This window comes from Periplaneta americana, chromosome 10 (assembly GCF_040183065.1).
Source record: "Periplaneta americana isolate PAMFEO1 chromosome 10, P.americana_PAMFEO1_priV1, whole genome shotgun sequence".
NCBI lineage: Eukaryota > Metazoa > Arthropoda > Insecta > Blattodea > Blattidae > Periplaneta > Periplaneta americana.
In genome coordinates this window covers 181,694,168-182,178,032 of record NC_091126.1, presented here as the reverse complement: position 1 = coordinate 182,178,032, position 483,865 = coordinate 181,694,168, and the positions used below count along the sequence as shown (strand labels likewise).

The window sequence follows — 483,865 nt, the reverse complement described above, 5'->3', positions numbered from 1 at the left end:
AAGAAAATTTGTTGAACTAATGATACTTTAAATTAATTTAAATTCACAAGTAGCCTACAACACGAAATATATACCGAAGAATAATTAATTTGCATGCGGCAGAATTTAGCAGAGAAAAAGATTTAGAACTGTTTGCAGTAGAATTAGAATTAAAATCTGGTAATCTTATAGTCATAGTTCTATATACGTCACCCTCTGGAGATTTCAAACATTTCTTCATCTACTAGAAAATACATTACAACACATACGTGAAAAAAAAAAAAAAAAAAAAAAACGAATACATGTTTTCCAGAGACTTAAATATTGACTATCTCACTGAGATAACTAAAAAAGAAGAATTTATCACATTACTAGCAACTTTCAATTTAATACATACGGTCAACTTTCCAACTAGAATGCAAAGAGGATCGATTTCTGCAATTGATAATATAATTATAAGGAAAGATACATTAGAGAGTTACCAGACAGTTCCCATTAAAAATGGTCTTTCAGACCATGATGCTCAACTAATAAGCACAAACGATAACATTCCTGCATTAAAATACCCGAATAAATGAAGGTAAGAGTCATAAATGAAGAATCTTTAAAGGACTTTGAAGCTAAACTAAAAAATGAAAGCTGGGAATCTGTGTATGAAAATGGTGATATGAATAGTAAATTCAGTGTGTTTCATAATACATTTTTAAATATCTTTGAATTCAGTTTTTCTGTAAAGTACAAAAATTCTCAAACGTCTAAAAACAATTGGATTACAAAAGGCATAAAAATCTCGTGTAAATCTAAGAAGGCTCTATATATTCGAAGTAGAAATAGTAATGACACCAGATTAATACCTCACTTTAAAAAGTGCTCTAAAATATGCATGACACAAAGTAATCTTAAAAGCCAAAGAACTTTACTTTAACGGCATTGTTCTAAACTCGAATAATAAAATCAAAACAACATGGAACATAATAAAAAAAGAAAGCACAAAGTTTGGAAGTAAAGAACAAAGTTACACTCGTGTAACAAATAATAGAAAAACATCAGATACAACAGACATTGCGAACATTTTCAACAAATAATCTCAATAATGGATAACTTAAACATCCCCTGCTATCGATTATTTGAAAGTATCTTTTCCTATAACTTTCCCAAATATTGAAATTTTTCCAACAAATCCACGAAAAATAATTACAATTCTGAAGCAATTAAAATCTAAAAATTCCTCGTGATATGATGAAATTACAAGTAAAATATTAAAAGCCAGTTTACAAATAATATCCAAGCCCCTATCTTATTTATGTAACTTTTCAATGTTTAATAGTGTATTTCCAGAGTGACTGAAATATTCAGTTGTTATCCCTTTATTCAAAAAAGGGGATAAAACCACACCCGAAAACTACAGGCCCATATCCCTTCTACCATTCTTCTTAAAAGTTTTCGAAAAATTTATATATAAGAGAGTATATCATCTTGATAGTTACAACATCCCCATTCCAGAACAATCTGGATTCAGAAAGAATAAATGAACTGAGCAAGCGAAGTTTAATTTAACTGATAAAATTCTGGAAGCAATTAATAAAAAATTGCAAGTAGGAGGGATATTCTGTGATCTCTCCAAAGTTTTCGACTGTATTTATCATAAAGTTCTTCTACAAAAATTTGAATACTATGGTATTAAAGGCATAGTATACCAGTGGTTTTGAGTCATATTTCCTAAACAGAAAGCAAAAAGTTGAAATCAACACATTCAGCAACTCATTTTAATCTACTCTACTGGGGTCCCCCAAGGATCTATATTAGGACCTCTTTTTTTTTTCTAATTTTTATAAATGACCTTGGCCCCATAATAAAAGGAACAGGTTATCCTATATTATTTGCAGAAGACACAAGTATTCTAATTACAGACAACTTTGCCACATTCAAATATAGGCTAAAACAGAAACAATTCTCCTTAAAATTTATGACTGGCTTGCAACCAATAAATTAGTTTTAAAGATTAATAAAACTAACATAATTCAATTTAAAAACACTTCATATTTAATCTCTGAAACATTAAACACAACTATCAACAATATACCCCTAATAAAAACATCAACAACCAAATTTCTTGGTTTGCATACTAATAATACATTAAATTGGAAAAATCATATTAAAGACATAACCGCCAAACTCAGCTCAGCATGCTTCGCAATTAGGTCGTTACAACAATTTCTAAACAGCAGTATTTTAGAAACAATATATTTTGGCTATTTTCATTCCATTATGTCCTACAGAATAATATTTTGGGGAAATTCTGCAGACAGTAAAAATATATATTCTTATTACAAAAAAAGAGCAATTAGAATAATAGTTGGAGCAAAAGGTAGAGAATCGTGAAGATTATTTTTAAAAGAATTAGAGATTCTGACCTTAACAAATCAGTACATATACTCTTTAATAAATTTCCTCTTATGCAATAAAGAAAATTTTCCAACTAATTCAGCCATACATAGTATAAATACCCGCAAAAAATGATTTTTCATATACCGTCATCAAATTTATCATGTTATCAAAGGGGAGTACGTTACATGGAGATAAAAATGTTCAATAGTCTTCCTGAAGACATTAAGAATCATAACTAAAACCCTGCATTATTTATGGTAAAACTAAAAAATTACTTAATATCTCACATTTTCTATTCTGTTGATGAATTATCGACATTTCACAGCACTGTGTAAATATTTCAATACTATTAAATGGTAAAACTTATTGCATTATATAATATGTTATTAAGGTATTAATTCTGTACATATTTCATATTTGCATTTTTATATGTTAAATGTAACAATTTGATATGTTCTTTATTCAATGCTATAAAGCAAATGTAAGAATATTGTGGAACGAATAAATCTAACTAAAATGTTTCACACTAGGTTATAAACAACGATGTGTATATTATTCTCAATATGTAAGTAAAAACTATTTAAGGTATTTAATGATAGAATATACCTAATATCGAAGTCCTTGAAATTGTTTAACAATAACAACAAAATTATCAAATTTCTTTACTTCCTGTCCTTCATCGTTACGACAGAAACACATCCTCCAACTTTACCATACCTTCCCTTCCCTTCACACCACTTTAGTTCACAAAGTTCAGAATTTCCGAAAATGTCTCATCCATAGTCGGCAACATGTAATCACTAGTCCACTAGATTTACTAAAAAGGCACTAGAAATCACATGACACAGAGCGAACAAAATGAAACTGCAATGGTTACCGAACCTGCAACTACAATACCCAATTCGTATTTCTCGCATAGACTTACTAAATAACCGCTAGACCTCTCATTGGCGCTAAAACCTCGTTCACACTTTTCAAGTAACTTGAATTCAAGTCACTTGATTCGACGAACTTGAAAAGTGTGAACTATGTTTCAAGTTGACTTGAAACAGATTACTCATCCCTACGTTAAAATCGGTAGCACTTTAAAGAGAACAAGTGCCATGATCGTCGCCTGTCCGCCGTAAACGGCAGTACAGTCTTTAACACCGCCTAATATATACAGTCACCAACGAGTTATATGCGAGTACGTAACTCGTTGACAGTCACGAAGTTAGAGTTGATGAGAGTACTAGGAACAATAGACTTTGCCGGTACTATTTTGCATTGTATGTGACGAGCCGATAGTAGCGATCCTAATGGTTAGCAACTATCTATGGATGCATATTCCCTACGTATTGAACTTCGTGACTGTATATATACTAGACTGTGGTCGCTAATGCAATGCAATTCAAATGGGAGTTATGACGTGGCACCTTATGTAACAAGTAGATGGCAGTACCAGAGCCTTCTTTAGTTACAAGCCGGAACATGGGTAGATTTGGCAACGCAGAGTGGAGGCGGGCGGAGGCGAAATAAAGGCATGATGTTTGATGTTTTAGTGCTTTGATTTCGTTGTCACATGTACATTTTCGACATTAACTGATACAAAACTAAGTGCATATGATCAAGATTCAGCGTATTGATGTACGTAATTTATTACGGAATCCGAAATGGTATTTTATTTGAATTTCAGAATACCGCCTAAGTACTTGCATACATCCACTTATAACTTCAAAAAAATTAAAATCATACGTGTTTTCAATTGATGGTACTAGGGAAAATAAATAAATACTTAAAGAAATGTTACTTCTACCAAAAATAAATAAAATAACGACGTACTTTCGCAATACCCTATTCAAATCAATTAACCATTATGTGGCTATTTAATTGACAATGTTTTGTCGCTTTATGTTGTTTCACCTCTGACGTGAAAGGTCTAGAATATCATATAGGGCTACATTTTAATTCCATGTGATCTGTCGTGCTTTTCAATAAATATTTCCGATACCCAGGAAGCCAGTTTTAGTTTGAACCTCGCCAGTCATCATAACAATACTGTTATTCTAAATTATTTGTTACAAATTTTAAAAAATATATAATTTTAAATAGGTCAAGGCCAAGTATAAAGATCTATGAAAAAATTAAGAAAAATACCTTCAACATACTTAACAAAACACATCATTATCTATTAAGTATGTGCCAATTAACGTAAACTTAGTGAACTTTAAATTCTGTAAATACGAAGTGAAAAGAAACGTGTTTATAACTAATTTATTACAAAAGGAATAATATTAATAAATAAACCTTGAAAACTAACAAAGTGAGTGTATGCATCTAAAAATTATAGATAGTTCTGACGTATAGCAGGCATTCCGAATCTTCAAAACTGCAACTTATTTTATGAGATCACAAAACAGCTGTTTACAATGAACTTGAAAATCAACGGCGTAACTTTATTGATATAGCAGGCGAGACCCAACAATTTGGCTAGAATTCTGATACATCACAAACCACAAGTAAGACTATAAAAATGTAGTTAATACAATATTTAATATTTATTTTGTCATCACTAACCGTAAAAATTTCCAAAGACTGCAACCATTTTTTTCCATTTATTGTCTTCATTTTATTGCCAAAACACACATAGTTTATAATACATCAATAATGAACGTTTGGTACGACCGCGAACATAATTCCATTGACACACACTTATATTGTAACATAAATTTACATTGAAAATCGGCATTAGCACAAACACGTGTACTGTATGGTCGGCCTCCGGCTGACAGTTAATTACAGTGTTGCCGACGTATGGCTCCGGCTTGTAACTGAAGAAGGCACTGGCAGTACCCAACAAAAGTTGTTACTGTCAAAGCCTATAAGGCCGAGCAATCTGGGTGTATATGGTCTAGGCTTGAAATCAAATAACGGCTTGAATTCATGTTTCGAATGAAGTTGAATCCCTTTCTACTTTTTACTTGACTTGAAAGGACACTTGAAACAACTTGAAGAGTGTGAACGTCACTTGATAACTTGAATTCAAGGAGAAAAGTGCGGGAATTTAAATTAACAGCTGTTTTACGAATGTTAAATTAACAGCTGATTGTTTTGTGTTCTACTGAGAACGTAAAAATAATAGCAAACAATAGTAAGTGAAATAATTACCAAATATTTGAATTTCTGAAGTTGTATAAAACTCACGAAGGCCTGTGGATTATAAAAACTGAAAAGTTTCGTGACAGAAATGCAAAGGAAGCAGCCAAGGAAGGAAGAGTTCATTGAAAAATTGAACAGCAGAGATTTTAACGTGGACACAGATGAAATATGAAAGACAATTAAAAACCATTAAACTGTAGATAGAGAAGAAGTGAGGAATATAGGAGGGATTAAGAAGAGTGTAGCTTGAAGGGATGACATTTATCGGCTGAAACTGGCATAGTTCAATGTGGCTGATAGATTTTTTTTGGGAACTATAACAGCTTCAAGATAATCATTTTCAATTATGGTAAATCAGACCTTATATTTTATTACATTTACATTAAGAATTATTAAATCTGCTTGAAGATTTAATTTATTCTACTTGTAATGGTCAATGGTCGTGTATTTTTCTTACTAATCTAATTCCTAACCCATACTGAACAACGCGTATTCCATTTCTTCAATATATTTATCATTTCCCTGGCTTACTACTATACAAATTCCTAATTGCACAACTTCTATCGACGCCATTTTATCCTACTTGAAAACAAAATCATTTGAATATGTCTGAACTGCGACTTGAATTCAGGTTACTTGAAATCACGTGACTTGAATTCAAGTTACTTGAAAAGTGTGAACGAGGCTTAATGCAATATTTCCAAATTGAACAAACTGAGACCAACTTAAGGTGCGTACACACTTAGCGAACGAACGACAAACGAATGGATTCGCTGTCTGAAATAGGAACGTGTGTACGTCGCAGCAAAGACAAACCGATCGTTTGGTATGACATTTTACGTTACAATTCTAGTTTTCACACATAGGTTTGATTTTAACTCATCCTACCTATATAGTACGTAATTTACATGCACTTACTGTTGATATGACGTAGGTGAGAGCAAATAAATGAACACACAATTTTGTTGAAAAAATTGTAACTTCAATTAACTCAGAAAATGTGAAAAGTTCGCGGGAAAAACGATGAATGTCACATTTCTGTTAAGGATTAGATAATGATCTAATTGAGTCTATAACTGCAAGATGTAGTGCTGTTTCTATAGAAAATAAAGGAAAGGATTACTGTATTCGTGGTGATAATTCTCCTTTTTACCATTTTTCATAAGAACAACATTAAATTTCGTAGTGATCCATTGAATAAGATAATGACATCAATCTTAACAAAACTGTGACATTCATCGTTTTCCCCGCGAACTCTTCATGTACTTTTATTTTCAATAAATAATCACTGAAACTGTGAAATCAACACCAGTAACAGTCATGCAAATTATTACAGAAAAGATTGCTATTTATATTAAATTAAAAAAGGCTCCTTTATTTCTTGAGAACTTAATACGTCTGCCGCATGAATCTACACCAACACATCAGAAATTTATCGACACACTCTGAGTTTATTCAAGAAGTGAATATTTTGCAAAAGGATGACAATACTCCATGAATTCTTGAAAAATTAACACCACGATTCCTACTTGAATACGATATAATATTCAACTTTTGAAAAATATAAAGAAAAAAAAAAGCACGAATACAAGAATTATGGAATTACTTGCATTAAAAACTATAGATACATTATTCAAAATCAGAATGGTTACACATTTACACATATGATCTCTCCAACATAATAATATACCACAGTCACGAAGCTCAATACTTAATAAATATGCAAACATAGATAGTTGCTCACCACCAGGATCGCTACTATCGCTTCATTACAGACTCTTTCCCTAGCAGGCGATAAAATGTATTGTACTTTCGATATCGTGTTCTTTTGAAAGAATTAACACCTTCCCTCCACTATTGAAATATGAAATACGTAAGGTTTATATATTATTTTCATAAAATATATATTATATTGTATAAACTCACCTTCCTGGATCTTTCGGAAGAAGCATAACTCTAACCTATTTTTCTTACAATTTATAGTATTATAAACGTCAACTTGTCCCATATTATTATTATTAAAATTATTGTATTTTAGCCATTTACAGTTATTACAACCGATAACGAACATTTCACAGTTTACATAGCTTTTCACAAAAATGCGAAATACGGCACAGTCAATGCCTTTTCGATCTAGACCAGGCCGTAATGTTTGTTCGGGTTTTCTATTTCAGTGTATGGAGCTGAGTGAAATATATTATAACTTTATTGAGTATCATTGCTAAGCTTTATTTTGTGTAATGTGTCCATAAGTTCCGTTTACTTCTTGTTGCATAATATGTTGCAGAAATAATTACAAATCTGTGTTATTTTATTGTGAATAAAATTTTACATGTTAACATAATCTGTTCGCGTCAACATTTCAAGTTTAGAATTGAAGCTATTTTCAGGTTTAATCAGTGGCGGCTCGTGAACTTGTGGATTGGGAGAGCTGCAGTAGATTTTGGTACATACAAATTTCACTTCTTGATACCATTACTAATAAGTATAGGACAAAAATAAATGCACTACATATCGAAAAACCAAAACTTCCCCACATAGTTGGGAGATGTCTGTGGCATCATTTGCTAATCGCTAAAAAAATCTAATACCATCGATTTCAGTCTGAATTTCAGATCGGCAGACACTCAACTTGCAATCTACCAGTGCATTCTGAATTGTCTTAGAATTACCTTTCAACAGTGGCATGTTCCAAATGATTTTTGAGAGGCTCATGTAGATTACTCGCAACCCACCAAATACACCAGGGTTCATCGAATCGTTTTTTCATCATGTCCCCTAAGGGAAAGTTCATATTGGCCACAAAATTTGTGCAATCAATATTTTTAAAAATAATTTCACGATTTTTTCTCACTTCTTGATTATGTTTGAGAATGTTTGTTCTGTTCGTTTCACTTAATTGCACTGCAATATTAGTTTTGCCTAACATAGCCAATGAAACAACATTTTCAGGTGAGACTGCGAAGATTCGTGCATTTTGCTTTTTTTTTTTAGGGGCAAATGTCCTAAATGTGTCACACCACTCCTAGTCCATGCAGCATCACCGTCGAAGAGGAGGCAAGGAAAACAAAATACAGATTTTTTGTCCACATCCACGTAATCACAAATGCTTAGCGTAAATTTCATTGTTATACTTCCTTACATATATGCACTATTTCGGCTGGATGAAGCTTGAGTAAGATTTAAGTCGGGTAACGGACGACCCTTTAATTTCACTTCATTACATCAATCTTCTCCGCAAGGGAAAGTTAGAAAATTAAAATTAATATTCTGTAATTCACACACACTCATGCTTGCAAATTTGCACTGGTTAAGTTACAGTACTAAGACGTCACATCAAAGCAACGCTCAGATATACTGACGGTCAACAATTTTCTAAAACTGGAAAAGAAGTCTCTTTCATATTTTACCTGCTATATCAAGAGGATTCTACTCGTGCAATCATTTTGAGTTAAGGAAAATATTAGGTTCTGCTGAAGGCTGGATATATACGTAATAATAAGGCAAAAGAGAATATTAATTTCGTTATATTAACTCTATAAGATTCTACAACAATAAGTATGTGAAAAGAAAATAAAAATTGTGTCATTAAGTTTCAAGGGAATAGAGAATCCATTTGACGCAGCATTACAATAGTGGTGTGGGAGGGGAGGAAAGATCCCTTGTGGCCTGGCTCTGCAAGCCACTGCAGCGAAATACGGGTTTTGAACAGTGGCAGTTTCCCTCTGCTTCCCTTCACCTCTCTACCCCCTGACCATGCAAGGCTCTCTCTCTATGAGCTGCCCACCCTGCAGATCCCAGGACGGCTTTGAATGCAGTGTCAATATTCCAATACAGTCGACGCGCAAAAAGATTATGCATAAGGTAATAGTACATATTCCCGGCCAGATGAAATATAAAGCAATTTACCAATAAAAGCTGTAACAGTTCTTCTACAAATTAAAATAACTATTATTTTTATTTTCCTGTCAAAGCAGGGAGTGCTCCAGCTCCGCAGCTATTATGGACGAGCCGCCCCTGGGTTTAATAATGATCGGGTTAAGCGAGTCACATGGTTTGCCTTACGGCCTGTATTAGATCACGATGGCAGTGACACAGTCTATTGTTCCTAGTACTCACAACGCTCCAAGCGGCTAGCAACTATCGCGAGAAATGCAAAAAATCATCCCAAGCTTCGCAACTGTATATACCACCGCCGTCTGGATTGTAATAATACTGCTCTTTGGTACAATTTAACATGGGAAATGCCGTATAGCAATGTTTCTAGAATTTGCCGTTAGAGCGCGACTGTGATTGCACCATACCACATCATTTCTAATCTGCAGATGTTAAGGTGTTGAGGCGATTGTTAGGTTATTGTATGATTAATTATTACATCTGACTAAGCTAAATACTGGTTTAAGATAGTAGTTATAAAAATATTGAATTTTTATGCTCTAATTTGTGTGTATAAACTTTGTGCAAGGTCATAAATTATTGCGAAACGTGATATTAATTTTCGATATAAATTAGCTGCTGTGTTCATGTTTAAAAATGGTGAATTGTTGTGTTCTCCTTTGTAAATCTAGGCAAGGAAGTTCACATTCAAAAGAAATCAAATATCACGAAATTCCCTCAGCAAAAGAACTTAGAGAAAAGTAGCTGGCGTCTATATTCAGACAAGGTGTCTATAATGGTAGCAGGTGGGTTCCAACCGATTACTCAAGTGTGTGTGTAGTCTCCATTTTCGTTCAGAAGACTATAGAGAGAACTGCAAGAAAAAAATTTAAAGCCTGGTGTTATACCAAACATTTAACCTACTAATTTCGAAAAAAAAAAAATGTATGTATTAACGGCTGTACAAGTTTTCTCCCGTGCAGTAACTGCCACAGTTGAGTTCATGAATAACAATGCCTGTATCAATACCAATGTAGACTTCTCAGAAGCTGGCCCATCTGTATATTTCATGAAGGGTATATATATAAATTTTTCACTGTGCATGACGTGACAGAACACAGCATATGAGGCAATGCAACTCGAATTCCATGCAGTTTTATTCTGTAGCTGATGAAAGAGTGCAGTGGCTACAGAAATACTTCGTCGGATATATAAGAAAGATTCAGGCTGAATCGAAACGGGCTAAATTGAAAGGGCTAACCAAAGAGACGACAGAGGCACTTCTGTTCACTGTGAAATCTACAGTTCATTGTATCATAAATCTGTTGAAAAATGGATTTTCTTCGTTCTCACAAGAAGATTTTTTGGAGATCCAGTAGAGGTTCTTTTAGCGCAGTTAGAATGGGAGGTGGTAGTAATGATATAACAAATGTACGTACGGCGGCATAAGCTATCAAAAGAATATTGAAGTCAGGACTTATGATAGCTTCCAAAGCAGCCAATGTTACTGGAGATAATGTATATTGCGGAAAGACCTTTCCAACTGGTGGGAATAGTATCACAGATACCGGTACCGAAAATGACCTTGTTCTTCCTGATCATGTTTTGATTTTTTTGGACAAGCTTAGGGTACCAAATGACAGAATAGACATTAATTTAGAAACTGTCTTCCAAGCTTTGATTTGCAGATATTTAATACGCGTAATTGATGAGAAAGTAAGTTGTGATTGGTGTATTAGGAATATATCTATGCCTAAAACTTCGACACCATTAAATGACCAAGACAGAGGAGGGCTTGGATATCCAAAATCGACTTTTGTTACCTTAATAAAACATTTGCAGGAGTTCGTTGAAGCCGCAGTATCATATTGTACGAAGTCTTCTCAACTAACAAGAACAATTCGCACATTTGCGCATTCTCCTCTTTCAGACTGCTCATTGTTAAATTTCAGTATGCCAAATCATCAACAGATGGTTATCCAGATTATAATAACAAAGTTTGTACGACCACTACTAGCAAATATTGGAAGGAAAGAAACACAGCGTGCATTTCGACCGGTGTGCTATTCAAAGACTCAGTCCAAGAAAATTCTGAAGTTATGACTTCAAGGGATGGACATCATTTTTTCCAGGTAAGATTTTATCTCTGGTATACATTTACACATTTTATCTAGTTTAATTAAAGGAAAACTTGCGAATAATCGTGTTTATTAATCAGAGTGCGTTTACGTTTCCATTATAACTAAAGACAGAAAAGAGACGAGATTTGGCTTGATTTCTATAGCACGAACGCAATGACTGAGAGAACTTGGGCAGGACCCAACCAAGAACTACCACAGTCTACTATATACAGTCACGAAGCTTGAGTTTTGAGGGTGCTAGAAACAATAGACTGTGACGGTACTATTTTGCATTGCCTGTAATGAGGCGATATTAGCGATCCTACTGGTGAGCAACTATCTAATGTTTGCATATTTACTACGTATTTACCTTCGCGACTGTATATACTAGACCAAAGACATTTTATAGTTTAACTAGACTGTGGAACTACGACATATAATAACAAGTCTGGCGACCCACGGCTACCACCACAAACTCTGCAAGACCCAACACTACCACTCTCCTAGTCTGGAATGCGTGAGCGAATTCTGTGATGAGCTCTGCGAAAGATATCACATAATAAAATGCAAGAACAGAATCAAGTCAATTAGCGAATACAGCAAAGAATAATAACAAATCAACTCTTGCACACTTGTGCGCATTTCTTCTTATTATTATAACTAATGTTGCGTATGGAGTTGTATGATCTGCCATCTAGCGGAGAATTCTCAGCAGAATATATACTCAAAATGGATCTCATAGAGCAGGCCGGGCCCCTACAGCCGAGGTTGCGCAGAAGTTTACACTAGGGACAAATTGAAGCTTGCGTCCGCCGCCATGTTTTGGGAGAAGCACCGGCTAGCAGACGGCTGCACTATACAATGCTGAATGATTAATATATGTGTTTGGTGTCTCTTATGAATCAATCTGAATGGACAAATGAAACAAAAAATCTTATTAACATTTAAAGCGACCACGTTAAAGAATTAATCAAGCTTAGTTACTGTTAGTTTGACATGAAACGAAAGAAAACTGTAACAATTTGATACTTAAGTAAAAATGTTGTATAGTTATTTGACAACATATAGAGCGAACAGAAATACAAATGCATATTGTAGTAATAGTTCAGATGAAAAGAAAATTATTAGTATTAACTATTATTAACAAAACACTATCCGTGTAAGACGTTACATTAGGTCTACATTGTAAAAACGTTTGCTTTGATGTGGACGAGAAAAGAACAATTATTATTTATTCGCTTCCGTATCACATAATATAGGCCCACACCTGTATAATAGAAACACGTACCTAATGTTTTAGTTAGAAATATAAGTAGGCCTACCGTGCAATAGCTTATTATCACAACTGTAGAATGAAATAAACGTCACATGCATGAATTAGTCAATTAGTTATATAATAGAACTCAGGCATAGTGTACAGAACATCTTGCCAATTGATTTATTATTATTATTATTATTATTATTATTATTATTATTATTATTATTATTATTATTATTATTATTGACTCCGTTAAATATTGTCTTACAACATTTTTATGTAAAATCGTGTTGTACTGGTAATCTAAAGCTGTGTGCTAACATCTGCTCTTTATGTAGTACTTTCTTTTATTTGGTTATTTAATGACGCTGTATCAACTACTAGACTATTTAGCATCGATGGTATTGATGATAGCGAGATGATATTTGGCGAGACGAGGCCAAGGATCCGCCATACATTACCTGACATTCACCTTACGGTTGAGGATATAAGAAAAAAACTCAGCCAGAAAATCAGCGGGAATCGAACCCGCGACCAAGCGCTACTCCGGACCGACAATTCTTAGCCCACTGAGCTACGTCAGTAGATCTTTATGTACTTTTATGGTCAATTTAACAAGTTTAAAATATGATTCTCGGGAGGAATCTGGAATCAATTTTCTGAAATATGTTCCTATAAGTGTAGAAAGATTGTACAAGTGTTCTACTTCTAGAGCACATTGTTTTCACACGATGTAAGAGTGGGTGGTAATATGCCATTGAACTGTCAACATCTGTATAATCGCTCTTTCACTTAAGCGGCATATTTCTATAATCTCAAGACTCCCATTATTCTTTCGTTAAAAAATAAAAGAGATTCTGTTTACTGCTGGTAGGCTACGTACCATAAATTGAGTCTTTAGATTTATTACACCATATTTTTATAAATGACTTAACAACTAAGCCAGCAATGAATACAATCACATTTTGACAATATTGTGTCATTGAGAATGATGTAAGAATGAGGGAATTGCAATGAATGTCTCCAGTAGAAGAGTCATATCGCCTCTGATTCTCAAAACACTGAGGATTATTATTACAGTGCGTTAGGTGTTTGGAATATACCATTGGGTATATAGACATTTTTAGCGGACATCCCTCTCTTTGTAATATAATTTAAATAAATTATTTACGTATTTTCTAACGTATATATAAAAAAATAAGTAAAAATATTCCATGTATTCGGTGATAGGAAATAGAAATACACTAATAAGTCTATTTATGAGCAACATAAGGCGTTTATATTTAAAACAATGCTTAGTTACAATATTTAGATTTACTTCTGTTATTTTATATTATACGTTAGAAAATACGTAAATAAGTTTAGTTATATTACAGTGAAGGAGAAAATCCACTAAGAAAACGCCTATATACTCAATGGTATTTTCTAAACTCCGAATGTTTTATAGAAACAATCGTTCGTGCTCCCAAAACATGGCGTCACGCGAACTTGCGCGAGAGGTTTCAAATTAGTACACGACACCAGCGCCAATTGTGTGTCTAGATATATATAACTACAACGTCTTTGGATGGAGAATTAAATTAAATATCTCCAAAACACAAGCAATTTTATTTTGCAGAAGGAATAAATTCAATAGACCGGGAACAAATCATACAAAATTAGCCATAAATGGATCACAAATCGAGTGGAAAACTTCAGTAAAATATCTCGGAGTAACAGTAGACAGACGGCTCACTTTCTCCGAACATATACTACAAAAACTCAGACTTGCCAATTCTAGAATGGTGGAGCTTTATCCAATATTAAATAAAAGCAGACATCTAAACATACACACAGCTCTAACTTTGTATAAAACATTAATTAGGTCAGTAATACTATATGCTTGTCCTGCTTGGGGACATGCACCTATTACAGTCCGTAAAAAATTACAAGTTTTCCAAAACAAAATTTTAAGATTCATCACAGGACTTCCTAGAGTAACTCCTGTTAGATTGATTCATGAAGAACTAGAAATTTCGACAATTCAAGAATATATTTCAGATCAGGCCTTCTGCACGTACACCAAGTCGTACAGCAGCACAAACCCACTAATTTCCTCACTAGGAAATTACAATCCTGCATTAGATAAACATGAAAGACCTAAGAGTGTACTCCACCCTCTAGCTTGGAACGACAACGTACAAGACGAATACCAACTTGAACACTACTGTAAATAACCACTTGACTCTACACACAGACAAGTCTATAAATGCACTAATAATGTTATTTCTCTGTTTCAGGGTCATCACGTTATTGGCAGCATAGATGCATTGTTCTTATTGTAAACAATTTTTTATGTACCTTTAATGTATTTGTACTTGAATAATGATTAAACCAAAACCTGCCACCTCAACATATTCCGACCCCACTATAGCCAATTGGCTTGTCGTCAGCACGACATCTCATCCTGCTCTAGGTTTTTCCGTGGTTTCCCTTGAGCAATAAGACAAATGTCGGGATGAGCCCTAAAAGAAATGAGCCACGGACCACTTCCCTTCCCCCACTCTTTCTCTTCTACTATCACAAAGAACTTGCTAATTTCTTAGATAACAACCCTGTATTATGATAATAGGGGAAAATAAATACATTGTAAGTTCACAGGGCTAACGGCTTCGAAGCTGGGTACCTGGTTCTAATGAAGTGCACTGGTAGCAATCTAAAACATGGGGGCATGAGATAGTTACTCCAGCGAATAGGGATTATAAAGAATGGACACTGAGTGAATTTTCCTGTGTTTTGTTTCTCTGTGCGCCAGCGGCTAGTTTCACTTTGAAGCGCTAGAGGTAGTGTAATCGAGCATACGCTAAGATAATAATTGAGAATAGAATTAAGGCACAGGATCCAAACATCGCCTACCTTATTGCATAATCCAGTAACGCTTTGCTTCAAATAAATTCAAGTTAACAGCTTTTCCTTATTTCTCAGTGAGAAACTAGTTGTAATAATAATATTTTATATTTCAGATATCATAAATTATATTATAAAATAATATAATACATTATAAAATTAAGTATCGAATTCGTTTAATATTTGTATATAATATAATATAGATATATGGTTTTACTTCTCGTAAGAGTTTTGTTTTTCCATTTTCAGCGCTATCAAATCATTACATATTTTAATTGTTGTTGGGGTCAACGTCTGAACTCTCATTATAAAGGAACTCTAGAGTCTAGACATTACAGTTAATGAAGGATTTATTATTTTATGGATCCAATTTATTTTATTTGAGTACATAATGTACCTAGATGTATTAATTGTATGTGTTATATTTCCGCTGTGTCGACTGCTAGCTGGTGTGATGTCAGCGCCAACTCTAGGGAGAAAGCAGAATCTGACGCTCTAGCTGGCTTGAAGGTCATTGAAATCGGTCCGGCTACATCAAAGGTACCGACGCGAAGTGTCCATTCTTTATAATCCCTATTCGCTGGTTACTCTGCCTGCCATTAAAATTCACTTTACTAAATCCCCAAGGTTAAAAAAAAAAAAAAAGGAGCAGGCAGTATATTGCAATCCAGACGGCTGTGGTATATACTAAACTGTGGTATCACCCTAGATCATATATGTAAGAGAAATGTCGGGCTTATAGGCTTTGAGGTTAACTTTTGTCAGGTTTACTACGCTGCCATCTAGTTGTTACATAAGGAGTTACGTTATAATTCCCTTTTGAATTGCATTAGCGACTGTCCTGCCATCTCGTGTTCCTTTATGGCGGACGGGTGGCGATCTTGGCGGTTGTTCTCTTCAAAGTGCTGCCGATTTTAACGTAGGGAGGAGTTATCTGTTACATATATTATCTAGGGTATCACTAAGAGCGCTGATACAGATGTGGACGCTACTCAATTTCTAGCTCGTTGGTTGAATTACTATATTTTATTGCATCGGTTGGTAATACCGCAGTGGACGCGCCCACACTTATATGGTGGAGTAATAAGACTAGATATATATTACGAAAGTGCCAATAATTTTTACATGTGTGAGTGTTTATGTATTGTTCTGGCATTTTGACAGTTACCGATTGTTTAAAACATGGTAAGTAAAATTGCGTATCTTTCTTCCTACTGCACTGTTAAATTAGATGTTTCAGAATATTTGTAATGTGGTTTGGGAGGGGCATATCATTTAAGTAATTTGTATTTCACTTAAGTCATAGTGATAGTAATTCAAGCCATGCATAGGATATCGGTATACCGGAATAGAAAACGTTTTAAGGCTTACAATATATATAAACTTCGCGTATAACTTATGCACCGGTACTTACTGCATGTAATTTTATGTAGCTGATTAAGAACGATTTGTGGAATAAAATATACTACTTCCAAACCTCAAAAATAAAATTTCTTTATTAAAGATGTTGGGAAAAATGTAATATTTTCATTCGTACATTTTCACTTTTGTTACTATTGTCGATTCTCATTCCAATTTCCATAGATTTCTTCTCCAGAGTTTCAAAACTATATTTCCAGAACATAAGTAACAATTCAGTTTTAAAAGATAAACCGGTAAAGCTTACTTTCGTAACGTATATTGGGATGTCAACTTTAACGTGACATTTTCTGATATGAAGGTTACTAAGTTTATCAAGACTGTTACATTAAGGATAAGGGGTGAATTTTCCCTTCCACTACGCAGAAAAAGTGGGAGAAAAAACATACAGAAATAACTATTTGTGTACCTATAGCAAAAAGTGTATATGTTAATTAATTGAAAATCACCTCAAAATAGTAGGGCTCCACTCTGCAGACACGATGTATTAAGTGCTATATACCCATCCAAGCCGCCCAAAATACCTTTGGTTCTTATTTTCTCTTTCATTTTCACATCATGTAACTCAATGGTATGTTTTTTTTTCAATAATAATAATTATTTATTTATTCTGGCGAAGTTAAGGCCATCAGGCCTTCTCTTCCACTTTGCCAGAAACAAAAGAACCTGATACAATTTTACTAATATTTAAAGAACACTAATAACAAATTTATACAGTTATACAAGCACAAGTTGAGTAAATTAATGCAAACATACTAAATAATAATTACAAAATAATACAAGACTCGAAGTTACATTCAATGAATATACAAGCGGTAAGTGAACCAATATTACAAATTACAAGAATAACAAATTCAAAATAAATTATAACTATATAACACTGAGGAAAATTACGTATATGTACACATATACACACAAAGGAGAATTAAATATGAATACTGGTCACCTGTTTAAACAATTTATTTTTAAATTGCAATGTTGTTCGACAGTTCCTGAGAGAGCTGGGTAGGGAGTTCCAGAAACGAATTGCTGATACTGTGAAAGAGGAAGAATAGTGAGCTGTTTTATGGCAAGGCATAGATAATAAAGGGTCATTTTTAGAACGAGTACCCAGGTTGTGATAAGAGAACAAGAAATTAAAACGCACCAAGAGATAGTTAGGCGAAGAAGTATTGATGATGCGATATAGGAAAATTAGTGAACGGGTATATCTTCGGTCCTGTAATCTTACCCATTGGAGCGTTTCAAGGGCAGGTGTAATGTTGTATTTGCGGATGTTGCAAATGAAACGTAAGCAGTCATTATGAACCCGCTGCAATCTTTGGGCTAAGTTAGAATTTAAATCTGTTAGTAGAATGTTGCAATAGTCAAAATGTGGCAGCACCAATGTTTGTATGAGAATTATTTTTAATTGAAAGGGTAGAAAATTTTTCAGGCAATTTAATGAATGAAGGATGGAGAAGACGGTCTTGCATGTGTGTGTGTGACTTGGACATTCCACTTGAGGCTCTCGTCCATGTAGACGCCTAGATATTTAACAGAGGGACTGAATGGGATTATAGTTTCATTCAATTTTATAGAATTTATAATAGCAGATTTTGAAAGGCGTAAAAATTGTTGTTGCATTATGCGGGGAACCATTCCTTTCTTCGGTCTAGGTAAATCTATTTTGGTAATTGTGTACAGCAAAGCTACTAAAGGAAGGCAAATTTTCAGTGGGTAAATTGAATGCAACGCTAATCTTATACACGTATTTAAGGTCCTGTGGTTTTCTTCGAAGGACAGTGGAATGAATTCATATGTTTGCAATGCTACTACATAGAATTGGTGGAAATGCATTCATTTCAAGAGCCATTCAGTTGTAAATATGGCGTGCTTATGATGCCACGTGAGATTGTGTGAATGTTCAGGCAAAATGATTGAAGACGAATTAGTTGATTTCAGGACCCAAATTGTTGTAGCCCCTCGATTTTTCTTTTGCTGTTGGTATGAATAACTCAACTAGAAGTCAAGTAGGTAAATAAATCATGGCTAACTTTGGCAGCACTCTTGTACAGAGATACTTCTGTTAGTGTACCTATTTATAAAAAAGTGTGGATGGAAGGCATACCCAAAAACCTAAAGAAACGAAACCTAACCCATCACTGATCCTCAACCTTGCGAAAATTCTCTTATTTATTTTTCTTGATATATTTGCAAAGTTATACCATTTCTCAGTAGTTGAAGTACCAGTATTAAAACAGGGTGCATGTTTTGTGCTTGAGTTGCTTTGCTACTATGTAAGATTAAAATTAGTAATTAAATGAGTGTGAAGCATCCAAGTGTCTTGTGACCGTTCTCCTGAATCATATTCAGGAAATTTATTTTTTGTTTATTTACTAAATTACGTGGTAGCCTGCACTCCAGAGCAGTGGGCCTCTGGCCTCTTCACTGATGACAGCCACTCTAACCTGAGGTCTGCTGATGGACGAGAAAGGGTGTGGAGATTGCCCGGAGAGAGGTACTTGTCCGTTGCATTATCCTCGAGGACTCTGTTTAGGGGTGGCTCAGTAATGATGTGGACTGCACTGAGCTCGTGTTTGTCGATCACGGGTCCCTCAATGCACAAAGCTACATCGAAGAGATCCTTGTGATGCCCTTTGCACCTTTCATTGGCCAGAACTTTATATTCATGCACATACTGCTCGTTGTGTTGTGCAGTACCTACAGGAAGTTTGTCAGCTCGTAGTCCCGACATAAATCCTATTGAGCATGCTCAGAAGGAATGTCCATCGGTGAGACAGCAACACCTTGGCGCAGCTGAGGGTAACATTGCTGGAGGAGTGGGATCTCATGCCCCAAGAGACCCTCCAACGGTTAGTGGGCAGTTTGCCTTAATGCTTACAGGCTGTCATACACGCCAGGGGTGTAAATACCCGTTTTTAGTGCTTAGTGATGTCAAGAGGTGCAGTGTAAACATTAACTTTGTTTTCATTGGCCTTAAATTGAGAAAATCGTAATGTGAAGTAAATTTCAAAATTTTCGAAAGTTACAGACAATTGTGAGTTACATGCATGTTGGTAATAATGTTTCGGTATTTATTATAATCAGTTATGTTGTTTTCATAACATTGTCATAAATATTTGAAGGGAAATATTTTTTTATTGTAATAAATTAAGATTTTTATAAAAATGTGAAGTGTTCCACTATTTTTGCTGGTGTGTACAATAGCGCATTTTGATACCTTTAAAGTCACATTGTTGATGTTCAGCACACACTGAGATTTATTTTATTGATATTATGGAAATATTTCATGTAGATCCAGACGTTTGAGATGGGCAAGGAATGTAGCACGTATGGGCGAATCTAGAAATGCATATAGAGTGCTAGTTGAGAGGCCGGAAGGAAAAAGACCTTTGGGGAGGCCGAGACGTAGATGGGAGGATATTAAAATGGATTTGAGGGAGGTGGGATATGATGATAGAGACTGGATTAATCTTGCACAGGCTAGGGATCGATGGCGGTCTTATGTGAGTGCGGCAGTGAATCTCTGTGTTCTTTAAAAGCCGTTTTTAAGTAAGTAATTAAGTGACAGAATTACATGCAGTCATAAGTTGCAGTGTAGCTTCAATATTTTAAACTTCTCTCTTAACCTAAACGTTTTTATTATCAAGTTACTTACCTATTCATTTGAAATTAGCTTAATTTCGATAGCACAGAGCTTTGACATCAGGAACTAAAAATGTTACAGCAAATCTGATATCACTTTCAGCACAAAGTCTATTTCTGGATTTATTTTCTAGACAATGTTATGAAGAAAGAGACTTCTTGCACAAGTATGTGGATGAAAAAAGTCATAAGACTGTTATAGTTTAATTTGCTAACACTGGTAAATCTTTAAAACTAATTATTGGCAAAGAATTATGACTTTTCTGTAATTGAAAATCAGTAGAAATGGCGTTTAAGTAGAGAAAGTTCCAGACTTCTGTTAGCAAGAATGTCACCAAAAACAACAGTCTTGGACAGTCCTTGTCACCTCTAATTATTATCATTGTACTTTCTTCACAGTAACGTATATATTATGCAAATCTAACTTTCAGGTAAAGCTCTCTGTAGGTACGTTAACAGAAAAGCACAATTTCAAGTTACTCGATGTGGGTTCTGGCATCTTTTCATCCCACTCGAGTTACGTGGATATAAAGGGAAAAATTGAGACAGTGTCGGGTGAAGTTCCTGAGTAGCTCAGTCGGTAGAGTGGTGGTGCGTTCAGCCAAAGGTCCCGGGATCGATACCTGGTCCTGGAACAATTTTTCTCTTGAAATTATTCAAGTCTGCTTCACAGGGAGTTTTACCTGAAAGCTAGATTTGCATTATACATGCTGAAGTTTATAATATAATGATTCCATTTTTATTTTGTTTAATGGCAAGAAGAAATGTATTCAGTGATTTATGACAACCTCTAGTCTGCAGTCATTAGACTAAACCCTGGCAGTGTGAGTATGGACATGATTGCTGTACAGTACAACTTTCCGAATTCTTCAATAAGAGGATGCCTTTTCCATTTCACAAGGAACTATACCGAAAAATATTGAGCTTAGGCCTGAGAGCAAGATTTTTAGATATCAAGGAACTTGGAGCAAGATATTCATGGCAATCTCATTCATTCCCTTGGATGACGACATACAATATGCTGTATGATGATGTACAAGATGACTTTATAGAGTTTGGAGATTGTGTGAAATATAAATACAGTGCGTTCGTAGCTCAGCCGGGCCGTTCCATGGCGGCCTTGGACTGCCGCCAGAGTTACACGTAAACGACTGGCAAGTCATGGGTACGGAACACTAACTACTCTACTAACATTAGGCTTACCTGCATCACGACAGATGTTGAAAGTGATGACCTTCAACTCGAACACATTCCCTATATCTTCTAAAACAATTCTGTTCACTCTCAAAAGTTCATGTTGACTGATTGCCTGTATTTCTCTCATGATGTTGTCCTTCAATTCTTGTAACGTGTGCGGATTTGATGCGTACAATTTATTCTTTAACGTTCCCCATAAATAAAAATCGCATGGATATAGGTCAGGGGAACGAGATGGCCACAATCCTCGACTAATTATTCTGTCACCAAACACACTTCGCAATTCATGCATAGAATTCGCAGCGGTGTGCGCTGTAGCTGAATCCTGCTGAAACCAGCCACTCAGTCGTTCATTTCTTGTTAGTTGCGGAAAAAAAAATTATTTAAAATTGAAGCTACTTAAACGTGTGAATTAACTGTTGTGTCGAAAAATATGGGACCAATAATTCTACTCGCACTCACTGCGCACCAAACCCCAACCTTTGCAGCATGGTGAGGAACTTTATGAATAATATGGGGATTTTCGGTAGTCCAGTATCAGCTATTATTCTGAGTAGAAACATGGCCGTGAAGATGAAACCACGCTTCATCAGTGAAGAACATTAAAAGTGGGTCCATGTCGCCATTATGAATGGGCTGCACAAACCAATTGCAATAATCAACCCTACTTACAGGATCTTGTGGTTGTAAAGCATGAACTACAGTTACCCTGTACGGCTTAAGTTTCAGAAGTTTCATTGCCACAAAAGCTGACGTCTTGGAAATGTTAACCTCTTGTGCTAAACGTCGCAGTGATTTGCAGGGTGAGTGCTCTAACCAGGCCCCTACTTCTTCAAGCTTCTCTTCTGTCAGTACACGGCATTGTTGAACACGTTTCTTGTTAAAAAAAGCTCCTGTACATCTGACTTTATTGACAAGGTCATGAATAGTTGACCTGCTAGGAATTCGAACACCTGCAAACCGATGTTCGAATTCTCTTCGACACCTTCTTGCAGAAGAGTATTTCACATACGCATAATAGAGAAAAATACGTTGTTCTAAAGTGTACTGAAGCATTATTAATAGACACTTTATCACCATGAGACAACACAATTTTCTCACAACATGCACACAGACGTCTTTCCTTTACGACGGATCCAACTCGACTGACTGGCGTGTCAACGGTAGCTACAGCACTACTCTGGCGGCAGGCGTGTCAATCTTCACCCAGTCCAAAGCCACTGCGGAACGTTCTGGCCAAGCTACGAACGCACTGTATATGACAGGACATACAGGATGCGATCACAGAAGACCTGTTCCTCCCAGATTCCCTCCAGAGATGTGTAATGTCTATGGGGCTATATATTGCAAGTTAACAAAGAACAAACAATTTAGTTGAGGGGGTTTCATTCGAATTTCCAAAAAATGGTTATGACTCATCACGTCAACATATGGTGATTCATTCACCACTTGCAAGGGGAACAGCATGACACTAAAAACGTGAGGCAGCCTGTAAAAAGAAATATCTCACAAACCAAACTCTCATTGAAAACATTGTATAGAAAGATGCCAGCAATGTAAAGCAATATCTCTGTGCGATATTGTATCATATTAAAGCAAACATCTGTTGACCAACCACAAGATTAGAACTATGTAATTATAAATATACAATACATGAATTCCAAAGTACATTATTTGAGATTAATTGCATTGGGCCATTTACTTTTGGACATTTTGCATTGGACAATTTACCCTTGGATTTTTATTCCTGGCCTATTTCATTTTTGGACGCTGACATTTTCTCTTTGACATTATGACCTGGAAGGCCTAATTTGATTAACATAGATGTTACAGTTTTTTTTTAGGAACTTAGTATTTTTCCCGTAATACATTAAGTGTATGGTGGGAATCAAATATCAGCTGATCTCAGAAGTTTACACCTAGATATCCTTTCTCTGGCACCACGAGCTTGTATTTCATATCCAGGCATATGAACAAGTTGTTTGCATGTAATGTTCCTTTTAAAATTGACGAGACTGTTGATTTAGAAATGTTTATTTTGAGGCCAATTTCTTCAAATCGGTTTATAACCTTTCTAGTTAGTTTACTTTTTGGTCCTGTGATGATCAAGTCACCAGCAAAACTCATAGTTAGTCTGGAAGCAGTGAGTAACAATAAAGCTTAGTTGCTGGTTCTTCTGAGAGCTCGTCTAAAATATGATTAGTGCTAATATTGTACAAAGTTGAAGATGAAGGAGAACCATGCAAGACACCATAGTTAATAGTAATTGGTTTGGCATTTGAAATGTTTCAGTCTGCGTTGAGTTTTTCCTTGAAGATTCGTAATTACTTCCGAAGTTTGAGGACTAAAAAACATGCATTGCATTTGATTCTTGCAACCACCACTACCACAATAATAATAATAATAATAATAATAATAATAATAATAATAATAATAATAGAAGTGGTACATACAAAAAGGGCCTTAGTCCAAGTACCTTACTTTTGAGAAAAATGAAGAAAATTGTTTAACTTCTTTTGCCTCCCTCTCTAATGACAGAAAACAGTCTCGTATTATAGTGTCCAACATTCTCAATGTTATTTCATGACACAACGTGATATTAGAATGTTCTCCCTCTTTATAAAATTAAATGAATGAGCTGGACTTAGTCCCTTTCTGAGTGCTGTTATATTTTCTTGAAATAATTTATTTGTTCCTTTGTTTGTACAAGTAAACAAAAATTCTATGTTGAGGTAACAAAAGTGGATCATAAATATTATAAATCAGTACAAATGCAATTTATTAAAAGTCCTTGTGTTGCTAGAAATTTCTCAAAAATCTAGATTACTGATCACATAACAGCACTTCTTTCAAAATAAAGCAGTATTGCCCTATTATTTTGTAAATGTTTACATTTGAAGGGTACACGGGAATAACGAACAAGGTCCATTCAGAATAATTTTGAGATAAATGAAATTTAAAGTTTGAGGACTTGAAACGTATAGTTTATTGTTAACTTATTGTTATTTTTTATCACACAAGAATGTACCATTATAAAGCAAATATGTGACAAAATATTGTTTTGATTTTATGAATTACAACAATGCAAAACTGCAAAAAGTCTACTTTGCTACGTTTTATAAACGGGAAGAATGAACAATGTCACAATTTAATTGAATATTTGTTGGGAATGGAATCAGGCATAATATTTTCAAACAATGTAGCGCATGTTTACTTTCGTGTAGGGTATTCTTTTTAAAGGTTATAAATATTGTTGATCCATTATAAATATTTTTATCTTTGAGTGTTCATTGTTCCAAACAATTATTGAAAAACAAATCTACAAACTAATCTGATTGCACTGAATTTTCCATTGTGAATGAATAGATTGAACTATAAAATCGTCTCATTCACTGTTATTGACTTCTTGTGACTCGTCATTGGTGGGAGGAAGACTGAAATATTCTCTAGCAGTTGGAGAACAAACATTTTTCAAAATTTGTAATTCTTTGTACATTGCCTTGTAGCTGTTTACAGTTTACAATGATGAATAGTTTGGTTTCCTCCTAGAATTCGCAATCTCTTGCCTCCAGTCATCGGGTACTTCACACCTTGCTCTCTGATTGACAAGTCCCATGTTTTTGTCACATTCCAGGTACGAGTAGCCTCGAGTGGGAAATCTGATCCACTGAGCATCAATCTCTTCTTAGTATGTACTACATAATGACAAAATCTAAATACCGTAAAGTTCCAATTTGGTCCGGAACAAGAATCGTGGAAAATACGGAGTTCACTAACGCAGCTTGGTACAATATTCATACAGTGGTGCCATATCTTAGAGCAAACTTCATCAGAGCCTTTACTTTAAATATTTTGGTCATACATGTCTTCCTGTTGACAGCGTATGTATGTTACAAGAATAAAAGGGCAGCTGTCGACGATAATAGCCCTCAATAGTTCAAAAGTTTGGAACTGGTAATTCTTTTGGAAATCCATGCAGTAGCTTCTTTATACTCTTACTTCCTGGATTTTAGATGTGCAGCCCATTTTACTTCATAAAATTTCTGTCCTTTTCTCTTGTGCAATTCATTCTTCCAAATCAAATTTTGTTTCTCCTTCTCAAAATTATCTAATTTACTTGCATCTTTTTCATTGGAAATTTCTGATTTAATGTGTGAAATGTCAGCTAATGTTGTATTTAGTGACAAAAATTACTCTGTATTGCTCGTAAGACATAGAGTTCGCAGGAAATTTTTCTAAGTGTAACTTAAGCAGCTTAGAAATATTCAAGTTCTCTGGAAGATACGACCTTCGGCTATCGTGACGAGATTAGTGGACTTTCTGACCTCTAAGTGATTGAATGTGCTGACAAATTTTAGATAAAATCTCTCCTTTCATTTGGTGAGGCCTGTTTCCATGTTTAACTCTTGTTTCTGTATGGGCTTTTCCAGTAGTAGCCAATGACATTTTCAAAGTGACTAAACGTCTGTCTGTTATTCCATGTAGAGCAATAAATGCTTTTATAGCAAACGGGAACATCAGTATTTTGCCCATCTTTGTTTATTCGCATTTTATATCTGTAAGAAAAATTATGGAAATCAGCTTCGGCGTGTGTTTTTCCTGGATCTTCTTCTTTGCACAGGAAGTACCAAAATTAGTCCTGAGAGGTGAGCATTTTGAGTGTCATATGATGCTAATTCATTGAAATGTTTAATAAGATCTCTTCTTTCACTTTGGCTTATTTTCTGAAAACACGGAACATTTACAGTCTTCTCCCATAATATGACTCAGCACGAATTATTTTATGCATCTGTAACACTTCCTGTAACTTTTCTTTTCCTTGAATTTACAGAACGTGGAATGGGTCCGGATAATTCATTTTCTCTAACGTCATACATTATAAAAATAAATTGCACTAACCACAAACACTACAATATGTACCATAAAAGTATAATAAAGGAAATAATCAATACCCTACCACTGACATCTGAACACTGGAATAGTACAGCTGTTTGTATTATGCTCACAAGTAGTTCTAATGAAAATTAATATAATTTATTGTCACGTGGAATAACAGCTAAACATCATACAGTCATTTAATAATATTATTATGTGTATAATACAGATCGTATTGGCATATGTAAAAATAAACTAACCAGCAATGTGCTATGGCTCTAAGATCAAGTTTGTAACGGCTGTCTGCATTAGTTCTGTGTTTAAAATGGACATTGTTCGTTCTTTCTTGGGATGGATGTGACATTGTTCATTCTTCCAAAGTATACAGAAACTTTAACGCAGAATACTGAGGACAATTTTAATTCTTACATAAAACCAATGCAGCCACATGAAAGTACTCCCCTTCTACTATCAGATGGCACTATTAACTCAATTTCGATTTTTGATGGACCTTGTTCGTTATTCCCGTGTACCCTTCATTTGGTATTGTTTCAAATAATCTGAAAATCACATAATTAATATTATGCAAACTAAGTTATTAGTAACGCAAAACTTCCCACTGATGTTAATAAACATACTGCGGATATTCACTAGTCTTCCGCATGTTCATGCACTGACAAGTCACAAATCTCTTGCTAAAATTCGTTATCCTCCTCAGTTATGTATCTATACAGTTTTTTACGTTACTCAACATAGTTAATTTCATTGGGACATATCCTACCGGCTATGCAAGGCTTGTAGATTGAACAGGCTGAGACATTTGAAACAATGCAGCTAGACAATTGGGCTTCATAGGTGAAATGTATGAATGTGCTAATGCTCAATTGCATTTTCTGGTCTCTAGAAATGCAAGCTTCTCTTCGCAGTTTCCTGTAATAGGCAAGTCTTCTTGTAGATGGTTTGCCATGATGTTTTAAAATCAAAGATCTCTGATGTCTCCACCTCCTTGACGAGAAAGTTATTACATATTTTGCTACTGGTTACAATAATTTGTGATATCTGATGTATACTCTAAAGTCGGTCATGCTTCTTTGGAGCTCGTTTTATGAGCCCGAAGTTTCTGTCGCAAGGGAGAACTGAATGACCCCTAACAGGGAAGTAGTACTCTATCACGGTAAGGAGCATTCTAGCCAAGTCGTGATTTTTATTCTGCCCCCCTCAGTTGTCCGAGAACAGATGTAATTCATCCACTTCTGAATGAATACCATTATTAATATAGTCGAGAAGAAAAGAGCACACCTCATTAAGTCCTTTCTTGCATTGCCCTTCATTGTAAAGGTACACTATAATATGGACCTTTCACTAACGGAAGACAAACAGTAGGTACTAAGATAAGATCAGGTGAGTTTCGGCAGGAACAAGAAAGAAACACATATTGTGAGTCATCTGTCTGCAGTGTTGCCAATGATACAATATATAGAAAGGGCCTCAGGCATGGACTGAGTCCCCTTAATCCATGGACGTGTGAGACTGATGCGTTGGTTAGCATGAGACTGAGTTCCTTTCATCATAGCAAGTTGGTGATTACTCCAGGAGCAGGAATCTGCAAAATCGTGACTGAGGCCCTTTCTGTATGGACCAATTAATAATAATAATTACGATAATTATGATGATAATAATAATAATAATTATAATGACGGTAATGATAATAATGATGATAACCAGGGCCAGCAAGGAGTACTCTCCGCTTTGGGAATACAAAACTGGAGCGTGCCCATACGGGAACACAGGTATCTGCAGTGCTGTGTGGTGACGTGCCCTAGGGCTGTACAGTTGTGCAGTACATTAGTGGCATGGCGGTGGAAGGTAATGCTTATTCCCAATCAGTAGTACCACTGCTTGTGTGATTGAAAATAAATTGTAACTAATAAAATAAGCAGTAACTCTTCTTCTTCAGCAGATGCTACAACTTCGTCGAAGTTTTGACCTTCTCAATTAATTTACACCATTGTTTTCTGTTTTGAACAAGATTTGACCAATTCTTTACATTCAGTGTTTTCAAATCGTTGGTTATGTTTTCCTTTCATCTACTTGTTGGTCTTCCTTTTGCTCTTTTAACTTACTGATGGGGTTCCATTTATATATTTTCTTAACTGTTTTACCTTCGTTCATACGATTGATATGGCCAAACCATGCCATCCTTTGCGCTTTAAGCAGTAACTAGAGTGACAAACTAAATTAACAGTGACTAATTATGTTTATTCTACCTGTATTAAATTATAGTATAATAATAATCATAATAATAAAATTATAGAAAACAAATCACAGTTCTTCCGTTAAATTTCTTGTCAGAAACGAATGCATAAATTTCATACACGCCAATACTTTTGAAAATCAGAATACAAAATAATATATATTATTGCCCCCCCCCCCCAAAAAAAAACAGATTTGTAAAGGTCTTAGATTTGTTTTTTCCCCCCTCTCTTTTAATAATGTTTTCAATGGATGGTGTAATGGACTTTGATACAGCAAGTCTTTCTACAGCTCTTAACCTATGGAGTGCAATCCGTCACACTTGGCTTCATTCTTTTCGTTCTCGATATTATGCTTCAGGATCGAACTTCAGATTGTTAAACACATTAAATACAAATTGAAATAATACCACTTAGCCTCGCTTCCTCACTTAGTACAGTGAGTAAATTCATCCTTTCATCACTAACGATGTCTTTATATTTTTGAACATGGAACACATCACAATGCTGCTTTAAATTATATTTCCTGCACCTGACATGTTTTTACAAATAAGACACTGTCCATCTCCCTACTTCGATTCTTTAAAGAAAGAATAACAATTTCCAGTCATCGTTAAACTCAATTTCAGGTTTGCACTTTGCAACATCCATGGAGATACGTAGTACATGTTTCACCCCTGCTACATTAGAGAGGGGTAGCAGTCCTGAGTACAAGGGAACAAACATGATTTCATTTACTCATACAAAAGCCAATTGCCAGCCCTGATCATAACGATGATAATGATAATAATAAACTGGTGGGAATCCTGAAGAAAATAAATGTGGATTGGAAAGAGAGGAGGCTATTCAGTACTCTTTATATGAAACAACGAATCAAAATCAGGCTAGGAGAAAAAATGTCTGAAGGAAGTGAAATAGGGAAAGGAGTATGACAAGAATGCTCTTTATCACCTACCCTGTTTAACATCTACTTGGAGAATTTAGTGAAGAACTGTTTTCAGAACATGGGAGGGTTGATAGTAGGAGGAAGAAGAATAAATTGCATAAGATTTGCTGATTATATGGCATTGTTAGCAGAAGAAGAGATGATACTAAGGAATATGCTACTGGAGCTAAATGCAAGCTGGGTTGAAGATAAATGCAAACAAGACGAAGACCATGGTTGTTGGAAGAAAATTAGAGAAAGTAAATGAGGCAGTAGAGCAAGTGGACAGCTTCAAGTACTTGGAATGTGCACTGAGCATGTGCAGTATGTTATAACCAGACATCGGATTCTAGGGCAAATGCCTATTTTGTTTCTTTAGGAGAAAAGTAAAAATAATTATTAATATTTGTGTTTCATGGAAATTGAAAGGTATTCAAAGAGTTTTATAGTGCCCTAAAATGCCCTAAAACGGTTATTAGAGCCTAATTTGTTAATATTCGCCTAAAAATGCCTAACTCACTGTAAAGTTTCGCATTTTACTCTTACGTTTTATAATTTATACATGCATTCACTGCGAAATTTAAGGCATTTAAAAAGTGGAAAGTTTGCTTCACACCGGCCATGAAACCATTGATAAAGGAAACAAAATGTTTTGAATCTCACGACATTCACAATAGATTTCACCGAATTTAACATGTTTGGAGGCATAAATGCCGACAAAGAACCAACCTTAGTTTTGAAGCAGGCAACAATCACAACATGTGCTGCTACCGATTCAGAGATATACTATACTATAAAAATGACTGTTTTCGGTCTGAAACCGATTAGCTGTACTGCCCTTCAGAGTGTCATAAAATCACAATTTTTGGAGAAAGAGTGTTTTTGAAATATTTATGAAAAGTCGTAAAACTGCGAATTAGTAGGGTAAACCGTTACAAAATATTTAAAAGAATGGCCCTCCTAGTGTTAACACTACCAGGAAATGCAACAATAAGTGGAACTTTGTATTTTTGTCCAATTGAATCTCAATAACAACGGTTCATTTGAATGCTCGTTAACAGTTGCTCTTTCCCTCACCTTATTTGTGTTGAGAAGTTTTGAGCGGTAGGACATTTTCCTGTGAAGTTTAACGCGATAATGCCGAAAAATATAAGTGCAAAATCTACATTGATCCGGCAATTGCTAACAGAATATTCAGAATTCACTTATGATGGAAAAATAATATTCTGCAAGATTTGTAGCAAACAGGTATGTAACAATAGTTGAAATATATAAATTCTATTAATTTTAATGAGTAGGCCTATAATATTTATACATTGACTGAGCTATCCTGAGGTATAATTCTTTTTAAGGCCACTACACTTTAACCTTTTAAATTCCGATAGTTAAAGTATTTGTAGGTCATTAAAATTTTGATTGTTCGAACCCACTAACTTTGTGATAGAAATACGGCAATACAACAATTAGGATTTTATTTTAATTCAGTTTACTTTACATTTTTAGATTTCGCAAGAAAAGAAGTGCCACCTAAAGCAGCATGTGCAAGGAGCTGCTCATAAGGCTAAAGCTCAGCAGAAAAATCAACTGCAACAAACTTTACTAACACAGCCTACTTCATCCAATCTCAGCAGCAATTTCTATGCTGATTTAACCAGAGCGTTTGTTGCTGCTAACATTCCCTGGAATGCAATTGAAAATCCGGTTTTAAGACAGTTTTTACAAAAATACTGCAAACAAAATATCCCATCTGAGTCGACCCTAAGAAAAAATTACTTAGACAGAATATACAGTGAAACTTTAGCTTCCATTCGGGAGGATATAGGTGATTCTTACATATGGGTCTCTGTGGCTGAAACCTCAGATCCTATGAATAGGTATATAGCAAATATGGTAGTAGGAAAACTTAGTCCTGATGGACCTTCGATTCCACACCTCGTATGTGTTAAGGAACTTTCGAAAGTGAATAGCCAAGCCATTGCTTCTTTTGTAAATAAAGGCTTACAGTCTTTATACTCAGGTAATATAGACGATTCTAAAGTTCTGTTGTTTTGTACTGATGCTGCCTCATACATGGTTGCTGCAGCTCCACTTCTTAAAACATTTTATCCTAACCTCACGCATGTAACCTGTCTAGCACATGGCCTTCACAGGGTTTCTGAAACAATCCGGAATGAATTTCCTCTTGTCAATTCGTTTATTTCTAACACAAAAAAATGTTTTTGTAAAGCCCCATCCAGGATTTCAATATTCAGAGAGAACTTTCCAGATATCCCACTCCCACCTCAGCCGGTTGTTACACGATGGGGAACCTGGATTCAGTCAGTGGTGTATTATTCTAAGTATTTTAAAGAAGTGGACACAGTTATTGATAAATTACCTGAAACTGATAGTGCAGCGTGTGTGAAAGCAGTGAAAGATTGTCTGAATGACTCACGAGTGAAAAACGATATTGCCTACATAACATCAAACTTTTCTTTCATACCTGCAAGCATTGAACAATTAGAACGTGAAAAACAATCTCTTTGTAGCCAAATAGCAATAGTAAAGGAAGCTCAAGTGAACATACATTCTGCTTTGGGCGAAACTGGGAAAAAAGTTAAAAATAAGTGGGACAACGTATTAAATAAGAATGTAGGATTTTCATTGTTGGAAAAAGTATCAAGAGTAATATCGGGGGAAAGTGTAAATGTTCCAGTAAGTATTGATGTTTCTATTGTACCTAATTTAAAATTTGCGCCTCTCACATCAGTTTCGGTTGAAAGAAGTTTTTCTGCTTTCAAAATGATTCTCAGTGACAAAAGGCAAAGGTTAACTGTGGAGAATTTAGAAAAAATTCTGGTGGTGTACTGTGCAGATAATTATAATAAAGTCTGAGCATGAAACTGAATTTCAATAACTTAAAATGAGTAATCTTGATATCAATAATCATTATTTCATTAGTTTCAGTATATTAAATTTGTGCAGCTCTGTTTATAAATATAATATAGTATTCTTTTTTAATGTTTATACATACTTTTTTGTGCGTATTTTAGTGTATAACTAAAAATTTCAGTGAAAGAAATAAGTATGATACCTTGATGTGCCTAAAATGCCTATTTTCATTAAAATAGAGCCTAATTTTACAAATTTTGAGCTTATTTTAGGCGCCTAAAACTGCAATTTTTAGTGCCTAAAAATCCGATGTCTAGTTATAACAGGAACTTGGAAAATTCATGTGGTCTGAATTTTGTTTCTGGGTCTGTACTACAAACAGTAACATGAGCTGCTGTCAGAGGATAGCAATGGCATGGGAAGCTTTTAATAGAAAATGGAGCATCTTCTGCAGACCTCTGGAAAAATAACTAAGGAAGAGACTAGTGAAATGTGGCATTGTATGAGACAGAAGCATGGACATAACGATGAAGTGAAGAGAAGCAATTAGAAGTATTTGAAATATAGATATGAAATGTACAGACAGAATAAGAGATGAAGCTGTATTTGAAAGAGTTGAAGAAAGAATGATGCTACAAGTGATCAGGAAGAGAAAAAGGAATTGGTTGGGTCACTGGCTGAGAGGAAACTGCCTGCTGAAGGATGCACTGGAAGGAATCATGAACAGAAGAAGAGTTCAAGGCAGAAGATATCAGATGATTGACGACATTAAGATATATGGATCATATGCCGAGTCTGAGAGGAAGGCACAAAATAGGAAAGACAGAAAATGCTGGGTTTGCATGCCATGTATGTAATGTTTTAATTCAAAATATTTCTTTGTTTCAGGCTGCAACTCTACGGCCATACCTAACTGCTGTTAGACATACTTTGACTGCAGCCATGTGTTTGGACAATTTTTCATCTCAAGTTGTGGAAAGGCATAATAAACCAGAGGTTGAAGTGAGGTAGGTGAATGAATGGAGATTTTCTGCCTAGTTTTATTTGGTTTCCGAATTTCGATCTCATATATATAACTTAAATACACTCTCAAAAATGGGACTTGACCATTTCAAGTATTGTTCACCGTTCGTAAATCAAACATTCTAGTCTCTAAGCAATATTTAGGAATAGCAATTGTAGTGTGCAAATCATAAGCATGTTGAGTCTAGGGCAAATTATCAACTCCTATTTTAAAATTCTGAAACGTAAAGACAATATACTTGTCATCCAGCCATTACCACTACCACCACCAACTCTTTAACACCACATTCGAGACACTGGTGTAGCTCAGGTGGTAGTGCATTTGCCTGCTGTTCTAGAGATGCTCTTGGATGCGAATTCAATTCCTGCTTGGACTGATTACTTGCTTGGGTTTTTTCCAAGGATCTATTGGCGAGTCCTCGGCCTCATCTCGCCAAATACCATCTTGCTAACACCAATTCCATCGACAATAAAATAACGCAGTAGTTTATACAATGTCGTCAAATAACCAAGGGAAAAAACCACTTCGTTATCTTCTATCGCCTTCACATCTTATACCATCACCACCACCACCTCTTCTACCATTGCCTCTCCTTATACTGCCACCACCACCTCTTCTACCCTCAACACCACTACTGTATCCTCTTCTATCGTCCACCACCGCCTACTGCCATCACTAACGTGAACTACTCTTCTACCACCACTGCAATAATCGTGAGTTGCTCTTATGGTTTACTGACATACAGCTCTTCTATATAATAGTAATATTTATTTAATAACATATAAAACATAGCTCGTGATTAGGGACAGTTCTATTTTCATAAAATAACATATCTCTTGTTTCTAAAACTAAAATTTAAGTTTCTTATACCAAGATTAAATTCTTAAGAGGAGTAGGACAGTGACATACACATAGACTACCATAAGAACCACATGAAGATGATAATGGGTACTAAAGTTAATAATAATATTACTAGTTATAATCGTAATATCAGAGTGGAAGAAAGGATGTTGTAAATGGTGATGGATTAAAATTATTATTAGTGTATTTTGCAGCAAATCATAATTGATGTAATAACAAAGATAAGGTTGAGAGTAATAATATACTTAGGTAAGAAATAAACTTGATTTATAATAACTGATACATATTATAAATTAGAAAATTCTGTCTCATTAGTTGTTTAATTCTAGATTTAAAATTTTTAGTACTGAAAGTAGTCAATTCTGGACAAAGTTTTATCATATTAATTTGTGGGATTGTAGTAAACCAGCAGAGGAGAAGCATTTAGATGCAACTAAAGTAAATGCCATTTCGTCTTGTATTCTAATCATGTGGTTGAACTACAAATTTCATTCGATTTTTATGATAGACTTTCATTAAAGAGTATAAGTTTAGTCAGTGGTAAAAATATAAAATTCGGATTGGATCAAATTTGTTGGATAATCCAGACGTCTTTTCAAACAACTTTTGGTTATCCTTTTCTGTAACAGAATTAAAGGAAGAATAGTTTTTGTAACCCCTCCCCATCCAATTATACCATATTGGATAACAGATTCAACTATAGCCAAATAAACTAAACGTAAGACATAGGTAGGTAATGGCAAAGATTTACAAATTTGTAAATTGTTTTGCAGATTCTATTACATAAAGAAGGTGATATATCTATCACACTTCAAGTGTGATCAACAATATTCCCAGCTTCAGATTTTTTTTTCAGGCAAGGGCATTTACAGCTTGTAGGATGTCTACAAATAGAGTTATGGATTTAATTTTAAGGGGAAAAGTGATCTTAGTTTCTGCAATCCAGAGGTAATTAATAGAAAATACGCTAATTTAGTTTTAGTTATATTTAGAGACAGCAAATTAGCATCAAGCGATCTTTTAATCAAATTTATACCTGCATTGGCATATTTATAAATGTCTTTCGAAGTTAAACCACTGAAAATCACCATTGTATCATTGGCGTGAGATTGTGTATTTTCAAAACAATATTTAATAAATAATATACGAGAGGTACGAAAGATGCAATTGGATTCCTATGAACAATCAGTGAAAGATACCTAGAGAAGAATAAAGAAATGTATGTAGTATTTGTGGACATAGAGAAGACATTTGACAGAATGGATTGGAATAAACTGATGGCGATCCTAAAGCAAATTGGCGAGGATTGGAAGGAGAGGAGGCTGTTTAGTAACCTTTATATAAAACTAGTAAAAGTCAGGATAGGTGAAGAAATGTTAGAAGGAAGTGAAATAGGGAGAGGAGTACATCAAAGATGCCCTTTATCACCTACCCTGTTCAACATCTACTTGAATTTAGTGAAGAACTGGGAGGAATGATAGTAGGAGGAAAAAGATTAAAGTACATAAGTTTTGCTGATGATATGGTGTTGATAGCAGAAGAGATGATACTAAGGGATATGCTACTGAAGCTAAATGACAGCTGTAAACAGTACTGAAGATAAATGCAAACAAGACAAAGACCATGGTCATAAGAAGAAAAATAAAGAAGGTGAACTTGCGTATTCTAAATGGGGCAGTAGAGCAAGTGGACAACTTCAATTAAGGTATACTATAAGCAGTAACATGAGCTGCTGCCAAGAAGTCAAAAAGAGAATAGCGATGACAAAGGGAGCTTTTACTAGAAAAGGGAGCATCTTCTGAAGACATCTGGAGAAAGAACTAAGGAAGATACTAGTGAAGTGTTTAGTGTGGAGTGTAGCATTGTATGGGGCAGAAACATGAACATTACGACGAAATGAAGAGAAACAACTAGAAGCATTTGAAATGTGGATATGGAGAAGAATGGAGTGTGTGAAATGAACAGACAGAATAATACATGAAGCTGTGTTGGAAAGAGTGGGTGAAGAAAGAATGATGCTGAAACTGATCAGGAAGAGGAAAAGGAATTGGTTGGGTCACTGGTCGAAAAGAAACTATCTTCTGAATGATGAATGGGAGAAGAGTTCGGGGCAGAAGAAGATATCAGGTGATAGACGACATTGAGATATATGGATCATATGTGGAAACTAAGAGGAAGGCAGAAAATAGGAAAAACTGGAGAATGCTGGGTTTGCAGTGAAAGACCTGCCCTTGGGCAGAGCACTATGAATGAATATATTAAAAACAGAAAAGGGTCAAATTGTTCCGTGAGGATAACCTATATCAATATTTACATTTTCACTGAAATGATGATCAATTTTGGTTACCTGTTTTCTTGTGTTTGAGTATGATTCAAATAATTTATGGCATTATGAGCAACATCTCTGACTCCTATATCATATAATTTGGCCAGAAGTAACCTATGGTTAACCATGTCAAAAGCTTTCTTGAACACTTGCATACCAATGCTTATTGTTACACCAATTAATGCCAATGTGGAGGTCACATTCTTGATACTCTTTCTGCCGTAAAACTAGGTAAATTATATATTTTTGTAATCGTTATGACTTAAGAATATTTTATATCAATTTTATTAAATTTATTTTCATTTTGCAATGAATTTTTTCAACAGATACAAAAGAAATAAATCTTCTAAAAATATCCAAATTTATTTACTACATTCAGGTAATGTGATAATGCATAACTATGTACCATACACAAATAATCATGTAAATAGAAACAGTTATTCCGATTTTTACCTCTGGACTTGGATGCTGAACTTCTGCTTTTGAATAGTGGGCCTAAATATTTATATGCAATTGGTAACCAGAAATCTGTTATTTTCTCTTTGTTGTTAAAGGTTAAAATAGTTTATTTATAAAAAGATTAAAAAGTGATGTGATTATTCAAAAGGATAAAGTAGATGTTACTTATGTACATACTTCAGTGTAGGAGTAACAGTGTCCTATTTATTTTTCTGGAAGTCAACTTTGTAACTTTCAAAAGTGTGGCTATTATGTTGAGGTATGTGTGTTGTTTGGATGCTTGATTTGTTATGTTATGAGATGCTTGATGTTATCGCAATGTCTTAATTATGGTTTGATTGTGTTCTGTGGCTATGATGTATGGTACGGAAAGCCGAATGTTTTGTTATAGAGGATGGCTTTTAAGAAGTGTTATGTATGCATGTTATGACTGTTTTTCTGTTTATCTCAAATATTGCCTGGTGTTTGCTTTGCAATCGCAATGTCTAAATTACAGATTGCTTGTGTTTTGTTTACATTGTGTAGGTTACTTTATTTTTCTTTTCCATTTGTCTTTATGGTTACTGAAGTCGAAATTGTGATGGAAAATCTGAAAAATTATGTCTCCAGGTATCGATCAAATTTCAGCAGAATTAATATCAAGAGGGTGGAAGCGGATTATCTAACGAAATTTATAAGCTTGTACTTGCTATTTGGGACAAGGAAATTGTACCAGAACAATGGAAGGAGTCCATAATCTTACCTATCTTTAAGAAGGGAGACAAGACTAACTGTTGTAACTTTGGAGGAATATCACTTTTGCTGATGTCGTACAAAATTTTGTCCAATATTCTTTTGATAAGAATAACTCCATATGTAGATGAAATTATTGGGAATCATCAGTGTGGTTTTAGGCGTAATAGATCAACTATGAATCAGATATTTTTTTATTCAACAGATAATGGAGAAAAAATGGGAGTATAAGGGTACAGTCCATGAGTTATTTATAGATTTCAGAAAGGCCTATGACTCGGTTAAGAGAGAAATTTTATATGATATTATTATTGAATTTGGTATTCCCTAGAAACTAGATCGATTAATTAAAATGTGTCTCAGTGAAATGTACAGCAGAGTCTGTATATGTCAGTTTCTATCAGATGCGTTTCCAATTCACTGTGGGCTAAAGCAAGGAGATGCACTATCACCTTTATTTTTTAACTTTGCTCTAGAGTATGCCATTAGGAAAGTCCAGGATAACAGAGAGGGTTTGGAATTGAACGGGTTACATCAGCTTCTTGTCTATGCAGATGACATGAATATGTTAGGAGAAAATCCACAAACGATTAGGGAAAATACGGGAATTTTACTTGAAGCAAGTAAAGAGATAGGTTTGGAAGTAAATCCCGAAAAGACAATGTATATGATTGTCTCGTGACCAGAATATTGTACAAAATGGAAATATAAAAATTGGTCATTTATCCTTTGAAGAGGTGGAAAAATTCAAATACCTGGGAGCAACAGTAACAAATATAAATGACATTCGGGAGGAAATTAAACACAGAATAAATATAGGAAATGCCTGTTATTATTCGGTTGAGAAGCTTTTATCATCCAGTCTGCTGTCAAAAAATCTGAAAGTTAGAATTTATAAAACAGTTATATTACCAGTTGTTCTTTATGGTTGTGAAACTTGGACTCTCACTTTGAGAGAGGAACACAGGTTAAGGATGTTTGAGAATAAGGTGCTTAGGAAAATATTTGGTGCTAAGAGGGATGAAGTTACAGGAGAATGGAGAAAGTTACACAACACAGAACTACATTGTTTTCTTCACCTGACATAATTAGGAACATAAAATCCAGACTTTGAGATGGGCAGGGCATGTAGCACGTATGGGTGAATCCAGAAATGCATATAGAGCATCAGTTGGGAGGCCGGAGGGAAAAGGACCTCTGGGGAGGCCAGACGTAGATGGGAAGATAATATTAAAATGGAGTTGAGGGAGGTGGGATATGATGATAGAGACTGGATTACTCTTGCTCAGGATAGGGACCAATGGCGGACTTATGTGAGGACGGGAATGAACCTCCGGTTTCCTTAAAAGCCAGTAAGTAAGTGGTATTAGTCTTTATGGTTGCGGTCAATGTATCCCTTTTGTGTAAAACTACACCCTTAGCATTCATTTGTAAAATAGGACTACCCTCCATTGGAGATATAATAATAATAATAATAATAATAATAATAATAATAATAATAATAATAATAATAATAATAAAAAAGTAGACGTTACTTTGTTCTTCTTTTGACTCACTACTTTCTTTCTATTATATTTTGCTCTGTAGGCTGCTGAATAACATTTTCAGTGTGACTACTAGAACTATTAAATAAATGATGTTTCTGAAACGCCATTTCAATATCTGCATTTGTCAAATAGGCCTACTTTCTCTTAGACATATTTACAGTGAAAGAAAGAAAGAAATACAATCTTCTAACTGCAATTGTTATTGAGTGTAACATAGCCCTAGTAAATATGAAAATAACAAATGCAATGCGCACGTGTACTGACAACAAATTACTTTTACTTGACAATTAACTGTCCTGGATACTTGATTTATTGTTATACATTGTGTATAATATGACAACAATAAAAGTCATAAAAGCATAAAACAAATTTCCTTGTAATAAAAGAGACATTTGGCTGCTCATTCAAGGTCAAAAATGTAACATTAATAGAAAGAAATTGTCACTAGACGACAGCTCCTAATGGCCAGTGTAGTTGGTTGTGGATATAGGTCCTATGTTTTATGTTTGTAGTATGTGATTAAAATATTACTTTGTTTCGCGACTCTAATAGCTTCTCCTTCCTCTTCGTTAATCCATTATATTCTTTGCTCTTGAAAGAACAAAGAAACCACAAAACTTTTTCTATGTAGAACTTCCCTACATTACTAAGTAGAGATTTCACGAATTTATCCACAAGTGTTTCTGAGACGAGTTTCTGATGGTTATTGTTCTTAACAGACTTCAATATGTCACACTGGCACAAAATAGATAGAACAACTTTTTTTTTCATAGTTTGAAATGCATATGGATAAACATAGTATATTTGGTGCTGCTACCTACTATTTCAGAGAAAACATTGTTGGAATGGTCTTATGAACAGGTGGAATAAGCAGTCATCAGATGTGTTCAGGCAGGCAGTGAAAAATAACAAATCAAATGCACATGTACCAACAATAATTACTTTTACTCGACAATTAACTGCCACCAAAACTTGATTTTTTGTTACAATGTGTATAATATGACAACAATAAAAATCATAAAAGCATAAAACAAATTTTCCTGTAATAAGATATGAAAAATATTCTTTGGAGTCATTGGTATGCGGCTGTTAAATATAAGAATATTTCTAAGCATTTCTGACCGACATCCAACTCCTGCATAATTTTGCCAGTGACTTGAATAATTGCGTCATCTGTAGAAAAATTATTTCTGATACCATATACTGATGTTTGGACAGAAGTAGGTATATATATATATATATATATATATATATATATATATATATATATAATTCACTAGTCTGTTTTTTTATACATTTTTCTAATGTCTTGGAAAAGCTAGAGAGTGGGACATAGATCTATAATTATTCATGCCTTTTCTTTCCTCTGACTTATGGACTGGTAAAACTGCAGCATTTTTCAGAGTTTCTGGAAAACTCTTAGGGAGAGATGTAAGTTGGACATAAACAAGTGGAATTAATACATGTTTAATGATAATCTTTAGTGTATTGTTTGTAATTTTGTCGATACCCGGTGAAGAATTTTTTTAGGGCTGTAACAATTTTGGAAATTTTTCCTTTGGTTATCAGTGATAGAAACATGGAGGAGGATACGTGCAATAATTTTTCTTGTTGAATGCCGGTTTATTAATGTTCGATGCAATGCTATGCTCTGTATTTGAGAAATATTTATAATAATAATGAAAATCGCACCCAAACAGGCATTTTTTAAAATTATAGCTTAGTTCTGATGTTCAGTGGTATAGTCTTATGTAGAACTCACTCTCTTTACACACACTTCGAAGTGGTAGGTCTCACACTTTCGTCCACGTAGTTCACACACACAGTCTTCTTTCGGGCAGTGTCATCTCTTTTCAGCATACAGTTTACCGTGGAAGCCATGGACTACCAGATGCATCACTGCGTGTCTCATGTCGAAATTAACCTCCCAGCTCCTCCACTATTGCAGCTGTTCCATGGAAAGTTGGGTCGATTTCTTCTCTCTTCATTTTTTGCTCTTGTATCACTATTTCTGCATTCACTGTATTGGGTAGGAGAAGATTTAACCTTAGGTCCTCCAGGAAGAAGGTTTGTATACAAGTCTGCTGGGTGTGTACTTCAACACTGACAGCGCCTTCTTCAGGAATCTTGCTTTTAGACTCTCGATGTGTTTCAACTGTTTCTGTCCAAGGTACTCCCAAAAAAATTGCAGACCATATGTAATGCTTTATGACACCTTTGCTTCAAACAGCTTCATTGCCGTTCTCAGGGATAGTTGTCTGAGGTTTTGTATGTTATTCATACTCCTGATCGCCAATGCCATCCTCTCCTCTATATTTGCACGAAACGATCTCCCTGATGTCTGTAATGTTATTCCCAAATATCGGAAGGCATTCTTTGTGTGGATTCTTCCATTACAGATACATACTTCGTTCCCTGACTGCTCTACTGAATAAGTGCTTGAGATTGATATATTTAGCTTTCATGTTTCTTATAATAATATGTAAGGAATTTCTGTATGTTATTGTAATAATTTATTAGAATTTTATTATTGGATTCTTTTTTAATATTTCTGGCCAAATTATCTCTTATGCAGATTGATTTGATAATACTTCGGTGACCCAGGATTTTATTTTTTTTTTTTTACTTACAAAATACTTTACAGTGAGTTTTATCTGTGCTTACGCCTATATAAGTAGATATTAAATTATTGAATATTTGAAAGCATGATTCAGCATTTTTACATTTAAAGACGGAATCCCAATTTTCTTGTTGCACAGCTTATATAGTGTAGATCAAGAGATGATGCTATTCACATTCCACCATAATATATATATAATTATATATTATATATTATCTCATTTGTGATTAATTTCTAGAATTTAAAAGCGTTTTCAGTAATTAATTACCCACCATACACTGAATGTACTCACTTTCCTTTTATGAACGACTTCCTCAATCTGTAGTTTTGACAACTTATCTCTCGAATGTAGCTAGATAGATAGATTTATTGATATTAGTTCACAAAAGTACAAACTTAATAATTTAAAAATGAGCTATATACAAAAAGTAATATACATAATAAATATACAATTTTCTAACCTACTTAATCTATCGCAAATCCCAGTAATTTATTGGTTCAAACTTGCACTTATGTCTGGTTTTAGTGCAATCGTGATAACCATTAAAACTTTAAAACTTATTTATCTGCTCTTTTTGAAAATTTTCTACCATAAACATTTTTTAAATCAATTTTTCTTTTTACTTTAATCATCTAAGTCTATTCTATAACTTTCATATTCACTTATGCATGTTAACTAATTATTCCGCGTCATGATACCGCATCCAGGTTAGCAGTTGTTGACATAATAATAGTCAGTCTCAAACCTTGCTACATGCTTGTAAACACACTTGACACATTAATTACATAAATCAATATCAATTAAAGATACAACATTCTTTTCCATGCTTACATTTTCGTTTATTTCTGTTCTGCTTTTTATTAAATTTATTGTATGTGTAATCTTATTGAAATTTAAAGTCTTGTATATACAAATTAATTTGATGTTGTCTTTAAAAAAAAAGAAGAATTTTACTTCTAAATACATCTTTCTTGTTCAGATTAATTTTTTTTTTTTATTTTCTGATTATAGGAAAGTATAGTTTTTTTGTTGCCTACCTCTTAGTAAATACTTTTGTTCTGTACTTCTATCATTATTTGTATTTGATTGTTCATAATTTTTTCTGCTAATGTTTCTATATGGCCTTTTACCTCTAATTAACTGATCGTCCTCAACTTCATCTTCCTCGGTAGAATCCTCTAAGCTCATCAGTGTTGATGGTGTGTTACTTCCTCTGGCTTACCTCGAACTACCCAAGGACAGTTGCACTATTTGTACATGATTTTCACTTTCACTGCACTTATTGGATGAACCACAGATGCTTCTCTTTGCAGCAGTCTCTCAGTCTGTGTTACCGCCTCTTGTCTGGTTCCTCAGCTTCTTCCATGCACGGTCTTCTCTCTTCACTCTTGTTTCTTCTTGAGGGATTTGTGAAAGAAGTGTTCTCAGTTTTTCTAAGGTATTCTCGTATATCGTTCGCACTAGTAAGTTCATCAGTTTTAACATTTATCTTATCAGAATCTCTCGAATGTAGCAGTAAAGATGTTTCACTATCCTGGTTATGTTTCGTATCATAGTGCATCTTTTAGAGTCTGAAGTAGGCTATATGTATCTGTCTAGCTGTCTGAAAGAGGCATAATAGAAAGGGAGAAAAAACATAGTGTAAGTCAAACAAAGGGTATGTTAATATAAAAACAGAGAATGACACTCTCAGTCCTTTTGTAATGTGCAAACTGATGTTAAGAGAAGTAAGCAGTTTTTAATCTATGAGTTAACCGGCTATACTCCTAAGCTTATATTTATACTTTTATTACATGTCTCATTTTGCAGAGTTCCTGGAGTTCCCTTCCCCCTCGAGGCAGCTTAATTGCCTAATTGAAGCACTGTGTGCTAAAAGTTGATAAGTCCATTTTCGATGATTTTGAGATTGGCTGTGCAGTGTATTGTTTTACCCATGTGCTACATATGGGGAAAAAGTTGTGTGGCTTAAATGTTGATAATTCTGGTTTCTAGACCGTTTCGGATGAGACATGCATATCAATGTGCGGGCCAGATGTTTGTAAGCCCATGCTTTCCGAGCCATATGTTGACAAGTGCATACTTGACAGCCATGTTTTGTAAGTTTCGCAAAGCAATGTTACTTGTTATTAATGCTAAAGTGTTTTCCATTATATCTGGTGGCTTTAGATCTTCATCAATGGTAAAATAGAATATTCAGGGTTAAAATACTCTGAACTCTGAGTAACAGCCATGTTTTCAGCATTGTGAGTCAGTTGAGTGGTGATTGTATGGACTTAATGCTCGATCGTATTATCTTATTGTTTGTCATTTTCTGTATTGAAGCTCTCACAACACTAACACACGAAAATCGCTTATCCACTGGAAAGAAATAATATCTGTACAGATCGTAGTGTTGCACAACTGTCGAAGAAATGAGGTTTCTGATTGTCAACCCCACCCACGCACCTTGATAGCAACGATTAGTTCGTATATTTTCTGCATAGTTTGTTATTAACGTGTTAGTATAGTTCAATACAACAGCTTCAGTACTGCTGTAAGTATTTCGTGTGTTCTCTGGCGACTTTCTGTAAGTTACTGGTTGGCAGTGATTGCGTTGAAAGAACAGGAACTTTGATCTATCCGTGAAACACCTGGACAGTTATGCAAACTGCAGTATTTAGAATATACAACTAGGGGAATCCAATGAGGGCTAGAGACTGGAGAGGTCTACGGAATTCTCATACAGAACAATAGCAGAGAAGTATACACAAGCCTGCTCGATCTACAGATATGTTTAAATATTAGTATATAATACAGTGTTATGTGGATGTACACAGGTTTAGGTGGACAGTGTTAGTAACTTTTACGGGTAAATGGAGCTACGTTATTATTTATTGTTCGCAACCAGTTTGGTAATGCTAGGTATAGTCATTTCTGTTGAAAAATAGGTGTTGCTAATGAGAATAGTAAAAGGCAGATCCGATCAGTATAGGAGCAACAGAGGGATTACGAATGCCGTTGCAACTGTGTCTCTAAACTGACAGAGGAGAAAGAAGAGCTCTTTTTGAGATACAAATACATCGACAACCACTAGCAGCAAACACAGAATATTAATGGTGCCCAGGTAAGAGAAGCCACATTTCGGTACAATATTCCAGTCAAAGGCAAGGGAGACATTTGCGTATGCAAGAAAGTCTTTCATCTTTTGATTGGCAATAATTTGGGTGCTTGCAACAAAAGACAAAAACTGCAAGTCATTCTGTTACTTATATACTGGGTCATCATACGCCGACCAATAAAATACGCAATGACATCGTCAGAAAGTGTGGAATTATTTGACAAACTATACCAAACGTGAAATTCATTGCAGTAGAAGAAAGAGTCACACTGTTGCATATCTTGTGTTTTATCTAATTACACAGACAGTTCTTGGAACTGAATCCAGAGTGCAAAGCCACTGTCAAATGTTTGTTCTTCCGGAATATATTCCAGAATGAGTTCAACTTGCGTCTGAGTGAGTTGAAGGTGATACTGCGGGCGAAGTGAGTCCAGGGTCCAGCGCTGAAAGTTACCCAGCATTTGCTCATCAGTTGAGGGAAACCCCCAGAAAAATCTCAATCAGGTAATTTTTCCCAACCAGGATTTGAACCTCGGTCCCCTCGTGCACGGTCAGGCATGCAGTGGACACAGGAATGTTACAAACGCCAGTTATGGCGTAATGAACTTGAAAACCAAAAAGCTACCATAGCCGTAAATAGTGAGCATTACAGTGACAAAGGCCGAAATGAAGTTTCTGGCTTGCTTGTTGTTGGTAGACGTCTATAACTCGACCCTATCATATGTCCAATTCCCAAATAGCACGGTTGAGACATCTTTGATCGTGGGACACTTCCAAAAGTTCCAGAGATGATATACACATGTACAGTGCTCAATAAAGTACAAAAATCTAGCATCTTCCTTCATCTAATGCGAAATCTCACCAAGTTGGATACTGCATTCCGTGCAGTAAAGAATGAGAAGCTCCGGGAGATACGACACCACCTATAGCATACAGCCATTTCAGAGATGGTTGCAATCTAAGATACTTCATATGCAGCAGAGGAGGAGCCATATGAGTCATTTTTTCAGGAGTAATATTGTGCAAATATTGCTGGAGAATAAATTATTGTAATAGCATTTTGTGCCTAAAATTCTCATCTACCCCTCTTTCCATGCAAAATGTTGATAAGTCCATAATATTAAAACATTATTTTCTGGGCCCCTATGCATCACGAAATGCATAACTACGTCAAATGATATTGACATATGAAACAATTATGCAGTGAAAAGATAAATTTGCTATATATAAACCGACACTTATTTATGGTGTTCTGTATCTTTCAAATGCTCTCCTAAAAATGTCACTTTTGCACTTACCAACTTTTAGCTCGCACTGCTTCAATTGGAAATATTTGTTAGATATTCTTTTGCATAGGAAGTTTATTATGTGGGTTTGTACTATTCTGATTTTGAATGTAGGCCTACTGCTGTTTTGTAACGTTCCATTTTTATTTATTACACTTTTAATCATATAAAAGTTATGGAGTCGAATAAGTTGTGCTTAGGTTTTCGTTCCCGGACCCAGACAGTTCGACTGTTATGAACTATTTTCACAGAATGGAATATGTTTGACAACATTGTTCAATGGTATATGTATGTTTGTCATTATATGGACTGTTGCAGTTAATTTTATTCTTGCTGTAAGCATGTAATGTTTCTTGTCCAGGTTATGTTGGGTTTATTTAAGCTTGGGTTAGAGCTTTAGTTAGTGCTTAACGATCTTTCCATTGTAAGTTACAAACTATATGAATGCAGATACGTGTTAATGTTTTGCAACATCATTATTTGAATTGCAGGTATGCATAAATGGTTGCATGAAACAGCATGACTGCTGTGCAAACTGTTCTATCAAGTTATTCTTATTCGTTTAAAACATTAAAAATTATTAATGTTATGGGTAAAGTATGACTAAAGAGTAATTTTTTACAGAACTAGTAAAGAGCTCCTTTTGACGCCTGTTGTAATAAGTCGAAATGAAAAGGAGAAGGTGCTTATTGAGACATCAATAAATTCAGTGAGAATCAGTATAGCAGTCAAGCAAGCAGATGAAATTGAACGTATTCTCTGCCACAAATTTATGCGTTTCATGATGATGCGTGCTGAAAATTTCATTGTATTGAGAAGAAAACCTGTTGAGGTAAGTATGATATTTCTAGTTTCCTTCGTTATCTGCAACTTTTTTCACAATATATTGCAAATATCTAAATAAAATAAATTGTGCAGTGTGTGACATGGCACATTCCTATCATGATTTGAAGTAAGATTTCTTTCTCCTTAATGGAACTGTAGTTTTTACATTTGCGGGTTTTAATCATGTTATTGTGATAAATGATTTAAGAAGAGTGGTCTGAAGATAAGGAATATTATATTCTGGAATAACAATCAATAAAAGTGACAAGTAAATTACCTGTATGCATGAAAACTTGTATTAGTTCTGTCTAGTGTCATAGCAGCACCAAATTCAGAAAATTAAGAAAAATTTTGATGGTAGAAAACCTCCCCGGTAATTTATGTGACAGATTGCTACAAGCAACAATCTAATTTTTTATAAATTGTACTCTACATTATATTACAAATTTGGTGGGAAATTAACTTTTATTTCCTACTTTTTTAATGCACACAAATGGATTTGGGTATAAAGCAGCCATTTTTTAAGTTTGATAGGCTCATACCCTGTTACCATGATGCAATTTTCCAGTCAGCTTTTTATATGTTAGCGCTTTGACCTTCTAGAATAATTCTATTGCATTTTCAAGTATGTTTGCCTCTTCTTATCATAAAAATAACTCCAAGTTTAACAATACTCAATTTACCCCATGGGTGGTGAATTTTGAGTATAATGCGTGTTATTGAAGTAAAACATGCCTTAAAGTCCTTATAAAATCGAATTATGCCAACCATAGGTTAGTGTATGTATGTATCCTAGAACAGAATGTGAATGTTAGGTAGGCATTTAAAAATTTTAGACTTAAAAAGATAAAAGAATTGCAGCCAATACTTGAGTTCTTGATAAGATTTTTTAAATTTAAAATATTTCTCATTAAAATCAGGTAAAGAAAACACTTCACCAATCCATAATTTGTATATGTGGCATGAACTGGAACAGAAACTAGGTTATTTACAAATTAACCTATAGTTATACCCAAATTATTCAATATTTGTAAATTGTAATTTACTAACAAACTACTAATCATATATTACTACATTTATTAAAAACATGTTTCAAATATGTGTAATATACAGTGAGGGACAGATATGTTGAGCAGCTCAAGTATTTTCTAAGTCAAAGAATGTGACACTGCGCATGCTCCGGGCCAAAAGCCTGGTTCATACCATGAAGAGAGATTCGTGTCTCTTTCCTGTCTAAATATTACGTATCGGTGCTGAGGTGACATTAAAACATGGCGGGGGTTTACTATTTAAAATACGTATACAAATATACAGACGTAAAATGCTGTCCTTTTTTTTTATTTAGAAAAAAGAAACCTGAAATATACAGAAGAACTAGGAGCATTCCCTGTAATATGAAATTATCTAATACTTGAAGGAAAGTGAAGTGGTCGAGTGGATAAAGCATTTGTGTCTAGAGTACAGGATCGATGGTTCAAATCCCGACATGATCAATTATGTTTTATACTTATTTTTAAACATGTAAAAAATATACACTTTTTCATATGGCTTCATATTAATTTCAGTTCGTAAATATTATGGTCTATTAATATTATTTACAGCATTTATCTTTCCACTATACTTCACTTTAATTCTATACATCAATTAACTCATTCCAAAAACGTAATAATCATTCATATTGTACTATAAGCATGTGGAATGCGATGATTTTAATTAATGCTTCAAGAAAACAGTCGTTAAATAAATTTAAACATTTAATGTTACATTTTTCTGAGGGTCTATATTTTATTTCCATACCCATCGACAGTTAGTAGCCAGTAGCTCAGTGGTAAAGCTCTAGTGACCTAAGTCGGGGTCTCAAGAGCCGATTCTGTGTTGGAACTAAAGACAGTGTCTGGTTTTCCACTCTCTACAAAGATGTAAATAGGAATCAGGTCTTCTCATGCATGAGCAAGCTGTTATTTTTTCAGACAAAGACATAGTCTCAATCATGAGCAATGGTTCTGTTCTTGTATATCGCCGAGTCGGGCAATGATATGATTCTCGCTTCATGGCTACTCTTACCAGGAGTTGTCGCGTGAGTGTTGCATGTTGGGGCTGAATGACATGTACAGGAGCAAAAACATTAGAACGCGTCCACTGCAATCTTGACTCGATGGGTTATGAACATTGCATGCAAAAGTCTTGTTACCTGGAGCCCAATTAATTTTTCCCGAAGGACACATTCTTTTCCAGCAGGATAATCACCTGGTTCATACACCACCACCAACGGACTGTTGCAACTCCATCTTGAAACTTGCTTCCGGTCTTCCTGTATTTCTTCTTTCGTGTGAAATTTACAGTACTTTGGAAATGTCTTCTATTTGCTATTGCCATCCATTCTATTAAATGTCCTGTCCATATATTTTGCTACTCCTTCGTGGTTGTTAAAATGTATGCTATTTATGATGGATCTTATACACATGATTTCGTTCAATTCTTTTACATCCTGTTATTGGTGTTGAAAATCTCATTTCATTTGTTTTTATTCTCTTTTGTCTCATTCTTTAAACTTTCATTATTCCGAACTATTGCTGAAACTTTGAAATTGTTATTCTTACCTTTATTTGTGATTCTCGTCTTATTGTGCCACAGAGCTTATCTTGTTTATTTTATTCATTAGTTTTAGAATTTTCGTCCTACTTATTTGAAAACCGAGATAATTAATATGTTGAACTTGTTTTGGTATTTGATCTTCTCTTGTTATCTCATCTCTTATTGGTTCATAGCTTTAAATGCCAGATCTTCTGTTTTCTCGTATAAAATATTCCATATTCTCTGATTTAAATGTAATGCTACTACAATGAAAGAGTAATGGAACATATGATGACGCAGAATATCTGCATGGAAATATATGTACTTCGGTACATTAAAATAATATGTAATGCTACTAGTTTAGAATAAAAAATAAGTACTTTTTCTTTATATAACTGATATATTTTCAGTTTGTCTCAATATTGTATTGCATAGTTAACATTACAGGTTTTGTAATGTGGATCGTGAAGTTACTTTGTTTTTATTTGCAGGGTTATGACATCAGCTTTCTAATAACCAATTTTCATACAGAGCAAATGTATAAGCATAAATTAGTTGACTTTGTAATTCATTTTATGGAAGAAATTGATAAGGAAATCAGTGAAATGAAACTAGCAGCAAATGCACGGGCAAGAATTTGTTCAGAAGAATTTCTAAAAAGGGTGAGTGAGTAGTTGTTTGTTTCTTATATTAATGTTTTGTTTTACATGATGCCTAACATGGAGAGGAAAAAGAATGAAGAAATCTGGTAGATTGTGAAAAAATATTGGTTTGAATCTGTGAACACTTGCATATCTGTTGTATTTTTCATTTTTTCCACTGTTATTTCTTACCAATAAAATATTAACGCATTTTGTACACACATACATGCTGATCTGCGAATTAAATTGTATTTTATCATTTTTTAAATTTTATGACACACGAGAGAAGTGTAGTGTTGCTGTAAGAAATGCACACAGAAATGTACTTTTCAGGATTTTTTTTTTCAGTACGTATGCTGTCAGTTGAAACTCATTTATTTTCCTAACCGTTGAATACTTTTTTAGTCTTCAATACTCAAAGAGTCAATATGCATATGAAATAATGTGTTTACTGGAAGTATAACAATAATGTACATTGCACATTGATCTCTTTGGAATGCTGATAATCTGATAACAATGACCGAAAAAAGTTGTTTTCAGTTTTCGAAGTTAGTTAATTATACATACAAGTTTATTCACTAAAATAAAGTGCACTGTAATAAAATATAAAACTGCAAGACAGTACTATACTGTCACGTCGCCAATTACATAAATCGTTTATTGTTGTCAATCTTTCACTAAAATCAAGTAGACTTACACTGTAATACAAAATATAAAACTGCAAGACAAAATTATATTATCAGCACTTAAATAAATATAAACCATTCATTCATTTGTACATAATATTGTGACTTTCATTGATAACACACCTGACAGTAATCATTATTACACACAACACAGCAACAATGACAATTCATGACGTACAGAATTAAATAGAACAACAATGTAATTCTAATTGCAATTAATGTCTGCAATTCACAATGTGCAGAACGAATTTGTTAGCTCTCAGTTCAAAGTTTGCTTGTCTTGGCTAGTTCATCCGGCTCACCATTTTAAGTTCACTGCACATCGAACCCAGATCTCCCGAACTGCATCGCACTCGTCTGGTGTACACTGTCACAGACATGGACTCGCTCACTCACCTCTCGATGACTCATTCCGTACTGCCCTACCACTCCTGCCGGTATTCTTCACAATATTTTCCCATTTTTTCCATCGGTGAAACCATACTTCTGTTGCTACAAAATCATCTTTTCCGATTTTCTTAGCAAGTTCCTTTGCTTTTTGACACATGAGAGGTCCATCAACACGAGCATCTTGTTCACTAACATTGGTAACCCATAGTTTTAAAGCTGACTCCACCTGACTGTCTTTCCTACCATGCTTCCACTTACATTTTGTTTCCATTTTCCTTTGCCATTCTTAGGATACTGTCTCAGGCTTTTTTTTACAGCTTGCACAAAAAGAGCTGTGAAATTTATAACTAACTGCTGCATTTCGTTGACTAATTTTCGGTAATTTGTCATAACTTTCAATAATGAAAGTTTATCTTTAATGTTCAAGTCTTCATGTTTATTTTCCATTTTCTATAGTTTCACTGCACTAATATGACCAGTAATCTAAAACTGAAGCTATACTGTTAATATGTTTGGTTTTAAAGTTGTTAGCACACAATTTGAAAAAGTGAAAGTTACAATAGCTCCTATCAAGTTTTTTAGAATGTAAGTGGAATGAGGCAAATGCGACTGCATTGTGTTTCAATCACCTCTATACCCATTCTTTCTTGAAAACTTGTGCAGCACAGACTGCATTTTATTGCTTGAGAGGGAAAACCATCCCTTTAACTGATAGATCGTAACAGTGACCAGAGACACGTCTTACAATACAGTATTTCCAATGCGTATTCGGGGAGTAAATTCATAAATCAGCAAAAAGTGATAACATAAACCGAATTATTGATTATATTAAATAACATTTTTGCAATGTTTTATTATCTCTTCGTACCAGATATAATAAAAGTGATAACAATAAGCAGTGTGCACTGTATTCGAAACTGTAGGCAAAATAAAAATCTGCTATGCAATATGCAGATTTTATGTTGTTTGTTATAGAGGAAACAGAAAGTGGCATAAATGTCGGAGGTTCTCCTCAAATACGTTTTTAGTAGTAAACAAATGATTTATTAAATATTTGCTTGGAAGTGAGTGTATGCTGACTTTATGTACAAATACTGTAAGTACCTGGATATTGTGCAGTACATGAAAATAAAGTTACAGAGGTGGCACCACTGACTTCTATATAACTGAAGAGAAATGGCGTCATAAACATCATGCTTATTTTTTCTTTATACTCTGCTATTGGTGCATCCTTCAAATACCTGCTGGCTTTAAATATTTGAATAAAAACCATTTTCCTCATTGGTACGCTATTTATATAGAACAGAGTCACACAATAGACAATACCAACTAACAATCCTGAATATTGTTAATCTTGTATTGGTTACTAAATTCTTTCTGCACTTTACTGTCGTGCTTACTGGAGAAAGGCGTCATATAACTGTACTTGTACAGGAGGCTTTGCTGCCCAGAAGATACCAAAAAGAGAGGATATACAGCTCCCAGCGATACGAGATTCAAAGACCATCATCAGCTGAGAAATCTGCCCTCGCCCTAGGCATCCCCGACATCTTTCATCAGTCAATAGTTATTAGCTTTGTGAGCATTACACAGAAAAAGTTTTTTTCTGACTGGGCACTTTCATCATATTACCAAGCCTCATGTGTCACCTTGTTCTGCAAAACATTATGAAATAAGTGAAATTGTAGGGTGACATGGAGTGTTTTGATGGAATGGAATTTCTGAAATTGAGAGAAATGGAGGAATTCAGGGAACATCATAATTGTCTGATGTCCACTACCATTGCGTCATTGTTAGTAACTGAAGACAGGTTTGCAACTTCAGCTGCCATAAATGCTGAGTCTAGTATGTTTTTGTTTCATGTATACCTTCTAAGCGCGCATATTTTCTCCTCAATTTGCAGAATGCAGCAAAACAATTATTTCACTATCTGACCATAATCAAGATACTATTGCAGCAATAGACATTTTTACTCATGAACACTTGTGTGTGAAATAGGCTGCTGAAGCAATGTTTACAGCTACTTGTTTACTAGTGGAAATTTATCTCTACTGAACTTTTTCATGCATAACCTTTTAATGTAATTTATCATGACTACCTGATCAGGCGATTCAATTTGTTGTGCACATCACCAACTCAGAGTTGCTTTGAGAACTGTTGAGGTGTGAAAGACCAATTCAATCATTCTTGTCTATAGAAGAGGGATGCGTAAATTATTATTGTACACTCTTTGACTCCACATTACACTATACAAACGCACCCCTATAGGAAAAACAAACAAAAAGCGCCAAGACCAGCACCAACCAGTTCTGAAGATGTCCCATAACAGGCTGAAACTAGTTAATCAGGTACTGTAATATTTAACACGCAAAAAATATATAATACATATTCCGAAGTAAATTATTGGTTAAATATTTGCAATATAATTGTAAAATGAGGAAATGGGTGGCATGAATAAAAAGTTAGCAAATGCTGTTACTGCTAGTTTTTAAGTACAGTCCCTGGCCAAATTATTAGACGCACCTTCATTTTTCGTAATTCATTCATCTCAGAAAACGAATTTTAATAATATTCATCTACCATTGTTATTGTTAAGGAACACTTGTAGCAGCTGTTGTGCACAACAATTAATTAATTTCATGCTTACAATAATATGTATATTATGTTACAAAATAAAGGTGCGTCTAATAATTTGGCCAGGGACTGTAAATACCTGCATTGAAGTGATAAAAACATTTCAGTATGTACTGCAGCTTTAAGAAAGCAGTGGTATAATTAGTACACATCACTTGAGCATGCACAGCATGTTATAACTGGAACTTTGAAAATTCAGGTGTCCCAAATTTTGTTTCTGTTTTTGTTCTTACTGAGTTTCATCAGTACTTACTTAAAAGCATGTATTTATTATTTACGACAAGTAAAGGGTGCGTCAGAAAGAACGGATGGATTTTAAACTATCGATACGCAACGAGGAGAGAGATATAGTGAGGGGAACCACGACTGTTGGGTCAGCCAGAGAATGCAGTTTCAGTTGAGAATATGGTGTTGGTCTGACGTACAACGTGCTTTCATCGTAGAGACATTTTTGAAAAATGAAGAGTCTGTGATCGCCACTCAGGACTCATTTCGACATCGGATGTCACGCTAGGATTCCAACTCGGAATACAATTTTGCGGTGGGTGGCTTCATTTCGTATCACAGGTTCAACATTAAAGAAGAAATCACCTGAACAAACACGGCGTGAACAGCAAATGTGGAGACAGACACTATGTTGACCGGCCACCTCAAAGATCAGCCCGCATACATGCTATTGCACTGAGATTGCCCGAGGCTACGGTAAGATCTCGCGCCCTGCGACTTCTTTCTTTGGGACCATTTGAAGGCGTAAGTTTGTAAACATCGATTACATACACTGGACGAACTGAAGACTGCGATTCGTGAAGAAATCGTGGCAATTGCACCAGCTATGACTGTGAAAGTGATGGCGAACGAAAACGCCTCGATGCCTGTATTGAAAGCCAAGGACATCATATGGATGATGTTGTCCATAAATAAACTGCATGTGTGGTGAATATGTTGATAACAATAAATTTTTGATTTGATGAATCCTTACAATTTTCTTGCCATGTGAAATCCATCCGTTCTTTCTGACGCATCCTGTACTAGTGAAATTTTCAAGTACAGTACAGATCATACTCAAATTTTGCAGTAATTGCATTACCTTATCAATGAGAGTAAGGAAGCATAAAGAGTACAGAAAATGAATTGAGACTCGAGAAGTTTACCACACTTGTAGAACTTTAACTAACAAACAGAAGATGGAAATTGGGGACATTATAACTTTTCTTGTGGCTTGTTCTGTTGGCGTTATTGGGCTGCACTCGTATCAAAATAGTGAAGCTCTCTAAACATTGAGACGAAAGTTGAAAACAAGCACGCCAAAACAAAATGTCCCTGCAATCTTACTGAAGTCAACACGTCCTGTAGATTTTTAAGCATGCCAAACACAATACCCCTGCAATCTTACTGAAGTCAGCTTATAACCTGTACCCCTGCAATCATACTGAAATCAGTACATCCTGTAGATTTTTAAGCATGTCAAAAAACACTGCCCCTGCAGTCTTACTGAAGTCACCATATCCTGTAGATTTTTTCTGGTAGCCTTTCTATTAGTTTTTTCTTAACCTCATTTTTCACACTTTTGCAGTCATTGTGTGTTGCGATTAGTTATATTTAATTCTCTTATGGTAGACAAACATTTTCGCTCATATAAGAAGCATCATCAGGTCTTCACTTTAGGTAGCACTTACATTAGTGACAGTTACATGAACAAGTTAAAATATCAAATGTTAAATACATATGAAAGATTACAAAAATAAAATAGTGTTTTTTTTTTAATTTGATTTATTGTATTCCTTAGATCTTAGCATTGAAGCTTTAAGATATGGAACAAGTCAAAATTTTACAAGATTACAATTTTTTTGACTTCATCATTCATTCATTCATTCATTCATTATCTAGTGCAGAGACATTCATTGCTGTCTGCTAGCTGGTCTGTAATTTCAAGATTTTGCAATTGGCGTCGAGAACGACCTGATGAAATTGCTGACAGGGAAGAGGAGATTTCAAATTTGGTCGAGAAAAATCCGGGCTGAAACAATCATTTACAGCTCACTTCGAATCTTGGGAATCTTGGGCATTGCAACGTAGGCAGTGAGTTTAAAGTTTCGATGCAGTTATTTAATTAGCCGTGCACTTAATCTCAAAACATATAATAGATACCGGTATTCTGTGTAGAGTTACGGTATATTGCTTCCACCCTGTATACAGAGAGCAAGGTGCTGGTGCGAGGAATTACCTGCTTCCTTTGGGTTATGGTACAAGTTTTGTTGGAGAAATTACAGCCATAAATGAAAGTCTTAAAATCTTTTATATTATATCACCAAATTTCGAAATGCAGTCATGCTGCCAGATTCTAACTCCTACCCTTCTTCTCTTTCAATTAGTAATAATTTTCCAATGCATTTCATCTCATTGTGTAATTCTGGGAAATGAAAATGCTGATCTATATTTTATTCTGTAAAGTGACTCAATAAATTAATATACAAAGATATTAATAATTAAAATTTGATACCCAAGTCACAAGAAAAGAAATTGAACATTTTGTATCAAAATTCATATGTGGTTTCTGATTTACCACGGAAACCTTCTGTAACAGCATTCCGGTTGATCACAGGACATGGTTGTCTGGCTAAGCATTTGCATAGAATTGGAATATATCAATCTCCAAAATGTCCATTATGTGACTTAAAGAAGAAATAGATTTAAAATATGTTAAAATCTGTACATCAGTAGCTCACCTTGAAAATATCAATGAAAAATATTGGAGTGCGACAGAACAAATGGCTTTGTTGCCAATCGTCCTGGATTAGATAACAACAACAACATTTTTGTTCCTGCCTATGTTATAAGAAATTTTTAATTCTCTGTAAATTTAATTTTGTTGTTAATTCTTGTGATAGAAGGATTTGAGAGGTTCATAAAATACCATTAACTAAAATTGTCTTTTGTCCAGTGTAGAGGTTTTACAAATTTTGAATTATGTTACTTATTTACAATAAATTATTTTGTTTTCATAGTGAATAAGAATAAAGTAATATCTGTGCTCTTTTGCCTGAATGTTTGTTTATATATTTCCATTCTAAATTTGGAATGTTTACAATATTCATAGGATTTTTTTATTTGCTACAGAACTTGCTAAGGGATTACACTTACTCAGTGATATGAATGTTCAGATTTACATATATGACTTTTAGTTATTCTGTTAAATTATTTTTCATCCTATGAATTCCCTTTTCTCAGAAAGATTAATACTTGTTTCTGGAATTCGTGTTCAAGGTAAGTGAGCTTATCATTTTGCTGTCTTTAAGTTCTCGTATTTTGTGCCAAGATATTAATGGGGTTTCGTGAAATTGTGGGCCCACAAAAGAGGTGCAACAGTAGTCAAATGTAATACAAGTCTTCTGGAAAAATTAAAATAAGAGACTGGAGACTTGTTATATCGATATGTGTATGACTTGAGGAATGTCTGGACGTACTATTTGCTGAGACCAGACGTCTGATCTCCTTTCTGTTATACTTTTTCTTTTTCTGCTCTTTTCCCCCTCCCTCTTTCCTTTCTTCCTTAACTTCTCTTCTTTTACACTTCTTGTATTCCTGCTCTCACTGCTTCTGTATTTTCTTTTTCCTTTGTTTCTATTTTGTTCCTTTCTCCTTCTTATCTCTTTCTACATCTCCCTCTGTATTAATTTAACATTCATCATCTTTCACTTTTTTTAACTATATCTTCCTTTACTCTTTGAACTATGTGTTTTTATTGAATCACATTAAACAAGTTTTGAACTGAAGTGAAACTCTGTAAGCAAATACGTATTAGTTAATGTTTGGCTGTGAGTTATGTAAACTAGCACAAAATGGCTGGTTTCTTAAAGGCAATGCAAATTATTTCCCTGGTTTTTTTTATATAAGAAATAGTGATAAATAATGTAAAATAGGTCGTATGACATTACAATTGTTTCCCTCCCAAATAATTTTTTTTTTAAATACAGAAGTTGTTGGCATTTAATACACTTTTACATGTTAATATGCTAGAATCAAAATTACAACCACCAAACATGGAAAAAACTCCGACTTTTGTCAGCTGCAGTGGCTGCTTACTTTTGTAGGTGTTGCGGAATGGTTGTGAATTTGTGGACAGAAATGGTTTGAAGGAAGTTGATTGTGGCTGTTAATTTGATATAATAGCGTTTAAGTAGTTATTACATAAATTACGTAATGGGAAAATTTGTTTCTTTTTTTATTTCAATTTTCTTCATAATATAAATATGTGTACGTGCTGTATCTGTTATGATTTTCTCTTTCCAGTTCTAGTCGTGTGACTGAGGAATGGTGTGACGTCCCGTGCACTCATTGAAGAGCCTTAATGATCACAGAAGAGAAGCTATGTAAGAATGCTGTCTTCACGTTCAGAGTAATAATGTATTGAAGAAATTTAAGTTTATAATATTGTTCTTGTTAAAATTTTAAGATGTAAATTTTAATTCTTAACCGGTTATATTCTGTTAATACTAACCTGTACCATTCTCAGGTATATAAATGTGTGGAATTCTGTGTCCAAATGAAAGTTTTTATTTTGTACATCTGAAGAAAAGAAATTAAAGGGATATTTGAATTAATTAATCATTTATTTCGAAACGTGTTTACAAAAGAGAAACCACTGAAATTTTTGTTATTAATTACAGTAATTTTACAGTTATTATACTTAACAATCAGAATTGACATTTATGATGAATATTTTCAGCAATTTTCAGTTTTCTTGGATATATTGAAATCAAAATTATTAAAAACGACATATTTAAACTTTGCTTTACTTTATGTTAATTTTGTGAACAGATTAAAAAGAATATGATTTATTGAAATTTTATTAGGCCCCAATTACTAATATTTGAAAGAAAGAACAGTAATTGTTAATGTAACTAACTCATAAAATATGTAAATGGATATGATATTGCAGCAGGGACTCGTTACTTGTAGGACTGTTATGTGCCTAATGTAAGACCTAAAGGACTTGAAGTTTTATATTATAAGCTGTTCATTGGATTTCCAGACAGCTTGATAGTGTCCATTGTGTTTGGTTGGTACAGCTCAATTCAACGATTTTGGCCCTTGTCCTTGCTAGTGAGTGAGCTGTGTTGCGTCTAATTACAAACATAGGAGGGGAAGAGGGAAAAGGAATAATGAAAACGATATCTATGCTTGTCAATGTCAAGACATTGTTTAGTCAACAGACGTAGTCGTGTGTGTTAAACATGATAAGAAGGAAGTGTTAGGTGTCATGACTGTGTGGCCCTTCCGTGCTTCGGCTGTAATGAGGAACTCGATCTTAGTCTATCAGCTTACTTTTTGCAAGGGCCAAAATCCCTGAATCAAGCTATATATAAAGCTCCATAGTGTTTTGTGTGGTATAACGTTAATATGTGTTGTAGGACATTCATTTAGTAGTATTTGTATTTCTTCTATTTTCCATGATGAATTTTGCAAGTCTGTTTGAATATTATTGCTATAGAAATATAATATGTTTGAAAATTAAGCAGTAAGAGCCTGTTTTTATGGAGTGTGAGGGGGAGATGAGTAACACATTATTGGAAATCATTTAAATTATTGTTTATTCAGTTCAGTTATAGCTACGTCTTTTGGCTGAGAAATCTTTTATTCATTTTGTTCTGACTCATAATTTTAAGGATAAGTTGTTTGCGTTACAATTTCATATAAATCACGTTAGAAAATAAAATATTGAATTGTGATTGACTTTAACCCTGGGATTATCACTGTTTGAAAAGTAGTTTCAAATTTGTAGATGATTGTTATATGAAAGGGCACTGTTGGGTTTCAGAAACTTCATTTCACGATTCGTGATGCCGAAAATTTTCTCACAAACGAAATTTAGAAAATTAATGCCATTTGCTAAACAGTAAAATTTCTTGCAAAATTGTTTCTAGGCCTGAATTTCTGTTAGCAGAACAAAACAGAATGAACTAAGAAGAGTATGGTGTGAGTGCCAATTATAAGGTAGATTGGTTGCTCAAGAGAAGTTCAGTCTTATAATAAAAATTAAACCTGTTGCATCACTCTTGCTACATATTCCAGTTCATATGCGGTCAAAGTAATTGGCTGAAAAAACCTAGTGCTACTGTTTATTACAGATCTGGATTTTAGCACTGAAGTGATCTATATCAGACCCATTGTTTGCTTTGTCAGTTGAAGGGTAACAGATAATTTTTTCAGGTGGAATGTGATCGAATGTTCCAGGCTTCCAAGCTCAAGATACTGTATGAAACATTAATGAATATTTGGAATTTTGAAGTGATGACTGTGTACGAGCTGTCAGTACCAAATCCTTATATTCTTAGATTTATTTGTTCGATTCAGAATGAAAGATTTTCATAATTTTTCTTATTTTTACTAATACCTTCAGAAACAATCTATAACGTACAAGGTAAGAGATAAGTTGTAATTTTTACACAATAGAAAAATGAATGTAATACTGCAAGTTAGTAACCACTGATTTACAGACGTGAAGTAGAAAAAAAACATTTGAATTACTTCTTATTGCTACATGATGTGTAGAAACAAAGGAAGCTCTAGCTTTATACAGGTGAAACGTAAGTATTGTCATTAATTCGAGGAGGTTATTGTTTTTGTTTCACATGAAACATTTCATAGCATGTTTTAGGAAAGCCATTGATTGAATTTCGAATGAACTCTGTGAATTTAAGAGAGCAATGTATTATGACGATAAATGATTCAAAGAATTTTAGTTTTGCTCTTTAAATGTGTAGAAATTTGATCTGAATAAATGTAAGATTTTAAAGTTCCTTTTCAGAACGAAAAGTTACATTTGTTCACATAAAATTTCTGCACATTTGAAGGACAAAACTGAAATTCACAATTTATTGCCATAACACACTGTTCTCTTAACATATTAGGAATTAATTTGGTAACTTTCCCAAAATACGTTCTGAAATGTTTCATATGAAATAATTTTTTCTCTCGAAAAGAAAGCAAAAACGAGTAAAATTGTACTAAACTTTTTTGTTTCAAATATCTCAAAGAATAATTCCCTGAATTTGACATTACTTACGGTTCACCCTGTATATGTTTACTTTAACAGAAAGAAAATGAATATCATTGTTATTTAATTGTTTCATATGTACATACTACATGGGCATACAAACCCCTGAAATAGATGAAAAAGAACACATGATAACTTACACCAGTTATATTATGACGTTAATAATACAGTGTTCGGTGTAGAGGTATACATAAATAACTTTTAATGCAAGGACTATTCATTATATTTTCTAGTGGTGAACCTCAGTTCTCCGAAATTATTCTGTCACATTTTCAACTTCATTAGCACTGTTGAGTCACCTAGTCATGCATCAGTCCAGATGTGGAAGGGCTGTGGTTCAGTGGCGTGAACGAAGGGAATGTAATGTGAATCCATTTATCTGTGGGATACAGGGGCGTATTTTGCGGGCTACCGGGGCTACCGGTGGTAGCCCAAGGAAATTACAAAAGAAAAAGTTTATAATATAACATAATGTAATAATTTTGTATTATTAGTTTTACCATAGTAATTAAAATTAAAGTAATTGTTAGATATATTTTGTGTAATAATAGGGTCAGCGGTAGCCCAAACCCTTTAACCAGTATACGCCTCTGGTGGGATAAAATTCTTAAGAGACAGGGAGTTCGATTTCACAAACTGGAAACCCCCTAAAAGTTTATGACTGAAGTGACCATGGATTGAGTGCTTGCTTCTTGTCTTAAGCTGGATGATAACGCAGAAAAGCTGATTTCACTTCTGTGTTGATCGACCTATTAAAGAAAATCATAACATAGGAATATGGTGCCTATATGAAAACGTTTACCTATACTTTTTGCTAAATTTATTTATTTTCAGGTTTTACAATGCTCTAAGACATATTCCTGACCCATTTTCAGGACTCTATAGCCTTTCTCTATTCTTTCTTTCTTTATTAGAGAGCAAGAGAGTTGCTGGCATTAGGTAACAACAACAATTTTATTATCTTGATTTGTTGCTATTCACATTTGCAGGAAAGTCTGCCGGCATAATTATCGGATTTGGGGTAGTGAGAATTCTTATCAAGTGAACAAACATGAAAGGGACACAGCAAAAGTCATTGTCTGGTTATGAATGCACAAAAATGGCGTCTTTAGTGCATTTTTTTTCTATGGAACCTAGTGGCGGGCATATGTGCCTTGACATGTTGCAGAACTTTGCTATGCTACAGATTGCACCAGGTTCCACATTTCAGCAGGCTGGTGCTTACCCACACTTTCATAAAGAAGTTACCAAGTTTCTGAATGAGACTTTTCCAGAAAATTGGATTGGAAGAGAGGACCCAGCTGCCTGACCACTTAGATTCCCGGATGTGACATTGGCCTTTTTTGCATGTGATTTTATTGGAGATATTATTTAGAAGAAGAAAGTTCGAGATTTATACTATTTGAAACAGAGTATCGTTGAAGCAATTGCACTAATATCACCTCAAATACTGGTAAATACTTGGTAAGAGGTTGATATCTCACGAGGTGAGAACCAGAGGGTTCTAACAAAATCAAACTTTAAAATGCTCTCTTGAAAGAATTCTGATTTTGTTAGATAGAACCCTCTGGTTCTCACCCTGCAATTTCTCGAGCTACCTAAATACTGTGAGTAACTTTCATATGGACCTCAAACCTCTTGTATGCTTAAGCCGTTTTTCAACAGGAGATTTTGTTCTTTCCTCTTTCTGGAAGATCTTTTCCTTCTTCATATAATCCAGTAACGCAGTATCCTGCAGTAATTTGTCTCCAATATTCCAAAACGATTTGAAGCAATATTTTGCTTTTAATAATTAACTATCACAAAACATCTGAAAAAATTTACAAAGAAAAATGTTATGATCATCCTACGCTTAAAATATTGTGGCTTGAATGAAGAGAAAATAAAACAAAATATAGTACCTTTTTCTGCAGCAATTATTCACTTTCCAAAACATCTTCGCTAATTCATTTCCAGTTGCGTTTGCCGTGGTTTCACTCATGTTTTGCAATGTTTCTCTTCCAATTACTAGTCTCTCTCTTCCTTCCCCCCCCCCCCTACATAGATGTAAAATATTCACCCATATCGTGTTCATCATTTGAAACATCTGAATCACTACAATTAGATAAACTAGATTCATAATTATTATCACTTTTATACAATGTTCTCACACATGTCTCACTACTAGGCGCCATTTTGTCCTATTCATACTGTAGCCGAGGTGTCTATTTTGTTCCATACAATAAGAGTGTGGCGCATGACAACCATTTCTATAATCTCCTGACCTCTAGGAGCTGGAGACGGAAGTAAGAAGAAGTTTACCAGAGAGCAGATGGTTTAAGGATTGTGAAAACTATGCTTATATAATAACAGCGTGAGTAGAATTATGCTGTTATTGTATCCAGGTCCTCAGTTACAAACTCGTACACCATTCAGTCCTTGTCCAACTGTTTGAGTGGCCATACTGTGTAATTTCTAAGTAAAAGTCTTCCACGGGTGTCAAAAGAAAACATGTTATGCTAAGTATCGGGGAAAAAAAAAAAAAAAAAAGCAAATAATTGAGCTGTTTTGGAAAGGGTGAACTGTGGCCCATCTCGCATCAGAATACTAGATTGGTGTTACAACTGTGTGTGATTCAATAAAAAAACAAGGATATAGTGCTACATATTACTGTACTTGTGATTATCAGCTATAACCAGCGTGGGTCCACACCTGTGGAGTAACAGTCAACATGTCTGGCCGCAAAATCAGGTGGCTCAGGTTCGATTCCTGGTCGGGGCAAGTTACCTGGTTGAGGTATTTTCAGACGTTTTCCCTTAACCCAATATGAGGAAGTGCTGGGTAACTTTCAGTGTTGGACTCCGGACTCATTTCATCAGCATTATCACCTTCATCTCATTCAGATGCTAAATAATGTAAGATGTTGATAAAGCATCGTAAAATAACCTACTAAAATAAAAATAAATAACAAACGTGATATTGTATAGCATAGTTTGTAGTATACAGATGCTAGTGGTTGCAGTATGGCAGGAGTTTTAAAATCACGGAACTGTAAGTGTTTATGCACTTAGTTTAATTTATGAAAATTTTTATGGTATGGATTATCCGATTTTTTTGCTTAACCATCCAGTTCACCCCCTTCATTACCAAGGGTAATAGAGGTTCTACTGTAATTTCAAATTAATGATCAGTGTGAGACCACTTGCTAGAGAAAGATGAATTACCTGGCTTTGTTTATATACTGTATATAGATTTAATAATGATCAGTAAGTTTTCCAATATAAACAATGTAAATTCTGATCTTTTCATTTCAATTGGAATGCATGTCAAATTGATTATATAGTGTTGATTAAAAATTCCTTATTAATAAACACTGTATAGAATTGTTTTTAGTAGAAAATGATTTAACTATATGAAGTGACATAAGCGATTGCGGTTTTGGAATAATAATGACTAACGTATTTTTATATCTGTTGGTCCTAAAAATAAATTCCAAATGAAAAATTAATGGCTGTAGGACTAGAGCACACTAGATATTGGAATGACAAAAATAGGCGAGAAAGAGATTAATTATTTCAAACTTAATGGTAAGTGTTTTTATGTATGTTTTCATTATATCTGATTCTCCTCCTTCGTGAAATTCCCACCATCTTTCACTTTTCCTTATAGGTCTTCAAGGCTGAAACATAGACTTTATATTATATGTTATTCCAGAACATAGGATATTCTAGGAAAATGCCCTTATTGATGTGCAGAATAAGAATATTTAGTGCCTTCAAATTATTATTCCACCAGGTGGAACATGTCTTTAATTCTCCCCCACAAGAAGCCATTTGGATCGAAATTCGGAGATCGAACTGGCCAAGCTACTGGTTCTCTTCGTCGAATCCACCGTAAGAGAAATAACCGGTCAATAACTCACCGAGCACTACGTGAAAAGTGAGCCGGACTGCTGCCTTCTTTAACCCACATTGTTAACCGAAGCGCAAGGGTAATATCATGAAGGAGCTGGTGCAAAATGTTTCGGAGAAAGCATGCATTCTACCATTAAAGTTCTCCTCCAAAATGTATGGTCCTATGACTCTGTGTCCGAGGAGGCCACACCATGTGTTGAGGCTCCACATGTACTGGTAATCCACTTCATGTAGCCAGTGTGGATTAATCTGAGACCAGTAATGGACATTGTAGAGATTCACCTGACCATTATTTTTGAAAGTTGTCTTGTCAGTCCACAGAATTCTGAGCTCGAAATCATGGTCCGTGTTTAAAAACCAGTTGCAGAAATCAACACGAGTTTGGAAGTCATGTTCCCCAGTTTCCTTTTGGAGATGAATATGATATGAATGAAATTTGTCTTTCAGAATTCTAAACAATGTATTACGGTGCAATCCTAAGTCACGGGCAATCCTTCTTGTGAGGGAGAATTAAAGACATGGTCTACCAAGTACGTCCAACAACTAGAGAAGACGTGAAACAAATAATTAGAGAAGCCTGTGCGTCTCTCAGCTGTGCTGAAGTTCTCCGTGCAATCACGGATGTTAGAAAGAGAACAGAACATTGTTTAGTACAGGGTGACGGACATTTTGAACACTTACTATGAAGAGTGTACGTACATAAACAACATACAACATTTCTCAGAAGGTACCAGTTTTGTTGCTTTGTGAGTAAACAATAAAAGTTGTTTCTTTTTAAAAGTAGTTTCCAATGGTATCTTCATTGACCCATTTTCCCATTTGAAATTTCGAAGTTGATCACAGGTACCCCTACTTCCGGTTCGTTATGGGAAATGGCACTACGACAAATCGATTCTTTACATAGATTTTGGTTATCAAAATTTTTTATGAACAACCATTATCATATAGTTTTCCAGAAAAAAGGCTGATACGGGTGGTCTGAAACACCTGGTATATTCTCGCCTGTATTGCATTCATGGTTCACAGTGAACTGGAAAGTCAGGGAATGTCAGCATAATAAATAATTATCAGGGAAACTGTTTTAAATATCTCGAAAGTCAGGGAAATGACTAGTTTTCAGAAAAATGCCAGGGAAATTTTCACAGAGATTATCTTGTGGATTTTTCAAAAAGAAGAAAGACAGATATGGATTCATTGGAAGTGTTGTTTTTAATATTGTCTTGTGACATCAGCTGCATTGGAATACTAGTATGTAAGTATGTTATAACATGGTAATATAATGTGTATTGATACAGTTTTGGATCAAAGAATAAAAGAAGATGATCCTAATGGGAAATTACTGATAAATAGTGGAGTTTGTGGGCTGCATGTTGTTAATGGTGCGGGGCATCAAGTGGGATGTGAATAGTTACTTACGTGATGTTTATTATATATTTTATGATTCTCCAGCCCATCTTGCACAATTCACTTCTCTTACTGGACTGACTTTGTTTTGTATGACCAGGTGGCTTGAGAATATCCACTCTATTGATAGGGTTTTAACCATTTTTGATGAAATTAAGAAATATATTCATAACCAGGAGTCACGTCATACTAAGCCTTTGAAAAACATTTCAACTCAAAAGCTGAGTCTTTAAAATGTAAATTGGCTTTTTTTAAGGCAATTTCTCAAGAATGTGAGCCATTTTTAAGAAAGTTCTAAACCTCTGGCTCTCTTGCTTCATTCTTATATGCAGATCTACTAAGTCTTTTGCCATATTTGGTGGAAAGATTTGTAAAGTCCAGTAAAATACCTACATCAGTGAGCAAACTTCATTTGCTCTTCTGAATGACGAAGAAAATTTACGTGAAGTAAAAATATAGAAAGTAGAAATATAACAATACATGCAAATTAAGCTTTCAGGAATAACTCCCTGTAAAGTTAATTTGAATAATTTCGAGGGAAAAATTGTTCGGGGGCCGGGCATCGAACCCTGTACCTTTGGTTAAACGTACCAATGCTCTCCCACTGAGCTATCCGGGAACTCTACCCGACACCGATCCAATTTTTCCCTCTATATCCACAGACCTCAAAGTGGGCTGGCAACCGTCAAGCAACCAACATTTGAGTGCACACTAACTCTGTGTGACTTTAAATTGTGGTTTTCTGTCACGTACAGTGACGTGTATTATGCAAATTAAGCTTTCAGGAATAACTCCCTGTAAAGTTAATTTGAATAATTTCGAGGGAAAAATTGTTCCGGGGCCTGGCATCGAACCCGGGACATGTTTGTAATCTACCTACTTGGTCATGTCACGCCTTGAGTATATCCTCACAAGTTAAATATTTAGGTATTATTATTGATCAACATTTAAAATGGGACAAACATATCTCCTTCCTGTGTAACAGATTGTGCAGAACAATTCACAAATTTTCCATTCTACGTTCTTATTTACCTATTTATTTTCTGCGTACTGTGTACTTAGCTCTGTTTCAGTCAATAATTTAGTATAGTATATTAGGTTGGGGAGGAATGACAAAATCGACACTCCTCCCTTTAAATTTGCTCCTTAAAAGAATTATCGGAATTTGTCTATATAAACCTTTTGGTTACTCAACACAATAAATTTTTCTGGAATTTGGTGCATCAAATCTAGAACAAATTTATAAACAAACATTGCTGATTTACTTTCATAAAAATCACAATAAATTTAAATTTTATCCTTATGAATACCGTAAGAAACAAAATTACAGTTTCTTTCTAAACACAACCAAATGCCACACAACTGCTGGATTAAAACACAACAGAAATTTTGGGCCCAGAATATAGTATAATGCATTAGTTAGAGCTTACCCTGAACTAAGTACACTCAACACACATACATTTAGGAAACAAATTAGATTAATTATTTAATTGTTTTGTATTACTTTTAAGCTAATTGAGTTAAAAATTGATATTCTAATACTTATGAACTTTTGTATTTTCTATTTGTATATATATGTATGTATGTATGTATGTATGTATGTATGTGTTTATTCACACTGCAAATGGGTATATACCCAGTGGCTGCATGTATGATGTATGTATTTTACTATATATTAATTTTATTGTACTCAATGAACTCTCTTAATTTTGTGAAATATTTTGTATAACTGATCGGAACTGTGCCCGAGCATGAGCTTCTGCTCTTTTGGGCTTCAATGCCTAATGTAGCTCAAGTGTAATGTATTAAATAAATAAATTAGAAATTTTTAATTTGATTTGAAATTTGAAAAAAAAAAATATTGATATAGATTTCCAAACAAAAAAATTTCTTAAAAAAGTTACTGCAAATGAAGCTCAGATCCTAAGATTTAAAGTGGAATGACAAACTGTCTTAATTAAAATGGCAGAGAAAATTTTGGAAAGATGTCCTCTAAAATATAAAATTGTCCAGGGCTATCATCTTTGGATCCTGATCTTATTTATCATCAACCACAACAGGGCAAAATAAGATTCACATTACTGCTAGATGAATTTTATATATACAGTAGAATTGCAGATGTTGCGGAGAGGGCAAAGGGCAATACTCTTCTTTTTGTGGGGAAGGCCATTCTGTTCTTGAGCTTAACTTCAAATATATTTTTGAAAGTAGAACAAGTGTAAGACTTGATGATTTCTTTTCATCACTACTGTTAGGAATCCAACATTACTTAGAGTTGTGGAATATTGTGAAGCTTGGTCTAATTTTTTCACATGGAAATGCAACAGTGGAAAGTGGGTTTTCTATCGATAAAAACTTATTAATAGAAAACTTCACTGAACAGTCTCATTGCTCAAAGAACTGTTGAAAATGCAATAAGGTTCTATGAAAACATCGAAAAGATTCCTATCACCCATACAATGCTAACACATGTAAGGGCTGCTCATAGAAGATGTGAAGAGTATCTCAAGGAATCAAAACAAAACCAGAAAGAAGAAGAAAAGAAACGACTTGAAAAAAAGGAAACTTTTCATAGAGATAAAAAAACTTTAACAAAGAAAGATACTAAAACCACAGTCTAGTATATATATATATATATATATAAGATACTAAAACCACAGTCTAGTATATATATATATATATATATATATATATACTAGACTGTGGTTTTAGTATCTTTCTTTGTTAAAGTTATATATATATATATATATATATATATAGTCATGGAGCTTGAGTTGTGAGTGTGGTAGGAGCAATAGACTGTGCAGGTACTATTTTGCATTGTCTGTAATGAGGTGATAGTAGCAATCACAGTGGTTAGCAACTATCTATGGATGCATATTTACTACGTATTGAGCTTCGTGACTGTATATAGTAGACTGTGCTAAAACTTCAAACAGCTAAAGAAGATGCCATAAAAACAAAGATTGAGATGCTGGAGAAGAAGAAATTGAATTTGTCTTACTGATTTGTTTGTATTTTGAGTTCATATACATTTTACGTAGCTAGGACACAATGAAAACAATTGTCTTTGTATTGTTCTTAATTAGTAATGTTCATGTGTAATGTTTTGTCAAATATAACACAAATAATAAAATAACAAGGAGAGCGTTGGACAGCTATGGGGATGTTGGAAACCGATTAAAAAAATCAATGGAAAACAATTTTACAGTATCAATTTTTTCCTTTAGACTTAAAAAATTATCACCTTCTGGTTTCAATAAATTTAGTGATATTTGGAAAAATTGTGCAGAACCACATTCCAAAATCCATATTGTCAGGGAAAATATCTCAATATAGTCATGGAAATCAATATATAAAAAATAGTGTGAACCATGACATTGGATGTGTTGGTAAAACAGACGAAGAAAGAAAAGGTAGTTCTTACTAAAATATGTGTGCTAAAGTAACACATTATTTTAGTAAGTCAGCATATTTTGTGTTGTCACCCAAGTTAAATTCTACACTAAATTCAAGGTTTAGTCTCACTTTCGATGCCATTCGCTTACATAAGTAGTGTTTAAACACTTTTATGTGCATAGTACTGTTTTATAATTATTTTCTTGAAATTTGCTTGTTGTGGTGGTTGTGGAAAAATTCGACAGAAAATTCAGGAAAGTTGTCATTAATTTTCAAAATTCGGGACAAATCATTCCATTATGGGACAGTCCCTGTTGCCATGTTCGTTGTTTTCCAACTAAATCTGTTTTTTCTATATTCTTTAGTTTCTAAGAAATAGCAATTACATATAGTACTTCAGCTGTTTTACACTTATGGCTTAATTACCTTATTACGACATTTACTATTGTTAATGTAGGATTTTAGTTGTTTCCCACTCACGGTTCAGGTTATTTTTGACCATGAGTGTTGGCAACAGATGAAACAGCAGATGATTTCCAATTTGAACTGTGAAAAGAGCCAGGTCCATGAGAACAACCATCGCCGTAGCCACCACGGCACCCAGCTTGCTAGCCAGCTAGGAAACACGCAATAAAACAAGCACTGTCTGAACCGGGCTTTAAGTCTACCCCTAACACTTGGTTGCACTCCAAGCCTTTCCATAATAAATTATATTAAGTTCACTGTTGGCAGCAGTGGCAGTGCGTCCTATGCATTCAGTGGTTCAGAGAACTCTCAGGAAAAACAATGTAATTGTTTAAATAAATAAATTTATAATTTACACTATCATTCTTTGTTCCTTGCTCATCTTTAATAAGTTTACTTGCAGCTGTGATGTATTTTGTCGTATGAAAACATATAAACAGAGGCGGAGAGAGAACTGTTTTCTTGGGTTGGGAGGGGGGGGGGCGGCAAAGCAAAACCATAGAATCCCCATATAACGGGATTTTGGGGACATCATTTACCTCCTACCCTCGTTATAGCTTACCGTGATACAATATATCGGAATATGATCATTTAGTAAAGGTATTTTCAGGGGGGGGGGGGATGTTTCTTACATCCATATCCGCGATGTTTCGAACCGTCTACTACAAATTATAATAGGGCATAACTTAAAACAGTCTTCCTCGTTTTCTCTCCCGCACAGAAACACATGCATACATCAATAAAACTTTTTTGTATGAAGCTTATTTTCCTGAAGATATCATATGAAATGTAAACTCTAATTATTTTATTTAATTAATTGATGAACTAGTGGACTTACTCGTGTTAAATATGAAATATTTGTCCGGCTTACAGCTGTTTAAATGCTTCACGCACCATCATCAGAGCCTACTAGATCGCGGCGTCATCTCGGACTTCTCTGCCTGTTAGGAGGGTGTGTTTTATTGTTGGAAGGTGTTGAAGTGTGGAGTCGAATAGTGTGTGTGTACTGAAATTGACACGAGTATGAATATTTAACACGAGTAAGTCCACTAGTTCATCAATTAATTATATTCAAGTGTTAAAAGTGGTGTACGCAAGATTCAAAATGTATTTTATTTAATTTCGTCTTTAAGTTTATACATTATACCGGGATAACTTTTCTTTTTTTCTGCATTCATGCGCAGTATGTTATTCATATTTCTCCAAGTGGAGGCCTGAACACCTGCAGACTTCTGACACATGAGTACAGGCTATTACAAAAGAAACATTACAGTGCTTTCATTCGTCAAATGAGGTATAGAAATTCTTATACATTCAGAAATTTAAAATAAATATAGTCCAGACACATGATCTGAAGACATTAATTCATCAATTTAAGCACAGAAACTCAATCATAAACAAAAGCAAAAAAGATTTTTTGAATTCAATATTTTCTAGCGTTAATAGAAAAAAAAAAAAAAAGAGTTCATACAAATTTGGGGGCGCAGTGCCCCCCCCCCCCCCATAACTCCGCCTATGTATATAAATCGCAGAAATCGAATATCTACATGATTATAAACTTACGAGGTTCAATTTCTCTCCTGAACCTCGCCAAGCTAGTTTCAGGACTTGAGTGCGGGACGAAAGGTACGAACGCTGCAGGGGAAATGTATGGATGCCCTGGTGAAGAGACCAGTGCATTGCGCAGCTTTCCGGTGATGAACCGTGCGGTTTTTTTTTTTAACAAGACGTAAAGCGCTGCAGCAAGACCGGTTTTTTTTTTATTACATTTGCTTCACCGTCGCTGCAGCAACCGTGCAGCAAATCAAAACACCGCTTTACGAGTTTGCTGCACGATCCATCATGGCAGTAAGCGTGTTTTTGTCCTTTGCAACGTTTATTATTGTTAAAATCGTCTAGTAATAATAATAATAATTTCATGTCATTATCATGGAAGTCCAGACTGTTTAACATGTTCGTTTGTTTTAAGGTTAAATTTATTACGACAGTAATAGAAGCCAATATTAATTGTTCACCATTTTGCAGGCAACTGGCCGAATTGCGTTTTTTTCCGACCTTTTTGCTGCAGCAAAGTCATGAGGCGCTTTAAAAAACGCACGTGTAACAGTGAGAGAGCTGACAGACTATGGCGGAAAACGTAAGAATGGTCGTTCTTCCTATTTTAGTCTTAATATATTCGTCTGTGAGTGTGACCAGTGTTCGTTTCCAAAAAAAGAAAATGAATAGTGTTCAATATCTTTTACAAACAATTTTTTTAGTTTTAATCTTGGAAGATAAGTGTAAAATAAAGAAGCTTGAAAGCCCGCTAGGAACGACTTCAGAATAGCGAGTAAGTACATATGTCATTATTGCTTTATTGAATTGTTTATTTTTGGTCCAGGGGACATATCTTTTTTATGTACTTATTTATTCATCTACCCTTGTGCCCTCAATAAAAAACATGTGTTTTAATAATTTTTAATTTGTACAGTATATAGGCCCTAACAGAGTTGCTCGTACACCTATATTATTAAATTAACCTTTGAAATGACCTTCAAAATATATCAATAAAACTGAATTCATTATGTTTGATGAGTTAAACACGAACACAGTGACATGAATAAAATTAATTTACATACACCTGTTACTTGCATAACGATTAAAAACTACATAGGCCTATTCCGTGAAATTCATGTAACACTGTTGTTCGTACACTTACCCCATGGAGAGGGGGAAGTTACGTTTAGATGGATAGTAAACAAGGATGCAGTGTGCACAGGGTTGTCTTTCATTGCAGGTCATTTGCTGTTAATCTATCATTCAGAATTTTATTGTGTACAATGGAGCGTCGTAAGAAGCTCAGTTCCAATTGAAAGGAAGTTATTGTTCGCCTGGCTCTGAAAGGCTATTCCTGTAGAAAAAATGTAAAGTAGTGTATAAAAAAGATTCTACAGTAGGCCTACAACACATTGTAGAAAAATTTCGAAATTATGGAACTTGGAATAACTTGGCAAGAAGAACGAAGCAAAAATTACAAAATGTATGTGACGAGAGATTCAAGTTGTCAAAAATCCAAGAATAAGTGTTTCACAAACTCGAGTCATGACTGAAAATCCTTCAAACACGAAGATCAGTAATCAAACTATCTGGCGTGTTGTGGAAAAGTGGTTATCATGGCAGAAGACCACAAAAGAGGCCGTACATTAGTGAAACAAATCGAGCTCGAAGATTGGACTTGGCTAAAGAACATATAAGTAAGGATGAGGAATTTTGGAACAGGGTGATTTGGTCAGATGAGATGAAGATAAATCTTTATGGTTCCGATGGCATTCATAGGATATGGAGGAAGCCCAACACAGATAGCGACAGAAACAACATATTACCTATAGTGAAACACGGGGGTGGATGCATACTATTGTGAGGATGTATATCTGCAAATGGTGAGGGGAATATTGAGTTCATAGATGGGATTATGGATAAGTATGTGTACAATAGCATTTTAAGGTCAAATATTAGGCACAGTGCACAAAAAATGGGGATACCACTTGTGTATATGTTCCAACAAGACAATGGCAGTAAACATACTGCTCAAATTAATAAGGACGGACTCATATGAAACATACACCAGCAACTGCGAACATCTCAATCACCAGACTTAAACCCCATCGCACATTTGTGGGCAGTTTTGAAAAAGGAGTGTGAGAAAGCAAAAGTGTACAACCATAGAGGATTTTAAACGTGTAGTGAGAGAAAAATGGGCTAAAATCAAACCAGAACAGTGTAAAAACTTGGTAAAATCAATGAGTAAGAGATACTAAGCAGTAATAAAGTCGAAAGATTATGCTACAAGATAGTAATTGTTTTTCAAAAGTGTAAATAATCAAAGTGTACGAACAAGACTGTTACATAGGAATGGGGCATGGTTTTTGTTTATTTTATTTCGTTTGATACTTTAATGTATTCAGAAGTTTATATTTGTCATGTTAGGCATGAACCGCCATTGGTTGGCAGTCATTTCAGTGTGAAGGGAGCAGTACGAGCAGCGAGGCTTAAGGTGAAAACCTCTAAAGGCATGGCTACCATCTTGACTCGCAAGCTTGAGGGGGGACCTGGGAGGGGGTATTGATTTGCTATCGAGGCTAGCCTTCGGTCACAATATTATGTTGCGCTATATTGGTGTTCTCTTTAAGCGCTGCATTGTTGAGTTTAGTTTAATCAAAATTGCATACGTGTGTGTGTTACATATTAATTTTGTGTAAAATGGCTCATACTGAGAGAACATTCAGGTCATTATTTGCAGAATTAAAAGAGAAACCGTTTTCAAGTTGAACGTATGAAACAAAATGTGCTTACAAAGATAGGAGATCAACACCACATTTACATATTAAAATAGCGGGTGGAGGAAGACAAAGTAGAAATGTTCAGTTTTTATGGTATAAGAAATATTCTTGGCTAAGAGGTTGCTCTGAGACAAATAAGTTATATTGTTTTACCTGTATTCCATTTGGGGATAAAAAATGAGTGGTCATCTTGTGTGGTCTGTGTCACAAAAAATTTTTATAGTAAAGCCAATAATCATCTGCTCTATAAAAAGGTACAAGGTAAGCAGATTTTTTCAACCTACCCAGTATTTACACCTTAGCTTCGCCAATGTAATATAAACCCTGTCTTTTAAAATGCCCCATAAATAAAAATCACAGGGTGCTTAGTCTGGGGATCGAGCAGACCACAATCCTATACTAATCACCCTCTCATCAAACATTTCAGCAGTCGCACGTAGTGAAATTTGATCAGTATGAGTTGTCCCGTTTTGCTGAAACACACCATACATTGGTTTTTATTCAGTTAATTGAGGAGAAAACAGATAAAATAATTGTTAGGATTTTGTATCGGTCAACATTAATTGTTTCACGATCGATTATTTGTTTTGCACTTAATGCACATCATACACCTACCTCAGGATTATTTCGAGTCTTAACATGTCCGCGCAAGTGAAACCGTGTCTCGTCAATAAAAATCACAAATTGTGGGTCTAAATGGCCATCATGTACAGATTTAATAAAAAAGTTGCAAAAATTGATTCTCCTATGTGAGTTCCCAGGCTCTACGACGTGCACTTCTGTAATTTTGTATGTAGGCCTATGAAATTTAGTAATTTTGTCGCATTATGTGCTGATGTACGGCTGACCTCAACTTGTTGTGCTAACTTCGTGAGAGATTTTCGTGGCGAATGTTCTAATTGAGCACTGATGTCATGAAACTTTTCCTTAGTTTAAGCATGGCACCTTCGTTTTCTTTTCTTAGTTTAAACATGGCACCTTCGTCTTCTTTTCTTGTCCAACACTGATCCTGTTGTTTTGAATTTATTCTCTGTTGAACGAACTGTAGACCAGGAAAATGTTCTTGCAATTGTCTGTGACACTGAGTAGGTGGTTCGTATTTTAAAAAGTTACAACAAATGGAAATTTTTTTTCTGTATTGCACTTCTGAACCACGACTCAAACAGAGAAATGAAAGTCAAGACTGCACACAACACACTGCACTGAAAGTCAACTCAATACTGCACAAGCGACAATCAGTGGTTATGTGTGTCCTTGAATGGCACGTGCACAACTAGGCATTGCTGCAACACAGGTCCTGTTAAGCGAGCTGAGGAAGATAAAAAGTTTGCACTACAAGACTACATATTATGCACGTATAGACCTAGGAATAAAAGTCTTTGTGAATTACAGGATTGCTTTTAACGTATTAAAATAATAGTTCCTTCATATACCAGTAACTCATTCTCATGAAGCTACATTGTAGGCGTACATATTCACATCTCTCTGTGTAACTGTTACAGTCTCAAACATTTTTTAAATATTTTTTCGAGGTTAATGAATAATCATACTGATTTTTATTGACACAAGTGTGATATTTAAGTATTGCATAACGAAGAATACAGTGTTCATCTGGTTTGTCGTTTGTCTGCCAACATGACCATCTGGACTTGACTCAAAATCATACTAGGAATATCCAGTTTTTTTTTAACAGGGAAATGAGTGAAAGAATTTCAGCATTGTCATAGTCACAATACCTTCCTGCCCTGGAAAAGACTATTTTTCTTATCTCTACTTCCTGAATTGGACTCCATAGATTAATGCTGAGCTGTAGGAGTGGTATACAGTAATTGTTTCCTGGTAGCCGCCAAGGTCTTCGAGGACAAACAGTGTCCATTTACGACAGTTCTAATATTCTCTACCTCACTGGCTTTCGAGTCGAATGCAACAGACTTCTAATTCCAGGGCGTGTGTAGCGCTATGGTAGTAAATTCAATGAATTCAGAGCTTTTACAACGTATATTAATATACATATCGTTGTTCACTTATTGAACCTAAATAGTTTGTACAATGGCTCTGTCAATTTAAAATCCTACAATTTAATTCAATTATATACAATGCCGTACTAATGAGTTAGGATTGTTACATGAATGAACATTATTTTTTGCTGAGATTTCTAGATTTTTGAGAGTACATGCTGGGTAAATATGAAAATATCTCTTATTTTATTAGACGTACCTGCAATTTTGTTCTTTGATACTAAACGTTGTTGACATAACTAACAAATGCTATGCAAATAAATCAGTGTCTGCTGAATTGACTTACTGCTGGGATGGCTTAGTAGGCACATATCTACAGCCTTTTTGCTTAGTATAGTGGCAATAACTGCTTTCAGCCCTCTGTATCTCATTACAGAATGGAACATCCACCCAGCCAAAGATACTGCCCAGTGATTTATCTGTGAAATTAATGTAGACCTACTATGATTTATGCAAGTAACACTCTCATTTGAAGTGTTACTATGATTCATATCATAATGGTACTGAAGTTCAGAAGTTAAATATATCTCCTGATAAACTTTGAAATGAAGAGTGTGAATTATGGGAGTTTTTCAATAAGCATCTTTCCTCAAAAGATTGATCTGCAGATCGTAAGAAGTGGAACATACACATTAAAAAGGCAAAAGCTGCTAGAGATCATTACAGAAGACATGTACTGTACAGTAATATGTCAAAAGATAACATTATTAATTATTATTCTGTGAACCTGGAGAAAGTGATGATGCTCCCTCGCCATGGCATGTTTATATCACATTCACCCAAAGTTTGACCCTTTACAATGACAGATTTATTTCAGTGGCTAGAGGAAATAAATTACTATCTGGAGCATGTTTGTTGCATGAAGAAATCCGTGAACGGAAGAAAGAAGACATAAGATCGCAAAATTTTACACTGTCTTTCTATTCTATTTCAAATTCTGCGCATGTCAACCCCAAGTTATCTGTCGTCCCGTCTTGTGTATTTATGATCCATAATCATAACCCACATTACGACGAAGTGAAGAGAAGCGAATAAAAGCATTTGAAATGTGGATATGGAGAAGAATGGAATGTGTGAAGTGGACAGATAGAATAAGAAATGAAGCTGTGTTGGAAAGTTTGGCTGAAGAAAGAATGATGCTGAAACTGAACAGGAAGAGGAAAAGAAATTTGTTGGGTCACTGTCTGAGAAGAAACTGCCTACTGAAGGATGCACTGGAAGGAATGGTGAACGGGAGAAGAGTTCGGGGTAGAAGAAGATATCAGATCATAGACGACATTAAGATATATGGATCATATGATGAAACGAAGAGGAAGGCAGAAAATAGGAAAGATTGAAGAAAGCTGGGTTTGCAGTGAAAGACCTGCCCTTGGGCAGAACACTAAATGAAATGAAATGAAATGAATCATACCCTAAATACTCGATCTCAGATCACTGGCATATTGAGTATACCTCATCATAACATTTCCCGATACTCTTCATCATTCACTGTTTTAACTACTCGTCATTGGACTCCCTACCTCATACCTTAAAGTGCTGTCAGACATTGATTACTTTCAAAGGCAGGTTGTCAAATAGACTGCTTAGACTATGATCTTTCAAAATATAATTTCTCTATTATGTGATTATTATTTTTAATATAAAATATTCTGTATTATTTTAATAATTCCTTCGATTGACATTGTTGTAATTGTTTGACTTTAACAATTATATGTAACTAAACTTGTCTTCATTTTGCACTTACTATAATAATAATAATAATAATAATAATAATAATAATAATAATAACACAACAATTAATTCATAATTACAGTTATCTACTACTACATCTTCTATGAATATATGACAATTCTTCTCATTACCTTCTTCTTCTTCTTCTTCTTCATCATCCATAGGTTGTTTCTCAAGAAACTCATTCTGACTTAAGTACCGGTACTCCAGATTTTCCTCATCTTCCAGTGAATATAATTGTTATTATTATTATTATTATTATTATTATTATTATTATTATTATTGCTATTATTTTTGTATTGTTCCTGTACTGCTATTATATTAATTGTTATGAATTCTTATATTGGTTGAGTGGAAGAGAAGGATTTATTGCCTTAACTCTGCCAGTAGAAATACATCTATTATATAAATAAATATAAAACACATGAATATAAAATAAATATAAAGTAAATAAATAAATGCATATATCTAGGTAAAGTAAAAAAAAAATAAATTATTTATTTCATAGGTTCCTCCCCACTTCAGCTCGTGATTATTAAACTATAAACTTATGGGTGGGCAACTAACTGCGCAGTGCAGAATAAGAATTTTGCGCTCTTTACCTTACTTTTCATTTTTTCATTTCATTTATTGTGTTTCATAGATCTTACATTAGCAATGAAGCTTTAAGATGTGGAACAAGTAAACAATTTTACAAGATTACAATTTTTTGGCGAAATGTAGTGAGATGAGGCTGAGGATTCGCCAACAAATTACCTGGCATTGTCCTTATGGTTGGGGAAAACCTTGGAAAAAACCCAACCAGGTAATCTGACCAAATGGGGATGGAGTGAGGTGAGGCCGAGGACTCGCCATATACCACTCGGCATCAGTCCCATAGCTGGGAAAAACCTCGGAAGAAACCAACCAATCAGACCAAGTGGGGGATCCAACTCAAGCCCGAGCGCAGCTCCGGATCAGGAGACCAGCAAGTCTGCTGGCTGAGCTACATTGGTGGCTCTACTAAAAATATAGCTACAGTACATAGCAATCAGATGATTAAATTTACAAACCTAAACGATTATTCATCAGTTGAGCTATGAATTATAATATATAGTAAGTAAGTTAATTCAATTTAAAAGCATAAACAATTAAATCAGTTGAGATAAAATTGATAATACACAATGGCGGGTCATGGGTATTGAATTCAGAGGGGCTGCAGACACAAATATATTATAAACCATGCAACTTATCTTATTTAAAGATTAGTTCCATGTGCCTTGTCTTGTAAGTTGCAAACTTTTGAATCACCTTCTTGTTAAAGTCCGATATGTCGTTTAACATAGTCTTTTCAATGCACAACATAGTTAATGCGACCAGTCTCTCTTCATTCATCGTATTTTTAAGTTAGGATTTTTACTCTTTTCAAACACGAAAAGCAATGTTCTGGTTCGAAAGTTGCCATTGGTATGGTGATAGCTATGCATAGTAGTTTCACAACTTCTGAAAATGAGGCCTGCAAGTTCTCAGATAGAAGAAACTGCAAGAGCTTGACTGCGCCACTGATATTTCTGAATTCTTGTCTCTGATACAACACAGTGAGTTCCGTTTTTAGTTTGTCTTTATGGAATATTGGAAAAAACTTCACACATACATTTAGGTCATTTTCAGGAATGAGCTTTTGTAGCATTCAAATTTTTCTTGACCAGAAAAGAAGACATTATCGGATGATCTATGAACTGGAATCAGGTGTTAGCTTGTGTGATAATGAGGTCACACACTTCCTTGAATGCTGCAACCCTTGTCTGAATCCCTTCGACCTTACCACGCTTGCTAGGATTTTCATGTTCACAGTTCTTGCTGTTCAACTGTGCACTGTTCCATATTGTCTGTATGGCATTAACAAAGCATGATATGCAGATTTGAACCTTAGAAATATCTAACTGGCGATGTTATGGTTGGTTTTATAATATATCTACATGAGGCATCAATAAATGAAAAAAAACTGAGCCAGAAATTGAATTCAGGATCTTCAAGAGTACGCACCAGGGTGCTTGCCTCATTTATTGTGATGTTAGATATTTCAGATTCCATTATGGCTTCAAAACATTGTAGTAATGGCTCCTTCTCATGAACAACACTTACTGTTCTTATTTTAAAATTCCATCTTGTTGTGCCAGCTGATGGAATTATCTTTGAAATACATGAATCTAATATGTGGAGATCAAGAGAAGAAAGCAGGGATACTGGATAAATTAGCAAAAAAAATATGCTAGCCTTTGTATTTTGTTTAGCAGCTCTTTCCATTATGAGATTCAACTGATGGGCATAGCAATGCACAAAATAAGCATATTTGTAACAGTCAGTGGCATGCGGTAGCATGACGTGAAGGGAAGCAGTGCCTGTATGTATGCCATTGCTCGACTGGGCTTCGATGCCTGTTGGCTACATACAGTGTTTCCATGGAATCACTTCCCCGAAAAAGTTATCAGCGCACGCCGCTGGTAACTATCTCTAACTTTTGCTTGTACCGCATTTAATACACCACTCATCATAGCTGCTCCATCGTAGCTCTGTCCAATAAGCTTACCTTTCTTTTGTTTTAAAATTGTTTCTAGCTGTGAAAGTATGCACTCTGACATTGCATTTGCATCTTGTCCAGTTGGGTTAAAGAAACCCCAGAACCTCTCCATGCTTTTCCTTCTTTGTTACTTTACCGAACTACAATCACAAGCTGAAATTTTTCATATATATCTGTGGTCTCATCAGCAAGAACAGAGACAAATTCGGTTTCCTCAATCTCTGCTAAAAGTTCCTCTCTGAATACGTCCAATATACATTCCAGTAGCTCATTTTGAATACTTTTGATAGAACTTTAAATGGCGAAGAGCTCTCCAAATGGGACTTGAACATCGAATCTATTTCACTTGTATATTTCACCAAATTGAGGAATATTTCTTGATTGTCAGACCCTATCTTTTCATTATGCCCTCGTAATGCTAACTCGTTGGTTGCACAAAACTTTCCTGAATATTCACTCTTCCCAACACAGCCAAGTTCAAGGTGTTATTTATATGTTTCGTCGAATTTGCATATTTATTGAGCCTTTCATTTAGTTTCCTAAGATCGGTTATGCCTTTCTGAATCCAACTACAATCGCCACCAAACACAAGACATGGAAAACAGAATAGCGCATTTTTAATATCACAGCCTGTCAGCCACACAGACTTCTTATACACATCACAATTAAACCTCCTCGTATATTCTTTTTTTCGCCTTGTTGAATACTGTTTTATGTGTAGCACAGGTGTAGATCTTCCACGGCACTTAATTTCACATTTCTCCTGAATTGTTGGACAGTAAATACTGTACAGAATTAAACATTGTTGCACTTATTATATTCAGAACATTAAAGAAAACGTATTTAAAACTGCGCGCTACTGACAAACTGTTGTAAATTTTGCAGCGCCTGGTGACTCTGAATTCATGGCAAGTGCTAGCAGGGGGAGGGGTGAAACTAAGGCGCAAAGCATCCGTGACTACACTGGCAGCTGCAGGGGAGAAAGTGGCTTCACCCATAGTCCTTGTCTCTGGCAGTACCAGGCTGAGGGGAGGAAGTGACATCACTAACGATTGCATGCATGTTGATGAGAGCGAAATTTAAAAACAATTAGAGCAGAAAAATAGAGACTATATAATAAATGTATTTCACAACATAAAACGAGACAATGAGTCGCAAATGCCTGTGGTGCTGCAACTCCGCAGCCCCTGATAATACATATCGTGCAAATTACTTCAAATTACAAGCATAAACAATTCAGTTGAGCTTTACAGATTACCGGTACTATTCAGTTTAGAGCATATACAATTCATCAGCCAGACTATACATACACATACAATACACAGTAAACAGATTAATTCAATTTACAAGCATACTTTCGTTAAGCTATACAAAATTGTACAATTCATATCAAGTAGATTAATTCAATTTATAATCATAAACAATTCATCAGTTACCAGGCATGCCAGAAATCAGACTCTAAGGCCCAATTGTATAAAACTCCCTGACTAAAGATCAACTTTGATCGTAGATCGAAAAGTGAACCGAGTTCAGACACTTCTTCTATTGTATAAAACTTTTCTGCGATCAAATTACCTTGGTTCAAATGCAATCTAAGTTCACGTGAAAAGGATCTGGCAACATCGCATAAACAGGTGAAATACGTGATGCGTGGTCCATGTTATACCTATTTCTACTCCTCTTGATGTTATACCCGCGGTTATTTAGTAAAGGTGCGTACACACTAAGCGAACGAACGACAAACGATTGCGTTCGTTGATTGAAATCGGTACGTGTGTACGTCGCAACAAAGGCAAACCGATCGTTTGGTTTGCCTTCGGAAGTGATCCGTCGCTTGTCGGTACATCAAAGGAAGTTGGTATTCGTTGTGGACGGGATTTGCCACTAGCTTGTAATTCGTAGCAGAACGCAGCGCTTAGTTCAATTTCACTAACAGGATGTCGAAACTGGAGTGGACGGAAGGCGCTGTTATAAATCTTATTAATGCATATAGGGAGCAGGAAACTTCATGGAATCCCAAGCATCCTACTTACCACAATAAAGTAAGAAAACATGATGTTTAGGAACCTATTGGAAAGATGTTCAGCTGCAAGATAGGCGAGTCAAACACGTGCAAAATTTGAAAATTATTTTTGTTTATTTATTTTCAGTAGATACATGTTTTTTTTATTGTAGGGAGCAGAAGTCAAAAAGAAAATTGAATCCCTATTGACATCATTCCGGAGGGAAAGACAGAAGTCCACAAAAAGATATGAAATGGGGAGTGATGAAGTGTACGAGTCAACTTGGTTCGCGTATAAACATATGTCGTTCCTTTTGGACAAATTCACGCCCAGAAATAACAAAGTTCCAACATTGTGCACACAAAATAAATTATTGGCACTGAAAAGTGTCTTTTCGTAAACATGATGCGCATACGACAAACACAGACATGCCAGTATTTTTAGTATTTTAAGATAATTATTGTCAGTGAGGTATCCGTGTACTGAAACTTTCCCCTGGGGCCTATTTCATAAAAGTAATAATTTAATACCATTACTGAAAAAGTAATAACACTAAGTAATATTATTACTGTTCTGTTTCATAGAAGTAATAGTTAATAATATTATTTATTACTGTAAACGCTCATATTATTACTAAAATAAATAATATTACTAAAGTGTTTCATAAAGCAGCAAAGATAATTAAATTTATTAATAATATTAACGTTAGTTCCATGACTGTATTTTAAGTAATAGTTTAATAATTTGTAAAAAGTAAATGCCAATGTAGGGTTAGATTTTGAAGATAAAACCGTGAAAACATTTGAAATAGACAATTCTGACTCAAATAGTGATGAAGAGGGAGTGTTTGTCCGACGTCCAAGAAATTTTAGACAACGAATATCCTACAACCATATGCAAGAAAGTTACGAATATAATGAAATAGTTGACCTTTCAATTCGAGAACTTCTCGCAAAAAACTCTGTTTCTTCAAGTTATTTTCACGTCTTTTCCCCATTTTAAAAAGCATCAGAGACAAAATGAATTATTAACAAAGTCCCTCTTCATACTTACAAATACTTACAAACTGTCATAGGCGCCAATGTAGATGGACCAGGCTGAAATTGAAAACTATTTTATCTTATTGTAAAAGAGGAATTGCAAAGGGTGAAACCTAAATTAAATTCAATTACAGTATAGAACTGTTAGAAAGTAATTACTGTATATTTTACATTATTTTATGTTATTTGAATGATTGAACTTAACATTTTTTCCCTCCTTTCTCGTCATTTTTTAAATTATAATAATTGTTCAGAAATATATGCCTATAGGACATTTACATCACAAAATTCAGTAATATTAATATTTTCTGTACCTATTGAAATGTTTTTTTCAATGTATACTTGTGACAACCTGAATCTATATACTCTTCACTAATTAACATTGTGAAGATCTTGGTGAGCCAAAATCTTTTGCAGACATATATCAACAAGTAGATCTATTACAAAATATATGGATTACTTTAAACCACCCCTATTGAGGGCATAAACTAAAATTAACTTACGAGATTTATAGGTACTGTATCTACAATTCCACATCACAATCTCTAATTAGAACATATTTGCATTTTGTATAATCAGGTAACTTCTTGAAAATACTACTTACAACATAATCAGCAATAAGAACCCATTAAGACAATTTCAGTATTTTTATTAATTTCGTCACAACATTAATCTTCTACAACATCCACACCTTCAAACTCAAACACGATATTTTCTAGGAACGACTTCACCGCGTAAGTACTTATGTTGTTATTGCATTACTTATTTATTTTTTGGTAAAAGAGTAATTTTTATGTGTATTTATTTACGCTTGCACCAATAAGTACTTGCGCAGTATTCCGAATTATAATGGAACTTGAATATATCTTACATAAGACGCTTTGCAGGGTCCACCAACTCTGTCGTTAACACTGTCCTTAAGGCTGTTACAATATTGTCATCAAAAGTTTTCACTGCTTAACATTTTCATATGGTACGGTACTTCTTTAGATAACGAGGTGCAAGTTTTACACACGCCCGCGCACACACATGCTTCTGTCACTGATACACTGTTTTTGGAATTGCAAACTTTACAACAGCAGAGACGTGAACAATTAGGAATGATAAATATCTGTTCACAATATTTTAGATTTATCATATTGTTTCTTTTACTCGTAAATCAACTGAATCAAAATAACAGAAACAATAACTTCGAGTTGCAGTGATTTACAATCTTATCTGAAATAAATTATGTCCCAAACCTTCACACATATTACGATTTACTCTGTTGTTGCTATTAAAGATAGTACTTCAAAACTTATTTCATTCAACAACTGTTAACAGAGAGAATAGTATAAATAGCTGTAGAGTGCAGACCAACTTGATTATGTTTATCAGCCTTAACCTCAAATCATCTGGCTACTGTATTTTATGACTCGTGCAAAACGTTTATGAAACAGAATTTAGTCGGTTAATAAAATTGTTTTCATGACTGTAATAGCCTACTATTAATATTATTAGTGTTTATGAAACAGGCCTGCACGTGCTATAATTATATTTTCGTCTGCCTTTATAGCAGACAATCAGCGAATGTGAATGTTTTCTGACAATTTGCTGATGATTTGTACGTCGCTTCAAACAGCGAACGAACCGTTGCTTACGGGATTACACAAGCTGGCGCATAGCACGATCGAGAGTAGGTCACTGTGAATCATGACAATTTCTGCCGCTAGGTTCGCCTCTCTGCCCTATGAAATGATGAATAGTACCATTACAAAGCATTGTGCATCGTGAAAATAGTTCGATTAATTGTGCATTACTGATTGAGTACGAATATTATAAATATGCCAAGCATATTACAGTGTTATTTGAAGTTTGTTCAGCTAAGTTATATTCGAAAATTGTCTGTGTTTTGCTATGTGAAGAACTCGGTACCAACAGGTCGTATCTTTATAGGTTAAGGTAAATGTCAAAGTTCTCTCATATAACAAGCAATGCTATGTTAAAAGTGGCGAATTGCTTTTTCCGACTCTCGAATGATGTGACCCGAAATGTAAAATAATTTCATGCATTGTTTCACTTACCAAGCATTACTGATATAGGCCTAATGAAAATGTGAATGACGTGATGTAAACATTGAAGATAATGTTGTTACTGTTTTCCCTTTCTCTTTTAGAAAATACCGACAAAAGTAATGAATTATCTTCATGCTGTACTTATTAGGTAATTAATGTGTATTTGTCTGTATTTTAGACCTGTGTATTGTTACGTAATTATCAGTGAATTAGGTTAGAGAACTTGACAAGGTTAGTATGAGATTAGGTAATGCACCTCAAACTGTAACTAATAATGGCTGCTGCCGAAATAGGCTGAGGTGGTTATCGTGTGAAACAAATTATATCTGGAATATCTAGTTTTATTATATACGGATACGTAAAGTTTTTTTTTTTTGTTTTAGCATGTGTTTGTAATTTTGTGAGGTTATGTCTAGCCTAATTTCTTTTTATTCTTGTATCATTACCAATACATTAATTTATTTTATATTCATTTCAAGTGTTACATCTATGGTGGCAACTCTACTTATGTTAGGATATGAAGTAACAGTATATATTCAACTTCATCATTTGCTAAAAATTAAAGAAAACTGTATGTGTTCGACTCATTCCATCGTCATTTCTTCTTATGTATGTGAACCACGTTCGTTCTAAAAGTGCTACAATAAATTAACACTATAGACAACGTGATGGAACAATTTACAAGTTACTGTTAAAATGCTCAACATTTTCAAGTGGTGCTATACCCATTGTTTCAAAATGTACATACATATTTCTACATTTCTATAAGAGGTGTCATAAATTATTTCAGCATATTTGTAAATTCTTCAAAATTAATCCTTCTAATTAGTACCATAAAGTAATGAAATAATATAGCCTAGGCCTATATGTGATTTTATACTACCGGTATTGATGTTGATCTTGGTAAATTAATCCAATTTCACAGTGTTGTCTTTTGTATTGTGGTTCATAACAATTATAACAGTATGTACGTGGAAATGTTTTTAAAATAATAAATTCTAGCTCATGATTTTAAGTGGTCGTTTCAATGGGAGGTTATATTGGAAAGATGATCACAAATGGATAATTTACTGCAAGATACAAAAACTGAATATAAGTGAGTGTTCCGTTGAAAGTGAAAGTGAAAATTTCGTTTTACAAGAGCTAAGTAAGCGTACACGCACTAAAATACTACAGTGTTTACTATTACTATGCTCAATAGATTAATCAGTAGGCCTATAGAAATGTTTTCACCACTGCAAGAAAAAATCGCGCAATAATTATACTTCTCAGTTATTGTGGCGTCCGTATTTTTTTTAAAAAGAGAGGGAAAAGTTAGGCCTTGTTGCAAATGCGTAATTGTGAATTCAAGGAAATTAAAGATAATGCAGTACCTTAATTAGTTGCAATATCTTATTTAATAACAATATTAATAATATTAGGTGAAAAGGGTAGGCTATAGTGCGTATATGTAAGATGTCAATTTATTTCCGGAAATGTTTGGTGTATGAACTGAAGTACAGAGCAGACAGTCCCTCAGTTTATATGTAATATGTTTTAATATCAAGAATGACAGCCTTTTATTGTAATATAATTGAGGAGTAGAAGTTTGCAAATTACGTCTATTGTCCATAACATATTGTACGAAGCATTTAATAAGCAATGATGAGTCCTTTAAATGTCCCAAATGTCAATGTCTTTTAAGTGTTCTGCTATGAATATATAGGGCAGAACAGCGCTCCGAGCGGCGGAATTGGCATTACGAGGGAACCACTTCAGACTCGTTTTTCAAGCTCTATGCGCCAGCTTGTATAATCTCGTAAGCAACGGAACGAACAACGAAGTTTTGCTTCATCATTCGTTCGTTGTTCGTTCGCTAAGTGTGTACGCACCTTAAGTCTATGTGTTATACAGGTTTGTTCAGTGTTGCCAATCTAGCGACTTTAACTCTTTTTCAACAACAATTTCTTTTAACTTTTATATTGCTTAAATAGGGATTTAGTGACCTTTTTAGTACCCCAATAGTGACAAAATTTAATCTTTCTTTGTTGATAATGAGAAATCTAGCGACTTTACAACTACTTTTTGGCGACTTTCCGTATACTCTGTTGGAGACACTGGTTTTTTGTGCAATATAAATAATGGCGGACAATAAGAAGAAGGTTGACTGTTCTCCAAAGAGTTTGTAATATATAACTAGCAACGAGTTAGATACTTGATAACTAGAGACACCAATGGCGCTAGTGTAGCGTACAAATTTGAACCGATGTTCGGCCGCCATTAAAGGGAGTTGATGCTTCGCCGGGAGTGCGAGCAGTTCATGCTTATTTGAGGAGTACGAATAAATATAAGTACACCTGAAGGGAAATAATAAGAAAATGGTGAAATACTGCGCCGCAAATAATTGTTATAACATAGCTTGCTATTGTAGGATGCCCAGGAAAACATACAGATCTTGATATTTGGAAAAATGTTCTAAATGCAGTTCCTCCTTTCAATGTGTTTACAGAATGTCGGAACATTTCTTGGATAACATTTTTTTTTTCCAGAAGCATATTAATCTGGTTTATACGGTTGATTTCAACAATGTATGTAAGGGTTAGGTGCCATCATATTACAGTAGATTATAATAGCAAAGTGCATAATAAAATCCTCAGACAGTATCTCTATAAAACTGTTTTATTTCAGAATAAATTACGGTAAATCATGTAATTTCCGTTTGGTACTTCTAGTTTATTCGTGAAAATATAGCTGATGGCCACAAATTTATTACCACCACCACAAGATGCCTTACCATCACTACTACTAGGTCTACTAATACCAAATACTAGGCCTATTAATACCAAATATTAGACCTACTAATACCACTACTACAAGGTCTACTACTACTACTACTACTACTACTACTACTACTACTACTACTACTACTACTACTACTACTACTACTACTACTACTAGGCCTACTATTACCACTACTAGGCCTACTATTACAATCAGCACCACCATCACCTGACCTAATAATACCACCAATTCTAGGCATACTATTACCACTACTATTAGGCCGAATATTATCACCAATACTAGGCCAACTATTACTACTAGGCCTACTCTTACCACTACTACTAGACATTTTAATACCACAAATACTAGGCCTACTAATTCCACCAATACTAGGCCTACTAATATCACCAATACTAGGCCTACTAATACCACCAATACTAGGCCTACTCCTACCACTACTAATAGGCCTACTAATGTCAACAATAGTAGGCCTGCTCTTACCATTACTAATAGGCCTACTAATATCACTAATACTAGGCCTCCTAATACCACCAATACTAGACCTACTCTTACCACTACTAATAGGCCTACTAATATCACTAATACTGGGCCTCCTAATACATCAATAATAGGCCTACTCTTACCACTACTAATAGGCCTACTAATATCACCAATACTAGGCCTACTGTTACCACTACTACTAGGCCTACTAATATCACTAATACTAGGGCTCCAATACCATCAATACTAAGCCTACTCTTACCACTACTAATAGGCCTACTAATATCACTAATACTAGGCCTCCTAATACCGTCAATACTAGGCCTACTCTTACCACTACTAATAGACCTACTAATATCACTAATACTAGGCCTCCTAATACCATCAATTCTAGGCCTACTCTTACCACTACTAATAGGCCTACTAATATCACCAATACTAGGCCTACTGTTACCACTACTAGACCTACTAATATCACTAATACTAGTCCTCCTAATACCATCCATACTAGGCTTAGGCCTACTCTTACCACTACTAATAGGCCTACTAATATCACCAATACTAGGCCTACTATTACCACTACTACTAGGCCTATTAATATCACCAATACTAGGCCTACTAATACCACTAATACTAGGCCTACTCTTACCACTACTAATAGGCCTAGTAATATCACCAATACTAGGCCTACTAATATCACCAATACTAGGCCTATTATTACCACTACTACTAGACCTACTATTACCACTACTACTAGACCTCTATGTCACTACTACTAGGCCTATTACTACTACTGCATTAAAAAGCCTGTACTGACAGCTATACAATTAATAAATTGTTTAATGATAAAAATTTATTCTTGTTATGTTTTAAATCAGGTTTCCAGAATTTTGATGATCCCATATTTCACCACAACATTTTCTAAGCACCATATATCTTTCTCTTCCCTTGCATGAAAGGACTAAAATATAGATTATTTTAAATATTACAGTAGATAGCTATTATTGTGACCTTAAACAATACTGGTAATACTGAAAATTCATGTTGGCATTGCCATTATTCACTATTTCACTTACTTATCCCGAGTATAAACTTATATGTATGATTGAATTTATTTTTTTATAATATCGCCAAAGATGAATCATATAATACTTCAATAAATACAGCGCTCCTCTGCCATTCATCTTTATTTCATCACGACCCATCCTTGGTAAAAGACGTTTAAAACAGTGTCTATCACCAGGCTACATCAATGTATTGTGGTACTGTTTCCGAATTTCGCGCCGCAAACACTCCCTTTAATGGCGGATTCTAGCCGATTCAATTTGTGACATTTTCCTTGCCTGCCACTCACGGGTATGTGTCTCTAGTAAGTATTACAAACTCTTTGCTGTTCTCCGAGTTGTTAACATCAGGGGCGGATGCAAGGGGGAGGATTAAGGGGATATATCCCCTCCCGAAATTTTGAGAAAAATACGAAACAAGAAACAAAAATAATATTAATTTTAATTCGTGAATGTACATAGGAATTAGAGAGTTTTCCACGTAAATTCTCTTTGCTAAAGTGCTAAATTCCAAGAACTGCAGGGAGACAAACACAGCCTTCTTACTTCAAGACATTGAGTTATGAAGAATATTTCAGGCTTTTAATTTTCCTTCCCTTCTTAGACTATTTCATTAATCAGCTCAAGGACAGGTTTTTAAATCATAAGGGAATCCTAAAGTCCATACAAACTTTGCTGCCTAAAAACATAGTGCGAGCATCAGATGAAGATTTAGAAACTGCTGTTGAGGCTGTAGTGGTCAGTGGCCTAATGATGTTGATGCATCACCAGAGTCTTTCTTCAATGAATTGAAGATGTGGAGAAGAAATTTCCTTGATCAGAAAAATCTTCACCTAATAACTACTGATTTTATACCATCTTAGAACAGGTGCAATGAAATTGTTTTTCCCTGCACTCACAAGGCGCTGAAACTTTTATGCACATTGCCTGTAACTACAGCAACACCAGAACGGTCGTTCTCAACATTGCGGTATTTGAAGACTTACTTGCGGAGCACGATGGGAGCAGACAGATTAAATGGACTGGCCTTGATGTATATACATAAAAATGTAGAAGTAAAAGCTCATGAAGAACTGGATGAAATGTCTAAGGAGACTCGTCGCCTTCTTCTGTAAATGTCATTCTTTTTGTATTGCAGTCATTGTAAATGTTAAAATTAAAAAATTATGGTTTATTTAACAACGCTCGCAATTACCGAGATTATATCAGTGTCGCCGGTGTGCCGGAATTTTTTCCCTCAGGACTTCTTTTACATGCCAGTAAATCGACTGAGGCCTGTCACATTTAAACACACTTAAATGCCATCGAGCTGGGTTGGGGTAGAACCCGCAACTTCGAACACAGAAGGCTGTACAGACTACGCTACTCAGGCCAACTTCTAAATGTTTGTGACTCGGAAACAAATTGTGAATATATAAACTTATTTCTCATTACTCCATTTTTACTATCTCCTCAAATCCCTCCCCGAAAAAAAATCCTGCGACCGCCCCTGGTTAACATGTTATCACAGTCTACTATATACAGTCGCGAAGCTCAATATGTAGTAAAAATGCAAACATGAGTAGTTGCCCACCACTAGGATCGCTACTATCGCCTCATCATCGCAGATCTCTCTCCTAGCAGACGACAAAATATGTTACACTTTCGTTGTCGTGTTCTTTTGGAAAAATTAACGCCTTCCTTCCATTATTGAAATATTAAATGCATAAAGTTAATTTATTATTTTAATGAAGTATATTAAATTCCACCATAAACTCGAAGATACCTGCAAGAAATAGGTTAATATTATTTTTGTTTGTGCAAAACGAAATCAAATTTACTATAATCGCTTCACTCATTCAAGATTATAGCGATAATTAACTATAAAACCAATAAATATTAATTTGCATTTCCCTTTACAACAATAATAATGGAAACATGAATTAATGGAGTAACTTACGTGTACCGGTACTTGTAGTGTAGGCTTACGTGGTTAACAAAGTGGGATGAGGTTATGCAATAATAATCACACCAGAATTGGAAATAAAACGTGATCAATAAATTTTATTGTAACAGACTTTTTCTGCGTCTCTAGTAAAGTAACAAATAAAAATAACAACAAAATTAACAGCTATAATTAAAAACATATCCTTTGAAAAAAAAAAGAGTAGGCCTAAGCAATAATAATCCCATCAGAATTGAAAATAAAACGTGATCAATAAATTTAATTAAAACAAACTTAATTTGTCTACGTCTCTAGTAAAATATTATTATTCCAATTATTGTATTTTAGCCATTAACATTTTCATTACAACCAATAACATTTCACAAGCATCAATGTGAAATACGCAACGAGCTAGCACTCGATGGAAATACGACACAGTCCAAAGTCGACCGTGGACAGTCTATTGTTTCTAGTTGCTAACCGCTTGGAGCGCTTTATCACGAGATTTGCAAAAAATCACCTCAAGCTTCGCGACTGTATATAGTAGACTGTGATGTTATAGTGTTTGATACTGCTAAACATAATAAAACTTTATAAAACGACAATTTTCGTTTAGTAATACAGTAAATTGAAAATTTATGAATGTACCTATCATATCCATTATAAACATAATATAATTATAGGTTATGTTATTTGATACTGCTGAACACGATAGAGCCTTATAAAATATAAGATTGTTTGTGTTTTAAGGCAAGAAATTGAAAGAAATATATATAAATGTACCTATCATATCTATTAATATTAATATTAATGGATATTTTATTTGCACAATCTGTCACTCGTATATTTCAAACAGAAAAGAAATAACTGAACTTGGATCATCTAACTTAATCGGATAAATTTCTTCAGTCAAAGTTGACTTCAGTTTGAGACAAATTCATCTCAGATTAGACTTTATACAACACAAAATTCCAAGTTCAGCTGAAACAAGGAGCAATTTAACCTCTGATCTAAGATTAAATGGTTTATACAATCAGGCCTTAATGTGCAGTTATGTGCGCGGACAGCCAGTCTGTGCGGACTGCATCATACGAGTGTTGCTCTTACCAGTTCTTAGCTGGAGGGGTGTATAATACTATTCTGCGCTTCTAGGGTTGGATTAAATAGACATTTGGACATCATAAACACACTTAGCAGAAGGAAAAAAAACACGGTTATTATCAATGTCTATATTTGACAATTGTAATACAAGAAACTTTAGGTCCACGCCTGTGGAGTAACGGTCAGCGCGGCTGGCTGCGAAACCAGGTGGCCCGGGTTCGAATCCCGGTTGGGGCAAGTTACCTGGTTGAGGTTTTTTCCGGAGTTTTCCCTCAACCCAGTAGGAGCAAATGCTGGGTAACTTTCGGTGCTGGACCCTGGACTCATTTCACCGGCATTATCACCTTCATATCATTCGGACGCTAAATAACCTAGACGTTGATACAGCGTCGTAAAAAACTCAATAAAATAAAAAAAATAAACTTTAGGCTTACTCAGTTATACTTCACAAAGTAGTGGTTTGTAAAGCGTAATTTATTAATATGATTTTTATATAGTATTTGAAGAAAAAATATTGCAGTAATTTCGAAACAACGAAAAACGAAAAAGTATTTCATTTTACGTAGTAGGTACTAATTATTTTAAAGTAATAGAACCTACTCTTTCATTGTTCGTCAAGCATTATTATTTATTGGGGCCATTGGTACACAAATGTCGAAGAAAATATTATACTCCCAATTAACCCTTCAGTACTCGCGTGGATTACAATAGTAATCCACTGATATTTAATCCTGTATTACGTCACCGCCTGCAGCACTGCGTAGCTGAGCGTCAATGCAATTTCTCGTCACAGTCTAAGTGAGGCATTACTGGTGTTTAGACGTATTTGTCGCAACGCTTTGGAAAGTTATACGGAGTTTTATCAAGTTATACGCAGTTTTTCCGAGTGGATTACCATTGTAATCCACGCGAGTACTGACGTCAGTTTCTTGCTCAGGTAAGTGAAATAGTTTTTATATGGTTATGAGTGATGCAATGCAGGAACTTTATGAAAAAAGTGTGTGATATCGTTCCATCCTCTTTGTAGTTGGCTCCAATGGGTACGGAAAATACAAGCAATATTTGCAAGTGGCTAGATGAAGATCTGGATGTTGGCATTGAAAATGAAAGTGATGATGAAAGCAACAAAGAAGATCTTTTGAATGAAGTTCACGATTCTAATTCAGAACAAGACAATGAGGAGGAGGATGATGATTATGGTGATGGTGATGAAAGACTAATGTCTATAAATGATGGAAACTGCTATACGGGAAGAGACAACACTACAATTTGGCAGGAAGAACCAGTATCTCTACGAGGGAGAAGAAGAGCACAAAATATAGTGATTCATTTACCGGGCCCTAAAAGAGCTGCAAAAAATGCGCGGACACACACAGAGTGTTTTGACTGCTTTATTGATCAGACAATAATCAATGTAATAGTAAGGTGTACTAATATTTATATTGAAAAAGTGAAGCGTAATTACGGACGTGACAGAGATTGCAAAGTAACAAATGACGTTGAAATTCGAGCACTCTTAGGTATTTTGTATCTTGCCGGTGCTTTGAAATCGGGAAGACTGAACGTAAGAGAACTATGGGATAAAAATGGAACAGGTATAGAGTCAATTTACCTGACTATGACCTACAATAGATTCCAATTTTTGTTACGATGTCTACGCTTTGATAACATTCATGACAGGCAGGAAAGGAAAGAAATTGATAAACTGGCTGCTGTACGTGAAGTGTTCGAGTTATTTGTTCAGAATTCACAAAGGTGCTACATTCCAAGCGAATATGTAACTATAGACGAGCAGTTGGTTGCATTCAGAGGACGATGTCCCATGAAAGTGTATATACCTACTAAACCAGCAAAATATGGGATCAAAATTTTTGCTATGGTGGATGTGAAAACATATTACACTCATAACTTGGAAATTTATGCTGGTATTCAACCAGATGGTCCATTTCACCAAAGTAACAGTGCACATGCAGTGGTGAAGAGGCTGGTTCATCCCATCAAAGGAACAGGAAGAAATGTGACTACCGATAACTGGTTCACGAGCATACCTCTGTGTTTAGATCTTCTAGAAAATGACAAAATTACACTTGTAGAAACCTTGAAAAAAAACAAAAGAGAAATCCCTCCTCATTTCACAACTACTCAAGACAGGGAAGTTAACAGTACATTGTTTGGATTCAATGAAAACTGCACAATTATTTCGTATGTACCAAAGAAAAACAAAACAGTGTTAGCATTATCAACCATGCATTATGATAAGGCAATGGATGAGGAAACAGGAGGAAGCCAGAAGCCTGAAATAATATCTATTTATAATAGAACTAAATGTGCTGTGGATGTCCTGGACCAGTTATGCTCAGCCTATGATGTAAGCAGAAATTCACGCCGCTGGCCTCTGACTATTTTCTTTGACTTACTAAACATAGCAGGTGTCAATGCTCTTGTTGTTTATTCTGCAAACAAACAAAAAATTCTACGGAAAAACTTCCTAAAAACCCTTGCTCTGGACCTAATGAAGCCACTAATTTCCGAGCGTATCACCCAACAGACAATTCCAAGAGAAATAAAGAGAAGAGGAGAGCAACTGTTAGGCATTCCACAAACAGGTCAAGAAGAAGGAACACGGCCAGAAGGTATTGGTAGGTGCTACATGTGTGGTAGAACAAGAAACAAGAGCACAAGACAATCTTGTTCCCAGTGCTTGAAGAGAATTTGTCCTACTCATTCAGATGTAATTTGTTTGAACTGTGTAGAAGAAATGCATAGGCCTACTCAGATAATTGAATCAGATGTAGATTAGACTCACGTGTGTAAAGTGTGAAATGCAAACATAAACATGAAAGTGCATCAATATCCTTCTTACAATACACAAAAACATCTGTAAAATATTACAAGTGAAGTGAGAATGATTGTTACATCCCTGAATTTTTTCATTGCTACACCCCTGAGTGAGGTATTCGGTTATCAAATATGACGTAAGTAAGGTCAGCAGTAGTGAACTTGCGTTTCCCGTGGGAGAGATTAAGAGAGATCAAGAGTTCAGATGACCTTCAAACATCGAGTGAGCAACAATGCTAGATAACCTACATAATTATGATGATAGTGAACAAACTCATAACTATGATGCAACAATAAATTATGACTCAAAGACACGACCAGTGTTGAAATATTATGCAAACATGTCACTTGAATGCAATTTGTGTACTATCCATTTCATTATTAATATTTATATTTAATACGTTCCGTTATGCGTACCATATCTATTCTTATTACTGTAATAACTGAAAACAATATATTTCTTAACATTTAAATCTAATTCCAATGTTTAAACCTTGTCTGTAAACAAAAACAAATGTGGATTACCATTGTAATCCAGGTGAGTACTGGCGTTACGGAATTTAACGCGAGTAACGAAGGGTTAATTACGTGCAGTAGGACATTGTGAAGGTTTTACATTGAAATCACTTCCTTGCTGCATGTCAATATAAATTAACATTAATATTAATAAATGATATAAATTAAGCTTAGAATTCAAATTCACAAATAGTTTATTTGGGAAACGTTGAGAGCAAGTATCGACAAGTTGGGAGCGTTACTGAAAGAAATTAAAAGTGTAGTTCACAAGCTGTGTAGGGACGATATTCTCTTTATGTCAGGTTTAAAGATTTATTAATGTAAGTATATTAAATTAATGTAGTGACGTGATATGAAAAATTTGCCATTATATATTTTTCCAGAAAATTTTTCCGCCTTGCAAATAGTTGCTTTCTTCGCTCCTTACAGCCTCAAGAACCTCACATGTATTCATCACTGTATTCTCATCACTTACCAGCTTATGAAATGAAAGTCGTAAGTCGTCTAACCATTGATTGTTAGTGCAGACTCCAAAACAACGCCATTGTCAAGTTCGTTTTGCCGTGAGAGTACTGATTAAGAAATAAGCGCTGGCAATATAATATTTTGAGAACTTTACTAATCTGATGTAAACTGTCACAACACTATTACCTCGACATGGGCTGATGAAAGCCTTTCATTTTAAAATAATTCTTTGGCTGAGGAAAACATTATAACAATTATGTTATATGATTCGTAATTTTTCTTCTTCGTTATCTGTGAACTCACTTTATTTATCATAACTCATTCACAGACAGCCAAAGCACCCGCACTGAAACTGTTACTGATATGCCCTGTATATAGCCCTGTCGCGCTCCCTCCAAGGCGATTCACTCCCTCCAGGTATGGGGAATAGAAAGTGCACATCACATAGAGGCAGATGCACAATGTGCAGGGTTTGGCATGCCTGAGTTAAACTATACAGACTACTATACAATGTACAGCATATACAATTCATCAATTGAGCTATACAGACTACTATTCAATTTAGGTACAGCATATGAAATACATCAGTTAAAATATATAAAAATATGCAGTACATAGTAAAGATACTGAGTCAATATACAAACATATTTTCGATGAGTACACAAAATTGTACATTTCATATCAAGTAGAATAATTCAATTTACAAGTATAAACATTCGTCAGTTGTGTAGAAGGTATGAGTATGTAGAAATTTGGTTAATTCTTCTCTAAACCTTTTCTTATGGTCCTTCAAAGCTTTAAGATAATTAGGCAGTGCATTGAAGACTGACTGTGTAGGCCTACTGCATCAATTGTTCGGACATTCTGCTGATAAAATTGAAGTAAATATTGTGAAGCAGGTCCAGGTGTATAATTTAATGATTCTAAAACGACAGTAAAATTCGTACTCTGTTTTTGTAATCTTTTATATGGGAAGGACCAGTAACCATACATAAAAAATGTCTAACTTCATGTGCATTAACCAGCTAATATTTATTATGTAACGAAAGCCAGTTACAGAAGCCAGCTTAAGACCTGGTCCACAATAAACCGGGAACGGAAACAAAGAGAATGGAAAAATTGAGTACATCTCGTATTTAAATGTGACCATTCATAATCAACGAGAAACTTCCCGGAGCCCGTGAACGGGAACGTGAAAGTTGGCGAAGTTTTAATTTTGCTGTTCTCGTTTCCGATGACAGCCTACTAGATTCCTTCTGTTATCATAAAGTTATTTGGTCGTATGTTTTGTTGTAAGGAGGCCGTGATATAATTTCTTCGTGCATCGTTTCCAACTAACACAGAAATTCAGTAGAATTACTTAAAAAATATGCTACGTGTATATGTGACCAGATTAGCATGTGAATTGAATTCTTAAACATTCTATGTCATAAATTTTGAAGTTGGTTAACCTGTGTTCATGTTGGCTGGTTTGTATCAACGAGTTGGAACTCTCTTTTTAGCTCGTTGGTTTGTACTCATGAGAGAACGCAATGGTAAATTATACATAAATAGCATCAGAATGCGTAATATCGACTTTACATATCGTTATTGACATGCATATCGATATGCATAGTATGCATAGTCGTTTCCGTTTTCAGTTCATTGTGAATAAAAGATCTTCACGTCTTGTTCCCTGTTTATTGTAGACCAGCTTTAACGGCTGGGGGATCATCGTGCTAATCACACTCCATTATGGTTAGATTATCGTTCACCTTTGCTTCGGTATGTAGACGGAAGGCCAGCAGGTCGGCCTGGGCCATTAAAGGGCTGTAGCACCACGGATTATTATTATTATTATTATTATTATTATTATTATTATTATTATTTGTGATGATAGTCGTGGTGGTGGTGGTGATGGTAGTAGTAGTAGTAGTAGTGACATTAGGTGAGTTATATAAAGAAAAATGCTAAATAAAATTATTAAATAATTCGATTAATTAAAATGTGTCCCAATGAAGTGTACAGCAGAGTCCGTATAGGCCAGTTTCTGTCGGATGCTTTTCAATTCACTGCGGGCTAAAGCAAGGAGATGCACTGTCACCTTTACTTTTTAACTTTTCTATAGAACAGGGGTGCTCAACCTTATGAGTACTGTGAGCCAATATCTAAAAAAAAAATGTTCTTTTGGAGGGCCGCAGACATCTTCCAATAATAAATAATTTACATAAATGTCTTACTAATTAGTGATTACTGTAATTTATAGTAATTAATAATACAAGTCTGTTCAAATATTTTTTTTTAATTTTAAGTTTGAAACTTTGCTATCGGGTATTACTTCCTCTCTTTCGCGTCGCCGAGCTGTCAGGACTAAATAATAGGTCTGTAAATGTCTTGGAGCAACAGTAACAAATATAAATGATACTCGGGAGGAAATTAAATTCAGAATAAATATGGGGAATGCCTGTTATTATTCGGTTGAGGAGCTTTTGTCATCCAGTCTGCTCTCAAAAAGGCTGAAAGTTAGAATTTATAAAACAGTTATATTACCGGTTGTTCTGTATGGTTGTGAAACTTGGACTCTCACTTTGAGAGAGGAACAGAGGTGAAGGGTGTTTGAGAATAAGATGCTTAGGAACATATTTGGGGCTAAGAGGAATGAGGTTACAGGAGAATGCAGAACTGCACGCATTGTATTCTTCATCTGACATAATTAGGAACATTGAATCCAAACGTTTGAGATGGACAGGGCATGTAGCACGTATGGACAAATCCAGAAATGCATATAGAGTGTTAGTTGGGATTCCAGAGAGAAAAATACCTTTGGAGAGGCCGAGACATAGGTGGGAGGATAATATTAAAATGGGTTTGAGGGAATTTGGATTTGATTGTAGGGGCTGGATTAATCTTGTTCAGGCTAGGGACTGATGGCGATCTTATGTGAGGGCGGCAATGAACCTCCGGGTTTCTTAAAAGCCATTTGTAAGTAAGTAGGCCTAAGTAAATAAAATTATTGTAAGGGCTTAATAAAATATTGTCTCCTGGCTAACTCTTTTATAAATACAGTTACAATATGTAAGCTTAGTAAAAAGGATAGAATAACTAAAAGAAATTGTGCTAACTACATTGAATATATTAAGCACATTTTTATTGATTTAATTTCAATAATAATGGGTTTAGCATATAAAATTAATAATAGTAATACCAAATGAATATTTTTTGCGATAAATGATAAAGAGGCAACTATAAGAACAAAAAAGCACAATTTTTTTTAATTTCAGTGAAATCGTAGTTAACCCTAATTAATTGATTAACTAGTGGACATACTCGTGTTAATTATGTAAGATTTGTGCGGCTTACAGCTGTTTCAGTGCTTCACGCACCATCCTCAGAGCCTACTAGATCACGGCGTCGTCACAAACTTCTCTGCCTGTTATGTGGGTGTGTTTGATTGTTGAAAGGTGTTGAAGAGTGGAGTCAAATAGAGTGTGTGTGTTCTGAATTTGATCTGTGTGTTGAGAATTTGTTCGGGGTGTGTTTTAGTGTGTTTGTATAATTCGTATTGTTCTAGTGTGAGTTTAATTATATTCAAGTGTTAAAAGTAGTGTACGCAAGATTCAAAATGTAGTTAACCCTGCTATACCTAGTACGGCAGTATAAAGAAAAAGCTTGCCACTTGTCAGCAAATGTATCGTCCATGTTTTCGTGAAATACACGTTGAACTACGTAAGTTATGTTACAGACTTAGACACAAAAATGACCGATCTCCTGTAGCGTGAATTTGTCTAATGCTAGGTTTACACGGCGACAGTTTAGAGCGAGAGAAGGTCTAAAGTATCAGGAGAGCTATCTAACGGAGTGTTTATACGGTGACAAAATATAGCTTCTCTGGAGCTCTCATGAGATTTATATAACTCTAAACTCTAATGTTACTCTCCGGACCGTTTACATGGTGCAGACAGTTTAGAGTGAGAGAAAGTGTTGAGAGCAGGCTGGGCAGTGCGTTTACAACTATAGCAGAAATACAACGTATTGCGGCGGCTGTAGTGTTTGCAATTCTTCTGAAGAGAAGAAGGCAGAGGAGAAATAGATCTACTTGGGAAAAACCTGGATATCTCGCCGGAACACGCATGGAGCTTACACGTGCATTGTCAGTGAGTTAAGGATGGAAGATCTAATTCAGTTAAAATTTTTTCTGAGGATGTCATCATCAGAAATATAAAAATTCATAACTTTGATCGGACATGCAATTGGCAAAAAAGACACAACTATGAGGATTGCCATTAGTATAAAGGAAAGGCTGTTGGTCACATTACGCTTCCTAACAACAGGTTTGTACCCTACACACATTATTTTATTGTTCTTAACAGAATAAATTAATAATAATAATAATAATAATAATAATAATAATAATAATAATAATAATAATAAAATATTAAATAAACACGTGAAAAGGGTAGACTACAGTGCTCATGTAAAATGTATGAAGTTTCTTTCATTATGTCCGAAAAGATAGGGTATATGTATTGAACTGGAAGGTAGTGCCTGAGTTTATAATATGTAATATCTTTTCGTATCAAGAATAACAACCATTTATTTTAATATAATTGAGACGTAGACGTTTTGAAATTACGTCTATTGACCATGAAATATTGTACGAAGCATTTAATACGCAACGGTGAGTCCTTTAAATGCCACAAATGCCAATGTCAGTAAGTGTTCTGCTACGAATATCTAGAACAGAACAGCGATATGAGCGGCGGAATTGGCGTCTGTACGTTTAGAGAAGGGAGCTAGAGATTATAGCTGAGTATAGCTCGTGCGGAACCCGGTTAAGCCTGGGGGAGAGAGCAGTAATGTGGTGTGGAGCCGGCTACCGGCCGATGTTACAGTGACGAGATGCAAGCGAGACTGAACAAGCGTTACCCCCTCCACACCTAACCGCCCATAGAACTGGTTTAGCTATCAAGGTCAAGCTTCACCAGGTTCCGTTCGAGCTATATCACCGTGTAAACGGTTTTGAGAGTAGGTATCTCGTTGACTCTAATTAGATTTTAAGCCACGTTTCCACTATTGCAACTGTGCAGGAATAATGAGAGGCAAACAGTTGCCAGTTAAAACTGCAGATTTTCTTGCGCACATCTCATTTCTATTTGCGCACATATTCATTTTGGATAAGCAAATATTACAAAGGAAGGGATGAAACTAGAATCATGATTGAGGAAGTCAGCTGGCCGAAATATATTTTTTTTTAATTACGCGGATGTCAAGACCAGATTTTGAAATTAAATTACAATTGATTGGACCAGGAAGAATTTCTTTTTTTCGTGAAGCAATTTCAGCAGTCACCACACTGGCCATGTGTATAAGGTTTTCAGCCACTGGTGACAGCGTTCCAAATTTAAGATTCACTTTCAAATTGTCAGGTCCTACTATTTCACGCTATAAAAGAAATTTTCCCAGCGATCGTGAAGACTTTCTAAACTCAAGTAAAAGTAAGATTTTTTAATTATTATTATGTTACTAAATTAATTTATTGTGAAACATAACAATAAACAAAAATAAATAAGACAATAGACTAAAAGTCTTTTTTTCTGCAATCAAGCTCCTTTATTTTAGAAGGAGCCCAATAATTATCTGGTTAAAATTATTTATGATTAATTGGATTATCGGAACAGAGTATAATACGTAACGGTAGGGACAGGAGGGCAAATAAACCAAATGGCTTTTAAGAAACCTGGAGGTTCATTACCGCCCTCACATAAGCCCACCATCGATCTCTATCCTGTGCAAGATTAATCCAGTCTCTATCATCATATCCCACCTCCCTCAAATCCATTTTAATATTATCCTCCCATCTACGTCTCGGCATCCCCAAAAGTATTTTTCCCTCTATATGCATTTCTAGATTCGCCCATACGTGGCACATGCCCTGCCCATCTCAAACGTCTGGATTTAATGTTTTTAATTATGTCAGGCGAAGAATAAAATGCGTGCAGTTCTGCGTTGTGTAACTTTCTACATTCTCCTGTAACTTCATTCCTCTTAGCCCCAAATATTTTCATAAGACACCTTATTCTCATTTCATTCATTCATTCATCTTACATGAGCAATGAAGCTTTAAGATGTGGAACAAGTCAAAATTTTACAATATTACAATTTTTAGAAATTTTTACAATATTATACAATTTTTAGTTTTACAATTTAGTAATTTTCTACAATTTTTACAATTTTGTGCAATTTTTTTATAATATTTTGGCGAGATGTAGTGAGATGAGGTGAGGTCAGAGGATTCGCCAAATGATTACCCGGCATTTGCCGTTTGATTGGGGAAAACCTCTGAAAAACACAACCAGGTAATCAAATCAAAGGGGTGAAAAGAAGTGATGCCGAGGACTCGCCATAAACCATCCGGCTTCAGTCCCACGGCTGGGGAAAACCTCGGAAGAAACCATTCAATGACAGAAACCATTCAATGAGAGAAACCATTCAACTCAAACACCCTTAATTTCTGTTCCTCTCTCGAAGTGAGAGTTCAAGTTTCACAACCATACAGAACAACCGGTAACATAACTATTTTTTAAAAAAAAGCTTCTCAATCGAATAATTTCTGACATTTCCCATACTTATTCTGCGTTTAATTTCCTCTCGAGTGTCATTTATATTTGTTACTCTTGCTCCAAGATATTTGAATTTTTTTCACCTTTTCGAAGGATACATTTCCAATTTTTATATTTCTATTTCATAGAATGTTCTTGTCACGAGACATAATCTTATACATGGTCTTTTCGAGATTTACTTCCAAACCTATCTCTGTACTTGCTTCAAGTGAAATTAAAAATGAATGAATGAATGAGTAAATATGTAAGTGAATGAATAAGTGAGTGAATAAGTAGTTGAGTGAATAACTGAGTGAATAAGTGGATACATAAATAAATAAATAAATAAATAAATAAATAAATAAATAAATAAATAAATAAATAAGCGAGCGAATGAATAAGTGAATAAATGCATGAATAAGTAAATAACTGAATAATTAAGTGATTAAATAAATGAATAAATAAATAAATAATCAAATAAATACATAAGGGAATATATGTATATGAAGAAATAAATACGTGAATAAATAATTAAGTGAATAACTAAATAAATAAATACGTAAATAAGTGAATAAATTAACAATGAGGCAGGTGTATACATTCAGACAGACAGGCAGATAATTTCAAACACGTTACAAAGAAAACATCACAGCCATAATAAAATAACAAAACACTTCCACATACGAAGAATACATCACAAACGCCAACCACACCTACAGCAACATAAACACAGACATGGAAATTCTACATCTCCAACCGGAAAACCAGACAGAAACTAAATACACTAGAACAATACGAAATATGCAGACACATAAAAACACACCCGCATCAAATCCTCAACACATAACTCAGTTTCAGAACACACTTTTTGACTCCAAATTACACTACACAAACAAACCCCCTCAGGAAACGCAATCAGAAAGCGCAAAGACCACCCAGTTTTGAGGATAACTCACAGGCTGAAACTAGTCAACAAGGTAACTTAGTTATTTAACACGTGGAGGCATATATATATATATATATATATATATATATATATATATATATATATATACTTTATATTCCAAGTGATATAGTGTTAAAAGTTGTGTGATCAAGATGTATAAATTAATTAATTAATTGGTTTTCTTCGCTCCTGGTCTATGAAAGTGGCATTTGAAACTTTTAATTTTATAGTTGACTGCTTTTGTAAATCCTAGCTCATACATTTCTGCTTAAAATTGATGGGCATTCCCCCCCCCCCCTCTCCTTTTCTGACGGTCCTTATAATTCGGTTCTGAGGCTCGCCAAAGACCAGGATAATTCCTGTATTCTTCAGTAAACTCTACGCTTTTCCCATTAGACCAGTTCATCACAGTCTCACATACAGATAACCTATGAAAAAATACTGGACAAACTAGTCGAATGCACCGAACCTATACAAATGTTTGGAATGAAAACGGCAGCTCCTAGGAAGACCTGAAATCAGGTGGTGAAGAAACTGATAGTTGCCAATGTCTCCCGGTCCCAGAGCGGGAGACTCGCGCATACTTGTCCAAGGATTGGGCGCACACAGTTTATTCCTGCATCTCGCCTTGCGCATATTTGCCTAACTGGCAACTGTTGTTTGCCTCTCGTTATTCCTGCGCAGTTGCAAAAGTAGAAACGACGTTTTAAGGGGAAACTGTTGTTTGCCTCTCATTATTCCTGCGCAGTTGCAATAGTGGAAACGCGGCTTTAGAGAGACTAAATAGAGCGGCCTTGAAAACTGCTCTCGCCGTGTAAACACCCTGGACAGAGAACTCGCTTATGCTCTCAAGTCTCATTATAGCTACTCTAAATTATTCAACTTTTTCATAAACTCTCGCGACAGAAGCAGTGTAAATGGCGGCCAAGAAACAATGGAGTGTCGAAGAGACGAAAACTGATTGAAGCATATGAATTGGAAAGTTGTTTGTGGAATGTGTTTAAGAATAATTACAAGAGTTAAGGACCTGAGAAATCGGGCATTGTCAAAACTAGCTGAGACTGTTGAGGCATCTGAATTTGGCTTTCCGTTTTGTTAATTTATTATAATTTGGTCGTAATTTTTAGTAAGGTTCATTGTTTTACTTGTTAATTATTTTGTGGGTTTTATTCTTTCTTATTTATTTCCATAACCTCCAGTAAGTACGAACTTATTATTATTATTAATATTATTATTATTATCATTATTGTTATTATTACTATTATTATTATCACTATTATTGTTATTAGTACTATTATTATTATTATTATTATTATTATTATTGTGCAATTACCACCATTCACTTGATGTGGAATATTTTCTATATTCCTTTAATACTGTTGATAATGCATCATATTTAATGATAATAACGCTCACCTATTACATTACAAACAAATCACATAACTGGTACAGTGGGGTCAGTATCGGTATTTGTTAACAAAAATATAGTTATAATTTAAGGAAACAAAATAGGCACAACTATTGCACTGCATTAGTAGAACTATTATAAAAACAATATAATGAAAGAAGATGAACAATATTATGTGAAAATTATAATTTTTCTTACTTTAAACACTCGGTCTCTTTTCAGGAGCTTAAACGCAACCAGTCATTTTCGCCGCAAATTCTGCACACTTTTTTGAACATTGGAGATAAATTGGACTTTGGTTCTGGTAGCAAGGATATTTTTTTCCTCCTCCTCCTCCTCCTCCTCCTCCTCCTCCTCCTCTTCTTCTTCTTCTTCTTCTTCTTCTTCTTCTTCTTCTTCTTCTTCTTCTCAAGAACTACTACTTCAGCTGCATCCGTTGCCTCTCTTTCATCAGGAAGCCTGAAAATTGTCTTTATACAGGGATCCTACAAAAGAACTTCCCGGTTTCGAACATAACTTATGTAATTTACGTACTATGAATCTGAGGTGCATGAAAATAGTACCAATGGAAAGAGAAACTCCAAACATTTAGTTCCGTAACCTAAAGATGTTCAATGTGCCCCCCCCCTTGGTAACACGGCACACATCAAGCCTATAGTCAAGTTCCACATAGATACGCGGATTTTCCGATCCCCAGATTCTGAGGTTATGTCTGTTCACCTTACCAGAAAGTTGAAAAGTGACGTCACCACGGAACGAATAAATTCATCATCGTTTCAATTAAAGTCTGCGTACTTGTGCACTTTGTTCTCTGGTTTCAGAGCTTGCAGCAACTGTAGTAAGTACGGATGAAATCGCAACCGTTTGCGAAGAATCGTGCCTTCAAATCTGTGTACCATTTACGATTTTAGGCCCACTGGTTGGATCTGCACCAAACTTTGTTCGGTAATGCCGTTGCACATTAATAACCGACTGGTTCACATGAAAATTAAGCTTTACTGTCCTCTATAGCACCCATTTCCCCTCAACAGTGAACAAATTTGTTTATATGCGCTATTATGAAGCAGTGTTACTAACTAGGAAAACAATGTTGCCACAACTTAACTTCTTGAGTTTCACTTTCCATTGGTGTATTTTCATGCACCTCTGATTCATAGAACGTAAATTACATGTGTACCGACTTGAGCCATAACTTGCACATTTTTGATCAAGACTATCAGCTTCCCCCTTCGTGCAATTATAGTAGCCTATTCTATACGAATAAATAAATAATGCCTCACCCAACAATATTACTAACGCAAGTGGTATGCGCGGTCAGGTTACACAATTGCTGACATACTGCTCAGAAATTAGATGAGTGCATGTGTCATAAAAACGCACTGACCGGCCTATTCTTCTCTAAATGCTCTCTCTCAATACTTTCTCTCACTCTAAACTGTCTGCACCCTGTAAACGGTCCGGAGAGTAACATTAGAGTTTAGAGCTATATAAATCTCACGAGAGCTCGCTAATGGGATTAGAGAAGCTATATTCTGTCACCGTGTAAACACTCCGTTAGAGAGCTCTCCTGATTCTTCAGAACTTCGCTCTGAACTGTCGCAGTGTAAACGTAGCATGATTATTACTTTAGACCTGTATTTCAAGAGTTATGCGCCACCATTTATAATCTCGTACGCAAGAGTTAATGAAAAAGATTACTTAGCTGAATAATTTAGAGTAGCTATAATGCGAGCTGACAGTATATGCGAGTTCTCTGTTCCGGGTGTTTACACGGCGAGAGCAGTTTTCAAGGCCGCTCTATTTAGACACTCTATTTAGATATTAGAGTCAACGAGATACCTGCTCTCAAAACCGTTTACATGGTGATACTCAGCTATAAGCTCTAGCTCTCTTCTCTAAACTGTCGCCGTGTAAACGTAGCATAAGTCTAGTAAGTCTGCTTGGGGCAGCGCTGGTTCACACGACTAGGAAAAGGATGTTTATTTTTGCACCTAATTTACTCCTTGATTATATCTTCGTTATAGATTATTCATAGCACTAGACCTATAAACAGATAGATAAGGCATTAAACAAACAAAGCAAAGGAAAAATAGAGCGGAGTCGTGCATGAGAAATTCCTTCACGTATAAATCTATGCTCTCTTGGAATCAACCGAAGTCTTAGCGTATGGCAGCCGGTCATTTTTTCTGAAACTGAAGTTAGCCTATATCTTTTATATGGATCTTAACATAAAAATCGTAGCTCTGGTGACACACGAGATAGAGGATTACGAAGTGCAATACATCGCAGAGAGTCGAACCTTTGCTAATTGCGGAAACACCAATCGAATGGGGCCAAGGAAAATGTTTAATAACTATATTGAATAAACAGCGGTAAAGGACGTCTAACGGAAAGCGGATATCATGAAGAGAACTATCTGTGGTTAAAGCATTCTGCATTCTTTCTTCTGCGTCCTACATTTTTGGCTAATCAGCATTAATTCCTATGGAGGGTGCTCCAAGGCGGTCGATTTTGCTCTCCTCAGCACAAAGAGGAGCCAAGCTGAACACGATCGCATCTCGAGAGCCCCTAGCTTCCCCTAACCCTTTCACCAAACACAAAGATAGTTCTGGAAACGTACTAGAGAATCTTGCACGTAATCATAAAACTAAATTAAATTTTTTTCACAAGTTTTCTGTGAAATTTCTTACGATCGATGCTTCTGAGTGACGTCATCAAGCCTCTTTACTAAAGTGCTGTATCAGTTGAACTTACATCCAGATGTCGACTATCATATCCGGGCTATTAACTGAAAGAGGGAACACACTTTATCATACGCTTTAGAACTTTCCGACCAAATACAGACAAACCAGCGCTAAAAGGACTTAGAAAAAGCTGTTTGCATTCAAAAGTGGACATTTATCTTGTTATTCTGTATCCCGTTGGTTACTTGGTGATCCATACAAACACGAACAAATGTATAATCAATATTTTCGTTAATGAGTGAAATTTATTCTCTATACCAAACTGTAGCATTGACTTAAATTATTCTATAGACACTAACATAGAACAATCTTGTGTTTGTCAAATAAAAATGGGATCTCGGAAGAGAAAGGTTTTCAAAAAAAAATATTATACAGAGATGAGTTTAGGAGCCTTCAGAAAAATTTTCCTGTAGGGTTAAAACTATATCAGTACGGTATCGGTATGTTCGTCAATACCAAAACCAATAAATGTAAAGGATATCGATACAGTCAGAAATAATTTTGTTTGGATCATAAATATTATATTTTGCAACTTTTCATTGAAATGCAACAGTTGCACTAGATGTTCAAGTTGATGACGACAATATATTGTAACCCAATAAAAATAAGTATTTATCTTGAATTCATAAGAACTTAAATATTAATGGAATTTCCAACGAAGAGTGGAAAAAAATTACAGTTTTCAATCAAAAGTGGAGAAATTTAAATTAATATATTTTTCTATTGAAATGCTGAAGAGATAAGTGTGGTATTATCACATTCGATTAGTAAGAATAAATCAGATGTTACATTTTTTTTTTTAGATTTTTTAAATCTTAATCTGAGTGCCAATTTCAGTTTTTTTGTTTCCTGAAAAAAAAAAAAACATGAATATGTCCGTTTTTGGATGCAAGCTCCACAATGAAACAGTAATTAACAGGATTATAATTTTAACTGAAAAATATATATTTAAAATATTTATATTAAGAGGTAAATTTGGGTCTAAGAGGATTGAAGTTTCAGGAGAATGGGAAAGTTACACAACGCAACTTATTACAAAATTATTTGAGAACAAATCAATGTATTACATAGTTTAAAGAAATATATTTGCCTATATGTAATACACATTTCATTTCAAATTAAATAATTGAATCCATTTGTTTTTTTTGAAAGGATATGTTACTAATTTTCATAATGTGAAAATTAAGTAAATTCTTAAAAAATAAATCATTAATATATTAAAAAGTCTATCAAAGTATCACATAGGTACATTATTAAGAATCAGAAAAAAATACCTTTTTCACCCCTTAATATAGTTTTTTTATTGGTTTCCCAAAATTTACATCAGTTGACTGATGCCGTTAAAAAGAGAGAGAGACAGAGATACATAGACCTATACTTTCTCGACATCGCAAATGTTGTAATATTACACATTAAATATAAAAAAAAGAATTGATTTTACGATTTTTTATAGTACATAGTGAATATCATTTTCAAATTTTCAATTGATAACGATAGCCTGTTACACGACAGAAAAAAACTTAGTTAATTGAAAAATGAGTTCTATTCAGTCAATAGTTAACATAAACACAATAAAACATGTTATAATAACATTTACACAGATTTTAAAAACAAACGTTTTCGCCAATTTTGATTGGCATCTTCAGGTCGTGTAGGTCGAATGGAACATGTTATAAAAAGTGAACACTTGGTATATGACGTTAAAAACCAAAGTTACAACTGTCATATCACTTAAAAACAGAGAATAGAATATAGCAAAAAGCCTCCACGATGTGTATAGAATCACTGTGTTGAAAGAGGCGTGTGTGAACCAAGGAAACAGCAAAACTCTTCTGTCATTGCAGATACAGTTTTCAAGATAGATTTAAAGATGCTACGAACAGGTCGGTCGTGTGGCCGTTATGGAGAGCAGGAAAAATCCTGTAAATTGTAAGGATAGAATGAAAGAATATTTAGAAGCATTTAAGTATTATTTAAATCCTCTAAAACAATACTTACAAAAAATGGAAGAACGTCTTGAAATCCATAAGGCCGGCGACACGACTGATCTTTACATTAAGTGGTAGCGTATGACGAAAACTGTATACGTTGCACGACTAGTGGATGAATGACCGTTACTTGCGTGTGATTTTAAACAGCGGGTTATTTGAATTTGGGTATTGTTCGCTAAGGAGCGGGCTATCATTATTATTAGAAAAGGTGGTAATATATAGTTCCTCCGCAGCATTCATATTATAATTCACGAACTTACTGGCATAGAAGAAGCCCTTCAGGTCTTAAAGACTATTAACAATCATAATTATATGAATGCTGCGGAGGAACTATATGAGGTGTTTAGTTCCAAAACCCGACATCTGCTTTCTAAACGGTTTTGAGAAAAAGTAAAAAAACTCTTTTCACCGTTTCCAGTGTTGAGAAATGTAAGTGGTTTATATAATTGCTATTAATAGTTAATGTAATAATTACATTACATGTTTGAACTAAAAGTATGTATTATTTTAAGAGTTATTAGGTTATTAAATTTCGATATGTCGTGGTTTGGAACTAACTATTGTATATGTCGGATTTTGGAGCTAACAAATTTATGTCGGATTTTGGAACTAACAATAAATTTATGTCGGATTTTGAAACTAACAATAATGTGTATGTCGGGTTTTGGAACCTATAAACATATTATTTTATAAATAATCTACATTTTATACTAAATAACTATTAATTTTATTGATCCCATGTAATATAAAAGAAAATAGTCCTACTCGTTTAAGTACAACAAAGCATCTGAATAATATCTTGAACTTTCTTTAAATGTACATTTAAATCCTCAAATCGTCTTCTCCCTGTAGTTCACAGATACAGTCATCTTCTTCATCTTCACCCTCATCATAAATACGGTCTATAGTATTCTTGTAGTATTCCAAGGCTTCCATCTCTCTCCAATTATCTCCAAAATGTTTTTGAAGTAATTTGTTAACATCATTTAGTTTTTCTTTTTTGATTTTGCATGTATTTATGGGCAATTGTGATTTTATCATTGCAGAGCACATTTTCCACCTTTTCAAAATTCCTTTGTACAAATTTACGTCACTTTTGTAGTTTTGTTCACCACTTATCACAACTCCAATTTTTTATTTCTTTATTTTGATTCTCTTGCAGAATTTTAGTTTGAAATGCCAGCCACTTGGTGGTTTGAAAACAGTTTGTACATTAGTTTTCCAGCCATAAACTGGACATTCCATACCTAATTTGCTTATTGTGCCATTGTTGTTAAAGATATTACAGTAATCTTCTGGTTTAATAATGGTGTCCAGCTTCTTTGTCTCCTCAATTCTACCAAAAATTCTATCCGGTGGGATAAAAGAATGACCCACAACTGGAAAGACCAATTCAACTTCTTCAATAGTTTGTGGTGATTCAACCCTCAACCAATAAGATAGCATGCCAATTATTGTGCTGTTTTTATTTTGGCCTGCACAGCCGTCGGCAACAAGCTTAAGTTTATTTATAGCCGACAGATCAAGTTTGTTTAATCTGTCGTAAAGCGCTGACGCTATTTCATTGGATCCCTTAGGTCGACATGACTCTAACCATACGTATATGAAAGTATTGTCTTTGGTTTGGTGATCACGAGATGTCCCAGCGCAGATAGTAAAATTGTACATGTAAAGTTGCTGGGAGTAGTAAGTTGCCTGATCAGGAATTTTTGGCAGTGCAAAATTTTTCTGACAATCATAACTAAGAATCAACTCATTAGGTTCCTCTTTTCGCAAAATGTCATAGAAAGCTTGGGCTCTTAACTTATGAACTCTTAACTTAGTCATCACTTCCACTTTTCCTCGGGGAGTATTCGAGTGTTTCAATTTTTCTTTCAACATCAAACACGTGGAGCAAGCATCAGTTGATGGACATCCAAAGCCAATATTGTAATTAGTACAAAAATAATTTCGGAAGTAAGCCTTTTTCACCCTGAGATCAGGTGAAACAGATTCATTAAACATTCTCCAAAGCTTACTGATATTTAAATTACATTGCAGATACTGGCGACCTTTAACCTGACCTCTACAATAATGCAGCTCACTCACATTACCTAACTGTTCAATAAAGTTTTTCATGGCCGATCTTTTAATTTCATATTTCTTGCTACGTGTATCTCCTCCTCTTCTTTCTACTGGTGGAAGTCCAGTTTCTAAATGCCGTTTGCATATAAGTCCCACACGATCCTTCGATATCTGCAGTATTCCTAAGAAAGTTTGTCGACAAACTGGTAAAACACGACCTGCTCCAATTCCTGGATGTCTCACTGCTTTCTTAACAAAATATTTAATGGAGAAGATTTTTTTGTTTTTTGTTACCTGAAGTGTTTTTCTTCTGTGTTCGAGGATAATCAGCTGCTGTGTACTTCAGTATGAATGCATCTTGGACCAACTTCTTAGGGATGCTGTAAAATACTTTGTGAAAGTGGTTGATATCACGCCGACTTAGGAGACTGCATTGGAATGCTCCTGCTTTGTGGTTACAGGTCGGAGTTCTGGGAGGGCTTCTCGCAAAGTACCTATAACCAATACAACAACTGTCGAACAAACATAGCCAAACATCGAAAAATAAACTTAGAAACATAATACATAGTTAGAAAGCTTAGTATGATCTTTAGACCTGACACTCACCTCTCTGTCTGTTTTGTGTGTTTCGTCCAGTTCTTTGTATCACGAACTCTCCTCCTTCCACGGCCTGGCTCTGAAGGCGAAACTTCTATGTGAGATTCCATGAAAAATGTTATTTTATACAAGGCTCTCAAATACGTCAATGCGTTGCAACAATCTGCACAGCTATGATGTACCACGATAATGTAGTATAATTTTATCCTTAAATAGGTCCCATTGTTGATTTTCCTATCAGTAAATCGCGCGCACTGAAGAATTATTAGATTCTAAAAGCAAACATCAGTGCTATAAAGAAATCACACACTTTCTTTGTCCTGTGAAAATATGTCGACTTTTGGAAGGATACTAGCTTTCATAGTTCACTCAACGCAAGTGTAAACGTCGGACTTTGGAATAAACTGATTATGTCGAGTTTTGGAACAACACAATAGCAAAATATGTCGGGTTTTGGAAAAAACACCATATTTTATTACTTGATTTATATATGTAATTTCGGGTTTTGGAGGATATACAAATGTTTTTCCAATGCATTTCAACCCAAAGATAAAAGAAACGATCGCAACTCATTTTTCATAAAAATGGCACATGTCGACTTTTGGAACTATACACCTCATATATTACCACCTTTTCTAATAATAATGATAGCCCGCTCCTTAGCGAACAATACCCAAATTCAAATAACCCGCTGTTTAAAATCACACGCAAGTAACGGTCATTCATCCACTAGTCGTGCAACGTATACAGTTTTCGTCATACGCTACCACTTAATGTAAAGATCAGTCGTGTCGCCGGCCTCATGGATTTCAAGACTTTCTTCCATTTTTTGTAAGTATTGTTTTAGAAGATTTAAATAATACTTAAATGCTTCTAAATATTCTTTCATTCTATCCTTACAATTTACAGGATTTTTCCTGCTCTCCATAACGGCCACACGACCGACCTGTTCGTAGCATCTTCAAATCTATCTTGAAAACTGTATCTGCAATGACAGAAGAGTTTTGCTGTTTCCTTGGTTCACACACGCCTCTTTCAACACAGTGATTCTATACACATCGTGGAGGCTTTTTGCTATATTCTATTCTCTGTTTTTAAGTGATATGACAGTTGTAACTTTGGTTTTTAACGTCATATACCAAGTGTTCACTTTTTATAACATGTTCCATTCGACCTACAAGACCTGAAGATGCCAATCAAAATTGGCGAAAACGTTTGTTTTTAAAATCTGTGTAAATGTTATTATAACATGTTTTATTGTGTTTATGTTAAGTATTGACTGAATAGAACTCATTTTTCAATTAACATTGAACTTAACGGAACCAATATGCCTTTGAAAAAAACTTAGGCCTACACATGGAAAAACTGCGTTCCACGTTGGCTGACAATTGCAGAATTCTTTAAATTAGGCATGTCACTTAAATGCACATCTTTAATGACGTCATTAGGATATGTGTTCAAAAACAAATTTGAATTTCACTAAGTGTGCTGTATCCACTGTAATTTCGGTCCAGTACTAGGATGCGATCCCAGAACGTCGACCGACACATTTTCATACGAGTTTTGTCGCGCCTGTAATTTTATTTCTGTACTACACGACAAATTCAAGTGAAGTATAGGGTGGTTGACAGACGAAGAATCATGTATCCACCATAACTTTGAGTTGGAGCGGGTGACGTCATATAGCGATACGCGGGAGGGAAGATTTAAGGCACGAATTGGCGGGTCGCGCAGCAGCCGAGGCAGTGTAAGTCGAGTCTCAGAATTCAATTTGTCATCATAAGCACATTTGTGTTTAATAGTAACTACTTAATTTAAATTCCTGGAACCTGGCACGTAACGTTTACAAAATTTGCAGAATTGTTTATTGTTTTAAATAATAAACACACCATCAAATTCTGTAATACGTGCTCCTAATTTTGTCTATACTGTACCTACTTGTTCCATTTCTCGACGTATCTCTGAAAGAAATGTGCATGAACTGCTGACTGACACACATGAAACAACTGCACTGTTTAGTTGTTTATACTTGGCGGATCAAATACTGTGCAGGTTCTGAAATAATTTCGCAACAAGTTGCGTGTAATTTTCATTGACTGAACTGTACTCCTGTTTGATCAGTGCAGTAGCTCGGTTCAAGTTCACAACTACTTTGGCTATATATACAATGTTTCACCTAATTCCTTGCCCTGCTCATAATTATGACAATCGTCCTTAGTAAAATAAAGTACTTTACATACAAGCAGTTGTTTGTATTTACTGTAGAAATAAAAATTAATTATAATAATCGTAAGAGATTAATGAATGTCGTTTTGTTTTCTTTAAGAAAACGAGTGAAAAACAAGGTGGCGATTGATCCGCGATGCCTATAGGAAAGTCAAGATAAAACTGGTTCTGTAGCACCATCCAAATCAAAGTACAACTCTGCCAAATTTACTTTACTCGACTTTGCCTTGCAGGAGAGAGTGTCACTCAGTACGTCATCATATTAGGCCTATGTTTTTAATTCATTGCACATTTGTATACGTCTTTCCACGATCGGTTATTCTCTCATGCGATATGTAGATATCAATAGATAAATCTTGGCACTACCCGAAAAAGTCTAATGAGGCTATTTTATACTGTGTTCTTGTTCAGAACTGTATCGTCATTACCATATAAGAAACTGAGGTCCAAGGTAGTGATGAAGAAGAGTCTGAAGAAAGTGAAGACGAATTGGGTACCGAGGAAAATGAAGAGGAGTAGAAATTAACTTTTGATGAAGAGGAAGTGATCAGCAGTGGAAATAATTCATCTGGTACAGAAAGAAAGATCATGAAGATAGGATAGCTATGATGAAGGAACTAATTTCAATAACATCAGTTCGATCTGCAGAACACCACCCTGTAGAAAGCCTTTCAAAAGTATGGCAAAAATAGTGATAGGATTATCTCCTGAACTAATCGCCCAAACAAGGATGAAAATGTATCAAATTGCAACAGATATGGAGATGCGGCATCTCTACAATGAAAGTATTTCCCCTACGACTTCCATGACGAAATAGTAGGGGGAAAACCAAGTTAAACACCTCCGAATTTTCCGAATCATCGTCAGTGAAAGATGAAGTCTCCACTGTACTCGCCCAGTGCATGATTAAGATTTACTTAAGACCCTGTTTATAGCTACTGCAATTTGTTTTACAGTTTTGTCGCAGTTGACGATGAATTGGCAAATTAATTATTTTGTATTTTTTCATGTTCAATTAATAATCTTATATTTTTCCTAATCTTTAATTTTTATATTGGTACCTTATGAAAAATTGGCAAAAATTTACTGTTTGATGTTTCAACTATATTAATAGAAAGTATTTTTGAAAATGTCAGTCATATTCATTTTCTTATGGAATAAGTTAAAGTCTATTAACTACATTTTACCCACCTTAGTGTAACACAAAGTTTTTTCTCGGGCGAGATGGTTCTTCGATACTTTTTAGTCGGTACCTTCGTAATATCTTCCTTAATTAAATACCAAATTAGTACCTTGAGACTCTAAAATAACTTCTGCATTTTGTTTCACTATCAATCAAGTGGCGTTTTACAAGAATATTGTAGGCATCGTCGCTTTTCATATTTTTGAAGATATCACTGTCTTCAGCAGAAAAGCGCAGGATCATTTCCTCTTCCTCTCCCAGAAATAGCACACAGGCGATGAGATCCATTGGACACACCACGCGAACTCGCAGCCTTGCACCTCACAGAGAAAGATAAACTGAGTATACTAACTTAATGCAAATTTTTCGAAATTGTTACTGTTTTGTGTCTCTTAATATTTCTACAACCAATTATTTCTAGATCCTTAGTCATTTTCTTTAGTCACAAATATATTAGGCAGTCAGTATATTGCATTAGTAGGCCTACTTTTTGTACCCATTGTGATCTTATCTTTATACTTGTATTCTTTATTATTCCCCTCTTTTTGCATTTTTGCTTTTTGTATTTCTATTGGTAATTTTATTTCTATTCCTTATTTACTTATCACTGTATTTGTTTTTTTTTTGTAAAGGCCTATGCCTATTTGTTCTCTGGTGGTGTGGTACACAACAAACAAACAAACACACAAACAAATAACCGACAGACCAAGTAGGTAAATGAGTAAATAAACTAAGTAACTACACATTTTGTAGTGAGATGGAACAACGGCGTATTATGTTCTCATACTCTTGATTTAAATAAGTAAATAGTAAATACTAAACTTTGTAAAGCAAATTAAATACCTGATATATAATAAATATTTTATGTGGTTATTTAAAATACTACAACCAAAATTTTTATACTAATAATCGCAATAATATTATGACTGATTATGTCTTACCTGTATATGTTTATGTTTTTAAGTTCGACTACTTTGTATTCTTTTCCACTAGTGCAAAAATTACAAAGATTTTTTTTCCTATCTGACAAAAAATTAAAATATTTCAACATATTATGCTAGTCAAGGCATACTTTTTTTTTTTGCTTTCTCCTTCATGTCCGAAAGAAATTCAAATGAATAACATGGGAAATAGGATGCTATTCTCGAGTCACGTGACTGCAGCATACTTGTTGCGTATACAATTTTTAGATAAAAGGCATATAAATGAATTCGAATTAGCAAGACACGAATGTAGTATTGATAAGAATTATAATTCGGACATTTGTAAGGCAGATTTTAGAATATCTTCGAGTGTTTAAATTAATTTAATAGCAGACACATTTTATGCGCGTCTGACGTAAGAAAGACAAGGATTCAGAAAACGACCGAGCGACCTAAAGCCTTGGTTTTTCCAGAACGAATAGAAAAAATAGTGTACGCACTTCTATACTTTCCCATTGTCGGTAGCGGACCTGACAACTAGTGGTGCTTCGATCGCTAGGATCCATCTGTTGTCTGAAGTCAGATACCTCGAAAATATATTTCTCGCGCTTTTAATGATGAAAGTTGCTAGGGGTTTTAATATGCTTTGTTGTTGAGAGTTATGTAGATGTCTTCAATTTGTTGTGCCTTGAATTAACCAGAGACAAAAGAATATTGTGTGGTGGTTTACAAAATAATTACAAAAATTCCGTACTGTTTTGTTCCGGGTTATAGATCGGAATTCAGTAGAAATAGTGTAACAAGACATTTCTTTTTATCTCCCAAAGAAAAAGATGAGTTTGGAAAGTGGGCCAGAGCGATTCCGCGGAAAGATAGGCAGCTTTCGGTAAATAACCGATCAGACTTATTTAATATAAAACACTGGTTGGCGAGTTGGTATAGCGCTGGCCTTCTATGCCCAAGGTTGCGGGTTCGATCCCGGGCCAGGTCGATGGCATTTAAGTGTGCTTAAATGCGACAGGCTCATGTCAGTAGATTTACTGGCATGTAAAAGAACTCCTGCGGGACAAAATTCCGGCACATCCGGCGACGCTGATATAACCTCTGCAGTTGCGAGCGTCGTTAAATAAAACATAACTTTAACTTTAATATAAAACGTCATAAGACAGCAATACCGCGAGTGCGTTGAAAATTACAACCAAGAGTTGTACCTCACATTTTCCCTAATTTACCGAAATGATGAAATATATGAAAATAAACGTTACGGAGTGGTAATATTCGATGAGATCAAATTGAGAGAAGAAATTCAATTTAATAATTATTCCCTTAAAGTGGACGTATTTGTTGATTTCGGAGATCTCACGTCTGATGTCCAAAAGAAACAATTAGCAAATCATGCATTAGTATTTATGCAAGATTGGATTCAACCAATTGCTATTTACGCTAGCAGAAACGCTACTCCAGGTGACATTCTCGCTAAAATTCTTATACAAGTTATACGACAATTAGAAGCAGTTATGACGAGAGTAGTCGGTTTCACTTGTGATGGCAGGCAAACAAATAGAAAGGCCTGGAAGTCTTAGAAATCAATGGAAAAAAAATTCCAGCATAATACTATAGGCCTATTCCTAATCCGTTCGACGACAAAAAGAAAGATACGGGCATTCTCAGATTTTGTCCACATACTGAAATGCATAAGAAATTATTTCCATGACAAAATCGAATTCTCTTGCAAGGAGAAAAATATCAGTTTTAGTTTTCATAGGAGACTTTTTAAGTAAGACTTATCTGGATATGCGAATGTTTAGGGTTTGTCCCAAGTTTGACAACAGCTAATTTAGATCTCTCGTCCTTTAAGAGAATGGATGCCACCAGACTCGCGTTCCAACTCTTTAGCAACAGTGTCGCCAAAGGCCTCAAATTTTATCGAGAATTAGGGTCATCGGGTTTCGAAGGCAGTGAGGACACTGAAGAATTTACAGGCATTTAAACTGTATTGCCGCCGCATTAAATTCGCACATTTCTGCTAAGGCTCTTTATAAACTCTTCTGATCATTAATTCCTTACTGATTTTCTTCAGTGTCTCACAACTACAACCAACACATTTGCGTCTGCTACAACAATGTTTAGTAGTAACCTTGCAGAGTACCTTAGAAATGAGCGAATGGCTCCGGAGCAAAGGATACAAATATATCCTAACAGGGAAACTCGCCCAAGACCCATTGGAACATCACTTCGGAATTTTGTCTTCACTCAGTTCAGATGACCATTCTTCGACGACAGATTTTTTCCATATGCATTTACTACGAAGCAGATCCTTCTTAATATTGCTGGAAACTCTGAAACGAGAAGTGATTATGAACTACTCACATCGTTTGTGAACCAAATCCGAACATTAGCGCGAAATGTGGAATTACTCAACAAGACAGTTAGGAAGTTTGTAGAAACCTGTATAAAAGGAAAAAAAAAAAATGTCATTCATGAAAAAATACATGGTCAATACTGGGAAAGTGCTGTGCCCGAGTTGGTGAATACCATTCCTGCTGCGTTCATTGACATGTTTAGTGTATTATGTGGCCGGTTATGTAGTAAATCATTCCTCTAAGTTTATTGCGTGTACCCTCTGTGCCCTTCGACAGGAATGTAATAGGTCTAAACATTGTGCAGCTCTCACCCAAATCAAAGACTACCTATCAGGAAGGAACGTCAGTTTTTTAAACCATCCCTCCCAAGCTGTATATGACGTACTTATTCAAACAGAATTGAAAATTAAAGAAAATATTAGCTCAGCAAGTGCGATGTGGGATGAGATCTATCTTGACGCTCTTTCGATCCAGTCTTCGGGAGCAGGTTGTTGCAGAGAACATATCATCGATATTATTCCGAAATTAGTCTACCACTATTTAAAGTGCCGATTCTTCTTCAGGACAAAGTAAATCCGAAGATTTTTACAAGCTCGTAAATCCGTCAAGTCATCTCGCAAACTCTCAAAAGTAGCAAGCAACTAATCATGGTGAGTAATTTAATTATTTATAGGCACGTAAAATATCATTCAACTCTTTATTTACTAGCATTTCGTAGGTTTTCCTGTCCCTGAATTCGCAACTTGTTACGAAAAGATTATTTAAATACTGAACGTATAATTGCTTTCACAACGTTTCAGATCCCTTTGTATTTTCTGTTACGAACGTTCATAATAGTAATACCTGATAGAAGACTATTAATTATGAATAAGAGATTATAAAGGTATTTCTTAAGTTACGAATAGCCGGGTTAAATGGAAGAAATTTGCTTTCAAAAAGGACTATAGTCAGCGTAACAAGTACTGTGAGTTCCTTCCGAGTCCGCGCTTAGCAGTGACAGCGCCGCGTTGCGGCGATCCGTGTAAACTCACAGAGCGCGTACACTATTCTATTCGTCCTGGTTTTTCTGAACCGACATATGCGACGTGGGAGGTGCGAGGCCCGCCTCGCACAAATCCGGACTGCACAAGAGATAGTGAGTGATTTCTGTACCTGCGAGTTATGTAGATCTCGCATCTCGCAGTTATAGAAACCACTTACAGTAAGCTTACTATTTCTCGTGTAGCCTGGACTTGTGCACCTCGCACGTCGCATGCGTCGGTTCAGAAAACCAAGGCTTTACAGTAGGGTTGTCATAATGAAGAAACATAAAACCAGGACATGGTCGTCACGCCAGTATGATCGACAAAGGAAAGGAACGAATTTCTGAGAAATGGATATGCACACTAAATACAGGGTGAACTTCAAGTAATGTCATTAATTTCAGAGGGTTATTCTTTGAGATATTTCAAAGAAATAAATTAAATCCAGTTTTGCTCGTTCTTGCTCCCTTTTCGAGATAAAATTATTTTATATGAAATATTTCACAGAGTATTTTGGGAAAGCTATTAATTTAATTCTTAATATGCTTAGTAAATTTAAGAGAGCAGTGTATCATGATAATAAATTATTGAAGGAATTTTAGTTTTGTCCTTTAAATGTGCAGAAATTTGATCGGAACAGATGCAACTTTTCGTTCTGCAAAGGAAGTTTACAATGCCACATTTGTTCGGATCAAATTTCTGCACATTTAAAGGGTAAAACTAAAATTCTTTCAATCATTTATTATCATAATACACTGCTCTTTTAAACTGACTTGGCATATTGGGAATTAAATTAATGCCTTTCCCAAAACACGCTATGTAGAACAACTTTTATCTCGAGAAGGAAGAAAAAATGAGTTAAATTATATTAAAGCTTCTTGTTTTAAATATCACAAAGAATAACCCTCTCAAATTAATGACACTACTTATGATTCATCCTGTATAGTATACGCACTATAGACACTACATCAGTATCACTTATTAAGAACAGGGTTCGACACTTCATTACCACTCATATTTCTCATAACTGTGAACAGAAAAAAAAGAACTTTCTTCGTTTCTGAATGACTTTGTGAAATTCATTGGAATTTACGTTTTTCTTTTTATAGTGTAATTGCATTTACTTAAGTGATAATCTTTTCCTTTCCTCTGTCCACTGAGCATTCCTCAGGTAAAATTTTATTTCAACGTTGGCTTTATGCCCTGGTACAGAGAAATAATATTTTACAATGTCGGCAGTTATGTGTACTTCCACAGAAACACAGCTATAATAGAAAATTTTCAAGATTTCGTGAAAACATACCTTCTTTGTTGCCCAGTAAGGAAGACTTCAATTCAAAGAGAAGAGTCTCGTTCAGATCTCAACATGTAGTTCTTGCATCCACTTGAGTATCATTTCGACACTCTTCCATAACTTAGTCTATTGAAATTTTCCAGATTGCTGTCCGGCTGTATTCAAAATGGTGGATATCCGTCTTTTCGGCCCGGACTTTCTTCTTACACTGTAAATTCACCGACTGTCCGCGAAATCCGTGGCATATGGCAACTCTAATTTATAGTTACTTTATTTAAATGAACGCTACTCTCCAACTCTTAATTACGAGTATTGCAGGTAGGCCCTATAACGGTCGACGAATAAGTGGAACCGCAACGAAGTTCAGAGTGCAACGCTTGAATAAGAAAATAATGACTTCAACCGTATCAGCAGATAAGCTGTCAGGCATGCATCGAACAATTCGATATCAGACAAAACTGTTTGGGTATGTCTGGGATTATCTCAAGGAGATTTTCACTACTCACCGCTACGTGAAGTAGTTGGTTTCCCGTGTGCGACGCGACGACAAAATCGTAGCAATTATGTTTAGAAGAAGAAAATTACATAAATATAAATGGTCAGAGTCATCCTCTGAAAAAAAAAAATATTTGGTTTTATAAATGCATTAGTACCAGTTTGTCTAGTAGCTCCTTCTAATACTGTTAGGGGTCTTGCATTAATACCAGTTTCTCTAGTAGCTCCTTTTAATACTGTTAGGGGTCATGCATTAATACCAGTTTGTCTAGTAGCTCCTTCTAATACTGTTAGGGGTCTTGCATTAATACCAGTTTCTCTAGTAGCTCCTTTTAATACTGTTAGGGGTCATGCATTAATACCAGTTTCTCTAGTAGCTCCTTTTAATACTGTTAGGGGTCATGCATTAATACCAGTTTCTCTAGTAGCTCCTTTTAATACTGTTAGGGGTCTTGCATTAATACCAGTTTCTCTAGTAGCTCCTTTTAATACTGTTAGGGGTCATGCATTAATACCAGTTTGTCTAGTAGCTCCTTCTAATACTGTTAGGGGTCATGCATTAATACCAGTTTCTCTAGTAGCTCCTTTTAATACTGTTAGGGGTCTTGCATTAATACCAGTTTCTCTAGTAGCTCCTTTTAATACTGTTAGGGGTCTTGCATTAATACCAGTTTCTCTAGTAGCTCCTTTTAATACTGTTAGGGGTCATGCATTAATACCAGTTTGTCTAGTAGCTCCTTCTAATACTGTTAGGGGTCTTGCATTAATACCAGTTTCTCTAGTAGCTCCTTTTAATACTGTTAGGGGTCATGCATTAATACCAGTTTCTCTAGTAGCTCCTTTTAATACTGTTAGGGGTCATGCATTAATACCAGTTTCTCTAGTAGCTCCTTTTAATACTGTTAGGGGTCTTGCATTAATACCAGTTTCTCTAGTAGCTCCTTTTAATACTGTTAGGGGTCTTGCATTAATACCAGTTTCTCTAGTAGCTCCTTTTAATACTGTTAGGGGTCTTGTATTAATACCAGTTTCTCTAGTAGCTCCTTTTAATACTGTTAGGGGTCTTGTATTCACGCAAACAAATCTTCCTGCGTCTACATCCATTTTAAATGCAATTGGAAAATATTCGTAAATACAGTGTAAGAATAAAACTATATCATAGAATATAATCCAAACTGGACATAGAGCAAATCAGATGTGTGAATGAGCTGAGAGCAGCAGTGGCGGCTCGTGCCTCCAATAGTAAGTGAAGAAGTACTTACAGGTATGAAAGAAAAAAGAAACATAACTACTTTCTTTAAAAATGAAATATAGTAAGTTAGTAAGTCAGTCATGCATAACTCACCTATTTTTTTTTTTTTTGTAGATCAGGTCAATCCTTTAGGGCAGGAAATCTGTCGATAATGTCACTGTAAAAGGGGTGACGTTCAATAAATTGAGCTAAGAGTTCATTTTGGGTTTCAATTTTCGAAAAAGATGAAAGTTATCTCTGTAATGTGTTCCTTAAAGGAGTTTTTATTCTTTGTAGGTAAGAAAAACTCCTTTCCACCGATGTACTAGTCGAGAGAATCGTCACATCAACTTGTAAGATTCCTCCAATACGTCTTGATTTTCTTGGAGAGAGTGCTGTATTTCTTCAGGAGTAATTTTTATCTGCACAAAGAAGGCACACTTCATTTTACCGACGCTGGAGCTTAGCATAACACTGATGTAACTGCTGTAAGGCATCAGATAGAAAATTGATGGCGTTATCTTGAAATTTTGAAGAGTACACAAGACATAGGAACTGCAGTTTATCACAGTCTTCAAACCGAAGACACATTTTCATCAAAATGTTATCGAGAATTTCAAAATAAAGGATCCGACGATTATGGAAAACATTTTCTGACTTCTTTCTGCGGTCACATTAATGAGCTTGCTACCATTTAAAAAAACGAAGTTACGAAATAACGTTTATCCCTTCTACTCTTTAGAATATCACCTTTATTCTGATTTTAGTTACACAGTAACCGACGTTCAGTGACTTCTTCTGAAGGATGTTAAAGAGGACATCAGTTAAACTGAAAATATCATTGAAAACGATAGCCAGGAAAGTAAATTCAAATTTGTCCATTTCATTGAGAAATCCATTGGCAGAACGAACAACATTTTCGTCGGATTCTACATCGTTCAAGATAACTTGGAAAACCTCTTTTAGCTTGTCCCAATTCTCAACAATCACATGGATAAGTTTTGAGTTTGAACTCCACCTTGTCTCTGTTAAAGTAGGGATTCTTTTTTGCCAAAACTGAATCAAGTACACGCGTTCGTTTCGCAGAATTATGGAAAAAAATTTGGATGCCACCAATACTCGCAAAAAATATGCGACACTTTGAAATAGTATTAAAACTTTGTTTTAGATCCAAATTTAACCGGTGAGCTAAACAATGTACAAAAATTTCTTAGGCGCTTTATCTTTGATTCTCTTCTGCAGCCGTTCAAATGATTGACATTTCACTCGTACCATCATAGGTCAAATTCTTTTAAGATACTATTCAACAACTGGAAAAGCGTCTCTGCTGATCTGTCTGCACTTAAGTTACCAATCCCTAAAGATCTCTCAACTAGTCTTCCCTCTACATTGGGAGCATTGGGACGTCTGACAAATGTCTGCGGTATCATCGACTTGCACAGAAAAGAAATATGGAGCATTAATTTCAGTTTTTACATATTCATGTGTATAATCTGAAAAGCAATCGATAAGTTCATTTTGAATTGTCTTGGAATCGCCACTGAATACGCTATTTTGTTGTAATGATTTTGTATTTCTGAGGGATTTCTCGATATCAAAATAGTAACAAGTTCTTTGAAATTTGCACGATTTAATGAATAAAAGCTTTCGTCGTGGCCCCTGAACGAAAGATCCTGTTTACATTAATACAGTTTTGCATCAATTATTACCTCTAAGAAAAGTCTATTTCATTGTATATTTCCTTTATACCGTTCATTTATAAGTCTCCTATTCTCTTGAAGCTGTAGTATTTCTGTTTTTCACGAATACGTGAAGTTGCAATTTGCACTTCAAATGTTCTCCCGAATCGGCATCATTATGGAGAGACCGAGTAATATTTATGAAGTCAGTAAAGCCTTCTTCCACACGTTTTTATTACTAAAAAGTAAACATGGCCAACAGAACAACGATTGTAAACTTAGGCTACTGCATATCCAAGAAAAGTCAACAAACCAAGAACTTGTAAATTTAAAATCATAAGATTTCCCGTTTTTTATTTGTCTTTTTTAACTGAAATGTCAAGAATATCAGTAGGCCGGCCACAATTTAAACGGAAAAAACCAACCACCTTGCAGTGACACTGAACTCACAGCAAGAATAAGTTGTGAACGGCAACGGCAAGATCCAGGCAAGAATTTCTTGTCAACTGATATTCAGCCCCGTGAAAATATTTCTTTTCTGGTGGGATGTTGTTCACTCTCGCAGTATGAACGACATGGTCAAGTGTTTTGTTCATATTGGTTGCCGTTGATGCAAACAATTCTCCGAAATAGGGATATCTTAAGGGAAGTTTTACCGATAGATGGCAGGAGCGTTCCATACGGCGCAACTTGTTGTAGGGCTATATTATGTCATATGCTATAATTGATTACATTTCCGATTTGTTGGTTTCCTGTGCGTGTCAAAATTATATTTACAATTATTTTGTATAACCTAGTATAATTTAATATAGTTCAGTATTTTCTTACCCCATAATTTAATTTCATTTACAATAAATAATAGCATAGTCCTAAACCTGTATAATATTGAGCGATTCCCCGAAATGGATGGGGAAATCTGCAGTATGCAGAATATAGATACGAGTAAATTGAATGTTCATGAACCTAAACGAGAACTTTGAGAACGAGGTGCATGAATAAAAAAAAAAAAAAGGAACTATGCGTAGATGAATATTACCCTCTTTAATCATTGGTATTTAAGTACCGTAGGTACTCTAAAAAGAAGATATGCAGCCACCAATGTTTTTTTTTATAGGGAAGGGACTATCCAGATTGAATTTCTCGTAATTTTTTCTATGTTGCAGTAAGATGAAATACAATGTTCGATAGGTTGATGTAATATGATCGCAGTAGTGTCATGATTAGGGCTAGGATTTTGATGAAATTGCATCTTTTTTCTAGTAAGCCAGAAACATAGCCGCTTTAGTATTTATATGTTGTGTGATAAACTGAGTGTTTTAAGACATATTTGTTAGGGCATTTTTTTGCATTTTTTGCCTGATTCAACTCATAATAGCATCTTTTGTGTTATTCGGACATTTTTGAGGTATTTTCTTTTAATTTTGGCCACAAATCCCCATTATTAATATAAAATAATGGCTATTTCCTTTGATATTTTTTCTACATATTTTGTCCATTAATATCCTTTATTTTTTACTTGGTTATTTAACGACGCTGTACCAAATATGAGGTTATTTAGCGTCGATGGAGTTGGTGATAGTGATATAATATTTGGCGAGATGAGGCCGAAGATTCGCCATAGATTACCTGACATTTGCCTTACGGTTGGGAAAAACCTCGGAAAAAACCCAACCAGATAATCAGCCCAAGCGGGAATCGAACCCGCGCCCGAGCGCAACTCCGGATCGGCAGGCAAGCGCCTTAACCGACCGAGCTACGCCGGTGGCTAATACCCATTATTTTTTATAATATTTTAATCGTTTTTCTACACAAATATTGCCCTTTTAACGTAGTACACCTCATGTAATGGATCAGTCCAACCATCCCTTCAACATAGACTCCTCTATTCCGTATGTGATGGGCTACATGGAAACTACATCAGGTAAAATAATTAATTAAAATGTACCACTTAGAAAAAATTATGTAAAATTAAATAAGCTTAAGTGTTGGTACTAGAATTTAATTTAATTACTAGTCTAAATATTAAGTAACACAAAACTCCTTTTCCTACTAAGTCAATTTTAGAATGTAAGATCAACTTTTAGGGCATTTCAAGGGCATTTTTGAAAGATTTTTAGGTCATAAATGCATTGTTTTTAGGATATTTTTTTATGATTTATAGGCCATCAAAATCCTAGCCCTAGTCATGATTATTCGTGTATTTTGTAGGTTAAGGACATGCAGTTTTGAATACTATGTAGGATGATTTTGAAAATTTGAAGTTAAAACATGTTTTTAATTAGAGTAGCCCAGATGCAAAACCAGCTAACTGCCAAAAAAATGAAACATGAGATAATGGTAACCATGGTTTCAGTTCGTCATTAGCTACGTAATAAGCCACACATTCGGTTACAAATCCAACTCTAAACCCTTTAAATCTAGTAAATAAAATTGCATACGGTTGCAAAACCTGCTAAGTGTGGAGAGCGTAAGGATGCAATACCTGCTAACTGCACAATGCCATGTTTACTTTTGCAAAACCTGCTAAATGTCACTGAGACAACATGGCCATATTGAGAGTTACGGATGCAAAAGCTGCTATTTCGATCTCCATAAGGATTACATTGAGCATACTAAAATAACGAATAAGATATTATTAGACGCTGATAATAAAGCTACTTTTTGCTCGTATAGTTAAATTGACTATACTGCTGCATCTAATACATCAGCTGAGAGTTTCTGCCCGCGCTTTATCGGGAACTTCTAACCTTTTATGTTAAGTGTGTTGAAGTCTTGAAGTGGTTACTGTGATTATCTTGCAGTTTTTTTCGACTTTTGCCGAAATGAGTGTGGATGGATATGGTGTATCCTGTTTCAATAACTCTGTTAGTGTTGAGGGAGAAGATACAGATGATGAAGAGAATGGTACCAGTGAAAAGGCGAATCCAAAAGTTTAAACAATAAAGGTAAACATTTCCAAAAGGACTACATTCCAATGGGTGTCATCCTTAAAGAAGCAAACATCAGGGACATTGGAAGACTTCTGGAATTGCACTTCGGGTAGGACTGGTTTCGGAATGCAAACCTGACCTTCTACACCGAAATGTTCAACCAGCAGCAAGACCTTGTTGTTGCAGACCTGAGTGAAGATGAGGATGAACATACGGATGTAGTGGACTTCGAACTCATGAATGAGGAAGAACCGAACATTTTGTAAAGTGTTATATTACATTGATGTTTGTAGAAATTGCAACACCAAGAAGGATACATGTGACTGAAATGAAATTGATATCACAGTTCAGATACATGACAATACACAAGGATTAGAATTACAGAACTGTACCTGATCTGTGACCGTGAAATTTCAGTATGGAATGAAGCCTCCGTGCGCTGCAATCAGAGCTTCTAAGCGTCGTGGTATGGAATCAAAGAGTTCCTGGATATGTTCCAGGGGAATCTCCCTCCACGCAGTTTGTATGCGAGTCCGCAAAGCGTCAAGAGTGTGTGCTGGAGGACCATGACGAACAAGTTGCCGACCAACCATATCCCAGACATATTCGATGGGCGAAATGTCTGGCGAACGTGCAGGCCAGGAAAGCAGTGATACCCGTCGTTCTTCGAAGAAGACTTGCACAATCCTCGCCACATGTGACCGGACATTGTCCTGCTGAAATATGGCATGTGGAGTTGCCTGAGGGAGGGGCAGTACCTCGGACTCTAAGACCTCTCTAATGTAGCGGTAGAAGTTCAGATTGCCCTGAATACGTAGGAAGCGAGATCGCATATTGCATCACAATAGGAACTTGTCTGCAATGCCGCTCAACAATGCAGGCTCTCAGACTGCGTTCACCACGGTAGCGCTTAACACTATGTGACCGTCACTGTAGGACAAGTTGAAGCGGGACTCGTACGAACACACTACATTTGGTACTCTGTTTTATACATCTCCCGAGTTTGGGGTCGTTCGGGCCATTTTTTCTGGGTGTTGCACTTTTCACAAACAGTAGTACATAAGGAAACCTTCAAACTATAACATTAGTATTCCGTTCTCCTTTTTTACTTTTTTATAGTACAATATTTGTGTGTTCAATAATATTTAGGTATGTAACGAAAATAAGAATGTTCTCTTCTACCGTCAGTTTGTTTCCAAGTTAGTCTTCTCAGATAAACTGTTAACATTGATCAAATACCAGGTTTTGCAAACTAATGTATCGTTAATATGGCTACCTATAGAGTTGCAAATCCTGCTAACTGCTCTGTTCGGCTGCAAAACCTGCTATTTGCAAATTAATATACAATATAACTAATTACCTATTAATCATATATTTCTGAGCTGTAGGAAGACAAACTAAATATTTTTTCCCCATTATTTAAACTAGAAATCATGCCTCTAGCATCTGTGGTTAAGTTTTTACACAATTTTCCTCATTTGCCAAAATTCGTCTAACTTGCAAATAGCTGGTTTTGCAAATTGGCTACTATTAGTCTACAGCACATTAAAAGCATTATTCACGAAATGGATTTCACTACGGATCGTCCTGGACAATGAACATCCCAGTTTATAGAGAGTTTACTGCAGGCGTAAACTTCGAAGACTCCTACAACTACTGCATATAATCTAAGTTAACGTAGCTCGTTGTCGAGGTTGCATATGTTTTTATTGATTTTTCTTTTCCCTTCTCTAAAATGAAACTGTAGCCAGCAATTCATTACTTGAAGTAGTTACTTTTGTTTAATAGCTAGCACTTTCAAGGCGCAATTTCATTCGTTATTTTTTAAGGTTTAAAGCATATATTCAGAATATTTTGGGATCTGAATGAAGACAAAATTTTTCCCTGGTTTTTACATGTAGGAATGTAACAAAAATTTGGCATTTTGAGTTGTTTTTAAGAGTGTTTAATATACTAATACACTAGCGGTATTACTAATAAACCGTGTATAGTTTTTATACGAGACTTATGCAGCGTTGAGACATAAAATGTTACTAATAAACCATGCATAAGAGATGGATGTATAAACAGTCTGTAACTATACAATGGGAATTGCTTTGCAGTAGTTATATACATAAAACCACTTGTTTAAGTGTTGTATATAGAGAAAAAATGGCCGCTCCTCTAACAGCTGTTCGTATCGACTGTCATTTTATGATGGTGGATGCCTTGTACCCACAGAAGAACACACCAAAGAGCACAGAATAAGTAGAATAATATTGCTTTAGCTTGTACTATTTGACCAAAATATAGTGTGGTAATCGATCAGAGCCAGTTGTACTATCGATACTTTAACACAGCACACTAGAGCGCTCTACCGGATGCAATAGAGAACCTCAGATATTCTATTACCTTTCGTAACGAAGTAATGACGAAACTATGACGTAGCTGTGTCAACAGTTAAACTCTTATACACGACGTATATAGTGATTATTAGTAAGGAATTTACACACGACTTATAAACGAGCTACTCTTTGTATAAGTATAAGACAGTTAAACGTCTGTAGAGTTTTTATTAGTAAGACTGTAGGTATATCCTCAATGTTTACATACTGAAAAACAAATGCACACGCAAAGTGAATCCCTCAAAGTACACGTGCATTATCTGTTGGTGCTAGTTCAGGATATCTCTACGAGTATTTCCTTCAGGATATCCCTCGCTCTTACCCCCAAGAGACAATTCTCCACCCTCACGAGGTCAACTGCATTCACCTCGTCATCCCCATCACAACTGAAAGCTATAGACTGCCGCAATACGTTAGGGACTGGGGTGTTCGAAAGATAGGTATCCATTTCAAGATTGTTATATAAATAAAAAGATATAATAAAGAGAAAAACAATACAGACTAAAATTTTGGTGAAGTGCCTCTTCACCTACTGCAGCTGAAAAGCAGTGGCGACTCGTGACGTAAAAAGTGCGTGAAGTAGTTTTCGATCGACTTCTAATTTTATAACAAAAATCATGTATAGGCCTATGTATATTAAATACCGGTATATTTAAAATACGTGACATTGATGATGATAACGATGATAATGATAATGATAATGATAATAGTAATAATAAAATATTCATAAATTAAAGGTAATAAATAACACTAGTCTACAACATTTTTTGTGCCGACAAACAGAATGCTGATTATTACCAAGTCTGATGAGCTAATTACGAATATGTAATCAGATTTTTTCCATCACGTCAGGTTTCTGAGCACTGCAACAATGTTATATTTTATGAAAAGCCATACATATAGTGCGGGCGGGAAGTAACTAGGTATTATTAATTGACTGTAGAATTTTTAATATCGATGGAACCATAATGAAAATTGTGTGTATATATAAATCATTAAAAATAATTTGAACGTTTGCTCGTCCGTAGTATAGGTGTTGGCCGTGAGAGGCGGTTCGCGCAACAATAGCAAAGATGGTCGATCACCTATGTGTTCGCGAGAGAGCGAAGATTGCTGCTGGCTATGAAGTGTGAATTTCCGTTGTTTTCGTTCGAGATGGTGCCATATGGAGAAAAAAAGGAATGCCACAATCCGTCCAGAGACGATAAAGAATTGGAAGGACGGATTCGAGGCATTATCACCCATGTCCCACGCAACTTCCTCCAGAAGACTGTGGATTCCATTACCGGCCGCTTGAGGAAATTGGTGGAAGCCACAGGTGCCTACCTTTAATTTTGATGTATGCATACGTATTCCCATTTAACAAGGTACACATGAAATAAATTTCAATCATTTAATGTTGTAAATATAGAATTTATACACATTTTTCAATACCTAGTATATATGTAGCAGCGCTTCTTTGGTTTCTATCCATTACACCAAGTCCCTCTTCACTTGACACATCTGAATCATGGTTTGTTGATACTTGAAAGATAAGATAGACTTACAGGGTACCTGGTAATGAAAACAGAGACAGTCAGTCTGTACTTTGTTTAGTTCGAGTGTAGAGGTTTTGTTAGTAGTGTGAGCTGTTCTGTGTGAAATGAAATGAAGAAGCAAAGGCGTAGTTGTAAAAACTTTCCGAACCAATGGTATGGTGTGAGCAAAAAGACACTAAGATGATTCCTATTTCTGCTTAATCAATGTTACTGGATTTTCTTAAAAAATAAGAGACTCATTCAGTTTCCTAATCTCCCGTCAGCTATAAGACCAATACCTCATGGAGAAAATTTACCTGTTCCCATTCCACCTTCTACATAGCAAGAAGAATCGGAATCTGACATAACGTCATCTAATGATGTGCAGCCCTCTACACCAAGTGATGACATCTACATTCCAGATGAAGAGAGAGAAGAAAAGCCACATTTAATAACATAGGTGGAACTCAATGATTGGTATACGTGATTTGTACTTAACTAAACAGCTGACTGAGCTTCTAGGGTCTCATCTTCAGGAATGGAAGGTGCTGGATAAAGATGCTAATGTTTCAGTATTTAGAAACATAAATAAGGATCTATTACCATTTTTCATAGTTACAGGTTCTGGAGTTTGTGCATGCAGCGATGTAAATGGATTGATTAAAACTAGGTATTACACATAATGCTGAAGAGCAGCGCTTATTTATAGATGCTTCTAAAATTAGTCTGAAAGCCATTTTGTTACACAATGGCAATAAACTTCCCTCCATGTCTGCAGCATACAGCGCAGCAATGAAAAAGAAACATACAAAAACATGTGTTGTATTCTTGAAGCCATTAAAATATGAAAACCATTGTTGGGATATTTGCGGGATCTTAAAGTCTTCTACATGGAATGCAGAGTGGATTCTCTAAATATCCTTTTTCTGTGCCTTTGGGACAGCCGAGATACTCAACATCACTATATAAACTAGGAATGGCCAAGAAGAGAAGATTTCACTCCTGGGAAACATAATGTAAAATTTAAACCTTTAGTTGACCCACAAAAAAATATATCTACATCCTTTACACATTAAATTAGGGCTCATGAAGAACTTTATGAAAGGTATGGACACAACAGGCGAAGGTTTAAAATATCTAAGAAGAATGTTCCCTGGTTTGAGTGATACAAAATTAAAAGAAGGAATATTCATTGGACCTCAGATTAAAAAAGTGATGAGTGACCAAATTTTTTTTAGAAAAAAATTAACTCCAAACGAACGTGCAGCATGGGAGTCAATTAAAAGTGTTGTGAATGGGTCCCTCGGCAACAAGAAGGAAGAAAATAATGACGAACTAGTTCAGAATCTTTTTCAAAATTATAAGAATTTTGGATACAGGATGTCTGTCAAATTCACTTCCTGCATTCTCATTTAGATTTTTTCCTAAAAACTTTGGTGCAGTGCGTGACAAACAAAGGGAACGCTTTCATCAAGACATTTTACAGATGGAACAGCGTTATAAAGGGAGATGGGATCCATCTATGATGAGTGATTACTGCTGGTTCATAAAAACGGAGAATACAACATACACAAAAAAGTGTTTTAAAGCGATGCCTCCTTCCACTACGTAAATGTAAGTAGCCATTTACATCATTATAACATAAAGGATACTTTACTTTTAGTACTAACACCACTATAATACTGGAAGACTATATTCATGCATTCTGCATTAGATATTAAAAATGTGGAACTGCTTAGTTAGTATCGAACTTTTCAGAAGTGTAATAAGGGTAATAACTGAAAATCTGAGGGTGCTGCTGAAAAATGGGTTCCATTTTTGGATTCAGCATGGCAAATATGTGGATAGTAACAGTGTTTCATTTCGGCACAATTTTCAAAGTTAAAATTTGTTGACTAGTGTAATCATACAAATATTTTGAAAACAAGTTGAATCCTTCTGTTCATGGCAGCGAATTTATCACTAACATCGTCGTGGAAAGGCTGAGTTTCATAATTTTGTGCACAATTTCCTTCTGCACGGAAATATTTGCGAGTGACGAGAGCCTTTGTTGTGACATGGAACTACGCAAATAGTTTTTAATGCGATTCATGGAAGAGAAACTTCTTTCCGCGGACAAACTTGTTAATAAACAGCCTTAAACCTCTAAAGAACACTGATTTTATGAACAAATATTACTCTTAATTTAAAATAGGCCTAATAACTAATGTAATAAGAAGAGCAGAGAAAATATTACAATGCACACAATGCGATCTTTATGCACACTCGCTCACGAAACCGCGGCAAAATTTAACATTGTATATAGGTTACAGTAGTACCTACAACGCTAACACCACAACCAAGTTTTTTTTTTTTTAATTTCTCTTACATTATATTCTCACTTTTCTCAAGACTCGTGCTTGCTTCTTTAGCAAAACAGTTAAATAATTACAAATATATTCATTTAGTATATCTTTTCTATGGCCGAAATTAATTTTACCCTTTTATATTTCTGTAATTTTCATTGTTACAGATGTCTATCCTGATTAGTCCCTTTGTCGTTGATTGGCGGGACGCTGTGAATAATTCGTCTCCTCTACTATTTCACGTCTTACCAAAGTCACGATACTATCTGTTGTTGTGGGCCGATGGGTGTAGGCTTGTGGCCATGGTAACCCTAGCTGAGTGAAACACTAACTGGAGAAAAATCGAGCTCACTTCACCAGCGGAGAACTTAAATGTATCAGACTAGAGTCTTGTTGCTACGGTAACCAAAGCAAGTGAAATATGAAGTCGCAATGCAAGAAGTGGATTCACCGGCGCTATGTTCGTTAAGTCTTCTTCAGCGCGGAGCGATTTTTGAAATTATATGAACATAAAATATCAGTCTCATTGTGATATATAGTAAAAGTAAAGTGACTTTTAATTTTTTTTTTAATTCTGTGGTGAAGTCGTGCTTCACTTGGTTCACCTGAAAAGCCGCCTCTGGTATTGAGCTTCAGCTATTAGAACCTTCGTGCTTCTATCTAGCCTCAAAAGTGTCACGGAACAAACCAGCGTTGATTTTTAGTGCTCTCCGTCTGTTAATGCACACAATAAACTTTTTCAAGAACTCAATCTGTGCATCACTGATGGAAGAAATGGACATCGCCCAGCTGTTTATTTTCATTACTCCCCTACCATACGTTTAACATTTATGCTATCTCGCCATGTTTTAATTATGGACAAAAAAAAAAAGTCAGCGTTCCAACATATTCTGGTATAGCTCTTAATGATGCTATAGTTGATTCATGACAAATACTACAAACTAACAATACGTTTTGTCTTTGAAAAGTTGTTGGGCACAAACTCTTTTCTCTTTCTCTAAATTTTCTGGAAATACACTGAAAATAATTTGTTGAATTGGCAGACACATTTAAAAGAGAACACACCCATTGTAAGTATATCAAGTAATACCTGAACAAATTATAGCAAGAAGAAGAAAATGAAAACATCATGAAAGCAAATATTAATGTTATTAGAGAAAACCTCCTTTCGAATGGAACAATTTTACTTGGTGACGTAAATCTCTAATGGCTTGTTAAACATGACATTTTCATTGTCTGCCCTTTCCAATGCTTCAATTAGATAAATGCTAGCTTTGTCAAGACCTGCACCGACAATTTTCTCCTTACCTTCGTAGTATCCAGTAATGATATCATTAGGGCTAAAAAATAGTGTTGGTTATAGGCAACGCTGCATCTGTGTGCACGGTATGAGTGAACTCATAATGCAACTTACATTTACATGATTACTTATGTTTCAAATTAATTAACTCGGAACAAATATTAAATTTACAAAAAAAAATCATTATCAATTAAGTCAAACACTATTTCCCCATGTTCTGAATTAAGTCCTCTTTATTATCTGTTCTTTGTTGGATTTTTGTTTCGGCATTCTGATACAACCTCACGTCACTGAAGGAAGTCTACTATTGAAGACAGTCGGATGTCCAGACAGTAGAGACACCCTGCAACGCGACGCATTTTGTAAACAATGTCTATAGAAATTAGATACTACCTCGAAATCAATACTTTTCTTCGGCCCTAGTTTCATATTTAGATAACGAAGTAATCAGCTGTGATCACCTTTTTAATATAGGTAAATAAACCATGATTTTTTAAATTGAAATCAAACTCGGTGATTTTTCTTATTTAAATCTATTTTTTATTTCAATAAAAATTTCACTTAAATGATTTTAATTTATTTTTCTAATTGGACTTATTGAAGTAAGATATTGTTAATAACAAATCACACCAATGACCAAACAGGAGTTAGACTTTTTCCAGTTTTAAGTTAAAAGAACATACTTGAAGTTCCACAGCTGAATACTCAACCTAAAATACACGGGCCTGCTATACCAATCAGACAGGTTTGCACCAGCATACAAGCTAGCTAAATACATGCTAAACATAATCAGAAACAACGTACAATTCACCAATCACACTGCAGTCAAGAACAATACAGACCTACTCAACCACATCAAGGACAAACACATACCCCACAATTCAACACTAGCATCGTTTGACATCACCAATCTATACACTCACTAACATACCCATATGTGAAACAATAAAAATACTAGGACACATGTTAAAAGACAACAACACACCACAACTACAATTAGATAAAACTCAGCCAATTATTGCATTTCAGAAGATGAGATTTCCTTCTTGCTCTTAAACCACATATTTTATATTTTGTTTTATATATGCCACTGTTTGTTGAAAGCTTGATAAAATCTTCCTATTTAAGAAATTTTTTCTTCCCTACATTAGATATTGTAGCGAAACAAAACTAAAACTGTACAAATTTAAGCACAGAAAACATGAGATAACTTTGCCGGCTCAGTTACAAGCTCAAACTGCCAGCAGTTAGTAGGTTACCTGTAACTGTCAATGTCCCAAAAATGGTCTCTAATATATTTAAACATTTAAAAGTTCCATTGGTATAATATTGACTTTACAGAATAAATTTTTGTATGTTTAAAATACAAATGTAGAAACTAAAAGATGATTTAAATCTAAGTTAAAAGAAATCAGTTGATGCAAACACTTTTATTTAAATCATTCCAGCCTGTGTATCACTCTATTGGAACACATCTTTCAAAACACTCGTTGAAATGTCAACATCTTTAAAGAACAGTTTACAATTTAAATTCTTGGAAATAGCAACACTACAAACCAAAGAATAAATTAATGTTCATTAATGTCGTCTACGAAGTCTTGAAAATTTTTAAGAATATCCTATTTTGTAGCTGCTTCTGCTATCTTTTCTTCCCTTTTCCTAACTCTGGGTCGGATCTTGGGCATGGTTTCTGTGTGCTCAGATAAGAAGGAAAAAAAAAATGAGGCGCTGCATCTGCTATGAGTTTTAGGTACGCGAGAAGTAATTTTTGTATAGTACCATCTATTTATCTGTAGTATTCGTAAAGTATGATGTTGCCTTCTTCGAATGTATTGCACAGACAGCTGATGATGAAGTAGGGTGTCAATCTTTGCGAGGGATTGCTCGCTATTTTCTCGATTCGTCTCGGGGGAATCCAAAAATTGTTACAGGACCTTCTGTTTATAAAGAGCTGTCATAATTAGACTTGCATTCCGGAATGCAGGATCTCCTGAGCGTTTGAAACACATGAGAAAACATTGTATCTATTAAAATACCATTAAAACAAAGGACACTTAACAGACTACTGTACTAAATTTACTAGAACTGTTTTAAAAGTTTGAGGTTTATATTTATTCTACAAACTCTTAAGGTTATCGGCCTACTTCGTATGTTCATGTACTTCTGGCCTAGGGAACACCACACAGAGTATTAAACATATTAAATAATTAATTAAAATCACAAGTAAATACAACTTAAACATAGGTACGAGTAATTATTAAATCACAAGTAAAACAAAATTTCAAGATACGTAAATAATCTATACAATGCACATTCTTAACAGCTTTTCGCTTGCTGGCTGATGCTGGAACTAGTCCGTCTAATTCCTGCGTTGCCAAATGTAGCCACAGCATATCTATGGATGGAGAAAGCTTTGATATGACCTTTAGAATCAAGGCGAAGGATATGCCGAACTAATTGAACAATTGAACTTCCATGTTTGTATCGAGAGTTGTGCCTTTTCCTATTTGTCCAATATCAATGAAAATTAAAATAAAAAGTGTAATCAAGATTGGTTCAATAGGAAATAAGTAGCTTCATACATACATGCAGGCGAACAGAGAAAAACAGCTAGACGTACAAATTGGTACTAAAAAGCTCCATGAAAGATTGCGAACTCTTCTAAGACTAAACACAAACATTTTGATAGAGACAGCCACTCAGGTCATTTAACAAGAGCCACAAGCGAAATCAGGTGAACTCGACACATGTCGAGATCTCTTCAAAGCACAGTGTCGAAATCTCCCCGAGTTATACCTTCGGTCTGGGTAGCGTAGTTGGTATAGCGCTGGCCTTCTGTGCTCGAGGTTGCGGGTTCGATCCCGGCTCAGGTCGATGGGATTTAAATGTGCTCAAATGTGACAGGCTCATGTCAGTAGATTTATTGGCATGTAAAATAACTTCTGCGGGACAAAATTCCGGCACACCGGAGACGCTGATATAACCTCGGCAGTTGCGAGCGTCGTTAAATAAATAATAATAATAATAATAATAATAATAATAATAATAATAATAAACAGCAAATGCCTCAGGACTCAGGAGGATATACAGTAGATCTGTTACATAGGTGAGAAGTTTTGTGTAAATGCACTCGCTATAAAAGGGTAGTTTTTCTTGTGCAAACGTAATCAGTGTTTGTACACAAAAATATGTGCAACCTTTAAGGCCTATACAAAGTTTCATGACAATCCGTTAGAATGCAGAGAAATTATCCTTTTTTTCCAAATATTAGATTTGCGTTCTGATCTACGATGCGTTTGTTAAGGTTAGATAAAAATGAGCCCGATATATTTTTAACCTGATATTCGATCTCCTGAATAATTTTGTAGGCCAAAAACACTCACACAGTGATTAAAAATTTCCTTATTCCATGATTTTTTCTGATGTTAAGCCAAATATGGAACTGTTGCTGATGCGTTACCGTGTGCACCACCACTGAAGAAAATAATTACTGATAAATGCACAAGAACGCGCAAACGTGACAGGCTATATTAAAACTCACATTAGATTAGGAGAACTTTAAACAAATATTTTTAATTACAATATTTAAACCCTACTGTAAGAAGAAAAATGCTTTACGAACTTGAAATTGAAGTTACATTAGTAAGAACGTACCTATCTGAACTGATTCCATGTCCCACAACACCACAAATCACTAACAAAGTTGGCTCTTTTTCACCCACATAGTAAGCCTGTCTTCGATTGAACAGGAGCGAGGTGTGTTAGAAAGAACTCATTGTTCATATCCTTCTAAAAATAGCTTGCTGCTGCTAAAACAGTAAAAGCTATCCCTCACAATATTTTCCAAATTCTGAAGAACATGAATTCATATTCACCTATGCCTAACTAAACAAGCCGAAATTTGATTTTTGTCCACCTAGATCGGGAAAATTGCACACTGTGCGGCTGGGAACATAAGGACCAATAAATTGACCTCGACAAGCGGCACAATAAGGAACGTGATAAGGATCTCGATATGTGTTACGACCATGATAAGGGCCATGTAAAACATAAGGACAACGAAACGGACAATATACAAGGATAAGTGCCACGATGAGAATCATGGCAAGGACTACGACAAGCACTACGTTAAGAATCACGATTAGGACCAAGACCACGATAAGGATCATGACAAAGGCAACAAGGACCATGACTCAAAAAGTGCCATGATAAGGACCACAATAATAACGAAATTCGCGTTAAGATCCATGACAAAGACAAGGACCACCATAAGGATCACGACAAAGGGAACAAGGATAAATGTAAGGACCATGGAAAAGACAACAAAGACCACGGTACGTACCACGATGAACTCAACGGGAAGAACCAAAATAAGGTTCATATCAAGAATCACGACAATGGCCAAGATATGACCCAAGACAGGGATCACGACAAGCACCATTGTCTTGTTGTACTTGTTGTGGTCTCTTTCATGGTTGCTCCCTTGGTCCTTGTCGTGATATAGCATTGTTTCTCAGTTTTCGGAACGGCACCTGCCTGCGGCGAGACCAAAGGGCTGGATAAACACCTGCGTCGCCACTCGTCTCAAATTTAATGTTATTGCTATTTAAAGTGAACTTCTTAATGTTTAACGTTATCAGGTCGAAATTTCGAATAGATTTGCCACTTTAGGAAGTTCCGACGAAGTTGAGAAAGAATTAGATGTTAACAGCGTGTTGCAAAATATTAGAGATAGTATCAAAATTGCACCTGAGCAGAACATAGGTTATTATGAAACTGAGAAAAAGAAATCGTGGTTTGGTGAAGATTGTTGCACGGCAGTAGAAAGAAGGAAACAGGCAAAATTGAAATTGTTACAGGATCCAGTTGAGGAGAATAGAGATAATTATTTCAACGAAAGACGGGAAGCAAGTCGTACACTTAGGAACAAAAAGAGAGGTTACTTGAAGGAAAAACTGAATGAGGTAGAAACAAATAGTAAGAATAAAAACATACGAGATTTATATAAGGTATAAAGGAATTTAAGAACGGATATTAGGCAAGGGTAAACGTGATCAAGGATGAGAATAGTGACTTACTTGCAGACTCTCTTCAATCCTGAACAGATGGAAAAACTATTTTGGGCAACTACTAAATATACATAGGCCAAATAGAAATGATCGGGACGAAATTGAAACACGAACTGCTGAGCCATTTATACCCGAACCCACACTTTCAGAAGTCCAAAAGTGCAATAGAAAATCTGAAAAAGTACAAGTCTTCAGGTACCGATCAAATTCCAGCAGAATTAATACAAGAGGGTGGAAGCGCATTATCTAGTAAAATTTATAAACTTGTACTTGCTATTTGGGAAAAGGAAATTGTACCAAACAATGGAAGGAGTCCACAATTGCACCTATTTTTAAGAAGGGGAAGACTAACTGTGGTAACTTTCGAGGAATATCACTTTTGTTGAGGTCCTACAAAATTTTGTCCAATATTATTTTTAGAAGATTAACTCCACACGTAGATGAAATTATTGGGGATCACCAGTGCTGTTTGAGGCATAATAGATCGACTGTGATCAGATTTTTTTGTATTCGACAGGTATTGGAGAAAAAAATGGAAGTATAAGGGTACAGTACATCAATTATTCATAGGTTTCAAAAAGGCATATGACTCGGTTAAGAGAAAAGTTTTAAATAATATTCTTATTGAATTTGGTATATTCCCAAGAAACTAGTTCGATTAATTAAAATGTGTCTCAGTGAAACTTACAGCAGAGTCCGTATAGGACAATTTCTATCTAATGCTTTTCCAATTCACTGTGAGTTGAAGCAAGGAGATGCACTGTCACCTTTACTTTTTAACTTCGCTCTAGAATATGCCATTAGGAAATAGAGACCTGCAAAACAGCGCACGCAACCGGTTTAGATTCGACCGTTCGGAGGTACAACCGGCTAGGATGGACATCGGAGCGGATACTCGGTTGTCGAGCGGTTACGCCTGATGTATTGCAGAGTAGATAGAACATCAAGCGCACTTACATGTAGCTAATGTTTTTCGAGTACACAACCGGAGTAACAAAGAAATTTACGTTGTCTTATTGAAAAAAAAAAAGTGTTTGCATGTACTCTTACAGTACATTCGACACTATAACACATAATATATTTTCTTTATTATTCTGAACTTGCAGTAACTTTATAAGTATCGTTTATATTTTAAACATTTACAGTTTTACTAATGAAAGTTGCTTATAGATATGTTAAACAATGTTATAGTTTTTCACAGAACAAGACGTGCATAAGCCATGTATATTTTTCTTACCAATAAACGCTATATAGCTGGCGTTTTTCTATACCATTGTTAAACAGTATACGTCATAACTTCATCATCTGATTACGTCGTAACTCTTTCTCGTCACATATTGACTGAATCTTGTTCGATTTGTATAACACAATAGTCGATATTACATAAGTTCATGTAAAATCGCGAATTATTTAGAACGCAAATCTCACACAGAAAGAAATGGTAAGGAGGAAGAAAATACGATCTCCAAATAGCACCAGGTACATTTCATCATACAATAACTCTTTTAACATTTTCTCAGTATACAAACAGAGTAATAATATTGAAGGATATTTATTTTGTTTAATTACAAAAATATGTTTGCTTCAAATAGGAATACAAATAATTTGACACTTTAATAGATTTATTTTTGTATTTCGAACTTGCAGTAATTTGACTAGTAACAAATAAATGAACAATGGACACAGTGACCTCGAAGGAAATAGACGTAATGTATAATGTGAAATATGATAATGTAAACATGTTCAAAAATATAATTACAATTCGTTATAAAACAAAATAGGAAATAAGTACATACATTCCATTATGACGTTTGTACTTTAAACTAAAAAAAATATGTATAGGCCTACCTCTAAAACAATAGTGGCATGCTTTTTAATTATTCTAATCAGTTGCAATATTATTTATTAAGAAATCAATTTAAAAAGATAAACAGTAGTGTTATTTTCAACAATACGATTACTTTGGCTCCCAACGGTTGTTGTTCTGTACAAAATAAGTATAATTTACACATTTCTAAACTACGAATAACAAAAGAATAGCAAGTTTTAGAAACTAATCATTCTGTATAGAAAAGATCTACTTCAGAGAAAACAAGTATCATTCAAAGAACTATTTTATTACACACGTGCTAATATCAACTATTTGATGTTCAGAATTATTATTAGGGCCTATTATCATAGACTACATGGTCAGAGTTGACTTCTTGTGTTTATATATTAATAAATCTGTTTTACTAGTCTAAAGTTACGTTCGGTGGAAACATTTATTCATGGAATGGCCAATATTCGTTTCACAAGTGTTGCTAGAGAGGCTAGAGTTGTTTGGTGATCTTTCCACCAATTTAGTATGTAGAAAATCAAATAAGCATAATGTATAATGTGAGATATAATAAGTAAATAAATCCAAAATAGAATCACAATTAATCACAAAACATAAAATTAAATAATTATTAACTCTAAATGCAGTCCTCCAAAACAGTAGCTATTCATATACAGGGTAGATGTGAAATAACCCTGCAGATTGTACGGGGCGTTAAGGTTCACTTAAATGAATGGAAAACCTATATTACGTTTTGTGATTAAATGCACGGTTATTAGAAAATTGAGTTGGAAGTTTCAACAGTCTGGCAACATCGCCGCTAGTTTCACACTGCTTTTTCTTCTAATACAGATGTAAGACGTCAACGTACTCAGGTCTGTCTCCCTAGGTCAAGCATGTCAAAGTGGGCCATAGATAGTATTTGTCATAGCTGTGGTTAGACTTTTCTACAGGGGCCAGATGATTGACAAATCACTGAGAGTTCGATTGCTCGAAAATTAGTTGCTAGACTCTAGTCATAGTAAACATACTAAAAGCATTGGTTGTAGTATGTTTCAGAAGATATAAAGTTGTTTTCGTTTTAGTTTTACTATTGATTGAGTTTACTGTTTTTTTTAAGTGTGTCATTATTGTAATATTATAATTCAGTTTTCTACAACCTTAGTAATTTCTGGATACCGAATTTTTTTTCTGCAATTTACGCTTTACAACATCTGTAGTTTCACGCTGCATGCTGTTTGTTCCTCTTGATGATCCGCAGCTATAATATCTGGATGGTTCACTGTGATCTTCCTTTTATACGCCAGAGCCGTCCACCCACAGAGAGATCGAATCAACTCGAATACTCGTAAACCGAATACTGAGGCAGTACGCAAGCAGATGTACTTCGCATACTGCCTATAACGCCAGGCGTTCAGTAGCGCTATGTAGGGTTTCTTCGGTTACAACCGGTTTTGCAGGACTCTATTAGGAAAGTTCAGGATAACAGACAAGGTTTGGAATTGAACGGGTTACATCAGCTTCTTGTCTATGCGGATGACGTGAATATGTTAGCAAAACATTCACAAATGATTAGGGAAAACACGGAAATTTTACTCGAAGCATATAAAGCGATAGATTTGGAAGTAAATCCCGAAAAGACAAAGTATATGATTATGTCTCGTGACCAGAATATTGTACGAAATCGAAACATAAAAATTGGAGATTTATCCTTCGAAGAGGTGGAAAAATTTAAATATCTTGGAGTAACAGTAACAAATATAAATGACACTCGGGAGGAAATTAAACGCAGAATAAATATGGGAAATGCCTGTTATTATTCGGTTGAGAATCTTTTGTCATCTACAGAATGCAACAAAAGTTTTTGGTACACTGAAAATTTTAGTTTTTTTTTTTTTCAAATATTTTATGGTAAATATCACATTTTCAGCCAAATTATTAATAAAGGATTGCATCACACCACAATCAAGTAGTACCAACTCCTACACCATAAAATTTGGTCATGGTTCCTGAGAAAATGGAAACTAAACAAGAGAATAATTTTAACATACTGTTACAGGAACTTTTGTTACACTCGTCTGCTGTCAAAATATCTGAAAGTTAGTTATTTATAAAACAGTTACATTACCGGTTGTTTTGTATGGTTGTGAAACTTTGACTCTCACTTTGAGAGAGGAACAGAGATTAAGGTTGTTTGAGAATAAATTTGTTAGGAAAATATTTGGGGCTAAGAGGGATGGAGTTACAGGAGAATGGAGAAAGTTGCATAACACAGAACTGCATGCATTGTATTCTTCACCTGACATAATTAGGAACATTAAATCTAGACGTTTGAGATGGGCAGGGCATGTAGCACATATGGGCGAATCGAGAAATGCATATAGAGTGTTAGTTGGGAGACTGGAGGGAAAAAGATCTTTGGTGATGTCGAGACGTATATGGGAGAATAATATTAAAATGGATTATGGGAGGTGGGATATGATGATAGAGACTGGATTAATCTTGCACAGAATAGGGACAGATGGCGGGCTTATGTGAGAGCGGCAATGAACCTGCGAGTTTCTTAAAAGAAATTTGTAAGTAAGTAACCCGTTCTGTCATGAGTACAAGCAAGCCAAAATAAACACAAGTTAACCACTTAACAACCTTCAAAATTTATGAAACAAAATATTTAAGAATTCAGTTCACATGGTAGTCTGTTCACATTTACACGTAGCACATATTGAAAGTTATTCTACTGAATTTCGAAGTTAAAAAAAATTATGGATGAAGAATAAATTATATCATGGTCTTCTTGCTACAAAATATACGAGATGCCTTATGATGACTGACGTGGGCAAGGATCTCGCAGTGCGCAATTAGAAAACTAGGCCCTATTTATAAATGGTTTCTTTCTTTTTCAAATTTGCAATGCTGCTGTTTGCAATTATTAAAAGAAATGTTAGCTACTAATTTATATTATTATAACAATATATAGAATTATTTTCATTGCAATAAAAAGTATAGCCCATTAATACAAAACACGGAAAAGTTGTACATTGCAGTCAGACTAAAGTATATACTATGGCACTATGCAGTAATTGTAGGCCTAACGTAATGTTTTATACTGAAACACCTTTCTGATAGAGAATGATTGCATTTTGAATGATGTCATCGTGACTAATAATGCCATACAGGATGTGTATGTGACCTCCCCGACCTGAGCATTCCGCAATCTTAGGAAATGCAGTGTTAAGGTAAGCGTTCACTACATCGTATCGCACCCCTCGGACGAATCGCACGCTACGGATATTTTAAGTGGAATGCGTTCACTGTAACGGCTCTACCTCATCATGTCATCGGATTTCCTATCAGCTGTTTAAAACATATGACGTACGATATTGACATTGCTGAAAACAGACGAGTTTTGAGATTACGTCTATTAATCATGAGTGTTAGCGATTAAGAATTTGTAATTGTTTCATGCTTCTTAATTGAAGAGGAAGAAACGAAAGAGATATTGGTTTATAATATACAGGATGTTTAAAAAATACGGGGCATAATTTCAGGTATGTATTTCCCACATGTAGACAATCAAAATAGTTCATTACAACATGTGTCCGGAAATGCTTTATTTCCGAGTTATGGCCTTCACAACATTGAAATTCGCCGGAACGTTTTTCTTTCCATAGGTCATTGCCGTCAAAGGAGACATTAAGAGGGCACTCTGACAGTTCATTCCGAGGCGAAGGTTACATTCAGTGTTGTGTAGGCGTTAGACTGTGCGACATGTATTCAAATCAAGTGCTGGCAGAGATACACTTCATGTACGGTAAGGCGGACGGCAATGCTGCGCTGGCTCGTCGTTTGTACCAGAAAAGGTACCCATAGCGACAATGTCCAGATCGGAAGACATTTGTACGTCTCTATTACCGTCTGTGCGAGTATGGAAAATTTAACTCTCCTGGTTTGGGAAGGGGACGACCAAGATCTACAACTCCAGATGTACAGGAGGAGATTCTGGAGGTTGTGAACATGACTCCTTCTATCAGTACACGAAGGGTAGCGTTGCAAGTCAATGTTCCTCATGCGACTGTCTGGAGACTGTTGAAAGAGTATCAATTGTATCCTTATCATTTGCAACGTGTACAGGCCCTGTCACCAGCCCAGCAGATTACCCTGCACGAGTTAGGTTCTGTCAGTGGTTCTTGCAGCAGTGTGGTGTAAATCCGAACTTTCCTGCCTTAGTATTATTTGCAGATGAAGCACAGTTCACACGAGATGACATAACAAATTTCCACAATCAGCATGTATGGGCGTATGAAAACCCACGTGCAACTGTTCCATCTCATCACCAGGTGCGGTTCTCCCTCAACATGTGGGCCGGTATCATTGGTGATCGATTAGTTGGACCAGATGTACTTGTAAACAGACTTACGGGGCAGGCGTACACAAACTTCCTGGAAAACACCATACCTCATGTTTTAGAAGACACTCCACTGATCAATCGTCAACACATTCACTTCTTGCATGATGGCGCTCCTGCACACTTCAGTCGTACGGCTCGCCGGTACTTGGATCGAAGGTTTCCTGATCGATGGATAGGTAGAGGTGGCCCAATTGCTTGGCCTCCACGCTCACCTGATCTGAACCCTCTCGATTTCTACTTGTGGGGCCATTTAAAATCACTGGTTTATTCGTCTCCGGTGCCTGATTTGGAATCCCTTCGGAATCGAATTGTGGCATGTTCTGAAGACATACGCAATACTCCTGGAGTTTGGGATCGTGTTCGCAGGTCAATGAGACATCTATGTGAGGTCTGTATTCAAGCAGGAGGTGGACATTTTGAACATCTTCTGTAATGAGAACGACCTGCGGAAAGAAAAACGTTCCGGTGAATTTCAATGTTGTGAAGGCCATAACTCGGAAATGAAGCATTTCCGGTCATATGTTGTAATGAACTATTTTGATTGTCTACATGTGGGAAATACATACCTGAAATTATGCCCCGTATTTTTTAAACACCCTGCATATTTATTTGTAAGAAACGACTTGATTACTGTAATGTGAATGCCTCAAATTATATAATTCTTCGCAGTTTCCTACAAGCGAAATACGTTTTCCATCTGCCATTTTGGCGCGACACTGAACATGGCACAACGTAATAGTAACAGTTGAGCAATTAAAATTGATTTATTAGAGAAGGCCATGATCGCGTACATCGGAGAAGTTGCTCATCCGAGAAACGTGGACGGATTTACCGACAGCCGATGCGTGCAATATGTCGTCGTGAACGCGGTTACATAACAATTACAGCAAAGATTTTCTTTTTCCGATCCTTGCGATTCGTCCGATGAGTGCGATACGATGTAGTGAACGCTTACCTTTACAGATCCAGCCTTAATAGGAGTGTGTATTGTGAATTAAGCGAGAGGAGATTTTTTTATCAGTACAACCTACAAATAATGAATTGTGCTGTGTATTATGATAATATATAATTTCAAATTGTAGGCTACTGCTGTAGGATAGAATTATGCAGAAGACTTTACAGGTCCATCTATAGTTAAACATAAGCGAGGGAAGCCACTTAGAAGTGAAGAAAAAATATCAAGACGTGCAAACTACCTGAAATGCGTAATTTACTATTAACTAGGCCTAGATTACCCAAAGATGGCGAAGGACTATTGAACTTATCAGGAAGAAGATAAAATGTGGCAATTGGGCGATCTTACAGTCAATGTTGTGATAGATTCAGGATTACTATGGCGGATGAGTATTCCAGTGATAGCAGCTCATCCATGTGTCTGATAGCGACAAAGTTACTCACGTGAGTTTTGTGATTTTGAGTTGGCCTAGTTTGATTACCTGCCATCATCATATCCAAAATGTAATATATTAATAATATGCGTACTATAATTTGTTATTGAAACTTTTTTTTACTAATGGCGAATACTTCACTGTTCGTCATTCACTCTTATGAAGACAGTTGTGTTGACCAATTTACCGACAGAGTCGCTGCCCAGGTGCGTCATAGAAGCCCTAAATCATGAAAATGATTAATGAATAATTTATAACTTCATATTTATATTTGTAATTTTTTTACTTCTATAATATTTATTTTTAAATACACGTCCATTTTCAACACTGACCTGCTTGTCCTGTGCTGTTTTTTTATTATCCAATTTAATAAGCCCTATTTCACCCTGAGGTATATTAGGGTTATAGTTGGCATCAACATACATATTTTATAAGCAATAAACAATAATAAAATTATAATTCAAAATTGTGGTCAAGGTTACAATTCACACGAATTATGTACAAGAATGCACCTTAATGAAAGAATGGATCCTGTTAAAGATTACTAAGATGTTTGAGGAATAATCAATTCAAAGATATACAAGAATGTCTAACCCTTTCAGAGTAAATACACGACTTGAAACGATAATCATTAGTACATTAATATAACTAAGTTTGACTTTCACTTTGAAATTTATATTTAATTCGTGAACAATGGAACAGTTAAGGGTAATAAAAGGATATTACAAGCAATGATTTACGGTTACAAGTTACATACGTGATTCAGGAACAGATACAAAAACTGAAATAATAGCACAAGTAATGACTTATAACTAACGAAATTCTTGAAGGGCAATATATAATAGTAGGGGCAATACAAAAGATTTAAAAACAAGTGTAAACAATAAAGGAATAGTAGAAAAATTGACTTAAAATTACACATTCTTTTTAAAGCAATAGGTAACAACAAATAGATACTAATAACAATACACTGACTGTAGTTAGAGATTAAACACATTGTTTTAAAAACAAACACGCAAAGGATCAATAGCTATTTTCAGGAATTATATACATGGACCATGTATTTAATTCACATCTTTTGACGTTACTTCGTATATTATTTTGTGTTTCAATCTATTTCAATTTGTTATTTTTCACTGTAACAACAAAAATATGTTTCATAAAGCCTCAAGGCATTTCTCTCTATTTATTGTATCATGGTACTCTTTGTCAATGGCAACCTGTAATGGTTATAGGAAGATATATAAAATAGCTATTAAACATATTATTTTAGAAGCAATAAGTAGCTATACTAAGAGATGGCTTAAAATTTACGAATTAAATACATTATTTAGTAACAACAATTGGCAATAAGGAGGTATTACAAGAAATGGCTCAAAATTAGAAATCAAATGCCTAATTAAAATAAAAATTAAAACCAATAGTACAATATTATAGTATGCGAAATAGAAGACTTACAGTTTCATTATATTTGATTAGAACTAATACGATTTTTTTTCCGGAATAATGTTACAGTTTCACGAATATTCTATTCAAGAAGGACATGAAATAATTATATAATTTAAAGTTGGTAAGTATATTGGTTAACGGTTTGGTAAATGTATAATTTAAAGTGTTCAGTAACAACTCAAGCTCGTATCTTTCACGGCAAAAGACTGGACAATCATATAATACATGTTTGACATCTTGAGATTCCTCCCCACAAATGCAAGTTGCATCGTCTTTAATATGGAATCTATTTAAGTATTCCCCGAATTTTCCATGCCCAATCAAAAACTGTGTCAGTACAAAATTTGGCGTTATTAGTTTACATTTATTACTATCATAGACCGTTGGAAAATATAGCTCTTTTGTAAGAATACCCTTATCACTAATGACCCATCTTTCGTTCCATTCTTGCATATAGGCTAATGTTCTTTGGATACTTTTTTGATATAGGATATCGGACATAAATTGTACGACAGTGGCACATCAGAGTTGGCTGCCATCTTTGCCAATTCATCGGCTCTCTCATTTCCAACTATCCCAGTATGCCCTCTGACCCAAGTTATACAAATATGGACGGCACTTTTCATTATTAAAGTTCTTATCTCTGAGGCTATAATGTTAGTGTTATATTTATAATTAATTGACATTACTGCTGACTGCGAGTCACTGTGAACGCAAGCGCTGTAACCAGACTGACTGCACCATTTGATTGCTTCTCGCCTGAAACACTGAGCACTCTGAGGAGAGTTTGAAGGTAGCCGAGGTGTGTTCGCTGTCGTTCCTGTAGGCAACAAAGGCACAGCCTACTTTGGCATTTTGATTTGACAGTGCTGTTTTACGCGCGAATGAACTACCAATAAAATATCAGAAACGACCACGTGCTTTTGTTGATATGAGGAACCATTCTAAGAGCGTGCCTAGTTTAGTAGGCTGTGATCGGAAACGAGAACGGCAAAGTTAAAGCTTCGCCAACTTTCACGTTCCTGTTCCCGGACTCCGACAAGCTTCTCGTTAATTGTGAATGCTCACATTTAGGCCTAAGTATATTTATTTTAACAATTTTTCTGTTCTCGTTCTTGTTGTCGTTTCCGTTCCCGGTTTATTGTAGACCAGGCCTTATTTGGAACGGAACGCTGTTCCGAGAAATAAAAATGTAGGTATGCATGTCCGAAATACGAGGATGCCAGACTTGACATCCCGTCGAGTCCATTTGGCAATTGCTGATTTGCGAAGGTGAGTTCCTGTAGATATGTTTTCCAACTAAATCATTGCAAGTCACTGCAGAAACGAAACCTTTCTTTATGTCTTGTAGTTATAAGTGTCTCGAAGAAACGCAAATGCTCTCTGAATACAATATTCTCTCATTTCATTGGTGGATGAAACATAAAACTTCGGCATAAGTATGGTTTAATGCTGAGTAGGAAATTGTGGCCTACCTCTACCCACCCACAAGTACATTCATTCGTTTCCTTTCGCCACACAGATCAGTCAAGAGGCAGAGGCTTGCCAATTGATTTCTCGCTCGGCGCTCGAAGTGCAGATCGGGCCGCGGCTCGCGACGCTCGGCAGTGCCAGTTGCACAGCGGACGCCGACCACAGCTGCCGCAGGTGGGTCTGATCTTCATATTATTAAATATCTGCATACTTGCACATTTCTGGATTCCTCTTAAGATATACACAGACGTTAAAATTCGGACCGTAATGGTTGAATTGGACGTCTCTAGATAAAGTGCAATTGACAATCTACAGCTTCCTCTTACACGTTTTGGTTCCACAGAGGAGAAGAAAATGTCGTAGTCTTCAGTATGTGGTGTAACCATGATTTATTTTAATATTGCATAGTGCTGTGTCGAGTTACAAAATACGAACTTCAATATTTTGCAGTTTTTCAATTCCATTGTCCAATCTCAACAAATGACTAATCGACTACCACTTGATTTTGTCTCTATGATTCCTCCGTAACAATGCTTCTGCTACGACACATTCGATGGAAGTGAAACGTAGGATAGAGGTGGGGACGGAGCGAGTAGAACTGTTGAGTAACTCGGTTCTATCGGTTTATGTGCTTGGCAGCGAGCACCGAAGTTACTCTGTTAACCATAACCGTTACCGGTCAGTTCAAACGTTCGAACAGAGTTCACGTGTTTCACTTAGTTCTACCAGACAACAACGTAGATACTATTGTATTTAAATATTTTATGCTGTAGAACAAGGCGGGCTGAAACTAGTATTGAAGATGAGTTCATCCTATTACATGACCTGTCAAGTGAGCCTGAAGAACATTGCCAGCCTGAACATATTACTGTAAATAATAATAATAATAATAATAATAATAATAATAATAATAATAATAATAATAATAGTAATAGTAATAGTAATTTATTTATTTTATTTATTTATTATTAATATTTGTGTGCTGAACAACAGCCAGAGGCCAATTATAGTTCAGCACAATACACAAACAGAAGATACAAAGGTGCAAAACAAAAATAAATAATATCTTAAATAACAAAAACATACATGAATAAAATTGAGTACAAACAGTAAAAACTAATAATCAAAACGAAACTAAACCTTAAAAGGATCTAAATTGTGCCCATGCAAATTGGCATATTTTATGCATCTACAGACTGGAGAAAGTGATTTTGAATTTCGGTTATAAAAAATTTTTTGAAATCTTAAACCTTTTGTAGGAATACGAAGGCTGATATTGTTTATGATAGACTCACAATCAATATCACCCTTGATAACTTTGCAAAAAAATTGATAATCAAGATTTAGACGTCTAGCATAAAGGCTACAACAGTTAAAATATTTACAGGTAATATCATAGTTAAAGTCAGTGGAATTTTTTTTTTTTTTTTAATGATTTATTTTAGCTGGCAGAGTTAAGGCCGTAAGGCCTTCTCTTCCACTCAACCAGCAAAAAGTGTATATACATATGCATGAACTTACAAAGAATCCAACAATTTGATTGAGATGAGAGTTACATGTATACAAAAGTTATTTACAAATTAAACAACAAAATACTATGAACTATTAATTAAACACTGAAATAAACTGTGTAGCAGAAAAATTGGGTATATATCGAAAAGCAAATAAGGAAATAAATTTTCTTTGAATATTTTCCAATTTAGCCGAATCGGTTGAAGTAATGGAATTCCAGGCTACAGATGCATATTCAAGTTTAGAGCGAACCAAAGTAAAGTATAGAATTAATAGTGAGTCAGGAGTAGAAAAAGAATAGGTTATAGACCTTATTAAACCAAGCATTCTTATTGAATGATTATAAATATATTGAACATGATCGTGAAAGTATAATTTAGAATCGAGTAGTACACCAAGATCTTTTATAGAATTTTTCCTAATAATACAGGCGTTATTAAGAGAATAATTAAATTTTATGGAAGTAGTTTTTCGAGAGTACGAAATGACAAAAGTTTTTGTTTCATTAATTTTCATTCCATTAATGTCAGACCAAAGTTCAATGGAGTTAATATCATTTTGAAGAGTTTGGCAATCGGCAGAACTATTTATTGAGCGAAAGATTTTGAGATCATCAATAGTAATAGTAATAATAATAATAATAGTAATAATAATAATAATAATAATAATAATAATATTATTATTATTATTATTATTATTATTATTATTAATGTCCGGGATAACAGAGAAGGGTTGGAATTGAACAGGTTACATCAGCTCCTTGTTTATGCGGATGACGTGAATATATTAGGAGAAAATCCACGAACTATTACGAAAAACACGGGAATTTTACTTGAAGTAAGTAAAGAGATATGTATGGAAGTAAATCCCGAAAAGATGATTATGTCTCGTGACCAGAATATTGTACGAAATGGAAATATGAAAGTTGGAAATTTATTCTTTGGAGAGGTGGAAAATTTCAAATATCTTGGAGCAACAGTAACAAATATAAATGACACTCGGGAGGAAATTAAACACAGAATAAGTATGGGAAATGAGTTTTTCTATTCGGTTGAGAAGCTTTTATCATCCAGTCTGCTCTCAAAAAAGCTGTAAGTTAGAATTTATGAAACAATTATATTACCAGTTCTTCTATATGGTTGTGAAACTTGGACTCTCACTTTGAGAGAGAAATAGAGGTTAAGGGTGTTTGAGAATAAGATGCTTAGGAAGATATTTGGGGCTCAGATGGATGAAGTTACAGGAGAATGGAGAAAGTTACATAACGCAGAACTGGATGCATTTTATTCTTCACCTGACATAATTAGGAACATTAAATCCAGACGTTTGAGATAGGCAGGGCATGTAGCCCATATAGGCGATCCAGAAATGCATATGGAGTGTTAGTTGGGAGGCCGGAGGGAATAAGACATTTGGGGAGGCCGAGACGGAGATGGGAAGATAATATTGAAATGTATTTGAGGGAGGTGGGATATGATTGTGTACCGAGCGGGCTCGCGGCGTGGTAGAGGATGGCCTTCCATTCGGGATGTCCGGGGTTCGATCATATGGGCCGGCAATCCTAACTGAGGTTTTTCATGGTTTTCTCAGTTATTTCCAGGCAATTGCCGAGATTTTACTTCTTGAAATTCCGGCCACGGACGGCGATCCTTCCCTTAATCCTTTCATGTGTGTGAGTGAATGCTGTGTAATGTCTTAAATGGTTGTGTTGTATCGGAGGTGGCCCTAGCATTGAGCTGATCCCTCATCCGGAGAGGCCCTCCATGTCCTTGTGTGGTAAAAAAGGTATGTATGTGATCCATAGATTAATTCCTGTTCCGACAGGTCGCGGCCCTGTAAGGCCCGGGTGGCGTGGGTCGTGTAATTAGAACCTAAAAGGGAGAGATTAAGCTAAGGGAAAGAAGAAGAAGAAGGATATGATTGTAGAGACTGGATCAACCTTGCTCAGGATAGGGACCGATTGCGGGTTCATGTGAGAGCGTTAATGAACCTCCGGGTTCCTTAAAAACCATAAGTATTATTATTATTATTATTATTATTATTATTATTATTATTATTATTATTATTATTAATCAATATTATTATTATTATTATTATTATTATTATTATTATTATTATTATTATTAGAGTGTTTGATTAATATTGAAATATGTTAAAAAAGAAGTGCATTATATTTTTTCTATTTGTGTTTATTGGATTTGTGTTACCTCATCAGTCATCATTTTATTTGTATTTATTTCTACGAATTAGGGTAAGGAAATGTATTTGCATGGTATTTTTAATATCATGGCTAGTTTTTCCCCATTTTGTGAATGATACTATATGTTTCTATTTCTATGGCATTATTGTAACAAAATATATAACAGAGAGGTGTATTTTATATTTTTTTATTTTAATTACTAATAGAAAATAGGATTGAAAATGTGCTTGTTTGGTAGGTAATTTCGTGATAGGGGTATCTATTTTCGTGATAGTAGTAAGGCAATTTCGTGAATGAATAGAATACATAGTTTTTTCATAGTAGGCCTACTATATATTTACATAAATTCACAGTAGTGTTTTTAAACACTAAACTATTTGACGACCTCTTATTTATACAAGCCTATAAATGTATTTCAATGATACAGAATATTTCATCAGTTTTAACACTTCATAGGATTTTTAATGAAAAAAAAAATCTTCTAGACTACTGTCTTTGAAATATATTAGGCTCAATAAAGAACAACACATGAAACAAAGAATAAAATATGAAACATAAACATATTTATGACCGTTAAGTAAAGATAGACATATTTTGATTAATTTGAACATTTTACAGGGACTGTTGATGTAAAAGTAAGAGATTGTCTGGACAACAGTCTCTAAAACATCTTAGAGCTAATAAAATTAAAAAAAACTTTAAAGAGAGAATAAAACATAAACACATTAACGACTTTTGTGAGTTCTTGGCAGCAAGATTTTTAGGAGTCCTTATTGTGAGATTATATCTCAGTTTAAAATGAAACCACTATCTTTATCTAGCACTTTCGGTATCTGCATTCAACAAATGTTCTCGCCCGACACTCCTGGCCATCTGGTGTATCACTTTCATAATTGGCACCGTCAAGCCAAATCCCAACTCTTGCATTTGTATAATACAAGGCTGGATCGGAAAGTAACGCACAATAATTTTTTTCTGCGTTGGTATTGCGGCTGGGATGTCGACATTTCACCGAGATATAGTTTGAAGTTTTCACTACAGACACAATTTGTTTTGCGTGTGCAGCTCTAGCGAGAGAAGCGTATGGTGAACTACGCAACAAAGATGGCGCGCATGTTACTATCGTCAACTTATGAAGAGCAGCGAACTGTTGTGCGATTTTTGTGGGTTAAAGGACATAACCAGAGTGAAATTCACAGGGACATGTGTGGCTGTACGGGGAAGACTATGGACTGTAGCAATACCTCCAGGTGGTGCGCATTCTTCTCAGACGGCCGTGAGAACCTTTGTGATTCGCCACGTTCAGAGCGGCCGGTAACAGCTGCAACCCAGCGGAATGTCACAGGCATTGAGGTGGCAATTTAGAACGACCGGCAGATCTAACTGCGAGCCTTATCCCAGCAGTTCAACATTTCGTACGGTGTGGTGTACGATATCGTGTGTGACACATTGAAATTTCATAAAGTTAATCCCCGCTGGATGCCTAAGAATATGACAGACGACCAAAAGGGTCAGCGAATGATGACATGGTTGGAACACTTAAGGCGTTACGCTGCAGCAGGGCAATTGTCACTGGTGATGAGTCCTGGGCGTACCACTAGACGCCCGAAACAAAGCAGGCCTCTTTGGAGTGGAAACATGCTGCTTCCCCAGCTAAGAAAAAATGCAAAGTGACGCAATCTGCAAAGAAAGTGCTTATGACAGTGTTCTGGGATATGCATGGTGTTTTGTTGGTGGACTTTGCTAAAAACGAGACCACTGTGAATGCTACAGCCTACATTCAAACTTTGGTAGAGTTGCGTCGTGCCCTTCGTGACAAACGCCGTAACATTAATGCTGACGATGTCAAACTTCTTCATGACAATGCTCGCCCCAATGTTGCGGCTCCTGTTCGTGAAAAAATCAACACATTTGGTTGGGAGGTGCTCCAGCATTCATTATACAGTCCAGACCTTGCACCGTCGGACTTTTATCTGTTTGGTCCCAATCGTCCGCAGATGGCTATACTCCAAGCGAACGGACTTCTATGAACAGGGTATACTGAAATTGGTTCCACGATGGGAGAAATGTGTTGAGAAACTTGGCGCCTATGTAGAAAAGTAGCTGAAAGATGGAAGTTCATTTGTGTATTTTTTTTATTTTTGTTTACCTATTAAACTTTTTTTTAATTACTGTGCGCTACTTTTCGATCCACCCTCGTATGATTAATATACAGCCGTACTTCCAGATCAGACGTAGGAGCAAAAAGCCTTCGTAATTTAGGAGTCTGATTTCCATTACCATCATTTATGCTCATGAAATCTTTGACTGAACTCCATGACACAAATGTGTGTGTGTGTATATATATTGTAGCTTTATAGCTACAGTAGATACTTTCTGCTCCGTCACTATTTTGACGGCTGTAATAAGTTGATTGCACCGTATTTCCTGTATTTAATTTCCTATGTTAAACCTAAAATAAAAATAGGGTAGACAGTTTCGTGATAGGCACTAAATTAATAAAAAAAATAGAATTGAAGTACGATTTATGGGTAATAATTTTCTTCACATAAGTTTTTCTGGCACAGGTACAGAAACCTTGCTATGGGCCGAAATACCGAGGCTTGTTCGGCCGCCATCACTTTCACGAGAAGAAAGCTAAGAAATCGCATCCATTTCCTAAGCTTTAATTGACGCCATTAACATCAGTAATATAATCTAAATATATGTATAGTTAGAGGAACTCGAGTACTATAGTATAGTACAAGTATGGACTTCTTACTTGAAATATGTGCACAGTAATCACTGCAACACTACAGACAGTTCAAAAACAGCAGGAATTCTTAAGAAAATACGCAGCGCACAATACAAGTTTCTGTCATGGCCAACACAAACTAAGATGGAATCAATCATGTTTCGCCATCCGTGAAACAATGCAGTATTACTAGCAGACGCCTAGAACTATTTTCTACAGTAAGCATATTCTTGAAAGCTTTTGCAAAAATTATCACGAATATACCTATATCACGAAAATACCTTTCCTTACCCTATATTACCTAATTACTTTAATTTACCAATATTATTACTCTTCACCAAAGAGAACATGGTTGTATGGAAGGCTAGTAATGTTATAAAATAAATAAACATTATGTTCTTTAGTTCAAGATTCCACGTTTTATTGATTATTTTATCCACTTTCCGTAATAGTAAATAATTCTGTGTGTTATTTTTTAAGTGCTTTAAGCAGCGCTCATGGAGCCCGTTTCTTTCTATCTTCTTTTTTACTTAGCTGCAGCGTTTAACGTTTACCTCACATGTTAATTTATCAGCTGTTAGTATTATAAATTATTTTATCAATTTTATTTCGTCTGTCATATAGGCCTTTCATATAAAATAGCTCCGCAAATATTTGTAATCACGCAAATAAAATTTGCAACCGCCATTTTGCAATGAAGGGAAGCACTTTTTTTCTCGTCAATTGGCAAAGCGAAAGCGCTTTACTATAACGCTTGTGAAACAATCTATCCAAATTTTAAATCTGCCGCCACAAATTTGTACTCGGTACTGTACTCATAGAGCGTATTCCGAATCTCACCGGTGAGCAATCCGATGGCATCACGGTGTTCCGAATTCCGCCGATGACGTCATTGATGCTCCACCGGTGTCGCACCGGTGCCATCAACTTGCAGAGGTGGTGGCAGTCTCCATCAGCCGCCATCAGTGAATCTGATTGATTCTTGTATAGGGCGGGAATTAGCAGACGAATAACATCGTGCACTGTTTTGTCATGGCGGTGTGTTCTGCTTTAGTTCTGCTATATTGTTTGTAATGAGCACAACGTAAAAACAATATGTTAATGGTTTATGAGCGAACATGTCAACGGACCAGTTATTACTACTGGTTCAAGAAATAAATTGTTTATGCTATCTTTTCTTTGAACGAGATGGGAGTACGAAAATTTCGCAACATTTTGCTAGCGTAGCACAGACAACAACTTGTACAGTCGCCATGACAGCATCGATCCTTCCAGCAGTTTTGTTCCTTATTTCGCTGCAACGTGACGTCATTGATGCCACCGGACCGGTGAGATTCGGAATACGCTGATATCAACGGAGTAATGACGTCACAGTAACCGCTCCGTCCCGAGTCCTAACGTACAGTAGGATGCACTTGGATGCAACTTTTATTTCGATTGAAAATGTGATTTTACCCCAATTACAATATTATTATTTGTACAGTTTAATACCGATATTTTATACTTAAGTTCTCGTTTCAATAATGGGGCGGCAGACATGAACAAATCGAACGAAATTTACCCTTTACGTAACATTTAGTTACGTATTTAAATGAATGGAACAACAAAACAGTCTATCACAAGACTTCTTACTTCATTTTTTATAATTATGTTATGATAATTGAATGTCAGACCGAGTGTTTCTATTCGTCTGAAAAAAATATGAATGTCGCAGCAGGTGGTTAGAGCACCGCATTCTTTTGATCCGACAAATGCCGCCGCGGCGGCCATATTTACTCCTGCGGAGAGACTGTATAACGCAAGACTTGCGTAGGAACAGAGGTTTCTAGTGTGATATTCCATTGCTATCTTGAAGAATACCGTGTTGTTGTGCAGTTAATCAATGTGTAATCAATTGTCGATGCACAAAATTAGCATTTAGTAACAAACAAGAGGAGTAATATACTTCAATGATTAATTTCTCAACGACATAATATTTTCACTGCGGGCTAAAGCAAGGAGATGCACTATCACTTTTACATTTTAACTTCGCTCTAGAATATGCCATTAGGAAAGTTCAGGATAGCAGAGAGAGTTTGGAATTGAACGGGTTACTGCTTCTTGTATATGCGGATGACATGAATATGTTAGAGAAAATCCACAAACTATTAGGGAAAACACGGGAATTGAAGCAAGTAAAGCGATAGGTTTGGAAGTAAATCCTGAAAAGACAAAGTATATGATTATATCTCGTAACCAGAATATTATTCGAAATGAAAATATAATATAAAAATTAGAAATTTATCCTTCGAAGAGGTAGAAAAATTCAAATAACTTTGGAGCATCAATAACAAATATAAATGACATTCGGGAGGAAATTAAACGCAGAATAAGTATGGGAAATGCCTCTTATTATTCGGTTGAGAAGATTTTGTCATCTAGTCTGTTGTCAAAAATTTGAAAGTTAGAATTTATAAAAACAGTTATATTACCGGTTGTTCTGTATTGTAGTGAAACTTGGACTCTCACTTTGAGAGAGGAACAGAGGATAAGGTTGTTTGAGAATAAGGCAAATAGGAAAATATTTGGGGTTAAGAGGAATGAAGTTACAGGAGAATGGAGAAAGTTACACAACGGAGAACTTCACGCATTGTATTCTTCACCTGGCATAATTAGAAACATTAAATTCAGACGTTTGAGATGGGCAGGGCATGTAGCACGTATGGGCGAATCTAGAAATGGGAACCCGGAGGGGAAAAGATCTTTGGAAAGGCCGAGACGTAGATGGGAGGATAATATTAAAATGGATTTGAGGGAGATGGGATATGATGATAGAGACTGGATTAATCTTGCACAGGATAGGGACCGATGTGGAGCTTATGTGAGGGCGGAGATGAACCTCTGGGTTCCTTAAAAGCCATAAGTAAATAATGACATAATATTTATAATTAAAAATATCAAGGTGGGAAAAAGCGGACTTTGGAAACCATTCCAAACTGGTATCATACTGGTAACAAAAACGGTTCTTGATTCTCAAGAAAGTTGTCATAATAAAGCGAACTTCAAATATCTTATGCTAGATGGATCCACGTAGGATGCGTTAGAAAATTTATTTTCTACTCTCCGTTCCATAAATCCAATCCCGGATGCAAAAGAATTCAAAACTGCATTACGATTTCTCAGTTTTTCTCATAACGGAGCATGGAAATTACGCAGTTTGCGATTCTGAACAATTAGTTGAGTTTCTAGGTATAGATGTAAGTAAACCCGAAACAGAAAGGTCTAGTGAAGATGAATGTGAGCAAAAGGAAATTGAGGCTAAATTGTAGTTTAACTGAAAACAGAAATATTGACTTGAGTGAACAACAAGCTCTTTACTACTTGTTGGGCTCAGTTTTGTTCAAAATAAAACAAAATAAGTTATAGGCATGTAGTATTTGTGAAAACTGTTTTTCATCTCTAATAGTAATAACTGATAACAGGGATGAACCTATACATTTTATTAGAACATTAGTGACTCTCAAGTCGTACAAGGATATGTCACTTGTATACCCTTGTAAATCTGTGATTGATATAATTCTTAATGTAGAAAAATGTGTAACGTTGGTAGAAAATGAGTTGACACTAAAGGGATTGAAGTCTTTAATTGAAGGGCTCGGTGCAATAAGATGTTAACCCACACGTAGTTACTTCTGAGATATGAGCATTTTAAAGTTTAGAAAAAGGCATAATTCCAAATATTGAAATGTAAATGCTGAAACTGCTTTCAATGTGAAGCTGTGACTCTTAAGTTACATTTATGTAATTTTGAAACATTTTACCGAATTTGGAAGACCTATATTACAGGCATATTTGATAACCGGGGATGTCTATGTTGGTTAGCACCTTATTGCACCAGATGATTGGACACTGCTTTGAGAGTGATTACAAATGAATTACAAACATACATTTATTCTGAACACTTATACAACCTAATTAAATTAGAATTATAATGAATAATACATGAATTTGTCCTCTACACTTGGACATTCTAATTTAACGTTGTATTATTCTGTGTTTACAAAAAGATTTGCTTACAATAATAATAATAATAATAATAATAATAATAATAATAATAATAATAATACGACGCACGGCAGTCCATGAAGGACCATGATCGTCCAGCCGGCTGCTGACCTCACGTCCACATGCCGAAGCAGAGGTGGACGATCATCCAACCAGGATGCAGGTATCGTGTCGTTAGCACGGTGATCCCCCCAGCCGTTATAGCGGCTTTCGTAATCAGATTTCGCTACCTATCGCAGCTCCCCTTGTGGATCACGATGCTGGGTGGGCACTGGTCCCATACACTGGCCGAAATTTAAATGGCATTACAGCAATTCAATTTTACCATGCACTATATATCATCAAATATATCCACATTTTCAGGTTAATGTTCTTCACCTGCAGTACCGTGAGTAACGAGATTCCTGTAGATAACATGATGTACTGGTGGGATCTATTTCAGAAGTAACATTACATCTGCCAATTTTCGACTCTCTATAGGAAGTTGTGTTGAATATTTCGGTTGTAAATCACAAATTGAAATTGTTGAACTATGACGATCCCATTTCTTGAGAGTGTACTGAATGTAATAACAATTCATGCTAGTAAGTGTAACCAACCTCTAAAATGCCTGGTAAAGCTGAGTCAATCTTAAACAACGAGGCATTTGAAAATTGGAGAGGTTTATTTGAATCTGAAACTATTTTCTTCAGTATTGAATCAGTCAATGGACGGAAATTTTTTAAGTGCAACTGATGCATCTTCGTTACTGTAAACTTCTTTTTTTGTTTTAGCATTTAAGATTATATAGGGTGTATCAAAAGGTCAGGTCAAGCCTTAAGGAGGTGATTCAGGACCCTATTTGCAACAAAAATCCTAATACATTTTTTCAATATTCATCCCAGTTTCCGAGTTTCACGAATATCACGTACCGTACCTATCCCCATTTGATTCCACACGTAATGGACCTGTCTGCTTGAGAGAAGGTAGGCTAATTGTCAATAGTCTAGAGCAGATGCTCAAAATGTCCCCCTTTCGCACGAACACACGCTTCAGCACGCCGTCTGAGCTCTCGCTGCACATTATCCAATCCGTGCTGGTGTATCTCCATTGCAGTCGTGTTAATCTTTGCAACGAGCTCTTCCCTGCTTGCTATCTCCGTTTGGTACATTTTCTCCTTCATGAAGCTCCAGAGAAAGAAGTGCAATGGTGTTAGGTCTGGGAACTGGCTGGCCAGGCATCTACCTCGAAAATGGTGATCTAACCATTGGCGTACTGGAAGTCTGAAATGTGGTGGAGTACCGTATAGTTGATACCATAGTTGCCCGGTCAAGAAGGTGTCATCCCTCAATACTATTTTAATAATGAGAAATTAAATTAATCCTTACCTCTTCCGATGTGCCTTCATTTCCAGTCAGATATAATATAATCTGGTTCGTCGATGCTATCATCAGTGTAGTTACTCACGTCATCGTTTCAATTAACTTATTTTTTTTTTTAGAATCTGTTCATTTGGCTACTTTTTCCTTCCAACTTGGTATAGGTTGGCGCCTTATTGCTCAAAACAAATGACTCTTAACATTGGTTAGAAAAAGGATATGTATTTACTGCTGCGAAATTTATACTCATACCAGAGCCATCTTTTGACAGAAAGTGCACAATATTATTCCACGTATGTTTGTGTATAAATCTCAATTTTTACAAAAGTGAGGGTTAGCACCTTATTGCACCAAGCCCTTCAATTATTAACACTTCAACTCATATGGCCCCAACTTGTCATAATATTTTTGAAAAAGTTATCACTGTATTTTAGAACTAGAATATATTTGTTGTTAAGAAAATTGTCTGTTATAGCAAATGCTCTACAACAATCTGCTAAATGGTGGCAATGGAAGTTTTGGTACGAAAACTGCATAGAAAATTGCTGATGTTATCCCTATTGAAATGGACATAACATAAATAATAAAATGTTATCTCTAATCAGTCATTTCACTATGACAATAATGTTAATTAATCCTCGTCTCCTGTATTCAATAAACCACAACAACATGTATGATATCGCCTTTGATGACCTTCCTTCTAGCATTACTGCTTACCCTTCTGTGCCGAGCCAGGAGTACTGTAAATATGGCTGCCGCCGCCGAGAATGCGGTACTCTCTAATATACACTGCTCTGGTTATCCTGACAAATGATACTCCAGGGGACTCGTTTTGGTTAAGAAATTAGACTTTTTTCCCCTCTTGCCGGGAATGCAAAATTTGTATCCCTTCATCCATTTATTCTTGTAACATGAATCCAAATTTTTGTTTAAGTGCGTGCGTCCTCTCTGCTGGGTTAAGACTTGTTACAGGTGAAGAAAATGCCGTATAATTAATTGTGTAGCTACTTAAAACTTTCTTTACAATTGCGTTACGTTAAGATATAAATGTATTTACATACTCGTTCTCTAGTTGAGTCATGTGTGTCGTAAACCGCTAAACAGGAGAATTTGCTACGGTAGCTATGAACATTGTTGTTACGATTACGACCAAATTGAACTAAATACACACTGTCGCCACCATAAGGACATGTCGTTGATCTGTGGTGTCGTTAGAAGAAGAAATTTGTTTTTTTTTCTCTCTCCCTCTCTACCTCCTTCGTTCTGAACATTACTGAGAGTTAGCACCACTGTTAGCGACAAGATGTATTTGCGTAAATCAACGAGTTAGAAAGAGAAGAATATAGAGTGGCCATGTTGTCCTGTACAGCGCTCTTTGCGGTGCCACCGCGAAACACGGCAGATATGAACTAAGCGCCCACCTTTGTAAAAATTCGTCTGCTTACAATGATGTATAACGGAGGTAAGAACTACAAAAAAACAAAGAAAAAACATGCCTGTTGTGTGTGCTGCATATAACTGCAATGTCAAAAGGAAAAAGACAACTGATATATCATATTTCATGTAAATTTTATGAAGTTAAGTCCATAGTTTTGTTAATTAGCAGCATTTCTTTCATGCATAAATGTGTAACAACGCCCGATATAAACAAAATAAATGGTTTACTGGTAATGTACAGTACTTAAACTAAATACGGATAAAACCACTACAGTTCCGCTTCAGACCCAGTGAAAAACAAATAGCAATACAATATTAAAATTGTATTTCGACACCGGCATCCTTTATTTCTGCTCCTTCCGTCCTTACTGCTTATAGAAGACGATGAGCTGTAGCTTATGAAAAGTAGGCCTATTTCGAAGACACACGATTAATCAAATAAATTGTTCACTAGTAATAAAGTTAAACTAAATACGGATAAAACCACTACAATTCCGTTTCAAACCTAGTAATAGCAATCAAATATTAAAATTGTATTTCGACACTCGCATCCAAAATAACGCAAAACTCTGGAGTAGGTCGCATTGTTGTTAGTATTTTGACTGGAAAGACGTAAAAGAACATAATTGAGTACCCACGTGCAATAATGGGATAAGTATGAATATATTTCGTAACTACTTACCCCATTATTGTACGTGGGTGCTCAATTATACACTAATAATAATCTGTGATGCCACAGCTCTTGAAAGGCTCAGACAGACCAGTCGGCTGTTGGCCTCACATTCACATTTCGATAATTATACTCTACTGAAAAAAAACTGAAAGCGTGTGTGGTCATGTTTTACCCAAGTTACAAGCTTGGAGGTAAGGGTTGTTTACTGCAGTTGTTAGGGCCTACTTTCATTCTATATCTTATGGTATAATAAATAGTTTTGCAACGTATAGAGACTGGGAAAACAATTTAATAAAATCATCCGAATCATACTCGTTCATTTTATAGGCAATCTTGCAGGTCGCATTTAAAAGAACCTAGGAATATTAACATTTTTTGAGTATATTTGCTAGGACTTCTTGGCATACAAATGACAATTTTGCTTAGGTTATTCTTTTAAGCATTCCTTCTAGGTATAGCTCAAGTGTTTTAAATTTAGCGTACATAAGTTTAGATTAAGTTCCTATTACGTATTTGACGAAATACTAGGTTTTTCCACTTCAGTTTAACTGATTTATGCAAACGAAATTTTGACAGCTGACGATTCTAATGTCACTTATTGCCACGCCCACTTTGTTTTGGGCGCATAAGTTAATGGCGGACGGTCGTTCAATTTTCTTCAAACATGGCGGCGCAATGACCACTCTATATCTTTCTCTTTCTAACTCGTTGGCGTAAATATTGCGAGTAGATTACGTGGCTTAGATGAGGGTCTCGCGACAGGAACAGCTTTGCTGTGGCGCATGCACGGACCACTCATGCAGTGACAGCGTGATCCTACTTGTGTACATTCCAGATCAAGTCTAGAAGATCCCGTCTTGCTCCGGTTACAAAACTTGCATATTGTACGAAGGTTAGGTTTGGTTAGTTTAGGTTTTCATTAACAAAGTCCGCGATTGCGCAGACAGCCAAGATGATCCTGTCAGTCATGGCCCTTATGATAGTTTTTGTTTCATAATATTGTTAAACAATAATATGAGGAAAGCGGTGAATAGGTAATTTCATGGCCGCTAAAAGTTTTCCTCGTAAAAGTAGAGATATTTTCTCTAAAGCACAAATAAAACGGCAACGCGGTCATAATTACGCACTTAACCATGGTCGACTCTAGTAGAAGTTCGGAAGACGGAAACTTGGCAACATATGCATCAGGCATCAGTCTTCTTACGAGCGCGTGGTGTACGTATACGATTTAAGCCTTGCTTTGCGTATTGACAATCTATACTGAGTCTTTCTATTAAAGTTTTGGCATGAACTCAGCGAAGTCTGAATTTCTCGGAAACATTTGAAACAGCACACGATAAAGAACTAGAAAAAACGAAATGGTAGATATACCGGTAGCTCCAATGTTTAGAGTTATCCTAGACCCTGATACTTTTAGCTTTGAAGCTGATACATCCAGCCTTCTGAACATATCAGCTTATGCCTCTTTCAAGGTATCCTCAAAGCCTCAAAGTTGCATTGCTCACTTTGTATTGATTAGGCCTACTTGGTAGGGAAAGAAACCAACAATCAAGATATTCTATTATGACACTTTGAATCGAGGAGGACTTTACTCTCCCTTCAGATTTTGTACTTTACATTGCAACAATTCCCTACTGCATTGTAAATACATTGATTTCAAGCAGTGTTAATGAAGAAAACTATGTAAAATGTGGAAATCGAAGGAAGTTGTTGAAGTTACTCTCAAAAACAGTCTTGTGTAGTGATGTTGGCTTCATAAACGATGTATGCCCACGTGAGATGGAATAAGTTAAACTTCCTGATAAAATACTTTCAAAGTTAAATAATAATATTCAAAGGCAAGGAATTATGTCATAACTGCCAGTAAATCAGTGTATGGTAAGAATTATGTTCAATTAATAATTGAGAAATTGACAGTGACTTCAATTTTGTATTCCTAAGAAGTGTTAATTACTTTTTAGTGTTTGCGCGTATTTAATTTTTAATAATTAATTCATTATGGCGTGTGTTTGAGTGAAGTGTAGACATCAGCAGTGTGTATACCAATAATAATTATTATTTATACTTGCTACTATAATAGCATATTATTGAGATACTTTTACATGCCAATAACGTTATACTTACTGATTATTCGTATTGCTGACAGTGATATTTTGTATATTGACAGTGATTTTGGTTTCCGAATGTGAATTAACAGAGATGTTACAATTTTGGATCGTATTGATTGAATAGGACGTCTCTAAATAAATTAAACCACACGAAACTTGAAAAAGTAATTATCCAGTGAGACGGATTACATTATAAACTATTATATCTTTATTGTCTGCATTAGAACAGTCATTTTCTACGGATTATTGCATAACCGATATAAATTCTGAAAAACTTCGAATAAAGAAATAATACTAGGCTACAATAAATCAGGAAATAATAAGTGTCAATAAAATAGTCGTATTAATATAAATGATGACGATAATGATGATGCTAATAATAATAATAATAATAATAATAATAATAATAATAATAATGAAGTTGAACATAAAATAATCATAAATAAGTGTAATGCATGAACATGGTACTGGTGCAGCATGGTTTGATGAATTTAATAATAATTCGGAAACAATAAAATTCAAATCGCAATCATTAGCATCCCAGTGTGACGTCAGCATGCGCAGACCAACGTATTTGTGTCAGCGTCCACACGTATTGCAACTTGAGAGCTCTGGATCCTTTGATTGTTACGCAGAAAAACCGACAAGCGATGGATCGCAGCGCGCCTCGGTCCGCAAAGCTCGGTCGTAATATCTCGGTCGCCAGCTGCTCCCCAGCATCGTTCCTTAAACTATTGTTAAAATTCCTTGTGGTATTTGGCATTTCACAAAATGTCTTTACCTCTGTATAATTTCATAAAGTGCAACGTGTTTTGCTCGGTCCATTCCATGTTCACTGCCCACACAGACAGACGAATGGGTGTTGATTGATGGTTGATTGATTGACTAATTGACGTTAATCCTACGCTAACAGATGGCTATTCTTCCTTGGCCCTGCAGGTAAGGTTCCATCATCTACTGAGGAGCCCGAATAGAACCTGGAGCCTCAAGCCTTTATAACCTAGATTAACATCGGAAACCCGTACTTGCCATAAGTATAGGGGTTGAATCATTTTGCAACGCAGCTTATTTGCGTACATATTGCGAGTTAAGAGGTTTCATGGGTTAGATGAGGGGATAGCTAAGTGACATAAGGCCGAGGAATGAGACAAGGTTGGAGTGGACTAGATGAGGGGATAAATAATGTGAGAGGAGACATACTACGTACCAACTAAAACCCCGCTCGCATTTTCTTTTGTTTCAATATGGTCGAATGTGCTTTTCGCTTCGCTAGTGATGTATTTTTTTTTTGTTGTGGGTTATTTTACGATGTTTGATCAACATCTATGGTTATCTAGCCTCTGAATGCTATGAAGGTGATAATGACAGCGAAATGAGTCCAGGATTCAGTGCCGAAAGATACCAAGCAATTGCTCTTAATGGGTTGACCTAAACTCCCGGAAAAACCTCAACCAGGTAACTTGTCCCAATCTCAACCAGGATTTCAACCCGTACCCCTTAAATAATAATAACTATTTGTATACATACTACTGATGTCTACACTTCATTCAAACACACGCCATAATGAATTACTTATCAATAATTAAATACACGCAAACACTAAAAAGTAATTAACACTTCTTAGAAATACAAAATTGAAGTCACTCTCAACTTCTCAATTATTAATTGAACTTAACTCAATACACCGATAAGAAATGAGTTTAAATCACCGCCAATTACCGTGGTCAACTCCCTAGACTTCAAATTATTAAATAATAAAGTACTACAATAATGAGGCATATATTTCTTCTATCTGTGACTTTCTATGCTTACAGTTCTGCATTATGTGTATTATAATCATGACAATTTACTCGTAATATTTTATTATATTCAGTTTCGTCATGCGCATACAGCATTAAATATTTATAAATTGAAGTATATGCTATACAAAGAAATATCAATATTCTGTATTCCTAAAAAAGAAAAGAAAAATTTACAAGGTTTTGTACTTTTAATAACAAAATCGTTCTAATAACTTGTTTCTGAGCAATAAAGACTCTGCTAACATTTACAGCATTTCTCCTTAAAAGGTAAAAGGTAAAGGTATCCCCGTAACATGCCATGAAGGCACTTGGGGGGGCATGGAGGTAGAGCCCCATGCTTTCCATGACCTCGGCACTAGAATGAGGTGGTGTGGTCGGCACCACGCTCTGACCGCCTTTTACCCCCGGGAAGGACCCGGTACTCAATTTTATAGGAGGCTGAGTGAACCTCGGGGCCGTTCTGAAAGTTTGGCAACGAGAAAAAATCCTGTTACCACCTGGGATCGAACCCCGGACCTTCCAGTCCGTAGCCAGCTGCTCTACCAACTGAGCTACCCGGCCGCCCCTTAAAAGGTACCATAGTTAAAATGAGAATAATATATAGATAAGAGACAATGTACATTCAATGTAGACCTAAGCTGTAAAAATAGCAAAGATGACGGTATTTAGCTTTTTTTAAAAACAAATTCATTATAGGCCTACCATTGTAAAGTGTTGTAGACAAAAAATTCAAGAAACTTAATATTATCCACAGATGTAATATAATAATTATTAAAATTCATAGATGGACGGACGGACAAGCAGATTTATTCGTTCCATAATGTTCTTAAAGTTGCTTTAAAGCAGAGCCATCTTCAGTTACAAGCCGGAGCATGGGTAGGTTTGGCAACGCTGAGTGGAGGCGGGCGGAGGCGAAATAAAGACATGACGTTTGACGTAAATGAAGAAGGCTCTGCTTTATAGTGTCGAATAAGAACATGTTAGTCTTTCGTTTAAAATATAAAAATGCAAATATGAAATATATTCAGAATTAATACCTTAATGACAATAACATATTATACAATGGACTATGTTTACCATTTAATAGTATTAAAATATTTACACTACTAATATGTGAAATGTCAAGAATTCATCTACAGAATAGAAAGTGTGAGATATTAAGTAATTTTTTAGTTCTACCTTAAATAATGCAGGATATTGATTATGACTCCATGTCTTGAAGATTATTGTAAATGTTTATTGTCATGTAACGTACCCCCTTTGATAGCATGAGAAGTTTGATGATGACGTTTGAAAATCACTCTTTCTGCGGGTATTTATACATTTATGGCTGAATTAGTTGGAAAATCTTCTTTCTTACATTAGAGGAAATTTATTGAAGAGTATATGTACTGATTTGTTAAAGTCAGAATCTCTAATTAAATAAAAAAAATGGTCTACACGATTCTCTAGCCTTTGCTCCAACTATTATTCTAATTTCTATTTTTGTAATATATTTTTACTGTCAGTCGAATTCCCCCAAAATATTATTTCGTAGAACATAATGGAATGAATATAGGCAACTATATTGTCTTTAAGATACTTCTAACTACAAATTGTTGTAACGACCTAATTGCGAAGCATGCTGAGCTAAGTTTGGGGGTTATTTCATTAATATGATGTTTCCAGTTTAATGTATTATTAATATGCAAACCAATAAATTTGGTTTTTGTTGTTTCTAGTAGAAGTATATTGTTGATAGTTGTCTCTCATGTTTCAGAGATTAAATTTGAAGAAGTTTTAAATTGAATTATGTTAGTTTTATTAATGTTTAAAGCTAGTTTATTGGCTGTAAACCAGTCATAAATTTTAAGGAGAAGTGTTTCTGTTTTATATTTGAATGTGGCAAAGTTGCTGTTTGTAATTATGATATTTGTGTCACCTGTGAATAGTATAGGATAATCTGTTTCATTTATTAAGGGCCAAGATCATTTATAAAAATTAAAAAAAGAAGAGGCCCTAATAGAGATCTTTGCGAGATTCCTGTACGAACATTTCCTCTTGTTGAAGTAGATTTAAAGATGTCAGTGAATGCGTTGATTTCAACTTTTTTTTTTTCTGTTTCGGAGATATGATTCGAACCACTGGTATGCTATGCCTTTAATAACATAGTATTCTAATTTCTAAAGTAGAATTTTATAATTAATGCAGTCTAAAGCTTTGGAGAGATCACAAAATATCCCTCCTACTTGTAATTTGTTATTAATTGCTTCCAGAATGTTATCAGTTAAATTAAACAAAGCTTGCTCAATTGATTTTTCTTTCTGAATCCAAAGTATTGTTCTGAAATTAGAATGTTGTAGCAATCAAGATGTTGATATACCCTTTAATAAACAGAGTGAACAATAAGTATGGAATATTGCTAACAACTTCATAAATTTTACAAAAAATAGTTTTATACAAAAAGCTGTTGGAGGTAAACCATGCAATATGATACCAATGTTCGAAAAAAGTTAGATATTCAGGCATAAAGGGTGTGACAGTAAAGTTAATTTTTTTTAAATGATACACTATATTAAAATTTACATATTCCCATTCTCCATAAAATATTATGCTTGAATGCATACAAATTTTACCCGCCGAGTTAACTCTGTGGTAGCAAGTCTACCTCCAGACTAGCCGGTCCGGGTTCGATTCCCGGCGGGGTCAGAAATTTCCATGTAAAATTTCTACCTCGTGACTAGGTGTCATGGCGGTGCACAACATCTAATCACTAAATTGTACACCAATATGCCTGTTAAACCCCAAATCCCTCCGCAGTGCATATGAAGAGAAGGCATATGTGCCTATTGACAGTGATGGGGACGTTAAGCCTGGCGGCCCCGTTGGTGCTACTCGACAGGAGTAGGCTACGTGCCAGCACCGGGTTTCCCCTTCTTCCTTCCTCACCTTCATTATCAACAACCTCACCCATTTCCTACACTACACTCACCCTAGTACACGACATACTTCTTCAAAGATACACATCATGCATAACGTGGCCCGCCGAAGTGGTGTGAAATTTGAAAATGGGTCACAGTCCTGCCATCTATGTGCAGTATGCGGAATCCGAATCACGCAAGTGAAGTGAGTAAGCATTAGATACACATATATAGAGTTCCATATAAAAATTAAATTTACTGTCACACTCTGTATGCCCGAATAACGTTTTTCGAACACTGGTATCATATTGCATGGTTTATCCCCAACAGCTTTTGTATAAAACTTTTTTTTTGTAAAATTAAAATTTAAGAAGTTATTAGCAATATTCCGTAATTATTGTTCACACTGTATAACTGTTAGAAGGGATATACAGTAGGCCTGTAGTTTTCGGGCGAGGTTTTATCCCCTTTTTTGAATAAAGGAATAACAACTGAATATTTCAGTCGCTCTGGAAATACACTATTCAACACTGGAAAGTTGCATAAATAATATAGGGGCTTGGCTATTATCAATGAACTGGCTTTTAATATTCCCCAGGAATTTTTATATATTAATTGCTTTACAGTTGTAATTATTTCTCGTCGATTTGTTGGAAAAATTTGAATATTTGTCAAAGTTGTAAGAACAGATAGGCCTACTTTAAAAAAAATAGCATTATTATTATTATTATTATTATTATTATTATTATTATTATTATTATTATTATTAACTCAGATCGTGTTGTGCTAATAGGCGAAGTAGATAGTCGTCTGAAGAAAATAATAGGCAGACAGGTGACGGAATTTGACATGGAAAAACTGAAGAACGAAAAGCCGCTACATTAGAATCGTAGGCTAATGAGTACTGAACTCATCTAACAGCAGAAGAAACAATAGGATACAGAGGAGTGAGAACGAAGAAACTTTGGGTCACAGGTAAAATGTTGGAGAAGATGGGGAAAGGAGAGCATGAAAAAACATCATCACAGAAGTAGATAGATAAAACTACAGGGAACTAAACAACGAACTAAGAAGAGAAACTGATAAGGCCAATGAAGACTGGATGAAAGAAAAATGTGAAGAAGTAGAGGATCTAGAGACAAAAATAAGATATGATTTAATGTACAGTTAAATGTTTGGACTTCACAATTACGAACAGGAAATCCATGTGGTTGGTAGACGATGAAATAGGAAATGAAATAAAAGACAAACAAGGAATACTGAACACATGGACGAAATATCTAGAAGAGTTATATGAGACAGTGAATCGTCCAGATAAGTTAGCCATAGAAGACGAAACAACTGTATCAGGAAACGAAAAAAGATTTTCGATTATAAGAGAAGAAGTTGAACTAGCGCTTAGGTAAATGAAGAATGGGAAAGCAGCAGGAGTTGATGAAATCCCCATGGAGTTAGTGAAGGAAATTCTATCATTATGTAACGAAATATATGAGAAAGGCGAATGTCCTGAAAATTTTACGGAGACGATGTTGCTGCCAATACCGAAGAAAAGTAATGCCAAGAAGTGTAAGAACTTCATGACTATCAACCTAATATGGCACTCGGCGAAGATTCTCCTGCGAATACTGAATCGACGTTTACAGTATATTCTAAGATGTGAGGACAATTGGAAGAAGAACAGTTTGGCTTCAGAAAAGGAAAAGTTACGAGAGATGCAATTGGACTACTGCGAACAATAGGCGAAAGATACTTAGAGAAGAATAAGGAAGTGTAGGCCTATATAATATTTGTGGACTTAGAAAAAGCATTTGACAGAGTGGAATGGAGTGAAGTGATGGGCATCTTGAAGAAAATAAGTGTGGATTGGAAAGACAAGAAACTGCTCAGTAATCCATATATGAAACAACCAGTCAAAGTCAGGATAGAAGAAGAAATTTCTGAAGGAAGTGAAATAGGGAGAGGAGTACGAGAAGTATACTCTGTTCAACACCTACTTGAAGGATTCAGTAAAGAACTACTTTCAGAACATGGGGGGGGTAAAAGTAGGAGCCAGAAGAACGAAGTGCATAAGATTTGCTGATGATTATGGCGTTGTTAGCAGAAGAGGAGATGCTACTAAGGGCTATGCTATTGGTGCTAAATGACAGCTGCGAGCAGAATGGAATGAAAATAAATGCAAACAAGACGAAGACCATGGTTATCGCAAGAAATATAAAGAAGGTAAAATTGTGAATTCTAAATAAGGCAGTAGAGCAAGTGAAGAGCTTCAAATACTTTGGATGTACTATAAGCAGCAACATGAGCTGCAGCTAGGAAGTCAAAAAGAGGATAGCAATGGCAAAGGAAGCTTTTAATAGAAAAAGTAGCATCTTCTGCGGACCTCTGAAAAAAGAAATAAGGAAGAGTCTAGTAAAGTGCTTTGTGCGGAGTGTAGCATTGCATGGGCAGAAACATGGACATTACGACGAAGTGAACAGGAACGAATAGAAGCATTTGAAATGTGGATATGGAGAACAATGGAGCGTGTGAAGTGGACAGACAGAATAAGAAACGAAGCTGTTTGGAAAGAGTGGATGAAGAAAGAATGATGCTGAAACTGATGAGAAAGAGAAAACGAAATTGGTTGGGTCATTGGCTGAGAAGAAACTGCCTACTGAAGATGCACTGGAAGGAATGGTGAACAGGAAAAGAGTTCGGGACAGATGAAAATATAAAATGATAGACAACATTAAGATATGTGGATCATATGTGAAGAATAAGAGGAATGCAGAAAATAGGAAAGACTGGAGAATGCTGGGTTTGCAATGAAAGACCTGCCCATGGGCAGAACACTTACATGTGTGTATGTATGTGTATGCAGGTATTATTATTATTATTATTATTATTATTATTGTTGTTGTTGTTGTTGTTATTATTATTATTATTATTATTATTATTATTATTATTGTTATTATTCTGTGGGATGTTTAGGTTATCAGTAAGTAGAAGAAGTATTTGTTGAATATGTTCGAAACTTCTGTTGTATTTTATGTTTTTGTATTATTTGTTACAAGAGTGTAGCTTTGTTCCTTACTTCTAAACTTTCCGGTTTTTTATTATGTTCCCAGTTGTTTAGACTTTTTATTCAAGTTTAGAAAAAGTTTGTTAAATTGAAGTTTTGTGGCTTTTAAGATTACTTTGTGTTTAATTTAACTGATAAAATTCTGGAAGCATTTAATAAAAAATTACAAGTAGGAGGGATATTCTGTGATCTCTCCAAAGCCTTCGTTTGTATTGATCATAAAATTGTACTACAGAAATTAGAGCTAATAATTTGGGATCATTACTATTTCTACTTTAAATATATAGGGTCCTCTTTGTTTTGCATGAGATTCTTAAGTATTCCATTTGTTTTTTAGATGTTTGCGAATTTTTGTGCTTCAAAAGAAAACTGAATTCAAAGATATATAAAAATGTATTATGAAACGCATTGAATTTACTATTCATATCTTCATTAACATATACTGATTTCCAGGTTTCATTTTTTAATTTAGCTTCAAAGTCCTTTAAAGATTCTTCATTTATGACTTTTAACCTAATTTTAGTCTGGTGTGTTGATTCAGCAATGTTATTGCATATTATTGTACGGTTGCCAGAAATCGCACCGCCACTGCCACTTTTTCTTGAACTGAATGTGGTATCCTTCTTTGCATCCTTAGGCCCTACCAAATATTTAAAGTCTGTAGGTGACATTCTGGTAAAATTTTATAATGTTCACCAACTGTTTTGAACTTCAAGTCAGCCAGTAAATTTGAATCACCACATTTATTGCCTCTGTTTCCGTTTCTTTTCTTTTCTTTTTTTTTTTTTTACGAAAAATGCAAATAAATATAGGCTGCTGCTGCAGCTACGTCCACGATTTAAAGTAGGAGTACCTGAACTGGCGGACGCTGGTAGGTTAGGGCCCAGTTTCACCAAACTTCGTTAAAATAAACGCTAACAGCATGTTAACTAACGTGTTAAAAATTAAACATCCTGTTAGTGTAATAGTGTTTCACCAACCATTTGAGGTACATTGGATAGGTAACATGATGCTAAGAGTAATGTAACAGGAATTAAAGAAGCAGTGATTGTATGAAAGTTTACTGAATGTGCCTTTATTTGGTGTAGTCATTTATTTAGCGGAGAATTGTATTTTTTTACATTATGGAAGTATTGAAGACTAACATAATTACAACGGGAATCGAGAAAAAGAAAGTGTAAGGAGCAATAATTTTATCTCATATGAGAAATATAATTATTTTAGTAGATCTGGCAATTATATGAATGTAATTGAACTCAAACGTAGTGATGGAACTTTCATTAGGAAAAAGGAACAAGCATGGGTCTCTTTAACCCAATATTTTCAATCGCCATTTGGATGTGAAAACGCAAACTATGAAACAAATCAATGTTATGAAAATATTAAAAGAAATGCTAAGACGGGTCATGCACAAGATACAGTAGAACATTTGAAAACTGACGGTGGTACTTTCACTCTCAAAGTTGATATTTGTACGAAGATTCTTTCAATTATCCAGGATCAAATAGAACCAATAGAAAATGAAAATAATTTTGATGCTGAATACTGCAATGGTAAGCGTTAACATTATTTTCATATCTTATATATCTAACATATCTTCACACGTCATTGGTCATAATTACATGTGAACTGTTAAATCAGTGAAATAAAGAAATATTGTTTTGAAAATCTGCAATTATATCTGAGTATTAATACGAAATAATCACAGAAATGCTTACGTTAATAAGCACATATCTTCTCTTTACTGTGGATTTATTTTATTTATTTTATTTGGTTATTTTACGACTCTGTATCAACATCTAGGTTATTTAGCATCTGAATGATATGAAGGTGATAATGCCGGTGAAATGAGTCCGGGGTCCAGCACCGAAAGTTACCCGGCATTTGATCGTATTGGGTTGAGGGAAAACTCCGGAAAGAAACCTCAACCAGGTAACTTGTCCCGACCGGGATTCGAACCCGGGCCACCTGGTTTCGCAGCCAGACGCGCTGACTGTGGATGCAGTGCTAATATTAATATGAATCATTTTAGTATTTATGAACATATCTATGCTGAATAACTAAAAATGCTGAAGTAGTGATTGCAGCTAATTGTTTTCACTGCAAATATATCTCGATATAATAATGCAGCGTGTAACTTATGTTCCCTGCCAGCCATGATCCACGCTGTAACAGGACGTTAAGGATTTAACTGCGGGAGTATGCTATGTTGATTTAACAGAGGGTTTAACATGATGTTAGCAGTAACAACAGTTGATGAAACATCTCTTCCGTTAAGTTTACTGTTAAACTGCCTTAACGAAATGTTAAATATTTAACAAGTGTTGCGGACTCCGGCGCGGGTTGGAAAAGTTCACCGCGCAATCACCGTGCGTAACCTTGGCGCGGGACGTGGTTGCGATACGGGTTTGGGCGCACATGTCTGTTCGAGGCTTAACGCTCAGGTTGCGGGCTCACGTTACGCGCCAAAGTTGCGAAGTACCGTTCGCTGTCCAAATACGAACACAGCGCGGTTGCGTTACGATGTTCGGTTGCAAGTCTGGACGCGGCTTTAAGAGAACAAGGTTGCAGAAACCTGGTATGCTTCCTGTTGTTTATATTGTCATTATTATTATTAATGTTGAAGATAATACAATTGAAAAAGAAAGAGTGTTATACTGCGTTGTTAGTATTTTAGACATTTACAAATATGTGCAAATTCAATTCACTTTGACTAATAGCAGTTGTGAATTTTTTCAACAGTAATCTCACTAGAGGTTTTGATTTATCTGGAGAAAATCAAAACTCGAGTGAGATTTAATTGACTATTACACGATTAGAAGAAAGTATGTAAAGATTAGAAGTAACGAAGTACTCCAATGCAATAAAATATTAATTGACTTACGAAAATACAATTGTCTTCAAATGTATTATTGTACCATCTCAACATTACAAATATTACGCTAGATGGCAGTAGTGTGTTATGATTAGCTATTTTCTTGTTATCAGTTGTGCCAACTATGGAATCTTTATTGAACTCTGTGGACGGTTACTAGTTTTTTATGTAGGTTATTTTACGACGCTTTATCAACATCTCAGGTTATTTAGCGTCTGAATGAGATGAAGGTGATAATGCCGGTGAAATGAGTCCGGGGTCCAACACCGAAAGTTACCCAGCATTTGCTCATATTGGGTTGAGGGAAAACCCCGGAAAAAACCTCAACCAGGTAACTTGCCCCGACCGGGAATCGAACCCGGGCCACCTGGTTTCGCGGCTAGACGCGCTAACCGTTACTCACAGGTGTGGACCGGTTACTAGTCAAGAAGGCTTTGTTAATTCCATTTCATTTTTATTAAAAGAGTTTGTCCACTTCAATTATCCGGATCCCAGTAATCAACGTCACTTGACAGATGATTTTCAATACATCTTTGTAGTAAACAATCTCTGATACGTGACTATCCATAATATCATATAGCAGAAGCTATAACATAACCTAAATAATAGAAACAAGTGTTCGAAAAGTTTTAATTAGGGATGATAAAATAAACAAGAAAAGTTTTAATTAAGGACAATGAAATAAAAAATGAACATGAATAATTTTAAAAGGAACAATTATTGAAAGTACAATTTTTAAATTTGAATGTTTTAGTGGTTGGTGGTTCAGTTGATGTTATATTGGACATGTTCGTAAAAGAAGTGGAACTCGTTGATGTACATTATGTATTCCTCAATTATTCAGGATTTCCGAATGGTGCTCTTCATTTATTTATAAATAAGGTTTCAGGGAAGATGCATAGCTATGACCAGCGATCTTCATTAATTGTTGTTCTTGAATGCCAATGCGAGTCATTTGAAACTGCTCTGCATCGACTGGAGTGGTTTGTAATTTTCTGTTTTTTTTTTTTTTACGTCCAGACCAGTGCAGTTTGAAATGTTGGCAAACAAAGAAACAAATGCTAGTTTAGTGATAAAAATAAAGAAATGCTAGGGAAGCGATAAAATTAAACAAATGCTAGGGACGCGATAAAATTGTGCGATAAGCAGCCATGATTGGTTGAAAGACGTCCTTTCGTACCGTTTTACTGGTCAAAAGTGGTATGACGTAGTAAAAGTGTAATAGTCATTGGAACACAATTATAATCTTCTACAAAATAATGTTCTGAGGAGTAAGGGTAACTTTGGACTTGTAACGCCGCATGCACATCTACAGGCCCTGAGACAAACCGCTCCTCACACAATGAGAAATGGAGAAGTGGTATCTATAATTGCCCCTCTGCTTTGTTCGGCGTCGAGAGTGTAATCGTCCAGAAATCGACCTCATCTCTTTGGCCTGTCATTACCTGTTGCGAGGTTTTAATGTTTCAGGTCTAGCAATGAAAGGTCGTGATGTGACTTATAGTTTCAAATATTTGTTCCCTTAAAAGTAAAAAAATTCGACGACGATTGAAGGAGCCTAAATTATTATTACTGTTACTACCTGTATTTTTTCCTAATAGCAATAATAGTAGCGGTGATGGTAGTGGTGGTAGAAATATTAATAATTCGATGTTATTATAAACGTATTGTATGTGTATCTGATGCTGAGGATTTAACAGTGAAGTTATCTTCCGTCTTGCTTCCCAATAGTCTGAAGAAGTTCGCAATTTTCCAGGTATTCCATGTCCATATACTCTTCCTTTCTGTCTGTAAGTCGATTCAATGATGGTGTTTACTGAGGCAATCCTGGCCAGTAACCAATCTGAACATGGCCACAGCGGATTTTTGAGGTAGATCAAGATTAATATTTTTTAGGTAGATCAGGGATTAATTTTAAAATTTCCGCAATCGAGATGTATAATTTAAACCCTTTCCATCTTTAATTTTGGTGTTCCACTACCGAATTTTTGTGATTAAGTTAATTCGCCTGTTCATAACTCGTTTAACAGATTCATATGACATTTGTAGTCTCTTTTTATATTGATTTTAGTTCCTTTCTTGACTAACATATCAGCTTTAACATTGACATGGAGCCCAGAGTGGGCTGGTATCCATTGGAAAATTATTCTTCACTGAACAAGTAATAATTGCTTAAGGGACTGGTTCCCAATCTTTTTTTGACTAACGACACACTATACTGAACGCCCACGATATCGCGGCACACTTATTTGTTTTTATTAATAATAAAAATAGTGCTTTTCTTCTGAAGGAAATGGTTTTGGATCTCTGTGTAGAATATTTAATAGCGGACAGGAAGATGATTACTGTTCACTACACGGGAAATCTGTAGTTTTTAACCTCCTTTCCTTCCAACTAAGTTAAGACTTTCAAGGTCTAAGCGGAATTCAAAGAAAAATTATATTAAAATCATAATTATTCACACATACTTCGGTTCCATGATGAAGAATGCAACAAAAATTTGTCGGAACACCGTTCCAGCGCCAGAACTTCTATGTAGTGTCGGACATCCAGTGTTGTAGATAGGTCGGTGTTAATATGCAGTCGAAAATTTAAAAAAAGCAAGCAGCAACTTGAGTGACATTAGGAAAAACCGAAGGTATGTGTCAAAAATCCTAACCTATCTATTCTGGATGTCCGATAAAAGATTTTTATTGTGGTTTTTGAAAACTCTCCTATTTGAAATAATGTGAAGTCTGCGTTTTGTGGATTGCACAGAGTTTATCTATACGTGATCTTATGATTGACAGATCAACACGTAAATTATCTTCAAGATGAAGCTGTCTGTTCCTTTGTTTAGATTTCACTATATTTTATGGTATAAAATGCTGATTCACACAAGTATGACATTGAAAACGGCAGTTCTAAATGTCTTTCTAGTTTATTCGGCACCATCGACTGATTTGACAACACATTTCCGCATATAAGACACTTGAGATTTTGTTTATATTCATCTCCATACCACGTAAAACCATATTGCAAATATTCATCACTATATTTACAAAAAGGGTGCGTTTTTGTGAACCCTGAAGGGAATTTTCGCTCACATTATTTGAATTAGAGCTGCTGTCATCTAACCCAGAACTTGATTCAGACCGTCTTTTTCGAATTAAAAATTTATCCACAATAAAATATAAATCAAGCATTTTCGATAAAATAGCCTAGTCGCGCTCACACGTATATACTGAAACTGACCGATATGTTCTGACGATTCTAAACTCTGTTTATTACTAAGTGGGAAGAGTAAACGAATTACTAAGCATTGTTTCAAGTGTTCACTTTCATTCGAATTATCGCCAGGGAGAAAAAAATTAAAATGAGATTGTTTCATTGGTAAAGTCTATTTCAAATAAAATTATCATATCAAAGACTTCGTTGTAAATAAAAAAATCATTGTGAAGCGACTTTCTTGATGGCATAAAACTTATTTTTCAGTTCCAAAATTTCGCGACACAATTCACGGGGCTGCGCGACACACCGGTTGGGAACCATTGGCTTGAGGTATGCATCGACTCTTGGAGTAAAAATTTACAATTCCTTCTCAATCTAATTCAAAATTCACTTACTACTTTCTTTCAGTTAAATGAAAGGACTGCAAAAGGAAACAGAAAAAAAAATACTATTTTGTGGGCACAGGACAAAAATTTTGCGAAAAAAAAAAAATCATATGTTCTTTCGGCGGGCATTTCTTCGCTTCCAATTGACTTAGATCATTCATTTTTCTCCAAATTGATCCCTAACAATGAAGAATGTTGTAGTCTAGAATGAACTTAAAAGCATTTCTCACTTATTTTCTATGTAATTTTTTCCTAACATGTAAAAAGTTATTTAATTTTTTTTTATTTATAGGCAGGCAATGCTTTTGCTACGAACTAAATCGGGTGATTTTAGATTACAACATAGCTCTATGTCTAAGCTTCAATTTGGTGTTTGAATGAAGTCGATATCTCAATTCCAAACGTATTTTTTACTTGCTCAAAGACTGACAAATGTTGAAAAAACTGAAATATAGTAAAAATGAAGTTAAAGTTAAAGTTCAAGCTAGGTAACAAATAACTCACTTTTATGCTCCTAAAACCCTCTTGCAACATAGGTGAGGCCCTCTTCTTGTGTCTTGAGGTCAATTTTTCTCTTTTTCACAGCCCTCCGGTACCATCTTCGCTGCTATTGCTCAGGAGTGCACTGTATGTTGGCCTTCAGGATTCGGGTTTCGTCTTCAGCATTCACACCAGGCATTGCGTATTTTCCTGGGGTGATGCTCATCTTCTGGAATATGCCCAATTCAACTTCGTTGCCGCAATTAAAGTGGCAGATATCTTCCATGATCCCAAGTTTCAGGGTTGTACGACCTACATACTTTTCTTTGGGGCAACGTCTCAACGTCTCCAAATCAAACCATTGAAAGAGTTTTGCATTCTGAGTCTTGTCATACAAGCACCTGCTCAGCATACTGGGGTTTGTAAGCCTTTCGTAATAGGTTTAACCCACTTCTTGGCGCAAGCAGCTGAGCATGGAGTAGAAAAAATTAAATTTCGTCCATTAATAGTGGGCAGACCTTAACATGTTACATACAGGATGTTCCACTCATAAGTATAATAAAAGAGATAGCTATAACTTGTGAACTAATACGAATTTATTGATGAAACCAATCGTTACAAAGAATGAAAACTTGGATTTTTTTTACCATATATCCCAGAAACTTCAACATGGCTTCCATTAGTGGCACGGAAAATGTCCAACCGGTATTCTACCTCGAGCCATGTGTTGTGAAGCATCTGTGGTGTGACAATGTTGACAGCAGCATAAATTCTATCCTGTAAGTCTGCCAAATCACGTACTGATGTCTTGTAGACCTGGTCCTTAACAAATCCCCACAGGGAAATGCAGGTGATTAGGTCTGGTGATCTGGCAGGCCATACGATGTAAAGTGATCCTCTTCCTCGGACACTTTACGCTTGGAATGTTTACTGCTTTGGATAACAAACTTCCCGTTTCTCTGAGCTGCCTATCCCATTTAATTATTGATACATGTGTCGAAACGGCTTCCCTCGCTCTAAGGTTGTACCAACGACGAAACAGGCGCTGCACACGAATCACAGATTTTTGTTCTGCTAATGATAGTACACAAAGGACTTTTTGCTGTGGTGTCCACATGGCGACTAACTCTTCCACAAGACGCAAGATAGATTAGATTTATCAAATGAAATGATCTACGTATGCGCGTGATACATGACTCATGTAACAACAATGAATTAAAACTTTCAGACTTCCTCTTTAAAATGGTACTAACCTTCACCCATTTGAACGCATACTTTTGACGTTATAACAATTTATTTTATTATACTTATAAGCGGAACACTGTGTATGTTTAAAAACTGGAAAAATCAGGCTATAATATGAGACAAAAAATAAAATTTTCATTTTTTTAAAGAAAAATTGCCATTCTAGGGGTCGATGCATACTTTAAGTGTGTTGATATTGTTATGCCCCAGGGCTTCAGCAAGCCCTGTAGCATTCTTCGATTTGGGCATTGATTTCGAGATAATCCAAGAAAAGTTTCACGACAAGGTGACTGTATTGCATCCATGTCAAACAGGAAATACAAAGCGCCTCCAGTTTGTGAATAATTTGCACGCAAAGCGATTTTCCACTGAGTATGTAGGCCTACAGAAGCCGGTGAACTTGCTACCAGGGTAAGAAGTACGTGGCTGCGTGGACTTGATATCACTGCTTGCGATGAAAGTAACCTTGCGCCATAAATTACAGCTAGACTAATCACATTGGTCAAGTGAAATTAATCATGCATTTTAATTGGTTAAATTAAAATAAGCATTGTTCGGACTCTCTTACGTGCATCCTAACAAAGCGTCATATTCATATATTACACAGAATAGATTCGGTGATTAAGATAACGTCTTAACGTGCGTATAAACAAAAAGGTCATAAAGTCCATCTCGTCCATATGTGACGTCACAGCCGGAAAGCCGGCAACAGAACATAAAGAGCGTTTTGTTAATGGATTAAGGACAGTCGAGGAGAACCGAGGATCGTGGCAATTGAGAGAAGAAGAGCGTTTATCTTGTGTAAGTTGGCTTAAAAAGTAAATCATGTTTAGTTTTGTGTGAAATCAACTTAATCTTGAATATAAATCAAGAATCAAGTAGTTTTCGTTTATATCCTGAGCAAAACCAGCCCATCTAGTAAAGTCAACCTACTTTTCCATTGTATTATAATGGTGGTGTCATAAAATTCTGAGAAGTTTGAGTATCATCAGAACACAGTATCCTAATCATCCGCTTAGTTTGTGCGCCATAAGAAGCGCGCACAACAATATTATGGTAAATTTCCTGGCTGGCTGGTTTTGACGTGGTGTGCGTCATTCTCCTAAGCACTCACTAGGCTTCGGAGAATGACGCACACCACGTCGAAACTAGTCAGCTAGAAAGTTTACCATAATATTAACACAGCAAATAAGTTATTACTTGTTCACTGATTATATACAGATAGTCACTTTAGTATTCGGTCAGTGTAATTTTTCTCATTTTCGAATATTCTTCAACGTAATTAATGATGGCAAACACGAAAAAAAAATCCGTATACTTTGAAAGGTCGATATTTGCATATTTTTATCACGTTCATAAATTTTAACTAATGCATTTCATATAATGTTTACTTTTGTTTATCATATGCACTCAATTTAATATTCGGTCAGCATGCGTCGGCCTCGTTTCTGCTGTGCATGTTGGGGTAGTGGAAGCCACTTAACCCTACTGCTGTCGGAACATTCAGACGCGTCTCCAGTGCTGCAGGTTTTCTTTCCAGTGTGTCGCAAACGTAAGAATTCGAGTTTTGAACTGCGACAGCACGTTGTTTTTCACCACGAGGAAGGTCGTACGGACAGGGATAACGCCAGAATGTCGGGTATGAAAAAGAGCACGGTTGGTGACATAACAAGGGGACCGGATTGAATCCATACCGCAGAAACGGCGACCAAAGAAACTAACAAATAGAGTTGTACGTTCTATAATCAGGAAAGTGAAGAAAAATCCACGGATAAGTGCACCACAATTAGCAGCAGACCTCGCAAGTAAATCTCAAAGAACGTGCATCCAGAAACAGTTCGAAAAGTTCTACGACGGGAGGTTTACCATGGAAGAATGGCGAGGAAAAAGCAACTAGTCACTGAAGTCAACAGGAAGAAGACAACATTGACAAAGATGAAGAATGGTGGAACAATGTAATTTTTGCAGACGAAAGTCCGTTCGATGAGTTCGATTCAGGTCGTAGGTTGTTGTTATGGCAACCAACTGTAAAACATGTTATGGTGTGGGCTGCATGGTGTTCATAGATAATATGGTAGTGTATCTGAGAATCCTTAAAGACAATTTACACAAGAGTGCGGAAAAATTGGTGATAAGAAGGACACTCAAATTCTATCAAAACAACCAATCCAAGCACAAAGCTCACATAGTGCGTAATTTGTTGCTCTATAATTGTCCCAAGGTGTTAGAAACGCCCCCTCAATCACCCGACTTGAACCCTATACAGAAGAGTCAGGCAAGTGCCAGTTTCTTGTAAAGAACAATATTGAAGAGGGATGGGGTAATATTAATCAAGAATAAACAGCTAGTATGCCCAGGCGCTTGGAATGAATATCCAACCAGATATTAAATTTTGTTTTTGTAATTGTTGGAGGATACATTGTTGTGTGTTTTGGTTTGTGACCGAATATTAAATTGACTCTAATATCTGTGCATATTTTGAAGAATCAATTATTTCGTTAATATAGAATTTGATTTGAAGTTTAATTTTTTTGTTCATGGTATAAGAAGTTTAAATATATTTATTTTATACACGAGAATGAATTTATTTTATTTAATATGATTGATAGAAGCTGTAAAGTATAACAGTTACGATCTGACCGAATATTAAAGTGACTGTCGGTAAGTGTATCCAAGAATTTTGAATTTGTTTTACCTTGCAATGGATTTCTTTAATGTTTTCCCATTTTAGGTTATGTCGTTGAACTGATGCCTGGATTGCAGTTTTAGAATCGGATGATTTTGCGTTTGTGTACCCAAACAAGCATAGTTGTGAATGGCTTCAACCTCGCCATCAACATTCGTTGTATATTTCACAAAAATGTATTGAAGTAAAAGTATGGACAAGTAGTCCCTGCTCCGGCTCCTTCATCTAGATATATGCCCACCTGTGCAAATGTACAGCCATTTTGGATATCTTCTGCTTTTTCAACATTTATAACTGTCTTGTTGAAAATTTCATTAGGATAAAGGCAAGAGTTCACTTATAAATTATTAATTGGACTGTTTCGAGATATCGAGTTTTAATATTTAAAATGGTATTTCTATATTTCCTCTAAGCTTTACCACTTCTTGTATGAATCAATTTTGTGCCTTTCGTGTAACTCGAGGGTCTTTGAATCTACAAAATTTATCGGAACTTGGTAGCCTTCTAAGCTTTAATGAACTCAGGGTTCGACCCAATACTTTGTGAATAGCTTTGCAGACCGTTATTACTCGACCAAGGCAAGGCCAGTGGAGTCCGTACATCGGCGTGACCAAACCTCGAACGGCAATGATTACACGCGAGAGAAAACTACAACCAGGGGTGGTTCGTGCACTAACCGCTAATAAAAATCGCAAGCTTTGCTGTATCAGTAATGTCACTACTGTCATCAAGAGCAAATAAAATATATTATATAAATTTTCTTGCTTTTTTAAATATTCCTCATGAACACAATAAGAAATCTCTTGAATTCTCTTCTGGATATTTAGTCGAGAAAACGCAGTTCTTCAAAATTAATTAACAACTTTCATTGGACAAATTACTTCAGCCACCTTGATCATTACGCTTTTAAAAAACTCTCCTCCGTTGGAAGGCTGAAGAGAATGAGCTATTTCGTTCGCCACTAGATAGCTGCTTCCTTACATTTTATTTATGTCTTCTTTCTCTTCATGACGATAATTTAGTCCACATCTGTGGAGTAACGGTTAGCACGTCTGGCCGCGAAACCAGGTGGCCCGGGTTCGATTCCCGGTCGGGGCAAGTTACTTGGTTGGGGATTTTTCCGGAGTTTTCCCTCAATCCAATATGAGCAAATGCTAGGTAACTTTCGGTGCTGGACCCCGGACTCATTTCACCGGCATTATCACCGTCACCTCATTCAGACGCTAAATAACCTACTTAAAAAAACCTACGATGATTTATGGCTGATTTCAGTCCTTTGAGTTTAAACTCGTTTCATTACTACACTAGCACGTAATATTCAATCAGTTTCTCTATATTATTATTATTATTATTATTATTATTATTATTATTATTATTATTATTATTAGAAAGATTAAAAAAGAATTAAAATGGATATATAGCTTAGTCCAGAAATTATTTTATCTTTCAAGGGAAGATGTAGGCCTATATTATATTCAGGCACGTATATATACGTTATATATAAGAATTATGGTAACACTTGCTGATTAATAATAATAATAATAATAATAATAATAATAATAATAATAATAATAATAGGCAGCCGGGTAGCTCAGTTGGTAGAGCAGCTGGCTACGGACTGGAAGGTCCGAGGTTTGATCCCAGGTGGTGACAGGATTTTATCTCGTTGCCAAACTTTCAGAACGGCCCCGAGGTTCACTCAGCCTCCTATAAAATTGAGTACCGGGTCTTTCCCGGGGGTAAAAGGCGGTCAGAGCGTGGTACCGACCACATCACCTCATTCTAGTGCCGAGGTCATGGAAAGCATGGGGCTCTACCGCCATGCCCCCCCAAGTGCCTTCATGGCACGTTACGGGGATACCTTTTACCTTTTTAATAATAATAATAATAATAATAATAATAATAATAATAATAATAATACATGCTTACACATACGTACACATATGTAAGTGTTCTGCCCATGGGCAGGTCTTTCATTGCAAACCCAACATTCTCCAGTCTTTGCTATTTTCTGCCTTCCTCTTAGTGTCCACATATGATCCAGATATCTTAAATTTGTCTATCATTTGATATTTTCTTCTGCACCGAACTCTTCTCCCGTTAACCATTCCTTCCAGTGCATCCTTCAGTAGGCAGTTTCTTCTCAGCCAGTGACCCAGCCAATTTCTTTTTCTCTTCCTGATCAGTTTCAGGATCATTCTTTCTTTATCCACTCTTTCCAACACAACTTCATTTCTTATTCTGTCTGTCCACTTCACACGCTCCATTCTTCTCCATATCAATATTTCAAATGTTTCTCTTCATTTCGTCGTAATGACCATGTTTCTGTCCCATGCAATGCTACACTCCACACAAAGCACTTCACTAGTCTCATCCCAAGTTCTTTTTCCAGAGGTCCGCAGAAAATGTTCCTTTTGCGGACCTTTGGAAAAACAACTATGGAAGAGATTAGTGAAGTGCTTTGTGTGAAGTGTGGCATTAATATTTTATTTATATATTTAAATATGTTCCACATTTTAACTTACTGGTTCATTGTTGAGGATCACTCATTGTCTTACTGTCTTGAAGTGTGGTTTGTTTCTGCAATATGTTGAAAAGTACTAAACGATTAGTTAAAGTGTGAAACATATTTAAATATTTAAATAACATTGTTGTAAAACCGGTAGGCTGCTACTGATATAAATAATCTAAAAAACGTTTCAAAATAAAAATAAAATAACTTAATTAGAAAGTGACGGTAAGGACTATGTGGGGTATTTCAACACCCCATCTACTAGTTATATGTTTTCTAAGAAAATAAATTAACTGTCTTATTTTTAACACTTGGCATATGAAAACATAAAGCAACTCTGAAACAATGAAAATATATCATTACATAAGAAGAGGTTTTAATGTGTTTTTAATTTTAAAAACTGTGACTGGGGTGTCAAAACATCCCACCCAGTCCTTAGAAGGTTAAAACTGGCTTGTATTACAATGAAGTCACACGAGTCGTTCAGGCATTAAGCTGCTATTACAACGGCAAAGTCCCTGACAATGTGCAATTATAGAAACTTGCCACAAGTTATAACGCAACTGGAAACAATGTCAGAAGGTATTAAAATAATTGAGAAAGTATCAGAAATAATTATGAAGACACCGCAAGAACCATATACTGATAATGTGAAAGGCAAATTCCCTGGTGTTATACAAGAAACAGTGACTATGCAGTATTGTGCAATTTAATGAAAGAAGAGAACAAAATCGTAAATAACGTACCCTCCGTTGACCTCGTGCGATGTCGAAAGAAGCCTCTCGCAGTATAATAATTAATTGACAAACGCACAAGTTTTACTGTGACAATGTACGTATGGATGCATAGTTCTATAGGTACGGAATTAAAATTTGAAGCGAGTCTTGATGTGAGTCCACCTGTATGTAGGCAACAATTTCACACGACTATCTACAAGTAGTATACGTACAGGGGCTCTTGTTTATTGCACATGCGCTGTGTGTTGTAAGCGAAACTTGTACAATAAGGGAGCTCCAAATTTTATTTCCGTATCTGTACATTGTAATTCCGAGGCTTCGGTCCAGGGTAACGAAATGCACGAAGTTGCGAACGCAAGGACGACTGTGTTGTGTATGGAAGGGCGAGCATGCAGTAAACATGTAAACGTTCAGTCGCAGCAGGGCACAAAACAAGTATTGACATTTGCAGATGTAATATGTACAGTGCATGTCTAGTACAAAAAATAATTGTCTAACGTTACATGTTTTAATTTACATTATACTGTACAAGTTTTAACAATATAAAATAATAATTTGTGTATGAGCAGAAAAGAAAAAAAATATATATGCAGTACTTACATAAAATACATTTCTTCACAATTCAATACACCGAATTACAAGGTACATTCGTAACGTATCAAAACAAAACTTTTTTCAAGAAACTCTTTGAAATATTGGTGAAAGGAATGTTGGCATGTACCGACATTATACAGTACACAAATCTCGATGAAACTCTTTTTCATGTTTTATGTATAATTTTGATGTTGAAGGCCAATGTATAATTATATATTTTCCATGTACCTTTTGCTATTACACTGCTTTTGAAAGAATCGATTTCTATCTGCCCCTATAATTTAAAAAAAAAATCGCAAAATTCGGTGTTTTTGGTTTTAATAAGACAATATTCCTTTCCGAACTTCTCTATAAGTTAGTGCTTATATCTGCATGTATAAATAATCAAATAAATAAAAATAAACAAAATATACTTGTTTACTCACAGGATCTCAAGTGTACGTGTGGTGATTGCAAGGACCCTCGCCAAACAGAATTAGAAAGGCGGTAATGTAATTTCTTACGAAACCAACTGTACTCTGACAGTGCCATTCCACCCCATGGGTCATGGCGTCACGTATATTCCGTCCGTTCCAAACTTCAGTCTCGCGAATCGGTGACCCTAGGCCGCAGTCTGTACATCATAATTTGTTATTCACCTTGCGGAAGAAATGTCCCGTTATTCACATCTAGAGTATTTTCTTGTTCTATTTTTATCCGCAGAATGTAGGTAATGTAGATAATTTTTATTTACCAATAACCATCCGACCCTTCTTGATTCAATTAATCGTGTAGTGTGACTAGAATTTGTTTCCCAGGAAACGTATGTCAATATTTCTGTTAAAATGTGTGAAATGTGGCTAGGCTAAATCACATAGAACGAAAAAAAAAAAAAATGGGTCTAATTACTCGGGGCGAAATGTCTATGGGTGTAATAAATTGAGCGAAACGTCTGGGAATGCTTCTACCCAATCCTTCAAGAAATTGGCCTACATATTTTTTTCTTAATCGTTGCCTTCAATATTACGTTTTCTAAAATTTTTGATTAAGAAAAATATGTTTCCTGAAGGAATAGGTGAAAGATCCTAGACTGTGCTGTTGATGTACGTCTTTAAAACATTCCAGTAAAAGAATCATGCAGATATTTAATTAATTGTATATTTTATTATGTAAATGCTTTACGGTTATAACAAAAATATGCACGTTTGATATTATTTTTACATTTAATTACTAGCTATTTTAGTATTCTGAATAGTCTTTTATAAAGTGTAATCTATGTATATTAAGCATGAAAACTTTTGTTCATTTAGCTTTTATAGTAGCTGATACATAAAAAAAATAATTTCACTAAATTTTTGCAGGCCAATAGTGTACCTCTCCCTTTAATATTTTCCATGTGCCTTTTGCTATTACAAAGGATCAAGTTCTACCTGTCCTTGTACCATTTGCTATTACAGTGTTTTTCAAAGAAGCAAGATCTAATCTCTTGCTATTACAGTGTTTTTCAAGTTAGTGGGGTTTAAAAAGGGCGCGTCAGCTACTCTGCCTATTTGCTAGACACCGGCAAATCAGACAAGACTCACGCCCGTAACTGCCTGCCGTCAGGCTTGGGTTCCGGTGAAGCCACAAAGCAAGTTAAAAGTTAAGACTGGTCCATTCAGCCCGGGTTTTATAAGCCCAATCCAGGCGAGAGCCGAGAAAGCCTTTCTGTGTGCTAGTATTTAAAGTGACTTGCATTCACGGAAGCCAGTCTACGCTGGTTAAGATGAAACAGTACTAGTTTGAAATCTAAGTTCGTTGGCTATTTAGTCACTTCAAAAAATCTTTATTTTCTAGTCCAACACGGCAGAATATTCTTGATTAAATGAACATAGTTTTACAATTTATTGCACTACAAAATTTCATAAAATAATAAGATAAATATTATACATTTCATTTTTCTGCAAAGTGTATCTGACCCAAGAAATAACGGTAGATAATTCTTGATTAAAGAAACTGTTTTACAATTTATTGTGCTACGGAATTTCATAAAAAATAAGACAATACTATACATTTCATATTCCTGCAAAGTGTATCTGACTCAACAAAATAGTAACATTACATAACTTGTGACTAGTTAAAAGAGAGGAGAGGAGAGGAGAGGAGAGGAGAGGAGAGGAGAGGAGAGGAGAGACATCAATAATAATTATTATGAATATCAACAACATCTATTTTAAGAAAATATTCCATTTTAACTTTTTCCTTAACAATTAAAAGCCTCATGAAGACCTGTAAAATGTAAGAAAGTTTTTCGTTCTTCAGAATATTGATTTGTTATTTAACTTCTGACGGACAGATTTCTTTTCATTTATGAAGCTGAAAGCTTGAAGGTTTTGCATTAAATTTATATTACTGTGATGAAAAGGAAAGTGCAAGAAATTTATAATAACTGTTGGCATTTAATGGATATTATGCTGAATAGAAATGGTTTTTTTAGTATTAATCTAGAATGGATTCACACTCCTCCAAAGTTTATCTTCAAAGTGCAGTTTACACTTGAGGTCCACACCTGTGGAGTAACGGTCAGCGCGCCTGGCCGCGAAACCAGGTGGCCCGGGTTCGAATCCCGGTCGGAGCAAGTTACCTGGTTGAGGTTTTTTCCGGGGTTTTCCCTCAACCCAATACGAGCAAATGCTGGGTAACTTTCGGTGCTGGATCCCGGGCTCATTTCACCGGCATTATCACCTTCATTTCATTCAGACGCTAAATAACCTAGATGTTCATACAGCGTCGTAAAATAACCCAATAAAATAAAAGAAATAAATTACACTTGAGTGTACATCCTGGATGGAATTTACGGAGAGGGGAACTATGGCCCAGCACTGCGACTTGTTAAGGTCTATTGCGCTGACCCTCTAGTGGCGCATTCCCAAAGCCACACAGGCTGACCACACTAAGGTTCTGTGTGTACCCAGGTTTCGAGCAGACAACCCCACTCGTCCCTAGGCCAGCACCCTCCGTGCGTCGCCAGCTGGCGATCGGTGAATGCTACGGAATGATATCGAAATGGAGAAGTGGTGACGAAATTATGTAGGCTAAATGCCTAATATGGGGAAAAAACGGGAGAACCCCGAGAAAAAACCCAACTGCGACCTTGTCCGCCACATGTGTCACTATGGATTTTTCAATGAAAAAATCCCAGACCTTACCGGGACTCGAACCCGGGCCGCCTGCGCGAAAGATTGAAGGTCTGACCACTCAGCCACCGCAGAGGATCATCTTGGCTGGACTCACTTGTTTGCTGAGTTCCACAACTACGCAATGGTGCATGGGTTCATTCAATTAGCTGCCCTGCCCTCTGTTTAGAAGATATTGAAACGAAACTACATAAGCAAGTAGATTTAGAACTGAGAATCGAATTAAACATTCTCCCGAAAAAGTGCCTGTAGACTATGGGCTACCGCCTCAATTATAAGTTATTGAAGAAGTTGAATTTATTACAATTTTATTACACCTGGGGAATTTTTTAAGTTTTAGCAACGCTAGTAAGACTTTTGTCGTTTTCTGTTCGTTAGCTTGTTAAATATTGTGAGGTGATAACCAAACGGTGACAGCCAGAACGTTGCAGATGGTTCCTTTGTTTTGTTTGAAGCACAGTCATGGCAGAAAATACAGTTTCACAAAGATGTGTGTGATGTGGTGGAAAAATAAAAAATAAACCTGATTGCTATTTCATGTAAATTTGGATAGGCCTATTCATTTCTCATTTTTATCCTGAATTTCGAATTACTCCTAGATTTAAAAGTACTTTCCAGTCCTTTGATTATAGTTCAAGAAGTTGAAGGATTTCTCCATGGGAAGTGACTGTCTCTTTCTGTTCAACAAAAGGGTTGACAGTCCACACGTTTTCCCTCCCCGAATAGTCATGTTTGGAATGGTCGTTTTCAAACTATAACAACATCTGCAATAATATCTGAGACTGAATCCTGTGAATTGAAATCATCTGTTTCTATAATACATATAATCTGAGTACGGCAGAAATAATTTTATTTTCTGTTTTAAGTGCATCTCTTTTACGCATGAAAAATTCAATTGGTTCGTTGATTAAATCGGAATGTTTTGTGTTGAGATATCGAAAAAGCCGCGATTGCTTCATAGCTTCATTTCCCAGAACAGTAGCACAAATGACACATTGAGGTTGCGGCAATTAGTCAATGTCAGTGCATTGTATGTAGTCAAATTTTAAGTATTTGTCCATATACTTATGAGTGAACGCAGACCTTTTCTTCTGTGTGCTGGTAGTTTTCTTCCCTATTTGCTTACCCTGGAGATCGCTCTGTGGACTTCGAGGTGTATGCATCATTAGTTCTTGCGTCACAAACATCTTCAGTACGACATTTTTTAATAGGCCTACCAAAATTAAACAAAGACCTTTGTCTTTTATTCACACTAATATTTAAATATGTACGCCTGTTACTTTAAAAAAAGTCGCAACACTCGGATTTTGAAACATGCACTTACACGCTGCAATGCAAAACTTACGGAGAGACAGTATTCAGTATCGAGAACCGGATATAGACTGCCTTAGTCTAAAATTTAAATGAAAAAGAAAAAGTTTACACTTCCCATCTAATTGGTCATTGACGTCTGCAACACACGTTACTCCGTTTAGTTTTGAGAACATCATTCGCCGTCCATCCTTGTAATCGACTAGCAGGCAATTTTTACGATCGACTATAAACAGCCGTTTTCTTTTTCCCGAATGTTGAAAGGTTTCTAAGTCTGAAAAATTGCCTTACTTACTTACTTACTTTTAAGGAGCTCGGAGGTTTATTGCTGTCCTCGCATAAACCCCCCATTGGTCCCTATCCTGAGCAAGATTAATCCAGTCTCTACCATCATATACAACCTCCCTTAAATCCATTTTAATATTATCTTCCCATCTACATCTCGGCCTCCCCAAAGGTCTTTTTCCCTCCGGCCTCCCAACTAACACTCTATATGCATTTCTGGATTCGCTCATACGTGCTGCATTCCCTGTCCATTTCAAACGTATAGATTTAATGTTCCTAATTATGTCAGGTGAAGAATACATTGCGTGCAGTTCTGTGTTGTGTAACTTTCTTCATTCTCCTGTAACTTCATCCCTCTTAGCACCAAATATTTTCCTAAGCACCTTATTCTCAAACACCCTTAACCTATGTTCCTCTCTCAAAGTGAGAGTCCAAGTTTCACAACCATAAAGAACAAGAGGTAATAGAACTGTTTTATAAATTCTAACTTTCAGATTTTTTGACAGCAGACTAGATGATAAAAGCTTCTCAACCGAATAATAACTGGCATTTCCCATATTTATTCTGTGTTTAATTTCCTCCCGAATGTCATTTATATTTGTTACTGTTGCTCCCAGGTATTTGAATTTTCCACCTCTTCAAAGGATAAATGTCCAATTTTTATATTTCCATTTCGTACAATATTCTGGTCACGAGACATAATCATATACTTGGTCTTTTCGGGATTTACTTCCAAACCTATCTCTTTACTTGCTTCAAGTAAAATTCCCGTATTTTCCCTAATCGTTTGTGGATTTTCTCCTAACATATTCACGTCATCCACATAGACAAGCAGCTGATGTAACCCTTTCAATTCCAAACCCTCTCTGATATCCTGAGCTTTCCTAATGGCATACTCTAGAGCAGAGTTAAAAAGTAAAGGTGATAGTGCATTTCCTTGCTTTAGCCCACAGTGAATTGGAAACGCATCTCACAGAAACTAGCCTATACGAACTCTGCTGTACGTTTGACTGAGACACGTTTTAATTAATCGAACTAGTTTATTGGGAATACCAAATTCAATAAGAATATCATATAAAACTTCTCTCTTAACCGAGTCATATGCCTTTTTGAAATCTATGCATAACTGATGCACTGGCACACACCTGTGGAGTAACGGTTAGCGCGTCTGGCCGCGAAACCAGGTGGCCCGGGTTCGATTTCCGTTCGGGGCAAGTTACCTGATTGAGGTTTTTCCGGGGTTTACCCTCAGCCCAATATGAGCAAATGCTGGGTAACTTTCGGTGTTGGACCCCGGATTCATTTCACCGGCATTATCACCTTCATCTCATTCAGACGCTAAATAACCAGAGATGTTGATAAAGCGTCGTAAAATAACCTAACCTACAACAACTACTAATGCACTGTACCCTAATACTCCCATTTTCTCCATTATCTGTCGAATAAAAAAATCTGATCAACAGTTGATCTATTACGCCTGAAACCACACTGATGATCCCCCAATAACACTGGCCAAAAAAAAAATTGAATGTTTCTTGCACTTCATGAGTCAATTCTCACTAATTTTGGGTTGAGAAAAACGAATATGACAATGGAAAATTTTTCTTAGCTCTAGTTTCTGTGATACACACTAGGTGGAAGTATTTCAGTTTAACGGATTAAGAGAAAAGATACATTTTAATTACATATGCCAACAACATTGAAAGTGCATTTAATTTTTTTAAATGGCAGTTACATTCGAAGAGTTCTAAATTTATGGAAGAACACCTGGCAGTTGGTTGTGTCTGAAGAGAATCATGTGTGGCTTCATGAGATCGTCGTCTTTTAGCTTGCCTCTTTTGAGTTCCGGAGCATCCCTACGCCAAGACAGCAGTAATCCTCAAGCATTTTTTCATTCCAGCGGCCCTGATATGTTTGTTCCATAACAGAAATATCGTGATGGAACCTTCCTCCGTGTTCATCACTGAAAGCTCCACAACTAGGAGGGAAAAAGTCTAGGTGGGAGTGGAGAAAATGGATTTTAAGGTACATTTTGCATCCAAGTTGATGGTATTTTTGGAGGTGCACTGTCACCAACTGAGTGTAGTTATCTCTTTTGTTGCCTAAAAATCCATGAATAACTCCCTTGAAGGCTTCCCAAACTTCCTTTACTTTCCCCTCCAAAACTTGGTCAAATGCAGGATCCTTTACAAGTTCTCGAATTTGTTGCCCGACAAAAATACCTTCCTTGACTTTGGCATCACTTAATTTCGGAAATTTCTCTCTTACGTATTTAAAGGCCTGTCCTTCTTGGTTCATACCTATGACAAAATATTTTATCAAACCCAGCTTAATATGCAGGGGTGGAAGAAGAACATCTTTTGGGTCCACGAGAGGCTCGGCAACAACATTTTTCTCGCTAGGGTTATGATTTCTTGCAGGCCAGTCTGCCTGAATATAATGTGATTTCCTATCCCTGCTGTCCCACATACATAAAAAGCAGCAATATTTTGTGTACCCCAGTTGCATTCCTAAGAGTACAGCAATGAGTTTTAGATCACCACAGATTTTCCACTTGTGATCATGATATTCGATTGAGTCGTAGAGGGCTGTCATATTTGCATAAATCTCCTTCATGTGAACTCCATGACCAACAGGAATAGAAGGAAGACGGTTGCTATTGTGAAGTAATACAGCTTTCAAACTAAGCTTGGAGGAGTCTATGAATAGCCTCCATTCAATTGGATCATGGTTCAAATTCAAACATTTCATCAAGCCATTAATGTCGCAGCAAACAAGATTGTTTTTCTTCTAAAAAAAAAGGGAAGCAGATCCCTGTGACGTTGTCTGTACTGTGAGAGACTGACATCATGTTCGAGAAGATTCCATTGCTGTAGTCTAGACCCTAGAATTTCTGCCTTCTCCTTTGACAGGTAAAGGTCTCTAATGAGATCATTCAATTCTGCTTGACTCAGTCTGTGCTGTTTATCATCTTTTTTCCTCAAAATGAGGGTCCTGGGATGTGGAAGGCTTGTTGGGTTCTTTTTCTTGTTCCACACTGTCTTCATTTTCTACTTCAAACACACAATTTCCGTGACATTTTTACAAATTTTACGCTTTAAAAACACTTCCAAACCAGAAATTCTGCATTAATTACAGCAGAAACAATATGAAATCACAGTGACAGCAACAATACCTATGTTTGTAACTTACAAACAGTTGAAGAACATTTGTGTTTTGTTATTTGACGGGTGTGCCAACTCCCAAAACAAAATTTCCCCCAAACTGAAAGTGTTGACTCTAAAAAATGAAATGTCACTTTATCTACAAAGCAAGAGCTAATATGTCATTTTTATGGTGATATTTGAATTCAGCAGTTGGAAACACATAAGAATTAGCTATTTTTGAGCAAGAAACATTTTCATTGTTGACCAGTGTAATTTCATCTACATATGGAGTTAGTCTTCTCAAAGAATATTGGACAACATTTTGTATGAAGTCAACAAAACTGATATTCCTCGAAAGTTACTACAGTTAATCTTGTCCCCCTTCTTAAAGATAGGTACGATTATGGACTCCTTCCTTTGTTCTGGTATAATTTCCTTTTCCCAAATAGCAAGTACAAGCTTATAAATTTCGTTAGATAATGCCCTTCCACCCTCTTGTATTAACTTTGCTGAAATTTGAATGATACTGTACCTGGAAACTTATAATTTTTCAGATTTTCTATCGCAATTTCGACTTCAGAAATTGTGGGTTCGGGTATAAATGGCTCAGCAGTTTGTATTTCAATTTTGTCCCGATCATTTCTATTTGGCCTATGTATATTTAGTAGTTGTCCAAAATAGTTTTTTCCATCTGTTCAAGATTAAATGAGAGTCTGAAAGCAAGTCACCATTCTCATCCTTGATCACGTTTACCCTTGCCTGATATCCATTCTTAAATTCCTTTATGACTTTATATAAATCTCTAATGTTTTTATTTTTACTATTTGATTCTACCTCATTCAGTTTTTCCTTCAAGTAATCTCTCTTTTTATTCCTAAGTGTACGATTTACTTCCCGTCTTTTATTGAAATAATTATCTCTATTCGCCTCAACTGGATCCTTTAAGAATTTCAATTTTGCCCGGTTCCTTCCTTCTACTAACATGCAACAATCTTCATCAAACCACGGTTTCTTTTTCTTAGTTTCATAATAACCTATGCTCTGCTCAGTTGCAATTTTGATATTATCTCTGATATTTTCCCACGCGCTATTAACATCTAACTCTTCCTCAACTTCGTCGGAACTTGCTAATACTGCAAACGTATTTGAAATTTCGACCTGATAATGTTGCTTAGTTTCCTCGTCCTTTAATTTCGGAATATTGAATCTTTTAATCTGAGAAATTGCCTATCATTAAAAAAAATGAGTGACTTGATCACTGACATTTGCTACACAGATGTTATATGGTAATATTCTAGAACTTAGAGACTATCTGGATCTGCGATTTTGGACACAATCACGAATATTTCTCTTCTAAGTATATTTGCACTATAAATTATTTATTCGTGAAAAATGCTTAGAAAAGTAAACTGAGAAAATTCAAGACAATATCTCGCGGCCCGTTACAATTGGTGCCAGTGCGGCGGTTGACTTGGATGTGTCTGTCAACTGATGGCACAGCTCAGAGATACATGCATGCATAATATACGTAAAAATTAGTGGAAAGTTATGAGGCGAATATCCCGAGAGCCAGACTCAACCACGCGGCGTGAGCTTCCGCGGTCCACTGGCCGAAAGGTAATCTGACCGCTCCCTATACGAATAAGAGGCGGGAAGAATAATTTTCTACATTTAAATAATTTGTCGCCCTCGGTAGTATAGTTTATATAGCGCTGGCCTTCTTTGCTCGATGTTGCGGGTTCGATCCCGACCGAGGTCGATGGCATTTAAGTGTGTTTAAATGCGACAGGCTCATGTCAGTAGATTTACTGGCATGTAAAAGAACTCCTACGGGACAAAATTCCGGCACACCTGCGACGCTGATATAACCTCTGCAGTTGCGAGCGTCGTTAAATAAACCATAGTTTAATTTAAAAATTTAAATAATATGAGTTTGTCGACACTACTTGAATTAATGTTCCTCGTTTCATCCACATCGAAACTGAAGAGTTGTGGAGGATCATGCAATAGAGAGGACTGCGTAGTCATAATGTTGTACCTGCTATTCAGAAAATATTAAATCTTTTTCATACGTACATACATAATGTTTCTGCATCCGGTATGATTTCCTCTATTGACGATGTATTTTTCACAAGACCATGTATAAATGTGCCAGGATATTTTAAATGGACCATTAGTAAGATATATATGTATATGCCATTGAGAGACATTTTTAAGGAAAGCTTCACTATACTGTTTTCGCTGTAAGAAAAATCCTAATGTAAACACAAGCACGTGGCTGTCATACCCGTGATTGGCTCCCAGTTGAAACACTCACATGACGCAGGAAAATATAGTCCGTATTTGGAAACTATCATCTTGTATTATTTGAAAATAAAAAATTGAATTCTAGTTATTAAATACAATGAAACATATAACTTCACTCATATGTAAAACGCTATGTAAAAGAAAAACTACTTTTATATATTATGTACTATGAACGCGGATGAATACAAACAGTAATACCGAGGTAGTCTGTTTTTGTAACAAACTGGCGTCACTTGAGCTCGTAGATGTTTACGTAAGCACGTGGTACTGAAGTATGGCTTCTGCATCCTCGGTGTGTGTGGTTATTAAACATAAGAGTGGAAACCCTCTCAAAAGCGGAGAAAAACAAATAGTCTTAAATGTATATAATAAGTTAAATGAGTTTTAATTACAGTAATTATAAAGTAAATGTTTCCCAAGCAAACGAATGCATAGTAGTGAGGTTAGGTCTATGTGACGAATAACGGGAAATGTTTAACATGAAACAGAATATACAACAGTAGGCGGGAACACGTACTGAGAATCTATGGCGCCAAACAGCGGCCAATGAAGCCTCACTTCAGTCACGTGCTATTGTTTATATTAGGATTTTTCTTACAGCGAAAAGATATATACGATGCTTTTCGTAGTCTAGCATTGGTCAGGCTTGCGTTGTATACTCCGTGTCTGTTCTTTTGCAGTGAACATGTGGAGGCCCGGAAAGACAGCAGTTCCCTGGCTCTTGCTTCTGCTCATGATGACCTCCACATCGTGTTCTGCAGAGTGAGTGCTTATACTTTCTAGTCAATCTTTTGAGAAGATGATATAATGATATTAACGATAATATCGATGACAACAGCAATAATAACTTAATAATAATAATAATAATAATAATAATAATAATAATAATAATAATAATAGTAATAATAATAGTAGTAGTAACAGCTATAATAGTAATAAGAATATTATTGAAGTTACAACAATAACTACGATATTCTAAATCAGTTACAATTTCTATCAACCATAAGGTATAGTGCACAATGTTTGATCCCTTGCCTAAATTCATCCTCAACAGTTGTACCCTGGCGATGGTCAGTAGAAACCATTTCTTTTTCTGCAGTAGCAAGTGTACGTTCAGTTGGAGCGAGTGTTATTTTCTGTTAAGTATTTAATATCTGTGAAGTTGGAAAACTATTCTTCTTATACAGAGCGATCAGATGAGATTTGAATAGGAGCGACGGGGTTTTCACTGTGACTGGCGAGTCATACGGTACATACTACGTGCTACGATCTACTATACGGTGTTTTCTTCTGAATTTAAAGTGAAAGTATGAATAAATGTGAACTGTGTAATCGTTAATCAGATGTTTACTACTGAACAACGTTTATATATTTTTATTTATCAGTTGGAAGATCGGAGGTAAAAGATCTCTGGTGAGGTCGAGACGTAGATGGAAGGATAATATTAAAATGGATTTGAGGGAGGTGGGATATGGTTGTAGAGACTGGATTAAACTTGCTCAGGTTATGGAATGGTGGCGGACTTATGAGGGTGGCAATGAACCTCCGGGTTCCTTAAAAGCCATAAGTAAGTAAATGTGTTAACCCAGTCTGCTAGCCAAGTACGAAGATAGCTTGAAACATGATTCCCGGGTGTAAAAATTCCATCGCATACAACAATCCATAATCTTTATAATAAATTTCAGGCAACGGGAAGTATTCCGCCTGAGAAACAAAACAAATAGTATAGGATTCTCGCAGAAAAAAAAAAAAAAACATTAGACGACATTGATAATCGATTGGAACAGTTTCCTAGAAAATCACTTGGGGGCCTTTCATAAGAACGAATTTCTTATGGCTCTTTGCGAAAAGCTACTAAATTGTTAAAGTTGCAGCCGTATAAAATAACTAAGACACTTGCTCTCCAACTGGGTGATCCTGCACGTAGACGTGGATGCTGAATAATATTCATAACGGACTAATGCGCCCACCTGGTTCCACCTCTATGATTGTGTGTTTGCAAAACAAACGTTATTGGAGTGCTGAGAAACCTCATATCGGCTGGTTCATGAAGTACCCCTCCAAGACGAAAAAATTGGTGTATGGTGCGCCATGAGCGGAGAAAAAAATTATAGGGCTTATTTTCTTTCGGAATACAGTTGATTCATACCATTCTGACTCATTTCTTTAGAGAATTAGCTGGCAGGGAGCGTGATTTCGCTTTCTTCCAACAAGACAGCCACAGCGCAAACAGCCGATATTTCGATGCGAGAATTGAACATGTGTTCCAGCAGGACAGAATGATTGGTAGGGATTTGTGACCCTTCCTGCGATTTTTATCTTTGGGATACCTGTACGTTAAAAATGCTGTGTACAAGACAAACCCACGCACGCTGAAAGAACTGAAACGTAATATCCGTCATGAAATTAACAGCATTAATCGACTAGAACTACAGCGAGTTTGGGACATTTCATAAAGAGGTGCCAAAAATGTGTGGAAAACGAAGGCGGCCAGTTTCAGCACCTCCATCAATAAAGTTGATAAGCAAGATACTTTTTACAATAGTTACGGAAACTTGTATGGTTGTATCACCGCGACACTACACTATCCGCGAGAGCATCAGCAGCGCACAGTGAAAACCCCGTCGCTCCTGTCCACACTTCATCTGATCGCTCTGTATATTCACAGAACAAACTACGTATTTCATATGCTATAGATTAGAGTGTCTAGTGTAAGATTACACAGTCGGCGGACCGGATATTGCAGCATACATACAAGAACAAAATGCCACCATACGTTTGTAGTGCACATGTATATATATTTCGTCTTTAGGACTAAATTCGGAACGCTATTCTCATCTCGCGAAATTTCAATAATGATATTGCCATTTTTTATTTCTGGTATTTTCATATTGGACAACGGGAACTATGCAATGATAGCTGCCAGGGAGGTAAAGGCATCTAAGCATCTAAGGCGTTCCAAGTTCCAAGAGCTACATTAAAAGATTATGGTGAAATCGGATGTTTCGGTTGAAACCAGTTCTCACGGAATATGTTGAAAAGTGACTAGTCCAGTATGGACAACAGCTTTAATGGATTATCGACTGCGCCGCTGTTACGTCACCTGTGCAGTTGGTTTGCAGCCGCGTCTTTTTTTTTTTTTTTTAGTGAGTTACTTTACGACGCTGATTCAACATCTCAAGGTATTTAGCGTCTGAATGAAATGAAAGTGATAATGCCGATAAAATGAGTCCGAGGTCCAGCACCGACTGTTACCCAGCATTTTCTCATATTGGGTTGAGAGAAAACCCCGGAAAAAGAACCAAACTATGTAACTTGACCCGGCTGGGATTCCAACACGGGCTGCGCTCATGTAACTGAATGGCGCAGCTTTTGAAGTCGAAACCGACTGCTTCAGTCATTTGCTGCTCGTTTCCGCCAAACTGAACTACAGCCGTCAGACTTCATTGATTTCTCTACTCTGTTGAGATGCAGAGGCATTTATTGCTGACGTTCAAATCATGAATGATGAATACATGTGTCCACACCTGTGGAGTAACGGTTAGCGCGTCTGGCCGCGAAACCAGGTGGTCCGGGTTCGATTTCCGGTCGGGGCAAGTTACCTGGTTGAGATTTTTTCCGGAGTTTTCCCTCAACCCAATATGAGCAAATGCTGGGTAACTTTCGGTGCTGGACCCCGTACCCATTTCACCGGCATTATCACCTTCATCTCATTCAGACGCTAAATAACCTAAGCTGTTGATAAAGCGTCGTAAAATAACCTACAAAAAATGAATCCATGTATAATTACAAGAGTGAGTCTTACAGTAACCGAATTCAAAGGAATACTACCTGCGCAGTGATTTGCGAGAAGTTTTCGGCAGTGAAAAATGCACGAAGGAGAAAAATATCTAAGAACCTTTCTTGCTATTAGAATCATTCTTATCACATATGACAATTTCGACATTGTCATTTTATTACAAACATTAGAAAAATTGATATTTTGATGTGATATGTGAATATTTTGTATTTTTACGCTCCCAAATATTAATAACATAATTAACTGAATATTAACAATGTACCGCAAGTCTACACAACCTTATACCTAGAGCTCAACACTAGTCCATATTTTGCACATTATTTGTCAGTGTTACTATTTTTATTTTTTTTTTTATTATTGTACTATAATGAAAGGTAAGAATTTATACCACAACAAGAGGATATTAGGTTAGTTGTGCATAGACTGTCGGTACGTCATAAATGACGTGAAGCCTGAGATATGGTCAGGTTACAACTGAAATGTGTTCTGTATCGCAGCAATTGAATGGGGATGGGATATGCCTCTCGTGCATAGGTTTCAGCGTTTGCCCCGGCAGTTGGTTTGTTTACATTGCACTGCGATTCGTTGATCGGTTAACCACATAAAGCTACAACCTCACTCCATTTATACCACGGCAGAGTTTCCTAACAGGTACGCCCACTCTCTCTTTCACTCTCTGCATATCTAACCTTGTAGTCTCTGTGGGTAAATTCCTATCTCTCATATCTATAAAAATGGGTCTGAGAGACCCAACCCGTGCAGTTACGTAACTTTTCATGACCCGTTCACTGCCGGGTTAATAATAATAATAATAATAATAATAATAATAATAATAATAATAATAATAATAGACTGACAAGAATGACATGTTATTAGTGAAAATAAACATAGATCGTGAGTGGGACGTTTAAGTGACGTACTCTAGCAAAGTTGCAAGCTGCTTCCTTAGTCGCGTGTCGAGTTGTGTAACAACAACCACTGCTTCTGTAGCTTACTCACTTATTGCACCCATTCCCCTGGTTTTTCTCCGAGCGATCATGCAATATTTCAAACATTTCACGCTTTAAGTTTTCCCAAAAATAAAAATCACAGTAACTGAGATCAGGGGCTCTAGGGGGCCACAAACCTCTGCTTATTATGCGGTCTCCCAAAACTTTCTTTATGGTGTCCACTGAACGTTCGGCAGTATATGGGGTAGCATTTTTCTGTTAAAAATAACAGTATTGTTTTTACTCGTTTGTAGTCTGGCTGAAAAATGGAAGCAGTATTGTATTCACATACACATCTGTATTCACAAGTGTGTCAGAGCAGGTAGAATAGAAAGTGACGTTACTTCCTCTAGTTCAGTGATTCATCGCCGAGTGGCGCTAGCCCTGTTTTCCGACCGCAGTTTCAGAAGTGTTATTCGAGCGAATGCAAAAGGTTTTTAAAAATAGCCGTTAAATAAGAATGTATTATAAAGTAGTTTGTTACAATATTTTACTTATTTAAAATGTAATATTACTATATTAATAAATCGTGAGTTATATAATACACCCCGAATAGTAAATATAATAAGCAACCGAAAACTGGTTTTAGCCATAAATACTCAAAAATGAATATTTTTGTGGCATTATAAAGTATGCATTAACATGAAATTATAGTTTTTTATACAAAAGAAAGAATATAATATAATAAATGAGACAATATGTTTTCACCAATAGCTTTTTATCTACTATTTACTCATTAGTTGCAGTTTTACCTGGTTTATACGTAATTCAGGAGAAATAAGAAATATTACGTGCAACTCACACTTACAAATTAAGCTTCGATATTATATCTATGCTAATGCAAGTTTTGATCTTTTTAGATATCTAGGTTATTTTGTTTTGTAAAATTAAAATAATTTAGTAGCACTGCATTAACTAGTTGTATGATACTTACTGGATAATATTAAATTAACGACTTTTCCATGAGAGCTATTACTTTCTCATATGCTCGAATAGAAACCTCTTATGATGTGGAACGTAATAAACAAATGCAATATAATTATAAACCAGATTAAGCAGCATTATAATGTACTTGTGTTAATGAAATTACGACTGAAGTGCTATGATTAAAAATAAGATAATTAATAATTAAGCATGTACTCGTACATTTAATGAAGTAGATGCTTGGATTCAATTAGGAGTTCACAATTATCGCTCGAATACAGCACATAGATTGAAAAATGTTAAGATGTATTAAGTCTATGGTGAACATCACAAGACAATCATTTTCTAATTCCGAAATGCCGCTATAGAAAATCCTGATTAACTTTTTTCTGTCAGAATATATTTAAATCTGCTATCCCACTAGAATTACTATATTTCGTGAATGCTCTGAATTGTCACTGTATAAATAATTCAAGGGTTTTTCTTAGGCAAACGTGTTCTTTGTATTGCCAATTACGTGTAATATATTTTCTAAATCCGTGTAATGCTAGAATGCTTTGTACAGGGCAGAGGAGGGAGTCTTTGAGTTCAGTGTATCTGCAAGGTCGTTCTTTCACCTTGTGAATTCTTTTGTACTTTCACTTCCCTCGAACCGATCACAGTTTATAGCTCTAAAAGGTATCGATTTTGACAAACTCGCACAAAAAGCTGAAATGCTAGTCTGACGTTCATTCGCTGGAAGGAATTGCGGCCAACGTAACCAGACACATGCACACAAGCGCGAGATTAGATACTATATTGTTCTGATTTTCGCTTGTCACGCCCAATTCTTTCTTTACTTTGTTATTTAACGATGCTGTATCAACTACTTGGTTATTTGGCATCGATGGAATTGGTCATAGCTAGATGGTATTTCGTAAGGGTACATTGTTATGAGTAGGGACCGGATTTTTATGTAATATCAAGGTGTGAAATATGTACATATTTATGTAAGAAAAATAAGCTGAAGGCTGGCCGTCCACTGGAACCGAATTCGGCCGAATAACAACTCGGCCGTTTACGGTCGTACACGGCCGAATGATCCAACAAGAGAATGCATAGGCGCGTCCATTTCACTCGCCCTATTCGGCCGTTTGCGGCCGAAGACAGCCGAATGCCGGTTAGATCCAATTCATTCGGCCGAACAGGGCAACAAGGGTGACTGTTTCCATAAATTTGGCCATGAACGCCGAAAAATTAATTAGTTCTTGTGTTTTTTTTTTGTTAAACAAGTGAAATAAAATATTAGGGCTTAAAAAATTATTATTCATGTACTACTTACTTTAAGATCACTGGCAAACGTTTCTCAGGTGGTGCAACTTCTCTGAAATTTGACCATTTTGAGATTGATTGACGAATTACATTTAAAATATAGCTATTGAAATGTATCAACATTCATCCGATAGTAATCGAAAAACATAGCACTATCCTGTAGAAGTTTATTGTGTAGGCGTAGATGATGAAACTTCCCAGATGTCAACTTCCTCTAAGCATCGGATATACCCTATATTTTCGTCGTTTCGCCCTCCGTCTCCTCATCAGGTAGGGATTGTTCAATAATAGTAACATGTCCTCCACTTTCATCTAATAATAATAATAATAATAATAATAATAATAATAATAATAATAATAATAATAATAATAATAATAATAATAATACTAATAATAATAATAATAATAATAATAATAACAATAATAACAACAATAACAAAAGTATAAGGAAATTGTACCAGAACACTGGAAGGAGTCCATAATTTTGGCCTATTTTTAAGAAGGGGACAAGACTAACTGTAGTAACTTTCGAGGAATACCACTTTTGTTAACGTCGTACAAAATTTTGTCCAATATTCTTTTGAGAAAGTTAACTCCATATGTAGATGAAATTATTGGGGATCAACAGTGCGGTTTTAGACTAATAGATCGACTATTGATCAGATTCTTTGTATTCGACAGATATTGGAGAAAAAATGGGACTATAAGAGTACAGTACATCAGTTATTCATAGATTTTAAAAAGGCATATGACTCGATTAAGGGAGAAATTTTATATAATATTCTTATTGAAACTAGTTCGATTAATTAAAATGTGTCTCGGTGAAACTTACAGCAGTGTCCGTATACGCCAGCCATTAGGAAAGTTCAGGATAACAGAGAGGGTTTGGAATTGAACGGTTACATCAGCTTCTTGTCTATGCGGATGGCGTGAATATGTTAGGAGAAAATCCACAAACGATTAGGAAAAACATGGAAATTTTACTTGAAGCAAATAAACCGATAAATTTGAAAGTAAATCCCGAAAACACAACGTATATATTATGTCTCGTGGCCAGAATTTTGTACGAAATGGAAATATAAAAATTGGAGATCTATCCTTCGAAGAGATGGAAAAATTCTAATATCTTGGAGCAACAGTAACAAATATACATGCCACTCGGGAGGTAAACGCAGAATAAATAGGGGAAATGCCTGTTATTATTCCATTGAAAAGCTTTTGTCATCCAGTATGCTGTCAATAAATCTGAAACTTAGAATACAGGTCCACACCTGTGGAGTAACGGTCAGCGCGTCTGGCCGCGAAACCAGGTGGCCCGGGTTCGATTCCCGGTCGGGACAAGTTACTTGGTTGAGGTTTTTTCCGGGGTTTTCCCTCAACCCAATATGAGCAAATGCTGGGTAACTTTCGGTGCTGGACCCCGGACTCATTTCACCGGCATTATCACCTTCATCTCATTCAGACGCTAAATAACCTAAGATGTTTATAAAGCGTCGTAAAATAACCTAATAAAATAAATAGAATACAGTATATAAGGAAGTGTTATTACCGGTTGTTCTGTATGGTTGTGAAACTTGAACTCTCAGTTTGAGAAAGGAACAGAGATTAAGGGTGTTTGAGAATAAGGTTCTTAGGAAAATATTTGGGGCTAAGAGGGATGAAGTTACAGGAGAATGGAGAAAGTTTCACAACGCAAAACTGCACGCTGTATTCCTTACCTGACATAATTAGGAACATTAAATCTAGACATTTGAGTTGGGCAGGGCATGTAACACGTATGGGCGAATTCAGAAATGCATATAGAGTGTTAGTTGGGAGGCCGGGGGGAAAGAGACCTTTGGGGAGGCCGAGACGTAAATGGGAGAATAATATTAAAATGGATTTCAGGGGGGTGGAGTCCACACCTGTGGAGTAACGGTTAGAGCGTCTAGCCGCGAAACCAGGTGGCCCGGGTTCGATTCCCGGTCGGGGCAAGTTACCTGGTTGAGGTTTTTTCTGGGGTTTTCCCTCAACCCAATATGAGTAAATGCTGGGTAACTTTCGGTGTTGGACCCCAGACTCATTTCACCGGCATTATCACCTTCATCTCATTCAGACGCTAAATAACCTGAGATGTTGATAAAGCGTCGTAAAATAACGTACTAAAATAAAAAAAAAAATAAAAAAGGGAGGTGGAATAAGATGTTAGAGACTGGATTAATCTTGCACATGATAGGGACCGATGACGAGCTTATGTGATAGCGACAATGAACCTGCGGGCTCCTTAAAAGCCATTTGTATTTATATATGTACGTATGTATGTAATTTTTAGTTGGTTATTTAATGACGCTGTATCAACTACGGGGTTATTTAGCGTCGATGAGATAGGTGATAGCGAGATGGCATTTGGCGAGATAAGCAGAGAATTCGCCATAGATTACCTTGCATTCAAGTTACGGTTGGGGAAAATCTCGGAAAAGCCCAACCAGGTAATCAGCCCAAGCGAGGATCGAACCCGCGCCCGAGCGGAACTTCAGACCGGCAGGCCTATGTGTGTATTAAGTTTAAGCATGTAGCACGAGGACATGCAACTGGTAATTGACAGCCAAGCGTCGGCTCCAGTGGACGATCAATCGGCTCTTCTGCCGGCCGTTCACGGTGCCAGTGGACGGCTAGGCGAATATGTACCAAAATATGTAAAACCATGAAAATATTTAATATCAATATCTGGTAAGTATAGGATAGGTAAGACTCTCCGGTTGTGAGTTCATAGAGCAACCGACTTTTTTACCACATACTTGACACATTACTATTTTTCCATCTGTAGTGAAAGCTTCGTCCATCGCAATCCATGATTTTATTTTTGTCTTTTGGGGTTGAAGATACAGGGGCCAGCTTAGGTAGTTAAAAGCAGTAGATAAACTTACTTTTACTTTATACTGGAAGTACTAAAACTAGAGAACTGAGTGAAATGAATGACACAACAGTACTGCAAGCACTGTCTCGCTTTATTGGATTAGGAGAAAATAAGAGATGTGGGGCACACGCATTTTAGCTGCTTCCTGTAAGAAACAAAGTACCTAGCAATTTCTCAAACTATAGGCATTTACAAACTGTCGTTTGAAAAGTGACATTCCTGTCTCATTCACAAAGGTAGGATTATTCCAGCCGAGAACCATACTTCCTAATTACTCGGAAAATCCCATTTTCATATAGTTCTAAATTTAAAGAAAAGAGGTCAAGCAATAATCTGGAAAGTTATTTATTTTAATCTTTCAACATCTTTCCAGTTTGTTCCTTTACTCTAGCTTCTTTTCAAAAGTCGACTACTTTATTGCGGCTCATGTCAGACTTGACACGGGTGGGTAAGGTTGCAAGTTGCATGGGAATGGAATGTTAGACGTGTGCAGAACAATCATAGTTCGAGACAAATCATGTCGTCCTCGTCCCACTCCACCCACCGCATGGAGGCAACGCTACTTTGAGTGATTTTTACAATACAAGGTAGCTGTATGAAAAAGGTTGCCTTTTCTTCACTCATTTACGGTATGGGGTGAGTGCCTCTATTACTTCCTGGAACTAAGGACGTTATATTCCGTCCCGAAATATATCCTTTCATTGGTAGGTAAAAAGGATTTTTAAATCTGTGTATTTCAAATTGTAAACTTCTCCAGCATAAGTTTTTTTTCTTTTTAGAGAAGTAAAAATGAATAAAAACCCTAAATATGTAGATTTATGTAATACCAAGCCATAATATGTAATGTGGGGTAAATATGTAAAAATATGTAGTATCAAATTTTTAATATATTAATGGTAATTACAAGATTCGCAAAGATTTGTTATTTATATTTATGTTGTTAGGTTGAAAGGAATATAATATGTAATTACATTTAAATCCGGTTCCTAGTTATGGGAAAGGATTGATGTCCTCTTGGTTGGAGAATTTTTCTTCTTTTCATTTTGTAAGGTATCAGGAAAATATGTGGTATGGCATCCGGTTTTGGTCGCCAATTCTTCCGTGGAAGTTCTACCTCTTGACTGTCAATAATAAATTTATCGACTCTTACTATCAAAACTGCAGAAAAATGGATATCACACAGATATAAGGAAGAGCATACAGTTTTCTGTTTTTGTGGAATTGCTGTACACCACTTCTGAAAAATAACCTATTCGTTGAGTGAAATAAAGAAAATTCTTACTTCCTTACTAATTATATATTCGGATTTACACCAAGAACAAAACAATTAGGCATATTACTACTCGCTCACATAAAAATCACCGGAACACCACAAGAAATCTCTCTTTAATTCCATAGCAGAGCTAGTTCTACCTGCTCTGTTTACCGTATGAAGAGGAAAACGATCGTCACGCTCAGTTGCTTTGCCGACACCAGGGGGTTTAAAAGTCCCATTAGACCCTTTCCGAGTTACCACACTTTCTATTCTAAACGCTCTGGTTGTGTTATAAAATTTTGGTCCGATTATTCGTCTCGCACTAACCTCACAACACTGTGCAACGGGACTTTCTGTGCGATATGCGGATTTTCATCACTCCATGACCATTGAGATAAAACCACACCTCATCAGTCGTAAACATTAGCTGTGAATTACGGTGTCCATTGTAAACATTTGGAGAACCGTATTTTAGGGGCAAAATCTGTTTGCTTGATTTCCTGCACAAATTTTAGTCTATGTTCGGAATTTAATTAGCTTGGTTGCTTTGTGAGCTGACCCACAGAATTTGTTAAATATGTTGCAGTTAAAACATGTCGCTTAGGCTGAGTACGTTTGTCGCAAACTGAACCTGTTGTACGTCACTTTTTCGTTAACTCCGAAGCGCAAGACTGTGTAGGAAATTTTGAATTGGGAAATTTTGCCACAAATCTACGAAAGCATTTGCTATAATTGCTTTTCTTTACGTAACACTCCACTAGATAAATTCGTTCTTCAATAGCATACGTCATTTTCTCACAAGATACGTGTATACCACAGCGAACTTCAAACTCAACTGAATCAAGATACATTGGCAATCGGAACTTCGTGCAGGACACGTCACGGCCAAGGTCGCCTGCGCAGCGCACAATTTTGCCTCCGCTTGGCCCGTAATACAAGCATTCCTCGTAAAATAAACTATCTGTTTTATTTCATACCTCACTTAATAATCTTATTTCAGTATGGGATAGAATTACTCGCAACGGTGTGGCATGTCGTTGAATTTCGTCTCTTAAAATATTAGCGAATACATCAAAAGAAGCAATTTACATCGTAAAATAATTAATAATGTCTTCATACCGTCTAAGTTCTGAAAAAAATTATAGAAATGATCATATTGACTTCTGTTTCGTAAAATTGGATGTACCCAAAACTTTATAATTTTCCTACGCCTCTTCCTTGCTCTCAAGAGGAACAATAACAATGCTTCTTCGCACTCCATACAAACAGTGAAATGCATACGAAATGGAAAGCACGGTGCGGTCAGCAGAACTACAAATGCAGTCGAAATGGACGGCAATGTGCAAAAAAAAAAAAAAAAGTCGGAATAGTGCCTGAAATACACTGCGACATTTTGCAATCGAGATGGGCAGCAAAATGAGGTCGGGTTGCAGTTCTTCCGATTTCTTTTTGAGTGCACTCTGCCGTCCGTCATGGCTCACAAAGGCTATACTTGATCTCGAACATTCAGATCCGCACAAAAACATACTTATAATATAAATCATCCCGAAAACAATGGTATGAGTCATTTACTTTCAAAACTTCGTGTCTTATCACGAGGGACATTTGAATGATCTCCTGTTCTCTTTGAAGGTCTAAGAGATGAACTTTGATAATGCAAAGAATATATAATAGATCAAAAACACACACATTTCAATGTTGTGGCTATATTGCTTCATTTCTTTCAACAGTGTCAGAAAATATCTGCTTAACATAATTATGATACCTGAACAATAAACTTTTTTCTACTGACTGATGGTGTTGCACAGCTATTCAGTCTTCAAAGTGCAGGTGTGAGATTTTAATGAAGTTGTCAAAGAAACGTGGAATTGAACAATATGCACATCTGACTGTAGTCACTTTTTCACATTCAGCATCACTTCCGCATTCAAGTAGTCCAATATAAAAAACCATACTAATTACATTTTGAAACGATGATATTAGAATGCCATTGTCATAACCTGCCTTTTGCCAAGTATTTTGGTACAGAAAGTTAAGTGTATATCACAAATTGAGTGAAATATGGTGATTAAAGGGCGATCGTTTAACTTTACTTGTGGTTTTCCACATTGTAGTCTTATAAAATGAACGATCGTGACTTCTGAATCACTTTTTTTCATAGCGTCGAAACAAATTCTGTTAGTATTAAAATTAATTGCGACCGTACACAGAATGTTGTTTCCTAAAAATAAGGTTCGGTTTCCGAACGAAAAAGATAATGCTTTAATCTGAAAGATATTTTTGGAAGTAAAAATAATATTAACTCGAACACCGATATGGGTGTCTTTGAACTGTATTAAAATTAAAAGTAATTTAATTAATTAGAATTCACTAGTAGGTAGCCTATGTGGTTTCAGAAATAAAACTCTTGAAAAGAAAAGGCCATCACTCTGTAAAGTTAAAAATGAAGTGGCATAGAGATGATTATGATGATGATCATAATAATAATAATAATAATAATAATAATAATAATAATAATAATAATAATAATAATAATAATAATAATAATAATAATTCGTTTGGTAAGTTGGCACATCGAGAAAACAGTCGTGTTACCACTTTTGATTTTTATGGCATTGTGCAACAATTCAAACAGTTTTTTTTATACTCCAGCCTTTATATTTTTCCCACTTTAATAATATTTTCAATTTTTGTTATGTAATTGATCTGATTTAGGATTACAAGCCTGACATTCAACGACATCTTGCCAGAAGACCCGAAGCTATATGACAAGATGAGGCCTCCGAAGAAGGATGGAAGTCCTACTGTGGTGCACTTCCACGTCACAGTAATGGGTTTGGACTCAATTGATGAGAATGCCATGGTAAGTGTATTAACTTATTCTGCCATGGACTTGAGAACTTATAAACCGCTAGAGAACTTGTTTACATCAACACAAGGCATTCATTACTTACACGTATTCTACAAATATTCTATTTGGTCGACATTCAGTGAAAGAGAATCAATATACTAATTTCTCTCTGAGTGTAATATTCCAAATATTTTGCATTTATGTATAAATTATTGATATGAAATGAGTGTATTATTATTATTATTATTATTATTATTATTATTATTGTTATTATTTATTGTTACTTTTGTTATTGCCAATCTTACGATAACTTACCACACACAAAGCTAAATGGTAAATCAATAGAATATCCAGAAACCTTTAAACATCTTGGTTTCTTTATGGACAATAACCTAAATTGGAATAGTTAGGTAACATACATATGTAGGAAAATATTCTCGTTGCTTCATTCTTTGAACCACATGAGGAAATTTCTACCATTTACCCTAAAAAAGCACTTATTCAGAAGCTTGTGATGCCCCATTTGGATTATTGTGATTCCTTGCCGACAAATGTAACCAGTAACCTTGTTGAGAGATTACAGCGTGCTCATAATATATTCACTGGCGCAGCGAGGGGGGTGTTTTGGCGGTAAACCTCCCCAGAGCATCTCAGAAAAAAAAACTAAACTTCGTTGAAGCTATGCAACATTATAACAGTGACTTACTTCCAGTATTACAAACATGTTCACAATAATGGCTACTCTCCCTGTAACTACGCGTAGCCCTACTTCTGAAAAGTCATTTTCATCACAAAGAAAACGTAGGTCTCTCTTAGAAACAGCACAGGGTGAAACGCCTTAATGGACTGAATCTCATGTACATACATACATACATGAGAAAATTTCTGTGAATGAAAATTATGTGTTCAAGGAATTAGCTAAGAAATGCAGAAGGTTTAACTACACAGTGTCCGACTTAAAAATATAATAAAAGTAATAGGCCATCAATCTTTTTGTCGCAGTGTAATATTTCTTTTATTTCAGCACATAAATATTTTTCATTTCGTCGCATGGCAACACTGTAGTGAAAATTTAAATATGTGCTCACCTATTCCTGATATCCCATGCTCCTCAAGCACTGTATACAGGATATCTAATTTGAAGTGTATTGGTCATACTGATTCATACGTGTTTGCCCATTCCGTTTTTTTTTACTGTTGTTCCCATTTCTGTTTCTCGAATTTGTAGCACCTCATATGTAGTCAATGTTTTAATACACCTACAACCATGAAGATAGGTGGATATATCTTACAAAATTCATGTTGCAGTCAATTGTGGTAACATTCTGCCGTATCTGTCGTTCGTATAGTTCGAAATTGTAGTGTTGCATCACCCATAATTCAGGGTGAAGGCCTGGCCTTCTGCGCTCGAGGTTGTGGGTTCGATCCCGACCCAGGTCTATGGCATTTTAGTGTGCTTAAATGCGACAGACTCATGTCAGTAGATTTACTGGAATGTAGAAGAACTCCTGTGGGACAAAATTCCGGTACACCAACGACGCTGATATAACCTCGGCAGTTGCGAGCGTTGTTAAATAAACCATTATTTATTTCAGGGTGGAAAGTGAAGTTTCAGTAGATCGTTCTCAGTCCCTCCTCAAGTGTCTAGATTCGCCGCACGACCAGCAGGTGGGCATCCGTCGTCTCCATCGCTCCAGTGACTTCTGTTGGCTCCCCTCGACGTCGGCTACCTCTTTCTCTTCTGCCTGTGGCCAGATAGTTCGCAGTCCCTCCTCAAGTGTCCAGGTTCGCCGCACGACCAGCAGGTGTGCACCCGTCGTCTCCGTTCTCCGGTGACTTCTGTTGGCTCCCCTCGACGTCGGCTACCTCTCTCTCTCCTGCCTGTGGCCAGATCGTTCGCAGTTCCTCCTTAAGTGTCCGGGTCTGCCGCAGGACCAGCAGGTGGGCGCTCCTCGTCTCTGTCGCTCGGGTGGCTTCGGTTTGGCGTCCCTCAACATCGGCCGCCGTGACGCTCCTAATCCTGTGCGGTGTTGAGACTTTCGCTGTCAACTTGGCCGTCTCCATCCTGAGGGCCCCCGCCAGACCTTCGTTGATGTGCGATGCTCAGTCAAGAGTAGTTGTCTGATTTCGGGGTCCCGAAATCCACTGCCGAAGGTGTAGGCCGCCTCTCCAGCGACGAAGTTAGGAGGTGGGCCCCTGAGGCCTTACGGGCCAGTTGTTCTACCGCCATCGCAAATTCTTGTAGGGACTCGCCTGACTGTTGGACCCTCGTTTCCAGTTGGGTCCTAAATGCTGCCGCAAGTTGGTCACCATAGCGTCCCTCCAAGGCCTCCATTATCTCAGTGGCTGTTCCATCTTCTGGAACGTTGTGGAGTATCTCCGACGCCTGTCCCTGAAGCGCGGTCAGCAGCTGGGTAGTCTTCTCCACTGGCGTCCACCCATTATGTATGTCGGTAACATCGAACTGGCGGCGGAAGATCGTCCAAGACGTCGTACCGTCGAACTTCGGCGTCTTGAAGTTCGAATGTCTGGCTGGAGGCGTTGATTCCACAGGGCCAATATATGAGGTCCTTAATTCTGTTGTCGTTTTTTCCGTGGCCCGTCGAACCTCTTGGGCAGCTATCTGTTCATGTTCTCTAGCCTGGCGATCCACTAACGCGAGCATATGCTTTTCTTCAGCATGCTGATCCATTAGCGCGAGTATGTGCTTGTTTTCCTGCCCAAGGCTGACTCGCTCTCTCGCTACTAATTCAACTGACTGACTCCCTGCTGAAGGCTGCTCGCGCTTTTATTTATGTGGTTTACACGTTCTCATATGTTTTGTTTCGCGAAGCCTCCGAGTTTCCAAAACATTCTACTTCCAGACGTTTCCTCTGCTCCGCGGCCCGTAGCCTTCTTCCCCTTGCCGCGCCGCGCTTCAGCTCCTTCGGACGCGCGCGTAGTCTGTTCCGGCCTGCCGCCACAATAAGAAATGGAAACATACTGTGGTTTATGTGAAATAAGCTGTGCTGCGATGTAATGTAATATAAATATGCCCTTGTAATGTTATGTGACGTCATTTGTTTATTTATTTATTTATTTATTTATTTATTTATTTATTTATTTATTTATTTATTTATTTATTTATTTATTTATTTATTTATTTATTTATTTATTTATTTATTTATTTAACTGGAGTGCGTTACAATGTTGAATGACAGGATTGATATCCGGTCATATAACTATCACTTATCAACGTACAATTTATTTATCGTCCTATATTAGTAAAACCAGTTAAGACCAGTAATACAAGTTTTGTAAAAAGCAGGAATTAAAACTTTATTAATGCGAAAAATCGTAATAAATTCTTCGAATAAAGTAATTGGTTTGTTGCCTGCAAGCAACATTTCGGACTTATTTCATTTTAGTCGAATACAGAGTACGGAAAGACATGTCAGGGACCTTACTTAACTTATTTTACACAAAAAGTGGATTTAATCAGCTTTACTGGTAATAGGACGATACACATAGGTAGACCTTCTTACATTATTAGCACACATGCATTTTAAAATTTATTTTACATGTCTTTTAATTTATTTATTTCCCTCGTTCATTTTTCTCTTACTTTCTAAAGATATGTTACTAAGGATTTTATTATCTGTTCATTTGTAAATTCTTGATAGCTTATTGTATACCTGCTGCTGCGAATGAATGTTAATGCAGCCGAGCGTAACTAGAACGTCATGACCGCGCTGGTAGAAAAGTTGGGTGGGGTAAGAAAGGGGGGTATAGCAGTGCTCTCAAGAGCTACAGTTCTGCAGGCCTGGTCTATAATGTTGAAGATTTGCGTCAGTTTTATCATGTCTGTACTTACGATGTGCCACGTCTCTAGAAGTCATTAGGGTTTTGCTTTCAGTAGTCATCCAGGGGGCAGGAGCTCTCTTAACACGTCTCGTCTGAATGGGCGCGTGATTGTCGAATAACGATAACATATATTCATTAAGTCGGTCAATTTTTTCGTCTACTCTCCGTAACGTCCAGATTATATGCCACGGTACTTTCAGCGCGTCTGCAGCTAATGCTGTATCGTCAATGCGTTTTAAGTCACGGAATGTTACATTTTGTGCGCTGGCTTGGGACACTTGAGAGAATATGTGAGATAGATTATATCGTGACCTGATATGCCTGAAGCTGCACACTGACCGTGATTTAATACACAGTCAGGATTATTTGTAGTTATAACGTCAAGTAGTGTTTCACTATGCTGAGTGTGATGTGTCGGTTTGAGGGGAAGTACAGTCATATTACACGATTGGAAAACTGTCAGTAGTAGTAGTCTTCAGTTGCAATGAGATTTGTATTGAGGTCACCCATCATTACAATGTGTTCATAATTAGGAAGAACATTGACTAAAGCTGCTTCAATAGAAGCTATGTCATTTATGCTGGGCGGTTGATAGATAACACAGATAAGACATTTAGAGAAAGATAAATTGATTTCCACGAGTAACATTTCAGCGTGAGCAGTAGGTTCACTAGGAGGAGGATAAATAGTTTTGGGGCTTAGGTCTGACCTAACGTAAGCTGCAACGCCGCCTCCTCGCCTACGTAAGCGGTCATTACGAATTAACGTATACCCATTCAGATGAACAATAGCATTAGTTAATGACGGTTTTAGCCAGGATTCAGATATTAATATAACATGAGTATTCAAAGGTGTAAATATTGCGTGAATTTCATCGATGTGCGAAACTAAACTTTGAGTATTAACGTGAGAAATTTTAAGAGAATGAGGATATTCCAACGAGCTAGAAGTAGAATATAGAGTGGCGATTGCGCCGCCATCTTTGAAACTTTTGAACCTATGTCCGCCATGTTTTAACTAGTCGAGAAGTGGGCGTGGTTCCTATAGCATAATACAGAAAGTGACTGTATAGAACATGTTGCTACTCACGAATCTTATTTTATATCGCATTAACCTATATATTCCATTTTACTAACACTTCTTTATTTTAATAGCTGTCAGAAAACTCATTCCATTCACCTTACGTTAACATCGAAGATTAAAGATGTGGATACAAGTGGACGTGGTTCCTACAGGACGAGAATGAAAGAGAATGCTTAGAATATTGCATTTTGTTAATATTATTTTATAATGTAATAACTCACATATCCCATTTTTACCAGTGGGAAGGAAAAGCCACGCAATATTTTCTTCTACACACCTCACATTGACATTGAAGTTTCAAGCTCTGGAACATGTACAGAAGTGGGCGTGGTTTCTATAGGATGAAACGGAAAGGGTAGTCCAGGATAACTGCATCTTATGAATCTTATTTTATATCGCAATAACTCGTATATCTCATTTTTACTAACACTTTATTTTTAATAGTCGTCAGTAAACCCATGCAGAAACATTTTATGCCATACATCTTAGCTTAGCTAGATTAACATTAAAGCTTTTAGATGTGGAACTAGAGTTACACAATTTTTTGGCGAGATGAGATGAGGCCGAGGATTCGCCGTAGATTACCTGACATTTGCCATACGGTTAGGGAAAACCTCTGAAATAACCCAGCCAGATAATCAGCCCAAGCACAAATCCAAATCACCAGACAAGTGAGTCTGCCGACTGAGCTATGTTGATGGCTCTACAAAAATATACAATACACAGCAAGCACTTGAACTATACAAAAACATACAATGTACAGCAAGCAGATTAATTCAGTTTGAAAGCATAAACAATTCAATCAGTTGAGCTATACAAAAATATAGAATACACAGCAAGCCGATTAATTAAATTTTAAATCATTAACAATTCAATCAACTAAGATATACAAAAATAGATAATACATATGAAGGAGATTATTATTCAGTTTACAAGGATAAAACATCCATGAGGTAAACTAAAAAATAAATGCAATCACAGCAAGCTGCAATTGAGGGGCCCAGTGGAAAAGGAGCCCATGGCATATTCCTGTTGATTTTTACACGCTTTCAGTGGAAGACACGTAAGCTCCAGTTTCGTCGGACAGACATAAACTGCTTGAAGTCGTATTCATGTCAGCATGTTTTACAAACCTGAATTCTCGTGGTGTTCTATTAATATATATATATATATATATATATATATATATATATATATATATATTGTATCGAAATGTGCAGTACACAAAACACTATGTACTTTGGGAAACCATTTGTCTCTTTTCATTTGTGAAACCCACTGCTTAGTCAACAAATAATTTTTCAGTGGGAATCTGTAAAAACAATGAACATGTTACAGAATCTATCTATCAATTTATAATAACAGCTATAACTGTTATTATATGAATAGTAATACCAAATTATGGCAGACTACTTACCTGAAATATGAAATATTCTTTGTTTTGTCGCTTCGGTTGCTACAGTTGTAAGACGAGCACACAAGAGGCATCTTAATAGAGAATTTAAAAATCTCCACGTGCTTATACACCTACTTCTGCTACAGCGAGATACTAGTTAAAACATGGCGGCCGGTAGTTCAAGCTAGTACCACAAAGAGCGCTGATACAGACTTGAACGCCACTCTATATTCTACTTCTAGCTCGTTGGGATATTCAGAGAAAGCTGTTTTTATGACATACAGTGGTGCAGTTTGGGTCTATGGTAGAGAGGGGGACAGGCTCATTACCTTCTTCCTTGTCAGAGTCTGTCGGATTTCTATTGTAATGTGCTAATGTTGTCAACTTAACGACTATTTACTTGTCTCAATGCTGAAGTTTACACACGTAAATTCTAAAAGTACGAAATTATAACTATGATTATATGACTAACTAGATACCGGTAAAGTAGGTATAGCCTAATAGGACGATATATAAACAGTTAATAGCTAAGAAAAAATAATTACAAAGATAGAATAGGCCCTAAGTTGTATTAAGAATGCCTCTGTTCCACTACCTTGATAGTATACTATAATAAAACACTCCTACTATCACAAAATTCCTCGAACAGTCATCAAGGTTCACAGCTCCTTGCAAGTTCAACACATCAACAGTCTTTTCAAAGGTAGAATATTCCAGTCCTACCTAACTTCGAATACGGATTATTCTCTGTGAAGTCATAAAATATTAGTACAAAAATCACAATGTTCACCTACAATTATTTTATTCTGCTTTAGTTGAGATAGAGATTTCATAACTTTTCTGGTAACATTTCCAGAATATTTATCTATGATTCCTTGCTCAATGCCATGCATTAAAAGGACTCAAACACACTCAATTCACTTTTTTTCTAGAGCTTTGGTGGCAATGTCAAGCTGCTCTCCCATATAATATATAACTGAACAATAATATATGAATCTGGATCATTATTTTGGTACATTAAACAAAAATGGGCAATCATCTAGACTAGACTTTGAAAGTAGCTCTTAATAGCCTACAAATTGTGAAGCAGACTTTTAAGAGCTGGTGTTAAAAACAGCCATCTTGTTGGCACATGACGCACAATTTATGACCAATCTAAAATTAAAAAAAAAATTAATTCATCCTGTCTTTTGCTAACACTGGACGCTGAAAAATGGTTGAAAATTTTTAAAACAATATTTACAGTGTCAATATATATTTATGTATAGCATATTTCAAGGCATTGTGTAGTACATAATTAGAGCAATTAGCCTTTATAAGTGCACAAATATGTCTGGGATTTCAATTGAATTTTTAAAGGCTTTCTAACAACGCCGAAGATACACAGTTGGCACTTTCATCTGTCCTTTCAATGAAATTAAAATTTTTGTTTTCACTACCTTTGTTGGGTTCGAAATATCTAACACAAACTGGGAACATTTTCCTGTTCCTTCTGCTAGATGCATTAGTTGCTAAGGAAAAATCTGAGCAGACTTTTCGGGATCATTAGAAATTTAAATGAAGACATTTACACTTTTTGGAGGAAAAACATTATTTAGTAACAGTTCTGACTTTGGTATGCCACACGACACTTTCGCTGCAACATCAGAATCCTGAAAGAAGGATGCTAATAACTTGTTGACACAATATAAGCTGTTGTAATTTTGGTTATGTTTAAAACAATGATAAACAAGCCCTGATTCACAAGCTGTAAGTGTCAAATTCTGGATTTTTCAAATTTACAATATAACTTAACAATTTGCTTCTTCCCGAAGTACACTTTTCCTTCTCCGCATGGCATTTATACTGGGCATGTTGTTTTACATCAAATTGTCTGCCATGGCGGATGCTAATTTTGTTTTTACAAAGTTTGCAGTAGTCCCGCCTCTCTGAAGGTCCAGGAGCCACTTAAATGTCCCTTCTCATTTGCTCAAATACTCCTCACTCTACTGTAATTAGTTTTTTCTTATGAGGAATACTGATTTGTTTACTCGTATACTTCTACGCAGCACTAGACTGAACAACACACGTGGATTACAATACAATAGTGACCTGAATTATAGGTTAGGTTCATTTCAACTACGACTGTCAAAAATGAGTGTACAGTTTAAAAAGCCATGAGCAAAGATGCTACATGTTATATCTTGGTGATAGCATAAGTCGTTTTAATCACAGAACTAAGTTGAAAACACCCTCAGAATAAGGCAACGCAATCCGTGTGAAGTAAATATAACTACAGTGTCCTGCGAATTAAAAAAATATCCTGATTTATTCAGTATGTGAGAAAAACGTAAGAAATCGTTTTACTGGGAAAATAAAAACGCAATATGTAAAATGTAACGAAAAAAGTGAAGCTTACTGGGAAAACGTAAAACCTGGCAACCGTACTATAAACTGACAAAAATCACTTCAGAACCAATAAGATTGATTATTTATTACATACTATGTTTTTCTCATTCTCAGTATTCAAATTTTCTTTCATATCTTTCTCCTTACATTTAATTATTTTGCGTTTATTTCATGAGGCCTTACAGTCACAGAATCTGAGCTTGAACTGGAAGATAAAATAAATATACAGCGACTTCATTCAACAAGCAACTGCCATCGGCCTACGCATTACGTCTTGTCAGAGATATACAGTATATACATTCATAATTTTCATTCTCCATATTTCAGACATATGCTGCAGACATATTTTTTGCACAGACATGGAAGGATGATCGCCTGAGACTACCCGAGAACATGACTACAGAGTACAGGTAGTTCCTTGAATCACTAAAACATTGAGCTCCCATTGACTACAGAGTACAGGTAGTTCCTTAAATCCCTAAAGCATTGAGTTCCCATTGCCTACATAATAGAGGTACTTTATTATATTCCTAAAACAATGTGATCTCATTGATTACTGAGTAAGGTACCTATTTGGATTCATAAGCACTGAGATTAATTGACTGTAGAGTACTGTAGTTCCTTGTGTTCGTAACGCATTGAGCTCTTTGACTAAAGAGCACAGGTACTTCATTGAATTCGTGAAGCACTGAGATCTCATTAATTACAGAGTACAGATAGTTACCTGGATTCGTAAAATATTGAGATCTCATTCACTACAGAGTACAGGTAGTTCCTTGAATCTCATTGACTGCATAGGACGGTAGTTCCTTGATTCATAAAGCATTGAGATGTCATTGACTACAGATTACAGGCACTTTCTTGAATTCGTAAAATCGCTAGGCTCTCATTCAATACAAATTACAGGTAGTTACCTGGATTCGTGAAGTATTGAGCTCTCATTGAGTACAGAGTACAAGTAGTTCTTAGATTTGTAAAACACTGAACACTCATTGACTACAGAATACAGGTAGTTCCTTGGATTTGTAAAACAGAGAAATCTCATTGACTTTGGCCAAGGACTGTATCTGTAACTCCACGCAGAGAATTCGTAATATTGTTGGATTGTCCTACAATGGCAATAATTAAAACAATTGACTCGAATTTAAATCATTTAAATTATCTGTGCTAGGATTTAAATGTGTAACATGCTTACGAATGTGCAGTGTGCTGTAAAAAATATTGTTAAAGAACTATGCAAGATTTTCAGTGCAGAATTTATCAGAGGCTATGCCGAAAGTATGCACATACCTACTGATTAAGATGTCTTACTAAGATATTTTGGTGTAGTAAATCTCGTGCGACCACAGGTCGTTGAGTTAATGCAAACCATCGGTAATACGGTTAAGTTTCGACGACAACCTAAATCGATGCACTACAGGAAATTATTAATTACCAACATGCTAATTACTTGTCTAAACTAAAACGCAGTCCTCCTTGTAATTCAGCCTTAGTTTATTTTTACTTTCAAAGTTGAACCTTATTCACTGCTTCTTCAGTTGGCGCAAAGAAGTTAATTACTCATGTACAACAAACTTATATAAAGAGTTCTTGTAAATGCCTTTCATTCCTGTATTTGTTTCCCACAAATTCTTCTAAAATACAGAAAAATAATTTTGATCCCTCAAAGACGAATTATGAAAGTGTACCGAAGATACATTCATTCATAGTTTTCTGCCCAAGAGTAGGTTTTCTACTGCAAATCCATCATCCCCCAATTTTTCCTATATACTGCCTCCATCTATATCTTGTCCACCACTCCTTCAGTAGGCAGCCTCTTCTTCACCAGTTAGCCAGCCAAGTTACTTTTTCTTCCTGTTCTGTTTCAGCATTACAGTGGGTGATCAAATTATTAGGGACACTTGGTAAAAGTAGGAATTTCATCTTCAAATTCACATAAAACACAAATAATTTGGATTTTCTCAACTGGAAAATCTTCATTACTCTAAATAGTGTTTTATTAACAATATTATTACATATTTAATTGTGTAATAATGAATATGGAATGAAATAAACAAGAAAACTAATATTTTGTCACACATCCCTTTGCAGCAATTACATTTTTAACTCTCTTTGGCATACTAGAAATGCATTGGATACAATTGGCCGTGATGCCACACATTGATAAGTTTTTCTATTAAAGATTGTTTATTTGTAACAATTTCTGAATGAACTTGCCTCTTCATTAGCTCCCAAATATTTTCAATCGGATTAAGGTCCGGAAAGTTACCAGGCCAATCCAGAACCCTAATTTTGTCAGACAGGAATTTGATCACCATATTTGCCTTGTGACAGGGTGCACAGTCGTGCATGAACACAAAATCACCATCTGCAAATCATTCACGGATTTGTGAAAGAAGCCTTTCCTTCAGAAACTTTATGTATTGATCATTTCTTGAACAAAATACAGGCGACCAGTTCCATGATCACTAATCACAGACCACATCATGATGGGTAGAGGATGTTTAACAGTCTTCTACATAGAAAGGCGCCATTGAGATGCTGGAATCAACATATCTTCTATGACAACCCGTCGGAGGATCAAAGAGTTAGGGTTTTCATGTCGCACTCCAACCAAGAAACCACTCCTGAAACCATACATGGTGAAGAAGTGTCTCTCTTGGGCAAAGCAGCATCAATCTTGGACTGTGGATGATTGGAGAAAAGTGAGTTGTCATTCACATGATTTCTTTGTTAGTCACAATTTTACTTTGTGCAAATGTGTTTTATGTACTGTTTATTTCTTTTTTCAGATGTGTTTTTCAGATGAATCTACCATACAGATACTTGCTGACAAATCTGTGTTAGTTAGAAGGCGTAAAGGTGAAAAGTACAGTAAAATGACTGTATTATGAAGACTGTTAACCATCCTCTAAGCCTCAATGTTGTGGTCTGTAATTAGTGGTCATGGAACTGGTCGCCTGTATTTTGTTCAAGGAATGATGAGACAATATCAATACATAAAGGTTCTGAAGGAATGGCTTCTTTCACAAGTCCGTGAATGGTTTCCAGATGGTGATTTTGTGTTCATGCACGACTCTGCTCCCTGTCACAAGGCAAATAAGGTGATCAAATTCCTGTCTGACAACAAAATTAGGGTTCTGGATTGACCTGTTAACCCTCCGGACCTTAATCCGATTGAAAATATTTAGGAGCTAATGAAGAGGCAAGCTCATTCAGAAATTGTTACAAATAAACAATCTTTAATAGAAAAACTTATCAATGTGTGGCATCACTGCCAAGAAATTAAACAATTGTATCCAATGCATTTCTATTATGCCAAATAAAGTTAAAGCTGTAATTGCTGCAAAGGGATGTGTGACAAAATATTAGTTTTCTTGTTTATTTTGTTCCATATTCATTATTACAGGATTAAATATGTAATAATATTGTTAATAAAACACTATTTAGAGTAATGAAGATTTTCCAGTTGAGAAAATCCAAATTATTTGTGTTTTATGTGAATTTGAAGATTAAATTCCTACTTTTACCAAGTGTCCCTAATAATTTGATCACCCACTGTATTCTTTCCTTATCCTCTCTTTCTAGCATAGCTTCATTTCTTTTTTTTCCTGCCCATTTCACACGCTCCTTTCTTCTCCCTATTCACATTCCATATTTTCTACTAGTTTCTATTCACTTCGTCGTAATATCATTTTTCTGCCTCATACAATTTCACACTTCACGCAAATCACTTCACTAGTCTCTTTTTTAGTTATTTTTTTCAAAACTGCACAAAAGATTCTTCTTTTTCTATTAAAAGCTTCCTTTGGCATTGTTATACTATTTTTTAGGCTCCTGGCAGCAGCTCATGTCACTGCTTACAGTACATCCCAAGTATTTATTTATTTATTTATTCATTTATTTATTTATCTGTTGATCTATTTATCTACCTATTTATTTATTTATTTATTTATTTATTTATTTATTTATTTATATATTTATTTATCTGTCTGTCTATTTATTCTGGTAGAGTTACGGCCATGAGGCCTTCTCTTCCACACTACACAATGAGACAGTGAAAAAAAAAATTAATATTAATAGTCATACTTAAATATAAAAATCATTTTCATGCACATTAACAAGTTTACACATAATGAAATGTTGACTAAACATGATACATAATTAAATGATTTACAATTCATATTCTAATTCTACTTCATGATAGACCTAAAAGACAATTTGTACAAGCGCACAGAATAACTTGTAAAAATCGGCCAACGCTCACAAATCAATTTCGTGTAAAAGTATATAATTCTTAATTTAAATTGATTAACCGTTCGGCAATCCCTGACATGTCGAGGTAAGGATTTCCATAGGCCACAAACTGACATGGTGAAAGAGGATGAATAGAAAGAGGTACGGTGACGAGGAATGAATAGTAAGGCCTGATGTTCATTCCGTAACGTTGTACGATATTCAGAGCGAGTTTTCACATATTTTGGATTAGAAGTGTGTAATATTCTAAAGAGAACAGATAAAGAATGTGCTGTTCTCCGCTCCTTTAGGCAGACCCATGAAAGAATTTCAAAAGATGGCGTTTTACGGTCAAATTTAAGAATATTGCAGATGAAGCGGACACACACATTATGAACACGTTGTAGTCTTTCAATTAAATTGACAGTTATATTTGTCAAGAGAGAATCGCAGTGATCAAAATGGGGCATCACTAGCGATTGAACATTGTTTCTTTTTATGGAAAGAGGCAGATAATTTCGCAAATGATTAAGAGAGTGGAGCAGTGAAAATACTTTCTTACAGATGTGGGTTACTTGACTATTCCAGTTTAGATCTCTGTCCATTAATAATCCAAAATTTTTAGTGTCGCTATACTTGATTAACGACCAATTTATTGACAGTCTTGGTATGGTTTTGTTAATTGTACTGAGCAACCGCTGATGTACCATTATAGTTGCCTGCGATTTTCCTGGATTTAACCTCAACCAAACTTTTGAGCCCATAGATAGAGTTTAGATCTTCAGTCATTGTGGTCACTGCGTCAGTTAGTTCATCAGGACGAAAGTGTATATAGATCTGTAAATCGTCAGAAAAATAAGTGGTATCTGCAGTGCTGTATGGTGTTTGTCACGTCGTTAATATATATATATATATATATATATGTATATATGTATATGTGTGTATGTATATATGTATATGTGTGTATGTATATATGTATATATGTGTATGTATATATATATATGTATATATGTGTATATATGTATATGTATGTATATATATGTATATATATATATATATATATATATATATGTAATATACGCCAGACTTCGTGATGCGCCATTCAGGAAAGAAATCACCATTTATTGTACACTGCTGGTGGTCACGAAGGTAGGATTGAAACCGATAGATTCAAGTTTTTCAATTTGCACAAAAGGAGGTCAATATCAACAGTATCAAAGACCTTGCTGAAGTCTAGTAAAGTCAATAAAGTCAGTTTACTGTCATCCGTAGCTTCACGTATGTCTTAATTGACTCTTAGTAACGCAGTTGTGGTGCTGTGGCCAGTCTTACATTCTGATTGGTAGACTAATCGTCGAGTAAGTCGTTATGGTTCAAGTATGTTGTCAGTTGCTTGTGTACAATACGTTCCAGTACTTTTGATAATGCCGTTAGGATGCTAATAGGTCTATAGTCATCCGGAGAAGATGGAGTTTTATTTCTGGGGAGAGCTTTTTTCCAGAGGCTTGGAAAATTAGCAGTAATAAGGGAAGCGTTAAATATGTGTGCCAGTGTAGGTAGTATTATGTCAGATATCATACAGAGTAATGTAATATTTATTTTATCTACTCCCTCAGCTTGAGTAGTTATAGATTTCCACGTCTAGTTCTGTGACATGTAGTGGGGTATTTTGTAACTCAACTAAGTTGTATCTGTACAGATGCAAAGTGGTCATTAAGGATTTCTACGGGGATCGCATTGTTGTCAGCTTCACATCTAGTGTTTCCTAGTCGTAGATTCCGTATATTTTTCCATAGCGTCGAGGAATTAGAGCTCCGTGAGTAAAGGTTATGAAAATGTTTTAGCTTTGCTTTCCGAATAGTCTGAGTTGTCTTATTACGTAATTGTTTATTTTGATTATAGAGAAAGTCGCTTTTGTCACGTCATACGCTCGGTAAGTCGCATCTCTCCTCGCCATCAGCTCACGTATGTCATTGGTCATCCAAGGCGCAGGAGGTCTCTTCGTGCTTTACTTTGTTAGTGGTGTGTGCTTGTCGTATAGTCTAAGAATGAATTTGATAAGTTGGGCATTTTTCTCTTCAACAGAGTACGATGTCCAGATATTATGCTAGGGGATTTGTAGTGCATCAGTATACAGTGTCATTTGGTCATTTCGTTTTAAGTCACGATATGTTCAAAATTTCGGTCTAGGCTTGGGGCATTTAATGGCATAGGCTAGGTGCAGGATATCATGGGATGATATACACGAAGCCAAGCATTGCCCGTGAGCTAAAACTCTTTCTGGATTGTTGGTAGCAATAATGTTAATCAGTGTTTCAGAATGCTGGGTATGATGGGTAGGTTGAAGGGAAAGTATTTGCATATCAATTGCCTGAAACCTAGCCTTTAGTTCAGGGATGTCGAACAGCGCTCTCAAACTGTGAAACGATTAATACTGTTTCCTACCGTAGCTGAGCTGAAACGACAGTCAGTCAGCTCGCTGTAGCAGTGTTCTGTACGCAGTGTGTTTATCAACTCTGGCGGCTGGTATGGATATGGAACGACGATTCAATAGTGAGTGGACAGATAAATATTTATTTATCTTAAAGGACGGAAAGGCACTTTGCTTAATATGTAGAAAAGAACTTGGATACAGTAGCCATCATAATATTAAAAGGCATTTTAATTCTACACGTTATGCTGAAGCTTATGGACCAGAAAAGTTATCCGGTTTCACTCGTGAAAAGGCTGTAGAAGAATTAAAATGAAGATTGAATTCAGAAAATCTTCCATCATCATCGGGTGTTAGTAGAATAAAGCTTGGTTCGTGCTAGCTACAAAATTTATAAAATTATTGCAACGGCTTCAAAGCTATTTACTAACGGAGAATTTGTGAAAGGCTGTCTCATAGCTGTTGCAAAAGGGATATTTTCGGAATACGTTAATGATTTTAAATCTATATGTTTGTCTCGAAATATTTTTGCAGAGCGCGTATCATAAATGGGAGATAACTTGGAGGAACAACTGATAGCAAGAATGAAAACTTTCACTTATTACTCACTATAGCTGTTGATGAAAGTACCGACCGGAAAGATACGGCGCAGCTAGCTACGTATATTCATAAGGAGTGTCGATTCAGATTTCAATGTTCATGGAGATCTTGTAGATGTCATTTCACTAATGGATCGAACTCAAGGAGGAGATATTTTGAATCTGTAACAAAAACTATGAACAAATTTCAAGTCACGCTAAAAGTAATTAATTTTATACATCAAAACAGTTTACGTTTCTGAACTTGAAGTTGCACTGCTACAACACATACACACAAAGTTGATATATTAAACATGATATTAACAACATTATTATTATGATTTATTTCCGTCACTAACGAACAACATTCATGGACTGACCCAGTAGATAAAACTCTATTATTATTATTATTATTATTATTATTATTATTATTATTATTATTATTATTATTATCATTATTATCATTATTATCATCATAATTAATCCTCATGTAGGCAACATTCTTTGTTTATCAGAGTTCATCAAGTGCAAATCTAAACTGAGTTCCTAATCAATTGGTAAGATGTATAAAAGTTATCAAAGTACCAGCCGCCGCAGTTTCGCTTTTGTTTACGATCATTCGGCCGGACTGCCTGCTACCTGTGTTCAACCGTTGCACGGTAAGGGAGGAGTGAAGGCTCTGCAGTTCACAGCTCGAGAGCGCTGTTCGACATCCCTGCTTTAGTTGTTTTGTATGTACTGAGTGTAAGGCTAATGATTTGTATTGAAGTTACCCATGACATCAACGTGTTTATAATGTGTAATTACATTGACTAGTGAATTTTCTAGTTGAATAACATAATTTATTTATGGGGGTTGATATATCACGCATAATAAACATTTTTGGAAACCCGTGATAACTTCGATAAATAATTCTTCCGGTTTGGCGTTGTACTCTCCAGGGCATGCATATATAACTTTAGGATTTAAGTCTGACCTAACATAAGCGGCTGTTCCACCTCCACTCCTCATTAATCTATAATTTCTAATTAATATACAGTATATCCATCTAAATCAACAATTGAGGAAAGAAGAGTGGGTTTCAGCCAAGATTCCGAAATTAAAATTGCGTGTAGGTTTAAGGAAGAGAATATAGACTGTAATTCGTCATAATGGGCGGTAAGGCTTTGGGTATTCAAGTAGGCAATATAAAGGGATGAGGAGTGTTTCGGAAGGAGACGGAAAGTGAGAGTCGTGACGTTTCTGAGAATCAGGTTAGCCATACTTACAGAATTATACAACTGTATAGAAAGAAGTAAAATGCAAAAACTAATTTAACTTTAAAAATATATAATATAAATTTCTCTTAAACTACTTTTACTAACTAAACGTACTTTGAAAACTATTTCAGTAGTTAAAAGAAATAAATATAGAACAAAAAGGAAATACAACAAATAAAAATCGGAAATAATTTTTGAGTGCAGACGAGTCGCATAACAAAACTAGTGACTATCAGACGCTCGAAAAATCTCCCTCTTGATATCTCCAGTTTTGACAAAGATATTGCCGTCGATTGTCCAGACAATAGTAACGCCATACTTGTCAATACATTCTCTTAACAGTTTATGCCTAGCTTGAATCAAGTCTTCTCTAATCGTAATTTATTTACCTTTAAGTTTTTTTTCTTATTCAGGAAGAATTCCCTTCTTTTCCTATAACTTGACGATCACCGGTCGTGGATGTTCTCCTCTCCTTCCCACACGATGGCGCCTGTCGATGTCGTGCACCTCCAATTCCACGCCGATTTGGGCTGCAACACCAACTGCTATCGCGTCAGTATCCTCACCCTCAGATTTTGGCAATTAAAGTATTATAAGGGGTAATGTATGAAGGCACAAGAATGTTCGTGACATACCAGTTGCTTGTTTGTCGATGTGTGAATTTTACGGAAAATGATTTGATAGCTACTTATATAGTCATTTGGGCTAACTTTGTACCGATCAGTGTAACTTTGTAATTTTGGGAGGCCAAATACGAGGGTATGCTGAAAAGTAATGCCTCCTTTTTCTTTGTCGCTGTGAATATAGTTAAAAATATTAGTGATAGTGCATTGTATTCAGTGAACTTTCTGCGCTCAATGACGCAAGTTTAATCTCTCTGCCAGTAGGGATCTCTGAGTTATAGTCTGGCGTGTACCAACACTATGTCGGTGCATCTGAAGTAACGTGCTGTGATCGAGTTCTTACAGCAGAAAATGTGCCCCGATAGACATTCATCGGAGATTGAAGGATGATTATCGTGATCAGTGTGTCGACGTTGCTCTACTCAACTTGTGTAACAAAGGACCCAGTGGAAGACCACGTACTGCAACTGATGACGCTCATCGCAATCGTGTCAGTGAACTCATTACAGCGAATCGTCGCACAACGCGGGAACATCTGTCAATCCAGTGTGGCATATTAAGAGAGCATGTGCAGGTGATAATTGCAGAACTAGATTCCAGAAAGTTTGCGCACGATGGGTGCCTCGAATGCTTCTTCCTCCACGAAACAGAAGAGATTGGACATTTGCCAACAATTGCTTCTGCGCTACGAACAGGAAGGCGGTGAATTCTTAAAGAACATTGTCACAGGTGACGAAAGCTGGGTATACCACTTCGATTCCGAAAACAAGAGGTCATCAATGCAGTTCCGCCACAAAGGATCACCTACAGCCAAAAAGTTCAAGGCTGTGCCATCAGCAGCCAACTCATTCTTACAGTCTTTTGGGATATTCAAGGTGTGCATAATGAAGTCATGCCTAAAGGCACTACCATTAATTCTGTAATGTATTGTGAAACCCTAAAAAGAACTGAATGCACGAATTCGAAGGGTTCGTCCAGATATGGAGCAGCCCCTCCTACAGCATGACAACACTCGTCCGCACACCAGTGCAATGCCAACAGAACACATTCAGCGTCTTGGCTTCGCTGTTGTTGATCATCCTCCATACAGTTCCGACCTGGTACCATCAGATTTTCATCTGTTCCCAAAACTTAAACAACACCTGAGAGGACATCTCTTTGTTTCTGACAATGCATTGCAGACAGAAGTGAGGTTGTGGTATTGTCATCAGAGTGAATCATTCTACAGTGACGGTATCAAGAAACTGGTCACCCATTGGGAGAAGTGTATTCATCGCCAGGGTGATTGTGTGGAAAAATAAAACTACAGGTATGAGCAGTAAGGTTGTAGCAAGTTACCAGTTTTGTTTCACTCAAATAACTATAAAACTTTTCACATAAAAAATTAGGAGGCATTACTTTTCAGCACGCCCTCGTATGTTGTCATCGAGAATGTTGCTATTCTGTGCTATGATGACTTTGCAAAGGATCACTGTTCCCTGTAGGTCTACATTCAGTGGCACTGAACTGGGTGGTCCCATCTCCAGAGATACAAAGTGAGTTGTAAGGTCAAGAAGGGAAAACATTGGATTTGACTTGACCAGTTTGAAGTAATAAATTAAGTTAATAAGTTCGTAAATAAAAGCGACACGTCTGAACTGATTGTTGAGACTGTGGATAATTTGATTAGCAAATTAAAAATAACTTATATGAAATATATATATATATAGGTAATAAACACAAAATCGTGTTTATATTTTCTGTTCTAGTACTAGTAAGTTTTATTGTTACAGCAAAAAATGTTCTAAGTTTTCAATTAACATCTATTTTTGTGACTTCGCATGAAATAGAATTTCAAGTATTTCTTTATTGTATGGTAAAAAGTTAGCTTGAATATCAAAGGGAATATTGAAAATTGAATTTAATAAGAAAATACATGTGGTGCAAAGTTAACCCAATTAATCGTGTAACTTTGTACTATAATTAAATGTCACATTTCACCTATTTAAAGTATGATTTTTGACATTTATTATGTTTCAACACACAAAATATAGTTTTCTGAAGTTTTACTTTTAATTTTAAGCATAAATTACAATATAGCCTGCACTATTTTAGGTAAGTATAAAATGTAATAGAAGTGGTACAAAGTTACCCCAAATGACTGTACATATTACTGGAATTTTGGTTTGAAAAGCATCATTTAAGGGTTCACCTGAATGACATCAATGTTTTTTTATTTTACTTTTACGAAGCATAAGGTATCACACCTTCATATTTCCACATTACAGTGCGACAAATATAAAAAAGTTTATTTCTTTCTCACTGTCGTACCTGTGTCCCTGCAGTTGCAAGATTGTCAGTTATAGAAGTTTACTGTGAAATGTGTTTCTGAAGAAAATATGTAGATGATAAATTTTCCATCTTATGTATTGTCTCAATTGGCAAACAATACTCGTATGTCGCACTCATTTCTGTGCTCAGAACATGATTGACTTGCACGTGAAATACATAATTGCCCGCAACTAATAGGGTTTCTTATGCTACTAATTTTGCGTCAAGTTATATTTCTGTTTCCATTTAGTGCCTTAAATCTACGACAAACGACTCCCAGTTTTATTTTCTTTTGTAAGGAAGTCATGCTAATAATCCCTACGGGCTGGGTTTGAAATGGAGGACCTCGACTTTGATGACAAGCACAGTAACCATTAGCCTATGAATGCCTCGAAACAAGTCTCACACTAAGAAGAAGAGCACATATTTCTTCGGCACAGTTATGAAACGGACATTTTCCTTTGTCAAGTAAGTTAAAGTTAATAAATTAATGAACCACAACGTATCTGATAAGCGGATTGCGCCCTAATCAAAATAGTATAGTTTTATATAAGAATAATGACCAACGCAAGGGCGAGCATACCCGAAACTGAACCTAAGATTGAAAATAAAAATGTGACATCACACCATCTGGAGGCGAGCATAACCAAAACTGAAACCAGGATTGAAATTATAAAGCGACATCACACCAGGAGGAGACGAGCATAGCCAAAACTGAAACCAGGGTTGAAATTATAAAGCGACATCACACCAAGAGGAGACGAGCATAGCCAAAACTGAAACCAGGGTTGAAATTATAAAGCGACATCACACCAAGAGGAGACGAGCATAGCCAAAACTGAAACCAGGGTTGAAATTATAAAGCGACATCACACCAGGAGGAGACGAGCATAGCCAAAACTGAAACCAGGATTGAAATTATAAAGCGACATCACACCAGGAGGAGACGAGCATAGCCAAAACTGAAACCAGGGTTGAAATTATAAAGCGACATCACACCAGGAGGAGACGAGCATAGCCAAAACTGAAACCAGGGTTGAAATTATAAAGCGACATCACACCAGGAGGAGACGAGCATAGCCAAAACTGAAACCAGGGTTGAAATTATAAAGCGACATCACACCAGGAGGAGACGAGCATAGCCAAAACTGAAACCAGGATTGAAATTATAAAGCGACATCACACCACCAGGAGGCGAGCATAACCAAAACTGAAACAAGGATTGAAATTATAATGCGACAACACAATCAGAAGGCGAGCATGTTCGAAACTAGAACTAGTTTTGAAGGTAGAATGTAATGTTATGTCATCAGACTGCGAGCTTAGATGAAACTGGAACCAGGTTTGAAAAATATATGAAATTAAAACCATGTTGGAAAATATGTGACATCACACCATCAGGAGGCGAGCCATACCTGGAATCGGAACCGGAAATGAGGTTCGAGTTATAATGGTACTTCAGAGCCTGTTTTTTTCCCTATAGAATTGATTAAAATGCAGTTTAATGAAATACCGTACATTTTTTTCTCTAAGGTCCATTGAATTTATTACAGATAAATACGAATCGACATAGAATACCGATAGCTGTGCTTTATCCCCCTTTACATTGGAAGATATCCTTGGGCCCTTCATGGATTGATTGATTTATTGTTTATTGAATACATTATCATATAGATGGATGTATACATCATTAAAAATGCATTGTTTAAATATATTACGGATTAAAAACGCATTTTAACATTGATATATCAAGTAATATGACATACTATCATGTAATAATTGTTTCACAGAATGAAAATAGAAAATGTAGGCTGAAAATTGAGCTTGATACCATAACAGACATTTGGCCTTATACTTGAATGAAAGGCGTTATTTGATGATAATGAAATATATGTATAACATGTTCATCATCCTTTCTGGAATTGGGACAGTAATATTATATCTTAAGTCGATGCATAACAGAACATAAATTTAATCTGTCTAAAATACGTCTGAATGAGTTTTTCTTAATTATTTAAATCTCATTCCTAAGTATGTGTAGGTCGCATGTACCTGAAATCAACATAATTTATCATCAACATAACTTAAAGAGTGACAGGTTTGCACAATTCAAGGATAATAACTTGATTCGAGCTGTTTCATTGAGAAGACATAGAATTTATTGGATTCAATATACCTTAATTCGGACAAATATGTACAAATTTTCTGAAGAGTTACTTCAGATAAAAGATGAGATACTGTAGAATACGCTGAACCTTTTATTTGTGAATAATTGGATGTTTGTTACAGGTTGCTGGAGGTCGATTGGCTGAAGAATATGTGGAGGCCCGATTCATTTTTCAAGAATGCCAAGTCAGTCACATTTCAGACGATGACGGTACCGAACCATTATATTTGGCTTTACAGGGACAAAACCATCTTATACATGGTTAAGTGAGTAACGACGCTTGTAATTTTTACTGTGACGAGGAAGACAGGTTCCAATTGAAATACACTAATATTTTTTTTCCCTGCAGATTGACTCTGACGCTGTCTTGCGCCATGAATTTCATGATCTACCCCCACGACACCCAGGAGTGCAAGCTGCAAATGGAAAGCTGTGAGTAACACTAAATCCGTTGCTTGCAGTTTTAGTTATACAGAGTGAGTTAGGAGAAAAGGTACATGGTGTGAGAGGTGATAATATTGGTGATTCTGAACAAAAAAGTTTATATATAAACATATGCCCTGTTCTTAACAGTATCTGACATACAGCTGTTTGAAAATCATGGGGTCAGTCTCATGTCTTTCATCAGCACTCACATGCGGATGCAATGAAAACGACAGTAGATTGTAGTAGGATCGATGAAACGTATCCTGGGCGTTGTATCGGTCGTGGTGAAGTCATTTTTGGTCACCGAAATCACCTGACCTTACTGCATTGGATTACTGTGCGTGGGATTGGCTTAAGGGCGAAGTGTACAAGCGCAAATTGAAGACAAAGGAGGAAATTCTCGCTCGCATTTTACATGCTTGTGCTCAAGTAAAGGAATGTTCGAATCAGCAACACAGCAGCTGCCTACAAGAGCTGCAAAGAGGATTCAAGTTGATGGTGGACTTTTTGAACATTTTCCGTAAAGAAAAGTACACAATGAAACAGAACATAAGGTAACAAAATTTTAATTTACTATCACCTACACTTTTCATGTTCCTTATTGTTCCCATTAGTTTTCTTCGAAACCGTTAAGAATAGGACATATGTTCATAGAAACATTTTTGTTGAGAATCACCAATATTATCATCCCTCAAACCATGCACCTTTCCTCCTGACTTACCCTGTATCTGTTGATATAACAATTTTACACAATAATTATTATAGTCTACGTGGCAAGCACATACTTGTATGGTTGATATTTATATTTATATGCAATATGACTTGAAGCTGGCCGTTACGTATAACCATGAAATCTGTGCGAATTGTTTGGAATTTCGCACCGTGTCCTATATGTACAGTAGATTTGTGTTGGCTGTTGGATCCGTTACCAAGATATGTTCCATCTCTGTGGCACGGTAAAAAAAAACAAAACAAAAAAAAAAAACAAAAATCTCGTCGGAGACTTTCATGAAATTAATTCTTTGCATTGCGAAGTTAGGCATATTACTTCTGTGTAAATTTAATCTATAATGCATTATTTATCGTTCTAATTCGTTTCTTACTGAAAACAAATGCTGAGTATTAACTTCACATGTGAATGAACGAAGATACCATGTCATTCACTGTAAATGCGAGTAGCATGTCCACTTGTGGATTCCTGAGTTATAGTGTTGTTCAGGATCCGGCATATGGGAATATCATTCCGTATCTTCTAGAGACAGAATGTGAGTCTCCTTCAAATAAAACGTATGAATTTTTGTATAGTCAGAAATGTACGCAAAAATACAAATTAATCTTAATATAGATTATATCGGGAAGAAATATTTATTATGAAACTACAATCCTAATGTTTGTAAAATATCCAATAAAAGTACGGAAATTATGTCGTGTGACACCTAGGAACACTGAAATGGAGCTTCAAGTTGGCCACTAGTTGGATGCAAAGTGAAGTCGCACACGTATGTTGCAGTGTCGCACACTACGGACGATATGATCTTCCAGTGGGATCCTGAAGTCCCACTGGTCGTGGATGAGAACATCGAATTGCCCCAGTTGCAGCTCGTCAGAAACAAGACGGATGATTGTTCACAGGTATATTCTACAGGTATGCAAGGAGGACTTGGGTTCGAGCCCATATTTCAGTGCATTCCGCCAACACGTCTGCAGTGAGTGTCATGTAGTCTCTCAGTATACAATACACAAGTTACGTTTTACGCGCTTCATAATAAAATTGTATTGTATTGTATTGTATTGTATTGTATTTATTTACATTCCATGGTATTCGTACATCGCTTCACAGCTAGATTATGGAGCATGTCCAAAATGTCATAATAGTACTACAAAATCTTAATTATAGTCACATTCTAGTGAAAACATATCCAGAACAGTTTTACAATACATACACTAGAGCAACACAAAGCTCTAGTATCAGTACTTAATACGAGACAGATATATTCATGCAGCGTTGTTGAATGTCATGAATTCACCTACAGAATAGAAGGCGTGATAAATTAGCTACTTTCTTAATTTGGCCTTAAATAATCTTGTTTTGAGTTTAATTGTTTATATCCACAGGGAGGCTATTAAAAATGTTTACTACCATATAACCCATGTGGCATGGCGCGTCCTCAGATTGCGGATAGAGGAGACGGCCTCCAGATATGGAGGGTAGCTGCGAATATATTGAATAAGCTGTCGTAGACAGCCGAAAAGGGGTGTTCTCCAGCTTGGAGGTTGAGCGAAGGGTTAACAACCTATCACCGTAAAAAACAGCTTGTTACAAAACCTTACACTAAGCCTCGGAATGGGACTGATTCTCTGGCACGACCACACCAAGGAATAAGGTTATCAAATTTGAAACTTGGAACGTAACTAGTCTTTATAGAACAGCTGGGGTAACATTAGTAACAAAGGAACTAGCTAGATATAGAATAAACTTCGTGGGAGTACAAGAGGTTAGGTTAGATGGGAATGGCATATCACAAATAGGAGATTACTTGTGGTATTATGGGGAAGGAAACAATAATCATCAATTAGGAACAGGATTCTTTGTTCATAAAGGAATAAAATCGGCAGTAAAAAGGTCGAATTTATCAGTGACAGGTTATCGTATTTAGTACTTAAGGGTAGATGGTGCGATATCATACTTATAAATGCTCATGCCCCTACAGAAGAGACAGACAAAGATATAAAGGATAGCTTCTATGAGGAATTGGAACACACCTTTGATCGTTTATCTAGATATCACATGAAAACTTTATTGGCGGATTTCAACGCTAAAGTAGGACGGGAAGATATTTTTAAACCGATTATTGGAAAAGAGAGACTACGCTTAACTAGTCATGGCAATGGAGTTAGGTTAGTCAACTTTGCGACATCAAAAACTTCAATTGTAAAAATTACAACATTTCCCCTTAAGGATATAAATAAATATAGGCCTACTTGGACTCCTCCAGATGGATTGACACACAACCAAATAGATCACATCTTGATAGATAAACGGAGACATACTAGTATAGTAGATATTCGAACTTTCAGGGGGGCAGACTGTAATTCTGACCATTATTTGGTAATTGGAGAATTGAAAAAAAGACTATCAGTAGCCAAGCGAGTGGAGCAACAAGTTGATATTAGTAGATTCAATATCCTGAAATAAAAAAGGACGAGGAAACTAAGCAACACTATCAGGTCGAAATTTCAAATAGGTTTGCCACTTTAGAAAGCTCCGACGAAGATGAGAAAGAGTTAGATGTTAATAGCGTGTGGGAAAATATCAGAGATTGTATCAAAATCGCAGCTGAGCAGAGCATTTGTTATTATGAAACCAATAAAAAAATTCGTGGTTTGATGAAGATTGTTGCACGGTAGTAGAAAGAAGGAAACAGGCAAAATTAAAATTCTACAAGATCCAGTTGAAGGGAATGTAGATAATTATTTCAATGAAAGACGGGAAGCAAGTCGTACACTTAGGAATAAAAAGAGAGGTTACTTGAAGGAAAAACTGAATGAGGTAGAAACAAATAGTAAGAATAAAAACATTCAAGACTTATATAAGGGTATAAAGGAATTTAAGAACGGATATTAGGCAAGGGTAAACGTGACCACGGATGAGAAAGGTGACGTGCTTACAGACTCCCATTCAATCCTGAACAGATGGAAGAACTATTTTGGGCAACTAGTAAATGTACATAGGCCAAATAGAAATGATCGGGACGAAATTGAAATACTGCTGAGCCAGTTGTACTTGAACCCACACTTTCTGAAATCGAAATTGCGATAGGAAATCTGAAAAAGTGCAAGTCTCCAGGTATCGATCATATTCCAGCAGAATTAATACAAGAGGGTGGAAGCGCATTAACTAGCGAAATTTACAAACTTGTACTTGCTATTTGGGAAAAGGAAATTGTACCAAAACAATGAAAGGAGACCATAATTGCACCTATTTTTAAGAAGGAGGGGGACAAGACTAACCCTAGTAACTTTCGAGGAATATCACTTTTTTTGACTTGGTACAAAGTTTTATCCAATATTCTTTTGAGAAGATTAACTCCTTATGTAGATTAAATTATTGGGGATCATCAGTGTGGGTTTAGGCGTAATAGACCGACTATTGATCAGATGTTTTGTATTCGACAGATATTGGAGAAAATAATGAGAGTATAAGGGTACAGTACATCAGTTATTCATAGATTTCAAAAAGATATACTGTATGACTGGGTTAAGAGAGAAGTTTTATATAACATTCTTATTGAATTTGATATTCCCAAGAAACTAGTTCGATTAATTAAAATGTGTCTCAATGAAAATTACAGCAGAGTCCGTATAGGCCAGCTCTTGTCTGATGCTTTTCCAATTCACTGTGGGCTAAAGCAAGGATATGCACTATCACCTTTACTTTTTAACTTCGCTCTAGAATATGCCATTAGGAAAGTTCAGGATAACAGAGAGGGTTTGAAATTGAACATGTTACATCAGCTTCTTGTGTATGCGGATGACGTGATTATGTTAGGAGAAAATCCACAAATGATTAGGAAAAACACTGAAATTTTACTTGAAGCAAATAAGGCGATATGTTTGGAAGTAAACCCCGAAAAGACGCAGTATATGATTATGTTCCGTGACCAGAATATTGTACGAAATGGAAACATAAAAACTGGAGATTTTTCTTTCGAAGAGGTGGAAAAATTTAAATATCTTGGAGCAACAGTAACAAATATAAATGACACCACTAGGAAGGAAATTAAACGCAGAATAAATATGGGAAATGCGTGTTAATATTCGGTTGGAAGTTTTTGTCATCTAGTCTGCTGTCAAAAAATCTCGAAGTTAGAATTTATAAAACAGTTATATTACTAGTTGTTCTGTATGGTTGTGAAACTTGGACTCTCACTTTGAGAGAGGAACAGAGATTAAGAATGTTCGAGAATAAGGTTCTCAGTAAAATATTTGGGGCTCAAAGGGGTGAAGTTATAGGATAACGGTGAATGTTACACAACGCAGAACTGCATGCATTGTACTCTTCACCTGACATAATTAGGAACATTAAATCCAGATGTTTGAGATTTGCAGGGCATTTAGCACGTACTATCCACACTTCACGAGATGATCTCTGCGAGGGGGAATGGTCCTTGCGGGGTAAGAGATGAGGGTAAGGAAATGTACAATAACTTAGCGCGTCTGAAAGAGCAGGTAGATGAGGATGGTGCCATTGACTGGCTGGGACAAAGTTCAGTGACACTCGACCTGAAAACGTTGGTTTTGCAAACTATGCAAGCATTTTAGTTACTGTTGAGATTTTATTGTATGATGTTGGTGTTGTGAATACTGTGGATAACAAGTGTAGTTTACATTAAAACATTCTTAAGTCAGATTTTAATTTCTTAAGTTAACATAAAAATCGTGTCAGATTGGCTGCATTACGCTTTATTTAGACAATTATCTTAAATTAGTAATTTAGTTAGACAATGAGTTACGAATTTGTTTAGTCAGTGAAATATTTAGTTAAGTAGTTTTAAAGCAAAGTAGAGTTCTGTTTGATTTCAATAGTGTCACGTATCAGTTATCATAAAGTTTACAAAGAGTAGAAATGGAAAAACTATGCATAGTGAAGCACGACCCAAAGTATAGCGAATGTAATAAAGATGTGTGATGAAGAAGCAAGGTAGAAGAGATTATTGTGTCCTTTGATGAATGCTACAGAAAGGGCTGCTAAATACGCGGGTATTTATTTATTTTTTGTAATTTAATACTAATTTCATTTACACTAACTTAATAATATTCTCATAATGTCAACATTGAATTATTGAAACTTACAATAACTTCAGTTAACCACGGGCGTGACTTCGAGAGAGGAACAAATTTAAAACTTTAGTTAGCTCAAAAGTATACATGAAGCTTAAATTAATAAATTAATAAATTAGGTAATTAGGTAATTAAATTAATAAATTAAATTACTGCTACTACTACTACTACTACTACTACTACTACTACTACTGCTGCTGCTGCTGCTGCTGCTGCTGCTGCTTTGTAAACCAAACATATAATATTTACATTGACTGGTGTAGTATAACATTGTCTCTGAATAATTGCTTTCCGTAATTAACTTAATTATAGATATTAATTAATGTATAATGTGTAGAATGTATGAATTAATAATCCGGATACAGCGTTAATGTTTTACTGAGGGACAATGTTTTCACTGTAGTTGATAGCGAAACTTTAGAGCACACAAACCCGGTTCTTTCTCGATGTTTGGTTGTGAGAGTGGGGGAAAACCTTGCATTCCTTGCTCGGATCATCTCGTGAAATGTGGACAGTACATAGTACGTAAATTAATGACTTATTCATCGTGGATACGGATGGATGAGTTGTGAATATTTGAGTTTTAGGACGAAACGAGAGATCAAAAAATTAAGTGTGAGGGAGTGAAATAATTCGTGATGTGCATAAACGGGTTGGGAACACTATTAAGTCACCATGGCCTTTGTAGTGCTACGTTCAAATTGCGAAAGAGCAATGCATCAGAAATGTGATTCTGTCGTAGGACTGAGCGTGTTGATTCCACGTACTTTATTTTACCATACGTCTGGTCTAATGTTAGGATTCGAAAAATTCGAAAGCGGACCAGGGCTCCACTGGAACTGTAGAGTCTTTAAAATAGTACCTTTTTTTTCTGAAAACAACAGTTAATATCAGGGGGTTATTTGGAGACTTGCAATTTCTATTCTATCAGTTACATTTATTACTAGCAGTGGTGCTTGGAAATTAATTTTGTGTCGTTTACCTATAATTCAGATGACCCTGCAGGATAACTCCAATTTTAGTATCTCAGATTTGATTTTCGATGCTAGTCATACTGCCATTATATGGTTAATGTATTTCGTCTTACGAAGTTAACTTCACCACACTGACTGAACGCCTAAAGTATCAGTTTTTCCTGCTGAAGACCAGCACAGGTTGAATCTTCGTGAGTTCTGATGAAATTTGTACTGGAAAGAGACGCTGTTTTGTTGTTTTGGGAACTTCTCTTTTTACTGTTACTTGTTTTATTATTATTATTATCATTATTATTATTATTATTATTATTATTATTATTATTATTATTATTATCACCTTCTTCTTCTTGAGACGAGAGGATATTGTTTTTAGTAAGAAAATTACGTCATCTACTAGACCATATGCTAACTAGCATCAATGTTTAATTTTAATTATTCTATATTATTTGCTTTGTGCAAGTATGGAAGGTCAAATTTTCGGTGTTTTTTTAACATTCTGATGCATTTTAACCGGAGGAAACAACGTAGCTTAAGACAATTAATGTAATACAAGGACGAATAAGTAAATATCACAAATAGCTGCGCTAACTGCGAGGGGAATGTGGTGATAATTCGCTACCGTGTCACACTGCCGCAAGATTGGGAGGTATTGCTTAGTGTTATTGATTTAATTTACCAATATCTTGCTTAGCCCAGATGTTCGAGAGTTGAGTATTCAGCATATGCCTCTCATTTGTATTAAAGCGTCTTGTTTCTCAGTTCTCGATTATTTACAATGTTCTTACAGAGTTGTTTACTTCGCCTTACCTATTTTAATACAGTATTGAGTTCGTGATTGCTTAACTTTTATTATTATTATTATTATTATTATTATTATTATTATTATTATTATTATTATTATTATTATTATTATTATTATTATTATATTTTAAATTATAAATTTATTTGTACACTTAGCGGCAAAAAACATGAGCCGTCCGACAATTTTAAGTTCCAGAGACATAAAATTGCGCATGCTCGTCTCGTCAAAGCCGTAGTTCACTAGGTAACACATAATTAAACCATTTAAATTGGCTATATTTTGTTTAAGAGTCTAAAATATGTAATAAAATCGAATGGCGGGTTGATTCTAGAGACATCAGGCCCCTTGAAGAGTGAAATAATAATAAAATTGATAAATACAAAATCAATCGAAGCGAATATGAACAGGAAAACCACGTATTATGCCGAACTGATTTATTCATTTAAACATACGTAGCATAAACAGAAATTTCCTGGAATTATGTGCATTATTACAAAGCTTCACTTATGATTTTGACATTATCATTTTAACGGAAACTTGGTTATATCACTATTTTTGCTATGATATTAATGGATACAATAAATTGGTAAAAGTTAATAAATACAATAAATGCGATGGAATAGTAATATACTTTAAAAATAGCATTGATATTAGTGTAATAGAAGCTGAAATTGAGCACTGTAATTCATTTTATTTTAAGATTAAGCTTGATAAAAGTGAAATCTTTTTCACCGCCATTTATAGATACCCTAAAAACAATAAAAATGATTTTATAGACAATTTAGAGCAGTATTTATCCAATTTAGAAGGTTGTCACAACCATATTATTGTTGGAGACATAAACATAATCATATTAGAAAATAGTATAGATTTAATTGGCAGTAAATATATGAATGTTCTCCATGAATATGGTTTTGTAAAATATTTAAATGCCATCACTAGGCCTTCAATAATTTCTGGCACATACATCGACCATATATTTCTAAAAACTCAAAATAATTGGAGCTTCATACCTGGCGTTCTATCTAGTGCTATTACCGATCATTATATTGTTTTTAGTTTATTAAAAATGTCTAACAATGAATACAATTCCAGGCCGTCTGTTACTCTCTCATCACAAAATGTGCAACAAATTAATTATCCTGATTTGATTACAGATTTTCTAAAAGAAACCTGGGAATCGGTCCATAATTGTAATGATGCCAATGCCTGTTTTCAAATTTTCTACAATTTAATCATAAAGTATATAGATAAAAATACTTTTATAAACAGTAATCAGAAAATTTCTAGTAAATCCAAGAAAATAAAACCCTGGATCACGGCCGGCATTATTAATTCTATTTGTACAACAGACAAACTTGCTTTAAAAGTTAAAAAGAATCCAAGTAACGTACAACTAAAAAATTACTACAGAGCATATATGGGTAGAAATATGTTAACTCTTATCATTCGAAAAACGAAAATTAAATATTATGAATGTAAATTTGATAGATACAAAAATGAACCTAAAAAATTCTGGCAAGTTATAAATGAAGTTACAGATGTAAATGTACAAAATGAACAGCCAATCAAGGAGTTAAAAAACGATAAGGGTGAAATATTAAATTGCAGAAAAGAGATTGCAAACGAATTTAATAATTATTTTTCAGAGATAGGACACAAAGTTACTTCTAACATTAATACGTCAATTTTTAACTCTTCTCTACAAAATGAGACACAAGATGGACATTTAGCTTCCTCCATGTTTATTTTCCCTGTAACTGAAGATGAAATTATTATTTTGGTTAAGAAATTAAAAAATAATGTTGCTCCTAGTATAGATGGAATTAAGAATAATACTTTCAAAATTATTATCAAATATATATCAAAACCCATGGTTCATATATTTAACTTATGTTTTGTGCAGGTATAGCTATTCCCAGATGTTTTGAAATGTGCCATAGTAATTCCATTATACAAATCTGGAGATAAAAATAATTTAAATAACTATAGACATATATCTTTACTTCCAACATTTTCCAAATTGCTTGAAAAATGTTTAAAGAATAGATTAATAAATTATTTAGAAAAACATAAAATCCTCTCTAAAAATCAGTTTGGTTTCCGCAATAATATTTCTACTGATGATGCTCTTATTAATGTTACTGGAAAAATTATCAATGAACTAGATATCGGAAACAAATGTTTGGGTATTTTCTTGGATCTACGGAAAGCTTTTGACACTATCAATCATAATTTACTTTTGGACAAACTACATACTATTGGAGTTAGAGGTATAGTTTTAAAATTATTCCAATCATATTTTAGTAACAGAAGGCAAATGACCAAAATTGAAGATCAATTTAGTGAATACAAATATATTGATATAGGTGTACCGCAAGGAACAATTTTGGGACCTGTTCTATTTCTAATATATGTTAATGATCTGCTAAATATAAATTTAGAAAAGAATTTAATGGATCTATATATTCATATGCGGATGATACAGTAGTTATTTTCAGTGGTTTTTCTTGGCAAGAAGCATATAGAAATTCTAATATAGGTGCCAATATTGTTAAAAAATGGCTTAATTCCAACTTCCTTTCTTTAAATATATCTAAATCAACTTTAGTTCCTTTTGCGTTAACAGCTGCCAGTGTTCAAAATTTAAAATTTAGCGATGAATATAGACTAATAATACACAGTGAAAATTGTTTAGATCCCAAAAGTTGTAAATGTCCACCATTGAAAGAAGCCACGTATGTCAAATATCTGGGTATCATTATTGATCAGAATTTAAAATGGCCTCATCACATTGCTTATCTTTGTAAGAGGCTTCGTAAAACAATTTATAAATTCGTTAATCTTCTATGCTACTTACCCATTAGAGTTCTATGAAATGTTTAATTGGCCATTTTTCAGTCTATCATTCGATATGGTATAATTGTTTGGGGTGGAAGTACAAAAATTCATCTTAGTCCGTTAAATTTACTACAAAAACGAATAATTAACATTTGTTTGAAGAAACGTTTCGATTATCCAACTAAATTAATTTATTCTGAATTTAATGTATTTAATATTGAACAAATTTATAAGTATACGCTGTTAAAATTTTATCATAAAAATCGTAATAAGTTTGTATTACAGACACATAATTATGACACAAGACGAAATATTAATTTAAAATTAGTAGAACCTAAATGTCTCACATCTGCTGGTCTTAAGCATAGCATTAATTTTGGCCCTCGGTTGTACAATGTTTTAACTAAATTACACCCAGAACTTCTAACATGTAACCCACTAACATATAGCAAGAAAATTAGAAACGTGATAATATTTTCAATTTGATTAAATAAATTTATAGCCTATGTGTATGAATTAATCAACCTATATTATATTTGTATTCTATAATTTTGAAAAAAAAAAAAAAATATATATATATATATATATATATATATATATATATATATATATAGTCCTACTTTTCACGTGCGAAATTATTCTTCTCTAGTGTTAATATTATATTATATAATTCCATTGCCACTGTAATTTAAATTTTAGTTCCTATTTTATTTTACTTATTATTATTATTATTATTATTATTATTATTATTATTATTATTATTATTATTATTATTATTATTATTATTATTTTCTATATTTCTCTTATATTAATTAATATTGTATTACGTAATTTCTGTAACTGTAATTTCAATTCTACTTCCTATTTTATTTTATTTTATATTCTCTTATAGGCCTATTAATATTATATCTGAACTGCGACCGAACACGAGCGCTACTCATTCGGTCTCAAATTTTGTTAATACTACTATATCTCCTGTTTTATATTGTTTGTATTATTTTATTTCTATTTCTCTTGTTTGTTTGTAATTATATTCTTTATTCTGTATATTTAAATTTAAAGAAATAAATAAAGGTGATGGGCAATAATATTTTTACAAGGCAGGCATAACGAAGTTTGTTAACAAATGCCATTTCACATTTAAACTAATAAATTAAGTAAAAGTTAAAATAAAAAAGTAATAATTTACCGTACCAGGAGGCGAACTCACAACCTGCGGTACGGATGTCAGACTTCTTACCACTTGGCCACACACTGCCATAAGGCTTACTACATTATAGACGGACGACTTTCAATGAAGAGACATCACAGCAATGCCTTGCAGTGGGTTACGTTTACATGAGTGAACCGCGCGATAGAACTTTGCATTTCTATCGACCAAGAGTCGGCCCATTCTTTTTGCCGCTAAGTGCACATCACTATGTTTTTTGTTTCTGCCGCAGTGAAGAGAGAACCTAAATGGGAAATAATAAATAGATTAATTATGTTAGTAAATTTATGTTTGAATCGATTGGTCCTTCATGTGACCAGGCCAGATCATGTTGGAAATTATTTTGAAGATGTTAGAGCGTGATCGTGCATAGACTTGCTGAGACTCAATATCGAAATCAACATTGTCACTCTTCACTCTTTACATAAGCTGGAAAAGTGTAGCATTCCAGCGAAATGGGTGCCCCACTCTCTAAGCGAGCGGAAGTAGCACAAATTCATTATCAACGTTACGTGCCTCATATTGGTATTGCAATTGATGAACGTGAGCCAGATTCTCTGCATCAGGGCTGAAACGATAATGGCGTCACCTTCACCAAGTCTTGAGACGCTGATTATTACAATGAAGTCATCCTGTATCATTTTCTATAAAAGTGACAACAAACTCTTCCTTCCTTCACCACCATTACTTTTCGTCCAATAGTTCGACGGAAAAGTTCAGGGTTTCTAGAATCACAGCCAATGGACTTTCACGGCAGTGTTCGTGTTTTGTTCGTTCGAGGTTGGAAGCGTATCGAGGGAAGTACAGACATAACAGTCCTATTCTCGTGAATCTTAGATCTTTTTCCGAAGATGGAAGAAGCACTTATAGGCCTAATAATTTATTAGAAGCAATTGTCGTCAACACTTTTTCACCTTTAGGACGCGCTCCTTCCGTGACGACGTTGCAGTAGTGTTTGTTGCTTTCCAGTAATTTGGTAACGGGTTTTCGACAAAGATGAAATACTGTGTTCATCGAAAGTATTTATATTGCTGCTACAAAAATGATCTGTTACGCCAAAGTGCTCTGTAGTGTGGGCGTGTTGCACATTGCAAATGATTCGTCATTGAAGAGGGAGGAAAAGGATAGTAGAATGCCATGGTGATCTCTGTTAGCTTTGACAAACGTTAATTTCCAAAGAGCACTATTGTCAGTCCAGAGTGAGTTGGTCAGATGCAAATCTAGCTTGCCCACACCTGTGGAGTAACGGTCAGCACGTCTGGCTGCGAAACCAGGTGGCCCGGGTTCGATTCCCGGTCGGGGCAAGTTACCTGGTTGAGGTTTTTTTCCGGGGTTTTCCCTCAATCCAATACGAGCAAATGCTGGGTAACTTTCGGTGTTGGACCCCGGACTCGTTTCACCGGCATTATCACCTTCATATCATTCAGACGCTAAATAACCTGAGATGTTGATACAGCGTCGTAAAATAATCCAATACAATAAAATAAAAATCTAGCTTTCAGGTGAAGCTGATTTGAGTAATTTCAAGGGAAAAATTTATTCCGGGGCCGGGTATCGAACCCGGGACCGACACCGACTTAATTTTTCCCTTTATCACCACATACCTCAAAGTGGGTTGACAAACCGTCAAGCATCCAACAGTGAGTGCACACACACACACACACACTCTTTGTGGCTTATTGTTTTCTGTTAACGAACAGTGAAGTTTATTATGCACTTTGAGGGATGAGGAGATAAAAGGAAAAATTGATTCGGTGTCGGGTATAGTTCCTGGGTAGCTCAGTCGGGAGAGCATTGGTGCATTTAGCCAAAGGTCCCGGGTTCCATACCCGGCTTCGGAACAATTTTTCCCTTGAAATTATTCGATTTGGTCAGATGTTTCGGAGCATATGTCTCTTGCCGCTCACATATGTGAGCGAAGAACGCGCCTGCTCTACTACTGTGGGTGAAAGGATTCTTTTTCTATAATGCTAGAGTAATCTAATCTGTGTTCATCATGAAACGAGCGTGCCCGGGTGCAAATCCTGATTGGAGGTTTTTTCTGAGGTCTTTTCTCAACCACTCGAATCAGAATTGGGCCTCGGACTCAATTTGCCTTCATTAGTAGCATTCAGTTAATCATCCTAATAGTTGCAGGTCGCCCGGGAGGACATGGCGGATGTGGTTCCAGGATCTGCCTATAGGCGGCGTCTGTCTGCGGGAGCTGCACATATCCAACGAAGCCGCAGAGGCTTTCAAGCGGACTGTTGGTGACCGGGGGAGTGTAGCTCCTTCGGACAGATGGCGCCTTGGTGGGTAGTGGAATCCACTGCGACATGTTCTTCTGATTAAAGATGCAGCAGATTCAAGCACATGGATTGCGAACAACAACATCACAGGAAGGCGGAGGATCAGGACTGCACGCAGTGAATCATACGCTTGAAGAGCGATCCCAATTTGATTTCAACAATCATTCCAATATAAGGAGCTTGCACATTAAGCCTAAGGCTGCGTGCTTGCCCGCGGGCCCTCTGGACGGTTCAGTTAGCGGCCTCACTATACAAACATACTGTTTTTCTTTCATTTAGGAATTCGTTATTAATTTCCTTTGCACACAGTATAGCCTACATTTTGATAAACGGAATGCCAAGGACACATTTATATTTAAACACGAACTGTTCAGATTGTACTGTTATAAAATAATTGTTATTATCCTTTACTTGACAGGGAATTTCACGTGTTTGGAAGTTGTGTTCGTGCTGAAACGTCGACTTGGTTATTACCTTTTCCACACTTACATACCAACCTGTCTCATCGTCATTATGTCGGTAAGTGGGAGAAACGATATTGATTTCATTTCATTTCAAGATGTGTCCTTATGCCTGTTCAAATTAACTAAGGTCTATTTAATTACAAATGCCTAGCATTTATTAATAATCTTGACAGATCCACGAATTGGCTTGCCATTTGATAGGCCTACACATTGCGAACATGTGTTTAGGCAGTCAAGATCTATTTGTACTGTGTGTTGTATTTATCTACTTTGCTGGTTTTGATTCCCTTATTATTATTATTATTATTATTATTATTATTATTATTATTATTATTATTATTATTATTATTATTATTATTATTATCATCATCATAATCATAATAATAATTATTAATTTTAAAGACTTTGCCCTGTTTTACAATTTTATTGTATAATATTGTAGGCCTACTCACAGAGAGGTAAATAAATTGAAAATAACAGACACTACTACAAAGAAATTATTACATATGGAAAAATGTCAGATTTACCATCACCGTTATTTCAAAATATATGCATAAGTGGATATAAGCATGATTTTCATACCTCTATGTGTAATAGCGTTAATATACAGGATTAACCATAAGTAATGTTATTAGTTTCTAGTGGTTATTCTTTGAGATATATCAAACAAAAACTGTAATAACATTTTGTTCGTTTTCGTTTCCTTTTCCTGAAAAAAATTGTTTTGTATGAAACATTTCATAGAATATTTTGGGAAAGCTGATTTTTAATTGCCGATATGCTCAGTCAATTTTAGAGAACAGTGTATGTTCATAATAAATTATTTCAATCATTTACTATCATAACACACTGTTCTCTTAAATTAACTGAGCACATTGGGAATTAAATCAATGGCTTTCCCAAAACACGCAATGAAATGTTTCGTATAAGACAAATTTCACCTCGAAAAGGAAGCAAGAACGAGAAAAATTGTATTAAACTGTTTTGTTTGAAATAACTGAAGTTAATTACATTACTTATGGTCCATGCTTTACTTACCTGATTTCAGTGGGTGTCTTTCTGGATAAAGCCCGAGGCCGCCCCAGCACGGGTCACCTTGGGAGTGACGTCATTACTCACCCTATCTACACAACACGCCAAATCACAAGCTGCTCTTCCTCCAGTTTCCTACTTGAAGGCCGTGGATGCGTTTATGTCTGCTTGCACAGTGTACGGGTAGAATCCATAAATCATAGCAATCTTAATTGAATAAGATGAGAAGAAGCCCACCGTATTTCAGTTTTGAATGCTTGCTTTAGACTGTATCTTTCACGAGACAAATTTTGGTACTCAGCAATTTCAGTTGTTACTATAATTGTAACATCTAAGAAACGTCAGATAATATGTTTTATTTACCATAAATATACCCCCTTTTCTAGCCGATATTAATGCATCCAATAACATAGTTACGACATTTCATTGTGTACCTTGTAGGCCTACAATGGGCATGGAAATGTAATTTGGCAATAATATATGGTAAGAACAAAAGTATTGTAATTATGCATCTTATATCAATGTGTTGAACTTCATCCTTCAGATTATAAGACTGGTGAAGAAATAAATCGATAGTTAGAGATAAGAAATTACTGCCATATTTGATGTGTGAAGATAGTCTAATCTGAACTTTTTTCCTACCTGTACAGAAATTTCGTATCTGTAGCAATTGAAACGTAAAGAGAGTCAAAAATGAAATTGACGAAACATTTTTTTAAAGTATTAATCCAATACAGGAATTGATATCAGAATGTTCCACTTAAAGAGATCTTTTTGTCTTCTATCCATCTTTCGAATTCTTCTTCTGCCTGCAAGTCCGTAGAATATTTTTGCACTTGTTCGCACCATCTCTTCTACAACTCACTTTCAGAATTCAAACTTGATGCTCGTAGGTCTTGTATTTCCTCAATCCGTTTACAATGTAACTTACAGCCCGTTAGTCGCATTTCTTATATCTGAATCCGTTTCTAGTTTTCTAGTTGTTACTGACCAGCTTTCTCATTCATAATCAATGTTGGAACACGCAAGGTTTCATAAAATTGTAGTATTGTTTTGTCCTAATTTTCTTGCGTAGGTTTTTTTTTTGCCTCTTTTATAGTTTGAAATTTAATCAATTTATTTTCAGCACCTTCTGATTGTATAGAAAACATATCACAGCCTACTTGAGTTTATTAGTTGTGTTGCTCTAAAATTGTTTTCACTATTATTTCTCTGAAACAGACCGCTTTCCTATATTTACACACATACACACGCACGCACACTATACACAGACATACATACATACATACATACATACATACATATATACATAAACACATACATACATACACACATAAACATACATACATACATACACACACAAACATACATACATACATATATACATACATACACACATACATACATACTGTAAATTTATTTCAACTCAACAATAGGATTTTATTCTTCCAACAATAATTCCTTTCTACAATTCACCTTAAACGCTCTCGTCAACAATAGGATTTTCACTCAACACAGTATTTGTTATAGCACTGCACTGACGGCAATGACAATTTACTTGGACTATTACGAACAACAATGAACTGTTAATCTTAACTAATATTTACAAAGCACTATTTACAAATCAGAACTATCAGTTCTCAGTTCACAGTTCTTCTATCTCAGTCACTCAAGTTCACAGTATCTCGAACCACAGACCTTCAGAGACAGTTCACTGTACTCGAACTCAGGTCCCTCCAACTGCGGACCACTGCACTCGAACTCAGGTCCCTCCAACTGCGGTCCACTGCACTCGAACTCAGGTCTTCGGATGCTGACGCAGTTGCGGACGCACACTCGAGTCGAACTCCGGTACACAAGACTGGCTTGCTCTGTTCACTGGCTTACTGACTGAACTAATCATGAATCACGCTCACACTCCTTCGCGTCCGTAATTTATAACCACAGCAACGTAACCGAGAAACTTCGAATTCGCGATCTTTCCACTTCGAGGGACTTCTCGAAGAGTTGGGAGGGTCCGTCCCCCTTTACTCCGTAAGTAGAAGCTGCCAGCGCAGCCTCCCCTCGCGCGTAGGCCCTTTCCCCGCTCTCCTCTCCACCGCGCGAGGTCCCAGAGTGCTTCGTGGAGACCGCGCGCCTGCTCTCTTGCGGGACGCTGGTCGTGACTTCGAATCTCACGTCGCTGTCACAATACATACACACATACATATTACATAAACACATACACACATACATACATACATACATACAGCCACCGGCGTGGCTCAGTCGGTTAAGGCGCTTGCCTGCTGAACTGACGTTGCGTTCGGGCGCGGGTTCGATCCCCGCTTGGGCTGATTACCTGGTTGGGTTTTTCCGAGGTTTTTCCCAACCGTAGTGTGAATACAAGGTAATCTATGGCGAATCCTCGGCCTCATCTCGCCAAATATCATCTCGCTATCACCAATCTCATCGACGCTAAATAATCTAGTAGTTGATACAGCGTCGTTAAATAACCAACTAAAATGATAAATAATATACATACATACATACAAACAGTACTTGTAAGTGGTATCTCTGCATCATTTACTTTAGTTTACTCGAGTTTAAATGCAGCTCATTCTCTTTGTGTGCGATCACAACGCTGCATTCTCGCCTCTGCCAATAGTAAACCTAATAACGATACCATTCTCAAGATATAACGGACTATTTAGTAAAAGCATTCATAAATGAAATACGAAATAGAACATGAGAGAGGGTATTTGGATTCTGCGAAGCCATATTATACCGATCAAATATGTGAACGGCATTGCAGAATACAAGATCATTTTCTTGGTCATATAGCCTACCTGCCTGTCTGAACTTCCACACCTACTCTTGTAGCCGACCTGCGCGTTTCAACGGCCACACGTACTCGTGTAACCTACCTGCCCGTCTGAACTGCCACACGTACTCTTGCAGCCTACCTGCCTGTCTGAACTGCCACACGTACTCTTGTAGCCTACCTGCCTGTCTGAACTGCCACACGTACTCGTGTAGCCTACCTGACCGCCTGAAATGCCACACGTACTCTTGTAGCCTACCTGCCTGTCTGAACTGCCACACGTACTCTTGTAGCCAACCTGCCCACCTGAACGGCCACACGTACTCGTGTAGCCTACCTGCCCGTCTCAACTGCCACACGTACTCTAGTAGCCTACCTGCCCGTCTGAACGGCCACACGTACTCGTGTAGCCTACCTGCCCGTCTGAACTGCCACACGTACTCTTGTAGCCTACCTGCCCGTCTGAATGGCCACACGTACTCGCTTAGCCTACCTGCCCGTCTGAACGGCCACACGTACTCGTGTATCCTACCTGCCCGTCTGAACTGCCACACGTAATCGTGTAACCTACCTGCCCGTCTGAACGGCAACACGTACTTGTGTAGCCTAAATGCCTGTATGAACTGCCACACGTACTCTTGTAGCCTACCTGCCTGTCTGAACTGCCACACGTACTCTTGTAGCCTACCTGCCCGTCTGAGGGCCACACGTACTCGCTTAGCCTACCTGCCCGTCTGAACGGCCACACGTACTCGTGTATCCTACCTGCCCGTCTCAACGGCCACACGTACTCGTGTATCCTACCTGCCCGTCTGAACTGCCACACATACTCGTGTATTCTACCTGCCCGTCTGAACGGCAACACGTACTCGTGTATCCTACCTGACCGTCTGAACAGCCACACGTACTCGTGTATCCTACCTGCCCGCCTGAACGGCCACACATACTCGTGTATCCTACCTGGCCGTCTGAACGGCCACACGTACTTGTGTAGCCTACCTGCCTGTCTGAATTGCCACACGTACTGGTGCAACCTACCTGCCCGTCAGAACGGCCACACGTACTCGTGTATCCTACCTGCCCGTCTGAACGGCCACACGTACTCGTGTAGCCTACCTGCCTGACTGAACGGCCACACGTACTCGTGCAACCTATCTGCCGTCTGACCCGCCACACGTACTCGTGTATCCTACCTGCCCGTCTGAACGGCCACACATACTCGTGTATCCTACCTGCCCGTCTGAACGGCCACACGTACTTGTGTAGCCTAAATGCCTGTCTGAACTACCACACGTACTCGTGTATCCCAACTGCCCGTCTGAACGGCCACACGTACTTGTGTAGCCTACCTGCCCGTCTGAACTGCCACACGTACTTTTGTATCCTACCTGTCCGTCTGAACTGCCACACGTAATCTTCCAGCCTACCTGCCCGTCTGAACTGCCACAAGTACTCGTGTAGCCTACCTGCCCGTCTGAACTGCCACTCGTAATCGTGTAGCCTACCTGCCTGTCTGAACTGCCACACGTAATCTTCTAGCCTACCTGCCCGTCTGAACTGCCACACGTACTCTTGTCACCTACCTTCACGTCTGCGTCTGAACTGCCACACGCACTCTTGTAGCCTACCTGCCCTTCTGAATTGCCACACGTACTCTTGTAGCCTACCTGCCTGTATGAACTGCCACACGTACTCGTGTAGCCTTCCTGCCCGTCTGAACGGCCACACGTACTCGTGTGGCGTACCTGCACGTCTCAACTGCCACACGTACTTTTGTAGCCTACCTGCCCGTCTGAACTGCCACACGTACTCTTGTAGCCTACCTGCCCGTCTCAACTGCAACACGTACTCGTGTAGCCTACCTGCCCGTCTGAACTGCCACACGTACTCGTGTAGCCTACCTGCCCGTGTCAACTGCCACACGTACTCTTGTAGCCTACCTGCCTGTCTCAACTGCCACACGTATTATTGTAGCCTACCTGCTCGTCTGAACTGCCACACGTACTCGTGTAGCCTACCTGTCTGTCACAACTGCCACACGTACTTTTGTAGCCTACCTGCCCGTCTGAACTGCCACACGTACTCGTGTAGCCTACCTGCCCGTCTCAACTGCCACACGTACTTTTGTAGCCTACCTGCCCGTCTCAACTGCCACACTTACTCGTGTAGCATACCTGAACGTCTGAACTGCCACACGTACTCGTGTAGCCTACCTGCCCTTCTGAACTGCCACACGTACTCTTGTACCCTACCTGCCCGTCTGAACTGCCACATGTGCTCGTGTAGCCTACCTGCCCGTCTGAACGGCCACACGTACTCTTGTAGCCTACCTGCCCGTCTGAACTGCCACACGGACTCTTGTAGCCTACCTGCCTGTCTGAACTGCTACATGTACTCTTGTAGCCTATCTGACCGTCTGAACGGCCACACGTACTCGTTTAGCCTACATGTCCGTCTCAACTGCCACACGTACTCGTCTATCCTACCTGCCCGTCTGAACTGCCACACGTACTCGTGTATCCTACCTGCCCGTCTGAACGGCCACACGTACTCGTGTAGCCTACCTGCCCGTCTGAACGGCCACACGTACTCGTGTATCCTACCTGCCCGTCTGAACGGCCACACGAACTTGTGTATCCTACATGCCCTTCTGAACGGCCACACCTACTCGTGTATCCTACCTGCCCGTCTGAACTGCCACACGTAATCGTGTATCCTACCTGCCCGTCTGAACGGCCACATGTACTCGTGTAGCCTACCTGCCTGTCTGAACTGCCACACGTACTCGTGCAACCTACCTGCCCGTCAGAACGGCCACACGTACTCGTGTAGCCTACCTGCCTGTCTAAACTGCCACACCTACTCGTGCAACCTACCTTCCCGTCTGAACTGCCACACGTACTCGTTTAGCCTACCTGCCTGACTGAACGACCACACGTACTCGTGCAACCTACCTGCCCGTCTGAACTGTCACACGTACTCGTGTAACCTACCTGCCCGACTGAACCGCCACACGTACTCGTGTATCATACCTGCCCGTCTCAACCGCCACACGTACTCTTGTAGCCTACCTGCCTGTCTGAACTGCCACACGTACTTGTGTAGCCTACCTGCCCGTCTGACCTGCCACACGTACTCTTGTAGCCTACCTGCCCATCTGAACTTCTACACGTACTCTTGTAGCCTACCTGCCCGTCTGAACTGCCACACGTACTCTTGTATCCTACCTGCCCGTCTGAACTGCCACTCGTACTCGTGTAGCCTACCTGCCCGTCTGAACTGCCACACGTACTGGTGTAGTCTACCTACCTGCCTATCTGAACGGCCACACGTACTCTTGTAGCCTACCTGCCCGTCTGAACTGCCACTCGTACTCGTGTAGCCTACCTGCCCGTCTGAACTGCCAAACGTACTCTTGTAGCCTACTTGCCCGTCTGAACTGCCACACGTACTGGTGTAGCCTACCTACCTGCCTGTCTGAACGGCCACACGTGCTCTTGTAGCCTACCTGCCCGTCTGAACTGCCACACGTACTGGTGTAGCCTACCTACCTGCCTATCTGAACGGCAACACGTACTCTTGTAGCCTACCTGCCCGTCTGAACTGCCACTCGTACTCTTGTAGCCTACCTGCCCGTCTGAACTGCCACTCGTACTCTTGTAGCCTACCTGCCCGTCTGAACTGCCACACGTACTGGTGTAGCCTACCTACCTGCCTGTCTGAACGGCGACACGTACTCTTGTAGCCTACCTGCCCGTCTGAACTGCCACACGTACTCGTGTAGCCTACCCGCCCATCTGAACGGCCACACGTACTAGTGTACGTTTGTAAATGATGTAAAAATATTTTTAAATTGTAAATAATAAGTGTAAATATAAATAATATTTATATGTAAGTGATGTGGAAACATTAAGCTATAGCGATTGACATATTTAAGCCCGTGTTTGCTTATTGTGGCTCCTGAGACTGCAATGTCCTAACATCAAAATGTTCAGTAGAGCAACCTGTATTTCCTGTGCAATTTTTTGAACGTTTTTCCTTAATCACAGTGTATAATCTTATTTCGAGCTATCATTCTTTCAAGATACAATTTGTTCCAGGTGTAAACCGGCGACTTTTGCCAGAGTATTTGGGAGGCAAAATGTTATTTTACACTGTAGACTTATTATTGATCTTTCTTAATGAGAGATACTTAAGCTTTGTGTACTAGGCTTATTCGAAATTATTTGTAAGTGATTTTGACCTATTTATTTGACATTGTTCTTCCAGTACTAATGATATCACTTTTAAAATGTACACGTAGGACTTATAAGCAGGTTTCTATGCGTTTTTCCATCGATTGCATTCATTAAAAATACACGTGTTCATACTGTATCTAGTGCTGGTTGACTCCTTCCTTCCCAGCAATGAGAAATTCCACATTTTCCGTTGCTGTTCACTGGGAGCCCAGCTCCACTATATTAGTGCAGCCTATCACAGGGACCTTACAACTCCAATTCTTGCTAGAATATTGCATTGAAATAGAAAATAGTGCAGTGACGAAATGATACTGTCCCTGAAAATAAGTTAATCTGTAGATCCATAATCCTCGCTTAAAGTAGCTCTTTAGCGTCTGCTCGAAGTGTTGTCTATATTGAAGAGGCAAAGTATTAATGAAATCAACTAGATTGTGCTATCTCAGAAACGATTAATAGAAGAACCAAGCAACAGTAATTTTTTTAACGTATTTGAAATTTAAAAATGTCAAATTATCTTATAATAAAGTTCGTCTATTCCTCGTTTGTAAGCGCACCAGTCTCACCACTGCTACCCTGTCGAGCGGATTCATTAGGAGGACATTTGAGTGAAACGTTTGCATTGCTTCTCATGCACACAACACGCAGACACACACACTTCGTCCGCTCACGCAGCAGGCGCAATTCACACAGAGAAGACGTAGACAGGACGTGAGCAAAGCATACTGAAGAGTCAAAAACACTTGCGACACTTGCGCGTCGCACAGCTTTCGTAATGTCTTCTTCAGACGATGAGGATGCCCTGGCTCTCGTACAACTGGATGATATAAAAAAAAACAGATAAGATTTTGTGTGCACCCTTAGCGGTTGAAAGAAGGAAGAATGTATGCCATACTACTTACTTACTGGCTTTTAAGGAACCCGGAGGTTCATTGCCGCTCTCACATAAGCCCGCCATTGGTCCCCATCCTGAGCAAGATTAATCCATTCTTTATCATCATATCCCACCTCCCTCAAATCCATTTTAATATTATCTTCTCATCTACGTCTCGGCCTCCCTAAAGGTCTTTTTCCCTCCGGCCTCCCAACTAACACTCTATATGCATTTCTGGATTCGCCCATACGTGCTACATGCCCTGCCCATCTCAAACGTCTGGATTTAATGTTCCTAATTATGTCAGGTGAAGAATACAATGCGTGCAGTTCTGTGTTGTGTAACTTTCTCCATTCTCCTGTAAGAATGTATGCCATATCTTATTTATTTATTTATTTATTTTATTTTGCCCGGGTTCGAATTCCGACCGGAGCAAATTACCTGGTTAAGTTCTTTTCCGGGGTTTTCCTCAACCCAATACGAGCAAATGTTGGGTAACTTTCGGTGCTGGACCCCGGACTCATTTCACTGGCATTATCACCTTCATATCATTCAGACGCTAAATAACCAGAAATGTTGATACATCGTCGTAAAATAACCCAAAAATTATTTTTGTTTCATTTATTTATGAATGCATGTATTTATTTATTTATTCATTTATTTATTCATTCATTCATTCATTCATTCATTCATTCATGCATTTATTTATGCACTTATGTACTTATTTATGCATGCATTTATTTTTTATTCTAGTAGAGTTAAGGCCATGAGACCTTCTCTTGCACACTACCAGAAGTGAAATACAGTATACATTGAAACAATAAAACGTAGTAATATTTACATATAAAATCGTCATCATGCACATTAAGGAGCTTAACTTACTACATACTGTATAATGAAATATTGGCGAAACATAATACATAATTATTTACAATTTATATCCTATTGCCACTTTATAATAGGCCCAAATGACAATTTATACAAATAGAAAGAATAATCTATTAAATTCGGCTGACACAAATCGATTTTATGTAGAAGTATGTAATTGTAATTGCAGTAGCGGGCGGTGACCGAAATATTCGGTGAGGCCAAATGCAACTAGTTTAAGTGCCTCCGATAGGAAATGTTTGTTTATGATATTAATTATGATTGTTATTATATTGTTAATATCATTATTATTGTATTATTATTATTATTATTATTATTATTATTACTATTCTTAGTCTATTCTTATTACTATCAATGAAAAATAATAATTTCACTCACCAAATAAGTTGTTATGCTCCGAGTTTCAGTGATTGTTTCAGTGTGATGAAGCATCCCATATTATGTGTTGAAATTCCCCTTTCTTTCTTTTCTTTTTATTTTTTTCCTTTGACAGCAACAAACAAGGCCAAGAGAAGTTTATTTTGCATTACATTAACACATAACCATTTATGTTGCCCATACCGGGATGCAATAGAAACTCGCGTTTTAAGATTGTGTCAGAAAAATTATCAGCGATGTCTCTCTCTTTATTGAAAACTTCCTTTCTTTCCGTATTATTTCTTCTCGAAAAAGGACACTCTAACAATAAATTAACTGCACAAGCATTATTTCTCTCATTTGTTTCTGTTTATATTTTCCCAAAATACATAACAAAATTGGCCCACATTCACTACTCTACTACACCCTCGCTTATGTCATAAACTGAGACATAAGGGGAGAGAATCGAGTGGGTCTCTGCCTGCCAAAGAGCTGGAATTTTGTTATTTATGGCCTAGTTAGGAAGACAAGTCACCACTGCTATTCCCACCTCACTCTACCCTTGAGGCCGGCCCATGGATGGGACGAGTGAAACCTGACCAGACCAGACGAATTGTGCCTGAGCTACAACGTTTTAAGCGTAAACCCAAAGCCCGCGAAAGGACATGAAATGCATTAAGCCAGACCCGGCACGAACGATTCTGGCCTCCGTAACAAATTTTACTGCAAAACAGGTCTATATACATCACAAGCCAGACCCAGCACGAGCGATCCCGGCCTCAGGAACAAATTTTACTGCAAAACAGGTCTATATATGTACATCAAAGTTTTCAAATGCTTCTACAGCGATATATGCTTCATTCAAATAACTAATACATTATATAAAAACACAAAATTTGATTTCAGTTAAGCCAAGTGACTGAGGCCCGGCCTCACTTGCCTCAGTCAATCAGCCGCCACTGTTTAATTGTCAATTTAAATCGATTAACTGTTCAGCAATCCCTGGCATGACGAGGTAAGAAGTTCCATAGGGGACTAACTGACACGGTGAAAGAGGATGAATAGAAAGAAGTACGGTGACGAGGAATAGATAAAAAAAAGTCTGATGTTGATTCCGCAAAGTTGTAATATATTCAAAGCGAGTTCTTAGATATTTTGGAATAGAAGCTGTGATGAAAGAATTGAGCATGTATCCCGATCATTTCCAAAATTTTTATACAATGTCCCACTAATGTTTCTATACCATATTAACGGTTAGCGCGTCTGGCCACGAAACTAGGTGGCCCGGGTTCGATTCCCGGCCGGGGAAGGTTACCTGGTTGAGATTTTTTCCGGGGTTCTCCCTCAACTCAATATGAGCAAATGCGGGGTAACTTTCGGTGCTGGACCCGGTCTCATTTCACCGGTATTATCACCATCTCATTCAGACGCCAAATAACCTAAGATGTTGATAAAGCGTCGTAAAATAACCTACTAATATAAAAAAAATAAAACATACCATATTACACCATCTCTTCACAGATTGAATATCGAATTCAAAATCGTCGCGAATTTTCTTTTACAGTCACACGCCACGTGTCGCTTTGAAGGGCCACTCGTGACTCGAAAGAGGCGAAGCTTTGACTTTGAAGTGGCGTGCCCCCATCCCGTCCTCACTGTGTGCATTGATACATTTGTTTACATGGGAGAGACTCGAAAAGTCATCATGTCTCCTCCCCATTTCCGAGCCACGTCTTCTCTGTGTGAATTGCGCCAAACAACGGTACCGGTACACCTGGTACTCGCCCAAACCATGAAACTGCCCGCAGCTTAACATGTTCTCCATCAGTCGCTCGAGTTCCCGGCAATGCAGCGCTTGGGATCTTCTAATTTGCGTGGGTTTATCTTTCAGTGAACCCCAAAGTTAAAAATCATAGGCGGTCAGCTCGGGGGATCGAGGGGCCACAAATTAACACTAAAGACTCTGTCGCTGTACGAGCGGAAAACTGTCACAAATGAGTAATTTCGTCTCTTTCGGTTAACGCATGAAGGAAAGAAGGTAAAATCAGATTCACATACCCACCCAATTATTTTTCCTAAAAATATTTTGTATTGATGGGAAAGACTTTTCGAAGAGTTGCCATGCAGATCGGTCTCGGGTATTAATGTGCCGTCGGCTTGCGGTAAGGAGTGGAGTGGGACTGGACCTGTCCGTAAACTGACAACAGATTTGGTTAGGTAGAGTTTGGATTGGGACCAGTCTTCATAGGAACTCTGTACACCGCCATAAGGACACAATTCTAATGGTGTTAGCTCTCCCACACACAAATAATCAAGATTTCTCCCCACTTTGCAGCTTAGGACTGACTACAAATTTAGAAATTCCTTCTATCATATTATAGTAATATGCAAAATAGACTTTTTTTTTAAATTTAAAAGTCACAGATTTCATAGGTACCGGTATGTTTGAACATGCTGCTGTCGTGAGCGTGCAATTGAAGAGTGTGATCAGTCCATTTTTATGAAACGACTGGCTGGGCTAGTTTTCTTTATCCACCTCGTATCAAACCCAGTAATTAACAACAGGCCCCTAACGGAAACAACAACCAAATTTATTGGCTTACACATCGATAATGTGTTAAATTTGAAAAATCATATTAAAGAAATTACGCCCAAACTGAATTCAGCATGTTTTGCTATTACATCTATGCCAGAGATATACATATCACTTAAAAAACAATATACCTTGCATACGTCCACTCGATAATGAGTTTTGGAATAATGTTCTGGGGAAGTTCCACAGATAGTAACAGTAGCTTATAATCTTACTAAAAAAAAGAGTAATTAGAATAATAGTAGGTACCAAATCTAGGGAATCGTGTAGGACTATTTTCAAAAAACTGCAAATAATGCCCATGACTTGTCAGTATATTTTTTCATTAATAATCTTCCTCGTATGTAATTGTGAAAACTTTGTAACCAACTCAACAGTTCATAGCATAAATACGCGTCAAAAAACGACTTCCATTCTCCATCGGCAGTCTATCGTGCTATCAAAAAGGAGTACGTTATATGGCAGTAAACATTTTTAATAGCCTACCTATGGATATAAAAAATGAAACTCAAAACATAATATTATTTAGGGCCAAATTAAAGAAGTTTCTCACGCCTTCTATTCTGTAGGTGAATTCATGACATTCAGCAACGCTTCGTGAATATTTCTGTGTTGTATTAAGTATTGATACTAAAGCTTTGTGTTGTACTAGTAGACTATATTGTAAAACTCTTCTGTATATATTTCAACTAGACTGTGACAATTAAGGCTTCATAGTACTATAAAGAATTTTTGTTTTTCGTTTGACATGTCCCATAGTCTGTCTGTGAAGCAATGTACGAATACCATGTAATGTAAATAAATACAGATCTACGGATTGAGCGAGTTTTCAAGTGACATGCACAATAACACAAACTTTTAGACAAGGATTAGCATTGTTTCGGAAGAAAAGAAGCTTAAAATATAATGATAGAGGTCTAAAATAATAATATATATGTGTATAAATTATAGAAATGCCCAGATGGACTGAGCGAGTTTTGGGATCACACTGTTCAATTATAACATTTGTTTTACTTTTTCTTTGAAATCTTGCTTTCATATGAGGCTTTCTTTACAATATCATTATAGAGTTATTTCTTCACTTTTATATAATTGTAGTCACTTTGCAATGAGAGGGTATTAAATTGCTATTTAACATTCTGGTTTGTGGTTAATTATTCCAAAATGGAAGCTCAGAAATTTTGATGTAGACTTGCGTTTGAATTTCCGGGAGGCTGTCTGTGTAAGACCATTTTTGGATGACTAGGGTAGAAGAAAGAAGTTAACCTGCTCTGGAAGGATTCAGCTGCCTTCGCGGTTTCTCGAATATCACCAAAGCTATCGAGACCCCTTATTGATAGTAGAATTTGGCATGAGATGAAATGTAGGTATGACGTATATCATCACAAACTCATTGATTTTGTCTCCTTCCGGTTTCTCGACCATGAGATCGTTTGTAAAGCAGTCCTCCCTTTCGCTGATTGCTATGCAAAGAAATAACATATGCAGGCTATTTCCCACATGTACCGTACCGTAAAACAACTGGTAAAAAAAAAACATGCATTTCTAGGAAGTGCCATCAACACATTTTTTTTTTCACTGTGATACAAAAATTGTAAATAAGTTCGTTAATAGAAACTCTTCATTGCGACAGGTTTCAGGCGTAATGAATCAACAACCTCGTGGGCATGAGCAATGCAGGTGGTAGGCTATATTGATCGCCGAAGTAGTGCAACGTCTTTCGTAGTGAAATCATCTTCATCTTTCCTCATTACAACTTTCAGCTGTTTTTCACTAACTGATGTACTGTTATTTCTTAGTTTTATTTTCAACCGTCAGATAAATTTTGACGGTTTTTCGAATCTCACGCAAATGGTTATGATCCAAAATTGATGTCCATAAATCAATATTACGATTTAATACACAACTGATATACACTTTACAGTGACAACTGTTGTTAACACATCACCATCGGCACATTTCACAATCAGTAAATGTGTATCATTTTGACTGAGTATTCAGAACATTCCAAGATTTACATTTTGACTATGACTCGTGCACGGCCAGTCAGTATCAATAACAACTTGTTTTATTACGGATAATCAGGTGACCAACGGATGCACATGTATGTTTGATGGTCCACAAGAACCTTTTCAGAAATAACCCCATATGATTAAGTCAAGAATAAAATAGTCAGTCCTAAATTTTGTTTGTGACGCATGATAAGAATTGAGATGCAATGATGCATACGATACCGTCTGATGGGTTTGGCACTATCTTCGAAGGTATTAAACCTACATTATCGTCTTGTTCATTAGTATTCGAATATGGAGCAAGCTTGCTCGGCAGTTCAAGTGAACTTCAGTGGCGATAAAGTTTCATAAGCATCTTACTTGGGAAATTTTTTTCAGTGTTATAAAGTTGTGTGTAATTTCATTATATAAAATTAATTGATGTATGAAACAATTTTTATTATTATTTTGATGCCTAGTGCGTAATACAGGGTTATTTCTTCATGTAAAAATCCCTTTCCAACTAATACGAAATTTTTGCGATTTTCTTAAAACTAATTAGCGATAAAACACGAAATATAATATTTTTATCACGATTACTTTTCGAAATCAATGCGAAATTCTGTGGTCTCTAGCCAGTCATGTGAGTTGCTGTAACACAAAGCAAGTAAACAGCTACGATTGCTGTGACGCTGTCTTAGGAATAACTAAGGCCCTAGATCATATATATACACACATACATATATATATACACATATACCCAGATTGCTCGGGCTTATAGGCTTTGACGGGAACAACTTTTGTGAGGTTTACTATGCTGCCATCTATTTGTTACATAAGGAGTCACGTCTTAAATCCCATTTGAATTGCATTAGCGACTGTACTTCTATCTCATGTTCGTTTACGCCGGACATGTGCCGATCCTGGCGGTTGTTCTCTTCAAAGTGCTACCGATTTTGACATAGGGATGAGCAATCTGTTATATATGTGATCTGGGCTAAGGCACACAATATAGGGAGACTAGAACACGTTTAACCTGAAACTACATGTCTCTCTCTCATCGAGCACTAAGTTTCTCTCCCCGATGACAGAATATTTTCTCACCGTTAGTATCTTTTGTGCGCCACAACGATTTTAAGCCCAAACATTTTGCCCACTTTTCCTGTCAAGAGTGTATCTCTTTAGACTGAATGCTCATATTATTAAAGATTATGTTTTGTTCACTGATTGTTGCAGGTTTGTGTTCATGGCCCTCATGGAGTACTGCCTCGTCAACATAGTTCTAGGAGATTCTGATGGTCCTAAGCCTCCACCGGAACCTCCTAAACCCGACAGAATCTTCGATTTAGCCGCTAGGGTATGTATTCAATTATCGAAAATATTATGAATGAAGCCTGGTCCACAATAAATCGAGAACGAGAACGGAAATATTGCTAAAATAAATGTATTTAAATGTGAGCATTCACAATTAACCTTCACGTTCCCGTTCCCGGTTTCCAGTAAGCTTCTCGTTAATTGTGAATGCTCACGTTTAAATACATGTATTTTAACAATATTTCCGTTCTCGTTCTCGTTTCCGTTCCCGGTTTATTATGGACCAGCCTTTACAAAGACGTTTCCTTGAGTAGCCGGCAGACAGACCAAATTACTAGCTTAGCATTTAATACAGCAGATCCAAGCTTCCAGGGTTTCTGAGAGACAAAGACTTGTTAATACTTATTTAGTCGGAGTTCTTACGTTTCAACATCACTCATAGCCTACCTAGAATTCCTCTCCTTTCCTCTTCTCTTAGTATCACCACAGTCTAGTATGTACAGTCACGAAGCTCAATACATAGTAAATATGCATCCATAGATAGTTGCTAACCACTAGGATCGCTAATATCGCCTCATTACAGACAATGCGAAATAGTCCCGGCACAGTCTATTGTTCCTAGCACCCTCAGAACTGAAGCTTCGTGACTATTATATACTAGACCATACTTGGGCATCGTGCCTCACTTGAGAATTTGTGCCTCACTGACCTTCACAGAGCTTATCGCTCTGAGTGACATCATCTTCACAGTCCCCTTTCCTCCCTCACGTAGCTTTAGGCGTGGGCAGGTTCTTTATCAGTTTCATAAGCAATATCAGTGGTGGCATAATGGCATTATCAAAGCAGTGTGTGCGCGTTAGAAAACGATTAGTTCATGAGAAATGGGAGGAAGAGTTTTTTTGCTGTTTGGAAGGGGAGAACATACGATGTATGTTATGCTCAAAAATCCTATTAGGCATTAATAAATTTAATATACAACGACATTACTCCTTACGTCATAAAGAACATGCTGAATTAGAAGGTAAGACATATTAAATGTTATTTTTCGTACTATTCCGAAGAAAATTTATGATCTTAACATTTGCATAGTATACTAGGCTAAATATAACATTGTACCTTAAACACGCTGCATTAAAAGTACGAGGAATTAAATGTTGTTTGTACGTATTATTTCCAAAATAAATGTATAAAAAATATATATCAAATGTGCGTAGAAAACGAAATATGATTTTCTGAAATTATTTTAGGTCGAGAACGTTCAAATCTATTATGTAATGTTGAGAAACGCCAGAATATTCAAGAAAATAAACGTAGACAACGTGATGGAATATTATTGGCTAGTTAGCAATTTCTCGCCTGTGATTTAAATGAATTCAATTATGGAGAAATAGTAAAGAGGTTTATGATTAAAGCTGCCGAATTAATTTGCCAAATTGAATAAATGTTTTCGAGTCTCTCACGTTAACCAAGCGCTTTCCTAATAATTCGCCACTGACCGCCTTAGCGATTACGATAAGGTGACGCAGATCACAGCAGTTTATATTTCCCATCCTACTCTGCAGTCTCCTCTCCTAGTAAACAAACTATTTAAAATCGAGTGCCTCACGTAATCGAAAATTGTGCCCATGCATGTACTAGACTGTGGCATCACGTATCACTCATCTGGGCAGCTAAAAGAGTGGGGCGCGGGGAGCGAGGAGAGGGAAGGACAGTCTACGAGACAGGTAAAATACATTTGCTTGCTTACTGCTTACTGCTTAGTGTGATCGTAGAATTAGTAGTTTTGCGTAATAATACGAGATCCAACAAGGTTATACATAGTAAGGAGAGGGAGATAATAAGGTCAGTGGTTGCTTGTGATCAAGAGGCGAAACAGTAAACATTAATAAGGCGACCGAGAGAGCTGCCAGATATGCAGGTGTCAGTCTGAGATCCATACTAAGAATAAGGAAAGATGCGCAGCAACATGCGGTCGAGACTCAGAAATCTCCTGGAAAGAAGAGGTAGGTTAACACAATGGTATTCATTTATACATTTTTTAAAATACTATGGCATTCGAAAAGTAATGGCAACATAGCTACTGTTTCACATTAAATTTATTTACGTTATTTTTGACATTACTTTAGGTTATACCACTTTAATCGTTACTATCACAAAAATTATTATTATTATTATTATTATTATTATTATTATTATTATTATTATTATTATCATTATCGTTTTCAGAGTCAGAACACACGGCAAAGTGGAGTTGAATGACTTCGACAGACGCGTCATTCGCGATACAATTAGGGAGTTTTATGTCGTGAAGAAAGTAGTTCCAACCATTCCGAAGATGTTGCCAATACTGCAGGATAAAATATCCCGGAAGTGGAGTATGACGTCTTTGAGAACAATATTACATGACATGGGCTTCAAATGGAAAAAGTCACAAAACAAGCGGGTCGTCCTTGTTGAACGACAAGATATTGCGAACTCGAGAATGCGTTATGTCTGGAATATAACGAAACTCAGACGTGAAGGCAAAGAGATGGAATGAAAATAAATGCCAACAATGTTAATGTTAATGTTAATGTTATGTTTTATTTAACGACGTTCGCAACTGCCGAGGTTATATCAGCGTCGCCGGTGTGCCGGAATTTTGTCCCGCAGGAGTTCTTTTACATGCCAGTAAATCTACTGACATGAACCTGTCTCATTTAAGCACACTTAAATGCCATCGATCTGACCCGGGATCGAACCAGTAACCTTGGACATAGAAGGCCAGCGCTATACCAACTCCGCCAACCAGGCCGACTAAATGCCAACAAGACGAAGACCATGGTCATAGGAAGAAAAATAAAAAGGTAAACTTGCGAATTTTAAATGAAGCAGTAGAGCAAGTGGACAGCTTCAAATGCTTAGAGGTGTACTATAAGCAGTAACATGAGCTGCTGCTAAGAAATCAAAAGGAGAATAGCAATGGCAAAGGAAGCTTTAAATAGAAAAAGGAGCATCTTCTACGGAACTATGAAAAAAGAACTAAGAAAGAGACTAGGGAAGTGCTTTGTATGGCTTGTAGCATTGTATGGGGGCAGAAACATGGTCATTACGACGAAGTGAAGGGAAGCGACTAGAAGCATTTGAAATGTGGATATGAATTTTTTTTATTATTATTATGATATATTTAACGACGCTCGCAACTGCAGAGGTTATATCAGTGTCGCCGGTTTGCCGGAATTTTGTCCCGCAGGAGTTCTTTTACATGCCAGTAAATCTACTGACATGAGCCTGTCGCATTTAAACACACTTAAATGTCATCGCCCTCGGCCGGGATCGAAACCGCAACCTCGAGCATAGAAGGCCAGCGCTACACCAACTACGCTACCGAGGGCGACTGTGGATATGAATAAGGTTAGTGTGTGAAGTGGACAGAGTAAGAAACGAAGCTGTGTTGGAAAGAGTGGATGAAGAAAGAATGATGCTGAAACTGATTGGAAAGAGGAAGAGAATTGGCTGGGTCACTGGTTGAGAAGAAACTGTCTTCTGAAAGATGCACTGAAAGGAATGGTGAACGGGAGAAGAGTTCGGGACAGAAGAAGATATCAGATGATAGACGACATTAAGATCTGTATGGATCATAGGAGACAAACAGGAAGACAGAAAATAGGAAAGACTGGAGAATGGTGAGTTTACAGTGAAAAACCTGCCCTTGGGAAGAACACTATCAGTGAATGTACACAGACGAAGAAGAAAGCGATTTATTTATATTGTTGTGAATGCATACACTTTCACCTACCATATCCAATGTAATGCACTGAAAATAAATACCGAACGATGTTTTTTGTAACTGTACGTACAACTGCAGCAGCGACGGTCAGGGAGCTAGCAGTCGGCTACGGGGCAGCGAAAGAGCACTAGGGGACCCAGATGCCTAAACCCCATTTCAGTTTGGTTGATAGGCTTTCCCCTTTACTCACACTCTCTACCATCAGTGAAGGGGAAGATGCTACTGTCCATTTCACAAACATTCGACTAATTGACTTTCAACACAATGACAAATTTCATTATTTAAAATTTGTACCAGTAATCTATATTTCGGAAGTCTACACTAAGCGTTTCTGTTTAATTTTCATTGCTGTTAAAATCAACTGGCACATTAAAAAGCTACTGCCAGCAGAAGATAAATGTTTTCCTCATCGCTAGTTGCTTCTCTACGGCATACAGAATGGGACAGTCTGCACTGTTTCGCTCCCCTCTAACTGCATATTAGAATGTAACATTCCTTATTTTAACTAATTATTAGTTGAAAATATTGTAAGAACGGCACTAAAATGTACTCAAACATATAATTGTCAAACACCTGTATGGCTGTATTTTATTATTTACTTAGTACTTTATTTAATATTTTATTTTCTCGTGTGCCCAACTTAGGGGGTGCAGGTACAAGAGGTAACAGCTACCATCTCTGTCGCTGACGAACTAGGTGCAAGTAGAAGGGGAAAGAAATGCCTTCGCATCCTCTCAACTTGTATGTAATGTTTAGATAAGTTGCGGGAACAGTATTTACTTCGCTTTCCGCTCCCCTCTCCCCTATCTCCTCCTTCCGTGGCCGTCGTCGCTTGCTGTCGTCGTTGTTCGTATTCTCTTCCCTTCGTATTTTTGAGGATATGGTGAAGCGGTATGGCGTGCAAAAGAAGTTCGGTCCTCTGGTGCTGACAGAAAGAAAGTCGTGAACAATGCCAACGACCTATAGATCACAAGAAGTGGGAAATTATAAGTGTTGTGAGATTTGTGGCCGAAAAATTCTGTGTAAGAATACTGCATTACCCTGTTTGATCGGTTTGTAAAATCGAAAGACGCCAAACAGTTTTTAATACAAGAAGGTAAACGAACTGAAAGTGCAGTTCAAATGTTATATCTTCATATATAATTACATCGAATACGAACCTCGGGACTTAACTAAGCTTAAATAAATTAAAGGAGGTTATTAGGCCTATTTAAAATGTGTGAAGTTGCCATCACTTAGGCCTACACTACATTAACAATTTGGTCCCTATGATGCAAAGCAATACTAGACTGCGCATTGAGTTGGACTTACTGGTCATGAAGCCGACATAAAACAGAAACAAAACATGGCACACATGCACAATCCCTGCGGCTAGAAACGTTGCCATTGAGTCGCCTCACTCTGATTGGCTAAATTATATTCACATGTATTATGATGCTACAAAGTATTTGTTTCTGATTTTTAACGTAAATACACATTTTGTCATACCCAGTACCGAAAAAGTCGATTTTAATATGTCGTCTGTCCGTCCGCCCGTTATGTACTAGAGGGAAGGCGGGTCCGTATGCACCGGGTCAAGCAGCGATAGTGCGTGAGTATTGAAATTGCTGTACTGCGAATTTATTAATTTAGCAAATGTAATGTTTTGTGATGAGGGTACTAAGAAAAGGTTCTGATAAATCCAAAGAGATTGCATATAAATCACTAGCACGTCCAGTAATGGAATATGGTGCTGCATGTTGGGATCCTTACAGATTAGAATATATTAAGACACTGGAAAAGATTCAAAAACGGGCTCTTAAGTGTTGTCGGAAAAATTCACTATTAAAATGGGACACACTCACGGACAGGAGAACGCGAATTCGATTATGCGCACTGTTCAAAACATACAGAGGTGAGCCTGCCTGGAGAGAAATAAAAATAGGTTGCAGCCGCCAAATTACTCTTCAAGGAACGACCTCTCGTATAAATTGAGGGAAAGAAGGCAGAGGACGGACACTGGAAAGTTTTCTTTTCTCAATCGTACTATCAGGGACTGGAATGCTTTACCTGCAAACTTACTAAAGGCTTTACCAACAACCAAAAATGTATTTAAAAATAGGCTTAAGGACCTTACTAATAGACAGTATTTAAAGGGTGTAAATGATATGTTGTTATTGAAGTGTTGTATCAGTGAAGAAGTATGTCGTGTCAGTGAAGTGTGCTGTGTAAGTGAAACGTGTTCCTGTCAGTGAAGCTTTATAATTTATAGTGGCAGTGCATAGTATTTGAACAGCGAAATGTTTTTGAAGTGTTAGTGAAATCAGGATAGAATAAGTGAAATGTATCGTAGTTGCAGTGCAGTGAGTGAGTTGACAGCGAAATGAGTGTAATTTGAAAGGCACTTGTGCAGATATGAACATATCATACTCGTGGGTTTTAGTTCGATCTTAGTTTTAAGATACAAATTACATTTATTTCAAATGTTATTTTAAGTGATCGTTTCATTTAATTTAGTATATTCCCTGTTGTTGTTGTTATTATTATTATTAATTATTGTTAGTATTAATTATTAGTAGTATTATTAATTGTATTTTTAATTAATAAGTTTATTATTGTCATTATTGAGTGTAATTAGTTACAACTGCCACCGGGTATATACCCATTGTAGTGTGAATAAATAAATACATACATACATACATACATACATACATACATACATACATACATACATACATACATACATACATACATACATACATACATACATACATACATAATTGTAGTACAGCAATGCAAAATAACTGTCTTTATTTTGTGATCAACGTTAATCCGGGCAGCCAACTTCACGATAAGAGTTTGAGACTATATTCCAGCCTATCTATATCGTACCTGAGAAGAAATTTCGAATAGGAATCACTTTAAACTACAAATATATATTTCCAAACTTGGAGTTGTAACGCAGTGAGCGAATCCTGGAACGAAAATTTGGCCTTTGTCCGCTAAAACATAAAATTGATACCAAATTTTACTCTTCACTGAACTGGATTTGGGTGTGCCCTATGCCAGTGAATTCTCCAGTTGAAAATCTTTTCTTGAAGTTCAGAAAGTGAAATCTCAGTGTGGCTAGACGTGGTCACAATATTGTCGAAAAGTAACTGCCTAGTTCTAAGCGACAGGTTCCTTCTGCAGCATGAACACTACGTGATGTATTTCCTCTGAAACGAACTATTTTCCATACCGCAAGCTGGGGTAAATTTTACCATAGAAAAACAAAAAAAAAAAAATTTAACACGAATGGTATTTTTGTTTGGAGACATGCAGCTCAATTGTGAAAATAAGCTTAGTAGCACAATTTTAATTTTAGAAATTTATAAATGACTACAGAAACATTACACGTAAATCCACTCCTAAGTGCAATTCACCCGAACGTGGTTTACAGTAGTAACTAAGACATAGGCCTACTACAAAGTTTCCGCATCTTTTTGGTCCTCCAAACGGTTAACGCTATGTTGACGTCATTGAAGAAAGAGCCAATCAGAGCCATTCACCTCACGTTATTTCAATATCGGACCCGCTATCTACCCTAGTCCTAATTCGGTGTTAAAACGCGGCATCTCGTTTGAGATTTACCAGTGTGGATTATGTTCGCCTACTTAGAACAGCTTAAGATGGATAAATTATTTAGGACGAAGTCCAAGAAGACTCAGAAAAGAATTTTTCGTTGATATCCCAACAGACAAAAGGTTGAATCTGCATGGTTATTTCACTGCCGCCCTTTATACGACTTAAATTTTGTGTACGAATTATTTGGCAGAATGAACAAAATCGTAGCCATTCTGGAAATGGAACAAAAATGATGTTTTATTTTTATCTAAATAGTTACCCAACTTGATAAAAGCTTACACTGCAGCCTGAGGCTTATTGTGCTTACCGTTCCCGTTCTGTGGATGATACTTGTAGTCGAACGGCCGCTCTCTTATACGATTATAGCACGCAGCACGGGAGTTATGGTATGGATGATGATATTTATGTGAATTAATGATGAAATGAGTCCAAAGATGCGCAGCAATTATGCTTCAATTGGATAAGGGGGAAAGCACGGAATAAACCCCAACCAAGATTTGAACCTGGGTCCGCACGTTTCACGGTCAGACGTACTAATCGTTAGTCCACAGCTAATTAATATTTTTGCCGATTAATTAGAAAAATATTTCAATAGAAATTATACTTATTTACATTCATCAATCGATTTACTAAACATATTAGACTTTAACCTTGGGTCCTTCGGACCCTACGCCATTTTCACTTCCATAGATATGGCTTAACTTTCTTCCATTTTGGTTCAGATCTTGTGTTATCTTCAAATTTCTCACTTAATTTATTTAGAAATATTGATTTCACAGTATTTCATTGTTATTTTATATCTTGTTTTATGATATTACACATTTCATTCATGACCAGTGGTTCTCAACTTTTGAGAGACCGTTGCCCGGTAAATTCTTTTCTGTAAGGCAAGGGTCCGGTCTCAACAAATTTACTCGTCAATACTTTTCCAATTTGTTTAAAGTTCATACATTTAACTAATATAAGTAGCCTATCAATAATTAAGTCTGGAATAATCTTAAGGCTTAAACATATATGTCCGAAACTTTTTTTGGTGTTAATTTTATACAATACTTACGTAAAGGTGTGTACGGATCACTACAATTAGTTATAACATGTTTCTGAAAGGAAAAAATGACCACTTCTTGACAAATTAATGTTGCGAGAACGCAACACTAGGCAGATATGTATAATTTTTTTACCCTGTAATGGAATGATGGCTAAAATATAGCTGAGACTAATTAAGAGTACTTTCATGGGTATTATTGCAAATACGAGTATAAAGCAATTTTATTAATCAGGAACGCCATTGTTTACGATTTTATAACAATAAAAATTACATTTTACTCAAGTAATATGGCAGATTCATAACAGCAAATTACATAGTTATACACAAAACAGAACTGGAATTCAAAATTAGAGAAAATAAAACAGTCAGTAATTCGTACCATAGTGTTACATGAAATAGGTCACATACTTTTTTTTTTTTGCATTTTCAGTTATGTGCCCGATATTCACATTATTTTCTCACTGGCATGAAATGCAACAAAACATTTATTGTGGACAGCTTCTTTACATTTTTTGCAATGGTTATTTGTTGTGGATCTGCAGAATGCACATCTTGTGCGCTTTGCTTGAGAAGCAGGGAGGTGACCACGGTTATCAAATCTTACATCTTCTGGTACTCGGGAAGTTGTTGGTGTCTGGACTGGTCCCGTTTTGTATCTTGGTGTTCCATAAATATTCAGACATGTCAAAGCATCTCTTCGTCGGAATTCCAGCAAGTCATGGGTATTAGTTTCTGATAAATCCTGTTTTTTCCATTGATGACTACTCTTACTATTGTTCGGAGATTTTTCATGAGTTTTGTTAGTCAGGTACACGTACCGCAGATTCTTTTTCAAAAAACACTGTTTATCAAGATATCCTCTTCTCCTCCTCCTCCAAAAACCAGTTCTGCATCTGAAGACAGTTACATACCACTTAGATCAGGTAGCAATGACAAGCACTGTTATGGTGTGACTGCGTATTAACCCTTTGAATTTCCCGGGTGACTTAATGAAAACTGGGAGGGGGTTGATTGAGTTTGAAAGCCATCGAAATCTTACCTTCATTTATGCTCTGCACATAATGTCCATCCCCTTTTATTAAAAGAAGGCAATTTCGTTTTCCGTTTTTTCGATGCTAACCGTCATTATGAAAATGTTTCTGAGAACAAAAGGCAACCCTTTGACGGTGGAGGATTAGAAATAACAGTAGAGTGCCTGAGAACAGAATGGCAAACCTTCGACGGTGAAGTGAGGCAAGGTCGTCACGCGTTGCCTCGATTTACAGTACAGCTCATTGTCTAGGAATCACTAATCCTACCTTTGTCCTTTAATTAAAGGAATAAGAAACTTAGAATGTTGTTCTCAAAACATTCTTTCAATTTTATACAAGAAAGTCTGACTTCAAATAAGAATTTGTCAGGATACAAGGTTCACTATAGTCGAAGCGAGGGTTCACTATAAACGGAAATATTAATGTACTTTTTAATGTGGTGGGTCAGGACCAATGATTTAGGTTCACTATAACCGAGTTCACTCTATCCAGGGTTGACTGCATTTCTTTTCCGATGTGGCTCAATACATACATTGTGAAGATTGCGGCATGAGCGCTGCATGACTTCCCATGGCAGCAAGAGCAAGCCTTCTACCTCATCAGGATTTCATTACGAAAAACAAATTGTTTGAGTGAGCTGAAAAGGTTGTTAGTGGTTTAATTTTGTGTCTCTGACAAATAATGGACATAAAAATTAATGTGACTTAGTACAATCTAGAAAAGAGAATACAAAACTTATAAGTAGCATGAGAACACTACAAGTTATGATACAGGTGTCAAAATCTTAAACTCTAGTTAGAGACTGTTGCTTGCCCGACGAAAATAATCATGTTTCTTTAAGTACACTTTACTTCTCCAGTGGGCTTTTCTATGTGTTTTGTGTTAATTTTTGTGGAATTTTATACAAATAATTGTGCGCAAAATAAGTGTTCATATATTCCTTCAGTTGATATTAAGTTATAGTGTATAACAGTGGCGGCTCATGAACATTTAATGCCTAGTGCCAGAGATAAGGATAAAATAAACAGTAATAATGACTATTATTATTATTATTATTATTATTATTATTATTATTATTATTATTATTATTAAATTCATCAAAATGTATACAACTGTACACACAATCCAGACAAATTAGAGGAAAAATACACACTTGTCAGTTAACAGACAAGCATTCCATCAATAATATGACGTAATTTATTTATTTACTTGGTTATTTAAAGACGCTGTATCAACTATGAGGTTATTTATCGTTGATGAAATTTGTGATAATGATATGATATTTGGCGAGGTGAGGCCGAGGATTCGCCATAGATTAACTGACATTTTCCTTATGATTGGGGAAAACCTCGGAAAAAAGCCAACCAGGTAATCAGTTCAAGCGGGACTCGAACCTGCGCCCAAGAGCAACTCCGGATCGGCAGGCAAACATCTTAGCCGAAAGAGCTAAGCCAGTGGCTCGTAACGTAATAGTAGGAGGAGTTGAAACATCAGTTGTATAGTAAACTATGATAGAAACATAGTCTATAATCATTAGTTCCTTTTTATTTGTACATGGTACACTTTCAACATGCAGTCAAGCAACTCGTTTTGAATGATTTTAGAAGTACCCTTAAATGCTGTTGACTTGGTTAAGTGCTCTTTTAAATATTTAAGGGTGCTATGCATAGATATTTCGCTAGCCCGCTTTACGAGCGTGCTAAACTAGCCCCGGCTATCGACTGATTACTTGTACAGGATTCATATCACATCATATCGCTAACACTGGTTTATGAATACGAAAAACATTAGTTCGCTGATCATCCACCTTAGCCCGCGCTAAGAATGTCTATGAATATGGCCCTTAGTATTTATATAACTCAGAACTTCAGTGAACTAATTCACGAAACACGTCCTTGTATTCCAAGTTATCGGATTTATTGTACAGCTGTCAAAAAAGAAAAGTGGCCGCACTCGTGAACAGCGAATATTTTCAAAGTCCACTTCGGGTCGCGGCGATGTTACACGATGCATGTGCTTGTACAAGCAGTTCCCGAACTATGAAAGTGTTCCATGTCTGCGCCTCGTAGGCCAGCGGTAGAGTGCTTATTTAGTGATTCAAACGTTGTGGGTTCGGGCCTTTTTCAAGTTTTCATTTTATTTTTTAATCGTTCTTTAGCGATGTAAATGCTATTCAAATTATCATTTATATTCAGTTATCGTTCTTTATGGATATCACGTTATTTATATTTCGTTATCGTTCTTTAGAGATATGAATAAAATTCAAGTCATCATTTGTATTCTGTTATCGTTTTATAACGATATGAATAACAATTTTTATTATTGTATCTCCAATGGTGGTTAGCCCTATTTTACATATGTATGTTATGGCTATAGTTTCATACACAATAAAGATAAGCATAAAGAAAATTAGAAAAGAAAATTAAATTAGCTTACGCGATGTAAACAAAACATAAACAAACCGTAAATTAGGCATTGCGATTGCAAAATAAATATCAGGTATCAATTTGAAACATACAAAAACATTAACAACACACATACGTAACACTTCTATAACACAAATACGCAGCCTTCCGTACCATACATCATAAATTAATACACAATAGTCATACAAACACAATAAAACTATAATTACGACATTGCGACGACATCAAGCATCACATAACTGACTCACATACATAACAAATCAAGCATCCGTTAAAACACATACACTTCAACATAGTAACTACACTTTTAAAAGTTACAAATTTGGCTCCAAGAAGAATAAATAGGACACTGTTACTAATTACTATTCTCCTACAATTTCTTAAATATATCTGTAATAAATCTGTGAAATTCCGATATGAATAATATTCACGTTTTTTATATTGTTATCGTTCTTTAGCGATATAGATAATATTCAAGTTATCATTTATATTCTGTTTTCCTTCATTAGCATTATAAAATAATATTCAAGTTATTTATATTGTTATTGTTCTTTCGCAATATAAATAATCTGTATTTTATGTAAGTAATTATTATAACACAAATAACCATCCCTTTGTAAAATAGGTTATTTTATTTAGATAATTAAATAAGTATTATATAATATCTTATATTAATTAAACAAACCGGTATTTATCATTTATATTCTGTTATCGTTCTTTAGTGATACTGTATAAATAATATTCTAGTTATTTATATTGTAATCGTTCTTTAGCGATATAAATAACATAAATTTAATATTAGGTTTCGAAAAATCCAGTTGCATAATACTGGTATTAGTTTTTCTTTTTGTATTATTGCATTATACTATCTTGAACCACAATAAAATGAAAAGGAGTAACGAGGAATTGAACCTGACACGTTGATATCTAAATTTCGACGTTCGTCCGCTGAGCTACGAGGGCAAAAGTGTGGGAACATTTTCGGAAAAATTGGCCCAATCACACTCTAAGATTTTCTGATGATTCGTAGAAGCTAGTCCAGGATGCGGGGGGCAAAGGTTAATTGAGATTTCCCGGTCTCTGATCGGGTCAAACATCCTGATAGAATTAATATTTAACCCTTGCCGTGACTTTCGGTGAAGTCCGGAGGGCCCAATTAGTCAAATCCACTCTCCTCATCTCCGTGCTTGGGTCCCCTGGAATTTAATAAGATGCGAAAGAGATAGTGGTGTGCGGAAAGCAACGGGATGTTACCGCATTTAGGCCTATCCTTCCCAAGAAAAACTGCAAACATAAACAAAGGAAGCTTTTAATAGAAGAAGAAGGATATTCTGCGGACCTCTGGAAAAATAACTGAGGAAGAGTCTAGTGAAGTGCTTTGTGTGGAGTGTGGCATTGTATGGGGAAGGAACATGGACATTACGACGAAATGAAGAGAAACGAATTGAAGCATTTGAAATGTGGATGTGGTGAAGAACGGTGCGTGTGAAGTGGACAGACAGAATAAGAAATAAAATTGTGTTTGAAAAGTGAGTGAAGAAAGAATAATGCTGAAACTGATTAGAAAGAGAAAAAGGAATTGGTTGGGTCTCTGGTTGAAAAGAATAATAGAAGACATTAGGATATGTGGATCATATGCGGAGACTAAGAGGAAGGCAGAAAATAGGAAAGATTGGAGATTGCTGGGTTTGCAATGAAAGACCTGCCCATGGACAGAACACTTATGTATGTGGGTATGTTCAGAATGCCTGGAATATCGTGTCTAAGAACAGTCGCTATTTGCAAAGACTAGTCGATTCCATGCCCACTCGACTGCAAGATGATCGAGATAAGAGGAAGATAGACTAAATATTGAATTGTGGCTTTTTGTTTTGATTTTAGAACGCTTAATTTTTTTAATGTTTTAAGGCCGACGCCAGTAAATTTGTTTTGTTTATGCCACGAAAGATATTTTTATTGAAAATAAAATCTTTTTTCTTTCCATTTGCAGCCACAATATCATAATGATAAAGTCATGGCATAATATATTACTGAACCTGATGTTAATTACTAAAATAATCGTAAAAGAGAAAGGAGCCATTATGTATAGTTTGTCTCTCTCAAAAACATAACAAAAAAGAACATAAAAAGCACGAGGTTGTAGTCGAACGCAGGACCTCATGAATAAGAGGCCTGAACGCTACCATTACCCTATCGAATCACAGAATGAATACTTCAATTATAACTGTAGATATCAGGCAACGTGGTCCAACAACATGTAACATCGCCTGTCTCCGAATTATAGCGAAGATACCCGAAGGGAACTTTGTTCCAGGAGAGCGGCCACTTTTTCTTTTGACAGCTGTACGTACTACGTTAATACTAAGTCTGTTGCTGCCTAAAATTTTATACAATGTATTATTAAATTTAGGACATACTCTGTTTTCTTCAACTTTCTCGTTATGTTTTGCAATCGCGGGTCTGTAATGTAAGTTTAACTGAATTTCAATATTCTCTTTAACCAGTACAGACAAACTGAAGACGTTATTCATACGAACCTTTGATTTTTGTGTTTTAGTTTATCACTTAGCCCTAAGTGTAGTAAATTTGTAACACCCCTTTTGACTAGTTACGTCACCTCGGAACAGAACACACGGGAAACAGAAGAACACTTATCCATATCTCATCCACAAAACCAATATTTTATAGGCCTCATAAACATCCAAGTTGAATTTGCCACATCTGTTAACTTTAACACGTTGCTGTTTTTGGTGAATATTTAAAAGTCGTGCAAGTAAATTATTTAACAGGAATTTAATTTTCATAATATGTTAATATTGAAAGCGGAGATTTTAATAAAGTGATAATTGAATTAATTTCTTCACAACTTACATAACACTTCACAGGTTTACAGTTTCGCACTACAGTTAGAAATATACTGAAATAAAAGCATTCTTAAACACAGTATTTTAAAAAAACCGGCAAGGATTTTATTATCTTACTTGTGCATCCTCCCCTCCAAGAAACTTATTAGACAAAGCTGGAGAACAGACAAGAGTGTGAGGTAAGGGAGTGAGATAGTAAATGGGGTTGTATACAGCTACCCAAGCATTTAAAAACGAAAGCGGTAAACTGTGCCTGGCACATTTTAGATGTTGAAATGGACGGGAGGAGACGAAAATTGCTCGCGCATCCCAATATATTTCTTATGGGATGTAGTCCTGGCTCAGATCCATGCTGCAAACACTGGTTACAACGTGGTTGGCGGCAACGATAATATTGGCGGTAGAGTTTGCAAGCACAATCGTAACTTGTTTCTCTCCGGTTTTGTGCGGAAAATATGAATTCTCCTCTTTTCTCCTGTATTCTGGTAGTGCCATGGCACGATGGCACTGTCTCTAAAGCCGCCCCTGGTGTATAATATACTGCCCGTGCCTCATTTCCTGAGCTTTTTCTTTGCGGGGCGAGACGCAGAGGGGAGAGTGGGAGGTCCTGGGTACCGCATGTGCCTACTACCCTACGTTCAACACATCGGCCTTTTCAGGATTCCTTTCGTCAGCTATGGAGCAAGATCAGCCATGGACAAGCGAATGTATAGGCTGTTCCCTCACAAAATCCTTGTAATATTTTGTTAGTATTTAATAGTTAACAGACAAGTGAAAGCTAGTATCTCAATAATTCTGTTCAGTGGGACGAATGCCTTTTTAAGCCTGCAGTCTGGTTTTATGGCGGAAAGTTATAGTCTCATTTCTACTGTACTTCTACATTTTGTTTTAGTGAACACATGCGCACATCCGTGATGAAAGTGATAAGCAATATGTGTATTTTCCGTTTTAGATGTTCATTAAACATATATTTTTTCCTCGCTGTTACTTATACTCGCTTTAACATCTTTGGTCATATCGCGAGTTAATCTTTGGTTGAAATCCGAAGGCCTGTATACTATTGTTGAGACTGGTTGTATTGTTGTGAACTAGATGGCGACTGTATATATGTTACTGATGAATATGATTTCGGTGATGAATGAGGCATGTTGTGGCATTTGCTTTACTTTTGAGGAAAAAATCTGAAAAATCTCAACCAGGAAATTCAACCCGACCGGGAATCGAACCCGGGCCCTCTGCGTAAGAGACCAGCATGCTGACCCCTACACCACAGAGGTGGTCATTAAACATATTGTTATTAGGCATATTATTGGAATATTATTATTACGCATTTTCTTGGATTATTATTATTATTATTATTATTATTATTATTATTATTATTATTATTATTATTATTATCATCGGTGTTTTCATGTTATTATTGATTCATATTTTCGTAACATTTATATATTTTTACAGTATTCACTAACAACAAGTATAAAATAGCCACCGGAGTAGCCCAGTCGGCTAAGGCGCTTATCTATCGATCCAGAGTTAACGCTCGGGCGCGGGTTCGATTCCCGCTTGGGCTGATTACCTGGTTGGATTTTTCCCGAGGTTTTCCCCAACCGTAAGGCGAATGTCATGTAATCTTTGGCGAATCCCTGACCTCATCTCACCAAATATCATTTCGCTATCATCAATCCCATCGATGCAAAATAACCTAGTAATTGATACAATGTTGTTAATTAACCAAGTAAAAAATTGTAAAATAAAATTGTAAATCATATATGGCTCACGGAACCCCGGAACATACTTTGAGAAATGCTGCTCTATGGCAATTCAGCAATTGTCCAGACTGAACGAAGAGTGGCTTAGTGTGTACTTACATTTTAGGAAATCGCCATCAGAGATAATAGCGATAGTGGTAACCACGATTAGAGTATCCAGTATTATAAACAGTAAAGACCCGTGCAATGGCATAGGATAATGTAATATGCCGCCGTGCCGGTTACAAGCACTGGGGACGTGAGACTCAAGAGCCTGCTAGCGCTAGGCTGGGTAAAGTAATTTATTGTAAATGCATTTATGTATCTCCCACTCTGAAATTTTGCACGTAGTATTGAAGCTAGGGAATGCAGTGATATTCTTTGAATTTTTAAAAATGTGTGCTAACTTTATAAAAATTGCATTAAAAAAATTCAATTTCGAGAAAAAATGGCGAATTATTTTTATGTAATCTGTAATTAATTTTTAAATAATTAGGCCTACAGCAAAATATCGAATTTTAAAAAAGTGTGGGTTAAACCCTTTTACCTAAACACCGTCGTTCTGATAAAAGTGCATCTCACAAACTTCAACATGAGCCAAATTTGAATTAATTTCGTTAGGTAGGATCGAAAGTATTGCTTTTGCGTAAATTTTGATCTTGAATAACTGCGAAGATAATTCAGTTTCAGAAAAATAAAAATACACACATATTATTGTCCTGCATTCAGTGGAATGATAAAGTTTAACAAAAACCCAAAACATGAAGGTAAAAATAATTTACATCAAATTTGTCCGGTTTGGGATTTGTGGTAGACAAATAGAAGTTTGCACCATCTTGTCTTCATTTAAGTAGGCTGGAGTGCCTTTGGAGCTTATCGGGCTAGTCGTCCGCGAATGGGACCTGTCCCTTATAAGGAGTAACTGCAAGTTAGCGCACCTGTCAGCGTCGGATTCACATATGCTGCCTGTCGGACATGGACAATCGTCACATTATAGAGCGTACATTAGGCCAAAGCATGCAAGCCCTTTCTCAGTCTTGGAATATTTAGGAAATCTCTTGCTTATAGACATTTAATTTTAGTGCACAACATTAACGGAGGCTAAGCATTGCAATCCTTCCTTCAATACTGATAACGATCAAATGGGACAAATTAGCGATCGGTCCAAAATCTCCTCATAACGACTTCAAAATTATTCTGTTCTGTTATTGAACTGGATAATGAGGAAGTTTTGTGTTTGTGTTCTTGCAGGAAAATGCGCGTCTTCTAACCGGTCAACCCCCCGTGCAGACGCGCCCCCTGCCAGCTCAACGGAACAGGGCGAGAGCGATTAACATCGACCGATTCTCCCGGGTTTTCTTCCCGCTACTGTTCGCCATCCTCAACGCCACCTACTGGGTGATGTTCGCCGAATTCCTGTAACATGCAACAAGTCGACACTTCTTTTGTCATAGCGCTATATTAAAAGATCTTACTTCGTTTCCAGACATGTGTACGCAGATATGTTAATGGAATTAGAAAATGCGCATTGTTCAGTTGAGTTATCTTGTCCGCCATGTTGAAATCTGACATTGGCTTATATGAACTGCCAGAGGTCTGGTATAATATATATTATTGTAGTAGAGCTCTAAATATATACTCTCCGCTGTATATCAAGCTATCTAATGTAGCCTATATTGGTTTAATATGGAAACTCAGCTCTTTCAGTAACCACTCTTCGCATGGACCTAATAGCTTTATTCGAATCACTTCCCGCTATGTTTGCACTTTCACTTGTTTAATTTTTCCAAGTGTCATCAATCGTGCGTTCTCTCTCCTATAAATTCCATTTTCCAACTTGCTTAGCAATGTGATTGTCCTGCATTCCCCGAACGTACCGGTACCTCTCTGGTATTATTTTAAAATGTTTCTTACAATAATAATAATAATAATAATAATAATAATAACAACAAGGATAATATTAACAACAATAACAACAATTGTTACATAACAATAATGAACATAATGTTAGGAAATTACAAATAACAACCTTTATATTATTTCATTCATGCATACCAAAGGGGTCATCACATCCTTGAGTCTGGAGCATTCTTTGTTCCTTACCTTACTAGTAATATAATTTTGATTTCATATAGATGTACAAATACATGTTTGAAATAGCCTGCACAACTAACATAATTATATTTTACTCAATGATACAGTGCATACATGTTATCAAGCCACAGTGCGCTGTGCACTGCCACTTCCGCTCTACCTTCGTGAGCGTGGAAAAGTAAACGTGTGCACTGTGTATTATATTATTACTACTGCTATCACTACTACTATAACTAAATCAAAGAAAATGTCTCCATGAAGCTGGGGCATAGTTTGCTGTTAAGGTTCCTGGTATAAACATCGGTCTCGCTACAGACAATTCTACATACAAGGGCAATCAATAAGTTTCCGGACTGCCCTGAATTTAAGCAACACACAGGACATATGAAATGGAGAAATTGTCTAGAACCAGGGAAACGCCTGTTATCTATACTAAATGCATCACTTGAGAGAAGAAGAATAGCCATAAGGTAAGATGGAGAGATTCCAGAAAAATCGCAATAGGTCCTTGATATATTTGCATAAAATCATGTGTAAAAGCTCTGTTCTTCAAGCAGTGGCGGCTCGTGACTTTTTAAACGCATGTGCTACAATAATAATAATAATAATAATAATAATAATAATATTAATAATAATAATAATAATAATAATAATAATAATAGCACTCCCCCTACTGATGAAAATTGAACTCCATTCTCCTTTCCTACCTGTTGGCGAACTTCTCTATCACCTTAGTATTGAATCCTTCCATTTGTAGCACTAGACGTTTTTCTATAGAAAGCATTGCAAGGGCTGTCAAGCGGTCTTGACTCATGCAATTCTCAAAAATATTTTAATTCTTTTCAGGGTGGAAAAGCATCGCTCTGGCTCAGATGTTGTCACTAGGATTTTTAAAAGCTTGGCAAGCTCACAGAATGCGTCTTGTGTTAAATTTTGCTTTATAATAAGTCGCAACAGAGAAACAGCACCTGCTATATTTCTGAAGTCTGGTCGAGAATATAGAATACTTAGTTCTGTTGTCAAGTAAGGGATAAGTTTGCAACACTTGGGACTGTCTTTGAGAATCAGCAAAATTTTCACAATGTAGAAGTTTTTCACAGTTTGTCTGCAAACGAGTGCGAGCCTCCTCTACGACTCGATCGCATATTTCCTTCACGTCACTAATCATGCAAGAGTTTTTCCGACGTCTGGCAGGTATCTGCGTTGTTACCTCATTGGCACTATCCGGAGATTGCCTGAATGAATGTTGCCACAAACTTTAACCACATCGATATTTCTGGCTTGTAACTGTCCACGTGCGTCATAACTTTGTGAGGAAATGAAAGCATATATAGGAATTCAGGATCTTTTAAATTAAGCCTAAGCCCCCGAGCTCCTTGAATGCTTGATTTTGCAGAAAGAGATTGATCTAATTCCGAGAAACTCAACAAGTGCATCTTTGTGTTCATAAATTACATTGACGGTTCTAGATTTAAAATTCCATAGGGTTGGTGATCCACTGGGAATCCTCTTGGATACAGTTGCTTCCAGAGCAGCACATATGCTGGAAATGCCAAAATTGTACTGAAAAATATCCTAGCAGCTCGATTTTGTGACGCGGCACGTTCCATTACCAAATTTAATTGGCGTGCGTAGCAATGAATGTAATGAGCGTTAGGATAGTGCTGTCTCCCCGCTCATAACAGCTGCTCCGTCGTATATCAGTGTAATCAATTTACTTTTATTGACCGTTAAAATACGAACCAACTCCAAAATACATTCTGCAATGGCATCGGGATTAAAAAATCCCCGGAATCGTTCTTGCGGACATCCATCAATTTCGTATCTGAATACTAGAACCAATTGTGTACGTTCCGAAACGTCTGTTGCCTCATCTGACATTATTGACAAATAATCTGCATTGTCAATTTCCGTTGCAATTGCTTCACGGCAAACTTCGAGCATACAGTCTAACAGCTCATTTTGAATAGTTTTCGAAGTTCCTTTGAAAACATTATTTGACTCCATATGTTCTTTTGCGGCATTGTCAATGCTGCTAATAAGGTCCACGAGTCCTAAAAAACACCGGGATTTTGTGATTCTTTAGATTCATCATGTCCCCTGAGGGCGAGCTCAAAGGCACCGCAGAACTTAACGCAATCAATTATTCTGGAAAGAATGTGTCTATTTTTTCTACCTGTTGGTTGTGTCTTATAATGTTATTCTGGTAGGCTCTGCTTAATGTTGTGGCAATATTAACTGTGCCAAGCAAAGAGAGATCCAACACATTGTTGATATGTTTCTTATTTGCACCATGGATTTAATTAAATAATTAAGATGGCCAAGATCTTTGGCACCTGTCTTGCTAAATGCATCACTGTTTCCAAAAAGAAGACAAGGAAAGCAGAAGAGTGAATTTCTAATATTGCAACCACAAATCCAGTTACATGCATCATAAACTTTCCTATTGAACTGTCTTGTGTATTCCCGCCTTCCGGCTCCTTTTTCTCTTTCTGTGTTGGGTTTATGTCGGGGACTATTTTATTTTCTAGAAATTTAGAAGAAAATAATGTTTCTAACAAATTGTCAACTGAATTCATGTCAGTGGTCTAACACTGGCACTCACCTCGGAGAAGTAAGAACGCAACACTTAACAACACAAAATAATACAATATGCAAACAACCACTCGCTCTAGACACGGATTTGCAGCCTGCCCGGTGCCGACCGCGTGTTTGTATCCCCGACAGTAGACAATCCGCAAGTGAATACGGCTAAAATTAATATATTTACACAGTTAACATGTATGTCTAATTTTATTAACTAGAAGAATTGGAAACAACGTCTAAAAACCAAATTTATGATAGAAAAAAGAAACGTTTGTAATTAAATACATTATTTTAATAACTTAAATTTTAGGTACTAAATATATAAGTTGGCTGTTCCGTCTGGCTACTCTTCTGTGAGGGAGAGCAGTTTTCGGTGCTTGCGGGGAAGTGCAGCACGCGCATTCCTCCATTTCGACATCTTTCTTGTGCGCAGCACGTCTCGCTGAGTGATGAAACGTGACAAGGCGGAAGATTCAAATGCTTTAACGATAGAGAACGGAAACATGCGGTAACTATTGCAATTGAAATTAATATTTTTGAGGTTTTTAAAACAAAACAAATCTTTTTCTCTCTTATATTTATTATGTGCTGTAGCACATGAGGACATAACGACCGGCAGCCCCTGTCTTCAAGACAATCTGATACTGATATATTGACTCAACGGGCATGGAAGCAAGGATCTTCAATGACACGTGCATGTATGTTTAACGATATAATAAATACAAATGCAGTTCGGAAGTATATTGACTGCACCTTGTAATTGATAGTAAATTGAGTTTTACATTATACATTATGATGGTTAAAAAATTTCAAATTTTTTGTGAAGCCCTGGACACCTCTCCATCTTGTTACATGTCATATTGTTAGTGCAAATGGAAGGCAGTGCTCAACAAATAAGGTTTTTAAAATTAAGTACTCCTTTTCAGAATAATTGTATTTTATTTTAAGGTTTGATGCATGGTAGTTTGTGAAGAGAATTCATGTGACTAGGTGAAAGCAAGAAGAAGAAGAATCCCAGTGGAATCTACCTGTCAGACAGACACACTGTTCGTGAGAATGAACGAACTACTAACTGTGAGAAAAGTTCTTTTAAGGTTTCACGTCTTAAATCAGTTCGTAATGCTAGTCATCGAACTGTTGAATTACTTATTGTGTGGGAAAAACCATCTGTACCAATAACACTTTCAAAGCATCGTGTTGACAAATTAGAAAAATATCCTTGTGAATGGTTATACTGTATGTAAAATAAATAAATAAATAAATGGCGATCATCTGAGTCTCAAACGAAACAAGAATGTTTGTTTGCTGAACAAGTTGATAAACTGTTTTACATCGCTCATGCTGTTGCACTGATTACGTGTAAAATTGAAGAAGATAAACTTTTTTATTGGATCAGCGAAGTGAGAGAATGATGAATATGACTTCTGAAGATGAAAGACGTGCAAGAAACAAGAAACATCTCTCAAAAGAAAAACCCGAGAGAAAATTAGACATAAAAAACCTGTGGCTACTGCTATACGTGGCTCAACATCAACTTCCCGATATTTTGAGTATAGAGACATGATAAATATCATGGTCAGCATAATTCACCCGAACATGACTACTTCAAAAATGCAACAATCGAGTCCATACCATCTGCGCTAAAATACAAATCTCAGCCTAGAAATGACTATAAATATGGAGCTAGCAGAGTTAATTTTTTTAGTCTTGGGTTATCATTTAGATAAAGTTCACTGGCGAGCACAAGGGCCAATTCATCATGCAAGATGGATGACAAAATTAATATTATGCCATGACAATTATTCTTTTTCGTGATCACGATGTTATCAAACTAGCAGGGAGGGAAAGTATTCAGATAGAACGGCTTGTAAAGTTCTCCACACTTGTATATAGGGTGTCCCATTTATCTTGTGCACCTATTATAACCTTTTTGTTTGGATAGGTATTAGAATTTTTGTTTTTGAGCCTTATGTTAAAATGAGGGGCTAACATGAGTGTGGAGATTTGGTGCATGTAACTACATTATGGTGCAAGATACATGTAACGTCATCAATTTTTCAAATAGCACTACATAATTTAATTATGTTACATTGATTGCACACATTATGACGAGTTCAAAAATCTATCACAATGTCACCTTCCTAACCAATAACAACAAAACGAAACAAAAGCATAATTCCAATGTGATAATGTTATGCTTTGAAAGTCAGAGAAGATGTTCCAAATGGTGACCATTCATATTAATACACATTCTGAGGCGTTCCCCGAAAGACTGTACAACTGCTCGGCGTTTTGCTGGCTGAATGCACACATAAGCCTGTCGAATGCGTTGCTGCATGTCGTCTCATGTTGTCAGAATGTTCTGGTACACAATGTCCTTTACAGTTTCCAACAGGAAGAAGTCGAGTGGCGACAGGTCCGGAGAACGTGCAGGCCACTGTAAGTGGATTGTGGCTTCGACAGTTGTTGTTGTTTGTTTACATGTTAAGACAGCAAACACACAACACACGACGCGTGCGAACGTCAGTCGTCTTTCGTTTTGTGTAAGTTAATCCACTAGACAAATGGGGCACCACAACAAACGGCACATTCTGATGGCATTCATTTTGCATTTCGTTGCTGTTGTTGATTAGGAAGGTGACATTGTGATAGATTTTTGAACTCGTCTTAATGTGTGCAATCAATGTAACATGATTAAAGTATGTAGTGCTGTTTGAAAAATTGATGTCACGTGTTTCTTGTACCATAACGTAGTTACATGCACTAAATCTCTACACTCATGTTAGCCCCTCGTTCTAACATAACTCTCAAAAACAAAAATTCCAATACTTATCCAAACAAAAAAGTTATAATAGGTTCACAAGATAAATGGGACACCCTGTATTCTAAAAATTGGATTGAAGCCCCTCTACCTGCAAACGCACTTGCTGCGGATCTTTTGTTTTGACAAGACATGGAAAAGTACCAATTGACAGTCTTTGAAATAAGCCAAATGATAAGGGAGAATTTGGAATGCCATCTCTGGTACGATTCTGAAGAACTCATTGGTTTGAGTATATTTTCAGATGAAGTATCTCATGACGATAAAGGAAAAGTTATTGAGCACATGACGTCTTATCCATATCATGAGGGGAAGCAAAACTTCTGAACAGTGGAACATAATTAGCAGATTTTGCTACTGAAAGAGAACAAGATTTATTTCAAAAATTACAATTAATTGAGAAAGTTTTTTGAATTTACCACCACAAGATTGGAATGGAATCCCAGACTACATGCAAGGAAAACAACACGGGAATCTTGCAGTCATTAATGACGTTGCCGAAAGAGGTGTCAAACTATTTGAAGAGTTTAACTGATGATGAAGAGGAGAAAAAATTGTTATTGCAAATTGTGGAAGCAAATCGCAAAACAATCCCAACTGAAGCTACAAAAAAACAGTGGTCGAAAGTGTAGAATGATCTACTTCTACAGGGATATCATTTTATTTTTACCAACACTTTTAATATTAATATGGCTACAGTTTTGGATCAACGGTTGAGAACGGAAACACAGTTTGCTACCCCCTTCCACGACTGGAGTTCGATTATACTGACGTCATATACAAACAAATCACTTTACTAGGTATAGGAGGGAAGAAAAGTGCTTCATCCATTTACGTAAACTAGGAAATATCACGATTTTGAGTTTGATAATTTTCATTAGGTTTTTGTTTAATCAAAATACAGTACAGTATTAACAATTATTGTTTTTACGCACGAACTGAGCAGTCCATGAGAACGTATTCATTATGTAGTGTATATTATAATGTCTACACCACACTAGCGTACACTATAGAGAATGAAGTTAAATTGAAAAATAATAATAATATGGACATTTAAACACATTTTTTGAAAATGGTGGCCGTTCATTTCAATACGGGCTTCAGTTTTTTTGTGCATATTATCGCACTATTGACTATTGTACCTAATTCCAATTAACAGTTTCGCCCTTCGTAATAGTAACTCATGTTGAATTAATTCTGTACCTACTCTATAAAAAAAAGTACCTTATGTACTATAAATTAAATCTTCACGTCTGCCCCGTCCGAAAAGATAAAATTACTCAGACATGCTATCTACTGTCCGTCCAAGTGTTTTGTCGCAGGGTCGTAGAAAGGGGGAAATCACCTGACAGTTAATTACGTAACGAGGCCCTTTTATTTAAATTACCTTAAACCGTTGTATAATATTACATAGATGTCCAGTTCCTAACATAAATTAATGTTTTCAGAAAAGAGCTAAGACAGCCCAGCTACTAGCCTTTATAGAAGGGCGAGCATAAGTGCAGGGGCGTATTTTGCGGGCTACCGGCGGTAGCCCAAGGAAATTACAAAAGAAAAAGTTTATAATATAACATAATGTAATAATTTTGTATTATTAGTTTTACCATAGTAATTAAAATTAAAGTAATTGTTAGATATATTTTGTGTAATAATAGGGTCAGCGGTAGCCCAAACCCTTTAACCAGTATACGCCACTGCATAAGTGGATAGGGGAAACAGGGATGCGACGTAGGCAAACGGACGACAGTACCTGTGCGAAAATATGGTTCAATATTGAAAGTTCTTTCGTCACTGGAAAACGCGAACATATTTCTGGAACGTACTATACTCACTAACTCATACTGTTTACAATGACCGTAAGGCTACAATGACTGCATATGCGGCCTTGGTTCTGTGTGGAGGACGGTTGAACTTCATTAGTAGAAGGGGTGGGAGTGAAGTACATTCAAAAACTCAGGTGCAATAAAAATTGAAGTAAAATAAAATGATGTCCCTGTATTAGCAGACTGAATTGAGAAACAAGCGCATTCATTGTTACAGTTTTCATTTTGTACCTTGTAAAATTAAAAATGCTTTGTCAACTCATATCGCCTTACTATGTAATTTACTTCCATAGGAACTTGAGCAAAATAAAATAAAAATGTTCTTTTTTTAAATGTTTCAGAGTATTGAGCACCCTTTTCCAATTAAGATATACAGTTGAAAGTTTGTCAAAACAGCTTTTAAAATAAGTGCAACAGAACAAGAGGGTGCCTCCATTTGTAGCTCTTACTTAAATTTTCCCATTACGGTATATGACGAACCACCCTATCATGTTTGTAATGTGTACGCTTTTCCAAGTAGAGTAGACTTTTGCTTTGCAGCTCTGTGGTATTGTATTTGAAAAAATTTTTTTACAGACTGTTATATAAGTTTCCACACTTTATCCAGTAACAGTGACATGTTGCGCTTAAATAACATCCTTATTTGTTTTTCAAGAAAATTGGCAGGCTATTTCTTCATATGTGATAATGTACGGTATAATGTGCTAAGAATATTTTATATTAGCTAGATGTAAGTTTCTTCAATTCTGTAGTGTGAAATAAATTTTAAAATATATTACACTTCGAATGTTCAATTTCGTTTTGTGAAACAAAACTTTCAATAAAAATGTACCAATGAATACAAAAATAGTCATATGTCCAGCCTGTACATGCTACAGATCTTTGATGAAAAGGTGGCTGAAACTAATACTCTCGATCAAGATCAGATGTAGAATTTCCACGACAGTTTGATTTCTTCTTTATGTCAATAATATGAAATCATTCTTCAGTTTGTTAGGGCTCCAATTCCGGTTTACAAAATCTAGCCTACTGCTCAGGTCGGAAACTCAACATGTTGGAATCCCGACACTGCTAGGAAACTACCAAAAGAGGATGATTTGAGAATGAAGGTCTTTCTTTTTGACAAGAATTTTGTCAACAATATTGAATGTTACACCGACTTTCATTTTCACCTGTATAAGTTCCTTAAGGTAAAATCTAGAATCCGGATTAGATGGTCCCTTTCTTAGGTTCACCTGCAGTTCCGCGTATGCAGTGATAGAAACTTACGCGAATGGTTTGTTTCGGTCAGCTTTGGTTCTTGTGCTAGTTTTGATTAATTTGATTAGGTTAGTTGTATTGTTTAGGTTATTCTTTAGCTTGGTTGGGTGAGGTTTGGCTTATTTGCTATAGTTTTAGTTTCCATTTGATTTCTTTAGTTCGTTTGGTTATTTCATGCTATTTTCAGAGTCTTTCCTCGATTACTTTCGTTATTTTCAAGTTATTTTGGATGTCTTATTTCTTCTCAATCTAATTTTAGTTTATTCAGGTTATTTTTTGTTTCCTGAAGCTAGTTTTGTAGAAAATAGGTTTGGTATTCTCAGTCTAAATCCCATTTCAGTTTGGTTGATAGGCCTTTCTCCTCTACTCACACTCTCTACCATCAGCTAAGGAGAAGATGCTACTGTCCATCTCAGAAACCTTCGACTAATTGACCTTCAACATATTGACAAATTTTATTATTAACAATTTTTACCGGTAATCTGTATTTCGAAAGTCTATACCAAGCGTTTGTATTTGATTTTTATTGCTGATAATATCAACTACATAGGCGGAGTTATGGGGGGGCTGCCCCCCAAACTTGGCCGAACTCTTTTTTTTTTTTTCTCTTGTCGGTACCATTAGAATATATTGAATTCAAAAGATTTTTCTTGTTTTTGTATATGATTAAGTTTCTGTGCTTAAATTGGCGAATTATTGTCTTCAGACCATGTGTCTGGACTATAATATTTACTTTGAACTTCTGAATGTATAAGAATTTCTATACCTCAAATGAGGAATGGAAGCAGTATAATGTTCTTTGTAACAGCCTGTACTGATGTGTTAGAACTCTGCAGGTGTTCTAGCAGCCACTTGAAGAAATATGAATAACATATTGGACAACAATGCAGAAAAAAGGAAAGTGATCCTGGTTAAACTTAAAGACGAAATAAAATAAAATAATTAGAATTCACATTTCATATGATATTTTGCTCTTTTAAATAAACAGATAAAATGAATGTAAAATTGGTCCACCTGCTGTGGAGTGATGGTTAGCACGTCTGGCCATGAAACGAGCGGTTTGGACAAGTTACTTGGTTGGCGTTTTTCAGGGGTTTTTCCTCAACCAATTGAAGCAGAATTGCGGGGTAATTTTTGATGTTGGACCTCGCACTCATTTCGCCATCGTTAATTCACATATTTTCATCCATACAATAGCCCGGGTTAAGTTCACTGTGTGGCATGCTATATTTGTACAAGATTGCTGCTGTTCGGCTACCCAATCATTCACAGAATAGGAGTGGTAAGCACAATAAGCCTCAGGCTGCTACACACAATGTGACAATCTGCACTGTGTCACTCCCTCTTGACTCATATAAACTAACATTCCTGAATTTAAATAAATTTTATTATTAGTTGAAAATATTGTAAGAAAGGCACTAAAGTATACTGACTGAAACATGTAGGCCTAATTGTCAAACATCTGTGTGGCTGTATTTCATACTCACTTTTGAACTTCATTTAATATTCCATTTTCTTGTGTGTACAGTTTGGGGGATGCAGGTATAAGAGGTAATAGCTACCGCTCTGTCGCTGACGAACTCAGGGCAAGTAGAAGGAGAAAGAAATGCTTTCGCATCCTCTCAACTTGTATGAAATGTCGTTTAATTACAATTTACTTCTATGATTTCTCGTTTCTTCAAGTTGTTTGCTTTTCATGGTAGTTTTAGTTTCTTTAGGTTAGTTTCAATTTCTCTGGTATAGGCTTACTCTTCTGAACCTAGTTTTAATGTGTTTACATGATTTTTTGTGTGTTTAGGATAGGTATGGTTTCATTATCCTAGTATTTAACGTAGTTTAGTTTCAATTTGGTGCTTTCTATTTCTTTTGTTTAGGTTTGTGTGCTGTTAGTTGTAGTTTTGATTTTATTCTTCTGCTTATTTATTCAGTTCTGCAATTCTACCCCTTCCAGGCTAAATGACCACAGTAATGTGCATGTAACTAAATGTCCAGTAAAGAAATGTCTTCAGGAAATGAAGTCCATAGGAAAACTTCACGTACAGAATAGTCAATTTTTCAATAATGTAAACATTACTGCATCTGTTGTCTACAAGATCAGTTCTAAATTTAAAGTATTTACAGAGTAGCTGAAATAATTCTCTGTCAGAAAAGGAAAATATTATTATTCGGTAATGGTTACATCTATCACTCGCACTCTAGAAGTAGAAATGATGCGAAATTATATTGTAGGTGCTTTGAGAGAGTATTTGTCCTGCAATATGTATTACCGATCATGAAGTCAGCTCATCTGAAGCTGCAGTTAAAATAGCACTCAAAATAAAGGAAAGAGCAAATGAACGTCCTCATGAAGCTCCATTCAGAAGAGTTGCATATTTAACAGGAGAAATTCAAAATGAAATATTAGCCACATTCTCGGGCAGAAGCATTTTGAAAAGGATAGAATCGCTCTTGAAATTGGCGTTCCACATACCAGTACCCTCACAATAGGAGAACAAAGATTCCTCATGTACGATTCAGGGAGAGAAGATAATGAACAGCGTTTTTATATTTTTCACAAACAGAAACCTTCAGTAGCTATGCAACTTCCAAATTATATTCTCTGATGGGACCATTACACGATAGTTTTAACCTTTACCATTGATGAAACCGTTCATGAATTTGTGTTTCCCCTTTGTGTACTGCCTGGTGACTAAAAGAAAGGAAGGTTATTTTGCTGTTTATGGACAGATGCGGTATCAAGCCTATAGAGGAGGTCTTGCACTTTTGCCAGGTAGACTACTCTTATCACGGATTTCAGGATATTCGTATTAAATATTAATGATACAAAGCAGAAATTCTGGAATTCGAAATTTAAAGGTTTTTCACACTATTTCACACATGCATTTCATAGGAACATTTAAAACTTTGGTTTAAGGGAAGACTATTTAAATTTATGAAATAACTTCAGCTTCAAGAGTAGATTGTGAAATCATTTATACAGGGCCGGATTTAGGTATAGTGCCATCCCTAGGCAGTGCTAAAATTTGCTACCCCCCCCAACTCCCACAAATCGTTTATGAGTAACCATTATACAGGTCAAGTTTGGTTTAAATCAGTTTTAAATGAAATGTTACAATTCAGAAAACAATAAATTACTGGAATCAAAATACATGCTTCTAACTTGTGAATTATAAAAATTGTATTTGCACTTTCTTCACAGAGAAAGTATTGATGATGTCATGAAGTCGATCTGACGAAGCACATCAAACTCGATGCAAAGAAACATATTCAAACTTATTCATTCTTGAAACAAAATTGATTTCTGAAAGGCATGCTGTGATTTATTTTTAAGCATTGTTTTGTTGGGGTATAATTACAAGTATTTCTTATTTCGATAGGAAATATAAAGTAATTTGAATAATAATAATCTCCAACTCTTTGCGGAATAAACCTTTAATATCGAATTATATAGTGCACATGCTGGAAAGTGAATAAATAGTATTTTTGGCGATATGTTATATTGGAAAATATAACTGATAGTTGTGGTTACTATTCATAGTGATCAATAATGAACACACATCCAATTTGATTTTCAACCATGTATTCTTGTTCATACCGGGTGGTGATAATTAAACTTTCCCTACTTAACGAGTGATCGCACGAACATAAAACAATGTGAACATTGCCAAGGTCTTTCGGAAGAGAAATAATGAGTAAGCAATTTGATTTAAACATTTTTAATTCGTTGTTATATCATAAACTATGCCTAGTTTTGTGGACATGGCGCCCTCTAGTCTACAAAGTTTGCTCGAAATAGTGTCCATTAATGTCCAGGACAGTCTGAAAGCATAGGAAGCATGCTGCACGAAGTATATCTTTGGGTATACCCGATATTTCTCTTCAGATCTGCACATGTGCAAACGTTCCCCTGATAAACCCTGTCTTTCGGTTAGTCCCACAACTAGATATCACAGGGATTGAGATCGAATGATCGGGGCGGCCAAGCATTTGGAAACGATCGGCTAACAATTCGATCGTCACCAAATGTTTTGCGGAGAAATTGTGGAACTGGACGAGTGATGTGTGGGGAAGCCCCATCTTTCATCTCATATGAAACAGTTATGTCCAACTCATTTCTCTCTTGCAGGGCGGGTATCACATGCCGACGAAGCACATCACAATAACGTTGGCCAGTCACGCTGCACGTTTTTGGACCTTGAGTACCAAACTCTTGAAAGAACAATGGATCAATGATGAAACTGGCTGTGTGAAGCCACACCACATAGTGACACGTTCATTATGCAGAAGGACTTCATGCACATTGATGGAAGGCGAAGATCCCCACACTCGACAATTCTGTGTGTTCACCGTACCCATTAGATAAAAATGTGCTTTGTCGCTCCACAGGATGTTCCAAGGCCAGGTCTCAACTTCAATTCTTGCGAGGAAGCTCTTCCAGGAGTCGGATGAAAGGACTACAGAAAGGCCCTCTTTCCACACCAGCTTGCGGAACATGATGAAGTTCGAAAAAACTGGAGAGCTGGGTGTCGCTCTGGGAAGAGTCAGGTTATTCCCAGATTGAAGAAATCGCTGTTGCTGTGGCGGACGAAGCTGCACGCAACCGCCTATCATCCAGCAGTGCGCGAGATGTGTCGCTCCAGCTGAACATTCCGTGGTCCACTGTTAGGAAGGTGCTTCTAATCATTCTGAAATGATATCCGTACAGCAGCTGACACAACAAGACGCACAACAACGTGTTGACTTCCCTCTTCTCCAAGGCCAGTTTCATCATTGATCCAGTGTTATTTCAAGAGATTGGCGCTCAAGGTTCGAAAACGTGCAGTATGACTGGCCAACGTTACTGTGATGTGCTTCGTCAGCATGTGATACCAGCAATGCAGGAGAGAAATGCGTTGGACATAACTGTTTTCATACAAGATGGGGGCTTCACCACACATCGCTCGTCAAGTTCAACAACTTCTCCGTAACGCATTTGGTGACGATCGAATTGTTTCCAAATGCTTAACTGTCCCGATCTCAATCCCTGTGATTTCTGGTTGTGGGACTAAGTGGAAGACAGACTTTATCTGGGAAACGTTCGCACATGTGCAGATCTGAAGAACAGTATCCAGTATATCCATGGAGATGCTTCATACAGCCGTGAAGCATGCTATCCTACGCTTCCAAAATGTCCTGGACACGGATGGGCACTTTCGAGCACACTTTGTAGTCTGACGGGCGCTATATCCACAAAAACTAGGCATAGTGTATGATATAACAAAGAATTAAAAGTAATTGACACCAATAGCTTATTCATTATTTCTCTTCCGCATGTCCTTGGCAATGTTCACATTAAGTTTCATGTTCGTGCTATCACTCGTTTTAAACAGAGACGGTTAAGTAGGGAAAGTTTAATTATAACCACTCGGTACAAGCACTTAAATTTAAGCAGTTCCATAGTGTAATAACGTGATACCGGCATTACAGAATAATTATGCATCTATACACTTTCCTTTTACTCTCGCCGCGACGGGGACAATGCGATAAAATATTATCCGACTTCCATAAGGTGTTCAAAAACAAAATTCAGAAAAGATTTACCAACAAGTGTTTTAAAAACAAACTTCACTGTAAAATGAAAATGAAAAAAAGATGGAAAGAAAAAAGGAAGAGAGAGAGAGAGAGAATACGCCGCCCTAGGCAAGTGTCTAGGTTGCCTACGCCTAAATCCGGCACTACATTTATAGCATTAGACAAAGTTCAGCACAAGTTTGATATTTTATACGAGAACATACATGATGATTTGGTGGAATTCGCTCAATATGTGCAACATACCTATGTGAGTAGGCCACAACCGCAGGGTGGATTTTCGCCAGCTGTTATACCCATTTTTTGTTCCGATAAGTTTTGTTAAATTAACAATATTTTCTTAAAGTCCATCATAATCTTATCTTATATAATAATGTGATATTTTTATTTCATTTTACTTGATGAACGTTTTCGGTTTTGTAAACCATCTTCAGATTACTGTTACCTCTGTTGAACTGTTATACTGATGTGCAATGGGTTACATTGATCATATTGTATTAAAATATAAAATGTGAGATAAAACGTTAATGAACATAGTACATATTTTAAAGTACTAACATATTAAATTAAATTAGTCTAAAATAAAGGCTGTTTTGCAGCGTACACAGACCTTTCAGATGTGAAACAATTACTTTCTTATAACCTTTTACATAATAACTATCATGAAACTGCATGTACAAATAATTATTGCGTAATTGTGAATCGTTGAAATCCGGTGGAATGAATATGCAGCATCATGCTTTGATTTACTCAGCGCCCAGGAGCGGTCTTGTGGTCTGAAAAGTATAGTAGAGGTGTGTCCTGTATTGAAGTCGGATGAACCACAAGTGCGGTAGGGCGTTACGTTTACAGAATCATTCAGACCACAACGTTTTATCTCACCAGGTGGCCCGGGTTCGATTCCCGGTCGGGGCAAGTTACCTGGTTGAGGTTTTTTCCGGGATCTTCCCTCAACCCAATACGAGCAATTGCTGGATAACTTACCGTGCTGGACCCCGGACTCATTTCACCGGCATTATCACCTTCATCTCATTCAGACGCTAAATAATCTAAGCTGTTAATAAAGCGTCGTAAAATAACCTACTAAAATAAATAAAAATAAACTTGGATTCAGTAGTAATAAATATTCTAAAATGGACAGTTGTTTATGCTGGACATTATTTCACTGGAAAAAAATGGTACATTTGTCTGGTCATTTGTTATTTTTAACATACAGTTCATATGGACATTGTCTTTGTCATAGTCCTTATCGTTATATTTGGTCTTGGTCCTTAATGCAGTTTTGCTCCTTATCGTAGTCTTGCTCCTTATCATAGTCTTGGTCCTCATCGTGGTCTTGGTCCTTATTGTGGTCTTCGTTTTTATCGTGGTCTTGGTCCTTATCGTCGTCTTGGTTTTTATCTCTTAATTTATCGTGGTCTTTTCTGTGTCCTTGTGATCCTTATCGCTGCCCATGTCGTAGTCCACATTCTGATCTTTGTTGTGGTCCATGTCGTGATCGTTATCTTGGTTCTTGGAATACATGCCGTGATCCTTAATATGATATTTATTCTGGTCCTTGACGTAGTCCATGTCGTGGTCCTTACGGTTGTCTTCGTCGTTTTCCTTGTACTTGTCCTTGACTTGATCCTAATAATGGTCGTTTTTGTCTTTTCGCGTTCATTATAGTGGTTCTTGTTTTCTTTGTCTTAATCTTTATCGTAGACCTGATCCTTATCGTGATCCTTCTTGTGGCCATTGTTATTATCATTGTAGTGGTCCATTTTGTCGTCCTTGTAGTGGTCCATGTGATCCTTGTCGTGGTCATTGTCAATGTAGTGGTCCTTATAGTGGTCATTGTCATTGTCCTTGTCGTGATCCTTATCGTGGCTAGTCACTGTCCTTGGAATGGCATTTATCGAGGTCTTTATCGTTGACATTGCCATTGTCCTTATAGTGATTCTTATCGTGATCATTTCGTGGTCATTGTCCTTGTAGTGATCCTTATCGTGATCATTTCGTGCTAATTTTCATTGTCCTTGAAGTTGTCCATGTCTTGATCGTTATCGTGGTCAATGTTATTGTCCTTGTCGTGGTCTTTACCGTGATCTTTATGGTTTTTGTCGTAGCGCATATCGTGATCCTTATCGTGGTCCATTTCGTTGTCCTTGTCCTCCATAGTCCTTCTTTTCTTTATCGTGGTTCTTATCATTGTGCTTTCGTGGTCCTTGTGGTCCTTATCACAGACCATGTCATGATCATTATCATAATGCTAGTCGTAATGCTTGTCGTACATGTCGTGGTCCTTATCGTGGTCCTTTTCGTGGCCCTTATCCTCTTAGTGGTCCTTGTTTGTCTTTGTTATGTTCCTTATCGTGATCATTGTTGTCTTTGTCGTCGTCCTTATCACGGTGCTGTTTATTATAATGATCCTTATCGTTCTTCTTGTCTTTCTTATGGTCCTTATCGTGGTATCTGTTGTCTTTGTCATGGTCTTTATCGTGGTATTTGTTGCATTTGTCTTGGTCCTTATTGTGGTCTTGGTTCTTTCGTAGCACTTGTGATCCATATCATGGTCCATGTCATGGACCTTATCATAATCTTTGTAGTCCATGTCGTGATCCTTATCGTGGTCCTCATTGTGATCCTTATTGTTGCGTTTGTTGTGGTCCATGTCATTATTCTTGTCATGGTTCATGTTCTTTTCTTCGCCTTTGTCCTTGTCGTAGTCCTTATAATAGCAGTTGCTGTTGTCTTTGCCGTGGTTCTTATCATGGTCCTTATTCTCTTTCTCAGTCCATATCATGGTTCTGATTCTTGTGACCATTATCGTGGTCCTTATCTTTGTCCTTTTCGTGCTTCTTGTCATCTTTCTCGTGGTATTTGTCATTGATCTATATTTATCATTTCATAATAAAATTGTTTTCTTCCTCTACGATAAGTCACTTTTTGCCACACGGTTCCTTCCATACTTTCATAAAAGATTAAAGATAATGGGACGTAATCAGGGACCTGTACCAGAAATGGACAGATAATTGGTAATATTTTAACTGATGTGTATTTTAGAATAGGTTAAAAATATGCATGCACTGCCAGATGTCTTCCTGCATGGTTACGTCGATCTCGTCTGAACCGCGCTGTAGAACTTAGATTTTCGCATCATCACGTGTCGTCTCATTTCTTTTTGGGGGAATTATACATCGACATGCGAATTGCACAGGAGTTGTTTAGTCTATTGGAGCGACATGTCATGTTGGAAGGGCAGACATTGTGGTGTGATAGTGATGGATCGTTGGACATTTTATTATAGTACTCCAGCTCACAAAACTACAGGGACATCACTTTATTTTTACTTGCATTTTTATTGTACCTGCGTTTCTGAATGTACTTGACTCCCACCCCTTTCACTAATGTTCCTGCTCCCGCCAGCCACACAAACTTACGGCCGCTGGTGCATTCGAAGTCTGCTAGCAGTGAAGTAAAGAGCATGACTGAATAACTTTATCTGTGTGAACTGAGCAGAAGTGAAATTAGAGTTACCCAAAGTACGGTAATATGCTGAATAAAGTAGCCATTATATATTGAATACAACCGCCTGAAGAGTTGAGTTTGTGAAAAAAACTGTTACTACTCTACTGTATTTTGATAAAATACCGTAAAAGTAATAAACAAACTGAAAATCGTAATATCGCATTTCCCTGTAACATAAGTGGATACACTACTTTACTCTCCTCCTATAGCTAGTAAAATGATTGTTTACATATTGCACTAGTAACACCAAACTCCTGTAATGGAAGGGGTAACAGTGTTTCCGAGTATAGCCAGCTTAATGCTAAAAATGTTGATAAAAATAAAGTGATGTCCCTGTATAACCGATTCCAGTTCCTAAGAACTATCATCCCTAAAATGAAACCGATAAGTATTCACAAACAGATTTCTGAAGAAAAAATTAAAAGTGTCTATAAAAGTGTGAAGATTGCAAAGAAAATCGTTGCAGCAACAGTCCAAAAAATAATGGTATTACCAAAAATAGTGCGGCAGATAAACTTAGGAATCACTCTTGAGAGAGATGGTACGATAGGAGACAGAACTGCTCGAATTCGCTAGCAAATGTACAAATTCCAGAATACTCGTGACTTGAGACACGTAATTCACTCATTTAAAAATTGTCATTTAAAATTGAACGAAAGAAGTAGCTATCTTGATTGGCATACCCAGTTCTAAAGCCAGCAAATACTTTCTAGGCCAATTCAAACACCGCTATGAAATATCATCACGCAATATCACTAGGTTCGATAGTAAGCGCGATATTACTTTTGACGCCGTCGTGAGTTTCTACGAGAAGTTACGGAGTTCATTAGCGTACAGTAATAAAATCGATACCGACATGGTGTTCAATGCAGACCAAAATCGATTTGAATATGCACTGACGTCAAACAGGACAGTATTAATGACTGGGAGGAAAACGACTGAAGCTGGTGTGCTATGCATTTCGTGTAATACCATTCATGTGCTTATTTCAATGTCAGGACGCCTTGCAAAGAAATTTGACAAACTACTTTCCCAAACACTGCAACGTAACTAGCCTCCAAATATAGAATGTGGCTGCAACACCAGTGGTAAGATGTCCAAAGCTCTCGTACTCTCCTGGATGCAGAAAATACCAGGAGCATCGGTTCAGTTGCTGGCTTCATGGTCCGGTAAAACTGACGCGAGTTTGTCAACCAAACCCCTCGGTAACAGGGACGTAAATTTGCAGACAAAGATCATACCGTGATATCTATTTCTTTCGTCAGTACGACGCATGGAAGAGTACATACGTTATTACGAGAACAATGTCGTCAGAATCTTCATTTTCAAGTTGCACCATAATACCAACCTGTGCTTCGCTATGTGTGGAAGGCGTTTGGATAACCTATTGTGTTCCGTAATGTATTGGACATAAATTTTGCTGCTTTTAACACATGCAGCACTCCTGTGATTCAAGTGGTGATATTATCTCCTCAACTTTGCTCGAAACACTGTCTTTTGACACCACAATAGTGTACTATGACGTGAAATGTGTGATGTACAACATTTGAAAATTAATGATGTACATAATCTCTCTCGTCATTATATACTGTATGTCTTATCACACTTTATGGCTTCCAACATAGGCGCGCTCCACTTTCATAAGCGATTGCGAAATTCCGAACTTCGCACCTGTTACTTTGGTCTCATTCTCGCCCACCCCAGAAAGTTTGGTTACGATTCTTCTCAGGAGGACCAAAGCCTTCGCTTGTCAGTCACCTAATTTTGTTGTTGTTTGTTTATTTTTTTCATATTTATTCAGCTATTTAATCTTCTATTTACTTACTTTCCATTAATTGTTCGTTAATTTATTAAAAAAATTCTATTGTGATGCACTCAATATTCTTATCGACTGTTTCATTAATACTATCCACCAGCGTAACTTGCCTGCCTATCCGAAGTTGCGCTCGGGAGTAGATTCGATTCCCGCTTGGGTTTTTCCGAAGTTTTCCCCAACCGTAAGGTGGATGCCAGATAATTTATGGCGAATCCTTGGGCTCATTTCGCTATCACCATTCCCATCGATGCTAAATAATCTAGTAGTTGATACTGCGTCGTTAAATAACCAACTAAACAACTACTGCCAAGTGCTCAGTGACCGCAGGTCTCGCCAAGATGTTCTGTAGGCTGCCTTATGGTTGGATTTGAGAGCGCGAGTTCTGACCCGACCGAATGCAAAGCTGTGTTCCCGCGTCCTACATTTACGATATGTAATAAATTCTATATCCGATAGAGGACTCCTTGCAAAACTTTCTGAATATCCTCTGCAGTTGAAATCATAATTAGTACTATTACTGTACTATTGTGCCAGTCACAGAACTGTAAAGACTAGAATATTGTTTTATTTCATAAAAAATATTAACGCTTGAAATTTTTGGAATGGAATGGATTTTTGGGAGAGAACACTACGACCCAGCACTGCGACCTTTCAAGATTTATTGCATATAGGCATATTTCCAAACCATACTGATTGAATATAATAATGTGCACTGTGTTCCTAAGTTTCGAGCAGCTAACCCCTCCTCCCCTAGGCCTGCCAGCCAACGTAATGGAGAAACGGGACAAGTCCGAGTAAAACCCCAACTGCAACCTTGTCCGCCACAAGTTTTACTATGGCTTTATCAATGAAAAATCCCAGCCCTGAATTGGGACTCGAACCCGGACTCCCTGCGTGTCTGGCTGAAGGTCTGTCGACTCAGCTATCGTATAGGTTCTTAAAATTGTTGTATGTGTCTTATAATCCGAAGATTAATAAATTGTAACTGAAATGTCGGAAGTATTGTATTCCTTGGTTATTCATATTGAGTACCGCACTTCGGGAAGTTCGTGATGACTGATGACTGATGAGGGGTCGACTTCTCTAGGAATTGAAGCTCGAGATTTGTGAAAGGAAATTCTAATGGCAAAAAACCTGGCGAAATGAGAGAGTGGATGAGAAGAAAAGAATAAAGAAACCAGAGTACCGAGCTTGAGACAAAGGACGGCTGCAGTCTACTGTGACCACAAAAGGGCATTGGACCTATTTAAGCCACTGACTGTGACAAACGCGGGGCTCGTTGAGAGAGGCAATGCGAAGTAAATGAATATTACTTCTTTGTTGGACCGTACACTTCATATAACATGAGTACCGGTTTCTTCTTGCTGATGGCCTTAATTTTGCCAGAATAAATAAATAATAATAATAATAATTATTATTATTATTATTATTATTATTATTATTATTATTACTATGTTTTGGTTGCCTTATTCCACATACAGTACTCTTCTTGATAGTGATATACTTTTTAGTAAACTAAAGATAGAGATTGTGAATATCTTCGAATGAAAAGTGGAGGCGCAATTCCTGTTCAATTTACGACACGTAACAACATTTTGTCCCTCAATGGTATGGTTTCAGGCGTAATTTTCTGTAAGTTTGTTGACTCGCGAATAGATAACTATTCAGAAAATGCACTGGGCTCTGATACTTTAATCAGGAACCAGAACAGTCCGTGTTATCCAAGTGATCGTATCTTCTCAATACGCGTTGTGCTCTTTTCGAAGCAATTAGTTACTCTATGAGGTTGCTATTAGTACAGTTTTATTAGAGCTGTTTATTAAAACATAGCGGAACATAAATAAAATAATTTAATACACATCCAAATAATATTTACACCTTCTTACCGTAGACTGCATCAAAAGGCTTTCATTATAATCCACAAAAGATATAATGTAGCAATTAATTCACAAAGTCAACGACTGGAGTAGGCCTACTCTAGATATGTATCATTAAGGTTCAACAAATCCGGGTAAAATAACATTCCGATGAATTATTGTTTCTCCAATTAAGAAAATTGGTATGTAACTATAGTAGGATCACGCAAACTAATGCTAGTAATAACAGCAGATTTGATTTCTCTCTTCATGTATATCGGTATTTGAAAATGATATACAGTGTCAAAATATATCACGCTGCTCCGCCGATTTAGTAGAATGCGTTTGAGTCTAAAAAGCAGCAAAACAGTGCAACGTGGTCTGTTGTTGTGACAATAATCTAAGCCCGCGCATAACGGTAAAGCCTTGGTTTCTCTGCACCGATGCATGCGACGTGCGAGATGCGAGGCCGTCGCTGCGAACCATCTTCGCAATGACGCTGCGAGGCTTTTGGTTTCTCAGGCTGCGAGATCGCGTGGATCAGTCGCTGAGCGCATGGTGGATCTCGTCACCTGTTTGCTAATGCTGGAAAAGGAAGATAATGATGAAGAGGAAATGATCCTGCATTCTTTTTGTTGAAGACTGATATCTTCAAGAATAGGAAAAGCGAGGATACTTACAATATTCTTGTAAACCGACATCTGATTGATAGAGAAACAAAATTCAAAAGTTATTTTGGAGTCTCAAAGGACCTCTTCTATAGAATTTTGTTTTCAATTAACCCATTAAAGCCCAAATAATTTTTATTTAAAAAACTAAAAGAATGTATCTATTTCATAAGATGTCAAGAATATATTTTGTTTCTTCTGCCCGTGCACCAAGTAGTTGAATGTCACCCAGTCTATAAATAGACCGCTCGGCACTTATGATATCTGCGTATTCATGTGCAATAAGGTAAATATTTTTTGTGTATTTAATGTTTTATAACGAGAAACATTTACACCAATGTAAATAAATTTATTTATGAGGTTTAAGTATTAATGCAACAATACAATGCTACAGCAATCTACCCCCCCCCTGGTAGAGGGGAAGAGAAGGCCTGATGGCCTTATCTCTATCAGGTTAAATAAATAGATATAATAAATAAATAAATAAATAAATAAAATAATGAAAAACACTTATTTTAGTGATGTCTGTCTTTACCGAGTGTGGTAAGGCTCAAAGCATCTTTGATAGAGAGTTACATCACACTTCTTGCGGAATGTTACGGGTCTGCATTTACACCATTCCATCCGGCAGTATTTCTGATAGGATCGATTTGCCATGAAATGACCTCTATTATCAAACATCATATCAAATTTCACTCCTCGAGGTGATGAAATAGGGCGCCCCATTCTCTTGCAGTTCGAAAACATCTTGAGACATTGAACAGCCAAGTATCATCGGAATTCAAATAGGTCCAGGGAGTCTCGCCCATGTATTTCTCTGTAGATAATCCAAACATTTACTATATCCATATCCAACTTTATGAGCACTATTTTCCACGGATTGAAGTGGCATATTTTCCTGCTAACCAGTTATCATGCTCCAATCAACCCATGTACTTACTGTAGTTCTCTTTGATCTGTGGTCCACACCTGTGGAGTAACGGTTAGCGTGTCTGGTCGCGAATCCAGGTGGCCCAGATTCGATTCCCGGTCAGGGCAAGTTACCTGGGTAAGGTTTTTCCAGGGTTTTCCCTCAACCAAATATGAGCAAATGCTGGGTAACTGTCGGTGCTGGACCCCGGACTCATTTCACCGGCATTATCACCTTCATCTCATTCAGACGCTAAATAACCTAAGATATTGATAAAGCGTCGTAAAATAAACTAACCTACATCTTCCAGCCGCGAAACGAATCACGTTGAAGGGCGTTGTAATATTTTCTATTTAGCTTTAATATTGCTGTATGATAGCACAGCACACGTCAGGGAGGTTTAAACTCGGTTGCTTGATGGGGACATCTGAAAATTTCGACCGAGTTTAAACCTTCCTGAGGTACGATTGCCGGTTTTTTTTACACATTTTCTACAGATTTACGCTTCCCTATGCTATTCTACTACTAGATTCACGGTTATTTGCAACCAGTAGACACTATTTCCCTACTACTCCTCCTCCTCCATCATCATCGTCATCATCATCATCACTGTCCTCATCATTAATTATCTTGGATTAGGCATTCTCGTCTGTTCCGCTTCAGACTGAACGCTGGTTAAAAGCTGGTCTCTCCACCGCTTCCGACTTTTCGCCTGAAAATTTCGAGTATTTGAAAATATCCTCAGAATAGGGCATTAGTCCCTCAATGAGTGAGTTTCGTGGTGGGACTGGTACCTTAAGACCCCCAAACCTGCCTGATTTTCTATCTACTGGGTGTTCATTTCAAAGTGTGTCATGTCATCACTGTTGATGAGTCAGCGATTTGAAGCGAGTTTCAGCTTTTATGTCAGAGAAGTTGCCTATTAATCTAGGCGTTCAATCTGAACTTGAAAATGTGTACGGTATAACTTGAACGTCGTAGCAACAGAGGGTGGTCTGTACGGTCTGTGTGCTACCATAACGTCTTTCGAACTGTGTTTTGCGCGGGCAAGTGGTACGCAGGGTATTTGTTATCATCGGTTGCGTATGGCAACATTCCACAACACAAATCAAATGCTCCATGTCCATGTTGACCGTCGAAGTTAATGTCAACAAATACGCAATTGTCTAAACCCTCTCCCCATATCCCGACAGTAAGAAAAAACTCACCTCAGTACATGTTTCGAAACAGTTCACATACCTGCCACTACCGGCGTTACCACACATATCGGTAAGTACTCTTCTGAATGAACGCCGTACTTGCTAGGCAAATTCTCTGGCAGATAAGCAATACACCTCTGCGGAAGTGTAGGAAGATTGAATTCTCTAGGCTCATCGACTAGCCACGTGACGGCATAGAGCGCGCCATGACACACTTTGAACTGAACACTCAGTAGTATGATCCCATAGCCAGAAGATTCCGGTTTGTGAGGAACGGATTCTCGCTCTCATTCTCTTCCGTTTGCTCTAACACTGAACAACAAGAATTTTGCTCCGACTTAAAACAATGTGTCCCTTATGGTTTTGTGTGCGCTGAATCCGAAAATACATCTCCTTCCTTCGTATCACATAAGGTTTTTAAGATATACTATGATTTCACTTTTCGATAAGCGTTGTCCTAGGAAACATCTGGCGCGGGTTGGAGGTTGTAATCCGAAACTAAAGCTGATGCATTTTATGAATTTATAACTTATTTCAGGTTTCTTATGGTTGTTGGCATTTTATTTTGTACTCCTAATAAATATACAGAGATTGGTCCCTTCTATTCAGTAAATTTCAGAACAGTTCAACGTGAGGTATACGCAATGAATAAACAAGGGTGTGGTTTTCAGTATTTAAAAGAAAAGTTTAACGGTTTGAGTGAAATCAAGTTAAAAGAGGGCATTTTCATCGGTCCACAAATTCACAAAGTTACGGCTGACTCTTTGTTTGAGGAGAAACTTTCCATTACAGAAAAATGGCATGTTGCGCTTTCAAAGATGTATGCTGAAATTTCCTTGGAAATTCTATGTCAGACAACTACATAGAACTTATTGTGGAAACCATGTCACGTACTTAGAGAAAATAGGGTGTAATATGTCTCTCAAAATACACTTTTTACATTCTCATTTGAATTTCTTTTCTCCTAACCTTGGAGCGGTAAGTGACAAGCATGGGAAAAGAGTTCATCAAGAAATATCTGAAATGGAAAGACGATATAAAGGAAGATCATCATCCAGGATGCTTGGAAACTATTGTTGGTTCGTTGTAAAAGACAGTACCGGGCCTAGTTATAAGCAGAAGTGATCCAGAACATTCGTTTAATGTAAATTCAAATTCCGAAATTTTTCTCATTATATGCATGAAACAGTTTATATTTTTGTTCTGTTTTAAACTATATAACATCATGTTTGTATCCAGTACACATTTTTCAAGTATTATGAGGCGTTGTGAATCCAAAGTGTGTTGTCATTTTACCAGAAGCAGTGAAAAATTAAAAACAAAAAATTTTTCATAAAACAATTCAATTCATTTTCCGCAGAAAATAGTACGTGATGGGGCAATTTGGATTTTAAATTAAGATTTAGGGTACACATATTAGTAATATTCACCTATTTTTGTTTCGGAGCAAGATAAAAAGTAAACATTTGTTGTTCAGTGTAACCACAGATTACACTGCCCCGAGAATCACGACGTGGACGTGAATGGAGGTTTTCTCTACTCAACATATCTAAATTATAATAATTTCATTTTCATATATATTTCATTATTTTCTTCATTTATCTGTTTATGTGAACTCTCATATTGATCTTCAACTTCTCACTCTCCTTTTTTCACCTATGACGAAGATAAAACCATTCTCCGAAACGTTGTGAATTCATTTCCAATTAAGCAATGTAAAAATAATCCAATCTACATCTCTCCTATACAACCCATCATTCTTTCTTCCCTCTAGATGCAAAGAAATTTGCTGAAGCCTCGCAGTGCGCGTCTCGCACAAATTCGGCCGGACGAATCTGTCCGAGGCGACGCAGTGAGACCTCTCTGCGACGCTGCGCAGACAGCGCATCTCGCAGCTGTAGAAACCACTCACTATCTCTAGTGTAGGCGGGCCTCGCACCTCGCATGCGTCGGTTCAGAAAAACCAATGTCGGCGCTGCGTATCATTTTCGCAATGACGCTGAGAAGCTTGTGGTTTCTCATGCTGCGAGTTGGCGTGAATCAGTTGCTGAGCGCTTGTTACGTCCAATGGAATTCGCCGTCTTGCCACTTTTGAAAGAATAAGCCAAAATTTATCCTGCATTGTTAGTGGAGAAGACAGTGATATCTTCATCAGACTATTTGTCAACGCTATATGTATTTAATTCTAATATTTTTCTTGTGACGAAATTGGATATAGATAAACTGGAGAACGAAGAGAAAGAAGAAAATTTGAAGCAATTTTTCAAGAGAAAGCCACTAAATTAGAATCCATACCTGAAAATAATAATGAGTACTGGACTCATTTAAAAAGCTGTAAACAGTGTGGACAGTTAACAGATTGATTGGGTCAGGCTGAGAAGAAGCTACCTACTGAAAGATGCACTGGAAAGAATTGTGAACAGGAAAAGAAGTTCGGAGCAGAAGTAATTATCAGATGATACACAACATAAGATATTTCAAACGTATATTGTGGAGACTAAGAGGAAGGCTGAAAATATGGAAGACTGAATAATGCTAGATTTGCAGTGAAAGATCTGCCGTTGGGAAGAACATTGTCAGTGAATGAATACGGTTTTACTGCTACATGCATAGTATTTGCGATCAGTAGACTGTCTTTTTTTTACTCTACCTAGGCTATCTAATTTCAATTTTTTTCTAGACACGTTAGTATTTTCTTCATATATCCGTTCTTGTGAACCCTCAGAATCGTTTTTCATCTTTTACGTATTTTATATTCCGCTCTTTGCAATCTATTGTTGGTTAGTCAAGTAGAACAGGTGTTTGCAACGACTCCGACGAGTAGGCTACCCTTCTCACCTCCTCCTTTTCTCACTTGAATAGGGAGATAGAACCGATCATCGAAAAGTTGTGAATTCTTTTAAATTGAAGAAGTGAAAAAATGTGAATTTACAACTTTTCTTTACCACACACCATTGTTTCTTCCCTCTATATTCAAATCCATTTGCTGAAGCCTCGCAGTTCACGCGTCGCACAAATCCGGCTGCGCGATTCGGTGCGAGACGACGCTGCGAGGCCTCTGCGAACCTCCGCAATTCGCGCACCTCGCAGCCATAGAAACCATCACTATCTCTCATGTAGTCCAGATTTGTGCGAGGCGGGGCTCGCACCACGCGTCGGTTCAGAAAAACCAAGGCTTTAGGTATCGCGTCACAACACGTTTACATCTGAATATTACTCAACGCCTTCAAAACGGCGCAGATATTAAGGTTATTGCTAGATAGTTTAAGGCAGTGATGTCAAAGCAAGCGCATTTTTCTGACCTTGACGTCGTGCACGGGCATCAAGGCTAGGTATGGAAGGAGCAAGGATTATGTATAATTGTATATGAATAAGGAGCCTGTTGGATTAAGAAAACAGTGGTGTACAAACTTCAAACAGAACGTGAAATTTTATGTCGTTATTTTATATGGCTATTTGTTGTTTGATATTACCTATATTGTCTGTAAGACAAAGTACTAACACCAGTTTCTTAATATTGCAGTTAATAACATAATAAAAAGTTATAAGAAGGAATATTCACATAAATTTCATAGTAGTAAAACTATACTATATTAAGTGATTGAAACATCATTCATAAAAAAGTGATATCCCAAAGAAAGAGATTAACTATGACATGGTCAGTTGGAATGATATTGATGGTATCTTTAGCTTTATAAAAGTAATCAGTAAACTAATCTAAACAATATTACAGTACAAAGCAAAGTTACCTAGGTATATGTTTCAACTGTAAGTAATATTACATAACAAAACCCTTATCACATTATGCTTTTAAGGTGATATTGGTGCGCAACTTCCTATCATCAGAATATTAAATTATTTTCTCGAAATCTGCTGACGTTTTTACAACATATGGGCTCATATCTTTGTTTATGATGTAACAATATTTCTGTTGTTAATTCATTTTCTTACTAACGTTCTCCATGCGAATATTTTCAAAAATTTCAATACGTATCTTCAGTAATACATATTTACGATATATTAGATTTACGAAAATATTGTTTCAGTACCTGTAAGGCTATTAAATAAAAATTTCTGAAAATTTCATCTTTCTGTAAAAAGTTGAGAAATACTGCTTTTGAATAAAAAGGAAACTCCTGAAAAATGAGCATTAAAATTGAAACTTAAATTCTTATAATGCACTTATATTTCTCAGACAAATTAAAAAATTAACATGGATGTAGTTTTAATAAGTTCTCTTCCCTTTATCTTTGAATCAGTGCTGGCCATCCCTGTATATAGCTCGACCAAACGGTATATACTATCTCTCTCGTCAGTCTCTTTCCTTTTCGCTGTAAAGCGCTCAGGCTGTCCTGAGCTCTAAAGCGCGCGCTTGCCAATATGGGCATCAGTTGACATGACTGGTTTAAGGTAATATTTATTTATTTATTTATTTATTTATTTATTTATTTATTTATTTATTTATTTATTTATTTTATAAATAGATATACTCTAGGAAATTAAATAAATTTGTGTTAACGTTGTATCAGATTTCACTTTTTTTAAATGAATTAACAACTCTTAAATACTCATTCCCGAATGACCGATTTTTAGTAGGCCTCTCCGTATTAATCCTAGAACTTGCAGGGGACTTGCTCCGTGTGTTGTCTAACTAGGTAGACAGTGGCGTTCTCCTATATCGACGGAGCAGTGCAGTGGTAAATTGAGATTAACTCTTTTAATTTTATAATTGTAAGACCCTCCTTCAATGATTGACCCATCCGTAGAAAATCTATTTAATTATGGCTGAAGTTCCTTGGACAACGAATTCTCTTCCCCGTGTTCTCCGCTATGTCTGAGCTGCTGTTCAGCCTTGGGCTTTTAGAGCTCAGAAAATTCGTAATGAGCAGTAGAAATAATTATCCCTCTAATGTACAACTGTAAACAATTTTTTTCAGTCAATGTTTCACATACGAAATAATTCTACATAATATAGTCCAGGCCAGCGGTTCTCAACCTAAGGTATAAGCGTACCAATGGTGGTACGTGAACCACTGCTGGGTGGTAATTAAAATGTGAAATAAAAATGTCAATTCTCATAAAATAAGAACATAGAAGGTCGTTTTGGGAGATCTTGACATATGGGAGATTCCGACACTTTTAAGAAAAGTAGTCATTGCGAATAATGTTCCTAGTGAAAAATGTTCGAACTGCATGAGATCCGTGTTGACTGTGTTCATAATTTCTGTGTAAATGAATCTCGTGGCTTCAGCTTGTACTTTACGTTCACAGAAGGCAATAAATACAATTAATGTGAGTTACACTTACCTTTTCGGTCGTGAAATATAACATACCCTCTTTAGTTGATTGTACTTCGACTGGATGTGCGTGATGTTAGTAGGTTATTTTACGACGCTTTATCAACATCTTAGGTTATTTAGCATCTGAATGAGATGAAGGTGATAATGCCGGTGAAATGAGTCCGGGGTCCAGCACCGAAAGTTAATCAGCATTTGCTCATATTGGATTGAGGGAAAACCCCTGAAAAACCTCAACCAGGTAACTTGCCCCAACCGGGAATCTAACCCGGGTCATCTGGTTTCGCGACCACACGCGCTAACCGTTACTCCACAGAAGTGGTCGCGTGATGTTAGAGATGCAAAAAATATTCTATATACATTTTACAGGTTAGTAAAGGCGCCAATGTGATTATTCTAAAAAAATATCCTTGTTCAGTGTGTGCTGTTATCTTTTGAATTAAAGTGTATCCTGAGAAGGTTTTCGACATTGTGTTTTAGGGAGATCTCAACATGTGTCGAGTTCTCCTTGTTTTCACTTGTGGTCTTTCTTAGATGACCTGGGGGCTGTCTTTATCAAAATTTTTGTGTTTTTTTTTCTTAGATTTCGGAATCCTTCACTGAACCTTAGTGTCACTTTGTCCGTCTATCTGTTTTTCTCTCTGTGTGTCTGCCTGCATGTATGAAGCTACTCATTTTTCATTTAACCAATCTTAATTAATCTTTATATTTTAATTTTAATTGATATTGGACAAATAGAAAAAGGCACAACTCTCGATACAAAAATGGAAGATCAATTAATTCGGCACATCCTTCGATTTGATTCTACAGGCTATATAAACTAACAATTAATGACGTAAGATAATTGACATCCGTTGGTACTGTAGGATAACATGTTTGATTATGATCTGATTCTAGCCGAAAATTGATGTGAAATTCGCGTTGAAGAAGACCTACCACTCCCCCAAGAACACCACAGACACCATCTGCACAAGGACATTTAGGCTTGCCTAATACCACCGCTACTGATACTTCCTTTGAGGAACTGTCGTCAGTTCAGCTGCTAACACTTCCATCTTGTGGCAAAAGAGTAATAAAACTGCAATACTGAGACTAATAGTGTCTGAAAACTATAGGAAACACCTGAAGGAGACTAGAAAGAAAAAAATTACACTTACCCACAGAAGGAAGCCGTCTAATGCTTGGCGTGCAGGGGGAGGGAGCTAGTTCATCAAACAATCCCGACAATAAAAAAAAAACTATTTTGCCGAGTGTAGTGAGTATTACTACGATGACAATGCTAGAGAACTATGTGTTCAGTGTGTTGGAAAATACCAAAAATGGTTTTACAAGGCTTGTGTGGAAAATGGCACCGATGAAAAATTCAGATGTGACCAACACGAGTAAGGGTATTATAAAATATTTAGGTATATATAAGGAACAAAATATGTGTTGTGGATGCTGGGCTTTAAAGTGTTTCCTATGTTTGTCATACTATGTCAAAATCTCCCCTAATATGGGAGAAGTCGACTCCGGCATCAAATTTTAATTTTTTTAAGTACAGGATATAAATTACTCGTCACTGTAAAAAAACAACACTTTGTCCATAAAAGAGTAAAATCAGCAGTAAAAAGGGTGGAATTTATCAGTGACAGGTTATCGTATTTAGTACTTAGGAATAGATGGTGCGATATCATAGTTATAAATGCTCACGCCCATACAGAAGAGAAAGGCGACGATATAAAGATAGCTTCTATGAGGAATTGAATATATATTTGACCAGTTATCTAGATATCATCCGAAAATTTTGTTGGGGGATTTCAATGCTAAAATAGAACGGAAAAATATTTTTAAACCGACTATTGGAAAAAAGAGCCTACATGTAACTAGTAATGATAATGACGTTAGGTTAATCAATTTTGTTACATCAACAAATTTAATTGTGAAAAGTCCAACATTCCCTTATAAGGATATGAGTAAATGTACTTCAACTTCTCCAGATGGATTGACACACATCCTGATAGATCACATCTTGATAGATAAACGAAGACATTCTAGTATAATAGATATTCGAACTTTCAGGAAGGCAGAATGTTAATTTGATCATTATTTTGTAATAAAAGAATTAAGACAAAGACTGTCAGTGGCCAAGCGAGTAGAGCAACATGTTAATATTAGAAGATTCAATATTCCGGAATTAAATGACGAGGAAACTAGGGAAAATTATCATGCCGAAATTTCAAATAGATTTGCCGCATTAGCAAGTTCTGTCGAAGTTGAGAGAGAGATGTTAATAGCGTGTGGGAAAATATCTGAGATAATATGGAAATTGCAGCTAAGCAGAGGATAGGTTATTATGAAACTAAGAAAAAGAAGCCGAGGTTTGATGAAGATTGTTCCATGTTAGTAGAAAGAAGGAAGCAGGCAAAATTGACATTCTTACAGGATCCAGTTCAAGCGAATAGAGATCATTATTTCAATGAAAGACGGGAAGAAAGTCGTATAGGAATAAAAGGAGAGATTACTTGAAGGAAAAGCTGAATGAGGTAGAAAAAATAGTAAGAATAAAAACATTAGAGATTTATGTAAGAGCATAAAGAAATTTAAGAACGGATATAAGGCAAGTTTGAACGTGATCAAGATGAGAATGGTGACTTGCTTGCATACTCTCATTCAAACCTGAACGGCTGGAAAAACTATTTTGGGCAACTACTAAAACTATTTTGGGCAACTACTACTAGGCCAAATAGAAATGATCTGGGCGAAATTCAAATACAAGCTGCTGAGCCATTTATACCTGAACACATTTTCTGAAGTCGAAATTGCGATAGAAGAGCTGAAAAAAATACAAGTCTCCAGTTATCGATCAAGTTCCAGCAGAATTAATACAAGAGGGTGGAAGCACTTTATCTAGCGAAATTTATAAACTTGTACTTGCTATTTGGAAAAGGAAATTGTACCAGAACAATGGAAGGAGTACATAATTGCACTTATCTTTAAGAAGAGGGACAAGACTAACCCTAGTAACTTACGAGGAATATCACTGCTGTTGACGTCGTACAAAGTTTTGTCCAATATTCTTTTCAGAAGATTAACTCCATATTATGTAGATGAAATTATTTGGGACCATTAGTGTGGTTTTCGGCGTAATAGATCTTCGGAAAACGTATATATATGCGTAATAGAGCGATTGATTATTAATCATATTTTTCGTATTCCACAAATATTGGAGAAAAATTAGAATAAAATTTGCATAAATTGGTTTCAAAATTAACATTTGCCCTTAGCGTGTTGAGATGCCCCTAAGTGAACCTATAGCTGTTTTCTGTATATATAACATTCCATTAAATTAATTCAAATTATAACTGCTTTAATCAAACAGACCTAAATAAAACAATCAATAGAGTCTCATAGAATCAACCTGCACTTTCTGAAAATAATTAAATATGGAATTAAGGTACTTTGCAGTGCAGAATTTTGCAGGGCATGTGATAAACTGCTCGTTTGGAGTCAAAGTGGAATTTATCTTTTTTAACATTAGTAGTAAAATCACCGTTTGGATTCTAACTGCATTAGTTTCTCCTATTTTCTGACAAATGAGATTTTTGGATGAAGTGCAGTTTGATTATAGGTGACTCAATTATTGGTATTGAAGCATAGAAATGTTTATTATTTCCTGGGAGCGACACTAGACGATTTGGTTAGTTGTAGGCCTAGAGCCGAAGTCCTAAATTAAAAATAGTGGTACGCTACTGAAAAAGGTTAAGAAGCGCTGATCTAGGTCTATAAAATGGAGTATTATTCTAATATAAAGCCCCAAAAAATTATATGAAAATGTCAAAACTTAAAATTAAATTTAAAACAAACACAAAACTCTATAAAATTGCAGTAGACATGCATATTATTTTGGTTCTTATATAATTTACGTTTGACGATCTTGTTGTAAAGTGTTTGCAATCACACAATTCTCCCCTTTATTAAATAATGCTTGTATATAGAAAACTCCAATCTACCTCGAAAGGTAACTGGAATTTCAGATATGTCTATATCGTCGTACTATTAGATGGCAATGTTCCACGACAACATGACGTGCGAATCTCCCAGTTACATCTATTGTTTTCCTGTCTGATATAACATCTCTTATGAGAGTTAAAACATATCCATGATGTTTAAGCAATGTTATTGCACGAAGTTTCTTTAGTGTACTTTTCTATAAATATCTTAAAATTACGATATTTGACTTTTTGAAACAAAATATTAGCTAAGAACATAATATTACACAAGTCCCTATGTAACAGTGACGGTGTAGCAGCAAATAAATTTGAAGAGAAAAAGGTCTTTTGTAAGTCTCCTTGAGAAATACACATTTTGGGCGGGGTTTTCAGTGAGTTTGTATGAAATATCGTTTTTCTGCTCTGATTTCAGAACGGAGTAACTGATATTTACCCCTTTCGAAATTATTCTCTCCAGACTATTCTATCAGTAAGTTATGGAATGGAATTTGCGGGAGGGTGCATTAGGGCCTAGCACTGGGACCTGTGATAACCCTGAAGCCAGGCGCATTCCCAAATCCACAAAGGCTGACTACACTAAGGTTCGATGCGTACCCAGATTTCGAGCAGGCAACCCCCCTCGTCCGTAGGCCAGCCCCCTCCGTGCGTCGCCAGTTGGCGATCGGGGAATTCTATGCAATAGTGACAAAATGGATAATGGTGACGGAATGATGTAAATGCCTAATGTGGGAGAAATGGGAGAACCCCGAGAAAAACCCCAACTACGACCTTGTCCGCCACAAGTGTCACTATAGATTTTTCAATGATGAATCCCAGACCTGACCGAGACTCGAACCCACACCGCCTGCGTGACAGATTGGAGGTCTAACCACTCAGCCACCGCAGGGTGTCAGTAAGTTAACTTCCAAATGCTTAGGATTCCTTTCTTTCTGAATATGTATCACCACCTTGTTTGCTGATATGTAATGTTGGAATGATCGTGAGAGATTTGGGATGTGTGGAGAGGTGCTTATGAAGTAATGGTACGATTAAATTTGTTGTAGAGGTCGACAGCTTCAATCGCCCTGAAAATGGGTCATCTTTATTGTGAAGGAAACGCACTGAAATCGCAACTTGGCTATCAAAATACTCTCATACTTCACTATATTAATAAAAAATTGAATGTACTAACTCTGAGCCTAGTGCTGGGCTACGCCCTACACAGCTAATCTGATTCCAGTTGGTCGGTGATCAAACGCTGGGCCAAATTACCACAATAAGCATGCCAGTAAAAATCATATTAGGCCTTCAACTACCAGCGACATATTAGGTATGAAAAGTTTGCGTGCTTTGTTTGTGGCTGAATTGAATAAATAAAAGAGACGAAAGAAAGTGGTGCAGGAGCAGGGCAAATATAAAAGCCCACAATTTGGTACTTTGAATTACTGCAGTTTCTGAGGGTCCATATTCTGCCAAGATGAGGAACTTACAGTATAGAAGTGGGTCTGGCGCCAGATTGTGATCCGATAAGCAGATTTTTTAACTTGTTTACTATAATTGACTTAATGATATTGTAATATTCCTTGATATGCATTTGAAGTAGTAAGAATAGAATAATGTGGTTCGAAAGAGTGTTAAAGGTCTAAAAGCAACAAGAAATTTCATTGTGTAAAAAAAGTCAATCTTACAGTAGAGCCCTTAAAATATATGTTACTCTTGATCGCAAGTAACTACTGGAAAGTTTCGCTATTCACAATTTTTTTTTTTCATATTTTCTGTTATGTTTTTCTTCATAAATAATTAAATATATCGTGAATAGTTGAAATAGTAAATCCACGGTGTAAGTTTTTCTATTTCGATACCTCTGTCCAAAGTACTGACATAGTGCATAACTCAACCAGTAGTCTACTCATGGTATTTCTGCTCAAGTCTGCAGTTTGGGTAAATTGTATACTCCTTTACTATCTCTGATCTCGATGTTCTAACTCAGTGTTCGGCAAGTTATGCAGTGTGACGTCTAGATGAGCAGCTGAAGAGGAGCACAGCAATCGCATAGAGACAGACTAGTGCAGTTCAGTATTGACTTGTATAATTGGTAATTCGAGAAAATTTGTTTAAGGCCTGGTTTAATTTATACATGGTAATTTGCCTGTATTATATATTTAAACGAGTATCTCATGGCGGAGATACAGGAGTGTACCAGTGAAAGAATGTTAACCTCTGTTTCATTTTTATCAACATGAGAATAGAGAATATTTATTCTTATTTGTGGAGTACGAGGGTATGACAAAGGAGGACAGTTTAATTTGTTGTGAGATACTTCAAAATGTTTGGGAGTTTAAATTACAGTACCGATATTCAGCATATTATGTCAATTAATATGACGTGATCGGCAGGTACGCCTACTGCAACAATTGAAAGACAAGCTGTTAAGTATTCTGTTCCATTCTACTTTATGGTTCCTTCTGTCATTTTATTTTGTGTTCATAGGAATTTTACTCTCAATAAATAATCGAATTTAAATCAATCAAAATATCTGTCCGTTTTTTAAATTAATTTACAGCGCTATAAATATTACCGCGGATTACCAGATGCACGAAATTAGATGTACTGAGTATCACTGTAGCTTTCAATTGAAGCTTACCAACTCTTCTTCGCTCACTCATAGCTTTGCATGCCGATGCAGAGAGCGATTGCTCGAAAGAATGACGTCACGGACCACTGATACTGCCGATCACTGGCTTAAAGCATTTATTTCAATTTGTATGTTACAGCAGTTTTGGAACCTTATTTATATATGCGAACGCTTCTGCAGCTGGCTGTACTGTGAATTTCATGTTATTGTAAGTACATTAAATTTGATTACAAACCAAAATATTTTGTTACATTGATTTATCACGGTTGTACAGTTTTGCTTTCGTACAAACGTATTGTAATTATGCTGTTCCCATACTAGGCCTATCTCAGAAGAATTGATCGCGTTCTATCAGAGCATAGGCGCCGTACCGCCACTGTTCAGTTGAACCTTCTCTCCACACTGTGCTTAGTATGCAAAGATTGCCGAGCAAAGAGCGTGGCGTCTCAGTGGTATGACGTCACAGAGCACGGAACATGCAGGCCATTCTTCTAACTCCTTACAGTACTAGCTAAATTTGGTGCGGAGTCTCTTTTTCGGAAAAAAAATTCTTGGTGTTGGTGGTTTTCGTTTCTTCCCTTTTGTTGCCTTTATGGGAGTCGTTTTCACGCCTGATGTGGTGGTTGTGTACAGATGAAAGAAGAGGACACTAAGTATTTTGCTTCTGTGATACAAAAGGTCAATTTTTATTTTCGAAGAATTACATTTGTCGGTCCAAGCTAAGTCCTACAGACTTAATAATTTCAGGAGACTTTCTGAAGTCAGATAGCGAGTCATCATTAATGCTGTATGTTACTTCTTAATTAATGAACTTTTTAGCTTACAACATATCACAAAAATTCTCTCTGAATTCAAAATGGTTCGTTTGTATCAAAGTAGGCATGAATTTCTCACATATGTGTAGGCCCTACATAAGATTCACTTCTCTCTCATCTCACTCACTGCACTGGCCCTATGACACTTTTCACGACACTTTAGAACACATTTCATTGACACTAGAAATTAACACTGATAGAAGTTATTCACTGACACTGTAGTCCAGGCATCGCAAAATTGTGTTTCTTGAAACAGCGCCAGTAGTCTGACGTAAGTTCCACGGGAAAACACCCCTCTCCGCGCTGAACCCCTTCCTCTAGCTTTGTTTGTGCTGTCAGAAGTTGCTCATTCTGTGTTCCAGTACTAAAGTCTGTGTGATGTATCTTGTCTCACTGTGAAAAGAGAGAGAAAGGAGATATGTCTTACTTCGTCTGTATTGTTATGGCGATGAAGGAGTGGAGCGATGCCGTCCATCCATCCAGTGGCGGAAGGGACTAATTGATACATTCTGTAGCGCAAAATAAAATTACAAAATATCTCTCTTCGTACTGTGTAGTTCCGTCACTGAGCTTGTCTTTCAAGAAATTGAGTTCCGGTAGCCTGTACAATGATAAGGTTTTGAAAGGAATCCTGAAAATTTACAACCCTCCTATAATCTCCACCCTCATTTGAAGGGACTTAGTTTTATTGCTACTGAGACTAGATAAACCTTACCAGGTATATCTGAATGGTGATTTGGCGCTCATAACAGCTGAATAAACTGCCGACTTCAAGGACGTGATCAGAACATATTTGACATGTATGACGCGGTGAAATCTTTTTCCATGATGATAAATGTTTGGAAAGTGAAATTGAAAGAAAATGAATTTAATAATTGTTATTGTCTGATGACACACTCAAATGTTTCTGATTCAAAAATAGGTAAATAGGCCTACTGCGACATCCTGGAAACATGACATTCAGATTTTAGAGATATAAGGTTTTGTGATTTTAAACAAAAGGGGAAATCATTTTTTTCTATTTGCAAAGCCTTTTAACACACCCATTCTGAATCTGCGACCAAACTTACAATTGGACGGAATTGCGCAATAAGAGACCAACCGCCAAAAATATGTTTTCGAGGTACTGACCATTGAAATAAACCTGGTTTTTCTTAGACATTTTTGCTAGAAGTATTGTAGCATTCATAAATACAGAAATAGCACAAATAATACTAAACAAAAGGGCTAACCGATTTTTAATAATAGACCAGCAGTTGATTTAATATTGCAATGCAAAATAAATAATTTTATGCAGTAAACGAATTTTGCTTATAAATAGCAGCAAAATGCAAATATCACGTTCTTAATTTTTTCCGAGATTAATAATCCAACCAACAAGAGATTTGTGCAAATATATCAATTTTTTCAATTGTCGGTTAGTCTATTGTTGCGTAACTCCGACCAATTTGAGGTTGCTGATCTCCAAAATGACACCTTAGTTAAAAGCAACTATAAGGATTGTATTGGTTTAGATGTATTTAAAAATATTGACTCCTCTAAATATCCACGTCTTAGATCATTTCTGCTGCCACAATCGCAGCTATGTTCGGTTCTACGTATATTTGTGAATATTATTTTTAAAAATTAAACACATTAAAATCAAAAAGAAGAACACGCTTGACAATCTTCGTGCACTTTTTGCAATGGCTACTTATGCGACAACTCTTAATTTTGAGATCTTACCGAATGGAAATATTGTAATAAAAAATAATAACATGCAGATGAAAATAATGTGATCCTAAAAAGATATCCATTCCTTCTTCCTCTTGTTATTTCTTTGTTATGTATGTATGTATTTATTTATTTATTTACACTGCAATGGGTATATACGTGATGGCCGTAGTAAATAATTACACTCAATAATGACAATAATAAACACAATTAATAAAAATACAATTAAAATTAACTAATTATATTAATTAATACTAATTATAATTAATAATAATAATAACAGGGAGCATCCTAAATTAAATGAAGCACGATCACTTGAAATAATATTTAAAATAAATCTAATTTCTATCTTAACCCTAAGTTCGAACTAAAATCCACGAGTATGATAAGTTCATACCTGCACAAGTACCTTTCAGCACTACACTCATTTCGCTGTCAACTCACTCACTGCACTGGAACTACGACACATTTCACTGATTCTATCCTGATTTCACGAACACTTCAAAAACATTTCACTGTTCAAATACTTTGCACTGCCACTATAAACTATAAAGCTTCACTGACAGAAAAACACTTCAGTTACACAACACACTTCACCGGCACAGCACACTTCACTGACACAACACATTTCACACTTCACTGACACAACACACTTCTTCACTGATACAACACTTCAATAACTACATATCAATTACACCCTTTAAATAGTGTGTATAATATACTACCGTCTATTACTAATGTCCTTAAGCCTATTTTTAAATACATTTTTGGTTATTGGTAAAGCCTTTAGTAAGTCTGCAGGTAAAGCATTCCAGTCCCTGATAGTACTATTGAGAAAAGAAAACTTTCCTGGGTCCGTCCTCTCTATTCTTTCCCTCAATTCATATGAGTGGTCGTTCCTTGAAGAGTAATTTGGTGGCTGCAACCTATTTTTTATTTCTCTCCAGGCAGGCTCACCTCTGTATGTTTTGAACATTGCGCATAATCGAATTCGCGTTCTCCGGTCCGTGTGTGTGTCCTTTAACGGTGAATTATTATGACAACGCTTGAGAGGCCTTTTTTTTAATCTTTTCCAGTGTCTTAATATGTTACTAATCTGTAAGGATCCCAACATGCAGCACCATATTCCATTACTGGACGAACTAGTGATTTATATGCAATCTCTTTGGATTTACCAGAGCCTTTTCTTAGTATCTTCATCACAAAGTGTAACGCTCTCCATGCTTTTCCCGCTTTGTTAACTTCGGGAATGGTTTCACCCCCTAACGTATACATGCGATTATTTTATTTCTTTTTCTTGTAAAGCTGACGGCTTTGCTCTTTAGAGAATTTATTTTCATTTATGAACACAGAAGGTATTGACGATCACAAACCGTCTCTGCTGTCTAAGAGATGCTCCCCACCCTCTGTCTTCACTTTGTGAGTAGCGGCTAATATGAATTTCTGACGTTTTGCGATGCCTGCTGTAAACCATAACTTCACTGACTCACCTCGCTTCACTGATACAACAGTTCAAATAAGACAAACAATTACACCCTTATTGTTCGTAGAATCGTACTTATAAACAGAATTACATTAAACGAAATATTTCTAGTGTAAGACCCTCTTATACACTATTTAAAACTAATTTACAATTCAAACCAAGGGAATATCTCTTCAAGCTAAGTAAATACATGTCACCTTAAGTAATGTAATATATATATATATATATATATATATATATATATATATATATATATATAATTTACACTTTATACACAACATTTAAAATTATTTTTGAAACTGCTTAAGGAAGGACAGCCCTCAAAGACTGCTGCAGGTAGGTCATTCCAATCATTTATAGTTCGATTTAAAAATGAGAATTTACCTACATCCGTTTTCTGTTTCCTGTATTTGATTCCAAAATTATGATCGTTCCTACCATAGTACGTTGGCTTCTCTAACCGAACCGTTATGTCTGCCCATGCTTTTTGACCTAGATGTGCTCTATACAGTGATGTTATTCTAGTATTCCTACGTTTGTTTTTCAATGTTTCTCATTTAAGTTCTTTTAGCGTATCATTCCCATATCCTCTTTTACCTTTAACAAATTTAGCTGCCCAATACAGGATTCTTTCTAAGGAATTTATCTGATATATCCTACAGGGATCCCAACATGTAGTTACGTATTCCATTAACGGTCGCGTTAACATTAGATATGCTATTTTTCTCGATTTGAGGCTAGCCTTTTTCAAGATTCGCAAAATAAAGAGAAGTGTCCTCCATGCTTTATCCGTAACATTATCAACCTGCTCTTCCCAAGAAAATTTGGAGTTTAAATATACTCCTAGGTATGACTTGAGGCTTTCCCGGCGTTTGATATAGAATAACCCTTCTCGGGTTCTCAGCCAGGTGAGTTGGAGATTAGCTTCCAAGCTTTCGACGGCTAGCTCTGCCATCTTCTTCAGGGATGAAGTGATGTGGGACGAAAAGAAAAATCGAAAAAATCGAAAGAGGAGAATTGGGAGGAAAAATTTAATGGTACGCAAAACGCGTCCTTGCAAGGGGTTGGGGGGCTATAAGAAACTAAATATGTGAGCTCCAAGCCTGTTGGCCACTAGTCTCACTCCGGGTTACGCTGCTCCACTGAAGGAGATCTAGAAAATTTTGAAGGGGAAAACCGAAAGTGGACGTAACCTCTTAGGTGCCATATACGCGGGGGGGACGGAAGTGTGATCAAGTGATCACGGAACGGGGCGAGGAGGAGATGGCTGGTGTTTGCCGTTAGGATGGCAGGTATTATCTTGCACATTGAAAGGGGTTTAGCCATTTCGCAGTGCAAGTGGAGTCGTGAAGACTCTGTCATCTGTTGTTCGATGACAAGGCAAGTGAAGGCCGTCAGAAGAAGCGCCGTGAAATCTAAATCTGCAATTTGAGAGGTTCCCTGTCCTTTCAAATTGCGACTAATTGAGTGACCTCGTACATTTAATGGACAATTTATAGGTTGTGAACTAGGGCATACGTCCTTTACAAGAAAAGGGGAATATATATGGGGAAGGGCATATACGTCCGTGGCCCATTTCTTTTAAGGCTCATCCCGACATTTGTCTTACGCCTTAGGAAAACAACGGAATACCTTAGGCAGGATGAGTTGTCTCATATAAGAGACTAGCCAATTTGGCTATTAGGTAGGAGGTGATTGTTGTCATGAGCCTTGTTGAATCGTCTCAATTTAGAGACCAGCCATTTGGCTTTATGGTGACTTAATTACGAAGAGAGGGGAGAGATGTAATTATTAATTAATTTAGAGTAATTAGGAGGATTCATGGGGATATGAGTGCAGGTCCGTGGCCCATTTCTTTTAGGGCTCATCCCGTCATTTGTCTTAGCGCCTTAGGAAAACCACGGAAAAATCTTAGGCAGGATGAGTTGTCTCAATTTCAGAGACTAGCCAGTTGGCTCTTAGGTAGAATGACTCTATGAATCGATGGATACATACTAGCCCATTGGCTCTATGATAGTTCCATCGATCAACAAATGTAGATATTGTTAGGGAGGGATTTTGTTTGGCCCAGTTAAAACAAGGTCATTTTGAAGCGGTTGCACTATCCAAGGAGTCTCATGGAGTTGAGTCGTGACTACTAAAACCTGGGAGTAACGCCAGCCTCCCTGTCCTCCTGTCTCAAGAGTATAGCTCATGGACCTGTCTGGTGTCTACGCCGTAACCTAGGAACATACTGGCCGAGGCCAGACATGAGCGGGTTGGGGTTAGCACGAGCTTCCGCATACAGGTTCCTAGCCAGTAGAGCAATGATCTCGTCTATGGTTGGCAAGTCTAGTTCATCATGGAACTTTCTTCTCGAGGCGACTCGGGGGAGATGAGTAACGAGTCGAATCACCTGGTTTTGGATAACTTGGAGTTTACGGAGATGGGACACTGCCGCAAACCCCCATGCGGGTGCGGCATAGGTAATGACAGAGCGAATGAGGGCCTTATACAAGGTAAGTCCTATCCCCGGGTTGTCAGGAGTTAAGGCCGCCAGAATGGGATACTGTCTAACTATCAGCCCGTTGGCCTTACGAGGAAGGGATTGGATGTGATCTCGGAAGGTGAGATGAGAGTCCATAATGATCCCTAAATATTTAATTTGGTTCATCCACGGCATTTCTTATCCAAAAAGTGTGGGTGGTGGTGATAGTCTTCGAGCCTCGCTCTTATTGAAAAGAGTGTGGCCCGACATTTCTCTACATTGACCTTGATTCTCCAGTCGTGGAACCACGGCTGGAGGTGATCTAAGATCGACTGCAATCTACGGGACGGTAATCTATAGGTTTTGCCCATCGCCAAGAGGGCAATGTCGTCTGGATAGATATACAGATGACTACTTCTGCCGTGGATATAGCGAAACGGGAGGTCATTAATGAATATATTGAAAAGTATGGGACCGATAATGGAACCCTGTGGGACTCCTGCGTGAATTTGACGGGGGTGGAGAAACTAGTGCCTACACGGGTTTTGAATGTACGGCCTCGGAGGTAGTTAGAAATGAGGCGTACCATTCCATCTGGGACTCCCATGCCCAGTAACTTAACGAGGAGTCCCTCATGCCAAAACTTGTCGAATGCTCGCTCGATGTCCAGGTAAGCTGCAGCTACGACACGCTTCATGCTCATAGCCCAGGTAATGTCCTCCGTCATGCGGAGTGCCTGGAGTGTAGTGGAAGGACCAGGGTGGAAACCGAACTGCTCGTCCCTGATTTGGGGCAACACTACTTCAGTGAGCCGTTTATGTATGACCCGCTCCGTCAGTTTGCTGAGACAACTGAGGAGACTAATAGGCCTATATTTGCTTGGATTCGTCTTATCCTTTCCGGGCTTTGGAAAGAGAAGTACGTGAGCCACTTTCCAGGGAATGGGATAGTGACCGGAAGCCAAGATGTTATTAATTATCTCTGCTATGCGCTTCATAGCTGACCTTGGGAGATGCTGCAATATAATTCCTTGGATACCGTCGGCTCCCGCGGCCTTATGAGGGCCAAGGCGACGAATGAAATGGGCGACCTCGTGGGTATTCGTAGGTCGTATCCCATTTTCCGGCTCCCTGCTAAGGAGGTCTCGAACCGATTCCTCAACAGCTCTGATATGGGGCAAGTTTAAATTTTGTTCCACGGGTTGAAAAGTGGTCTCTAGAACGTCTGCCAGTGCGGTAGCCTTCTCCTCAGGAGTAAAAGCCGTAACATCTGGACCGACTACTAATGGGTGTATAGATTGAGATGGATTGGACAGAGTTCGAGATACACGCCAGACATCTGACATGTTTCTGCTGTCCATCGTCTCAGCCTAGGATTTCCAAGCATCCACGACCGTTTCGTTGACCGCCTCACTGATACGCCTGCGCAAGTGGTTCATTTCGATTCTATGTTCATCTAACCTAGTACGCGTCCACAATGTTCTTGCTCTTTTTCGGGCGATATTTAGGTCTCTAATATAGGCTGGGAGCTGCATCCGTCCCGGTTGTGAACACCGTTTCGGTATTGCAGCATCCATTGCCTTCTTCATGCACTCCGTCAGGTCGCTAACTGACCTATCTATCCCTGCCGGAGTGACTTTGGGGAGGAGTGGTGGAAGCGTAGCGGCTATCTGGCCTTGGAAGAACACCTAGTCTGCCGCCTTAATAGTTGAAAATCTGAGCGGTTGGGAAAAGTTCGACTGGGTGCATGATCTTCATTATCACCGGTAGGTGGTCGGACGAAAGATCATCCAGGGTTGTTAGTCTCGCTCTAGTTGTGAGACCTTTCACCAGAGCGATGTCCAAAATGTCGTAGAGTTGATTCGTAGCATCCGGGACGTGTGTGGGTTCCCTAGGGGCCATCACGACGTATCCGTTTCCTGTAGAATTTAGAAAAAGTCTATCGCCCTGACGATTGGGGCGTTGACAGTTCCAGCTACCGTGCTTCGCGTTGAAGTCGCCGGCGACTACGAATCTATCGGATAGACTTGTCACTATATCTAAATCGCGTTCATTTAGTGAGCCCGGAGAACTGTAGGCAGCCATAAGCAGAAAGGGGAGTCTGCCTATGTAGGCTCTAATAGCCACTGCCTCTAATGCCGCTAGCTGGGGAAGGAGATACAGTGCGCGATCGAAGAACGAACGAACACCGCTACACCTCCGCCTCTTCTACCTGCTCTATCCTGTCTATAGACTTTAAACCCCGCGCATCTTAAATTTACTTGGGGTGTCAGGAACGTTTCTGTTATAAATGCTACATCTATATTATTAGCGTCTAGGAAAGCCCTGAACCCATGTCTATCATGTCTAAGGCCCCTGGCGTTCCATATACACACCCTAGTAACTCCGTCACTTCGTCTGGCCATTGAGAGAAACAAGGGAGGTTAGGAGCTTAAATATCTCCGGGAGGGCAGACATAGGATTCTCCATAAGGAGAACTATCACCCTCGTCATAGGGATGTCCGCCTGCTGCCGCTGCGGCTGTTGGCGGACCGGCCCGAGTTCCGTGCGTCGCTCCGCACGAGGCCCCTGCACAGGGGCGCGAGCCTGAGGCTGTGGCTGCTGTTCTCGGAACAGCTGCTGTTGCCTCGCAGCTCGCTCTACCCGCTGCTGGCGGAGCCACTCGTATTGGAGCGTCCGCTGTTCCTCGAGCTCTGCCCTCCTCCGTCGGGCAACCCTGCTCGTTCCTTCAGTGGCATCTCTAACCTGTAGTGCTACAGGACACCCTCCGTAATTGGCGGTGTGAGCGCCACCACAGAGTGCGCATGTAGCGGTGACATCGTGTGGCTTGCAACAATCTTAGTCCTATGGGGAAGTGCGCAAGCTCGACAAATAGGCTGCGCTCTGCAGCTAGCCTGCGTGTGGTAGTACCACTGGCAGTTGCTGCACTGAGGCGGGCGCTTGCTGGGGACGTAGTCCTCAACCGTTACCCTCATCAGGCAGCACTGCCGCAAAGGCTCTCATCCTATCACGGCCCTCGGGGTAATTTTCCACATCGACAATAACCATTGGGAGTTTGGCCTTTGTCCTTGATGAGTGCATCCTCGTCACTCGCCGGACGATGATGCCTTGGAATTCCAGGTCGCCCTGGATGTCTTCCTCATCAGTGTGAACATCTATGCCTGTCAATACGAATCGCAGAGGTTTGTCGTTCTTGGGGCGCAGCAAGTTGTACGCTACTTCCCGTTCGGTCAGGAACCTGCAAAGATTTGCGTAGTCCCTTTCGCAAACAGTTTTCACGGCCGTCCCGCCGCGCGCCCGGTACGAGCATAAGCCCAACGGTTCGTATTCGGCCTTGAACTCTAGGTTCAGTCGGCCCAGCAAGCCAGTGAAGGCTGGCATAATAATAACGGGGGGATATCACCACGTCGCCTAGTGAGGGCCGTCTCAACATCATCTTCCTCGTCCTCACTCTCCGACACGTGAGTACGAGCTGGGGAAGGGGGGCGGGGAACTGCCTGATCTACCTCAGGGGCAGCAGCCGTCTCATGTGGGGCCTCAGGTTCGGTGGGAGTTGCTGCCTCCTCGGTCACGACTTGAAGAGTCGACGCCTCTAATTGCTCCAAGGTAGAGAGAGCAGCTCTCTCTTCCTTGGTGAGCTCACTGGCGGTACAAAGGCCGCCTTGTTGAATGTTAGCTGAGCCCTTCTTCTTCTTCTTGGCCTTAATGACCTGAAGTGCGCCGGACCCAGATGGGATCGGCAGCACTTCATCAGCTTTCACTCTATCTGGCTTACTCAGTCCGCTAGGAACGGGCAAGTCAGGACAAGTCACCTCAGTGACCTTGGGAGCTACCTTGGGGGGGGGGTGAGCTTACGCGAAAGTCCAGAAGTGACTGGGATGGTGAGAGGGGACGAAGCTCAAGGATTTTGGCGACGGGGACCGGGACAGGAGGCGTCCATATCGCAGGTTCCGACACCTGGGCGGAGGAGTAATCTGCGCGGGACGCGATACGCGCAAGTAGGAGGTGGTGGGCCCATCTGGCTAGTGCAAACTAGCAACCGCTTTACGCCACCTGCTTTAGGTTGGCTCGTGGCCTTGTTGCTCTTAACTGGAGCCATTCGAATTTGAGATTCGATCCTATCAGAGGGGAAGCCTAAGCGACACGCTGTCCGCAGTGCAAGAACCTGCTAGGCCCCTTTCCCACTGGGGTGGAAGCCCAGCAGTTACGCCCGACCGGTCGCCTAAGCCTAGCCCGGTTAGCTGATCGCAACAAGCGTTGCGGAGCCCGCCGGGGACCGTCGGTTTGGTTCGCTTGGTGCTTAGACACCAGCACACGGCAGACAGTCGGGACCAGCATGTAGCTCCTGATTGGCTGCTGCGTCCACCAACCAGAATGCGCCTGGCGGTCGGGGCTAGGAACTAGCTCCTGATTGGCCCGCAGCGGGAAGCCCTACTTTTGCATATATACCGGCTAGACGTGGTCCCACATCACTTCATCCCTGAAGAAGATGGAAGAGCTAGCCGTCGAAAGCTTGGAAGCTAATCTCCAACTCACCTGGCTGAGAACCCGAGAAGAATTATTCTATACTCCTAGGTATTTACAACATTGTTCTTGCGGAATTACAACACCATTGAATTCGTAGTTTAGACCAGTTTCCTCTCGAGTTTTACAAAATGTTATAGATTTACTTTTAGAATCTTTTATCTTCATTCTGTGCATTAAGGCCCAGTTATAAATTTTATTCAAGTCCGTTTGAATAGCATCCACATCTGAACTATTTCTAATCTTTCTATAGACAATGCAGTTGTGTGCAAATATCCTCACATTGGTATTATATTTAAATCCTGAAGTCAAATACTAACTAGTTAAGTAACTACCATTATTTTGATATGAGGAAGGATGGATAGAACAGAGAAAAATTGTCTCCGTCACCGGGACTCGAACCCAGGTTTTCAGCTCTACGCTCTACGCTTTATCCACTAAGCCACATCTGATTCCAGTTCTGATGCCGGATCGAATCCCCTCAGTTTAAGTTCTACCTCTCAGTTTTCCCTTTGGTGGCCTAGCCTCGTACTGTATCACGGAATATGTGACAGTGGCACAATGTCAACGCGCTATGTACAGAAGTGCACTCATTACGAGTGACTAAGTGGCCGGAATCCGACGGGAACTGGAATTGGAATCCGGTGTGGCTTAGTGGATAAAGAATCAGAACGTAGGGTTGAAAACCCGGGTTCATCCCGGTGTCGGAGAGAATTTTTCTCTGTTCTATCCATCCTTCGTCATGGCAACGCAAAATTCCTGCACGGAGATATCATATGTACTTTGGTACATCATAATAATATAATATTATTTTGCAATCATATTCTTAGAGTGCTCTCAAATATTAATACGTTACGAACCTTATACCTATACGTAACAAGGGTAAATAATGCTTGAAAAAATAGTTCTTGTCGTCCTCTTTGATAAATTTTATTGGTGACGAGAAAAGATTTCTACAACAAAATACATTTTTACAAAACACTACACACATTCAATGCATCCATAATGACTTCACATTACCCAGATTTATGGAAAAAGGCTGTTGTTCGTCCTCTTCCTAAAATTAAGTTTCCCGTAACAGCTAATGACTATAGAGCAATTAGTACTCTTTCTGTTCTCCCAAAAGCTTTGGAACGAATTGTGCACAAACAATTGATAGATTATCTCAATACTCACAATATTGATGCCACACTTCGACTATTACGATATTGTATTAAGTTATCTACATAAAATATGGAAATTTGATCATCAGGCTACGACGTGTGCATGATACTTGCGTCTATTATATTTTCAATAGCTGTCGTTGAAATGATCTGTCTTGGTTAAAACTAAGCGATCGATAAGTTCCGCATTTCCTTAATCTCTTATTTCAAATTCTACACACCGCTACCTCAGTCCACTTGGCTTCTCGTTTTCAAAATTTATCCGCACATCATCAGCTAAGTACCAGCTCATAATAACCTACCTGCCACAAGGCAACTTTATATTCTTCGTTCTATACAGTCTCAGTTGCTAGAAACTGGAACTCGCTTCGAGTGATGTAAGGGGTTGTCGGACAGTGACTTCATTTATATAAAAATTACATGAATTCTCGCTTAACAGATTAATTACTGTTTAATATTTGTTATTTATAATCAAACTAACATCTCTTCATTATTATTACCATCAATTTCATTTTACTAGTACACCAAACCTCTAATGACTAAATACCATGACATTCATGTTATTCCCATTATGGCGATATTTTAATACTTAGATTTGTAGTCCCTACAGCATGGTTGCAGCAAACTAATATTAAATTAATTTTCATAATTTAACTCCAAATTACTGTAATTTTAGGAAATTCTTTGTACAGTGCATAAATTGAATTGAATCATATTACAGTAGCTATTACATTTTCGCATAGGCTCTACTCGTATCTCTTAAATAAGTCTAATTAAATAAACTTATACTAGACCTTAAAATTTAACTCAAGACAATTTCTCTATAGTCGTTAGTGTATTGTAAATATATATATATAATTTTAATATGTATTATATGACTTATGTTACTACTGTATTAAATAAGGCTGGTTGAGTGGAAGAAAAGGCCTTGTGGCCAGCGAAAATGAAACTTTCCACATGCTACATTCTAAGCTTGGCGCTTACATAGCCCTTCAAAGTAATTATTGTGAACTTTTTAAAACTATGTCATTTTATACCTCGTGTATACTTGAATAGCTTGCGTAGATCTGCAAATGAAGTGTGCTTTCTTTCTCTAACTCCATAATTTGCGGTGATTATGAGGACATTTACAATAAAATAAACGCCAATTTATTTAAGTCAACGTTTAGTGATTTCTCTTAAAGAAGCGTGTTTACGACCACAATGTCGTTATATTTATTACATCACTGTAAAAATGAAAAGAATACCACATACATACATACATACATACATACATACATACATACATACATACATGCACACATACATACATACACACATACATACATGCACACATACATACATACACACATACATACATACATACGCACGCACGCACGCACGCACGCACGTACGTACGTACGTACGTACGTACGTACATACATACATACATACATTCATTCATTCATTCATTCATTCTCCCACCCTCAGTGCCTTAAGAAATGAGCGTTATTAATGCATTGTTACTCTCCCAGGCTCTGTGCATTGTGCTCAAGGTGCTCCATCAAGCAAATGGTATCTTGCCATCCAACTGATTGCCAGCATGGGATGGATACGTTTTCCCGGCATATAATGAAAGGTTACACTGTCCTGCAGCCTGCTATATCTTAATGAATACAAATTGTGATGGACTGTATTATATTATTAATACTGTATTTCACCAATCTGCTTATGAGAATCAGTTCACTATTGCATTCTAAAAGGAGAATATAAATTCAAAAATTAAAATTAAATTCTTGAAAAATTATGGCTGTCTCTTAAATATATATTATTATTTCTGTAGAGAATTTAGCGTAATTGGAACTTGTTGTTTACAGTGATTCTTCGGTCTCTTTAGAGGTGCAGTTCTGATATAAAAAATCTTTCTCCAATACTGTATTATTAATTGCGCGTGATCTCAGATTGCAGATCTCATACCACGTACGTGACTTTTCCGAACTTTTCAGGAGGGATATAAAACTGTTTATTATTTATACAGTCTATCTATTTGAACTACTCAAAGGCACAATAGTCAATAAAAATTCTACATTTTATTTGCCTGAAGAATATTTTTCTTTAAGTATTAGATTCTGAAATATTTCGATTTCTTAAACGTAGGCCTATGTGTTATTAGAACTTATACGTGTTGTTAGCTGTTATTAGAACTTATACGTGTTGTTAGCTGTTATTAGAACTTATACGTGTTGTTAGCTGTTATTAGAACTTATACGTGTTGTTAGCTGTTATTAGAACTTATACGTGTTGTTAGCTGTTATTAGAACTTATACGTGTTGTTAGCTGTTATTAGAACTTATACGTGTTGTTAGCTGTTATTAGAACTTATACGTGTTGTTAGCTGTTATTTTCTGACCTTTTCATTAAGGTTTCAGACATTATTTTATTTAATATAAGATTATTAACTGAAGAATAGAAAATAAAAACTCTTTGACGAAGAAGAAAAAAATGGAAATATTAATTCCAGTTTAGGAAACTACATAGGCCTAATTAAAATTTCAGAGTTTAGATTAATATGAAAAATCACAGTTTTATGCGAACATTTTCAAGTCTCATTTTCTGATTTATTTTTTTCCAATGACGGATACTTGACTTTGCGTCATTGACCCTAGTGTCCTATTTAGGAGGAACTCACCGTCCTTGTAGAGCGTTTACCTTGGTGCTCCGTGGCCAGTGGTCTACAAAGCACAAGTGGGATGGTAATGATTAATGTAGGAAATGTAGAATTCCGGTAGGGGAAACGGGACTACCCCGCAAAACCTACCATATAACATCGTCTTTGTCAACCCCAAATCGCGTGTGGATCTGCCGGTATTCGAACCCAGATTACCAACGTGGAAAGCCGACGCTCTAGCTAACGGTGCATGACTTTTTCTGATATTATTCAATGTATCATTTCCTAAATAGTAGTAATAAATGACAAAAGCAACAATTTTAGTTTGCCAAATTGCCATAAAATGGGTGACAATCTTTAGGAATAAATGGTTTGAGTTCCTCTTAATTGCTGCCACTTTCTCTATCTGTTGTAGGCCTACTGGAACTGGAGCGTCTCTTACTTTGGCAGGACGCTCGTCTTGCTAAGTTATGGAAAATGGTCACATGAGAATTTATATTGAATTTTCCCCTGACAGTATTTACCTCGCTCACACGACGAACTGGTTCATAACATTGAATTTGTTTTGAGGCATAGTACTTCAAGAATTCAAGGAATAAGTACTTGTTGTAAGAAAATGGATTTCTTCTTGCTTGTTTGGTGCATTTTACAAACTCACTTGGGAGAAAAATGTCTTAGGTTTGTTCTTTGCAGGCATGCACAGTGTCGAGTAGCCTATACCTTCATGAGGTATTTTTGCGATATAGTGACATCATGTTGAATTGAAAAATTAAGAAGAGCATTTGACATCACTCAGTTTTTGTTTTGATAATTACAAACATTGCTGTATACTATGATTGGCAGTTTTGGTGTTTGAGATTATCTGCAATACGAGCTACGAGTCGCCAACAGATCCATTCCAGCTATAGATTGTGACTGATGCATATGGAAGCTGTCTGATAATAAATAGCACTTGCTTGCACAAAGGACATACATTTATATTTTTACATCGTTATCATATGACATAATTTTTTCTCAGTATAATCTTTATCCTTTCTTTTTTTGATGTACCTCATTCGTTTTGATCATGGTGCTCTCTCCATTCTTCTTCAAATATAATGTATCCAACTTCATATTGGCAACCAGCATCACACAATATCATCCCTCCGTTGAAATATTGAGAGATAAAGGTCGTCCAATAATTAACAATAGGTCAATCCTTTGCTTAGCATTTCTCAAAAAATACATGTATATGTGATATAACTGACTTTTTGATTTACATATAGCTTTCCTGCTGCAGTGACAGGGTACTTTCGGGATGTTCAGTAGAAAGATTCTCGCACTTTCCTGATCCTCTTCAATTCGTAAACTGTACTTCTAGCTTGCTGTTCTCCGAGATTTTCATGTCTTTTTATGCTTTCTTAGGAGTTAGCTTTGTAACTCGAGAAGATACAAGTACAAACAATTTATTTCTTACCAATTCCATTTTATCCAGAAATAATTAAATATTTGCTTTCTATTTTCTTGATTAATGTCTGTCAGTTACGTTCCTGCAAATTGGAGAATCGCAGTTTGCACACATCTTCCTGAATCTCTTTCTGGTTTCCTAGGGACGTATCGCCGGTGCTTCTCACCTCACATTCTCAATCATTTTCCCCATTACTTTTTATGTGCTTTCCTTCTTCTACGTCTCACCTTTGTTGTCAACATCTAGGCTATTCATATGATAATCTAATGCACAATTGGATCCCGTACGTTATCTGAATCTGTCTCTCAACCAGCGTTGATATATGGTCCTAACTTCGTATTGGAAGCAAAATTATACGATTGTGCCTGACAGGGCACCTGTGTCAGACATAAGTGGCAAGAACTCTCTTCGACGATAGGTGTGGTAGTTCTAAAAATGATTGAGGTGTGCAGATGTCAGTTTCAGTTCTGTCAAGAATAATATTGTTAATAACTTACGATAGCGTACTATATTATCTTGTAAAATATCAGAAATTAAGGTGAGTCAAGTTTTCATCTTGTGTAACTGCAGCTACCACACCTCATTCCTCTATACTTTTGATTGCGAGTTGTCTGTCTAAAAATTACAAAAGTAAGAGCCAAAAATATTTTAAATCGTAGTAAAAGTTTTCTTTCAACTGCAGGATTTGGAATCATCTCTTAAATTATTGACATTACTTACCGATACATTATAATCTCAAACCAATTGAACTCAGATACGTGGCAGTAGCACACATTCTAATCAAATAACTAATACGCGTTATTAGAAAATATGTCATACGTGTTATTAGCAGCAATAATTCCAAAATTTTGATATGAGTTATTACGAAACTTAAATACCTACTAATCTAATTTTTTCTCATACATATAATTAGCACCATTGGGTATAGCATTAAAAATACCCCAAAATAGCTCGAAACCTCGATTTCGTAAAATTGAAAACTATGTGGTATTAGATCTAGGCCATCGACATTTTGAGTTCTCTTGAGATGATATCTCGACGTTTCATTATCATTGTTTTTTCGCCTACAGTCTTGTCTATTAGACTATATTAGACTACAGGAATAACAAATGATCCATTATAAGGTTATAGGTGGCAAGCACTATGGCCTTCTTTCCTGGCGGCCCGGTATCAATCCCCGTGCTGTGGTGGAAGAAGCAGACGTCGCAGAGGTTTAATGCAATTTCCCCTCAATTCATTTATCGTCTGCAATAATTTTAAATAAGCTTGTGTGTAGTACGGATAGTCGCCTGGGGATGGACCTGGCTCCTCTTGTTAGCACCACGAAGCGTGTGCCGGCCGGCCATAACACATCATTCACAGCGTCTGTAGGCAAACATTGAGTATAGCATATAGTAAAATCTAAGCCTCAAATAGTAATGTAACTCTCAACTCTGTAGTTAGTGATGTTGTTGTTAATTTCAGTAGTTGCTCTGATCTTCAGATTTATTAGTAATCTGTATGTATCTTTAACGTAAAAAAATATTCAGTTTCAATATTGATTTACCCGATGTAAATGTAGTCTAACAAAGTTACTTTCCTGAGAAGAGGACAAAATTATAATATTTATTTTTATTTTGGATAAGGTTTGGGCGTCGCTTTGTCGCAAAATGGTTTTCTTCATAATTAAAAAATATTGGTGTATTGATAGGCCATATACATATAATGGTTTCTAAACTATCTCCATGACATATCATGAAAATTACTTCTGTTAAATTCAAGTGTATTTGAAGCGAACTTGTTATCGCTGTTCTTTCACTGTGTTTTGTGTCATAGATATTGGACTTCTGTTTGACAGCCAACCTCCTGTCCACAGTTGTATTGACTTCATATACGACAATGCATTTACAGTGTTGGGTCTAGTAAGATCCATAGCTTTTCTAAGAATAAATTCACCTTCATTTTCCACTTTCCAGGAGTCAGGTCAAAATCACTATATGCACTTCTGCTTTGAAATGCTATTACAATGGACTGTATGAAAATATATCTTACACAGAATAAAAATTATATCCCTATATTCGTACAAATATCTGTATAATATATTTAATAAATTATATTTGTGAAAAACTTGGTGTTCTGTTAAAATTGTCTCACTACATATCCCGGCCACAATACCTGGATATTTTTATCGTCATTGTTGTTAAAGTAAATAAAAAAACTTAATCTTCTGTCAATCGTGTTTTTGTATATATCCCACAATACTTGAGAAAGCATCATATAATCTTTTCTATGTCAGAATTCCAAAATCTCTCATCCCAGTGTTCAGATGCAACTACCACTTGTCGAATATTTTAACAGCAATTATACTTTTGCTGAGGTCAAGGTATAGACAAAAATTGTCTAGGTTTGGCTCTAGATCCTCTAGCCTAATAAATCTGATAGAAATAAAAATTGCTATCTTTGGCTATATGCCTAATTACATTATTAGCTAGCACATAAAAGTAAACGAAATACAACGTAAACTGTTCATTGTATTATGAATGGAAGTCCCAGTGTTAAATATAATTGTAAACGAATGAATTATACACATTAATTCAAAGGATTTCAATTATTTATGGCGGAAGTATCTGTCACACAAAAATAAACGTAGGCCTACTTATGATAAAGGAAAGAAAATGGATTTTATTTACTTGATACATTAGTCGATATGAGGAACAACTTGTAGGTGAGAATGAGGTTTTTAGGCATTCCACCGTGTCCTGGATGTTGGCATTACAGCCACCACCATCAGGACAGACTTCTCTGGCCAGATGATGGGACCTGTATGCAGTTCCAAGACATGTTGGAATACTCCTAATTGTGAACGCAGTCTGAAACTCATATCAGTTGTAGATACTCATACTCAGTGGCGGTTCGTCAATAAGAGCACAAGAGCACGTGACGCCTTGTTTCCATTAATGCACGACTAGTTTCATTATTTAATATCGTATTGACGTAGTGGAGATGTATAATATCGAAATCCAGTATTTTAAACTTCCCGCATCTTGCATAAACTTCTTATGTAAACTTGGCAACATCCGTTCAGGTACAAGCCGTGCTCTTTTCAAGAAGGTTACAGGAATTTCACGCATGCGCGGGAGAAAAGTGTCTTTCGCTGGCCGCTTATGACTCGTCAAGAGCACAAAACGTTAAGTGAACAGTGAATCTATCCTACAGATGTCAGGTGCATCGATCCCTATCGTTCACATGCTATATCTCGAGGAGGAAATTTAATAGCCTATAGGTGTCAGCATCTCACTGTCAGAACGTTTACTTCATGTGGGTGTGTGTACAGTGCTACTACAAGAGTGTAGTTTGTGAATTACTATACTGTAGCATAGTTTGGCTTTCAAACACGTGCTGGCTGAATATGATGGTGGTATGAATTTAAATATCTGTATGTGGTGTATATTATTTAAGAGTAATATTTACTGGCATGTATTTATAGAAATCGATCTATGCGAATAGGATTACAGTACTGGTATAGTGTGTTGTGAATCAAAATATATTACTGAACACACACGTTTGTAAGTAACGGCACTGTGGTATGTATTAATTTTTAACAAACGTAAACAATTAAGTCTGTTCAAGTAATTTAGAATAGTAAAGAACTGTGTAAACTGGCTTACCAGGAAAAATTGGAAATAAAAGGACGGGGTTTCATTATTATTATTATTATTATTATTATTATTGTTATCATTATTATTATTATTATTATTATTATAATTATTATTATTATTTTTATTACTATTATCATTATTATTATTACTATTATCATTATTATTATTATTATCATTATTATTATTATTATTATTATTATTATTATTATTATTATTACATGTTGTTTTGAATTTATATACGGTTTTTTCGCTAGTGACATATTGGAATCATGACATTTCATATTAGGCTAAAAGTACGATTTCTAACTCTCTTCGATTTTGGAACACAAAATTGTGAACACACGCAATATTTTATCACGAGCCGCCACTGCTCATACTCCTACTGGAGTGCTCGATTCCGTAATATTTATTTTCATTTGAGAGGAATGCGTTGTTTGTCATCCCCGAGGTAATGTGCATAATGAGAACATTAGGGCCGAAGGAAAAAGAAGAATGAAGAGTAGGACAATGAAATGGGAAAGAATGAAAGAAAGAAAGAGGGGAGGAAATGATGTAATAATAAATTATAAATTATAAGAACGGATGAAATATAGTTCAGATACTGTGGAGAAATTGACGTTGACGAAGGAAAGTGGTAAAAAGAAGGAATGCAGAAGTAAAATGAGGAAAACGGAAGAGATAGGAAGAAGTTAAAGAAAAGAAGGAAGAAGAATCGAAACAGCGAGAGAGCGAGTAGTAAGGGAATGAAATGAAGAAATGAACTGAGACAGGAAGAGAAAGAAAACGAAAGCAAATTAAATAGTTGAAAAAATAATGATGTGCCTAAGGGAAGGGGGAAAGATTAACATAAAAAAAAGAGAAGGCAATATTAGGAAGGAAAATGAGGAAAAATCACCGTCAGAATTGAAGCAAGAAATTTGAGATAGAAAAATAACAATAAAGAGGATAAGGAATGATAAGAAAGGAGATGAAGTGCTGCTGGCCATATAAGCTGCTGGTTGGATTGTAGCTTCCTCCCGCCCTCTCGCCCGCTGGCAAGCAAGTGTTGCGCAAAGTCTGCGAGGGTGGCTGGTCGGAATGAAGTGACAATTAAACGCATCCTGGCGGAACAGGGGCAGGAAGCTCATCATTGCTACCCGTGGCATTATTTGATGCAGTCCCAGCCAGCTCTGGAACACTCAGACTGACTAGATCACTAGAAGGACGCCACTCGCATTAAACCGATCTAATACGTTGTGGTAATTCTAACAATGTAGGCCTACCTAACCCTTATACATTAATTTTAACACGTTCAGAGATGTGTATTCATAATCTGGAATAAAGGTGTTAAGGGAAATGAAATCGACATAATTTGATAAATTAACTTCAGAGAGTTGTATTTATCAATTGGTAAATTGCAATAGACAATATTGGTCACAGATGGCATTTCGCCATTTTACATTAAAAGCGTTTCGTATCTATTTAGTTCTTTGTCATGTAAACAACCAAATATAGGCCTATGTGTTTTCATCCAAATCCAATGAAATGTACCTAATTTTCTATAATGTCTTGTTTCTCGCATAACACAGAAGGATAATTTTATGATTTCCAGAATTAAGAAACCTGACTGCAACTATAAATGACACAGCTTAAGTACATGACTAGATATTATTATTTAAGCGAAAATTGATTAGAAAAACATTCAATGTGCTAAATGTTTCTAATATTGGTTTATGCTGCTCAAAAGCTATTTCTAGATTGTTTCATCAACGTCACTTCAAGTTTACTTTAATTTACGTCCGACTTTAAGAGATACAAAACGCAGAATTTGTATTCAGAGTCACATCTGAACTTAAATTTTAGTCGTAACTTCGCCGAAGGCTAGTAGCATTCCAGATACGTGAAGACCAACTTTATACCTCATTCAGTGCTATAATTTGCCTGAACAACAACAAATGAGACATTTGTTGACAACAATAAAGTTAAGTTTAAGGGCCGATACATTTGAAAGATGGTAATTTCTATGGATTTGTGGATAATTTGTTGTGTTATATTATTTAATTCTTTATTCTCAAATTATACCTATGCAATCACAACCTCAACCTTATCTTCAGTTTTTTACTTTATTCCGCAGTTATGTAGTTATAAAGTATATTTTAAATTTCTTATCATCATTATTGAGTTCATTTTCCACTAGGCGACGTGTTTAATGAGTTGATTTCTGCAGTATTGAAGCTTGAGGAACTTTCTTAAATTATATTTATGAATCCACAAAATAATTTCGGAAGATGTAAGAAGAATGTTAGGCTATATTAAAATGTATATTCAGTCAAACCTCATGATATGTGTATGTTGCTCATAACGGGTGTATCTAAATTCTCATTGCAGACTTTGAGGGCTTGTAGTGGGGACCGAGAAGGTAACATGTTCGGAAACGTACCTCTTCGCCGCTACAAGCAAGACACATGTTGAACTCTTCGACTTCTGTTGTTTTTGCATACGAGTGTAGCTGCTGCTCATGCTGTTATCCACAGTGAATCTTCGGGTTCTCTTCCAACTCGGTGGAGCATCACAGTCGGACCTGTTGGTGGTGGAGCCGCTGGTGAACCTTGGCAAAGGTATCTGGCCTCATACAGCTGATGAGCAGCTTCGCCGTATAATAACATCACATTGGCGTAAACGTGTTCAACAGCACGACACTGCCAGTGAATTACAGCTCGACGCCACAAGTACTACAGTAGGTACGAACGTCAAACGATCGGCGCTTCTCCGGGCATAGCAACAGACCTGTAATCGTCGATTGATGTACAGTTCCCCTTAAAAAGAATGAGACGACTCTTGGTCGTGGGAAGTTAAAGTTCTACAGCGCGGTTCACTCGATATAGACATCTGGTCGTTCATGCTTAAGGGATAATAGTTTCATTCATTTTAACAGGATATAAGTCACCTGTGTTTAATTTACTTAAAAGTCGTCGATGTCCCATTATAATTGCCTGTGACTACGATATGGTTCACGACTAGGAATACGAGAGAACCGCGATAAGGACCAAAACCACGATAAGTACCATGACAAATACAAAAAAAGAATTTTTACAAGGACCACAACAAGGACAATGACCAGAAGAATGATCACTAAGAAAACAGCCACTTAAGGCCACGATTTAACAACATAGCTAGGGTCACAAAATATCATTGCTTCTCTGTACCAAATGGCAAATGCCTGCTGTGGGATCTAAATTCTGGACTGCTGCTAATGTCACTGTTTTGTCTCGGTAGCTCATACGAGTACAGTAGCGTGTCGGTTCTATTGCATAACCGAAACGTCTCCTGTTTTTTAACGCCTTATAGTATATAGTACATAAATATTATTGACGTCGACCTGGTTGGCGAGTTGGTATAGCGCTGGCCTTCTATGCCAGGTTGCGGGTTCGATCCCGGGCCAGGTCGATGGCATTTAAGTGTGCTTAAATGCGACAGGCTCATGTCAGTAGATTTACTGGCATGTAAAATAAATCCTGCGAGACAAAATTTCGGCACATCCGGCGACGCTGATATAACCTCTGGAGTTGCGAGCGTAGTTAAATAAAACATAACATTTTTATTACTGACAACTTAAACATTCAAGATTTTGCAAAATGTACTGCAATTCGTTATTTAACAGATGCATTTAATAATTGTTATTAATATATTTAATTAGTCAATAACTGCAACAGTGCTTTTTCATTCAATCATAACATGAATAAAATTGAATGCACATTAAATTAAACACTATTGCAAACTCGTAGATAGAATAGTTAAAATCAACTGAAGGGGTGAGAATGAAATAGTCCGAAGCCACACTTTTAACGAAAATTGTTTTGTGCGAGTGCATTTCTTACACATACGGGAAAGCTACTAATAAACTGTTGTAATAATTACTCAACAAATGGCATAGGCCTAAGGACTCTAAACCTTTGAAAAATTTTGTCTGTGTGGCTTAGGAATATTTTTTTATTTCATTTTAATTGTTACTTATATAGGCCTATATATATATATATATATATATAAATGGTGTAAATGCATTCATTAGATTAACGTTTATAATACTAGAATTAGTAATTTTGTATTGTTTGCGATCATTAACACTTGAATCTCAGGGCTTTGTAAAACTCTATTTCAACGTTATTTAGCTATGTCAACGTTATTTAGCCAAAAAAAATCGTTGTGTAGACTAAAAATCGAACTCGCACTCTTCTACACAACACGCAGAAGCCTTAGCGTCTGAGCTAATGAAACGACACGAAAGCTTTCCTTTCTGTGCGGAGTGTCGATCTAGTCATGAAGGTCCAATGTTGATTTAACTACACGATTTATGTATATATTTATTCACGTCATATTACCATATTTTTTGCTGTTTTTGAAGTGAATTTTGGAACGATGCTAGTAACAAACCAATTAGCTTGAATTTAAGTAACTCAGTATTCGTTATCTTGTGTATCAGTGCTCTGGTCTCCGATCATGCGCAGTGTCTTATATCTGAGACTTAGGAATATTCAATCGTCTCATTATTTTCTAGGGAAACTGTACGTACACCGGAAACGCGGGAGAGTTCAACTTGTGTTGTGGTGTTTTGCTTGTAGCGAGGAAACTGTACGTTTCTGGACATACTTATGTTCATATGCAAAACATAGCCTTCTCGGTCCCCAATATAAGACTTCAAAGTCTGTAATGAGAATTTAGATACGCCCTTCGCATAGTACGAGTTATGTTTTCAAGGAATCAAGTTTTTACCATTGTACTTAGTTGAGTTGCACGTTCAATTATGCACCGCTTTTTGTCCAGTTTCCAGTTCTGAAAATTATACTCTCAAAATCATGTTATCATATAAAACGTTAACTTTGTTCAAAAATATTTTTAACTTTGAATGGCAGATACAACAACAACAACAATAATAATAATAATAATAATAATAATACTGTCGTCTCTTCTTTTGTTAATAGAGGCGCGGCATGGACAGAATAAGAGAGAACATGAAAAATGTTTCACTTCAGTCACAATACGGCACGCATCCAACAAACTCATCAGTTGAACAATCATGTATGAATGCCAAAGAAGAAGAAAGAAAGAAAGAAAGAAAGAAAGAAAGAAAGAAAGAAAGAAAGAAAGAAAGAAAAAAGTGGATTTCTTCATCACGTTTCTCTCATATGCCTTTTGTGTAATTCACTCACAGTATGTACGTATTGTAATTTGATAACCATTGTAAGTGTGACGGGGCTTTTTCTGCTTTAATGTTAATCAAATTATAAATAACCTAGGCAGTTTCATTCTAGAAACTTTCAGTAATCCAATTAACAGATACTTGGAAAAAGTGTCAATCATCGCACTGCTCTGAGGATGTTTTCTTGTAAACTTGCAACTAACAGCTTTGCGTAATGTTAGTAGCAAGAGATGCGATGCTGCCACAACAGCTGACTTAACATACCATTCTGTACCGCTAATTTAAATGGTAACTCCGTTGTATATTACTGAAGTTTTTGAAGTCCACTCTATTAGGCTACATTAATTGCAGGAATGGAGCAACGCTCACATAAACGGACAAATTCCTTCTTCTTCTGTTCATAAAACTAACGAGTTCTTCCCCAATTCTGAAGTCTGTCTATTTACGCAAAGGATTGTCACTACGTGAGTTACCAGTTTCTTTTGCTACATTTCACAGCAGCGCTACAAATTTATTTATAACTATATAACACTAACTCACAAATTCAGCACGTGGAAGTAACACCATGCAGCAGAGTGGCAACACAGAAGCGCTTCGCTGATTGCTTCAGGAGCCGACTAAGCTCTGCCAGGAAATACTCTATGCCCAGTTTGAATTTTCAGTTCGTTCCTAAACGTAGAGAAAATATTTCATTCTTCCTTGCAAAGCTAATTGATTGTTTATTGTGTTTAATATTCTTATTTTCTTTTTGTTTAAGCGTGTTTGTGTAAATAGTGCACATGTATAGGGAATGCAATTTAGATACGTAAGTGTAAGGATTAACTACGTTCATTTGTTGTAGGTTAGTGAGAGAAATTATTTCAATCTCTGCGTACGTTATGGCTACAGTTCAGCAATTAAAACATATTTCACTGAATTATCTTTAGATGATAAATTGTGAATAAATAATGCTATCAGTTTAACCTTTACTCCAATTATAATTTCCCATAAATCTGCTTCATGTAGATGCACGCCTGTCTACTATCATGACTGATGCATGGTATAGTAAAATGCATTTTGAAAATGATAGTGCAAGCCCAATTAGAAAGTGCAGAAACTGTGACTGCACGATAATGATAATTTAAATATGTGCTCTATGCTCTTCAAGTATCTGTGCTGTATACAGGTTATCTCATTCGAAGTGTATCTGTACTCGCCTATGCACTTCAAGTGCTGTATACCGGATATCTCATTCGAAGTGTATCTGCACTCGCCTATGCACTTCAAGTATCTGTGCTGTATACCGGATATCTCATTCGAAGTGTATCTGTACTCGCCTATGCACTTCAAGTGCTGTATACCGGATATCTCATTCGAAGTGTATCTGTACTCGCCTATGCTCTTCAGGTATCTGTGCTGTATACAGGTTATCTCATTCGAAGTGTATCTGTACTCGCCTATGCACTTCAAGTGCCGTATACCGGATATCTCATTCGAAGTGTATTTGCACTCGCCTATGCACTTCAAGTGCTGTATACTGGATATCTCATTCGAAGTGTATCTGCACTCGCCTATGCTCTTCAAGTATCTGTGCTGTATACAGGATATCTCATTCGAAGTGTATCTGCACTCGCCTATGCACTTCAAGTATCTGTGCTGTATACCGGATATCTCATTCGAAGTGTATCTGTACTCGCCTATGCACTTCAAGTGCTGTATACCGGATATCTCATTCGAAATGTATCTGTACTCGCCTATGCTCTTCAAGTACCGGTGCTTTGTACCGGATATCTCATTCGAAGTGTATCTGTACTCACTCATGCTTTTCAAGTACCAGTGCTATATACCGGATATCTCATTCGAAGTGTATCTGTACTCACTTATGCTCTTCAAGTACCAGTGCTGTATACCGGATATCTCATTCGAAGTGTATCTGTACTCACTTATGCTCTTCAAGTACCAGTGCTGTATACCGGATATCTCATTCGAAGTGTATCTGTAGTCACTCATGCTTTTCAAGTACCAGTGCTGTATACCGGATATCTCATTCGAAGTGTATCTGTACTCACTTATGCTCTTCAAGTACCAGTGCTGTATACCGGATATCTCATTCGAAGTGTATCTGTACTCACTTATGCTTTTCAAGTATCAGTGCTGTATACCGGATATCTCATTCGAAGTGTATCTGTAGTCACTCATGCTTTTCAAGTACCAGTGCTGTATACCGGATATCTCATTCGAAGTGTATCTGTACTCACTTATGCTCTTCAAGTACCAGTGCTGTATACCGGATATCTCATTCGAAGTGTATCTGTACTCACTCATGCTTTTCAAGTACCAGTGCTGTATACCGGATATCTCATTCGAAGTGTATCTGTACTCACTCATGCTCTTCAAGTACCGGTGCTGTATACAGGATATCTCATTCGAAGTGTATCGCTGACACAGAAGCATGAGGAATAATTCCTTGCGGAATTGTCCATTCAGCTTGTTTTACATTCTTTCCCATTTCTATTTCTCGCATTTTAACGCATCACATGAAGTCTATTTTTATATTAATACATCTATGACCATGACGACAGTAGGATATGCTGCAGTCCACTGTGGTAACATTCTGCCGCCTTTGAAGTTCGTAAAGTTCGAAATTTTTTGAGCTTCGACCTATAATGAAGGGAATGTTAAGCATCTGATATCTCTGACGCTGGTAAATAGGAAAGAACAAATAATAAAATGTTTAACAACTTTCGGATTCCACATGTTTTGTTTCGGAGCTCCTGTTTTGATGTAACGTTTAATTTAATTTTCCTAAATGACCCTTTCCAAAGTGAAATATATGCTCCGTAATTTTAACACCAAGAAAATTGATTTTTTGCAGCTTCGTGTTGCTGCCTCATAATGTGACAACAGCTTTGGAACGATTAACAGCTTTGCACATGTTTGGAGACATTATTTCTTCAGGAAATACCAATTGTTACATATTTGGGCAGTAGGCTAGAATTTGACAAAAAAAATACGACAGTAATATTAAAAGCATTAACACACGAATTTAGGCCTATGATGTACATTTGATGAAAGTGATTGGGAACATAATTACTCTAATAAGAAGTGCCGTCAAACATAACATTGATGCATTCATTGTTTGTGGGAAAAGTTAGATTTGTTTTGCAAGTTATTAAGACGATTGTACTGTTACTGTATACAGAAGGAACTGTTCTTCAATATATGTAACTACATTTCTGTCTTTGCAATGCTGTACGATTATTTTTATTCATTATTTGTTAGAAAAATTAGATTTGTTTTATAAATCATGAATGTGGTTTTACTGTTGCCGTCCACATAAGAATACTCTTCTCCAATGTACTTCCTCTTAATACTTCGTGTATAATAAATTAAGAGAGGAAATACATGAAATGATAAGCTTTGAGATATAATACTCCAGTAACAACGATCAATGAAGTTTTCAGAATTTTAGTAATATGATGATGGTGATGATGATGATGATAGTGGTAGTGACGACGACGGTGGTGAACGACTGGCTGTAATAATTTGTGGATATCTATGATTCTCAGTATCCTGAATAAATCTTTAACTGCAGTCGAAAACAGCTGAAATGATTATAACAATGATGATGATGATGATGATGATGATGATGATGATGATGATGATAATATTTGCATTATTATATTAGTTCAAGCTGTTGAGGTCACTGTAGATTCATTTATTCATTCATTCATGCATTCATTTATTTTATTCCATAGATCTTGCATGAGCAATGAAGCTTTAAGATGTGGAACAAGTCAAAATTTTACAATATTACAATTACAATTTTTACAAATTTTCATAGTTTTACAATTTAGTAATTTTCTACCATTTTTACAATTTTGTGCAATTTTTTCACAATATTTTGGCGAGATGTAGTGAGATGAGGTGAGGTCCGAGGATTCGCCAAAATATTACACGGCATTTGACTTTTGGTTTGGGGAAAACCTCGGAAAAACCCAACCAGGTAATCAAATGAAAGGGGGGTAATCTAATCAAAGGGGTTGATGCCAAGGACTCGCCATATACCATCCGGCTTCAGGCCCAAGGCTGTGGAAAACCTCGGAAGAAACCAAAGACCAAAGGGGGATCCAACCCAAGCCCGAACGCAGCCCAGCGAGTCTGCCGACTGAGCTACATCGATGGCTCTACTAACAGTATACAATACATAGCCAATCAGATTATTAAATTTACAAACGCAAACGATCATTCATCAGTTGAACTATATGTATAATACAAAACAAGCAAGTTAATTAAATTTAAGGCATAAACAATTCAACCAGTTGTGATATACAGAAATTGATAATACATATCATGCAAACTACTTCAAATTACAAACATAAACAATTTATCAATAGAGCTATATAGATTGCTATTCAATTTAAAGCATATGCAATTCATCGGCCAAAACTATACAAATATATACAATACAAAGTAGCATACTTTCATTAAATCAATTTATAAGCTTAAACAATTCATCAGTTGACCTATACGGTATACTATTCAATTTACAGCACATACAATTCATCAGTTATGCTAAACAAAAATATACAATGCATAGTAAACAGATTAAGTCAATATAAAAACATATTTTGGTTGAGCTATATAAAATTGTACATGTCATTTAAGTAGAATAATTCAATTCACAAGCATAAACAATTCATCAGTTGTGTAGAAGGTATGAGTATGTAGAAATTTGGTTAATTCTTTTCTGAACCTTTTCTCGTGGTTCTTCAAATCTTTAAGATAATTAGGCAGTGCATTGAAGATTGTTATACATGAATAGCGAACTTCTTTTTTAAAACAGCTAACAGAGGGAAGATGAAGATCTGACTTATGTCTTGTATTAAAATGATGAATGTCTTGATTAGTACTGAATTTATCTTGGTTCTTAATATACAGCATCATTAGGGAAAGAATGTATTCACAAGGTAAAGTCAAGATTTCTAAATTTCGGAAAATATTTATACATGATGTCCTTTTATGCACACCGGCCATTATTCTTATAGCTTTCTTTTGTAATACAAAAACCTGTTTAGTTTCAGACGAGTTACCCCAGAATATTAATCCATATTTCATTACACAGTGAAAATATGCAAAGTATGACATTTTAAGTAAGTTTATATCACCAATAGTAGATAAGGATCTTAATGCATAACAGGCAGAGCTCAATTTACAAGTAATACATTCTATATGCGTTTTCCAGTTCAAGTGATTATCCAATTCTAAACCAAGAAACTTTGTGCTTATAGATTCTTTTTGATGAGTTCCATTTAATCGAATACTGTAGGAAACCTGAGCACTAATGTGTGTACTAAATTTGACTGCACTGGTTTTATCAACATTAAGTGCTAGCTTATTTGCATGGAACCATTCATTCATTAGATTCAGCACTGTATTAGAAGTGTTTACAAAATGATCGTATTGTTTGCTTGAAATAATTACACTTGTATCATCTGCAAATAAAATTACACGAGAGAAATTGTTTATGGTCAAGGCTAAATCATTAATATAAATTAGAAACAACAATGGACCTAAAATTGACCCCTGCGGAACACCATGTTTAATATTTCTAAATTCTGAATAAGAAACTTTATGACTATTTGGTACATTTATTTCTACTTTTCTATTTGATAAGTACGATGTAAACCAACCCAACGTCTCATCTTTTATACCATAAAACTTCAATTTTTTACTAATATACTATGGTCTACACAATCAAATGCTTTAGCCAAGTCACAAAAATTCCCACTTACATGTAGTTTCGAATTTAATGAATTTAGTATTTCATCCACCAAACTAAAAGCAGCATTCTCTGTCGATTTTTGTTTTCTAAATCCAAACTGTTCTAAAACTAATATATTGTTGGACTCCAGGTAATGATATAATCTATTATACATAACTTTCTCAAACACGTTTGAGAATGTTGTTAATAATGATATGGGTCTATAATTAGCAAGGATACATTTATCTCCCTTTTTGTATATTGGTTTTACTATTGAATATTTGAGTCTTTCTGGAAAAATACCACATTGCATTGACAAATTGCATAGATAGCTTAACAGAGGGTATAATATTTCAGAACAAGCTTTCAGAACTTTACTTGGAATTTCATCATATCCAGAGGAATATTTTGTTTTTAGTTGTTTTATCACATGCATGATTTCTGCTGCGGTAGTGGGAATAAATTTGAGACCTAAAAACTCAGTGTTAAATGCATCAGTTAGGTAACCAAGTGCAGCATCTTCTGCACAATCTTGAATGTTTAAGTTCTGAATAATATTTATATAGAAGTCGTTAAAATGATTTGCAATTGATTTTGGGTTATCTATTTTACTATCATTGATTTTAATACAAGTAATATTTTCATTCTTTGAATATCGATTAGTTTCATTTTTAATAATACTTCAATAGTTTTTATCTTATTATCTGAATTTTGTACTTTTTCACTCAGATACATTTTCTTTGCATCTTTTATAACTTTTGTCAAAGTTTTACAGTAATTCTTGTAGTAATTAAGAACATGAGGGTCATCACTATTCCTACTCATTAAATATAGATTCCTTTTTGTAATACACAGGTAGTACGAGTAATTAGATTTATTCGAATTGTTAAAGGATTTGATTAGTTACAGGAAGAGAAAAATATGGGATTCAAGTAAAGGTAGAAATGAAAGCGAAAGCAAAGGCAGCTACATGAGTAAGTCCTTGATGTACGCAACTCATTCAACTGTAAATAGAATAGAGAACGTATGTCGGAGAAATAGAAAGAACTAACTCTATTAAGAAACTTTGTTTTATATTGATTTCATCAACAAAATTGCTTTCATAGCACAGGTACTAACTGGATATATGGATAATAAAATTGTTACCACAGTAACTTGAACCATAGTGCTTCTGTACAAAACAAATTAAATATTACATAAAAAATGTTATCCTTCAAATAATTTAAAAAAAAACTGTAGGGCGTCATTTAAAAACGCTCTCCTTCAGATAAATTTTAAAAAACTACAGGGCGTTATTTAAAAATGTTCTCTTATCAATAACTATTAAAAAGCTACAGGGCGTTATTTAAAAATGTTCTCTTATCAATAAGTATTAAAAAATTACAGGGCGTTATTTAAAAATGTTCTCTTATCAATAAGTATTAAAAAACTACAGGGCGTTATTTAAAAATGTTCTCTTATCAATAAGTATTAAAAAGCTACAGGGCGTCATTTAAAAATGTTCTCGATGATGTCTTAACTCGCGCAACAATAGTCGAAAAAAAAAAAAATTTTTTTTCAATAAAATATTCCACTCGTCATAAAAGATTTTCACTTGTCTCAGCTCTTTGTCCAAAATCCCCTCATTCAAGTTGAATTGCAAATATGATTTACTTTTATTTTCTTTTAAATACGGTACCTGTGTATATAAATACACATTCCGAAATATAATCAAGTAAACCTGTGCCTATTATAGGCCTATATACAGTATGTTTTTAAAAACAAACTCTTGAGAATTACAATGGACATGAGGAAGAATAAAAATATTACCTTGTTGTGTAGACAAGGATGGAAGGAATTTTATTATTCTCTATTTCAGTGCCTCTAATGTAAAGTTGGACGGACGGACAGACAGACAGACAAACGGGTGGGTAGGTAGGTAGATAGGTAGGCACATAGATAGACAGACAATTTAATGTCATTGAGCACAAATATAGCCCATAGATAACGTCAAAATATACAAATATATAATTCTTAGCCTACTATAATACGAGTGGTTATGGAAATAAAATCAACAATGCAGTCAGTTTACAAAAGCAGATTAAGGCTTTTTAAAAATTATTTAAGATCTTATTAACATGTACAAATAAAAAGCAAAATGTTATTACTATTTCTTTTAGCATTAAAAATTCATTTAAAGATTAAAAACTGATCTAAAACTAACCACTTCTGTAACCTTGATTTAAAATCTCAGACATTTTATCTTATTATATTTCCATTAAATATATTTATAGATCGATAGAACATTGTCTCATTTAACCATACCATACAAAATTACATATTGATAAGTCATTTACATAAAGTTAAAACAATTGTACCTAAAACTTAATTTTACCAAACTCATTGACATTGTAGAGTGGATTCGCCATCAGTGCCTTTCTGACTAACCTTCCGAAATTGAAATATATCATTTCTTATGTGCATGGCTAAAGAATTACAAACTTTAATGTAATATGGAAATGAAACTATTGATTGTAGTACTATACTTGAACATGGTTAAATATACATTAAGTCTGGATAATTATGAATAGATTAACAAGTAGAAAGATTATGCACATGCTTAACATAAAGAACGCAGTCGATAATAAACATTGACTGTAAAGGAAGTATTCCTCGTTGAACAAAAAGTGGTTTAGAGTGAGTTCTAGAAGACACACGAAGATAATAATTATTCTCACTGCTCTCTTCTGAAGAAGACACAGAAGGGTCCCGTAACACATGAGCATAATAAACAGTAACTAAAGATTTATAGGATAACGTTTGTCTAAGGCTTCGTAACATGAAAATTATTTTGTTAATTTTATTAACAACATATTTAATGTAGATCCGAAACGTTGGAAATGCCAAGATCCAGGACACGGTGGAATGCCTAAAAACCTCATTCTCACCTACAAGTTGTTCCTCATATGACTAATGTATCAAGTAAATAAAATCCATTTTCTTTCCTTTATCATAAGTAGGCCTACGTTTATTTTTGTGTGACAGATACTTCCGCCATAAATAATTGAAATCCTTTGAATTAATGTGTATAATTCATTCGTTTACAATTATATTTAACACTGGGACTTCCATTCATAATACAATGAACAGTTTACGTTGTATTTCGTTTACTTTTATGTGCTAGCTAATAATGTAATTAGGCATATAGCCAAAGATAGCAATTTTTATTTCTATCAGATTTATTAGGCTAGAGGATCTAGAGCCAAGCCTAGACAATTTTTGTCTATACCTTGACCTCAGCAAAAGTATAATTGCTGTTAAAATATTCGACAAGTGGTAGTTGCATCTGAACACTGGGATGAGAGATTTTGGAATTCTGACATAGAAAAGATTATATGATGCTTTCTCAAGTATTGTGGGATATATACAAAAACACGATTGACAGAAGATTAAGTTTTTTTATTTACTTTAACAACAATGACGATAAAAATATCCAGGTATTGTGGCCGGGATATGTAGTGAGACAATTTTAACAGAACACCAAGTTTTTCACAAATATAATTTATTAAATATATTATACAGATATTTGTACGAATATAGGGATATAATTTTTATTTTGTATCAGTTATATTTTTATGTAGTTCACTGTGATAACATTTCAAAGTAAAATTGCATATTGCTATTTTAACTTGACTTTTGGAAAGTGGGGAAAAATGAAGATGAACTTATTCAGAAAAAAGCTATGGATCTTACTTATTTACTTACTTACTTACTTACTTACTTATGACTTTTAAGGAACCCGGAGGTTTATTGCCGCTCTCACATAAGCTCGCCATCCGTCCCTATCCTGAGCAAGATTAATCCAGTCTCTATCTTCATACCCCACCTCCCTCAAATCCATTTTAATATTATCCTCCCATCTACGTCTTGGCCTCCCCAACGTTCTTTATTCCTCTGGCCTACCAACTAACACTCTACATGCATTTCTGGATTCACCCATACGTGCTACATGCCCTGCCCATGTCAAACGTCTAGATTTAATGTTCCTAATTATGTCAGATGAAGAATACTGTGCGTGAAGTTTTGCGTTGCGTAACTTTCTCCATTGTCCTGTAACTTCATCCCTCTTAGCCCAAATATTTTCCTAAGAACCTTATTCCCAAACACTCTTAATCTCTGTTCCTCTCTCAAAGTGAGAGTCCAAGTTTCGCAAACCATACAGAACAACTCTTATAAATTCTAACTTTCAGATTTTTGACAGCAGACTGGATGACAAAAACTTCTCAACCGAATAACAACAGGTATTTTTCCGCACTGATAAAATGATTACATTTGTCCATGTTACTATAATATCAAGGCCAGCCTCGTGGTGCTGCCTGTTCATATTCAGGAGGGTCTGGGGCCCGAGTCACGTGCGGCGGTATAATGCCTTATAGCAGCTTGTAACTTGTCCTAGGGAATTTTAATTACATTCAAGCGACCAGACTGCTAATTCTGTTGACCACACTGACTGCAAGAGGCCGAAGGAACTTGGGAAGACCTAAAAAGCGCTGGAAAGAGACCGTAACAGACCCCTAGGTCTAATACGTAAAATGGTTATGATGATGATGATGGTGATGATGATGATGATGATGATGATGATGATGATGATGACGATGACATCCTGTGGGTTTGGATTATTACTAGGAGCTTTAGCTGGTTGCCGCAAACCCGGAAGTTGTAAGATGATTTATTATGACCTCTGGTTCGATCATTCTTTGGTGGTGGGATTTAGTTCCATTCAAAACCGTTCTTTCAACGGAATGAAGGGCTAACATTTTATCCTAGATTTTACATCTCAATTTCCGCCTCATCACTACCACTCGCTTTCAATCACAAATGTGGTATCTATTATTTCGTCATCAATGTAAAAAATGTCACAGTCCCCTGAATCTACTATTATCCGATTAACAAATACACCAAGTCTGGGATCATCTACTTTCATACAAGATGGACCCATCTTCTCTGACATTTTCTATAAATAAAAAATAAATAGATAGATTAAATATAAATATTAACAAAATTAACTGTGAATGCTGCAGCTTGTACATCAATCGGAAGAAAAACACTTATCATTAGCCTATATCCATATGAATATAAAAATATTGACCCTGCCTATACGAAGAAATAAATAATGACTAGCCCAACAATAGGCCTATTAGTATGCGCGCTCAGTGAGACCGCTTCTGCAATCAGAATCGCAATAAATGAATAACACAAGCAAGCACAACACGGGCTGCTGACACACTGATAAGAAGGTAGGTGAGTGCACGTGTCTGTAGCGCTCTGCGGTCCGTGAGACCTTGCTGTACCAGTTGAAGATTAAATACAACTTTCAAACCCTCCACGATTTAAAAGAGAGTTAAAATTACATAACACATTAGACCTATTAGCATCTGCACATCTGTATGGATACAAAATCTGGACTTTGAAACAAGACAAATCTAGAACCGCAGGAGCGGGAATGAAGGTTTTGAAAAAGCAACTAAATAGATACACATGGCGAGGTCACAAATTTAATGGAGGCATTCACAGTGAACGAAAAACTGAACCCATTCTGACAAAAAAATAATAAATACAAAACTAAGATGGATCCAACTGTACGTAGAACGAACAGAGACGGACTTTCACAACTAACTCTCAAATAAAGAAGAAATCAAGATGCTGCTATGGGTAATATGGCCCAAATTCGTAATAGTTTGATGTTGGTGATGATGATGATGATGAAGTCATTTTCATGCCTCTTGATTACATACACTTTCTATTCTTTATGAATATACAGTAATGTTTCAAAATTTTATTAATTTTATTTATTGTATTATGAACTTTGGATATGGTGTACCGCTTAAGAAATTATAAAATTCTTACATATTTCTTTTGTTAAAATTGTCTTGTGTACATACTGTGTTTGGTTCTTGAATTCTCCCTCTGTATATTTTTAGTTGCTGACAGTTTTTAAATCCCATCATCAAACATTATCTCACACAATTATTATTGTGACTATATCTTCCTGTAGAGTACAAAGACTACTAATTAAGCAAAACTGGTCGGTATCGTCCAGGCTCAGTGTGTCAGTAGTCTACCTACATTAGTCCAAATGAAGTAACACCTATTTCAAATCCGGACAAGTGAAAATGGAAAATTGTTATACAGGATAACCCCATTCACCCTGTCGACGTCCACAAGTTTTATTAATTCATTAATCATCATCGTTGTGACATGAATCCATCTCTGAGAGTAACATTGAGGAACTTTCTAAATCAAACTGTGTACTCTTTGGCAAGAACTTCGAGTCATATCACTTGATTGCTCACTATCCTACTGGAAATTCTGTAAACAATGGCGCTGCGTCCATACTGTATCTTTATAGGAGCCGCTGTGTCGTACAGATACAATTGCGGTAAGTCTCCAGTGGTTACTACACTAGCAACTGAATGGATAAGATCCATAGAATGGCTTTAAGTAAAGCCGCGGAACCCTTCCCGTAGGTCTATTGCACTCGAAGGAAACCTGTCACTGATAAAGGGATCTTCCCACCTACGTAGAATATCGACGCTGGACACCTTTGCAAGTACTACACCAGTGGCAGCTGGTGCTTCAAAATTTTGGTCGTTTACTTTCTTACTAGAAAGTATTAGGCCTACCATGCTACAGTCGTAAAAATTTGCAAAACCTATTTATATAGAAAACTCGAAACTCACCGAGTTTTCGTGTTTTTAGAGCGATTCTGGAGATGCCGTATATATGTCACTAACACCGACCTTTGTCCTTGCCCCTTCTCCCTCGAAAAAGAAAATCACAAGGAAAACAGAACATCGATTTTCTTCTTTCACAGCCACATAACCACTGAAACTTCTCGTACGCGTCAGAATTGAATTCTCTGTTGAACGACCTGGTTTTGGTTTCCACGCACTGCGAAATTTCAAGGTACGGAGTCAGTCTACCAAGATGCTTAATCTCACACTTCTCTTCTAAGCTGCGCCATGAAAAAGGATGTTCTATTAAAGACTGAATTGTATTTATCTTAACTAGGGTCTATTTAATAGAGTAGAACAACGCATATACTGGCACAAATAACGCTATTCATTTATTAAAACAACTTCTTACCCGCCACCACATGCTCTCAAGCAACTCGACTCAAGTAACTGCAGTGGAAATGGAAAGCGAAAACACCAATAAAATACAAGTTCACTCTAAAAAAACTTGTTTTCGCGCCTACCTGCAATCGTGGGAATGGCATGTTCTGTCTCTGTAACTCTGTGAGCTACTGGCATCTGTTTCCAATTTCAAAGCTCTTTCACCTCCCTTTATTAACGCTGTTCGTTTACCAACAACTTAAAATTCACACTGGATAGCGTCCCTCTCATCCCCTCGCCCCAGTCAACGACGCGGCTCCTACAAACTATTCTAGTTGGATGAGAAACTTACTACAGCTGATCGTAGCAATCGTGTACTTAGACCACAAAAATTTAACTTGTATTTTAAATTTTTTTAGGTGTAGCGCAAACTTGCCGCGCCTGTGCTACACGTAGGCCTATACATCGATGTCGTGCAGTTCGTCCTGTTTCTGAGTCTGTCTTTGAGTGAAAGACAACAATTTTACCCAAATTGGCAAATGGGGTGGCCGCCACCCTGACCTACCCCATGACTCTTGGCCGCGGGGCGCTGGGCGCGGGGCGCGGGGGGCCCCCACCCGGCCCTCATGTGGAAAGGCGTAGCAACTAATTACGTGATGGTGACAGTGACAGAGAGGGGGCAGCGGGAATTGATGAACCTGAGGGCTGCACAGTCTAGCACACTGCGCATAACAAAACATAACATGGTTCCTTCCACTTGACCAACTAGCGCACTGTTGACTTTCGGGAGGAAGAAGGAAAGGCGGACGCAGCACACAGTCAGGTAAATGTTGCTCGACCAGCATGTTCACGCCGCGGCCGGGATCGCTGGAGGTAACTGCATGCGGCATGTCGAATGTCGACGCTTCTACACAGCAAATATTAGTATCCGTTATTCTAAGTATAACAGTTCACAAATCTCGGAAAATTTATCCAATCGACATGAAATATTTATAGGGCACATGTCGACTATAAAGAGAAACTGTAAAAACGATTCGTCATTCCGTATTTTGAAATTATGTAAAAGAAAGCACAAGTAGTTTCCATATTCTTAGAACTTGTACACTTACGTCAAGAGCCAGGAACTGTAAGAAACACTGTGTATATTGGACGTAATAAATTTTAAAATGTTGTATTTAACTTAAATAACAAAGTGTTTAATTTTGTAACGGTAACTGCACTAGAGCCGTTTTGTTTGAAGGAAAATATTTTAAAAACTTATATTGTAAAAGTTTTAATTTCGGAATGGGATTTCAAGAGTAAATACAACGGTATTTTTAATGCGCACTGATTACTTTAACACATTTTTAATAAACTATTAATTATTGCATAAGTTATTTACTAAATAAATCAATTTTCTAGTTTTATGTATTACATTAAGTACAATTTACTAATATTATTCTTCCATTTTGTAGATGATCGTTGGTGCTGTTTGCATACCTGTCAAAAGGGAATATTGTGATAGAAATTTGTAGAAGTGATGTGAGAAATTGGTGCGTTTAACTTGCGAACGAAAGGAGATAATCTCATATTCTTAGACAGATCAATTATATTGCAGTATTTAATGTAAATTATCCCTAAGAAGCGAGATCTATAACTTAAATTATCCCTAAGAAGAGAGGTCTATAACTTAAAATAAACTTAAAATCGCTATAAATTTGACATATACATCTTGATTACACTACTTTTAACACTGTATCACTTCGGAATATGTATTATATGACTTTCTTGTGATAAATTCTATCGTACCTGGTTTACATGTTTCGACCTGTTATTGCGTCCCTTATCATTGCACAACAACCGACGTGAATTGCGTAAAGGTGTGCTCCTCTCCGTTTATATTATATATAAACACTTAGGAGTTCCATAAAATGTAAACTGGCGATATATGTATATGTATGTATGTATGTATGTATGTATGTATGTATGTATGTATGTATGTATGTATGTATGTATGTATGTATGTATGTATAGGGTGTAAGGGGTATAAGTGCCGTCTTTTCGCAGTCTTCGGGGACGGTCTACAGGATCAAAAATGTTCATACAACTTTATACTTTTCCCAGAAAAAATATTTCTCTCCTTATTTTATTTGCCTTATAGTGCTTATATCGTGAGTAAAATTACGAAAACAATTACACCAGTAGGAATATCTAGCAAAGAGTTAATATTAGTTTAAATAAATATTTGTGTTCTATTACGTTTTCGTGAAATTAAATAATAATGCATGCTTTAATTTGTTAATATTCTGGCGTGAGAGACGTGGCAACATGTTCAGCAGGATTCATGCTGCTGACAGTAGTCTGCACAGACGTACAGATCAGCTGAGTTGAAGCTCCGTGTCCATAGGTCTCCTGCCGAGCGGATGACAGTTCAGAACAGATATTCGATAAACAAATTACAATGTTATTCACAGTTCAGGAATATCATGATATGTTATTAATTTATGGAGAAAGTCGTCATAATTCAAGTGCGGCAAGGAGGATGTACCGTCAAAGTTTTCCGCAAAGAAGTACCTAATCAACGAACTTTTGTAGCAGTTTATCAACGATTATTAGAAACTGGAAGTCCCTTACTCCGTTTCGAAAATCACACAACGAGAAATTTCTTTAAAAATGATACTGCTTTACGGAAGTGGGAGAGATTAAAATTTTGCATTAGAAAAAAGTTCGTGTGATTTTGCTCAATTTTAGACGTACAATAAAAAATGGAGCAATATTGTTAAATAAAATGTTAATTTGCCATAATGTTCTATTAATGAGACAGAAAGTTTGTATTTGCTGCTCGTTTTATGTAAACAAGAGTTGACCTGCTCTGCCCATGCATCTCTTTGTACCCACTTGAGCTTTATTGTGTGCTTGTAAGCCTCTGCCATCTCATCCAGCAAAGTTGACAAATGTCTAATATTGCAGACTTTAATAATTAGTTAAATATTGCAATTAGAAAAAAAAATTGAGGACTTTGTTTCTTCCTTATGACATGAATAGTCGGCCTGGTTGGCGCAGTTGATATAGCGCTAGCCTTCTATGCCCGAGGTTGCGGGTTAGATTCCGAGCCAGGTCGATGGCATTTAAGTGTGCTTAAATGCGACAGGCTAATGTCAGTAGATATACTGGCATGTAAAAGAACTTCTGCGGGACAAAATTCCGCCACACCGGCGACGCTGATATAACCTCGGCAGTTGCTGCGTCGTTAAATAAAACATAACATTTAACATTTACAACATGAATAATCATCAATTAAAATAATGACACTTATACTCCTTACACCCTGTATATAACATATATTATAGTAGAATTAATTTAATTTGCTAACATAAATAAGTGGGTTAATGTGATTTTTGATGCTAGCAATTGATAAATATGTTCTCTTTTCAAATGATAAAAAAATATACATAATTATGTTACCTCGTTTATACAAAATGAACAGTAATTATGATAGTAATATAATAATAATAATAATAATAATAATAATAATAATAATAATAATAATAATACAACTTACAAATGGCTTATAAGGAACCCGAAGGTTCATTGCCACCCTCACCAAGCCCGCTAACGGTCCCTATCCTGTCTCTATCCAGTCTCTATCATCATATCCCACCTCCCTCAAATCCATTTTAATATTATCCTCCCATCTACGTCTCGGCCTCCCCGAAGGTCTATTTTCCCTCCGGTGTCCCAACTAACACTCTATATGCATTTCTGGATTCGCCCATACGTGCTACATGCCCTGTCCATCTCAAACGTCTGCATTTGATATTCGTAATTATGTCAGGTGAAGAATACAATGCGTGCAGTTCTGCGTTGTGTAAGTTTCTCCATTCTCCTGTAACTTCATCCCTCTTAGCCCCAAATATTTTCCTAAGAACCTTATTCTCAAACACCCTTAATCTCTGTTCCTCTCTCAAAGTGAGAGACCAAGTTTCACAGCCATACAGAACAACCGGTAATATAACTGTTTTATAAATTCTAACTTTCAGATTTTTTGACAACAGACTAAATAACAAAAGCTTCTCAACCGAATAATAACAGGCATTTCCCATATTTATTCTGTGTTTAATTTCCTCCCGAGTGTCATTTATATTTGTTACTCTTGCTTCAAGATATTTGAATTTTTCCACCTCTTCAAAGAATAAATTTCCAATTTGTAAGTTTCCATTTCGTACAATATTCTGGTCACGAGACATGATCATATACTTTGTCTTTTCGGGATTTACTTCCAAACCTATCTCTTGACTTGCTTCAAGTAAAATTTCTGTGTTTTCCCTAGTCGTTTGTGGATTTTCTCCTAACATATTCACGTCATCCGCATAGACAACATAGACATAGCTGATGTAAGCCGTTTTCCAAACCCTGTGTGTTACCTTGAACTTTCCTAATGGCATATTCTAAAGCGACGTTAAAAATTAGCCCGCAGTGAACTGGAAAAACATCATATAGAAACTGGCCTGTAGGGACTCTGCTGTACGTTTCACTGAGACACATTTTCATTAATCGAACTATTTTCTTGGGAATACCGAATTTAATAAGAATGTCATATAACACTTCTCTCTTAACTTCTTGAAATCCATAAATAACTGATGTGCTGTGTCCTTATACTCCCATTTTTTCTGCAATACTTGATCTATTACGCCTAAAACCGCACTGATGATCCCCAGTAATTTCATCTACGTACGGAATATTGGCTTCTGTGTTATTCTGACACAGTTAGTGTAGCATTTTTTGAACTGGGATAATGAAGTCGTAAGTAAACTTGCAAATTGAGAATTTAGGTCAATTATGTACTTATCTCTCTATCTGCTCATCATGTTAAAGTTCTGCTTTGTTCAACATATTGCATAATTACTCCTGCGGTGGCTGAGTGGTCAGAACTTCAGGGTTCGAATCCTGCGAGGCCAGGGATTTTTCACTGGATAATCCATAGTGAAACTTATGGCGACCTTTTCCGCATTTGGAGCTTTTCTCGGAGTTATCCCGTTTCCACATATTAAACATCTACATTAGTCCGTCAACACTTCTAAACTTCATTACCATTCCATAGCCTGAGCACGAGTGGCCGACCCGGGTGGCGCAAGCCGTAGAGGCACGCAATGACTCTACGGCTTGGTCCGAAGGGTTGTGGGTTCGAGTCCCGCCTCGGGCATGGGTGTTGTGTTAGTTAGTAAACAGAAAAAGAAAACTGAAAACCTGAAAAACAGAAAAAAAAATAAAAAAAAAGTGGGGCTGCAGCGAGCCTCGGAGCAGTCGACGGGCGTTGTTTAAGGGTTAGCGCAATAGATCGTGAAATGTTGCAGTGCTGGTTCGTAGTGCCCACACTCCACAAGAATTTCAACTTCACATCAATCTGGGGGCACAAATCAGACATGTTTATCCTCTTGATTTTCGTGATTATAAATCAACGTATTCTGTATCTCACTCACAATAACTCTCCATGTAATTGAAGAGTGTGCTCCCAAAACTCGCCATATTTAAGATTTATACACATATGTGGTTAATTTTTAGACCTCTAGCGTTATATTTTAAACTTATTTCCTTCCAAAACAACGCCAATCCTTGTCTAAAAATTTGTGTTATTGTGCATGTCACTTGAAAACTCGCTCAGTTTGTAGATTGGTGGATACAAAAACTAGCCCAATCATTTCATTAAAAAGGACTGAACGCGTTTTGAAATCACAGGCTTCAATTACACGTCACGTATAAATTTATTTATTTATTTATTTATTTATTTATTTATTTATTTATTTATTTATTTATTTATTTATTTATTTATTTATTTATTTATTTATTTATTTATTTATTTATTTATTTATTTATTTATTTATTTATTTATTTATTTATTTATTTATTTATGTATACACTTATTTATTGTTTATGCGTCTTTATTTCTTTCTTTTTATGTATTTATTTACTTATTTAGTTATATTTATTCACTTATTTATTAATTATTTTTGTTTCTTTATTTATTTACTTATTTATTTGACTCTTTGTTTGCTTACTTTCATTCTTTTTATTATTTACTTACTTACTTACTTACTTACTTATTTACTTACTTACTTACTTACTTACTTACTTACTTACTTACTTACTTACTTACTTACTTACTTACTTACTTACTTACTTACTTACTTACTTACTTACTGGCTGTCTGGCTGGCTCACTCACTCACTCACTTACTCACAAGAATAAAGTATTGTAAATGCATAAAGAGATTCATTGAATTAAATGTTTCTTAATTTTGAATTTTTCAATCGTGTAAAGTATCTACTCATGCGCAAGTTTATAGGAACACATTTGTAATAGTAGAACCTAGGCAACAGTGTTAAATATTATGTAGTCAGTTTGTGGTTGTAATAATGAAAATTATTTTTTCTGTTGAAAATACTCAGTTTACACATGTCTCTATTCTAATTTTCTTCATACAGCATAAATCATTTCTTGTATATTTGATAAAATACTAGAGAGAGATTAAAGAAAAAATTTCGCTGTGCTAATATGCGGCAATATTTTTATGAGCATGTAAACAAACAGAATTATTCATATACAGTCTTAGAAAAAAGTTCTGTCATGTCTCTTGGTGGTGGAAATATTGCAACATGGGCTCCTGTAATTGCTAGTAGGGTTTGTAGAAGATAGTAAAGCTCTCTCCGAGTATTTCGCACATGTCGGAAATCATACTCAGTACTGCATTTCTGATCCTTCGTTTCAGTTCTTCAATGTTTGGTACTAGATTTCTGTATACTTTATCCTTCACATAACACCTATAGAACAAAGGATCAGGTTACGGGTCTACCATGACCAATCCATCTGTTGTTGAATTGCAGATTCAAACAATCACGAACTGTGCGCCCAGTGGGAAGGTGCACCATCTTGCTGGAAAATGATGTTTGGTTGTAAGTTTTCCACTTGCGGAAGCAAAAACTATTGTAATATGCCATGATAAATGTTTACATTAACAGTAGCATCTTAGAAAGAATGGTCCAATGACCCGACCATGCATCATGACACATCACTCATTCATTTTCGGACTATCTTTTTCCATTTCTCGGATCCTCATATGCGCACATTCACGTAGCCGGACAAGTAAAAAGTGAACTCGTCCGAGAAAAGAATACGAGCCAAATAATCGGAATCCTCTTCAACATTGTCCAGCACGTCAATAGCAAAATTAAATCTGTTTGGCTTGTCATCAGGTTTGAGATGTTGATACGACAGAGCCGAAGCTTCTTACGTGACACTCTATGAACTACAGTTGGTGGCGCACGATACCCGAACTCGTTCCATATCCTCATCACTTATCCTATGTCTTCCACTTATTTTCCTCTCAATTCTCCGTAACAAGCCTTAGGCCTAATGATGTTCGCAAAGAGTGGGCCCCACTGGTACATTTTCTAAATTTTCTGTTTGGAGTACCTACATAAGCTTTCTGAGTTAACAATTGCAATTCAGAAAACCACAAGTTGCTACCATTATTAATTCTTCCATTTTTAATCAGTGAAATCCGTTAGAGATGTACTGTATAATTTTGATGGCATGGATGCTTCAGAAACTGCCCCAAGTCTTGATCTTGAACCAACACTGCAATCACTGCAATTCTTATTTTATGAGGGCTGCAATATTTTCGTGCTGTTTCTAAGGAACGCCAGATGACGCTGTCATGTTGGTTTGAAGTCGGATTTGCACACTTGGGTATGTTCACCGAGTGAAGTTCGAAAATGAATGCAGCATAATCAGTTGCAACAGTTGTTAAAGAAAATAACCGTTGCTGTAGCAGATCTTGAGATACAGTTGCTACTTATTAGAAGCGTCTGCCGTGTTACGTCATAACGTACAATACAATACAAGAGTGCTGCTTTCTCATTCCTTCCAATATTATCGAATTATATGAAACAGCACAATCCATAGGTTTAATAACTCCATAAAAAGGTGAAACTTAATAACTCTATTCTATACCGGTTATCATTATAATCAATATTTTGATTCATAAATTGCTTTCTATTGAAATTAATTCGCCTAGTGTTAAGACTATACGAAATAACAGTCTTCAGAGTGAAATGCAAAACTTCATTACACGTTTGCTTCTCGGAATTCTGTATGTCTTCTTAAAAACCGTCTGAATAATTGAAAAAAGTCTATATTAGCGTCATGCAGTACAGGAGCTACGAGTATGTTCGGTTCTAGTATTTCGAGTATGGTGAAATTCGCTCTGCTTAAGGAGGCCTGTCGTATTTGTTCCATCTCGTTATAAAAATATTCGTGTTCTCCACTCCCACTCCCACTCCTTCACGTTTTAACCGTGTTTTAAGAATTTTAACACATCTTGCGATTAGATTTCATATGAAATAACATGAAGCTCGTAATGTCTTGGTCTCTTCTCTCATGTTCGAAAATTGCAGGTCACTCATTTATATCAATTATGAAACGAGTTTCAAAACTCTTTATAAATACATTTGTTTTGAAACATTTTAAAACAATATTGTTACGATGTTGGAATTTAAATACATTGGTTTCAAAACTGTCTTAAAAAGTACGATGTTTGCAGTGCATTTTTATTGTGATATGAAGAGTTCAAATACAAAACAAGTTATATCCATTTTTGAATTGAGTTCTTGCTGCCACTGCAAAGCTAGTAGTCTCCCACGCATGAACGTACAGAATAAGAAAAACCTGCGTTTGACTCAAAACAAGTTACATCGAAAAAGCTGTTTGCTTCAGTTTAACTTTCTTTCGTTTTGTTACCGTAAGGTGAAATATGACTTTTAAATTTCGCTATATTACATTATTTTAATTACTGAATAACTTTATGATCTCTTTACTCTGTTAACTTCTGCATTTTACCTGGCTTAAGAATGGAAAATATGGCGACAGTTGAGGAAAGGAAACGTAATGAAACATAGCACGGAAGAAGAAAGTAACGCATAGTGATAAATTTGCTCCTTTAAATACATTTTTGTGGACATCCCTACCTTGCAGACATGTTATGAACAATGCAGGACAACAACAACAACAACAATAATAATAATAATAATAATAATAATAATAATAATATAATAATAATGATAATGATTATGATAATAATAATAATAATAATAATAATAATAATAATAATAATAATAATTGCCAGAATAAATATATATATTCGTCGTAATGTCCACGTTTCTGCCTCATACAATGTCACACTTCATACAAAGCACTTCACAAGTCTCTTCCTTAGTTCTTTTTCCAGAGGTCCGCAGAAGAAGCTCCTTTTTCTATTAAAAGCTTCCTTTCCCATTGCTATCCTCCTTTTGACTTCCTGGTAGCAGCTCATGTTACTGCTTATAGTACACCTTAAGTATCTGAAGCTGTCGACTTGTTCTAATGGCTCATTTAGAATTCGCAAGTTTACCTACTTTAGTTTTCTTCCTATGACCATGGTCTTCGTCTTATTTTTATTTATTTTCATTCCATACTGTTCACAGCTGTCATTTAGCTCCTGTAGCATATTGTTCCTAGCAGTCCAATTGCATCTCTCGTACATTTGCGTAAAGCAGTCTTGCGATGGTGACTAGTAATTTCGAGCTAGAGCACTTTTATGCCCGCTGCGCGCGCGCGGAGCTCTTTTACCTGTAAACATTGCTAAAGGATGTATGTATCTTAGAACACAGCGCTTCATGACGGAACGAAAGCGCTTAAAGCTTTCAAGGAAGAGTGGAAGATACAATATTTATGCTTCGAACATGGTGATGAAGTCCAGTGTTTTTGTGTAAAAAAATCATTTGCAAAAAAAGCAACATAAAACGGCATTATGAGACGCAACATGAAAAAAAAAATAGACATTATTCAGGAGAAGAGAGAAATAAATTCATTTCGGAATTGACATCGAAGATAAATTAATTTACAATTGGGTCAGTAGATTGTATCTAGATTCCTTTTATTTTTTTATTTTAAATGTATTGTTGATGTTTTATTTGTTGCTTGTTTCTGGATATTTCCTTTTATTAGACTACGTGTTTCTTTAATTTAGAAATAATATTTTATCTTTGATTGCACTTTAACTTATACTATTACTAAGCTCAAAAAGCTAATTCACTTTTATTCCTATAGCTATTTTCAAGATTTTGAGCAAATATGAACTAAACATTTTGAAAACTTTTATGCAAGGAACTTTTTTAGTAACATCAATATAAAATATACTGAAAATATAATTTCAAAACTATTAGTCCTAATTGCACCAAATTTTGTGCAGATGATATTATTAAAGATCTGTTTATATAGTTTAAATTTCACAAATGTTGGCCGAAAATTGTGGAAGTTTTAAAAATCATACATATCATATTCAAAGATAAACCACACATGTTGGGCCAATTATACCGTGTTCATAGATTTGATAAGAAACGTACAAAATATTACAGTTATATGAACACTAATAAATATAATATAATTATTAAAAAATTAATAAAAGTCAGGCATGTTTCGGAGATGCTTCTCCATCCTCATTGACTTTACCACGATGGCTGGTTCAGGTGATCGAACCGCGTTGTCTCCTTTAAGCCAAGCAACAACGCGGTTCGATCATCTGAACCAGCCGTCGTGGTAAAGTCACTGAGGATGGAGAAGCATCTCCGAAACATGTCTGACTTTTACTAATTTTTTAATAATTATATTATATTTATTAGTGTTCATATAACTGTAATATATTTTACGTTTCTTATGATACATATCCCCTGAAATGATTGACCCCAAAAATTACTATAGCTCTCATTATCTTTATTTAATCAATTTGTTTTTTCATGTTACGTGCATCTCACAAATCACTCTAAGAAAACTCATTACATAATCACGACTGGAGAGTAAGGACTACATTTTCACAATCACACAATCAATATACTCTATTTCAATCAATATTGTCATTATTATTTTTTCAACAAATACTCAAAAGTACTTAGAGATCACACACGTCGAGCAGGTAGACCCTATTAGTTTCTCCTAACCAATGAAGTGAAGTATTTACATAATAAATAATTGCTTTTAACAAGAAAATGGTTTACATACAATTAACTTTTTCTATTTCTCTTTTTGTTCCTAAAAACCGCTCCCCATTGCGATTTGTTTATATATGTACATGTATATTAAACAACTGAATAATTAGCCCTATTACACAGCCAGAAATTTAGTAACGCAAGTTATTGTAATAATTCCTGCCATTATTCGCTGCATGTGCATGTATATCCCTATGTCTACGTTACGACGCTATGTAGTGGATGTGCTATGCGCTCGTGATCAAGGTCGAGCTCTTCTACCATGATTGGGAGCTAATATCGTCTCATCCCTGGTGTAAAGCGGAATACTGGTTTAACAATGTTAATTACAAATATACTGCGCTCTTCTCTTATTATAACAGAAATATATTTTCATTATCTGCTGAAATCATAATTTAATTTAAACATTTTATAATATAATTACAAGTAACTCGATTAATACATTAATTAAATGAAGAATTGTTGAAAACGCAGTTATCAAATCTGAATGAAGAAGTGTAATCCTTTTAGATACCTTACAATGGACATGGAATTAGAAGATAAAGATGTAGATGTGGAAGTAGGATTTCGCACTTTATTTATTACTTCATCGTTATATTATACACCACAACGAGAATTATGAACTACCGGTATTGCATGTAGCCTAATATGTGTGGAGATAGCTAGCAATACTTATGTATTCACACTACAGCGAGACATATGTTGCTACAACATCTCTGTACAGATAATTAAAACGCAAATTTTATTATGCCATACGGAAGGCTGTCTGTTCAAAGACCTTGTATATACTCGTAATACTATACAAGGTCTTTGGGTTTGATATGCGCTGATCTTACATAAATTAGAACATCTGATTTTCTATTAATTGTTTAATTTCATTCACGTAATACAATTTTGATGGGCTTAAATTAGGTTAGTTTACCTGTGGGAGTGCGACCAATGTCAGCTATGCCTTATTTCGATCATTACATCGTGCTAGAGGAAAGCATTTTCCATAGCTCGACAAACACATTCTCGCTGTAGTATGTAAAGGAATTAAAGCTGCATTTACATAGCTCAATTTTCCAAGCATGCAATCTGGGAAGAATATTGAAAGAATCAAGAAGATTTTGTCTACATGGTGCGCCGTTTTGAACATCTTCACTGAGTAAATATATTAATATTAAATATCAATATTGCATTCATTACTTGAATCCGTAAAGTTGAAAGAAAATTTTAACCGTGTAGATGCATATTAATGCATTCATGCTCATTGATTTACGGGGAAACAGTTTGCGACACTGACTAAACAAAAGAACGACCATGCGATAAATTGATAGCGATAAATCTAGCTGCGAAAGTTATCGCGATGTCTGACTATGATTGGTTGAAATTCAAAATTTCATTACACTTCATTGGTCGAAAATGGAATGACGTCATATAAACGAAATAGTCACTGCAATATTTTCTATTTCATTTTCACTTTTGTCTTGCCGCTTATGATCCTTAATTGTTTAAAAAAAATCCTTCGTCACTGGTTGATAATCAATCAATTTTATAACATAGTATAGATTTATGAAGATAATTAATCCCTCATTAAGTTCTAATATCCGTACCAGTATTATCTTTGTCATTATTTTATATTTTCTATTCTTAATCCTAATTTTATGACGAGATCCATAACATTATTATGTATTGTCTTCATGTATGTATGTATGTATGTATGTATGTATGTATGTATGTATGTATGTATGTATGTATGTATGTACATACTTTAATCATGTTACATTGATTACACACATTAAAACGAGTTCAAAACTGTATCACAATGTCACCTTCCCAATCAATAACAGCAACAAAATGCAAGATGAATGCCATCAAAATGTGCCGTTTGTTGTGGTGCCCCATTTGTATTGTGCATTAACTTACACAAAACGAAAGACGACTGACGTCCGTACACGTCGTGTGTTGTGTGTTTGCTGTCTTAACATGTAAACAAACCGCAACAACTGTCGACGCCACAATCCACGTACAGTGGCCTGCACGTTCACCGCACCTGTCGCCACGCGACTACTTCCTGTGGAGAACTGTAGAGGACAGTGTGTACCAGAACATTCTGACAACACCAGATGACATGCAGCAACGCATTCGACAGGCTTGTGTGTCCATTCAGCCAGCAACATGCTGGGCAGTCCTACGGTCTTTCGGGAAATGCCTTCGAATGTGAATTAATGTGAATGGTCACCATTTGGAACATCTTCTGTGATTCTCAAAGTATAACATTATCACATTGGAAGTACGTTTTTGTTTCGTTTTGTTGTTATTGGTTAGGAAGGTGACATTGTGATACAAATTTTGAACTCGGCTTAATGTGTGTAATCAATGTAACAACATTAAAGTATGTAGTGCTATTTGAAAAAATTGATGACGTCACGTGTATCTTGTACCATAATGTAGCTACATCCACCAAATCTCCACACTCATGTTAGCCCTTCGTACTAACATAACGCTCAAAAACAAAAATTCTAATACCTATCCCAACAAAAAAGTTTTAATAGGTGCACAAGGTAAATGGGACACCCTGTATATATATATGTGTTGTGTGCGTGCGTGTAATAGTAGAATAATAGTTCGTCAATCTTTTATAATTTTTAATGGAATTTCGACCCTTCTACTGAATCCAATAACTTAATATTATGTAGTTTGCATTCGAAATATTATATTTCATGGTATTATGGAATAATTTGAGTAATATTCGGTCTAAGCTTGTATTGTGTGCTGCATAATGACAGATTTACTGATTTACTGCATAGTGTCGTCTGTGTTACAATTTTTTAATCATTTTTAAGGAAAACTTCGAAAAGCGAAGTACAGATTTAGGCCTAGGTCAACTACTTGTACTGCACAGTTTTCCTAAGTTTTAAAAATTCAGCCATAGATTCATTTCACACTACTTCACGAATTCACTTCTTGTCTTGCAAGATATTTGTGTTTGATACTTTCATATTTAATTAAATTTATTCATATCGACTTGTCCTACTTTCTTCGGAATTATATTTAATAATTTCTTGTACTCTTTATTTTCACATTTGTATTTCTACGGAAAATAAAGCACGAAAGTTTGTTATGCAGTCGAATTATTGCAGTCAGTCTAACCCAGGGCTGGGCATCGGGAGCGGAACTAGACTCTAAACGGGGACGCTTAATATTCATCCATCACTGAATCAACGCTGTGCGGTGTTCGGCGGGGAAGAAAGGGGATGAAGAGAAATCATATGGCTCCCCGTGAGAGAGTAGAATCCGCTCTTGCTGCCCAGCCTTGGTCTAACCAATCAGAACACACATTCTTAAGTACTTTATACAGGGTGATTCAAAAGTAAGGTCAACCGGTGAGGAGAGGATTCAAGGTGGCATTTAGATCAGAAATCTCCTTTGTCAGTTTTATTTATTTACAACCGTTTCAGAGTTGCAACTGGTCAAACATTTGCTCACAACTAAGGTGACTTACAATAATTATTAATTTATAATACATTATTGGAGCAGCTGCTTTAAATGTCCTCAAATATGCCTGGGCACGTTCTTTTACTGCTCTGTGCACAAGATCTAACAGCCCGTTTCGTAGTCTGATGTATTAATTCGCTGGAACAGATGATCTCTGTCTGTAATCTCCGTAGCGTACACCTTTTCTTTCATAAAGCCCCATACAAAGAAGAACAGAGCGTTAAGTCAGGGGACGGTGCTTGCCAATCACATTTCACGGAGTGTGTTCCATTGTCATTCCACCAATTACAATTAATATTTGAGGAGAAAAATTCGCTCCGGCGCCGGGGATCGAACCCGGGTATTTGGTTCTACGTACCAAGCGCTCTGACCACTGAGCTACGCCGAATCCAATCCACAGCACCGGACCGAACCTTCCTCCTTGAATGTTTCCCTTTCGGCCTGACTTCAAGTTAGGCATAATATATGTTGACGTATATGTCCAATGTCAACTGCAATTATATTAGGAGCGCACTCAGTTGAGTGACTTGTTTGGCCGGGATTCCGCAGTTAAGTGCACAGTAATCTGTACAGAAATATGCACTGCTAGCTGGGTAATTCCATGCAAAACAGTATGACGAAAAACATTCATATCCCCAAATTTGTTAAAAATTGTACATTCAACTCTTTATGTCGTATATATTAATCATGTACAAAATTATGTTTGCGACAGCTACCGTTTAAATGTAATGGGCAGTTAAAATATTTTTATTTGAGCACGTAGCTATATTTTAAATTTGCTTTCTGACCATAAGAATAATTACAATTTTTTTTTTAAGATATCGTTAGATAGCTTACAAAATAGGTTGTTAAGAAACTATAATTCAGTGCAGCTCTGAAAATTGTGTTTAAAGAAATTCAAAAATATATTTTTAAAAACGCCATTACATAAAATCGAATACTTCAATTTGCATGAAGAAAATAAATGACAATTTACTGAGCATTTTCATTAGGCTGTCAAAGTTTCATAATGGGATCTTCAAAAATAAAGAAGTTATAAATTAAAACAACTCTTCGTGTAAAGGGTGATCTATGCCGCTGCGCCATGCGCCATCACTGCTGCTGGTCACTGCGAGAAGCGTTTCCGCATTGACGACCGGTGCGCGTCACACATCTGATTTCAACTAGTTTCGGTACTTCTGATGAATTAGAATAGGGTTTTATTGCTAACTTTCCATTAACTGGAACCACACAGTGAACACTTCTTGTTCCGGGAACAGTCTTGAGGCCGGCAAATCTTTGAGGATTTAGATTTTGTAACTACTTCTTCATGTTTTTCAATGGATGTGAATGGCACAATAATTACCTGTATATTGCATTTTGACCAATCGTACAGTCCTTTAGGAGTTCCTGGCTTTTGCAGCGATTCGCTTGATTATACCTCCTACACTGTCGCTGGGCCCTTTACCGTGACTAGTTCCAAAGAAATGCCACTCTGCAGGTATTTGAAACTCGTGTTCATGATTGAGTAGATTAACACTTTTTTTTTTTTTCCGTCCTTGTATTCGCTAGCTGCTCCATCACTGAAATCATATATTTTAGATATTTCGGTATGTATTTGTTTCAGATGTTCTATCATTTTCCTTAAAAAAAACATGAACTGTTGCACTATCGTGACCTAAGCATTCCGAAATTACTGAAAAACAAAGGTTCTCTAAATTACCACCAACTGAATTTCTGTAATATACCGTGAATGGATATATTGTTGCTTGAGAAGTACTCCACTGATGATCTTGTGTAGCATCCTGAATAATGAAACTGTAATTCTCTGAAAAATCACCAATGATAATGAACTCACCGGGCTTTATTTCATTATTCAGCTACTTTAAATAATTTGCTTGGGACTTTGCAATGAAGTTGTGTACAGTATCTTGATTTTTTTAAGCCGATCAATGAAGTTATTAATGAAATTTATAGTCAGTTTTCACTAAAATCATATTGGCCCAGTCAGTTGTCGTCCATTCCTTGTACTAAATTTCTACTAAATTCCTCTCTAACAATGACGTCAATATTTCAGATAGATTTCTCATAGATACATGTATAGTTCCTTACGTTCAGGAGCATATGCTTCTTCACTGTTGAATTTCCCGCCTCTGTTTGTAAACATTCTTTTTCGCTTGTTGATTTGTCGACGTTACTTTCAGTCCCAGCAACTTCACTAATTATTTCAATTTTTGAAATCTTATGGAAAAAGCGTTCTCAAATAGCATCACCTACCACTAAATGCGGGATCTTTTTACACATGCTACTTGTCATTTTTCTTTTACAGACTTGTGACGAAGTCCGAAAGTGTTGCAACACCACAGATGACGCCAACTTTTCGTCTTTAATTTAGGCATATTGAACACTTACAACTTACAATGACAGAACAGATCAAAATCGTCGTCTAAACTGAAGGGAAAAAGTTACAATCATAGAACAGAACAGAATCACCCTCTAAACTGAAGGGAAAAAGTTGCGCTAAGATTACTGTATAACAGGGGGGGAAAAAAAACTCTCACGTGAAATCTATTAGCGTACAGTTGAGCGGATGTCGCAACATCTAGCATTTGTAATATCGATCGCTAAGCGCGCGTGTGGATGTCTGGTATAAGCGCGTGATGTAATACACTGCACGCGACTTTGAGCCTTAATGGCAATATTTGCAATTCTGGTTTATTTAATATTTCCCAAAGTATTAGAGATACCATCATAAAATTTTTGTAATAGATTAAGAAATTGTTTATCTCACAGTAAAAAATAGAGCATGGTAAAAAAATTATTCGATTTTAAAATATTAACATTTCTTTATTTTACTGTAAGTTTTAATACAGGCTCGAAGTAAAAATCAATAATAACTCAGAAGTAAGTTTAAATATATAGAGTCATCATTGTATTGGCACAATTTTTACGCTGATACAATGAAGCATGTAATTTTAATAATATTTTTAACAATAGTCTACGTATCAACTCCCCGAATATTTCACCCTTCATTACTTTTCAAGCATTGGTGAGATGAAGTTCATATTAGGCCATTTAACTATTTGTTATTATGACATTCATTTACTAGAATATTGAAAAAATCCAGAACTTGACGTTACAAATTTTAAAATTTTGTATGGAATGACCCAGCTATGAGAATATTAAGGAAATTTTATTAATTTGTCCTACAGAATAATATCTGTAGGACAAATTAATAAAATATCCTTAATATTCTCATAGCTAGCAGTGCATATTTCTGTACAGATTACTGTGTACTTAACTGCGGAATCCCGGCCAAACAAGTCACTCAACTGAGTGCGCTCCTAATATAATGGCAGTTGACATTGGACATATACGTCAACATATATTATGCCTAACTTGAAGTCAGGCCGAAAGGGAAACATTCAAGGAGGAAGGTTCGGACCGGTGCTGTGGATTGGATTCGGCGTAGCTCAGTGGTCAGAGCGCTTGGTACGTAGAACCAAGTACCCGGGTTCGATCCCCGGCGCCGGAGCGAATTTTTCTCCTCAAATATTAATTGTCAATATTACATATATTATTCTGTAGGACGAATTAATAAAATATCTTAATATTCCACCAATGGTGAAAATCATGCATTGTAAACAAACCTCGACCAAAACAACTGACGGTAAATTAGTATTTATTGTAAGTATCATGAGATGTGAATTAACTGTTTGACCAGTTGTAATTTCAAAACGGTAGCAAATAAATAAAACTGACAAAGGACTCTCCTTCTCTAAATGTCGCCCTAAATCATCTTCTCACCGGTTTAACTTACCTTTTGAATCATCCTTTATACTACATGAACTATTTATTAAATGTTCGTCAAAATGATTTTTATTACTGCTGATAGCACAATCCTCCTATTTACGCGACATTAAGAAATTAACGGTTTTACTTTACTTTGGTGATCTCTCCAAGGCTTTCGATTGTATTAATCATAAAATTGTATAACAAAAATTATAATACTGTGATATTAAAAGCATAGCATACCGGTTACTTGAGTCAAACAAAACGTTGAAATCAATGCATTCAGTAACATCTTTAAATATACTTCAACCTGTTCATACAGGGGTCCCGCAAGAATATATATTAGGTAAAGCCTCTTCTTTTTTTCATTTTTATAAATGATCTTGCCCCTTAATAAAAGAAACAGGTTATCCTATGCTATTTGCAGATGACACAAGTACAGTATCATAATTACAGACAACTTTGACACATTCAAATATAAAACAGAAACAATTCTCTTTAAAATTTATGACTGGTTTACAACCAATAAACTAGTATTAAACATTAATAAAACTAACATAATTCAATTTAAAACCACTTCACATTTAATCTCTGAAACACTAGTCACAACTATCAACAATATATCCCTGCTAGAAACATCAACAACCAAATTTCTTGGTTTACATATTAATAATATATTAAACTGGAAAAATCATATTAAAGAAATAACCCCAAACTTAGCTCAGCATGCTTCGCAATTAGGTCGTTACAACAATTTCTAAACAGCAGTATCTTACAGACAATATATTTGGTCTATTTTCATTACATTATGTCCTACGGAATAATATTTTGGGGAAATTCTGCAGATAGTAAAAATAGCCTATATTCATATTACAAAAAAAAAAAGCAATTAGAATAATAGTTGGAGCAAAGGCTAGAAAATTGTGTACACTATTTTTTTTTTAATTAGAGATTCACCTTAACAAATCATTACATATACTCTTTAATAAATTTCCTCTTATGTAATAAAGAAATTTTTCCAACTAATTCAGCCATACATAGTTTAAATATCCGCAGAAAGAATGATTTCCATAGGTCATCATCAAATTTATCATGCTAACATGGCAGTAGTCCACACCTGTGGAGTAACAGTTAGCGCGTATGGGTGAGAAGCCAAGTGGCCCGGGTTCGATTCCCGGTCGAGGCAAGTTACCTGGTTGAGATTTTTCCGGGGTTTTCCCTCAACCCATTACGAGAAAATGCTGGTTAACTATCGGTGCTGGACCCCGGACTCATTTCACCGGCATTATCACCTTCATCTCATTCAGACGCAAAATAACCTAAGATGTTGAAAAATCGTCCTGAAATAACCTACTAAATTAAAAAAAAACATGGCAGTAAAAATTTCTTAATGTCTTCCTGGAGACATTCAGAACCAAGAACAAAACCCTTCATTATTTAAGGAAAAACTAAAAAAATTACTTAATATCTCTCACTTTCTATTATGTGTAGATGAATTTTTGACATTTCACAGTACTGTGTAAATATTTTAATACTATTAAATGGTAACTATATTACATCGTATAATTATGTTATTGTTATTAAGGTGTTAATTCTGTAGGCCTATGTATTTCATATTTGCATTTTTATGCAGAGGGTGCCGAAAAAATATATACACACTTTGACGGGAGATATCTCTTTAATATATTTCAAAGTTAGACCGAAAAACAACAGTATTTTGTAGTATGATGTCCTGTAAATAGATGAAACTCTCATACGTCATGCTAGTGTTGCTACGCGACAGGTCGATCAACAACAAAATGGAGCCAAGATTATCGTTTGAACAGCGGAAAACAATTTTGAAGTGGTGTTGGAGAACCGAGAATGTTGAGACGAATACTAACGGGACGCCACTTAAACGGTCTTCGGATGATATCATGAGGTCATGACTATCCGTCGGGTCTAAAGTAGTGAGAAAGCAGAAGAGGCTTAAAATGGAATTCTTCCTTTGCCGGTAATTCAGGACGTTTCCAAGATTGGGTCTATCTTCGTCTTCAGGTGAACGAAAAATGAGTTCAGAAGAGTAACCTACTCGATAGAATCGTTAGAAATTTGAGAAACGCTACACTTCATTCTCTTTAAACCTAACTGCCGTGGAACTCGAAAGCTGGTTCATCAAGGCTTGTCACAAATAAGTGAAGAGTTGTGGAACATTACTTCCCTCCTAAACATCAAATGTCAGGAAACTGTTTGAGACCTCGAAGGACGCTGGACCAAGCTTTCCCCTACCTCGCTTAGACAGTCGGGCGGCATTTCAATGAGTCGTAGACGTCACATCCGGAGCTGTAATCTGTTTGTTTTAATATCCCGCTCCATGCTAGGGCCGTCTGCAAAGCACAGTTCGGGATAGTTTCGTGTACTAACAACTTCGCTGACATCAATACTCCTTCTTCACTGTTTCGCGTCTCTAATGCCATAGACCGACCGATTAGTGGATTATCGACTAAACAACTGAGTAGAGTTTCTCAAATTAATTTAATTTTTCCAAAAATGACATAAATCTCAATACAGCAATAATGTATTAGATAGCGACACAGAGACACGCCCAACCCTGTAACAAGCTTCATTATTAACATAGCTTGAAACTTTAGAATTAATTACACTACTCAACAAATTTGAACTTTTTTTCCATAACATTAATAAAATAGGCTGATCTTAACTAATTCGCATGCGCTGAACACTAAAATGAAAATGAAAAGTTCGTAACACGTCACGTTTTCTTGTTATAGATACTTACTTGTTACATTGAATTTTTGACCTATTAAAAATTACTTCGGTCTCATTTTTTGTGTGAAAATTTCCAAGGGCAGCTTAGTTGTGATAAAACTGATACATTAATAACTGACGAGCTATTAAGGCTTATAAAAACCACTCTTCGTGCAATAAAATAGAGAAAGATAAAAAAATACCTTCCTTTTTTTCTCTTATGAGAACTGGAATTTTCTCTTTTTAAAAACTAGCAATAATCGTCCATCGTCGCTTGATCCCATCTTCCTTGATACCGTTGCTCCATTGTAGCAATGTCTTGGTGAAATCGCTCTCCCTACTCATCACTTACAGTTCCCAAGATCTCGGGAAAGAAGTCCAAATGTGAATGTAAGAAGTTGCTCTTCAGTGACATACTGCAGGCCAATTTTTATACTTTCTTAGTAACGTCTCTATTAATTGGCGATAATTTTCTGCCTTGCGATTTCCTAAAAACCCTTTGACGAGAGGTGCAAAACATTTCCATGCTGGTAATTCCTTGGGTTAAAGTCTTTTCCCAAAAATGCTGTACTTCAAAAGTTTTCTAATTTGTGAACCGACAAATATGCCTTCTTGTAATTTAGCATCAATGGTTTTAGGGAACAGGGTCTTTAAGCATTGAAACCCTTCACCATTCTTATCTAGAGCTTTCACAAAATTTTTCATTAGTCCTAGTTTTGTATGCAGTGGAGGAAGAAGTATTTTTTCACGTTGCACTAGCGGAGGATACTTAATATAATGCTCACCAGGGATATAACCTTGTCTGAAAAGCCAGTTCCTCACCACATAATGTTATGCTGTTGCTCGACTGTACCACAAACATGAAAAATAACACAACTTAGTAAGCCCTCCTTGTAATCCACGCAACAAAGTTATTACTTTCGAATCCTCACAAATTGCCCAGCGATGTTCATTACAATTTACTGCATTCAATATTAGTGACATGTTTTCATAAGTTTTTTCATAGTGTCTGAATGAGCCACTGCTGGAAGGTTTTGTATTGCCATTGTGCAGTAAAACTGCTTTTAAGCTAAGTTTTGATGAATCGATGAACAGACTCCATTTTTATGGATTATATTCAATATCTAATTCATCCATAAGCCCGTTCACATTTTTGCAGGCACAAACAGAATTTTCCATTACAAAATAACAAGTCAGCTTATCGTTTCTTTTCTTGAACACTGAAATATTGGTATCTTTTGCTAATAAGTCCCATTCTTGTAATCTAGAACCTAATAGTTCAGCGTGTTGCTTGGAAAGACCTAAATCCCTAACTAGGTCATTAAGTTCTGCCTGTCGTATCAGGTGTGGTGTTCTATGATGTTCGGGAATGTGGTTGGGATCAGCAGAAGTAGTCTGAGCATTCTGATAGTTCTGTTCTTCTGGAATGACATAATGTTACCCACTGGGTGGAGGGATAGGGACAGGAAGTTCAGGAGAATGTGGCTGATGGGAGATAAGGATACACAATTTTATCTTTAGTTTTCCTTGAAAATCCCTGTGGTTTGGTAATGCAGAAGTAACAATCTTCCAGATGACTGGTAGGCTGTCGCCAAATCATTGGAACTGCAAAAGTCATGTTGTTTTTTTCCCCCGCAACCACTCTGTTAACTTCACGTAACATGTTACACAACACACGTGTGGTGCCCAATTTTTGTCTTGTTCGCCCGCTTTACAGCCAAAATACAAGTAATATGCCTTTTTTACATTGTCTGTAATTGATCGACGTTGTGATTTCAAAGTTAATTCCCCACAAACATAGCAGAAACTATTTCGAAAAATTTTACATGAACGATGATTGCGATCCATTTAACACTATTACAGAATAACTACACCGCTCACAACACTTCCACAATCAGAACTAATCGCTAAATTGTTCATTTCATGTCTAACGATACAACAGCGACCGTATTCCCTCCTTTCTCTTAGTCAGTTATAGCCAGATGTGACCTACCCTCCGTGCAGCTGCAAAATAAGGGTAATAAAACAATAAACCATCGCTAAGGGTAACACTCATTTAACACACAAAAGTGAAAGTATGTTTCAAATGGTATCTTAAAAGAACGGAAATGATATATAATTTGTGTAAGAGAACTACGTTAAAGAAAAGAACATCTTTCAAAGTGGCTAGGTTTTAACACATTTTTATACGATTCGCTAACTACAAAATATAAGTTTCTAAAAAAATGTGACGTGTAGGCACATTTTCAATGCCATATTCGTAATCAGCACATACAAATTACATAAAAATGGTTATTCTTGTCCATGTTATGAAAATCTTGTTGAGTAGTTTTATTAGAGTGAAGTTAAGGCCATGAGGTCTTCCCTTCCACTTCACCATAAATCGAACTGAAGTATAAAGTCATTCGACCAGTATAATACAATTATAACATTCAATGAGATTAACTATTTGCTACGTGCCACAGATGCAAGTAATATTATAACATTTGAAAACTTTGACTGCTCTCATTATAGAATATACAATAATACAGAAAAATAACGTACGTCAATGAAACAATATTACAAATGAAAATAAAATATCTTAAGCTAAATCCTTAAGGGACAAAAGAAAATACTAAATTAATATGGAACACTAGCTTACACACAGGCGTAAGTATAATAAACATTTACTAACAATTTTCTAAGTTTATTCTGAAGCGTCGTTAGTGTCTGACAGTCTCTGATCTCGCGCGAGAGAGAATTCCAAAGTCGGAGGAGTGCAACACTGAATGATGAAGAATGTGCAGGGGTTCTACGTTGGGGGATTAGAATTAGATCTAAGCCACTTGCTCTTGAAGTTGACAAACATTTGAACGTGAAGCAAGATACCAAGGAGTAGAAAAATGCAGTTTGTTTCATTCTCAACCAAAATCAGACATTCGTTAAAAACTGCTCAACACGCTGCAGAAAATTGGCACAGACTCTGTCCTTAAACAAGAAGATTTAATATCAAATTAAGTATCAGTATGCGAGTCCTTCCTTCTCGGTGAGACAGATCCACACTGGAAATGTATCTTAGCGATATTCACTTAGCCTGGTGTAAGAAAACACAGGATACCTGATATATATATATATATATATATATATATATATATATATATATATAAAACATTTATTTAATACTAATCTGTTTATTTCATCTGGCACAGCTAAAGCCAGCAGGCCTTCTCTTCCGCCCAACCAGACTCTAATTGATTGCAATAAGTTTACAGTAAATAATTATTACAATAATATCTAGATCGAACAACACTAACATGAGAATACTAATAGTGAATGATAAGAATGAAATTAAATAATGAAAGTTCAGTAAGTACTGTTAGTGAAACAGTAATAAACATTGATGATGATGATAATAATAATAATAATAATAATAATAATAATAATAATAATAATAATAATAGACCTAATAATAATAGTAACTTTAACATTATTAATAATAATAATGATTTAATTTCAATAATTATCCTGTAATACACATAACTAATAAAAATCGAGAAAATTGAAATTTCCGGTACCATTGTCAACGAGAATTATTTGAAAATTAATTCCTTAGTCTACTCTTAAATACGTTTGATGTCTGACAGTCTCTGATATTACTGGTAGTTGAGGAACAGCCACAGTATGAAGATCTCCGGTGAGAGGGAATGAATAATATTGTGTGTCTGTATTATGGTGGATGGAAACGGGACGCGAGATAGACAGGAGTGGAGAAATCCAATAAATGAAAGCGGGAAATACAGTGACTTTTCTACGATATCCTAGACGGAGCCAGAACAACATTTCGACGGATGGTGTTACGTGATCAGCCCGACGAATTTTGCAAACGAACACGTTGAAGTCTCTGCTCCAAAGTAACGCTTTGGTCAGTAAACAGACTGTCACAGTAATCGAAGTGAGGCATCACGAGTTTTTTAATTAAAATATTTATTTCAGGGAAAAGGGTAGAAAAGTCTTTAATCGCCTAGACTAGAGGATTAGTGTAGTGAGAATACTTTTTTTTTGCAAGTTTCTGCAACTGAAATGTTCCAATTTAAACTTTTTTTTTTCATGTTATACCTAGGTCCTTTACTGATTTACTGAACGGAATTTCGGTGCCGTTTATCTTACTGGGGTAAATATTTGATATGATAATAGTGTTTAACAAACGTGAATGACCCACAATTATTGACTATGATTTTTCTGTATTTAGTTTAAGTCGAAAAATTTCTGTGTCTATCTCCAAATTGAGTCGAGGTCGACATTAATTTTAGTTAATACGTCACTTGTTTTGTAAGTATGGAATTTTATATACTGTATACTCGAAGTTTGACTAGTAGAGATGGTGTCGACAGTATTTTAAAGATAATGATATGTCGTTTATATCGATTGAAAATTATAGAGGACCGAGCACTGGTCCTGCGAGACTACAAACCTCACGGCCCGCCAGCGACCATTAAGGTAAGAGGTAAACCACAGGACAACGTGTTCTAGATGTAGGCTTCTGACTTTACAGATTAACAGGTCAATGTCTACAGAATCGAAGTATCTGCTGAAGTCACTGTTGTCAATTTACGTTCTTCCCGAGCCTCGCATATGTCTTTCATAACTTTAAGTAATGCTGTAATTGTATTATGTCCGGTCCTGAAACCTAATTGATAAGAGTCGAGAAGTTTGCATTTGTTTAAGTAGTTCTTCAATTGCTTGTGTACAATGCGTTCCATTGTTTTGGATAGGGCAGGTAGGATACTGATAGATCTATAGTCACTAAAATTGTCGGTGTTTTAGTCTTGCGAAGCGGGTGAACAAAAGTGAGTTTCCATTTCCGTGGGTAAATCGAAGTCATAATTGAAGCATTGAAAATGTGAGTCACAGTCGGTATAATTATGTCTATTATTTTGTTTAATAATGAGAATGGAGAAAGTTACACAACACAGAACTGCACGCATTGTATTCTTCACCTGACATAATTAGGAACATTAAATCCAGACGTTTGAGATGGGCAGGGCATGTAGCACGTATGGGCAAATCCAGAAATGCATATAGAGTGTTAGTTGGGAAACCGGAGGGAAACAGACCTTGGGAGGCCGAGACATAGATGGGAGTATAATATTAAAATGGATTTGAGGGAGGTGATATATGATAGAGACTGGATTAAACTTGCACAGGATAGGGACCGATAGCGGGCTTACGTCAGGACGGCAATGAACCTGCGGGTTCCTTAAAAGCCATTTGTAAGTAAGTAGTAAGACTTTAACTCAATATAGCAGGAAGAATGCTCGTTCACATTAATAAATTTGAAATTATAAACTCTCGTGTCTTTCAAATAACTGCTTTAAGAAATATCGAACGCAGAAAAATAATTATGACGTCCTATATTACGAAAAATATTAGAAACATAAAATTCTTAATTGTGAAACGTTCTGACGTGGTACACGAAAACGAATTTCATTTTTGCAATCAGCATGAAATCAGAAACAGAAACACTAATGTTCTTCAAAACAACAAAACCCATGCGGACCAGTGTTATTAATGCATTGTCTAATTTATATCCCTGAACATGCTTGGCCACCACACTCACCAGTTTTCAACCCATTGCACTTAAAATCGTTGGTGTATTCAATTCCTGTGGATAATGAAGGAACTCTTCGCCAGCGGATTCTGCAAGATTGTCAGACAATAGGAACTATGCCGGGAATTTGGGAGCATGTTCGGACCTCGATCAGACGACGAGCCGCGGCCTGTATTCAGGCAGGAGATGGACATCTAAGGGGATGTAAACAGAATGTATCATAGTAACCTCCAGCAGTGGCGTAGCCTGGTTTTCAGACTGGGGTATGTAACCCAGTTAATATAGTTTGAAAATGGACTTTCCCATATCTGTATCCAGCATAGCGTATATACCGAATACAATTATCATGTAGTATAAACACTGCATATATCTTCCTTGCTAATACAAATTTACAAGTACATTACGTACCCAGTAAAACATCGACAAATAATAGACACACTGAAAAGTGTTTTAATAAACTTAGTTTAGGACTATGCAGTAAAAATAAAATTAATACACTCACGTTTACTATCCTTGGAGTTCTTTTTACTTGGTTATATAACGACGTTGTATCAACTACGAGGTTATTTAACGTTGATGAAGTTGGTAATAGTCAAATGATATTTGGCGAGATGAGGCCGAGGATTCGCCGTAGATTACCTGACATTTACCTTACGGTTGGGGAAAACCTCGGAAAAATCCCAACCAGGTAATCAGCGCAAGCGGGAATCGAACCCACGCCCTATTGCAACTCTGGATCGGCAAGCAAGCACCTTAGCCGACCGAGTTACGCCGGTGGCTCTCCTTGGAGTTTCCCCGAAGATTTTTAGTCGTTTTTTTTTCAAATATTATATGATTACAAAAATAGTTATGTTTCTTGGCTGCCTTATAAATATTATTTAAATCTTCATAGCCATTTGTATTTCAAACGGCCTTTTCATTAGAAAAGAGAAGACAAGACCAGTAAAACAGTTTGTTTAAAGTCTTACAACCTCACAGCCACGACTCACTTTCATAAATCTTTATATTAAAATGTCTTACACACTTTTTTATGTTCGTAGTGATATTCAGTACTGGTTTTGAAGGGCCTGCTTTAATTACGTCCTCTTTTTCACAGAACGTTAAAGTCTGGAAGCTCCTTACCTTCAATTTGTCGATTATACAACAATTTGTTTCCATATTTGATGCATTGCGATAATGAACACGAAACAATTTCCCTTTCACTCACTGCGTGACCTCTTGGATGTATATTGTCAGCGTACATATCTTGAGCCCATAAGCGCGTAACACAAAGATCATAACCTAAATAATTTATTTCAACACTAAACAATTAAGCTTTCAAAACAGTCTTCAGTGTTCACAACTGAAAAGAGTAACATTTTGGAACAAATAACTCACTCATCTTTCTTTATAAGTCACTGGAAATAATATTATAACACAAGCATGACTATACGACAATATGTATTACAACGCTATACATCCACGGGGTCACGAGCATGCTCACTACACGAGTTTCCTCGGGCTGACGACAGATGTCGTTGAGACGTTGCGAAGTGTTTTTAAACATCAAGCGGGCCGTGCCCATAGAGTTACAGTATAATTCTTACTAATGGTCGCGCCTTCTGTTCAAGGTGATTAAAACATAGTGCGAATTCAACACTGTTGTTACCGTAGTCATTCATTCATAGTGTTCTTCCCAAGGGCAGGTATTTCACTGCAAATCCAGCATTCTCCAGCTTTTCTATTTTCTGCCTTCCTCTTAGTCTCTGCATATGATCCATATAATATCTTAATGTCGTCTATCATCTGATATCTTCTTCTGCCCCAAACTCTTCTCCCGTTCACCATTCCTTCCAGTGTATCCTTCAGAAGGCAGATATGTTACAATATACGAATTTTATAACACAATACAGTGCGGCATATAAATTTGTTTTCATTTTATATAGTAAAACAGTGACTTTGAAATAGTAATAATAATAATAATAATAATAGTAATAATAATAATAATAATAATAATAGGCACAATCTCACAAATCGGTTTTCTTTTCATTCTTATTGCTATATTAATAGCAAACAATGTAACTGAAGCTGATTCGCCAATCAGATCGATTATTTAATATTGAAACGCGCCCTGCAAATTCATTGTAGTAAAAAATGTCGCTCTCCTTCCAACATACTCAATTCTGAAGGAGCTACTGTACGCTCAAGGAGAACATTTAGGCTGTAACTGTTATGGTCTCTGAGAGAGTATCTGGAGTGTTCCAGACAAGATAGTTGGACGGTACGTTACACAGTACTCCAGTTCCTATGAGAAAGATTCTGTCAGAAACTCTTATTGTTATTTTGGAACAGAGTGTTCCGACCTATATTTATTTTTCTGGAACTGTTTCGAAAGTATTGTTATCTTATTTTCCCTATATCATAGACCTATCTACTGTGGATGTAGATTGTGCTCCTGCTTAGCTCCCTAACTCATCATAAATGTAAACACCAGTATTAGGCATTCACATTACTTTAAGTTTAATTTGATCAGTATGAGAAACATTTATTATCACGAACAAGCAGCCACCACCGCAGCCGCCGCTGTGCCCGCGGCAGCGAAACACGAGCGCAGCGGGCTTCAGAGCAGCCTGAGATGACGTTGCAGGGCATCGAGTTGACGACCACTGCCTTACGTTATGCAGGCAAGAAAGCTGTTGTGGCAGAATTAATTATCCATAAACGGCGTGTCAGAAAACTCTATAATGCATTACAGGAGTCCCAAAAATCCCAATAAAACAAGGAGGCCTTGGACCTCTGTTTTGATTATATGTAAAACGTATAATTACCGCGTGCACGTCAACTTACTATCTAAAAATTGTGAAGTCTGTTCTCTTCATTTGTAGTTCTATTTTATGCATATAATAGTTTCTTAATGTAAAATATATAATATACCACAAAGGCATTGGAAATAAAGATCCAGACGAAGTGTTGATACGAAATGTTGAAGTGGCTCACTACTAGGATGGAACATGTGACCTTCCAGCAGAATAAGGACAATATAAACTACAGAAGAGTGAGTGAATGCTTAGTAAATATGATACGTTATACGTATTTCTATTTGTTCACATTTAGGACAGTTCATTTAATTATGGTTTTGCAGAACCTAATCTGGATACTTTTGTAAAAAAACAGTATAAAATACTGATAATGTAGTATCATTGACAGAATAGGAGTGGAAGCACAATAAGCCTCAGGCTGCGGTGCAAGCCTTCGGGTCCCTTCTCCGTACAAGAGAAAAAAATCGTATTTATATTGATTGCAAAAACAACGTATATCCTCAAAGTTTAAATAATTATTTGTAATTGCAAGTGTGTATGCTTCATAATAGGTGTAAACAACGTAATATTTTCTGAACACACAATTTGTGAAACAAAAATAGTCATAATTTAAAAGTAATGCAGTTTTTTTTTCAGTTTTCCTAAGCTTTACTTTTTGTGATGTAGGTTGCTTTTTTAAATCAACAATTCAAATTAAAACGTGAATAGAACAAGTTAAAATATTTTAAAAGTGACTTGGGATATTTTTGAATCCATCTCTTCTATTGTCTAAGGAACTCTGAGTTCCTAAAATAATTCTAGTTGAAAGCATTTAATATAATAATAATAATAATAATAATAATAATAATAATAATAATAATAATAATAATAATATGATTTATTTTAGCTGGCAGAGTTAAGGCCGTAAGGCCTTCTCTTCCACTCAACCAGCAAAAAGTGTATATACATATGCATGAACTTACAAAGAATTCAACAGTTTGATTTAGGTGAGAGTTACATGTATACAAGAGTTATTTATGAATTAATCAACAAAATACTATGAACTATTAGTTAAACACTGAAATAAACTGTGTAGCAGAATTAAACTAAAATACATAGAATGTTAATATATTTCAAATGATATTAGATAATAGAAAGAGATTATTATGAGACAATTTTGAGAATGCAGCACAATCAGGATGATGTCTAAAGAAAAAAGCAACAGTGTAGTCAGTAATATTTTAAATCAGTATGATTGGAGTGAAATGCTAATAAGGTTATCTTTTAAGCTGTTCTTAAAGGTGTTTGTTGTCTTGCAGCCCCTAATACTTTGTGACAAGGAATTCCATTGACGCGAGGTGGATATTGTAAAAGATGAGGAATAACAAGATGTTCTATGAAGAGGTATATTTAGCGTGCCACAGATAAGTGATCTGGTATTTACGTCGTGGTTAGAGTATAGATAAGAGAAACGAGACGAAAGGTAATTTGGTGTTGAGGTGTGCAGAATTCGAAAGAGTAAAGACAAAGAGTGTAAAGTTCTGCGTTCTTTAAGTCGGAGCCACGAGAGACTTGCGAAGGACGGTGATATGTGATCATATCGTCGGATGTTGCACACGTATCTGACGCACATATTCTGAGCTCGCTGTAACTTGACTGACAGTTCAGAACTTAGATCACTTAACAAAACGTCACAATAATCGAAGTGCGGCATTACTAGGGTTTGTACTAGGGTAAGTTTTAGTTGCTGGGGCAAGAAGCTTCTCAAGCGACTCAAAGAGTGAAAGGAGGAACAGATTTTTTTTATCGTTTCTTTAACTTGAAAATTCCAACTTAGATTATTATCAAAAAAGAAGCCAAGATTTTTTACGACAGATGAATAAGGGATTAGCGTGTTGTTAAGGGTAACAACTGAAAGGTTACTGTTATTAAGGGAGTAATATAGGCCTACCCTGAATAAGAATAATACAGAAGAAACAACTACTGTTCCGAATAAAGAATACAGATTTGTTTTGGGACAAATTATTATTAAAGATTCCTGACATGTTCCTTCGACAATTCTGATTAGTGTATAAGCTATGTTCATTTGAACTAATTAATAATGTTACACATTTTTATTAATTATTACGTATTCACGTCACTTTAATCAGTACAAGTATTATATTTAGTTTTATATGTATTACGAACTTGAAGATAAAAGTATCATTTTCCTCAAAGAAAAGGCTCAGAAATACTGATCGTAATGGGCTTAAATTCAAACAACGCTACCTGCAGATAATAAATTTTGCGGAAGAATGAGAATATCGTCAAATTGATAATTTTAGAACCAAGATAATTACATGAAACTTTAACCAAATATAGTGTGTTCTGAAAATTAAAGAAATAATACAATAATTCCCTTTTTATATGGTATAATGTAATTTCTTTTCATTCTCCTGCAAAATTGAGAAATAGGAGATAGCGTTATTTGATAATAAACATTCCTATCGAACTATGAAAGAGTAATGGAAAGGAGAAACGTATGATGACGCAGAATATCTGCATGAAAATCTTATGTACTTCGGTACATTAAAATAATATATTCCTATCAAAATTGTGTAAAAGCAAACATTTACTGGGATCATAATCTTTTACAAATGTTTGCACTTTAAATTATTGGTATTTTCATTTCCCTTCTCTGTTAGCCTACTATTATCTTGTTTTCACAATTGGTTTGCCACCGGCGTAGCTCAGTCGTCTGAGGCATCCAGAGTTCACTCGGACGTGGGTCCGATTCCCTTTGGGCTGATTATATTGTTAGGTTTCCGAGGTTTTCCCCAACCGTAAGGCAAATGTCGGGTAATAATCTATGGCGAATCCTCTGCCTTATCTCGACAAATATCATCTCGCTATCACCAATCCCATGGACGCTAAATAAAGTTGATACAGCGTCGTTAAATACTCAAGTAAAGAAAAGAAGCGTAATGTTCCAATTTCAAGTTCCCTTTGTGTAAGTGTGTCGGTCCGTTGAGACGAGAGACAAAAATGAAGTATACTTCCTTCCCATTGTGGAGTAACGGTTAGCATGCCAGACAGTAAACGAGCGGGTCTGGGTTAAAATCCTGTTCGGGACAAGTTACCTAGTTGAGATTTTTTCCGGAGGTTTCTCTCAACCCATTAAGAGCAAATGCTGGACCCTGGCTGCACTCACTTCACCGGCGTTATCACCTTCATGTCATTCAGACGTTGGATAACCACAGTAGTTGACAGAGCGTCTTAAAATAACCCACTAAAAAAAGACTTCCATTATGAGATTTAGTCTTTCACGGTGATTGTGTCCACAGGTAATTCCACCGTGAACTGGAACTTAGCATCTCTACTGTTTCGAACTACATAGGCTACGTCATACATGTTCAACAGATAGATACGACCACTTTCCCCTAATGATGAAATCTGTATATAGTATCGAAACATGGAGATGTTAATTTCTTCATTACTTCCGGTTTCAAGCTCAGTTACAGTCAAGATTGTGGAATTACTTTCATTATCAAAATTAGCCAATTATCTTTTTTAGGTTACATGGAGACGAACATCACGTTGTGGCAGTTTCTGCTGGAGCTGCTGATCAGCAACCAGTACACAAGCATTATCACGTGGACCAACAATGACGGAGAATTTAAGTTGGTTAATGCGGAAGAAGTGGCTCGACTTTGGGGACTTCGGAAGAATAAAACCAACATGAACTACGATAAGTTGAGTCGGGCTTTACGCTACTACTACGACAAGAACATCATCAAGAAAGTTTTGGGACAAAAGTTCGTGTACAGGTGAGAATAGCATGGAAAGGAACAGCATTCATCCACTCAAATGATGATAGCAAAGAAATTGAAAAGTGTGATGCCAAAACGCGTTCAGTCCATTTTTATGAAATAACTGGGCTAGTTTTCGTATCCACCATTCTATGGGCTGGGCGAGTTTTCAAGTGACATGCACACTAACACAAACTTTTAGACAAGGTTTGCCCTTATTTTGAAAGAAAACCTATAATGAGGGCTCAAGTGGACTGTAAGTAATGCCATTAATTCTGGTGGATGGTTCCTTCAGTAAATAGCAACAAAAAGTCAAATACCATTTAGCTAATTTTCGAATAGTTTTCCAGAAAAACTTCATTTTAAAATACATTAGACTAATTATAAAATCGTGCAACGTTGCAATCAGCAGGGAGTATACATTAAGTTGTGTTGCTCTGAACATCTTCAGCTGGCTTGTTGAAGATTATTTCTATGTACATTGTTTTTAAAATCTTAAGAAAATATATATAATCATATATCGTCTAATTTTTGTGTTCAAACTGTATTAAGAGAACGGGAATGAACAATGCTCATTTCACGTTACACAGAATCTTGGAAAATTTATAATAAACTTTGCAACCTAATTTTAATAAAATTTTCAGAGAACACAGATAATAAGATACTCTTATTTCAAACTAAATTGAAAAGATTGAGAAATATTTCTACACTCCCATTTCAATTGAAGAGATCGTAAAATAATTATGCCTATTTTACTTCATAAAAACAAAATTTTAAAACATTTAAAACTCTAAAGGAAAAATACAAATAGGCCTACGACATGCTTATTTTACGTTAAAGTAATGAACAAAATTAAAAATATTGCTTATAAGCACTTCGATTTAATTTTAAATAATTATTTGTTGAACAGAGGGAATAAGTAAAGCTTATTTTACATTATACAAATATAATTAATGAGTAAAAGAATGTCCGTTTGTTATACTACGAGCATTTTCTTCTGCCAATTAGAAATAGTTCTCTCCTACTTTAATTTTTAAAGTGGTAACCGGTAAACTTACATAAAAGAAATCTAATTTCCAGAGCCAGCTTTAAAAGCAATTGTGTTGCGTCTACATTTCTAGCTGTCGCATGCGCGCGCTGCAATAACTTGTATAGCGTTGTCACAGTGCATCATGCTTCAAAATCCCTTTGCAGAGCAAAAAGTTACATTTGTTCAGATCAAGTTTCTGCACATTTTAACTACAAAACTGTATTTTTTAAATAATTTATTATTATAATATAGTGATCTCTTAAATTGACGGGGCATATTGGAAATTAATTCAATAGCTTTCCCGAAATACGCTATGATAGGTTTCGTACAACATATATTTTTCTCGAAAAGTAAGCAGACACGAACAAAATTGTATTAAACTTTTTGTTTCAAATATCTCGAAGAATAAACTCTTCAAATTAATTAGAGTACTTATGGTTGACTCTGTATGTACAAATCATAAAAATGGCCAAATGAACTGAGCGAATTTTGGAAACGTCAGAGCCTATTTTTCAGTAAATTATTTTCTTTAAATGAAGTACCATCTATTTAACATAAATGACTGTACTTCATGTGCATCATTCCCAATTTAATTTACTGCAACATACTGTATACCTTTGAACGATATTCATATCATAGTTTGGGAGAAATATCTGCTCACAGATAGAAAGACAGACAGACGGCATATGTAATGAAAATATATCTCGAAATATATTTTTTACATCATCATCATCATGCTTCCTCGTTATAGTTAACACAATGAAAGTAATCCAGCTGAAAATAAATTATTTTACTTCATGAGGTTCTAAAATGGTTTGGTGCAAATTCATCCTAGGAATTTTCGTCCAGGAGCATTTTCATCCTCGGAACATTCGTTTATTGGATAATTTGCCCAAAATTATTAATCCAGAAGAAAGTTGAACTAAAGGAAATTGTCCCAAATTTATAATATTTGTCTAAATATGTCTGGAGCTGTATGGAATGTCCCGTCTATATAACAGGTTGCAGAACAGGACAGATTTCGTAGGTGGGATTTCGAAGGAAGTATTATTATTCGATCAAAATAGTCTTCATCATCACTGTCATTGTCATCAAAACTGTTCGCCACTTGTTATTCGGAATTCTTGCGGAAGCATGAAGATCTGATAGTGACTTTGGGTTTGAGGGAAATTTTCTCTGACGTCTTTTATTCATGTTCGTTTTTAGTGACTCACGCAAAGGAAGGAACATAAGCACTCCTGACGGTACAAGTCACGTTCGATAATTTGCGCTGGACCCGCAACAGGCTCATTCTCTGCAGCTCTCTCTTTAGTCTAATACAGCGCCTTAGGTCTTCCACTTCTTCTAGCGATGGTGGATGATCGTGATCAACAGCCTTCAAAATCTGTACATCATTAGCATTCGGCGCTGTAGTAATAGCCCGTTTCGTGCAATTTGGTTTTCTTCTACAAACCCAATACAATTTAGTTCTGTTAGAATTTCTTTTGTGCAAGTTGTATAGATATCATTTGTGGACCAAAATGATTTCATTCCTTTCACTTTGTATAATTTCACACTGGTCGCTCATTATGAGCAACTGGAAATTTAAAACTGTATACAAAAGAGAAATATTACCATATTACCATGGATATGGATATGGGAATATTGTTGGGTAAATGTTACTAGGGTGAGGGTAAGAATGGAATATGTTGGGCGAATTATCTTTGAATTAATATTGTTGGATGAATTTTCTTGGGTGAAATATTTTGGGTGAATTGTCCCTTGTGTGAAATATTCTTGGATTAAATGGCCAGAACCCTTCTAAAACAGAGAGATATAGTGGATAATTTATAATAAATACGAGTACCATACGCATCCTTCAACAATACTGTAACAGGTTCCACAGATGTTAAAATACATTCAATCCTGACACATACACACACACACACTTCTTAACGACCTCGCGCAATCCAACTGTGTGATCGTTATTTAAACATGTATTTGTTGAAGAACCTACGAATAAAATTAAATTTAAATTATGATGAATAAATAAACCTAAGTTGATGAAGTATCTTTCTCACATTTTTATTCGGTAAAAGATGTTAATTTTGAAGACGATTCAAAGTTAAAATATTTGAAACATCTTCTGGTAATAACTTTTACTGTAATAGATTATGTATCTCTGTGCATCATAAATTGGATGAAAATACATATTATCCTTGTTTTGGTGTATTACTTTATGTTGAATGCTTTGGTAGAGTTATTGTAAAGATACAATTTTAGTACTATCTTCTAGATTATCCTTACGTAACCTAACTCATCGAAGAACGTTCTGTAAATCCTATCTTACTAATCAGCTAATTTACAGAAAATTGCTGCAGAAAATAACCGTAGATAGTAGACCATTTGCTCATTTGATACATTTCAAACATTAAAATACGTCACGTTAATAAGTTAACCGTTAAATCGATATATTTTCGCAAGAAATTCGACAGGTGGAAACCTCTGTAATTTGACACAATTTGCAGAGAACTAGTTGATTCAAAACATTACTGAGCTAAATATACTACTGTCTCAAATATATTTCTTAGTAGTAAAGTAATTAAGGGAGAATTAAAATAATTAAATTTATCATTATTGCTCTTCGAATTAAAAAGACGTTCTTCACGAGATCTCTTTGAAAAAAAAAGTCTATTTATATATTGCTCGAATTTGTCGGTCTTTTATGTGTTATACCTTCTGCGATTTATCAACACTTAACGCTAAAGATTTTCCACTTACTTAAAATTAATTTATTAAAACATGTCTTACGTGAAATGATAAATTAACAAGAGCTGACGTATTCATACATTTATAAATTTCGTCTATACTTTGTGTGACCCTTTTGGAGAAGGTTTCTTGCTGTGATTAAATGTTGAAGCGAAAGAACATTCTACAGATTTATAAAGCCGAAATGAATTAATATTTTTTGTGTATGCTTTGTGTTGGGCAAGTAAATAGTTTCTATGAGTACCTGTCCACGAATACAAAATTATGGCTACACATTTTTATTAACTTTTCTTCTTTCAAGTTTTGAGACTTCAGCAATATGAAAATATAAATACAAAGACACAAAAATAATATGTAATTTAAGTTATCAGGTCTTCTAACCTTCGAGTACATCCCAAATATACACTAGACATGAATTGTTGCAAGTGTGAAAATGTGAATCTGAATAATTTCCCAAGTGATATTGTGTGCAAATGGAAGCACGTATACACTTTCGAGGCACATGCGCTTCATTGCATTCATACCATGCATAGGAAAACAAAATAAGATTTTAACAAAAAGTTGGGCTTCAGAATACAGCAACACAGGCGAAGCGTCTTTATCTCAAAATCACTTCACTTGTCGAGATAAAATCACTCTCAACGTCTTTTCAAAATAGTTGTTCCTATTACCATTATTTTTTCCCAGAGCATGCGTAATAATATTCTACAATACGCACTACTTGTCGTGAAGTCTTGTCGGTCATATACACCCTCATGCAGCAGTCTGTCGTGGTCGGTGTTATCCACCATTCTCTTTCTAGTGTTCGGATGTACGTCCTGCTCCTTAACTACCACACTCTTTCACTGCCGACGTTATTTCAGAAATATTCTTAACACCATTATCTACACACACAGTTATTTAAAATATTAGTCCATATTCTTTCTGCGTGTACTATTCATTTATATATTTATTTATTTATTTATTTATTTATTTATTTATTTATTTATTTATTTATTTATTTATTTATTTATTTATTTATTTATTTATTCATTCATTTGTTTGGTCATTTATTTATTTATTTGTTCATTTGTTTGGTCATTTGTTTATTTATTTGTTCATTTATTTATTTATTGAATCCTTCACTCACTCACTCAAACATTCATTCTTTCAATCATTCAAATATTCTATCACTCACTCATTCCCTCAAACATTCATTCATTCTTTCATTCATTCACTTATTCAATCACTCAATCATTCTCTCAAACATTCATTCATACTTTCAATCATTCAGATATTCACTCGCTCATTTCCTCAAGCATTCATTCATTCATTTATTCATTAATTCATTCAATCATTCACTAATTCAATCACTCACTCATTCCCTCAAACATTCATTCACTTATTCACTCACTCACTCATTCTCTCAAACATTCATTCATTAACTTATTCAATCACTCACTCATTCCTGCAAACATTCATTCATTTATTCATTCGTTCGTTCGTTCACTCACTCATTCACTCTTTCTCTCATTTCTTCAAACATTGTTTTATGCATTTAATTATTCGATCACTCACTCACTCATTCCCTCAAACATTCATTCATTCGTTCACTCACTCACTCACTCACTCACTCACTCACTCTTTCACTCATTCCCTCTATACTTAAATATAAAATCATTATCTTGCAGATTGATGAGCTTACATATAATGATATACTGACTAATTATAATACTTAATTATGTAGTTTACAGTTTATGATAAGCTGTTTCTTCTTTATGACAGACCTAAATGGCATTCATTCATTCATTCATTTATTTTATTCCGTAGATCTTACATGAGCAATGAAGCTTTAAGATGTGGAACATGTCAACATTTTACAATATTGCAATTACAATTTTTACAAATTTTTATAGTTTTACAATTTAGTAATGTTCTACAATTTTTACAATTTTGTACAATTTTTTTTTACATATAAACACACAGAATAACATAAGTATCCGCTAACACTCACATATCAATACCATGTAGAAATGTGTAATTTGTATGCTTAGTTTAAACTGATTAACCGTTCGGCTCTCCCTGATATGACGAAACAAAGTGTTCCATATTCAAGAAACTGACACGGTGAAAGAGGATTGATTACTTGTACCCAGAAAATTTTAAGGTGCGGTACTCAATTTTTCACCTAACTTGAGAATTTTCCAAGTCTACTTCCTCTTAATAACGTTTTGTCTTCTTTCCCTTTTCGTTTTCCTCTATCCTTCCACCTTTTCTCTCTACTTTATTCTGTCATGTGCTATGTATGGCAAGAGTTGTACACTTAACGGCAAAAAGAATGAGCCGGCCGACAATTTCTTAAGTTCCAGACACACAACATTGCGCATGCTCGTCTCGTCAAAGCCGTAGTTCACCAGGTAACACATAATTAAACGATTTAAATTTGCTGTATTTTGTTTAAGAGTCTAAAATATGTTATACAATCGAATGTAGGGTTGATTCCAGATACATCAGGGCCTCTGAAGAGTGAAATAATAATAAAATTGATAAATACAAAATCAACCGAAGAGAATATGAACAGGAACACCATGCATTATGCGGAAACGATATTAACAGTCACAGTAGCTTAAGTCGTTACGGCATTGGTCTATTGAACAAGTTGATAGTAGTAGCTCAAGGTTCGAATCTCCCACAATATTATTTTTTTAATTACAAATTTGCCATCATATATGTCTCGCAAAGCTATAATTATGTGGCGATATCTCTTAGAATATGCCCAAACTTTAATAAATAATAAACCTCCCTCTCTCTTTCAAGCAATACTCCTATCTGGTAATAAAACGTTGTCTCGTCATTATGCTTGAAGATGGCACGGAGACAATAACTCATTGCCCTGGTTCGCATAGGTTATTCTGCGTATGCTACTCTCCGACAGGACTTCGATTGGAGAAATGTCATTTTCTCCGACGAGGTAATTGTATCCAGTAGCAACGATGGCCCTGCCCTAGTTTATCGTATGGATGGCCATCGATACGATGAACGCTTCGTGGGACGACTTAACAGGTCTGGTTGCGTGAGGGTCGCGTGTTGGGGGTGGATGTCATACGATGGGGCAGGACTTCTGGAACGTATCCATGGTCTGTTTACGGCAGAAGTCTACGAACACATTTTGGCAAATGTAATGATCCCTTCCACCCGAAAACGATATCCAGAAGGAACACTTTTCTTCCAGCAGGATAATCATCCGATACATACCGCCAACCGGATTCAAAGATGGTTTACGAGGAGGCATGATGTCCACCCGGTCGACTGGCCTCCAAAATCACCAGATATGAATCCGATTCAAAATTTGTGGGCTGCAGTCAAAAGGATCCTACGCTCTAATTGGGCAGAACAACCACCCGTTCGGACACCTGAGGAATTGTGGAACAGAGTTCTAGATGCGTGGGAGGAGGTGGCCAAGAATTTAGACCTGTTCCATAATCTTGTGGACTCCAAGCCGCGCAGAATGAGGGCAGTTGTTGACGCAGATGGTTTGTGGACAAGATACTAGTCCCCACCACAGGCCTTTTTTTTTGTTAATAAATTAACAAATTGTTTGTTTTTGTTTATTTAATTATTTATTTGTGTTTGATATGCGTCCGGTTTTTTAGGATCTGAAACAAGTATTTTTGTTTATACAGGCCAGGTCTCGCCTATTAATAGCCCACAGGTGATGGGCAATAATATTTTTACCAGGTAGGCATATCGAAGTTTGTTAACAAATCCCATTTCACATTTAAACTAATAAATTAATTAAAAATTAAAATAAAAAATAATAATTTTAGCGTACCGGAAGACGAACTCACAACCTCTGGTACGGATGTCAGACATCTTACCACTGGGCCACACAGAGCTCGTAAGGTTCATTACATTATAGACGGATGACTTTCAATGAAGAGATGCCACACCAATGCGTTGCAGTGCGTTACGTTTACACGAGTGAACCGCGCGATGGAACTCAGCATTTCTATCGACCAAGAGTCGGCCCAGTCTTTTTGCCGTTATGTGTACTTCACAATATTTATGAGACAGAAAAAAGATGTAGTTAAATTTTTTTCTCATAAGTTATTGCAGTAATGTTGTGTGGTAGCCAGTTGCTACACATTACACAATAAATTTATTTCGGTAGTAAGTGGGCCTATGCCAAATATCAGAATTCTTACTTGTAAATTTGGCTTTGATATTTATATTACTTATTAAATTAAGATTAAATAAATCAATAAATACCTTACTATTTGCTGACGACCAGGTTTTGTTCGCCGAATCTGAAAATGATCTGCAAGAGAATGTAACAAAACTAAATAAAGTCTTGGAAACCTTTAATATGAAAATATCTATCAATAAAACCAAAGTAATGGCTATGGAAGGAAAATACAACAGAAGAGCTAAAATCGTTATAAATGATCAGTTAATAGAACAGGTAAATACTTTTAAATATCTGGGATGCGACCTATCCATATATAATTTGAACCAAGATCTTGACAACAATGTAATAAAATATAATTCAATAAATGGATGTGTTAACAGATACTTAGGAAATTCAATGAGGAAGGAGGTCAAACTCAGATTGCATAATATAGTATCGAAACCTATGTTACTTTATAATATATAATGAGGAAAAAAGACAAAAATAAAATTGAAAGCTCAGAAATGAGATTTATGAGACGGCTATTAGGAGTATCTCTAAGAGACAGAGTGAGAAGTGCAGCCATAAGAACGGCACTGGTGTAAGAAGTAGTATAGTGCAAGAGGCAATTCAGTACCACAAGAACTGGCAAGAGCATGTCGACCGAATGTCCCCTGACAGACCGCAGCGAGCTTTCTTTTATAAACCAAATGGAAGACGGGATATAGAACGGCCGAGAACCAGATGGAAAGACCAGTTTCAAGAATAAATGTCTTTGGCGCGGAATGGGATAAACCCCAATCCTTGGAAAAGTAGAAGAAGAAGAAGAAGAAGAATATTTATATTGCAGATACAATTTCTCAAACAAGATAGCGTGTCCAAATTTAGGATAGGATGCTTACCTATATCAGAGCGGCTAGAAGAGAAAGCGACGTCACTTTCTCTAGTTCAGTGGTTCGTCGCCGAGTGGCGCTAGCTCTATTTCCGTCCGCAGTTTCAGGATCGCTATTCGAGCGAATGCAAAAGGTTTTTAAAAATAACCAATTAGATAAAAATGTATTGCAGAATACTTAGTTACAATATTTTACTTCTTTAAAAATGTAATATTACTACATTAACAAATTGTGAGTTATATAACACAACCCTGAATATTAAATATAATAATTAACCTAAAAATGGAACATTGTGCCGGCTTCAGCCAGAAGTACGCAAGAAAAAGTACAGCATCGCAAAACGTAACATTTTTTATGGCATTATAAAGTACGCATTGACATGAAATTATAGTTTTTATACACAAGAAAGGATATAATATAATAAAGGAGACACTTTATTTTCACCAATAGTTTTTATCTGCTATTTAGTCATTAGTTGCAGTTGTTTCTGGTTTATACTTAATTCAGGGGAACAAGAAATATTACGTGCAACTTAGACTCATAAATTAAGCTTCGATATTATATCTATGCTAATGTAAGCTTTGATCTTTTGAAATACCTAGGTTATTTTGTGTTTTGTAAAATTAAAAAAAATTAGTAACACTGTATTAACTGGTTGTATGCTACTTATTGGAGAATATTAAATTAACGACTTTTGCATGAGATCTATTACTTTCTCATATGCTCGATTAGAAACCTCTTATAATATGGAAACGTAATAAACAAATGTAATAAAATTGTAAACCAGATTAAGTTGTAGCCTAGATGCAAAGTAGAATTAAAACTGTACTTTTGTTACCGAAATAACTTTTACGTTAATTACGACTAAAGTGATATTATTAAAAATAAAACAATTAATAATTAAACATGTATATTTAGTGAAGTAGAAGCTAGGTGCTTGGATCCAATTAGGAGTTCACAATTAGCACTTGAATACAGCACATTCTTTTAACCGGCACAGATTGAAAAATGTTCAGATGTAGAAAGTCTATGGTGATCATCACAAGATAATCAGTTTCTAATTCCAAAATGTCGCTCTAGAACAGGGATCGTCAGCACAGAGCACGCTGGGGCTAGTCTCTCTTACCCGCGGAAAAGCCAGTGCACTAGGGTGCACTCCGTAGCTGCTAGTGGGTATGCTCTCTATCTCTCCCTGTTGCACGACGGTGCACACGGGACAGCACCGCGTACCCTTTGCACATTTCAGCGAGTGCTGACGACCACTGCTCTAGAAGATCCTGGTTAATTTTTTCTGTCAGACTATATTTAAATCTGCTATCCCACAAGAATTAATATATTTTGTAAATGCTCTTGAATTGTCACTCTAAATAATTCAAGGATTCTTTCTTAGGCAAACGTGTTCTTTGTATTGCCAATTACGTGTAATATATTTTCTAAAATCATGTAATGCTAGCATCCTTTGTACAGGGCAGAGGAGGGAGTCTTTGAGTTCAGCGTATCTGCAAGGTCTTTCATTCACCTTGTGAATTCTTTTGTATTTTCACTTCCTCCGAACCCATCACAGTTTATACTCTAAAAATATCGATTTTGAAAACACATTAAACAGCTCAAATATTGTTCTGGGGTTCATTCCTTCGAAGGAATTACGGTCAATGTAACTAGACATAATTTTGGGCATTCCGGTGTGGAGTAATGGCACATAAATGCACACAAGCGCAAGATTAGCTAAGGTGTTCTTCTGATTTTCGGGTGTCATATCCAATTATTTTTACTCGGATTTTAACGATGCTGTATCAACTACTGGGTGATTTAGCGTCAATGGAATTGGCCATAGCCAGATAGTATTTGGTAAGGGTACATTGTTATGAGAAAGGATTGATGTCTTCTTGGTTGGATATTTCCTCTTCTTTTCTTTTTTTTAAGATATCGAAGCAAGTTTGGGAAAATATGTGTTATGGCATACGGTTTTGGTCGCCAGTTCATGCGTGGAAGTCCAACCTCTTTACCGGCAATAATAAATTTATCGGCTCTTACATTCAAAACCTCAGAAAAATGGATATCACAGATATAAGAACGAGAATACAGTTGTCTGTCACCGTGGAATTGCTCTACGCCACTTCTGAAAAATAGTCTAGTCTTTGGGTGGATAAAAGAAACGTCTCTTCCTTACAGATTATATAATCGGATTTACATCAAGAACAACACAATTAGGCTTATTACTACTCGCTCACATAAACGGCACAATAAAAATCACCCGAACACCACAAGAAATATCTCCTTAATTCCATAGTAGAACGAGTTCTACCTGCTCTGTCAACAGTATTAAGAGGAAAACTGCAGTTTTAGAACGATCGCCACGCCAATGTTTCGCTCAGTTGCCGTGGCGACGCTAGATGGGTTTAAAAGTCTCATTAGACCCCTCCTTGCTTTTTTAATAAGATATACATCCGGCAAAATATAAAAGGGTTATTTCTACGTGAACCCTCAATCATAAGTTCACAAAGAAGTTTAAAGAAATAAATATCAAAAGTCCTTCAATAACTGTCTATTCAAAATACAAAATATTACATAGGTTACATGAACGTATCTATGACTAGCGCTTTCGCTATTATAATAGCATCTTCAGGTCAGACTTGCGTGATATTAAGCTTTTCATATAAAGACGTAGATGGACAAGTAACATCGAAATGTGTTAAGGTACATGACATGAGAATATAAAAAAACTACAATGATAAGAAAAACAAGTAAAATTAGACTTATGAACAGTCGGATATATATATATATATATATATATATATATATATATATATATATATATGACAGTTGAACCTTCATGAGGTCTCAAAATTAATACATAAAAGTATTTGGAGTTAAAGCCTGCAGAAACATGTATGCAGCTTATAGATCAAAATTTGTTTAAAAATTGAAGTCTGCAAAACATATATGCAGCTTAAAATTGAGACACAGACAGTTAAAAGAATAACAAATTAAAATATTGTTTTGCATCAGTCATCACGACGTGGCAGCACATTGTAAAATCTGCAAAAATCAATAATAAGTTTCAGTGAAGGGACCTGTATAGAAACAGAAAGAAAAATGAAGTGACGATAAACCACTTACGAGCTCTTTGGTGTTGGAGTAGTAAAAAGAAGTAATGTTGCCTGGTCGGTAGCGTGGTAGTGACTGGTGCAATAACACAGTGTAAGAAAACACGTCATGACGTAAGTGGTGCCGCAGTGAGAAGAGTTTCCATTGGCTAATTTAAATAAGGGGTTACCGGAACTAGGTAATTGTTCATTAATTAATGAAACAGTATTATTAAGCGATTTAGCTATGTAAAATTCTTCAGCAACTAAATTAAAGGTTCCATTACTGATGGGTTTTAAAATCTGTAAAGCGTCGGACATTTTTTGAAGTTCATGGTTGTTCTCAATCAAATGGGTTGCAAATTTGGATTTATTACGATTGTGACGGAAATCTGCTTTATGTTCAGAATATCTAGTCCTAAAATTCCTTTTAGTTTGGCCAATATACTTTTTTGGGCAATTCTTACAATGCAGCATGTACACTCCACCACCGGCATATTTATCGAAGTTACAAATATTGTTTGAAATAACATTATTAAGTTTATTACCTGTTCTAAAAGAGACCTTTACATTTTCTTTTTTGAAAAAATTATGCAACTTGTATGATACATTATTATAAAAAGAAATTGTGTTCCAGTATTTAGATTTTTTAGTATCAGTCAAGGGCGTGAGCGTAATATCTGAACTCTTGTTTAAAAGAGATTTTCTTTTAGAAAGAAGTCTATCTATCAATTTTTTTATTGAATCCATTTTCTATTGCAAGTCCTACCATCCCATCGCACCTCCTCATACTCATCCTCTTTCACAATAGCCCTGCCAAGACTCTGGAATTCGTTACCTGCTAGCATCAGGGACTGTCGAAATAAAATTCAATTCAAACGCAAACTTACTAGGCACTTGGTCAGTAATTGAGACTCGTTCAGACATAGTTTCTTGTAAATAGTTCTTTTAATCTACCACAAAATATCTCAATATCCGGTAATTTCATCACTATAGAATTTTGTTATTGTAGGTTTAATTTGTAATTTAGTAAATACAAAAATATTCTTTGTTCTTAACTTCTATGATAAAATGTCTAGCTTTCATTAATCAGGTATTCTTGTCGTACTTTAATTTTTATTGTAATTGTAATTGTAAATTTAATATTAATTGTAATCTTATTGTTCATGTTATAGTTGTAATCCCCTGGTAGAGGGGCAGAGAAGGCCTGACGGCCTTATCTCTACCAGGTTAAATAAATAAATCTAATCTAATCTAATCTAACTATATATTTGTATTCTTTTAAATAGTTTTTCTTGGAAAGGGGGACATTCAACAATCTATCAATTAAGAAAACGAAAGTACTATGCTTATGAGACTGGGGATGACTGGATTGGCAGTGAATATTATGGGTAGTGTTTGTAGGTTTTCTAAAGATATCGTAATCGAAACTTTTATATTTTCTGATGACTTTTAAGTCTAAGAAATTTATAGATTTGTTACATTCAAGTTCTATGGTAAATTTTAAGTTAGGATGTAAACTATTAAAAGAATGCAAGATACCTTCACGGGTGTCAGCATGACTCTCAAAAACTAACAAGGTGTCGTCAACATATCTGTTGTAAGAAATGATGTTATGTTTAGCAGCAAGTTTTTCGATATGTTTGTCTTCCAAGCTCTGTAGAAATACGTCGGCTAAAAAACCGGAAAGAGAGTCACCCATTGCTACACCTCGAGTTTGTAAGAAATATTTATTGTCGAAACGGAAATAATTTTGTTTTGTGCAAACAGAAAGCAACTGCATTAATTGATTGATGATTTTTTCATCGGTGTTAAGTTTGTGCAATTTCTCTGAAATTATCTTTAAAGTTTCATCAAATGGAATATTGGTATATAAATTTTCGATGTCCAAAGAGACAAGTTTTGTGGATTTATTAATACTTAAGCGTTGTAATCTTTCAATAAGTTGTTGGGAATTATTCAAAGAATATCTATTATCCATCTTAAGTATTTGTTTAAAATATTTCAACAAAAATTTATTAATTTTGTGGTTAGGTGAATTTACGCTATTAACAACCGGACGCATAGATAAATCCTTTTTATGGGTTTTTGGTAAAGCTTTAAGGGTTGGTAAAATTGGATTCTTAGCAATATATTTGTGTGCATTTTTCTCATTTATGATATCCGGAGCAGATTTTATGGCTGATTTTATAGATTTCTGAAGTTTATCAATGGGGTAAGAATTAATTTGTTCGAAATAATCTTAGCGATGAATTCATATGTTTTATTAACGTAATCAGGTTTTTCCATGATCACAACTACATTGTCCTTGTCAGCTTTAGTGTGGATCAAATTATTATGTTTGAGTTTTTTACCAAGTGCAATAACATTCTGGTGGGTTAATTTGGCTTCTTTAAACTGTCGTTTTGTGTTGGGATCATTTTGATAATTCTGAATAATCTTACAAGTATGGTATCTCCAACACCAAAGATCTCGTAAGTGGTTCATCGTCACTTCATTTTTCTTTCTGTTTCTATACAGGTCCCTTCACTAAAACTTATTATTGATTTTTGCAGATTTTACAATGTGCTGCCACGTCGTGATGACTGATGCAAAACAATATTTTAATTTGTTATTCTTTTAACTGACTGTGTCTCAATTTTAAGCTGCATATATGTTTTGCAGACTTCAATTTTTAAACAAATTTTGATCTATAAGCTGCATACATGTTTCTGCAGGCTTTAACTCCAAATACTTTTATGTATTCATTTTGAGACCTCATGAAGGTTCAACTGTCATATATATATATATATTCTACTGTTCATAAGTCTAATTTTACTTGTTTTTCTTATCATTGTAATTTTTTTATATTCTCACGTCATGTACCTTAACACATTTCGATGTTACTTGTCCATCTAAGTCTTTATATGAAAAGCTTAATATCACGCAAGTCTGACCTAAAGATGCTATTATAATAGCGAAAGCGCTAGTCAAAGATACGTTCATGTAACCTATGTAATATTTTGTATTTTGAATAGACAGTTATTGAAGGACTTTTGATATTTATTTCTTTAAATTTGTTAACTTGTCGGACCAACATGCCTTTCAAATTTTGTAACGCCATTCAGGCAAAAATGTTTCACTCTTGCTTGAATATAAAGACTAAATTATACAATACAATAGCAAATATTAAGTTTAATAAACAATGTTTAGCTCACAAGGTGATTCCTAAATATGCTACTATTCATATTAAAGCTAACAACTTTGCTTCTAAAAGAACAAAAGAGCATGCACAAGTATTACGTAATAATAATGAAATTAAATTCTTATATCGTAAGAAAGAGTACTTGAATAGAAAGCTATATCAAACACACCTTGCAGCTGCACAATATTTTGGACCCATATGGGACCTTATTCAATACCACCTTTCTGAAAAACTTGAGATCATTATGGCAAAAAAGCATGACGTTTTACGTAATAAGCTGGATTCTTTGTTAAAACAAAATGAAGTTGTTCACAATGTGAGTACCCATGCAGCACAAAGAACTATTAATCTTTCCAACGTAGCTTTCTCTACAGATGAATTGGACATTCTTAACAAAGGTTACAAGTTTAATTACCCTCCACACAATTTGGACAATACTATTGATAATTTGGTTACAGAGACTGAACATGTTATTCAAAATTGTGAACACAACTGTAAAGAGTATTTCAGATACCTCACCTCAGCACCTCAGCACATGTGTGGACTTCGGTTGGGTTTGGCTTAGTTTGATTTGGTTTCGTCTCATTGTAAAGATACAACACTTAATATTTCAACTTTAAACTCATAATTTCGTATGCAGTAAGGTAATAATATCAAGAGACTGTCACGTACGATTGCATTATCAATGGGAAGGTGCAATTATATATATTCACTTGCGTATGTATTATGTGTGTAGTATAGAAAACCAATTATTATTTTGTGACTTTGGAAAAACAAATACGTCAATTTACTTCGGTATATCTCGAATGTAATTGTTCAAGAAAATAGGAAATAAACTAGAAATAATCTTACGAATATATTCTTAACAAAACAAATAGAATTTTAATGGTATGTATGTGTGTGCGGGTGTGTATATGAATACATACATGTTTGTAGGGTGCATGTAGACTTACCTTCCCGTGGTGCACCGGGAAACATTGCTCATACAATGGCTAAAATATCTACGTACAACTCGGCAAATGTCTACTTCTACAAGAAGAAATCACTCTTCTCAGAACGAACGATTACTACTTCAGATCCTCCACTATAACGCTGGGGCATGTCCCTCACCTCAAAGTTATCCTGAACAGTGCAGATATAGATTTTTTTTACAATATTATTGAATCAAACATCAGAGAGGACAAGAATCATTATCTTCTACCATAGTATATACAAATAGCTAGCGAAATACTCATTGGCTCTAAGATTAATATAACTGCAGATTTTCAGAGTGTAAAATAAATGGGTGATGCACACGACCTAAGTAATATCACAGTCTAATACTTACAGTCACGCAACTCATACGTATAAAATATGCCAACATTTGACAGCTGGCGTGACAGTAGCCCTCTAGCGGTAAGCAAGTTAAAAGTGTGCACACGACATATGATAACACATGAGAAAACGGGTTTTGCGTAATTTGTTTTATATTTTTATGCTATACAGTAAGTGTATATGATTCTTATTAATTTTACTTTAGAATCCTAGAAGAATTTCACACGCAGTTAATCTACAAGTTTCAGAAGCTGGGAATAAACGTAATTCTTTCTGCTCCTTACAACTGAATCATGGCCCTGTTCACGTATCATGGTTTGAAATAATATAATTGTTCGTACGTGGATGGTTAATTAAATTCATTCCTGAATATATTTATGAATCATTAGAACTCTATATTTTCTGTGAGAAGAGTCAAAATTAGCAGCTTCAAAATTGTAGGGCATATCTCGTAGGGTACATTGCGTGGTGAACTCCTCTCCCTATTTCCTGAGAAATTAACTATTTTCCATACCGCAAATTGGGGTAAACTCGGCCGCTGAGGTAAACTTGAAAATAAAAAGGGGGAAGATTTAAACCTTAATATGACAGACATTGATTTATGAAGTTCATTATTTTTCATTTCTTAAGAACCGGTATTTCCTTTATTATTTTGAGTGACAAATAGTGCTGATATTATGGTTTAAATGTTTATGGCAAGTTTACCGCATTTTACATTACATTTCCAGTTTTCACAAATAAGCTTAATTTTAACTTATCCTATCTATATAATACGTAATTTACATGCCCTTACTGTTAATATGACGTAGGTGAGAACAAATAAATGAACAAACAATTTTGTTGGAAAAATTGTGACTTCAATTAAGTCAGAAAATGTAGGCATAATTTTATTTTCAGAGCAGAAGTGGTGTAAGTCAAAATGGGTAATGAGGGTTAAAGTAAACATTCTTTGAAATACAGTGCAAAGTAGCAGTTAATATTGAATTTATTTAAACTATTAGTAGTCAGTGAATAGCACGAAGGATATATTAATTGCTACTTTGCGCTGTATTTTACAGAATATTTACTTTAAACCTCATTACCTAATTTTGACTTAAACCACTTCTGCTCTGAACGGCTCAAATAATCACTGGGAATGTAAAATCAACACCAATAACAGTCATGCAAATTATTAGAGAAAAGATTGCTTTTTATATTAAATTTAAAAAGGCTCTTGAGAACTTAATACGTCTGCCACATGAATCTACACCAACACATCAGGAATCTATCGACACAGTCTGGATTTATTCAAGAAGTGAATATTTCGCAAAAGGATTACAATACTCCATGAATTCTTGAAAAATTAACACCATAATCCCTACTTGAATGCAATATAACGTTCAAACTTTTGAAAAATATAAAGAAAAAAACACGAATACAAAAAGTGTGGAATTACTTGCATTAAAAACTGTAGATACATTATCCAAAATCGGAATGGTTACACATCTACACATATGATTTCTGCAAAAAAAAATAATACGGTATACTGTAACAGGTATTTACTTTGTTTTTATTTAAACTCTCCTTCCTGACATACAAATAGGTAACTGATAACTAATCAATGTTTTGTAGAACACAATACGTAGGCTATCTACAACGTGGATTATTGGTTATTCCTGAGTTATGATTTTCTCTTGGTCTTTAGGGAATCTGAAGAACGACAAATTCGGAGATTTAAACTTGTTGTTACTGCAATTTTCGTCATTGCACACATTGCCTTTATTCCGATGCATGATTAAAACGTTATTATAACATCTCTCATCCCTTTAAAGCACGTGCTGGCTGAACGAGACTATGACCAGTGCCTTGCCTGCCGCTTGGGCGCTAATGTCGCGAATGTTGGCAGGAAAAGTGTTGAAGTTTCGTGACTGTGGTAATATTATCCAACTAAACATTTGGAAGAATAACACCCAATTTAATGTCTTTGCACTCTACAGTCCTTCAGGAAATTCGCTGAATTTTGTAAATTGTAACTTCTCCAATGGTTATATATATATATATATATATATATATATATATATATATATATATATATATATATATATATACGGGATTTTAATGTCCATTCAGCTAAATGGGGTCGCAACGATATGAAGCCAGCTGGGAAAGAAGTAGAGTACTTATTAAATAGTAACTCAATAGAACGTATGAGTTATTCCATGTCAAATCGAACACTTACGAAACATGACAACTTAGTATTTGCTCCAATTTTTATATATATATATATATATATATTCTAGTGATTAAATTAAATAACCCATGGGTAATTTTTTCGGACGGACACAATTATTTAGTAATTAAAATGTTACTTTTTCCATAAATTAGGGTGCAACGTATTATGAAAATGGTTATACTGAAGATTCTATAAATCGTAGAAATTCCGTATTTATATCATTTTAAAGTGCAATAATTGCAGTATTATATACTAATTTTAGTGTTCAATCAAAACATAAAATGGGCCCCTTTTAGGGGGTTATATTTTCAAAATACGTTTTTATATACCAGGGGCCTACTTCTAAAAAGGGAAAAAAATATCATTATATTCTTTGAAATGTTTTACGTAGAACTGCGTTGGTACTAGAATGCTATTCGAATAAGAAGTCGCTGTGCAAATGATTTACTGATGGTGTGTTCGGGTCGGATTGAGTGAGACCGCGCGCCGGAGCATACAGCTGCGATAGCCGCAGCGAGAGCGAGTAATACATTATCAGTGGTGCGGTGTTACTATACGTAAATAAAGAGATAACCTCTAGTTCTAAAAGCACGTAATGCCCATTCAACACTTAGCAGCTTACCTTTAATTTATCTAACAATAATTTCTAAGTCTTTCGGAGTAGGTATCGTGTTGTGCTGTGTGCATGTGAGTCATTCCACGTCAAATCAAACATCTGTATATGAAACGTGACCGTTTAGTATTTGCTTAAATTTTCTAAAATATATTCTGCAGATCAAACTAAGAGATCTGTAATTTTTTCTGAATTTTTCATATAATTAAAAGAGTATAAATAGTAAAATATTAAAGTATGATCCCAGAAAAAATTACAATGACACCAACATTCAACGTCTATGATACATAGAATCTGATTCGATTCCCGGTCGGGGCAAGTTACATGGTTGAGGTTTTTTCCGGGGTTTTCCCTCAACCCAATATGAGCAAATGCTGGGTAATTTTCGGTGCTGGACCCCGGAATCATTTCACCGACATTATCACCTTCATCTCATTCAGACGCTAAATAACCTAAGCTGTTGATAAAGCGTCGTAAAGTAACCTAGTAAAATAAATAAAATTTATTGATGGGGTTATTTTAGAGGGTCAGCTTTTTTTTAATTCTTTTTTTATGACAGCTTACTTTAAAAATGCAAAAAATAGTTATAATTTATAATATTTTACACAGAACTACACTGATTTCAGATTGCTTTCGAGTAAGAAATAACTTTAAAAATAATAATATATTGAAGATATGTGAGAGCTTAGTGATGATTGAGAATCGCCAATAAAAAAGACAAAATTACCTACAAAAAATATCCAAAACAAAAAATGCAGAAAGTTACATAAAACATAAAACATTTCATATCACAGAAGACTCAACTTCAGCTGAAAATTCAAATAATTCCGGTATAATGCAGAAACTAGATAGACTTCTTCCATGAAACAGACGGCAGAAATCTCAAAATACAAATATTAACAATTTTTTAAAGTTGGTCCTACAGTAAAATTCAACAGCATTTTAGTATCACCACTCACATGATACGAATTTCTAAATAAGTAGGAGCAGAAAAGGGGATTTTGGCTACTCCTAATCCTAAATCGAGGAAAAGTTTGGGAACATTTATAGTAGAGAAGGTTGTTCAGTTTTATAATTCTGATGATGTGAGGAGGGTTATGGCTGACAAAAAGAATTGTGTTTCTGTTAAAGAAGATGGAAAGAGAGTTCACAAACAGAAAAGATTAATACTATGTAATCTTAAGAAAACTTACCAGTGTTTCAAAGAGCAATATCCGTATATCAAAATAGGGTTTTCAAAAATTTTCAAACTCGGACCAAAGGAATGTGTACTCTGTGGCACGTACTGAGTTTGTGTCTGTGTTCATCATGAAGATGTTAAATTAATGTTTGATGGAATTAATATTATTTATAATATTCCTTTTAAATTTTTACCATTAGTGAATACAAATAAAAATAGTCATATTTTCTACTCAAGGTACCAACAAGCAAAAGTGGTACGAGGTATCTTACAACTTCATTCTTTTGTTCCACTGATAAAATCTCAGGCCATAATAAAGAACTGTTCACTTCAAAGTGAGAGTAAAGTGGTAGACATCAAATAGAATTGGTTGTAGGTGATTAGTTTTAAAAGTGCAGTGTTGAGTTAACTGCAGTTATCATTCTTACAAGTGTATATTTTACAAAGACAATATTTAAATACAGTACTATATTACATAAATTACGTCAAAGAGTGATATTCTGACCGTAGAACAGTGTAAAGTGGTCACACGACTCTCATCCAGATCTGCACTTGCACATCATCTTGCAACAGTAATTATGCAGCCCGCGAACTCAAGACGCGCAGCTTGATGAATCATTTAATTATTCTTCAACGGCTCAGAGTAGCATTCTGATTTTTTAAGGGTGGTTAAAATAATTTCAAGGTATAAAAGAATTTTTTTCTGTAATTTTAAAATAAGCCGCTGCCGTTAAAACATATTTTTATGTGTTTAAATGTTTTTAAAACAAAGTTAACAAACATATATTTTTATATTATTATGCGAAGAACAAAGTATGTACTGTCACCTTCAAATGAAGACAAAGAGCAAATCTCTGTGGTGATTATTAGTGGAGATAATCACGTTTAAAAATAATGATGCGCGACCTATTTCAGAATCTTTGATAACACATATCTACTACAATAATCGATATGGACAACAAAAATAAAACACGTATTTATTTTTTCAATCAATAGAATGTGTAAAAATTGTTTTATCTAAATCAGAGACAAGAAAGTCAATTCGAGTGTAAATTTGTGCGATTTGACGTGGAATGACTCGTATATCTATGGTGTTCGGGTAAAGGGGAATAAGTCATTTTTGTGCAGTTGGAATTTTGTTCCCCAGATGAACACACAAGTTAAATTATACAAATGAGTGTGCAAAAATCAAAGAATACTTGCAGATCTCTATTCTTATTTATTGTTATGAGGCCGTTTAAGCTATGATAGCTCTTGGCCACTGAGTTTGCAATATAATACCATTGCACTTTCTCCTGACAATTTTCCAGTTACAAATTTCTAAAATTTTTAGGTCCTTCAGATTGTCTATATATCTAAGCTTAGGTCTTGCCAGTGATCTTGTCCTTAAAGGAGTTTCTGTGAACACTCATTTTACTGTTCTTTCTTCTGAAGCTCCATTCCATTGCAGTTTTCTTGCTTTAATGGATGAATAATTATGAATAACATTCTAATGAAGATAGAAAACGACAAGAAACCCGACTCGAGATTCCTTCTCAAGTATAAACATTTTGAATAAGAAAGCTAGTAGAAATATGTTTGGTAGTTTCATAAAGGACGATCGTGGAAACTTTATAAAACAAATCGGAAGATATTACAAGTAGACTACGGAAAAATTATTTTGATTATCTGTTAAATATCGTGGACATGATGATGAAGATCAGTCAGAAGTACAGTTTCACACAGTTGAACCATTAATAGAAGAAACCAATATAGATGAAATGAAAGAAAACACAGAAAAATTGAGACAGTAGGGCTACCTCTTGTTTTTCGGTAACATATTGCACATGAAACTTATTCCGAATGGTACCGGTACCGGTATTAGTACGTGTGCTTGTTATAACACGAGTTCTTTGCCTGGGATGTGCAGTTATGCATACACGCAGAATCCTCATGTTCTAACAACACTAATCAGCGAACTTGAAATTGTATTTTAAAATTGGTTAAATTCATTTGAAATGTATTACATTGGGCTGCAAGTCTACACTCTCTTTTTAGATTCGTATCGTTCCCTGAGATTGTGAAAATGGAAAGCAAGGTACCTTTTAGAGTAAAAATGGAAAGTCTACAAAAAACTCCTGGCGGAATTTTCAGTGGAAAATTCTATTATGGATCTCCCGGTGCAGGAATAGGACTTGGTGCATTTCCTGCGAGTAACACAGCACTCCAAGGTATGGTTCAGTGAATAATATTAGTTGTATTTTTTATTTTAGTTGATTATTTAACGACGCCGTATCAACTACTAGGTTATTTAGCGTCAGTGAGATTGCTGATAGCGAGATGAGGCCGAGAGTTCTCCATAGATTACCTTGCATTCACATTACGTTTTGGGAAAACCTCGGAAAAAACCCAACCAGTTAATCAGCCCAAGCGGGGATCGAACCCGCGCCCGAACGCAACTTCACACCGGCAGGCTAGCGCCTTAACCGACTGAGTCACGCCAGTGGCTTATTAGTTGTAGTTTAACGTTTTATTGAAAGAATATGAACAAAATAAAATAATAAAATCACTCAATATACGTCAATAATTTTCTCATGCATTGACAATATTTCTTACACAAGTTATTTGCATCTACTTAATATTATTATATCCATATATATTCACAGCACTGTACTCGTAGTCACAGGCAGTGGTGGGTCATAATGTATGCCTATGCTATAGTATTACATCATCAAAATTAAGCACAATACTATTCAAATGTCCATTCCCCAATTTTTATCTCTATTTTTCTAAAATCAAGATCTGTGTATTGAATTTGCACCGAAACAACAAAATTTTTGTGTCCTATTTGTCTTATGTTGCGACGATCGCAATGAGAACATAAAAACCTATACTAAGCATAAAATCCAAGCAGCTACAGTACAAATCTTGCATCTGCGAGGAGCTAGAGATACAGGAATGATTCAAGCCATATATACCAGCAAGGAACGTTGCACAAAGCGTCCTGAAACCGTTCCTAGAGTAAAGCAATAACCAGTAAGTACGAGTAACTTGCTCTCTATTGTATAAATCCTCTGGTTGAGTGGAAGAGAAGGCCTCACTGCCGTAACTCTGCCAGAAGAAATAAAACAATATTATTATTGTTGTTGTTGTTGTTGTTGTTGTTATTATTATTATTATTATTATTATTATTATTATTATTATTGATACGGGTACTAATAAAATGTACTAAGGTATATGATACAAATATGGCCAATGCAGATAATATGGCCACATTACTGTTCTACAGGTAATTGATATGATAACCAAATGTTAGTGCGAGTATGTCGAACAACGTGTTAGAAGTGGATAATAGCAAAACTGCTTCCACAGGCCTTCTTTGTTTGAATTGTTGCAGCAGATTAAAACGGTGTTCTAATACTGCTGTTGGTAATGTTGCCTTATATTTTCTTTCAAGCAATTGGTAATTATAGTTTCTACAACTTGTTCAGTGCTCGGAACAGACATCCAATGCATTCATATTGAACTGAGATTCGTGAGATGCTGGGTGCAGATAACATGGCCACATGGATATGCGACTGTGTGCGGTACGTACAGTTGTCAAAAGAAAAAGCGGCCGCTCTCCAGAAGCAAAGTTCCCTTCGGGTATCTTCGCTACAATTCGGGACAGGCGATGTTACATGTTGTTGGACCACGCTGCCTGATATCTACAGTTATAATTAAAGTATTTTCTGTGTTACTTGATAACCTTATGGTAGCGTTCCGGCCTGGCATTCGTGAGGTCCTGCGTTTGAATACAACTTTGTGCTTTTTATGTTTTTTTTTTGTTTTGTTTTTAAGAGAGACAAAATAAACACAATTGCTCCTTTCTGTTTCATGATTATTTTAGTAATAACGTCAGGTTCATGATGTATTATGCCATGACTTTATCTTTATTTAATATGACATTATGTCTCCAAATGGAAAGAAAAAAAGATTTTATTCTCAACAAAAATATCTTTCGTCGCATAAACAAAACAAACTTACTGGAGTCTCCTTAGAACATTCGAACAATTAAGCGCTCAAAAACCAAACAAAAAGCCACGATTCAATATTTAGTCTATCTTCCCACATCTCAATCACATCTTGCAGTCGAGTGGGCATGGAATCCACTAGAGTCTTTTCAAATAGCGACTGTTTTCAGCCACGACATTCCAAGCAGCTTGGACATACATAAGTGTTCTGCCCATGGGCAGGTCTTTCACTGCAAACCCAGCACTATCTAATCTTTCCTATTTTCTGCCTTCCTCTTAGCCTCCGCATACGATCCACATATCTTAATGTCGTCTATTATTTGATATCTTCTTCTGCTCCGAACTCTTCTCCCGTTCGCCATTCCTTCCAGTGTATCCTTCAGGAGGCAGTTTCATCTCAACCAGTGACCCAACCAATTCCTTTTTCTCTTTCTAATCAATTTCAGCATCATTCTTTCTTCATCCACTTTTTCCAACACAACTTCATTTCTTATTCTGTCTGTCCACTTCACACGCTCCATTCTTCTCCACATCCACACTTCAAATGCTTCTACTCGTTTCTCTTCATTTCGTCGTAATGTCCATGTTTCTTCGCTATACAGTGTCACATTCCACACAAAGCACTTCACTAGTCTCTTCCTTAGTTCTTTTTCCAGAGGTCCGCAGAAGATACCCCTTTTTTCTATTAAAAGCTTCCTTTGCTCATGTTTGCAGTTTTTCTTGGGAAGGATAAATGCGGTAACTTCCCGTTGCTTTTCACACACCACTGTCTCTTTCACATCTTAATACATCCCAGGGGGTCCAAGCGTGGAGGTGAAGAGAGTGGATTTGACTAATTTGACTTCCCCTAAATTCACCGCGAGGGTTAAATATTAGTTCTATCAGGATTTTTGAGTTGATCAGATACCGGTAAATCCCAATTAGTCTTTGCCCCCCGCATTCTGGACTAGCTTCTACAAATCATCACAAAATCTTGGACGGGGATTGGGCCAATTTTCCTGCAAATGTTTCTATACTTGTGCCATCGTATTTCGGTCGGAAGAATGCCGGAATTTAGATGTCAACGTCTCAGATTCAATTCCTCGTCACTCCTTTTCATTTTATTGTGTTCCAAGATAGTATAATGAATTAATATAAAAAGAAAAAACTAACACCATGTTATGCAACTGTACTGTTTCAAACCTAATATTAAATTTATGCTATGTATGTCGCTAAAGAACGATAACAGAATATAAATGATAACTTGAATATTATATTATATCGCTAAAGAACGATAACAATATAAATAACTTCAATATTATTTATACAGGATCTCTAAAGACTGATAACAGAATATAAATTATAAATATCGGTTTGTTTAATTAATATAAGATATTATATAATACTTAATTAATTATTTAAATAAAATAACCTATTTTACAAAGAAAAATTGTTATTTATATTATAATAATTACTTATATAAATTACAGAGTATTTATATTGCGCAAGAACAATAACGGAATACAAATTATAACTTGAATATTATTTATATCACAAAATAACGGTAACAGAATATAAATAACGTGAATATTACTTATATCGCTAAAGAACAATAACAGAATACAAATTATAACTTGAATATTATTTATTCACAAAAAAAAACGATAACAGAATATAAATTACGTGAATATTGTTTATATTGTTAAACAACGAGAACAGAATATAAATGATAATTTTAATATTATTAATGTTGCTGAAGAACGATAACAGAATATAAAAAATTCAACTTGAATATTATTTATATCGCTAAATGAACGATAACAAAATATAAATAACTTTAATATTATTTATATCGATAAAGAACGATAACAGAATATAAATGGTAACTTGAGTATTATTTATAAGGCTAAAGAACGATAACAGAATATAAATTATAATTTGAATATTATTTATATCGCTAAAGAAAGATTAAAAAATAAAATGAAAACTTGAACAAAGTCCGAACTAACAACCTTCGAATCATCAAGCAAGCACTCTACCGCTGGTCTACGAGACGCAGACATGGAATAATTCCATAGCTACGGAACTACTTCTACAAGCACATGCATCGTGTAACATCGCCGTGACCCGAAGTGGACTTAGAAAATATTCGCTGTTCACGAGTGCGGCCACTTTTTTTTTTTTTTGACAACTGTACATGCATGAGAAATGTATTGAACTCACAAAAGACTTATTTATTTGTCACACACATACCCATTGTTTTCTTTTTCATTTTTGTGTTTGTTAACTTTGTCATTACTTTTTGTTCAAATTGCAATGCTTTATAGATCTAGCCACAAATTATTTGTGGGAATATTTTTTTTGAAGTCAAGAACCATTATTTTCAATCCAAAATTTATTAATCACCAATAAATGTTTTTCTTTCCAAAATAATGAATTTTCTACCTTTTGGCCATATTACATTCATATGGACATGTTACCTGCACAATGTAAGATTTTCCATAATGTAAAAAACAAAGCACTCTGGTTTAAAGAAAAGTCTTGGATTATGTTTCTATATACACATATGTAATCAAAGTTTATGCATACACACGAACATTATATTTAGGGAATACCATAGTCATGAAAAAAAATAATTGAAATTAAGGTGGCCATATTACCTTCAAGTACCTTAAGTTGCTTGAGTTGTGTCGGTATCATACGAAGATACATTTTTAAATTTCAGATGTCCCTGACTTGTGTACCCCATTCAGCTTGTCGCCGTCATTCTTGGAGGTCTGGAAGAAGCTTCCGTTGTCACTGGCTCTTCAGAATAAGGAAAGAACAAACAGTCTTTCTTCAACGTTTAAGCCCATGAATCTAGATACGAAATGCCAAGGACATTACAGTCATCAGACTGACAGATGTCGGTCTCCGCTTGGTCACTATTTTCTTCAACCTGAGATGGAGAGGAAGCAGGACACGTTCCAAGCCTTTGCATCGAAGACATCGACTCCCATCCATTTCTGGAGTTCAGTGAATCCCATTCCTGGTCTCAGTGCTTATTCGCCGTTCCAGTTTCCTTTCGCAACACATTCCCCTCTCGTTTATCCAGGATCCGCCACCATTCTCTCACCGTCGAAAGCACCAATTTCTGTCATTCAGTAAACTTTGATTTATGCACGCGTATAATTAATATATTAGATATCACCCACTTTATATTTTCAACACAAGTGAGTTGATTTAAGGTCGCTTCTATGTTCATCTACGAGAAACTCAAATTGACTTGCTTATACAGTACCGGTACTTGTTTGTAAACACTTAGCGGTCTGTTTATAGTGTGCAAATCGGACATGCAGTGATTATGCGTTAGGTTTCCGAATTTTGGAGAGCTATGTTTCATGTTATTTTTACATTCAGGAACATTTAATTTCTTATAGAGCATTCCCTGTGCACTTCGAATGTGTTCAGAAGAACTCTTCGGACTCATCTTTTAAATTTTTAGTGATGTTGTATATGCATCACCACTTTTCCTTCACACATTGAAAACCTAAAAACCTAACGTAACTAACGTCGACAATTATCAACAGTGTCAAAACTAATTTAAATGTCATGAATGTTTGCCGAGTATGTAATGCAAGATCGTAAGAAATGAATTTGCTTGTTCAAATACTTTGAAGAATAATGTCGACAAAATTTCTGACTCGATTTTGGAATTCATCAGGCTCCAGTTACTGAAAGGAATATGATCTGATATTTTATACATAATTGTCACTTGTGATATTTACAACGAACTGTAACAAAAGTATGACAGTTCATTAGAAGTGAAGTCATTGAATACACTTAAAACTGGTCGTCCTTTACTTCTGGGATAATTTTATTTTCATTAACTTCCACATTTTATTGCAATGTTTGTTCGAATGAAATTATTGAGCAGGTAATATAACACTGTTAAGGGTCTATATGTAGTCTTAATCCTTAGTAAAATTTAAATTAAGCTAGTCATAAACTCATGGCCTTGGTTTGACAAGATTCTAACTGCTTTTTCCATACTTTTGAGATACAGAACTTCGAAGTTTCAATTTATTGTAATATGAACATTTAGTTTCTTAAACTTATGAAATGTTACGTATGGCGTCTTAAAGCATTGAACGTATAATTACATACTTTCACAGCCTAATTAGACCACTTATTCATTTCATTTAGAATATTTAATTTTTCAGTTACAACTATGTCCTTCCGTAATGAATTTTCAGTGTGAGACAAGGTTCTAAGTGCTGATATAACTTTGTCAAACGATTTCTATTCATTACTCGAAACATTATTATTCATTACATAAAACATTTAAACTCTGAAAAAAATTGTTCTCTTTTAATTTATAATTGGATAACAATTAACATGAAATAAATTACAGAAATTAAAACTATATTTTGGGAAAAACAATCAGATCTGTTACATCACTCTTCATGAAAACCCAATCTCACTTGATGTTGTTTGTGGAGGATATCTACTTCGAATATTGCATTTCCATGACTGCGCATTAGTCACTACTTTCCGTACTTTCTTTTTCGGTGTATTTTCTTGGTTATTTCTTAAATTAATAGTTACCTATGTATTTTTTATTATTAGGCCTATTATAATTTCAATTTCGCTTATATTATTTAAATGTATTTATATATTTTATGTTGTTTATATTATAGTATATTTTTAAATTAAACAAATAATTACACAATTAAAAAATTATTATTGACAAATAAAAAATGGCCAGGTGGAAAACAAAGGGATTGAATATAAAAATCATCTTACGTATTGCTTGGCTGTCCTATATACGCAAAACTTTCTTCATTGTGTAAATCTTTGTCCATCGAAATGCTATTGTTGGCATTATAACTCTGTGAAACACTACGTCACCTAATTGAAGAAATTTACTGAGATGTTGAAAATGTATTACTAAAGTTAAGTCTTCTTTTCAAACTGTTTGTACTTTCCTTCCTCTTCAGTAAAGAGAAAACACTTCGATTTTAATTAACTTTGTGGTCAACTTCACCCTGTTTCCTTCCCATTTAGACCTTCATTTTGCCTTATTTCAAGCATATAACGGTAAGCAGACAATGTAATGATAAAGAAACCATATTCTTTGAAAAGAAATTTACTGTAAAATTATAAATGCAGAGTCTTAATTTGTAATAGCTTATCAAACCTCACAAACTGCATTGTAGACCACATGTTACGACTGAGGTTAGGTTCATTAAGCTTACATATAATAATTACGTTATTGGGGTTGTTTCTTCATAATCTTCATTATCAGATGAAGTAGGAGGAATGTAATCAGGGTAGCCATCACGCAACATATCGTCAGAACTTTAATATTCCACTTTCATTATGATGATAGCTGTTTCTTTTAGAAAAAGTATCGATATACTGATATTTGTTTTCAATTAATTAGCAATAATCTGAATACATTACTCATATACTTATCAATATGCCATGAACATTATAAATAAAATATATCATGCTTAGCTGTGCATAACACAAATTAAATTCCTGGATCTTTGCGAGAGGATAGTAGCAGCTTGCAGTTAGAACTTTCTCAAAATAAATATTCTCAAAAGTTGTCATCAGATAGAACTCTGTCACATTGCTAGTTCGTTCATTTTTCAATAAATGGTGCTGAAATATATTTATAAGCTGGAGAGTATTATGAAGAGTGATTACAAATGAAAAACACGTTTGCCAATTTTGTTAGTTAGAACCTTGTCAAACCAAGGCCACGAACTGTTGATTATCGTTTGGATTTTCAGAATATTGTAACATCATTTACAAATCCACCAAAATACGGTATTTTTCTTAACTTAGTTCTGATTTGTACAAATTTTCTTCTACTCTTGCGTTTACAAAATTATTACAATTAGTAAAGAATTACAGAGAAAGAAACATGGAAGTGACAAAGTTAAAACTGACTCCTTAATCGTAGAACGAGCCGAGACAATTTTTTTTGTCTCGAATGATCAGTTTGACATTAAAGAGTTAATGTGACGATAAACGTTAAGAATTGCTAAAGTGAATCATGGTAAAAGAATATGGTGAACATAATTCAACCTTTCATTCTTTTCCATAAATTATGCACACTTGAAACTACAATATTCAATTCTAATACAAGTATTTAATCGCAATATAGTTAAATAATAACTTTATTATTTCCTTGGCGAAACAGCATTTCAGGAACCATTGACTAAAGTATACCTGAACTGTAACCTCACATGACATTACACGGACACAAGAGTAGACTCCTGTGATATGGGGTCAGCATGACATCGAATCTCAGCCTAAGAAAATATAGGCTATAAGAGAAATATCATAATAATGTATGTTCAAAGTGACATTTGAATACACGATCAGGACTATCAAGGAAATTTGATGCAATTCATTAATAGGTTCATATTGTTGCAGTCTAGTACTGAATAGCTCGTGACAGTCATTTCAAAGTGCGGTATCAAATTAGGTATATATTTGTAAATGTTTACAATATTTTTAATAATTCTCACTGAGGCTCTGGCTGATAAGTACATAATTACCAGGCAGTACATCTCACTTGACGATATGTGTCAGAGGAGAAACAATTGTTGCATACATCTCAAGTCTGATTAGTGAAACGTCTATGCAATGGACTTGGAAAGGAACAGGCCACCTTAACCAATTGTCTCCTGGCTTAGTTGCCTTATTGACTTCCATAAAGTGGCTCAAACTCTTCTTCTTCACCAACTTATAATCCAATGCTAACACTTGACCGATACACATCGTGGACCTTCCTGAACATGTGGTTAGCACGGAATAGGGCCACTGCTGAGACAACACAAGACACCACATAACGGACAAACATCTAGTCCCGTGGACGGAAGATAAATATCTTCCATTGCCCACATCGGGAATCTAGCCAGGAAGTGCAAGACGGCGGACGTCTTAGACTCGGAGGCCTATATGGGCAAATTATTCATTTGAATGAAATAAAATAAAATATTTTGATTAACGTTTTACAACTGTAAGTTATGACTTGTAACTGTTCATTTTCATAGTAGTATAGACATAATATTTTAAAATAAGGTATTCGTAAAGAACGTACAAAAATTTAATTTTCATTGCAATGATTTCAGACCAATAACAGGAAAGAACGAGCTTCAGAAACGGCCACGGACTGCTTTAAACACAAGACAAGCATTACCACAAAGGGAAATGTGTTCATTATAGTTTCTGAGCGTGAGTGAAGACCGTTCCCTTATAAGTATAACACATTAAAAAGTATAACGTATAATTTAATAACGAAACGTCTATCTAGTTAAGGTAAGTAGGTAATCTCGACGATATTGTAATGTCGGCAGCAGTAGAAATGGTTAATATTTTTAAAAGAGCAAACACAATTGAGGCGCTGGGTGCAATAACAGCGTAACTTGAAAACCTGTGAACATGTGTTTTGAGAAAAATAATGTCGAAGATTTAGAACACTGTAGATATTTTATTAGTACAAACTGCATACTCGCATCATTTGTTTTGTATAATATTTTAGACTATAAATTATTCAAATCGAGTATCAGTTATAATTGAGGCGGTTAGAAGCAAAGAGGTGTGACATTTCTAAAAAAAAAAATTAAGTGCATTCAGGGCAAACTAACGCATTTAAAATTTCTGTGGCAAAGGGATATATCTCTTAACCACATGACGCATTAACATTTAAAATTAAAACTTCACGGAATTTACGAAAGCTTAGGAAATTTTAATCACATTTTCTCGAAAATAACTTAAGTACACTTACACCCCTTTGCTTCTGACCGACTCAATTTAAACAAAACCCATTTTTAAGTACAGTATTTGTGGATAAAGTACGGAAAACTTAAGTCGTTATTGCGTAGAAAGTCTGAGACTTCTTAAATTAGATTAGGCCTACCTAGACATTAAAACCGGTAGAAAAGTGTTATTTCACTAACATACACTAAATTCATTGAATGGATAATAGGGAATAATAGTACATACTGTATATAATAATAGTGAATTAAATTACTGCCCTTTAGGAACAAGATTTTTGGGCGTCCGCTGAAATGATGCAGTGAGACCGTAATAGGCCACCAGGTTTATGTACTAAGTGATAGGAAGAAGAGGAGGAAAAACAACAACAAGAAAAGTACATTAATTCTACAAAATAAGAATTTTAGTTGATAAATCTTTACATTTTTTATGGAAATATACTGTAGAAACAAAATAACATTTTTTTTTAAATTTCTATTAAGAAAATTTTTTTTTCTGAAACTATGCTACAGATAAAAACTTTACTACGGTGTCAAATATTCTTATTCATGTTCATTGATTTCATTTTCAGGAAGATTTTCATTCAGCACTAGTTCAGAATCCAAAATATTTTGAAGAGAACATGCATTTTCTGGTTTAAAGAATTTCAATAATGAAATAATATCATTTTTCTTTGGTTATTTTAAGCCAGGACGAGGGGGAGATTTTAGATTAAGCTCTTCTTTTGGTGGTATATTATGTCCTGAAAAACTGAATGACTGAAAACAGTATTCTAAGTACAAGATACTGCCAAAGACCCTGATGTATAAAACAGGAGTGTAACATATTTTTGTATTGCGGATTTTTAACCTTTTCACTTAGCACAGCACTTCACATAATCAACTCTCCTGCCATTTAGAGTCAACGAAATGAAATACAACTTTTACAGTCAGTACAGAAGACATGGAAGATTATGAAAATGCCATCGCCGGAATAACGACATAAGTAGAGTTAAGCTGCTATTGCACCTAGAGCCTCAATTTTGAAATTAACTTTTGCGAAACCAGGGGATAGGTGTTGAGCAACATATTGTAAGAAATATGCAAGAAAATCCTAAATTAACTTCATGAACCAATTGTAATAGAGATAATAGCAAATCCTGCAATATTCACCAGTCTATGAGTGTCATGAGAATAAGATAATGCCATTTGCAAAATACTATTTTCATGAATAATTTTATTTAGAAAAAATGATTATTTCTAAATCGTCTAAATTTATATAGTTCGAAGTCAAGTAAATAAAATACTGTGAGATGAGTATGCAAATACACTCACAAATATTATGATAGGAATGCATGGGATGTAATTGTATAGGACAAATTATCAGCTAATAAGTTTATTTATTTTAAAATGATGAAAAGAAATTTTGAGGTTAATGCTAGAAAGATGCGACTGATTCACATGTAGAGAACCTACTAGTACAATGGTCCAGTATATAATTTAATAGTACTACAAAATAATGAACACTGTGACATAGTTACAAAATTTAAGTGAAATATAGAAGTTGTGAAATATGTACAATGTAATAGTTACAAAATTTAAGTGAAATATAGAATTTGCGGAATATGTAGAATGTAATTTAAGTTAGTTTATAATATATAAGTAATAATGATTTGAAAGAAGTAGGCCTATCGACTAACAATTGGTCTGAAAATTTTGTGACATTAGTGCCACAAAGATTTCAAAGCGTTTTCAAAAACAGTATCCTAACAAAAAAAAAATGTCGTTTCCTCCTTTCCTACATTCAATAATTTGTGTTACTTTTAGCTGAAACGAGGTTTTATCTGCAGGAAATAATTATTTTGTGAAAGTACCTATCATAATGAATTTTACTATGATCATAAAATCGTCCTCAAGTATGTAAGAATAAATGAAATAAAAGTTCTTGTTTTAAATTATAATTTTCTGAAATGCAATATGTAACAATGCAAAATGATTATAAAGATATTTCTCTTTCTCTTATTGTCATCAATAATAAAAATTATAATAAATTAAAATAACTGCGTTGCTCTCACAGAGACAATATAAATACGAAGAGACAAATTGTGCTCTTCCTGTGTACCCGTTAAATAAGCACACAACCAATAAACAGAAATTAAATTAGATTTTGAGTCGATTGAGATTTACTCAGATACTAGTAGTGATTTAGTATAACGACAAATTCATATTATGTAAATATCATATAAATTACTAGAAGTTCATTATTACAATGGAAATGAAGTCATAGGCACTTGCAATAATTGAATAAATTACTTGACAATCATTTGAACAAATTGCAGTTATTACTTTGGATATTAAAGTGCATACATCCGACTTTACTACTTGAAGTAAAAGGTATAGTTTTATATCAAAATGTCCTTATAATCTCGGAAACAAAATAGGCATCTCACACGCCACATTTGTCATGATGACGTTTGTCTTTTATTGAACTACAATTTTTGTTCTTTGTTCTATGTACACCGTTAACACTTATATATAATTGATTAACTTTTAAAATGCTTTAATGTGTTAATTACCTGACTGATTAGTTTCGAAGTGTTCATTGTCCAAAGTCCAAAGCCTAGTCTTTGGGCAATGAAGAACAACATTTCGAAACTAGTCAGCCAGGTAATTTCCTAAAAATTAACACAGTAAAGAAGTTGAAAAGTTAATCAGTACAATTTTTAACCTGAAAAATACCACACTTCTGACTACTTTGTGGTTTAAAAATGTAATAATTTTGAAATGTTACACAACAGTATGTTGGTTGTGGTTAGTGTGTATTAATTACCACAGTCTACTATATACAGTCACGAAGCTTGGGATGATTTATTGCCAACGAGTTGCATTTCTCGCGATAGTTGCTAGCCGCTTGGAGCGCTGTGAGTACTAGGAACAATAGACTGTGTCACTGCCATCGTGATCTAATACAGGCCGTAAGGCAGGCCATGTGACTCGCTTAACCCGATCAGGAAGGGCGGCTTTTCAACCATATAAATTAAAGAGTAACATATATTTCTCTATAATATAGTGTAATTGCATTAATAAAATTTAAAACAATGATTAGAGGACACTTCAGACATAATTCCTTGCGAGTTAAGGTGTAATATTATTTTTGGTGTGAAAATTGCGTTCTTCGTATGTGTAATACCTGCCTTCATTTCGATTAAATATTGCGAAATTCGTGTACATTCATTTATGCACGATTCAATAATTTTCAGTTGCACAGCACGAATATTTAGATATGTTGAAATTATAGGTTATGTTTACTCTACCAGTTGCCCCTTTCTGTCTAATTTTAGTGGTCTCCAATGCCCTATTACTATATATGTATGTTATGTCATATGGATATTATAGGTTATGTTTACTATATTTAACTTATATTCCTATATTCACAATTATACATTACAATTAAACATAATGTCATGTATGACACCCGTCACATTCTATTTGTCTGTATTTTAATACTATAATTGAGTACCGGTACCGGTACTGAATTATTGTATTTATCTACTACCTAAGAGACGAAGTAACACAATCGTACGTACACTAATTTCATAGGAGTTGTATGGTAAATTTTCTGTCTACAATTAAGGAAGGTAGATGTGCTAAATTAAAATCACAATATAAATTCCTTTTTATTGAATCTCAAAATAGCTTCCATTCTATGCTTGAAATGTTGACGCGAACAGATTATGTTAACATGTAAAATTTTCTTCACATAAATTATTTCTGCAACATATTATGCAACAACAAGTAAACGGAACTTATGGACAAATTACACTAAATAAAGCTTAGCAATGATAAGCAATAAAGTTATAATATAGTATTTCACTGAGCTCCATACACTGAAATAGAAAACCCGAACAAACATTACGGCCTGGTCTAGATCGAAAAAGCATTGACTGTGCCGTATTTCGCATTTTTGTGAAAAGCTATGTAAACTGTGAAATGTTCGTTATCGGTTGTAGTAACTGTAAATGGCAAAAATACAATAATGATTTGAATAATAATATGGGACAAGGAGACGTTTGTAGTATTATAAATTGTAAGAAAAATATGTTAGATTTATCTTTCTTCCAGGAAGGTGAGTTTATAGAATATAATATATACTTTATGGAACCTTATGTATTTCAATAGTGAAAGGAAGGTGTTAATTTTCAAAAGAACACGATATCGAAAGTACAATACATTTTATGATCTGCTAGGGAAAGAGTCTGTGATGAGGCGATAGTAGCAATCCTGGTGGTGAGCAACTAGGTATGGATGCATATTTCAACTGTCTATGTTTGCATATTTAGTAAGTATTAAGCTTCGTGACTGTATATATTAGACTGTGGTATTACTATGTATTATAAACATTTTCATCTATTCTGTAAGTAATAAAATGTAATAAAGCATGCAATGATTAAGCCATTATTATTCAGAGTATATTTGTCCTTGATCTAGTAGTAGCTAAGGCATTGTTTCTGTCTAAGATTTTATTATCTGCAGTAATTTGATTACTGATAGATTTTATGAACACTGATATGTATATATGGAATGAAATCCTTGAAATGTTGGGATCCTAATCTTTTTTTTCAAATGGGTGTAGATATAAATAATGACATTAATATTTATTAGTATTTATAAATAAATTAATAAGACATATGTAAAGTAGAATAAAGTGAATGTTACAAATGTCAGAAAAGAGAATAAATTCTTATTATATCAAAATAAAAAGAAATGTCAACTTCATTTTGGTAATTAGAATTAAACTAAAGTAAGTATGGCAAAACTCTTGTTACTGTGTTATAAGATTATCATTTATTATTATAAAAAATTTTGAATTAAATTATATTGAATTAGTGGTAATGTCAGTAGCAGCACTAAGAACAGCAATGTTGTATTTTATTTAACGCCATTTTCATGTGCAGAGGTTATGTTCACCATGAACAAGAAATAGCCTAGACAGTAGAGCGTATCGGAAAAAAAAAAAAATCAGAAATTCAAAACGTAGGGTGTACACTGGCGATCGACGATACCTGAACTAAAATTTTCTGTTCGTTTACGCGAACTTTCTAACTATGGGATGAGTGAGGACCAAAGATATAACAAATGAACAAACTTTGAAATAGTTCCGCTAGTTTCCATTAGGTGGCACTATTATTCGGAAGGTTAAAAGTGTTGGGGAAACTGATGATGTAGATTGTATCTAAATTATTATATTAATTGGCACTGTCACCAGTTTCCCGCTAAACCCAGTGTTGTTTTACAATCACCAGAGAATGATGAAATCTTTAAGTCTATAAGGCGGGTATATTTACGTACGATTGGCTACACTGACAATTAATCTTCGCCATCTATTCATAGAACCAGGATGAATAGAAGAAGAAGTGTACGCCGAGCCCCTACCACGCTGTAGCGGAGAACTGAGAAATATGTTCCCAAATTGAAGCAGCAGAAAGCAGCCCTTTGTTTGTTAGAAAACGCGCGGGATTTCGAAACCGCTATTTGAATACGTGTTGTATTGCGTATCCGAAAGCTAAATATTTTTGTTTAAAGGAACAATGCTTCCTTTGCGATATATCTTTAATAACGTGTGTCTCCTGTCAGCAGAGTTGCTAGGTTTTCTGCGAGGGAAATCGGGATATCAGAAGCTAACTTAAGACATTATATTTATCATCACTTTATCAAAGAGATTTATAGTTGTTTTCTGCAAAGTAATATTCGCGTGCTTTTAATGTAATATTCGCCTCCCTGAGAAACACTAAAATACGAAAGACACACAGTAGGCTACAGTGAATACTACAGGCTAATCGTTTTTTTTTTTTTCTTTTATTAACCATGAATATGTTTTAACCATTCGCTACTAAATTAACTTTGCAACTTTTCTTTTTCGGAACCGGTACTGCAACAGTACATCGACGATGAGTCCATGTTTAAACATAGTTCACTGCACTACAAAACGCAGCAATTGTCAAAACGCTCTTTCTTTCTTTTTTTTTTTTTTTTTTTTTTTGGCACTCAACGCACCTAAAATACACAATGTTGATTACTTGCGAGAATAGCAACTAGGTACCGAAACGGATTAATCAACAATCTGGTAGAACTAGGGGAACTATTATCTTGCGAGTAGAGTTACCTTGCGGCAATCAGCTGGGTTACCTCACAGACTTACTAAATTTCCGCGGGTTACCTCTATGTTTACAATGTAACCATCTGAGTCAATATACGTATAAATAAAAATATCGGATAATAGGAAATGCAGACTAACTTCTTTAAATTGCGTTCTAGGCTATTATCCCTCAAATTGGGATTTTTATCAATCTCGATCCGCTTTATCGGGATTCAACCAGACTGTCAGACTTGCATCATTTTCATAGGAACTCCGAATGTGAATATTCATAACCAAGGTTAATAATGTCTACTTTTTAATTTAATCTGTAGGTTAAACTATTGTATAAAATCAAAAAGCATTATTTATTATTATTATTATTATTATTATTATTATTATTATTATTATTATTAGTAGTAGTAGTAGTAGTAGTAGCAAGTAGTAGCAAGTAGCAGGAGCAGCAGCAGCAGTACCAGTAGTATAAAAAACTGTTTCATTAATCCGTAACTAAGACTAGAGTTACTTTCAATCAGGGATATTAAAAAAATAACTTTTTGTAGTTTATACAGTTTCTGTTGAGTTGTCCAAAGGAACGATGGTGTGAAAATTCCTTCCTCTAACAGGCTATGTTCTGGGAGATGAATTTGAAATGTGTTATGCCATTACTTAATGAGTGGTTAGTACATGCAGTATTAATGAACATGTTTCAGCTTTTAGGCTCTGAAATTTGTTTATATATATTTTTTAAACAGGATCTATTTCTACCGTCCCGCGCCGTGGCGTGGTGGTCTAAGGCATACTGCCTAGGACTCGCATTACGGAATGCGCGCTGGTTCGAGTCATCATGGGGAAGAAATTTTGTCATGAAATTTCGGCCAGTGTATGGGACCGGTGCCCATCCAGAATCGTGATGCACTTGGGGAGCTACGATAGGTAGCAAAATCCGGTTGCGAAAGCCAGCTGTAAAGGTTGGGGGGATTATCGTGCTAACCACACGATACCTCTATTCTGGTTGGATGATCGTCCACCTCTGCTTCGGCATGTGGGCGTGAGGCCAGCAGCCGGCTGGTCGGTCTGGGGCCTTCACGGACTGTAGCGCCGCGGATTATTATTATTATTATTATTATTATTATTATTATTATTATTATTATTATTATTATTAATTCTGTATCTTCGAATTCGGCGAATAATTTTATTATTCATGTATGCACTGAAGCAACAGCTGTTTGAAGAAAGGGAAGGATATGGAGTGGATGAAGGACAATAACAATGTATACGGTAATAACGTAGTTTGAGAGGTAACAACTATCTTCGAAATGAGTTGAAACACTGAATGATTCATTGTAGGGTAGAAATTCTCTCTGCGGATTGCACCTATCCATCTTCGGTTAAGGGAATCTTTACTCAGAGGAAATCTGAAGCACAAACAGCCGTATAAGTACAATAGTTTGTCTTCTGTAACATAATACGGGCCAAAAATATTGCAGAAATTAAAGATTAACCAATCAGTGAAATGTAACATTCCTTCCTTCTTTATCTTTACATCTGTGTGCATTGCTGCAATTAAAAATAGCACACGAACTAAACCTGTACTTATTCATCTCAACCAAGCAAATGGCCGCCCGTCGGCTGTTCAATTTGGGAGCATAACACTAGCGCCAGTGAGCGGTCTAGCGATTATTTAGTAAGTCTATGGTGTACGCACTTCTATGCTTTCCCATTGTCGGTGGCGGACCTGACAAATAGTGGCTCTTCGATCGCTTAGCTCCATCTGTTGTCTGAAGTCAGACACCTCGAAAATATATTTCTTGCGCGTTTAATGATGAAAGTTGCTAGGGATTGTTAATATGCTTTGTTGTTGAGTTATGTAGATGTCTTCAATATGTTGTGCTTTGAATTAACCAGTGACAAGAGAATATTGTGTGGTGGTTTACAAAATTACAAAAATTCCGTACTGTTTGTTCCGGGTTATAGATCGGAATACAGTAGAAATAGTGTAACAACGCATTTCTTTTCATCTCCTAAAGAAAAAGATGAGCTTGGAAAGTGAGCCAGAGCGATTCCGCGGAAAGATAGGCAGCTTTCGGTAAATAACCGATCAGACTGTTTTAATATAAAACGTCATAAGACAGAAATACCGCGAGTGCGTTGAAAATTACAACCAAGAGTTTGTACCTCCATTTTCCCCAATTTACCGAAATTGTGAAATATATGAAAATAAACGTTGCGGAGTGGTAATATTCGATGAGGTCAAACTCAGAGAAGAAATTCAATTTAATAATTATTCCCTTAGAGTGGATGTATTTGTTGATTTCGGAGATCTCACGTCTGACCTCCAAAAGAAACAATTAGCAAATCATGCATTAGTATTTAAGTAAGATTTGATTCAACCAATTGCTATTTACGCTAGCAGAAACGCTACTCCAGGTGATATTCTCGTTAAAATCCTTATTCAAGTTATACTACAATTAGAAGCAGTTGGAACGAGAGTAGTCGGTTTCACTTGTGATGGCAGTCAAATAAATAAAAAGGCCTGGAAATCTCAGATTTTGTGCACATATTGAAATGCATAAGAAATTATTTCCATGATAAAGTCGAACTCTCTGACAAAGAAAAAACATCAATTTCAGTTTTTATAGGAGACTTTTTGAGGAAGATTCATCTGGATGTGTCGGTCTTAGGGTTTGTCCAAAGTTGACAACAGCTCATTTACTTCCTTCGTCCTTTCAGAGAATGAATGCCAGACTTGCGTTCCAACTCTTCAGTGACAGTGTCGCCAAAAGTCTCAAATTTTATCGTGAAGTAGGGTCATCGGGTTTCGAGGGCAGTGAGGACACTGAAGAATTTACAAGGCATTTAAACTGCATTTCCGACGCATTAAATTCACACACTCCTGCTAAGGCTCTTTATAAAGACTCTTCTAATCACAAATTCCTTATTGATTTTCTTCAATGTCTCAGAACTACAACCAACACACTTGCTTCTGGTATAACAATGGAGTCTTTAGTAGTAACTTTGCAGAGTACCTTAGGAATGAGTGAATGGCTCTGGAGCAAAGGATACAAATATGTCCTAACAGGGAAACTCACCCAAGACCCCTTGGAACGTCACTTCGGAATTTTACATTCACTCAGTTCTGATGATCATCTTTCGACGATAGATTTCCTCCATATGCATTTATTACAATGTATTTATGTCCCTCCAAAGCAGGTCCTTAACATTGCAGGAAACTGTGAACCGAAAAGTGATAAACTACTCACATCTTTTGAGAACCAAATGCGAAAATTAGCGTGAAATGCGGAATTATGTAACAAGGCAGTTAAGAAGTCTGTAGAAACTTGTATAAAAGAAAAAAATTTTCTTTGTGGAGAAATGCATGGTCAAGGCTGGGAAAGTGCTGTGCCCGAGTTGGTAACTACCACTCCTGCCGTGTTGATTGACAGATGTTTAGTGTATCATGTGGCAGGTTATGTCGTAAATCATTCCTCTAAGTTTATTGCGTGTACCCTCTGTGTCCATTCCCTTCGACAGAAAAGTAATGTGTCTAAACATTGTGCAGCTCTCACCCAAATCAAGGACTACAGATCCGGTAGGAACGTCAGTTTTTTAACCCATCCCTCCCAAGCTTCTTCAAACAGAAATGAAAATTAAAGAAAAGATTAGCTCAGCGAGTGCAATGTGGGGTGATATCTTGTATGACTGTCTTGACACTATTGACGCTCTTACGATCCAGTCTTCGGGAGCAGGTTGTTGCAGAGAACACATAATGGATGTTATTCATAAATTAGTCTACCACTACTTAAAGTGCCGATTCTTCTAAAGGACAAAGGAAATCCGAAGAGAATTAGAATTTCGTAAATCCGCCAAGTCATCTCACAAATTCTCGAAGGTAGCAGGCAACTAATCATTCATATGGTGAGTAATTTAATTAATCTACAAGCACGTAAAATACCTTTCAACTCTGGTTTTATTTAACATTTTGTAGAGTTTTCTGTCTCTGAATTCGCAACTTGTTAAATACTAAACTTATCGCTTTCATAGCGTTTCAGATCCCATTGTATTTTCTGTTACGAACGTTCATAATAGTATAACTGAGAGAAGACTATTAATTATGAATAAGGGACTATGCAGGTATTCCTAAAGTTACGAATAGACGAGTTAAATGGTAGAAATTTGCTTTTAAAAAGGACTACGTTTAGCGTAACAAGAACTGTGAACTTCCTCCAAGTCAGGACCCTAGCGATAGAAGCGCCGCGTTGCGGCGGACCCGTGTAAACTCGCTGAGTGCGTACACTATTCCTTCTATTCGTCCTGATAGAACCGAGCCCCTACAGCCGAGGCTGCGCACAAGTTTAGAGTAGGGACAAATTGAAGCTTGCGTCCGCCGCCATGCTTTGGGAGAAGCATCGGTTAGCAGACGGCTGCACTATACAATGATACAATGCTGGATGTTTAATATATATATATATATATATATATATATATATATATATATATATATATATATATATGTTTGGTGTCTCATATAAATCAATCTGAATGAATAAATTTTAAAAAATCTTATTAACATTTAAAGCGACCACGTTAAAGACATAATCAAGCTTAGTTACTGTTAGTTTGACATGAAACGAAAGAAAACTGTAACAATTTGATACTTAAGTAAAAATGTTGTATAGTTATTTGACAACATATAGAGCGAACAGAAATACAAATGCATATTGTAGTAATAGTTCAGATGAAAAGAAAATTATTAGTATTAACTATTATTAACAAAACACTGTCCGTGTAAGACGTTACATTAGGCCTACATTGTAAACACGTTTGCTTTGATGTGGACGAGAAATGAACAATATTTATTCGCTTCCGTATCACATAATATAGGCCTACACCTGTAAAATAGAAACACGTACCTAATGTTTTAGTTAGAAATATAAGTAGGCCTACCGTGCAATAGCTTATTATCACAGCTGTAGAATGAAATAAACGTCACATGCATGAAGTCAATTAGTCATATAATAGAACTCAGGCCTAGTGTACAGAACATCTTGCCTATTGATTTATTATTATTATTATTATTATTATTATTATTATTATTATTATTATTATTATTATTATTATTATTATTGACTCCGTTAAATATTGTCTTACAACATTTTTATGCAAAGTCGTGTTGTACTGGTAACCTTAAGCTGTGTGCTAAAATCTTCTCTTTATGTAGTACTTTCTTTTATTTGGTTATTTAATGACGGTGTATCAACTACTAGACTATTTAGCATCGATGGTATTGATGATAGCGAGACGATATTTGGCGAGACGAGGCCAAGGATCCGCCATAGATTACCTGACATTCACCTTACGGTTGGGGATATAAGAAAAAACCCAATCAGGAAATCAGCGGGAATCGAACCCGCGACCGAGCGCGACTCCGGACCGACAGTCCTTAGCCCACTGAGCTACGTCAGTAGACTTTTACGTACTTTTTTTTAGTTGGTTATTTAACGACGCTGTATCAACTACTAGGTTATTTAGCGTCGATGAGATTGGTGATAGCGAGATGATATTTGGCGAGGTGAGGCCGAGGATTCGCCAGAGATTACCTTGTATTCACATTACGGTTGGGGAAAACCTCGGAAAAAACCCAACCAGGTAATCAGCCCAAGCGGGGATCGAACCCGCGCCCGAACGCAACTTCAGACCGGCAAGCAAACGCCTTAACCGACTGAGCCACGCCGGTGGCTTTTTACGTACTTTTATGGTCAGTTTAACAAGTTTAAAATATGATTCTCGGGAGGAATCTGGAATCCATTTTCTAAAATATGTTCCTATAAGTGTAGAAAGATTGTACAAGTGTTCTACTTCTAGAGCACATTGTTTTCAAACGATGTAAGAGTGGGTGGTAATATGCCATTGAACTGTCAACATCTGTATAATCGCTCTTTCACTTAAGCGGCATATTTCTGTATTCTCAGATGATGGTATGACAAGACTCCCATTATTCTTTCGTTAAAAAAATAAAAGAGATTCTGTTTACTGCTGGTAGGCTACGTACCATAAATTGAGTCTTTAGATTTATTACGCCATATTTTTATTAATAATTTAACAACTAAGCCAGCAATGAATACAATCACATTTTGACAATATTGTGTCATTGAGAATGATGTAAGAATGAGGCAGTGGCTGCTCCTGCATATTTCTTAAGAGGAGGAAAGAGGTTAACACCATGAAATGACACCTTCTTGAATGAAACATGCTACAAATGAGCCTACATGCATACCTGTAAGACCAGGTAGTGTTGGGGTTGGCCTTCCCTTCTGTATAGCAATAATCTGTTCTTGTAAACTGAGTTTCCTAAATTGTCCAAAATATATTATGTTTTCACTTCCTTTCATTGTTGATTAATTGCGCAAATTAACAATTACAAGGAAATTCACAACCTCGTAGCATTTTTCGAGCACACTACAGCATCACACGTGTTGGAAGATACTAACTACTAACTCGTAACCGGAACCGTTTTACGGAAATGGAAATGGGTATGGGAAATAATCTGAGAAAAGCGAGAACACTGCACCCACCCACGTGGTCTCTGTTGCCACATGTACATTTTACAAGTTCAGTATCACATGCTTTTGAAGAAAGTCAGTTCTTGTAAGGTCATACTATCATTATTGTTCAAAGCTGCCGGTGGCCGATTAATTTTTTATGTTAAAAATGATGTAGTTTGGAGTACCTACTTTCAGTTTCAAATATATTTGTGCAAAACTGACAACTTGACTGTTGCCCTGTCTAGTAAACAATGGATAGAAGTGAATTTCAGGGGCCAATTGCATAGAACTACTTCCTCTTTGTTTTACATAAACCCGACTTAAACTTTCAAATATCCACGAAAGTTTCAAACCATGAATAGTACCCTATATAAAGTGCAATGAATAATATTTTTGGTTAGGTTGATTTATAATTTAAAAAAAGTTTATATGGTGTCTTTCATAGCGTTGCGTTGAAACTGGTTTTGTTGTGCCTCGTCCTAGATATGTTCTAGTCTGGTTGAATGCAAGATCGTTAGATGGCAGCGGTAACGAGCATGCTGCATGACCAGTCGGTTTCTATTTCCCGCCCATGCGCTGATTCAGAGGAGGATCTCCTCCCTCTCCGTTCATTTCCTTGCTTTAAAACTCTGGTTCTTTCTCTGGCCGCTAGTGCGCTGTTGTCTGTGTGTGTTAACTGCAGTAGAGGAGGAATGGAGTACCTTTCCTCTACACAGACAATCTCGCATATTTCTTACAGTTTTCTACAGTACACGAGCGCGCGTCGTTTAAAACTCGATCAACCGAGTTCTTCTTATAGCTGTGAACTTAAAAATTATCGAATCTTTCTCGAATTTCAAGGCACATATTTTATTTGGTATTTACTTTCAAAAGAAGAAAATGTGAGGAGGACGTTCCTCCCTTCCCTCCCCCGAGGAACCGCCACTGGAATGAGGGAATTGCAATCAATGTCTGCAGTAGAAGAGTCATATCGCTTCTGATTCTCAAAACACTTAGGATTGTTATTACAGTGCGTTAGGTGTTTGGAAAATACCATTGGGTATATAGACATTTTTAGCGGACGTCCCTCTCTTTGTAATATAATTTAAATAAATCATTTACGTATTTTCTAACGTATATAAAAAACATAGGTAAAAATATTCCATGTATTCGGTCATAGGAAATAGAAATGAGCAATATAAGGCGTTTATATTTAAAACAATGCTTAGTTACAATATTTAGATTTACTTCTGTTATTTTATATTATACGTTAGAAAATACGTAAATAAGTTTAGTTATATTACAGTGAAGGAGGAAATCCACTAAGAGAACGCCTATATACTCAATGGATTTTCTAAACTCCGAATGCTTTATAGAAAGAATCATTCGTGCTCCCAAAACATGGCGTCGCGCGAACCTGCTCGAGAGGTTTCAAATTTGTACACGACACCAGCGCCAATTGTGTGTCTAGATATATAACTACAACGTCGTTGGATAGAACTAATAACTAAAGAAGCCCCTTCCCACACACACACACACACACTGTAGTAGTAGCGATCAATATCTTTGAGCGCCAGTTACAACGTGGCTTACCGCACCTGGTCTGAAGTTTGTCAATCCTCGCGCCGTGGGAACGTATGCGCGAGGTGGCTTGAGGTGGCTCGACCTTTCCCGTGAAATGTCGGTAAATGCTCGGACATCAAGGCTTGTGCATGGATAAATATATATTTATCCAAGGCTTGTGGATCGACGGACGACAGGCCTCGGTGCGGCTCGTGCACCCGTTGTAGATTGTCTAGCGAATATGGAATCCACAAAATCAACGCCATAAAGATAATAACGAGGTTTATGATGTTTGGAAACGAATTCAAAGTAATTTAAGCAAGCATTGAGTGTTCTTTGAAAGAGCTAAAAAAGAAGAAGGAACACTTTATTCTAATTACTCTTTTTTGTAATAGAAATTGGCGCTTAAGATGTTCTGCCGATCACCCATCGTCCAGTAATGGAATATGGTGCTGCATGTTGGGATCCTTACAGACTAGAACATATTAAGACACTGGAAAAGATTCAAAAACGGGCTCTCAAGTGTTGTCGTAATAATTCACCATTAAAATGGGACACACTCACGGACCGGAGAACGCGAATTCGATTATGCGCAATGTTCAAAACATACAGAGGTGAGCCTGCCTGGAGAGAAATAAAAAATAGGTTGCAGCCGCCAAATTACTCTTCAAGGAACGACCACTCATATAAATTGAGGGAATGAAGACAGAGGACGGACACTGGAAAGTTTTCTTTTCTCAATCGTACTATCAGGGACTGGAATGCTTTACCTGCAGACTTACTAAAGGCTTTACCAATAACCAAAAATGTATTTAAAAATAGGCTTAAGGACATTACTAATAGACGGTAGTATATTATACACACTACTTAAAGGGTGTAATTGATATCTTGTTATTTGAAGTGTTCTATCAGTGAGGAAGTGTGTTGTGTGAGTGAAGTGTGTAGTGTCAGTGAAATCTATTGTGTAAGTGAAGCGTGTTGGTGTCAGTGAAGTGGCTGTGCAAAGTATTTGTACACTCAAATGGTTAGAAGTGTCACAGAAATCAGGTAGAATCAGTGCAGTGAGTGAGTTGACAGCGAAATAAGTGTAGTGCCGAAAGGTACTTGTGCAGGTATGAACCTGTCACACTCGTGGGTCTTAAGATACAAATTAGATTTACTTTAAATGTTATTTTAAGTGACCATGCTTCATTTAATTTAGGATGCTCCTTGTTGTTGTTGTTGTTATTATTATTGTTATTATTATTATTATTATTATTATTATTATTATTATTATTATTATTATTATTATTATGACTTATTGTTTTTTATTAGTTGTGTTTATTATTGTCATTATTGAGTGTAATTAGTTACCACTGCCACCGGGTATACACCCATTTGCAGTGTGAATAAATACACACACACATAATATTTCACTTTTCATTTATTTACATTTTTATTTTTAAGTAGTTATTCGTAGATACTGTAACAACATTTGCATAAATTAATGTCTACTTCCTCGTCACTGTCCGATTTATAAACTTTATTAATTTATATTGAAAATTATTTCCATTAACCAAATAAGAATTAAAATTAAATAACAACGAAACAAATTAAACTGAAGAAGGTCCACTCGAGATTTGCCAAGCCACGCGCCTTGACGCGGCGTGATGTGCCGTGGGAACAAGGCTTAACATCATACTATGTACAGTCTGCTATATACAGTCACGAAGCTTGGGGTGATTTTTTGCAAATCTCGCGATAGTTGCTAGCCGCTTGGAGCGCTGTGAGTATTAGGAACAATAGACTGTGCCACAGCCATCGTGATCTAATACAGGCCGTAAGGCAGACCATGTAACTCTCTTAACCCGATCACGAAGGGCGGCGTTTCAACCATATAAATTAATTGGAATGCATAAACAGTATCATGTTTCTCTAAAATGTAGTGTAATTCCATTAATAAAATTTAAAACAATGATTATGAGACACTTCAGACATAATTCACTTGCTAGTTAAGATGTAATATTATTTATGGTGTGAACATTACGTTGTTCGTATGTGTAATACCCGCCTTTATTTCGATTAAATATTGCGAAATTCTTGTACATTCATTTATGCACGTTTGAATAATTTTCAATTGCACTGCACGAATATTTAGATATGTTGAAATTATAGGTTACGTTTATTGTACCAGTGGCCCTTTCTGTCTAAATTTAGTGATCTCCAATGCCTTGCCATTCATATGAAAATTATAGGTTATGTTTACTATATTTAGCTTATATTCCTAAATTCGCAATCATACATTATAATTAAGCATAATGTCATGTATGATACCCCGGACATTAAATTTGTCAGTATTTTAATACTAAAATTGAGTACTGAATTATTGTGTTTATTTACTACATAAGAGATGAAGTAACACAATTGTACGTACACTAATTTCATAGGAGTGGTATGGTAAATGTTTTGTCTAAAATTGATTATGCTAAATTGAAATCACAATATAAATTCTTTTTTATTAAACCTCAAAATAGATTCCATTCTAAACTTGAAATGTTAACGCGAATAGATTATGTTAACATGTAAAATTCTCTTCACATTAAAATAACACAGTTTTGTAATTATTTCTGCAACGTACTATGCAACAATAAGTAAACGGAACTTATGGACATATTACACTAAATAAAGCTTAGCAATGATAAGCAATAAAGTTATAATATCATATTTCACTGAGCTCCATAGACTGAAATAGAAAACCCGAACAAACATTACGACCTGATCGAAAAAGCATTGACTGTGCCGTATTTCGCATTTTTGTGAAAAGCTATGTAAACTGTGAAATGTTCGTTATCGGTTGTAATAAATGTAAATGGCTAAAATACAATAATTTGAATAATATTATGGGACAAGGAGACGTTTGTAGTACAGTCCGCGTCACCGTTTTTGGCGTGTGAAATAAGTAATGGGAACGTTAAGTGCGAGTGTTTTACATTTGCCGCAGTCAGTCTAACAACTGTATTTGGCAAATGTCTGATGTGACGTGTAAAGGAAGTGGTACCATTCTCAGCTGCACTAGCAACATGACCACAAACTGGGCACTATATATCTAGGACACACGGCAAAAACGCTGGCGCCAGCTATACTATAAATTGTAAGAAAAATAGGTTAGAGTTATCCTTCTTCCGAAATATCGAGGAAGGTGAGTTTATAGAATATAATATATATTTTATGAAAATAATATATAAACCTTATGTATTTCATATTTCAATAGTGGAAGGAAGTTCAAAAGAATACGATATCGAAAATACAATACATTTTATGGTCTGCTAGGGAAAGAGTCTGTGATGAGGCGATAGTAGCGATCCTGGTGGTGAGCAACTAGGTATGGATGCATATTTCAACTGTCTATGTCTGCATATTTAGTAAGTATTAAGCTTCGTGACTAGAGTGGCCAATTTGTCCTGTACAGAGCTCTTTGCGGTGCCGCGAAACACGGCAGATATGAAATAAGCGCCTATCGTTGTCAAATTCTTCTGCTCTGCTTGTAAAATATTTGGGAATACTATTAGACACGAAACTTACATGGAATGCCCATATAACTCGCATTGTTACACTAACCTCTTCTAGAATTCGAAAATTATACCCTTTGGTTAATAGACGTTCACAAATTGGATTGGACTGTTCAATGCTACTCTACACCTCGCTTGTACGACCTCTTTTAACTTATGCAGCGCCAGTGTTGGGGACAGCAAATAAGACACACATGCATCGCCTGCAAGTTCTCCAGAACAAGTTCCTGCGTACTGCAAAAAATGCCCCCTGGTTTGTAAGAAATCAAGAATTGGGAATTCTTCCACTGGAACAGTACATCCATTTAATGTCAAAATCTTTCTTCAACAAACTTCCTGGTGTTCCTGGAGCTGTGACATATAACATTGGAGCAAGATCTTGTCAGCCATCTCGACTTAAAAGGAAACTCCCTCAAGACATCCTTCTTAGTGATACTGACGACTCTTCATAAATTTAACACAGAAAATCATCATATTTTTGTTCACATAATTCACAGAAATGTTTAATTAATTAATTTAAATTAATTAGAGGACCCTTTAGAGCCAACCTCAGCATGATATTCTGCATGTGATATTCTATCATTTAACAGTGGTCTGTATAGCAAGTTTGCTGGTCGACCAATATTAAACATAAAAAAAATCTTCTGCTTACAACGTTCTGTATACAGAGATAAGAGCCACGAAAAACAAAAAATTATAATTATACATGTCTCGTGTGTGCTGCATATATTTGCAATAGCAAAAGAAAAAAAAAAGGCAACTGATATATAATATTTCAGGTAAATTTTATGAAGTAAAGTCCATAATTTTGTTAATTAGCAGCATTTTTTTTTTCATGGGTAAACGTGTAACAAAGCCCGGCATACCATGCGGTGTGTACAGTGTTTTTTTTCTGGCAGATTCTCTTTGGAAAAAAAAATAACCGGTGAAACAGTGGGTAATAAATATGAAACGAGAAAAATGGTGTACTCCATCAAAACACATGTTTATAATTTATGATGCAGTTTCACACAACTTAAGCCCGGTTCAGACGGTTTCTGTGATGGATTCCAAGGTGGCTGCGCTGATGGGTAGCCTGCGTGCTCACTAGCCGGAAGTAATGCGCTCTGGTGGCTCCTTGGATGGCTAGCTTGCTGGATTTCGAGGGTAGGTTCCTTGCTATTTTTCGTGATGGGTTGCAGGCTGGATCCAAAGTTGATCACATAATTTCACCAATGAAACCAAGTCGCCATGTTCGTTGTTTTCCAACTAAACCTATCTTTTTCTATATTCTTTAGTTTCTAAGAAACAACAATTAAATATCGGAATTTAGCTGTTTTGCAGTTATGGCATAATTACTTTTTTTTGCGACATTTACTGCTGTTAATGTAGGACTTTAGTTGTTTTCCACTCACGGTTTAGTTTCTTTTTGACCATGAGTGTTGGCAACAGATGAAACAGCAGATGATTTTCCAATTTGAACTGTGAAAAGAGCCAGCTCCGTGTGAACAACTACCATCACCGTAGGCAACACGGGAGCCACCAAGTGAGCACGCAGGGCACCCATCAGCGCAGCCTCCTTGGAATTCATCACAGAAACTAGCACCGTCTGAACCAGGCTTTATTGTTCAAGTCCCTAAATTATTTACTGTATATAGTTTTGGTGAACTGCATTTTCTGAAAAAAAAAAAAAAAATGATATTAACACTGTCTTCATTATATCATAAGCTTTACGTTTCGTAGGTGAGGATCTGGAGTTCATGTTATTCTGTAAATGTGCAAGAAAATCAGCAATTTTTTGTACTGCCTTGTCATCAACCGCCTCCTATTGCTTGTCATGTACATATATTTGTCTTCTGAATGTGAAGAGTGTAGGAAGCTGTGTTTCGTTGGATGCCATTAACCCTTGTCGTGTTTTTTACCCTCTGATTTAACAAATCTTTGTTTTCTAAAGGAAAAGTATAGGTTTCTCTGTTCTGTATACTTAATGCATAAGCAATTGCAGTGTATTATTATTATTATTATTATTATTATTATTATTATTATTATTATTATTATTATATTTATAATTATTGAAAAGTGTTTTTTTTTTCCTTTCATTTAATATGTAATTAATATATTTTCTGAAGAAAAAATCTTGTATGTTTTGAGTGCTTTCATAATAAACAAAATTGTGTAATATTCTTTATTTCTGCTCCTTGTGTCCTTCCTGCTTATAGAAGAGACGATGAGCTGTAGCTTATAAAATGTAGATCTAGTTCGAAGACAAACGATAAACCAAATAAATGGTTCATTAGTAAAGCACTCTGAGAGCGACTGTTCCCGGCCCTGTTCTAACATTATATAATCTCCTTGGTCTCGGATTGACATTATAAAACAATTCCGTCATGTTGAACATATTTTCACATACATCCCACGATATTCAAGTTGAGTCTACACCTCATCAGACTCAGAGAAACCTGAGCTTCAACTATACTGCAAATATATATATATATATATATATATATATATATATATATATATATATATATATATATATACCTCACTTTATTCTTATGCATTGGAATGAGAAAGTACGGTGTTCAGCGGGAACCCCAATTTAAAAGTATATTCTCAGGGGAGTATAAACTTCGGATTTTTATTATTAGGAAATGGATTTTATACTTAAAAATAGTAGGTATAAGAACATACTCCTGTCCTCCTGGGTAGCGTAGCTGGTATAGCGATGGCCATCTGTGCTCAAGGTTGCGGGTTCGATCCCGTCCCAGGTCGATGGCATTTAAGTGTGTTTAAATGCGACAGGTTTATGTCAGTAGATTTACTGGCATGTACAAGAACTCCTGCGGGACAAAATTCCGGCACACCGGAGACGCTAATATAACCTCTGCAGTTGCAAGCGTCGTTAAATAAAAAAACGTACACAACTTTATTTATGTCACCTATTATCGGGTAGCTCAGTTGGTAGAGCAGCTGGCTACGGACTGGAAGGTCCAGGGTTCGATCCCAGGTGGTGACAGGATTTTTTCTCGTTGCCAAACTTTCAGAACGGCCCCGAGGTTCACTCAGCCTCCTATAAAATTGAGTACCGGGTCTTTCCCGGGGGTAAAAGGCGGCCAGAGCGTGGTGCCGACCACACCACCTCATTCTAGTGCCGAGGTCATGGAAAGCATGGGCCTCTACCTCCATGCCCCCCAAGTGCCTTTATGGCATGTTATGGGGATACCTTTACCTTTTTTTATTATTTCACAATAATACCGGTTAAATACACCAATTTGATATTTAACAGTAGAAAAGTGCTAAGTGCCAAATTAAAAAAGTGATAATTCTGTATAATAGTGCAAAGTGCCAAGGAGCATTGCATACCAACAGGTCTAGGTCCACAGAAGATGGTAGAGTGTTATTAAGACCATCGAAGAATGCAGTGATGCTAAATTACCGAGCACTCTCATAAGAAAGGTGCTATGAGCCATTCGTTTTTATTTCCCTCTGTTGCTTATTTGTAGTGTTAATAGTGAAGTTCAGGTAAAAGGCATTGTTGATTATATTTCGTGGTGTTTTCTACAAATAGAAAGGTCAGCGGAGACACGATTAAAATTTGGAATATAATACTGTACATATGTAATGTAGGGCTATGGATAACATAGAAACATAATGTATTACCTACCTACTGTAGATGGCAAAGCCGGTTTGTTAAAAAAAATTATCACGTTTTTCTTTACTGTAAGTGGCATGAAAATACAGACTAAAATGCAATGAAGTGACGTCTTAGTTGAAAATGGCTTTATTTCTAACATCTGTGACGTCGTCGACGTGGTAATCAGCGATATTCGGTTCCAAGTGGTGAGAGTAATCTGTTTTCAGTTTGCAAAACCACTTTACTGAAGGTATTTGCAGTTGGAAAAAAAGCTCGAAATGCTGATCAAAAAGAACATTCGAAATACTACGTTCACTGACCATCTAACAAGACAATCACAATTCAGATAATATGGTGAAGCTGATAGAAAAGAATGAACAAGCACATAATGTAATTTTCTTTGGAAGTTAACCATTGTAGCAGGGCAAGATCTAACAAGGATAATTAACCCGGAACTGAATGTATCCCAAATCTATTTACAATTTAGAAAGAAATTTCCTGAGACAGCAGTTAGTTCGTATGTTCTTTTTGAAAGAATTTCGCCACCCTTCATTTCGAAGACCGAGGAAAGATAACTGCAAGGCGTGTAAAAATTAAAATTGACACAAAAGAAGGCTCTCTACTGTCACAGGTGAATATAAAGAGACAATAGTAAGACTGGGAAGGACCGCGTCTATGGCTCAAGTGTTATTGCGCTGGTATTCCATCCAGGCGTCCCGGGTTTGATCCCCGGCAAGATTGTGATGAAATTTGTGGTGGACAAAGCAGATGTTGCGGAGAATTTTTCTCTACCATTTCACCAAAACTTTCCACCTTCCCCTAATTTCTTCTGAAATCTTGGGCTGCTGGGGCTTATCAGGTTATACGACTGCGGATGTGACCTGGCTCTATCAGAGACTGAAAGAGGATGACCCATCTGTCAGCGTCGACTTCACGATGCTGATTCAGAAAGATCTTGGGGGCTCCGAGCCCCTAAGGCTTATCAGGTTACTCGTCTGCAGAAAATGAGGAATACTATTTTGCAGATCTGTGGATAAATAATAAATAAAACGCAGCACCTACGAAATGTTCATCGGACTTAGCACCTTTCATAAATTGTGAAGTTTGTTTTTATTTCAGTATATTAATTTAATAGTATCATCAAACCATTAATAAAGATTGGTCAAAAGTTGTCAAATGTGCCTCTAATTTATTTATGAAAAATAAAATCTCAAAATTGTTTAAGAGAGAACACTTTTATTACCAAAATACTTTTCATAAATTTGTCACTTTGAACTTTTTTACTGTTAAGTATCCAATTTCTCCTAGCCGCATACAAAACGAAGTGCATTTTTGCCGTGAAACTTTCCATTCATGCACAGTTTCACATTTAATAAGAAGAAATGCGCACAAGTGTGCTAGAGTTGATTTGTTGTTACTTTTTGCTGTATTCGCTAATTGACTTGATTCTTGTCTTGCATTTTATTATATGACATCTTTCGCAGAGCTGATCACACACAAACACACACACATTCCGGGCCGGGAGATGGTAGTGTTGGGTCTTGCAGAGTTTGTGATGGTAGCCGTGGGTCGCCAGATTTGTTATTGTATGTCGTAGTTCTTGGTTGGGTCCAACGAGTTAGAAGGAGAATATAGAGTGGTCATGTCCTCCTGTACAGCGCTCTTTACTGTGCCACCGCGAAACACGGCAGATACGAACTAAGCGCCTACATGTAATCCTAGATCATATATGTAACAGATAAATGTAATAGGAACAGGACAAGACAACGAAAATCTACTGGAAGTGGCAGTGAGAAGAGCCTGGATCTACATTGGAAAACTCAAAGAAACTACCACCTCAGCCCATATCGTTAGCTTCCTGGAAAGGAAGGGCATAGAAGGTGATATAGAATGCTAGGAATTACCAACTAAGGGCAGAAACAAGGCATCCAAAGCAGGAGAACCGTACCAATATTTAGAACGTTTGAAATCACCGGAGTTTTGGCCTGCGGGAATAATCTCACATCGCTTTCATTTTCGCAGAGACAGGCAACAGAGAGAAGGCGCATCACTTTCGTAACATCAAAGGAGCAGGAGGAGGATGTTCACAAGAACCAAAGAAGAAGGCCCCCCTTGGGACGGTAAAGCGGAATACAATTGACGACCCGGCACCACAGACCGGAACACTGACACTACTTCTGTGGAATGTGGAAGGACTCAAGAACGTACTACACATGGACTCAGGAAATGAACTAATGAAATACGATCTACTTATACTGACAGAAACAATGACCACTGAACCGATAGATCTACCGGGAAGATACTCAACACACTCGCTGGCGCAGCAGGAAAACAAAGGAAGACCAAGCGGAGGACTATCATGCTTTTTCAGCCCAAATCTAGGACAGAAGACAGACCAAATTGTTGAAGACAACTTCATACTTCTGAAAACTAACATGATAACCATTCTAGGCATGTATCTCAAATCACACACAGACATAGATCTGATAGTAGAAAATATAATGAGTGCCTTATCTCAAACAGACCCCAGAGACTCCACAATAATTGCAGGAGATTTCAACTGCAGGATAGACAAAGACGGACAGACAGGAAAAATGCTAGTGGAAGCCTTCGAGGAAGAAGGATTCGAACTACTAAACAAGACTGACCAGAAGACATATTTCGCGCCCAACGGTAGCAGCACAATTATTGATCTAACATTCTACAGAGGGAACAACCTGCAAGTGAGAGTGCACTCAGTGGCGTACACCTCTGCGCTAGCGCCGCTCAGGAAACATGTCCCAGTAACAGCCACTTTCAGCGTAGGCAATAAAGCTCCTAGGGGCAAAGAGAATGCGCCCAGATTATCGAGGAAACTCAACCCACAAATACTGACAGCAGCCAGCGAAGAAATGAGCTCAATTCAAGAGATCATAAAGTGTGACACAACAGAATCTTTCCACTAAATTCAGCGATTACTCCAGACCGCCACTATTCCAGCCGGACACAGAAGAGCGAAACCGTGGTTTGACACCCAGTGTTATAGAGAGAGGAAGGTTACGTTGCAGACTCTGCATCAAACAAAACGTACAGGGCTCCCACAAGATCTGGAGAGGTACGCGAGAGCTAGAAAGGGATACAAAACCCTCCTGAAAGAAAAAAGGAACACCCACACTGAAAGCGAGGGACAAAAACAAGCGGAAGCGGCCAAAACAGACCCCTTCGTAGCACTGAGGCAAAGGAAAATACCAGTGCCACCAAACATTCAGATGAAAACGTGGCAAGCACATTTCACGAACATCTTGAACCCAGATGGGGACAGCTATGCTTTTCCCAAACGACCCCCACCGGAAGAAGGGACGTACAGACGCATCTCCACAAATGAAATCGCGGAAGCTATACTGAACCTTAAAAAGAAGAAAGCAGCTGGACCAGACGGGATTGTGAACGAACACATTATAGACTCCTATCATGTACTAGCCGGCGCATGGGATTCCCTCTTCAACCGGTGCTTGGAAACGGGAGACATACCAGACCCTTGGAGGCTATCACATATCAAGATGCTATATAAAGGCAAAGGAGCCACTGACAACCCCAACTCCTATAGAGGAATAGCCCTAGAGAACAACGCTTTCAAACTATTGACGACAATACTAACAAAGAGAATCACGGAAATAGCGGACGCGCAAATACCTGAGCAACAATTTGGATTTAGGAGAGGTCGCTCATGTTTGCAAGCAATAGAATGCCTGTTAACGGACATCCGCGATGCACTTAGAATGCCAAAGCAGAAGTACTACACCATCTTCATCGACTATACAAAAGCGTTCGACAGCGTAAGCAGACTCATACTTTCGCAAAAATTGAGGAAAATAGCAGGACTAGATGAGCACACAGCGACCTTGATCCACAACGTCCTAGCCCAAAACACCATTAAGGTAAATGACACTGTCACAATATCAGAAGGAATCACCCAAACCAGAGGGATATTACAGGGAGACCCGCTGAGCCCATTGCTTTTCAACATCGCTACGACTGATGTAACTCAAGTTTGCCCGCCTACAACCTCCTTGTTTATATACGCCCTAGGCTCGACAAAGAAAGAAGACTTGCAAGAAACATTTAACCAGATTGTAAACTGGGCAGACGAAAACCAGCTCCAGATCAACAAAGACAAAACAGTACAAATGACGTCCAGGAGGGGAGGTAGAAAGACGGACAACGACACGCTCTACTACGAAAATGAACCACTAAAAGTCACCAACGCGTTTAAATATTTAGGAGTAACACTGCAAACAACGACAAAGTCCTTCCGGATCCATGTCAAAGAAAGGGCAACATCAGCAATCAAGGCAATATTTGATATTAAGAATGTAAGGCAGCTCAGCCAGGACACTGCTATTAGATTCTTCGAGGCAAAAATTGTCCCGATAATAACCTACGGCATTGACATCTTATGGACTAACCTAAGCCTAAGAGATCTCAGAACTATGGAAAACGTCAAAGCGCGGTTTTTAAAAGCAGCTCTCAGGATCTCAAAACACGCGCCATCGAGAATAGCCTACGAGTTGGCGAGGGAAAATTTCTTAATAGAGGACCTACGGTACAAACTGCCATCTACCGAGAGTTCGACCAGACTGCTAGAGGAAAGGAGACAGAAAAGAGACGAGATTTGGTTTGACTTCTATAGCACGAACGCGATGACCGACAGAACTTGGGCAGGACCCAACCAAGAATTACGACATACAATAACAAGTCTGGCGACCCACGGCTACCACCACAAACTCTGCAAGACCCAACACTACCACTCTCCTAGTCTGGAATGCGTGTGCGAACTCTGTGATCAGCTCTGCGAAAGATATCACATAATAAAATGCAAGAACAGAATTAAGTCGATTAGCGAATACAGCAAAGAACAATAACAAATCAATTCTTGCACACTTGTGCGCATTTCTTCTATTAATTAATATATGTAACAGATAGGTCGGCCTTATAGGCTTTGACGTTAACAACTTTGGTCAGGTTTACTACGCTGTCATCTAGTTGTTACATAACGAGTCACGTCATAATTCCCATTTGAATTGCATCAGCGACTGTACCGCTATCTCGTGTTCGTTTACGGCGGACGGTTGGTGATCCTGGCGGTTGTTCTCTTCAAAGTGCTGCCGATTTTAACATAGCGATGAGTTATCTGTTACATATATGAGCTAGGTTGTAATGAAGGTTCCGGGCCAAGATGCCGTGGTCAACTGGTGAAGATATCCCCAGACACAGGTCACAAACAGATAGATATGCAGCTCAATGCTAAAACGATGCCAACATAGGCTGCCAGGACGACCGTAGAGCCACCTGTAGTCTTTTGTAAACAAAATGGTTAACAGCATTTTACCACCCTCCTCTACTGCTGTGTCGGTAACTACGTTCACTACTATACCAGGCCATTCTATTTACTAGTACAGAACTAATTATTTCTTTTAAAACACTTCACTTTGGTAAAAATGTTTGAATGCAAATTTTATTTTTCCTTTGTAGTGTTTTGTCTTTGTTGATCTGGAGCTGGTTTTCTTCTGCCCAGTTTACAATCCGGTAAAATGTGTCTTGCACGTCTTCTTTCTTTGTCGAGCTCACGGCCTACTTGATTGGAAGGCAACGCTGCTTGGGGGCTCAGATTTGTGGCAGATTGGGAGATTGCTTACAGACGTTATTTTTTATTTTATTGGGTTATTTTACGACGCTGTATCAACATCTAGGTTATTTGGCGTCTGAATGATATGAAGGTGATAATGCCAGTGGAATGAGTCCGGGGTCCAGCACCTAAAGTTACCCAGCATTTGCTCTTATTGGGTTGAGGGAAAACCCCGGAAAAACCTCAACCCCGACCGGGATTCGAACCCGGGCCACCTGGTTTCGCGGCCAGACGCGCTGACCGTTACTCCACAGGTGTGGACTACAGATGTTATCGTCATAGATAAATAAATAGAGTTATCACTGTCATCAGTAACATTAATGTTTACCTGACGTAGCTATGTATGTAGAGATAATTTCATATACAGAATTCTTTGTCATTTCAGATATCTTGATATTTTAACGAAAGGTAACTGTAGTTTAAATTGGTGGAACAAGGACCACATGAGGATGACAATCTTAGTATATTCGTTTCAGATGTCTGCCCGTGTGGGAAACCAGTGTTCGATATTTGTAAACAAATTTTATCTACCGTAACATACTACTCAAAAATTAGGCCTACTGTAAAATTTAAAATGATCTTGCAAGTACTAGCAGCTCTGACAAGAAGGGAAAATTAGAAACATTGTGTACAATTCCATGATATATTGCAGAACACTTACCTTCTTGTTTACTTACAAATGGCTTTTAAGGAACCCGGAGGTTCATTGCCGCCCTCACATAAGCCCGCCACCAGTCCCAATCCTGTGCAAGATTAATCGAGTTTCTACCATGATATTCCACATCCCACAAATCCATTTTTATATTATCCTCCCATCTACGTCTGGGCCTCCCCAAAGTCTTTTTCTCTCCGACCTCCTAACTAACACTCTATATGCATTTCTGGATTCGCCCATACGTGCTACATGCCCTGCCTATCTCAAACGTCTGGATTTAATGTTCCTAATTATGCCATGTGAAGAATGTAATGCGTGCAGTTCTACGTTGTGTAACTTTCTCAATTCTTCTGTAACTCCATGCCTATTATCCCCAAAAAATTTCCTAAGCACCTTATTCTCGAACACCCTTAACCTACGTTTCTCTCTCAAAATGGGAGTCCAAGTTTCACAACCATACAGAACTGGTAATATAAGTGTCTCATAAATTCTAACTCGCATTTTTTTGAGAGCAAATTGGATGACAAAAGCTTCTCAATCAACCAAATAATAACAAGCATTTCTCATATTTATTCTGCGTTTAATTTCCTGCCGAGTGTCATTTATATTTGTTACTATTGCTCCAAGATATTTGCATTTTTCACCTCTTCGAAGGATAAATTTCCAATTTTTATATTTTCATTTCGTACAATATTCTGGTCACGAGACATAATCATATACTTCCTCTTTTCGGGATTGACTTTCAAACCTAACTCTTTACTTCCTTCAAGTAAAATTTCCGTGTTTTCTCTAATAGTTCGTGGATTTTCTCCTAACATATTTACGTCATCCGCATAGGCAAGCAGTTGATGTAACCCGTTCAATTCTAAACCCTTTCTGTTATCCTGGACTTTCCTAATGGCATATTCTAGAGCAAAGTTAAAAAGTAAAGGAGATAGTGCATCTCCTTACTTTAGCCCGCAGTGAATTGGAAAAGCATCCGACAGAAACTGGCCTATACGGACTCTGCTGTACTTTTCACTGAGACATTTTAATTAATCGAACTAGCTTCTTGGTAATACCGAATGCAATAAATATATTATATAAGACTTCTCTCGTAGCCAAGTCATATGCCTTTTTTAAATCTATGAATAATTGAAGTATTGTACCCTTATACTCCCATTTTTATACATTATCTGTCGAATACAAAAGATTTGGTCAATTATAGTCGACCTATTACGCCTAAAACCGTACTGATGATCCCCAATAATTTAAGCTAAATAAAGAGTTAATCTTATCAAAAGAATATTGGAAAACATTTTGTACGACGTCAACAAAAGTGATATTCTTCGAAAGTTACTGTAGTTAGTCTTTTCCCCTTTCATAAAATGTACAATTATGGACTCCATCCATTGTTCTGGCACAATTTTTTTCCCCAAATAGCAAATACAAGGTTATAAATTTCGGTAAATAATGCGCTTTCACACTCTTTTATTAATTCTGCTGGAATTTGAACGATAGCTGGAGATTTGTACTTTTTCAAGTTTTCTATCGCAATTTCGACTTCAGAAAGTGTGAGTTCGAGTATAAATGGCTCAGGAGATTGTATTTGAATTTCTATTTGGCCTATGTATACATTCAGTAGTTGCCCAAAATAGTTTTTCCATCTGTTCAGGATTGAATAAAAATGTAAGAATTACGGATAATGCTTTTTTTTCTTTTAATACTTTAATGTGAGTTTGCAAGTTCAGTCTACAGGCCTGCCCCGAGAAGACTTAGACAATAAAATTACTTGTGTAACCTCAATTTTGTATTGTTATTATTATTATTATTATTATTATTTGTAAAGTACATAACAAAATTATTTTGGACAATAATAATAAAGGGTAATGTTATTGTGCCTACATGCCGTTAAAAACTTAATTATTTCCTTAATTGTGAGATATTAAGTATGCTATCTGTTGGAATTATCACTGATACAACATGGTTAATGTTTTATGAATACGTATTCAACAAAATTTGAGAATCTACTTGTATTTCATGATAGAATTTAGAAACATTTTACATTCAGACTATAATGTGACAGATGTCGGCCCCCCAAAAATGCATTGTAGCGGTGTTGCCACATTTAGTGCGGTGGCCTTACATCAAGTAGGCCATGAGTCGAGCCTAGGGCCATGTCACATTAATAATAGGAAGAAAAGCGCACAATGTGCAACATTTATCGTGTAGGGACAAGGCAGGCCGATTCAGTCACCGTTGCAAAATTTTGTGAATGACACAGCTCTGCGTTTGAACGTCATTACATGATATCGATCACACAATTCGCTGGAAAGTTCACACACACAGCTGGCGTCTGTCACATTGAACTCAAGAGTCAGCCATCTAGCGGAGGAATTAGACATCATTGGTCCGCACCGAGACTTACACAGATGTCGCAGGAGTAACTTGTTACCACGGTCGACTTGTTACAAATTTGCAAAGTTAATAGACAATCAAGTTCGCGGGGTTTCAAGTTGGCTAGTAGAGTGACTCATTAATGTAGTTCACGTAACGTAAACTTAAATGTAAGTAGGTTTTAAGTGCTAGTGAATTTTTTCTTGTTAATAATAAGATTGTGACTTTACGAATTTGAGCTTGAGGAGAATCGAAGATCATGACGTGACGTCATAAATTCATTTGAGAATAGCATTTTGTATTATTATTTTTTTTTAACTAAAGGTGACAGTCGTTACAAGAGCCACTCCCTTATTTGTATTCCTTTTTATCGGTAAGGTTATCTGTTCTGTTAGTTGATTGCTTTCTATGCAACATAATTAATTAAGATAGATATTGAGGGACAGCATATTAGTATTGTTACTAAATATTTGTGTTCGATTTTTAAGGTTATACCACAATCTAGTGTATACAGTCACGAAGCTGGAGTTGTGAGGGTGCTAGGAACAATAGACTGTGCAGGTACTATGTCGCATTGTCTGTAATGAGCCGATATTAGCGATCCTAGTGGTTAGCAACTATCTATGGATGCATATTTAGTACGTATTGAGCTTCGTGACTGTATATATATATATATATATATATGGTTATTCTCTTTTGATGTTTATGTTCGGGTTTTAAGGTTGCAGCTTACACTTGCGACGTTTAATCTGTACGTCGTGCAACTTACATTTATTATATTTTGGAACATTTCAGTATGCGGTTTCCTCACTGACAATTATATCTAAAAATACCAAAAAGAGCTGATTTGTCTGCGTTTGTCGAATGCGCAACATCATGCTTACGAAAAGACACTTTTCACTGCCAATAATTTATTTTGTGTGCACAATGTTGGAATTTTCAAGTAAGAGGGAAAGGAAGGAATCCGTGTTCAGAAATTTATCCTTATATTTTTGTAAACGAAGTACACTGTACACTTTAAGGAATGGATATTGGTTGGAAAGAACGGGACCGAAGGAACACCAACTTATTTATGAATTTAAATACTATTATAGTCACAATCATGCCATGGTTCACAACCTCGAGCGGGAATCGAACCTGCGACTTCCTGTTCTCCGGTCAGGCGCTCTACCACTGAGCTATCGAGTTCGTCTCACGCCAAAGGCTTGGAATTATCCTTTCATACTGGCGACTCTGTTATAGAGTACTGTCCATAGCGTCTGATCTAGTCAGCACTGCTTATGGGTTGAAAGAAACTTTACAAATGTAATCCGTGTATATGTCACCAAACATCGTAAGATGAAGATTACATTTGTAAAGTTTATTTCAACCCATACGCAGTGCTGACTAGATCAGACGCTATGGACAGTACTCTATAACAGAGTCGCCAGTATGAAAGGATAATTCCAAGCCTTTGGCGTGAGACGAACTCGATAGCTCAGTGGTAGAGCGCCTGACCGGAGAACAGGAAGTCGCACGTTCTATTCCCGCTCGAGGTTGTGAAATTTTTCTTTCATACCATGGCATGATTGTGACTATAATAGTATTTAAATTCATTAATATGTCACATCAACGGACGTGTGTACGTCACCAAACATCGTAAGATGAAGATTACCAACTTATTTATTATGAACGATATTTAGAGAGAGTGTTTAGCATGTTGATGGCTACCAAATACTCTCTAACAATAATACTGGAAAGCTTACCTGTTTAGCATTGCAAGCAGAGGCGAAAAGTGACTGTGCTGCCATCAAGCGGCTTGGACTGTTGATACACTCCATGTGGTGTGCAGGGTTATGTGAGGAAAAGCGGAGAGGTGTGCATTTGATGTCAATAAGAAAATGTAAAGCAATAGCATTATTTAGTGTCACAATGTTCACAACATTTTAAATTAATAACAAGGTACAAAGTTATTGGAATAGAAATGAAATGACACAATTCTCGAATTTTCAAATGTAATTATGGTTTAGTTGTGCATGTATTTAGAAGCTTTCATACTTCGCCTATTTCGTTTCTTAGCTAATGGTTAACCATTTTATTTTTATGTAACAATTTTTTCGTATATTGAAATGTTTGCCAGTGAAGATACTGGCACAGTTGCTGCTTTAGAGATAAAGCATATATCTTATATGTTATCTATTACATCAAGTAGATGTGATTTGAAAATCTCTGCAGGCATGGTACCTTTTAATAGAAAATAATGTACGGCTTGCTTTAAATTTTTGCACATTCCTCGAATAATGAAAACCATTGCAAGTGGTACCTACTTCTGAAATTTTTACGTCAGTTGAAGTTTGTTGATTAGGTCTATTTATACCTAATTCAATGAATCCCTCGAAGTGTGTGCTTTAGCTTTATAAGTTATATTTTCCTTCAAAGACATTTCATCTACAACAATAATAGTTAGAACCTTTACATTCAATGATAGAATATCCGATTTTATGTTTAATAATGAATTGTAAAATGGTGAGATGTACAGCTGTAAAAAGAAAAAGTGGCCGCTCTCCTGAAACAAAGTTCCCTTCGGGTATCTTCGCTACAATTCAGAGACAGGTGATGTTACATGTTGTTGGGTCACGTTGCCTGATATCTACAGTTGTAATTGAAGTATTCTGTGTGTTATTCTATAGCGTAATGGTAGCGTTCAGGCCTCTTATTCATGAGGTCCTGCGTTCGACTACAACCTCGTGCTTTTTATGTTCTTTTTTGTTGTGTTTTTGAGAGAGACAAACTATACATAATGGCTCCTTTCTCTTTTACGCTTATTTTAGTAATTAACATCAGGTTCATTAATATATTATGCCATGACTTTATCATAATGTTATTGTGGCTGTAAATGGAAAGAAAAAAGATTTTATTCTCAATAAAAATAGGCTATCTTTCTTGGCATAAACAAAACAAATTTACTGACGTCGGCGTTAAAACATTCAAACAATTAAGCGTTCAAAAAACAAAACAAAAAGCCACAATTCAATATTTAGTCTATCTTCCTCTTATCTCGATCATCTTGCAGTCGAGTGGGCATGGAATCGACTAGTCTTTACAAATAGCGACTGTTCTTAGACACGATATTCCAGGCATTCTGAACATACCCACATACATAAGTGTTCTGTCCATGGGCAGGTCTTTCATTGCAAACCCAGCAATCTCCAATCTTTCCTATTTTCTGCCTTCCTCTTAGTCTCCGCATATGTTCCACATATCCTAATGTCGTCTATTATTCTTTTCAACCAGAGACCCAACCAATTCCTTTTTCTCTTTCTAATCAGTTTCAGCATTATTCTTTCTTCACTCACTTTTTCAAACACAATTTTATTTCTTATTCTGTCTGTCCACTTCACACGCACCGTTCTTCTCCACATCCACATTTCAAATGCTTCAATTAGTTTCTCTTCATTTCGTCGTAATGTCCATGTTCCTTCCCCATACAATGCCACACTCCACACAAAGCACTTCACTAGTCTCTTCCTTAGTTCTTTTTCCAGAGGTCCGCAGAAGATCCTTCTTCTTCTATTAAAAGCTTCCTTTGTTCATGTTTGCAGTTTTTCTTGGGAAGGATAGGCCTAAATGCGGTAACATCCCGTTGCTTTCCGCACACCACGATCTCTTTCGCATCTTATTAAATTCCAGGGGGCCCAAGCGTGGAGATGAGGAGAGTGGATTTGACTAATTGGGCCCTCCTGACTTCACCAAAAGTCACGGCAAGGGTTAAATATTAATTTTATCAGGATGTTTGAACCGATCAGAGACCAGGAAATCTCAATTAGCCTTTGGCCCCCGCATCCTGGACTAGCTTCTACGAATCATCAGAAAATCTTAGAGTGTGATTGGGCCAATTTTTCCGAAAATGTTTCCACACTTTTGCCCTCGTAGCTCAGCAGACAAACGTCGGAATTTAGATGTCAACATCTCAGGTTCAATTCCTCGTTACTCCTTTTCATTTTATTGTGGTTCAAGATAGTATAATGTAATAATACAAAAAGAAAAACTAATGCCAGTATTATGCAACTGGATTTTTCCAAACCTAATATTAAATTTATGTTATTTATATTGCTAAAGAATGATTACAACATAAATAACTTTAATATTATTTATACAGTATCACTAAAGAACGATAACAGAATATAAATGATAAATATCGGTTTGTTTAATTAATATAAGATATTATATAATACGTATTTAATTATCTGAATAAAATAACCTATTTTACAACGAAAGATGGTTATTTGTGTTATAATAATTACTTGCATAAAATACAGATTATTTATATTGCGAAAGAACAACAACAATATAAAGAACTTGAATATTATTTTATAATGCTAATGAAGGAAAACAGAATATAATGATAACTTGAATATTATTTATATCACTAAAGAACGATAACAATATAAAAAACGTGAATATTAATCATATCGGAATTTCACAGATTTATTACAGATGTATTTAAGAAATTGTAGGAGAATAGTAATTAGTAACAGTGTCCTATTTATTCTTCTTAGAGCCAAATTTGTAACTTTTAAAAGTGTGGCTACTATGTTGAAGTGTATGTGTTGCAACGGATGCTTGATTTGTATGTATGTGAGTCAGTTATGGGATGCTAGATGTCGTCGCAATGTCGTAATTATAGTTTGATTGTGTTTGTGTGACTATTGTGTATTAATTTATGATGTATGGTATGGAAAGCTGCATATTTGTGTTATAGAAGTGTTACGTATGTGTGTTGTTAATGTTTTTGTATGTTTCAAATTGATAACTGATATTTGTTTTGCAATCGCAATGCCTAATTTACGGATTGTTTATGTTTTGTTTACATTGTGTAAGCTAATTTAATTTTCTTTTCCATTTCTCTTTATGCTTATCTTTTTTTGTGTATAAAACTATAGCCCTAACATACATATGTAAAATAGGGCTAACCCCCATTGGAGATACAATAATAATAATTATATCGTTATAAAACGATAACAGAATACAAATGATGACTTGAATTTTATTCATATCTCTAAAAAACGATAACAAAATATAAATAATGTGATATCCATAAAGAACGATAACTGGATATAAATGATAATTTGAAAATCATTTACATCGCTAAAGAACGATTAAAAAATAAAATGAAAACTTGAAGAAGGCCCGAACCCACAACCTTTGAATCATTAAACAAGCACTCTACCGCTTGTCTATGAGGCGCAGATATGGAACACTTTCATAGTTCCGGAACTGCTTGTACAAGCACATGCATCGTGTAACATCGCCGCGACCCGAAGTGGACTTTTAAAATATTTGCTGTTCACGAGTGCGGCCACTTTTTTTTTTTTTGACAACTGTACACGGGACCTATACCAAATTCATGAAGTCAATTTTGGAGAGATCTAACTGTTGATAAACATAATTTTCTTCTTAAAAAATCTTTAGCCTTGAGGTAAGCAATAATGGAATGTTGCAGCAAAACTTTTGTCATAACTAGAATAACTTATCCACATTTCCTTCTTTTTAAGCGCACTTGGGGCTAATGAATTCACCATCTTAAACAATTTTAATTAAATCAGCGTTTGAATTTGCTGAGTTTAGAGCTGTCATTTACAATTGACAAATTTTTCATCTTTTAGGACTTCTTGCATCGTAAAAAAATGAACTGTATTTAGTGAAATATTAATAATTTCACACAGATTACGGGAATCTCCACATTCTGATTCGTTATCAGACATATTCATCAAAGAGTCAATTTCTTGTTCTGTCAAATAACGAGGCTGCCATTGCGAAACAGAAATCAGCGCGCACATGTCAAAACAACACACACTCAGAGAGCAATATTTTATTTTTGTACACTGACAAAAGACTTGCCGAAGAGTCATAAACCACTCGTAGAGGTCGAAATGAACTCTAAACGTTGATGCAAAAATAGAAATTTGAACCACTCCTGTGTAGGCACAGCTGGTCTGAAATTTGGCACCTGTCAAAATGACTGGTAGTAATTGCTTGTAACATCCTTCAGAAAGATTATAAAAGTCCAATATTTTTAGGAATCATATCATCACAAAGATAAAATAAAAGTTGTAAATTGTGGGAGTCATAGGATGAAATGCCTTTGATTAATAATTATTTAAACCCATGGTACCCGGCAGAATGACGGGTCCGGTCCTGCTAGTGCTAAAGGACAAAACTAAAATTCTTTCAATCATTTATTATCATAATAGACTCCACTCTTAAACTGACTGAGCATATTGGGAATTAAGTCAATAGCTTTCCCAAAATACGCTAAGAAAAATTCCATATAAAATAACTTTTCCTTGAAAAGGACTCACAAAGGAGCAAAATTGTATTAAACTTTTTTGTTTGAAATAACTCAAAGAATAACCTCTTGAAATTAATGACATTAATTATGGTTCACTGTGCGTGCATGTTTTTTTTTACAGTGCTATTTTTTTATATTTACAGTGGTAAATTCATTGCAATGAATGTTATTAAATTATTGTTGTTGTTGTTGTTGTTATTATTATTATTATTATTATTATTATTATTATTATTATTATTATTATTATTATTATTAAAATGTTTTTTTAACGAAGCTTGCAAGTGCCGGGATTATATCACAGGCCTGCAGAACTCGTAAGGAGGGGAAATATGAAGTCACCCTCACTCCATTTCTATTGGGGATGATTGACTTCCGCGTAGGGTTATTTATCTTCTCTTGTCGTCAAAGGTCCATCAGTGGCGGCATGTAATTTTCAAAAAGGATTGTAATAAATTCATTGTTTTTATAATGCTTTATCTCGTTTCAAGGTTTACAATTATGCTAGATTTCCTGTCGGTAGTTTCTTTGAGATTTCTTTGCACCTAACCCGTTTTAGATTTTCGAAAACTCTCCTCCTATCATCACCTATGGAAACATAAATTTATAGCATTTAAGTAATGAACCTTGAAAGTCACTCTTAATTTAAATTCAAAATGAACACGAGTGACGTCCTTAATGTTACAGTATATAAATAAATAATCAGTTCGTAATAATGAACTTACCCGAAAGTTTGCGCATTCCATAATTCTTAATATGGACTTTGTTGAAATGTGGTTTAATATGACGAGTGGAAATAAATTGGATGGGACACAGTAAAACAAGCAATTCTTTCCTCTTCAAGAACAAAATAATCATATTTCCATTTCCTTTGGAAGTAGTATTCCTTCACGGGTTTAGATTTTGCCATGTTCCAGTTCTCTTTAAACTGCAGTACGCGTATTATTTGTATGTATGTATGTATGTATGTATGAATGTTTGTTTGTTTGTTTACTTATTTACTTAGGCCTACTTATTTACTTACTTATGTACTTTTTTTACTTATTTATTTATTTACTTTCTTACTTATTTACTTATGTATTTATTTTTTTATTATTTATTTATTTATTTATTTATTTGGCTGGAGTGCGTTACAATGTTGAATGACAGCATTGACATCTGGTCATATAGCTATCACTCACTTATCAACGTACAATTTATTTGTCGTCCTATTACTAGTAAAACCAGTAATACAAGTTTTGTAAAAACAGGAATTAAAATTTTATTAATGCACGAAAAATCATAATAAATTCTTTAAATAAAGTAATTGGTTTGTTGCCTGCAAGCAGTATTTCGGACTTATTTCATTTTAGTAAAATACAGAGCACGGAAAGACATATCGGGGACTGTACTTAACTTATTTTACACAAAAAGTGGATTTAATCGTCTTTACTAGTAATAGAACGATATATACATAGGGAGACCTTTTTACATTATAAGCACACATACATTTTAAAATTTATTTTACATGTCTTTTAATTTATTTATTTCCCTCATTCATTTTTCTCTTATTTTCTAATGGTATGTTCCTAAAAATTTTATTATCTGTTCATTTGTAATTCTTGATAGCTTATTGTATACCTGCTGCTACGAATGAATGTTAATGCAGCCAAGCGTAACTAGAACGTCATGACCGCACTGTTAGAAAAGGTGGGTGGGGTAAGAAAGGGGAGTGTAGCAGTCACTCTCAAGAGCTACAGTTCTGCAGGCCTGTTATATCAGCATTGCCAGTGTGCCAGAACTTTGTCCCACAGGAGTTCTTTTACATGGCAGTAAATCTACTGACATGAGCCTGTGATGCTTAAGCACACTTAAATGCCATCGACCTGAGCTGGGATCGAACCCACAACCTCGAGCACAGAAGGCCAGCGCTATATCCATTACGCCACCTATGCCGACATTTTTATTATTTTTATATACTAAGCACGTCCATAAAGTAACTTTCCCACTCATCCCACAGCTAGCAAACCATATGTTGCACGAAGCGACTGCATGTACGTGATAGAGTAATGTCCTGGCATGGCGCACACTAGCGGAACTTCCTGAGTGCTCTCAGTAGCTTCGTTTCATTGGTTGAAGATGGACGCTCCTATTCCAGCTCCCGCTGCGTGTGAAGTGCGATCAGTGATAAAGTTTTTGAATGCACAGGACATAGTGCCGATTGAAATTTATCGTCAGCTGTGCCAGGCCTATGGGCCTAACATCATGAGCAAGCAGATGGTGCGTTGCTCCACAAGGTCGTCTGTGATGATGGTTGGCCTCCCACTGCACTCCTCGTCATGCACATTTTGCGTCCTGCTGAAAATTGTCTACAGCAGCGACGCACCATCTGCTTGCTTATGACGTTAGGCCCATAGATCTGGCACAGCTGACGATACATTTCAATCGGCGCTATGTCCTGTGTGTTCAAAAACTTTATCACTTATCGCACTTCACAAACGGTGAGAGCTGGAATAGGAGCGTCCATCTTCAACCAATGAAACAAAGCTACTGAAAGAAGTTCTGCTAGCTCATAGGCCATGACAGGACATTATCATGTACACGCAGTCACTTCACGCAACATATGGTTTGCTAGCTGTGGGACGAGTGGGAAAGTTACTTTATGGACATGCCTCATTTATAACAGTGCTAGTTTTTGTATTTACAGTGGTAAATTCATTACAATGAATATTATTAAATTATTATTATTATTATTATTATTATTATTATTATTATTATTATTATTATTATTATTATTGCGCAACTGTAGGAGTAATATTTATAATAAATTTCTGTTACTCCTCTTAGCATTCAGATGAGTATCATTGATGCATTAAAGTTACACTTATTTTGTTTTTTTTCCAGATTGTTTATGTTTTTGAAAACGTCATATTCACCAACAGTGAATTCCTTGCAGATTGCCTAATTTGTAAAAGTAAATGTAATTTTGTATTAGTTACTCTTTTAATTTCGATAGAATTCAAGTCATCTTCATTTGATTATATACAGTCAACTCCTGGTATAGTGAACCTCTGTGGACTTGCATATTTCATTCACCATATCCGAAGTTCACTAAATCCAAAGTATCTCTCCTCTAACCTTAAATGACAGGAATGAATGAAATTGTGAACAAAAAAAATAAAATGGTATACAGTAATTAAATTGTGGGATGGATTACATTGTATACTGTTACAGTTGATTTACTTAAACTATGCTGTCAACTCACATTCACTTGCAAAAGACCACATTCAATATCACAATATTCGCCTTATCTTCCAAAGAAAATACTTCATGCTTCGACATTTTTACACAGTATATTCACTTTTAGAACACTAGAAACAAACTGGTCAGTTAGAAATGGCAAGTGCTGTTACGGTGTGACTGCGTACTCAGCCTTGGAATTTCCTGGGTCACTTAATGGAAACTGGGAGAGAGTTGATGGAGTTTGAAAGCCATCGGTATCTCATCTTCATTTATGCTCTGGACATAATGTCCATCCCCTTTTAATAAAAGAAGGCAATTTCATTTTCCGTTGTTTCTATGTTATCTGTCATAATGGAAATGTTTCTGAGAACAAAAGGCAACCCTTTGACGGTGGAGGATTAGAAATAACAGTAGAGTGCCTGAGAACGGAATGGCAACCCTTCGACGGTGGAGTGAGGCAAGGTCGTCATGTATTGCCTGGATTTACAGTGTAGCTCATTGTCTAGGAACCACTAATCCTACCTTTGTCTTTTGACTAAAGGAGTAAGAAATATAGAAGGTTCTTCTCAACAGATTCTTTCAATTTCATACAGGAAGGTCTGACTTTAAATAAGGATTAGTCAATTTTGCAAATTTTAATGTTCACTACAACCAAAGCAAAGGGTTCACTATAAACGGAAATATTAATGTATGCGGGTCGGGACCAACAATTTAGATTCACTATAGCTGAGTTCATTATATCCAGAGTTGACTGTACATTTATGAGCTCCCATGGGCTACCATCATTTAGTAATTTGAATATCAATTCCTGTTTTCAGGTAGGTGTAATAATGTCGAAATTTGGTTGGTTTTTAATTCTGGCACTGCCTTGTGTGATGTCTCAGATTTCTAATTTGGAATCTGATATGAGATGTCCCCAGCATTGGATAAGATTTCAATTATCATGTTACCGATTTATTAAGTCCCCACTTCGAAACCGCATTGAAGCAAGAAAGAACTGTGAGGTAAGCTTTAATGATTTTTTATGAGAGTTTATATTCTTGGAGGCAATTGTTCAGCCTGTTTTGTTATCACATGTAAAAGTATGTAGCAGAAAGAATTCTCACTTTAAAAATTTTTCTTCTGATTTTGACAGAAATAATCTCACCATCCTTATTCTGAATACATGATTTTCGCAATTTGTACACTGCAGAGCTGCATTCGGTTTAGATCCGACTGATCAGAGAATAGCCATCAAGATCGAACATCCGACTGAATGTTCGAATTTAAACTGTTACCCCTAATGTTTTGAGGGTTAGACAACACCCGGCACACTTCATTTATACATGAAACTGACGTTTTCTGAGTACACAAAAAATATTTTTGACAGTGATGATTGGTATAACCCCTATGCCCATAATATTGCAGATACATTAATAATTTTAGTAGGATGTGTTTTTCACAGGCATGTAATGAATTTATAAAAAATTATGTTTAAATTCAAAAATTATTTTGAGGGGAAAGATTTACTCTAGAGCAGCGGTTCCCAAACTTTTTCAGCCATGGAGCCCTTTTTGAAGCAAAAGTGTCTCGTGGAGCCCCAAGACATATTTACTTTATACATATTATAAAGGAAACAATGGTACAGGATAGTGCAGGATATAATATTATTTAAATCTACAAAATGATATAACAAGTAGTTAAGATATTAAAAAAATGTTACAATGTTACATGTACATCCGAAATTAATGTGAAGAATGTGCCTCTTTCTTGCAGCAGAGTTTGTCAATGTCCGGTGTCATGGAAGTCAGCTGAAGACAGAGGTACATAGTACCAAAAGACAGTAAGAGAAATTTAGCTTTTGAACTTAATATCAAAAGATCCTCCCCTAACTTAGCCCAAAATTCGGGAAATGGTTTGCTTTTAAATGATGCCTGACTGTGGCTGTCCGAAACCATGTCTATAAGGAGCTCATATCTGAAGTAGTGAGGGCTGCTGGTTTTGACATCACTGGAAATTGATCTACAATCCACTCAAATTTTTTTTAGAATCGATTCCTGATTATCGCTTGGAAAGTATGAATTCATATTTTGAAACAAATTGTCAAGGTGTTCTTTTATTATTGCTGTGAATGAGACATTCATTGTTACGTTATTTTCTTCTATAAAGTTTGAAGTCAATGAGAAATGTCAGATCCTTATTGTCGACGCTTTCTATGTGGAATGCTATCTTTTTCTCCAGTGCGATAATTTTGTAATCAGCATCGAATACAGTCTTTCGTTTACCTTGTATGTATGTGCCGAATTCGTTTTTGAAAAATGTCTGCCAAGTAACATAATTTGTACAACCATTCCTGATCGTTCAAATCAGATAGAAAACTGTTTCGGTAATTCAAAAGAGAAGAAACTTCTGTTCGAAGTTCAAGTAAACAGGACAATGCTTTATCACACTACAACCATCGCACTTCTGTGTGTAATATTACTAACATTGACTTGTGTATACTTCCCAGATCTTCACACAGAATACTGAGTAGCCTTCACTGCGAAGGACGTGCCTTAACAAAGTTGATAATTTTGATGGCATTGTCTAGTACCTGCTTTAATAATGCTGGCATTTTTTCGTTGTGAGGGCATGTCGGTGTAGTACACAATGACTACTTGTGCAGTTTTTAAAAGTTTCTTGATTCTTGTAACAGCGTCAGCAATAGGACCTACCATGGCCTTTGCACCATCTGTGCACACCTCAACGCAATAATATTCCACAGTATCTAGTTTTAAATGAAGAAGTAAAAATTTCAGTACTGCTTGTAGAGGATGGCAATGGCTTGCAGAACAAAATATTTCGTGAAAGAACCCGAAAATTCATAACACACAAACGTCATTAACACAACTAATCCGGTAACGCCAGTGGATTTGTCAAGTTGTAGCGAAAATTTTGTTTAACTGATACGGGAAATCATGATATTTTTTACATTTTTTCATAGATTCTGGATTCGATTATGCAGAGTGTTAAATGATAAGGGCACACTGGAAATCAAGTTTGCAGTTTTCTCGTCCACCATGCACTTCACTACCTTCACTAATAGTGGTATCAGCCGCCCCTAAGCACGAGTTCTACTCTTTCAGGGGCGAGCTAAAGTTTTTCTGTATATATTATATTTTATGTTACAACTATTAGCAAAATAATAAATAAATAAGAGTTTTAACAAGGGTGAGGTTTACCGCCAAGAATCTGGTCATGACTAACCAAGTACGATGTTTTCAGTGCTTTCTCGTTGTTTGCTTTTACATGAAATAAAATTTTGTCTGAACTGCATGGAGTTCGTCACTTTTTTTCGAAGTAGTCTGCAGTTTTATTTTTGAATTGAGAAATGGCGTCTAAACTTGGCAGGGAACATAGAACTATTGGGAAAAACTTTGTTACATGTCACGCACTGTGGACGTTCATCAGCAAACTCAGTGAATCCCATGTTCAAATATAAATCACAATATTTTCGTTTGTTAATCTCTTTCAATACCTCTACACTAGGCATCGTAGACTCAGACAGGATCATGTTCAGCATATTCCGAACTCAATTCCCAGGAATACGCACTATCTTCTTTGCAAGTAAGGTTATAGCTGTTGTTATCCCCCTTTGACTGAGCACTGGTTGATGGCTAATGACTTTTAGGTCTTAGGAAGCCCGTCTTAAGCCACAGTTTCGGTTCAACGAAAGTGTAGGTAACACATCTACTATCAATTTAACATGCAGGTATACAACATATATATATATATATATATATACACACACACACACACACACACACACACACACAGTAGAACCCCGATTATCCGTCAACCTATTAACCGATTTGTGGATTATCCGTCTGTCCTTCTGTCGCTTTTTTCTGCAGAAATATATAAAGTACTGTACATTTTGTTAATACTTAATAAATTAATACTGTACATTGTATTCGCACGTTATTTTTTCTAGATAGTGTTATTACAAGCCTTTTCCCTTACACAGTATGGGCTACTGTTCGAATTGTCGTACTGTATAACATCTGTATAAAATGTCTTCTACGGTGTCAAAAGAAATCTTGTTGTGCTAAGTAGCTATCGGGAGAAAAAGTGTAAATAATTGAGTGGTTTGGGGAAAGAGAAACTGTGGTTCATCTCGCAACAGAATACGAGTTTGTAGTGTATAAAGTATGTAAATCTACAACACGAGTCCTTCACTTTCCGCAGGCAGCCATTACAAGAAGTTCTCTTGCCCTTCAAAATCTGTCGTTGACAGTGAGACTTAAATTATTGAACTTCTAATCCACTACCTAGCGTGTTAAATACAAGGGCCATAGAGGAATTTACCAATGTGTATTATTCACTAAATTTACGAAAATATTTTATGGTACGGATTATCCGATTTTTTCGATTAACTGTTCAGCCCACCCCCTTCATTAGCATAGATAATGGGGGTTGTACTGTATATATATATATAAAATAAAATACATTTCGAGAATCATTGAATATTTGGCAAGCAAGAAAGATCGAGACAGTTCCAGTGACGAGTAGATCTATTATTTTGCTTCCATGTAGCAAGAAGAACGCAAACTACTTTCTCATAAACTACTTTTCGCTTGATGGAAGTAGTTTTCGTTTTACCCGCTAGATGCTAGATGGAAGCAGCAATTTTTGTCATCTTCATAACTTCCGCGGATGGAGCCCCTGAGAATCATTCACGGAGCCCTTAGGGAACCGCTGTTCTTGAGTAACCATCCTTTTTTTCCTATTTTAATGCTTAATGTGTATACACACATCACTAAAAAATGAAAGAACTCTGATAAATAGTATTATATTTATGACTACTTGAATATAAGCTATTTTTACCATTATTTTGCATGAACTTCCTTTAATACAATTATCTTCATAACTAATATGTCATCGTTGTTCCTGCAATAACTCCTATGTGACATATTTATCGATTTTCAGATTTTTGCTCTATTAAATAACTTAAATAGTGATGCAGCAAATAATAAAATCTCCTATATGTAAATATATTTCTTTGTTTCGAAAATGTAAGAATTCACAGTCTCCTATGTACGGCTGCCATAGGATGAATAATGTGTTTTTTCTTCGTACTGAAAATTGTTATATTTTGCACATAGGAGTTATTGCAGGAACAACGACGATATAAATGAACAAATGGACACCAGTAATAACAAAGGAAATAAGTGTAATGCATAATATGGCATCTGGTGTGTAAAGAAATGCAAGAATAGTGTAAATTACAAGTACGTACTAAATAGAAGAACAAATAAGTACATACGTACATTCTAGTGTAACATTACACTTCAGGCTCAAAATACATACCTCTAAAATAATAATTGTTAATATATAATGCCTTTTACTTACTCTAAGCATCTGCATTATTATTTCATTAATCATTTTTTAAGAAGATACAGCGTTATTAACAAAAAGCTCTAATATGATGCATGTTGTTGCTCTTGGCGATACCCAGTTGTAATACCTGGTTGAATTAATCAATCTGTAGATGATTGATTGAATGTAGTGAAAGAGGAAGAATTATAAATTAAATGGGAGGCCTACATGATGATAATCGCGTCCTTACAAGGGCTCTTGAAACTCCTGCATGACTCAGTGTAGTCTGCCTTTGCCATCCACCCACAAAGAATGAGAAACAACTCGAATATTTGTTAAACCAAATACTGAGGCAATAGGCAAGAGATTTTGCATACTGACTATAGCGCCAGACATTCAGTAGCAATATAGAAATTGTATTTTTCGTAAGTGATTGTGCACGACTCTATTGTACACACAAAAAAATTGTCTAATGAACAGATGAAAATTTATATAAAATTCTTTCTGTACCGAATATACGTAAGTGAGTTATTCATTTGTCTATCCATTAGAGACCATGGTAACCATGTTTCAGTTTATTGACATTATTACATTGGAATTTCTTATTTTTGTGACTCAGGATAATCAGTTCATTGGTACACTGTATAAGTTATCAAATTCCTCCATTACCAATGAACTGATTATCTTATCTGATAATGGGGTATGGTGGTCTGTTTCTTTCCCCTCCATTGCATACATCGCTGATTAGCTACTGTACATATTACATTAATCAGACTTCAGATGCATACAAACAATTGTTCTTCCTCTGGCACACATCGTCAACTGAGATGTACTGCCTGATAATAGATGTATGTATCAGCCAGAACCTCAATCAGAGGTACATTTATAGATATACTTAGGTAATTAGGTAAATTTTCTAAACATTTATATAGCTATATAAAATTTTGTTTAATTTTCCAGATTATCCATGCCACTCATGGAGAGGTCTAGGAGGAATTACTAGGGTGTCGGACCATTAACTTAATAATTGTTGAGATGTGGATGTGAGAGTAGTTCGTTTATTTCAGCTATGGCATCCGAAACGCAAATCAGATATGAAAGTTAAATATTGTTACAATTCAAAATTATTTACAAATTGTTATAGATCAAATGACTCCTAATAAACATAAATATTACGTGAAACCGCAATACATTTGAGATATCTATTCATTGCGACATTACAATGACGAAAACGTACGTGTCCTTTTAAAAGGACAATAGGAGTACACCCCATACATATTGAAATTCTGTCTCTTTTTCAAATTTTAGTAGATTTTAGCATGAAATGCTATATATGTTTGAAAATTATACTACAAGCGAAATTTCAAACGAAATACTCGTACAGCCGCCTACAAATGCCACTGAAGACGTAACAGACGAGGATTCAGGGGACAAACATGATGTAACAGCTAATAATCTACCTAGTTCACAGCTTGCAGCAATAGCAGAAATATTTCAGCATAGCCTTCGTGAAGAGGAGGAATGGGGTGACAAATTTGTTGCGTGTGGAAAGCAGACATGGTCATAGCAATGTTTCTGTGAACACAGCAAGATCTGGAAGACTGGTGGTGTGGTGAATGGATATAAGTTTCTATTGTTTTTCATTCAGCATTTTTGGAATGGGTCTTATTTTCGTAAATTTATCATTTCTATCTAAATTGTCATTGTCACAACAATGCAGATTTGAGAAAATGAACTTAAACCTGTCTCTCAACATTGCCGCAGCACTTGCTTATTATACATATCATCACTTCCCTCCCAATATAACCTCCTCCTCGAAACTTCAACATTCTTTTCGCCCATTATGTCATTTTTACGTATCAATAGTAATACAGTACTACTCAATGACGATAGCATTCTAGAGTTGCAATGAATGTTGCCACAATGAATCACTTTTCAGTATAATAATAATAATAATAACAATAATAATAATAATAATAATAATAATAAAATAACAGTGTAATAATTTGTTAATAATAATAATAATACTAATAATAATAATAATAATAATAATAATTGTAAATTACAACAATGACATTGTTTCCTTTCATATAAGCATAGTATACAATTCTTCCTCAAAATGTATGCTCATTTGCCTACTATCCTTTTAAAAGGACACCTGTTTCTAGCTCAACCATTTAAAACTAGAACGCACTTCAATTATATACTACATTAAATGTGATTTGTAAAATACACAAAAATTGCAAAAAAATATTTCAGGCATATCTGCGTTAATGCTATTTTTTTCTTAGACAGTCATTTCTAACAGTAGATCATTTAATGGTAGGCAAGCTGTGTCAAAAATTGACAATTGTATGGTAGCAAAAAAAAAAAAAAAGTACTTTTGACACTTTGAACTGTTTATGCCTAATGTCACATGGCAGTAATCGCAACTGAAGAAATAGTTGAGAAACATACACAAATTAAGTGAATTGCTTCAACAACTATTTACTGGTAACTGTATGAAACTATTAAGAAATGAATATAGTTTTAAAAATTAGGGACACCCAGGTGTGACTGCAATCGAATGTTCTATCATTTTGCTGTGCCACTGATTGCTTTTAATGTGGCAAAGTTTCAGTGTTACAATGATTAAAAATGTCTGGTGAATTGTCACAGTAGTCCGTTCTTTGGTTACGGCAGCTGTAGTTTACAAATAGGAGAAATGTTTACAGGCATACCAGGCAGACTTGGTAAGTGTCAATACTCCAGATGAACACGGCTTCTTGGTGAATGAGTTGCTGTGGCAAGACCCTCAGCACAGGCGGTGGTACACCAGTGCACGTCAGCAGAGTCCTGAGTATTGGGTGAATGATGATGGATCGCAGTTGGTAAACATGGAAAATGCCTTCCTTCCAGAGCAGCAGTCTACATTAAACAAGGATTATTTGGTCTACAGGTGACTTAGTAAAATATAATTGAATTGTATAATACTAATACAGCAGGTGGAGTGTTGGCTTTGCTATGCGAGAGTAGATCTTTTTCCTCCTGGTCTTTCATTTCTTTAATATTCATCAACCTGGTGTAACTACATGTAGAGTAGACTGTATCGAAAAAAATCCTGGAATTCAAAACGTAAGGGTGTACAAAAGTTGTCTTGTAGTCTTTACTATAGGCAGTAAAAGTCAAGTTCTCTAATTATATTTTTTCCGAGCCACTGGAGGTGTAAAATTGAGCATATAAAGTAAAATTGTTATTTATTCATTTTTATGTTCGTAATTCTTCTTTGGTGCATGGTCAATGAGGCTTGTCACTTTTTTTTTTAGTTTGTGATAAGCAGGCAGCGCATTTCTGTTCCCAAATGTACAGCGGATTGAGTAGTTTCTTTTGCTACATTTATTAAGTCACGTGGATGCATAAGCAGGGTAGAATTGCAAGCCAGGTACGCATGGGGTCATTAAATAATAATGATGTAATGTATTATAAATATGCCCTTGTAACACCATATGAAGTAGAAAGAATATTCTCTTAGTTTAAACAAATTTTATGTGATGTTAACAATGATACCTGGTTTGTAATTAATTTTATGTCATTCTAGCGTTATATACAGATTGTTACTACAACCAATATCGTGCATGATCAGCTTTATTATACTACGTGTGCCAATAAAAGCAATAACATATTCGCTATGACATAAAACCGGAACGCTTGCTATCTTCCTTGCAGCTTCTACGCGTGATGTAACAAGAAGTGAAATGCAGGACAGAAGGTAATGTATCATTTATTTCGAATCTTTAACAATTTTGTATCACTTTTGTAATTTCTCATAAAACAGTTCTGTGTTCAGAGAAACTATATTAACAAAATAAAGGAACATTTGTAACATAACCTGCAAGGTCCTCCATTTCTCTTTATTCAGTGTCAGTGTCACGCGCAACTAATTGATATGAACATATGAAGACTTTGGCAGCTATGGATCCCGAATTTGTAATAATTTATTTCCTACAATTTATAATGCTAAGATGCCATAAAGTGTTGTATTCAACTCGTGGATAATCTTATTATGACACTTGTGAAAATTGTCGCATGAAGTATAGTTCGTGCGACAAGCATTCACTCATGCCATAATTATCAACATTATCCATTTGTTGCATAAATAACTATTCTAAAAACTTTGACAAATGAATTTTATAATCCCAAAAATTCCTATATCTGACTAAATTCATAATTTATATGGCTTAATTTGGTGTTTACAATTAATTTTGTATAGGTTAGCATAAAGTAGCTGTCCATATATTGTAATCACTTGTAATAATATTTTACTAATTATGAAAGTCGCATTTACAGTGATGAGAATTTTGAAAGGTGTAAAATGAAATTTTAAATATGGTATATTATTATTTGTATTAGGAGATTCAACATTCCCAAATTAAAAGACAAGGAAACTAAGCAACATTATCAGGGCGAAATTTCCATAAGATGTTGATAAAGTGTCGTGAAATAACCTAGTAAAATAAAAAATAATATCAAAATTGCAGGTGAGCAGAGCATAGATTATTATGGAACTAAGAAAAAGAAATGGTTTGATGAAGATTGCTCCACGGTAGTAGAAAGAAGGAAACAGGCAAAATTAAAATTCTTACAGCATACAGTCGAGGCAAACGGAGATAATTATGTCAATGAAAGACTCTTAAGAACAAAAAGCGAGATTACTTGAAGAAAAAACTGGACGAGGTAGAAACAAATAGAATAAAAAAAACATTAGAGATTTATATAAGGACATAAAAGAATTTAAAGAAAGGATATCAGGCAAGGCTAAACATGATCTAGGATGACAATGGTGACTTGCTTGCAGTCTTTCATTCAATTCTGAACAGATGGAAAAACTATTTTGGGCACCTACTAAATGTACGTAGGCCAAATAGAAATGATCAGGACGAAATTCAAATACAAACTGCTAAGCTATTTATACTCGAGCCCACACTTTCTGAAGTCGAAATTAAAAAGAAAATCCATGTTGAATCTTTCGTACACTACTTTTAACACTTGAATATAAATAATTGATTAAATGGCGATCTTACTCGTGTTAATTATGTAAGCATGTGCGGCTTACAGCTGTTTCGGTGCTACTTCACACCATCCTCAGAGCCTTCTGTGTCTTGGCTTCATCTCAACTTCACTGCCTGTTGTGTGGGTGCGTTCGTGTGATGAAGAGTTGTGTCAAATAGTGTGTGTGTTCTGAAATTGATCTGTGTGTTGAGTATTTGATTAGGGTGTGTGAAATATACAGACACACTAAAACACACCCTAATCAAATACTCAACACACAGGTCAATTTCAGAACACACACATATTTGACACAACTCTTCATCACACGAATGCACCCACACAACAGGCAGTTGAGATGACTCTGAGACACAGAAGGCTCTGAGGATGGTTTGAAGTAGCACCGAACAGCTGTAAGCCGCACATGCTTAAATAATTAACACAAGTAAGATCGCCATTTAATCAATTATTTAAAAAGAAAAGCTGAAAAAGTATGTCTCCAGGTATTGATCAAATTCCAGCAGAATTAATAGAAGAGGGTAGAAATGCATTGTTTAGCCAAATTTATAAGTTTGTACTTGCTATTTGGGAAAGGAAAATTGTAGCAGAACAGTGCACAGTGGGCCAGAATTCAAATCTAGCAGGAAAATATTGAATTTTTTAATGTTTTAAATAACGTTTTCTCGCTACATATTCTCGAAGTACTAAAACTGATCTTCATAAATCTGTATGCCATCAATTTATACCAAGCGAAATGCCAACAGGGCTGGCTGCTAAAAGTCGCTAAGTGTTAAGAACCCGAGCACCGAGCACCAGACGGTTTATGGCGGTAGTGATGTGAGGGTGATCTGTGTGTTGTTGATGTGGAGAAAAGTGTCTTTCTGTGAGGGAAGTTTTAACAGAATGTTCGTACTTCCTATTTCCATTATTCATACTTTAACTGTATACGTGAAATATCACCCGGGATGCATTAAGCATAGCTTTAAAATATTGCGGAATCATGTCTTTACTTCATTTTAAATTAGAGATATAAAAAATGTTGCACCAGGTGTCACCTTAAAATCTACATCAGATTATAAAGCAATCCTTACAGTTTATTACAAAAGTTAAGATTTGCTTGTGTTTGCTTGCCTTTTTCTTATATTTGCGTTTTTATTTCAGAGGTAGATCCCCATATCCAGTGCACTGTGACTCGGATGGACTTAAACGGGGTGTTGACTACTAAAAAAGGGTCTACTCAAACTCTCACTGATTTCGTAGTGACAAAATTAGAAATACAACATTGTTCCAAGGATATTATGCGGTGTGTTGAAAAAGTTGTGCACACATTTAGCAGTAATTTAGAAAGACGCTTGAAACAGTGCTTCATGAAAAAGGACAGGTTTTTGCGTAAAGATTCGGAATGGTTAGTGAATTCAATGGACCACGAACATCCTCCTCCCTTCCCTCTACTTTTCCCACATGCCTGGCCGATTACTCCAGACTCTTTCTTCTCTCCATTAATAAATTATTGTCAGTATTTTAGTAAAACCTGAAACTTTTAAAAGGGGAATTAAATACACTGTAAATTCACAGGGCTAACGGCTTCAAAGCTGGGTACCTGGTTCAAATAAAGTGCACTGGTACAAAATTTAACATGGAGGCATGAGATAATTACTCTGCGTGCCATTAAAATTTCACTTTAATTTATGTGTCCCCAATTTAAAAAAAGGACATCAAATTTCCCCAAAGAGTTCTACAATAAAAAAAACTCGCCAAATGTCCAAGGATTTAATTCCATCCGTTTCAGGAGTAGGTAGACCTCAAAAATTGTTTGAAGAAAGTGGCATGAAAACAAGAATTAAACATGTAGGATACGGTCTCTGAAAGATCAGCGTTCTTAAAGTGAATTAGTCCCAGCTACTCAATTGTCTTTGCGGGGTTCAGGGAAAGGAGATGCAACAAATCACCACAAATTACTCCAAAAAGAGCATCAAAGTATATGGTAGCCTATAATAAATCTCCAACTTTACCAAGACCATATACACCAGAGAAAGCATTACAATTTTTAATAGATAACGTGACCAAACGTAAATACAATGTGAGGTGTTACCTATAGGTTTGCCCAAGAAGCCCAAGAAGCTAGACATTAGAGCATTAGAAAGTACTGTGAAGATTATTCAAGAAAATTTTCACGAATTCAAACAATGTAGGATATCTTAAATCATCTTCTTGTAACTCCTGATCCTATCATATCAAGTATTTATCTGTTTTTAAGAAAAGAAGAAGAATTCCTTTCCCTGTGAAGTGCGACAAATGTTGAAGAACTCCATACGTACAGTACAAGTGAAGACGTTCGTGTTACAAGAGGGAAGGATGATGAAGCGGACGAAGAGCAATTGCAGCTGGAAGAGGAGAAGGAGGAGGGGGAGGAGGAAGAGAAAGAGGAAGGAAGATAAGGAGGACGATGATGCAGACGATGACTCCTCCTGTTAGAGAATATTGGAAACTATAAGTTCACGAAAAGAACAAGTGATATAATTAAGTACCTAGTAGGTTCCACGGAAATAGTTATTCACACTCGCAGTCATAGCTCATTGCTACGGATAACAATTCCATACTGGCTTATTATTATTACATAAGCTCTTAGAAATCATGATTTAGTAAAAAAGAATCATTTAAAATTATATTCCATACTTATTTAATTTTTTCCCGCTAGATTTGAATTCTGGCCCACTGTGCAGTGGAAGGAGTCCATAATTGTACCTATCTTTAAGAAGGGGGAAGGACTAACTGTAGTAACTTTGGATGAATACCATTTTTATTGATGTCATACAAAATTTTCCCAATATTATTTTGAGAAGCTTAACTCCATGAAATTATTGGGTATCATCAATGTGGTTTATAATAGATCCACTATTGATTAGATATTTTGTATTCGACAGATATTGGAAAAAAAGAAATGGGAGTATAAGGATACAGTACAACTGTTATTCATAGATTTCAGAAAGGCGTATGACTCAATTAAGAGAGAAGTTTTATATAATATTCTTATTGAATTTGGTATTCTCAAGAAACCGGTTCGATTAATTAAAATGTGTCTCAGTGAAACATACAGCAGAGTCCATATACGCAAGTTTCTGTCTGATGCTTCTCAAATTCACTGTGGGCTAAAGCAAGGAGATGCACTGTCACCTTCACTTTTTAACTTTGCTCTAGAATATGCCATTAGAAAAGTCCAGGATAACAGAGAGGATTTGGAATTGAATGGATTAAATCAGCTGTTTGTTTATGCAGATGACGTGAATATGTTAAGAGAAAATTCAGAAACTATTAGGGAAAACACAGGAATTTAGTTGACGCAAGTAAAGAGATAGGTTTGGAAGTAAATCCTGATGATGTCTCGTGATGAGAACATTGTACGAAATGGAAATATAAAAATTGGAAATTTATTCTTTGGAACGGTGGAAGAATTCAGATATTTTGGAGCAACAGTAAAAAATATAAATGACACTTGAGAGAAAATTAGATGCTGAGTAAATATGGAAAATGCCTGCTATTATTCACTTGAGAAGAAGTTGTCATCTAGTCCGGTTTCAAAAAAGCTGAAAGTTAGAATTTATAAAACAGTTATATTAAACAGGTTGTTAGGGATCAAGTTACAGAAGAACTGAGAAAGTTATACAGTGCAGAACTGCACACATTGTATTCTTCACCTGACATAATTAGGAACATTAAATTCAGATGTTTGAGATGAGCACTGCATGTAGCAAGTATTGGTGAATCCAGAACTGCATATAGAGTGTTAGTTGGAAGATTTAAGGGAAAAAGATCTTTGGAGAGGCCGAGACATAGATGGGAGAATATTAAAATGGATTTGAAAGAGGTGGGATATGATGCTGGGCACTGGATTAATCTTGCTCAGGATGGGGACCGTTGGCGGGCTTATGTGAGGGTGGTAGTGAACCTCCAGGTTCTCTAAAAGCAATTTTTAATTTTATTGCTAGTTACATAACCAAATGTATTTTGCATGCAGTTCACTGGAAGGGGGATTGTGAATCTTATTCAATTGTCGACATTTGCCCACGCTTAACAAGAGTGCTTTTATAATTGGTGATAACTAATCCTTTAAGAAAGGGCAACTGTAAAGTGTTCTTCCATACTAGTAGACTGATTAAGGTCATTTGGTGGTCATGAAAAGAAATAGGCTCCACTGAATCTGTTGTATAAGCTGCAACTTCAGATCGTACCCTTGATGTCCCTCTTTTCGTGACTGGTGTTTTTGGTATGAAAATGGGAACAACTGTGAGTAGGAGAAAGAAATTCTGTATAATAGCAATGGAAGTGATAGTGTATTCACCTTTATAGTCAACATTTATGTGTATATGTCTTATTTTTCAGTTTTTCAAACCAGTTGAAACGATGGGGCTTTGAGAAAGTTGCTGGAGATGCACCTCTGCTGTTTATTTGTGAAGCACCCATTGAAAAATTACATTATCTTGTCGTTGATGATCGCACATATCAATATGGTGTTGATGTTGAGAATCCAGAAAAAGTCCCTAGGGGTCCATATTTCATCAAGCAGCCACGAGATGTGGTCTTTGATCTCTCCAAAAGAGAAATCACAAACGATGTTTCATTGAGGTGAGATGTAATATAGACATAGAGACAAACTTGATATCTCTAATCATGTATTCTCAAGTTATAACTTCTAATGCTTCGTAAAATAATTGTTATAAAGTGAAACTCTTGTTAAGTTTTGAGATGATAATTTGAAACAAACTCCTTTAGTGTTCCCTCTTATGCATTATTATGGTTCTGAGATTGCTGCATGCTCCTTTCCAGTTGTTTTGCTGGAGGGTATCCTACACCTACGTATGAATGGTTCAAGGAAGACTATGAAAATGACAAAGTAGTATCATTTAAGGTTGATCCTCTAAGTGATCCACGATACACACTTAGTGGAGGAACGTTGATCATCAATGGCCCAAGACAGGTAATTTGTCATTTTTAATGCTTGCAGTGAAAAAGTTCTTAATTTCATTTAGTTATTTTCATGTTCTGACGTCCCTCTTTTATTAAATGATTACAAGGATACACCATGATGTGTGGATGGGGAACAAGACATAGCTTGGAACCTGTATACAGCTGTCAGCTGTTCTGCACCCTCATATCTGTGACACTACTAGAATCATCACTTCCATCATCGTCGCTGATGCCCACAATAACATTTATCATGGTCAGATCAATGATAACTTTCAAAAGTCCTTCTTGTTCCATATACTTCTCCTCTATTCCTGAGGAATTTTAAGAACTTCACTAGATTTTATAAAAAATTACAACTTGTCTCAAACCAATCAGTTACTGAGAGTCGAAATTTTTGCAGCATAATTAAAATGTAAAAAATTACACTTATCAATTTCCACGCAGGCCTACACTATATTAACTAGAATTAATTTCACTTCCATACATATAATAAAAAGCTGTTCACTAATCTCGACCAAGTAACAGATTCCAGGCATCTAGAAGGGAAGAAGTAACTACTGCTACTGAACTGGATAGAGTCAGTTGGAAACTTTTGTTGGCTCCTGCAGTCAGGCATGGATTCATATCTCGCTTCTACAGATTACCTAACTGTAAGACAAATATTAGATAGTCTCATGGTGAATCTTTGGACTCATCTCATCAAATACAATTTCACTGTCACCAATATTACGGACACTGTATGACCTCATCACAGTTATATTAAATAGTCTGATGCACAGACATCAATGGAAATCGAGATGGAAGATAGAATTAAATTAATTAGGAACCATTGGGGTCGATTCTAAAAAGATACAGAAGAAAAAGTACAAATAAAAGCTTCCGGTTTATTAATGAAACAAAATTTATCTTTTCATTCGGTCTGGATTTTGTCATTTATAACAAATATCGAAATATAATGCAAAACTAATTTTAAACTACAACTTGTCTCAATCTATTCAGTTACTGAGAATCGAAATTTTTTGCAGCATAATTAAAATTAAAAAAAAAAAAAAAAAAAAAAGAAGAAAGAAAAAGAAAAGGAAATTTCTGAAAAGTAAACTAGAATGACATTGATTGGGTATCAGTTGAAGATGCTGTTAACTAACGAACTTCGCTGTAAAGAAACTGACCATTTTGGTCAACTCGTTATTTTCTGTATGTATAAGATAAGAAGACACTTGACTTGTGTTTGATTTTAATATAATACCACATAAAACAAAAATCCACAGTTCAGCCTTGTTTTAAATAGATGTGGAGTTCTGTAATTTTTTAATACATAAAAAGATGAAAAAGAAAATTATATTTATAAATTATATTATATTATATTCACCGGTGTAGCTCTGTTGGCTAAGGCACTTGCCTGCCAATCCGAAGTTGCGCTCGGGCACAGGTTCGATTCCCGCTTGGGCTGATTACCTGGTTGGGTTTTTTCAGAGGTTTTCCCCAATCGTAAGGCAAATGTCAGGTAATCTATGGCGAATTCTCTGCCTCATCTCGCCAAATATCAACACACTATCACCAATTCCATTGACGCAAAATAACCTTGTAGTTGATACAGCATTGTTAAATAACGAAGTAAATTAAATATATTATATTATATTATGTATTTGTTCATAAAAGAACACCCAAATTTATTAGACCGAGATTAAAAGTATTCTAACTTGTGCCTGATTTACAAGTCCTCTTAAAGTAACCAGGCTTTGAAGTTTGTACTTCTTTTTTGGTCATTTATTTAATCCTCGTATATAGAACGCATATTGAATGAAATTAATGAGTCGAAATGCTTTAAAACAGTTTCTAGGTTTCCCCGAAGAAGTGGTAGCACATTTCATAGAATTATAATAGGCTAGTAATTGGATGTCACAGAAATTTAGTACAGTATAATTTCATTTATATGTTTTTATGGGGTCTGAAGGGAGAAAAAGAATAACTGAAATGATATTTAATAACATCTGAAATAAGATATGAAGATCATATGGGGAGAATGAGTTAAGTCACTTTAGTAAAATTTTTACAAGAGAACTTTATAACTTCTCAGTTAAGCCATCTTTGAGCCTATGATATTGTACTCAAATTTGTAACATATTCATAAAGAATGTAACATTATTTGTCGGAAAAATTTGTTGTTTAGAGCCAAAACTGGCTGATATATTGTACATTTCAAACTTCAATCCAGAACATTTTACGACACTGACACCTTGTTCTCTATTTAATAACACGTGATTATTTTACAAAAAAAGTCAGTTATTTTGACTGCTTGCTCCTAAGAAATAAACCATGCCTTCAAATTGTGATTGTTCAGTTACATCATGGTGTGTTACAAAGCAGTAACAAGATGGTTGGAGGCAAGCATGGACAGCTTCGAGTTTCACATCTCAGCAATGAACACGTGTTGTATTTTAGCATTCTTACATTTTCACGGCAAACATAATTTCGAGCAAAATTGGTATAGAATGTATAAATGATGTCTTATGATTGTGTAAGTGTAAAAAACGTATAAAGGAAAAACATACTATTAGTATTGGAAATTCTCTGGAACTCCAGAGAAAGACGTATGTGTGAAAAATATAAAAGAAATTTTTACTGTAGGCCTATAGTGGGAATTCCTTAAATTTTG

The 483,865-nt window shown here is 36.0% G+C and overlaps 4 protein-coding genes and 2 non-coding genes across 10 annotated transcripts in view; 5 read left to right on the top strand and 1 right to left on the bottom strand.

The window, feature by feature from the left end:
- The first annotated feature begins 16,629 nt into the window (after positions 1-16,629).
- Positions 16,630-59,136, top strand: Arpc4 (Actin-related protein 2/3 complex, subunit 4). The gene is made up of 5 exons (XM_069838563.1): positions 16,630-16,830; positions 33,721-33,839; positions 47,410-47,617; positions 50,676-50,846; positions 58,826-59,136. The coding sequence occupies exons 1-5, from the start codon at positions 16,828-16,830 to the stop codon at positions 58,829-58,831; spliced, it is 507 nt and encodes a 168-aa protein (XP_069694664.1). The 5' UTR covers positions 16,630-16,827; the 3' UTR covers positions 58,832-59,136.
- Positions 59,137-72,637: 13,501 nt separating this feature from the next.
- ort (ora transientless) lies at positions 72,638-317,634 on the top strand. 5 transcript variants are annotated; one of them, XM_069838558.1, is made up of 12 exons: positions 72,650-73,082; positions 152,523-152,647; positions 201,912-201,993; positions 215,121-215,268; positions 224,294-224,376; positions 237,693-237,836; positions 237,920-238,002; positions 239,507-239,641; positions 252,371-252,471; positions 253,465-253,625; positions 268,426-268,546; positions 286,247-295,334. In XM_069838558.1, the coding sequence occupies exons 3-12, from the start codon at positions 201,917-201,919 to the stop codon at positions 286,415-286,417; spliced, it is 1,224 nt and encodes a 407-aa protein (XP_069694659.1). In that variant the 5' UTR covers positions 72,650-73,082; positions 152,523-152,647; positions 201,912-201,916; the 3' UTR covers positions 286,418-295,334. The 5 variants fall into 5 exon arrangements, with proteins under 5 accessions (XP_069694661.1, XP_069694662.1, XP_069694663.1 ...); XM_069838560.1 differs by lacking the exons at positions 152,523-152,647; positions 286,247-295,334 and adding an exon at positions 317,301-317,634 and having other exon boundaries at positions 72,638-73,082; XM_069838557.1 differs by lacking the exon at positions 152,523-152,647 and having other exon boundaries at positions 72,649-73,082.
- Positions 317,635-361,746: 44,112 nt separating this feature from the next.
- LOC138708225 (uncharacterized) lies at positions 361,747-431,010 on the top strand. Its single transcript, XM_069838556.1, has 4 exons — positions 361,747-361,791; positions 393,889-394,141; positions 416,568-416,740; positions 421,227-431,010. Exons 2-4 carry the CDS (start codon positions 393,894-393,896, stop codon positions 421,646-421,648), a joined length of 843 nt encoding a protein of 280 aa, XP_069694657.1. The 5' UTR covers positions 361,747-361,791; positions 393,889-393,893; the 3' UTR covers positions 421,649-431,010.
- TRNAT-CGU (transfer RNA threonine (anticodon CGU)) lies at positions 375,771-375,843 on the bottom strand. The gene has a single exon. It is a non-coding gene; the product is annotated as a tRNA-Thr (tRNA).
- Positions 378,897-378,969, top strand: TRNAT-CGU (transfer RNA threonine (anticodon CGU)). The gene has a single exon. It is a non-coding gene; the product is annotated as a tRNA-Thr (tRNA).
- A 25,370-nt stretch (positions 431,011-456,380) lies between the features above and the next one.
- Cont (Contactin) overlaps positions 456,381-483,865 on the top strand; it is a 121,056-nt gene continuing 93,571 nt past the window's right edge. Inside the window, exons 1-5 of the mRNA XM_069838555.1 lie at positions 456,381-456,502; positions 466,701-466,886; positions 473,934-474,157; positions 480,625-480,867; positions 481,069-481,219. Of these exons, the coding sequence (XP_069694656.1) occupies positions 466,713-466,886; positions 473,934-474,157; positions 480,625-480,867; positions 481,069-481,219 (792 nt within the window). The 5' untranslated portion in view covers positions 456,381-456,502; positions 466,701-466,712. The remainder of the gene's footprint in view (positions 456,503-466,700; positions 466,887-473,933; positions 474,158-480,624; positions 480,868-481,068; positions 481,220-483,865) is intronic.

What these genes read in the sequence shown, in the direction of transcription:
- Arpc4 (XM_069838563.1), top strand. An exon ending in AAACCAGAGGTTGAAGTGAG is followed by an intron (nt 33,840 to 47,409) that starts GTAGGTGAATGA and finishes AATTTTTTACAG; the next exon opens with AACTAGTAAAGAGCTCCTTT. An exon ending in TGAGAAGAAAACCTGTTGAG is followed by an intron (nt 47,618 to 50,675) that starts GTAAGTATGATA and finishes TTTTATTTGCAG; the next exon opens with GGTTATGACATCAGCTTTCT.
- ort (XM_069838557.1), top strand. An exon ending in TCCACATCGTGTTCTGCAGA is followed by an intron (nt 201,994 to 215,120) that starts GTGAGTGCTTAT and finishes GATCTGATTTAG; the next exon opens with GATTACAAGCCTGACATTCA. An exon ending in ACCATCTTATACATGGTTAA is followed by an intron (nt 237,837 to 237,919) that starts GTGAGTAACGAC and finishes TTTTCCCTGCAG; the next exon opens with ATTGACTCTGACGCTGTCTT.
- LOC138708225 (XM_069838556.1), top strand. Translation starts at nt 393,894, where the DNA reads ATGGAGACGAACATCACGTTGTGGCAGTTTCTGCTGGAGCTGCTGATC. An exon ending in GGACAAAAGTTCGTGTACAG is followed by an intron (nt 394,142 to 416,567) that starts GTGAGAATAGCA and finishes CTCTCTTTTTAG; the next exon opens with ATTCGTATCGTTCCCTGAGA. An exon ending in GAGTAACACAGCACTCCAAG is followed by an intron (nt 416,741 to 421,226) that starts GTATGGTTCAGT and finishes TTTAAATTTCAG; the next exon opens with ATGTCCCTGACTTGTGTACC.